Source organism: Tyto alba, unplaced genomic scaffold (assembly GCF_018691265.1).
Source record: "Tyto alba isolate M040663 unplaced genomic scaffold, T.alba_DEE_v4.0 Super-Scaffold_14, whole genome shotgun sequence".
Classification (NCBI taxonomy): Eukaryota; Metazoa; Chordata; class Aves; order Strigiformes; family Tytonidae; genus Tyto; species Tyto alba.
The window spans coordinates 27763444-28332629 of record NW_024881276.1 but is presented as its reverse complement, the minus strand read 5'-3'; the positions used below and the strand labels follow the sequence as shown (position 1 = coordinate 28332629).

The following is a 569186-nucleotide window of genomic DNA, read 5'->3' as shown; positions in this document are numbered from 1 at the left end:
GAGAGCGGCCATGGAGGGTGACAGGTGTAAGGGCAATATGCAAGCAGTCATCACGCATGAAATGTGTTCTGTGTGCAAGAGCGAAAGACACACCTCCTTGCTGACGAGTCATTTTTTTTATTCCTGCCTAGAAAAGCACTTCTTGCTGCTTACGCCATGCGTCAGGCTAGCGCTGCTCAGTCAGTGATAGGTCTTTTCCACTGCTGAGTTACTGCTAGCTAAAATCACGCGGATCTCTTGCTCCTCAGCAAAAACCTATGTGGACATACCACCATAAAAACCAAATACTTCTGTGAGCTGCTGAACTCGTACGGCATTGTTTCTTACGGATATACAGCTAATTGCACCAGGGCTTTCAAATCGATTTTGCAACTTTTTAGATGGGGGAGGATTCACGACTGTCTTGCTCCTGGAAAGACTTTCTGGTGTGTAATAATGGCTAATTTTTAGACATCATGCTCCTGTGCTATTGATGTTAGTTTTAATTTTTCTTCTATCCAGCTACCTATATTAATACATCTTGTAGTTATTTTACCACTGCCTTATTGTCAAAATTTGGTTGATATTTGCCTATGGATTCAAAACAGTATCTCTATATTGTATATGCACCTTCTCTATGTTTACATAAACATTTCTTATAAAGGAAAACAGGCTTACCAAGTAACTACATTGTATGTGTGTTCTCTGCTATAGCACTTGCAAGATCATGAAGAAGCAAACTGGAGTTACATGATAGCAGGATTTGCTATATAAAAAATATCTAATTTTCACACTGCTTTTTTCTTCATGCTACTATAAATTGGTTTTCTGTTGCAGTTCAAAGGCTGTAGATCATTGCTACATGGCAATAGCAAATTTCATTGTGAAATTTATGTAGACAAATCAGTATTACAAGCACATATGAAACCAGAGGGATGTTGTTCCCAAACATAGCATACAAGGGCCAGATTTTCAGAAGTACTAAGAGTTCATGGGGGGGTTGGACTAGATGATCTTTAAAGGTCACTCCCAACAAACCATTCTATGGTAAGTAGAGTCTGTGGACTGTTGTGTTGAGCAGTACTGTTTTGCCAGTGTCTGAAAGCTCTTACAAAAAGGAAGTAAACTTTTTAATATGAAGGGTTATATGGAAATAGTGGTTGTTTTACCAGTCCACTTCTAACTCCCCTCACAGATCAGTGAGCATCTCTCACAAACAGAATCTCCCTTCTGCTTCGGACCATATCATGGTTTTTACTAACATACAAGTATGTCTGGGCAAATACAGGAGATGTGCTACTTCAGATCTCATCTGACAGATGAGTAACACCATCAAGTACCTTCTCCTAACTTTAAGCTCCTGTTTGGAGAAAGTGGAAATGCCCACAGGGCATTGAAGCTACCAGCTGGAGTCATCCCTCTGCATTTCCCCGGGATGAGGACAAAGCTCTGACAACAACAGGCAGAAAGACGTTTGTAATAGCCCCAAATCTGTAAGTGCTCCCTATGCACTCTGAGTCCAAAAAGGAAATCATCGTCAGGCAGACGTGAGACAGTACTCCTACCCAGTGGTACCTCTGGATTTTCTCTTTGCCACAGGAGAGGTGGGAAAGAGCCTTAGCTCTTTTGCAAAGGGAGAAGAAGGGTTTAAGTATAAATGGAGGTGCTTGAGAGAGGAAAAGTCACAGATGTCGATTCAGTTTTTTGAGCTTGGATGTAGAGAGATATTTGAGGGCTAATAACTAAAGGAGGAGAAACTGGCATTTGGGAAAAAGAAGTGAATGGGGAGCTGAGAGTGCAGAAAGCCTGATTAGTGGTAGGTGGCAGGGAAGGAGTTGGGTATCATTGGGAGTTCCTGTGCAGGACTCTCAGCCCAGTGATGATGCTTCTTACCCAAGAGTACCTAGTTTTCCACACTGTGTTATAGTTGTATTATTGCTCTGTTTTATGGTTTAGGGTTTTTTCCCCCTCTGGAATGGGAAGGCTCCTTTCTTGCCACAAAACTCTTAGTTTTGCAGTCTCCTGCCAGCAGGTGACAGCATTCCCTGAAACTAAGCAAGCTAAGCAGAAACTCACCTCTACCCCAGACTTAACATCTATTTAAAGACATTTCTCATAATCTTTGTATCTTTTTATTGTGTGTGTTTTGTTTTGTTTTTTTTCTAAAAAGTTATTATTTTTGATACCTTTCCACCTGGTGAAGAAGAAAAGTTGAGAATAAGCTTCTAGAGGAAAGAGTTCTTCTTTCAGGAGGAAAATAAACCAGGCTGACTTCAATCAAGAGGTCTCCTCCATTCTGCCAGCTGTGAAACAGAGCAGAGCCTCTCCTACTCCACTCAGCAGCAGCGTGTCAGGCAGATCTGAAGGCTTTTCGGGCAGGATCTGGCACTGCAAACTCTCCAAGCAATTGTCCCTTGAGTAGCCAACGTCCTGGGTTGAGGTGACACATACCCCCAGGTTGCATGAACATGAAAGACTTGTTGCACACACATCCAGCAGAACGTCTGTCTGTGGGGGCAACAGATCCTGGAACTCTTAGCAGAGAGACTAACATGAATTTTGGCATCGAGAAAAGTCTACCAGGCAAAGAGCATTCAAGGTGCAAGGCAGTACTACATTCACCAGGTATTTTTATATTTATTATATGCTTATATAACCATTATTATATGCTCCCCTCCTTGTTCCAGACAGGCCTGCTCAGGAGATCTCTCAGCCCTTCCTTGGCAGCATTTACACTGCCAATAAGCTCTGAAGCAAAATCCCCGCATTTGGTACCAATTATCATTCTCCCTGACTAGCCCAGAGCCCCACACAGCAGGTCTGTTCTTCCTCACATGCGGGGTTTTGGGGCACTGCCATTTTCTCGATGCTATTTCTTTCGGGGAGCTGGCAGAGCTGCTTGTTGCAGAGAGACAGCCTGTAGGTCCTCAGGTTGCCCTGACCTGGCTGCTCAGGCCTTTACCGAGCGGCTTTTTCTCTGCCACTGCCTCTTCTGCCCGCCTTCCTACTCCTTCCATGCATGAGAAGATCTTCCATGCAGTCTAATGATCTCTCAGTGACCAGCTGAGCCTCCGTCCGTCTCCCCATCCCTCTCTGCCGCCGCTGACATGGCCTGCCCCCCCTGCCCCGCTGCCAGAGCGCTCCAGGGCTGCAGGTGCTCAAACACCAGCAGAAGAGCTGGAATGTGCAAACGGGGAGCAGTTAAGGTTTCCCCCTGCCCGGTTCCCTTTCATGTGTGCCAAGACAGCATACGCTGCTGTTTTTCTTGAGCCTGACAGCCACTTTCAGCCAAGTGATATTGCTGAGAATCTGGCTGCTTATTGCCTCAGCTGAAAACCCCAGAAAGCCATGGCCCTGAGGCCTCTTCGCCTGCAACCCGAGAGGGTTTGCCTCTTAGAGCATGAATAATTAAAAAGGTTCACAGATTTCTTTCTGTCTGGAAACTGGTCATAAATCGGGGCTTGTCCAGGGACTGCGAAAACCTGATCCTGGTGTTCTTGAAAGGAGAAGAACCTGTTTTTGTCTTTTAGCAGGGGAGCTGTTGGTGTCTTTTCTGTATGAGCTCGATCAGTGTTTGTCTTCGCTCCCCTGTCTCTGCATTTGGAGTTCCTTTGTGCTCTCCAATTATTTAAAACTGGCTGTCTGAAGTTCATTCTATGCACCAAGGACACGTATGCATGCATACACACTCTTGTCTACTGTACGGATGTCCTTTGACATTTTCCACTTAGAATGTTTTTCTGGCTATGAGTTACATTAACCAGGAAAGCTTAGTTTTGAAGGGCCTTATTTCTCTGACATTCTTCTGTAGATTCTTCCCTTGCGTGATGTTATTCCGAGGCACAACAATGATGATGATAAATAATGTCAGATTTTTGTCTCAGTATAAACTTCTCCCGTGTGCTTGGCCAGAAAAAGTAAATAAATAAGCTGGGCAGGCATTTTTGTTTTGATTTCAGCCAAGCTGAAATAAGGGATTCTTAAATGTTGTTTGCTAAGGGAAATGGAAATAGGCCAGATTGAAACAGGAATGGCTATGGCTATCTGTGTGATCTTAGCTTGTTTAATTGAACTATTTTAAAATGGTAGTTTGAGCTAAATCACTGAGTGCTGCCTCCTGCATACCGGGAGCTGGAGGAGCCTTGTGGATGTTTTTCTTTTCCCTTTTCCTGGCACCACTGGGGTTGCACCAGCTGGATATACTTACAAATAAATAATGGGGCAGGAAAGAAGGTATGGATTTACTCTGCGAGTAAGTAGAAGAGAGGTAATATGTTGGCTCTGTGCTCCAGTATTTTAATTTTGAGCTTTGACCCCATAAAAATTCTGTATCTCTGCTCTATGATGGATTATTGCAAGAAGGCAATATCTGGATCCAGCAACAAGCTAAATCAGTGTTTCTTGCTTGCATAGGCAGCAATAACACAAAACAGTCTTCTGCTGAAATATTTTGTCCAGATATAATATGTGAAATTTAGAGCAGACAATACAGTAACAAGTATGAGTTATCAATTATTGCCATATATCTCTTGGAATGGTGAATGCTCTGTAGTGGGAAAGTGTGTGTGTGTGTGTGTGTATAAAACAATTGCACTTTGTACCTAGATAGTATTCTTCAACCAAGAAAATTGGAGTACCTTGCAAATGCCTGGTATGTATTAGTTGCTGGAGTAGGTGCTGGTAGCAAATACACTGTTGTTTCTATTTCACTCACTGGATTCTCAGAAATAGGGAAACAGTTTTCAAAATGGCATTGGAAGTTTGCAACAATTTAGGATTATTGTCAAGTGTACTCACGTTTTCTATTTCTACAAAATTTGCAAATCTAGGTCATGTTTTTTATATTAATTCCTGCCAGTAGCTGAGATATCTTAGCACGTGACAGGATTTTACTTCCTTTTTGGTAGCTGTAATAAAAGGAACGTTACTTTTCTATCTAGCTAACAAAGCAAAATCCAACTCTTCTGACATAGGCTGTGGAAGTTCCTTGTACATTTTTCAGTCAGTTTAGAAGAGCTTGTTGTGATTGACAGTGCAGAGAATGGAGTGGGAGAGGGGCAAGAGAGAGAGAAAATATAATAAAATTACTGAAAATAATAAATGGTCATAGGAGTCATAAGATAAAGTAATTGAAAGGTTTGAACATTAAAACTTTATTTACCAGCCATTTCAAATATGAAGGACATCTAAACTGACTACTTGTCCTTTTTAATTCCTTCTTGCTTTCTGCAGTAAGAGGTGATTTTTACTTACAGAGCTTATGTGTGGATAATTTAAGATTAATTTTGGAGTGAGTTCTTTGGAGTGAATTCTTAAATATGAGCTATAAATCCATGACAATAAGAGTCACAGCGGAAGGGGTAATATAACCTTACCTATTGTACACACATTCTTGTTACATAAATCATTACTGTAACAAAGAGATAATTATATTCTATAAGAGTAACAAACAACTTTAAATATTGCCTTGTAGTTTTAACAGCGTAATTCTGCTTTCTGGTGCTTAATAAATTCACGCTCATGCCTGAGCATTTACTCATAGTAGCCACATGATGGCAATATTGCTAATCTTTAACTTTATTAGTTTAACCAATTTGCTGACTCTGGTTTTGATTCAGAATAAGGTATGTAATTCTACTAGAATACTGAAGCTCTCTGTTTTGTAGAGGAAATCTTTCTTTCATGATTTGACTTGATACCCACTGCGTATTTGGCCCATGTTTACATCCCTGACTTCAGAGGGAAAAAGCAAACAGTGGTACCACAGGATCTGTGACGCCGTGTAGTGATAAATGTGCTGTACCACACACGTGGGTGATGCGGAGGCTTTGGGAACATGCATTAGCTGTACAGTGGGAGAGGAGCAAAAAGACGAAAGGAAGTATGAAACGAAGATGTTTTCTCTGTAACTGAGGAAACTCAATTTTTTACAGTCCATCGTTTCTGATAGGCCCTGTGGAGCAATTACTTTATGAACTGTGTTATAAACATATTTTACTTCTCTGTGTTAAAGAATGTTCAACACTTAGTATGTACCCCATCAGCTGCCCAGCCAGGGGAGACCTCTGCAACCCTGTGTAGCCCAGCGCAGGGTCAGGACCTGCTTCAGGCTGCCCACCAAATGACTGCCAAACACAAGCACCTGTAGTCCCCAGCACAAATGAGGGCAATGTGGAAAGGCTAATGGCAGAAGCTTGAGAGGAGGCTTGGGAAAAAACAAAACAAAACAAACAAACAAACAAAAGACACCTGTGGCCAGGGTAAGAGAGGTTCTTGAAGAAATGGAGACATGCCCGAGGGAACATACCAGCACAAAGAGATGGTTACTGAAGAAAGGGGGATAGAGGAAGGCACCCGGAGCCAGCAGTGGTCACAGTGGGGTGGGTGACAGCAGCAGGGATGCGTGGAGGTAAACTTGGTTCTGCACAGAAAACCATGACACTGAAATCAAACCACTTTATGAGGCGCTCTGCGGGTCTCAGCTCAACACAGGCAGGTTTTTAACAGGCAGGAGGAGAAAATGCTACTTTCTCCCTTTTTTCTTTTTTTCTTTTTCTTTTTGCCCTTTTATGAGCTGCAGTGGAACCTGTAAAAGGATTTTCCCTAGTGAGAACCAAGTAATTTCTGAAATGGTACAGCTATAAAACAGGAGAACAGGATCTGGCATGGGAGAAAAAGCTCAGCCGAGTTTAAGCAAGATCTTCATTAATGTCCTTAGATTCTCAGTGTGATAAATATGGGCGAGTTTTGGTGGAGACTGGAGGAAAAAAATGTGTTCTTTTAGCCAAAGTAACTATCATCTTGACAAACATTTTTCTGGATTGTTATTTGAATGAAAATTTAATGTAAAACATGCAACCTGCTCTAATAAGAGCACATTCATAATTTCTAGCATGCTAGTCCTGTCCAACATTCACTTGGCTTTGCTGTGGGTAAGGGATACCTTAAGAAGGAAATGTTGGACTGCAGCTACACTTGGCTGAAGCACACAGTACAACATGAACAGCTGTGGAAGCCAGATTTACTGCAATAAGTGAGGCTGCTAAAATCCTGACATTACTTTGATTTTTTTTTTTTTAATGAAAAAGTCCAATATAGAGTTTATGACTTTTCATACAGTTATTTATTTTAGGAATAAGAGATCTGCCAAACACAGCAGGTAGTTAATACCCAATTCAGACTTCACTTAAATAGGAAAGGAGCTAATGGCTACATCCTTTGGGACTCTGATTAACCTACAGGGAGCTGTAGGTGGCTTTTTCCATACGCATTCCAATGAAACTTGAGTTGGAGTTGGCTGCCATTGAATATCTTGAAGTTTAAATCAGATGTAGCAGATAATTCAGCTCATCCTCTGCTGAAATATCCCTTTCCTTTGAACATGGAAGACAGACCTGCTGTAGATGGCGTCGAGCTGGGATACAGATTCAAACCCTGCTTCTGTCCCAGACATGGGGTGTGTTACCCCTACCCAGAAATAAGTGTCATGGTGCTCTGCCATGGGTGCTGGGTGTGAACTACAGCTTTCGAGCGTAGTTCTCTGTGAGTGTCCCATGCCAAAGCACCAGTTATTAAGATCTCTTCAGTTCACTCTTCAGCAACTGAATTAAATCTTCCACTAGTCACTGCTTGTTTGTGCTGTTAAAATGCAGCGCTGATTAATCCACAATTTTTTGAATAATGTTTCTGCCCAAAAGCATGCTCGGTATCTGACTAGAAATGTTGCTTCTTTCAACCTTCTTTTTATCCAACCATCACTTCAAAATGCTGGCCTGCTGTTGCTACAGTGAACATAGAATGGGTTCTTCATTGTTGAGGAGTAAAATACCAATTTACAAAAGTCAAATCCATAAGTTTTTATCTTTAAAGAGTTTATTATCTACTTACTGATGCGATAACAATAATGAACCATTGAATGGGAAGACAAGTACAAGTTATCTAGGGAATGGAAGAATCAAGACAGAAAAAAATATGGAGCTTTGTAGTATATTTTTCTTAAAATTGTCTGTTATTCAATAATATTTTAAAATGCAGTAGCAATTTCCTGCAAGCTTGGAGTCAACCACATGATTTCATCTAGGTCATACATTTTCAACATTTACAATTTGATACATGGGTGATCGCCCATAAATAAAGGAACAAATACTAGTATTAACCCTGGTGCTGTCTGATTGCTAAAGATGGAACGAAAATAATGGTTAGTATATGAAATGAATTTTCAGCCAGAATGTTAAAAGGCTGTACAAACAGCACAGATCTATTTTCAAATGAGCAGTTATATCCAGACTGCCAAATCAGTGAAAGAATGTTCAGAGGAACTAGAGAAGTCAGGAGGGAACCAATTGCAAACTGACTTTTTAAATTCATTTTCTTCTGCTTGTCTTTGGTGACCCATGTTTGTCAATTCCCTTGCATTACCTGATTATAGGTTTGCATGCTAAAGTTTATAGGGCTTTTGGGTGCTCTGTTTAGTATCTAGTAATGTCATCGGTTAGTGTCTGAAAGATGCAGAAACACGGGCTCCATTCTTCGTCTCTGAACAGTGTGTGAGATGACCCTATAATATCCCAGAGACTTTAAAAGTTAAACTTTAGTTACTTATTCAGGCAGTGAGTGGTTTACTTCAGACAGATTCTAGGCATAAAGGTTTGGGAAATCTGACTGTATAACGTATAAGCTGATATTCAGTATTTATAATATACACGTTACTATGAATACATCTATATCATGAGCCTCAGTCAATGCATATTCATCTTGCTTACAAAGCAGTCAAAAGACCAGAGGTGGTCGGAGAATAGTTAACTATAGCAACTGAACGGCTTGCTGAGATGTTGCCTGAGACTGAAAGGGATGGGTTTTTTCCCTTCCTCTCAGGAAATTGTGAAGCTCGCTAAGGAGACAACAAAGAATGCAGGTGGCAAATATACATCTTCAAAATGTCTTGCAGAAGGAATAGAGGAAACTTTAGACAGGACTGGGAAAAGAGAAGCAGACCTTGCAGCAGATTGGGTCAACCGAAGTTGCTAAAGGACTGACCATGTTGAGAGAAAGCCTGGGCTGTATGCCTAGAGACCGTAAGTCCTCCAGGGGAAGAGAGGGATAACACGAAATATCTTGTGTCTGTGAAGTGTGAGCTTCTCCAATGACCAATATTCTCCCATTTTGGCCTTTGAAGCAATGACACATTCAGAAGTTCTGTTCAAAGCCCATTTCTTGTTTTCTGTGTCAACTTGCTTATGTCTGCCATGTAACTTCTGCGATGAGGTAGCAAACTAAAAACCAGAAGACTCCTAATTGCTTTAGGATTCTGGGATAGGATGAGTTTAAACTGTGGGAGGAGCATGAGGTGTCATGGCTGGAGGCCAGAGACTGGCAGTTGCACTGCGTACTCCAGCGTTTCGGCGTGCTACCGGGCCCAGGACCCGCATCGCATCAACGTGCCCAGAGGTCCCAAATGAGGGTCCGTGGCTGGGTGCTGCCCAGAATCCAGAGGCTGGATGGCCTGAAAACTGCAAAGAGATTCACTGCACAGGTAAGCTGAGCAGCATTTCTGGTGGGGCATCTGTCAGTTAACAGTGCCAAGGGTTATGTGTGAATGTGGATCCAGAAGCACGGTGTTTGTTATGTGTCCAAGTCACTAAATGAACATTTTTGTGTTACTGGGGATAGAAATACATTTTCCTCACTCTCACTTTTCTACTGATGGTGACTTATAAAACTATAGCTGCAAAGTGATGATTTTTCCTCTTTGTAGAGGAAGCAAATACCAATTCCATAAAACTATAGGAAGCACTAACAGCTGTAAAGCTGACTCACTGAGCTGACAGTGCTCAGTGAAAGGAAAATATTTTACTAAACTGTCTTGGTTTCCAGGTTCTTCTTCTTCAACTTCCTTCCAGGATAGGGGACTTAAGATGATATAACTGTGCATACATGACATAAGCTGAATCTGATATAACTTTATCTGATCTTTACAGTATAACTGATTCTGTAAACAAAATACTGGAATAAGGTTATTTTCTGTGTTCTGTTTAAAAATGCATATTAAATATAGGAAGCTGAGAGTGTTAAAATAAACCTAGACTGTTAAAATAAAACTTTCAAACAATCTGAATAAACATAATCAATTTAAACAAATGTTCTTGATTAATGGCCAATACAAGTGAGAGCTCCTACATGTTCTCTTGGAGATTGTTTCAGTGTTGGTAATATTACCTTTGAGTAATACATCTACAAGAGAATGGGAAAGTATTTATGCAGTTAAAAGTTTACATGAATCATTACATTACTTCCCTTCTATATATGCTTGCAATGACAGTGTTCTTTAAACTTCTCAGAGAAAGCCAACTGTTCAGATTAACTGTATACAAAGAAGATTATAAAGTTGTCTTTTTTGTGAAATAGCCTAGACTGTAGCAACACAAAGAATGGTGATGCTTCTTTCACAAACATGGATTTAGTGAAAGAACATAGATTTTATATCACACGTACTTGAAGAAAGGAAAGGAACTTGAGGTTATGTCCCAACAACTACTTTTTGGTCTCTTCTTTCTGTACTCAGGGTCTTGTAGTTGACTTCAGCCTTGCTGGCTAAGTAAGTGGAAATTTCCATAACCTTTCTGAATATTTCTTTTAACTTTTGTTCTCGTGTGGTCCCATTTTTTCTTTTATTAACTAGATGAGACCAAGTCCTCAGCAAAACCGTGACAAGTCTTTGACCAATAACCTGCCAAATACCCCTCAACTCCCTTCTGTGAAATTTACTTTGTTGATTTTCTTACTGTGCAGATGTGTGCTATGTTTGTGTCCAGTCCTATCCACGCTCAGTAAGCATTTCAAATTACTTGCGGAAGTTAGATGCAAATGTGATGTCAACTAGTCAGTGGTGGTTACAAGAAAATATCTGAGCTGCTCCGCTCAGATTAGAACTAGAGAACTGGATAGTTTGTATGTTGTTGTGACGCTACATTTTTAAAGAGGGTATTTAGAATGATGTCTCTGACCAGTTCTTAGATTTTTTTTCATGTATTTTCCCAAGTTTGAGCAGATGAGAAAGATATTTTTACATTCTACTTCTCTACCTTGTCAGTGATATCTTAGAAAACTGGTGAAAATTTTTTGCCACTGTGGTGGGTTGACCCTGGCTGGATGCCAGGTACCCACCAAGCTGCTTTATCATTCCACTTCTCAGCTGGACAGGGGAGAGGAAATAGAACAAAAGGCTCATGGGTCAAGATAAGGACAGGGAGAGATTACTCACCAATTACCATCACAGGCAAAACAGACTCGACTGAGGGAAATTAGTTTATTGCCAGTCAAATCAAAGTAGGGTAATTAGAAGTAAAACCAAATCTTAAAGCATCTTCCCCCCACCCCTCCCTTCTTCCTGGGCTCAACTTCACTCCCAATTTCTCTCCCTCCTCCCCCTGAGCAGTGCAGGGGGACAGGGGGTACAATCAGTTCATCACACCTCTCTGCTGCTCCTTCCTCCTCACACTTTTTCCCTGCTCCAGCATGGGGTCCCTCCCATGGGAGACAGTTCTCCACAAACTTCTCCGTGAGCTCTTCCTGCAGGCTGAAGTTCTTCACAAACTGCTCCAGCATGGGTCTGTTCCATGGGGTCACAAGTCCTGCCAATAAACCTACTCCAGCGCAGTCACAGCCTCCTTCGGGCACATCCACCTGCTCTGGTGTGGAGTCCTTCATGGGATGCAGGTGGGTATCTGCTCCACTGTGGACCTCCATGGGCTGCAGGGGGACAACCCACCTCACTATGATCTTCACCACAGGCTGAAGGGAAACCTCTGCTCTGGCACCTGGACCACCTCCTCCCCGTCCTTCTTTGGTGACCTTGGTATCTGCAGGGTTGTTTCTCTCAAATATTCTCACTCCTCTTTCTTGCTGTAGTTGCTGTTGTGCAGGTATTTTCACCCCTTCTTAAATATATTGCCGCAGAGGTGCTACCACCATCGCTGATGGGCTCAGCCTTGGCCAGCGGTGGGTCCGTGTTGGAGCTGGTGGCATTGGCTCTATCGGACATGGGGGAAGATTCTAGCAGCTTCTCACAGAAGCCACCCTTGTAGCCTTCTTCTACCAGAGCCTTGCCCTACAAACCCAACACAGCCACTTTCTCTTCAGATATATATTGGTAGCATTCAGTAGTGGTTGGGGGCAGAAGGGTCTCCATTTACATAGATTTTGGTTTTGAAGGTATTTTGGAACCCTTTTAAAGTGTTTTCTTTGAGTTTTGTGATTCCTTGAGGTTTTCTTTAATTGTTTTTCCATTCCTTAATCTTTAATTTTCACTAGACATAGTATGCAATGAACAGAAATTGTATACTGACTAGCAGCTTTCATATTTGTTACATATTAGAATAAGAAGAAACATCTAAAGAACTCTGCACTGTGATATGCAGAAACAAGTCTAACCAGTGCTTCCTAAAATTCTTCTATATTCAGCCCACCTGTGGTTTCTGGCAGACAAATTTCCATCTACAGGCCCTAACCCCTGTTGCTCATTAGTGAGGCCATCGATCCCTCTCGCTAGTTGTGCCCTTCTGTCAAATCACTCCTGACACTGTCCATTCCCTAAGAAAAACTGAGACCTTTTCTTCCTTATATGAAAAGATTTTTTTATACTCACTCAAGTTTTGTATATAAAACTTTGTCAGATAAGAAAATGGGAAGGATTCTTCTGGTTTATTGAGTCCAGCTCCCTTTGTCCAAGGGAACAATGTCCCACTATGCCTTTCATTAGATGAACATGCTCCATTTTAATAACCATTTGGTTGCTTGCCTTTGCTAGTCTCATCAGAAGGCTAGTCCAGATATTCATTATCCGATAGCAACAAACATTTCAATTTCAGTAAGATTTCTTTCTAGCTAGTTTTTTTCTTTTGCAAACAGTTTCTCTACATTCCTGTAAGGAAAGCCTCACCTTACTTTATTTCTTGATCTCCCTTTATTAAAAAAAAAAAAAAAAATCTTTCGAATAGATGTTATGCTTGTGTAAATAATTGAAAACAATACAAATATTTTTTAAAAATCAGAAAAAAACTTAAATCCATGACCTTCCAGCAGAAACTACCTAAATTATAATTACTGTGCTTTTGTGCCAAACCACTTTTACATTGGTTGTGATACCTAGGGACGAGGTTTCTGAAAAAGATCCTGAAGAATTTACAACCATGGTACAAAATGACCCATTACATCTCCTTTCACACATGAAGGATTTGTGAGAAAGTACAACAAAAAAAGATATTACCAAATTTAGAGGTACCCAGAAAGCCTGCAGTTATGAATGCACATTAAGAAAACAATCATTCAAATAAACAGGAATACACATGACAAAACCTAGTGCATCACATCACTGACAGTTGCGGTAAGGAGAATACAAACCACCATACATACATTGCCAGAAACATACTGAGCTTTTGTTTTACATTTAGAATTAAGACCCCGGCAAGCCTTTAAGACCTCAGCAAGCCTAAGCAACAGGCTCACTGTCTTTGGGTTTTGTTGCTGAGTCAAGGACCGAGGAGATGACCCCGACTTGCGTGGTACAGGTCCCATTTCAGCCAGCAGCCAGTATCTTTCCCTTGCACTGCCAAGGCCCTCCGAGGACATACCGTAGTTTGCAGGCATAACAGTGAAGTTGGCATTCATTTAGGAAGAGGCTTTTCCAACATGTTCAGGTCCGGCTTAACTCTCAACATTTTGCCACCTTTGGCTTCCACAGTGGGTGGAAGTTGGCCAGGACGCGGAGCATCTCACCCAGTCAGCTCGTGAGGTTTCTACAAGACGACGTGAGCATCCCTGCTTCGGTCGTGCGTTGGAGCTGGACTCCGTAGCACGCCACTCCTTTGCCGGAGCCCTGCGCAAGGAAGGGGCGGCTGGCTGCAGGTGGCAGCCGTCCCCACCCGGCACCCGCCTGCGGCCAGAGCAAGTTCTGGGGGAGCGCTCTCTCTAGCCGGGGGCTTTGCAGGCAGAACGGGGCGTCTTCTGACCCTGAACGGGAGCGGGTTTCCCTCCGTACCGACCGACGGCTGCTGTTCGAAGGTTCGCTGATTTGGTCACACGTAATGAATTGTCTGACACTTCTTCCCTGCTTCGGAACGTGCTGTTCTCACTGTAAAATAGAGTGTTGTTACAAGCAGACAGCACTTAGAGCGCTGCTCCTAATTTCAGGAAGATTTCACCAGGTACACATGTGTATATTTATTATGCTAATAACCAACTGTAGTTAAGTTTCATTGTGCATTACTGGCCTTCATGTTTCTGGCCTGTGGCCCATAGACATCAGTGATCCTGTTACTGGAGTTATGAATTTTCTTTTGGCGTCGCTATATTGAAATTGTTGTGTAATGTAACTTTTTAAACTCCAACACACTCAAAACAAGTGTAGGTGAAGAAAATCTGGCATATGGGAAGTGCCCCATCTAGGTTTGCATTTTCTACATCTAAATGTCTAGAGAGGCATGTCTTTAGTAACCTGTAACACAAACAATAATTTGTAGTCCATACCCAAAGCATATACATTTCATAAACTGGCATACAAAAGTACATCGTGATCAATTTAAGGAAATTTTGTAAAGCATTCTCAGGCATCATAGGTCTTCATTGATTTCAAATGTGAAAACTAAAACCTGTGAAATACATACATACAAATAAATTAATATATAAATATGTATATAAAATAACTTTAAATAAAACCATAAAACAGCTTTGGAAAATTTTTTGAATGTTTGTGGGTGCTCTCTTAAGTGTTCATTGTGAAAAGAATACTGAAAAACACTGTGTTATTGGCAATTAAAACAAGAATAAAAAGCAGATGAAACCAACAGATTCATATGTTAGACAATTAAAAAACTGAACAACAGGACATAAAAAGTAAAAATTAATAGTTTTAGTATTTTCCATTTGGCTGTGGCCAAAATTGTGTTCGCCATAATGCTGCAGAATTGGGCCTTAAATGCTTGCCAGATCACCAGGCTGGCTAAACAAGAACATCACAGTTCAATTGTACAAATAAACACCACTGTTCTTGTCTTCTTAAAAAATGCTACACAAGATAGCTCTAATAAAATAACTTCTAGAAGAGAAATATAAGTGAGAGGTAGCTGTGTCAGACAAACCTTGTATGGTGATCAGATAATGTTTTACTCAAAGACAACAGTAAGGAAACACAGAGCACTTCTAGGTGGCCTCTCTAAGCACTTTTACCATCTGACAGTCTTCATGCACCAATAATTGTATGGCTTTGTAGTAGTATTGGAATGTTTTCAGCCCAGTTAAACTAAAATCTCAGACCGAAGCCTACTTCTTTCCTATTCCCTGCCTGTCTTGGGTGGTTTCAGTATTCTTTGCTATAAATTGAGTTATGTGCACCGCCCTCATCAAGTTTAAGACTGGAAGGGAAGTAAACTCATAAGTTAAGCAACCTGGAGAGTCTGGAGCAGAGGAAACTGGGAACAACAGAGGCGCCTGTCATGGCTAGGAAATTAAAAACTTGAGCAATCACTGAAAAACAGAAAAACAGAGGCAAGAAACCACATCATCCCCAGCACTGGAGTGAGTTAATATTCGTATTGTCTTTTTAATGCTACCCCTACTACAGTCCTGTCAGACATGGAACAGGGCACAGCTCTTCAAGTAAAGTCAGCGAGACTGCAGAGCTACGGAGATGAGGTGCTGCCACTTACCTCTTCCAGGAGACAGGATTACAGGTGTGATGTCGAGGACAATGTTTTCTCCCAAGCCCCTAGCTGGCAATGGAAAGACAACACCAGCTTGGCTGAATCCTGCAGTTTACGCCAGCTCACAGCTGGAGCACAGGTCCCTTCAGACAGACAACACTGTCACTTTGGCAGAGCCACTGGCTTCAAGGAATCGATGCCCCCAAAATCTGTCGGATGCACCTTGCCTCCCCTCACCCAAATATCAGGCAGGCATTTTATTAGCAGCATCTACCACTTGCAATAACAAAATTAGAAAGAAACAAAATTAAAATGCAAACTTAGTCTGCATTTTATGATCGGATGCAGGTCTGATTCCCAAGATACACAACAAGTTTTGGAGCTGACAATCTGGGTCTTGTGGCAGTGAGGCCACTCCACCTTCCAAGCACTACTATGACATCTTTATCCTTCAGCAAACCTAACCTTTAGCCAGGAGGTGGGAAGGTGGCCTGGCACATATAGCCCAACTATAAAGGGGGCACCATGCTCTAGGGGGCCCCACTGGAGCTCTTTTCCCTCACTTCTCTCATACCTGCATTTTTCTTCCTCCAGTATTTAGTTTCAGATCAAGAGGCAAAGGCCAGAGAGCTTCCGTCTGCAGCCAGGTGCTCTGGTACTCACAGGTGATTTCTTTGTTTCAGCTGACGACTGTTTTGCTGTGGGAAATGTGAGCTACACATGTACTTCTTTCATAGATTGGAGATCTTAGGTGTTTAATGGCTATTTCCTTTTTGCTGGCTTGCTGCCATCCCTCTCTTCCCCCATCTCCTAATTTATTAACATTTGTTAACATTCATGCTAAATATTATGAAAGAAACTATAACTCTATGATCCCCAGCTCATTACCTGCCTCCATTAGAGGTTGCTTCTGCCACATTATCATCAGCCAATCAAAGAATAAACAGGTTGTTTTCCCTAAAATTTAGCTGCTTGTTAGAAGACATTGGCTTCCGCCTATTTTTTTACCGAGCCTTCCATGAGGTAAATGCTACTCATCAGCACCCTAGCTACAAAATCCATCTTATTTTTAAAGTACTGAAAACATCAGCAATTCTTTGCACAAGCAATTGAGTTTTAACTCTGTTTACCAAGACTTATTAATATTTCTTGACTTTTGCTCTCCCATGTTTTCCATATAACAAGTGCTTAGCTCTTTAAAATGTGAACAAATAAAACAAATAGGCAGCTCACTGCAAAGTGGAAGTGTGGGATTACTCTGTCAGCTTGCCCTTTTCTCACACTCTGGGCCTGAGAGCAATTAAATGAAGCTGACATGCATTAGCAAGGCAGCCTAATTGAGCCTGGATTGCCAGTGAAATGGTGATAGCCCAGTCCAGTATGGATTCTAGAGCCACCCCCCTTAGATATTGTTGATCAATGCCAGTGATTATGACATTTTAAAAATAAAATTGACTGTCCTTGACTTGAGTGGAAGGGAGGACTCACCCGTACATGCCACCAGTTACAATCGTTCTGCTCAATATAAAACACTTTGTGAAATAGCCATCACAAGTCTTTCCTTGATGTATCTCTTACGGAGGCAAAACTCCCATGACTTTGATTCTCTTTGCTCTGGAGGCCTTTTAGTTAAAAGCTCTATAATAGACTTGGAAATATTGACGATAATAATAAGCTTAGGGTTGAAACTCTGACCTCAGTAAGGTCAATCGAGCCAGAATTTCACCATTTTATATATCCACACATATATATGATGTATATACATATGCTCTTAACAGATCAAATCTGCTCATTGATTCTCTCTTTTTTTTTCACTCTACTTTCTAACAGTTTGCTTACCAAAGATCTTTTACGTGTGAGCTAATGAAATGAATGTATCTTCCTCATGCTTAAAGCAGAAAATAAATTTAACAACCCTTTCCTCCAGGAAACCTTCTTAAAAGGAAAAAAGCAAGAGGTCAGTGTATCTTGCCTTTCTTCTCTGTGGAGCATTTTAAGCCCATTCAGATGTCTGAGATTATGGAAAGTTGTCTTACAAACTGGCAGGTTTCTCAGTGAAGGGGAACACCTCATCTAGATTTATTGTGAAGGAAGAAGGGTAAGATGACTTCAGTTGGGGTCCTCTGATTTATGTTTGGTCAGGATCAAGCCTCACTACATTCAAACATGTCTTCTGATGTCATGAGCAGAAGAATAGGAAAAGATACAAATTAAACTGGGAATCAACATGACCCGGTGCCCATTTAGTGGTAAGAATAGGAAATGTAGATAATAGGGCTATGTGGACTAAGGTATATGAATAATTTCTTAAGAAAACAAGTGAAAAAGAACATACCTCTTATGCTGCACAGCAAAGCATGGCATGCAAGGGAGAGATAATATCTTTTAGTAGATCGGCTAGGGAAAGAGAAAAGGACAAGCTTTCAGCTTTTCTTTAAGACGCTCTCAGACCTCATGAAACACCTTATTGTTGCCTATCATTCTTACATACACAAACCATATTGTGAGATATAAAGCAAAGTAAACATTAAATAAGCAATAGCTATTTACAGGTGGACACAGAATTTCCATTATTCTTAATACACTGATGTGAAAAACCTTAATTACCAGATAATTATAGGAATGGTCTGATAACTTTTGTTCTACATCAGAAGAACTTCTAATTACTAAATTCAGTTAATTTTCTTATCTTAGCAGTTAACTCAGACACATTTCTTTAAGAAATTAGTTAAGTTTTGCTGTGGTTTATCAGTTACTTTGCTCCAGTACTTACACTAGGCGTTGTGGAAAAAACAGAACAAAAATATCAACCAGTTCATGACCCAGAGAGCTTCCGTCTACCCAGTGGCTCTGTCTGGTTTTGTGACAGCTAACATCATGGTGCATCTCAGGCACTGGTTTTCAGGGCAGCTGTGCCCCTCTGCTGACCCACTGACTCGCTGCTGCCAAAAGGGGAAATCCTTGCATGCTTACTCCAATCTTTACTCCTCCTTTCCCACTGCCCCTGCCCTCCCAGGCATCCCTTTTGTGGCTCTCCTCACACCTATCTGCTAGCTAGGTTAGCTAACTTCAGTATCAGGAAATGAGCCCATTCTTTGATGTAGTTGTTTTCTGCCTTTTCAAGGAGTTAATCTGGTTCACAGAGAGGACCAAAGTGCAAAGTGGTGGCTGGGAGCTGGGGCAGCACGGGCAGGGGAAATGGGACCTCACCACTTCAGGAGCGATGAATTGCTACATCAACTCATGGATGATGGTGGAAGCTCAGCAAAACCCACAGTTGAAACCTGTGGTTCAGGTCTGCAGAAACTTGAGCACTCTTACTGAATCCTACCAAATTTACATCTATCTGATGATTTCCAGTGTGAGCAGCATTAAAACTCACTGGTGGATTATGTATTCCTCCAGCATCACAGTGTTTTGACTTCTGCCGTGCAGAACGGCAGGCTTGAGCATAATAGTTTCTTTGGGGCCTAAAATCAATGTATTATTGTACTTCAAGCCAAAAGGTAGATCACTTTTTCTACCCACTTGCCTTGCACCCGAGGAAGGTCTTGATCAACCTGTGTGCCCACCTTCAACCTAGCATTCGTGTCATTAGACCAGTCTCTTCTCACAACTTTTCCTGATCAGGTCCTTTTCCTGCAAATGAAGGGGGCTGGTGGGATACTGTTTTGCAAGAGAGATCATTATTTTATTCCCAGAGGCTCAGTAATAAAAGAATGGCATATTTTCTTCCTTTGGTCTATTAGCCACTTTCTAGCAACAGTATTAGAGGTGACTAAAATGTTTTTTACTCTTAATTTATTTTGATTTGTAGTTGATTGTTTGTAGTGTCCTGAATCAGAGTTACACACCTGGAATATCCTGTGAGATCATATCAAGGCCTGCCATAATTTAGATGGCAAAATCCAGGGTGATTGGAGAACAGATAGTCAACCAGCCCTGAGGGAGGATGCTGAGGTGGGGAGCAGCATTCTTGACCTCCTCCCATCCCCACATGGTGGTCTTTGAAGTTGCTCCTTGTAGTCCCAGAAGCTGCCAGCCTCTCTGAGCCCAGCTTCCATCCCTACCTAAGATGCCTCCATCTGTACCTGATCCTGCAGTAGAGTCCCCACTATTTCCTGAGTTGCAGATCTAACCACGATATCCTCTTGCTGCCAAATCCCATCCTCCACCCATGCCTCCCTGCCAAGTCTCCCACCCTTGCTCCTTCAGGAACATTGCACTGAAGTTGATTAAAACATGGTGTAACCACAGTCACACGCACGAACAATGCCTGCACTGTTAAAAGCAGTTTCTGACGGCCCTGGATCCCCTCCCTGCAGTGCCTCCACCAAGAGGGCAGGCTGGCACTTCACCTCTAGCGAGCTGGAGGCAAAAATCAGTCTGTACTTATCTAAAAAAAATAAATAATTAAAAAATATGCCTCCACGGGACTCTGCAAAAAACAGTAGATGCATGTGGGCAGAATCTGGCACGTGGTAGTGCTAGTCCATTGCCCAGCACTGTGCCCTTGCTGCTGAGCTATAGCTGCCCAAAGACCGCGGGCCCATAAACAACACCTCGGTGGTCCAGGAAACTCATCCCCTTTCCTTGACACTCTGTCACTTATCGATGCCACTGATGACCAAGGGATTACTCAGCAAAGGAGGAGTGGTGGGGATTCATTCCTTGACTAAGGTCTCTGAGCCATGCCTCGTTGCCACTGGTCTGTGGGGGGGCAGGGGAGTTGCTCCTTAGGTTATCAACACCTATGTCAGTCTGGGGCAGTCGCAGCCAGAACTCTAAGGCTGCTAGAATATATATGTGTGGTTTTTTGTTTCAAATGGCAGCTTAAAAGAAGAAAGAAGCAGAAATTTATGTTAGTTTTAGCATGGAATGAGCGCCGCTGGTTCACAGGCTCCTGTGAAAGAAGCCTTTTCCCTCTCTCTGTTGACATCACAGCACTTCCAGGTATTTCTGCCAGGACTTTACAAACCTTTCTTACTACTGTCACGTATCCTGCTTGGCTGGGAATTTGTGCAGTAAGAATAGCACTACACATAAGTATTCCCACTGCACAAACATCTTGGCAAGTGAATTAATTTATCAGTATATAGCAAACATACTACTTAATGAGACACAAGACCATTTCCTGCACTTGGACTTGTGTTCCAGTATTCATGGCCATCCAAAGCCCTCATTCGAAGTTGATATCGTAATCACTTGGCTAGATCTATTGTAATGTAAATATAGAAAAAACTCTACGTAATTGACCTCCTTCATTAGGCTACTTTTTGTCCTAAAAAGGCATGCCAGAAAATCTGTAATGGACTATGAACAGTTTGACTCCATCTTCTCTAAGAAGCCATTGTCAGAGCAGTTTCTGTCCATTCTTTGCACCTCAGAGTCTGTTATTAAGATGTTTGCAAAGTCAGTGAAGTTTCTGTACAATTTTTTTTTCACATAATATGTAATAGCTACAGCTAATAAAACATGAGTTTATAGTCAGTTGTTACCAATCAATCACCAAAGCCTGGTCCCAGATCCTTTTTGTTATTTCTGGTCTCAGCAAATTGCTTTAGAAATGCCATTTTGTTTTTTAAAAACAGTGATGAAGATAACCTGTATCAATGCTGAAAAACATTCTGTCACAATTCAAATCAATGTGAAAAAAATTGCTAGGTGATCAGCCATGGAAAGCAAGGTTGAGAGTGAAACCAGGGGAGATGTTGAAAGGATCCCAGCTCTCGAGGTGCTACCAGGTGATATTGTAATTGCAAACAGGCTTTTGCCAAATTAAGTATACTAAGTGTAGTTCCCTCACAGTTCTTGGAAGTTGTTTTTTTTTTTAAACCCTATTAAATGTCAGTGTGTTGGTCCATATGTTGCTCTGGAGAGACCTGTAGCTTTCTGGAGTTAACAAGAATCTAGCGGGTTTTTTTTTGTGTGTGTGTGTGTGATGGTTTTATAGCATAGTATATGTTCCACTGGACTTCACTGTAACATCAGATGGAGAGAGCTAGGGTTCTTTGTTCGCTAGTTTTTTAATTGCTTGAACACACCGTGGAATGATTGCATTTTGTGAGAATTTTAGAAGTAAATGTCTTGATTTTATACTCCTCCTGACAGGCAATGATTACTGTCTGTGAGTGTAACCTCTGCTGGCACAGAGGCTGCCTTGTGTGTCGAAGCCTGACCGAATGGAAGTTCCCCAAATACCACTGGAGTAGATGGAAACGTTACTAACCCTAATGCACCTTCAGTCAGGACCCCATGCAAAAACCACCAGGACTGAGCATAAGAAATGAGTACATTTCATTACATGGTATTTGGAGATAGGATTCTAGAAATGTATTTTCTGATCTATATAATGCATAGATTGTACAGAATGCTAAATCTGCTAAAGAATTAAATGCCCATTCTGTGACAAATTCTAAAACTTGAGGTTTTAATTTTTTAAATAGAAGTTCAACATCAAATGTCTAGTTTTGTTCTATCACTGTTTCTAAAACCCAATTCTGATCCACTGAGATGGTTTGTTTCCATTATGATACATTGTCTTGTTTCAAAAATGTGCTAAAATTTTATTCTGATAAGGTCAAAACACTGTAGCATAATTTAAAATATCAGTTATAACATACTGTCAAAGACATCTGTCATAATGTTATTGAAAATCATATTTCAGGGGACTATAAAACAAACAAACAAAAAGTTAAGTCAAAGCAAAACTAATACCTTGTCATAATGAAACATTGATGCATTATGGAAATGAGAATCTTAGCAGGCAGCCACTGCTGAAAATCACTGTGTCTCACCATGAAGCTCCCCGTTTTAGGCAAAATGGCATCTTTTGTTGGAACACTGTTCAAACAACAAGTTGTGGCCAGTTCCGCTTTAGTGCTTGTTGCAGGGCAGAAACTACAAACCAAACCATTACTTTGAGCAAAACTGCCCTTGAACTGCCTGCCTGCAAAACTCTAGTTGAAAGTAGGCAGGTATGTGCTGTCTCTGGAATATCACAGCCTCCTTTGTATTTGTTTTCCAGATTTTGCAGCAAGCATTTTTGTGTCCGCATTCTTTCTTTCTCCGGAAAGAAAGGAAAAGAAGAAACGAACAATGGTAAACTTTGTATCGTAACCCTTATAAATTAAAAGTCATCTTAGCTTTGTTTTATGCCATGCACAGAAATTATAAAGCAGCTGTGTCCCGCAGGCAAATTTTAGGGAACTCACACATAGTCATTTAATCTGTAGCCGCTATGGGAAGCAGATGTCAGGGAAGAAGTATGGTTTCCCTTGTAGGCAGTTGGTGGTCTATAGGAGGGAGCAGTCCTTCTTACGCTGCTGGGCTGTGTCTGGTAAGGTGTCTCGTTCCCACCACACTGGCTCGATGCGCACAGCAGAGCACCACCGAGGATTGTCAAAGCTGCGGAGACGAAGCCGAGGTAAAGAGCTTGCCCTATCTCGTACTTCATCCCACTGGGCAGCATGGGGTTGTAGAACTCCATAACGACGTTGTTAGTGGTCCAAGAAACAGGCACCAGGCAAACGAGACCGGCCAGGATGAAAACGATCCCCCCGGAGACCGCGATGGAGGCTTTGGCAGAAGTCCCCTTGGCACAATGCGTGCACTTCATACCGATGACAGCCATCACGCATGCCAGAGCAGAGAGGACGCAGGAAATTACCATCATGGCCCGGGCGGCTTGGAGGTCAGGGGGCAGCGCCAGCTGGGAGCGGTGGACCTGGCACTGGTAGATGCCGGTGCTGTGCCAGACGCACTCCATCCAAAGCCCTTTCATATAGGCCACAGCTGTTATAATATTGGTGCCTACGTGTGCCGTTCGCCACCAGTGTGGCAGAATAGTAGCAATTAATGTCCCAATTAGGCCGAGCAGGCTTAGAGAGAAGCCAAGTAACTGAACAGCCGAGCTTGCCATGTTAATGTTTGTCCTGCCTAGTTCCCTTAATAAAGCACCTCCGCTTCAGAAAACACGAGCTTTTCTTGGAAGATATGCAGCTGTTTTACTTTGACACCTTCTGCTCTCCTAATAAAAGGTAATTGAGGAAAAAAGGAGTTAATTATTACCCAAATGCATTACCTCTCCAGCCAGTAAGGTGCATTCCAAGTGCAGTTAGTGCAATAATTAGCATAGTTATCGCTGTTAATCGTACTTTTGTGGAAGTAATGGGAAAGTAAGCTTCCCTCTTCACTTATATAAACAGTCTTCTGTTGCCCACTGGGAAGAAAACTCAAGACAATTTATGAAATGGAAAAAAATATTTTAAATACAAATATTCCCCTTCCCAGCAGACTCTTCAAAAAAACCAAACATGATTTCCTTTCTAAAGCAAGGAATTAGCTAGTGTTAACACTTGGAATGAATGAGATTTATAAAGTAGGGAACTGCAGGTTGCTTTACATGATGAAAACATTCCCAGAAGGTCATAGCAGGACTAAGGAAACAATAAGGGTATATTTGCTCAAAGTAGGGAGCAAAGAGAGTGATTTAAAATCTGTGGAAGAGGATAACAAGTATTGGATTAAAGTCACTTTCCTGACTTGCCAGTATTTCTTGAGGTTACATTTTAATAAAGCATCTCAAAGGGGAATAATTTTCATTAGTCTCCATGGAGTTTCAGCTTATGATTTTAGGTTGTGGGTGAAATGACAGCATGTGAAACCAGATGTACAACACGGAGCTTCTGAGAAGCAACACCTTCACAGTTTAGTCACGTATAAATTCTAGCTGAAAAACAAGGAATAGTAATTCTTCCTTCTGTATAAATAGCAGATTAAGTGGTCTTTTCCAATGGCTGCCTTGCAAGGTCTGTTATGCATCACGCATTATGTGTGTGGGCAGAAACCTGATATTTTAATATATAAAATAACTGTTGCATCAAAATCCAACTTGGAATTCAGAAACAGAAACAAATTTAGGCTCCAATTCTGCAAAGACTCACGCATGTGCCGAACGTATGTTCGGGGAAGAAAGCATAAGTGTTTGCAGGACTGGGCCTTAGCAGGCGAAGGGAGGAAAACCACCTGGCCAAACTAATGAAGACCACTAGAGCAATGAAATAATGCTAAGGGAGAAAAGCGAAAGCTGGTTTACATTTCCCTTATCTCAGTAATGAGGCAGGAGTGCTTGAGGTGTGCATCAGTGCCAATGTTCATCTCCAGACCACGTCGCAGAATGCACCGATCTCTGCATATGACAACAACATAGGGCATCTCTTCCCGAAACAACCCACAGTCTGCCTTGGACATTGTGCCAAAAGAAAGGAAAATGTTGAAAAGCACAGGGATTATATGGGCTGCGCAGGACAGCAATGCCAGCTGAGAGTCTTGTAACTTACACATGTTCCTTTTCTTTTGTCGGGAGCGTGTCTGCTGTGTGCAGACATAGGATGGGGAGGAATGTGATGTTGGACAGGATCTGCAGAAAAGTACCCAGCCCTCTGACTGGAAGGGAAGAAAAAAAACAAAGACCAGCTTTCCTTTAATGTGGCTAGTTTTAGGAAGGCGTTTCTACTGTTAGGGCTTTCTGGCCTTTCAGAGACTCTTTACATAATGCTTAAATGAAAATGACTGGGTTTATGTGGTCGTTGAAGTAATTTGCCTAATTTACAAATAGTGAGACAAATGCAGAAGGTCTTATATCAGAAATCACCATAGGATTGGTCTGCATTCTGCCAGGGAAGGTCAAATCGCAGATTTCTCTCTTTGTACCAACTATCACAGAGTATTGCAATATGACAGGACACAGGTTAGGGCCAGGCACAACACAGAGGGCAACAACAGAAGCAAATAAATGTTTATCTCCAGCAGTACTGCAGATATTTTATTTCTGTTCCCACCATGTGCTTGGGTAAGATCTCTAGAAGTCCTCAACGTATGTTTGTCTTTCAGACTATTTGGGTTTGGTTAATATATTAAGCATAAGGAAAACTAAGCAGTATTTTCCCTTTTTGCATTCTTGTTTGTTTCTTGTGAGGCATATCATTGTTGTATCTAAGCATGCCACACAACTTAGAAACTATCCAGGTAATACTTCTCCAGGATGAGGGAGATCTAGACATGGCTTTGGGGCACAACAGGAGGACGAGTGACCTACCCAGATCACACAGGAAATCTGTGAGCAAACTGGAAAGAGAGCTCGGGTCTCCTGTGTCCCAGGCCCTAATCTCAGCATCACCTCTCACATCCCTGGTCCCTGCCTGGTCTGACAGTCCCCCACTCCCTCTGTATTTTTCCCTGTGCACATCTGCAGATGAGTGCAACCTGAGATTATACTCTATCCAATTACTCAGCCTGCATGTTATATCCGTGTATTGCACACCATTCAGAAGAGTGCTCTAAGTTACTCTTCAGTGTTTGCAAATAGGCTTTCAAGGTCAGGCATCAGGCTTTGCAACTAATCCCAGGGAGAACAGGATATAAAAGATAAATGTGATTTACACCACCAGTCATGGGAAATGGACTCTCAATTTAATGGAGGTCAGAATACTCTGGAGCTTGGCAGCAGCTATTTTTAGATGTCATTAAGGTGTTATTTTTAAACATTAGCCATTAAGAGCCTTCTAATTTAGGAAACCAGTGTTAATTAGCCCCACTTGCTTGGCGTCATGTTTTCCATGCACCTTTTTCAGCAGATGCCAGCTGCCCCTGGTGCTCAGTAACACTTTAACTGCTGTGGACTAGCCTTCCCCTCCCTGCTTGCAAGTGGCAAAATCAGCAGTAACTTAACACATTTATCTCCAAGAACATCAACAGCCTTGTTAAAATGTCTCACCTTACAGCTTTGTTCCCAATGTGTTAGGCAAGGAACATGACCACCACGGTGGGATCAGGTGAGCAGACGGTTGGATATTTCTTGTGGGCTGACCTAGTTAAATGCAAGAACAAAACCAAACCATTTTTCCTGTGTGAATTTTGTTTGTTAATATTTCTGTAGAAAGTGAGTGAGCCAGAGCCAGCCTTTGCAGGGCAGTGAAGATGATGGCTGTCTGGAGTAACAAAACAATGAAAGTTGGTAAAATGGCTGCTTCCTTCTAAGGGGAGACAGTAGCATTACTGCCCAGTGCACAGCTGCCAGATAAAGCAGGGATGGCTTTCTCAATCTGAGTACACTCCTAAAATGGCTCATCTCTAGCAGTGGCTTGCTCAGCCAGACGTTCACATCTCGACTGCTGCAGAGTACATGAGAGGTGAGCTGCTTCTTTCAGGGGAAGCCCCTTTTAGCCGCAGTGCTGTCTGCTTGCACCCCCTCCAGCAGCAACACCAGCAACCTCCTGGGCTCTCGTCCACGTCTATCACCTCAGATAAATCTTTTTGTCTTCATCCTCTTGGTGCACTTTGGCTCGTACCAGCAAGAAGCTTTGAGCTGGCTGAACTGAACCCCTGCAGCAGACCTAGCTTGATGAGCACTGCTACTTAACTGCAGTACATGGGGTGATGGAGCCCAGTGTCAAGACACCATAACTGGATCAAGAAACAACATGCATATTTAGAATTCATGACCTTCAAAGTCCATCTCAGCACTGAGTTTGTAAAATTATGTGAAAATTTGTGAAGAGAATATGTGAAATTTTTGAATTTCCTTGCTCTGCCAGCTCATGCCAGCTTTATTTTTATGAGCACAAGGGTTGAAAACACAACTTTTCCATACAAACTTTAGTTTTGCCTCATGCCTGTGTTTTACAGAAACGGCCATAGCTGGGATAAACCCCTGGTTGTGCTTTCCACTGGGCTGTATCACAGCTGCGTTAGCCTTGGGAGACATGTCTCCAAAGTAAGCTCCAAATTAACAGCAGAAACTGATGTCACTAATCTGGGTATTTTACCCAGGATTAAATGACAGATGCATGTTTTACTGCTGTCTCTTTCACTGTTTCTCATTTTACTATTTCCCTACCCGTATCGGTCTTATCCTTTTGTTTCTGCTCTTTCTAAGTCTGTTCTCCAGACCTGCGAACTGCTTCTTCTCATGCAGACTATGGCTGTGGTGCCTCTTGTCCCCTTGCTCTGCCAATGAATTATAGCTCAATAATTTTGGTATTTCTCTGCATACCCTTACCAGCCTATGTTTTCACTTCAGCCCCACAAATTCTGCACCAATTTGCTCTCAAAAATCCCAGAAATCTGGCCGTTCCAGCCTCTGCCCTAGGAGTGCAAAGCAGCGCGATGCAGTGATGTCCTTTGCAGACATCCTTACCAGCTGCAGACCGGTGGAGAGTCAGGCCTGAAGTACTCCCTGTTGTGGACCTCAGCTGAGCCGGGCCCTTAACCATACACTCATTTTACACGCTTGCTTAATCTCACACAGCCTGAATTATTAAGGTTGGTCCCAGGTTTAAGTGCCAGCTGGATCAGAGCTTTAAGGCAGGGTCAGGTAATACGTCTGCCAGACCGGTGAGTGAGGTTACCCGCACCAACACTGAGTTCAGCTGTTTCACCTCCCCAGGCCCTTTCGTTGCTAACTCCTGATGAAATGTGTTCAGGGGAAAAAAATTGACTGGCATTTTGCACTCAGTAAGAAGAGATCCCTCTGTGTACGTGGGTGAGAGTGGGCAGATCTGAGGGGAAATAAGGCCCGCCTGGCTCAGAGCAAAATTCTTCTCTTTATTCCACCCCCCACCCCCATTTATGTATTTAAAGAAGAGATTAGGAAATCAATAAAAGTTTGAAAGGCACATTGTAACCAACACTGACCCTACACCTACTCCCACCCCCTCTCTGTGAAACAAGTCCTCACAGCAAGCGCTGACATTGATCACTGCGGTGCAGCTGCTGCCCCACCAGATGTGCAGGAGGAGCCTTAAACCCTCCCCAGATCCACAAAGCCTCCAGGACTTTCCCTGTATGGCACTATTGGGTTGTAACTGGCCTTGTGCCACCTCGTTGCTTCCTTCTGCATGGACAGGATCCTGCCCACGAGTGCCATGGCGATCTGCCTGCACAGCTTTTTGGGTGTCTGTCTTGGCTGTGGGTGCTGTGAGACTCCAGCGGTGCTGCCATTAATTTCATGGGTTGTTCCCACCTGAGAGCAGTCACACATCATCTCTGCACCAATTGCTGCTGGCTTTAAAATTACCTCATTTTGAAATACTCTTGAGTGGACCTCAAGTTTTTTTCAATCACAGAAGTATTTAACTTTTGGGGGTGTGTTATTTGGGGTTTTTCTAAAAGTGTGAACCAAAAAAAAAGATAAGGTCCACATTTTGATCCCACATAACTTTACTCCCCAAATTTTGGAGTCTTGTCACCTCAGTCCTCCAGATAGCCTGTGGCTGACGTAGCTACCTTCAGAGGGTGGTTTAGATCATCACCTGGATGAATTACCCTCAAGGTCTGCTACCTGATTTTTGGGGTTGATAGGGGCAGCTGGGAGGAGAGGGTCTCCTCACCAAGGTGCTTCAGGCAGTGCCTGGTCCCAGGCCTCAGGGACAAGGACTGCAACGTGAAGCAGTTTGCATGGCATGAGTAGGCAACAGGGTTAAGGGATGAAGGGACACTAACCAGAAGTGATATATATGCATATGCATTTATTTCCAAACTTGCACATGTAGATATTTCCAAAACTGCTTATCTGGACTAGACCTTTCAAAAGAGCCCTGTGACTTTGAGCAGCTTGGGTTTTGGATGCTTAGCTTGAGAAATCTTACAATGATCAAGTCTACTCTATGGTAGTCAGATTTAAGATCTAGTAACTGGGAAACTTAAAATCATTTATTACATCTGTAGCTGGGTCTCAGTGTCCACCCATAAAATCTGTGGTATGGAAAAAAGAATGAAAGGACAAAATTATCTGAGAGATAAACTGTGATTATATTAGAATGATTGATGTGTTCAGACAGAGGGATATAACTATTTGGCTGGCATGTGAACAAAAGCCCTTGTGCTTGGACCACTTGCAGCTCACATGATCTCATTTTTTACTGAATGTAACCAAGGTTATTGGTTTTGAATGATAATAAACATCCGTGATGTGGTAGGGACTCCTCCATATAGTATAACATAGAGGAGGATATGATGAATAGTTCATTTATAAAGTGTACTCTACATGCAATGTGGCTACTTAATTCTGCCCTTTATTTATACTATTTATGTCTTAAAAGAGCACTGTAGCAAATATACACTATAAACCTTCATCTCTTTTCAGAAAGTCAATCCTTTCACTGAAATTGGTTTACTGAATCTAGGAGGTGTTTGTTTGCCTGTGGGACACTGCTAGATGAGTTAGCTTAACATACTAGAAATAACGGGCTCTTTTCTTACATGTTGACTGTGGCTTTGGAAGAAACTCTGCTGGAGTTATTACTACTTGTCTGGGTAATCTTAATTTGGATTAGTCGGCAAACACACAAACATTACGAAGTCCTGTATGTGTACATGATAAAGCAGCCTTTATTCTCTTACAGCCCATCCCTCGTTTGGTCTGCAGTAATGGGTTGTATTCAGGGAAATGAGATGAACAAGGCTGCTGTCAAAGTGTTTTATCCACGCTATTCCCAAAGCTCCTAGGGAGTGTGGGGCAAATCACAGGTGCCAGATTTCATTTTCAGGGGGTACCAAACATGACAAGCATAACAATTAAGAAATTCAGTGGGAGACGGAACAAGGTAATGTGCTATGAAATACTCAGTGTTATAAAAATCAGGTATGTGGTTCCACTTGTCAAACACTAAACATTGGGTGACATTTCTGATAATTTTGGCTTTTCTTCTTCACGTGCAAAATAGAAGTAATTTCAACTGAGGGTAAATTCAGTGTTTGAAACACTGATATTTTACAGTGACAACAAAGCCATTGCTCTAAACTTAACATAGCATTTTATTATAAGCTAGTGTACAGGGAAAAGGCAAGATAAGAGTTTATCTCAGTATATATGCATGGTATTAGTGCACAAAGAAAGTTGTGAAAAATAAGGAGACATGGGAACCTAAACTCTAATTGTTTGTGTACCAGTGTCTTTGTGGACGCTTTTACTTCCAGAATAAAAGTAGCCAAATCAACATCAGAGGGTCTCCCCATAACCTCGTGTTGGAAACAACCATATCGATCTTTGGAACATGATCTGCTGGAACTGGGGGAAGTCTGTGCGTAGGCTGGCCTTTTATCAGGCCCTCAGATTAAAAGGCCACCACATCTGCAGAAAGGTTTGCAGCCAGAATGACGCAGAACTTACGAGGGGCTCTGTGCCCTGGAGGATTCCTGTCTGCAAGCGTGAGCTGGTAAATTAATTGCTGCCCAGTCAGATTATGAAAGCCTAACAGCTAAATCAGAGTATTTATTACCCAGGAATGCCAGGAGATGATGGAGGTATTTTAGCCCGAATGTCAGAAGCCCTTGGGCCAGGATTTCAGCTAGCATAAATCTGTGCACTGTCACTCAGTGAAGGGAATGGAGCTACACCAATTTACACCAACATAGCATTTGGCTTCTGGGAGCTTGGGAGGCAAAGGTTTTGATCTGTGTCCCCCCATTCTCATGTGTGCAGCTTGCTAGCTACCTATTGTATCCGAGTTATTATAATTTATGACTGGAGACTGTTGTGCTTACACAGCCTGCCAGTTGCATGAGCATTTCTCTCCAGATTATTCCTGGGTGATTTTGCCCGGTCAGTTTTTAAATGACTCAAGCCTTGGAGTTTCTAACATTTCCTGTGGCAGACTGCTCTACAGTCTGCTACACTTCACAGTTTAGAAATACAATCTGAGAGCCAAACCAAATCCTCGTACTCTTTCTCCCAGCCCTATTTCCTTGAATCAGCCTAAACAAATTACCTCGTTAATGTGTATGCCCTGCAAATACCTATTGAGGGTTATCATACCTTTTTTATTATCCGTGTCTCACCTGGGCTCACTCCCTCTTCCCCTTCTGCTCCCCACTCTCACGTTATTTACATTACTTAATAGTGCTTAAAATAGTTTTCAGCCTAATTTAATTTAATCTTTTTTGCAAAGTTCTGTGGTGTATTGTGCTTTATGCTGTCTTTGCCCCTTTAGCCATTACATAAACTGATCTCAGAAAGGGATTGGGCTACTCAGGCTGGCACCGATCCACTCGTTGCAAAATCTTTGTGTTTGTTGCTCCTGGTCAGCATTATCCTATGATGCGGGTGGTTTCAGAAACTCCTTCTGAATATTTGAACCATTACTTTGTTAAAGACTGAAAACAAATTTACCACCATGCCAGTAGCATAACCTGCTGGGTGTCTGCATCTTCAGTTATCCTCTCCTTCCTGGGATTGCTGAAGGCCTTGCAGAGGCGATGGCTGGCAGCACGGCCAGCCCTCCCCTCCCGACCCCTTGTCTCCGGGCTCTAGTCCTGAGGGCGTTAGAAGTCCTGCACGGAGAAGCTGGTGCTCTCCCGTTGAAAGATCTAAGGGAGAAAATATGCGCCATCGCAAAACCTGAAATAAGATCTGGGCTGCCTTGGGTCACTCAGCAGCCAGAACAGAGGGAGGAGGGGGAAGGGGAAGGCCATTTGCTGGGTCTGAGCTAAACTGCCCAGAGTCAGCAGGACATGTCCCCATGATTTCCACGCATACGGACTCAAGGCACCCTTTGCCTCCCCCTTCTGCCTGCCTCTTGGCCCAATAAGCTTTCATCCCAACCGCCCACAGCTGCATGGGCATTTGGAGCCCACTCACATTTTTGATTCTGTTTGTCTGCCTTTTTTGGTTCCTGTGTTTTCGCTGGGAAGACTCCCAGACAAAAATGTGGGCAATCTCTGAGCAGCTCATCCTGTATGCCTGTGTATGTTGCACAGGCTGCACCCAGCCCGAGCAGATGGGCAGCACAAGGGAAGGGTGGCACCTATGCTGCCTGGGGGGCCCACACACACACGGTGCTGCTTCCCTGGGCTTGGCAGGCCCCAGGGGGTCAGCTGGCAATGCTGCTGTGAGTGCATTTCTCGACAGACATTTGGCAGCCCCACATCAGCCATACGTGCCCGTTCTTGCTTATGCCACATGTGGGTGAACTGAAGACATAGCTGAGAAGGGTCTGAACTTGCTCCTGTTGGTGTAAGCAGAGAGCAGCTCCCCCAGACTCCGTCTGATTAAGAGGATGGTACATTGGAATCAGACACAACACATACAAAGAACATCTTCTCTCTTAGGTGTTTCCCTTAGCTTTGGACATGTGACACACTCATGGAGATTTTACATAAAGCTTTAGGTCCTCACACTTACATGCCTTAATGGGAGACATATTTTATTCCCAGACTGGCTTAGTTCCATTAACAAACAAGCTGACAACTGACTAACAGAGTGCTCAAGATGCTCCTGACTTACTGCACAAGACCTGGGGCACTAAATGTAACATAAAAATCAGTGGAAGCACTGAGTTCAAAGTGTCATCTTTCCTTTGAGCTGAGCGTGCGTGGGACTCCTCAAATGCCACACTTTGACGTGAGTTTGCTTTGATAGTTATGTCTTTGGTCGCGTGTGAAATTCTCCCCACATCTTTGACGCTTCCATTTGTCTTTCAGGACAACATCAGAATAAATAGCCCATCAGCCACAAACTCATTTGTCTTCCCTGTAGCTCTTAGGAAGTGCTGTAATTATTTAACTTCTTAAAACTTTCACACTCTTACAACTCTCATAAAGTAGTTATTTAACTCCTGATATTTTCTTCCCAGCTGTGATGATTTAATCTAGCCTGGGTTTTGAAAGACTCAGCCAGGAAAACCCCAGAGCGCAATACAGCTCATTTATAAGGATCAGCGTTTCTGCAATACCAAGCCTGGGCTGCACTCTACATCTGTCTTATCTAAACACTACCATCACACTGTATTTAGGTTTTCATTGTAAGTTAAACCATGACACACAGATTTGAGAAAGTCATACATCTGGCCTGGAAAGATCATTCTGTATTTTAAACATTTTACGGAACAGCTCCATATTATTAATTCAGGTAGAGCACATTTGTTTTGGGAGGTTTAGTTCTCCTGCCAGCAAGGGGGAAGCACTGCGGTCTCTTTACCATGGAAGTTCTTACTTCTCAAACCCTGCCCCCCCAAATTAAGTCAGTTCCCTAACTATATATATCATAGCCTTCCATAAACATCAAAAAACTATTCTGATGTGGAAATTGTGTTATAACACAGGTGAAATTTCCGTTCTCTCCCAGTGATGACTTTCACCCATATGTAAGAAAAGAGCCAAAATAGCTCAGCAGCACAATAGTGATATTTTATATTTCAAAACCAAGCCCTCTCAATTCCAAAGCCAGGAAATTCTTATGATTAAGATGCCTCTTACAGACATTAAATACCCAATATAGTTTATGTTGCTTATTAATGGTCAACAAGAATACTTTAAAGTTTATATTTAACACAGAAATTGCAAATATAAACTTCTCCCACTACATATATTTGCTATTGCTGAGCTAACATTGAAAGACACGTACTAACTTTTTAAATTTCCTGACTTTTATGATTGCTCAATTTTGCAACCTTAACATTATTTTGAAACTAGGATTGTGTAAAATTTTCCCCAAGAGACTAAGAGAACTATGTGCTTTTGAAACGTTGCCTTTCTGTAGCTAATTTCCCTGGGTTTGTTGGGTTGGGTTTTTTTCAACTAAAAATCTCACAGACAGGAGCAAAATCACAGGACCTCAAAAATAATCAAGTGTGTTTCTAGTACCCTGGTGCCTTAACTTTCCTGCATTTGCTGGGTGTTCGTTCTACGGTGCAGGTGTACATCTGCTATGGATCACATCCCTGTCCAGAAAAGCACTTGACATCACTAGAACTACTCACATGCATAAGGTGAAGCACTTGTTTAAATGCTTTCCTGGATTGGGGAGTATCTTTTGAGATATTTAAACTTGAAAGGAAATTGAATTTAATTTTCCTATCGATGCTCGTGGGATTTAAACAGGTGACAAATTACATCTAATGACTGCTAGCATGCATACTCTCTGAACATCAGTGGGAAATTAATCCTTTCTGTCTAGATGGAATCATAAAGCAGCATAATAAGTAAGAGAAACCGTGTTCATTTGAAATAAAACACAGGTCATTCTCGGTTTGTATCCAGATTGTTTTGCATCTCAAATTAAGAATTTGTTTCAGTGCCCACTGCTGGCTGGTTTTCTGGAGGTGAGCAGGTGGTGGGAGCTCTTTTATTAGCTGGTCTTTTTAGGCGAAAATTCTCCCCTTGTGAGGGAGCTTAGCAGACCCATACAATATTTAAACCCCCTCAAACAAGATTAAGCAGTGTCTGAAGGCTAATGCTGGCTCTCCACAATGAGATGGCTTTTTACCCCTCACCAACAGAGCGTGAGATCTGGAAGAGAAGGGCAGTGTCCCTCAGCCCAACTCAGATGAACCACAGCACGGTGCAGCGCCCGTAGGCACCGGCTCCTCACATAGTGCTTCGTCCTCTTCCCTTTGCAGCAAGAAGGGACTGGACACTCTATGCCTGTCTGTGATGAATTGTTTCATTACTAACCTTAAATGACACATGGCTCTACACTGACAGCAGATGTCTTAGCCGCAGGAAGTCACCCATACAAATATGACTAAGAGTTGCAGTGGAAAATGACTATCTTCTTGAACAAGGGCAAATCATTTGTGCTACAAAGAGAATAAAACCTTATGGAAGGAAAGGTCTTCCAATGGGCTCAGCATCTTACAGGAGAAAATGTTTCAGATTGCTGGTAGCCTGGTTTTTGAAAATACGTACAACGATGGGCATATTTAATTTGGAAAGTACTGGGTTTGTTTCCTCTGATTATGCATCTCCCTGAATCGTGCCAGCATCTTTTCCTGCACTGATGAATGTATCTAGATGCTGAAAGGCATAGGAGACACTTTTACTGCTTTCCAGTGAATAGGAAATACCATTTCATAGGTTTATTTTTCATTTATTTAGGTGCCATCCGGTTGACTGCTGCAGATGGCTCTGTAAATATCTGCAAAGGAGGGACCTTTTGGGAACTAGAGACTGATGATACACCTTGCCCAGCAGCCAGAGCCAATGGAAATAGACCCAATATCCTGTATTTCTGTTTTCCTTTCTTTCTTGTTCCAGTGTAGCTGCAGGTTTTTCCCCTGGATCAGGGGCGAGCGGTGCCAGCCACTGCTCTGGGTGAGCCGCAGCCATTCTGGTGCCTTCGGGCTGGATAGTGAGAAGCCCGGAGCATTGGCATCTCCTTAAGGCAAGGGCAGTAAAAGTACTGGATGGCCCTGGGAAGATGTGTGAGAGTCAGCTAGAGTAACAAATGCTTTTTTTCCATTTTGCCAAACTAAAAGATTTGAAGACCACCTACTCCTTCCTTAATTTTTAAAGCAAAAGACCAAAGCAGCAACCCTTCTCTCTTTCTCCAGTCTCTCCCAACCCTGAAAAATTAAGTTGTTGTTTCTAAGCAGTATACCACAGCACGGAACATATTTATCTATGGTAGAGGTTATTTGTAGTATCAGCTATTACAATGGCAAATTGAATCTCTACTGTAATGACTCAAGGATTTGACTATTACAGCATCACTACCTTTTTTTTATTTAGTTGTTATTATTACTATTACTATTACTATTACTATTACTACTACTACTACTACTACTACTACTACTACTACTACTATTATTACTGGTCTCTTTTACTACCATTTCCAAGGTGGCAAAATACTTTGCAGAGGCAGCCACATCTTCCAAGGACTTTGTCAGTGCCCATTACAAGGATGGAAAAAGCTACATGTTAGTCTGACTGAGACTAACACAGCAATTAACCTGCCGGTGCTTCCTTGATGCAGTGATTCGTAATGATGAAAGCTCCAGACCTGCTGGCTCCAAGGAGTTACTTTTACTGTATCAACTTTTCACATGTAATAAAAAGTATAGCCACATGAGAAATTGAATTTATCTGTGTACCCCCAGGTTTCAGAGAGCAAAAGGCTTCTAAACCAAGTGATGTGATTAGGAGAAATAAGGAAATGAAATCACTTAATGGGAATGTGCAGTGCATAGAATGAATCAATAAATAGTTCCCAGGAGTTATCAAGGGCCCTTTAATGCTTTTTGGACCTAAACTATCTAATCCCTACCCTTTCTGTTTTATTTGTCCTCCATTCTACCACGTATTGCTGGAATATCATGCATCCTGTGAAGATCACAGCAGTTGCTTGGTCCCAGGATAAAAGGTACGATAAAAGGGACAAGTTTTCTTTATGATACATATCAGATTCTCTATGAGAACTCTCTGGCTCTCCACAACTGCTTTAAAGCCTTATTAAGGATGTGGATATAAGCCCGTTTCCACACACACAAAGTTACCTTCCTTTTCCTGGGGCTTAATATATGTTATGGAATAATCATCTGCCAGGATTGCCCAGTAGCAGTAGTTCATCTGGATGCTGATGGATAAAGCAGTGCAGTGTGTTGGGCAGTATGGCTGGTGAATAATTTAAAAAAGTAGTTATTGAAAAAGAGAAAGGAGGTAATAAAAGCCTACAGACCCTCTTGGTGACATCTGTGTGACCTTGCTGTGACTAACATCTGAATCTGTCCCTAGATGTTTTCTGACTTACCTACCTGGGTTTCTTTCACTACACAAATGGGACAAATAAACAAAGTTAGAAAACTGTCAGTCCTGAATTCAGCAGCCACCAAAGTTACCATTCACTTGAATGAGTCCTGGGACAAGATTTTAATTCTGCATGGTATCAAATTATTCTCATGTTATCATTGACAACAATAAGCTTTCAGAGGACATGATCGATAAGGTGAATGCCAGCTGACCTCAGCTGATGAAAAACTCAGAGAGGAGCAAATGAAAGACATCATTTAGGCTAGCAGATGATTTTAATACAAAGTAGTTTCAAGCAACATTGATCTTCAGCCCTTTTTGTTTGGTGATGTCTACCTGAGCTGAGGAAGGCATGCCATCTTAACTCATGCCTCTGAGCTCCTGTCACACAGTTAAGACTTTCATTACAACATCTTAGTTTTTACCCTTAATAGCACCCAATATTCAACCAGGAGGATGGTCTGTCTACTGATATTTATCTTTGTTGGAAAAAGTCCAAATGCTTTTATGGGGGCAAAAGTCCTACTTGTTTCAGTGCAAGTTGAGCCAGGGTAAGGAAAGCTGAGGAGGGCTTCAGGCTTTGCCCCATTCTCCTGAAGATCAAAAGAGATTATCTGTGTAATGGACGAAGCTTTACCAGATACTGCAAACACCCCATCTAATTTTAAACAGTCTGATTTCTGAAGTCAGGATATCCCTACACCTAGTAATTCTGTGTGCCATCAATATGCCTGGTGGTGGGATCACACCAAATCCTATGTCTGAAGACATCTAACTTGGGAGATTTAGGTTATGGTTTAGATCCAGTTTATAGCTTACGTGTGCATCTCTATATACAGCAGTCTCTTTGTGCAAGTTCTTCTCATTCTTTGGCTCAAAAAATGTGTTATACATAAGAATGTAAAAAATTCTATTGAGTTAGATCAAAGATTCATCCACTCCTGTAGTTTGTCCCAACACTGCCAGTAGCTGAGATTTAGGAAAGAGAGTGAAAATAGCAAAAGTATATAACACTGCTTTTCCAGAATACTGTCCCTGCAAGATGACAATCACAGATTTAGTGACCCTGAAATGTTATCTTAGTGGTTTACCTTAATGACTTTTTCTTTGACTATTTTGTCCAATTACTTTTGAACACATGCAAACATTTAATATCAAGTGTCCTGTGGCAGGGGGTAAAGCACACTTTTTCCCCTGAATGTTTTGAATCTGCTGTATCATAGTTTCGTTGCATGCCCCTTTCTTCCTATATTAGTATAGTCACTCCCTATTTAATGTCTCTGTACTGCTCACGACCTTGCAATATAGATGCAACTGCAAGGACAATCCAAAACCACAGTGTGTAGATCTACATGATATCAGGAGATATAAAATGGTTTAACTTTTCAAAGTGAAGCTGCATTTCTACCTCTTTCCATTTTCCACCATTTTACACCTATGCAACCTGCAGTTCTCAGCATAATAAAATGTAATAAGCAAGAGCTCTTGGCAAATGGAGTTATTTAATGCCTGTTGAGAATCTGTCCCCGTATGTTTAATAAATGCTTTCATTCAATAAATGTATACTCAGCTTTAAGAAACATGGAAAACTACAGTTTTTTTGCATCAAGTGCCAAAATAATAATAATCTGGCAAGTAACTATTTACTCAAAGTAGTAAAGGACCAGTGAAGCCAAGACTCACTGTTACCACTATAATAATAATTATTTGCTGGTGACTACTAGTCTTCAGTGAAAATTTCAGGTGTTTCTGGTATTTTTCAATTTTTGTTAAGTGTCAGGTGACTCAAGGTCCAGCTCTGCTGCTCTTTCTCACACTGAGTTTTATCTGATTACAAATTAGCCTCAAAAGACTTGAGTCAAAGCAAAAAACGACTCATGCTAAGGAACAACAGCAGAACCTGATCCTGTGTTGCTGGTCTCTAAATGATTTTTGAGTAGCTGGTACCAAGGCTTTACATATATCTTTAAAATACTGGAGGTCTGGGTTTATTACCAAACGTTATTTTAAAAAAGACGTATGTTATTTCTATTGGATTCTGTTTGTAAAAACTGCATATTCTTAGGCTGAATACTGCAACTCCTGAAACAAGAAGTAAATGACAAATTCAGACTTCTGGAATTGTGTAACTTCCACTGAGAAAATAACCCTGAAACCTCACCAGCCACATCTGTGTATATCACCATTCAATTATTACTGTTTTACTAGACTGCAAGTTATTTTGCCTTACACCCAATGGTCCAAGGGAAAAACAGTCCTTATTGAGAAACAGTGATATGGGGAAAAAGTTAAATCAATAAAATGAAAAATTATCTGACAGTAATTACAGTTGCAAGGCTTGCTTCTGGGCACACCATGAAAGCAATCTGAACTTCAAAACTCTGCTATTATACTGCTCTGTTTCAGCTGTAGAGCAATCCACTTTGGTCCTGGGAATATCAGATGCTGAAATCACTTTTCAAGAAAAAAGTATACTAAAAATACTCTAAAAGCAAGAACTCAAGAAGGATGTTGCTTGAGTAGATTTTCATTACCATGGAGCTCATTTGCAGAGATGAACTGCAGAGAGAGGCACACCTGTGAAAGAGTAAAACAAACTTTTCCTTACCCCTGGCTGTCTTCAGGACACAAACCCAAAGCGACTCATACACAGAAAGTGTTATACTTGCTGCCAGTATAAATCAGAATAGATCAACAAAATGGCACCATTTTTTACCAGCTAAACAAAATGAATATGCACTTGAGGACAAAGAGACCAAAATTTATACAAGGCTCACGTCACAGCAGCCACTGTCACCTATAAGTTGTTGAATGCCTCATGAAATTGATGTGAGTGGGGGGCATCAGGCACTTTTTGGGTCCTAAAGGAGAGGCCACTACACCATGGCCTTCCCTTCTTTCTTTCTCTCTATGAGCAGGTAAGAAAAATTACCACCAACTATTCAGGAGCAAACATCTGGGCAAAGCCTGGGGATGAGCGAGACTCGGTTTTGCCTCCTGGCTGGGATCCCTGGTCCCATGCACCAGGGAGTTGATTGCAAATCCCTCTGTTGCTGCAGCAGCACAGGAGAGCTCTCACCCGCAGGAGCAGGCATGCAGAATCTAAAACAGCTCACTGAGTGACATGCAATTTGTAGCTTGCCTCCAGGTCCTCCAGCAAGTGGCAATAGGTCAGTAAAAGCTTTTACCATTGTTTGTTTGGGAATATAAAATCTTCAGTCTTATTCATTTTAAAAATTATATTGTCATGTGAGCAGAAATAGGTTTTGATAGCTGCTGTGTGGAAAACAGCATACTAAATGGATGTTAGCTAATGTGTCTGGGGGTCTCCCCACCCTGTGTTGGAAAGGAAAGGCCGTGTGAGTCAGGCTGAGCACATGGGGCGTGTGAACACAGGGGTACGTACCTGCTCCCCCAGCCCAAGGAGAACTGAGTCACAGTTGCTGTAGGGAAAGCTTTCTGTGTTCACCCCAGAGAATGCAGTAATATTTACTCACTCCCTGCCTACAGCTGAACCTTGATCTCAAAGAGCTTTACAGAACAATGTAGATGGTATGACCCATGTCATACAAAAGGAGAAATGGGGGTACAGGGATATTTGGTCGCACAGCAGATTGGGAGGAGTGCTTGGAACAGATTCCCACACTTCCCATTTCCTGAGACAGAGCTACATCTGTTCTCCAGACAGATCTAAGATCCCTTCTGAGGGCATGAATTTAAGCCCAAATCTTCTTGGTCACATCCTAGCAGCAAGTCTTCAGGAGAGGCTCCATGATGTGGTCTCAAATATCAGCAAAGTGAGCAAATATGAGGAAAGCAAGGTTTGGTACTATGACAGCAGCTGCCCATTGCATTTTGAGACTGTACGGCTGCATCTTTAACTATCTGGGAAGCCTACCAAAAGCGAGTTACAGTAATTGAAAATGTGGCCAAGAGAGCAAGCACTGCTCTTTCAGGATAATTGTAAAGTAAATAAGGGTGCATACAGTATTTACAAATTTCACAGACATTAAAAAAAAAAAAAAAAAGCGGAAAACAAAGCCACTCTTATGACCCATTTAATATGTGTCTTTCCAGCAAGAGCTCAGAATCAAAAATAACCACGTTAATAATACTAGAACTAACACTTTCAAATTACTTTATCTTCTAATATACACAACACAGGTATGTACTAATCACCTACTCATTTGCATTTACTCTAAATTACCTGTCTTTTCAACATGGCAGGTCTTCTGAACCAAGAAAAGATTATCATTTGAACCTCCAGCATGAGAGCTCAGCTGTAGTATATCAGTGTGTTGATAAGATATTCCATATTTAGTATGGTCTGAGTGAAAGGCCTTACAAAGTACTCTTAAATGACAGAAATAGGCCAGATTTTAAATCCACCAATACTGCCTTGCAGTGACCCTCAACTGTTTGAGCAATAACTGTTTCCATAGGTGTCAAAATCCATGTAAGGCTCATTTCAGAGAAAAACTGCCAACAATCTGCAATCAACAATTTGAAAAGCTGCTGAAATGTGCTGCATTATCAAAGATCCATGACATGCAGCCTATAGGAGCCAGGAGGACGTCAGCAAGAAGCAAGAGATCTATGCTGGCACTAGAAGAAAGCCAGCTGGTGAGTGACTCAGCCCAGAGAAGCAGGTACCTTTTCCAGAATGGGGCTATCTGACACCAGGGACTGATCATATAAGCCATCTCAGAGGTCTCACGATGCATAGACTCAGGCAAAGTAGCTCCTATGCTTCTTGATTTTCTCTCAGACCTTTAGCTGTGAAATTCTTCAGAGTCTCATCACCCTCCTCCTGTTTGTTAGTTGTGTCAAACCATGAGCCAGGAGAACAAGACCCCATGAATGATGGGCCATCGCTATCCCAGCAGCCTTATTCCCACTCTTTCCCATGCCCTGGCAACATTTTTCCTAGCTGTCTGCAGTCTGAAGAAAGTTGAAAACCAGATTCAAGGAACTCTCTTCTGGAGAATAACTCGGAGAAAGCAGTTGGGTGTAGCAAAAGGGGAGAACCCAACAGGTCTGCAGGAGCTGTGGTTTCATCTCTGTTGGAAGGGCTGGCCCTCCTGCAGCTAAGATGGATGTGGACCGAAGGTTCCCATTGCTCTTTCTGTTTCAGGAAACCAAAATAACAACAGGAACACCTAATTTCATCTGAAACTATCCAGAAAATTGTGCCCCTTATACTTGGCCGAGCAAACTATGCTTTCATCACCTTCAGGTTAGACTATTGCAAGCAATATGTTCTCAGGCTGGAATTAACCACAAAAAGGCACTCAGAACCCATAACTGGTTCTGTCTCCTGAGTCAGGCATGCCAAAGAAAGCACTTCACACCAGTGCTCTGCACTCTCTGAATTCCTGGTCCAGTTAAACAACTGGCTTCAACAATCTTGTCTTTCAACTATAAAATCTTGAAATGGCCCAGGCATGGCTCACAGTCCATCTTTCTTCCTTCTTCCTCTCGCTATGATCAATAGGGACAGCAGTTAAAATTTTCCAAAGCACTAAAAGAGGCTTAGGAGCCTGTGTCTTTTTATATTGCAGTGACTCGAGCTCCTACGTCTCTTGGACATTTTTTAAAATCTTACACATGCAAGGAACCTGGGAGTCTAAAGTGACCAGATCTTATGCACAGGGAAGACACATTCCCAACTGCTGAGCCCAAATTCAAAGAGGATTGTGGTTTAATTAAAAGCAAGAACTTAGTATCCCATCTCCCCATGATGTACTTGGCATTAGCAACCAGGTGATAGGCACATTCCCTGAGAAGAGATAAAGTAATTGAAACCTCCCCCATCCTCCTAAAGCTCAGGCAAGATGACAGGTTGTTGATTAGATTCTCCCTGGAGCTGACTCACAGCTCCACTGTGGAGAGTTCAGTAGTTTACTTGGCTTCTCTACTTCATGCTGAGAAAAAAAAGACAAAAAGTCCTTTGTGTGTGGAAGTATCCCAGAAGACAGGGGATAACTTTTTCCAAAACAGTTAAGTACTGCAGGAGATACATCCATTCCATAATAGTCCATACCACAGGATTCAGCAGAAGTATTCACAGTGTGCCTCTCACTGTATATTTAAGCAGCAAATACTCCATAAAAACTCCAGTACACACAGCAAATTCTATTTTTGTTTTCCTTAAATTCAAGCTTTTTTTTTTTTTTGTCTTTTTCAATTATCTAGACATTCAACTGAAGGAGTTGTGGATGAACTCATAGAAGCACACAATTCCTCATATTGAAAAGAACTGATGAAAAGAAAATAAATTTCTTTGTAGGTGAGCATTATAGAACTCGGACATGAAGCAAACAGTGCTGGGATAAGGAATAATGAAAGCTACTGTATGGGAGTGAAAAGACAATGTGATAGGACATGCAGAGCCCTTGCCACAAGGGAAGAGGATGAAGTTCCTGAAGCAGAGAGGTGGTGAAGGCAGATGTGCAGTAACACAGGGGATGGAGGGCAGGAGCTCAAGATGTGTGAAACGCATTTGGCCTGCAAAGATATTCTCCCTCTCCCCCAGTTCCTTTTTATAGTTGTTCCCCATGACTCACACATCTCTTTTTGTCTCTCTCTCAGGGTCTTTTCTTCATATATCAGGCTGAATTTGAAACATCTTAAAAACCAATAGAGCCAAAAGTATCACCACTGCCATGGCTCAAACTGAGCAGAGAGAAATGCAAAAGACAGACTTCAAAATCAGCAGGATACATTTCTGAGGTCCCTATCAAAAAGGTGTTTTGATTAGGCACTTGTATGAACCTGAAAAATAAGGGTTCACCATCCTGCAAAATGGAAAGGAAAACGTAATAGCTGCTAATATCTCTTAGGTGAGGCTGGCGTGGTAGAAAAAATCAAACCTAGCATATTTCTCCTGCTGTATATCTGTTGTCTTCTGATTTTACACCATACCTTTCTTAACAGCTTGTTCAAGAAACCTTTCAAGAATCTTCCAAGAAGTGGTTTGGATCTGAGCAATTAATTTGTTTTGAGAGTCAAGTCTTCTTGTATTACTCAAGTGAGTGGTAAAAGGGACACACCCTGCAGTCCGAGAAAGCAGAGTTTTACTCTCTAATGTAAGGCCTGGAACTGATTTAACTGACCTGCATTTTATACACTGCATGTCGTCATGTTCCACATTTGTCCTAAACACATCTTTTGCAGTCCATTTGAAAAATTAATTTTAATTCAGCGAGTTTGCTATTTGTTCACTATGCAAATAGCAAACTGAAACTAGTACAGTAGCATAGCAAAGGCTGGGACCTCCTGTGTTGGTCTCCCATCAGGGAGTGCGCATTGATGTTACAGAGGTGAGTAGAGCTGCCTTACAAACAGTTGACCCATGTTCAGTTCCCAGCTGGTGGAAACTCATGATATCTTTATTGCAGTTACTCTATGATCAGTTCAGCTTTCGGAGCAGAGGATGAGGTGGTGGTGAAAGGGTAACAAGGAGGGCAGCTGGTAATACAGAACCTGAGTATTTTCTTTCTGCAGCTTGTTTCATATAAGCTATAAACTTCTTTTTGTGACTAGGAATGGTTACAAATAGATTATGGGCAATTCTGTTGTAGGAAATTCAGCCCAAGTACCAGGTTAGGTCTTTGCAGATCTGCCCAACATTCAACTTGAGACTGAGACAGAAGATATGGCCCCTTGCTTTTTGAAAGAGTTCCCCCAAAAGACAACTACATCACAAAACTAACAACTGCAGGGCTTTTCTTTAAAGATAGTGCAGAGCTGGTACACTAAGGCAAAGAATTTACAAAACTAAGTGAAACTGCATCATATGGTGAATTCTCCCATAAAAATGCTAGTCACTGCAAGGATGACCAGAATATCACCTGATGAAAACAGGTGTAAATTCTGTTGCTTCATAATGAACATCACTTTGAATGCAGTCACCAGAAAAGATTGTTACAGTTATAAGAAATGCCTCACTAGCAGCAAAACAAAAATGCCAAACTTAAGGCTGCTATAGGCACAGCAAACAACTACATGTGTCTAAGAACCATAGCACAAACCGGAGTCTGCTGGACACACACCAGAACTGGGTAATAGAAATGGTCTGCATCAAGTGAGGTTCTGATGGCAGCTTTTTCATATAGTCCGTTCTTGCTGAAGTCAATGGGAAAGGTACTGTTGCCTTCAGCATCTAATTTTCTTATTCAGAACAATTTTGGAAAGCTCCAGTTCTCAACAAGTGTCATTTGTACAGCATCCAAAAAACAAGCCATAGGAAAGAGCTCTGGACAATGTACTATGAGGCCTGCCCATCTGGCTTAATGGGTAGCAAAAGGATAATGTTCCAGCTGAAGAACATTTAACAACATTCTGGGGCTTGTGTGACTAATAGCAATACTTTGTTGGTTGTTGAGTATTGCAAATGGAGGCTTTGAGCCAGTTCTTTATAAACAGCTTATTTGAGCATCATGGTGCTGATAAGTAGTGTTAATAAGGGAATCTCTACAAGAATACTAAAACTCACAGCCTGGGATTGAATTCATGTCCTCAAACACTGTAAGTGGATCCTCCTATATAATAAGGGCTTTTACAAATCACCTTCTTCCTCTTGGGAAAAGGCGGAATATGAGAAACCCCTTAACCACCACCACTACTAAGCACACACTTCAGTTTGCTTTCCAACAGGAAAGGATTTAAGGATCTGCCTTTTCTTCTGCACAAATTAATTATTGTCTGTTTTATCTTTAAACAAACTTAGAATAGACCCAAGGAGAACTACCAAAATATTATACTGCAAAGGCAATATTGACATAATTTTTAAAGCTGTAAAAGTCAAGCAATATGGAATGAAGGTTGAAAAACTGTCTTTGCCTCTTCAATCAGACACAGGGATTTATGGCAGTACCTACTGCCTGCAAAAAGAGGGATGGGGAATAATAGTTCTCACTCAGGCTCATGATGTGTTATATTTTGGGAGATAAACAGAAATAGTGGTCTTGGTTTTATGTCCCCTTACTTTCTTCTGAGACTAACAATGAAAGGAATTCAAGTCTTCTGTGTAGGATGTAACTGGTTCGAGTCTTTTTCCTCTTGCACCTTTTATCCAGGTATGTAGCTATAACCAGTTATATACTTCCATTAGCATTATCTTTGTGAATAACATTACTCACATACATTTCATATCACATCTATTGATTTTATGTGTGTGCATAAGTAAGTACACTGAAAAACAAATGTTCCATTTCTTCAAAATTCAGTACAATCTTGAAAATTTTATACCAAATAGAAAACATCAAGTTCTGCAGCAGGTGTTTTTAGCCCACACCAAGAATTTTAATAGTTAAATATTGCAGGAAGATTAGATGCAGCATGGGAGGCACCAGAAATGAAGTTCAAATGTTAATAACTTTGTTGCAGACCTTATACCCTTCAAAGATTTAGGGTCACAGCTACAAGCAGGGAAAGAGAGGTGCCCATACTTTTGGGGTTGCTAAACTGGAGGGGACAGTCCCCAGCTCTGCCTCACTGGGAATTTAAATGCAGAAGAGAGTGGGGAGAAGCAGGTTGAGACTTAGTCTTTCTGTGTTTGGGGGAGGGGGAGATAGCAGGGGGAGAGTGTAGCACCTGTGAAAAATTATACCATTTACTTACTTCTCCTTGTAAGGGCTCCAATTAAAGCAGGAGCATTGATGTTCCCTGGTTTTCCAGCTGTGTCTGCCTTAACGGAGCATAGCCAAGCTGCTTTGTAGCAGGAGTGAAAGCTCATGTGAGTATGGTTTTGGTTCTTAGGTCCTTTTACGCTGGATAACATTTCCTTTTTGTTCTTCCCAGAAGAACCTGAAACAGAAAAGATTTTTCTCTGCTGTGCCCAAAAGCTTATCCCTTTGGGGGCAGTTAAGCAAGCTAAGCCCAATAACATTTTGGGGGCAGTGGGTTGTAAGTAGTAACCTGTGATATTTCTGTTTCTTAGGAAGCTGGGTTTTTTTTAATAACTGGCCTATGAGTTGGCACCTATGTTCAGCACTCATCTCCCTTTGAATGTCCTGTACAGCTTGGGGGGCTCCTGTGAAGCTGGATTTCTGCACCTCCCACTCCCCTCTGTCTCCCAGGATGGGCCCAGCCCCCACATTACAGAGGACACCTGGTCTGTAACAAGGTGAGCTGCAAGTACTTGTATTTTAGTAAGAAGTAGGCTGAAAAAACTTGTTTCCTGTGGAGCAGTGAGCATCCCTGTGGTGCCTCTGTGTTGTTCAGTAAATGCAGTTCTGTTGCTGCCTTTCTTACATTGGAAGCATTCACAGGGACAGTTTTCTCTGCCTAACTGCTTTTTTTCATAAAATGCTTAGGAACCTAACATCTCAGAAGCTTCTGCTCTCCCAAGTCTGGCTGAGGTTGGCTGATAAATTCAAAATTATTGCGGAGGAAGAGGTGCATAAGCAAAGTGATGGCATAACTCTCAGGGGAAAAAACTTTCTGGGTGTATTTCAAACACAGTCCCAGTTGCTCTGCATTACTAGATGGAAGAGGTAACATCCAGGTCACAGGTTTATACTGAACATCGATCTAACAGACAATAAATGTAATAGACAAATGCAGCCTTATTGATGACATTTGCTATTTCAAACATATAATTATGAATACGGCTCAGGAACTGAGATGCTGTTGTGTACTGATTTTCTTTAAGTATTGAGGACTTCATTTGTGAAGGAAGTTCAGTTATTACTTGAAAAAGAAATATAGCCTGAGTAGAGGCATGGTGATCTCTCAGAGGCTTACTTTTGTATTATGTTTACCTCTAATATAAAATTGTTAGCATATTCTCTACCTCCCATGGAAGCATAACAGCAATATTAAAGCCGGTTTTACAATTTTCATCCTGTATCTAAATCCTCCCTCATCCTGCTTGCTTCTTGTATGAGACTTTTTGCCTGACCTTTTATACGGTATACATTACTACTCTCTAGCCCTCTCTCACAAATAAACATCCTACATCTGCAAGTGGAATTTCATCTGGGCAGGAAAAATGGAAACTTCTCCTAATGGAGGAGGCTTTGTGCCTGTCTCACTGTGCCACCGGTGCTCTGAGGTGCATTGCCGCATGAATGAAGGCAGAGAGCTGAGCAACCCGCACCAGCAAGATGTTGTATTGAATAGACTGCACTGGCAGAGAGCTAGGAAAATAATGGGGTGGGGTTCAGGTTACTGCATCAACACTTCCCTCAAGCAAAAATGTAGGCCACTGGATCTCAAGGTAGATGTCCCTATTCACCTTTGCTGGCTCCTGTAATAACTGTAGAAAGGTGGGCGGTTTTCTGTGGCTCAAGAGTGTGAATTTAATATCCTCAGTTCTTGAGTTCTCTTGCTAATTACAGCTCACTTCATCGTTGTATATTGGAAAGGTAAGTTTTACCCTAACAGTTAAATGAGAGTAGGAAAAACTATCACAATGTAAGCACAAACCAGAACTGCAGAAGTAACAGACTCATAGCACCTGCTTATGCACTCTGTGAATTAATAAGTTCTTGGGCCTTATTACAGGCTGGCTCTGTTTAGGTTAGTGCTTGGCAAAGATGTGTTCAATATGTATTCAGAAAGAGTGTGTGAACCGGCTTTCTGGCTCCCTTCAGACAGCTTCTGCTAGTCAGAACTCTCTGCACACATCTAAAAACTAGGAAGGTTCCACTGACCTTTGGCAACATATGACACGAAGGGAACAAGAAAATGCTCTCCAAAACCTGAAGTTTGTGCAGAAATAATGTAAAGACTATGTGACAATTACTGTAAAATTAAACTTTGCACATTTGTGCCTCTTTGGCCTGATTTTCATTTTGATGTAGAGGACTGCCTTTTTTTTTTATTTTTTTCTTCTTTAAAAAGTCTGAGCCCTTCACAACTAGATCTAAAATTCAGTGTAAACTTTTGATATTGACTTCTGCAGTCATGGAAGGGAAGCTGTTTAGAATCAATCGGTAAGGTATCAAAAAATTTCATCTGCTAGTGCTATTCAGTTACAAACAACAGGAACAATGCCAAACAGTTAAAACAGCCCTCTGTGTTCACAGCAGGCTAGAATAGACTCTGTTTTTTCTCAGGTGAAAATAAACCATCCTAAAATCACTATCCCTCGCTCCCTCCCTGAAGTCTCATACCTTCTAAAATCAAGATGTTGCGACAGCTTTGTTCCCACTTATTAATAATTTGGGAGGGGAGACATCTTCATTTGGAACAGCATTAGATAAATGTACTGCTCTTATAAACACAGTTGGTGCAGGAACTGGAATCTTTTAAAACCCTGGCTGATTAAAAAAGTCCTGACAGATACACAGGTTAAACTAACGTATTTCATTCTACAAATAATCAGCTTTATATGCCTTGCTTAGGAAAACACGACAGGTAGGCTTTGCTATTCACTCTCTATCATCCGCGCATTTAAGAGGAAAGACAAGAAGTGCCTGTTTACCACCGCAGTGACTTACGCTCTCTGTACAGCTCTGACATCCCGGCAACTTGCCTCTACACGCTTCAGCAACATCAGCACAGAAGCTCGTGGTGATAATCCCTGGTGGGCTACAAGTGCTAGAGGGTAATACCATCACACACTCGATTAGATCTGAGGCGTACTGCGTCGTGAAGGGAAACGGTACACCCGCTGCTGGGAAGCCACAGGCAGGGAGTGACATGCTCACCCAGGAGGTCTGTCCGGCTGTATGCTAAATGAAGAGCTGATCCGCTCTCTGCATCAGCCAGTTTCCTACAGGACTCTCTCATATCGTTTGACATGGATCACCAGGAGATACTGGAGACGACAAGCCCAATAACTACAGGAGGACAGTTCTCAAGGAGACCTTGAAAGCAGGAATTAGAAGCACATCTCACACAGAAGTGCTGTCGGCAGATCCTTTGCTTAGGAGGAGTCTTGTGTCAGTAACCAGCTGGTAGTACATGACCCATGCTGTCTAAATTTGTCGTGGGAGGAGAGGTGTCAGAACACAGAGCGTGCCTAACTGTTTGGTGGAGGATGCAATGCTGGGATGGGAGCACCGAGTTCAGCTGACTATTTACAGTCTCCTAGAGATGAGGAGCCTGTGAGTTTTGCAGTGATAGTTGCCGAGACGGAGACAACAGTGCAGCTGGGCATGACTAGCTAATATGGGCTCCATACAGTCTAATATACATCATTAAATTCCTGTTTTACCTACAGCAGTACACTTTACAGCGTGAGAGTTCAGCCTTCAGTGTCAGATTGGGATGGGTAATTGATTTTCCTATCCCACTCCCCCTCAAACCAAACACCAGAGCCCCTGTTTTTTTGTAACTTGAACTTGGAGGGATGTAGCTGAACTAAGGAAGCAAGCCATGTGAGGACTATGTAACTGGAAGTATTTTACCTCTGTTTTTCCTTGTCCCTTTCTTTTACTACATTCCTCTACAGGGAGCCACTTCCTTGTGCAGGAAGCTATGTTGGATTGGCTATAGTTTTTGGAGTTGTCTTTTCCCTCTCAGACCCCAAAAGGCAACTTGGCAAATGCACCTGGAAAGTAGGTGGGAGCTGTGGCCAAATTAGAGCTGGGGCAAGGAAGAGGATCGCCTTTCACTCTGCTAATGCCAGAGTTGTTTCAGAAACAGTACACCCTGGGCAAGTATAAATATTCTTCTCCAGACCCTCCATTTGTCTTGGTGTTCTGAGAGCTGGTCGTGATGGGGGTGGAGTGGAAGGAGGACAAAGGCTGCAAAATCATTTGGTGGTATAGGGCAATCTTCCTCCCTTTGGGAGCTGCTTCTGCAGAAAACTGTGGTGAAGGTCAATCCCACATTGGCACTTTAAGAAACACTATGAGTATAGTGATGAATGTCCTTGAGGAATAAAGGTGTTCTTTTCTCCTAACCCCTAATTCTTAAGTATGTACCTGCAGTAGGAGAAGACAAAATGGCCTGTGTTGTAAGATTGGACTCTGGTGAGTATAGCTCCCAACTGAAAAAACGTTGGAAGGCTCCCAGGAGCTATGGTTCCTTGTAGACATGGTTAATACTTCCCATCTTGGAAAGCACTTTATCTCTTCAAAGCAATGAAAATCACACTTTCCCTTCCTATACGGAATACCTTGCAACTTCAGCTTGATGAAGCTTGAACTGCAAACCGGCAAGGAGGGAAACACGATGAGAATTTCATCTAGCCTCAAAACCAAGTGAAGCTGGGGACGGCTGCCCTCTTGTCAGACAGCAGTGCGTTGCTGAGTGGGAGCAGTAAAGCCAAGTGTCTCAGCTCAGACTTCAAGAGCCCTTTTCAGACATCTGCCCGACGCTTGAAAACGCGTGGCCTGCCACACGCTTCCGTGTGCTTTTTTTTTTTTTTTTTTTTTTTTTTTTTGGGGAGTGGGGGTCGTATATTGTTGCAAGCAAAGACACCCAAGTACTTTCCCCAACACCCACTAGATGTCAGTGTCCTCTGCCGGTTCAAGTGCCCCCTGCTCCCGCCGTAGCTCCCGCCGGCCGCCCGTGTCCCCGCCCGCACCCGGGAGAGCCGCGGGGCTCCGCTCCCCGGGGCCGCGGCCGGGGGGCTCAGCGCCCCCCAAGCAGCTGGGCGATGCCCCAGAGCTGAGCTCTGCCGCCGCCAAACTCCTCCGGTTTTCAAGGAAAGACGTTTGGGCTGTGGCTGTGTTCGCGCCCTCGGGGATGGGCAGTCGGGGCGGTCGGGTGGGTGGGTAAAGGCTTGGCCGATCCCTTCGGCTGGTTGAGTCTCGTAGATGTGCTCCCCTTCATAAAGAAAATGAGGTTGAAACGTTAAATTGCCTTGGGGATGTTGCGGACATCACTATCTGAATTGGAAACTTACTTGTTTACTGCCAGGCCACATCGTCATGAAGCATTTATTAAATGATTTATCCAATATTCTTCTTGAGCATGAAGCTATAAATTTTCACAAAGTTTCATGACTGCTGTCACCAATAAAGATCCTTTAGGAAATGCCAAGACTGCAAAAGGCAGATCTTTGCATTAGCCATTAAGCTCTCTATCCCTGTCTCCCTGGAAAGGTCATGGATGTTTTGGCCTGATGCGTTTGGTGCAAAGAGAGGAATCAGCCCAACATTGAATCCAGATGTGGGTTCAGAGTCATCCAGCCTCTCCGTCCGTGCTCACAGCTGTTGGAGCTTTCCTGATCCCATGTTCTGGGTCTATCTCAATGACAGACATTTCACTCTTGATTTATTTTTAAAAAATAAAAAAATCCCACTGCCACTATATCACCAAGTCTTGGCAGATCTATAAAAATCTACTTGTTATACTGTTTCAGGGGACTGCCTCTTGCAAAGAATATTGATATTCCTGAGGTTTAGTATTTAACAAAAAAATCTGGAACAAACCATTGTAGGTGATGAGGCAAGAGACAATGCCTCCGTCAGATGTCTGATATACATCTGAATAGCAAGTCTGGCAGAGCCTTCACAAAGCCTGAACAAGTAGGTCAGGTATTTGAGCATTTATCTGTTTTATTTATTCTGCGATGGATGTACAGGGCTAGCATGAGACTTTTTTTAAGGGAAGCACAGTGCTGTTCAATGTAAAGCAGATTAGAGGATGTAAATTAAAACTGAAATGCAGCAGGGAACCCAGCAACAGCTCTTAGTAGGGTAAGCCAGATATCCACCCTATTGATCTCATCATTACTTAAAACAATATTAGGAAAAATTTCTTAGCTGACTAGTCTTACTGAACTGTACAAGAGTCTCCCCAAGGTGATACACTAGGTCCCACTGCCTGACTCACCAAGTAGTGCAGCAGACAAACCACTAGCAAACGGGGAACAGTTCTAGGTTGGCAGAGGATGGACCAGATGATCTAACTGTATTTTTTTTTTTTTTAATATCTTTAAATCTGGGTTGAAAATCTTCCTGTTTCAGCAAACAGCAGAGGTATACAACCAACTATTTCCAGAAGCATATACTCTATTCTGAAACACAGAGGACATTAGGAAATAATTCCTTAACATACCTCACTAAAGCTTGTTCCTTCCATGAGGCATAGAAACTTTCTTCTGCACATCATAAGACTGATATGCTCATTTTTTTGTACTCTGAAACCCTTTGTATGTGCGTGTTACTAGCCACAGCTATGCACAGACATATTGCTGTACAATAAATACAACACAATAATATTTCTCGTTCCTAGTGCTGCTGTGCCATGATTTTCCTTTGGATACATTTTCATGCAAGGGAATCCTGTGAACTTGTAGGCTACAGATGGTGACTTACAGTGTCTGTGAAACAGCAGAGATTGGAACAATTATGAATAATTATAACAATAAATCATAATTTTTAGTAAGGTCCAATGGACAAAGTCAAGCAGGAGAAAGCATAGTAGTATTTTTCACTGTGTGAAACGACTAATGCTTTTGTGACCCAAGGCAAATTGCCTGCTCAGACTCACTAAATCCTGGTAAGTGATGATATCATTGAGCCCCAAGCTCAGCTGACTTCTCATGAATTGCCCTTGGGTTGTTGCCAAAATGAAATTTTCTGCTTCTGAAAACCAATTCCAGCTATTACCAAGAATGGAGGTTAAAATGGACAGTGGAGGAATTTCACAGCCTTGCGGAGTGCCAAGTCAGGCAGTGATGGGTCCATTCAGGAAAGCTACTGGGGGGGGAAGAGGCTCCTGCAATGGCTGAAGCACAAAAAAATGTGGATTCTGGGTTTGAAGAAACTTTATTAGAAACTCTTTGCCCTGCGTCTTTGAATGGATGACTTTCTAGAGGAAGCATTCTCCTGGAGCAACTTAGATATTGCAAGAGAGCATTATGCTCCCATCATACATTCAGCTTATTTGTTTTGAATCCTAACAATAGCCCAGAAAAGTCGAAATCAATTGAAACCAAGTGGTTTGCGGTGGATTCCATTGCCTTAGAACAACGGCTGGGACAGAGGGCTATTCCTCTTCACCTGGTAGGCTTGCCAAGGAGCTCCAGTTGAGTGCCTTCTCCACCGCTGTGCCACCTGTGCCTGTGGAATTTGGGAAGGGAGAGGGCACACGCACACGTAAACAACTGCTTTCAAAAATATGTGAAGTAACTGTATATGGGAGAGACACACAATGTGTTGAATGCCATCAGCAGGGAAGAACTGAGAAATGGAGCAGATCTCACCCGTAAGGTCTCTACTCATGTTCTCAGGTGTTCATCCAGGATCTAACTCCCTGTAAGGATCTAAGAGTTCTTTATCTCCCCCAGGCTTTCCCACCCTCTGGTTTGAAGTAATTTACTTTAAAGTGGGTAGCTAATGCATCACAACTAACCTCACCTTATTCTCTCCCTGGAAGGCTCCTTGGAATGACCATACCGCACTTAGAAAGGACATATTGGACAAACCTTGTGCAGCACCCTGTTTTAATCTGCTCTTGTCAACCACCACTTCAGTTAGTTCAAGAAGATTTGAAAATCTTTGTTTAGATGAATCCCAGGTGAAGAAGTGTGATCTCTCACACTTGTACGTAAAAATGGGATGGGATGTTATTTTTGTCGGTTTTGGTTTTGGTTTTAGTTTTGGATTTATTTTTTAATGCTGTATCCAGTTATAAAGTGGGCAAGATCAGTGAGGTTTGTAGCAGATAGGTTTCAATCTTCAATTAATGAAGAATAGAAATAGCTGCATTCACTCGGAGGTGTCTCTGTTGCTTTAAAACAGCCAAATAATCTTCACAGATGTCTGTTGATTGAGGTAAAATTTTTAAAACTCCTTCCAAATCCTTTTGTTTTTTCTACTAGCTCCAGGCATGACTTGCAAACGATCTCTGAATGTCACCTCTGACCTCTATTTGATCAAGTTATGAATACAGAGCTACTTTTAGTTAGGCAAAACAAAAGGGTCTTGTGACAGAGAAAACAAAAGGACAAAATGTCATTCTGCTAGTTAGGTGAATGAAATCATTTTTCTATGATACCAGCTAATGTGTGATCTTGTATGTCCTTTCAGCCCTCTGATTTGCTGCAGATTTGCTCATCTTCTCCACCAAGTAGTACTTAACCTTTTGCAGAACTCCTTTGGGATATTGCCCAAGCCCTTATATTCCATATATATACATATATGTAATAAGCTCTGAACATTTTGTTACCAGATATATTTTGTTTCAAAAATGGATTTTTATAACATGCCATTAGTGGCCTGTAACCACAGCTGTCCTTGGTCATGGTGCATTGTCACAGTCATATGGGTGACAGTAGTCAAGTAGTTGATCTGGTCAGATGATTTAAATAAACTTTTGAAATTAGGAGTTTGGGCTTTTCCAGGTTTCAAAGTAAGAACAGGAAAACCTCATCCAGGTTTCCCCCATGACATTTATTTATTTATTGGTAATAGAGATGGAGAGGGAGAACACCAAATCTTGTGAAAACAAAACTCTTCAATCAACATTTTCACAAAAGGAGTGAGTGGTAGAGGTCTTTTTCCATTTGCAAAGTGCCAAAGTCGCTCTGATTCTGCAATCTCTTCTGCCCTTAATCTTGCAGAATAAGGAGCACTGTCTTTGCAGTACAGTCTTCTCCTTGCTTGTGGTTTGTGTAAAATGGTTCCTTATGTTTTGGGGACTGGAAACAGCATCAGAAGAGAGTTGGGCAAAGCAGCTGCTGGGCTTCAGCAACACTCGGTCCTGCCGAGGCTCCTGCGAGGCAGCTGCTGGGGAACACGGACAGTAGCTGCACTGCATCTGGGAGAGCAGGCGGGTGTCAGGAGGATGATCAGAAACCAGGAAAGCCGCTCAAGGAGGTAGCTTTTCATTCAGAAGACTACTGACATGAAGCATCTCTCTGACTTCACTTGCCCAGCCCTTTTGCCCAGTCTTGTATGCTTCAAGTATTTGCTTCTCTGGGAGGTAAATATTGCTTGATATTTCTTCCTGCGCTTGTTCTCCAGGCTCTCTTTCCTCAGGGAAAGGTTGGAGTGTACGTGGACATCTCCCCATCCAGTTACCACATTCCTATTAGATACAACTCCTGAAATGGTTTTCTCATCGTGTTTAGACTGTGTGCCATCACGGAATGCCCAGCACCCTTAATCGGTGACCTGGCTGCACTGTCCCACAGCTCTTCTTTGGTTTACATATACAGGTTTTCTTCCCCTAGAAGTGGGGTGTGGGGCAGGCTGACATATACCTTGGTCTTACTGATTCTGGGTGGTGTAAAAGCCTCGCCAAGGAGCATTCTGGACTCAGAAGTTAGGAGCAATCCCAAGTCCTGCAGCTGAGAAACAGCTTACGTGACTCAGTTCAAAATCTGTCCTCAGCTGCATGGCCTGTGTATCTGTGCTTGTACAGTGCACCAACATTTTTTTCTAAAAGACCTTGTGTGAAAGAGATCCATCTTTTGTCATAGCAACAGCCTGAAGTGAAGGACTTTACCAAAAATCTTTCATTTTCTTTTCTTGATAGGAGCAGAGCATCAACCTTAAAAGTTGACTTGGATGAGAATATCTGAATGCCAGCTTTCCTACGGAACATAATTTCTTTAAAAATGGCACTACAGAGAATATGGAGGAATATAATTTGCAGCTAAACTGAGCAGTATGCTAGCAATGACAATTACAAGTTCTGGAATGCAACATGGGTTTACAGACTGTGGTGCATATTTAGTCATGTAGTAACTAAGCTACTGATTTCCCCTCTCCACAGAAAGTGGCAGACTGACTATTAGCTAGCTATTAGCAAAATAGCTTTTATATCAATAGGAGTTGCCTCAGGGTACCAAAACTATGAAGAAATCAGTAGGTAAAGATCTTATATATATATATATATATTAATAATTTAATCTCCTTGTGGGTTATTTGAAAAATAAACCCGAGAGTTTCTGATTTACTTTCTGAACAGTACCCAGGCAATAAACTGTTATATTATCAGTCCCAGGAGTCAATATGCTTGTTAAGGTTGGCAGTGCCTGTTAAATACACAACCAGTCAAGTTGTGTCACCCAGAAACATGAGAGAGTAAAGTTGGTACTGCTTTCAATTTCAGTTCTGAGAATTGCAGCACTATGTTCTCCGATATTATCTTAGCAGATACCAATCTGATTACAGTTTGTGATCAGGATTATGCAGAAGTCTCCTCTGTGAGTAATTTCTGAGACAAAAATTCAGTACTTGTTTGGGTTATTCTTAAGGGTTGTTGAATAATTTTGAAATGTAGTTCCAGCTTTATCAACAGAGCAACATTCCACAAAGGGATATCGGCACATGTGAAGGTGTAATGTTGTAATCATTGCATCACTGTGTCTAAAATTGATAGTTACTTGCCCATTTTCTGTGGATCTTGTACAGAAGCCTGCCAGTCATACCAGTTTGTTATTGAGGACAAGCTTGCACCTCATGGCTAAAGATTGCTGAGGATGAAGGAAACAAGGGAGCAAACGTGGCTGCAGAATCAGTCCTGCTGACCAGCAAGGTCTAACTCCTGCTTTTCAGCAATCCGTATGCCAGTGGAGGAGGAGTCACAGAAAGAAAACACATCTCTGAGGTACAGCCAATAGTCCTCAAATTACATGCTGAAATCAAGCCTGTTTTATTGTGATCCTAATCTCAGTCTACCACTTCCACATCTAAACAGTGTGCGCGCGTCTGTATGGAGGACAGCTTCCTGCACTGACCAAGGGCCAGTACTGCAGCAGATAAGGAGCGTGAGCATGCTTGACCTGTATTAATCTACTGTCTTCACTTTTTCTGTCTTTCTTTTTAAGCATTTGAGTCTCAACCTAAGCAGCTATTCAGACTGCTGGCGTAGTTTGAAGGTTCCTCAGAGGGTTCCTCCTTTTACAAAGACCATATTACAAACATTAAATCTATAATTATACACAAAATTAGATGCTGGGCACAAAGCCTATCTCTAAATCAAACTGGCGTGAGGCAGGGTGGTGTTACTGGAACAGGCTCAAAATCAAGTTATGAACCATGACTTGGCTCAAATTCTCTCCCTAGTCCTCAGTCATTAGGCTTGATATATACAGGAATTTTACAAGGACATACTGGAATTTCCAATTTATTTTTGATCAAAGTATCCATAGAATGGGACAGGAAAGTTTTCTCAATTCAGAGGCAAGTTCTGTTATCACCAAGATTTCTTTAGGACCACAAATATAACTATTCCAATTACATTTGCTAATAATTGTGTTAGGAAATGTGAATTTGAACCTTCCTAATAGATCAGACTGACACTTAATTAGGGTGCAGCTACATTAGTGATCTCCTGATCACTGCCACTTACCACACTTTGGCTCACAGCACTCAGCAGTCTCTGAATACACAAACTGGTTTCCTTTTGGATTAAATGAAACCAGACAATATGTTCCAGTGTTGCTCTTAATGCTCTCCAGTTATTCCTACATATTCAGTCCACAGGCCCAGCCTAAAACTAGCCTGAAGTAAATTCCCTTGAAGCATGTATCATCTGCACATCAGATACTCAACACCATTTTTTCACTCTATAAATCCACCCTTATCAGGCTGCATGCTTGCTAATGTAGATGTAGCCTTAGATTTGCAGTTTGAGAGTTTAATATAAATTGCTTGGAGAATATTTCTGAGAGCTCCTCAGATTCAGCACTACAAAGCTCTTGGCAAAGGAACCATATGCTTTTGTGAGCATTTTGCGATTTAAAAGCTGTCTTTAAAATACTTAGACTTGTGCTGTGGCGTTTGTTCTTAGAATTTGCTGAAGATTGAAGGAACCAGATCTGAAGTTTGAGTGTGTGAGTTTGTAAGTTGTCTCTTTTGACTATCGATAATATATTACCACCTAATGATTTCTGCTTTACCACTGGCGCCTGAGAAGCAAACGGGATTTCAGTATGTAAACAAAGCTTAAAGGCTTGGATAGAGAGGATAAACGTCCAAAAATAGAGGCTGTGTTGTGCAAGTGGCCACATCCATATATATACCAATTTGATTTCTAAAACTTCTGGTGCTCTTGTATCATCGAGATTTTAAAAGAAAGAGAAAAGTTGTAGAAACAGACGAATCCTTTGTATTTTAATGGATGTCACGGTTTAATCCCAGCCAGCAACTAAGCACCATGCAGCCACTCATTCACTCCTCCTCCCTCTCTGGGGATGGGATGGGGAGGAAAATTGAAAAAAAAAGTAAAACTCTGGGTTGATATAAGAACAGTTTAATAACTAAAATAAAATTAAATATAACAATAACAACAATAATAGTTAATAATGATAATAATGATAATAATGATAATAATAATAATAATAACAATAATAATAATAATAATAATGAATTTATCAAAGAGAGAGAAATAAATCCCAAGTGAAGACAAGCAATACACAATACAATTGCTCACCATCCACTGACTGATGCCCGAGCAGCGATTGGCCACCCTGGCCAGCTCTCCCAGTTTATCTCCTGAGCATGAGGGCCTATGGGCTGGCATATCCCTGTGGCTAGTGCGGGTCAGCCGTCCTGGCCGTGCTCCCTCCCAGCTTCTGGGGCATCTCCTCGCTGGCACAGCACGGGAAACTGAAACGTCCTTCACTCGGGTTAAGTGCTACTCAGCAACGACTAAAACATCAGTGTGTTATCAGCATCATTCTCACACTAAATTAAAACCACAACACTGTACCAGCTACTAGGAAGAAAATTAACTCTGTCCCAGCCGAAACTAGGACAATGGATGAGAAAAGGCAATGGGGGAGAGAAGCAGGGGGAGAAAATGGACAAAAATGAGGGAAGCAGGAACTTGTATCTTACAGTAAACCTGCTAAAGTTGAAAGAACAGGGGCAAAATAAGAAGACCACAGGCAAAAGCAGCACTTTGCTGCTTTTTTTGTGTGTGTGCATCTGAATGTAAACAGAAGTAACACTCTTTGCCCTGTCCTCAGTTTTTGTTAGCAAATATTTGAGCTAGTTAAGAGTCAAATCTAAGCATGGCACTGGCTACAGAAACTTTCGGACAAATCAGTCAAGTCTTTTTGCCCATGTGACTAGACATCATCTTGAGCTCTTCTACATGTGACATTCCCTGGTTTATGAACTAAGCAAACTGGATGAAACAGCAGTTAGTTCAGACATTCAGACCTTCACTTCATATCACCCAAAACTTTTGTAGCCTCCCCATCCCATATTTAGCTATAGTCAAGCCATTTGCCAAGAAAGTGCGAAGGGTGTTTCCTAAACACATTATTACTATTCGCTGGTTAATACATGCCCTATGGAGATACCACATGCCTGCTGGGAGCTGGTTTGTCTCGTGGGATGTTCCTGCATGTATATGATGCTGTATGCTCTCAGGGTCCATGTTCAAATCCTCCTTTCTGCAATTCCTTGTTCTGCTGTGCTCATGTCCCTAAACAGCAAACTATTCTGCAACAAAATCCTGGATGAAGTTTTCTCCTAAACTGAACTATCCAAAACAGAAGCCATTCCCAAACCATCTGTATATGCAGCTGGTATTTGCTCTGAGTTTAAAAAAAAAAAAATAAAAAAAGGTGATAAATCACATGTCTTCTAGTAGACATATGCTTGAATACCATTGCTCTGCTAAACCAGGCTTTTGGGCTCTGTGGTTTTGCCTTGCCTGCTCTCTTTCAAATCTTCCTCATGCATATGTAACCAATCACCCCCAGACTGTGCAGAATTGGGCCATGTGCTTAAAGGACTTTCAGGATCTGCTCACGCATACCTTAAGTTATGGCAGCAGTTAGGAGCAGCTTAAGAGGTAAGATGAGCATCCAACGTGACTCACCAGAAGCTCTACCAATGCTGGTTTTACCTGTTTCAGTATGAAGTTAGGTGACATTGATAGAGTCTTAAGTTACACCCTCATCAGACAGGGATGTAAAGCAATGAACCACTTTATTTTTATGTGCTATCATGACCATCAGGTGATCAATTAATGTGCACCAATTGTGAGCAGGATAACCTCAAATTTTACTACCTGATTTGCCATTCACTGAAGTATTTTTAACCTTTTCACATCAACTTGCTCTGAAATAAACAGAGGCTGAATGTACACTTCTGTTCAGAAGATGAGTAATTTGTGAAAAGCTGTGGTTAATCACCATAGGGGGCTGCAAATCCTAATCTTTTTATCTGTGTAGTAATAAAAAGATGTATTTAATTTGCCCAAGACTTTATTTTAATAATTTGTCTGCTAAGTAAATTCAGTTCAGATTAAAAAAAAAAAGTTTGTTTTTCCACAAGTTCTGTGATAACTTTTTAGACTAACTCTAACAGTTACTACTGTAATTGTATAAAACCTGGTTGTTCATCACAGATGTGATAATGTCACAGACCTGGACCACCCCGTTGGCTTGTCAGCTTTAAAATATTACTCCTGGAATAATGAAAAATAGCCAGCTTCTCTGTATGGCTTTTTGATTTATGGGCAGTTCCTCAGAGATTGATTAGTTGTTTTGTTTTGTTACCTGGAATGAATGATGAATATTTTTAAAAATACTTAATGTTGGATCTAGTGCAAATGAGATAATTTTACAGTGACTTGTTTAGTTGTTTCCAGAATAATTGGACATTATTACCTGCCCACCATGCGTGAACTATAGGTCTCTGGAGGGGCTAAATAGCTTCAGTTGATGTTTCCTTAATATTTCAATGTAGTTCATCTGCACTGTTCATACAGGAGCTTTTACCAGATGGTTAACCAGCCCTATAATGACATGTCACATTTCCCGTCTATTACTCACCAATGGAAAATGATACAATTTGATTTGCTGTTCAGCGTAACTTATGACTGACTCACTCATGTACCTGTACTAAAGAATTGTGGCCAAGTGTCCCAGTGAGGTTAAATTGAAAGGGAGTTTGCAATTGCCTTGAGTGGGATCGGTACTGATGTTTACAATACTGAAGGAAATTACTTGCTCTCTTTGTTATGATTTAAGAACAAACTGCGCTTTATAAGGCTTTTCCTGACATGGTTTGGCAAATAAGACAATTGGATATCCATCCCGAGAGTGATTTTTAAAAAGTTTTTGAAGAATCCATTATGATTTGAAAGTACTTTTAAACTTCTGGCTCTGCGGGTAGAGGTGGGCAAAGAAGTAGTAGTAGGCAACTGCGAAGCCATGAATAGCTGACCTTCGTTTCTGAAAAATGTACTATTTGTTTAATTCCTAAACATCAAGGCACCTCTCTCCCTGCTCCTTTGGCTTCCCTGACCACGTCCGTGTTGTTCCAGCCACTGCAAGGCAGCCTCCTGGAAACCAGGAGCCACCTCGGGGCATTGCCTGCAGCGGGAGGCACCACCTGGCTCTGTCTCCTCAGCTGCTGGGACACAGCTGGGAACAGAGGTCGTCTCGCCGTTGGTGCTTTTGGGGCAGGGGGGGAGGTGAGGACAACATGTAATCCAAACTTATCTTTGTCTCCACTGGGCAGCATTTAGGCAGGGGGTTTTTAATAGTTTATTTTTACTGGAGAGCTTCATTGTGCTGCTTTTACAAATGGACCTTTTAGATACACGGTGTTCTTGTATCTGGTAATCTATCAGTATTTTATTTGTCATCAAAGATCTTCAGCGTGGATCGGGTAGCAGGAAAAGGCTGCTTTTGCGAAGACATTCAGAAAACTGTTGTTGCAAAACATAATCTTGTCTGTGTGCTGTCAGAAGTTACAAACCAGGAGTTGGATCTGTAGGCAAACAAAAAGACTGTTTTCTGTACCTGCTATCCTTGTTATTCTCCTTTGAATCTGCACTCCTCTATCTTCTTCCTTTTCTGTCTCTATACCACTTCCAATTTGACCTTGTTTTCTCATCTCCAGGCTGTTCACAATGGTTGAAGGCTCTTACACCCATGTTTGTTCTATGCCAGTCTTGTTTTGCAAATTCTTGCCTTTCCTATTTGACCTCCATCCCTTGGCAAAGTGAAGAAGGATGCTACTGCAGCAGTCAGTAGCCCTTGATCTTGTGGTAACAACTCTGAGGACTGGCTAGTGGAAAGGAACCCTGGACTGGATCCCTAGTACCACAGAGCCCAGTCTTCCACAGCTACAAACAAGCATGAAATAAACACTTTGTCTGAAGAGCCAAAAAAAAATAACTACAAGCCTCAAAATGTTCCTCAGGACCTTTTAGCAAGCTGTATATGTAAATACAAGAGGCCCATTGAAACTTCAGGTATTACAGTGTGTGTCAAGAACAGAATGAAGACATCACTGATGGCTTAAGACACTGCTTTAAGTGCAAAAGCTTCCATAATCTGAAGAAGTGGACCATGTATTGAGCTGGCGAGGGAGGGAACCTTACAGGAGGAAGCCTTCCTCACTTTCTGGAGCTTGCCCAAATTGCTGGGTTGTCTCAAGAGCGCTCTACTTTTTAGTAACCTGATCCTACAAAAACCTTTTGTTCTAACATTTCTTCCCTGGCTAATGTCTGCTTTGCAATGTGACTACTTGACATGTGGATTACACTTCTATCCAGTTTTCTTTCTTTGCTCATTAAGTGTCTGGCCACTTAGAGTTTTCTTGACTTGAATCTTTGGGATCTTGCTGAACACAGCTATCTGTAGGAGTCTTTATGATAAATATATACCCTGGGAAATCATTGTGTTATGATGGCAAGATGATGGGTGTGGGGTGATTGCTGCTTACTATTTGAATTGTGTTATTTTATTGTTTCCGTCTGTGTTATCTCCATCCCTATCTTCTCCTTAGAGGCTCTTTGGGCCATGACTACTTACTTATTGTGTGTACTTTACCAAGTGTCTCATTGGAGTCTCTAAGTGTTGCTGAAGTCTGTTATGAAAATTTGACATGATAGAAAGCAAAGAGAGGAGAAGATCATATTCAGAGTTGCACCATATTATTTTGATGTCAGAAAATCAAACTGAAGGACCCTTTTTCTACTTTTCTGTAAAAAAAAAAAAAAAAGCTCATTTTTATTCATAAAAGACGCTGCTTCTTTAGCTGGAAAGAATTTTTCCCCTCTCACTAAGAATATAAATAATTTGAGCAGAAGAGAACAGAGAAGCCACATTAATCATGTATGTATGGATATATTTTATTTCAAAATTATTTTCTTAAATCTAAAAAACATTCATGACTCTTATTCAAGTACAGTAGTTTTCATAATATAGTGGACATATATAAGTATTTATTTCTTTCCTTAGAGACTTGGGTTTTAAAACATTTTTCTTTTTAATATCCAAAATTCATGTAAGGTTTAGGATTGACTTAGGTTGAAGCCATAATTCTTAAAACACTTGTGCATATGCTTGACTTCAGGAATGTAAGTCTCTTTCAGTTCAATAGAACAACTTTGCCTAAGTTATATGCTTAAAGAAGATCAAAACTTGAACCTAACTTTCCAAATAGAAGTTACAAACATTAGTTACAATGTTCTAAGCCATGAAAAAAAAAAAACAAAGCAAAACAAAACATAGCCTTTTTAAAAGCAACTGTAGTTTCAAAGTAAGGAGACAGGATAAACTGTAAGTGAGAGGTGGAGCCTGGATCTGTGCTGGTCCTGTGAGATATCCCTGCATGAAAACCAACTTTTTCAGAAGTGGGAGGCAAAGCAGGGCAATGAAAACAGAGAGAGATCACAGCAAATGGTAAAAGCTGAGCTTGGTGGGGCTCAGAGTGTTTCCAGTGAGTTTTAGGCCATAAAAAGAGGTAGAGAACCACTGCTACACGTAACACTCCTGGCTGCTAGTTCCGTTGCAAGCCCCGCTTCACCATGCTCATAAATGCTTCAGCAAAGATCCCATTGCACCAAGTGAGAAGTGTTGGTAAAAATTTATTTTGACTTGAGAAAATTGGAAGGGCTTGATAGCCTTCATTTGGAGACACGGAGTGTCTTGGCTGTCTTTACTTGCTCTGTACTGTATCTCCGAGCAAAGCAGGACGGCTGCAGAGCCGCTGTTTAGATCTGCGGTGAGCAGGGGGGAGGTTTCCAGAGGCACAGAGGGGGATTAACCAGACAATTACTGTTGGACGCCCCTGGTAGAGAGGCATCCTTTCCTATTTGTGTCAGTCAGAATTTTTTCCATCTGCCTTTTCCACAGTGACGGCACAGTGAGGTTATCAGAGAGTTCATGTGGCTGCTAAAGAAGTTTAGGGCTGATTTAAGGGAGGGGAGTGCTGGAAACTTTGAAAAAAATTAATTTCCTGTGGAAATATGTTTTGTGTCTTGGTGAAATACCAGGACCTGAACAAGCTTCTGGTTTTAATAAAAATGTTTAGGGCTTGGTTTTTGTTTTTGTCAGTTGAAGAAAATTCAACCATCTCCACTACAAAGCATCTTCTCCATGTGAGAGAGCATATGGAAAGTTTGCTCTCTCAGATGGTGTCCAGGGATTTTGCAGTAACGGATGGTCATTTTAGCTGCTCTCCCATGGAGATCTGAGCGGTACACGAAGGAGAGAAGGCAAGGCTCTGGAAGGCTACTGAGCACCGTACGCAGTGGGGGAAATGGGGAGGCTCCAGAGATGCAGCCAGAAGGAAGAGTCACTGGACACGGCTGAGGGAAGCAGGAGAAAGCTGAAGGAAGAGGAAAAGGGAGTATCTCTAAAATCATGCAGCAGCAGGAAGAGTATCTGAAGGAGTGGAGATGAGACCACACAGACCAACAGAGACTCTCTGGGATGCCAGTGACATCCTGGAGTAGTGGCACTCACCCAAAAATGTGTTCTCATGCTTGTCTTATTACAGTAGCCTTTATCGCTAACTCTGTACACATATATTTCAGTCTGTGGGGAGACAGACCATTATTATAATATATCCTCAAAGCACAGCAGTAAATATTTTCTTTACAGCCTTTATAATGCACACAGAGCCTTAGTATCGGCTAAGATGATGTCCAAATTCACCATTTTCTTGCAGGGGACTCCCTGGGATTGGCTTTTTGTCAGCTCTTCTCCCACTGCCACTGCCCTTAAATTGCATTTATTTAGGCACCCAAACTACTGAAATCTTTTATTTTTCCTAAACATTTGCAATACAGTGTGGATGATAAAAGATTTTTAATGCTACAGAACATTCAGTGCTGTACTCAACAGTAGTACTGATTTCTTAGCTGTTTATTAGAAACAGCCAAATCAAACTTGATGAAAAATATATCCAGTTTATTAGCCTTCCTAGTTCCTGAATGCCTATTAGCAATTTGCAATTACTTAACACTTACTTGTTCTGATTTACTCAACAAATATCTTAGTGTTTCTTGAAGTCATGGGAATTTTTGAAGACATTGCTATAGACTCTCAGTATTTCATATTGAAAATTTGAAGTCCATAGAACAGTTGAGACTTAGCACTTGTTGGAATGTATATTTTCTGTTACATCACTAATCAAGTGCAGCTTTATCAGTTCAGGGTGGAGAATGAAGAATTTGAAGCTTCTTAAGGTTTCTTCCCCCAAGAATTTTTTTTCCCTTTTTTTTAAGGATAAGTAGCAAAAAAACTGGGACAGACATGTACTAATCTAGATTTAACAATTAAAAGGACAAACCATTTCCTTCTACATCTTTCAGAGGTTTAGTTACAAAAGTAACTGTAAGATTTTTTGGCTAAAAGCATAGAGTTTCAGCACATTTACAGGGAAAGAGAGTGTGATAAGAGTAATCACATTGGTTTTGTCTTGTTCCCGCCCTGGTTGAGATACACAACTTTGAAAATCTTATCTTGACTATGTAAGTTATGGAACATCCTCTACAAGGTGGAAGCTTGAATGTGCAAAGCAGATTTTCAGCTGGTGTGAACTGTCATGGTGTCAGTGAAATAAATAAAGTTTTGACAGCCCCTATTAGCTGAGTTCAAGCTCCTGTTTTGAGGTATAAAGTTTGGGAATGTCAAAGAGCAGAAGTCAGGAAGATGATGGAATCTGTTTACAGCAACTTGTTGCAAAAATCATCCAGGCTCAGAAATAGATGCTTTCTATTTTTAAATTAGGGTATCATGCGAAAACCCAAACAGAACAAGATCCTTGTTTCTACTCTGTACCTGTAGTTTCTCCCAGAGACAGCCTTTGCCTCAAAGAGTCTGCAGTCTAAATACAAGACCAAAGATGGGAAAGATACAGAGACATAGTGAAGGCACAGCAATTTCTCCCCTTTTTTTGCAGCAGGTCAGCATCAACGCCAGAGGTAACCTGGTCTTTAGACTGCTTGTGCACTCACGTGTCATGCTGTGGACTAAGGTTGTGTACTGCCCATGCCAGTTTCAAAGCCCATTGGGATATAAATGAAAAAATGCTTAGATAGTTGTATTTTAGATCCCTCATGTCATTAAAATTATATCATCTGGGGACATGAGGGAACAGATAATCAAAATTATTTGCCTGAAGGATGGATTTGTTTTGCTTTATTACTGCAGTATTTAATAATTCTGAAAATACAGGTTAACACATTGTGAATGTGTTCAGATCACTAAGTGGTAGAATTGTATTTTAAATGCTGTAAAATGAGAAAATTTGGTGTTGAAATATGAATGGAGGAGAAAAATCTCTGACTTTGAGTCCTCAAAGTAAGGTGAGATAATTTTGCTAACTGGAGGGATAGGTCCCCGATAAATAATTCCTGTAGGTATTCTGCCAGCAGTTTCTTTCCCCAATGTGGAAGCAGTCTCACAATGCACTCACCAGTCATTGATGTGACAATATGTTTTTGTTTTTCAGAGAAATTTTGGGTTTCACTCCTCATTGGCAAGCTGAGAAAGAAATTCTTGAACATGTACCCCCCTAAATAAATTGTAACCAACTGAATAATCTCTTGTGGAATTTCTGTGTCAGAGCAGACCAGCGGTCCTCCTTGTCCATACTCATTCTGAGAGTGGTTAGGGGCCAACAGCATGAAGGAGTTGCAAAATAGCCTAGCTCAAGCTGTTGATGTAATAACAGCTCCTTATTACTTAGACCTTGGCTTATGTCCTGACATACAAGGCTTTATATACCTTCCAAAATACGCAAGTCCTCACCAATGCACCTCTGACTGTTTTTATTATTCATGTAAATCACAGGTGACATACCGAAAAAAAAAAAAAAAAAAAAAAAAACAACAAACCAAATGAGCAACTCTAAATGATAAACAAGTTTGGAACTGAAAAGAGAGTGAATGAATTAAAAAGCCTTCTGGCCCAGGGCAGTGTAGGGACTATTCTGCAAGTTGCTGATTTTTTCCTGAAATTATGAAGTGTATCATTATGAGGGGAAGAATCTGAAATGAGAATACGAGAAAGAAAGTGATTTATATAAAGTATAAAGAATGGCAGGTAACTATATCTTAGTACTGTGTTTTATTATAGTAAAAATTATCCTAATATGTTGGTTCTTACAAAAGTTCATCACTGTAATACCACTTCTGTATTTATTATTATGAGGAGCAGACCAATCAATGTGTTAAACAGCTGTTTTGATCATTTTCAAAAGTTTCTGAAATGTTTTAATCCTAAAAAAGGGAAAGTGCTGCTGTCCTGAAAATATCTAAGGTTTACTAATGGTAAAAAATGAGATAAATTGTAAAGTTACTGCATTCATCAGTCAACCACCCCAAAACATTTGCAACTGATTATATATTTCAAAACTTGGCTGGAAGTCATGAGGTTCCTTGTAAGCAACTTGCTGTATTGTGCCAAGTGTTGGAAAACTAGAAGGTATTTCTGAAACATGTGTTGAGAAAAAAAAATTTAATAATAATAATAATAATAATAATAATAATAATAATAATAATAATAATAATAATAATAATAATAATAATAATAATAATAATAATAAATAATAATAATAAATAATAATAAATAATAATAAATAATAATAATAATAATAATAGAACAGAGGTATGGGAATGGGTTTTGACTAGTAATAAGCTGTCCAAGGAAGACTGCAATGTTACAAAAACTAAGACCGTAATAAAAATATCTCATGTATGCACCATTTCCTATTTTATTGTCTACAAGTTGCTGTTAAACCATACTCAGGTTGTGTCTTTTCCTGCTCTTGCTGGAATATTTATCATGCGAATGAGGTGCCAGAACCTGAAGGCTTGTCCTAGGAGAGAGAATAGTCAGTCAGGGTTTATTGCAGGAGTGTCCACAAATGGTGGTCTTTCAGTCAAACACATTTTTCTTCCTCCTCTTTCCTTTTTGTGACTCATGTCTGGTATGCCTTGGCTTCTTAAAAAGGTTTGCTACCCCACACGTTGGACATCACTCATCTCTTTTCCCACTTTATTACACCTTCTTTCTCCTTCCTTTCCCTCATTCTTGCTCTTTCAAGAACATCAGACTCCCATCCAGACTTTGTACCACAAGCACTTTTTTTCTTTCCAACAGTTGGTTGTGCTCTGCCGCATTGCCACCAGCAATGGAAGGAGAAAATTTACCTCCTTGGACGACAGCCCTGTGTATGTCTCACTGCAGCATGTCTTGGTTACTGGGATTTGGGATCTGTGATGTTGATTTTTTCTGTCTGTTCTGCTTCAGTGGAGGAAAGTTTTAAATTACTGGTAATTTTTAGGTTGCACCCTTCCTATCCTGTGCTGTTAGTAAATTATGCTGACATACCTAGTCCAAGAGGGTGGGAGTGAGCTTGCAACATACTTCACAATTAGAGTTGTAAAGAATATTTCAAGTAATATGCACAAGATCATCTGTGTGGGGGATTTACATGTGCAGTTATCTCCGGGAAATTATGACTCCACTTTTGTTACCCATGATGCAGATTTTTTTCATATAATTCTCTACATCAGATACATTTTTTAAAACTCAAGGCAAGACTTTGTCTATTACTATCTTCTTTAACACATGTCATTAAATTGCTATTCTGACCCTGTGGTAATTTATTAACACTTTTTGTTTTGTTCCCCTCTGCTCAGGTATTCCTACTACATTAAAAGGCTCGCCAAACCCTTACTTGTTATCTGTTACTTCTAGTACCAATCAAACCCCCACTACAGCCAATACAAGTATTTTCAGTAATATCAGAGTGCTTGGAACTGAGCCCCAGTTGAAAGAGAAGCAGACATTATTGAGCTAAAAACTATGTCAAATATTAGCTCATGGAAGTCACAGTCTTACTGCAAGAACAACCTAGAAGAGAACAGTTTGTAGTTTTCAGCTCCTCAGCTTTTTGTGCTGCAGTAGTCATGCCACCTGTTTTGTTTTGTTTTGCTTTAAATGTGTGTTTTACAATCCCCTCTATACTGGGCAGCTGTTTTTACTTGAAACTTCACCAAATTGCGGTCTTACCTTCATACCACTCTCTTCTTATTTGGAGGAGTTGGTGTAAACACCAAGCTGGAGACCTAGCATGTAGTCCTTTTACTCTGTATAGTTTCTTCCACTGTACAGTTACGATCTGACCCCTATTTTTAAGCTATGTCATTGGCCTGGCTTCAAGGGAGGGAAACTGCAGAGAAATTAAATGGTTAGCACTGCAGACATACCCAGGAAACTCAATTCCTGGCAGAGCTGGCTTGCTCATAACATGTGAACTGAATTTGTGTGCCATCTTTTGCATGGACTATGGAGGCTTGTTGCCTGAGCTCATTAGCCATCAGTAAGCAAAAAAATAACAGGTGCAAATGCAGCACAAGGCCAACATCTGCATTAAAAATAAAAAGTGTAAACAAGAAGAGTCTGGAAGGTAATGAAGAGGAAGTTTGCTTTGAGGAAATCTTTGCTCCTGCTTAGCCTATACTGATATTTCAGAGATTTCTCCCAATGCCTCCATACTAATTTCTGCAGTGCTCTTTGAAACTAGTTTAAATCAGTAGTTTAAATTATGGCAACATCACAAGTCACATTTAAAATAAGAAGAGCATATTGGGCAGTGTTACTTAAAAAAAAAAATTACTAAGACATGGCCAATTTCTAAACCCCACCCAAATTGAACTTAATTCCTGGATCATGACAACTATAAACTAATAACAATTATCTTATATCCTGTCTCTAAGAGACCATGGTTTAGACAATACATAATACATGCTATTGTGTATGTTGAATAGCTCCCTAGTCTTGGTTGTTATGTCTTTAAGACAGTTCAGCAGCAAAATTGCAGATAAATGCAATTTAATCAACATACCTATTGGCTAGAACAAAGAGTAACAAAAACAAATGCTTCCAGATTCCTTGTGTGTATTCTGTGGGGTTGTTTTCTTGCGTTGCATCCTATAGGTACTGAACTTGAGGAACAGGACATGAAGCACAAGGCTATCATTCTTACTAACGTGATTACAAAAATCTTATTGTATTAGCAGCATTCCAGTTTTACTTACAGAGTGCTTAACTGAATTAGTAAGTTTTATTTTCATGTGAGATACTATCATTCTTTAACTCTGTAATTTACTATGAAATCCTTATTGCTTTGTCACAGGAGTTTTATGATCGTTTTTCTTAATGATAGGAGTTGCCTTTGCACCAAGGGAGTGGGTTTTTTTATTTAATCATGGTCTTAAGAGATTTGAAACTTCAGGGATTAATAAAGTATCCCCAAAATCATAAAGCAAATCACAGCATACCAAATCATTTCTCCTTTGAGACCAGTGCCAAACATTTTCTGTGGTGTTCCAGTGAAACTGGACACTTCCAACCCAATGGCTAGTAAAGTCAGCAAAGAAAAGAAAAGAGAGTGACTATGTGACCAAACTTTTATTTTCAGCACATAGCTGGAATTTCAGCCTCTCTGCACAAGTCCTTGCCATTACAATTTATTAGATGTTTTATGTAGCAGATTTTATTGAATGATTTAGGTAGTCTTGACTTGATCCTTTCCAAATGTGTTCAACAGTATTCTGCTACATGCGAAAGCGTTTTTATATTCTCACTTTCATGTAACTAAATCTCTGAAATCTAGATAAAGTTACCCGCCTGCTGCATATACTGTTTTACTTTCAGAATTAATTTGGAAAGCCCTGTACGGTCTGGCCTCTATAGCCCTTTCCAGAAGATTTAGGATTATAAATTAGATTGTCCGACATACGTCGGCATTTTGAGCCGGAAGGCATGTGTCTGCCAGCAGGAAGAAGAGGGGCACTGGAACCACCAAGCTGACTAAGAGCTATTAAGCTCCTGGGAGTGTGAAGGCTAGGATAAAAGGAAATGGAGAATATTAAAGATGCAGGAACTACATTTTCCAGAGCATATCTTGATTCCATGGTGTATTGATCTGCAGTCCTGGATTTCATCAAACACAATACCTCATCTTCAGTGCACTCATGGAAAAGGACGGGGTAAAGAGCCTGAAGTAGTTGGTCTCAGCTAAACCCAGGGAATTGCTCTGCTTCTGTAGTAAGTGTGCATTACAAATCTTTTCATTTTAATTCAGACATATCCTTATTGCAACAGAATTTATAATCTTTGTTCTGAAGGAAAGGGAGAAGCTTTCTTCTCCAAAGTCATCTTTTAACAACAGTCACCCTAGGAAAAGAGTTTTGATAAGATATAGAATTCCTCATGGCACCCTGTTCCTCTTTTGAGAGCCACCAGTGCCCGAACAATGGATATTTAAAAAAAAAAAAAACACTGCTTCAAAATACAGGAATGGTAATTCATGTATTTTTAGGTGTTATGAATCCCTTATCTAATGGTAACTCCCAAATCGTAACAAAGTTAGAGGCAAGTTTTAATCCATTCTCAGTTGTTTTGCTTTAAATTATTTTCTTGTCATTCACACATGTAAACTTGTAGAATTCGTACATGCATAGTACATATACATACATCTGCATATATTCTGCATGTAAACTTGAAATAATATGACATTGTTTACTGAGTTACATTTCCATGGAAATTTAATGCTTTTTTTAATTCCTACCACATCTGACCTAAGCCTTAATTTTTAACTTTAACCAGGAAATCATTCTAATTTTCAGTATAATAATGAAATTCCTGTTATTTGATGTTGCACAGTGTAAACAGTACACAGCAGAGAACTTTCTTTTAATGGACACTATCAAGACTGTCCATTTAGTAAGTAAAGTTATAAGCAATGGGAAAAACATTCTTATAGATTTAGCCTGAGTTGAAGAGAAAAACTATTCCCATTCAGTTCTGGAAATCAGAATCTTCTCTTACAGGTTTGCCCAAGTGCCTTTGCAACCTGGAGGACACATGTTTGTTTATCAAATGTACATACATTCTTACAAGGAAACCTGTTTATGCACATGTAGGAGCCACTGCAGATCAGAGACCAGTCCATTCTAGTTTCCCACCTCTGTCAGCGGCCACTAACAAATGCCAAAAAAGCATAGCACAGCAGGATAATCCCAGAGGGATGCATACCTGGGCTATTCTCACAGCGTGAGGAAGTCTCCAGCTCAGAGACTTTTTGAGTAGCACCAGTGTTGTGCTTCCATTCCACTACTTTGTCTAATAGAACTCTGAAACCATGTCAGTTTGTGCGAGCTCCCACAAGGCTGCATGGCAGCATGCTTCACAGCTTGTCTGCAGGTCACAGGAAGAAATATGTCCTTTGTTGTGATTATAACCCTGGCTGGGTTCACCCTTTTTTTCTTGTATTACAGTGGCAATCAATAATGTTCTATACTCACTATCTCTACACCACCTAGAATTTTATATATGATTTGTGTGAAGTTAACTCTTTTATTTTCTCCTCTACTCTCCACTCCTCACTCATCAAAACCAGATTATGGTCACTCCTCATGTGGAGACTCTCCCATACCACCTTGACCTTCTCCAAGTGATCTCTGGTTCTGAAATATCTGCCTGGAAATAGAGGCTAGAAATCAACACTACCCCTGTAACCAAGACACAGGTTCATTGTGAGTTTATCTAGAGACGTGGTATTCTGTCACAATACTCCTTTCCTATACTACTTGCTTTTTGACCACTACTGAGCACTAAGCTGACTATCTATCAGAGCTCGGAAATCTTTTCACTGGATAGTAGTAGATAGTTAGTCTGAAAACTATAATTTTATATGCAAAATTTGCATGGCTTTTTTCCCAAGAGTATTACTTTACATTTCTCTGCATCAAATTTAATCTGCCATTTTATTGCCCAGTTACTCAATATAGTGAGGTACTTCTGGAGCTCTGTAATTGATATTGCTTGTTAATATCCTGAATAATTTAGCTTTGATGTCAATTTTGCCACCTTACTCTTCATCCTCTCTTTCAGTTGATTTCTGAAGAGCACAGGCCCTATCACAGAAATCAGAGGAAATCCACACTTGACCTTCCTCCTTTGGAAAAAAAGATAATTTCTTTTTTCTCTGTGCTCCTCACCTTTTCATTAGTAATGTAAACATGTCATGACCTCCCCTCCTGTCTCGTGGCTATTTGGTTTTCCCTGAGAATACTTGGGGAAAAATCTTGTTGAAAATCTTTTGAAAATCCAGGCAGTCTATAGCAACTGTATCTCCCTTGTCCACATTTGTTGTCTCAGGTAATTCTAAGACATCTGCAAGGGTATGACTTCTAATTCTAAAAGCCATGTTGACTCTTTCCTAAGAAATCAGTAATCCATTTGACCATTTATTCGTGTATCCATTAATCCTTTTCTTTTAGTTTCATGTTTTGATGTAAAGTGGGTAACACCTCCCATTTCTGATCAAAACTGTGCAGGACAATTTATCATCTTCTATTTCTCACTGAAACTCCTAGTGTCTGTAAACATGTCAGAAGAAGAAATGTGAACTCCATTCCACATAAGATCTGCCTAATATACCTCCAATATTAATTTATATGACCAGTTGAAATCCTTGTGCTTCTTTCTCTGTTGATGCTATATTGAGGTACATATGTGAAAAACTGTTAAAATAAAAGAAGTGCTGGACATATTTCCTTATCCACTGGGTATATCTAGACTAGCAATCAAATATGTGTTGCTGAACTAGCCTTAAGAAATTAAGTTATATTTTTATTTGTATTTGCTTTCATTAAATTTCCTTCCCAGTTTCTTGATCTAGTTGCAACAAAATAGTAGGATTTTTTTTAATGTTTCAATGTTTTGGCCCTATAAATACAGCTGATGAGCTAAGTTAGAAGGTGGGATGTTTCAACATGAGCTGGGAGATCACACTTTCAAAGCATTCTAGAGAACGTCCAGGACCCATTCTGGTATGTTGTGGTATACACTTCGAGTAACCAGGACTCTCAGTTTGCAGTGGCAGGGGCTAAAGAAGTGACCAAACCTTTGGTGGGATAAAAATGGCCACTGTCTGCACAGACTTCTATCAGTGGGATGTCATATGCAAACATTTTCACGACCTATGTCTATGCTGTTCTCCTCTTGTTCAGCTCCTCCATTACTTCACTAGCAACATTTCTTATCAGCATATTTCCAAAGCATTTTTTAATTATTTGTGGTTGCTAGTACCTTCCATTTTCATTTATTTCAAGTTACTTGAATTCTGGAAGAAAAACTATGTTTTCAGATATTTTGGAGCTCTGCCTTAAGGGATGCAACGTGAAAGGGGTAAATGTCAGGTTTATCAAAAACACCTCTCTTTTCAGTTGAATTCAAAAACATGCCAAATGTTTTTAGTATTTTTTCTCTTGCAATAAATCTTCGCATCATTCCCTTTTTCAATTTTGATATATTTCAGTAAATTACATCTCTTTTGTGTGTTTTTGAACCTTTCCAGATCAGGCATGGAAAGCTGAGGGCTTAATGTGGATATGGCAGGGGGATGTTTCTGGAAAAAAAAATGCAACATTGTTTTCTTCGGGGCCATTGCTGCAACCTCATATATTGTGTATTTTCTGCTAGAACGTGTATGTCAGAATCAGCTTATTTATCTTCCTATTTGTCCCAATCTGTTTTATTTTGTGGCGAAAGGGATGAAAGAGAAAGAGCAAGAGAGCAGTTTAGAGGCTTCATTATTGCTGTTATTGTGATGAAGTGTTAAAATGAAGTGCTGGCCCTTTTAAGATACCATTTTTAACAACATAAATACAAATGATCCTTGTGCTGAGTATAACCATTACAAAGAGCACTCTCAGATGGTTATTTAAAACAAATGTGTAATCTTTTAATTACTTTGAAGTTCAAACATAAGAGTAATTATTCTGGAATTAACCCAGGTTGTCCCATGTTATTAATTAAATAATTAGCATAGCTGAAACACCATTGTGGATTGGTAGGGCTCCATAGTCTAAGCCGATGAGAAATTTAAGATCTCTGCCATGAAACTCTTTCCCCGTCTGGAATAAGACATTGCAATCAGGTCTAATACAGAAAGGAAAAGTTAGATTTTTCAGAAGCAAAAGCAATAGTCTGAATGCTTCTCTTTAAACCAACTGTAAATTTAATTTTCACTTAACAGAAGCAGAGAAGCACTAATCCTGAGACACCGTGATGATCCTTCCTGTACACCATTGCCAGATTTGCACATAAGTCTGCTCTTGCAATTAGTGATTTCTCTGGCATGTGGAAAGTACTAAGAGCAAAGACTGTTTCAGACTCCCTAAAAATAGCATTTACAGGGTGTATTTTTAACTTCCTTTAATTTCTGAAGGACTCTTCACCAGATGTATCACTGCAATATTTGTGGTAGAAAGCAAAACATCATCTGCATGACTGAAAATCAGAGATCTTTCTTCTCTCCTGGAACATGAAATAAGAGAGAATCTTCTATAACCCTAGCCACACCTGTATCAAGCTATCTATGTTTATTTCTGTAGATTTCATCAGGTTCCTTCTCACTGGGTTGAGATGTCCCCAGTTCTAATCTGATCCAGGAGGATCCTAAATCTGCTAAACTGCTTGAATCATTAAGCTTCGTCCTCACCTACTGAAATGTTACAGAACTGCAAGCACAAATTTATTGGAGGCAGGTGCCTTTCTGAGCACCTGGGTCCTTCTGCAACCCACAACTGCAGCAACTCCTTCTCATATGATATGGGAAACCTGCTCAGCTTTGCTGTTCAGATGGGGAAGTATTTGCTCCAGCAGTTGCATACTGCCTTGCCAAAGCATATATTTGGGGAAAAAAAAAAAAAAAAAAGAAGAAAGAAGTCTCTTTTCCTCTAGAACAGTCTCATCCCAGTTCCCCATTGGAGCGACAGGGAGAGTGATAAACAACTGCTGCACAGCTCTTAATAACTCTTAAATCTGAAACACTGATCTAGTCTACATCACACAAGCAACACGTACAGGCCTTGGGTGTTTGCAGTCATAGAACCTGAACTTGCTGATCATCCCTCAGGTCCTGTTGTGGAAGTTGGGAATATTTTCCATAGCTCTCATGAGTGCTGTGAAATTAAATGTATAAAATATTTCCCAGCAAATCGCCTATTTCTTAGAAGGTGCTTTAGACATCTGATATATCGTGAGTGTAATTTTGTCATAAAACTCTGTTATTTGGCTAACATTAAAATAAAATATTTTCTCTCTCTATCTCTGAACAACAGCATCTTCTCTTTGTCTGTCAACATAAAAGAACCTTTAGCACTTACCGCTCTCAAAATACAAGATGTTTTGCTCTGTACTACTAATACAGTATTATTGCTCTATTTCTTCTTGAATATTCTGCTCCTCCTATGTATTAGCAATGAGTACCAACTCTTTGGTGAAGTTCATACTTTCTCTGAAATAGTTATTTGCATGAATATTAGATCCATCTTTGAAGAATTATACCAGTAGTTTCCTGCTGGCTTGATATGTGCTTTTGTTACAACCTGGTTTTGCTTCTCTGGAAGGTAATTCTCTACTTCCTTTCAATAGTTGAATTCATCCCCATCTTTCTAAAGATTACCCATGTGTCAACATGTTTGATGCCTTACAAAGACCAGACAGATTAGATATAATAGATTTCTTTCATCTAGAAAATCAGTTATCAAAGAGTTTAAAATGTCTGACACAAACCCTTCAATAAACCTCTGTCACACATTTTTATATCCTGTTGCACTTTCCTTTTAAATATTCTTTTTTTCAGTGTTTGTTCTCTTATGTGTTATTGAGTTTAGGCCAACAGATTCAAAGATGTCCTGGCCTGCCACCTCTTCTAAAATACATATGCCACCATTACAACCCACTCTTTTTGTGGTCCCTCTTCTTCATTTGATTAATTTGATAAAATTTCTTCCACTGGAATTGCAATTTAATTTTCAGTGCAATTTGAAATGATTAATTCCATTTCTATAGTCATCTTCCCATGCAGCCTCTCATTATCAACAACAGCATATTTCTTGGAAGATGAGACAAGATATTCAAGTTCATCTGAATGTCAAATAAATGATCTTTAATGCCTGACTTATTCTCACTGGATTTTTAGTAGATATTCTGGATGAATCTTTTGCTACTTGCTTTTTTTTTTCCCAAAAAATTTACCTCAGCTTGACTCTTGGAAATTCTCACTTTATACTTGTACTTTTCTACTCAGAACACAGTTCTCAGCTTTTTTTTCTGCTCTTTACTTTCCACCCTTGTAGCCATTTGCACCTACTCTCATTTTATGAAGCAATTTTTTTAATTCATCCATTTGGTCTGAAGATGTTCCTTATGAACATTTTCCCTTTCACTAGGATAGATTTGGGTCACTTTTTCTGTACCTTTGATTTAAAGAAATTTAAAGCCTCCTCCATACTGAAGTTCCAGAGGTCTTCAGCTGAAGTGGCTTCACTGAATAGTCTCAGGCTAGTCATTTTGAATCACTGATCTTTTAAGTAGCAAAGATCTCCATTATTTTCTTGAAGGTTTCTATCCTATATTTCAGGTTTCACTCCTTTTATGGAACAAGAGGCACATGGATATTTTCCCCCATCTCAGTGTCTCACTGTGCACTCCCAGAACTGGATGTGCTTATCTTCCTCCAGGATGTGAAATCATTTTTTATGAAAGTCAGCTATAGGCAACTTGACTTTGTTTCCAGCTCATGACTAAAACACCAATTATGCAGGAGTCACAGGAATTTAATTTTTTCAGTTGATTCTTAGAGTGCTCATCTCACCTCAGTCTGCAGAGAGTTAGATTAGCAGGGATCACTTTTCAGTCTTCTGTTTCTGGCTTTGTATATAACAGATTTAAGGTTTTAACCCGACAAGCACCAGAGTAAAAAAAAAAAAAAAAAAAAAAAATGCAAACATTGGTGTAATGCAAATAACAATGCTTTACAGTTCCCAGGAATCCCTTTCTCAGTGCTGATAGGAAACATGCAAATTAAGAAATCTATGTATTGTACAATGTGCAATTTTTAATGCCTGGTTTATAACCAGCTTATGTGTGTGGGGAGAAGGCAGGTTTTGAATTGCATTTCATTTCATTTATATCTAGATAGATAGATAGATTTACACACGCACACATATATAAGCAGAAAGTGCTTGTGTGCATAATGTATGTATTCATGATGCAAAACCCCCAAAGAGGCAGGTTTAGAGTGTCATTGGTGTGCCTTTTCATACAAAGGGGAAAATCTGCAATTTAGAAACAAACCCCTGTCATAACAAAGTGGTTTAATTTTAGTTACAGGCCAAGCTTAAAATGTACCCCATCTAGGGCAAAGCCCATCTCTGAAGTGCACAGCCTGAGGTAAATTGATACATTCATTCCCAGTGCAGACTTCTTCTACACTGATTACTGGTCTCTACTAACAGTGTTTGCAAGACGGCTTATCTATTCTCCTCTTCTATAAGAGACACTGTTCAAAGAGCTTGAAACACAGCTGCCTCTTTACAGGCTTTACCTAGTTTTCAAAAGGAGGGGAATCACGTGGCTGGGGGTTGGATGCCTCCGCAATAGAAAATCTAAATTAATCTTCATAGAAAGTGGGGAGCCTTGTTTGGATCTATCAGAAAAGGAAAGCACTTGTAGGAGAAATCTTCTTAAGACCAAAGTGAAAACTTGGAGGGAACCCTGTGAAAACACTGGGCTGCGAGGCTTTCTGGGCATTTCAAACAAAAGAAATTAGCTCTCTGGATAAAAGGTTCCTGGTTTAAATGTGAAAGTTTTCACCATGAAGAGGCAGTGCAATGCTGAAAATCTGGGCAGAATGAGAGTTTATCATCAAGCCTCTCTGCTAGGCTCCAGCACAGCCTTTCTTCTTCCTCATCCTTTCCTTCAGAGCAGGAGCCATGACACCAAAGACACATTTGCTTCGTCCTACCAGGAAACCAAGCGGTGGACTTAAGTGTATCCTAATCTCTGTAAGCAATATTTCAGAAACTTCCTGCTTTTGAATTATTATCTTGGCCAGCTGGCCAAACGCAAGGCTGGAAAAGATGTCAGAAGGACACCTTTTTCAGTGTTTCTCAGCCTTAGCTCTGTTTCACCGGCCAGCGTGGGAAGGCTGTGCTGTGGCAGGAGAGAGGTCTGCCAGCATCTGACACATTCAAGTCTCTTGCAGCCTACCGCTGATCCAGGAAGCACAGAACTCGTCCATCTCATCCTGGCTAGTGCCACCCTGTACCCCAAGACTGGGAACAGTGAGAGACTGGCCTTGTAGCCAGCTGGGACTAGCAAAGGCAGGGTGAGAAAAGTCAAGATAACAGAAGGAGAAGGTGAGAAAGAGGGTATTGCAAAAAGGGGCAGACTGTTCATGTCAACACATAACCCAACGATGTAGTTTTAACAGACCAAGAGGTTTTGGCTTTCACTTTAATGAATTTTCATGGGAAGAAAAACTACTTATTTTCTTTGTGCAAGACTTGTTAGGGCACAGAGCTGTTCCCACACACATTGCTGTTGTTTTGCAGTCTGATCTGCTCTGTTGCTCAAATGTGTGTAAGAGATGAAAAATTTCTTTTTAGAGCTCTGCTAACTGAGGATTTTTAGTATATGAAATGCTTGCAAGATGTAAAAAGCTGCTGAACCAATGTCACCACAGATTTTTAGTGCAAAATATATCCAAAATTTTCTAGTAATGTAAATCGGATCCTTTTGATTTGCCACCGCTATGATTATTTCCCTCAACCTGTTGGAGAGAGAAACTTACAGTATGATGAACAAGCACTGACTTCTGGCCCAGGCAGCACTCAATGTAAAATACATTGGCTTTTCCAAACCAATGGTTGCTTGTCCTTCCCATTCTTGGGAAATTAGGTTTATGAAGGGTGACATCATACCAGACAATTTCACATAGCTGTTTCTTGTTTTAAAATGTTAATTCACTTGCATTTGGATATCTGGTGTGTAAGTGGGCAAAAGGGAGTAGATGTACCCATCAGCCTGTGTTAAATCTATCACAAGGCTGTGGCTTGTCCTGCCACCTGCTATTTTAGAAGTGATTGTTTTGCATATCTGGAATCAAGCATACTAGAGACATAGATATCTACATTTTTAATAAATGAATAGCATATTACGTATCCCTTTTTTTCTGTCAAAACACTTTTCTTGTGTGTTTGTAGAAGATCTGATCCCAAAATACAGGGTTTCCAGATGCAAAGCTCTACACCTAAGACAGTGACACTTGCTTTCCAGAATGCTGTTTTTCATTTCAGAAACAGGTCTCTGGTGAGGAGGAAATCAGCAGCACTTACAATATGAGTGGGGACCATAGATTAGTGTGCAAGTTCCCCTGGGGATTTCCATGTTCCAGTTTTGCACTTCAATAGGCCTTAGGCAGCAGAAATTGCATGCCTATATCAGTTAGATTTTGTTTCTTCTTGAATTATGTGCAGGATATGCAACCCAACCCTCCTGTAAAGAACTCGCAACATGCAAGCTCACATAGCCCCCCATGCAAGGGAATTCATTTTTATGGAGACTGGCCTAATGTGTGAAATCATTAAGTTAACTCCCCAGCATTAGTGGTGGGCCTTTGCCTTCACAGTTTAAGACTGAAAACTCGCAAGTGCTGGTCCCAAGCGCTCCTAAAGCCCAGTGGATATGTCTGCAAGCAAAGCAACTTCACACCTACAGATATATTTCATTTCCCCAAGCTTAATACAGTAAAATGCATCAAACAGACACCTCGCTGTGTCTTTGGAAGCAAGACTACCCAGGGTCACCTCTGTGACATTATTCTGAGTGAATGTGATTTGAGCAGTTTAATACAAGGTCAATGATTCTGGTTTGTTGTTTTTTCTTCCCCCTTTTTCTTCCATCTCTTCTTCCTTCCTCCCATTTCACAACTATAAAAAAGTCCAGTTTGATTTAAAACTGCAATCCTACCCAGCATTCTTCTTTGCACAAGGCAAAAGAGGGAAACATTATAATAGCTCTGTATCGTTAGATTCACTTAGTGAATGAAAATTCTTACAAGTAGCAGTTACATGCACAGCTGTAGCCTTTGATTTGTTTTAAGTACCTGTTATTTTAAAATTATTCCATTAAACAAAAAAACAACTGTACATTTATTTCTTCTACTTGCAAAGACCTCTGGGAGGACTTGTGAGACATTCACCATGGAGATAGAAACGGCAGGGGAAGTGGACTGTTAACACTAGGATCTCACCTGCTGTCAGATCAGGCTTAGCGCAGAATAGGATGGGAGATTTGGATGGAGGTCTGTGAGGCTTGATCCTCCGCCAAGACAGGGCTCAGCTCAATTGCTTAAAGGCATGTTCCTGCAGACAGAGCCAGTATGAATATTACTGTTGATTTCCAAGGAAACACCGATGGAAATTTCTCTCCATCCCTTCTTCCCTCACTAGCTTGCTCTCCCTCTTTTTCTTTTTGTCCCATCTTCTTCACCTTGTTTCTGGCCTTTACGGAGAGTGCAGCAGTTTGACCAGGGTCTCTGCCAGTAGATTAGGGGCCCAATGCCTTTTCTCACTGGACTCAATAGAAATCTTTCTTATGACTGTAAAGGCAACTTGACCGAAAATAAATTATCAGGCATGGGGGATTAGATGTTGCATTAAACATAAGTAATGATCGCAAGTAAGAAGTAAAAGAAATATTTTTGTAAGTAAGATCTCTTCTGGAAAGATTTAAAAAAAAAAAAAAAACACAATTAAGATAAATTATTAGGTCAAGTACTTTTTCAGAAGACAAAAGAGATTATTACTTTCTCCTGCACAGAAATTCATTGAATGGGAAATTATCAAATACAGCATTTATTGCATGGAGTCCAGATGAATCACTGAATTCAGTGGCGCTCTTCCTGACTCTCATTTCTTACACAAGAGGAGAACCTCTAGTCCCTGTGGGACGAGAGAAAGAAAAGATTAATAAATGGTAGAATGAAAGAAGAATGGGAATAATTGTATTATTTTAGCTGTAACAAGTCCCTCAACTCCTTGGTCTCACTGCTGTTTCTCACAAGAAACTTGCTAAGTAACTTTTGCCCTGTTCATTGCTCAGTTTCTCAATTAACAGCTCCCTCTACATGGACTAGAAGTGGACAGTAAAGGTCTTGCATCTGTCCCTCCAGCCACACAGAGGATAAGGATTCATGGGGAAATCCATCAGTTCTCAAATCAGTCCCTCAGAGGGTGTGCCCTGTAAGGCTGCTCTCTTGGCCCTCTTCCATAACCCTACTTTCTTCCTTGCTGAAAATTTCCTTTAAAAATCACAATATTCTTGACTCCCCAAAGGCTGTGGGAGTCAGCAATTATGTGCTGACCCTATTAGTATTTTCTGCTGGAAAAATCCTATGGTGTGCTGCTGCTGGGCCACGGTGCCACATGGAAAGGACAGTTTCCTCTTTGGCTTCATTTGGCCCCAGGACACATCCAATTCAGAAAGATAAAGGAGAGGTATCTGCACTCTCAGGACAGGAGGAAGATGTTTCTACATGGGATTTGCTGCCCTCTCAGAGTCGGTTTGATTTTTGTCCTCACAAATTTTCTGCTGTGCCACCAGGAGACGGCAGAGTAGAGGGCAAGTATCCAGGATTTGCTAAAATCCGCATGGATTTACTTTTTTTACACCAAAAGTCTGTCTTTAAATTAAAAGTTTTAAATGTTATTTTTATATAGATTAAAACTTAAAAATATATTTAAATGTTATTTTCTCTTGTAAGTATGTATCTCTGGATTCTTGTATTGCAGTTACAGTATTTTGCTGTTACTTTTGCAGAGTTCACATGCTTTTTATTTCGGCCAGACAGCCCTAGCACAGCACTTGGCAGCTATTAAGCACAAAGACACCCTGCTACTTCTGTATTTCCATCCATCACCTTCTTCTTCACCCTCTCCCATCCACATGTTTGTCTCCATCACCTGTCCCAACACTTTTGGGCCGGGTGCCCTTTGTCACAGACCGTCTGTCAGCCTGTGTGTTTGCACAGGGCTGGCGGCAGCGATACCCCAGCTTGGGCGAGGCTTCTCACACAATATAAATTGTGATCCACAGAGGAGACATCTGTTTTTACAGAGAGCTAATCCTCATATGTCCTCTTGTGGGGTAGGTATGCCTCTCACCTTTCAGGAGGAAGGACCCCCTGAGCTCAGAGGCGCTGGTCCAAAAAAGGGGGTACATGCCACTGGCAGGGTGCCAGGGGCAATTGCCTCTCCAGGGATAGCATGCATCATGTTTGGTATTGGCATGTGCAATTCCCCCCCGGCAAATTTCACAAGTATAGGAAAATCATGCGTGCAAACTTATCCTCAGCACCGGCACACTTCAGCTGGCTTTTGCAGTTGGTGACAGCTCTGCCACAGAGCTTTGAAAAGGGCGGCGTGAGGATTTTGTGAAGTGGCAAGCAGTAACCTACCTCAAAACACCTCGGACCATAAACGTTGAGTTTTCTGCAGATGTTAACCCCTAAAATCTGTTTATGGGTCTAGGTTCAACCCTGCAGTGACTCTGTTGGAGAAGTACGCAAGTTTTGTTGTCCCGGGCTGGCTGCAGTGCTTCCACGAGGCTCTGCTCACACCCAGCACTGGTAGCAGCAAACCCCAGTGCCCGCTGGTGCTCCCAGCAGATGTCAGGGCAGTTGCAATAACAAAATCTGTAAGGGCAGGTACCTTTTTCCTGCTGTACCATTGAAGGTGAGTGCTGGAGAATATTGTTAAATACTTTCCGTATGTAGCATCTCACCAGTATCAGGAATGTGGCAGTTGGTGCTGATATCTTGCACTATCAAGTGCTGCAAAACACTCATCCATTGGTATATACGTCAGACGTTGACAGTGTGCTGTCTGCACATGAGGAGATTTCATCCTGCAATTATTTTCCTTTTTTCAGCTGTGACATGGGCATTTCCCCAGCGCACAGGTGGGAACTCTTCCCTCCAAGTCTTCTTTTAAACATGCAGAAAGCTGCACCTCGTATCTCTCGTAGGCTGGCAACCAAATTATACTTCACATCTACTTCAGCATTTGCAACTCAGGGCAGTAAAGCTGTTTACCTGGAAGAGTCCCATATAGTTTTGAGAAATATGTGGGTTTTGAGTTACAATTGTTGTGACAGTTTGCTTTGTTGGGCTCCAATTCAAGCAGGAGAGCGGCAGCCAGGAAATAGCCGAATAGGGTGGAGGAGCCAGGGGCTGCAAGACGTTAAAACAGAATCAGCATTTCAAGCTCTGCACCTCACAGAAGTCAACTGAGTTCCTTCCCAGCTGCTTGCTGTGCTGTATCTATTTTGAAACTCTAATCTCCAAGGACAGTTTGTATCAAAGAGCCCCTTGATGAATCTGTTCAGAAATTTCAGTGTGAAGCAACAAAACAATTATTTAATTGTCTTCCCAGCAATTCTTGATTAAAGCCTATAGATATCTTTTTATAATATTTGTTATACATGCCTGCTAGTTTCCCTTGCCTCTGTCATATTTCCTTACAGTTTCCAGACGACTGCCCACCTTTTCCCCCCCCTTTTCTTTGTACCTAAAATCCTGTACCACATCAAATTCACAGTGGAAAAATCTCGCACAGATGAAAAATTATGGTTTCAGATTTTAATTAAGGAATAATTTCCAGTAAATGTTTTTCCAATGAAGTCAAGTTTCACCAAGTTATTTGCATGGGTATTTAAAGAAATTTCATAAAAATAAAATTAAAATATGCTGGTTTAGGCCCCAATTCAGCAATGTGCTTAGGCACATACTTAAACTCATCCATTAACACACGTTTGAGTGTTGAATAAATCCTCTGTGGTATTTAAAGCTTGGAGTGTGTTTAAGTATTCTTGTGACCTCAATCCTAGCCCTCCTCAGTAGGAGGAAAAAAAGTATCCCATACATTAGATAGATAAAACCACTTTTATTTTCTTTAAAAAATATATTAAAGAGGATCAATGCTTATAATATAGCCCCAAACGACGTTTTGGGTCAGGCCAGACTGAAACACACAGCAAGCTGTGCTCCTGTAGCCTGTCCTGAGGGGACAAACCACTAGTGCAGGGTGATGGATGCCTGTCACGGAGTGGTGGGAAGACCCTTGCCCGCTTTCTGTGCGGGCAGGCACGCAGCGTCGGAGGAAGAGGTCAGCCACCCTCTCCTTCCTCTCCTGGTGATGTAGGGCGGAGTGGTGCTCTGCGGGCAGCTCTGTGTGAGAACCCAAACGTGGGGCAGAGCTCCCAAATCCCAACAGAAATCTCTGGAGGAGGTTCCTGCTGCTGAGGTCGGTCCTGCTGAGCTGCCGCACGGCAGGCGCTGCGCCATCTCCCTCACCTCCGCCTCGGTCATTTGCTTCCAACCCGAGGCCAGCGTACCCATGCACACACAGCGTGAAAGGCACCAGCCTAGCTGCACTATTTCAAAGTCACACTGCATTTAATCTGCATTCTTTTCCCAGTGCTGACAAACGCAAAACAGGCTGAATTCATCTGAACGGGTCACGCCAGCAGGGAACTTGCTTCACTGTTATTAAGCAGGACTTAAGTTGCACCCCTCTGCAGGAGCAGTCAGGCATTTTGGGCATCCTATAGATGCCGACATATTTTCACCCCTTATTTTCTTCTTCAGCTCTGATGATAAAGAAAGGGAGAGTATGTACAATTCTGCATGGTAATTGAAAATTAAACAAAGTCTCTGGCTTTAATGGAAACTACAGACAACACTGGACTCTTGGTAACATCTCTTTGAAGGAGTGCTCTTTCAGCTCAGCTTTCATACAAATATATGATGAAAGATTGATGGGGGATGTAAGGACAACGGTTTAAAATCTCAGTGCTTACTGAGAAGGGTGGAGGATTGTTTTTCTTAGACAAAAGACACACTGAATAAACTAGGCGTGTGGCATAAGTCTGTTTCTCTTTTGGCCTCTACCTGAGTCCTGAAAGAACTCAGGCATAAACCAAATAAGCCACTAAATATGACTCAGCTCATTCATGCGAGCTGCAAAAAAAAAAAAACTTTATTTATTTAAAGAGAATTCTCTAACAATAGCTCTACCTGCTTCAGCAGGCAAGCCTGACTGTTAAGTAATGCCAATATGTAGAAAGTATTATTTTAAATGCAGGATTTCCCCTCTTGATGATGTTAGAACAGATGGGTTTGTGACAATACTTCTACATTTTTTTTATTATAATTATTTTATTTTAATACTAAACTTGTTTAGACTATATGAGGCAAGCTATTAAAAGCAGCAGAGTACTAGGCTTGAAAGTATCATCTCATTATTACACTCAAAAGGACCTAATAAAATGCCTGAGGGAATAATCATTAACCATCCCAGTATTCTTTCTGTCGATGCCCAGTGCTGGGATTGTCAGGAACAGATGTAAGACTCTGGGATATTTAACCTGGGAAAAATTATACAACTGTGTACACAGGTGGGTTTGGACTCCCTTGTATTAAGGGGAAGAGGTAGAGAGGGAAGGAAAGGGTAGGTAGAGAGGAAGTTTTTTGAGTCTGTTGCTGATGAGTGGGCTGTTTAAACATACAGGGGGAAAAAGTGAAGAGGGTTATTTTCCACATAAATATGCACGTGTGGTTGTCAGAGTCCCCAAAACATCAAACTGAAGAATCCCATAGCCCTTACTATAGGGACTCTAGCAGCCGTTTTGGTGGGTCCCCTGGTCCTCCCATAGTAAATGCTACCAGTAACAGCAACTCAGTTGTGGAGGTTCGTATTTTGAACTCTACCAGTCACATCCAGCTGTACCCCTCCTCCCCCACCCCCCACCCTCACGTTGGTCTCATTGCTTTAGCTCCAAGGCTGGGCTCAGCAGGATGCCCCCATCCCTGGGACACCTGGGCCTGGCTACTGCACCTCCAAGGGGGTCCCGCACGGCTCAGGCCCAGGCATCATCCCCACCCACGTTATCTGAGGCATGTACCCGCTGCGCAGCCACCATGAAGAACTGGATCAACAAGAAAGGGGTTTCAGGCACTAGCATATGTTTTGCAGGAACTTAGGTTTACCTTCTTGCTCATTTAGTCACCCTCTGCAATTTTTTGGAAAGCCACCAAGCCATCCGGAGCCCTGCTGCTCTACGTGAAGGTTGGAAGGAGGGTAGGAAAGTAGCCCTGATCTATGAATTATTTATTCTGTGGCAGCAAAGGTTGTGCATGTGCTTTATAAGAGAAAAAGAGGTGGGCTAACTGGACCAGATTCAATACGGAAATGACTGAAATAAATCTAGTAAGTTGGAGGGAAAATGTTGAAGCAGGAACAGATAGAGCATGTAAAATCCTGCTCTGGTTGATAGCCAAATTATCATTGGTTTTTAGCAGTTCTGGGGGTTCGTTCATGTTGTCTGCTGCTACTATCTGGATTTCAATCATTGTGAATTTTAAGGAAAACCCATGCTTAAATCCCCAAAACACTTGATTTACATCAAATTTAACTCTTTTCCAGTTTTTCATAATCTATTTAACCTGACTAGAGCTCTACAAAATCTGAAAAATTGCATTTCTGCTTATGATGATTAACAAAGATAAACCAAATTTAACTTTAAGACTGTGTTTTCAGGGCTAGCAATTGTGCAAACAGTGGTGGATATAACATAGAAAACAGAAATGAATTCCCAATAGCACCTCTCTTTACAACGTCATTGTGGGCTTTGTTGACTTTAGACTGGCTTTTTTTCTGTGGATGCCATGGAATTTGAGATGACTTGAAACACTCAAATGAACACATTTAAATGTGTGTATTTATGGGTAAGGGAGGGGGATTCTCACTTAAATCCTAAGTGCTGGAATTAGCTCCAACAAAGCCCAAGTGTGTTGACTTTCAAATGTATTCAGCTGATGGAGCAGAAATTTGTTGGCTAGCTTCAAGTTATCTATTTTTTTAATTCTTTTTTTTTTTTTTTTTTTACCCTGGAGAACATCTTTGCCAGCTGTCTCAGTATAACAGAATAATTGCAGTATGTTTAAACACAGAAATTTGTCTACAGAGTTGTGGGGCAGTGGGGTTCTTCTGCCAGGCTTTAGGTTCCTTTTACCAGTGTAATTTGGTGAATCCTGGACTGTCTGTGCTGTTCTTGCTTTGCAAATGCAGAGCTCTCCATCTGCCCTCAGTCCTAAATCCTGCACTCAAGGAGGCTCTGACAGAGAGACATTGGCAAATCCTGCCACAGAAATTTAAGTTATTAGCCAGGGTCCCCTGGATGTTAGTGTTGACAAGACCCAGGTGGGAGACTCTTGCCGTAGCAGCGGTGGCAGAAGAGTGCTCACATGTTGTATCAGATCAGTGTGCCAGACAACCAATGGTGTAAGCACAACAGCAAAGCCATTTCCTCTTTTGCTTTTACAGAAGATGATAAACTGGAGTGGAAAGGGGGTTTGATGGTTGGGGGTGTCATCTGCATGTAAAGCCTGAAGGTTCATCAGTTGGAACCAAAACTAAACTGTGTGTTACAGGGGGCAACTCATGTGTTGTTAGAAGTCTCTTTAGACTAGCTCCATTAGTCTAGCTCCACTTAGACTAGCTCCATTATGTATTAATTGCGTAAATTGCCACAGATTGAATCTGAAACAAACTTGGCAAATTGCCTCTTCTTTGTATGGTAGAAGGGAATAAACCTCTTTAGCCACCTGGCCAAGCCTCTGCATCACCTGTTACAATTATTTTCACAGATTATATTGGCCCTGGCCCTTCTCTTTCCTATGGATGGTGTAAACTCCAGTATTGCAGTGAATGCTGTGGCAGGGGAAGCACCATACTTGTAGGAAGAGCCCAGTTGGTGCTTGCAAGTCAGTGGGCAGAACAGCGCTGCCTTGAGGGGCTCAGACCAGGGCTTCTCGAGAGGCTGCTCCATCATGCTGACATTTTGTCTTGAGGGTATGAAAGGAAGACGAATCTGCAAAGATCAATACACCTTGCATCATGCCTGGCAGATTTCCTACAGCCTCTGGCACTTGCTTGGGGGGGAGGGGGCGGGTGGGAATCTCAGCTGCACTTTCCCCTTCCTTCATGTGAATAAAACCTACAACCTGTGTCTAGTTTTTGCTTTGCAGATACAGTATGCGCTGTATCTATTTATCTATTGATCTATTTACACATGATGAAGAAAACTGTATCTTAATTTGACCCACTGTCTATCTCACCACAAAATCTTCACTGAAACATGATGATTCACAGTAGTTTGATACACAGTTGGTGCAAATGACTGCTCAGAATGGATCACAGGAGTTTGGTGCAGAATTCTTCTTCTGTGACAGAAAAGGAACATATAATGCAAACATTGTGTGCCTGACATATTTTTATAACAGAGTACTAAGAAAATACTTGCTACCTGAAATATTTCTGTAAGTCACTGAAGCAAGCAATCCAACATGTGGGTTACATTACATTCAGAGCTGATCTTAGTTTTGTAACACACACTAAACAGCACTATGTAGGAGGCTCAGGTTTAATAAAACTAAAACTTTCGGTGGTGCATACAGCCAATAAAGATTTAAGCATGCTGGGCATGATCAGCATACTAATTGCTGCATTAATAAATCCTGAAGCCTGGCTTGTTTTGAAAGGCAAATAAAATTATTGTAGAGACCTTGAAGAGCATTTACTTAGAAAAGGTAGCATATGTCTGTACTGAGATGTGCGTGAATGTAAAATATCAGTGATAACACTGATCAGATGTTTTTTCATGTTTTTTCTACCTCTGTTGTGTGCAAACAGGACTTTGCAACATCTGATGTAAGTTGTTCTGCCCTAGTGTTTATTGACAAATCACCAAAACCAGTTGTGTTTCTATAACTATTAGTGATAATGCAGTTTATCTTGCATTTTCACTACTGCATTGAATAAGTCATGCTGTACAGATGGAGGAGTCCCAAAGAATAAGGCTGGACAGAGTTATCTATTCCACTGCAAGACTTCAGACCACAACCACAGGCAAAAGGGAACATGAAGGCAATTGCCCCAGCATAAAAAATTGTCCCAGGTGTCTGTTTCACAAAGCCAGAGTGCAATACTTCCTGGGAGGCCAAGGAAACAGGAGGCCCCCGAGGTCTCTTCTCACGTGGAAACACAACCACAACTGGATCTGAACTGATGTGCAGTGCTAATTCAAGTGCCGTGGGCCAGCACGCAGCATCTCATCCAGCTGTCAGCAAGCAACTCTCTCCTTTCATTTCTGCTCCCCAGCATTCTGCCAGCTCCTCACTGGAGAGAAACACCACCTGCCTCATGCAGAAGTGGGCTGCGTATCAGCAGCAAGAGGTTTTCCACTTAGGAAGGACAAGCTTGTAAAGTTGTAAAGAAAGATTAAAAAATTAGGCCTGAGTGTTTACAGAAGTTGAAAGTACTCTGTGCATTTCCAAACCTTGTGATGGAAGAAAAGTGGCTTTACCTGGAAAAAAATATAAATAAATGTTTTACTTTAATGGGGAGCTCACTTCCCTAGCAAAAAGCGCACTCCATTGTTTTTTACTTCTTAAATAGAAATTGTTTATTAAAAAGTTTGGAATTTTTTTAATGAACGGTAAGATTAATGAGCCGTGCTCAAAACAGCAATGATTCCTGCCAGCTTGTGCATTAGTCAGCTATTAACATACTTCTTGGGTAATTTGAAGGCATTTTTTCATAGTGCATTGGAAATCACAAAAGACTCGTTGAACTCAACAAGATCCTTACTCCCCTTTAGCTTGCCTTACAGTCTGGCCATGGTTGTTCTAATACATGTTGACATTTTGCTCAGTGGCATCAGTACAGTTAGTGGACAAAATCAGCAAATACTGTAAGGTGAAAAGGGCTTCCTTTTAGAGACACCTCATGTTTAGCAGAACAGCCATTGTAAGTCTCTCCCTCTCTTTCTCCCACTACTATTACATGGACGGTAGGATCAGGGAGGTGAGACCTGGAGACGGAGAAGATGGGAGGGTCAGGGAGAGGGGAAGGAAAAAAAGGATTGCATCTCTTCCCTCATAAGCTCTTGCCTACCTGGTCTGATGCAGATAAGAAACGTGCATTAGAGCTGTGAGTTCTGAAACTCAGTCAGAGTGTTTCCAGCATGCAGAAGATACAAGCGTGGTACACGATACTCCCATTGGGAGAAAGTGATGAGCGAAATGTGTTTTGTTATTGTAGTGTCAATAGGAATCCCCCAGCTGGAGAATCTGTGGTTTCTAACAAAAATCAGGGATGAAATATGAATGAATAAAAACTACATAGTGAGTCAGCTATTTTGGCAATGGTACTTCAGGCTTCCAGCAGGAACTTTAATGAAGCTGAAAGCAGGGAAGTGGGATTATATTAAAGGACCTGGACCCAGACTGTAGATTCCAGACATGGTTCTCAAGTCTGCAGCAGATTCTGTAGGCTACGTGGGTCAAACTAACCTTCCTCTTCCCCAGCTTTCCAGTTGTAAAGTGGGGGGGCAGCAAGAACACTGGAATTTGGGTTTTTCTAACATCTTTTGCCTCCTTTGTTGGTTCCACTCGAAAGAGCAACCATCTTCTACTAACCATTTCTACTGTGGCTAAAAGTGTTGTGAGCAGCAATGCTGTGGCCTCTGCTAGATCTGGTGGCTGTAAATCTCATAGACTAAACAATCTTTGATTTCAGGTTGCATACCCATCAAGCTACACCCTTGATGCGTCTTGGGTCCTAAACCAATGGCAGTAGTTCTTAGGGCACTATTCTCTGACAGTTTACATACCAAAATCCCCTTTTCCTAACGATTACTACATTGTCTTTTTTCCTTTTGAAGAAGCTGCTGTAGCAGGCAGAGATTTATTGGCATCCAACTCAGACCTCAAAGGCAAACCTCTCATGTTCCCAAATGTACACCCTATGGGAAATCTGCAGCTGCCCAAGGTATGCCTCCCTTCTTTCTTCTGCCTGAGAGTCCAATAAAGAGCTCCTCAGGCCTCCACAGCAAAGGTTAAATGGGATTCACCCAAAGGACTGGAGAAATAGGAGACCTGTTTCTCATGGCATAAAGCAATTCAACCCTCTAAGGATGATGGTATCCCCCCCAAAACTCCACCATTATCCATGGTGGTTAACCAGACTTTGCTGCACTATGGAGAAATACCCCCTTCTGTGTTGAGATGCACAAAGACTCAGTGCAAGAAACACTATTCCCATAAGGATGGGAATACATGGTGTGTTACTATACTGCCTGCACAGCAGCTGCTGTGGATCCTTTAATGCATCAAATCTACAGCCATATTCCAGTGCAGACATGTCTTATTGTTACAGGTCAGTCTTCCTTTTTTGATGCTTTCACAGAGTGTATTAAATGAATCTTACTCCTTTTAAAATCTGGCTACCAGAGCTGGAGGAAAGTGTTCCACATGTGCATCTACATTCCCAAAACATGCTCTTGTTGTCTCAGAAAATATTTCAGGTCTCCTGTACTTCCTGATCAGAATTCAGTCCTCCTCCTGTTGTAACTTATTGCCATTTCTAATAAAAGAGGCTTAGCACTACTTTTTAAATTCTTCAGATAGGGATTGTTTGGTTTATAGTGCTTAATACCATGGCACTGTATCTTGACTCTGACTGTCATCATGGTGCTGCTGCTGAACCCCACATTTGAGCTGGGTTTGGCAAGTGTTTGGTAAGCTTAGGCTAAGGTTCAAGCAAGCATGAGTTAAATCATTACCTAGGGTGGAAACTGGAACAAAACAAGATAATAGCTGAGCTTCTGGTTTTCAAGTTTTGGTTTCATTTGAACCACAAACTCAAAACTGAAGATTATGAGATCATTTAGAAGTCATGCCTACATTTGCAACACAAGCACTGGGTCACACCAGCCCAAGTGATGAGCGAATCCTAACAAATTAATTCTGTTTATTCAGATCTCTAGACATTAGAGTTATGCTGAAAATCCATTTGCCTCGTGAGATTTACTGTCTGGCCATTCTGGAAATATCATAAGAACAGTCTCTTTTATTGTATCTGTTCTATCACTTGTGATCATACTCAAACTCAGAAATCCAAAATCACCAGGCTGGAACTGCAGATAATATTTTTAGAGCCTGCTAATCTCGAGTTTTTACTGTTTTGCATAAGTGTCTAGGTTCAGCCTTATTTTTTGAGCTGGTTAAAAAAGAAAAAAATAAAAAGAAGTCAAGCACAGAAATTTCTCATGAGCATGCCTATATACTGCACAGACCAAAAGTCCCATCATGGCTTGCATGGCTCAGGGGAAGGTTCCAAAACATAAACCCACCTGGTCATACAGTGACTTTGACAGAACTTGAAACATGCTTACCAGGGTTTTTTAACCACTTGCCAGCTTCATTAAGTATTGCACTACATGAGTAAGCAGCAAAAATAATAAGTGCTGATCAGTTAAAAAAATACACTGATTTAAAATAAAAAGGTGTCTAGTCTGCTCAATCTACACTTTGCAAAAACAACATACTGCCAGTAACCAACTTTAAATAAATTCCTTAAAAATATTAATGGTAAAGCAATATACCAAATATAATACAAATAGAAACATTTCACTTTTCATATTTTAACTTTTCTATAGATGAGGTGTCTAGAAGTAACCATTCACCATAAACCTATACTTATTGACTGGTGATAACCAACTTCTGTTGGGATATTTGATGCTGTAGCTCCTCCCATACTTATCTGGGTGCTCTGTGTCCCACAAGAACACATTCTCAAGACATGAAAAGTAGAAATAAAAAAAGAAAATAAAATAAAAATAAATTATTTTGGAGTGATTATAGAAACACTAAGGAAACATGCCCTATACAGGACTGCTTCTAACCCAGCAATAATGACTAAATAAGAAGTGATCATGACTCTTGAAACAAAATATGCATTTTAAATATCTCAAAACAGTACATTTACACATCTGCAGGGGTTGATTTTCTGCTATTTGTGCTTAGTGACAAGCTAGCACAGTCACTTTGTAGTGATGCCAAAGAAATTCTACATAATTAACAGGGAGAAAATAATAATAATCTGTCATGCTAGATTCTATATATAGCTATACTCCATTTGTGCACCGTGTAGCCCTCCCTGTGTAAACAGGGAGTCTCTGTAGCCGATGTGCTCCTTTCTCAGTGAGAAAGATGAATTACGTGGCTCAGCCCCGTTGGCAAGAAAACATACAGCCCCCACATGTCAGTAGAAGTATCCTCATCACCACTCATGTAAAATCTAATCCCTGCCTGTCATGACAGTCTCCAAAACATGGAGTATTCTCTGAACCGCAGCCAATTTTTTGGTCATTCACTGCATGAGGAGCTGCAGTCGCTGTTCTCCGTGTGTATGTGCATTATGCTTTCATGTATAAATACACATACTTCTAATGCAGTTACTTTAAAATTGAGAGGGGGTGGAAATCAGTGGAAATCCCTAGCGATTTCTTTTGAGGGCTGATACTTGAAACTTTGAGTTTCATTCATAACAATATGAAAAGACTAGCGGTCTTGACGTGCCTCCCTTTGGGGAATTTTTCACAGATGAACATTTTCCCTAGTCTTATTTCATAACGTGTGAGTGAAATACAGTACACAATAGATTGATAGGGCTGTTTTAAAGAAGTCTTTGTCAAAAATTCCTGCGTGCTTGACCCGTTTCTTCAGTAGTAAGTCCTACCATAAATGCAATCTGAATATACAGTGAACAGGACAAATGTGGCTTGGCATAAGCAGCTGCAGGTCTGCAGACGTGTGCCATGATGGGAGGTGAGTGCTAGCTGAATTGCTGCTCGGCTAAAAAGGCACCTGTTGAAATAAAATACAGTTAAAGAGCAAAGAGACTACGTTGCAGTGGCGATCCTTGGTAGCAACGTGAAGGTAAGACCACATATGTATCTGAGCGTGTGCATGTGTTCAGCACATGAAAACAGGAATTATCTTCTTTCTGCGCAAGCTGAAAGGGCAGTTGGGTCCCCACCGAGAGCACAGGGCTGAGGCAGGAGAGGGTCCAAGGCAATATGCAAATTTGACAGAATCTGTATTATCCAAATGCTACTGAATAAATGGGTGGGCTAGTGTATGCTAAAAGCAGTGTTTTGATGCATTGATCTAGTTTCAAATTATTTGAACAGGCAAGCAAGCTTTTTCATGAGGTATTTGTTACCTCATAGAAACCTCAATGTGGTCATTTTGACATCTCCTCTTCTGCTCATTGCTGGAAAATTTACAAAGCCTGTGAAAGACTTGTACACGTGTGGTACACTCACACAGTAGAAGGGCATATGATTTTTTTATTCTTTGCCTAATAAGTAGAGGGTAAGTTTCTGAGGATGATTCAGCACTGTTGAAAACAAAGACTCTCCCATCAGTGTCTTGCACTGAATGTGAGGTTCACGGCCCTGTAATCATTGCAGATTCTGGTTTCTCACCACAACCACTTTTTCTTCCTCCCCCACTGGCTGTGCATTAACACCGGATACTTCAAATTCACCAAAAGTTTTGGGAAATTATATTATTTGGAATTAAGCAGGTACCACTTAGTAAAAAGGTGAGGTAGAATAAAAAAGAAGTGAGTGCCAAATTGTGAATGCAAGTTTTTCTCTTCCTAGCATTAATCTTACTCTTGACAAAAGACCGAGGCTGAAAAACCACGCGCAGCCCATGGACCTTGTTTATCAGGGCAGACAGCAGGAGCAAAAGGCATCCACTGGGCACTAAAGTGTGATTTGTGGGCAATACTTTTTGTGCAGTGGGTCAGAAACTTAAGGTTACTGTGTCATTTGATTTCTCTTTAATAATCTTAATTGGTAAAACCAGAGAACCACCCAGAAAAGCCAAATCATGACAGCAGCTGGTTGTCCCCAGGCTTTTACAATTTCTTTATAGAAAACTCTTTTCAGAACTGATTGTCAGGGACACCATTTATAACTCAAAACAACTTACTGTCACATCTGTTTATAGCCATATATTTAGATCCATATTTACAATACACAAATTTACAATATATTTGGAGTACTTTATTCCATAAATTAAACATCATTTCACTTAGACAAATAAAACATTGTTAGAGTCACAGTGAAATCACAAATATAGAAATTGTTGGTGTGAAGTCAGGCTAATCCCACAGTGTGTCAAAACCTCTCCTTGCCTGGTCTAAACCCACCCCAGGCCAACAATTTAATATATCACAAGTATTTAGTGACCTGTTGATGAAGGGAAGGGAAGGGAAGGGAAGGGAAGGGAAGGGAAGGGAAGGGAAGGGAAGGGAAGGGAAGGGAAGGGAAGGGAAGGGAAGGGAAGGGAAGGGAAGGGAAGGGAAGGGAAGGGAAGGGAAGGGAAGGGAAGGGAAGGGAAGGGAAGGGAAGGGAAGGGAAGGGAAGGGAAGGGAAGGGAAGGGAAGGGAAGGGAAGGGAAGGGAAGGGAAGGGAAGGGAAGGGAAGGGAAGGGAAGGGAAGGGAAGGGAAGGGAAGGGAAGGGAAGGGAAGGGAAGGGAAGGGAAGGGAAGGGAAGGGAAGGGAAGGGAAGGGAAGGGAAGGGAAGGGAAGGGAAGGGAAGGGAAGGGAAGGGAAGGGAAGGGAAGGGAAGGGAAGGGAAGGGAAGGCCCACTTATGTAGGGTAGATTATTTCTAATGCTTTTTTGTCATACATGCTAACATCATCATTGGAATGATCTGTGGCTCAAGTCCTTCCTACTTGAATAAATGCAAGCCACATTCACATGAGAGACAGGGTAGAGAAATATGTTTGAGTGAGGGAAGACAGGGACAACTATGGAGATGTGTACACACATAATTTCTCTTCCCTCTTTTATGAAATATATTATTTGGTGCTGGAAATAAAAGCTGAAGAGATGGACTTTTTGGGCACCCTAGGTGACAGATTTTCAAATACTGCTACTATTTTCAACCTATTGATCCAACTGGCAGAGTTGCCTGCAAAATGGCCATTGCAGAGTCCATCTTTTCACAAATGCAAAGGATATATGCGAGAAAGATTTGCACTGATATTAATTGGACTTCTGTTCAATTTTTTTTTAATCCTGTCTATCTGAGTTTAAGTGTCCAAGAAGGTAGTCTGGTTTCCCAAATTCATGAATGCGGAAGTTTTATGTGTACACATAGGCTTGTGAACTAAACTTCACCTACACCAGAGGGGAAATTTTTCTGAATACTGATGCATTGTTCATCAAGGAAAAGAAGAAGCAGAAAATAGCCTCAAAACTGTATTATAACTGCTTAAGTAGATAACAAGTCAGATCTTGCAAATAGGAAATAATTACTTGCACAAGTAATAATTGGTTCGGTTTGAATATCTGTTAACTAATGTTTACTTTTCAACCAGGAGATTCTGATGCTTACAAGAGGACAAAAGAAATTTTGTGTAGGCTTCTGCATTTATAAATCTACTGCATTTTTATAACTCCTTAATATAGTCATGAAACTGCATTTATTTTGTTCATTAATATTGTTTTCACATCTCAGCATATCTTACAGTATGTTTTTTCCAAATGAAAAATATAGCATTAAAATTTTGCCAATCAATTGGTAAAGGTGACTAAAAGATTTGTTTACTTTAAGTCAGGTTCATACTGCTTCAGTAAGCAGATTTACTTATATTATCCTCCTATTTTTAAGTCTAAATGACAAATGAAAATGTGTTCATTCCCCTGGTACAGTGAATATGCACACTTGGTGAATATGCATTATCTAATAACTCCACACTGTCACCACCTGCTGACCCACAAATCTATGACATATTTTCCCTTTCTTCTTCCTTCACTTTAGAGACCTCATAAATGTGATTTTAGTTGCTTGGAGGTAACTGCTCCTTTTTCTTTGAATCTAGAGTTCTGCACTTTTCAAAAGTTAGCTTAAAATTGAGTAAAGGGACTACAGGCCCAACCTAAAGCTGTGAGATATGCAGATCTGGTGCACCGATCCAAGGTAAAAGTCCTTTCCCAGGCAGCCCAAACATCCCGCACAGCGACCCTTGTGAGTCTGGCTGGACAGTCTCCAGGCAGCATCAAACCTTTTGCTCAGAAACCTTCTGAGGAACTTGAGAGAGGCCAAAGAGATGTTACAGTCTGAAAGGAGTTTTGAGGAGATTTATCAAATGGGTTTGAAGCTCTGCATTAGAGGAAAAAGCTATAGTTTCACGGAATGATTAGGATTGACAAAGAAATACATTTATCCTTGAGAAAAATACAAATCTTTCTGCAATGAGGGAGGTTCATAAGTGAGTGAAACAATGTAGTAGATTACGCTTTTGCAAGACCAGGCAACTTGTAAGATTAATATGAAAGTTTTTAAGCACAAAGAGATGACACAGTGTCTGATTCATACAGGTAAAGACAGAAGAGGCAAACAAGTTTCTGTAAAGACTAGAAATATATAACATTATTATGAGCTGCCAGAAGTCTAGTGGCACTTATTACTCAATAAGAAGGAACAGTTCCAAAGCAGGACACAAATCAGCAATGCACATATACCATGAATCATACTTTTTCCAATAGTAAAAAAGAAAAGCATATAAGCACTGTTTGTGTTTTATATACATTCAGTTCCTGGTGTTTTTTTAATATTATTATTTCTTAAAATATCATAAAACAAACATGGTCTTTAATCCGTCATAGAAAACCCCTGTATCTAATCTTAGTATAGCTGTTGCCAACATTAAAAAAAGCTGTGCAAACATTAAAAAAAGAAAACAGTAATTCTATGATAAGAAAAACAGGAAATTGGAGGTTGATGATGATGAAACTGATATCCAGCTGGTAATCTGAGCAATGAAGTCACTAAGCCTTTCCTGCACTATAAATTTTATTTCCTGGGACATATTTAATGTTTTTGTTAGATTTCTTGGATAGTATGCACCAGGTATTTTTAGCTAAGAGTCATTGCCACCATTTTGTTCGGTTGCCTCAAAATAAGTACTATGTTAAAAGCATAATTTGGGAGCATAAAGCTAAAGCTTGCTCATATTACAGTGTCAGCATTTACTTACAACTGGTCCTGTTGTGCAGATAGCATCTAAGCGATAAAAGGGGGGAGGGGGTTTAAGCAGTGCACACTCTTTACAAAGGCTGCTTAGTAACCAACATCGCATTGCCTCACTGGAAGCTTTATGTTTGTTCAGGCTATTTCATTAAAAAGCAGCAAAGAACCCTTCTGGAGTGTAGCAAGGAGGGAGAGTCAGAGAGCAGTAGCCAGAGTAAGCAAAATGTAATTCCAGCCCACCAAAGTTTTGCCTCAAAATGGAGACAGCAAAAGATTTAGGTATTTTATAAACTTCTGTTAATCCTTGAAACTGTGATAGTCATGTCTCTGATGCCCAAGCATGGGCCATTTATTTATTATTTATTACATACTAAAATGCAGCAGGTTCTGAGAGACAGATCATATCATCAATGCAACTATGAAATGCTGTTGGCTTTAGTGAACTTATACACAATAGCTGGCCCGAATCTTCATAAACACTATTGGACAATGTCCTGGCACCTCTGTAGACATTGTTTTAATGATCACATATTATTTGGCTGGTTTACAGATGGTAATTTTAAGGGGTGGTTAACAATGGCTTCAGTCTAGGTAGAGAATTTTGCAAGTCTTGTTCTCCTGCATCTCTGAGAACTAGAGATGGGACCCAGATGGTGGGATGGGATTGTCCAAATTGACTGCAGCGAAATGAGGCTGGGAGTGATATCTGCATAGAGGATGCTTGCTGGGGAAACATCTCTGGAGGCAAATAAGAAAGCACTAGGAGGAAAAATCAGGTTGAGAGTTAAATGCAGTCATGAAAGCATTTACAGCACAATGTAGGAGGTCATATCCCAAAGGCAGTGAGTGATGTCTATAGTGACACCAGCCATGGACAAAGTTATTTCATAATAGAGTTTGTATGTGTATTATATAGGAGTGTGTGTATGTGTGTGTGTGCCTGTGTGTGTGTGCATAATGGATATGAATTAGTCAATCTCAAAGGATTGAGATTGACATGGAGGTGAGTGTACCCTGAATATGGAGGTTATTCTCTTGTTCCAATAGAAAATGAACCTGCTAGAGGACAAAGCAGTGGAAAAGAGAAAGTCATGTGCCATAAAGTCCATGGGACTCATCATTACCACTCTCAAAGAGAAGCACAAGATGATGGCAGCCATTGTGCTGAGGAAGGAGGCAACAAAGATAGACACTAGTGGACCAAGCTTCACATTCAAGGAGGTATGCTACGTGCAAAGAGCTCAAATCCAAAACTGTTGTACAGACTTCTCTATGGCATCTCTGTGTCCCATTTTTCTGACCAGTAATGTCAGTACCAGGAGTCACCCTGAGCATATTGGAATACTCCCAAGGCTCCAGGAATAAGGGATTAGGGGTTCAGGTGTTGCTCTTGGTATGTCCCTCCAGCTCCCCTGCCAGGAGTTGGTGTCTGTGTGTGGCTGCATAGATGTCATTTCAGGGGTCATCCCATCCCATGTGGTGACGTTGAGCATGGATGGAGTTAACATTACAAGAAAGGAGAAGACCATCTTTGTACACTAATTCCCTATTTGAATGAAGGGAGGTCTAAACTGGGACAAAAGAATGAAAGGGAACATCCTAAGAAGTATGAATTAATGTCACCATCAGAGCAGAGAGTGAGAGATCAAATTATAAAATAAGAAAATAATTGGGCTTAATAATAGATCTGCAGATCCAACCTAGACTGACTAATTAAGAAGGTCAGATGGATAAATATCTTGTCCAGTAGCTAACAAAAACATTCGGGGCACAAAGCCTGGTGATCTGTATAGATTGTAGTTATCCAAACATCTTCTGGGAAAGAAAGGTAAATCAATTGTCCAGAAAACTTGCAGTGTTGTGTGTTTTCTTCTTAATTTGTGTATTCTAAGAGCAATGAAAGATATTAGAAAGGAAGATTTTTCTGATGTAATTATAACTGATGGTTCCAACAGAAGCTAACTTGAGTAAAAATGACTGAAATGATAGAGCTCACAATCAAGAAGGAAGAGCAACAAACCAGAAACCATGAATCCTTTTAAGAAAATGGATTTCAGTAAAGCCAGACTCTTTGTAGGACCAATCTCCCAGGAAACTGGTTCAAGGGAGAGCAAAAGGACCCTTAAGGAAATGGTATTGCAAACATATCAGCAAATGTGAAAGGAATGTAAGGAATTATGAAAGGACTGGAAAAATGGTGTAGAAAAGACCAACCTTAAGCCATTAAACTCTATCTGAAATGCTGTAAAAAATCTAGATCCTCTTGCCAAAAACTGACAATTATTTCTGTGCTACAGGAAGAGGGCAGAAGAGTATCAAGCATACTGCCTCTGCCCCAGGACCCTGCATAAGCACAAAATGTCTCGTAACTCTCAGAACACTGTACAAAAATGTTTCATGCTGTTGAGAACAGAGGAGAGATGGTCCTGGATCACCTGATCTCTGGGAGGGAAATTTCCCTTCTGACTCAAACCTGGCAGTGAGGGTGCAAGTAGGGGGTGGTAAGCAACAGGAGTGATACTTGCTACATGAATATCAAAAAGAAGACAACAGAATGGGAAAGTTATTGACAGAGGACATTGAGGAAGGTTGTTGATGTACTGGAAAAAGAAAAAACATAAAACATAGTAGGAGCTCTTATGAGGTACATGTAAAGAATTTTGGAGTGGTGTACTTTAGCAGTAGTTGTCAGTGGTCACTAATGACATGGAAGGCTGTGCTGAACATCATTTTGCAGCAGCCTGTGCTGGAATCTGGTAGTAGTCAGTATTTTCATTACTGATTTGAATAAGCAAAGTGCTAATCACATTTGCAGATGACTCCAGTTCGGAAAGACCCATAAATAGTGAAAGAATAAAATTGAATTTTTCATGATGGCTACAAAACAAAGAAATAGCATTTAAAAATATTTAATTCAGTAAGAATGAGGGTGAAGTGCTATGTTGGGGATGGCACAGATACAGGACAAGTAACAAGTTGATTAGACAGTAGCTCTGAAAGAACAGACCTAGTTGTGGAAGTAGGTCATTAGATGAGCCATGGCTCACTCTGCTAAGGGTGAATACCATCCAGAGATTGGAGGGGAGTAGAGCCCACAGAGTGGGGGAGGTGATCCATCCTCTCCACCACAGAAGGAGCCAATCAGAAGGAATTCAGAAGACAGAAATATCACTAACCAGAGATATAGAAAGCAGGGTCTGTGAAGAAAAGATTGAATAAACAGGAGAAAAAAAAAAAAAAAAGTGGAAAGAATATCTGGAAAAAAAATAGAAATAAGCATAATAATCTGTTAAGTATTTCAGAGCTCTAAAGTCCTTTATACAAGGCCTGTTAACATTAATAGGAATTGTTTTTTTCATTTCCAATTTTTTTTTTCTTTTTTAACTTTTAACAGATAAATTAGACCTATATAATTGAGAAAGCTTCAAAAAATTTGAGGAAGATTTTGGTTCATCTCCTTTGAAAGTTCCTCAGAAGAGAATGAGCTAGATGTTTTTGAAAAACATGCCTTTCACAAGAACCTATAAAGCTGTGAGGGGAAACAAGATCTTATTCATATCTGTACAGCTAGAGTGAAGTCACCAGAACCCATTTGCATAAAAACTGAATCTAACCCGCCTGCCTCAAACAACATCTGAGTTGGGCCTTTAGATTAGGTCTGCAGAGGGATGTAGATGCTCTTGCCTCACCAGCCTCGTGGCTCAGGCCCAGCCTTGGTTACACGCTCAGCTCCCTGTGTGCTGCCTGGGACTCACTGCAGCCGGCAAGTGGGAAGCCGCACGGATCAGCTTGTGAAGAATGCTTTAAAGACCAGCATGTCATGCATTTCGCTTCTTTTGGAGGTTAGGCTCTTAACCCAGGCTGTTGTTCCTTTCAGCAACGTAGAAAGAGGTCATTCTCCTCTTTTATCATACAGGCTAAAAAAGAGCAAGAGGTTGCAGTTGCCACAATAACCTTTTGTCCTCTAATTCAGCGGCTAAAGCACTTCTCAGGACACAGGTTGTTCAAGGCTCTCACAAGACGGTACCCTGGTGACTGAGCTACTGGTGAGGCTGGGCTCTCCTCTGTTTGCTGGGTCACATACACACAAAAAGTCTTCAGGAGTCATTGTGTTAAGAAGGACCATGATGTTCTAATCAGGTGCATGGGCTCCTCACGTGGGAAGACAGAGAGAGGGACTTAGCCCAGCTCTTAGGCTTGCTTATACATTATACATGATGTCTGCACTGGATACAATTGTTCAGTAGCTCCTAGGAAGGTCCTGAACCCAACCTGCACAGCTCTGTGGGGATTGCAGCCATTCTGGCCATTTGCAGAAGAAGGGATTTAGGGGTCTCAAGGAGTTTATGCACCTTCAAAATTATGTGGGGAGGAATTTTGTGTTATCGAGTCTCCACGTAAACATGGACTGGGTCCTCACCTGTGGGTGACATAGATGATACCATCCAGTGCAAGAGCTTCAACAGAAAAAAAAGAGTAAGCAATCTTCGCAGCATGTTCTGCTTTACCAAGCAAATCTTCAGTATTGTCCTTGCATAGACTGCAAGACAATCCTTTCAGTCAAAAGAGTAATTAAAAAAATACAGCTGCGTATGAAGTTATTCCTGACTGTTGATATTTATGAGCAATGAATGTCTGACCAAAGTTTCAAAAAAATAAGAAAAAATAAGAGCCTATCAATGGGTTTGGGTGACACCCTTTGCCACCTGCCCAATATACTGAAGTGGTATTCATGACTCTCCTAGGGGTTTTGTTTTCAAGGCTTAGTACCGTAAATGCTGTTTTATGTCATGAGGCACTGAGGCCGTCAGAGAGGTAAATAAATGTCATGTCTATTAGTGAGTGCCAACAGCAACTTGATTGCAACAAAGCCTCAGTTGTTGAATGTTTTTATGAATACCAACGTTATTCATTTTGCTCCTGGAATCCTGGAATCTCTTCTGTTTTGTTTATGTACATGCACACACATTATATATATAATATATATAGAAAGCACGAAGAGAAGAAATCTGGAATATTTCCCTCTGCAGTGTGATGGAGTTAAATTTACTGCACAGTCGCATGACCTGCTTGTCTGTGAAGTCCTAAAGCTCCTCTTTTCTGAGCAGGATGCCTTTAAGAAGTTATCAAGAGATGAATGACTAGAGAATTTTCATATAGTAGCATTTTAAACCCATAAATATGGGCAGTTATGAAAGAGAGAATGTTATGTAGAATAGGTAGCATACTCAGATTTTTTGTACCTTTTTTCATTTTTCTTCCTTTTTTCTTGTTGCCTTTACAGGAAGTTTTATTCATTACAAAGCATCAGAGTGTTCCACACTGGATGAGACAGTTCCGAGTCTTTGTCTAAATTTATTTTTTAGGATATTATATTGTAAGTATTCTGGTCATCGAATTCCAGAGCTTCAATTCCATGTTTTGGACATCCTCTGTTAATGCAGAAAGCGTGTCTTGGATTTTGTTTTGCAGTTCTTGATCACAAATGTGTAATTCTTAGATTACAAACTGGAAACTCGAGTGTTAGAACATCATGAACCATCTTCAAGGTGCTTATCATAAAAGACACAAAGTATTTGAGAGCATTTTTCTGCCCTTTCTGTGTTTGCATCCTTTTTCTTTTGTATTCTGATGAGAGTTTCATCTCGTGTTCAGAGCAATACCTCCTACTGAAATCAATGAATGCTTTCATTGTGAGTAAGGCAGGCCCATGGAGGAGCTTATCTAACAACACGAGTTTCTTTTCGTCTGGTTTCATGATTCATGTTTCCATATGTTCAAACTTACAGGGAAGACTTGCTAATGCAATTTTATGTGACCTGTGCAGCTTTCTTCTATGTCTTGATGGAAAGCCCCTACAACCCTTTGCTGTGCCCAGCTTTTTGCAGTACTTTGGATTCTCTTGGACTGTCTCCCTTAGAAAATTCACGTCTGACTTTTTGTTCACATCATCATATTTGTTTATTAAAATATTGCACTCAAGTCAATATTCTGTAAGCATGGCAACCCAGCCAGGATTCTCCTGTAACCTCTCAGCATTATGTTCAATAGCATGATCCTGACAACAGATTTATCATAATGTTTAACACTATTGTCAGGTAACATCTCTCCTTTAGATCAAATCCTGATCCATTTTAGTACAAATAAACTGGGCAGTTTAAAAGGCAAAATTTGCCCCTAGACAAGTATATTTCACCCTGCTGGACACTTGTGTCTTTTTCTTGAGTCTCTGCAGAGTTTGCACACACTTGCTTTCCCGTTCACCTGGCTTACAGCCTGTGTTTGCTGTTCCATTCAACTATGTATAGACATGTCCAACTGCTCCCAACATCATGGGGTTTCTATACATTGTAGGAGGAAGTCATGGACGCTTCTTCAATTCTATGACAACCAAACACACAACCCCACAACTAATATTTGACTCTGTTTGGTTAAGATGAATGGCATCTTAAAAAGTTCCATCATGTACAGTAATCATTATAATCATGTGGACAACCCCTTCCTTAGCTTCTTCAGTCATGACTTTTGCCCTTTTTTCTTGATTGATAAGTGACAGCTTTGCATTCTGGACCTTGAAATATATATTTACAGTAGTCTAAGAAATTTGTCCTTAATCAAAGGAGGCTTGACTTGCCAGCACATCTTTAGAATATTATTGAGTAACTCATTAAAATGTTAATAGCTTCTGTCAGGATTTATTGATCCTGATGTCAGCTTTTCTCAGAATAAGAAATAAAGCTGATTTTTATCTTATCTTTGGACCATGCTGAATGATCAGTACTTAAATAGAATAATGAGAAGTGCTTGAGTAGAATAATCAGCATGTATCAGTTTGGAATACAGACAGAGCCCTTCAGATATATGAGTGTATTTTATGTGTTGTGTGAAATAATATGTAATATAAGGAAAATTAAGAAGATACTTTATCTGGATGATTTTGACAAATAATTTTTTTCTGCTGAAGCAAATAGAGGGAATACAATCATGTCAAATATTTTCTCTGGGATTAAAATAGATTTTTTTAAACAGTTTCGTAAAATAAAAGTATGAGTGCCCTTGCTGTTCATTGCATCCTAAGTTATACAAGTTAAATAATGACCAATTCTATTCCACCGAATTTCTATAAGGTAAACATTTGAAACAGAATATTTTCTGCTATTGTCACCTTGTTTTGGTTATATATGGAACTGAACAAAAGACTGACTGACTTAGTGAAGGAGAGGGAGGGAAGTGTATTTGTTTTTCAAAGGCGGCTGTTAATCTCAGAATCTTTCCCACCATGAGCAATGTTGCCCAACAAGGGTAAAACAGCAAATCCCATGCTGACCCTAGCAGAGGCAGGATTGTCAAGTGTCAAGATAAATGAAAGAAATAAGAGAGAAGAATCTGTCTTTTCTATCTTGCTTTAAAATCATTAAGTCAACCTTTATTGGGACACTTCTTTTGGGTACGTCAACAAGTATTTTAGAGGATGTTGTGATATTTTGCTAATTCGCAAGGACACTGAAGACAGTATATAGAAATCTAACCACTGTTTCCTTTTTAAATATACTGTCACCCTGTACTGGCAAAAGGATTGGGGCATTGCAAATGGGCTAAAAAGTTACCTGGTTGCATTCAAGCTGCAGGGTGCTCAGCCTGTGAAAAGGCTACATAATGTGTCATCAACAAAAAAGGCTCAGACTTCTGATACAAGAGATTCTTTTAAAACCTTTGTTCTTATAACCTAGAATTTAAAAAAAAAAAAAATAAGGTGGATTGTTTAGTAGTTTCTTTATAAGATAAGAGCAACTGCCAATAGGGTGATGAATGTTGTAAAATTAAAAAAAAAAAAAAAAAATTAGGATATCCTGAGAGAAGCTTCTTTTTAAATCAGAATGCTTTGTCTAGATATTAAGTAGAGTCTGCAATCAAGGAGAATTTATAGGAGTTATAATTATGAGTGATATTGTTATAGACTTGGACAACTTATCTTTTCATCAGATTAGTCAACATAATAGGACTATGAAATCCAGCAAAACAGCCAGATGTCATCACATGCTGAGTGAATTTTAATCTGACATCTACAGTATTTGGGAATATAATGTGAAAAACCCTAAATGATGCCTAGTTTATGTGACTTGCGGTTCTGATTTTCATTAACACTTTTCTTGTGACAGTTGCCAATAAATCCTGGAATTACTTGCATTCCTTTAAAAGGATGAAGGCAACAGCTGTGAGGATGCAGACAAGAAACATTATTTGGTATATTATAAACAGCATGCACTTCTGAAAACTTGTTGAATCCTTAATGTAGCATATTAATTGTTTGTGTATAAAGTTCAATCTTAATAACATCTGTCCATGAATGACACTTATACATTAAGGTCTTCAATATGAAAACACTTGAGCTTGTGGGTAATTTTACATTTATGTGTAATCCTGTTCGATATGTAATATAAAGTTGCTCACGTATGTAAGTGACTTTAGGATCAAGGTCAGGGTTTATAGAGTGATTTGAGATTCCTCAGGATAAAAATGCCATCTAAATGTAAAGATACTGTTTGTTAGGCATTAGTGTTTTACAGACAGTAAATTTAATGGGCTTGATTTTCATTTACCTTTACAGTCAGATGAGGGATCTATTTTGGAAAAGTCACCACTGTGGGGGAAGAAAAACAATAGTCAGGAAATTGCTAATGTTAATGTGATGTAAAGTCAAGCAACCATTTCGAATCTCGTTTAAACTTTGATTCAGGAAGGGACTGAAACATGCGCTTAATTTTAATCATGTCAGCAGTCCCAGCAGTCAATGAGACCACTTAAAATTAGGCGTATTCTGCCTGCACAGAGGCCTCAGTCAACAGAGTACAAAATACATTACCATTTCCCGTCCAAATTGCCTGTGCCCTGTTCTTAATGGATGGATGGTCTTCTCCCAAAACACGATGACAGAATAGATATTTAATGGAGCAGAAAAACTTCTCTGCTGAGTGACTGAATTGAGATGGCAGGATTTCACTGAGGGGAGAGAGAGTCTTATCCTTTGAGAGGCATATATTTTAGAGGGACTAAGACAGAAGCTCAGACGGAATCCCTCATGTAGGTGCTCTGAGGGATCAAGCATCGAGCTCCTCGGCTCATGATGGGTACCCACTTAACTGTCTAGGCTAAACACCTAAAGTAAGGCAGCATGAACATTTCCCAGAGACGTTTATCTGTCTTCTACTACCCACCCAGGACAACGTGTCATATTATTCATCTGTGTCAGTAACAAATAATTACATAAAAAATTCACCACAATGGTGCAAAATGAAAGGCTGCTTCAGAACAGCCTTCCTTTCAATGGTGCTGTTCAAATTATCTGTATTATCCTTCATTTTAAGAATTAAACTTTCAAGAGAGCTCATTTGACTGTCTCCTTAAAACAATAGCCCCTTGTGCATTGAATTTAAAAATAAAGTGTACATTCTCGCTTTTTATAGCACGTATTTATAAATAAGACACGGTCACAGTCCATATTTTGCACTTTCATTTTTAAGTGCTGTGTGATCTAGAATTTGATGGGGTTTGGGTTTTTTTCACAAACACAGACATCAGAAAGAGTCATTTGTGCTGTTTCTAAAGTAATGATGTGCAACTTAAAGTTCTGCATAATCATTCATGTATGTATTTATATATACGTGTATGTGTAGAGATATTTTTATATATTGTGAATATGTGTTTATCCTACCTTTAAAAAGGTTACTCACAACAGAAACAATTTATACAATTCTTCAGGCGTCTGCATTCTTTTGAAGAACCCATTAAAATAAATTTGTTTCTGACACTCAGGGACTTAAAGAGCTGTTAGTGCATTTAGGGTTCTTTTTTTAACTTTTTTTTTTTTGGCTTAAAATTGGCAAGATGTATTTATTTAGCACTTATATGTATTCTCCCAATAGGCAACTAGGTATTGTATGTCATTATGGCTAAATGTGGTCTATGAATGCAGGACCACATTATTTTCCACTGTTCATAGACTATGGTATAAAAGGTTCACTCTCTTAATTCAGTTTACAATAGCTTTTGCAAGATCTGGTTAGAAGCAGTTACAATGTTTCTCTGGGATGTTTTAATGTAGGCGGTTGAGTGTCCTTACCAGCACTGCAGAAATTTCTATCCCTGCCAGCTTCCGAGGTCAGGAAGGTCCATGGAAATGGACTAAAAAGGTCCGCAGTTTAAATTCTAAAATAAATCTCTACCTTCATTTAGTAATTTGGTTATCTTGATCCTTATGAGGATCGGTATACAAATCTTACTCATGTAAGGCTTGAGCAACAACTTGTGACTTAAGCAACACAAAAAAATGCTGTTGATAAATATTCAGCTGACCATGGCATGGCCTATGAGGCTTGGTAATCATTCACTCCTTAAACTCAACTTCACAGCCAGCAAATAATTTTAAAAGAGATCTTAAAAATAGTTTATCAGTAAAGACCATGAGCATTGAAATTTCATGGAACATAATTAGAGATGCAAAAATATGCCACAAAAAAAAAAAAAAAATATTGCAAGGATATATTTATTCCATCTCCTTTAGCTAAAATTTGCTTCCAAAGATTCCACTTTCCATCTAATCCAAAAGGCTGGCTTTTAAGTGATTTTCCAACAACAACAGCACAGCTAAAGAGGCAGCAGGAAAGAAACCTTCTAGGAAGGAACAAATACCTTGATAAAGGCAGGCATTTCTCTTTAGAGGGGAACATTTCCTAGGGTATCTGTGGGGTGACTATTTACACTGTAAAAACTGATGGAAAAGCCTATGAAGCACAACTGGACCTGCTCTAGCAAAGTTGCTGTCATTGACTTGGGTAGAGGGCAGAGTGTCAAATGTTTTGTGTCCCTGAAAACTCTAGAGAGTTTGTGCCCATGACCTTGAGCGTCTCAGACCAAATCACTGAGGCAGCCTGTTACTGGTTTGTTTGTAACAGCATGCCCCATCTGTGGAAACATTTAAGGTCAGGCTGGATGAAGCTCTGAGCAACTTGATCTAGTTGAAGATGTCCCTGCCTATTGCAGGGGGTTGGACTAGATGAACTTTAAAGGTCCCTTCCAACCCAAACCGTTCTATGATTCTATGATGCGTCACTAATTACAACCCCACATGATCCATCCAAGCCATTTGTTCATACATGAGTTATCTAACCATTTCTAACAGTGAACAGTAATTTCTAAATGCATTTCTCTTTCTCTTCTGGTTGCATCAATGGAGCAGGGGATAAAGGCATGTTTCATTGGATGCTTGCAGCAACCAAGCAGACAAAACTGAAGCTAGGAAAAGCTGATTGGTTTATTTTACCCGCTATCCCATAAAAAGTGGTAATTGACATTTTAATGCATGACATGTTGCATTCCTTCATAACGCTACAGTAATTGAATACACATGAAACTGTAGTGCACTGGGTGACCCCGGAGTGTGCCACACACCTGGAAGCAGTGAAGTTCAATTAATGTGTCATTGCTACTAATAACAGCTACTAGTGAGAACCTCCAGCCAGTTGCTACACTAGAGGAAATAGTAATCCTTGTATTTAGACAGATAGTATACAGTAAACACCAAGGTTCCATTGTTTACATGCAGAGCTGGTTTGGATCAACAGTTAAAATCTTGTTCTCTTAGTAACTTGCTTTTTCACTAAATTGCACAATTTAATTTAACCCTGCACTGCATTTGTCTAACTTTGTGTGCAAAAATTTGCAGATACTAAAATAAAATCAGCTGAGAGCCATTAGTAGACTAAATCAAATAGTACTGAGACAAAGGTTCATGCAATAAAAAGAGGACATAAATCACACACTTGCACACAAAAAAACTATGGTAAAATGGCCTTAAGGGTTTGATTTAATCTGTCAAACCCCAGGAAATCTAGAGTTGAAACTCCTTCCTTAACTTGGCTTATTTTTAAAATCAAGTTATCAGAAGTCCTACATCAAGCATATGCATATATAGATGTGCATACACAAACAGTCTGAGTATTTTCTTCATTTAGTTTACAAAAATAGAAGACATCAAAACTGAAAGTGTACATCTGTGGTGGACCAGAACAGAGTCAAGCAGAGTTGAAGTTCTCCTTTTTAATATTTCGGCGTCAGGTCTGATTTCACAAAATAGTAAACATCAGGCTCTTGGGACAAGTTATGTGTCCTGAGTGCTGAACCTAAGAAAATATTAAACCATTTAACCATAGGGAAGCAAAGATTGTTCCAGTATGGCTTGGTTCCACAACAGCTCTGTCCTCGCTAGGATTACAGAGTAGGATATTGAGTTACAAACATTACATCATTTGGAAAAGCCTCCACTGACTGAAAGCCATGTTAGTACTGAGGACCATGATGTTGATTCATGAGGAGTTTAGCCTCTTCACAGGAACCTTGTTTGCAGTATCAGACCTGTGCATTTTTACTGGTGTGGAGACAAATCTCGGAGGAGCTGTCATTTCTGGTTGAGTAATCCCCAGAGATAAAACATCTTATTGAAAATGAGTTTGAACTTCTGCAAAGCTTCACTCCTCTTCTAGCAGCTATCATCACCACATCTATTTTATTTCTCCAATCATGCTGTTCTCTCATCTCAGATTTGGCTAAGATTTATCTGTCAGCTTTATCTCCCTCTAAATTCATTTCAGCTCTCTGGCTGATTCTCTCAGGCATTCATGATAAATAATATTCTCTGTGTTCTTCATGTTCCTATTTCTCCTCACTTTGCTTTTATATGTCTCAGTTTAAAGTCTGTTCTACCAACCTGCCTGAAAACCCATATGTTTATGGAATTAGAGTACCAACTTCCTCAGCAATGGGTCTGTCATAGTCAGTAAAACACTGAGTAGGCAGTTGGGAGAATACATATCTCATATTAATTGCACAAATATTCAGCCCAGTCGAAGACCCCCTCTGGGTTTTTTGAACTATCTAGTCCATGCTGCATGTGTTCAGAGGGTTAGACACATCAGTATAATCAATCCCACTGTGAGTATTTGCACTGTCCGATACTTGCAATCTATTCAGGGTAAACAGTTGTCTGCCAATCCCCACTGCAGGAAGGTTTCTCAGGATATGCTAATAGCATGTCTCCAGTGCCAGAGAAACCCTGAAGTAGAGAAATCTTGAAAAAAAGAAACAAATACAGAAAAGGTTCTGAGTTCAAAATGGAGGAAAGGGGAGAAAAACACATTCACAATTTGACTTTTATATTGAGTAGCAGGAGGTGAAGAAACAAAAGCCTTTCTGAAGCCATCCAAGTGATAAAAGGGGTGTTTGAAGGCAACAGCATGTATCAATTTCTGTTGGTGGAAGGAATCTGCTGTTTTCTTCTCTCAGAAAAGAAGTACATTGCATTTTTGGAAATGCAAGAAAATTCGATGCAGGTTTGTGGGGAAGGAAGGGTTGAGGGGAAGTGTCTTTCTTTCTGTTGCAGTGTGCTGGCCACCATTTGGGAGGCTTAAGCCCAAGAATCTTATTTGACTGAGGTTGGTTGTATGGAGACAGTTATATGCGAACAGATCATCTCAGGAATGTTCAGAAATTCCTACTAAGTAGCACAAGAAAACTGGAATAATTTCATATATTGCTCCATAGCAACATGAAAACAGATTTCTCTTGGGTTTTTTAGATAGGAAAATATCCAAATAATTACTTTGGAGACATAAAGCTAAGTGATGTGGTTTCTCATAAATAATCCAAATCCTAGCATCATTTCCAAACTCAGTGTTAGCTACCGAAACTGCTGTGGGATTGGGGTCTTCCAAGGAGAATGCATAAAAAAGCTGAGCAGTGAAACATGTAAGCTAGCCACAGGGAGATGCTGAGGGAATGGGCTGGTTCTTACAGCCTTCTTCCTACCTCAGACTTAGACATCTTCCTCATTATGAGGTTCCCTGCCTGGGATTTTCCTCTAATTTTTTCATTTGGTTGGTTGGTCTGTTTGTTTGGATTTGAGGCTTTAAGAGAAGAAGCAAAACACTGTAAGACTGGAGGCAGAAAAGCAGTTTTCCTCATCCTCCTGCTCTACCACAGTGTTGCCCTTAATTAATTAAATAAGGGGGAAAGTTCAGTTGCCTTTGAGGAAGCTCAAACTTTTATCTCCATCTTTTCAGTAACAGCAGGATATAAATGGGGCTGACACTTGCAGTCCCTCCTGCTCACAGTGGGCTGCACTGCCTAGAAAAACTAAAGAATAGGAAAAAAAAAAAGAATGTGATCCTAGCCTGCTTGGCAGGGCAGTTGGAAGGGAGAAGGGAGATCTGTATCTCATCCTATTCCAAAGACTTTTAATGCATTTGTGTGTAATGTCTGCTCCCGAATAATATACATTTAAAACAAACAAACAAAAAACCCTTTGAAAAGTCATCAGAGGTTTGTTCCTTCCTCAGTAAATCTTGATTCTTCTAAACACAATGAAGTTAATTTAGTAGGAAAGTACCCCACACACACACTCAAGTGGACAACGGTCTGATACCTCAAACATACTTTTCATAGACAAGCGTATTGGGTTTGCATGGCAAGGTTTTGGTAGCAGGAGGGCTACAGGGATGGCTTCTGTGAGAAGCTGGCAGAAGCTTCCTCTTTGTCCAACAGAGCCAATGCCAGCCGGGTCCAAGATGGACCCACCACTGGCCAAGGTTGAGTCCATCAGTGACCGTGGTAGCACCTCTGGTATAATATAATTAAGAAGGGGGGTGGGAAAACTGCACAACAGCAACTACAGCAAGAGAGAAGAGTGACAATATGTGAGAGAAACAACCCTGCAAACACCAAGGGCAGTGAAGAAGGACGGGGAGGAGGTGCTCCAGGTGCCAGAGCAGAGGTTTCCCTTCAGCTCATGGTGAAGACCATGGTGAGGCAAACTGTCCCCCTGCAGCCCATGGAGGTCCATGGTAGAGCAGATATCCACTTGCAGCCCATGGAGGACCCCACACAGGAACAGGTGGATGCCCAAAGGAGGCTGTGACCACACTGGATCAGGCTTCTGGTGGGACCTGTGACCCTGTGGAGAGAGGAGCCCACTTTGGAGTGGGTTTGCTGACAGGACGGAATTGAGTCTAGTTATTCACCATCACATCTGACTAAACTATCTTTTGTATAAAACAAGGACATCTCCTGATGATCATAGAGAGGAAGAAGCTTTCAGTGCATTTTCACAGTGTATTCACTGACTGTGTTCGGCACAGATTGACGGCAAGAAGCAGAGAAATATTCACTTCCTAGGTTGGCATCAAGGTACCACGCCAGCTCCCCCTTGCTGAGGCTGAGGTGAGACTGGTGGTATGTTTGGGGAGCTGGAATTATGTAAAATGGGCTTTAGATATATTCATAATTAGCCAGCAACTGAGTGGAGGTACTCAGCTTTCCCATTTTAGACTTCAGCATCTGCATTCTTCCTGAGTCCCTTTCTGGATCTGGCCTTGACCTCCAAAACTGAGAGCACATTCAAATGGCATCCAGTGACAGAAGTCCCTAATTCTTTGGTATTGGTGGGTCCTGGGGATCAAATTTCAGGATCAGTGTCTGAAGGTCAAACAGATCATTTTAGAGGGCAGTATCTTCTGAGTATCTTTCTGATGTTAAGAGACTGAACTTAGGTCATCTTTGTTAAGATTGAACATATCCCAAGTTCCCATAATAAAAGCATGTAAACCTTGATAATATGAACCCTGACAAAAGGAAGAAGGCATGTGAAGGTATAGCCAAAGCTGGAAACAATAATGAGAAATAGCAGCAAGTTCCTATACTGAGAGTAGCTCCACTTTCATATACATTTGCTGACTGACTAGCAGTTCAGCTACAAAGCCTGCTGGTGTGAATTTGTTCAGGGGTGAGTTACCAATACAAGCAACTGCCTTGTATATCCATGCAGTGTGTTTTTGAAATGTTTCAGTGGGAAATGTAATAGCATTGTGGCAATTACTATCCAAATGACATAACTTTTCAATCTCACTGCTACTGGGCAAGCTCATGGTGACCAGAAGAAAACAACTGCCTGTTTTTATATTGAAAAGACATGAGCAGAGGCAAGGAACACCTCTTGCATTCTGCCTTCAGTAAGGTCAGCTCATGTGGGCTCCTTACACACTCACAAAGCCCTGACTCCACAAGGATGAAGGTTGGGAGACTTGCAATCCACTTCAAGCAAGACACTACGGTATGAGATCGTTCTCTGCTCTGCCTTTTGAACCGAAAGGCATCACATCCATTGAAACCACACTAGAAGTTCCCCAAGATCTGAGCTGGTGAATCCTCGCTTTTCCCATGCCCATGCTAGACCTTCCCAATCAGCTTGACCACACTAGCAAGGAGACAGACCTGCTCTTCCCGCTCTTTTCAGTGCCTTGTTGTGCCTTGCTGAGGCTGCACTGCTGTGAGTATTCCATGCTGTTTAAAGCTAATGGCTTGGAGAGTTGGCTGATACATTTTCAGGCCTGAGGTCTTAAGTTCACAAAAGCAACCTTCACTAGAACCTCTGCTTCCCCTCTCCATCCCCTCTCTCTTGCAACAATGTCCTGGACCCACGTGAATAGATCATTCTTGACTTAAACTTCTCTGCCCATACATGGTAAAATACTTGCTTTGAAATAAGCTATTACATGTGTTACAAAGCGTTCAATGGACAAATGCAAAAATATTGAATCAGGATGTTACAACAAATCAAAGGTACAGAAGTTAATGAAAGCACATACATTTGCTTATGAATGTGCTTAGAACATAGTAAAACATCACATAATTATGTATAAATAGTATTTTCCATTAATAATTTCTAAATCATGACTGAAGTATTTACAAACTTTACCACAAAGTATTACCAATGTTCTTCTGACAGCCATTATATAATATATTGAATGCCAAGCAGCATAAAATACCACCAAAAAACAGAGAGATGTTTTTGCATCAGAATTCCTCTATTCCTCACAGATCCATTACTCATCTCCACTAGATTAGTCACACTATTCATATAAGCTGAGGGCCACTGAGAAAAAAAAGTTCAAGTCACTGAACATAACTTTAAAAAAGTAAATAAAAATACTTACATTGACTTCCATAATGTTCAAAGGATTTTAGACAGATAGGGCAAAAATGCTCCACTGTGTGCTTTTCCTACTCGGCTTTTCCTATTTCTTCATCCTAGAAGCTTCCTCTCTGTGATTGATACATTCCCTCTCCTGTCCCAAGAACAGCTTTCACCTTTTAAACTATCTACTGTAGTTAAAGGAAATATGGTTTGCAGCTTATATTAGCAACAATAAATGTTTGGTCATGAAAGTTTGAGCATCATAATTAATATAAGTTATCTGAGTTTTATGAAAGCACTTTCAGAAAATTCATCAAAAATTCATCAGCTCTAGTTGGAAAAAAAAAAAAAAAAGTTGGCTTTAACAGAATAACTTTATTCTCCTTAGAAAAGTGAAATTGAAAACCTGACCCAAACATGAGCATTCAGTGTTTTTAACTTAGACACATTTTTTGCAAATGTCATCCATTTGGATCAGTCCATCAACTCTGATGGCTCATGCAGTGTTACATGCTTACATTATCACTGTACTCTATGTAAAGGCACTGTACATTATGTACACCATGTACACTATTCTACATCATGCACAGAAAATAAGAAAAAAATTTACTAGTTCTCAGGAAAAAAAAAAAAAAAAACACCACCCTAATTTCATTTTTAAACAGTGGGTATTTTTCTGGATAGTTAGCTCAAACCACTTTTGACAAACTCTAAAACTGGTATCTGAGTAACGAGAAAGAGCGTTGAGTTTTCCTTCCCTCCACTCTGATTAGAAATGGGATCCACACCCCAGCTGGATATTTCCAGTTCATGCCCAGTAGAAATAATTTTCTGTCCGATTGCCAAACGTTGTCCCATGTGGCCAGCAAAGGTTGGACAATGGCAGTAATACAGCTTCGAGTAAAGAGCTGAAAACGATCCCCTGCAACTGGAGGCCTCAATTCTGCATAGTTTAATAATTCGAGCACTGTGATTTAACTTCCTTTTTTCCTTTGAAGTATTCAGTGCAAATTAATCGTATTGTCAATGCTTACATTTCCTACCTTACTTATTTGTAAGGACATGTTCAAGTGGCATACTAGAAGGTTGATCCTGCGGTCTATACTTAACTAGTAATCCTCATGCACACTAGTAACCCCATTGAATATCAATATAAGATTGTGGTGCCAGGGAAAGTTAAACAAATCCTGAGGAATCTGTTTTATTAGCATTTATAGGATTTGTGTGTGTGAGCGTGTGTGTGTATACATCCACACTTGGGAACAGTAGTTACAGGAAAAAAAAATATAAGGGATTCCTCCGGGGACGATAAGCGCTGCTAGTTCTTGAGCTCATACCAATGCTGATGTTGCAGCCTGTAAATGTTAAAACATCTGATTATATTTTCTTTCCTGAGGAACTTGGTGGTATTTCTCGCAGTTCATACGTTAGCTGAGCACATCAGACAAAAGTTAAGACCCGCACTGCACTTGGCCCCCCCAGCCCAGTTTCCCCCAGCCTGGACCCTCTCCACCATTACGTGGATTATCCTGGTGTACGAGACCGAGACACGCAGGAAAACTACACGAAGACGAAAGACCAAAGCCGTGGCCCCGCAAGTGTGTCTGTCTCAAAAGCTGACCGGCTGGCACCGGGACAACTTTCACGGACACGGGTGGACGGCAAGCCCTGGCCTGCCGCCTGTCCCTGCCCGGGCCCTTCTCCCCCTCCGCCGTCCCCACCGAAACACGCCGATGCCTGCAAACGGCGGCCAAAGAGCCCCTGGAACCCCCCCGCTCCACGGTTCCCGGCCAGGGCTGCCCACCCCACTGCGCACCGGACGGGTTCCCGCGTGTGCCGGTAGCCCACTCCGCCTGCGAGACGCTATTTGCGTCTCCTTCGGGATTATCGGGGGAAAAAAAAAAAAAAAAAAAAAAAAAAAAAAAAAAAAAAAAAAAAAAAAAAAGCGTTAAACCCCCTCGTTTTGAGCTTCTCCTTCGTCAGCGCTTTCCCCGGGATCTCGCCTCCGCGCCCCGGAGCAAAAGCAGCCCTTCGGGCTTGCCCCCAGCGCCACGCGGACACGCGTGGGCTGCACGCCCGGCAGCCTCCGTCACACGCCTTTCTCCGCGGCGGGCCGCGAGGAAATGCCCCGCGGTCTCCCACTCGCGTAACACACACCCCAACCCACCCACCCATGCCGTGGGGGTTGCGCAAGGGCTCGGCCCCTCCGCGCAAGCCCCACGCCTCCCGGCGCGCCGCAGCCGCGCAACGAGTGACTCGAGGCTGGGAGAGTTTGTGTGTGGGGTGGTGGAGTTTTCTGGATTTTTTTTTTTTTGTTTCACCACTTGTTTTCCTCTTTATTTTCCATTTTTTGTTTAAACCCTCGGCAGGGGGAGAGGGGGGGAAGGCGAAATATTCCTCTGCAACACGGCTCACCTTGAAAAGAAACGCTCTCGCTTTATCTCCCACCCGGGGAAGAGTTTCCCCCTCGAACTAAGGAAAAATGTTGTTAAATAACAGTGCTTGCTGCGTGCGCCCGATTTAGCATTCAACAATAACGTATCAGTGAAAATACGATCTGAATATTTAAATACTTAATTGTTTTATTTATTCTTCTTATTTCTTTTCGTCCATGGCGTGGAGTTTCTTACTAAAACGGAGGGAGGGAAATCCTTCCCCGAAGGTCTCTGCAGCCACCTCGGATATTGAGAATCCACCTCGATAGGTCTGGGCCGCCTTGAAGCAACGTGATTTTTCTTTTTTGCTGCCGGGATTATAGTTGCAAACATTCGCAAACCTGCCTTTTCTCCAAACCACCGTAATTTGTTAGAAACCTAACGTGCTCCCCTCTTTCCTTTGAGACGAAATCGCTCGTCCCTATATGTTGTTTACAGGGCACAGAAATGCCCCATACAGTTTCCTTCTCGGGGTTAGCGATCGCGGAGATTGTTGTATCAGACCCGTTAGGACCTGGCTTGAAATATAGCTACTTTTCCGCACATATATATATACACACACGCATATATTGATATATGTATTTATATAATATTTTTCCCCCGTATATACATTTTTTTTTTTTTACCTCTGCTGAGTCCAGTTTCGGCGGCGGACGGAGGTTGTATTGAATTTTGAGAATTTCCCCGAAAGGCTGAAGTTTCTTTTAGAATGGTGTTGATTTTTTTTTTTTTTTTTTAAGATTAATTTTGGTTTGTTTTACTCGGCGAAAAGTCGCAGCCGGAGCATGCTTCCGTGAAAAGAAAAACAGAGCGGCGGGTTTAATCGCCGTCTACATCTGCCGTCCCCAAGCCTGCGCCAAGTGTCTCCGTGAGAGGGGTAACCCCTGCGAGAGGGGTGCGGGGCTGCTCTTATTTTGCGGGTAAAAAGGGCAGTGCCAGAAGGTAAAACGGGTCACATCGCCCGGTCTCCCCTGCGCGACCGTTTCGCTCAGGTTTCCTTGACCTGGAAGCCGGCTCCAGCCTAAATCCCACCCAGGACGGCGGGGCAGAGAGCCTGATCCCGGTCTCCGCCGCCCTCCCTGCAAAAGCCGCTTTCCCCTGAGCCGGGAGGGGGGCGGATTTGGGACGGCGCGGCCCGGCGGGGACGGTTCCCCGGGGCAGCGGTACCGTCGCGGGGGGCCGCGCAAGTCCCGCCCGCGGAGACAGGGCCTCCGCCGGCGGCGGGGAGGTTAAAGAGCGTGGCCTTTCCCTCGACAACGCCGGGCCGGGCCCTTTCTGGTGTAATAGGATAATTACAGAGGGGCGGGCGAGCTTAAGCAAACACACTCGCCCGCCGGCCAGGACTCTCCCGGGGATTAATAGTAAGGACCGGGGCATTGTGTTTTGCAAACGGGCGATCCCATCCCCCTCGGGGCCCTCCCCGCGCCCGCGGTGCTGGAGCCGCGTCTCGCCGGGCTCTGCCCGCCGCCCTGCCTGGTCCCTCCTTTTCTTCGCGCCGAGGGTTTTCTCCTCCCTGCTTTAACCGCCGGCTGCAGCCCCGCTCCCCTCACCCCCGCACGGCCGGGAGGGTGATGGAGTCACGCGTGTCCGTGCGCAGCCGGCCCGCGGGACGGCTTTTGGCAAGGGGCAAGGGGCAGGGCCGGTTCCCCGTGGGAGTGGGTGTATGAACGTGCGCGCGCGTGTCCCCACGCCTGTGCCCCCTCGCAGCAGCGCGGCGGTACCCTCGGAGCGCGAAGGGGTCCCGTCGGGTTGGAGCCGCCCCAAAGCCAGGCCGGGCACGGCGCGGTCCTGCCCGGGCCGGGGTTAATCCTGTCGCTCGGGACACGGCGGTGGCGGGGACGCGGGCACCTCTCCTCGTGTTTTAGCGGCCGCCGTGATAACTTCTGCAAAGGCGGCCCCGAGCCCTGCGACTACAGCCCCCGTGAGCGCCGCGTCGCCCGGCTCTGCCCACGCCGCGGTGCGTGGGGCCGCCTCCGGGTCTCCGCCGTCTGAAGGGCGGGGGGGGGACGGACGGACTCGGGGAGTTTCTTCACCTTCCCCCGGAGAGCCGCTTCGGGGTTAAGCCCCGGTCATGGGCGGCCGCCGGGCAGCGGAGAATCACGTCGGGGGCTGCCGATCAGCGGTGCCGGAACGGCCCCGGCGAGGCGGGGGCTGCGGGGACCCGCGGCAGAGCCCGGAGCTCGGCCCACGGGCACGCAGCAGTGCGAGGGGCCACGAAAAAAAATATATATATATATATATATGTGTGTGTGTGTGTGTGTTTGTGTGCGCGCATTTGTAAGCGGATTCATGTGCGTACATGTCTGTACGCGTACATACGCACACGTGTAATGCGTGCGCAAAATATATGTAATGTGTATATGTAGTATAAACGTGTGCTATACATGCACGTATACACGTGTATGTAGGATACTCGTGTGCAGGTACATTTTGCCCCTTTTACCCAGCGCCGAAACCAACGGGGGAAAGTGCTCGGGTGACTTAATGGCGGTGCAGTGGGTCTGAAGAAGGAGGGCCCGCGCGTGCCGCCGCCCCACGCATGCCCGTGTCCTAGCTCCCGCCGGCGGGTGCCGGGTGGAGATACGAGCCCCCGCCGCCCCACTCCCCCCACACACACACACCGGCGCCGCGGGGTCACGGCCGGGTGCACCGAGCGCGTACGTGAGCGACGGCAGGTTACGGGGCAAGGGGGCCGCGGGTCTCCGCCGGCGCTCCGCGGCCGCTTAAGGGGGGGGCCGGGGAGAGCGGGCTCGGGCTGCCACAGCAAACGGCCCCCGCCCCCGTCTCCCCCCGCCCCGGCCTCCCTGTCCCATCGTAAGTGCTAATTGCGGCTCTTTCCTGGCTCGTCTGTATTTGGGTCCCTCGGAGGGCGCTGCGCGGGAGGACACGTCACGGATACATTATCCCCTCCCCTCCCGAGGCTCTCCTGGCTTTCTGCAGCCTTTGCTAAAGAATTATCCGAGGGGTCCACTTCAGAGCTCCTTCTGCCCCTGAAAAAAAAAAAAAAAAAAAAAAAAAAAAAAGGAAAGAAAAAGGGAAAAAAGGGGGAGGGAAAAAAAAAAAAAAGCGGAGATATCGGTGTTTTCAGCAGAGGAGCGTGGCAGCTAGGATTTCCGAGAGGGGGGGAATTTTACCTTCGATCCTTGCCGTATGGTGAAGATCGCTGCTCCTTGCGGGAGGTGAATGTAGCAAGCCCTCCCTTTGCCTTTGAAAGGCATGTCTGTGCGACAGAGCCACCGCTTTGCTCTTTAAATACGTGACAAATTATATATATAAAAAAAAAAAAAAAAAAAAAAAGAAAAGAAAAGAGAGAGAGAAAAAGAAAAAGAAACAATTCTCGATCTTGCAAACTCTTTTTCTTTAAAAGGAGGGGAAAAAAAAACAACAAACAACAATAAATAACTCCAATAAAACCAATCCCGCTCCTTTGCCAGCGCTCGGACTTGTTTGGAAAGAGACAACGCTGAAGTGGCACTGGTCCCGAGGAAAACGGATCCTTCCATTTGACGCCGCATGAGAAGCACATTTGGAGCTGGGCGCAGCGGCCGGAGCGGCGGGAGCAGCCCCCGGGCCCGCAGCCCCCCGGCCCGCAGCCCCGCGCCCCGGCGCTGAACCAGCCCCTCGGGGCCGGGGGGAAGCGTCTCCCCGCCGCAAGCCCGGCCGCCCCGCCGCCCGCCGAGAGGGGAGCGCCTGAAGGAAATGCGAGCTTGTGATCTCGGAGCGCTCCAGCCGCCAGCTCCCTCCGCACCGGCTCTGACTTTCGTTTAGCGGGGGGGGGGGGGCTGCCTGGCCGGCTCGTCGTCTTCCTCGACACCTCGGGCTCCGGGACCAGACCATTCTGCACTTCGTTAAACGAGCAGCGCGGTCTTTCCTTTCCTTTTATTTTTATTTTTATCTTTTTCTTTTTGAAGAAACAGAGCGCGTCCAAAAATGGTTCAGCCCGCTTAGCCCAATGATTTCTTGCGCGGCCGCTCTATTTTTAATATTTTTTTATTATTATTTTTGGACGGGGAAGGATTGAGTAGAAGAAATCCCTCAGTGAATGGGAACCCAGTGATTTGCTCCCCGTTGAGGAGAAGATCCGATTCCAGCTGCGGGCAGAGGACCGTGGTTCGTGTAGGTCTTTCAGTCTCGGTTTCGAAGCTCTAGATACCGCAGGGGCAGAACAGCACTGCCTTCTCCCGAGCGGCTTGCCTGTCGTGGTCGTGGCTCGGAGCTCGCCTCCCCCCTCCTCGCACCATATCTGCTGGTGTTGTTTTTGTTTGGTTGGTTTGCCTTTTTTTCCCCTCCCCTTTTCCCCTTTTTTTCTCCCCCTTTTTATTTTATTATTATTATTATTTGATCTGATTTGGGTGAATTCCCTCCTTCCCTTTCTTAAACGAAAATACTAACTCTGAAGCCGAAATCCATGCCCCCTGCAATTCAGAAGAATCGGGTCTAATATGCCAGTGTCATCTTCGCCTTGCAGTAGTCGCGATGAAGGAAAAATCCAAGAACGCGGCAAAGACTAGACGGGAAAAAGAAAATGGAGAATTCTACGAACTGGCCAAACTCCTGCCCCTGCCCTCGGCCATCACCTCCCAGCTGGACAAGGCGTCCATCATCCGCCTCACCACCAGCTACCTGAAAATGCGAGCCGTCTTCCCCGAAGGTAACGACCCGGGGGTTCCCCGGGAGGGGCCGTCCGCCTCCCTCCCGCTCTGCGCAGAGGGACGGGGCAGCACTGTGGCCCCAAAGGTGGCGAGGGAGGAGGGGGCACATACCCCGAGACGAGCCCACATCGCCTCTAGGTCCTCGGAGGAGGGGGTGGGGAGGTGTGTATGCGGGGGGTGTTTGCAGGGGTCGCAGCACCGGGTGGCAAACGAGGGGCGAGCGAGGGAAAAGCCGCCGGGGGTGGAAAGGAGTCCGCTTGCCTTGGAAGGGGAGGCAGCGCTGCGCTGCCCGAAAGCCAAGGCTTGCTACAGGGGTGGCGTGAGGAGGGCGGGCTGCAAGCAGCGGCTCTGGTCCTGTGAGGCCTAAACCCGAAAACAACTCGCCACGGCCCCACGTAGGAAAACGAGCCCCCCGGGACCCGCGCCCGGGGGGTACGGGCTGCGCGGGGCCCCCCCGGCCGGTGGCTGCGGCGGGCTGGCGGAGGAGCGGGGGTGGGAAGACCGGTTGGTCCTTCCCCCCCACCACTCACTTCGTCTGCTCAGGGGGACCGTCCCGAAAAGAGCGGGCTACCCCCGGCTCCGCCGTACCCGGCATCTGCGGCCCCGGGAGTCAGCCCCTCGGCACGGCGCTCCTGCCGGTGCCCAGGCACGGCCTCGGGGCGGGGGGAAAAAAAAAAAAAAAAAAAAAAAAAAAAAAGGAAAAAAAAATAATAGTGTGGGTGTTGATATTGCTATTTTGGTTTGGTCGGAGTTTTCTGGAGGTAGGGAAGCAGGCTGGGAAATAAAGCGCGGAGGCTTCGCAGCGAGGCCCTCCGCCGTCTCCTGGGGCCGGGGCGGGCGAGGGGGGCCGGTCCGAGCGCAGCCGGGACCCCGCCGCTCCCTGCACGGCTCCGGGGAGCGCCGGTGGCTCCTGCAGCTCTCCTCGGAGACGCGCAGCAACGGGGCCTGACGCCTCTCTCTCCTTCCCCCGGGGTTTGGTAAACACCCCCCCACACCCCCCGCCAGCCTCGCACCTACACCCCGAAAGGGCGCAAGGGTCGGGGCCGCTTCGGGCGAGGGGAGGCAGCCGGCCGGCACCCCTGGGGAGCCGTCGGCCGGCCGGCCTTTCCGTGCCGCCGCTGAGCCGATGGGAGACATGAAAACGAAACGCTGGTTAGCGTCTGCGACGGGCTAAATAAAGCCCGGCTCCCCTCTTTGTCATTTGTTTGTGCCTCTCCGGACGGGGCGGGGGGTGAAGGAATTAGTAAATTCCGGAGTGGAAGGTCTGCTCTCCGTCGTGGTTTCTAAGGAGCTTTATTAAAAGGCTGCAAATATTTTTAAAAATAAATAGCAATAATAATAATAATTAAAAGAAAAAAAAAAACAAGGGGGGACACAGCGCGGGGGGGGGGGGGGGAGAAGGTGGGGGGAGGGGTGCGGGAAAAAAACCGTTCCCAAACCGAGAAAAGCTTACCGTTATGGGCATCTAATTCAGTAATTTCGAGAGCAAGTACTAGCAGTGCTACGGAAAGCCTGGGCTCCTTTAGCGTGCGCTCCCGAAGGACGCCGAGTTAGCAGAGCAAGGGGACGCGAGGCGCTGCTCCGCTCCAATTTCCAGGCATTATCCCCCATCAGGAAATTTCCCGATGGGAAATAGAGCGTCGTAATTTCGGGGGGCCGCTCGCCGGCCCTGGCTGGGGAGCATGCTCCCGAATGGCTTTGATTTAGGAGGGAAGAAAAGTGTCACGTTTCGAGATGCTGCTGGATGTGCCCTTGCTTTTCCAGCCTTACCGATCCTCAAGAGCAACAAGAAGACCCCGAGAGCAGGTTTATACCCTCAGCTCGGGTGTGTTTTATGTGTCTGTCTTCCTTAAACAGGCTGGGCGTGCGCTTCCGCACACTCTGCTTATTAAGAGCAATGTTTAAATGCATAGAGCGAATTCCTGATCTTTCATCGTCTTAAGTACGGGTGGAAATACATTTAAAACCAAAGCTTTGCATCCAGGAATGACAGGCCGGGGGAATAATCACCTCCGGTCTCCGAGCAGTGCGTTTAGTGCCCGGGAGGGCAGAGGACAGAGGGGGGAGCCGGAGAGAGGCGGCCACGGGCAGTGCCCGCTCCCCCAGCGGCTGCAGGACGGGGGGTGCTGCCCCACGGCACACCGTCCCGCACGACCCCAACTTTCCTTTCCCTCTGGATTTGTCTGTGGAAGGAGGGGAGATGGGGTCCTCTCCCCAAACCATACCCGGCTGGTGATTTCCAGTTGGCCCTACTGGGAGGGGGGAAGCCCAACAGCCCCAGAGGGCTGCTCGGCACGGCGTCTTAAATTCTGGGACAGCAAGACCTGAGGAAAGCGCGCCCTTTGGAGCGCTGGACCCGATGGGTGGGGGGATACCCACGTTCGAGGTCCTGGGGCTTGGAATAAAGGTGGGCAGTGGAAGCCGCGCCACCCGCGTTTCCCCGCCAGTGGGCCCCGAAGCGGCTGCGGCCGCGGGTCCAGCGTGGCCGGCAGCGTGGCATCACCCCAGTAAGGCTCAAGGGAGTTTACTTCTTCCAGCCCGCAGTGGCGGGGGGGGGGGTGGGAGGGGGGACGGACAGGCCTGAGACGCCTTCAGCATGTGTGCTAGGCCCGCAGTAGCTGCAGCCAGCGTGAGCAGAAACGTTGTCCAGCTTCCCAACTGGCTTCCAGCCCTGTCTAGACTGGAGGGGAAGAGAGAGAGAGAAAGGGGGATGCGTTTTTAAAAACCTCGGTGGATGGCTTCCCCCCCCCCCAAGCCTCTACACTCCTCTTTTTATTTCCAGAGTGAGCTGACACATAGTTTAGGCAGAGTTTGAGAACCTCACCGAGGTGTCTGGTCAGAACGCTCTGATGGGGCTTGTAATGGGGTTCAGACAAGTCTCCCCCTGCTCACCCCAGACAGGGTTTTCCCGAAGATGCACATTTTGGACTGAACTCACACATCCCCCCGCGGAGGCGCCCGATCAGGCTCCAAGAAGTGAGAGTGAAAGGAGATTTATATTCCAGCTCCTTTCTCCCCTCAAAGTGCAAGCCCTGGAAGGCACAATTTCGTGCTCCGATATCACAGATTTTTCCGTGCGGTTTCGCGCTGACCTTCAGATTCATGAATTAAAGTCCAGGAGACAGCAACCTACAGCCTCCCCTCTCCACTCCCTCTCTGTAAGATCATCTTCTCTTGTGTTTTGATTTTTTGCCAAGGCATTTATTACTGTAGAACAAAAATACACCACGGGATTTCTTCTGTCTTGACTTTCAGTATTTTTTTTTCCCCTGAAAATGAGCTAATGAAAGAAAGAGTCGCGAGAATAAATCGCGTTTAAAAACCGCGATTCTCTGCCCCCCGGTTATGGCAGACTGGTTAAATTGTGACTCTCTCCCTCCCCCATCCCCGACGCAGTTTTCAAAACTGCCTATAAAATTGCACATTTATGGATGTTTAAATCAGATGGGAACGAGCTAATTAATAAGTGACCCAAAAGATAATGCGCGTTATACAAAATAATTTTAATAAAATGACTCAACTGTAGATCTTAGACCTCTTCCTGATTCCGAGACGCAGACAATAGAAATTACTAGGAGCACACAGAGTTTTCGGTCCCTATTTAAACCTGGCCGTGAATGTATATTTTAAGAAAATCAAGGCGAATTGCAGCTATTTCATCTAATATTCATACGCATTCGGAATAGGTTCATTAGTGACTTAAATAAATAAATAAAGCCCGAGCCGACGGCGCAAGTTACCCCTCTTCGAAGCCGTGCCTCTATTGTACTAACCGCTAATAGCGGCATTAAAGATTTTACTGAAAAAAAAAAAAAAAAGTGCCACTGGGGCTCCCTTCCCCGGGGCTGCGTGTCCGCTCCCAGGCGGCGGGAGCCGGCGGCCGTGGGGTGCGGGACGGCGGGGTCGCTCCGGCCTCTCCCGCCCGGCGGTGAGGGATGGAAGGAGGGAGAGAAGGAGGGAGGGAGGGAGGGAGGGAGGGAAGGAAGGAAGGAAAGAGGGAGGGTGTCACTGCCATGGTGGCTGTGGCTCTGCCCGGGACCTCGTTGTTTGTCGTGCCCCCGCTTTCGGGCCTGTTGACATGATCTGGTGTTTTTGGCTCGCCGGGAAGAGCGGGCTTTGCGTCTGTCTGGTTGTCCTGGAGGGCGTTTTTGTTGGTGTTTGGATTTGGTTTTGTTTGTTGTGTTGTTTTGTTTGTTTTTTGTTTGTTCTGTTGTTTTGTTTGTGTGTTTGGGGTTTTTTTTGTTTGTTGTTGTTGTTTTGTTTTTTTCTCTGGGACTTGGCTTTTTTAAAACAAAACAAAGCAAAACAAGCAAAAAACAAAAAAAAAACAAACAAACCCTAAAGCCTTGATCTTTACTTCCGTCGCTCCTATCGCCCAGCCCTCGGCCGCTTTTCCAGCCGGTGACGCCGAAGCCCGCAGGGAGGAGGCGGGCGGCCCGGCACATCCCTGCCCTGGTTAAACTATAGCACCTTCCCAAAGCGTGGGAGCCTCCCCCGCCGAGCACAGGTTACCCCCACCGGGGCCGGGGGCTCCCCGTCAGCTCCAGACCCTTCGCGGCCCCTGGGAGCCGCCTGTCAAGGGGTGCGATCCTCTGTGCCGTCGGGGCTGAGAGACCTCGCTCCCCGCCGTAGACAGGGCTTAGGGCAAGGTGTCAGTTCTGCCCCTCGCCCAGAGGCCCGCGGTGTTCCCCTCCTCACGGGCTGACAGGCCACCCTCTCCCCATCCAACCCCGGGGCTCGCCTAAACGAGGGAGCCAAAACAAGACGGAGGGCAGGAACCGGGGCGGGCAGATCGCCTTCCCCCCGGTAATTTTTCCGTTGCTCTCCAGGCCGAGAGAGGGGTACAACAGCGCTGGGGGGCGGGGGGGAATCCCCCAGGAGAGGCGGCGCTGAAAATCACGGGGCTTGTAGTTGACGCAGGTTCCTTCTGATGGGTGCGATTGAATAACGCAGGGGGACGGAGCGCTCCGGGGGAGCCGGGGAACAATACAGTAGACACAAAGGAAATACTTCAAGTTACAGGGCAATCCGATACTTAACTTAATACATCGCTAAGTAATTCTTTTAGCAGAATCCCAAGCAGAAAAGCTACTGGGCTTTGAAATGTCTCTGTGTACCAATTTATATATTTGGAGAGTAAAGGTGGGAGTTGTTCCCAAATATTTCTAGATCTTATTACAGTTTAACACACCCTCCGCCCTCCCTGGAAACTGGGAAATGGTACAAAGTGAATCTTGAGGTACTCTGAAAAACAGCCAGAGATGTCAAAAGACGCGGGGGGCGGGGGGGACGGACACGACGACCGTGCCCGGGTTTGCCGAAGAGAGGGGAACGCGTTTGTATGAGCCGCCACGAGTCTTTCAGCGGAAAAAGTAGCACGTACCGTGGGGTGCCCGTGCAAAAACCCCCTCTCTGTCCCTGGGACGCTGTTGTGGGAGCCGAACCTGCCGCCCGGTGCCCGGGTGGGGAGCGGGCGGGGGGGGGGGGGGGGGGCGGGAGCTGGCGGGCATAACTTCCATTAGAGCATCCCCTGCTCCCCTCCCAACACGGTCCCTGTGGGGACGGGACCAGCGGTCGTTACAGACCCCAGTAAAGGGATGTCAAAGAGGGAGAGGGGCTCATCTCACCCGCGTTTGCCGCCGGCGGTGTGCCAGGAAAGAGGAGGTTGTTCCTGGGACCGGCGAGCCACCCACCCCCCCGGCAGGCAGAGGGGTCGCCGTGCCAGCTCCTTGCTCGCCGGGGAGGGCTCTGCTGCGGAGCCCGGCCCCGGCTCTCCCGGTTTTACGCTACCGGCAGCGCCCGGAATCTCCCCAAACCGCTGGCTGTAGGCGATCTCCCGCTCTAGCACTGCAAAGGGGCGGCTCTCGGGGGGACAGGCCACCCACCCCCCCACCCCCCCCAGGTGTCCCCAGCACTTGCAGGAAGGATGCGCCAGCTGCCCGTTCGCTCGCTCGCAGGGAAATCCCTTTCTGGGCCGGGGTCGCAGGTAATTCGTGCTGCAATGAGGCATTTTTAAACGTTCCCTGCCAAGTGACCCCCTCCGGCACCGCATCGGCTGCACAGTCGTGTCGGACTCCCCTTCCCGGCCGGGGCCACCCCGGCAAACTCCCACCGCGTGTAAACAGCGTAGGAAACACTCGCGTCGTGTCGGCTGCTCTTTGGCCTCGCTCCAGTCCAGTGAGTGAAAATGTGCGTTATTTACTGGCAGGGCAGCAGCAGCTCGGCGGAGTCTATTGCATCCATATGTTTACAGGATGTAACGCTGCGCGTTTGCAAATCTCTCGGTGGAAGACAAATTAATGGGCGTTAGTCCTTTATCTGAACGTAGGGGTTTAGTCGTTTCGTTTCCACCTTTAAAGCGATCTGCTGGTGGATTAAATGATAAAATCATCGGCTTTAAAATAAGCTTAGACGAATGCCAGGCTGATCCACCAAACTCGTTTACGTTTGATGCGATTCCGCAACTACAACTCCAATTTAAAATTGCAAAGGGAACAAACCTGCGGAAGTGACTTTTTTTAGTCTGGGTTAGAAAAGAACCTCAAAAATAGTGGCGATTTTGAGGATGCTGTGAAGCCATCCCTGGCCAGCTGTGATGGACAGGACGGAGCAGGTTGCCACGCACGGGTGTGGCAGAGACACGGTTCGTTCTTGAAGAGCTTCGTCGTGAGTGGCTCAAAAAGTAAATCTGCTTCGTCCTGCGGAAAGTTAGGGCTCGTTTCAGGGCAGTTTTTGCACCTCTGTGAGCAACTCCCTTTGTCTCATGTTTCGAGATTTGCAATTAGTAAATCGAATTAAGGGCGAGACGTTCAGGATCAGGACTGACTTTGTCGTTTGCATTTGTTACCGTCTCGTGAAAGGATGTCTCTGCGATCCTCAAACTTTCCCCCCCAGGGGAAACACCGTTTCAGTAGAAAGAGCATTTTGACAGGTCCCTGGAAGCTTAGGAGCCTTCTCCCATCTGCGAATTGGGCAGCGGCGGTAGAAAAGGGCGACTTTTCGTTTGTCCTTCCCCTGCCCACGAGAAAGTGCAGCCGCACGCCTTGCGCTTCTGAGGCGCCGTTTGGAGAGACCCCCTGGGGCAGCCGGAGGGACAGACACGGGTGGGGAGACAGACGCCTCCCCTCGGGACTGACCTTGGGTGCTGCTACTGCCTTGCGACGGCGGAAAGGAGGTGTCGGGGCCGGCCAAGGTGCCCGGGGTTCCCTGCCTTGAGCTGGGAGCCGGAGGCTCCGCTGTGGTTGCCCGGCGAGAGCGGGGCGTGGGGCCAGTCTCCCCTGACACCGGGGTGCGGGGAGGAGGCGAAACTCGGGAGGAAGCACCGCGGGCAGCCGCGCCTCACCACGCGTCCTCTCCGCCTCCCCCCGTTCCTCCAGTGGGAGATCCTGCCCACCCTGAAGGGCGCCCCAAGAGCGGAGAGAAAGGCTCCCCATCGTTTCCAGGCCAGGGCTACCTGCGGACACCCGGACACGCGGATTCTGCGGATCCCTGGGGGGCTTCAAGGCGGGACGGTTAGAAACACGCTCCAGAGCCGGAGCTTGGGGCCAGGCTTTCTGCCCGGGGGCCAACTTCTTCTCCGTCCCGTAACGGAGCCGAGTGGGGCTCCAGCCGCAGCGGCCCTCGCCCCGGCAAGCTTGCGGCGGGACGTTTCTCTGAAAGCACCTGGTGGGTGAGTGGGCGCCGGAGGGAAAACGCCGTGCTCGGTTTCATGGCTGCACATCAGTTTGCGACGACACTGAAGGCTGCCCGGGCCGATAAGGCTCAGGGCTGTGCATCCATCGCACGCGTGTGCGGCCCACGTGAAACGCTACAGACGTCCCGGCAGCACAGAGCGTCCCCGGCTACCACCGGTCCCTCCGCAGCGCCTCTCGGCTGCGGGGAAGCAGCGGCAGAAACGCCCTTGGGGCCCCGTGGCCTCAAAAGACGTGCTGTAGCCCCGAGGGCTGTCCTTTCTCTCTAAAAAGGGGGCATTAAACAGGTGCGGTGCCCCCCCCCCGCCCCCATCCGTGCGCTCTTGCGGGCAACAGCACTCTGCAGAGCCCGGCATCAGGTGCCGACATGAGCCTCCAGCTCCTCGGCTGGCACGGGTAGTGGTCTCAGCTCCATCGGGGAGCTGGTGCAAGCCTTCTTTGCGTGGAGGAAATGAAAAACAAACAAAGAAACAAACAAACCCCAGATAACTCCCATCATTCCCCCCCCACACACACACACAAGCCCCCACCACCCCCCCCCCCCCCCCCAAAAAAAACAAAACAAAACAAAACAAAACACAAAACCCGAACTAAACAAACCCAAACAACCAAACCTAAACCAAGACAACCAAACACACAGCTCCATCAATAACCTTTCGCTGTGCCCAAGGCGGTGCCGGGCAGGGCAGCGCTCTGGCGGAGCGGCGAGGCCGGGGCGAGGCCGGGGCCGGGCTGGCCGCGGGCAGGGGACTGGGACTGGGGGCGAAGCTGTGCAAATCGCGCCGGCAAACAGCTCGGTCCCGTCTGTGCGGGAGTGAAGAGGCCATCGGGGCAGTTTCTCCCCGGCTGAGCTCCGGCTCTCTTTAACCTTCCTCAGCTCGCTCGCCAGCCGAGACGGCGGAGGGCAGCGGCCGGGTGTCGGGGGCCGTCGTGCCGCACCTCCCGCGGGGATCACGCGTGGCCGGGGCAGTAATTGACGACAGGCGTCGTGTCTTCCGTGTGGGAACCTCCTCCCCTGCCCCCAGGTCCCCACGCCGGGGGCGAAGTGCCCTGATCTGTGCCCGGCGAGGCTGCGGGCAGGCCGGGGTGCTCCGCGCCTGCCTCCGGGTAGGCTCGTCCCTCGAGTGCTCAGTGTGGGTGCTGTCTCCCCTCATTCCGGCCGCGGGGGGAGGACGGACACGGTGATGCTGTCAGGATGGTGCCGGCACGGCGGGCGAGGGGAAACAGTTGGGCAGGCGAGTCCCTGGGAGGGGGGCGGCTCTGCGGGGAGGGAGGAAGCGGGTCCGAGGGGCTGCCCTCGCCGGGACCTCCAGAAAAAGGGCGATTCCCTTCCCACGCGTGCGTGTAGAAGGGACTCAGCCTTTCGCACCTCCCGAGACCCCACGGCGGGAAGCGGGCGGGTCGCGGGCAGCGTGTGTCCCGCCGGGGGAGGCAGGGCGGGCCCGGCTCCGCTTCCCGCTCTAACCAGCTCCTTGGTTCCCTTTGCAGGTCTGGGCGACGCCTGGGGACAGCCGAGCAGGATAGGGCCCTTGGATAACGTGGCCAAGGAGCTCGGATCCCATTTGCTTCAGGTAGTGGACGCCTTCCTCCTCTCGGACGCGTTGCGGTGTGATCAGCCTCCCGCCTCCCCTTCTCCTCCTCCTCCTCTTACTCTCCCGCACCGCCTGGGTGAAGCCTCCCTCTTACCTCCGAGCCTCACACCGGTTTGGGAGGGGAGAAAAACCGAGACACCAACCACTTCAGCTTTTTGTTTGGTTTGGTTTGGTTTTATCCCCGCCTTCGAGACTAGCAGAACTAACAGCTCCCCATGGCACTAATCGCCTGCCTGTGCCACGCAAAGCGTTCCCCCCCCCGCCGTGAACGCGGATCACCAGACGCCCCCGAGCTGCCGGGGATGTCCCGCAGGCGAGCGGCACCGGGGAGCGCGGTCAGGCCGGAGGGGTGCCGGGGCACCGGGGAGCCTCGGTCCTCGCCGGTGATTCGAGAGGGGAAACCTGCGAGGGAGCGCAGGGCTCCCGCGGCGGGGGGTGAGCACCTGGGCTGATTTCCCCTGGACGTTAGCACCGGAAAAAAACGTTGTTCACAATCCCGCCGATCTGCTCTGGAATTCTGCTGAATTCCCTCCCTCCCCGCCCCCCCCCTCCTCCCCCGGGTAGGGGAGTTTAGGAAGTCATAGCTGGGGCGTGTGTGCCAGCCGGAGAGGGGGGAAAAAAAAAAAAAAAAAAAAAAAAAAAAGTTTAGCTCTATTTTTTTATATGCGAACTTAATACAGCAAGGGTTTTTCTCCCCCGTTTTTAAAGACCTAGTAAACCGTAATCATTTAACGGCCGTTTTTTATTGTGGGAGGTTAATTCCTGGTCACAGAGCTGGAGCTGTTTTGACTGTTCGCTCCGGTGGGGATAAAAACCTTCAGCAGAAACGCTGCTGGGGGGGCCTCCCCCTCGCGCGCCCGCCTCGCGCCCCGGCCGTTGGGGCCCCCGCGCCCGCCTCGCGCCGCCGGCCGTTGGCCCCGGCCGTGTGCAGCCCCCCCTCAGGGAGCCGCCGTTCCGGCCCCCCCGCCGCCCCGGCTCAAGGCGAAGCCGCGTTACTCCCGGGGGGAGGTGAGGAGGCGGCGGGGTGGGCTCTCTGGGGGGGCCGTGCGGAGGCCGGCCGACACGTGAAATGCCGGGCACGGGTCACTCGTTTGTCCCGGCAGTCCTGCCAAGTGTCATCCGCTCCCCCGAAGCAAGAAGAGAGCGCGCTTCCGGTAGAGGGGTTACTGGGAGCAGGCGATACCGGCCGCACACAGTAAACCGATAAAGTTCAAAATTATCTCATGTGGAGGTGTTTCTAGCCTTGAAAATTTTGTTCTAAGTGGGCGATGTCCTACCAGCTGTTTCAGAATCACTAGTCTACCTAGAAAATACCTATCTAGTTATATCCCCATAAAAATCATTGCTGTTACACTTGCTCCTCCTCCCTGTTAGCTATTTCACATTTTGTCTGGCATTAAATGAACTTAAGTAACATTATATGCTAATCACCTGTAATACTCATTTTACAGTTCAGTTATTTCTGAATTATGAATGCTTAACATTTTAATAAACCCACATTTACTGTAAACTTTTTTAAAGGGTTCTTAGACCGAAACTTTACATGCAAAGTTTCAGCTCCAATGTGCTTTTCTGTGTAGAAAAGTCAGAGACTTACTGCATCTTATAATGCAGTAATGGAAGCACTGACGGTTTTAGTTATGATACTGGGTAGAGCAATTGCAAGATGACAGTGCTTAAAAGCAAAGTTATGGATAAGGGTGCAATAATTTATTTCCCATTATAATACTTCCACAAAATTTAATTTATGTTCCACAAAAAGAAAAGAAAAGAAGAAAAATAAAGTAAAGGCAAAGAGTAATCTGGTTTCAATTACATGCTGTAGAATCATTAGTAGGCCAGAGAATAATTTGGAATATTTTCTATTGGGCAGCACTGTAAGAGCATGAAGCATACAGAATTTTATTGCTTATCTCGTGGTTCAGTAACCCAAAAGATGAATTAAACAGACATTTGTTTTATTTGTGTACTGATAAGATTATTTTTTCCCTTCTAAATTAATTTCCCATTGATATTCATATGTACTTGTTGATCAAAGCTACCTAAACTGATTAGAGATAATGGATACTTTGTGACTGAAAATAACAGATACTTTTGAAAAAATGGCTCAGGTTGAGCACTGAAGATACAAGGTACTCCCAAACTGATAGTTTGTATGTCCAAATCTTGGCCAGTTTTAGGTAACCTGTACCACCTTCATCATATTACTTTTTCTCATGTGAATTATATATGACTAAACTAAACTTCAGTTTTTTACTCACACAAATAATATTTATCTTCCAGTCACTATCCCATCAATAAGAATTTGTAGGATTGGATCTCAAGTTTGCATTGCATATAACTGTTAGTTGAGATTCACAGACTGTAGGGATATAGTTTAATGAGCATAAATATCTCTCTTCAAGTGTGATAAAGTTTTGAATGGTGATTTATTTTACTTTTTTTTTTTTCCCTAAGTTTGCATAGTTACATAGCAGACAGCCCTCTGTTCAGAAAGGCATTATTAAAAATATAGTCAAAGAACTTTAAAGCATTACCTATGGTATCATTAAATATATTGCAAATAGCGGTAAGCTGTGTCTGCCAATTATACCATAAAAAATGGCTTGTGTAGTACTAGACTTTCCCCTAAGTACCACATAGCCCAGGATTTGTACTAAGTACTAAAATAACCAGAATCAACAGGAGAATATTAACTTAAAGTGAAGCAGTAAAGCTAGCATCTGTAGGGGGAATGAATTGGATTTCACAAAGTGTGTGTGTGTCATAGGGTTTGTAGGAACAACGTCGGATAAAGGTTTCTGTTCTTTAAATTTTGCTGCTATTTGCTGCTGTTGAAGTTGAATAGCAATCTTCCTGCTAAAAACTTCAATTTTTTTTTTTTTTTTTTTTTTTTTTTCCATTATAAATGGTTTAAACAGAGTGCTTGCTTTTTACCCTACATCTTTCTCTTTTTCAGACTTTGGATGGCTTTGTTTTCGTGGTAGCCTCAGACGGTAAAATAATGTACATCTCAGAAACAGCATCTGTACATCTTGGCTTATCTCAGGTATGAGAGATTTATTCTATCTATCTGTTAAATACAGATACTAGATTTGGAACCTAAACCTAGTATCTTGCCATGTGTATAATGTCATCATTTTTTAGAGATATTTGAAGCTTCGACTTTGTTCTCTGACAAATGGCCTTACTTAAATATTCAAGTTTCCTTTGCTTACAGCCACATCATGACTGTCCTTATATCTTTTCTTGTTCATTGTATTTTACTCCTCATTACCTTTAAGAAGGGTAATAAATAATATGATATTGCAAATTGCAGATATATACAGAGCTTGAAACCCAAACCTATTGCCTGTGTGGTAACGCTATATGTCTGAAATAAAGTTGAGAATTCAAGTCTATATGTTTTAGATTGTGTAAGATATTGAGACTTGCTATGAAATAGAGAGGAAATCTGATGTGGAGCATGAGTTTTATGGTAAATGTGCTTTAGGAAAAAAAAGAAAGGGGGGGCAGATTTATGACTCTTCACATGGAATTCAGGGTAGTTTTTCCTGAGTTTTTCCAGCTCAGTGGTCTTTTCAGTAAAGCGTTTTATATGGTTGTGATAGAACTCATAAAACTCAGTTTACTACTGTTCTGCACAAGAAGTATAAGGGTTTTTTATTGTTTTTTTTCTTAGAGGGACATTTCTAATTTTTTGCCTTCTTGGGATAAGTACAAGGGCAAATAGGCTGAATTTATTGCAGAGTGCAAGTTTCCATACCTTTGTGTGTAAATGTATTACACAAATTCATTGGTAGCACCTGACCTAAAGCTTGCTGAAGTCCAATAGAAAAAATCCTAATTAATTTCACTGGGCACTGGATGAGACTTGCAAGAAACAGAAGTGTTTCTTCATAATCAGTTGCAGCTCAAACACTTCTCAGAGTTAAATAAAATGAAATAAATACTTAATAGCAGAGGGAAGAAGAGTGAGGAGATGAAGGTGAGAGAGAGCAATATGTTCTGAAAATATCTGGGTAATATACCCTGTGGGTATTCCAATAAACAGAGAAAGGGCTGAGTTGTGGAGATTACATGTGTACTTTAACTTCTGTAGCAACTAATATTTTTGATTGAAAAACAGTGAAGTTCTTTGGATGTGTGTTTATAATAATAATATTAGAATTAGTAGTTGTGAGAAAAAAACCTCTAAATAGCTAGAAAAAGCAAGGATATAATCTCATATACACCATTTATAAATCCAAAGGCAACTACAATCTCTGTTTTTGTAATCTCTTTTAGAAAAAGTAATTTTGAGAATCAATATTATGTGTGGATACTTTTTTTCTGCCAACTTTTAAAAATGTGTCCAGGGAACATTCTCATTTCAAGCAGTTTGTTCAGTTGAGTCTGCTACAGTATAGTATTAGTTGTTTCATAACATTTAATGCAAGTTCAAATTACTTTCAATATTGCTTTGTTTTAGCATAAACTTTCCTAGAGAATGGCCATAATTTCTACTCTGATTTGACAGCCTTATTAAAAGCTTTTCTCACCCCAGCTTTTTGAAAAGATCTACCACATTGCTGACTGCTTAAATAGATTCATTTAGTCAGTACAATTATTCCAAAGCATTGAGTGTTCCCATCTGGCCTTGCTGAAGTAGACTCTCATTGTCCCATGCTGCTTGCTGTTTGATAAGTGCTAACCAATCTTCCAGGTTTTGTCCAGAAATTATTTCTTTCTTTTCTTTCTTTTTGAGGAATATCAAGTCATCAGCTTTTGTAGGTCTCAGTATCATCCAGTCATCTGTTGAAATTAAAGAACTACGGGATCAGTAGGGCACTAGACTTTGCCACAATCAAGAAGAGGGGACTGTAAGTGTCATACAGGATTTAGTCATATTTAGCTCTCATGCCCTTATGGCCATCTGCACAGACTGAATTCCATGTGCATTGCACATTAAATATCTATAAACCTCAGTGCAAGAGGTGTTGAGGAAAACTAGAGAATTTGGTTATATTGCTTATTGAAATCAGTTTAATAAGCAAAACCACAAATGTTTCACTTTAGCAGAGATTCGTAAATGGGTGGGCTGTATCCTTGAAGCCCCCAGAAAGCTACAGGTCAGAGAAGACAGCAGGATGTGAAATTTAAGGGTATGGTTTAGACTATCAAAACACTACGTGCTCCAGCAGTTTCACAGCACATAGTTTTTCATTTATAAATTAAAAACCCAGCTAAACAAAGCAGTGTTTTTTTCCCCCCTCTTTCCTCATACTGTTTTATCATCTAATCTGTTCTTGCTATTTCTCAGTGTTCTATTTTTGAAGAGACAGTTTTGCTTTAAGTAGTACTGGCATTAATACTAGACGGCTGCTACGTACTAGGATATTAATACATTAACACTAGGATATTCCTGTAAGCTTCCCAGGGCTCTAAATGAGTTCTTGTTCCTACTTCTCTGGAAATCACTGGGAGTTTTGCCACTGACATCAACAAGAATGAGATTGGTCTGTAGAAGCAAATTCTGCAAGTCTCCCTCACCAAGTCATAATCCCACACTATATTTTCAACAAGTGCTCTTATAGAGCTCCAGCCAATACAAGCTGAGACCAGAGTGATGATGATTGTAGAAAATCTTGTAGAGTGTTCATAGAAAGGCCTTTTTATTAAATAATTTGACAATTAACTTGTCCACACATCAATTTCCAGTTAAAGTGCAATTTGTTTAAAAATATATATTTAAACTAAATAAAAAGTCTATTTAAAAATATTTTGCAGCATATTCTTGGAGACCCACTACAGTAGCCTTTATCTTCTAGTTGATCTTGAATTTAGCTTCAGAAACAAATTAGAGCTTCTGAATAACCCTTCACTGGCTGGTATAGTTAAACTAGCTTAAAGTTTAAAAACAATGTCAAGGACTGTTTTTTAGCACTACTTCATTCACTTCTGTCTACAGCTTCAGAGAATTGAAACAATATTTCTGAAAAGGCTACATCTTCATTTGTGGACCTATCACTTAATTTGTGGCTTTGGATTTTGATCTCTTTTTGCTCTCAACTGTAACAGTAAATACTGTAAATACTGATGGTTAGGACCCCCTCATCTACCTAATTTCATTTGGCCTCGGACCAGTGTTGAACTGACTTGTACTAGCTGAGATAGCCAATTCCTTACCTCTTTTTTTTTTTTTTCACTGGTAACAGATAGGTTTGAATTCCCCAAAATTTTCTCCCCTTAGAGTCCAAAGACACAGAATAGAGAAGAAAATCCTCTCAGGAGACAAAGGTGAAAGTTTTTTTTTGTTGTTGTTTGTATGTTTGTTTGTTTTTAATTTTGAAAGTCTAGATCTTATTCAAGCCATTTTCTGGGTCCATGAGGGAGTCAGATTTATCTTTGACTTTTGATAAGTCTTGAAATATTTAACCACAAACATCTGAACTTTTCCAAGAGTTTATTTTACTTTCATCAAATAAATATATGAAAGGCAAAATATGTTATTATTTGCTCTAGAATCCATCTACTTAGCCCTCTGTGTTTATTATGAATCGTTTCTTGGCAGGAAAAAAATGTGCAGCTGAGTTACACATAAAAAACCTCTTAGTAGGAAACAGCGATATTTGGTAGTAAGCAGGTATTTACAGATATTAAAAAGCTGCATCGAGAAAGCTGGTTTAATAAGCCTGAGGCATGGGATTTTAGAAGGTTTATGAATTGGACCATATAATTTATTTTTTTAAGTTTTCAGTGTTTCATTGTAGGCTTTAAAGTAGCATGCATGCACTATGCGTAGCAGGAGACTGTGGTCAGTTTCAAAATTATGTATACATATTTTGGTTATTTGACTCTTACATAGCCCCCATCTCTTTGCTGACGGCTTTATGTTTCCACTTGCATTTTTACAGTCAATTTTGGTTTCAGTGTTGTATGTTCACCTCCCGCTGATTTTGCTGGGGTTGCAAATGCATATATCAGAGTAGAAAATATTCCTATGTGTATAATGAGAAAAACTAGTCATTAGTTTGACAAAGCACTTTAGTTTTGAATTTTAGATATAAGCCCTAGGATACAAATTACAGTTTGGGTAAGACTGTGACCTTGGGTCCAGTCCTGTGAATCCTGTGGACAAATGTGTATTTCTGTGAGTGGTCCTTTTGAAATAGGTGGTGACTTTTGGAAAAGTAAGAGATACTCATGAGTTATACTTTGTAAGAGAGTAGATGCATGTTGATGTGGTTATTATTGTACTCGGTAATAGCAGAAATGCAACAAGATCTTCTGGATTACCACAGTTGATGTTGCTGGTCAGGTTGATTAGTGTTGTTTTTGTAAGAAAGTCTTTATATTGAAGGGAGAGGTTGTCTGCACACAGCCACCCATGAATGATTTTCTGGGGGAAGCTGTATTCACTGATACAGTTGTTTTAATTTCAAAGCCAAAACATACTCTTCAGCAAAATCACTGTTAGCCAAAGATAAAATAAAAACAGTGTCATAAGTGGTACTCCTTTTGGTTTGAACACTGACCACAGCTGTGCATTTTTGCAAGGATTACTTTTTTCAACTTGTGCTTTACTAAGCACATAGGCCAATAAAATGCCCAGCATCGTATGAATTATTAGTTGTTTTTTTTTTAAAAAAATTGGTTTTATGTGTCTGTAGGTGATTATGATAGTTATGGACATGCACAGTATGTTTTTCCTCATGTAATTAAAAACAAATAGAAGCACTGAGAAACATGACTTACAGTGAGATTGTATATTCTTCTTCCTCCCCCACCACTAAAGCTTGAATATGGGGTCCCCACCTGTTTCAATCCTGAAAAATAAGTCAGTGCTTTTTAAGGAGAACTTTTAGAGAAAATTATATAAATGAAGCAACACAGATAATGTAATCCTCCCCTCTTGTCCTCTCTCTCTTCCTTTCTTTTCTTCCTTTCTTTCTCTCTCTTTCTTCACCTCTTTCTCTCTCCCCATCTCTCCTTTTTTCTTTTTCTTTGTCTCTCTTTTTCCTTATTCAATGCAATTTTATTGTGGTTAGAATATCAAATCAGTGTTGGTGGTTTTGTTTTTGCAGGGAGGGGTTGTTGGAAAGAAGCAGTGGGGAATAGATGGCTAGAAAAAAAGTTAGTCTGCATAGTCTTGGGAAGAGACGTTCCATGAATAATGCAGAAAATGGAATGATGAGAAACATTTTCAGAAAAACATTTGTGGGGTAGACAATTTATTCCAAAGAAAAGGCAACTCACACATCTTAGCAAATCAGTAGGATTGGCTCAGAATAATAGGTTAAATTACTTCACCTCTCAGCTGTCTCTGATCTTGGGGGCCCAAGACACATCAGGCCACACTGAACAATTGGGCAGCCTGACACTAATTTAAAACACAGGCTCAAAGTATTGGTTCACTCCTTAAATCAATTACTGCATCTATCTGGAGACTTTTGTTGGTGAGTTTTATACGTGGCAAATAGAGTTAGCAAAAAGGACATACGGTGCACACCATTCATTTTTTTTGTGCAACAGTTATTATGGGTACAACAGTGGGAAAAACAGAAATACATTCTTGTGGAACAAAGCTCAAGTGAGAAGAAGGGATACACAGATATTTAAGATAGATCTAGACTTTACTGTTCATGTTTACTTAAAGCAGCAAAGGTTCAATCCAGTGCCCATGAAAATCTGCGAAAGTCTGCCTTTTGAATTCACTGGCTACTGTTCTGAGCCCTTCACACCACTGTGGATTGAATGTGGTGGATCGTCTTTGAAAAGACACAAAGAAATTGTGTAAGTCTAGTGGTTTGGCTCTGGAGGCTCAGCTGCCAGCTGAATGAAGGTGATAGTTTCTGGGAACCTGTAGAAACATTATTTTTTTGGAGTATTTGTCTTCTTGAGAGACATTAATACAATTCACAGAGATTTTATCCCATTTTGTGGCAATCTAACATTTCTACAGCTGTTCTAGTTTATCACTTCATTTGCCAGCTCTCTCTGATAGCAGCTCTTCTGTATCCGGATCGTCACCAGAAATTCCCACAAAAGCTCCTAAAATATTAGTTACTACTGAAGAAGGAATTAATTCAGTTTTTTGAGTATAATTTGGAACATAGTTTTGATACATTCAACTTCTGTCTTGACAGTGGTCTGTAGTTACCCAGATGCAGTGTATTCAGGTTACTAAAGAGCACTTTTGGGATAGGAAAAAAAAATAGCCAGCTGCACTGCTTCATGTGTTACATGTCTCTTCACAGGTGGAGCTTACTGGTAATAGTATTTATGAGTATATACATCCTTCTGATCATGATGAGATGACAGCTGTTCTTACTGCCCACCAGCCTCTTCATCCTCACCTCTTACAAGGTACTTGTATGATCTGTGATCAAACTACCATTGAAAAACTAAAACAAAAAAAAGTGACAGTCCTAGGCTAAAATGTGACCAGTTCATATTTATCTGATATGAAGCTATGTACATGAATGGAGGAGGAACATGAACTTGAAACTGTGACCCAGGATTTTGGCTTGTTGTATTAAAGGGAATAAGGTATCCTAGATTAAATAATGCTTTTCATGCCATGGAATCCATGCAGTTTTGAACAGGTTTTCAGATTTTACCCAGTGGCCATTTCATCCCTTTCATTTTGTCATCACGGCTGAGATTGCACGAATGTTGCAATGGTCTAGATGTGCAGAGCTGCAGCTATGTGATCTTGGAGAAAAAAAAAAAAAAAAAAAAGAAGAATATATTAGGCAACTGGGAAACAGGAGGACACTTTTAATGTTTTAATAACACCTGTTAAATTTGAAGCTTGGACAAAAAGCCAGACGTAATAGCCTTCACTGCAGGAAGAGGAAAACTGGGTTTTCTAAATGACCTAGATTTAGAAACTCTCCTAAAAAAAGTGATCTCTCCAGGAAAATAATGTCCTCTTGCCTTGATACTGAATCACTGATTCACCAAGCCTCTCCACACGTCCTGTTCAGGTGCTGCAGATGATTCACCCACGCGTACCCATACAGCATGATGCTAAGCTGGATGGAGTGTCAGGGAAGACAACAGAACTCTTAATGATTATGTGAACGCCTGGATCAGACTGTCCACCCTGTCTGTGCTCAGCCACCACACATAAATATTAACATAACCCTTTGTGTATTAAGTTGTTCCTTTAGTATTGTAACTGTCTATAACTAACAAAGATATACTCATCTTTGCACTATCTTCTTCAGTAGCTTTTGTTTCCTTGGGGGCAATTCTTTGAACTTTAAAATATCAGAAATAATCTGGCTCCAACATGTACAATCTGCTTTCACATATATTTCATAATTGCTTAATCAGTTGGAGCTCACATCCTGCTATTTTTTACTGGCCATCTTAAGGCACAGCTTCTAAAAGTATTAGGAGTTTTGGGTTCACACTACAATTCTGTTTAGGGTCGGGCATTTTTTTTGCAATTCTGATGCCTGTGCATTTTCTGTACTTGGTCATCTCATCACAGTTCTGACTGCTGTGATTCCATCAGCACAGAACCATGTACCCTCTGCATGCAGGGAAGTTTAATGTGCCTAGAAGCATATGTACTGCTCTGAGTGGTGTAAATGGAAGAATTATCTTAGCCTCCTTCTTTCTTCTTCCTCCCCAAACAGGTTGTCTTGTCTACCTCTTTGTGTCTTGAAAAACAAACTCATTTTTCTTGAACTCTTCTGATTCTATTTGTTACTTGACTATTTTATAGTTTGCTCATTCCTCTGTCAGGGTTTTATTTTTTTAAAATGTTGATTTTTAAAAAAAAAACCAACACATTTTTTTTTCCTTTTTTCTACCTTATTGATAAGCAGAGGGAATACCTCTGGTATAAATCCATGACTTCTCATGAAGTTCTGCTGGTATCCAGAATTGAAAGTAAGACATTTTAATACCTACTGTCTTGCCATGACAATAGCCTCAGGTATTTGTCTTTTTTTTTTTTTTTTTTTTAATTTGTTAGTTGGAGATATTTTACAAATTTGAAGTCATGGAAAACTTTGATTGGAATAAATTTCTATGTCAAATGCAAATAAGCCCACAGCTCTTCCTGTTCTCTGTTTAGTATCAGGAGTCTGGTTTACTAGAATTAGTGAGACAGCACACTAATGCTACAGTTCCAGAATGTTGTGGTTTTGTTTTTTTTTGCCTTTTTTTTTTCTTGTTGTTCCTTTGGGTTGTTTATTTTTTGTTCTTTGTTGGTTTGCTTGGTTTTTTGTTTGTTTGTTTGTCTTTGTTCACAACTAGGTACTGCCTGTTTCTTGCTTACATTTGGATGTATCTGGATGCTTATCTTGCCTGTTAGCATTTGTTTTTTGAAACAATCAGGTGTCTCTCATTTTAGCTACTTATGGTCAAATTCTTTATTTCCTTAACAAATTTTCATCACTGTTAAGTGTAATTCTGTTCTGGTTGTGTTTGAAAAGACTTTACACACAATTGAAACTGTTAATTTCAGTTTACTTGCAGCTGTTTCAGTGTGAAATTCTGCTGATGGTATAATTAGCTCCAGATATATGGCTCATTCTCTGTAGCTTTCTTTACCTCATTCTACATAGATGCTGTTTGTTATTAGCATCAAGCTCTGGTTTCTCAATAGTGCAAAGGTAAAGGAAAATTTATTTTGTAATGCGATCTATTTACATATGTGGTTTTTTTTGTGTAAAATTTCATGTGGCAGAGGAAATTGATAAAAACACCAAAAACCCCAGGATCTTATTTGGATTCCTAGACTTAGAGAAGATAAATGAAGGAGTTAAGCTGTGTTCTGGTTTCTATAGGGATTATTTTATGCAAATCTTACTTCTGTGTGTCTCTTCTCCATACAATGTATGGAGTGGGTGTATTAAAACATCCAGAATCCATTACTAAATCTTTTAAAAATTAACAGAGTGACCAAATATGTATTTAAATTTGTATTTCCTGTGCCAGTAGTTCCCTTTTCTGCAGTGTATACGTTTTATACACATATATCTTGAGATATAACCTGAAACTACCTGGCCTACAGAAATCAAAGCAGGTTTCTTATTTTTCTTCAGTGAAACCCTGAAGCTTGTTTAATGAGTGACAGGAATGAAATAACTTCTGTCTGTACCTTAGCAGATATTTTAAATATTTAAATAAAACATGGAGTTCTACAGATAACCTAGGACAGAGGGAAATTGAGTGAAAGTGGCTTTATTTTCTAATAAAAAGGAAAACAGACCTTTTAAAGAACATTTTTTATTTTGTCATTTCAGTTTGATTTTATCTCTTTTAATCTTTTAAAACATGCCTGAATCATCAAGTCACTGAGTCAAATAAAAACTTTTCTTTTATAACTTGATTATGTTATAGATTTCTCCAATCTGTGGTATTGCACAGGAGCAAAATCAATATTGCACTGCAGACACAGATGTTTATAATGCAAATTTGCAGCTTGGTTTATGCAACTTTACTTGCTCGGATGTGTTTTTCAGCTAATTCTCAGAGATGTGTATACATTTTTAGTTCAGTTGCTATTTCAGCAGTTGTAGCTAGGTAAGATCTGTTATGATAGAAATAAAATCACAAACGTGAACATATATATCTATATTTTGTGGTATTCTGTTACTGGTATTGAATAATCCAGAGTACAGATTATTTTTGACCTTCAGTTTTACAGTCTTTGTAAATTTGATGCTATCCTTTTATTTATTTTGTAGTTTGCTTTTAATCTTCCTCACTGACCTTCATTATTCTCTTCAAACTTTCCCTTGCATTTTCAGTGCTTCATCAGTTCCATAGAAGCTTTTCTGAAAGACCAAACAACATGAGAAAGGTAGAAGTCTTGCTGCTGTTGAGCTCTGGAAATCTTATTTGCATGAGTTTTATTTCTCAGGGAAATACAAATTACTGCTCACTGCATAAAATCAGACATAGTGTCGATTTCTTTATATTATGCTCACTGTCATATTGTTTTTCTTCAGATAACTCAGCCTAATACTCAAAAAATGATATAATAGTTTAAGAGACATAAGCCTTCTTAAACTATAATTTTTAGATTTTTTTTTTTTTATATTTGCCCTGGACATCCTAATGTTTCAGGTACAACAAGGCACATCGTCAAACATAGAGGGTAGATACTTTGTTTTTTTAAAAGACAGTGAAAATTCTTGAAAAATCACATGCTTCCAGAAGCTGAGACTTCATAGTAATATTAAATGTAATAAAATTTGGGAAAATGGATGTTGGTGAACTGGTTGTTTTGTCATTACTCTATAGATAAGTCCAGAGTTGAACTATAGCAAGTTATGGTAAGGAAAGCTTTTGGGGCAGGAAACTGGAAGGCAACAACTCTGAGAAGCACTTAAATGTCATAAAGGACAAACAGCTTGTTTTGTTGTGAAACTGTGGCGGACGGCGGGTAATGTAAAATCCTTGTGCATATAAGCAGGGGAATAGTGAACAGGAATAGAAAGCATGAATAATTGTATTCTTTATACAGTAATAGTGAAACGGACACTATTTTTTTTCTGTATAATTCTGTTGTCCACTTCAAAAAAAAAAAAAAAAGGCAAAATGGAGTAAGTACAGAAGAGAGCCACAAAAATGATTGAAGGACTGTAAAGACGTACAATGACAGATGAAAGAACACCATCTGTTTGGTTTATCAAAAAGAAGATTGGGAGGTGACTTGATTACTGTGTGTGCATACTTCCAAGGGAGGAAAATACTAGGAACTAAAGGACTATTTTAGAAGAAAAAAAACATATCAAGGACCAATGTCTGTGAACTGAAACCACAAAATCTCAAATTAGAATAATGCATACATTTATAAGTAGGAGTTTGATTAACCACAGGAAAAAAATACTGAGGGAAGTAGTGGTTTCTTTCTCTTTTGAAGTCTTCAGATCAAGGCTGTATATCTTTATAGAAGATACGCTTTAGGCAAACAGAAGTTACTGAGCTCAGCTCAGCACAGGAGTAACTGACTGAAGTTTAATGAACTGCAATGTACAGGTTACATCTAAGATCTAATGTTCCTTTCTGGCCTTTAAAGTCTACGAGCTGTGATTCAATGAAAGCCATAAGCCCCATGATCTGCGGAGGCTTTGGAGAATTTCAACTTTAACTTACAAAGTCTTTAAGCTGCCTTTTTACTTGCATGAACAGCACTGAAAATGTAAAGCAATATGTACTGATCCCTTGCTATGATAGAAGCCAACAGCTGGACTCTCTGAGGGTTGGTGGGGTGGGGAAAATGAATAATCTCTCTCACATACACACTAAAGGTATGGTATGCCTCAGTGAATCACCTCACATGACTCTTTAGGCCAGCTTTGCACCAATTGTAACAAAATTAATCCATTATATTCAACTGGGATGGGTTAGCAGAAGAAAAAAAAAAAAAAGGAAAAAATGGAGAATAATTTGATATCTTTTTGAATGATGTGTACTGGCTGTGCTCAGATCTCAGATGACTTTGCTGGCCCCTCATGACTTTCCAAATATTGCTTAATGTATTTTTGGTCTGCAGTATTTTAGTGTGTTCTGGTTTAGTCTTGTACCTGTGAAGCCTTACGCCTCAGTTTTACACTCCCTATACCACCTGTATCTGTTGCATAGGCTGATATCAAGATTTGTGGGCCTCTATCCTAAGATATGTAACACTTAACTAGCAGGAATGTGGGAACTGTTTCATGGTGTAGGGCTCAGAAACTGATTTGTTAGGATGTAGAGAAGTGGTTTTGATACGTTGTCTTTCCTTGAACACTTACAGCTCTGAAAGCTTTCCTTTTGTGTTTCTTCAAGTAGTGGAACTAACAGACTGCATCCACTGGATGAGATTCTTCTGCTGTGGCAGAAGGTAGTCATCCAGCAGGGTGGCTGGCCTCCAAAATGTGGGGATGATGAGGTGACAGTAGTTTCTGAATCTTGTAAGACTGCAAGGTTACATTTATGACTGACTGTAGAGACTCAGTGTTTGCTGCATGTCTGCCCTGCTTAGTGCAGGAGACCTAGTAGGTTGTAGTTGTGGTGCCATGCAAAATTCTGCCTAGACAACAATAGCCCCAGAACTTCATGGAGGCATGTAAGGAGTTTGTCTCTTCTCACCTCACATATAGCATAAATTAAATGTCCGTCGGGCTAGTAAGTCTAAGCTACTACATCTCAGTGGCAGAGCATTTTGGTACTAGCATTGTGGGCGGCACAATGCTGGCAGAGGTTTGTGTCCAGAGGTGATAAGCATTTTGAATGTGTCTGAAACAGTGGCTGGCCTTCGGGGACTGAATGTTGAGGATTGGACCAGGATTACTGACTACACCCAGCTCCCCCTAGTATGCTCTTTAGAGGAAACAAAACACTGACACAAGCTGGGATGCACTATGATAAATCAGGACCCTAAGCCTTCAAATTATGTTGCTGTCAAAAGGGTGTCTGTATCAACTGTTTTTTTTGCAGAAGGTTTTCCTTAACAGTTAGCAGCATAGACTAGTAGGCTTGTAGCGGGATAGTAACACTTACTAAACCATCTGGAGGTTTTGAGGAAATGCTGTTCCTCCTGAACGATGTCTATAAGAATAAAGAAGCAAATTTTTGTATGAAATATCAAGGTGGTGCAAGCTGAGTATGACAAGTCAGACCATCTGTCATCATTGCAGCTGAACACAAGCAAGCAAGAGAAATAAGAGATATTTGCACTGCAAGTTAACTGAGAAAAGCAATTAAGTAATGCTGAGGGGGATTCAGCATTTTGTGATGCTCTTCTGTGTGTGTATTTGCAGTCAGACATTGTGTATCTTGTATTGGTTTCATATGCTTTTTCTGAGATTTTAATGCATTAAAATGTCTATAGCTTCCCAACTTTTGCTGACTTGCATACCAAGGCATGGTGTACTAAAAGCAGTTTATTAACATTCCCAAGAGCAAAGGGAAAAGGGAATACTGTAGCTATTGTAGACATTCCAGTTGCCAGCTAATAACTGGATAATTCTTATATGAATAGCTATAAGCCTAATGTAGGTTACACAAGGAATGTGGAATATACTCTGTCAGGTCTTCTCCACTCTGGCTGATGCTTTAAGGGCACCGTTCCAGTCAGCTAAGAAGTAAATGCCAGTGCATACTTTTGTCTCAAGGAAGAACATCTTCCCTATGTATGTTTTGTTCGATAATAAAAGAAGGGAGTAGAAAATTGTACATCTGTAAAGATCTGTTTTACACTAAGTTTTGAAGAATTTCTTCTAGTAGTACATATGTGAAAGACAAATGTTGATAGGAATTTTTGTTTTGATTAATTTAAAAATATTTTACAGCAGAACTGTTATTGAAAGATAACAGTTTAACATGATGATCCTGTTATCCCTATTTGTTAGTGTTATTTTAAATTTGAGAAACCTAGAAAATATTATTATTTTGGATATACAAAAGTGGAAAAGAAGGCAGACTCCTGCACACCATTAAAAAATCTTTTTTCATTGGTAATTAATAGTAAAATACACAAAAGAGAGTGTCTCGGGCTGCAAAAGCAATTATTTTACTTTCTGCCTAGCGCCCTGTTGAGTTTCTTCTCTGAGAAGAGATTGGAAGCATCACTTACAGAAGCAAGGGAAAATTTGGACAAATGCTAGCAAATGGCTGAGTTTGGATGACAAGAATGATCATAGAGACAATTTATGCTCTGCAGCACTGACAGAATTCTGGCTACAGTCAGAACACAGAACAAACTGTCCAAATGGGGGGCAAATTTGGGCAGCTTGGAACTTTAAGACAGAAGCTAACACCAGAACTGATTGCTTTCCTACCGCAACAAAAGCATTACCAGGGCAAACCAACTGAGTCCACAAACTTCAGTTTTCAACTTAGTATGTGCATAGGAACTTGCTCTTTCTTTATATATAATTTGCAGTTTTTTTCACGTGAGACATATTTTATCATTCAACTGGTGCCACTCATTTGCTAAAAAGAAGGTGAGTATTCTCAAATACTTAAGCCTGTAATCTGCATGTGTATATATGATGTTTCAGTGTAATAGAGAGAAGGGAAAGTCTAACAGTTTTGTTTCTTCTCTCTTATTTGGAATCAGTTTTGACCACACATATCAAGGAAGGTCAGAGAAACGCTGTTTTCATACATTCCTTTTCATGCAGTATTTTGCTTTGCAGAATAGTTTTAGTCACAACCTCACTTTTGCACTGCTCTTTCTGGTATAGGGATAATAAAGATGGTCAGTATGCACCGGGCTTACAGGTCTGACTCCTCATTTTCCATTAACTCATCTCCAGAATTGATCTGAACTTGTTGTGAAGAACGTCCACCAAAGGCATTTGTAAGCCCCTTCTCACACTGGTCCTGTTGATCAGTCCTGGATTCCCAACTTCAAGGGCTACTTTAAAACTGTGTGTGCTATTATGCAAACATCACTTTTGTATGTGCCCTCCAGTCTTTTACCTCTTTTTTGTTCTAGAAGTTGGTGTAACCCTCATTCAGAATTAAGGGATAGAAGTTGTGGCATTCTCTCTCCCATGTTTTACAAAAGCTATAGCCTTGTTAACGCTCATAAGAGACTAGCTGAGATACTCACATGCTCTTTTAGTCAGCAGTGTGCTGTATGGTACCCAGATGCTTTGCAGATTACACAAGAATAAGAGTAGAACATGTGTGACTTTCTAGTGTAGAGGAGGTTAGATGAAAATAACTAACTGAAAGGGCAAAAATACGCAGAGTGTTTGGGGGATGGGCAGTGAAGTGTTATCCAGACATGAACTTATGGTATCTGTGTTTCCACCCTGTAAAACAGACCAGCAGGGACATGGAGCACAGCTTATCATACGTGTGCCGTGTCTCCAGAGGAATGTGCTAGCTTGAGTCAGGCACGTGTCTCCACACAAGTTGGACAGGAGGGAAGGTAGAAGCAGGTGTCTACATGCACAGTGCTTTGGTCTAAATGTGCCTTTTGAGAATAGTTTTCATCTCCTACACTGTAGCTGAAATTTGACATTGCACCCAAGCTGCCATGCAGAGCGAACATGAATCATGAGCTGTGTCAAGAGCTCCCAATTTTAATGCTGCTTCATATCTTTTGTAGTGACAGATGGGATGTACAGTCTTAAAACAGCACATGGTGCAACAGTGTGCAGTTTGCATGTTGATGTATATGAATTTACAAGGTGGTTCTGTGACAAAACAATGCCATATTTTGATAGTGTCAAAATTGGGGAGCTCTGGGAAAGATATATAGAATAGTAGCTTTTACCTTAGAGAAAATAAAGTCATGAGAGGTACAGCTGTGGAAAAGCTATGGTGATCTTTTTTTCTCAGTCCACTGTGCAAGCAGCATGCAAACCACAGAATTTTGTGACTGTTTTCTTTCAAAAGAGATGAAAGATGGAGTGGAAAGCAAAGATGGATTTCATAGTTGCACCCCCAGGGATGGACAATTCTGGCTTCCATAAAGCTAACCATAATTTCACAGAAATGCTTGGAGAATCCTGTTTGGCAGTCATGTGCAATGCGAGTGAACAAATGCACAAATTCTTTATCCAAAATAGCAAGACTCATTTTCTTTACCATGACATTTATTCTGTTTTTGAGAGTAAGAGAATACAAAGCTGTAAAATATAAACAAGCTATTTTATTCTTGACTAGTGCTTGCAGTCAAACTGTATTGCATGATATACTAAGCTAAGAAAAGACAAGGGATTAATGGAGAAGGCATACTTTGTAGAAATGGTACTCAGTGTTGTGAGAAAGAAATACATTTCCTGTATGAACACAGACAGCAATATTTTCCTATGTTCACATCCACAGGTTGCTGTGCTTCATCTGTGAGGATGTACGGATAAATTTGGACTGGGATTTGAATGAAGCCATTTACTCTGTCTCATTTATAGCTTTTACCAAATCTACTCAACTACATTGTAGTAGTGCTTCAGGGAGTGAGCCTCTGTAAGATGACCAGGCAATATAGTAATATATTAGTAGAATAGAAAAACTTCTCTGAAAGGGAAGTTTGGTCCTGAACTCTGAAAGGAGTTTGGCTAAAATATAAAGTGATGCATTTGAAATGGACACCTTGGATATGGACTTTGACTTGCGGTGTCTCCCCCTATAAAACTCATTATAAATGATACTGCAATTTTATTAAAATAACTGCTAGCAGACATACTGAAAAAGTCAAGATCTCAGTTACACCCTTCCAAAGAAGAGCAGCAGAAAAGATAAATCTGCTGAAAGTATATAAACAAGTTAATCAAAACTAGTATTTTACTTGCACCAGTATTCATTTCCAACTATTACCAATCATCCAGTCAGGGAAAAATGGAAAATTTGAATTCCAACATAAAACCTGAGATTCTCACAGGTCATTCTTAAACAGATTTCAGTAAAAGTTTGTGGAGCAGTGGGGAGAGGACAATTGCTTTCAAATGTTAAACATTGATACAGGGCAAACAAAACCAGAAATTTTCTATCATAAGTAAATCCAAGTTAGAGCAAATATTGGAGTTGGCTGGAATAGAAAGATAGACCTGCAATTGTGTTGCACATAACTGGATGAAGAAAAACAATATGCCAAAAATGGAAGGGTAAACATTTAGAAAGAACCCTAAAGCTCTGCTTTTCATCTCTAATTCCTGTAGTAGATAAACACAACATCACTTAGTTCTGGGAAATGTTAAAAGCTGTACTAAGATGGTTGGTCTGCTTTTCAGGGAGCTATCATCAGAGCCTTTCAAGATACTTAGCAATTTAGAAGTGAGGGTGGAGGTTTCATTTTAGCTATAGCAGCTATTGAGACATTTTTGTGACTCATCTTCTGAAAAAAGCTTGAACAGAATAATGTACAAACTTTTAAAATTATTCAATTTACTTATGAAAATAAGGATCAATTTCCCAATTATTTTTAAATTGTTTGGGAGAGAGAAACAAGTCACTTTCACATAAAGAGGGAAAACAGATGCTGACTTAGAAAGTAAAGGGGAAGATGGGAAAAGCAAACCCATGCTGCAATATTTACACCCATAAAAGAAAACTGCATTAAAACATTTTGTAGCAATACACAGCTGTTTGTCAGGCTTATAGGTGGCTATGGCAAATGCTAGAGAAGGTGCAATTACACAGACAAATTTCTTCATATGTGGTTGACTTGCTGAAGTAATAGGTATTTGAGAGAAATGGTGAGATATAACAACACTGAAATTTAGCACAAGTTGCAGCAAAACTTGCCATCTCCATGTTGTGACTGTTCTTTTGAAACCTCAAGTGGCTGGGAGAGGAGTGGCTGGAGAACAGCCCTTCAGAAAGGGATCTGGGGGTGTTGGCTGATACTGAGCATGGCCTTGGCAGCCAAGAGGGTGAACCACCTTCTGGGGTGCATCAAACACAGCATAACCAGCCAGTCAAAAGGGGTGGTTATGCCACTGCATTCAGCATTGATGCAGCCTCACCTGGAGGGCTGTGTGCAGTTCTGGGCCCCACCATTTAAGAAGGATGTGAAGGTCCTTGGATGCATCCAGAGGAGGGCAAGCAAGCTGGTGGAAGGTCTGGAAGACGTGTCCTGTGAGGAGTGGTTAAGGACTTTGGGTTTGTCTAGTTTGGAGAAAAGGAGGCTGAGGGGTGACCTCATTGATCTCTGCAGCTTCCTGAGGAGGGGAAAGGGAGAGGGAGGCAATGAGCTCTTCTCCCTGGGATCCAGTGACAGGATGCATGGGAAGGGGTCAAAGCTGCATCGGGGAGGTTCAGATTGGACATGAGGAAGCATTTCTTTACTGAGAGGGTGGTCAAACTCTGGAACAAGCTTCCTAGAGAGGTGGTCGGTGCCCCAAGCCTATCAGTGTTTAAGAGACAGTCAGCCAACACCCTTAACAACATGCTTTAACTTTTGGTCAGGTCTGAATTTTTCAAGAAGTTGGACTAGATGGTCATTGTAGCTTCCTTCCAATTGAACTATTCTACTCCTATCCTATCCTACCCTATTCAGCTTGTTGTCAGTTTTCCAGTTTTTCAGCTTGCTTCTGGAAGCTGTAGTCAGTGTGCAATATAATATATAATACCTCCTGCAGTGACAAATGTGAATTTACATATGAGATTGTTTTACTTCAATCTAAAATACCCCTAATACCACACTGTGTGAAGATACAGTTGTCTCAATTCCAGGTGTCGTGAAGGCACACTTGGAAAATACATTTTACCATGGGAGACATTGCTATGCCTCCTTTGCTTCTTGCAGCTCTAAAAATGTTGTTTTGTAAAAACACCAAGTGACATCCATACAAACACACACAGAGTACAAACGTGGAGAATATGGTCCTGTAATAGTGTTCTTTTAATCATTATCACTAATAACAATATGAAGTACATCCTCATGCAGAGAAATGGTGTTTATGTTGTTGGAGAGAAAAACATCTTCATATTGGATCTGGTTTTATTTCTTAATCTCCCTTTTCATAAAAGAAAAAAAAAAAGCAAAGCTGATTACTAAGTAGTTATCAATATCCATAAGATTTGAATGGATTACTTTTTCTTCTGTCATACATCTAGAAGATAAAAGGCAACAAAGATTGTTATTAATAGCTGTTTGTTTGGGATTTTTGTCAGGTTGTTTGTTTTTTGTTTTGTTTTGTTGTTTTGGGTTTTTTTTTTGTGTGTGTGTTAACTCAGCTGGATTGTCTCTGTAAGACTTTCTCATCTGCTCAGTAACATTTTGTTTCTCATTGTTCATTAGCTGATGCCTGCAACATGTTGCATTATATTTTTTCTATAACAAACATAGTTTATACAAAGCTTTTTAACATTTTCTTACCACTTAAAGAAAAAATGTTAACATCACTTACAGTGATGCATTTATATAATTAACATTTCAGAATAATTAGATACAGTGATTAAGCTTTGGTATTAGATGGTGTGAATATTTTCTAATAATTAAGAAGGTTGTTTTCCCTCAGTGTTGCTTATATTCTGGTTCAGTCATAACATTCTACTATTCGTTATTCTCTCTCTTCAGTTTCATATATATGTGCTTAGCCCACAGTTGTCTCAGCCTTAAGAACTGGTAGCACTCAATTGGTTTCTTATCTGTTTCAGATCTCTTTTACCTTCTTGATAGCCTAAGATTTTTTTCTGTTATTTGTTTGTGCCGTGCTTACATGTTTGCTTGAAAGAATACCGATATCAATAATTACATTACTAGGTCTAGATGTTTTATGTTGTTATATTTTCACAATTTTTCAAAACTTTTTCTGATTGATTGATAAAATCACTTAACTCTTAAGAATAATTGGTTACATTCATGTCTTTCTTAAGCGTGGAGTGCTTATTTTGCATTTACTCTTTTTCTGTCTTCTTTGATTTGAGACTTTTGCTACAACCTTGGACATCTCCAGTCATTCTTCTATTACAGCAGGTGCTGGCTACCTCTGTTACAGGCTTTTTTCCTGCTTTATAACAGAGCTTTCATGCCTACTATTTCCTCACAATTTTGTGATTAACCTCTGCAGCAGGACAGCATGCATTAGTAATCACTTTTCTCACAGCTCATCTGATTTCTCCTATTTGAATATTCAGCATCTCCCTCTTTGCTTGTTAAACCTTTAAGTACCTTATTTTCTTTCTACATCCTCTTAATCAGAATAGACCATCTTAATTGCACCAGGTATAGCCTGGATGTGTTATTTTAAGTTTTGCATTATACCGATGAATGTGTTAGCATCCAGCAGGATACCAGAGGTCTTTGTTTCCCAATCAGCTCTACAATTACAGATTTACTTCAGTTGTTTTTTGCTTTGCTACCCCCTTCTGCTACTTTCAAAGGTATTGGGGAGTCACACTGGCAAAGGTATCAGTTAATATGGATACTAACTCATACTGTTCACAGTCTTGCACATCCAGGTTCTTTATGTGAGGGTTTTGGTTTTATTGTTCCTTTATATTTTTCAGTCTCTTGATCAGGACTGGAGATGGCTTTATTCCCAGTAGGCATGCACAAACACACATATGTAAACAGAGCCCACCAATGACAGATCAACACAGACAGAAGAACAGTGCTTTTACAGGTGCCACATAAACACTAATAGCACTCAGATAAGCATGAACAATATAAATGGCCTGGTCCTGCTTTTCCTCACCAGCGAGTCAGACTCAAAGCTTGATGGTAGATATTATACTCCCACACACTCACAAGGATCTCTCTCTGGTGGCTCTTGTATTCTTCAGCTCCAATCCTGCAAACAAAACGCCAGATGCCATGTAGCACCTGCACATGATTCACTGGGCACCTTGACACAGCCGTTAGCCTTAACCCACCAGGTAACAATACCAGCTGGCTGGTTAAAAATACTGTGGCACTCTGCATCCACCAGTGCTATGGGACATACTGCATTACTAAATAACTGTGTTAACAGTTCTTATGGCCCTGGACCATCCAGGAATGGTCAGGCTCTCCTTTCCTCCTTTAGACACATTCTGCTTTTCTTTCCCCAAAATGGCAATTCTCACAGTGACACTGAGTTCCCCCACAAAGACAAACAATCACTCAATGCATACAGGAGGAGGAACACTTATCACCATGTATACACTACTTTGGCCTCTTCAGGTAAAAAGGCAGTATGTCACTCGAGGCCCAGATTCTGGCTGGGCACATGGGCCATCTCTCCTTTTACTTACTTAAGGCATCTTAATATCAGCTAGTTCAAACCTCAGAAATGGAAGCTCCCAGATGAGTCCCTGGTTACCTCATGGGTAACTCTTCCCTCTTTACATTGCAGGCATGAGATGTAACCGATTTAAGAGACTAGTGTTTGTTGGTTCAGCAATACACTACTAAAAACCTAAGAATTCAACGATCAATAATTAATAAACACATCATTATTAAATTGCGGTTATATAATTTTACACTTGATTACATATAACAACAAAGCTACTGATGGTTACTCTTCAGTCTCACAAATCACATGTTATTGAATTACAATTCTATCTCCCTTCCCTCCCCATACCACATAGTGCCAGGGTGCAACTCTATCCCTCTTTACTCTGCCCTCCTATACCACACAGCATCCTTGCCCTTGAATTGTTTTAATCACCCTCCTGATTTTCTAGAGAGCCTGTAGTTAGTTACAAGGACTGGTGTTCCAGGGGGACCTCTTGCTTACAATCTACCATCATGAAATCAGGGAGACAAGACCTCTTAGATAAAGAAATAATTAGCAATTTTAAATAATAAAGGAAAAATGTTATCTTACAGTCTGAGTACTACTCTAGTTCTATAGGTGCCTAAAGACCACACTGTATATCATAACCTATTACTGGTAGAATAGTGAAGTTAGATTTGAGTGTTTCGGCTGCACTGCACTAGTCTGCAGTAACATTTAAAAATGAAGCAGTAAATAGAAGGCTAATAAGGTGCCTGAAAGGTGCTTGTTATTGAAAGAGACTCTTTTATGTCTTGTGTGAGGACATTTGAGAAGTTTGAGGCATTGCTTCCAATTCCACTAATCATCTCTTTTTATAGAAGAATATAAAGAGAGGAGAAAGTTACCTTTATTTTGTGTGCATGGGACTGCAGCAGAAAGAGAGCAAGCACTAGTGTTAGGTCACAGAAAATCTATATTGAAGCCATGAATTGCACTGATGTTCCCAACTCCCAGATCCATTCTTTACTCATGAGATCATGCTTCAGCAATAGTAATCTGTACTGTATGGCTTCCTCCCACCAAATCGTATACATTTGTATTTAAAACTCTGTAGTAGATATGCCAGTTCATTTAAGTGACTGTTTTCCTCCATACGGATCTAATTTGCATTAGGAGGATAAATGGAAAATTCAAATACCCAGGAAGGCTGATACTAGTTGAGATGCACTACATATTGCATTTCTTTTTCCTCATCACTAAATCCTTTCTCTGTGGTTCAGACTTTTAAACTCTGAACTTAATATAGAGAGTTTATTGGTTTCCTGGTAGTGGTCTGAGGCTCAGACCACTGCAAGTGTGTGGCTAAGAGGTGTTAATTAGGTGATCGATGCACAAAAATCAGCAACAAAACTCAACAGTTAAATCAAATTAAATCAAGACTCCAACAGAATACAGTGGACTTTGGACTAAACCCTGTGGTGAGTTAGGAGGTAATACACATTGCAACAAATCTGAAAACCTCTCTGCTTCCCTGATTTTCCTATTCACGGATGTATCAAATGAATTTTCTTTTTCTCATATAGTTGTGTTCTGCCAAATGTCAACTTTCTGTAAAAAAAAAGTCTGAACTATTAATGATGTCTGAACTATTATTGAGAATAATTAACATTAAAGAGAAAAGTAACTTATTATTAGCAGAAAAATATGTGTGTACTTGAGCAATATCTATCTTTAAAACATTTCTGGAGGTTATTCATGAAGACATTTCTTTAAAAACTATCTATCAAGATGATTTTGGAAGTCAGTGAAACAGGTAATAATATTGCATATGAAGGCCAGTAGTTCACCAGTCTGGACATGACTAGCTATGTACAGTCAAATTATTACAAAACCAATGAATTTTCTTGTTTCCCATCCTGCTATTATCTTGGAGAGTACCTTCATTTACCTATGCTCCAAAGGAAGTGTTTCCTTCCATTTACCAATATGGGCTGGTACCTAGCTGTTCAGAAACAAGGTGAAACAACCTTGTGAAGGGCGATAAAACCAGAAATGTGGAGATCTAGTCACGCTGACTTGTCAGACTTCCACAGGGAATCCTAATACGAAGGTGAAATAAATCCTGAGGGCAGTGATTGAGTGGGAAAGTAGAATGGCTGACTTCTATTGCCGACTGAGACATAAACACATCTGTTAAATCATGAGAGGAAATGTTATGGACAGTTTTGAAATCTTCAGTAATAAATAATCAATGTGTTTTATGCTTTCAGAATATGAAATTGAGAGATCATTTTTCCTGAGAATGAAGTGCGTCCTAGCCAAGAGGAATGCAGGATTGACATGCAGTGGCTACAAGGTAATGTATATACACTTCATGTCATGTCCTATTCCCCCCCTTCCTCCCGTTAAGTATTCAACAAGTGACAAGTGTATTTATATAGCTCTTGTTATGTATGTGTAGCTGAAAGCAAAGTCTGTGGTGGAAAGAATCAGAACAGATACAAAAATGCCACTGCTGATTGCAGATTCTCTTAATAATGCAAGTCTAGACTCTCCTATAGTGAACTGGAGTTTGCTTTGTGACATGTTCCCCCATTCTTATCCCTCATCTTCCAGATTGGGGAACTGGCTGGAGCACACCCATGGAGGTGCAAGGAGAGTGCACAGCCAGGTCTTATTCCCCTATGGAACTGGAGGCAGATGAGGCAGGGACCCAGACACAGGAACTTTGAAGTCTTCCCACATTCCTCTGCCTTGGTGTTACCGTGCTCCAGCTGAGCAGCCACTCAGCTGCACAAGTCACCTCATTGGTCTGACCAGAATTACCTCAACATTAATGAAACCGTAATGTTACCCTAAACAAACTCAGGGATGAGCTGTACTAAACCATCAAGTCCGTTTATAAATCTTATTGCTTGTATTAATTTTCTATTTATTAGATGAAATCAGAAGCCACAGCAAATGCTGAGATTCTATAATAACACCTGTCATTCAGGTAGTTCCTATTTTCAGTTCTACAGTTTGCACTTGCTGCTCCTTGAGCTACAAAGTATAATTCTATCACTTAAGCATCAGAAGAGAAGGGTACTTCACATAAGTCTGGTGAGGATTCATTTTCTCCAAGTCATTCAAAAACAAAAACAAAAGCATGCAAGAGAAGCAGAGCTCTTTTAAGGAATGTGTTCAAGGTCCACATATATATCTGTCTATTTACATTGCTATCTACCTGGTTAGACTGATAATTCTTCATTACATGGAGCCCTGTTTGCTCAGCTGCTTCCCAGCAAAAAAAATGATTCTGTCCCAAAGCTGAATCTGAAATCAGGTAAAAGAGTAGAAGTTGTAGTGGTGGTATGTCTGTATGTTTTTTATTTTCCCCTTTTATGACTGCTAATCGGGGGCATCACCTTCTTTCTTCTTCTACTCACTGTTAAAAGTTTATGCAGTGAAACATTTAAGGATGTATTCATCTAGTGAGATGTTGGCTTAAATTTCTTTTCTTTGTACTTAGAGTCAGATTTAATAATTTTGAGAGTAACACTTGCATAGCTAAAGCACAGAAAAAAATAATGAATCGAACAGTATAGAAATTAGTAGGATCTGCTGATGGATCTTAAATAAGTTTTGCTTGTTACTATACTTCTGCTAAACATACTAATCACATGATGATTGGAGAGGAGGAAGGAAGGTTGTACATGAGGAGCCTATTTATAGGTGACTGTTTAGTAGGTTATTCAGGAGTACTAAATACAGTGGAAATTAATTCCTTTGTATTGGACACAGTTAAAAGTCAATCAAAACCAGAAATTAAGCTAAAGGACATGTAGTGTGCCTGTTGTTTGGACTAGAAAATTGGTAGGAGCACAAACGATTGATTTCTAAACACCAGCACTACATTAAATAAATCTTATGTTCTGGAGTAGTCCTCAGGTTACAACTGTTGTTCCCCCCACTTCCCCCTTTTTAGCTGACATTGTGAATTTTTATGGTCTAACACTGAAGTTATCACTCCTGTGATTATGAATTGTATCTGGGGATTCAGGAATCTGGTCTCAAAACACTGGGCTTGGTCACATGTCAAAAGAATGTCATCTGAACTTGACTGGAGAACTTAAAACTGATTTTTAGTGCATTTACATATACAGCAGCTAATCTTTATAAATGTGATGCATTAATCTCCACTGGATTTTTAAAGTGTCTGTTTTTCATCAGAAAAATAACTCATTAAAATGTAAATGTTTATATATACCTCTGTGTGTGTGTGAGAGAGTCAGTCATTTACAAAAGCAACGTCCAGATTTTTTGATTAATGAACAGGAATTCTGACTGTATCTACAAGAAATCTATATAAAAGAGAAATTAAAGTCATAACTAGAAAGCAGTCCCAGAGAGCATGTGCTTTAATACTGAATTTTGTTGGCAGTAAACACAAAAACTGCTTTTACTATATTTTAAGCTTCATTTATAAATTAACCACACTTTTGAAGCCTTAACAGACTATGCAGTATTTAAGTGCTATAAGGGTGTATTGCTTTATAATCTCACTGAAACTGGGTGGTCAGCTGACTTTCAGCCTCTTCCATTGCCATCAGATATTGAATGTGTTTTCTTCTCATGCCAGGTGATCCATTGCAGTGGCTACTTGAAGATACGGCAGTATATGCTAGATATGTCTTTGTATGATTCCTGTTACCAAATCGTTGGACTGGTGGCTGTAGGTCAATCTTTACCTCCCAGTGCAATCACTGAAATCAAACTTCACAGTAACATGTTTATGTTCAGAGCAAGTTTGGACTTAAAATTAATATTTCTAGATTCCAGGTAAGCAGTTATTTCATTTCTAGCATAAAATGTTTTCAAAGTCAAGTGTTATTATAAACTATAGTGGTTTCCAAACAGATCAACATATCCATGAAAAAATAAAGCAGTCCCAAATAGATCTGGAACACAAAGATCGTATGGGTCTTCAAAGCCTTTCAAGTAGCTGGATAAATCATACTTTTTCTTGAATGTCAACATATAAGAGCCTGTACAATTTAATCTATTATTATCTGCAGCTTCAGAGAGCCAGCTACAGCCTTCTTGCTGTGAGTAATAGGTAGATGGGCAGTGATAAATTTTTACCTTAAAAGACAAAATCCTAACATACAAGGATATTGAAAGGAGTAAGGTTGTATCGTCATCTATAATTAAAAAATAAAACCCCACAACTAAAACATTGAGGTCGAATGACTTGTTGGGGTCAGCCAGAAAGCTTTTGACAGAGTAGTAAGAAAACAGTCTTCTGCAATTTAGGGTAATGCCTTAACAATGAAATCAACCCTACTAATGGGGTTGTTAGAATGAAAACTAATTCAACTGGGTGCTACATGAAAACACAGCCTTCTTAAACAAAACTTGGGAGAACGGTTGTTGCTGAGGAAAGAGAACCCTGCTTCCACTCTCAGTCAATGTAGCTCACATACCAGCTGAGAAGCACACAACCAGAACTGAAGGAGTTGTGAAATGATTCATTCCTCTCTTTTTGAAACATGGTAACTTAGTATACAATGATACTTTGTACAGTGCAGTTCAAGATACCTTGAGGGGGAAAGCCCAATTCCCAGACGATATAACAGATTTGACTATTGACAAGATGATCATTCCTCAAAAATTCCTGCATGTGAAGCAGTCTGTCATATACTGTGTCATTTCTCTGGCATGCTGGATTTGCAAGAAGTAGAAATTATATTAATGTGTAACAGTGAAAAAGAGTCTGTATCCAAGACAGTGGGGAAGTTTTGCATGGCAGGTCAGCCATGCAAGAACATGCTCTTTCTCCATGCTAAGTCAATGAGATAGCAGGCCATCAGCTGCTAAAATACAAAGACCTAGTTGTTTCTGGATTTTTTTTTTTTTTTTTTTTGGCATGCTTTTCTTAATGTAACAGCTACAAAGCAGCACAAGGGGTTCAGCAACATGTCTTTGCATGTGGAAAAAAGGAAATGATGTGCCTAAGAGGAACTGCCTGGAGACATAAGTGTCTTCAAAGGAGACAGTATAACCAGAGGTGTTGACAGAAGCACAGATAGAACCAATACTGTTGCATAGCTGTGTTTACCAAAGAGCAGATGGGTGTGGTCCACACAGAGAGGACAATCGGGTATTAAGCATTACCAAAGTACTTTGCTCTCCCAGCTGAGCAAACCAAATTACATTTGCTCAGAGCAGGGACACACTAGGAATAAGACAAAACTGTTTTCAGGCTTGCTTCTGGTATCCATACAAGGCAAAGTGTTGCTAGAACTTTCAAGGTAACAGTCACACCAGACAGGACAATATGAAAGCCATAGGAAGAATCAGTTAAATAAATCTTTCTAGACACTTGATACAATGTAAAACATGCAAGGGTTCAGTTATAGAGATGACTGAAAAAGGAGACAGTTATTTCCCTTCAAAGTGATTCTAATGATTCAAAAGTGATTCAAAGATGCTTCTGGTTGTGACAGTGCAGCCTGTTCATTCATTGCTGCATGGCTTACAAAGGCTTTAGAGAACTCTAGAGGGCAGAACTGATCATTGGGGCAAGCTCTGTTTCCTTCTGTGTGCTTTGTCACAGGCAAAGAACAATCTTCTGAGCCCAGGCTCCCTACAGTGGCTTATTGAGGGGTTGGTTTTGTGTTAAGGAAGTCAAGCAGATGAGTTTATTTCCAGATTCAAACTTTTCAAAAGCTTGGGTGTCCTTGTAACTGTTAATAATGTTTTTTTTGGCCCATGAGAAGACCAGCTTCAAAGTTAGGCTGCATCACCAGAAAAACTAACACCTGGCTTAGGTTTGTGGCATTTTGTTTAATTTTGGATTAGCTGATTCTGTACTCGCCAAGTAAGTGAGCAGGATGAAACTGCCACCCTTGTTTTAATTGTACTGAAGTCAGAAGGAGCACTGAAACCTGAACAGGATCTTTCACCAATATTTCACCATGCTGATAGGCTTAAGGGAGAATTCGGGCCCCTAGAATTATTAGTCAGGAGGGACAGCTCACACTGCAGAGGAGAAACACAAGCATATATTCACATATCTTCCTGCAGAAAGGCAGCTCAACTTCACACTGGCAGTTCCTGACTGAGGTAAAGCCATGAAAGAGTTTCCCAGATGAAGACATAGCTAGGGGAGGTATGGGTAGATTTGTACTGTATTTATAATATATCAGACTGCAAAGTTGTGTGTGGGTTTTTTTGTTGTTGTTGTTTGTTTGTTTGTGGGTTTTTGTGTGTGTGTTTGCTTGTTTGTTTGTTTTGTTTTCCCCTGATTTCCTTCAAAAGACTCCCACCTCCCAATACTGTCTCTTAAGTAGAATGTAAAGTCCCAGGTCCCTATGGGGTCCACACGATTGCTCTGTGTTAGGGTAAGAGTAAAGAAGCTGCATAATAGTTTAAAAATTAAAAAAAAAAAAAAAAATCTAAGTTTACCTTATCTGCAACCCCCAATGATACCTACTGCTTGAGACCCCTGTATCCATTTCTGTAGATATTACTGTTATTCTCTGTTGCAGTGTATCCTCATTAGTGTCCAAACCAGAAGCATCTTTTTCAAGGGAGTGTGCTGACCGTCCCCACTCATTGCACTGCAGTTCATGTCATGAAGAGGCTTTAGGCATTTGAACTAGTTTCATTATGGATGAATCTAAACTAAAAGACAACATCCAAGAGCATGTCTAAGCCACTCCAACTATTGTAAAGCTTTCAGTCCACAGGCCTAAACTAGAGCTAGTCCCAAGTAGAAGTCCTGAAATTAAAATTCTGCTGCTGCAGAAGTAGATCCTCAGCAGTAACAATTTTACTCTTCAGATTGCCTGTACTTGGACTGTGTTGCTTGTTAATGCAACATGCCTTTGCATGGTAGTTCTGTTCTGCCTTTTAGGTGAAGAAAGCCCAGGATAGCCTAAAATACCCCCAGCAACACTAGGTAAACAAGTCACATTATGATTGAGTTGCACAATGTACTTTAAGGAATTTGTTCTCAAGCAACAAATAAATAAAAAACCAGAAGTCCTTTTTGAACCATGAAGTTTGAATCTTCAAGTCTGACCTAGTGTAAGTCTGACCAGTGTAGTCTGGTTCTTTAACATCTGCAGAAATGCTGCTCTTTCAATTTTTTTCCATCATTCTATTTCTCATCATGTGCGGGTGTTTTTTCTGAAGTCCAACTTCAGCCTTCCTTTTCTTAGCTTGTGATCTTCAGAGCTCCTTGTCTTTCCACATTCTCAGCTGTAATAAGCTCCTTCTTACTTCTTCTGTTAGGTATTAGCCCAAATTTATTTACAGACTATCATCACTGCTTCTATGGACTGACATACATGTTACACTTGTATGTTTGGAAAAGCAAATGAAAATGTGTCAGCAGTCCACAAGACTAGTTTTATTGTTTCATGAACAGCTCCTCAATTGAATCTTTGTGCAAAGGATCATGTATGGCAGTGGCAAAAACCCAAGGAGGAAATAGGTAAAAGAACTCCTTTTCCTGCCTGTGTCTAAGGCCGGCCAGGGAATAGATGCACCTTGCTTTGGCTAGCTTGAGAGGGTTTATTTTCTTATAAAGATGAAGATTCTGTTTCCAAAACTAACATTTTTTCCTGCAACTTTTTGACACCTGATTTGTTGGCACAATCAAATGTTAGGTTAATGAAACTGAATATTCCTAGAGATTTTGCTTATTATGGAACCTTCCTTTTCCAGGGTGACTGAATTAACCGGATACGAGCCCCAAGATCTGATAGAGAAAACCCTATACCACCATGTTCATGGCTGTGATGTGTTCCATTTACGATATGCTCATCATCTGTGTAAGTAAAAAGAATGTTAGACTGAAATTTATTAAGTAGGGTGAGAAGTTTTGCAGACAACAAGCACTATGCTGGAAAGTAGAGAAAGCTTTCCAAATCTTGACTGGAGCTAGATTTTCAAAAGTGTTTGGCTATCACTTAAGGAAACCATTAGTTCTGCAAATAAGCTAGATACTCAATATGTTGTGCTTCTGAAAAAAAAACCCCATCTCTGGCCACTTTTATCTTTCTACTTGAAGGACCTATGCTCTCTCAAAAATTTGGACTTGATTCTGGGTGGTGAACCCTTGAAGGAAAAAATCCAGAAGAGCAAGTGAGTGAGAGGGGAAAACCTGAACTTTACTAGCCTCCGTTGTTAAAAGAAAAATTACACAACAGCTCCCCATTCCTCTGAAATATGTTAGTAATAATCATCCCATGTTTGAAGTGAATGCAAGCCCAAAAAATCTTTAGATGAATGTTTATTAATAGCATGAGGATGAGGTTTGGAGAATGGAGTGTCAAGAAAAAAAATTACACATTTAATAATTCCCCATCTGCCAACAGAGACACTAATCATATCTTCAAACATCTGGATTTGGGAAGTAGTTCATTCAGTAGCACATTAATTTGAGAAGCAAATTGCGGGAATAGCTGAACTCTGGATTTGGCTCGGTCTGCTGCAGCCCATACGATGCAAAGATGACATCCAAAAACCAATGTCAGTGGATTTTTTTCCAGATTGCTCCTGTGGGATGAAAACATCCAGAGTGAAATCCTTCTCTTAGGCTTCCTGAAGGAGAAAGTAGTCAGTTCTTCACCTTAATATGTGCTGTTCATGAGGATCTGGGAATATAAAGGGGGATGTAACTTTACTTGGCAAGTCAGTGCTGAAATTCCAAGTGCCAAATTCTGTTGATGGCAGTGTGTACTACACCTTGGAAAGCAAAAACTGATCTTTACAGCAAGTTCATATTTACCAAAACACTACTGAATACTCTGGTTCATTGCAAACTAAAAACTAGAATGACCAGGGTACATGGTAATGTCATGCTGGGAGCATTCTCTTTGTAGTGTTAATGTCTGCATCTGGATGTGACTGTTGACCTGGAGAAAATATCACTCATTATTTTCACAAGACTATATGAAATACCTATGTCAATCAGTATAGAGATTATTCCATTATAGCCACAATCATCTATGGAAAACAATTTTCCATTTTAGAGCAGAGTGATGGTTAATTCCATGTTCACTGTAGAAGACTTGTACTTTGGCTGCCAATTTAAATTCTGTGTGTGACTGGAGTTTAAAATAAAGAGACACATCACGTTTACTGACTTAACACACCCTCAGCTCCTTCCACAAGAAAAAAAAGCCTCAACCAAACAGAATAACTAAAAGCAGTTTTCTAGATATTGTATCTGAATTACAAAGGTAAATTATTGTAAAGTTTAAAAACAGAAGAAAAATGTGAGACACATGCATGGAAATTTATGAAAGTTTCAAAGCAAATAAATACCAAGAAGCAAAAAATAATGGCTAATGCTTGGGCAACAGTGGGAATGGTGCAGAATCACATTCAGAATACCAAGTAACAGGAATTATTAAAACAGATGTAAAGTGTACAAACTTCCTCCAGGGAACACTGTTATAACTCCCCCACCATCCAACAGTAAATGTCTTAGGAACACGAACTGTAAAAGTTTGGCAAGTTTGACGTACCATTCTATAAAGCAATTTGATGATTAAGTGTCATCTGATGAAGAAATCTGGAGAGAAACATCTTACACCTAATAAGGGTATTAAGAAAAAAAAAAAAAAAAAAGAAAAAAAAAAAAGGTAACCATAAACCAGGGTAACAAATTGCTTTTTCAAAGAGGAAAAAATCCAGTTCCCAAACTGAAGACCTAAAGCAACTGAACTTTAAGTTAGACAGCACAGAGAACAAAACAAAGGAAACAGTGAGGGGAACAAGTTAGAAGGGATATAACAAGAACATCAGACTATGAGGAAAATGTAGATGTGAATATTTGCCTAAGGTGTGCTGGCAGCAAACAGTGTTTCCTGTTTTAAACATTTGATTAGCTTCCAGCTATATGAAAAAGCTTCTGGCTTTTGAACTAGTGTTATTTATTTCTATAGCACCATCAATATACACCGTGTTTGCTCTGCAGCTGGGGAAATGTGGCCACACAAATAATGAGTCCCTGCCTAAGGATCCTGCATTCCAAAAGATGGGATAAGGAAGCTGTTCTAGTACAGCCAAAATATTCCTCTGTTCCAGTATAGACAAAATATTTTCCTGGCCTAGGAGAAATCCCTTCATTTGTACCATAGTCTCCCTGTGAGGAGGATTTTGTGTATCCCACATGTTGTAAAATCACTGCTCTTCTCACATAAATTTTTTCAAGAGTCACATCTCTGTGCCTTGGCAAGGCAAGCCCCAGCCCCAGCTAATGTCATCACCAAACTGTTCTGCTGCTTCCCGGAAGTCAACCTATGTATTTATAGAACCTATCTTATAGCAGAGCACCGTTTACACTCTGTCTGTGGCATTGAGTCTACTTTTGCTCCCCCAGCAATCAAGCCTTTGGGCAGAGCTGTCCTAGTTTTTAAGAGGGCAAAAGAACTGTAGAGTCTGCTAGGGCACCATCCACTGACCACGCTGCTTGAGGGCTGGACGGATGGCGTGCCAGGTTGTGTGCGCCGGGGAAGATAAAACAGTAACTGCTGCAAGTGAGGAACCAAGAAGTCAATTTCTCTTAGTGGTATCCTTAAGTGCAGGCTAGGAACTCCCAGCCACATGCCTGTGAGCCTGCTGGAGCCTTTTAAAATAGATATCTATGACAGACCAGAAGGACCAACCCGGCCAGCCCAGTGCCTTTTTCAGCTTGCCTGCTAAACCAGGAGGGAACCACAACAGCGGAACACCCAGTTATAAATGGCACATCTAAGAGCCAAGGCTAAAGCCACTGAATCCTCCCCATTTGATTGCAGCGGAGGCCACCAAGAAGCCTGAGCCTGCACAGTTTGTCTTGGTGGTGGATTTACCTCATTCCTATTTCTGAGGTTTCCCAATCAGCATCAAACAAGATAATTTAACACAGAGCCAAAAGGAAATTGACCTCATTTACTGTATCGGAAGCGCAGCTACTGTCCCCTAGCCAAGGTCAGACTTTCCCCAGATTGCTAAAAATGCAGGAGACATGGAGTCCTCCCCCGTCCCAGGAGAAATATTGGTTTATCCATATAATTAGGAAGGAAAGCGGAACACTGTAGTCCTCAGTGGTTTTCACATCTTTTAAAATACGGTCTTAGCTGGAGAGCTAAAACAGGGATTTCAAAAAAATCAGTGAGAGACAGAAACTCAAATCTAGTCCCAAAAAGCACATGAAAGGACTTTGTTATAGCTAGTGATCCATTACAGCATTAATTTATCTTTTGGAAAACTGAGTAGCAAGATATTTTGAATTCAAGGGAAACCTGATCATTACACTATCATGAAGACTTAGCTCTGAAAAGCCTAGACCACATTACAAAAAATATCTGCTAGATCATCTAGGCCAAAAAGTAAGCATCATTTCCTAGAACTGGACTATTTGGATTACAGAACACCAAGAAACATAGTGATTCCATGGCATATAGCTGGTTATTAACAAATATTTTTAGAACAGACTTATTTGGCATTGTTACACTGAACCTTTGAGTAGCAGTTATAATACCTTTATCTTGGAGCAATATATTGCACTTAAGGAGTAAACAAGCCTTTATATTTTGTAGGTGTGTTTACACACTTACACACATGTTCCTTGTGATTTCCTTAAATATCTGTATACACGCACACTTCCACCCCATAGAGTATTCCATGTAGAAATGTAGGTGTGAAAAAGGACACCAGAAGGTATGAGGCAAAAGGCTGATGTCCAAGAGAGAACTCAAATTCCAAAAAGCATTGGCTTAGTGTCAGCAAGGATGGGTTTTTGATTGTCCTGCAAGATGCTGTTGTTTATCTTGTTGCTTTCTGAACAAATGGATGCTATATCCTGTAATGGAAGGAGAACTGACACTTCCAGAAAGACGTGTCTATAGCCATTTTGTAAGAGCCTGGTTTTCTTAGGGGGATTAACTGGATTTGAAGAAAAGTTTGAATATGCTGTGACATGCACAGATGGATAGGAGAGTAAGCAGTCCAGAGAGATGGCCTGTATGCTACAGACTTAGAGGACCTTTTAGCAAGAACAAAGTCTCTTGCTCTTCTATTTCTGTCAGTCTTACATTGGGCTATTCACATTATTGCAGTTTCTGATTATTACTGAAATTACAATCCCCTACACCCCCAAGTAACAACTGAACAAAAAAAGCCAACCCCAGCAATGACTGATAGCCATATAGTTAACTACCAAACAGTAAACAACCCCTCAAAGACTATGCACTCTTTAGTTCCCAATTTAATACTGGATCCCCTCCCTGCCAGAAAAAATCTGCTATGAATACTAATTATAAGGCCATATATTTTAATCTCAAGTGGTCATTTGCTCTACTGGAGTTTGCTGAAAGAGAAAGCTGTTGCTCAATTTCATTATTATGTATGTCCTTCTGCAGCAAGCATGTGCAATGAGAGAAGAAAATTACAGTGAGCTTTGCTACTAAACTCAGTCTAGTACTAAGCCTTACATTTTAAAGCAGTAATTCCATTTCTTGATCATGTATTATACAAAGGAATTGCTGTTATTGATCACTTTTTTTGGACATAGTTTGTGTAGCAAGCTCGGTCCCTTATTTCCTAATTTAAAATAAATAACTGGTTGTATAGAAGAGTAAGAAGCTGGTGTTTCCTAGAGGAATATCCCAGGGTCACACAAGAGAAGAACCACCTTTGAAGGTTGGACATTATTTTTTAGTGAATCATTAGATAAAAGCCTGGCACTGAACCATAAATATTTGTTGCTAGATTAAATATTTAGCGATGTTACACACCTCCTATTATAGCACACCCTTATGGCAAAACCTCTTTGTCCACAGAGAATCCAAACTGATGTACGGAGGATTACATTTCTAGTGAAATCTATCAGATAACTGATTCACTTCTCTGTCCTTATTTGTGTGCTTAAGAATCAAATAGCATTTCAATTTTACCCTTTTGAATCAACCTTCAAAATGTACAGCTTACAGAGGAAAGAGCATCACAGCATAAAATACATTGCAAAATACACAATAATCTACCAAGCTATGAATGACAAAAGTGCTTCCAAATATACTGGAAAAATTCAAGCTAGTTGTGTCTGCTTCAAAATTTTGCTGCCTTGAACTATTATTTTTCGGTTAGAAGATTAGAAACAGTAAGTGTTTTTGCAGAATGTAAACACAGAGAGCAGGGTGAACTGGAAAAGAAGGAAGATAGGCCTTAATAGTTTGCAACATACTGTTTGGAAACACTAACATGACCTTGTGAAACTATGTAAAGGGGCAGGACAGATACCTTTGCAGGGGAGCTATTTAAAATTTGGTGGGATAAGAGGGAGGTCAAAGGAAGGGGAAGGAGGGAGAAAAGTCCCTGCCTTGCAAATAAATCTCTTCAGGAAGTGGTCACAAGTCCAAGCAATGTGAAATGCTTTTTAAATTTGTATTTACAGTGTTGGTGAAAGGCCAAGTCACAACCAAGTACTATCGACTACTGTCCAAGCATGGAGGCTGGGTCTGGGTACAGAGCTACGCTACTATTGTGCATAACAGCCGTTCATCACGGCCTCACTGCATAGTGAGTGTCAATTATGTCCTTACGTAAGTCAAAATACTTTGTACCATTACGTGTTATCAGTAATTGATTCATTTTGTGTGTTATCAGTAATTGATTCATTACTAATTAAGTCCTTTAAGTTTACTTTACTTGTGTCTTCCAGTATCATTCTGTGCTTGCATGTTACAGCCACTTTTCTCTCCTCATATCCTCCCTTTTTTAGTTATGTTGAGCTAAAAAGAGCTCGTACTCCTGACGATTATCTTGTACATCATATTCTTGAATGTAATACCACAGGCAGCTAGTTGTGCTAGACCTGGACTCCAGTTCTGTAATTGGCATCAGAACTGTACTGGGACTGTCCAGACACAGTGAAAGCTACTGCTACCCAGCAGAGGTCACAGTGTCAATTTGGGACACAGAGACATGGTAGGAAGCATGAGTCTTTTTGGGGACAGGTGAATCACCGAGGAGTCCCTCACTTGCCTTGGGTTGCACATACACTCAGGGCGAACTTACAGTCTCAGAATGGTGAGTAGCTCCCACTGGATTGGTGAATGTACAGTGGTCTGGACCTGCAGTTGGTGAATTCTAGTTCAAGTCATGAAGGTGTTATAAAATCCCTATCTTGGTATAAACCCGAGAGAGACAGAAATCTATACTGACTAAGAGGGATAAGTGATAGTAAAGCAGACTGTGAATGAAGAGACTATCTGTGGGGGGAAAGAAAAAAAAGGGATAGTGGGCACCCGTTGTGTTGAATAGTGTAAAAAATTAGAACAGTATACGCTCTTTTCTTTTGTCTAGACTGGTCCATTCCTTATCTGGTTTGAAAATAAGATGCGTTTGCATGGTGTGTGTGGCAGGGACATGTGTGTTTGCATATTACAGTATTGTCTCTGATACTTGCCTTTGGAGAGTTAAAATGTATGAGTTGAGAAACCACAGGGTGTTTCTTTAAACTACTTGAAGTAGGTACTCAGCCCTAGACACACTGGCTAGTGCTGCCCTCATTCCTGTACAGATGTGAGAGCCTGCAGCATGAGGGAAAGGCTCAGCCCTGCAACGTACTTGAGTCTCATGAGTTGGGGCAAGTGATCTGAGTAAAAAGGAGGACACTGTGCCAGAGATATAACAGCATATTCTTGAGTTGAATTTACTTCCTGGTTATTCACTGTCAAAAAGTGATGGAAATGAATTCTAGATAGAAATTGAGAGAGAAGTGGGGTTTTTTTTCTAGTTATCTTTTTAAAAATATGCTCCATTGTTACTATTGACTAAACCAGGGGAGATCATTTAATCATCAGAACTGGGTTAATTATGTTTTGAAATATGGCCCACAGTCTGTTCTCGATTTGTTGTTTTAGCCTCTTTTGTACCAAAATCTGCGCTGTCTGGGGGGCAGATAAAACTGAACAGCACAGAGCAGAAATGAAAGTCTAGAGACTCTCAGAAAAACAACATTGTAGCTTCTGTGGTGTAGCTACAAGCACTTTGTGCTGACAGGAGAGGAACATCGCTGCTTTTCCTTTCCTTGGGGCTAATTGTGAGAGCCAGGTCAGAGACCAGTTCCTGATTGAGAAGGAGACGGATAGATTGATCTGTGTCTTTCTATTAGCTGACATGGCTGTGATTCCAAACTGCAAGGTGCCATGGATGGCTGAGAAGAAGTTGTCATGGCTTAGGTTTGGAGAGTAGGGACCCTTAGTACAAAGATGTTAATGTGGTTCCCAGTGGAATGTTTGTGATGATAGACGTGTGGTGATGGGGTCAGACTGTAAGAATCACAGCTGTCTGCTGCTATCCCCAGGCTTGCACTGCAGGCTCAGTGAAAATCTTGGAAGAATGAAAATGAAAACATTGTGAAAGCTAGCATGTATTTTCAAAGGAGCTATTTTGGATTTGTGTGGTATGTTTGAATATGTAATTTATTGGACTGTTCTTTTTGCAGAGATATTGAGTATAAGGAACTTCAGTTGTCGCTGGACCAGGTTACCATTTCTAAGTCACAATTTTCATGCAGAAACTCAGTATCTACCTCACAGGAAACAAGGAAAATAGTAAAACCCAAAGGTAATAAAATGAAGGCAAAACTCAGAACAACACCTTACCCACAACAGGTAACTTTTCCAGCAATATTTACTTACCAGTTGTTGTTGAGAGCTTGGGACAGGATAGAGATTGTCCAGAACTGAATTTACTGTAAAACTAGCTGTAGTATGCTCTGCCACAGGAACTCCCTTGTAGGCTGGAATACAATTAGACCCGTTTGTTCTTGGGTTGGACAGCACAAGTACAAACCAACTCTGGCAAGTGATGCAAACACAAGGTATTTTGGATATGAAGTAGGCAGAGTACTTAAAAACCAACGCGGTTTATTGGTAAAAAGGAGAAAAACATGTACTAAGAATAACTGTGCTGTGAAAATTTGCACTGATGTAGAACGCACCTCATTCACTGTCGATATGCAGAGTTCTTAACATCACATAGGTATTATCAATCTCCTTATGCTGGAGAATGCATCATAAGAATCAATCCTAGCAAACAGCATTGGAATGGGATTTGGAATTACTCTCACTGTCACTGGGTGAGCTAGAACCAGACGTAAAAGGAAACCATGGAGATTTTCTATAAAATTGGGTTGGTGAGATTGACACCCACCATAAGACATTCTGAGTCTTTGTAATGAATATTGTTGGAATATTACCTTAAAATAGTGGATGCAGCTAGCACATATACTGCATTCAAAACAGTGAGAGCTCAAACAGCATTTGGAGTCTGGAGAGGAAGGTAGGAGTGAGTGAGAAGAAAAAATCATTGTGATAGAAGCTGATGCAAGGGACAGATTTTGTATTCCTACCATTCTAAAGCTCGACATGCCAACATATGCTAAATCATATTAATCGCCTGCTACTTCATTTATCAGTGACTTCCAGTGTTTTGCAAAAAACTTCTGCCCTCTGGTATTTACAGCTGTCTACACTTACTAGCTAAAATCCAACTGGCAAAATTATCAAATAAACCCTTAACATTAGGATGACAAAATAGTTTTTTGTTCCTATGTTAAGTGAAGGTAAATTTATTGTGAAGGAGCTTTAAATGCGCTGGTAAGCCAGTCCCATTAGCCAGTGAGATCGCAGTTCAAGGAGGCCCAGTTCTGGATGCCTGTATGATATGTTATGCCATTTCATATAAAAGTTAGTAATTTAAGTCTCTTCCCTTCCTTTTTTTTTTTTTCTCACCCCCCCCCCAGCAATACAGCTCATTCCAAACAGACAAACTGGAATGCAGCCAGGTGGGGAACTGGCGATCCAGCCCTGCAGTGAACGCTGCCACCATTCAAGAACAAAACTTCCATTCAGAAAACAGTGAACTTCTATATGCCCCGTCATATAGCTTGCCTTTCTCTTACCATTATGGACACTTCCCTGTAGATTCTCATGTCTTCAGTAGCAAAAAGCAAATGCTGCCTTCAAAGTTTGGGCAGTCTCAAGGAGCACCTTGTGAAGTGGCTCGATTTTTCTTGAGTACGCTGCAGACAAATGGAGAATGCCAGTGGCATTATGCCAACACCTTGGTACCCAACAGCCAGTCACCATCCAAAAATCTTCCTGATCAGCCAATGAACATCATCCGACATAATCTTGCACAGAGTTATGAAGGTGGGTGTCATTTTAAAATAAAGAAAAAAAGCAAAGCAAAGGTGTGTGGGAAAGATTTGCAATTGTAGTTCAAAAACAGGAATTACAAAGTGCTTAGGAAACACAGGAAATAAGAAACAGTGAAGTGTAACAACTATGTTTGTAGTATTTATCTGTTCATCCCTCTTCCCATTGCCATCAGCACTTTATTAGGAATATTATCAAAGCATCAGTTGCAAAAATGTAATCACCAGAATCACGTTTAGAACAGTGCAGAGGTGCCACCTCCTTTAATACCAGCATAGTTTACCTTCATGTTTTGCACTATCAGAGTTATTAGTGGAATTGCTCAGGGAAGTCATTGCTGAAGTCAGAAAGAAAAAAAAGTACTTCAGCTCACACACAGAAATGAAAATAAACATCATCTATTTCCATAAAAATTGAAGGTTGTCCTTTCTGAATATGAAGTCATTCTGAATGTCTTTATCTTGCAGTAATGAGTAAATTCAGTACAGTGAATAAGTACATGAAATGCATTGTCTTCTGCTTTATTTGCAAATGTCTTCAGTGCTCCTCTTCGAGCAACTGCATTATCTCTCTATACAGATGGTCAACTCAAATACTTTGAAGGAAGCACTGAAGACATTGACTTCTCTGAGGTGGCAATCTATAAGAAAAATCTTTGCAAAGACAAAAAGTAACTAAATGTCAACAAGCTCAAGATATACTCTAATTCTTAGAGCTCATATACGTTACATCTATCTGCACACACCGTTTTGATTAGCTAAAAATCACTGATGAGTACTAGCTGGTTGACATGCTGTTATAAAGTTAGATGGAAACATTCCTTTCTTCTAGCTTCATTGAGGATGGGGTGGAGGAAGCAGTAGTGGAAATTTAAAATAAAAAAGCTAGAAAAGGTAGGCTCAAGATTCTTGAGTACCAGAAACAAGCATTCATTCACTTAGGGACATGACATTAGATATCCTAGATCCGAAGGGAGTACCTGCAGATGTTAAAAGCTGGGCTTGCTACATCAGGCGGAAGACAGTATCAGACATCAAATGTAACTCCCACAGAGAAGCAAGTAACTTCTGTCCAGGGTTTTGTCCTATAAAGGACCATTTGACCTCACTTAGTTGATTGACCTCACTGAGCTGACTGTAGCATTTTATTTTACTGTTTTGTGTTTAGGTTGAAAATGAGCAAGACTGAAGCTCTTCTTACAGCCTCGTGCAGGTTAAATGCTTTTTCTGAGCTCATGCTCCTCTAATGTGCTGGCTACCTTCTGTTGCTGCTGTGGTCTGGGTATGAAAGGAGTAGCTTTAGACCAAAAATAAGAAATGGTTTTGTCCTTTCTAAAGATGCTGTATCTTTGTGGAGAAAAAAAAAAAAAAAGCCAGCTCTTTTGAGGATAAAGATTGAAGTAAATCCTGCAGATCTCCAGTAAGTCTTCAGGAACAAAGCTGGTCTAGGTGTACAGAAGTCAGCTCCGCTTTTCTTCTCTGGAAGCAGATGCCGTAAGACTGACTTGCTGGTCAGAGGGTGCCATCAGATACACTGAGAGTGGATGTGGAAAGAACAGCCTGTTCAGAGAGCAGTCTGTAAAATTGATCATGGCCATAACATTTGCCAGAAAAGCCCAGTGAGCATAGCAGCAGACAAACAATTTACCATCAGTTGGTCGATATGGGCAAATAACTCCTAGTAAGTCAGAAGGATTCCACAGGAATACTGCTAAATATGTTAGGGTAAAAAAAAGCCTACAAAAAACTGCAATCAACTGCTGGTATTTTTCAATTTCATTGTGCATGCATACCTTCACCATTTCCTCATGAAGAGAAAAATGGAGCTGTGATATCAGTGGTTCTTACTTCTGGGTCTACTTCTACTTAAGATTTTGTTGCTTAAGTTGGAATATGTGGGTTCTCTTTTGAGCACAGATGCATTTTAATGCATGTTTAGCTATGGGGCGTTTGGTGAAAACTGATTTGGTACAATTAATTTTTTGCAAAAGCACTTACATTTGTACTATTTAGGAAGGAAAAAAGAATATGGTGAAACTCAGGCCTGATCAGGGATCATTGCTTGAGTTCATACCTAGTGTTGTAAGAGGGGAAAGAAAAATGGATCCTCCACTGCAAAGAGGATTTATATCTAATTGTTCCAGACTTTGTTTCCTCCTGAGGCAGAATTAGCCCTGTTGTACTTTTGCTGAGGCTGGTGGCAGAAGAGAAATCTGGACCTTTAGAAGCAACTTTTTGCTTTGAATTGAAAAGGGCATCTGATCTTCCTTACATTGTCAACTGCTGCTTTTTCCAGCGGTTCACTGAAAAACTGACAGCCAGTAAGCTTCAAAGCAGAGAGGATCTGCTTAGCGTCATTATCTTCAATCCAAAGCCAATGCCAAATATGACATCTGGCAACCGGGTTGGATGCAAGGGCTATTCCACATCACATCCATAGAAGCATCTGCCAAAAGTGCCGTAGGCCAGAGACATTTTTCTCTATGGAAAATAACTTCTTTTGGAGAGATCAGAGATTTTTAAGATGATCATGCCAAGCCATCAAAGCTCTGGAAAAGCACGTAGCAGATAAAACTGCCTGCCAATCAGATGCTGCTGCCTCAGAATCTGGTTTTGAAGCTTCTTCCACTTTTCTCCATCTGGCTTAGTCATCAGAAAAGAAACTCACTTCAGAGAAGGCAACCATAGTCGTAGTCAGGGAAGTTTCCTTTGTACACTTGAATGGATACATTACTACTGTGGGTACCACAGTATACCATGTCTCATTAAGTTATGCCGTTGGCCAGTCAGTGCTATCTGTGTGAAGCTTAGTGCCACTAAGCATGCCAAAACTCAGGAAATTATGAAGAATACTGAGAAAATGTGTGGGGAAGCTCTGGTCTACCTCCCTCAAACCAGCTCCCCAGGTTTAGCCTGGCACTACTGGAAGAAATACATGACATCTTCTTTGAAAAGTGTGTTCCACTAGAGTCAAAGAGGTCTTGAAGGCCATGTTGTCTTACTACTGTTTTTGGAGGGAGAATAGTGGAGAACACAGTAATTACATCAGCCAATGCCTCAGATGATTTGCAGTTAGGGTTCAGACCAGAACACAGCACTGATATTGAACTAATCTAAAAAAATGACATTTTCATGGGCATGGACAGTATTAAGACCTGTTGTATCTTTGCCTTGTTTGACATGGAGGAGAAGCAGCATGCCTTTTGACCCAGGAGAGCATGACCTGATCATGCACAAGTGGCTGGTCTTGTTGGTCTTCAGCAGAACTCAGAGTAATTAAGTAATTGTTCCTCTACTCTGAAGGTCCTCTTGTACAAAGGATTAGGAAACAAACTGAAACATCATGGGCTACATCTCAACATTCAAGTGTTGGCATATTGTCTTTTCAAAACATAGTAACTGTCAGGAGTATGCTCTTCTGAAATTAGTGTAGATCAGAAAGCCCAAGCAAAAACATGCAAGACAAAGCATGCATGAAGGCGGCTTCAGTTCTGTCCTAAAACCTGACGAGGTTTTTCACAGACGGGATAGGATGCAAAACTCTGCTGCTGAGGCCCGCATAGCTTTTGCACGAAGATCAAAGCTGAGTACCAGTCTTTCTTTGCTTTAACCTGGTTCCAGGATGCCTTTCCTTCATTTTTACTGAAATAAAGGCAATGAGAGAACAAGGAGCAGCTCTACATATGAAAGTCTTGCTGCAGAAAGGCATATTTGTGAATGAAACACCTTTTCTGCAAGCATCTTTCCTGGCTGAGCAGCATCTGATCTTTGACTGCACTATTTAAAGGTGAGGAGGGAATGCTCCTTGTTGCAGCACAATGACAAGGGAAAGGTCACTCTAGTATACTGTAACTGTGAACAGACATGACATGTTTTAAACTAAGACCACTACCTGCGAGAGTCGCCTTTCTGTTCCCCCTTGGATGGTTGGATGCTGGGATCTGAGCAGTCTGCCAGGTGATGGGGCTCTTATCTCCAGGTTTTCCCTCCGCTTGCCCAAGCTGCACCCTGTGTGCCAGCAGGAAAACAGAGCTACTTGCCAAGAATTAACAGAGACATGATGCCTGAAGGGCTGAGTTGGCTGTTGCAGTTGGAGGCAGTGTAAGTAGGTATCCAGGGCCTTCTAGAAAGCTGCTGTCACTCTGGTATGATGTACAGCCCTAGGTGTGCAGTGTATCTCCTTCACTTGGTACAGACCAGAAGAGCGGTCGGGGAAGCAACCGCAAATTAACGCACTGACTTCCATGACCGTAAAGCGTTTTCAGGGCTGCGGAAGTGCGGAACGCGCGGGATCCCCGTGCACCTGCTGAGGCAGGTACGCTGGCAACCGCCCGCACGCCAGATGGGTGGAAGCGGTCTCAGGGTGCTACCCTGCTACTGCAGTACAAAGCAGCTGGTCAGCTTTCTATTAACTCCCGTATGAAAAACTCCCCAGGAGGAGTCTGTCCCAGGGCATCCTTGGGTTTTTGTCTGCAAAGGAAGACAAAAGCAGATTTAAGCCTAGCTCCAGCAACTGTTCTGAATGGGAACGGACAAAAAGGACTGTGCTCTGTTGCACTGCAGACATGACTTGTTTAACTGTCTGGTCTAACTCCATGAATGTGCTGACAACTTTAATGGAAGCCTGCAAACAATTAGCCCGACGCTTACCTTCCTCCTCAACAGAAGAGATGAAAACCATGTTTAAGAAACAGCATAGAACAAAACGGATATCCTGTAAACCTCCCAAGTATGCAAATTACTTATTGGTACCAAGAAGGAAGCCACCAGCCCAGCAGAATTTGACATTGCAAAAATGAAGATAACAAGACAGGGGTCAACTGTTTGCTGTGATGCTACAGCTTCTTACAAGTGTGCACTCTGAAAATGAAAAAGGACAACCTTTTGTTCAGAGATTAGAGCCATAAAGTAACAACGCTCCATGCTGCAGAAAGAGAACAAAACTATCACTCCTGCGGATGTCTCAAGTGGGAAAAACAATGAAGGAGTATACCAGATTAGTTAAACCATATTAGTTATATGTTAGTAGCTCTCAGCATGTATACTTCATAGTAAAAATGCCAAACATGAAGTTAAAATTATAGTAGTATACTTACACTGGTAAATTTTCCAAGTTACATTCAAGCATGTGGCTGAATCCCTGTTTTAATTTGTGATCCAAGAGGGCCATTTTTCAACAGCTGATGAGAATTCAGTTTACTTAGGACTGCACATACTTCTTGGTACAAATATATACATGGAAATTAAAAAGAATAACTTGAAAGTCTACTGTTTCTAGGAGGGTGGTGGGTTGATTAAGAAGCAATTGAATCCAGATTTCTGTTTAAATTCTGGTGCTAATTATGTGGTGCAACTCCCTTTGAAATTAATGAAGCTCTGCATATAAAAAAAGGTACAATTCAGCTATTTCTGCTTCCTCTGTTATACATGAAGGCTTTGCCAGCCTCCTGTAGCACAGGGAATATCTAATTATTAGCGGGAACAGTTACGTCAGCAACCACTACAGGGGAACTCCAAATTTTTTAAGATGTTGAATAAAATTTTTAGAAAAACAGAAAATCCCTTTTACAAAAGGCACTTAGGTGTCCAGGGCTTTCAGTGAGCATAACACAAAATAGAGTTTAGGTTTAATTTGAGAAATTTTCTAAGTGCCTCATTTAACGCGTAACATAAAACTTTCAAATATGCCTTGGAGGAGGAGTGTAATTGTCAAACTGCTCATACAAGGCAGTGCAAAAAAATTAGCACTCACATCATTTTAGCCATACTGTATAGGAGTGAACCTCTGGCTTCTTCTGTCACCATTTGTACAGAGGAGTGTACAAAAAGGAAAAGCTGTGTAAGCCAAGCAGAAAATTATAAAAACAATTCAAATTGTTTCAGGAGCTCAGCTACCACGCAGAAACTTAAGATTACTCAACATGTTTTAGAGGAAAAGCCTGAACAGAAATTCTAGGTTCATACTCTCTTGAAAATTTAAGAATCTGGCTTCTGATTTTCCATGCATAACCAGTTTAGCACTCCCACATTCAAACAGACATTCTCAGTGTTTGTTGTAAATTACATTTCTATTATAGCTTTATTACAGGAGAGTACCTTAAAAGCAGAGATACAGCCTTACTCAGGAAGTATTTATGTTACTTTTCTATAGATGTTTTTAATATCCGATGCTAGTTTTTCAGAGAAAAAGCAAAGCCTTTAATGTGACACAATCTAGACATTACATATATCACAAATCGATAACATAAATTAGATACTGACACATCAGTATCTAATACTACACACTCTCTTCTTTCCTTACAGGGGCAAGTGTCCAATAGAATTCCACAGTGACAGGAAGAATAAATTCTGTTTTACTCTAATAATTGAATCATTGGCATGTAATAAGTATTATCCATCCTTTGGTAAATCCTCTGATAAATCTCTGAAAAGAGCTTTCTTAAGGTCAAGCTTTTTGATAGCAGGTCACATTTCCAAATATTTATTTGGTCTAATTTCCCCAATTTAACTATATTAATAATGACAGTAATTTATTCAGTCAAACAAATGAGCATTTCATATGGAAAACCTTTACAAAATGGTTCAACACTGTTGGCCCTTCTGAATGGGTTGTTTTTTCATCTTGTTTTGTTTTGTATTTAACTTTTCAGCCCTGTCTTAAAGAGACTTACCCAAAGCCACTGAGGCAAATGGGAATATCTCTGGTGTCTTCACTGGGACTTGGATCGGGTGCAAACCAAACGCATATTAGAGCTCAGTCATAAAAAGTGTTAAGAGTCTAACTATCAGATGAGCTCATTGTCAGTAATTAACATGTTTTCTCTTTCCTGCAAGTGCCCATATCAAACAGAAGATACAGCCAAGATGCTCTATCCGACAGCTTTACAAGCTGCACAGCACCCATGCCAGGCAGCAGATACAAAGAAGAGATTTATGACTCTGGCATCACGAAACCCAACAAAATAGAAACCAGGATTCAGCCACCTCACCAACTCATTAAAGAAGAAAACAAGTTAGCTTTTAACAGAGACCTGCAAGAAAAAATGAGCATTAATGAAAGTTCTTTTTCAAACTCAATAGCTAACTCCTTGCTGCCAAAATCAGAATGTTTCCAGTCTAAAGCTATAGGACAATTAAGTCATCTCCTGCCAATGCCCTCAGTATATGAGCAAACAAGAAGGATTTGTATGAAAGAACCCAAATACGGGCACATTAGTCACCACGCTACGAATCTAGATGAACTGGACAGCGATGAGAGAATGGCTGTAAAGCTTGATCATGACTCCGAAAGCGAGCGTGTGATGGATGTGAGACCCTCCGGACAAGTCCCATTTGTGTTTCTAAATTATCACCATGTTTTAGCCAAACACGGTACCTTTCAAACTTCATCATGTACAGCGACAGGACATGTAGGAGAAAATTACGGATACAATTCTGAGGAAGTAAGTACATTTATTTACAAAAACCAAAGCCCCTCATCAGCTTCTTCTCCAGAAACCCACAAGGAATCTGCACTACCCCATTATATTGGAACTTCTGTAATAATAGCCAACGGAAGGTGACGGTAATAGAGGAGTATTTACATTTAATTAAGAAGCCAAACTGTATGATTTGCAAAAAGCATGAGAAAACATGGTTGCATTTACTGAGCATAGCTGAAGGTAAATGAGGGGCAGACTCGTGTGTTCCTGGCAAGCCACGTGTAACAGTACCTTCAAGGTCAGGAAAAAACCCTCCATCTAGCTTCCGTGCTTCGTTGTCACAGATTAAGCTCTGGTGCCAGAGAGAAGACATGTTACAGATCTTATTTTTGTTATTTTATAGTGTGCAACAACATTAAATGATAGGTGTTATATGCAGAGATTTATATGAAGAACACTTTTTCCCTTAACCCCTCCTTTTCAAAATACATTCAAGATTTTTTTTATCATTAACTATGCACTGTAGTTTAGGTCTATTTGACAAACTGTGTGAAACCTTACATCAACCCTCCACTCACTCACACGTTAAACACCCTGAGAAATGAACTTTGTTTAAAAAGTGGTGACTTCTAGTATTCATAATACAGCTGTACTAACTAAAGAAAACTCAGTTTGGAAAAAGCTGATTTATTAATTATCCCAAAGTTTTTCAACTAAATAAATCAAATCTAAATTTCATTTGTTTAACATAGATTTCAGTGTTCTCAGATTGTTACCACCACCATTTATCTTGACAAGGAGCAATATGACAAATTAATACATACCAAGATACGCATTAAAGGGTTACAGGTCTTGTCATGGCAAATTGGGACAAATCATGTAGCAGGAACTAAAGACTATTCCCCATAAAATGTTGTAATAAGAAAAAGAAACTTCTAAAATGTGTGTTTCACCGAGTATTCAGGGAGAATGCTGTGCAGATTTTCAAACCAGCTAGTCAAAAATACATCTTAATAATAGCACCAGAAATGTTTTCTTTAGAGTCAATGGAATAATGAGCATTTATGCTTTGTTTTAAACTTACCAGTAGACTTCTGAGGTTTGAAAGGTTCAGTTTTTAACACACTGAGCTTCTGTAAGCATAAATCTCATTGTCAACACAAAGGTAAGATTAATATTTGACTCATTCGTGCACTTCACAAATAATGTCAGTGGACAATCTGAATATGGAAAGTCGAATGTCATTGCACAGCCATGAAACCCGAAGTTGCACCTGAAGGAAAGCAGAGTTTGAGTACCTCGGGGTTTGGAATGGAACGTTCTGCACACAGCAAAACTTGTGCTAATCAGCCGTAGCAAGTTAAAAACATACAGCTCACATTTACGTTTTGTCCAGCCTATTAGGAACAGATTCCCCCCCCCTTTTTTTTTACTTCTTTGTAAAGTTTACAAACGAGGAGATGTACGGATCTGTGTGTGTTTAGTTGGCAACAGTCAGTCCACTTTGTTCTTTAACCACTTCCCCAAACATTGTGTGCTTTTGCTAAAACAACGAATGACTCCCTAAGTAACAGCTGCAAATACCAACCATAAAAGTTGCTGTAGATCCGAGTCAGCTATACTTAGCTATATTTCTTAGCCTAATTCAAGGCTAATTTCGACTTTTAAAACTTTCTGTCTCTTATCAGACTCTCTCTAAAGAGACCATCGCTGAAGAGAACGCTTACCTGGCTTGTGCAATATGGAAAAATGCTCATGGATTGCGCCTTGTCAGATAGAAATGTAATGAAATACACACTCCTAAAAATTACGTGTTTTCCATCTTTTACATGCAGCAATAATATTCAGTCACCTCTCTGTATGTATGAGTATTTATTGCTGTGAGTACACAAAAATACTTTTAAAACTTACATTTGAAAACAACTTGCAGTATTTTTATTGCTTATTAAAAGGTTAACAGAAAAGGCTTCATTATGAAGTTAAATTGATGTTCACTTGGAAGCTCACGGTTGTCTGACTTTTTAATTTGCTAGAAAAGCATGAAAAATGTCTTTTGTGGTAAACAGAAAAAAAAAAAACAAAACAACCTAATCAGCCATTACTAGAATACTGACTTAAAAACCCCAGCAGAGCCAAAGCAGCACATTCACTCACTCGATGTAACTGCGCTCCCTGGTTTGTCCAACGCCAGAGAAGCCACCAGCAAGCCCACAGAAACGTGATGAGTGAATGTTACTGTCACCCCGACTTCATACATCGAAGCAATGAGACGCAAGTCGGTTTTACAGTGGCTCTGGTTAAGAGCCTTCCCAGCCAGCGTTACTGATAGATGGGCCCAACTCCTTCAAAGATACAGTTATGCCAAGACTTGTCTGTTAATTTTGTTAAATTCAAACCATGCCCTATAAAGGAGTAACTGACATTGCTTGCATCATTAAAAAGAAACCTGATGCACAACGCTCATACTACACTTTTCCCTGTACCTCATTAGTGGCACTGCTGCACGCAGTCAGTCTGGTGTTATTTTTCTGTTCTTGTAAGTACTTCTCACTATAAAAACATGTTTTCAGGAACGTACAAATTAGGCTTTGGTTAAAAAAAATGCCATTGATATTTTTCAGTAAAATACCACAAAATATTTTTCCGGCGTCTACCTTGCTATTCACACTTCCAGGCTTTATTCGATGAGCCTGAGCAGAGGAGGTGTTCCATCATTCCCCTGCAGATGTTTTACAGTATGTGATATTCAGGTACATGAACTTTCTCTGTCGGGCAATAATGAATCAATTATGCATTCACATAGGATAATAGAGGGCAGGTTTCAGAAAAGACCTGTGATTAAAAAAGCAAATGTGTGAAACATTTTTCCTGCCACTCCAAAATAGAAACAGCAATTGCATGTTCACATCTGGAATGTGAGTAAATTATTCTGAGAGAAAAATATATGACTTTCAGTCAGTTAAACTACAGATGTTCATAGCACACTCGTACCGCAGAATGTGGCGCAGCCATTGACAGTGGCAATGTTTTTAATAATTGGAAAAAATTATGTCACCAGAGTGGAGTGTGAATTGGAATATATTATGAAAAATAACCTCATTTCTCTCTACCGTATTTGTTTGAGCTACTGTAGATACCCTTGTCAGGCGACTTGATAGGTTTTTAACTCTTAGGGGAGTTCAGACCTGATGAGTAAACAATATGGGGAATGAGACAGAGAAAGAGAGGGAGAGGGAATATTCTACCAAAATGTAAAGCTGGAAATGTTAATCCCATACTGGGGTCTCAAAGTTCTATCCTATTAACAGAAACACTGCAATGTAAATAAGGTGATAAGGGAACAGACTTTTCTCCAGGTCGCAGTAGCCCTGCAATTTGAAAAAAGGTATTAAAGTTATTTAATGAAATTAAGCACGGTGGACAACAGATGTAAAACTAGAGAACACGTCACTGAGAGAAAGTGCAAATGAATAGGAAACCTGCCAGATTACAAGCATTTCTCTAAAAATCATGGAACAGGACACCAATCATTTTTTCAACATTTCAGTCAGTCATACTTCAAAAACAACACGGAGAAAATTTTATTATTCCATTTTTTCCTGAACATTAGAATTTGCTTTTTTTATATGATGCAGATAAAAGCTATTTGGCAAATGTAGGTGAAAAAGCAGGCAAAACAAACAACCTATTAATGCTCAGAATTATATATGTATTCCCTAAAAATGTAAAGCATTTTTGCTTATTTATTATGTAAAACAAAACTGTTAAAATGTTAATAAAATCCTGTAGCCAAAGGAAAAGTGAGTTGGATTTCTTTTTTACTACAAAAGACAGGGTTTCACACAGAATAATGTTGCATATTTGAAAATTTATTTCAACTGTACTACACACTATATTTGACAGTCAATGCACTACAAAACACAATGATACTTTTTATTTATTGTATTTTAGCCAGGTTGCATTTTAAAGGAAGGCTCTTGGAGAACTGAAAATAACACGGAATCACTAATGAAACGCGCTAATGCAAGATGCTCAGACACGACATCAGTTTACAATTCTTCCCTGCAGTTCTTTTTTCCCAGCTGTGTGTGACGTGACCGCAGCCTGTGGCACAACAGTATTTTCTGACCTCTGTTCTTTCTGCAGTCCAGATTTAATTTCTTTGGTGTCTGATCAGTGCGGTGCATCACAGCAGTAACTTATGCATGCAAATGCTTTTATCAAACCAGTTACCCCCAGGATTCAAGCTCTTTGCAGCACGAATCTTTTTCATGACAGATATTAAGCTGTACTTTTTTTTTTTTTTTTTTTTTTAAATATATAGCTACTGTATATTCCAAAGTAGTTGCAGAGAGTAATTTTTTAGACTGATGGTGTCTTTTAGCTGAATCAGAGAAAGCAATGAAATAAAATGTTGTAGAATAAAGCAGCAGCATAAAGAATTAAATGCTTTAATATTATTTCTAGGTAATAGCCCTTGAAGTAAATTATATTTGTTGGATATATTTAAAAAAATGCTCTGAAGTCTTATAAAACCTTTTACTAGAAGCGAGATGCACTGCTTGAACTTTTAAACGTTAAGTACATTATTACTTTTTCAAATCTTTGGAAACAGCATTGGCGCTGACTGGACACAACCCGCTTACTCCTTCTGAACACAGACGTGCCAACACACCCGGCCTGCTCGGCAGAAGTTTTCCTATCAATAAACAATCTCTACAAATATTTTCACAATGTGTAATGAGAAATGTTGTAACAGAATCCAGGAGGAAAAAAATGAAGCCACAGAAATATGGACACCGCAATAAATGTTTTTTGAAAGCACTTCATCAAGAATATAGTTTAAGATATGACATCAGCCTCACAATGAAAGAGGTGTTTTACTAATCTAGACAGTTGAATGAAATTAAACATTTTCAATGCATTACTTCTGGATCTGGAGTTGCCCGATTCTCTCCGTACCCATGGCCAGAGACACTCTACACCACATTTGTCTGTCCCACATAAAGAGCATTAATAACAGTGATTTTGATACAAAAACGTCGTGGCTTTCTGGGTGTGCCAAGTTAGGCATAAAAAAAAGTAAGACTGCTGGCTGCGCTCCCCGTGGAGCTTCGGGCGCGGGCGGTGGAGGCAGGCGGCTGCTCCCGTGGCAGGACCAGCGGCCAGTCGGAAGGACCTTGCGCAGCTGCTCACGCTATACAACAGGGATCTTCTTTGTGATGTCCTTTGGCTCTTCTGAAGCAGAAGCCAGGTTTATAACCAACGCTCAATCCAACTCAAGGCCGTTTTCTCAAGACAACAGGTAGCTTTATGCGCACAGAACAGGCCCCTAAAAAGCAGAGGCAAAGCGGTACATTCCCACAGCCCCCACCTACGCCTCGACACAGCCGCGCTCGGTCAGTTCTCATTTGCAGAAAGGAAGTTCAACGCTAAGTTTCTTTCCAATGCAAACATTTTCAGAAAAACTAACAACTCGAAGTGAGAGCAGAACAAGCTTTACACGAAGACTATGAAGAAATCCAAAAGGAACAATAGCAGCCAGGAAACACTGCAGCATTTTACTATTAAAAAATCCTGCTGCTCAGAGACTGTGGTAGCGTAGCTGAGTGAAGGTTTGCAGGTCCATTCGGCCCTTCACACAGGAACGTGTTCTATCATTTCCCACCATCATTCTTTTACAGTACTTGTCTCTAGCGAAGGGAGAGCGTGTTTTAAGGAAGTAATTCAAGTCAAAACCTGATGCATGACCTGATCATGAAAAGAAATCTCTACAGGCACTCATCAGCCTACCTAGAATAGGAGTGAAATCAAAGGTGCTTCCTACAGGCGCACCTGACAGTACCAAAACAGAGACAGTGGTTGAGTTACAAATATCGGATTGAGGTACAGATCTCAAGTTCTGTAAAACTCTGTGGTTGGAAAAACAGTACCAGAGCTATGTTTTCCACAGCTGACCTGCTGCAGCACGCGTGGCTCATAAGCTGCTTGAAGGAAAAGGGAGAAAAGAAATGAAGATGCACAAGGAAGATGTGAGTGTGCATATGTGCACACACACATTTTTTATATATGTATGTATAAATGGTTTCTTCTTTTTATTTAAACTTTATTAACTCAGACTCAAGTTTCATTTGATTTTAATATGCATCAACATTTGATTCTGCAATAAATGCAGTTGCCAAAAATTAAGAGCCTAAAGCAGTTTTGAAAGCATCTGGTGGGAAAAAGCAAGAACCGGTGTTCATGTGTGTCATTTTAACTATGCCAATTAACAGCTGTCTACACGCCACTGTGCAGCCCTATGAAATACTGGTGTGCAGTCTCACATGATGCGGCTCATGGGGGAAAACAAAACAGCAGGGTACGGACAACCAGGCACACAGACAAATCTACTGTGATACGGAGCATAAAATCCTAAATGTAATAGGGACAACTTAATTTCTAGCACTTGGTGCCAAACCACCTAAACCCTAATATGTGAGGATTACTCTAAATTACCATTACAGACTAGTTTCCTTGTTTTAAGAGTTCTTGGCTTTGTAACTGAAACAATCTACTAACATGTTCAGATTGTTTATGAGGTGAACTTTAACCTAAAAAACCCATTTCTGGCTAGTAGACAGAAGTCCTTTGTGGAAACCAATTTGGCTGATCCACCTTCAGTAGGGACAAGGTAATGTAATAAGCAGGGCTGCCTACTTGAGGAAATGAAGCTGGCCACATCACACCTACGACAAACTTTTCATTTGCAGAGAAACGTTTGAAGTGCTGAGGTGGCCAAGCCTCCCGGTGCCCGTTCACCTCGCCCGGGAGAAAAACCTGACAAGCCGCCATCGCACAGAAGCTCCCCCTTGCCTGCGTCCCGAGGCCGGTTACACCTCACCTGGAGCCGTGCAGCCAGCCCCAAAGCAAGCTGCTTTCAGGCCAGCACGTGTCAAACCTCTCGCCTTTAATGGCTAGCGGCAAAACCAGATGCCCTGCTTTGGAAAAGAGGGTGACGGCAGAAATGACGGAAGAGAATTTGGACACAAGTTAACTGTATGTTTTGTCTTTTTCACTGCAGAAGTTGTTTGCAGCAGGGATTTTAAGAGCTGCGCATTTTCTCTTATTTATTCGCTTCACTTCACTGCTATTGCAACAGAATTACTATTAAATTCTAAACTATGTAGGACTTCCCTCTCCTGACATGGGATTCTACAATAACCTGGGTAAGACGACTGCAGCTAGGTGATGCATTGCTCCGGTGGGCTACTCTGATGGGGGCTAAAGCCTCTTGGAAGACTACGACTCAAAGGAGATATGAGATGATCTACTCGGATCCAATTGACTAAGAGCAGAGTACAAATAATTTGGATAATCAACAACAGTTCGTAAGTGCTGATGGAAAACTCTCCTAAAACTCAAGGCAGCCACGAGAGAGTTGTAGACCTGAGACCAAAGCACGGGATGATAAATTGTTGTACAGGCCCACATGGAGAGAATGAAATCAGCAAGGCTCTACACTTAGACCTGAATTTAAACACAGTGATAATCCCAGAAATTCAGAATTATATGCTGAGCTCTTCCAGCTGTTTCCCCTGCAGACAATGCACAAACCACAATTCAGTTTTTTTTTTTTAAAAAAAAAAACATAGTAAAAATTTAAATATTGTACTGCATTGTGCTAAAGTACAATAAAAACAGAGACACAAAAAGGAAATATTTAGCCACTTCAGTTTCCCAAATATGGTGTGTAAATGAAGTCAAACTTCTGTTCAGCGCACAGTGTTCCTTGGCAATCAGGCTCCTTTTTAAGAATAGATGCTTACAATGAATGGCAACGTAGATGTGTTTAAAGTTAATATGAAAGAAAAAAGGCCTTCAGCAATCTGTTGAAGTTATCTGTGTCAAAGTATAAAGATATCAGAAAGTTAGAAGGAAAAAAAATAGTCAAGCTATCAACTACCCTTCCCACCTTTAAGCAAGTTCAGCCGCTCGGTGCCAAACACTAAAGAGCCTCCCTTTGCACTGGCAGCTCTCAGGACTGTTAATGCTTTGGGACTATGAGGTTTCTCAGCATGTCAAAAGAGTTGCCGTCTGGGTGCACGGACTCGACACCCTTGCCTTCTTCGTGAACTTGAAGGAATCCATAATCATCTATCCCAACTATCCATGCAAGCGGCCCCTCCTCACTTTGGAGACGGACTTGCTTACCACTGCGAACAAAGAGAAGCAGACCGTTAGGAATTACTTAGTGCACACTGCACAAACAATTAGAAATACCTTCGAGAACTAATGTCTAGGAGAATATTTTTATTTCCCACTTCACTAGTTCTTTACAGAGAATGATTTTCAGCAGCATTTTCTACCTGTTTTAATTTCTTTCTGTGGAATTAACAGAGTTAATCCAAGCAGTCTGCTTTTTTTATAAAAGACATGAGTATAGCAGCTTCATCACTAGCTAAACTAATCATTCCCAATTCTCTTTGTTTTGAGATGATACCTGTAAAATATTTAGAAACATTCTTTAATTCATGCTAGTCCATTGATTTCACTATGTGCTATTTTTATTCTCCCTTAAAAAATTACATCCTACTCAGGAGCATATTTTAATTAAGTCTCTAGTATTAAAGGCAATCTAGTAAAAAAAGTAGAAAAAGACCAATTATCTGTGAGTTCTTTCCAACTTCCTTACAAGAAAGTTTGAGAAGCACATTATACTTACCTGTGCACCCAGTACTTGTAGTAACGGGGAAGAACTCCATTGGGTCCTTTCTCCTGAAAAATATCTATAAGCCTCTCTAGCACAGTCACAGTTCTTGCAATAAGACAGTCTGTAGTTAAAGGCTTCAGCTTTGTCCCCTCTTCCTTATTAAATTTTGTGATGAGATCATTGATGCATATGGTGGGGTTGCTGTTATTCACATTAAATCCAAAGCCTGAAGAAGACAAACCAAAAGAAGAGGACAGGGTCTGTAAATACGAACACTTGGTTACCACCAGAAAGTCAGTACTTTATTCAACTACTTGATACAATTATCTCTAAGGATGTTTCCAGTGGCTGTTTTTCTTCAGTCTCTTACACCTTTAAATCTTCCTACTCGTGTAATTACAAATCTCACTATAGATTTTACTTGTTCCTTGCCCTTAAAACACCTCCACAGCGCTGCAGAATCAAATCCAGTGCAGTCTTTCAACAACATGCCATCCCATCAGTGAGGGTTAGGAAGATGGTAACTGGTAACTTGTACGCTGCTTACAATAACATAAGAGTGAGAAATTCTTTTATCCTCTGGAAGCTGACAGGTCATTAGCTAATTGAGAGTAAATCATTGATCATACTCTAAGATGGAGTTTTATCTTTCAGTCTAAAATTTAATTAAGAGACCTGTTTGCTACAGTTAGCTGGTTGCGTTTTCTGAAAATTAAGCCTTTTTACTCAGCTGATAAGCCTTGTTTGGCTTGCTCTGAAAAGCCCAGAAGATTTAACTTTGCTGTGCAAGACTCCAGTTTGCTTAATCTATCTTACCACAGCATATCCTTTAGAAGCCTCAAGCCTCTTGCTGAGATTTCTCCAGCTAGAATAACGTTGGCAGAATGCCTTTCTTATTTAAATATGCCTCTTGGGGCCTTTTTTGTAGCCTGCTGAAACAGGCTTTGAGGGATGTAAAGAAATATATTGTATTACCTGTTTATTTTTTTCTCCTAATAATTTGGATTTTTCTTTCCTCAGATATTTGGGATAAAACCCCTGTCTGTCAATCAGGTTTAGACATGATACATTGCCATCTGCAAGAAGGTCCAGATGCACTGTTTCGTACATTTGCTATTAATGAGACTATTCATATATGGAAGCAATTCGTATTAACTATGAGGAGAAGGACCTCTTCAGTGAAAAGAAGTTTTTGACTTTTAACTAGTCAGAGAAAGCATGCAAAGAAAGCTACAGTGATACCAGTACCAAAACATCGATCCCACAGAAATGAGGCAAAATGTATTATTGGAAAGAAACAAAGGAAAACAAACTAGAAAATATAGTGTGCCATGCCAGCAAATCCCAACTCAGCTGTTTACACTCAAATACAGTACAAGTAAAGAGAGAGTATCCGTGGCCATTAAGCTGTGATGGATGCTGTCAAGGTGTGTAATGGGGCTTTGGAGTCCAACTTCAGGCTCAGGGTGCTTAGGCCTGTATGTACGGAGATCACTACTTAGCAATCCAAAAATTGAAACAGGTACAAGAGACATACAGAGATGACAAGCTCTGCTGAGGCAGAAGCAGCTGGGGACAAACACGGTGACAGAAATGTAGCCAGTTAATTTGAAATCTATCAGGTGCTCAGGACTCTTAGGGCGTCTGTGCACTGCCCATGTGAGAAGAGTGAAAAAGAAACATTTATGCACTGATCGTGCAGTGTGCTGATGTGGCTAATACATCTTCCAGTTCTAGAGCAAGCCCTGCCTTCAGCATCTGTGCACTGTTGGGACATGCCTCAGCTGCACACAGAGGCAGACAGACAGAGCTTTTGCAGGTCAAGCACGTTGGCTCTCCCTTGCATTCCACTTGTGTTTGGCTACCTACATCTGTTTTGAGTCTGGCCCTTACATTAATGAAGTATATTCTCCTGCAGAACTCTTCTTCCAAAAGTCTCACAACAATTAAGTTCTTAAAAAAATAAAAAATTAAAACTCCCCATGTTTGAAAGTATGAATGTGAACTCTGTCACCTGTGAGACCTTGAGCATGTGGTACAGGTGAAAAGGCAGGTTTGTCTTTCGCCTTATTCTTGTGAGGTACTCCTCAGAGCAGTGAAGCCATGTAGATGATCTTTGATTTTGATCCTTACCCTCATATATGGGATACTCTTCATGAGTGCCATGTAAACAGTGAGGTCTAGGTAAGGAATCTGCATGACTGTAGAAAGGGGATGATGTATCTGGTTCACCTTTCCTGTTGTGGAAGTTTGATCTCACTGATACAACTAACACAAGAAGTTAAATGTCATGAGTCACCCCGCCAACTCCCAGTGATATACATCACTGAAATGATGGAAAAATCCTTGGACTAGTATGTGTCAAGTAAGTTTCAACTGGAGAAACTTCCATGTGGAAGAAAGTTGAAAATGTACAACTTTGTATATACCTCAGACCCATCACCACCAAGGTGACTCCTACAGAGATCAGAGAGAATGCATACAGCAAGTTTCCATTTGAATTTGAATGTTGTGATGTTTAGGGTAAGAAACACAAGGTCCACACCAAATATGTAATGTGTAAAGAGGCATTGGATAACATGAACTAGTTTTGGACCCATTTTTGCTTTTCTTGGGTTAATCAGAACAGGCTCTGGAAAAACATTTTGAAGCAGTAAATGGTTGACAGGGTACAGAGAGACTTTTTAAGTGTCTTGGTGCAACTTCTATTCTGTACACGTAGATTATTTACAAAATGAGCATAAAACAATTGAACAGAAAAATTAATGGCTGGGCATGTTTCACAGAAGGAGGTGATGACTACTTCAACTGTTTTGCTTGTTCACACCTTAGAATTTACTGCACCTTGATAGAAAAGATATCATGCCCACACTCTCTTTGCAAGATTCTTTACTTATCTACTGTGCTACATTAAAATATAAATGAAATATTATCATCATCTTCTTTAACCTTTTAGACTTGCTAAGGAACTTTCATTTAGTTTTTTAGACATAGCAGAGACAATTATTTTTGGAACTAGAACCTAGAGCTCTCCTGGCAGGTTTCTAAGCATGTCTGACAGATCTGTCCTGCTGCTGGTTACGGGAAAAATTTTCCTTAACAAATAGCAGGATGATTATCAGACCTGAAATGATAAAAACTTATTTGTGCACTTAAATGTCTTTCCCTGTTATAGCACTGGGACTTGCTGGAAAATACATGTACAGTCTTTTTGAGATTGGCTGTGCTACCCTTTTGGAACTAGTTTCCATGTAGACTGTTTGTCTTCACAATGAACAGACTGTCACTCTTTGCTCCCTGACCCAGCCTTCCCAAATACTTTGCAAATTTTACTTTTTGAGAGAACTAAGGAAAGTGATCAATTAATCAAATCATTACTTCACTGCTTCTTCACTAGCAATATTCCAGTTTCTAGGAAGGCATCAACAGAAACAAGTTTTGTATACATTTTAAAAGGATGAAAGGAGAAATTAAAGCATTACTATGTGTATGTAGCTCCTTTTCTCCACATTTAAAAGGCATGGTCTTCATTTAACTATTTGTATTGTTTCAAAAAAAAAAAAAAAATTGAAAAGAATTGATACATTCCTACTAGTTTTTCAATAGATAAAGGAGGACATTTTCCCTCTTTTCCGCAATCCTCTTTCTTTGAACTCCACTACATCAGCCCAGATGCTTGCATTTATGTTTTCCTTGTCAAGCATGTGGAATTATTAAGAAGAATTAAAACATTTACTTTTTGTGCTTCCTTTTGATTTAATATTGTGCTTTATTTCCTTATGACTGCTGTCATTATTTGTTCTTGTCCTTATCACTTGAACTCACAAAGACATTAATAACAAATTTATTCAGGAAAAACGTATGGAAAAGCTTGAAAATAGACAATTACCAATAAGTATATGAAATGTTGTTTCAATAAGCGTAGAGTTTACCAGAACTCCACCAAGTTTCATAAGATCACTGTAGTAAATATCATTTGGCCATTTTACTCGCAGATCAATATCCTGAAGAAAGAAAAAATACATTTAGAAACACTTTGCTCTTTGATAGTAAGAACACAGCTTATTCATCACTCCATATTATTTATTTTCTGTACCTCTGCCATACTGAATGTGATACTGTCAACTGCTCTTCATAATGAGAACCTATTTAAGTGCTCCACAAATGTTACTGAAAAAATCAGTAACATGGTTACACGATTTAATAAGGAGGTTAGCAGCTGTCAGAGAAAAACACCTATTTAAAAAAAATAAAATTATAGCAGATAATAAAGGCTTAGAGTGACCAAACGGGGGACTAGAGATACTAGGGATTTTCAGTCTCAGAATTGTGAAGTTTTATAGAATTCATTTCCTTCATTCACAAGTGCCTATTAAAGATTTAAAAGATCTATTCAGGAAAGGTGCAAAGTCTGGTAGCCACTGTGGCTTACTACCGATAAACAATCAGGGTAAGCCCACACTAACATCAACGCTGTATTTGAGAATCCTTGCAGAAACCAGAAAAGGAGACAATGACATCTTGAATTTCAGAAAGGAAATTTAGCAGACAGAAGAAATTCCAGTTCACAACTATGTAAATACTTCAGTAATGTCCTAAATATATTCACGCTTTCGACAGCTACGCTCAAGCAACACCATGGAGCTGGAAACACAAACTGTGCTGTGTGACACCATTCCAGCGCAATAGAGAAGTTTTTGTTGAAACCACAGAACTGAACTGAACTTTGCACCGGCTACTTAAACACAAAAAGAAAGCAAATGTGCTTCCTGCAGTTTGAAAAACTGCATATGACTGTATCCCCAGGGGCAAATTATGGGAGGTGCTCCAGGACTACAAGCGTCGCATTCCCTCCTATTGTAGATTATGAAATCCCTTTACAGGATGTGTGAAAACTGCACCTGGGTCCATGTCTACTTTCCTGACAGATTTAAAGGCCAGAGAGGAGTCCATTACACGTACAATGACAGGAAATACTACCTGATTTTGCTATCAAAGCATTCTAAGAGAGAGTATCACCAATTCATACTCATTACGGAAAACAATTCGACTCTTCGCACTGGGAAAAGATTTATAGAAGCCTCTTGAGACATGCAAAGTATGACGCAGTTAAATAGTATTATCACTGGTAATAGATCTTCCCAAGAGCTATTCAGTAGATCTTACTTAAGAAAAACATACACCTGTAAGACACCAGACACTAGCTCTGCAAATGAACTGGCAGCAAGCATGAAGAACAAACAAGCCAACTGGGTAATCTCGTGATGTACACTATGCAGCAGAGGCTTTGCCACAAAATGGAGTTACAAGGTACTGCATAACTATCTGTGTGTCAAACAAATGATAGGCGTCACAAAATATTCTGGAAATGGAGCACATTCTCATCTTCACTTACTAGAGAGAGATGTCTGCTGTTCCTAGAACGGGAAAGCAAAGCAATCTCTCAATGTAAGGCCCATTTGCATTTGCAGCACTAACATCTGACAGTAAAACTTCCAACTGAGCAGTCAGCATTTCCTCTGTGAGGACCCAGAACAAAGGCCTCGGTTGCTGCCTGCTTAGGATAGTCAACATTCACGGCAATCCTAAAAATGATGACTGGCTGATAAACTGAGACACAGGTATTTCAGATTTTTGAATCGAAATCCTGAAATGGGCTTTGAGCATAGCAAACGACACTAAAGTGTGTTAAAGTATTATGAAGATTCTGACATACACCCACAGCAGTATGGAAATTTGGAGGAGAGAATGAAACCTCATCTACGATTAGCCCGCTGTTTGCAGCTCCTGCAGTCTGCATGGCACGGATGTTCATCTGACATAAAGCAAAGCCCTGTGTTACCTAAGTCTAAAGGGGAAATTTAAGCACTGAGTTTCTCATAAATCTCTGAACTTCTTTGCTTTAACATACTTGAGTCCAGATCCTTAACATTGGTTTCACCCATTTTCTAGGGTGGATGTACTATCAAAGGGATTCATAGCTTTGCCTTCGTCATAGTAAGCTATGTATTGTACTTGTCTTATGTACAATATGTGCATTATTGATATGTACTATTTTTATATTAATATTTTGTATTTCAGTCACCTTTTTCCTCTTGAATGGAACAGAATAAAAAATGCAACAGTAGACCAGGGTAGGCATACAGAAGCAAAACCACCTCCATTCATAAATTAACTCCTTTCCCAGTCAGACTCATATTTTATAAAACTAACTCTTGTCCCTTCCATTTTAAATGGTTAAATTATTCACTCTAGCCAAATATTTTATATTGCAAATTTTAGCCTGAAGCATTTTGTTTTTATAGTCAAGTTATGAAGCACTGAAGTTAGAAGGTTTTAATAGAAAGGCTGACAGACCCTAAACTACAGCAAAGCTACTGGGTGCCACTATAATAAAGTTCATGTGTAAATGTGTATAAGTCATTGATTTTCTGTAATATAGGAAACATATGCTTTAGTTAACTACTTCTGTAAAATACCAAAGTTTTATAGTTAGCAAATATTAGGAAATGGTAACATTAAAAAGGAGATATATGAGGTGATGAAGAAGACTGGTTCTTCATTTTAATACTGATGACAGGACACTTGATTCCCTCTTGAGAGCAATACTCCTAAGTTCTTGCTTTAGAAATCAGTTCTTAACCTTAAACAAGGGTTGGAAAAATCCTTTAAAAGGGATAAAGTGACCACTGAAACAGCAACAACAGAAAAAGTAGAAAAGGATTTGTCAGTTTTATTCATTTTTTCCTCCTCCCCCTTCCCTAACTCCTTCAAAATCAAAGCAAATTAACTCAACTGTTAGACAAACAAAATTGACGTTTTCTTTACTGCTGATGACTGAGTATTAAATTTCATAAGATTATGAGCTAAACGAGTGTAGTATACTTAATCAGCTCCGTAAAGGACAGTATTCATCATACGTATAGTAGATTTCTTAAAACATATAAATAATCAAGCATGTATGAAGGCTAAGTTTACCACTATATTAGTGCTGAAGAACTGTATTATGCATTCAGTCATTTTACACACAGAAGACATAGCTAAAATCTGAATTTAATGAAAATGGAAACAGGAGTTTTGAGATAAATTAGAATGACATACCTCATATCCTGGTATTGATCTAACCGATTCTACCACTGCCAAGGACACCAGGTGTTGAATAAAAGGAATTCTCTGGCCCAGGTTGGAATGTAGAGGAATGGCGATATGTAAAGTGGATAGTGCACAGCCCACGGGACTGAGCCAAACATTTCCACCACGACCTGGGGAGGGAGAGAAAAAAAATTAACTTATGAAAAAGATATTTATAAAAAAGATCACTTTGTTAATGTAGACAACTACAAAAGAGAAAGGTTCAGTAGTTTCCATCCAAGAATCTACTGTAAGTCCTGTAATGGAGTTTCCAAACTAATTTTGAAATAAAAATGGTTAAAGTGCAAAGCATTTTCTTAAAAAACCCAGCAGGTTGTTCAATGGGCACACTGCTACTCAATTTCCTAGAATGTCCTAAATGACATGCTTTCAGGATTTTCCTGAAAAGGTAACATACACAGTTCAAAAAAACCTTGCTTTGTTTAAGTGAAGAAGTATCCGTGAAGTTACTCTCTGTGAAACTAGAAATTCAACCACACTGTGAATCAACTTGACACAAGCTAGATCTGTTCCAAAAGCCAGGTAACCCTCTTCTTGTAGATCTGTGCTCAGAAGAGCTTATAAGGCCGGGCACCGTGTTCTACTAATAAAATGAACGTGGCTTTTAAATCAACGCTAGCACCTTCCTGGGAAGGAGACAGAACTTGCTTATACTTAGCTGCAAAAGATTGTGAAAGCCCATATGACAGTTCAGGCAGGCCCTGCAGACTCAAGAAACCTCCATCTCGGAGCAAATCAAGACCCAGCCTTGTTCAGTTAATTCAAAAGGAGTTCTGATTTGGGAGTCTGACTTGTATTACACTAAATGTAGTGATGGCAATTTCCATGACCGGGGAGACTTTTTGGCAGAAACTAGAAGACCACTAAATCATTTCTGCAAAAGCCACCAAACATCCTGGAAATGTTTACTTTGGTCTCTATTAACTTAGGCTTTGAATTTAAATCCACAGTTCAAGCGGGAGGAGAAGAGGACGTGATTATTCTACATATTGTATTATAAAAATACTCATAATGTATCTTTAAGGCAGCTAGGTGGCATTAAAATGTCCCATCTCATATGTTTAATACACATTTATTGGCACGAGAAGGAAACTTACCTTTCCCTTGTGTTTGCCGAACAGCAATTGCTATTAAACCCATCTCCTCAGGCAACTCGAACATTAACCTGCCAATTAGGAAAAAAAAAACCCCATGCTTATCAGCTGGAACACTAAGCTACATTCATGAAAATCAGGCTTAAATATCAGGTAATATTTTACATTAACATTGCACTACCATTTATCCGTTTTCAGTTAATGTTTATTCTTGACCAAAAAGCATTTGAATATTAAAAAAAGGTTAACTGGAAAAATGATAATGTAAAACATTATCTATTACACTGGAAAAAGTTACAGCCATAGTTCATTCAAGGTGCCTTCTGATAACACACGTTTTGTATTTCTTCGTGTTTTCTTGAAGTGTTTATTTTTTGCGTGTCATTATCTTCAGTAAGTGACAACTAGCAATTCTACACATTTGTTTCTACTTACAGCATATTTTTGTTCATACTACAGAATATAAGAGCAGCAGTTTCTGATTATTTAGAAAACCAATACGGTGGCAATAAAGCAGTTTAAAAGATACACTATCCCCTGAGAACTAATTATGATTTAACTACAGTAAATAAATCTACACCTTCTGAGAACTCTAGAGAACACTGGCTTATTTTAGGCTTGTGTTCTGCTTTTAAAATAGTTTCACTTAAAAGAATACTAACTTTCCTCTGGGGATAAGTAGAAAGTGCACTTTAACACCACCAAATGAGTCAATGCTAGACTTAAAGAAAGAAGAAAAAAACCCTACTTTGAGAACTTTGTTCAAGCCACTTTAAAACAGATCTGAACTGTACTAAGATCCTCCTCTGTTTCACTTTTTCAGGAAGAGTTATTTAACAGATAAAACAGATATTCAGGATGTTGCCAGCAAGGTAAACCCAGAAGTGATGTATAGCCTACAAATGTACTTCTAATATGGGCACAAATATCACATTGTTCATTCATGTAAAAGCAATCTTGTCTTGGCAATAAGTGCAGTCCAAATCGGCAAAGAGTACCATTCAAAATTATTTCCCCTGAATTTCAGATACCTATGAAAGGTGTTTCAAGTTCTGCATTCAAGCAAGTATCCATGGGCAGCAAGGACCAGCTGCGAGCAGAAGCGTCCCCTCACTGCCCACACACACCTTCAGGCAGGCAACAAGTATCGGTAGCAAAATGCAAGTAGGACCGCCAAGGATTCAGAATATCTTTCAAATGGCTGACTTGCTTTCATGATGATCATAATAGGAGCTTATTGGAGGGCCCAAGCAAAGTCTGGACTACAGATGTCTTCGCTAATTAGAAATACTTCAGCCCAAACTGACAGAAGCCCTAACAGGCTCCACAGTGTTTTCCCACATTATTCCTGAATCAGTGAGACACAGTCAAAGAGCAATAGCCAGAAGATCTCTTGGCAGTCCCCTTTTGGTTCATGTGAAATACAGCACCATAATTTTTTCCTTTAGACCCTAAGGAATACATACTGAGACCAGGCTCACCTATCTACCACCAACCTTAAACATTAAAAATATACGTCTTCTTATGCTGGGACCTAAAGGAAAATCCTCTGTAGCTCATGAGGCTTCAGCCCTGTCTTCTGGGAACAGCATGATTTCAGTTACACCACCAAGTTCATGGTTTTGCAACATGAAAATCTAATTTAAATTTGGAAGTACAGTTAGGAAGAGATTACAGGCTTTGTCAAAATACACTGATTTTTGTTCCTTCTCCATTCACATATTTGTTTTTAAATAGGCAAGGGAAAAAAAAAAGATTCATGTGCTGCCATGATGGGAAGAAAATAATCAGAGCAGGAAAAAAAGTTAATTATGAATCCGAAACACAGGCTTCTAGAACAAAGAGATATGATTAACAGAACATATGAATGTAGCTATTAGAGGCTTGGCAGCAGGTAACAACATATTAAATACAGAGACCAAGTTTGTACTTTTAAGGGCCATGAAGCAATTCTTTAATGGACACAACGTGGGGAAGTTGTTAATACCCTGATTGATATAGCGAGAGACAGATAGATTTATTTTTACTGCTTCCTGAGATTGTGCTGGAATTACCACGAAGCCTGTGATAATAAAAAACCCCACACAACTGCCCCCCCAAACTTCAGAGCTTTGTAAATTGTGTGTGCTTGTTAGTTTTTTCTGGGAGAGCTTTGTAAATTGTGTGTGCTTGCTAGTTTTTTCTTGGATTTTCCTTACCAGAAGGAGTAACCGTACGTGCACTTTTTTACATACTGACTTCCCTTCTTTTCTTTCAGCTTAATCAGTTTCAGATTTAACAATTTCATTTTTCTGCAGAGTGACTTAATCACAGTGCTCACCACATTTTCCCCCTGAATTTTTTTCCTTCAAGAAATTCTCTGTTCTTCTTTGTGCTGTTTAACTAACTTGCTTTACATATTAAATCAAAAGACCACACTGAGATATAAGAGTAGGGAAACATGAAACATCTGAAAACAAATTTATCTATCAGGAAGAATATCACATGAAACCTACATGACCGTAGAAGATGATACTAGAATTTTATGTAAATTTTTCTTTTCTGCTTTGAACATTTTTGTGGTATTTTCCAAAACATGAGCAAGGCACTTTTGGTATTGAAGAATATAAAACCAGCTGAAATGTTAAGAGAGAGATTCTAGCACAATTTTTTATACAAATACCCTCCTCCTGCCCTGTAGTGTACTATGAATGTTGTCAAGAGTAATAAACAATAATTAATTGTTTTATAGAAATTTCAAGTCTAAGGAGGACTCCGTCTTCATGGCTAGTCAACACAACAACATTTCTTGCTACACGAATGTAAAATGGGAATTGAAACCACAATAACTATGTTTGAATAATGTTAATGGCCTGACAACTATAAATTTCATTGATGTTGTGGGTTTAGGATTGAAACTCTCATTAATGCATCCTGCTGTGTTACAGTATTGCAGAGGTATTACAACAGGCAGCATTACATTCCAGATGTTAAAATACCTGGGCACAGGGTAAGTTATGAACAGATTTCTCCCTTCAAGTTCCTTGTCTGAAAATTTCACTCTCAAATAGCTTGTTTATAAAGCATTATAAAAGTAATGTAAAAAAACATTTCAATTTTTAGTCAAATTGAGAAGAATATGCCTTTTGACTAGTTTCTTATCTTCTTTTGGACAAAAAGGTGCCCTGAACACTTGCTTTACTACTTTATATCCACTGGTTCTGTCCAGTATGTCCAATTTGAAAATAAGCGGTGTGCCTATGAATATTTTTCCTAAACTCACCTCCATTGCTCTCCATTTCATTTCCATAGCCTTCAACTGCATGATTCTGTGTCTGATACCAAGCTCTGTGTGCTGACTGGCCTGCCAGAAGGCTTGCTGGCCAAGCAGGACAGGTAACTCTCAAGTCCCCGCTGCAGACTCCTTGCTGGCAGCACTGATCTGGGTCTCTCTCTCCTACATGGAAGCCTGTTTTTATGAGAACATGAAATACCTGAAGGAGCTTAAACAGCAGCAGAAAACAGGCAGTAGACTGACTGAGAGCTGGTGGGCCATGATCAGAGGAGAAGCCATCAAGAATGACATCCCAGTGGGAGTCTGTTACAGACCAGCTAATCAGGAGGAGAAAGTCTAAAAAGTCTCTTTGAGCAACTTGAGGACATCTGCAGATCACAGATCCTGATTCCAATGGGAGACTCCCATCTCCCAATATCTGTTAAAAGGCAAACCAAGTGGGATGCAAGCAATCCAGCTGACTTGTGGGGGATGCTATGGACAAGCGTGTATCAGACACAAATGTCAGATGATCAGCTGGGGTGATCGACTCAATCTTCTACAAACAGAGGAGAGCTGACTGGGTAGGTGGTGACCTGTGGCAGCTATGGCTGTAGCAACCACGAACCAATGCTGTCCAGGATCCTAAGAGGAACAGGGAAGGCAAATAAAAGCGTACAAACCTTGGATTTCATGAGAGCAGAATTCAGTTTATTCAGGGACCCGTTAGATGGGATCATATGAGAGGCAGCCCTGAAGGGCAAGGGAGCTCAACAGACCTGGTCTTTAAAGACAACCTCCCAGACAAAATAATGGTCCATCACAACACTGAGGAAAGTAAGTAGATGAACAAACAGTCTGGGGATTGGCTAAGAAGGGAATTCATGACTGTAAAGAGAACATACAAAAGAGATGGAAGAAAGCAGAAATGCTACAAAGGAGAAATGTAGAAACATTGTCCAGATAAGCAAGGATGATGTTAGGAAAGCTGAAGCTTAACTATAGTAGAGATTGGCAAGAAACATGGCAACAAGAATTTTTACTGCTACATGATAAGAATAAACAAGGAAAATGTGGGCTCACAGCTGACTGAGGCAAAAGCACAGCAGATAAACCCAAGGCTGAGTTACTCAATGCTTTCTTTGCCCTAATCTTCATCAGCAAGGTCACCCATGCCTTTACAAATACAGATAAGGAGAGGAGTAAATGCAAACAGCAGAAAGGGATTGATCTCATCAATCTCTTAAGAAATCATAACTCATACAAATCCATGAGAGCAGATGGGATGCATCTGAGAGTGCTGAGAGGGCTGGCTGATGGCACATCAAGGCTGATTTCTATTATCATGGTCATGGAGGTCAGGGGAAGGCCCAGATGAATGGAGAAGGGCAAATGTTGCAACCAACTTCAAGATGGTCCTTCACAGCACCCTTGTATCCAAGTTTGACAATTGTGGTCTAGATGGATGCACTAGCAGATGAGCAAGATGTGTCTGGATTCTGAAATTGAAAAGTAATGGTTTGTACTCTATATGTAGGCTGGACACAACTGCAGTTCCTCAGGGGTTTATCCTGAAACCTATCCTATTTAATATCTTAATATCTTTACTAATGACCTGTAGGAGGAAATGGCACACACATTAATCAAGTTTGCGAATAACACTGACCTTTGAGGATAACTAAGCATTGAAATAAGATGTCCAGAGAGGCTGTGGAGCATTTCTGTCCTTGGAGATTTTCAAGATCTGGATGGAAAAAGCCCTGAGCAAGCTGAATTCATTGCTCTCCCTGCTTAAAAGAAGGGAGGTTGGACTAGAGACCTTCAAAGATCCATTCCAACCCGAGTGATTCTTTGACTCCAGGAAATGTACAGAAACTTCGTATCTCTGCTGTTCCAAGCTGTCTGTTACATTTGGTTGAAATCAGCCAGAAACTAGCCATTAGCTACTAATTACTAAATTAACAACTTAGCACAAAGGTGGTTCATCGGAATCCCTTATCCCAAGTAGCATCCTAGATTAAAGTAATTTTCAATTACTAGCCTACATATTTAATTTTATCCCTCTTCCACTTTATACATGACCAGGTGCAATATGTAGGTTCCCAAAAGACTGACTCCCACAGCTGAAACAGGTAGAACAACACCTAAACTGTTAATCCTACTGAGGCTTATTTAAATGATAGGAATCTTACTGCTCTGCACTATTATAACTTTGCCTATATCTAGCAGGCAAAATATGTGCCAGAATACACTATTACGTGAATGCACTCTTCTGTTCTATTGCAAAAATTCACAGCTTCTTTCACTTTATAGCGGGTTTCCCTATAGCAAAGTTAGTACAGAAAGGACCATTTAGTGTCAGATTATCTTTGAACCCCTCAGATACATTAAAGTCCTACATCAGTGAGAAAAAGCATTAAGGGATTGTCTCAGACTTGTGGAAAAATAAAAAAGTACTGGCACCTTGGACGGGTAGTTTCTTGTACCTTACTTCAACGAATACTATAAAAAGAAGATTGTCCTATACAAGACATGATATTTTCACCAAGGAATCATCTGTTAATACTATGAATGACATAGGTTAGCAACTTATATATACTTTGGCTAGTTGGTTAGTCTTTGAGAGCAGTGCACTAATAACAGTGTAGTTTCAACAAAACTGCAGTTTACAAAAAGACTGTAAATAGGGCAAATTCACGTGAGCTATTTTTCAGCTGGATCAATGCTCTAATCTGGCTCACCATAAATGAACACTGCTGCTGGCAAAAGGGAAGCAACAGTAAAAGAGGCCAGCGGATAGCTCTTTCTTACCACCCAGGTACTTATGCTTGATTTAAATTACCATAATATGGTCTCAGAATAGTGCATGCTTTGCTTGTGGAATTGCTTTGAGAATCAGGCCTGCCAAACAGGCAGGGTAAAACTCTACCATTAAATGCTCATTTTTTCTGCTCACTGCATTTTTCAGCTGTTCATTTTCTTGTCTCTCTATTTTTATACCAGGTATTTTATAATTAGACCTTTGTATATGTTTATAGGCTTTTCCTCTAAAAAAAAGAAAAAGAGAATTTTAAAACACAGTACCATACAGCCAAAGGTGTCAGGAAACATACCCAAATAAGAAAGGACTCCAAAAAATTGGTTTGCCAACAAAATGCCAGTAAAATTTGAAACCTGGGTTCAGACACACTGGTAATGTTCCAAAACTGAAAACTTAAAGAACTTCTTTATTCAGTAAATCAACTTCTCTGTGAATATCATCAAGACCACAAAGTTACAGTAAAGGAGGGAGTTTCCAAAGGGGATGTGAGGAGAGTTTAGGAGTTTAAGTTGTTTCAATTTTTAATTTGAAAAGCAAAACCCTCTACTGTTTTGAACAAGTTACTTAATTTTTTTTCTTATACTAAGGAATCTTTTCAATTCATGATCCTTATTTGAAAAAGCTACCTGAAGTATACTGAAAAGTTAACAGAGGACAAATGGAAATGAAACAGATTTCACAAAAAAAAATGAACTCCAGTGCCAAGGTTTAAGAAAGAGAATAGTTACTGGAATGCAGCGAAACATATTTATCGTAACATGTTAAGAATAGAATCATCAGAATGGAATAAAAAGTTATAAACATATTGATCAAACCCAGATCTAACCACTCTTGTCCAAAGTAAAGCACAGTACGGATGCAATAAAAATTTTAAAACATACAGATCGATGCAGCATGTAGTGATGTCACTTTTAACAGTAATTTCATTACACTTCATTAGATTCCCAAGCTCAAGAAGTGGGTCTATGTGAAACTCATGAGGTTCAACAAGGCCATGTGCAAAGTCCTGTACCCGGGTTGGGGCAACCCCCACTATCAATATAGGTTGGGGCATGAAGGGATCGAGAGCAGCCCTGTGGAGAAGGGCTTGGGGGTACTGGTGGATGAAAAGCTGAATGTGAGCCAGCAATGTGCACTCACAGCCCAAAAAGCCAACCGTGTCCTGGGCTGTATCAAGAGCAGTGTGGCCTGCAGGTCAAGGGAAGTGATTCTGCCCCTCTGCTCCGCTCTCATGAGATCCCCCCTGCAGTGCTGTGTCCAGCTCTGGGGCCCCCGACATCAGAAGGACACGGACCTGCTCAAGTGGGGCCAGAGGAGGGTCACAAAGATGATCAGGGGGCTGGAGCACCTCCTGTACACGGACAGGCTGAGAGAGTTGGGGGTGTTCAGCCTGGAGAAGAGAGGGCTCTGGGCAGACCTTATAGTGGCCTTCCAGTACTGAAAGGGGGCTACAGGAAAGGTGGGGGGGGACCCTTATCAGGGGGTGTAGTGATAGGATGACGGGTAACAATTTTAAACTGAAGGAGGGTAGATTTAGATTAGATATAAGGAAGAAATTTCTTACAACGACAGTGGTGAAGCACTGGAACAGGTTGCCCGGAGAGGTGGTAGATGCCCCTTTCCCTGGAAATGTTTGAGGCCAGGTTAGACAGGGCTTTCAGCAACCTGGTCTGGTGGAAGGTGTCCCTACCCATGGCAGGAGGGTTGGAACTGGGTGATCTTTATGGTCTCTTCCAACCCAAACCATTCTATGATCCTATAAGAGTGTACAAGTTTGATCACTGGCCGAGGGGGAAACCTTAAAATAACCCCATACAGTATGGCAAGAAACAACACCATTTCAGTAAGGTGGAAAATCTATTTTAAATCAACATTAGATTCACTACCTTATAGTGTGAGACATCACAAGCATTAGGATCTCAAAAGTAATCCATCGTGATTCTGAATTCATATAATATTACTTGAAGTCACCTCTCAGATAAAATAGCAAACTGAGAACTTCTTGCATATGCAGTAATTTTAACCTGATATTCTGGCCAATTTTTAGCCTGGGTAATTACATTTCCTTATGAAAATTTCTCTGCAATTTACTAAGACAGCACTTCATTTCCTGTCTTAAATCATACAGGGTGTTAAATAATTGCCACATTTCACCAGAAAAGTGATGAAGTTATTTCCAAGTAGCCACTCAGTTAGGTCTAATGTAGAACAAAAGACACTGGACATATCATGTAAATTAAAGTGAACATGAAAAGGAATCCTACGTGAGCAGACACTAACTACCCTCCCAGATCCTTCACAGAGGTTTCCATTACAAACTGGGAAAAATTAAAGCAATTCAACAAAACAACATCCATTCCTTGCTAAGTAACTGTAGAAGACCTAAAAAATTAGCACTTATTTTCCTTAGATTCCTAATTTTTCTTTTATCCTTTTACTATTGAAAGTTTTATCAAACCCAATCATACTTAAAATCACAATACTCTAAAAGCTTTTGAATTTTCTTCCATGATTTGTTTTTGTTTATTGTATGCCTGCAACATATATTGTGCTCCAAATTTAGGCCCTGGTTGTTTATGACGATGGTTATGTGGTTGCTGCTATTAACCTAAGGACGTAGTAAATTTCTAGTGTTCCTAATCCAATGCTAACTGAAAAATAATTTTGTTTTTTCTCTTCTTTCTAAATGCACATTCAGTAGTTTTCCTACACAAAACCAACAGGTAGCATATTTTTACATTGCTTGACATTTCTTGTGGTCTGTAGATTAGATTTTACCTCTGGGGAGACCTGTTGGTTAGTTTAACATTCTTTCTGAAATATATTTTTAATGTGAAAAACAAGTAATTAAAATTTTACACAAATTTCTTTGTTACCACTGTTTTCCTTGGCCAAAAGCATCTGAGTCTCAATTTTGAAGTTTCCATGTGCTTCTCACCATGTAATTTAAAAATACACAGAGAACTTCTTGTAAGTTCTAAACACTTGTTCATATTCTTATTTCTATGATATGGGGTACAGTGTACTATGTATGTTACAAGCACTGTCATGAAGATGGTAATTTGACACGTTACTTGGTATTAAATAAAATCTTCATAATTTTGCCCAGGTGTTACAGCTATTATGAAGCCATAGTTGTTTTATAAACTGGCAGGTAAAGCACAATTATTTTACTTGTGTGTCTTTTTTTCCATTAAGCACTGTGAAATATGAAATGTTTGAAACAAGTATCACTAACACTTGCAAAAGCAATCAAAAGCACTGTATTCCTTCTATGTCAATAAGCCCAGAATTTAATTGCAAAACTCCCACAGATGAAAATGTCAGTTTTTTTTCTCCTTCTCTATTAAAAACCTGTAGAAGTGTAGCATTTATAAATTTCTTAAGTATAATGCAAGAGATTAATGCAAAAGGATAAATTTAATACTAATCCAGGAAAAAAGGTATTTTTGTTATTTAAGAGAAATTGTTCCAGTGAGACGCATTTTAAAAAAAAATTCTTAGAAAATAGCAATTTGGCTCTAAAATTTTAGTTATCATTTGAAATACTTTGTTTAGCAAGTAAAGTTTATATTTTTTTAAAAGGCATTATTAGACCTGATCAGATGTTTTCCATATAATTGATTTTTCATAGAAAATGCAGATTCAGAAGAGCAACTTTACCTAAGAGAAGGAGGAATTAATTTGTCTGAAACAATATAATTTTTCCTTTAAAACACTTAACACTTTCTTGGGGTATTTTCAACCTAGTAAAAGATGTAAGTTGTTTCACATATATGGACATGTTGATTTAAACTTTGAAATCTACCTACTTATGGTACCACAACCAGGCTTTCACATGCCTCAGTTTCCCCCAAAGCCTCAGGTTCCATTAAGGAGTAACATTTGCCATCCAACCTGTGGTTCCTCTTTGTTAAGCCATGTGATGCTTCTCAGGGCACACACTTTGGGATGAGGAGTCTGGCCTGGCTGCCAGAGTAGCAACATGGGCTACCCTAACTAGAACCTTCACAAGGCAGAAAAATCCTATGTGCACTGCTAATTCATTGTTCAGCTATCTTGAAATGAAGCATTGAGCTGAGTTATAAATCCTGAACATTACACTTCAACATCCCTAAATAGAATCCCCCTGCAATTTTTTGTTCCCTGTGTAAAGAAAAAACTGATGATACTTCAGCTTTTTTCTGATTTCAAGCTGCAGATCATGTTAGAGATAGTAATCCAGAAAAATTATTGTTTTTAATGCTGAATAAAAGAAAGGCAGTAAACACAATAGCTGAACTCAGTTGGCTCTGTATTCATGTGTCTAATAATTAAAACACAAAAATGCTCTCATCAAGTACCAGAGTCTCATACTAGCTGCTCCCTCACAGTGCCAACAGAAACCACAAGATTTCTAAATTCAGTATTAAAGCATACAGCACTTTTCTCATGCAAGAGCCAACATCCAAAAACATATAAATAAAGAACAGAAAAGTTCTGTTTCCAAAGATGTTGTTAAATATTTTTAAAACCCCTACTATTAGACTGTGCCAACTTGAAGGCAGACTCCAATAGTTAATTTCATGGGTGATTAAGAATGGATTTCAATAAGGAAGTTACTTTATGCTGGCCACAGCATCCTCTGTAGACTCCAGCAATAGTTGTCATAATGCAGACTGTAACCGCAGACTCAACAAAAAATGTAGCTGATATTCAAATCCCGAAACAGTGAATTCTCTTTGTCAGGGTGGGTAGGAGAAAATCCAAAGGTCCCCGTGCAGCCTGGTTACTTCAGATTCTTCAAATGCAAGAAAAGCAGTAACTTCCTACTTCTGTAAAGTTCAAAGGAATTCCCAGTTTAAGACAACAAAATATGTACAAATACCTCTTACCATGAGAGGTGGATGAATGGGTAAAGCCCAGAACTGGAGAGAGCTGACATGCAAGTGGGGAGGGCTGCACTACCATCCTAAATCATGTATCCAGATTATGCCTGCTGCCTAAGCAGCTATTGCTAGAGGGCAAGAAACCATATAGGTCCCCAGGTAAATCTATACTTGGATATTGGCATCCGGCCACTTTTCTGAGCAATGACTGCTGACATTTGCACATAGTGGATGATGAAGTCTGAATATATCAAATACTGTCCAAAAAAAATGTCTTTCATTCTAGCATTACCTTAGTAAACTCAGGAATTACTTGCAAACACTGGCAAATATAACATGTCAAATTCTAACTGTGTACCATTATAAACAGTATTTCAAGTTTATTTTAAGAAAACCAAAGAAAACTGTAGGATGGCTCACCCCCTGCCACTTCTCCCTCCCTCTCATCTTTGCTGCAGCGTTACTCTGCTGTAGTATCTCAACAGTCAGGATCTGATCACAAGTCCTGTTGTCTGTTACTAGCTCTCAGTGGACATGCTTGATGACATGCCACTCTTGCACTTGCTTGTCAGATATGTAATCAGTACTCACAGAGTAATAGTTGAAATCTGTCATAAATAATTTCCGAACCTCCTGACAGATCTCTGGGTCCTCCATCTATTTTTTTTTTTTTTTTTTTTTTGTGTATTCTTTAGCTGTAATGTGAAAGTAAAATACAGGCATAGAAAAGAAACTTTCTCATTCAGCCTTACTGGTACACTTCTACAAAACAGGTGTTCAGTTGACCCTGACACTTCAACTGAGTTGTACTAAACTTAGTCAGATGTGAAGCCTTAGCAGAGGTGTTCTGGGCTAGTAAGTGAACAAGCAGAACAATTCAGATCCATGCAATAGAAGCAAGCATCAAAGAGAAGGAGGAAGACTTGGAGGATTAGTTATATGATACTATGACTCTTAGCAGTACTTAACGCTAAGCAAGATGAAATTGTGAGACAGACATGGTGGTATTTTATTTTAAATGAAACAGTAAGGTTTTATCCAAGGTTAAGGCGGTCTGTAGCAAATAACTCCTTTGGCTCTGGAGAAGGAACAAAATGGACTGGGAAGAATATCTTAAACGGGAAGCATCAGAACTGACATATATATGGTACTATGCAAAACTGCTCAGAACTAGTCAGAAATTATTAAAATGAATAAATGTGTGGAAGAAAAAAACCCAGTATTTATCACATTTGTGCAAAGTAAAAATCCACCCCACCAGCAGAAGGCTATCTCCCAGTGCCCAGATTTGTAAGCCTGGCAAAATGAGCCACAGCCGCACTGAAACAAGCTGAAACCCTGCTCTAACAACAGGTCAACACTGACAGCTACAGTATAAGTCTAAGATACAGTTTTACATCACAGTCACAGAGGGTTAGAAGGAACATCAAGTGTTATCTAAGTCTGTATTCCTTTCTCTTCTATGTCTGATAAAACTTTCCTTGGAGTATTCATAAAAACTTACAATGATGGAGAAATGACAGCTTACTTAAGCAGACTAACTTTCTTTACCAATTTTAAAGGAAAAATTATTGCATCTGCTTTTCCGCATTAAAATGCTGTCCCATACCCACTGAAAATGGAGAAATGCTTACAGATTTTCTTCCCATAAGGGACCATTGACTTGAGTGAAGGTTTCTTTATACCAGTCTTGTCTTCTTTTGATGACAGAAACATAGTTCTTTTATATCCCACTCTCTCCACCTAAGGAGTCATGTTTCACAGACCCTGAACTACTCCTTTTTCTCCACTTTGTACTGTGCCCAGCAAATCCACACCTTTTGAAGCCTGGTGCTGAAAACTGGGCCAATAACTCCAGTTAAGCACTCCTGGTGTTGAGTAGAACTGGCAGGATTACTCTGTACATTTTACATGTAGCAGTTTTTTAAGCACTTTTGTATGAATTTCAGTCTCAGTCCTCACATCCTTTGTTACAACAATACAGCTTTTTTTAAACTTATATTAAATTGCTGACTCAAACATCCAGGACCTCTCTTGAAAACTGATATCCAACCACCCTATCTTAATTTAATGATTTGCATCTGATTATTACTCTGTGTTACACTTACACATAAAGAGCTGTATCCTATTTATTTAAGGCCATTCTTTGATTCATCAAGATTGTTCAGCGTTTGAAACCTACCTTCCTACAACCTTATAGGTCCTCCCTACATAGTTTAGTTTTTGATAAGCATAACCTCAATTCTGTCATCCAAATTATGAATGAAAATGACTGAGTTGTGCTGAAGCATCAGTAGATATGAAGCCTCAGCAGTCTGGCCTAGTAAGTGAATCAGCAGAACCACTAGTCACATGCAACAAAAAAGTATGACTATTGCTTAAGTGAAATCAGAAACACACAAGGCATCTTCTCAAACACGTATGTCTGATAATGAATATATGATCTGTGATGCTGAAGCTCCAAGCTGGGAGGTCAATAACTGTAATGTTCAACAACCCTTTAGATGCCATCCACTTTGCCCACAGCAGATTAAACTAAACCACGACCAAGAAAGGAACAACTACAAATACAGTAGAAATTGAAACAAGCGCATAAATTAAATAGGCCTTTGTGCTGTAGTTTAAACAGGAGCTTTAGCTGTAGCACCTTAAATTTCTTTATTCCAAGAAAGAGTAAAAAGCAAGTTCTTAACTAGTATATTGACCCAGATAAACTGATTTTAGGGCCTAGATAAAGTGATTATCACTCCCTGAGTGCTAATGGCAAACATACTATTCCTATGCAAAGCATTTGGGTTTTGGCAAAAGTCAGAGCTATTTGCCAAGCCCAAGAAGCCACAGGCTATTCTGTAAATGATCATGGATTTTGGATAAAAAAAGATCCAACAGGTCACAACCCGCTTTAACATTTGGAAGATCTTTGGTAATGCACACTCCATGTGGGTCTTAGTTTTAAGAAGGGTGTTTAAACACTTCAGCTGTGATACTAAGGAGTTAAGCATCTAAAAGGAGAAAGATCACTGAAGAAAAAATGACGAACTTTCCCTTTCTCCACTAACAGAATTTTAACAAGAAACTCTTCATAGAATTACTAAAGTTGCAGTTGTAAACGTCAAGTGTTTGCAGCTGTCTCCTCCACCTTTCACAATATATTTAATGTTGAATATAACTGAGAAAGAATAAGGTGAGGACATACTTTTCCTTTCGGGTGTTTTTTAAAAAGTGGCTTTTCGACAAGTACTCCATAAATAATTTTGACTTTTCAACCATGGACATACGACTAACATAACAGAACTCTATATTCTTATCCATCCAGAATAAACCTGTAAAATTCATCTTCCTATCACCCTTATTTTATGGGATAACTTTTCTACTGTAGCAAATACAAGCTCCTTGTGTTCACTTTCGAGACCCTTTTCACTATTATTCAAACATCCTATATAGTTATCCTGCCCCTATAGGTCTTTTTCTCATTCACAGTTTGTAAGATCTGGGTCAGGAATCATCACTTCTGTTTGTGTAACTCTGAGCCATCACTAGAGTGGCTCAAATGGTTCAACAAGAGAAATTCAAATGGGGCTGAAGTTTACATATGGTAGGTTGACAAGGCCATGTACAGGTAAAATACAAGGTATGGACAGCAGTGGCACATCTTTTATCACTGCAGTACATTTATCATGGGAGAAATGATTCTCTCTGCCACACAAAATTCCCACTAGTATTAGCAGAACAGAAAGAAAGAACTGAATTTGAGACCAGTAAATGAATTGACTATCACTCAACATATGGGTTCTTATCATGAACATGTTCAGATCATAAACACACAGGTTTTCTGGAATTCTAAGGGCACTTCCCATACATAGAGACTAAACTGCTTCAGGTATCGAGTTGCAGAAGTGTTACATTAATTCCACGGCTATACATCATAACGTAAGCAGAGCCCAAAGTTTACTAACAGGCAAGATATATGCTAAGTGTTCAACTCTGGCAGAATACTTTTACATATCAGATACTCTTACGCAGCAAGAAATGGAACATTCATTCCAAAATCAAATGCAGACATGATCAAATAGACCTCTGTCAATATGCAGGGCAGAACCCAATTCTCTGGTAGGGTTTTTTGTTCTACAGATCCTGAAAGCTGAGACATGCAGCGATGCAAGCCAAATACAACAAAAACAAGCGTAACTCTCAAACTGAAAGTACGAGGCACACACATACAGTGGGACACTACCTGGAAATTCTCAGTGGTTTAGCAACAACAAGATATGAAAATATGGGGTTTTTAATAAACCAAAATCTTTGCATCTAATGCAGCACCTGAATGGTTGGATATTATCAAGTTACATTTACTTATTGCCTATTAGTGAATTTTTATTTTTAAATAAATTACTTATATGAGTATCCATTTTAAAAGCTACCATAGAATCTTTTTAATAGTAAAAAAATTTATTCTCTGAAGTTACATATTTCAAATGATAAAACTTATCAGCCACTGCAGTATCAGGTAAAGCAAAGTGACTTCCAAAATCATTAAATGAAGTGTCAAATTCTCAATTTGAAATGCTTTTTTTAAGCCCTACTGTGAAAAAAAATTTCTTTGAAGTTAACATAAAATACATTTTTGATTCTTTAGCACACTCTATTCCGCCTCTGACATTAACATTTATTTTTGTTATTGAAGAGTTCCTGTAATTGAATTTCCTCATATTTGTTAGCTTTTAGGATACTTCCACAAAGAAAAGATGACTGAGTTTTAGGAAGGAGATTGTAAAATATAAAATGTGACAGCAGAAGAACACTTTACTTGTATGTCCAAAACTCACTATAATTTAAGCAGTTCTTTCCAGGTGGAACAGAGTGAAGAGTAAGTCCAAACAATGCTTGTAATATCCTAAAGGTGTACATAAACACACAAAAAGTAACTCATTCTAGCAATGGAAAAAAAAATGCAGTCAAAATTAAGTTACTCCCTTAGCCCCTCTTCTGTTGCCAGTGCACATGCACATCAATAAAATCCCACAAGTGAAAAATTTTTGATAATCCAGTTAAACAGCATTCACTGTAAACTGAAGGTCTTGAAAGAAGTTATATATAATTATGGATGTGCCTTCTCATATGAACGCAAAGTTATGTGCATGGCTGACTAACATCTCTGGACTATATTCTGATGGTTTTGGTTGTCTTGCAACTCAGTGAAAACATTATCTGCAAGGCAGTTTGCCATGAAGCCTCATGAAATGCAGCTGTTCGCATGGCTGCCTCTCTTCCAGACAAACCGGGATTAAGTTTCTGTTGCCACAAAAGCTCTGCAGTCCTGACAAGCATTCTTCTACCAGTGTTAGGGCTGTGTACTGGGCTTTCATATGAGGATGGCATGGACATGGCAGAGTTCAGTTTAGACATCACTTACATAAGCAAAGAAAATAATATATATATATATTTTTTTTTTTTTTTCATCACAGAAAAGAAACAAGAAGCTGAGTAGGATAAACTATCAGTATCAGTTTGCACTTGGTAAGAAACACTTTATGTCACTTGAAGTGGGGGGGAAATAACAGTGAAATTTTGATCAAAGCCCCGCTCTTCTAGTACTTTTGAATATTCAAGATTGCATGCAAGGAATGGTCAAAACTTTGGTTTCAATCTACTATTATTAGACAAAATCAATTTGCTTTGTCTAGACAGTCACTACTAGCTATTCAATCCTAGTTTGACAGTATGGGATCTTCCCCAAACCAATTTTGCATGTATACCTTTGCAGGATCCAAAGCAAAATCATACTTTTTGTGGTTCTGATTCCAGTGTTAGTATGCACTTAACTGCTATTTATCTACAGTGTTCCCATGAGATCTTGGAAAGCTACATCATAACTATTGGCAAAGCATTTAAAAACCCACAGATGGATGATGCTATAAAAGCATAAAAAGCATATCTGTGCTGTTTCTGAAAAATTATAGTTAGTAACTTACATACATTGGGCACTACTGCTCTACTACTACGTGTTATTATTCTGCATAAGTGATGTTACTAAGATCTTTGCATGTTCACCCAAGTTCCTCATGTGGAGAAACTTGAAGGACATGCTTTGTTTGGGCTCTGAACTTCTGATTTTGGACAGGCGGTGAAAGCTTGTGCATACTATTTCTAATCCCATGGGTGACACAGATCAGTAATGTGTATTTCTAAAAATCAGAGCCAATAGCACGATGGTCTAAGATTGAGCTGTAACTACCATGTTTATCACATACCCCATGGCTGGGGATGAAGCACTTGGGTGTCAGAGAAACAAATCAAACAGTGGATGTGCAGATGACTGCAAAATTATTATTGGAAAAGGTTTTATGTAAAACCTCTTATTCTCTCACAACCACAGGCATCGTGCGCCAGAAACATTATGTTGCATGCATTCAAATATGCTGTGCCTTTGCCTTAGAGTACGATGAATGTCTGACAGCAGTTCTAACCATAAACTCATCTACTGCTATGCATTGGAAAGCACTGTTGAAACAGCTTCAGGGCACTCACAAATTACCGTGTCTAGTTCTAGGCCTCTGTATAGCAATCACCCGGACTTCCATTTTCCATCCATCTACTGAATGTCAAGGCCAACTAACATTTCACTAGTCATGCAACAGATGCACAGTAAAAGGACAGCATTTTTTATGTCCAATAATCCAAGGCAAGGTACACAGGAAATTTTAGAAGGTTCTTGAACTCCTGGAGGTGGTGTCTATATAACCATGCAGCAGAGATCCAAGGTTGATTACAGCAAAACAGCTTAAGCAAAACTATACATTAAACAATATGCAAGCACAAAAGAAATTATTGACTTTGTCATGCCTTCCCACCTTTAAATGCATATGAACTTTGGTAGCTAATCAATCATTTTCTTCAAGCTGAAAAATCAAACCAGTGGATTTCCATGACACCTTCTCCTTTTTTAAATATGCATTTGATGCTCATCAAATCAAGTTTGAAATAATTATTTTGACTTCTTGTCTGTAATGACGCAAATGAAATCAAGTACATCTGCAGTCACCCAAGATATTTCAAGTGCATTCCAAGACACACAACCCAGTCCCAATATACTGATGCAAAACCATGTAGAGCTACTGCAAAAAATGCTTAAAAAATGCTCCAGTCTGTGAAATCACACACAATTGATCAAAGGTTCATCTCTGTGCAGAGCTATAAGACACTTTTAGGTCCTGAAGTTTTAATTGTTTGTGAATCTTGGTCACAATATAATGCAAATATCCTTTGAAGCCACTACTGTTAACTGTATTGCAATATGCAGAATATTCTATTTCTATTCTATGAAATAATTGATGCATGATATTACAGAATAGTAATATTAGGTCCCTGGCTAAATGTCAACTGTGCAATTAATTTCTGCCTATCCAAAATTCCAGTGCGGTTGCATTTAGCGATGGTAATGGGCATGTTCCATCCTGAACATTTGCCTGGTTCCACTTCTGCTTAAGGAATACCCTGCTTCCTTTTAGAAATCTAGGCATCTCACTTTATTTAAGAGAATAAATGGAGGAATTTGTACATTCATCACCTGCATTTTCAAAGGTACATTTTTTGGTGTGTATTTAAAAGCATGCAAACACTGGAATTCAGAAACTAGGAAGCAAAGCTCAATAGGAAACATCATACTTTTATTCATCATATGAAATCACCTCAGCAACAAACTACAGCTGCTGTTTGCCAACAAAACACAGTACTACCTTGCTTTTCACAGCAAGGAATTTGGCAAATATTTTCTAACTGAAAACTGCAAGAGAAGTTCAGGCAGAAAGTAATTACCCTCTCTCAGTTATGAAGGTGATCTCATTATGCAACTCACTCTACAGCAAAATTGGTCTCTGTATCAGACTACAGTTTAAGATGAGAAGATAAAGCAAGAATAAGATGATGGGCAACAACACTGACAAGATTAACTTTTTTCTGAAAGGTTTCAAGGCTAGAAGAGCCTTTCAAAGACCTTAAGAGGAAAAAGTGGTCAAAACCTCCACATCATGTCCAATCTGAACACTCAAAATATCACATGTACATTTAGGCTCATAAGATGCACTTTAAAATCACTTTTTTTCCTTCTCCTTCCCTTTTTCTGGCAGACTCATTAACCCATACAACATTTACCAAAATTAAGAAAACTATACTGGCTCAGTGATGGTTATGGTCTTTTTCTTACCACTTTCTACCAAATTTAGGCTTCAGTTCACAGGTTTGACATCTGAAATTCAGTCTTTCATGAAGAAATATTATCCTAATCTAACTGTCCTAGTTTACAATGACAGTTATGAAAAGAGAGCAAACAAAATGCACATAATTATTGTAAGACTCATGTAGATACAACGAAATTAAAAGTAGGACTTCAAATACTTAAAAAGTTTCTTAGTTCAGCAGTGAAATTATTTGTTTTCAGCTCTACCTACATCTTCCCATCCTTACCTTTCAGAATTTGAGCTTATAAAATCATACCATTAGACAAAATGTCAACTGGAGGGGAAAAACAAACCCCAGAAGATAACTGTCATCCAACAAATAACAAGCTAACTGGCTTCACAAAGAGCCCAGTATTCACTTCTCAGGAAGACAGCAGACATTCTTGTCTCAAATCCTTACTCAGCTCTGTCATGGTTTGAGCCTGGTTGGCAGCCAACCACCACGCAGCCACTCTCTCTCCTTTCTCTTCCGGCAACAAGAAGGGACAGAGACCCTGGCTTGGGGTTTGACATAGGACTGGGATGGGGAAAAATCCCCCTTTATGGTCACAAGCAAAAGGCAGACTCGTTAGGGGAAGAAAAAAACCCCATACATTTATTACAGACACTAACAACAACACTTAACAGAGAAGGACAGTGAGAAGCATTGCCACATCTTGAGAACACCTTCCCCCCACCCCTCCCTTCTTCCCGGGCTCAGCTCTGCTCCTGATATCTCTACCTCCTCCCCCCAGTGGCGCAGGGGCAGGGAATGGGGGGTGCAGTCAGCGCTGCCATTTCTCCCATCTTTGGTGGGGGGAGCTTCTGGAACTTCTTCCCCCTGCTCCACCGTGGTCCCCCTCTCACAGGAGACAGTCCTCCACAAACTTTCTCTGACATGAGTCCCTCCCATGGGCCGCAGCATTTCCTTACACTGCTCTGGCGTGGGACACCAACTTTCTCCAACTGGAGTCCCTCCCACGGCTGCAGCCCTTCCTGAGCTGCTCCGGCGTGGGACATCCCCACATGCTGCAACCCTCCCAGTGCTGAATTACAGCAGTGGGGTCTACCTTTTCCCACAAGACTCCGGCCTTCTTTGGGCACAGCACCTTGATCATCCATGTGAAAAACCACAGGCCATAAATCAATGTCTGCTCCACCACAGATCTTCATGGGTGGCGGGGGGGGGGCCACCCTGCCGTTTCACTACAGGATACAGGGGGTCTCTGCTCTGGCACACCTCCCCCCTCCTTTCTTCCTCCGTTCCTCCACTGACCTTGGTCTTCACACAGGTGCCGCAACTCCTCCTCACAAGTCCCACTGCCCGTCACCACGTTCCTTCTTAAATACATTATCGCAGAGGCGCAGCTAATTGGTTCAGTTTCCAAGCAGAGGTTGAGCTGACTTGGAGCTGGGGGAGCTTCAAGAAGCTTCTCACAGGGGGCCGCCCCTATAGCCCCCTCCCTTGACACCAAAAAAACCCCACCACTCACTCAACCCAGGACAAGCTCATACACTGTACTCTTCTGAGCTGTACAAAACCACCAGAACAATGTATGCATCATGATAAACACACATGTACAAAACCATTAATTCAATTAATACACAATGAGATTTCCAACATGTTTTCCCTCTAAGAAAATGGATGGTCTCTTTTTGACATCACACAGCATTATATTAATTCCAGAGTCTTAACTGCCAGCCACCTTCTGTAATTAGACACTTCTTCAGTAGTGATGGCAGATATACAGTTATTTCTTTCTATTTTAAGAGCACAGTCACCTACAGACCTTGCTGAAAAAGAAATACTGAATAACGTGTCCTGATATGCTTCTAATCTACTCGATTTCACAAATCACTAAAAAGTAAAAAGGAAAATCCTTACTCTCTGAATGCTGTGGATTCAATCCTATGAACAAACTTAAAAATTAAAGGTTGCATTTATCTACATTTACGTAATTTTTTTTATAGAAGTCATTCTTGCTTTTAGCAAAATTAAAGGTCATATTTTCAACAGATGTAGATTAGATGAAAAAAGATGACAAAAATGATACATACACTAAACTCTACTTTATCTACACATTTTCAGTATAAGAAGCCTCTTTGGGCCAGGTTTTTCCCTCCAAAGCAAAGATCTTATAAAAGGGGCTTGTGGCAATCACCTGTCTTTTCTTCATCAAAGACAGTGACTCTTTTGTTAGTATTATAATTTCACTTCATTCTGAATGTAACCTATTTTTTAAAAAGTTATTTCTAATACAGTTAAGATGCACACTAGTACATACACAACTATCTGCACTAGAAATACATTAAAAGGTTCTTTTAAACTAAACTCTTCATGAAGTAGTAGGATGATCACTATTGCAGGCATCTGCCCTAAAACTCCAAGGCTTTAAGTAACAACAATAACAAAAGCTTCTACAATCACAACAGTCCTTTTTATTTCACCTGTGTGTAACACTGCTCTGTTGTTACACATGGTATAGTATACAGTATATGCATCAATCTCAAGAGTTAATCTAGGAGTGTAATCAAGCAGTGCAAACACTGAAACAACTTTTTCCTACACAGGTAGAAAACAGCTGTCAGACAGCTACACTTCTGTAAGATAACTATTTTAGCAGTAATGAACATTTTTTGTATTCTGAGACTTTGCCAACATCAAAGCAGAAAGATTGGAGAAATTACTTAGCTCATCTCAGTCCAAGTACTCATTTTTGTCCTGAATGTTACTGTAAACAGTAACCATTTATACCTTCAAATCAAATAGTCTTCTCAGCACAAGCGACTTTCCAGAAAGCCAAAAAGACTGGTCCTGTTGTGTCTGTATGTATATACCCCTATGTGTGCATATACAGTTATTTCCAAATATAAAAATAAAAATGAATCATGCATTTTAAACTCTGAAATATGTATTAAATAAGAATTCCATATTTTCAGTTCATTCTTCCCATAAAGCAATACATGTCCTTGGTATTAATTCTCTTACTTTCCCATAATTCTTAACCAAGAAAAATATACAGTCAACCTGCTGACTTTTCATTTATTAGTTGCTTCACATCCTATTGAGGTTAGATTTTCCTATTTTTAATTTTAAATAAATTGTACTATCATGTCTTGACAATCTTTTTATTGTTTTAATGAGTTAATTCAACTATTATCTTAATCATTTAAAATATGGAATTTTGAGAAACAAAACAATAATACTATTCGTTAGGAAAAAAAGATCTCTACACTATTAAGCTTGCTCCTTATTAAACTAAGCTCTCAAATATCTAGTTTCTTTTAGCTTGGTGGTTTACAGCATCTTCCCATGCTATAACAAGCAAATAATAACTTTCTGGGATCTTTTCTTCCCATATTCAAAATTCCTCATATGTTTTAAATAAAAAGAAGTGAGGGTTGAAATGAGTATAGAACTGAAATGTCTTACACAAACTTGATTAACAAGTTTTCTGCACACCTACAGAAACAGTAGTTACAGTTTCAGTTTCCTCCTTCCCCTGATTTTCCTGTTAATCATCTGCTACTGTTACTTTTATCCCTGCTGAACTTTACCTTAACTTTGCATCTTTTGCAACTGACTGGAATTGTACTATTAGAATAGCAAGATACTTTTCAATGTAAGCAGTACAATGAGATCTTTAATTAAAAACTGACAGTCTTTCACTTTATGATGGGGCCTCAGTTTTTTATTTATTTCCCCTTTTTATCGGTAATGAGCATTCATCAATACAGTATCATATATGTCAGTTTTCAGTTTTTTAGACACTAAGATGGAAAAGAAGTGAATGTATAAAACACTGAAAATGTCCCCCAACAGGTATTAATCAAAATCCTTCCAGTGGAAGAGGACCATCAACTGAAATAATCAATATAAACTAAAAGATATGGATCCTTGAGATCTGGCTCATGCATAACTATTTGTTTGGTTGGTTTTTGGTTTATTTTTATTTCAATTATTGAATGCCACTGAGAAGGGCCAACAAACAGTTTCACTGGTTCAAGTAGCAAGTTTTCTTGAAACTTTATCATTATTGATATTCTGGCATTTGCTGTGCTTTGTTTTCAAAAATTTTGTCTATTTAATGGACCTCTTTACTCGGAGTTGCTCATACAGCAACAAACTATTTACTTTGGGCTCCTTGTTCATGTGCTTCTCAATCTACAGAATACTTCACTACACATACATACATCTAGAGCATTGTAATTTATATACAATAATTAGTAACTCAAGAATTTGACTTTTAAAGGAATTAATCAGGTAGCGCTTTACATCCTGAGCTCTACATTACAGCTGATGGCCTGCAAGGCAGCCACACCACTGCCAGAAACTTCCCCCCAACAACGCAGAGACGTGCATTATACATCATTAGTGGTTAAGCAGTCAAATATCACAAGATCTGCTGATGAGAACAAAGAATGCATTGCAAAGCATCACTGGCCTCTGCTTTTATTTTTGTAGACTAGCAAATCTTCTACAAAATAAAGTCTAGGCCAACCCCTCCCAGACCAGAGTCAAGCCACAGAAAAATCTATGAATTTTCATATTCTTCAGTACTATGATGAAAAGTATTTTCCCCTCAAAAATCACAGAGCATTCTATACAGAAGATCCCTACAGAAATCCCTACATCCTTCAAAAAAAAAAAAAAAAATTCACTCTACTGACGGCAGTTTCCAAGAACAGATCATGCCTTGCCTTCCTTGCCTCTAGGAACCAAGTACATGTTTTCAAAAAAAACATTTGGGATCAGTTCTTGGGTGCTTTTTAGGCTGGCAGTGCATCAGGAAGGGACATGACCTCCTCTGCTCTGTGGCAGGTTAAGCAGTCTGATTGAACATTGCTGCTAATTAAGAGCTCTTGTTGTTTGGCAGGACCACCAGAGTACCTTCTGCACTTGTTCATGACAACAGCACCTCTTTCAGAAATTAACTCTTGATGAGTGCAGACAGGAGGCCCAGCTGGTTCTCCCAAATCCTCCAACTATATAAATGAAGCGTAATAAGAACACTGGTGACTACCGAGGGAAGAAAGGCTATTCGTGACCTCTTTTTAAAAAACAGAGTATACTTTTACATTGACTTAATTTTCTACATTGGGGGTAGATAATGCAGCTGAGAACTGTGTGAACAGAAGTAAAAATAGCAGGAGGTGATAGTGAATAATTTTGTAAGAAATATTTTATTAGGCAAGTTAAAATACAATTTTGTTCACAGAGCTTTCAAAATCAATAAATAATATTCAGTAATCAGGCTACAAAAAGAAAGTTTCACAACAAAAGTTGAAGATGAAAAAGGAAAAGGTTTTGTGAAAAAAAAAATGCTATTGAAACTGGTTTGATATTTCATTTCTAAATCTTTAGGATGCATTCAGAAATGCAGCTCTGTAATATTCAAAGGGGACGTTCCATATGTATAAATAGTACATTACCCTATAAAACTCATACAGAGATAAATCCTCCACAACACAACTCACTCCTATTCACTGTTAAAACTGCAGCATACAGTGTCAATGGACAAATTACTGGCATCTCTGCTGACATTTCCTCAGGGTAGCAGGATTTTGCCCACCTGAAGAGGCACTCCCTGAAGACGTGGCATGAAACACATTAACAGAGCAAAGGCAGGAAGCTCATCCTTACCTTTGCTGTACTTGCTCTGCATGGGATTTCAGACTTCAGGACAGCTTGAATAATACTACATCCAAATCAAATTCATAAAGGGAAGTCTACAAATTGACTTCCAGATAAAACAAGAATGGATATCAAGCAGATAATTAAGCAGCAGAAGTACTGTCTATTAATATGTTAAGATGCCACAGTCACAAAACAGTAATTTTTTTGTTCCTTTGTATTGTTTCAGAATCTGATCTCTGTACAAAGTTTCTACGTGTCTGTCAGCTTTAACTTGGTGGTTAAGAGCTGAAGCTTCTGGAGATGTAAAACTAATTATTTTACTATTTTAAAATATTTATATCAGTGTAGCCTTTTATATTAAGTAGCAATGAGAAATAACTACATACAGAACTAATTACATATGCAAAGTGCTTGACTGCACCCTTCTGTGCTAGACACTATTGATCAGATATGATAAAAGAATGTGAAAAGCTATGATGATTGGAAACAGTAATTTCCCTCAGTTAAAAATGTTTTTTAAAACAATTCAGACCTTGTATTTCTCTTTCCCCCCACTTTGGTTACATCTTGTATGAAGCCTTAATTTCAAGGTAGCTGATAGAAAAATCTGAGAGTGCACAACATGTATTTGCTAACTTTAAAAAAAATAAGTGAAAATGTAGGAACAGTAAGAAAATGTTTCCATAAAATGACTAAGGAAAGACATCTTTACATGTGTTTCACTGGCATGAAAAATACCACCAAAACCAAATATTTAGACACATATACATGAGATGAGAATTGCACAGGTTTTGTGTGACTGAAAAGTTAGTAACAAACATCCTTAATTATTTTTTTTTCTTCTGAGATTATTTCTCCTTCAGAAAAATAACCAAACATTCAAATTAAACTAAGATAAAGGATGTCTCAGCAGTCAGCATACTCAGAGACCATTCAGATTAATCACTGTATTTTAGTGGTGGTAAGATGTTACTGCAAACCTGACACTGTGGTGGTATGTATTTTTTAAGGTGTCTCAGCTTCTGAAACCCTGCAAATATGTACTTCAGTTTAAAAATCAAAACACCAGCCGTGACAGGTCCATAGGTTAGTTGGAAAAACACGACCCAAAAGTCCAAATAGTAAATACGCCCATAGCTATTTTATCTCAATCTGAGTATCAGCAAATGTACAGAACTAGTACCAACGTGATTTCTTTTTCCTTATATCTTTGTAAAAAACAGGAGAGAACTGACTCTCTTCTTCTAATTGCATAGTTTCAACAGTCGCCTTCCAGCTTTTTCAGAATTTTTCTTATATGTGGAACTGATCATTGTGGAGCCACAGGAGGAGAGCTGGAGGGCAAAGAGCAAGTACCTATGAATCAGCTGAATCAGAGATGAAAAACATGAGTCTCTGTTAACAACAACATCTATGGCAGAGGTGTATAAAAATACAGTAAGTTTTCACTGACCATTTTCAACTGGGAAATATAGCATGAAGAATGGAAGCAGCCTATGATGGCCATCTTTCAGTACAAGGTTTTCCACTGGATTAAGTAAGTGCTCTCTCTCACATTCATATCCCAAACTAAACTCTAATGGACAATGTTTGAGGGCATCAGTAGAAGATGGCATGGAAGATTACTACCGTAGTTTCTCAACAAACCTTAGCTTGTAGGATGGATAGTAATGATTATTCAAGTCCTGAGTAACTGTAGTTTAAGACTGCACATAAATCACCTTTTAACAAGTAACTTCCATTCACATCCTTTCCACTTTTCCACCAGACCTTTAGGAAATGTTTCCTATTCATTATGACTCCTGTTCTGTCCCCACCTTTTCTGGATCAGGGCAAAGGGGGAAGGGAAAGCTGCATACTGAATCTCAGGCCTTCAGTTAGGAGCATAATTACGTGTTGTAGTGGGCTTCAGATTTCCTCAAACAAGCCCTTCTTCCAAAATCACCAATTGGTAAGTGCTCAAAGGCAACACAGCCTCAATTAAGGGTATCTTTAAGCCATCTGTTAGTTTTGGGATGAGGGCAATTAAAGTCTCCCCATACAACCAGTAATTCTTTCTGCGATGGGAAACAGCTGCATCCAGGATAAAAGAAGGTATATTCCACAACCTGGAACTGTTAAAAGAAAGAGCAGACTTCAAACAAGATTTCTGAACAAATATGAGGCAGGGATTTGTGGAAGGAAAAATTCAGAATCTGGCTAGAGTGGCAAACATCAAAAGCACAGCCCATGGCTCAAGGAGGGGATTGAAAAATGCCTCATTCCACAAAGCATTCTAGACAAAACTATGGCACTCTGTATCATACCGTACATTAGAGCATTGTGCTGTACTTGGCACATACAGTACTTTACAAAGTCAAAAGGCTATGTAAAGTAATAATTACAGCCTCAGTTAGTTCATCAATTAATATCTACCAGAATGGATGGCCTACAAAGCAAATGCAAAACCAGTGCCCCTTAATCACAACTGGGAAAATTTAATGTGGATAATTGCATGTATACTTTAAAAATGATCTCTCTGAAATTCAGTGAGATTTTTTTCTTGAATAATCTATTGGGGAAAAAAAATAAAAGAAACCGAAGGAAAATTTTCACACTGAATCCTGTTGCACCGTGGCAACACCACAGTTAAAGAAATAGGTTCTGGTCTGACTGATTAAAGGTTCATTTCTTCTGGAAGGAGAAACTTAATTCCTTTCTACATCACAATGACCTCCTTAAGGCAGCATTTCATCTTCAGCTTCCACGTAAACATCCACCAAGAGCTACGCTAAACTGTAGAATAATTCTTTCAAATCTGGCCATAATACCTTGTAGGTCAGTAACATGAGAAAGACGATGCTGTGTCAGAGCAAAGCTTCAGCTAGGTTAGCATCCCAACCGCAGAGACCCAAATCACAGCCAGGGTAGAACTGACCAGAGCAAGCACAAAGCCATACTCTTCCAGTACAGTCTCCCTGCTTTTAACAATTTGCAGCTCAGAGGCTTCCTGAGCCAAAGGTAGTGTCTTTCCATATAAAAATCCTCAATGGATTTCTTTTCTATGAACAAACCTGTGCAGCCATTTTATTTGCATTTAAGGAATTACTTTTATGTCTTTATATACTCTGTCATTGGAAAAGGTATACTTTATATGCACACATTGCTCATTATGTATCTTTCTCTCTCACTTGAAGCTGGTTTCTTTCACACGCTGACAGTCTGTTTCTCTTACGTCACACTCCTAAATTCTCTCAGAAAATTTACCTGGGAGATGTGATGCAGAACTCTTAAACCAGAAGAATTAAATTGCTTTATTCTGCAGACAGAGGAAGTGACTCAACCTTGGATAAGACACCTATCAACAGTTGGTGCCCTTGTGGGTGTTCACAGTACAGGCTAATCTTAGAAGACCAGTGGTAGTGTACAAAACCCTGATTTATGAATAAGCATCTTTTCTTATGATAACTTGACATTATTATAAATAGTATAATTGTTTATTCAATTATGTTTACCTAAAGAGACTTTTAAGTTGCAAAAGAAAAAGAGAGTTAAAGACAGAATGAATTACAAGTTGAGAGAAAGCTGCTCAACAGCCAAAACAACAGCCACTTGGTACCCTGAATCTGCACAGTGCCAGCAGCCACCACCCAAGCACAGGGAGGGATACAGGACCAAAGGAACCAAAGTTCAGGAACAGATGGTCTAACAAGATAATGCCTTTCTTTGCACGTTGTACCTAACTTAAAACACTTAGGCCATCACAGCTAAAAACCGTAACAATATTACAAATTATTTTGCTATGGTATTCTTAATTTCTCTTCAAGACACCTTGGTTTTCTTTAGGCTAAGTCACTTCTTTAATTACTATATGTAGATCCCTGAAGATGTCATCATGGTCAACATGTAGCCAGTAGGCTTGTGCAATCTTCCTTCAGTTTGAACCCATCCAACCTAATCAATATACTGTTTTCTGAACATCCCCAAGTTTGTTTTCATCTTTTGCCACTCAAGAGTATCCAGACTGTACTTAACACTCCAGGAGCATTTTTGCTAGAAAGACATAGACAAGGGATATGACCAATCAGCAAAGACTGCATTACTTTTATTTCACAATTTACTCCTCAAAAAATGAAAGAACCATATCACCACATGTCCTCTCAAGGTCTACACACAGCAAGGATAATGCATTTCTTCTTTGACATAATTACTCGACTCCAGATTTCCTTGTTATGGCAACTCTTCCCTTGGCATAATACAAACCAAATAGTTATACGAGGCTGAAATGCTCCATACTTTTAATGGCATTTTCAGAGAGTTAGTCTGGACCAGTATTTTCTATTTAAAGAGTTTTATATTTTTTTTCAAATGAATCCGCAAGTATATTTTTTAAAACAAAGTACTCAATAAAGATTCACATCATTTTTAATCAGTATTACTGAATTTTCCTGTAAATACAAATTAATATTTAAAATCAAAGCATTCAGTTGTGGGTTTTGGCTTGTCAGTCTCAATTTTTATTCTTTATTTCATGTCACCGAGCACTATATGAGAAATAAAGGCAGGGAAAAAAGTCCCAAACTCTGAAGCCTGCTTAGGTCTGCTTAATGTTTCTGTTTTCCTTTTTAAAGTTTGCTTTTGGTTTATACAAAGAAATAAAGATTCAATATTACTAGATTCCCAAAACAAAAACAGGGGAGTTACCGAACTTTTTATTTTCAAAAATGAGGAGACATACTATGTATCTTTATAATTCATTCTATATCTTACCATGCACCAGCAGTCTTGCCATCACCAATGATTTAACCATCCTGCCATCACTGTTCTCTGTATTTATGCAGGTGTATATAAATATAAATTCCAGTAAGATGTGTTCAATGAATTTGTAACACCAAGTAGCATGCTAAGAGGTGGCCAAGAACTAGTGCACATGTATTTAAAAGTTGTATTCAAGTGTAAACCTACATTGAGTTTCTCAGCCAAAACGTAATTTCTATTGATGTGAGCTCCAATCAACTTCTTAAACAAAAAAAATTTGTTCTTTTCTCCAGAAAAAAGGAAGCAATATCAAGGTGTGAATCCATGTGCAGACAAGGATTTTTTATTTTTGTACTCAAATGGACTACTCCAGTTAAAAAAGGCATTTGAAAGTTTTTTAAACTGCAGTGATAGCGTTCTTGTAGTTTGCTACTGAAAAAAATCATAGCAAAATTAACTTTTGTCACATTATTATTTACTTAGTTGTATTTTCTAAAGTTTAGATGGTAACATTACATTGCCCAGTTTCATATTATGATCTCTCACACTATGAAAGTAAAGGATTTTGCAACAGTAAAGGACTTTTTTATTAAAGTGTTTCATAAGGTATCTACTACAATATTCTCAACCAAAACAAGTTTTGTAGCCCATTCATTAATTTAATAAAGAAACATGAACTTAAACTGATGGTAAGCTTATATGCACTTGTGGAGAATCACCTTTAAATGATAAATAATAATATGCAAGTCAGGAAAAAAAAGTAGAATTTATTTACTCTGTTCTTTCATTTTTGGAAAGACAGATTCTTAATTAAAAAATTCTTAAAATCAAATCTTAATAAGTCATTTCCATTAGTGTATCTGAATGCATTATTTGCTGCTTGAGGTTTCACTCATATTTTTGGAAGTACCATATCATGGATTTTGCTAGCACTTCTACTTCAGAAGAACATACTTGGTTTGGAGCAACACTAAAAACTGAGCAAGAGACACCACCATGACTGACTTTCAGCACTATACCTTTTATGTTGATACAAGTTCCTCATTTAATATCACAAAACCTTTTCAGCTATAGTTTTGATGCAAACCTCGTTATTCTCAAATCACAGTGAAAAAAGTTAGATGTTTTGGACTGACAATTCCAGTTTAACTTTTTATTTCTTTTTACAAATGATAATTTAGACAGCTTTTTCACAGAACAGTATTTATAAACAGTGACAGCTTTGTCAGATCTGAATTATAGTCCTACTTTATTGTTAACATTTTGTGCCATTTTGGGATTGACACAGCATTCAACAGACTCCAGTGACTGAACTTGAGTTTTACAGGCTAACCCTCACTCCATCTGCACTCAGACCATTATAAACACTTCACCTGAGGTTTTGCCTTACCTGTTTTATCAATATATGAGCTATAGCAGGATCTTTGTTACTCTACATGCTTCCCAGTTATCAATGGGCTTTCTGTCACCATGACTCAGAAAACTAACCAATAAATTAGACTGTAAAAATCACAAAAAATTATGATCTGAGATTATTTTAAATCTGAATTTATTTTTTCTCTTTATATTAAGCTATTATTGGATTAAGCAGTTTACACTTTCAGTATGGGCATTACATTCATTCCTGAAGCCCAAACACCTACATTCAAATTATACATATACATAGCTGGAATCATAAGGTTCTGCATAAGGCAAGCTTTCTAAAAGGAAACAATCAAGTAACAGACCTTTCTTGGATAAAGGAAACACTGGTACAGCCCATAGATCATGAGAGAAAAATCAGTTTATACTGAAGCTAGAAAAGACTCACAGATTCAGTGCCAGATTTGACCCATGGTGTGTGTATCACTGTACAGCAATATTCACAATGTCTAAACTGATCTGGCATATTTGGTGGGGAGGGGTAGAAGGACCTTTAATCATCTCTCACCTTAAGGAAAAGATGTATGTGGATGAAGCTCAATTCACTATAACAGAAAGGAGGGGAAAAAAAAAAAAAAAAAAAGAAGAAAACAAAAATGGAGCACATCTGAACTCCATAAAAGACTTCACTACTCTTTCAGGGAGCAATGCAGTCAAATTTAGATATTTATAGGCTTTTGGGGACAAATATTACCTGAAACAGTTTGAACTCTTGCAAACCAAATGTGAATCCAAATTTTTTTCTTGTAAAATAGCTATATGTACATTGCACTCATGAAAATTAAAGTAGAAAAGGTGAAAATACAAACTGTAAAATGTTTAATTTCCTGGTATTTTTAATTGTGATGGTTTAATGAATCTACAAGTCAAAAGTGAATTATAATTAAAGCTACTCTTGCATTTTAATAGAAAATAGGCAGTATTTACTGTGTGAATTAGCTTAAAAATAAAGAACAATGTTTTTGTGCTTCACTTTTTGAATTGATAGACATATACTTTGTTGTTAGATACCAAAAAGGTATTACCACCCCATCAGATACATTTATTTCAAATGAAAATAATTGTTTCACCAAGTTGCAGCTGCAAGTCGGTTACACTTTCTCAATATTTGTAATACTTTCTTTTATTAGATGTCCTTATCCCACTCTTGATACAATATTTTAACATTCAAATCCCCTGCTCTCTTGTGTAGCTCCAAGTAAAACATACCATTTATCCATAATGGTCCAACATAAGCATATGCCACAATGAAGCGTTTTTTCCATGTCTATTTATTTCCAGTTTTAACAACTCTGAAAATTCTATAAATATGTAGTCAAATAAGAGAAGAAATACATACAAGACATCAAATTATGTTAAACTGTGTTCCTGATTGCTCTTACTATGCAGTTACATTGGTGGTTAAAAGAAGACAGGAATTTTTTGTTATACTGCAGGTTTTCAAAGTATAGCTGTGCCATTTGCAAGCTGCAATTGGTTAATGAAGCTAAACTTAATTAGCTCAACTTCCTTGCAGATCCCATCAAATGCCACTATTTGATGTATTCTGTAAGATGACCAAGTCTCCTACAGCTGGCAAAGTGTCACAATGAAAAGGCATCTATGCTTATTTCTGGGAACTGAAATGAGCTGTTTTAAGTGGAGCTTTTCTTCCATTTTCTGAGGCTGCACTGCTCTGACCTTCCCGAAATCAATCCTTTGCGGATTAACATGTAAAGCAGTGTCGAATTAATTTCAGAAAGCGAATATGAGATCAGCCTGGGATCATACAAAACATCTAACTCCTAAATACACTAATGCTTCTAGCCGCTCAATGAGAAGCTGTCAATAAAAAGAGGGAGGGGGTAGTTAGAAGGATTTGAAGCGTGGAGCAATCTATCAGGCCAGTTAGAGCTTTGCCTACTTCTGTGGCATGGCTAATGCATTCCTCTAGAAGTTAATCCTATTTCTAAAGACCCTCCCGTGAGGAGCACATAGGCCGTGCTGAATGAGAACTAAAATGCATTAAAATTCTCAACAACATCACCAAAAGGCACACCAGTAGATTCTAAGAGTTGAAAATAAGATGGTTCATTAAAAGTGCAAGGTCTTAAAGAACTGAGTTTTGTTACAATATGTCAGATAGAAAACATTCAAGGCATCTTTTCTGATGCACCTGCAAACAGCATCACCTCTTAAAAACTGTCAAAAATTCAAATAAATAAAAATAAACTTATATTAATGCTATCACTGTAGACAGAAATTGTCACAGTTCCCATGACATTGCAAATCCACTATGAAAGAGGACAGTCAAGTCTCTTTTAAGCAAATACTTACGTGCAAAACTAAGTATCAGTTACAGCAATACAGCACATGCAAATATGTTTAGGTATGTTTGCTTGTACTTCAAAAAGAAATAAAAGCAAATTATCAAGTTACTACCTGGGAATGTAGTGCTTCTAATACAGTGATGTTGAGTTTTACAAATGCCAATAATATTGTCAAATTCATGTTCCTTCTGCAGACCATGATACAGTGAGACAATTTCCAGAAATTTTAACTGAATATTCTACCTAAGTCAGCAATTTAAGCATCCACAAACAATAGAACAAGTAAACCTCTGAACAGGCTAAATATCATCTGGATACCTTCTGCTCTGTGGGCATCAACATCAAAAGTCTGAAAGGTCAAAACCAGAATCCTTGTTAATCAAGTGAAGGCAGAGAATAAAAATAGATGGGGACCAAGAGAAAATAGATGTCGTTCATATTATGAGGCAAATTTTCTTAGTAATTATGAGAGAGTAGTAGACCTATATTACCTGAATATAGGTTATGTTAGTCTTCATGAAACAAAATTTTCCATTTCCAGATGAAAAGGATACCAAAAGGCAATACAAACTTGTTTACTGTTGCTATCTTGAGGTTTAAGTGTGATTGGGAGAACCAAAATCAAAGCTTTTGCCTTTTTATATAGCTAAAATCTTTTAGTGTTTTCAGCATGCAAAATATAATAGAACCAGTTTAAGTGTACAGTAGTGTCACCAAAACTGGATTAAGCCGGTATCTTGACAAAAAGCACACTATGCACAAAACATTTTAGAAAGCTGCATTAAAAACATATATTTTCTATTATTTTCTACTCCTCAAAGTTTAGAAAGTGAAACATATGCCTATCACTCCTCATTAAAGACTACATATCTTACAAAACTTATCACTAATAGTGAACTATACTTGATAGAATAGGTCTTGATTATCAGATCCCAGAATAAATCTTACGGTAAGAAAGTTCCCATTTCATTTGGAACTTGATAAAATCTGATACAGGATAAATGAAGAAAAATCCATAGAGCTGAGTGTCATTTCCACAAACTCATTTGTGATCCTCTCATCATACATATACGCTGTCTAGCAAGGTGATTAAAATGTGCTGTGATTTTGCTAGCACAACTGATCAAGAGTTATGGTATGTCTATCTACTGGATGCTTTCAATTCAGAAAAGGAATGGAATTCAGATTTTTAGGCCAAAAGACTCTGGCAATAAGAATTTTATGACTGTTTGAGATCATACGTCATCTAGTTGTTTTTTAGTCAACACTATTCATTAAAATGCCTTGCCGACATCTACATGTAAACAATCTCAGAATATAACATGTAAGACAAGTGAGCAATTCAGCAGAGAGCAATTCTTACTCTAAGCAGGGGAAAGGATTTGCACCACCACATTTTGCTAAGCCGTCACACAACTAACTTTCAGTTGGGTCTGCTTTTGTGATATAATCCTGCAATCAGCACACAAGCACCATCTTGAAGATACTTTAAGGGAAGATGGAAAATCCAAACTAATATTTTCCGCTGTTTCTGACTACCACAAACTGACCTACTTAAAGATGACAAAAAAAAAAAAAATTGAATGCATTTTTTCCCTTCAACAGAAATGATGTCCATTTAGTCTTTCAAAAAGGGAAATGAAGAGCTAGTGAAAGATTGCAATGTTGACATTAAAATGTTTCACACACTAAAATCACAGGAAATGAACTAAAGACATATTTTCCACAATACAATGGACTGGCATAAGTTTACCTAAACTTAATGGGATAAAGTCTCTGCTCACAGATATAACTGAATCATTAGAAACAGCTACAAAAAAAGGCCACTAAGAACAATTAAGTAAAAAGTGAAAACTAAATTAAAAGTTAGTTTAGTACTTGGTGTTGCAGTTAAAAAGCAAGGACTGACTTTTCACTGAAATCCTGAATAGCTCTTAACACACTTCCATCCAGAAAATAAGGTAATGGCTTTCTCATATTATACAGAGCAACAGGGCTTTAAAAAGTTGTAAAAGTGACACAATGCTGGTAATTTTTAACAATTCTATTACAGAACCATAAAGACAATTTAGTGAAGGCAAACTAAACAATATACTGTAATTACACTTCAACTCACCACTTTCTGTGCTGTATTTTTTGTGGCAGTATTTATGTTCATGTAGGCTGATAAATATTTATGCAGAAACATAATGTGTCTCAGTCTTCCAGAATTTCCAGATCCATCCTTAATATTTTGTCAGAAGAATTCCAAAAAGGTATTATTGACCAAAAGTAGATGGAAGCAATAAATGTAACTAATTTGTTCAGCACAGCAAACATGCCTTAGTTTTACTCAAAATACCCCTAAAAAAGGAAGTTGGTAAGAAGTTGGCACTGCAAAAAATTTTGTATCAATTTCTTTCCATAAAAGGTACAAAGCTGGAAACTAACACTTTAAGAGATGCAAATGTATTTCTGAAAGAATTTTGTGAAAGAATATTTTGAAAAAACCTGCACAAATCTGCATAAAGAAAAGGTGTAATAGTGTTCTTCAGAACAACACTGAAGCCAGACAATACAACTCCTAGTATGAAAGAGCTTAAGTGAGAAGATCGTAACTGAAGATTAGGAGCCTTTTATTCTGTAGTTTGAAGTAAAGAGAAAGAAAAAGCAACAGAAGCTATAACTTCTAATAAAATACTGTTTATTCTGAACTTGATTTTTTTAAGGGTAAGGCAAAGAAGTAGGAAGAGGAACAGTATTTTGAATGACTTATATTAATAAGATGGGTGTTACATCACACACTTCTGTTAAGTCTGATATTACACCAAAGCTATGTCATGCCCTTGGAAAGGCAGCTTGTGGGAAATACCTTATCTTCTCATAACCTAAAAGACACACACAACATGTGAAAATTTTCCTGTAGTTACAAAGTAAGTTTGTGCTGCAGACAAGTCAGTGATTTTGTACAACTCGACTGAAAATCCGATTTTGAAGGGAATGTTCCTGCTACTGGGAACCCGACAGTGCTTCCAGTTGCTAACAATGTATTTTTATGTCCTAACTGTTAAATTAGGGAGTGAAATTAAATTCCCTTAGGAATGAAAAGGTTATGTTGCTATTCTGTAAGTAATGACTACACTGACCAACAATATATAGTGGGTCTAGAAGACACTGCTCATAATAATCCACCATGAAAAAGTCACATGTATACAGAAAGGTTATGATCTTTTGTAGCAAATGTTTTTCAGGTAATGTTATTGTCAAACAAACGCATATATACATAGATGTAGAAATCTAACATTTCTTTTTCCCACATTTCTGTTATTTCAGGGAAATTAAAGTTTATACTTAAAAAAGTATGCAGACAATGGTGATATAATAATTTTCAAGACTCACCTTTTTGCATCGCCTGCCATTTTGCACTTACTTCCCCATATTAGAATATCAATTATTATCAGGTTACGAAGGTAAGCCAGTTATAGGAAATAAACTACTGGTATCACCATAAAGAAGAGGGTCATCACATCCTAGAAAGGGTAAGTTATTGAACTGCATTTGGTAAAAGCATACTCATAATTACAAAAGATATCAGATGAGATCATATCAAGGCACTTTGTTTATGCCATGCCTAGCAGAAATGTTACTGATTTCTGCTGCATTTTGACAGCTGCTTACCAGAGTCTGTTCACATGTAAACCTGGAAGCTCTCCAAAGGCCTGTATAACCAGTCCAGACTCTGAGTACCTTCCTGTAGGGCTCTTTCATAACCAGCCCCAAAAACCTCCCCTTGGTGCTGATCCCTCACATGGCCCTAAACGCTTCAATGGACTGCTTCTTCCCAAATATACCCACGCAGCTACAGTACACTGGCATTTAATAGAAAAATAGGTTCTATGCAAAACATCCGGCAGTACACAGCTGCCACACACAGCCATTTGTCCATTCACACTGTGTCAGAAAAATCTTTACTGCCCCAAACCTGTCCAGGCAGTTGTTAGCTGCCACGACTCTAACACAGCGTAGGTGTGTTAGAATGCATTTAAGTGTATTCCATGCACCTAAGTGTATGAATTTGACAAGACAACAAACACCTGAGCCACTCCCATGCCTAAATCAATGCACACATGTAAGCATTTCAGTGTATGGGAGCATTTATGAGCATGTTTTTATTATAATATAGCCAAGTGCATTCCATAATTCTTTCTGTTTAGTGCTCTTCAGCTCAAATCTAATATCAAAATACTAACACTGCCTAAATGCTCATTTTAATGCACATTGTCTACAGCAAACACAGCATGGGAGGACCTGCTTAGAATTTTATTCCAAGTCATTTCAAGACAGACAGATGTTCAACAAGATCCAGAAAATGTTGCTTGATGGATTGAAAAGCATTTCTCTAAGTGGATTAAAAGACTACAAGAGTCAAGATGTTTCTATTTGTGCTCCACACAATTATGTTCTTTAAAGAGACTGTGTTAAAACTGTTACCATGGTGTCTATTTTCTAAGGTTACATGTTGACAAGTATGTCGTTAAAAAAACAGCAGACACTTCAGTGAGAATCTGCTCCTGATCACCAGAGTTAAGCTATTTTAGACTGTTCTGACCATGTGTTGAGCACATTCAATTCTTACCTACTTTAAACAACAATCATAAAAGGCTTTTTTTTCCCACATGACTGCATAATCCATATTAAAATGGTATCAAATTTTTACTTCTTGGCCACACTGCTTTTTGAGTACCAACAAGCAGCTTTTCAACAAGAGCCTGACACTTTCACTGACTTGAATCCCTCCTGTGACTCCAGCTCTTACAACAGAGCAAAAACCTGTTTGGTTTAGCACCCAATCCTCTAAAATAGCAAATTCTTCCGAGGGGACGACAATGAGTCTGTATCTGCAGAGGCTTCATCAGCAAAAGTGTGCTCTGCATGCATCTCACAGTCCTTCTAGCAAAGCTGCGTGTGCAGGCTCATTGCTCTTTGTTGTATACTTACACCACAATAAAGCAAAGGACAAAACAGAGCTGGGCAAACCCTCTGTCCATATAGCACTGCGTATGCCACGAGAGGAGTCTACAAGTGAACCAGGGCCCACTGAAGGCTTCCCCTTGACTATGAAAGCCCAGTGTGTCCATGCCTCAAGTTAGCATGCTGACAAAGGATACGGCTTGTTTCCTCGACTCAACAGGCATGCATTCACCTGCTAAATCATGTGAAATTGTAAGAGAACTACCTTGCCTTTACTACGATGCTTGCTCTTGAGCAAGTTTTTAGCAATAACAAAACCAACGACAGTAGTGGATTTTGCTGCATCTTTAGTGTTCATCTGCTAGAGACATTTTCTGTTTAATACATTAAAAGTGGGCAAAGAAACAAATGATATTATTTTATTTAATTCTATAAAATACTATGTTTCACTTAAGGGAATTAGTGCCTTAAGCAATAAACAGAAGTATGCAATAAATGGCATATGTGGGATCTATTAACCTAAGTGCTTGACTCTACCATCGAAATAATCCTCTTGCAGAGTTTCAGATTTAGAAGTTTATATATAAATGATTGCTAAGAAAGTTTATGTATTAAAAAAAAAAAGGGGAGGGGGGTTAAAATAGACTGGATCTAATAGCATGTGCTGCTGCTGAGGATTTAGTTGTGATACTGGTCTAACTTCTGATCCCTTGAAAATTCTTTTTCCCACCTTCAGAAAAATTACTGGTAGCATGAGAGAGTGCCACCAGATTAATTCACAGATTTAACAGGAACCTGTTTGAAACTCCTGCACAATCTCCTTCCATCTTATGTGGTCAAGGCAGCTTAAAGGACTCTCTAACTTATCCTCTTTCTCCTTCTGTCATGTTACCGTATGTTTTGCTGTGCTGAAGACTTGTTGCCTGTCTGCTTGATTCAGCAAGTCTGGCTGATGTAAGCTGGATGGATGTTTCTGCCTTTCTCCCACCTCCTTCCAGCATTGTTCTGGAAGAGAAAAACTGCCCAAAGAAGATCAGCCAATAATAAATTTGGTTTGGGTGTGACAGACCTTTAGCCTGGAGGAGAGACAGGTGAAGGACTGGCAAAACAGCACACTGAGGTCTTTCCTCCCTATTAGTCACAACCCACTCTCCAAACAGACCAAGAAACTGGTGCCTCTAGTCAAATGGGCGCAGTAACTTTTTATTGGACACTGACTGTGAGAGGTCCCATCAGTCACCATTTAGCCTGCTGCATACCCTGTATGTCAGCATTGTTTCTTATCCACTGCCCCAGTTCGGTAAAAGCAAGAGAGTGCACAAGGAGGGATATAGTTTACAATGATTTTGTCCTGTATTACATTTAATACCATCCAGACATAGTTAGCAATTCACATTAGAACATTATAGAATTGCAGCAATGGCTTACAGTAATCAGGACAATACTGATGTCCTTGATTAAAATGAGAATAAATTTCCAGTCCTAAATATTAAATGTTTTATTACCTTTCCCATACCTTGTATATCTCTGTACAAAATGTAATACACGGCATTCTAATGTATGTCTAACAACTATTATGTCAAACATTAATTCTTTAGCTAAGAGCAGCATCTTAAATTATATGCAGAAAATTAATTTTTTGCTTTTTGTCCTTTTCTTCCCATAAATGCCTTAATGGATAAGAAAGTATTTTTCAGTACCCCCAAAAAAATCAGATGAGCAGGGATTATACCAACAAACATCAATGTTAATTCAAAAATGGATTAACAGTTACAGATTTTAAGTACATTAGCATTGATCTCCAGCATTAAATAGTTGTGATCAATAAACTAATCTGTAAATTTGATTGAGCAAATCCCATTTACTAAAGTATTCTATAAGCAAAATTTACAAACATAAGAAGATAAAAATCCTTCTCTTACTAAAAAAAAATTCAAAACTATCATATATGTGTTTAGAAAGGAATGTAAAAATAAGATTTTCTCATTCAAGAATGTATTCCTACAGAGATACCAAAACTTCACTGGCACAGTGCTGACAATATACAAATCAAGAAATGTCCTCTTGATACTACAGAAATGGGCCTGACACACAGTGAGCTTGGTCAGTGAAATAAGAAGTACATAACAGGGCAATAACCTCTTCTGTTTGTAGGGGTTTTTTTCCTCTAAGAGCTTGCTCATATACAAGGTTGAACAGCTTTACAACTATACTGCTAGACAGAAAAGGGAAATAAAAAATTGGTGGGAATATATCCTCATACCTATATAACTATATTTATTCTAGGAATTTTATCAGTACAACTATGTTGGCTAAAAAAAAATAAATCATACCTCTGACTGACAGGTTTAAGTAGTACAAAACTGTGTAGACCAAACCTTAGTATTGAATGTGAGACTCTAAACTGATTAGGTAAGAGCTGCTAATTGGCGATAATTGAAGCATGAAAATGACAGGTAGTGAGGTGTGGTATTTAATTTAAAAAAGAAAAAAAAAAAGGCGGTAAGATTTAATTAAGAATAAAGTGAACTTCTTTCTAGTTGTAGGTAACAACATTTTACTGATAAATTAAAAAGCATACAAACTTTAATTCTTATCTGCAATTCTATGCTTTGTAATGGACCCAGGTGAAATTGTTGCACTTCAGAACTTATGAAATAATAGCTTTAGTGAAGACAGATAAATGATGGGCACTAATGTAAGGAAAATTAGGACAAATCAATGCACTTCATATATAGGTGCAGAATTCTTTCCAATTCTTTTGTTCTCCTCTTAACACCAGCTGAGAGAAAATAGCACTTGATTTTTCTACACGGTCATTGCTACAAACCCCTAAATAATGGAACTGACAGGCCTTGAGACAGAACAGATCCTACACTATCAAAAAACAGAAAAAAAACCTGTCATGAAATCTGATATCCTCATACATAGTGAAAAACATGAAAACAAGATGCTTTATCATTCACTTAATGAAAAGAAACCAGTTATAATATCAAAATTGAACACAAATTGACATAAATAAACTCAATATTCAGACTGCTAAATATTTATTAACCCAGCTTTAACTCAATTTACAGGCCCTCTAAAAGACAGTTGAAGTTTCTAAAAATTAGGCCTACTCCAGCAGCCACCTGTAGTAAGTGAAGTCACTTAGTCAACCACATCTGTAAGAGACCAGTAGGTTTTGTTGTAATCTGGCCCCAGATGAATGAACCTCCAAAGTTTATCAGTCAGTCTGAGAACACAGCACTGCTTTCAAACCTGCGTGGTCTCTCTACACTGCAGGTAACACCAGTTCCATGTAAATAGCAAGTAGTGCGACACAGTGCAAGCAGATCTGCAGCAGGGAACTGCTGGTGATGAGGGTGCAATGTCATCACTACAGAAGGGTTGGGGGGTGGATTCTGCAGTAACACCAGCCTGCTTCCAGGGACCGAATGCCAACGACCGCTTGAAATGCACTAGGTGCACTTCTGGAGCACGTCTTCTGGTTACATTTAACCTGAGAGGAATCCAGTTCACACTACGAGAACACTGGAATGTGAACCAAAGCACAGTAAGTGAGGATAATTGCATTTGTTTCAGAAGCTCATTCCTGATCTAAACAGGTAACACAGATGCATGCTCTGCCTTCCTAGGGCATGGCTCTTTCAAATCAAGGCTCCCACTTGCTCACAAACTGTGGAGGCAAACCAGATTTTGTACAGAATTCTTTTGACCAGTTTGGAGTTTTTAGCTGTATGCACCACCGTTTACACTATCTCCCCAAATAACCTGTCAACTACAAGAGGTTAAATGTTAAAAAGTTCAGGTATCATTAAAAATGTAGAAACAACTGTATCTTCCTTTGGTCCCTTAGAGAATATAATTTTCACATTATGATTTTTAGAACTGCTACATTATTATAACAACTAAGCATGAATACAGCAGTGTGTTTACTGAATTTTCTTCCATGCAATTTTTAAAATGTTTAACCAAATTTTGGGTTAATTTTTAAAGATGTACAAAAAAGCATCATGGCTGGCACATTCGATTTTAAATTCAAATAACTGAGTTTTAGTGTTTTCTCAAAGATTTGTAATAGAAACTGGAATTGAATCTTACCTTAGCTAATGGGTGCTGCTATAACTCTCTGAAACAATCTCCCCAAATATCTGACAGAATATATTTTAAAGTCCCATTTTTTCTCCCAGCAAAACTAGAACATATGAGAATAACTAAGAATTAGTAAGATCAACAGAGGTCAAAACGAAAGAAACGAATGGTAATTTTTACACATTGAAAGAGCTGTTTTCTCACAGAAGTGTAATTTTAGAGAAATTTTCAAGTCAACTGCAATCATGAACATTTTGTCAAACTATATAATGAATGCTACTGTTTTCCATACAGCCCACATGAAACCATGAAATTCTATACATCCAGTCAGACTTTCTACTCTGTACACTCAAAATTGCTGGTTATTCCCTCTACAGCATTTGCCTCCCCCTCCCCTTTTTAGTTCCTTAGAAAAGCAGCATGTAAATGTGAAAAAAAAAAAAAAAAAAAAAAAGTTAGCTTATCTCCTAAAAAATCTATTTGTAGCCATAATACATCATATACACTGCTTATTGATGCACTTCATCACCTCCCAACTCCTGAAAATAATATCTCACTTTTTATGTTTGACTTTGGAGGAAAAGAAAGTTCAGGTTATTAGATCATGGCACCAGATTTGATGTATTTGTAAATCTATAAAGGAAAGATGATGCAATGGGACTTCAGCTCATCTTCATCTCAGCTTCATAATAAAAAAATGTTTGTGAAAAATAAATACATGCTTTTTCCAAGTATCTTATCCTGTTTTCCTTACACAGGCCATTTTGCTATAAGAATATATAAATGCATTGGTACATTGATGACTTCACCAGGATGCACTACAGAGTTACCAACACCTCTGATTTTATAAGAAGCCTTGTAATATTTTTTAAGCTTCAATACCTCAGAATAAAACCAAGTGTTCAGTGTTCAACATTTTGCCTATCAGACAAATAAGAACAGAAATCGCTTTAAAGCTGTCCTAACCATATTCTGGGTTTTGGTGTTTGTTTTTTTTTTTGTTGTTGTTGTTTGTTTGGTTTGGTTTGGTTTTTTGTTTGGCTTAGTTTTTGTGTTTTTTATTTTGTTTTGTTTTGTTTTTGTTGTTGGTTGGTTGGTTTGGGGTTTTTCTGACTGTTCCTTACTGCCAAAATCTCTAAGTGAAGTTATGAATTGTACAAGTACACTTCAAGATCAGCTATATGGTGAATATTTTGCTCTTTAGAAGCACAAGGAACTGCAGCAACATCACTAATTTTCCTAAGCAAATGCTGAAATGACAGAGAAGAGGAAAGGCAGCAAAACATAAAGGCAGAAAGGGAAAACTAGCATTATCCCCAAATGAAGTGGTTTAATAATATGTACATCACTAAAGTAGTTCATGTCAGAAAGTGCAGAATAGTTAGCACAGTACAAAGCATAAAGTAAATGCTCAAACACTACAGTCAGAATGGATTTAGCACTTGTTAATTGTAGGCTGAACACTGTCATTACTTTAAGATAAACAGACAGGACAATTGATTCAATTATAAAACTGCAAAACATGACTGTGGCGGCTGCACATTACCTGTATGTGAATAAATGTCTCTATCATTCATTAGACAAAAATTTGATAAAAAAGGGAAAGCCAACATGGTTGCCACGCCCAGCTCCTCAGCGGTGTCCACTCTTTTACCTCCTACCTATTCCCACAGGGAGCTGAGTATTGAGACTTGGTACTGGAAATATATATCATCAATAACACTGCTAATGTGAAAGAAACTTGTACACAGTCTTGTCTAAAAAAAAAAAAAATAATAAAAGCTATCAGAGAGTCCTAAATTATTTCAAATTTGGCAGGTTCCTGCTTCTGTTATTTTTCTGGCAAAAACTATTTTAGAACATTAAAATAGTTCTATACTTTTTACACACTAAATAATTTTAGAACTCTCAAACCTGCATCCAATGGTTCTTGCTTAAAATAAGAAATGTGTTACATGCATCTTCAGTGCCCACAGAAACTAGAGGTGGGAAAAAAAAAATAATAGCCCTGGTGAAATCTTTAGTGGCCTACACAACATTCACAGATGATGTTCTCATTGTTTCTCCAGTCTGTACAATGAGCTGTCTGACAGCATAAACCATTTCAGATGACTTATCTGTAATTTAAAAGATAAAGCTTAAATATAAAGAAAATCTGATTCTCATTCAGGTTTAATGGAGGAAAAGTTGAATAGATGAATATTTGATCTAACGGGTATCTACAGAATTTTATGTATTTGTTCATATCAGGAAAAAATGTGCAATTTAAAAATTACAATCTAGTACATATATGGAGTGTGATCACTTATGGATAGTGTCTCTCATATGTGTTTAATATTCACTGATACTATAGTACCTTGAAAAGAAAAGAAAAAGGAGAAAAAGGGGAAAAAGAAAAAAGGGAAAAAGAAAAAACGGAAAAAGAAAAAAGGGAAAAAGAAAAAAGGGAAGAAGAAAAAAGGGAAGAAGAAAAAAGGGAAGAAGAAAAAAGGGAAGAAGAAAAAAGCGGAAAAAGAAAAAGGAGAAAAGGAAAGAAGAGAGGAATTTACTCCAGGAACGTATTCCTTTGATATCAGCACAGCACAAGCTTCCATTTATTGATGGTATTTGTGCAAACTAAACAAGGAAACATTTGCCAAATCTTAGGGGAATTCTAAAGAATATTTCTGTGTTGTTCATTGTTTTAAAATCTGATGATCTTTACAGAAGACTGACATTTAGAATGAGTTCCGTTACAAAGTCACAGGTGGCAAAGACACTCAAATGAATGAGAAACATCAACTGCAAAAGAGTTTCCCAATAATTCCTATGAGTAAGTGAATTTACTGAGGATTTAGCCTCCTACACTCCCTGGGCACATCCATACATACTCTCCTCTTAAACGCTACATCTGAAAACTAAGAAGCACTACGTAAACATCACACTGAATCCAAACTTGGCAAAAAACCTCTGGGGTTTTCACAACAGAAATCTTTCTAGTCTTACTTTAGGTGTAAGAATGTTTTTACTTGACAACTTTGATTAAATTCAGATTAGTCTACTTCAAAACAGAAAGCTGATAAAACTGAGCAAGTAAAAGGTGAGGCTTTTTCTGATCAAAAAAATGAACAAATTGTTTCAGAAGCTGAACTGCACATATGATTTACCTACAGAGTACTAACTCTATCACTTATTTTGAAAAGGTATTTTAATTACAAAGGAGAGACATTGGAAATGACGTAAAGTAGTAAAATGTGCAGTTCCTCTATTTTGTAACTAAGCATCAATGAAAAGATCTTCACCACTTAAAAAAATAAGTGGCTTGCAAAAGTGCCTCTGTGTATCATCTGGTTTTCATAATGATATTCTGTATTTTTACATCTGTCTATATAAACAATGAATAAATATCTCTCTTGCGATAAGTCAAATATGTTTCTTTTTGGCATCTTGAGAGAAAACCTGTTTCATTACTATTCACATGATTTCAGGTCCACATAAAGAATAGAAATAACCTGGTTTAGATTTGTCCTTGGAAAGAAAATGGGACTTGAGAGATTATTCAAGTTCTTTAAAAAAGTAACAGTACATCTGCACAGTCATTATAGAAACTGAGCTTAGAAAATTTTCTTGTGGAAAATGAGCTTTTGTAAAAAACACCACACTGGAACATTCTTGAGAATGGTGTTGCTAGCAGAAAATAAGTACGACATTCTTGTACTCTCATCTTAATTTGTTAAGTGGACAAAGACTACAGGGAAGGATAGATGTGAAGAGTTCCTTTAAATTATTATTATTTTTTTCAATCCAAAACCCCATAACACAAGCTGAAAAGTAAAGGACTATCATTAATGGCAGCCCCAGATATTTCCTTGGATGGAAAAGGCAACAGACCCCAGACTCTCTATATCTGGTAGAAATCACCATGTATTGTTTGTCTGTGAACACCAAATCTTTTTCTAACTGTATCTGTCTAAAACGTCTCCCTCCACTAATCTTGCTGCTCCTTATAACCATAGAAAATCATGGTCACAATAATACTTCTTAGTAATACAGCTTCCATAAGAACAAGACTGGTACCTCAGTAAGTTTGATAATGTAGATCTAAGCATTAATTTAACATAGAGATAAACTAGCAAAAGACAGTTGGGCATGTGTCTGTGACAACATAGTCCTGCACCTCAAGTTATATTCCACAGTTCAACTGTAGCAACATCAGGGGATGTGACACTTCATAAGAATTCCCTCTCCTAAAATTCCTCCCTCCCTTTCTCTCAGGAAGGGAGAGTTTACAACACTATACAGCCTGTACCTATAGTATTGTCCAAATGATGTAGCTAAAATCCATTCTACTTAGACAAACTCCAACTGATGCATAATGCAGTCCTCGTTCCACAGGTTTGAAAAGGCATGGAGGATGTTGTACAAAGCTCCTGTACTTTGTAAAGGCTAGCAGCTGCTCTGGGAGCTAGCAGAACATTTCCAAAAAGGTTCTTCTTGGAAAAGGGGCTATTCCTCTGTCAGTGACTTATCTCCAATGAAGTCCACATGGAAACAACTGGAGTGGAAACTTTACTGGCAGCTTTGCACAGCTCTCCCCCAGTTGTATTTTCCATATTACATTTTATAAAGTAGGAGTTAAAGAATAACTTTCAAATTGTAGTTTATTTAAAAAAAAATGAAGCCGTCAGAGCTATGAAGGCTGGCAACCAACACAAGGTTAAAGCTGAACCTTTGCCCTTGCAGACTGTCATAACAATTTCTTTGAAAGGAGTGCTATATAAACTGAGCAAGCAGACAGGTTTTTGTGTTCTCACATAAATGGAAACTATGTCATATAAAAGAACTTTAATGGGCAAATGACACTGCCTTTTTCTGCAGCAGAGTTGAAGATTTTCTTCCTTTCATTTTCCCTTTTTTCCATGTGAAACACACATTCTATCATGCATATGAGCAGCATAAATGGACAAATGCTATCAAAAGTTTCAGTTGCACACAGTATTTCATATTCAATTTTTTCACCATCCACTGCATTCTGTCTAGTGTTAGTGGATATATCAGTACTGTACTGCATTTTTTAAGACTTCACAGGGAAAAACTATTTCATTACTTTGCATTTGGTGAAAAAACTTTACTCTTTACAAAAGAAATGTTGTAGAATTTATTAAAACAAAAGTGCCAATAAGATTTTACTTTAATACTCGAGGGAGAAATATGATCATCTGCACCAATAAGAAAAAGATGCATGCACTAGGTGCTCTACTAATTACAACTGCTTTGGTGGGCAATATCATTGGTGAAACAGATGTTAGGGACCTATTAACAAAAGTTTTTCAAACATCTGCTTACAATTTTAAGGCAATTGTAAATACAGCACAGAAGGTCAATTGGGCTCATTAAGGTCTATGTGCAAATCTACTGCTGCAGGTTTCTTTTTAGCTAATACTGATTTTTTTTAACACAGGAAATAGAGTTTAATAGCAACTTGTGTCAATTTTGATTGTGATTTCATACAACAACAAACAACAATCGCATGCCCTATGCTTCACCAAATAACCCATTTTCCTTCCTCTTTTTCCTCTCTACCTACAGCACACTGCCATGGTTCTATGAGGTGAAGCACAAGGTAAAGGAAAGGCTGTAAATTGGGCAATTATATTGAAATGATTGATTTTACTTTTAAACACCAATTATGAATCTTTTTAGGAAATCTTCATTTGTTGGACCAAAGACAAATGAGTTTTGATTACAACGCATGGTTATGATATGCAAATTATTCTTAACAACTGGCATGAGTAGCCCCTTTGGTTGTCAGAACAAGAATGCAGATGTTCAGTAGGTCTAAAACATGTTATTGATTGGAAATGCTCTTCATCAGTCTTCCTCAAACTGGAACAACCCAGTAACAGTGTGTTCTGATGAACTGCTGAAGGCATAATCCCCTGACCATAGTCACAGCAACAGTTGTAAGGAGCTACAAGGTTTCTATTGCAGCTGTTAATTAGCATTCCAGAATTCAGGAACACTAACTTGCACAGGAGTTTCCAAGACTGGTTCTTCGAGAAGATATTAGGTGAACTTGCTACTTTGAGTTATAGCTTGAACTAACCGTCTGACTTTGCACTAACCAGATCTGTAATACTCGGCCCTTCTGTGAAAGGGGCCTAATTGTGAGTAGCAACCTGCAGCTGGAAGACTTCCTGATCCAATTCAGTTACATTCCCAAGAACCCGTTTTCCACCTGGAACTATACTGGTTATGCATGGGAAAAACTCTTTGTATTACAAAAACCTTAAAGATTTTAACAGAGAGGACACATTCATGAAAAGGAAGAAGAAAAATGCTGTGATGTAGAGTTCAGTCACTATTAAAATCACAACTTGCATCCTTACAATAAAGTTTGTAAATTTGATGGCAAGTTCTGATCTATGAAAAAGCAAAATTAATTATGTTGTAAAAAATTTTACAAGCAATTAAAAAAGACAATTCTATTACTCCCTGTTATAATTCACTACAGGAAAATTAATGGTTCTACAGTAAAATTGAATTTGAAAGCTTCTGAATTTGGTAGCTTGTGTCAAATGTGAAGAAGATTGTACTTGAAGTACTTTGCTGCACATTTTACAGCAAACCCAGCTTAGGAAATAAACACTAAACAGGACCTCCTACAATCAGTAGTAGGACACAGTTGAAATTATTAAAGTATAATATAGATGAAAGTGTAAAATTTGTAAAAGTTCTTTATATGTGCAACCTTGAGGCTGTGCTCATATAGATCTGAAAAAGTAATATGAGTCCTTCTTGTCCAAACAACAGCTAAATCTGAAAGCAAACACCAGAGCTTTCAGAAAACATTCCCATCAATAAAGACTTGTCTTTACTCAGCTTGGCCCAATATTGCCTGCTTTAAAAACTTATCACCCTATCCATCTTCTCTGTGACTTACTAGAAAGGATATTTTCAATGTCTTACGAAATTTTTTCCATGCCTTTTTCCCTTCAGCTAGTATTTTGAAGAGTCTAAATGGACTGTGGATTTCTTTATTTCATGTAAAGGAAGTGGGTAGCTTAATTTTGTAGGGCTGAGAAATCTGGAGATTACCACTGATAATCTGTAGGCTACGGGTTTTGATTCCTGTGTTTTTTATGTTCAAATTAAATTTAGCTGAGCAAAATGTCATTAATTATATACTTGAGACTGAGTAGTTAATCGAATTAACATTATTCTTCATTTTTAAAAATCCACAACCCCACCGTGGCAATTCCAGAGACTCCAGGTATGTTTCATACCAGAAAGGTAAAAGATTAGTGACATAAATTACCCCACCTCCAAACTGCCCCTCAGAATTCAAATCATGTTAAAATCATCTTGGATTCATGGTGCAAAGCTAATTTTAGTGGCCTAACCTGCTTTTACTGAACTGATCAGGATATTTTTCTTGCCTGGGGAAGTGAGGAAGGAAGGATAAGAGAGGGAGAGAAATAACATTTCCTAATAAAAACAGAACTAGGGACATCTACACATTAAGACTTAGAAGAGAAAAAAGCTATCATTACCACTTCCACCAACTTTTAAAATTTCTCATTTCAACACTGATCCAACTTCACCGATGCAACTTAAAATGGGATGCCAAAGAAGGTAAAATCCTTACATTTTACTAGGGCTTAAATGAAAAATGTGTCCCTTCATTATACCACTTATATTTGTTGGATATTATTCAGGGCCACTTAATTAAAAAAAAGCATATACTTCCAAATCAAATCCCAGAAATCCCAAAGAAACTGGGTGTGGGAAATGCAAGGATCTAACTATCAAAAAAACAGCTCAAAGGTAACACTGATGATGAAAGGATTTGCTTTAGCTGAGGAGATAAAAGATGAAGTTCTACAAAGACCATTAAGTATTCACCAGCTCACTGCAAATTACACTAAACACTTGGTAAAGAAACATTTGGCCGATGTCAGCAATATGTAAGCCAAGCATGTTCCTTACATTGAAGGATAATGTAACTACAGAGAGGGTTTGTTTTGGAATAATTTCTATAACACAAAAATAATCTGGCCTCGTCTCCTGGCAAGGCTGGATTTACCAAGGAAGAAACAAGAGAGAACCATGACTACTTATGTGACAAATCCACGTTTCTGCCATTTACATACTTAATATCACTCCTGAAATAAGATATTATCCACAAATTTGGATAATAAAACAGTTTTAAAAAAAGACTGCAATAGATCTTTAAAATCTCAAATATTTATGTAACCTCTTGTTTTAACAAGTGTATTATATACACTACTGCATACACATCGCTACTTTCTGAAGTTAAAAATCTTCCATACTTTGGATTTTGCTATTCCACTATTATCTTTTGCAGCTTTGAAACTACATTCCTAAGTGTGATTTACAAAGTTAAATCAGAACCCAAACTCAGTGAAATCAGTGGGATTTTCTTCTCCTCTCAATCTCTAAGTGGAAGGAAGTTTTTGCAGAAGCACACAGGTTCACCCCCTCAGTTATTAGAAAGGGGAACTTGACCATTTAATGTTAAAATTAATGTACTGTTAGGTTCCACTTTAGGAAAACTATGCTTAAAGACAAGACAGAAAGGAAGGCATCTGTTTATAATTAGGAAAGATATCCTTGGCATAACTGACCAGGGTGTCAGTATCGTTGCTAGGTAGAGCTTTACGGTTTCTTTTGCAGCATAGGAATTTCCTAGAATTGTCACACACCTACAGCTGATGCAGTCAGTACTCCAAGACTTCATGTGCACAGCAAGCTAAAAGCAGCAACTGAGATTCATGTGGGATTCCCAAACTTGCTTTCACTAGTGAGCTCAAGTATTTGTAAACAGTAATAAGGGCAGCAAAGCACAATACTCAAGCTAACTCTGGTTAGGAATCCAGGCTCAACCAGGTACAAGTGTTGCATATGCTGGTTTGAAACTAGATTCAGAGAATCTATACAAGCTTCATATCCAGACTGATTTCACTGTACACCTACCTTATGGCAGACAAAAGCTTTCCCTCATGTTGGTATTTTGACTAGGAAAGTTAGCAAGAATCTTTTTGTTTGCTCTTGTTCTTATACATGTATTTGAAATCTCTAGCTTGTTTGTTCCCACCCCCACCCCTTCTTTCCTCTAACGTCAGCAGGGCATCACTTACATCAGCACACAATTAATATGAATTAAATCAAGAGATTTTTAAATAGAGGATCCACCATAAAGATTTGCTCTGTTTCAAATTTTGGAAGTAAAGTGACTAAATTTTAAAATTGTTAAGTTATCTGTTACTGTCACCTACACAGCTACCAAGTTTCATGAAGTTTACCGAGACATTTAATGAAAATGTTACTGACTTTTATCATTGTAACACTGTTACTATTTTAAAATAGCATGGCTCTAATCCCAGTAAAAGAAATCATCTTGACAGCTCTGGTCCTCTGTTTATTACATGGTTGCAAGAGTGGCAACTTCTTGAATAACACTTCACAACTATGAGTTATCTGGAACTAATGTAAGGCAAATTTCTATTGTCATAGACAATCCTTTGCACCAACTCATAAACATGAAGGATGCAAATGCCAACTAAAACAATGGTGCTTGAACAACCACATAAATTTGTGAATGATGGAGAAAAGGGGAAAATAATCAAGCTTTCCCCCACATACAAAACACATACAGTCCCTTATTTCCATTTGCCCCGTAGAGCACAGAGTCCTTCACCCTCACACCAATTAGATGTCTGTTCAAGTTCTAGTTCGTTTCCCATACAAATTAATCTGAGAACAAGATAACTGAGTTCTCAGCAGCTGAAAGTTTTACTCTGGCTGAGGATGATGAAAATCAAGCAGGTGAAAGTCTCTGTAGCTTATCAGCTGGACTCCCAGCCAGGAATACAAACACTTTCAGAAGCTGATGCAATGACTAGCTGTTCAAACAAATGAATTGAAATTACAGCCCACAAATCCCCATTGGGAAAAAATCAGCAAGTGGACACAACATCTTCCAAACAGAAGACAACCTTCTGCTGAGAAACACTTAATTTAAGATCATGAAAACAGTTTTAACTATTTACATCAGTCTGAATTGGGAGTGCAGCTAGCTATTCATTATGCCTCTTGAAATGGCTGATCTACTATCTTAGGGCAGCTGAATTTCTCAGAATTAGATCTTTTCACGCTTCACTTCATCAATGTCAGTTCTATGTAAGTACCCACAAAAAAGGCACGCTGGTTGTATTTGACAGTTAAAAGACTTTTCTGTTCAGTTAGCTGCATTTTCCCAGAGAACTACATAGGTGGTTTCTTTGGCAATCTGCAATTTTTCACTGGGCAGTACTTCAAAATGGTGGCCCTCATCTGCGACATTCATTCCTAAAAAGGACATATAGTGTTCACGTCATAGTAAATGAGCAAGAGCTATCACACATCAACCTTTAAATTATCTATCAGGAATAGAAGTGCCTGAAGAGGAAATATTGCATCCCTAGCAAAACAAACCAATGAACCACCCACATGAACCAGCACTTACCCAACGTAGTGCAAATGAAATAGTGGTCTATAGTCATCCAGTCACCTAACCACAGTAAGGAAATATTGTTTCCTCTGAGGAATTCTTTCTCAAGGTCTCTGTTTAAGCACTTCATACTTCCATAATTCTGTCATAAGTACTTGGCAGAAGCTGTAATACAAACATAATGAATGGCAACCCCTACCAGACTACAAACTATAGACTCTGAAATTTGGGCCTCCAGAGACATCTATTTTATATAGCAGTTTTGTATGTGTAAAGATGTATCCAAGAGGAGCTGGAAGCTTCGCTTGCCAGAAATACAGTAGCTGCTGACTATACTCCTAATTCTAGTCATCTCTACTACTTGAACACATTTCAGGGGATACTGTGACAAGGTATAAAAATTTCAGGCAGCATTTCATAATGCCCAGAGAGTTTCCTGGAAGAACTGTTACCTTTTCCCTCAGTAGTATGTCCAAAGTGGTGTCTTGCCTGACTTGATGCACAAGGTATTTGGGGGATAATTTCTGACTAGAATTTTGAAGTTGATGAAACCAGACCTACCAGTGTTCTACATTTAAAAAGATACTTGGAATGACCAAAGATACATTGTGGATACTTTAAGAAAGCTTCATTTATTGCTGGCAAAACCATGCAGGACTTCAGAAACAGTTCCAGCAATGGCAGTTTTCTGCGACACTGCTTTGGAATTAAATTAGAACCTGTTACCAAAAAAAAAACCCCTTCAATTATGTGGGGAGTGGGTCAAAGGGTGCAATTTGTGTTCCTGGGTGAGCTTCCAAGACTTTCTTCTTGCTCAAGCTTCTGTTATAAATGAAATATTTGTGTCATGCAGATCAACAGTGCTGCTATCCTTTTCTAGTCACTTAAGTGCAGCTGATCAGAAATCTACATTACAAATCAAAAATCACCTGTTTTATATCCTCTCTGTGCTATTTTGTAGAATCTACAGTACTGTAGGTCTAAAAAAGTACATATCGTACACTGTGACCTATTAAGAAAAACTCAGTATAACCCCTTTTTCATCGTCCTATGCAGAGCTCTTCCCTTCACATTCACATAAACTTTTGGTTTCCATAGGTACTTCAACTGTTATGGCATTCCTATTCAACATGTGCAGCATAATAACATAAATACAATTTGGAAAGATGCTTGCTGACCATTACATTCCAATGTAAAAGGATGTACCTTCAGGTTTCTACTTTTAATCTTTGTGATATGATACTATGCAAGAAATCACTTTTTTTTTTTTTTTCCACAAACATTTATGCTCGGGCTTATTTTGCAACTTCTCTTCAACATTCTGTAATAAGACACACAGATATAAAATCTCCCATAGAGAAGGCAGCTTGTTTGATATCACTTAGAACGCAAGAAGCAAATTTCATTTTAGCTATTTTTTTAGCTAATTTTGAAAATTAAATCTAACAATTCAAATCCTCCTAAGTGTTGAAATTAATTGTTATTTTAGTCATTCTCTGAATTATGTTCTGTCAATACAACAAGAAAGAGTTCCCTCAAAAATTTTTCAATTTTAGCCTGTCACAAACCTCGTGAAACAAAGATGCATGGAGTTATGAGAACCGAAGGTTGAGGAACAAATTACATTTTTTCTTAAATATGTTATAATCCTACTGGAAAGTTGAAATTTATCCCTGAAAATACAGAGCATAATAGTTGCATGTTAAAAAAGGACTGGAGAAGACCCTTGAAAAGTATTCTAGCTAGTTTCAAGAACAAGACTAAACCTGCTCAAATCCCAAGCATAAAGAAATCAGAGTACAAATTTTTTATCAACTTATTCATATAAATGTATGAAAGGGATGCCTTAAAGCATCACAAAATCACTTCATAAGATTAAAATTTGTCACATTTTCAGAAGCCTTCACATTTACATTATTAAAGCTCATAACCGCAAATAAATTTCATATACTCAAGTGTACATGAGTAGACTTTAAACCAAAACTCTTCTACCAGGTGTATTTGTTAAAAATATAATATCTACAAAATGAAAACAAATATATTTAGAGAGCTAGTGCTTTTTGTTCTGGAAGCAAAATTATGAAGCACATGGAGAAGAAAGAAGAAATTACTCAGAAAAAGCCAAGCAGGACTGTTAAATTCTCACATTAGGGAAGGTCAAATTTCAGTTAGAGCCTGTAGTCTTGACATGTATATTTAGAGCCTGCTGAAAACAACTGTAGATCTGAAGGAAAAAACAAAGTTGGAAAATGGCACAAATATGACAGGTAAATTTAAGACCCACTCCTGTACCAAGTTCTACTTTGTAAGTATCCTTAAAACCACACACAGACTCAACAAAGTTATGTGATTTGACATGCAGGTAAAAACATGAGCAAGTCAGTCTTGAAGCAGCAGTAAGAATACTGCAGAGAAAATATTATACCAAGTACTTTATGGCCAGTACTATTTTTGGCCTTAATTTATGAGTCCACTTCCACACAGAACTGTTGTATCACCTTAAAAAGAAGGCTTTAAATTATGATGTGCAGTTACATGGGGAGGAAAAAAAAAAAAAAAGAGGGCAAGGCAAGAGGATTCTAATTTCATTCTAATTTCATAAACAAACAAAAAAATGCAAAGCCAACTAGATTGATCACAGTCACCAAAAGAAGAAGCTGCTCTCCAAGAAGGACAGGATAAGGGCCTCTGTTGTTAGAGGATCAGATCACTTCTGCCATTTTCTTATACAAGCTGCATAAGACTGACAAACAGTAGACTGGACTCCTGAATGATCAAAAGAACTAAGGACATGGATATAGTGAAGAGCAAAACAAAACATAAACATGTCATCATTTCCTGCAGGTAGTGACAAAATTTTGGGTTGATAGAGATGAACAAGCAGTATAGAATTTCTTTTCCACTGCACACCACCATACCTAGAATTGGTGAGTATGATATGGCAGAAGGGAAGCTGTATAGAGAAGAGAAGTTTAAGGAGGGAGACAAGTTCTAGTCAGTAGATTTTGAAAAAAGACTGAAACAGTTATACACTCATGATTATGGATTGGTTGAATCCAAACAAGAAGAATCTGCAGTAGAAGCAAATAAGGTATCCTGAGAATTTCTTGATCCTTCTTGAAACACAAAACCTTAATGTGAGCATCTGCCATACAGCTGGTGCTTTAAAACAGACGTAGGTAAAATCAGAGTGGACATAAAACTAGCTCACATTTTCTGAAACAAAATCCAACCCAGATTACTGGCAAATAATGCAGACACCACACACATTATAGTAACACGAATATCAGTGTTTCAAAACCACCCTCCAGAATGTGTTCACACAGAAAAAACCTACATGTAAATGTAACTAATGCTAGGAAGACCTAGTATGCTATGTAATATGGTCCAGTGCAGAAATCTACACACAAATGGCATACACACCAATAATCACCTACTTAGGAAAAACCACATCTAGGGATCATATTCCTACCCTTCTTGTAATGAGGTGGGTATAAGCCACTGCATAAGATGGAGAGATGGTTAATGTGTTTTGAAACCTGAAAACCAGAACGAAGCACCTCAGATTTACTAGAACATATAAAACTGAAAACACAGACTAGGCAAATACTTCTGCCTTACAGCTCATTCCCTTGATGATATTAATATCACACAATAAAAAAAGACTGTTAGAAATACTGAAGTACATGACAGATTGAAAGCAAAACAAAGTTTGTGATTTTTGTTTTTTAAATTAAAGTACAGTTCATAATACACAACCTCCACAATTTAGCTTTTTTTAAATATTTATGTGGTTAAAGTTTGTAAAGACATTCACAACAAGATTTTTCGGAATTCGGTGTTTAATGATTGTGTTAAATACAGGAAATAAACACCCTAGTTTACTGAAGAGCAGTTCTTTCGTGTCACCTAGTGTTGTATTGGATGTGCTGCCAGCTGGCTCCACAGCCAGCTAGAATGGGCAAGCAGTGCCTGCAGGCTAGCCTGCAAAACTGCCTGGCATCTCTTCTGTGAAGTGCAGAGTAGGGTGACTGGAGTGCTGTTGTAAAAAACCCCAACTTCCTCTTCAATCGAATTAATGTGAAGTCTCATATGCCAGTGTCTAGATACAGAGTACAAGATAAACACACACATAAAATGTTCATCTGAATTATCTCACAGTACAAGGAAAAGTGAAAAAAAATTATAGCATAGTTTGACTCAGTGTTATTTTTTATATTTTATTCATCTCTTATACAGTAGCTTGAAATCTCAATTTAGTTTAGGCTTTTCTTGTATAGTTACCCTCACTGTAAAAAAATCCTTGCTTATTTCCATGAAGGTTTTGATAGGTATTAGATAAATGCAGCTGCAGACCTAGTCAAGTAATTAGAGAAACTGGTTCCGGATCCAGTAAATGCAATCTCCATTTCTACATTTCTTGTTTCAACACCATTCAAAGACTTTTGTTTTAAAAAACTGAATAAAGTGTGTGTTTAAAGTATGGGAAGAATTCTGCTGAGGATTTTAATTAAAAAGCTATAACCCTCCATCACTAGAAAACCTCCTGACATGAGTTAGAGCACAGTTAAATAAAAGGAAAATTTACATCCAAAATCTTGAAAAATCTAGTGTTACTACACTTTATGAGCCGTATCTAATTTGTATGTGGCACATCTGGTATAATAGATATGATATACAAGCAGGCAAATATTTGAAGTAATAAGTGCTTCCCAGTGTTAAAATACACAGCACTTCAGATTTTTGCTCAGCAATTTTTCCTCAGTGGGAGAGGAAGCACGGAAGGAAGGGTACTTATCTACTTATTTACTGTTACACTCTACCACTTATGAATTAAAACTCACTGAGATTTTTGGTTTCAAATCCAAGTAGAAAGCATTCCATTTCACTTGGTTCATGTTCACAATATTTCACTGCTTAACTTGGCAAAACATCGAAGAAGAACATTTTCACCCTTCTTAACCTCTCCTGTTGGCATACCAGTTTATTAAGCTAATGCTTCATAGCAAATTACCATTTTTCCTCTAAACCAATATAGTTCTGTTGTCATGAACACCCTGTATTACAGCTTCAGCCAACTGGAGACTACTCACTCCTTCACAGGTAAAGGGTGACAGTTTCTGTCCAGTTGTTCCCCAGTTACTAGTGGAACATAATTTGTCAATGACTAAATATTATCTGTTCTGATGACCACTGAATGCTGAAACCTCCAAACAGTACATCAGATGAAAATCAGGTTAACAGGTCGAATCCGAATGTTCCAATTATCTGCACTCCCCAAAGCGACTTCCATACTTTCTATGTCCATGCCCTGTTGAAATAAAATCCGGAAGAGTCTGGAACAGTAACATACCTTCAGCAAGGAGCTAATGATGACCAGCAGACATTCTCCCAGACTAAATTATGTTGTATCCAACAAGTAACAGGACCTGCTTATTGATCGACCTGGACTTCGTAAAAAAGAAAACTTCAATTTTACTCCAAGTTCACTTATTCTTCCCTTCTTCTTCCACCCTCCTCCCAAAAAATCTGACTGTCTTGCACCTAAAATCTTCAGAGCAAATGGTCTCTCTGTTCCCTTTACTAGCTGGTTTCCACAGAATTCTGGGTTGAATTTGCTGGTGAGTCTTCCAGAATAATATCAATTAGCAGTAGCAATGTGTTACACCTATTCTTGCAGATGTCCCAGAAAGACATTTATGGCTATCTTTTTTTGTCTACTTCTATTTCTGCAGGAAAAAAAAAAAAAAAAAAAAAAAATTCTGCAACCCATACCTGAAAACAGTTCCATTTTATGAGTTCATTCTTTGCATCTGGTTTTATCTTTTTTGAACTATTTATATTGTTAGTTAAAGAGAAGATGGAATTGTGCTGAATTTCATACTTGATACTACTGTTTAGTCATACCGTGAAAACAGTCAGAAGTTTGAATCCATTCTCTGGCATAAAAAAATGTATTAACTGGTTTTAGGAAGAACAAGCAGATGAAAAAATAACAGAGAAGGTAGCATGAAAGTTCCTGATGACACACATCAGAAATATGTATAATTTACATATTTCAAGTCAGCTGACAGTGAAAAATGGAAGGGGAGATTTAGAATATTACTCCCTCTTTTTCAAGTATTTAATCATTACAATTTACTCATTCCAAACCATGTTTAGAACTGCAAGATTTAAAGCAGACCAGTGAAGAGTTTTAAGACAATAAAGTATAGAAGAAGCTAAATTCAATACAGTTTACCAAAATAAGGTTTTTTCCAGCATATACCAGATCAAGATCTGAGTTCCTAACTGAAATAAGATTGATTTCTCCTTTTTTTTTTTTTTTTAACTTATCAGCCAGCAAGTATCAGAATTACTATAACATGAAATTATATTTTTAAAAAAAAGACAGACAGGAATTCTGCAATTCCTATTTTTAATAACTGATAGTAATTAATTAAACTGTAGTAACATTGAGTTATATCTTATCCATCTCAAACATGAAACTGAACCAAAAACTAAAAAATAGGGAAATAAAAATTACTGATAACAGCAAAATACTGGAAATGTGTGAGGAAACTATTGGAAAGAGAAATAAATATAATATAAGCAGAAATCGTCTTTTTATTATCCCCAAAAGATAAACATGAATTTGCAATCCTTGTCTATAACAGAGATTAAATAAAATAAATTTTCTGAGATTATTTTAATATGATTTGTATACCCAAAGTTATAACCGCTTAGATAAATTACTAGATCAAATTAAGACCATTTTATAATACCATTTACGGTGCTGTGAAGGCCACATTTGGCTGTTAAGCAAAATAATTGCTCATCGTGCTCCATCAGAAGGGTTAAAAAACCCCTCAGGAACATGGTATGCAGTGAAATATCTATGACAATATATTCTGTAATCAATTTTGAGCTCTGTGGCTATAGCACATGGCTCTGGAAATCTGATTTAATCAAACAAACTTCAATTTCTAGGGACAAAATTAGCATAGTCAGTTAAATCCACTGCAAAGGTGATATGCTATGCCTGAATGTAGTTTTCTAGGCTGAATTATTGCAAGCATTTCAACTGGCTACATCAAGAATCTTTAATTGCCACTATTTGTTAAAAGCAGTAAGCCTCTTGGGTTAAGGACTCTGTCCTACTCAAGGCTTTATAGCATATCGGTACTGTGATGCGCAAGGGAATCTTCCGCCTATTTTTTCCTGTCAGCACGCTGTCAGTACTCTGATGGGGGAAACATGCCCTAGAAAAAATCTGCACTTAGTTCCAAAGAAAACCATGTAAATGTTACAACTGAATGGTAGCAGAATGCTGATGCTAAAACAGAAACAAAACAACAGGCTAATAAGATGGAGCTACAGCACTCTACTGACTTTCTAACACCTTCCCATTAAAAATTCTGTGGTGCCTGGCTGCCACAAGAAATATCCAAGCAACCCACAGCTGCTTCTCAAAAACCTTGGCAAAAGGTGACTATTTCACTTTTATTTTTTCAAGTGGACAGATAAACTGTGACGGAAAATATGAAACATTCTACAAGCATCGATCCTTGCTAACCTGACATGGTCTACTAACTTAAAATTATTCTCTATCACATGGATTCTACATGACATCAACTACCACACAAGGTTTTAAATGTGCATTAAAGCAGGTGGCCACCAGCAATTTCTTTTATACCTCACATCTGGTACCATACTCCATAGAAAGTATACATGTTATCTTTTGCTAATAAATCAAGACTCGGGTGAGAACTCTTTATCTAATTTCCAGTCTTGAAACTTAAAAGCTGTAAAATAATATTCTTTCTTTTTTTTTTTTTTTTTGCACCTGTGGACAGTATTTTAAACTATTTTATTCTTTCAGGGAAGCCTGACAGATGGCTTTTTGAGATCATATAAGCATTCTTCTATATTACTTCATAAATGTGTGATCTTGACAAAACTAATCTTCTAGAAGCCAGTAACACAAACAGAGCTTGTTGGAGGAAAAAGGTTAAAAAAACCTAAGAAAATAGAGAGAAAAATTTTTCCTCCTCCTCAGGCTGGGATGAGCATCTATATTCAATAAGGAAAGAAAATGTTTTTTTGGCACAAGATCAGTACTTCAGAGAGTTACATCCAATGCCAGTAATAAACAGTTCTGCAGTGGCTTGTAAGCCTGTTTGGAACCCTGACACCTGCATTTACACCAGTATACCAAACAACTATTTGTTCTGGGGGCATCAACTCCTGGCTTACTCCAGTGAAAAGTGAAATATTATTTTTAACCAATAAAGCATTATCTGCATGTTATTCCTTCAGTGGTCATAAATCTCAGTTTCACTGCAACAGTCATATTGTGCAATACACATCCTTAAAAGGAAGCTAGTTCTGTAGTTTGCAAGACCAAATTAGTTTCTCCTTCAGACGTATGAGAAAATTGAGTCTTAGGTTTAAACAAAGCAACTAATTATCTGGTTGAAATATGTTAGCTGAAAGATGATGTAGCTGTATAAAAATATGTTAGTCTCTTTCACTAAAACCACATGCCATCTAAGTCTACCAATTAAGTTTTAGGGGCTTAGAAATGGGTGAATGAAATTCCATTTTGGAATTTTAACTGCCTACCCAAGAATCTGAATAAAGATAGTAAATTAATGCATGGAAAACATTACATTCAGGTGGAATGAATTCTGAAGCTCTTCTACTGTCATGTAACATGAAATTTAATTAAATACATGATATCCCAAAAGTACAATTAATATGTTGTAAGACACTTTTTTAAAAGCAGGAAATATAAGCAATGTGTGGGATTTTGATTGAACATTCAAAAATTATTATGATGGTAGGAAAGAATAAAAGGATGACTAAAAATCAACAGGCAAAGCAGGACAACATAATTTGCAGATTCAGTTATGACTGTAATCAAAATTATTATATAGCCTCAACAAAATAGAGTACTCCCCTTTCCCCATACATCCCAACTTTCAGACAAAAAAAAATAGGAAATGGAATCACCACATGCTTAAGTGGAGTTATTAACAGCCTTTATGACTTCAGAAGTAGTCAATCCCAAACACTATTTAAATTATCTTTCAGTAGACAATTTGCCATTTAAACAAGGGAGTATTGGGCTTTTGATCAGTAATTGGTTTGCTAAGCACTCTTACAACATGTAGACTTTTCCCCAATTAATACTTCAATCTTCTTACATTCCACTTTTTTACCTTAAGTTTAACAAATTTGCTAAAGAAATATTCAGTAAATACAGACAAGATTTGTTTCCCCTGAATTCCATATTTTTCCTTTTTCCTGTATCTCAGCCTGCATCTCCCTACATCTTTTTCTTCTCTTTGTTTTCTCTTCAGTATGCCTCCTCATCTTCCTCCATGAATGGACAGACGATCCATTCAAACGCAGGTCAAATAAAAAAAAGTCTATAGGACAACTTATAGTTGTATTCTGCAATGGCTTAATTTAATATGCATAAAATCTTTGTATTTGCAAAGACTCCTTTAGTATACTTTTGGGGGTTTTCTTCAAGATAGCATCATCAGTAAAAATAGCGTCAGTTCAAATTTACAAAAACCATTTGGAAGTTCATCCATATTTAACAGTTAAGCAACAAGAACAATTCCAGTAAATTCTTTTGAAACCAACATGAGGTACAGCATTTTATAGCAATCCCGGGGATCACAAAACTGCAGTGGGAGAACCTCGCTTTTTTTACACAGCATTCTACAGGCCATGACATTTTAGGCTAAATGATATGAGGTGTGATAAATGCAAGCCTTCGTTTGAATACAAACAGATTCTTAAAATATTTTAACTAGGAGTATAAGTGAAAATAAATTAGGCCAGTGGGATTTAGGTAAAGTATTTCCATTCTGTGGGATTTTCTCAGTTTACTGCTTAAGTTAGAAATTACACAAGCTCTGAAAGTTTTTGGCTCTGGAAACAATCAGGCAATTATTCTGACATTAAATCACTATCTTCTGACTGGCAGTATAAGAACAAACAAAAATCAGTGTATTTATTCTTAACACCACCAGAACAGGTGCTGTCTAAACTTCCCTAAACAACCATGCTGTAAGTTGCTTGGCTCCTACTGTAGCTCTCATACTGTTGTAAATCCAGCCTCTTTTTCTTCTTTTTTTCTAACAAGGGCAAAGAGATGGAGATGTGCAAAATGAAAACTGAAAGCCATGATCTAACTTCAAGTTTCTAAGAAATCTGATTACACTCTTTTCCCTGCGTAACCAGAATGAGAAACTGGCATCTCCTGAGAATAATTCAGACTTTGTGCAACAGCACTTAGTTTAGTCCAGCATTCATATCTTTATTATAGTTTCAAATAAAAGTAGTTAAAGTCAAATCCTATCACACAGCATGTTTGTCTCCATGGCTGACAACACTGATTTTTCCCATCAGCTTCCTAAAATGATCAGACAAAAATTACTCTGTAGATATAATTCCAAGGCTGAGGTAGGTCCTATGCATCACTTAAAACAAGTGTAGTGGCCAGAGGAGTTGCCAAAGCAATGAATTCTGGGCTCCACTTCTCCAGAATTCCCATTTTCTGAAAAAATAGGGAGTCTGTTTGGAACGTGCATGTGCTGAATATCTCCAGCACATCTCGCTCATAGGTCAAGTGTAAGAAACACGTGCAGTGCCCAGATGAGCGGATTCTTTACTAGTTTTTGAACTGGGGCTTCCTCAGCCACACATAATGTGGGCAATCCATTAATCAAAGACATTATCAAGTAATTTAGATACCTAACTGCTAGTCTGTTTTATTGGAACGCAATACTGTCAATTTATTTTTTTACTAGTCTGATTATTATAACAATTACAATAAAAATGCATGGGGAAGAAATGTAGATCCATGACTTGTCCAAGCCCCAATCCACTCAATGAGATTAATTAGAGAGGCGGGAAGGTTGTTTCATCTGACCACAGTATCAACATACCTGGTTTTGCTGTGCTTCACCCTTGCCTTTTTAAGTCAATGGCTCATGTCCTACACTGACTTATGCCTGTCGTTGAGTTTTTTAACTTATTGAGCACGTGACTTTGTTAGAGGCTATATTATGATGTGAGTTTGGACCGGTGGCAATTAGGTGGCAGGTTTCCCAATGCACAGAAAGCTATTTGATGAACAGAAGGACAGCCCTATCTGATATGTGTTCACACTGACCCTACAGAACTGACACTGTTATACTTAACAATATGCTATAAAACGATGACTGAAAAAGCATGAAAATCTCTTTCTCAATGAGGTGCAAATGCTAATCTGTAAGTGCTTCTGGGTAGTTTAACCTTACACAACATTTCTTTTTACTAAATAAAAGGCAGAATTGACAGTCATGGAGTAAGAAAATGAATAGCAATAATATACATGTAATATGCTGTAATTAGTATTATAAATATATACAACAATGTATTAATATATTACTATGATACATTGTATTCTATTACATATATACTTTTTCAAGTTAATCCTCTTCTTCAAAAAAATGTGATGATTTGTAATTTCAGCATTCAATTTTTTCATCTTAATATGAAAAGTCTGTTTTAAAATGTGTGCACGAAAACAGCACTGTTTAGCTCTCGTTGCAACTGTGCAGTCTTACAGGGTTTCCTCTCCTATGTAATGAATGATGAGTGTTCCACGGCTACATGTGTATTCATACGACAATGCGAATTGTTCAGGAACTTCCAGCAGCAGGGTAATACAATATACTATAAGAGTTCAACATGGGTTAATTGCTCTGCAAAACGGGTATCTTTTTTTAATGACTCAATCCCCTTTGGGAATGCCAAACCTCCCCTGCACTGACAGAAACCATGCAAGCAGGGGGCCCGCTTCATTAACAGGAAGAAAATCTACTAATTTTACATAACAAAAAAAATAGAGAAACATATTTTGCCTTCAATTCCATGAAAAATCAGACACACAAGGTGCGTGACAGGAAAATAGGGACCTAATTGTTTAGCGCCCTCAAGAACTGTTCACAACAGGTGGAAAGAAAGGCACGGAAAATTGACGCAAAGGAGATGACAAATCCTAATACAGAAATCTTTCAGCAAGCATGTAATGAAAAATGGTATTGCAGAGAAGAGTCTGGGAATGGCACAGAACCAAATCAGTGCCAAAAACTTCCGAATTCCTCCCTTTCTACAGGCCAGAAAGGGAACAGCCTCTTGGCTGTACTACAAAAATTCCTGCATGAACTTTTATCATCAGGCTGAAGGACAGCTTTCTCTAACACTGGATGATGCAAAACACTACCAGTAAGTGAACAGAAGAATAAAGTATGAAATGTTATACATCTAAAATTAAATTATCAGAAATTGCTGTTGAAAATAATTTGATGTGATTTAAGGGAAACAAACACATTCTGTTATTTGAGCTAACCTTCATCACCGAAGGAAGGCACAAAATATTGAATATAAAAAAAACCCTTAAGGAAAGCAGCTATTCCAATGCACTAACTTTCTTCTTTTGAGAATAAAAAATCCTTCACCTTATAAATAAAAAAAGGAAGTTTAAGAGTTAGTAATCCCAATAATGTAAAGAACAAAGGAGGATGATATTATATGAAGGCTAAATTAAATGGGAGTGATGTAGATTAAAAGCATAAAGTTCCTTAAAGAGCAGGTCTATCAGCACTAGTATATAACTTTAATTTTTAGGTTAGACCTTCATCAAGCAAAGCATTCCTATGCCGCACTACACTTTAACAAACAAGCAAAACTAAGGGACCTAAGGTTTTAAAAGCAGTATGAACTATTCTGAGAGCTCTCTGCACAAAGAAGGACTCGTTATTCAAACTGATAAAATATTTTCTGTTATGTATCTGCAGAAAAGATTATGTGTAAAATGTGTACACCACTTAAATGCAACTGACCAATTTGTCAGCACATATTTTCTAAATATCCAACAGCAATGCCTACTTCATGAAAGAAAGACATCCTTCCGGCCCACTATGGTATTTTCCAGCTCTCCAACACATTCTTGAGGGAGAAGGGTGTAGGGGGTTAGTTTTTACAAACTGTTAATGTTGGTGATAAAACATTTATTTATAGCAGACTTTTAACGTACTAGGATAGTCTCACTATGCTAAAAGACAGAGATTACTCTTTGAAAACTTTGGACTTCAACAGCCCATACATCTTCAAGAGAGGAAACCACAACATCAGTGATGCAGCTTGCAGCTGGTTTTGACTATTACAGCAAAACCTCTTCCGCCACCCACCTGAGCCTGGATTATGAAACATGGCTAGCTAAAATAATATTACAAGTAGTAAACAATTTTCATAGCTTTTAAGAAAACGGTGTATCAAGTTGAGCCAAGAGTTGTAAGAATAAATCTGGCTTGTAGTTACAGTCCTAGTGGAATTCTGAGGCAAGGAGGCTTTAAACAGGTATGCCTGATGATGGAATGAAAACAAGCACTGTGACTGTAAGGCATATTTTGCAAAGGTTACATTAGTGAGAAGTTTCTATCTTCAAATTACTTTTCAACCCACTCCCCACAATTTATTTGATTTTAATTTGTTTTTAAAAAAGTATGGTTTAAACAAAGAATAAGGGAGATCACTGAGGCACACAGAATAACTGAACAGGAGGCCACTATGTTTACACAGAGTAAAACATCACAAGGATTTGAAAAAAACACCAGATCACTAAGTACAAAGTAGTTTGTCAATCTCAACTTGTTTGCTTGTGCCTCTGAAGTGTCTTTCCAATTTCCTTTAACTATGTGCTACTCTTACTTTCCGCTAACTCATACCTGTCTTAGCATCATGCATATCTGAATACAACTAAAATGAGATTTAAAACAAAATAAGTCCTAATGTTCACTTTTCAAAATTAGAACTGTAGTACAGTTTTTAAAAATTCAACAATATGAATCTAGAAAAGCATAAAGAAAAACTAAAAGGTCACCAACAATGTAGAGGATTTCCTTTTTCAAAGCTTTTAACTGTTTGGAAACTGTTTATTCTAAGATGACATTTTATTTAAATATCCTATTCAGCAATTACGAAAGCAACTTCATCCCACATTTCATTTCTACTAAAATTCACCGTTTTTGTGCCAAACTCTTCCTAACAATGGCACTTTGTGCTTCTTAAATATTGGGGAAAAGGGATTCACAGTGGCATTTCATATAGAAAATATTACATGCTGTCTTAATCACATATAAATCAAATCTTCTGACAACTACAACATTACGACAGTATATAAGGTGCCAGTAAAGAATAAAACTGAAATGTATATCTAATTAATTTATTTTTAAATGCTTGTGAAACATTCCAGTCAAATAATGTGCTAGATATTTTATCAGTCTCAAATCTTGTGAGTCTAATAAGTATGTCTCCACAATGTAACATTTCTATCACTATACCAGTTGCATCCTCAGAAATAATGGTTTCATCTTAAATCATGCAACCCCATGCATGCTCTGAGAGGAGGACACAGAGAAAGTCAAACTGCTTCTGGCAAGGTTTACCTGTTCAGGTGGTATTAGTATAAATATAATTGAAGACAAAGTTTCTGAAATTAAACTTACAGAAATAATTTCCTTTTATACAAAACACAAGGGAGCTTCTAATTTTTGGTAAGAATTTTAAATTTTAGTGTAAGTGGAAATACTTTTAAAAATAGCCTCAAATGATTTAAATAAAGCTTTTAACATGAAATCATAAAAACAATATTGATCATTTAAAACTATGTGACATTTAAACAAATCTTTATTTTACAATTAGACTAATGTCATTTAATTTTAGATACCTACAGGTGAATTCACACTTCCATTTGTTACCTTAGGACACATAAATGTAAGCCGGTGATAACACTGTGTATGTTAATATGCAAACCACCAAGACCTGCCATCTGGAGAGCTAATGAACAATCAAGGGATCCCAAATTAAACTACAGAATTTTCCCTTAGAATCTTTAGGACAACACTGTCAAGTTCAATCTATTCACTTAGCCTCCAGAATCAATTTTTCAAACTTTATGACAGGTCTAATAGTTTCCACCTGTTTCTCTTGCTTGACTTTTGACTGGCACGTTACCAGCCAGGGTGGAAATGCAGACAAAGACCCCTATTAGGCTCCGGCTGTTTCTCTACTGTGAGGTTGCTCAGCCATTAAATTAGTTCCAGCCCACTTTCTCCTTCCACATCTTAATTTTTTGGGGGCATGAGGTTTGAGGAAGTGGAAAGGAAGAGAGACAGAAGTTTGACATTCAGTTGGTGGGAAAGGTATAAGAAAATCTAAAGTCACGAAAGTTAAATGCTAAATTTATTTATGATTTGCTAACTAAATAATTTCCTATCTAAATTTACTACTAATCACACTAATGTTCTTGAAGTGTCTGTATCATATTTTCAATCATCACAAACTTGGTAAAATCTGAGAGACCCTAACAGAGTGTGTCATGTAACAAGTGCTTGCTGCAATATATGATTACATAAACATGGTATTGCAATTTTTTTCCGGGAATCACGAATGATCAATAGGTACCGATTTTTTGTTCAAGAAAAGAAAACATTTTTTCCTGAGGTATGTTTTCCTTTCATTCAGAATTGGCAAGTAGAAAAATGTGTCATGCACATATCCCAACAAATTCATCCTGGTTCACTTGGAAGTACCTTAAAAACCTGACAACTTTTTCTTCAATAAAAATTACCTAATAGGCATTTGCATCAATTTCAAGTGATTTATGAAATGTTATCACCTGTGAGTTTCAAGGTACTTTGCTGAATTGCAAATCACATGGACTACATTAATCTATTATCCACAATAACAAAGAATTTTCAGTAACATCAACCACAATACTTAGGACATGTATTTTAACTTACTAGACCCAAGGTCTCTCTGTAAAATAAATTTAATTATTCAAAATATAATTTGATGAGTATCATCTTCCCAGTATAAGCTACTTGGATCCAGTACTTCTAGTGTACATCTTACCTGAAAACTGACTACTCAAGCTGCATCATGATGGTGAAAATCTTGAAGACCTACATATGTAAAGACTTGACTACATTTGGACCACTCAATGTAAAAAAGCAACATGAGTGCTTACCACTCTGCTCATACAGAACTTTCAAGGTAAGAGAGCAAAGGTTCCACAGTCATTGAAAACCAAGACCATTTCTCTTAGCTCCCTTGCCTTTCTTGATAATACAATCATATATAAATTGGCCAGACATGATGCTATTTTGCTTGTGATATCTAAATAAATTCACAAAACTCTGAATTATATACTTCATCTTACTGAGATGTGTGAATAATGTTACTGAGAACCACCACCAAAAACTGTCAGAGAAGAAAGGTCTTGACCTATTAAATTATCACTTTGTCGGTTTCTTCACAGTACTTCTGCTTTCAATCCAGTGGGCTGAACGTGCTATGAATACTAAAAATTAAGTAGTGAATGCTACAAATGCTTCTATAAAATAACCCTCTTCTTTGTGGCCTTTTACCAAACTAGCACATCTATGTACAGAAGTCACTGTGAAATCAGTTGCAGGATGAGGATGCAGATCTGGGGGAAGGGGAGTAGTAAAATTAGATAGCAACATTTTTTTTTAATGTGTGTGCACATGAGTGTATATGCACAGAGAATAGTTTGGAATTAAAATAAATTTGTATTTGATTCCAACTAGCTCTACATTGCAGTATTTTAGCACAAATTATCATTTGTAAATTCTATCACAGTGTCAACTATAAGACTACAAACTGATTTACTTTAATACTGTTATAATGTATTCTCATTCACAGATTTTGTGTGCATATATTCTAAAACAAATCACCTTTATTACCTGTAAGAAGGCATATTCTGTAACTTATATTGGTCTCACAATTGAGGCTCTCTAGCTGAGAACTAAAGCTATTGCTGGCTAACGAATCAGTCACAATAACATTCAAGATGATTTAACTGATTATGTTGATTAGAAAAAAAAATCCAGAACAAAAATCCTGAGGTTATTTTCAACAGTAAAATTAATCTGCAATTTCTGCAGATAAATTCACACTGATACTCAAAAGTAGCTGCCAAGAAAAAATATAGCTGCAGGTAGAAACACACAGAATAATCTGTCCTGAAGAGCAACAACTTTCCAAAGACAGTTTTTCCATCAGGCTATTTCATGAAACATAACAGTATAGTCTTTGTACATAGACTGCAGTCTAAGATTTAGTAACTGTGATTTTCATATCACTTAATCCCATTCAAAACTCTAATGAGCTACCTTCTCAAAGGTATCCCACAACTCATTCACAAGGGTCATCTATGTGATGATGAAAGAATGTCTAGCATAACCCTAGTCGATGTTTAAAAAAACCTCAAACAAACCACTAAAGAGCATTTTTGTGAAATATTCAGTAAAAGGAACGAGAGACACAGTAATGTTAAAATTAAGGCTGCAATCTATTTGGTATTACTTCTGTCAAATAACTAGTTTAGAAAATAACTTGTACTGGAAAATGCATATAATCTCATAAATATCCATATTTAATACCTTAAACTTTCCCATGGTGATGTTCATGCTTTGCAAGAGGAATAATGCTTAAACTCCACTGCCAAGTAAAAAGTTGTCACATTTTTCCACCCTTTACAACTTAGTATTTTATACCTTATCAACTAATATTCTGTGAATGCAAAGATCTCTATTTTGTGTCCTACCTAGAAGATAATCAGTTTGGTTTTTTTTTTCACTTTGGCTACCTTGTTGGTAACAAATAAACCAAGGAGAAAAGTTTACTTCTGAATATTGTGTGTTACTGTAATTATGAACTCCAGATCAGAAAGCTTATTTGGTATGGTTTAGATCACTATCTTACCCATCTAGAAGATCCATTGTTGTTGTGGTAACTTCAGTAAAAAGAAGAATCTTTCCAAGCTTCTTTGATTGAAGATTCTCTTGATATGTCTTCAAGCTGAAATGTTCTGATGAGAAGTTTCCCATCTCAGTGATGACTGGCATGAGAGATGGAGTTATTTCCATTTTTGATTCACAGGATGAAACAAATTTAAGAGACACCTTGCTGGACGCTCTTAATCCTTCAGCATCTACATTTCCCTCAAGCCATTTCAGAAAAGCAAGATGTATTTCCTGTGGGCAAGGGAAATAAAATAAAGCATAGAAATATGGATCATCAAGTGTGAAGACATACAAACATTCATCCAAGAAACTTTTTATTCGAGCAATCATCCTCTACTTCAAAGTAGGAAAATTAACTCAGCTTCCCCTTCAAAGATCAACTTCTGCTGCTTCTTCTAATTCAGCCTAGCCTGACTACTAGGTATTGACTTCCTAGACTTGAGACCCTACTCCTTTGCAGATTAGGCCATCTTTCCCTATAACAGTGGTTGTCCACTGAATACTGAAGATACTGAAGCATGGAATGCACATGGCTGTCTGCATTACATAGGTTTTTCAACATGCTCAGTTTCTTCGCCAGATGCCCTTTAGTCTATCACTAAGACTCGATTTGAAGGATAAAGCAGCAGCTAACAAAAACATTTACTGATTTCTCAGCAGAATACCTGCTAAAAGGGCTCATACCTTGAGCTAACGGAAGCTTCACTATTACCTTAAGTATAGACAAAAGTGGCTGATATTCATCTAGCTAAAAAGAGAAGCATGTAACTTGAGAATGCACATAACTAAGAAAACTCTACCAGTGTATGAAATATAGTTGCATGCATGCTCTAGTCCTTGCCCCAGTCAACAGCACAGCTAACACACATTTCTGTGCAAAAGATTTTAAATGTGAAATATACATGTATATACTTATACAATTTTCTATAGCTACACCTCAAACTTTGATCTCTATTTTAGGTTATTTAGAAATACATTTTTTTGAATGTGAAATTAAAAGATTAATTACTGCATTTATTACCGGTCTGGTGACACCCTGAAACAACTGTTACACATTCATAGATGTCTTTCTGGAGATACCTGATTTTATTTTGAGAGATTAAATGTTTGCCATGTCTTTAGAAACCATCAGTTAACAACCCATGAATACAGATGCTGGCACTTCTTTTTGCTAAGTATGTAGCTTAAATTTCACAGAGCTCCTTCTAGAGTCAAAGTGGTCTTTTATATGTTATATGACATATGAAACCACAAAAATTGTGGTTTATTCTACTGGAAATAATGTACTAGTGATTCTTGCCCTCAAATTTTTAAGAGGAAGACGTCTGACTTTTAAATAAAAAACCTCTAACCAAATATATGCCCCTCCTTCCGATGACTGCCATATCGAGGAACCAGAGTATGAGTGTTTCCTACATGAGTGTTTAAGACAGGACTAAGCTCTCTTGCCATTGAACAAGATGTCTCTGAGCTCCAGCCCAACTCTTTAAAACCCACAAACCATAATTAAGAGCAAACTTCCTATAAACAGTTATCTATCCAAGGAATTACTTCCATTTTCCAAATCCCACTGTTATATCTTCAGAAGGAATGGGAAAAGTGATCTTGTTCCTAACACCTTTCTATAGATTTTCCATTCTCAGAAACTACACATTCTTAAGTTTCATATGGACACTGCTTCTTCTGTGACATTCTTTGTATGCTGTCAGCAGACTTACTGTTTTGCAGCCCTGTAGTATGGGTAACAGAGCATAACATGAAGAAAGGAATAGTCTCTTTCCAGATGCAATCAGGCACTAGCTTCTAAGCCCCATGACAATCCAAGAGTGACTCAGTAGCTAAATTTTAGTTACAGAGAAATTACTTATAATTCCTTGGTTTTCTAAAGCTCCATCTGAACCCCTTCGATCTAACTTCTTGGATAAAATATGCTTTAAATATTTTTTTTTTTTTTTTGCATATGCACCATAAATGAGGATGTGGCATTAAGGGTTTTGTGAGCACTTCTTTGACTTGATCTGCATGAAGTGCTTGGATCTTCACTTAATGTAATATCATAGCTTTGACAAACTGCTGCTAAATTCTTTACATGCTATCCTACTGGTTTTACAGACGCACAGAGTAACATATTAGCTGTATCCGATATTTAGAAAAATTATAGCTTTCACTCTTGTCAGGGAGTATATGGAAAAACTGTGCTTAATCAGAAAGTGCATTTTCCTGTTGCTTTCCAAACACAGAAATTCACTTAGCATAATTGAGCGTGCAAGTCCTAAACACAAAAACATAGGTTTAACTCACATAAGGATGGGTTTACAGATTTACAGAAACAGACATTAAAAAATAAAGGTGTTTAAAGTATTATTACAATCTAAGCAAACAATGAAAGTGCTCAATACTATACATCAGAAAGCCTGGTGTACTTTTGCCATAGCATACTTTTTGAAAAGACTGAAATAGCATGTATTTATGTGTGATGTTATGTTATTACAAATATGTCACACATTTTCTACTATTTATACTCTTGAGTATATTCTTTCAGGTGATTTTTTTCCCCCATAGTTTTTCAGTTTACTTCTTGATTTAATTTTCTTGTTTCTAACACATACTGAACCATTTAAGAATTGTTACATCTGTATAATTATGAAGCTAATTTTTCCCATAATGTACATGTTTATTGAGCTGATCAAAAATATAAACATGAGTAATACCTAATCAAGACCAGCATTTTAAATTTAAAAATTCCTAAAAAATAGTTACATTTTTAACAAAGCAAAGTTTCACATGCTGTCCAAGTACACAATTGAAAAATTAATTTTCACTATAAAAACCTCCTTCACACAAAGTTACAGAAACATGGATGGTGAACCAATGCATTTGGGTCCCCACCATTATACTGGCATGCAAAGAAGTACATTTTTGTATAATGAAATAAACATATATAAGAAGTCTTGGTCAACCTCTGCTTCAACTCCATTTAAAAGGAATATAATCCGGCCAGAACCTGAGCTATGCATTGTTGCTAAATTCAGGATTCAGCTTTGAATTCAAAACCTATCATCAGCCGTGTCTGCCGTTCTGCAGCAACCTCTGGTGGCCATTCCAATGAAAAGTGTTGGTTCAGGAACTGTCTGGCCTTCCACACCTCTGGGACCACATCAGGTGTGCCAAGCAAGACACTCAACACAATGTGAGGGAATATCCAAATTCCTGGCCACTGCTTACCCTGACCATTATCAAAACCCTAAAACATGGGGGTACAAACTTTAAATGAGTATGCAATCAAAAAAGCTGTAGTTGTTACAGAGTCAGGCACCAAAACAATATCTGCAGCTACTTACACATACAATCACCCTAAAACCTGTATTACACATAGTACCAGTAACATACTTTGTAAGTAGAATAACTAAACTTGTTTTAGGGTGGCACAAATATATTCTGAAATTGTTATTCATCATTACTCCATCAGCTTTGGATAGGAGAACTGAAGGCAAGCCATATTTAATTTCCTACAAAACTGCTCATTTTTCAAATCACATTTCGTATGTACATTTTCAAAAGCAAAGATATTGCCTTCTTTCTCAAAGTAAGAATGAAATTTGACATGTTAACCGAACAACTTGGCAACAAGAGAACTAATCAGCTTTTCACAGTTAAAACAATCAAATACAAGTTTAATATTTCTAACAAGAAAATTTTCCTATCCATATTTTAAATGGTAAAAGTAACATGTATTATCAATGCATTTTAAAAAACATTTACCGAAAGCAGAAAAGCACTATGCCAACAGGAACTACCCACCAATTTTCACTAACAAATTCTCCCCCGGCACTCCAAAACACAACTTAAGTCCTCCCAGACCGAAGCATGGAGATACAGAATTTCAAAGCAGTGACAGCCTCATTGATCTGGTACCCAGGAATAAACAGATCAATCAGCAAAATTTTGACTGTCAGACTGGTCATGGAATGAAAAGTGTCATGGAATGAGAAGTTGTTCTGAGTGGGTAGGGGGATACAGTGGATGTTAATTCACAAAACTCATAGAAATAAAGTTAAGCTACTGGATACTACATACCCTCAGCTCTTCCACTGATCAGCACAAAGGTTTATTAGTGGCCACTATATCAAGGATTGGGGGGGTCAGACATTGGAAGTTGCTGAACTAAAGTTAACATGATAATTATAACATAAAGGAAGAGTAAAAGCTGTATTTTGTTTATGATTTAACATCTGCTTTCTATGACTTTAAGAGTTTAGTCAGGTGTGTGAAGAAACTGCTACATAATGGAAGTTTTCTTTTGCTGTTTAAAATTCTTTTTATTTTCGTAATCATTAGTTTTACTTTTTCCTAATGCTTACTTAGCGGTTTAAATTGAATAAAAATGAGAAAAGAGGGAGACAAAAAACAGCTGCATATGGACTCTTTTCTGTTGTAGTATAAAATAACAAAATTACAGCTCCTGATGGAGAAGACTTTATTTGCACCTGGGCTCTATCAACCAATGAGACTTATGCACAAAGCACATAAACTTTCAGTTATAATGGTTCAAAATAATCCCAAATTCAAGAGTTTATTCTTACATTCTATTTATATATATCTAATTTTGATGTATTCTCTTATTTTTATATGTATATTCATATATACTCACAGATATATGCAAGTATCTTTCTCATTGGGCATATTTGGTGCTGCTCTTTTCTACCAAACTGACGATAGGTCTTAAGCCTATCGATGTAATTCTTTGTTAAAACAAAATTCAGTAACAGCCTAAATTAATTTGGTTTCTATTAAAAACATGGAGGTGAAATTAAATGAAAGCTGAAAATATAATGCCATAAACCAAACGTGATACATCAGGCAGTTCTCTCCTTTCTTGGGAGGAAAAATGAGACAATTTTAACTACTGATGCACTACCCAGTGACTCAATATTGTGACTATAATACTCTATTTTAGTTGTTGCTTGTTGAGTGAGGCCAAATGTTCTCTTTATGGATACACAGCTAGAAAAACAATTTAAAAATTTTTCACCTTCCTTTGCATAAAATGCAGTAATTTCCAATGAACTACCTTTATTTTTGCTTCACTGTACTTTTAAAAAGTTTGCTGTTGATGTATGGATTCATGTATTATCAGTTGATGTACTGATCAAATCACATGTGCACATATGTTTATTATCTGCAAACAAGCGAACATTACACAAGCGTAAAATATCAGTCTTTTAGAGGAGCACACAAATAGCCCATTTGGAGCATAATCAGATTTATAGACATCACGCCTTCAATATGGCTAACCTGTTTTGTTTTTTTTCCTGAATAGGCTGTTTTCAAATGAGTATTACTTGGTTCAGGTATGATCTCAAATGTATGTATTTCATATGCGTTCTATAATAGCATTAATAGTGCAGACTATATTTAATAAAGAGTGCATGGAATTTGGAGTCAGATTTCAACCTCAGAATATAAAAATACACACACACACATACACAAAAAAAATATATCCTCCTTGTATTACACAGCTTTGTTCAGCAGCTCTATAGGGTTAAAGGTGTTAAATTAGCCACTGGAGAGCTTCCATAGCATCTCTTGAATCCAATAGAAACAAACTTAAGTCCAACATGGCAGTAAGCAGTAGGCCGGTGCCAACAAAAAACACATCTACAGTGGCAACTCCAGCCCTGAAAGCTAGTGGCTTCGAGTCCAGCAGCAGGAAAAGTCAGCTATTAGCACAAGAGGGCAAGGTTTTGGCAGACATTTCTGACTAATGAGGCACACAAAATGCTTTTCTGATGCTGCCTGTGTTTTTACTTCCTGTAATAACGCCATACTTTGATATGTATAGCAGATGACAGTTTCACAACACCACCACAGCCCCATTTTAAAATCATGTTCATACTGAGCCAATGTGGAAAAATGCTATAAATAAATAAATAAATAAATGGCACCAAAACTCTTTCCTGTAAATATACAGAAGATGCAGAAAAAAATGTGAAGTTATATACCATCCTTATTGCTTTCAAACCTAGCATGTATATATTCCTTTTACTGAGGCTTTGTAAAACATTTTATAAATACTAAGCTTAATACCACAATTATACATTAAAAAGTATTACTTTCTTTTACAAGGTGGGGAAACTCAGTACAAGGTCTTTCTCTTTAGGAAATACTGAAGAAAGGAGAAAGGGGAGGGGAAAAAAAAAAAACAAAACACACACACAACCAAAATTTGATAGATCAGATGAGGAAATAAAATAATCCCTTGCTGATCACAGCTTTCACAGAGGAACTGGAAGAGGATGAATAGGCCTGCTATAGAAATATGAATAGGCCTGCATCTCTTCTATAGAAATACTCAAAGATGGGAGAAAGGTTGATCTTCCCTCCCAAGAAAAACAAAACTGGCAATAAAGCTGTAGTGGCCATCTTCTACTAGTTCAGCAGGATTAAGGAAGGCTGTAGATAACAGATGCATTACTTGTGTCTGTGTGTTAAAGCCAGTGTCACTAACCAGACAAACAGGTTAAGAGATTTCATTAGACAATCATAATCATTATTTCAATACTGTTCAGATGTCATAAATACATAATGGCAATACTAAACTACACATCAGTGCCTGGAGTTCTGAATAGTTACCCTTTTAGACCTAAGTAACTGTAAACTTGAAGATGGATTTTGTAGCAACTGAAACAAAAAGAATAAACAGAACTGTAAAACACAAAGGCTATTAACAACACATTCAAAATCTGATTTGAAACATATAAAGTACTCAATTTTCAGAAAGCACATATCAAACTTTTCTTTTAATATTAAATGCTTATAATTAATTTCAATGTTCAGCCCTTGTTGAAGGAAATAGGTAAAAATTAAGCAAGCTAAATAGTTTCCCTCCATGGCCCCACTCACCGATTTTAATGTATCTTCAGATTACTTATAATATTTTCTTTTTTTTTGCATATTTTATTAATAAAAAGACATATTTTAGCTGAGGTCACTCCTCTAGGCTAAGTCAGGGGAGAATCTGTGCACCTATCTTACTCTATTCAGCACGCAGAGAGCCATTATTTTCACGACTGGTGTTTTAGTTCAGAGTATAAAAATCTTAGGAAGGAGAGAAATCCCCAGTTCTCCACTCCCTCCCTTCCCCATCCCCCAGAGAACTTCATAAAGATTTTATTGTAGTACAACCAAGTTGCATTCTCATTTCACGTTCTCATGAACTTCTGTAGTTACTTGGCTGATATTTGCTATGCATTCTCAGGATACTACATAACTAGGAAATCTGTTTCAGTTTATTAATAATCTTTTTATATTTCCTAAACCCAGATACAGTGCAAAACATGAGTTGATTGTGTAAAATATGGAAGAGCATTTAGAAAGATGGCAGCGTTTGGTAACTTTTTCAATTCACAACCAACTGAATTTTTAGGAGTCTCTAGTGGTTTGGGTAGTTACTTTAGTCTGCAATATACTTTCTCAAGAGAGGCAGAAAAAGCTAATAATTCGTGAAAGATTATTCCAGAGACCAAGCTCCTTATTTTTGTCTCCACATCTCAGTGTGTTTTCAAAAAAACAAGTATTACATTACATAAGCAGTTACACAGTGCATCATCTCAGCAGTATGGGGAGTGGAAAGTCACATATAGAAGTGGGTCTGTTTTGCCAACTGATATGTGGAATACCTAGTCCAAAAAAGGGAAAGATTTTTAACAAAGTGTTGCAAGCTATCCTTCTCCTTTTTATTGCAGTTACATTTCTTTGAACATGAAGCATCTTAGATTTCAAGCCATTCCCAGTATACATGTCCAGGAACTGCTCATAAATCTGTGCCTAAATTTGAATCCAAAATTAAATTTAGCTTTAAAAAGCACTGTACGTAGGCAGAAAATTAATTTATCCAATGTGCAGCAGTCCATTCTAAAAACAGGCTACAGGGCCCAGGTCAGACTTCACCAACTAATGAAAAAAAAATGTATCAGATGTTACCTTCTGCAGAGAAAAGAATGATGTCAATAAGGTTAAAAATAAGATAAAAAGCAATCAACTAGCAGTGAAAAGGAAAATGGTCTTCATGTCAAGTTTTATATCCTTATCTCTCTGTTGTTTTTAGCACAGTGTTATGCTTGGGTATTAGGTTGCTAGAAGGCACATGCTATCATTCAGTCATGCAAAACAAATACAGGAAATGAAGCAATCACATTCTTTCTTCATTGTTATACACAAAAAAAAAGTATCAAAAATTCTTAAAAGGATGGAACAATTAATAATAAAAAAAAAAAAAAAAAAAAAACAAAACCAAAACCAAAACAAAACCACAAAAGCAAAAAACAGAAAGAGTGACTGCATACTGCCCTAAGCAGAACACATTTGGTTTGATTTCTCAGTTTTGATGAAGTGCTGCCATTTACAGTCCTTGCCTATGTAACAGCCTTCGCAGCCGCAGGACAAGGCTAGCTGCAGAAACCCCCACTGCACTGTCCTCAGCACAAACCACAGCTGAGCGGAGGAGCAAGGAGGACAGCAGAGCAACGCTCACTGTAAGGTGCATCCTGGCTTTTGCTTTTTTTACTCAGCTGCAACAGAACAGTCTGGAAGCAATCTTCCCAGCAGCTGCTCTCATCAACAAACTGTTTATTGTAAGAAAGTGGCTGGGTCAAAGGCTAAACGTCGTCCAGAACTGAAAGCCTATCTTTAAAAAAAAACCCTGAAGCCGCCCATGCATATGAAAAAAGCACATTACATATGAAAGAGAACCATATTCCATTCTGAAGGGCAAAAAGTCTACTTAAACAAAAACTCCTTAACTTGATGAAGCGGTATTTTATAACATTGCACTAATTTACTGTGGCTTGTGCTGACTTTAGAGAGCTGTGCAAGGTTTCTAATAAAAACAGAAGTTATTTAAAAGTCAATCTGTGTTTTATGGTAAAAAAAAAAAAAGTAAAACCTGAGTTGTATTAAAAAATATTCTGAAATATTTTATTAACATTTATTAACACTGAATAAGTTAGCTCCAGATTTGCATAGAGCAACAACAAAACGAGTTCTCTGATACATTAGAAATGCACCATCAGTATGTCACACAAGTTGAAAAAGAAGGTTTAGGCTCAGTATCAGTTTTTAAAAAAAAATAATTGCAGGGTTGCAGACCAAGATGACATACTAAATGCATGTGTATTAAATCCTTTGCAAGCACTTGCTAAATCGGTGTTTCAAACCTTATTTGAAAACTTCTGAATGCAACAGCCCATATTCAGATGTCAAACCCTCTTCCAGAATTCCCAGCTCTGTCAAGAATCACTAAAGAATTGAATTTAACCAGGTTTTAAACCAGGCATACTTCAAAAAAAAATCGTAATTGCATGTTATCATGTAACTACATTTAAGCATGCGAACACACACAAAAGAAGGGAACAAAGAATGTATGCAATAAAACCCCCTCATCCTTAGTATAATTCAGTAACATTCATAACAAAGTTTTAGTTTAAACTAAGGGATACTAAAAGTTACAGGACAGAATCTCATTTAGTAGTTTGTAGTTTTTAATCTCAGAAATTAAACAGTATATGACCACCTATGCAAGGTAAACTGGTATCATAACATAGAACAGTAATTGGAGTACATTTGCTGAAACAGACTATAAAACTGACTTTGAGGGTAAAGGATCAATAAGAACAAGGTCTACCTTTGACATAACAAGACTACATAACACTTCACAAAAATGAGCGTTGCAATGAAAGGGCTGATAAATCAGAGGACTAGTAGGTGTTGATTTATCCTACCAGAAAAAAGCGTGATAAATTACGGTTTGACCATTTAATTCTTCATGACACCTACTTTGTAGCAGAACTGTTGTTATTTTTTTGAAGAAAAGTGTACAGTAAATTGAGCATATGTGCAACTGTGCTAAAAATAAGTATAGAGAAACCAGGCAGAAGGGAAAAGACATTCCACTTTTGCACTAAAATCTGAACGTTATCCGTATTAAAGTGTTTTGGGTTTTTTTAATAATAATCAAAATCATGTTTAGAAGAATAAATTAAGATATAAATCTAACCCTAAATGCTGTACACATTTATTCTAAATTACTCTCAAAAGTATTCTGTATTGACTAGAAAAAAAATACAGAAGAATTTTGTTCTCAGCTAATAGGGCAATAAATTAGATGCAATATATTCCGCTGGTAAAACTGGCTCTGTTAAACAGCTATCACATAATAGTATTTTTATTTGGTACTAAAACTTTTTTTTTTTTAAACTGAGGATAAAATTGTTGAAAATCTTGGTATTAGTAGTAGCATGAGTTAAGTAAATAAAACCTATGAAAATATTTTTTCTTAGCACTGATAATAGACAATTCTTAGTTTAAGGTTTTCCATCAGGTTTGTTTTGCCTTTCAACAGGTTTTTATACATAAAATGAGAGTGAATTTAGTGTTCATGAATACGAAATAGTAGATCAGGAGTACAAGATTCTCCTCTTAGCACTGTAAAGGTGCATTAAACTTGAATTACAAGATTTCAGTTGTACCTATTTTTGCCTCTTCTGAGCAAGAACTCCCAATTCTGTCACACTGTAGGGTTTTTTGAGCTAAAGAAACGTCTGTGAAATATCAGGGTGAAACCACGACACATTTTCACGTGTACCACAACTCAGAGATTATAATACAGTTATGTCCCCAAAGTTGCACAGCTAATGTTCAACATGTATAATATAATTTATAATCCTTTCTAAAACATATTCAGGTTGACATAACAGTTTATCATCAACAACAAAAAACAGAAAGATCTTAGAATTTCTTGGAAATTATATGCTACAATGTCAAGAACAGGCTTGGTATGTTATTTATAGCATACCTATTCCAAAGGTAAAAAGCAGTATTAAAATAACAACTACTAACTTTCACTGTAACTAAGATCTCCTTGATAATCAGGGATCCTAATAAAAACATTAGCATGACAGAATGGGATTATTTAAAATAACAAAGTTAACCAATGCTTTTCATTTAGCAGAGCCTATCAAAAATGTTAAGCTTCATACTTCAAAAATACATTATACACATCTACAGCAATGCAAAATTCATGTATCAGATTGAGAACTCTGAATGAAACCCCAATAATATTCAGTTTATCACAAATTAATAAATTTTTCTTACAAAACAGGGCAAAATAGAGTCTTTGTGCCCATGTACCATAATGCTAGGTTCTAAGAGTGAACAATACAAACTACATTTACAGTTATCATAGCTACATGTTTTCTAACTCATTGTAATTCTTCTCTCCCGTTTTCAGCCCTTTCAGATATAACACTTACTTTCTTCTGCTGGGATTGAAACCTTGTTCAGAACAAAAAGAGAGGTAAAAATTTTTCCTCTGAGGAAAACCAAGTAGTTAGTAAGCAGATCATATACTACACCTTTCTGTAGCTGAAAGGGTCCTGACACACAGGCAGCTTCAAGAACTAACTTCAAAGCCAACCTCCTTAGAAAGCAGCCATCTAAAAGCACTGCTGTAATTGTCAGGGATAAATGCGGAAAAAGAAAAATTTAATTTGTCCTTCAAAGCTGAATATACAACACACTTAACCCTCACAGGGATAAGACCAAACATTTATCTAGACAAACCCTTTAGCTACTCCAGGGCTGAGTTCACCTTAGTCAAGTTGTATACACCACTAGCTTCTGCTCCAAAAGACCACATTTGGCATATAGAACTTACAGTATTGCAGAAAATCTAGCAGAAGTCAAAGCTCATGACTGAACTTCAGGGTTTTAGGAGTGACTTTATGAAACAAGGCACTCCAAGAAGGAAACAAGAACAGACTCAAGACTGACTCAGTGTATGAGAAGTGGTCAACAGAAGTAAATAGTCAGCCAGGAGCATTTTTGACAATGGCACATTCTTTATGCAGAGGGACTTTGGATTCCCTTGACTTGTCTCTGAGGATAACCACCTGTTTCTGTGCTTAAGGATATTTGTGCTCTGTTAAAAGAGTTGAGGGAAGACCCTATCTGTCATACAAAATTTCACAGTATTTGTTAATGCAAATGGTAACACTTCATATAGGATGTAGCCCAAAGAGAACTAATTTAATAAAATCTAACCACAATGCTCGGAAACATGGTCTTGCATTGTTTTAAGACTGAACTGAATAGCACACCTGAAAAAGAAGATGGCTTCACTTTTTAGACTTTTCCCATTAAAATTTATTATTAACCCAGGTAAGCAAATGTCTTGGGGAGCGGTGGTCTGGAGGGGACAACAAAATACAGCCTTGTGGAAATACTTGTTGAAAACTATGTAAACAGTAAATGCTTGCTCCATAAGGGCACTAATGTAGTCTATTGAAAAGGTTACTGACTGCAGTGCAAGCCTCAAACTTCTGACAAAAGTTTTTAAGCGGAGTAACAGTAGAGCTTAATGTAATTTTTCATTCCAGCTCAGCAGCCAGAGAATGAAAGGATTCCAGCTTCCAAGCCATATGGCTGTTATTGTTCATTTCCTAGCTCCTGGCTGACCACAGAAAATGGCAGAATTGAAACTTTTGAACCTTGTTGTAATACTGAAAAGAAAAATAGCCAATTCAGTATTACAGAAATGAGGACTACAACTACAATGTCCTACCCAGACTATACTTCTAAAGTCAAGAACCGGGCCAGAATGATGCAAAAGCTTTGAAAGGCTGGAAAACAGCTCTGCACATACCCATTCCAAAGGAGAACTTTTAACCGATTAAATGTGAACCACCTTTGTTGAAGGCACTTAATTAATAGTCCCAAGCTAGAGGGTTAACTTCTTAAAACAAATTGTCTTGAGGGAAAAAATTTCTGGGATTACTTCAATGAGTACCAAAATGAAAAAAGAGTTTAAAATGCACATCCAGAATAGTTCCACACAAACTAATGAACTCAAGCTACAAAGTCTGTACACTCAGTCTGTGACACGTAGTGATTAATTTATTCTTGGTTAAATAGGGACAATTTGGCTTTCTGTTTCTTGAATGTAATAGCTGGGGAAATAGGAGACTGAGAGCAAAGCAATTGTTACTTAATTTTGAGTTTAAGGTTTGATGTTTACTTTCAGTTTGTCAAGCTAGTGTAATTACATAAAATCAGGAACATGAAAGTGGCTGCAAAAGTAACACTCTACCAGCAAATTATCATATGCTTCTAAGAGGAAGAGACGTCCTTGAACAGATGGAGAAATTGGTTTGTATGGAGCAATAACTAGTCAGATTTATTGCAGTTCAAAAATGTCTAACTTGCTGTTCCTGGACTGCTAATTGAAGACCACCATTAGACAGAGTGGATTGTGTAGGATAGAAAAAAAGCTTGAAAATATTTAGAGAAGACTAAAGTCCACTCCCAACTCCAAAAGGAAATTGTTGCTACAGAGATAACAAAAGCATATCCTTATCACTGCTAGCTATTCATACATATCATTTGACTGAAACATCAAAGTAAACCTTGTGTCCCAGATGTTGCCTAGGGCTAAAACAGGTAGAAGGAAAAGCTTCCCTAATTGCAAGAGCGGATGAACTTCTCTTTCAAATGACAACACTTAGCAGAAAGCGGCAGCTCTCATCAAAAGCTGCTGCTGCTCAAACGATATGAATACAAGGACAAGGCAACAGCCATATGAATATATGCAGCCCCTTTAAATCTGTACCTTTTCTCCAACAGTGGCCAGCAGCAGACGCATGAGAGAAGAACACAGCAAACATAAAGTAACTATCTCCTCTTCTAGCAATCTACGTCATAAGGATTTATGAACCGAAAAGCATATGACTCGCAGCTCCAATGGAGTATTCTCCCATGAAAGACAAGTAATTTTTTGACCTCAGTTCAAAACATTCCTGATATCAACTATGCTCATTTAAAATAATGACAGGAGTATTCTAAAGACAAAAGTACAACTTTACATGTTTTCAGGTATTTCTAACAAAACCTCATGAATTTGAACAAGCGGCTCAAATATTTATGGTAATTTGCAGCTCATACTGCTTATGGTAACTTGGGGAGAGTGCCCCTCTCTCTATAGTAAGAAAAATTAAGAATAAGCATTTGCCTTCAGCTACTGTATTTTCTTTTCCATCAGCTAATACATTGTACTAATATACCAACATGTAAAACACGGTCAAAAAAACAAAAAACAAAACAAACTAATTAGATAACGTATATCTCTGCAGCTGTTGTTCCTGTCAGGTAGCTGTGGTACATGAACTAATAATACCAACAATTCCATTTTGGAAAGAAAAAAAGTATATCTTCCAGACCAGAAAAATGCATGGATAATTGCTTATTTCATGTAATGAGTTGTAAAGTCAAAATATGACAGATGTAATTTTTTATTTAAATCTTGATGATTATGCATCAAAACACAATTATTTTTCCTTATCTTGCAAAAGAATTAATTTGTGTTGATTCTGAGTAGATGGAAATGCTGAGACATGCTGCCATAAAATAGTTCACTCCACATTAAAATTCAGAGGATATTAAGATGTTTTTAATTCCTAAAAGTTGTCTTTACACAGGAGATAGCGAGCATCCAGGGAAAGTTCTTTGAAGCCGAGGAGATGGTGATAGGCTTTCTCCAACTAAGTACTGCTCTTCCAACTAATTTTTATAATAGAAAGAGATAACTTTTTCTGCTGAAGTTATAAACTACTTGATCAGTTGAAAGGTAAGTTACAAAGAAATTATGACGAATTACTTTGTTGCAAGTGTAACAAAAAATGTATGACAAAGAGAAAAAAGGAAACCAATTCGTACTATTCAGTAATACAGATTTTATCCATAATTTCCCTTCACATTTGGATTTTAGCAAATAAAAATCACCTAATCTTTATTGAGATTCTCTCTCTGAAGTTGTTAAAACATGGTATTCATTTTATAGTAAGCCTATACTGAAGGGCAAGAAGCCGAGCAAAAATCTAGATGTGGGTCATTTGTCCGAAGAATGTTTTGACACTTGGCAGTCTGTGTACTCGCTTCTAGAGTCTTAAATTATTCAATAATCTACTGTTCTGTCTTCCAATCTTAATTAAAAAAAGTAGGGACAGACTGTGCTAGTCCCCTCAACACTGATCCTGCTAAGGTTTCGTTTTAACAATTATTTTAATTATTCATTTATTTGTTTTTTACAAATTAAGAAGGGTATTTTGAAATGTTTTCTGAAGTAGTACTTAAAATATTTCTTAAATAAGTTCAACAGTACAATTGAGTACACACTTGAGAAACAATACACACTATATAAGGAAAGCGATTCTCAATAAAACAAGCTGTAAAAATCAAATGTTGTCCTGTATCCTACATCCTAATGAAATGATCAGTACAAAGTAGCACAGATTTTTATAGCTAAAATTATTAGATATGCATTACAATAAATAGCAGCTGTAGGGAATGCTAGAAAATGCAGTAACACAAGTTGTGTTCTATATGGTGAAGTCTTGCTCCTTACCTCTGCCTCTTCAGCTATTGCCCCATTCCCCTTGCTCCTCCTCCCACAGTGTCTGTGTTCTCTTTCATCTGGTATCAAACTAGATCCGCTAGCTCTTCTTCCTGAGGTTTTTTTCTCTCAAAAAAGTGCTTACCCTCATCAGTCAAGGAGCATGCTCCGATTTACAGACTAGATGAGTAACCCCCATCTCAATTTTTCTCAGGGCTTCTCCAGGAGTCCCCTGGAGTTCTTCTCCAGGGTCAGTTGACTTCTCTGGGCCTGTGTCACTTTCATAATTTCTACTATATCACACATTTATTAAGGAAGGGATAAAGAAAACTTGACTTAGTTTCTGAAACTTGAGGTTGCCAATACAGCTAATAAAACTGGATTATAATAGCATTATATACAGAATTTTTAAAAATATACATATTAACACACATATATACTATACGCACAGACTAATACAAGTCTGAATATATAATTATATACAGACATAGTGACATACTTCAGCACAGAACTTCATCACTGTTGTAGATCCTCTAGTGTTTGCACAAAGAAATACTGGCACAGACGAAATGGTGACGAGATGAAATTCTTAAAATTAAATCACGTAATCCTGTGAAGCACAGCTCTCTATAATCTAACTGTAAGAATACAGGTTGCCCCAATGGACTTAGCTACACAGTCTTTTACAGAGGATACATGTGTTTTTCTTCTGCCAGTAAAAGTACCATGAAAACAGACAGAACAAGATTTACTCTGATTTTTTTTCTTCCAAGAAAACCTTGCTTCAGTATTCATGTAAATCCTCTGTAATTAACGTCACCACTACAATTGCCAAGTAACTGAGTACAGTGATTTACTAAACTGGAACACGTTCCACTTGTTGTGAAGACTGACTACAACCCAAATAAAAAAAAGCTTTCACATAAAAGTTGTAGTACAAAGTACAGCAAACTTTCTGACTTAAGCTAACAGCTGTTCTTTAATCAGCTTTTCACTATAAGAACTGCATAATGTCAGCCAGATAGTCACATGTCAAATTCCATTCCCACTGCACCTGGAATTTCAGGATTTCCTCAACATGACAGAAACCCCAAATTATTTCTTAAAATGAATTGTTAAATGACAAATACAACAGAATCTCTAAGTCGGTCCCTTCCCTAGCAACAGCTGACACAAGTCATATTTGATAATTCTTTTTGCAGTCTTCATCTTCTTTGATGACAGATGCTGAGAATACTGGAATATCTTTTAAATCAATGGTAACTCTAAATAAAGTCCCATCTTAATTTTCCAGATTAAATTCAGCTTGATAAATTTAAATAGTAAGCTTTGTCTTGTGGACAATTTTCTTCTGACAACATTATCGTGTAACTGAATTGTCAAAGAATTTTTAAGAGTCAAATAAATATATTTAGAAGACCTTGATGTGGTAAATGCACTGCTCCAAAAACAGCTGAAGTTTGCAGTTTTATATTGCTCTTCAAAAAAGATTAAGGAGACACTTCTATTTCCTCCTGATTATATATTTTTATTAAACTTTTCCCTTTAATTAAAATATATAGTTTCATATCTTCTAGCCATAATTTGTTTAAAGTAAAGAGACAAAGAAACACTAATTAAATTGTTAGATAACCATTATAATGATTTCTCATTGTGGAAATCTATCGTCATTTCTGAGCAATGGTAACATGATAGCATCTCACAGGACTCCAGCTGATGCCAAGCCTGTTCTCATTTTCCCAGTCTCACTTACATAAATTAGCTACAGGCCCCACTGACAGTCAGAGAATCTCAAGTTTTTTATGTTTGGAAATACTCCACTTTTGTCAGATCTTTACCAGTGAGGTCATAGTAAATGAATTGATGCCAAATTGCCATGGATCTCCAGAGCGTCTGTCACAAACTGTGGATTCTTGCTATCTAAAATCACCCATCTGCTCAAAGGCAGCACCCTGCACCCTGTCTCCGAAAGGTTTATCGGTTACAACTTTTGAGTGTTGAAACAAAATCCAAGACCGGTCACTTTAATTACAGCCTTCACATTAAGATAGAATGCGTGCCTGTGTTAGACACAGAGCCAACATGAATTTGGATTAGTCTGCCGCTGTGGATTTTACTTTTTTTATTTAGATTCCCATTTCAAACTCCAAGATAAACTGAAACTAAGAAAAGTCAGCCTCACACACTGGCTAGCAACACTCTATGCTGAATGACCTATACTCAAGAAAGGGCATACAATCTTAATGATATTCTATCATTTCAGAAATGAGAAGTTAGCAGAAGACATGAACATAAAGCTCACAATGTTTTAAATATGTATTACATAAGCCAATCTGAACGGATAATGAAATTTTCCATTCTCTACAGTTCAGAAAGGACATGCCTACTGAAGTAAGTGGTTATGAACTATCATACACACTGACCTGAAGCAAGCCTTGAAACATGATAGAATACACTTGGATGAGTGGCACTTTGGTCAGATGCCAGTACATAATAATTTCATATCAGAGTTAGCTCTACAATAAGATTAAATGCCACTCAGTACAAAAGGCATTAATTTTTAGTTCTCATGGCTGCATAAAGACTCTTTTTATGGAGATTGCTATAAACAATATATTTTCTTTCATTCCTCAAAGTTTCTTGCATTTTCCAAATGATCGTCAAAAACATTTATTAAATCAATACATAGCCAAAAAGTTGTTTACAAACCCTAATGCAACATAAAGTATGCTACTCATTATTACACGCCTACAAATGTGATACATGGTTGTTTAACATAAACAGCATGTTTGCTGCTATCATGCAAGAAGAACAACACATTTTTAAATATAGAAGTGTAAAATAAAGGGAACACTTTCCAGATTTCTCTTTCCCCCTCCCCCAAATATATGGTAAATATTCCCCGAAGATAAACAACAGAAAAGCAAAAGGCAGCTCTACCAACCACCCGGAATTACTTGGCTCCACATCTGGAGTCCCCTTCACCTCCCATCAAGCTTTCTTAATTGTAAATGTTTTACTGTATTTTGACACTACATGCCACTGATTCCTGTGGAATTTAAAATGCCGTTTTAAAATTGAGGAAATATTATACAGGGCAGTAGCTGCAAACATGCAACGATATTTTAATGCAAATCTATATACAACACTACAGATAAAATGTTTTCCATCCCTTCCCTATTTTTTGCCTTCCTGTGTATTCTCTAAATCCAGCCCATTAGTGACCCCTAGCGGTAAGGCACCTTCCCCTCACTAAAGGAGCCGTATAAAAAGCCACGACTGCATCCAGCTTCGAGAGCAATAGAGAATCCCGGTGATTTTAATATAATGCCAACACTAATACAGCTCAGCTGGGCAGGGACACTGATCAATACTGGAGTCACATAGTGCTGGTGAATGCACTGAAAATACCTGCGGCATGCCAGCATTTCTTTAATAAAAAACTCCAGGGAGAAGTCTGAAGAAACATTTATGAGTGGACAAATTAAGAGATAATTTAGCCTTCTAATACTTAGAGGAACCAGCATGAACACAGCTCAACTGTCAGTCAGATCCTGAGCCTGGACTACTGAGTTAGCACCCAGGAAAACCAATCTCTATTGAACACTTTAATTTTGTCTCAAAAGTTAGTAAAAACCTTTTATACTTTCCTAGTCATTTTGCATTATACGATTGGTTAATAAAAGCAGCCTCTGAGCAAAGAGCCAGGAAAGTCTATTTGACTGTAACTGTGTCTTATAGTTTAACTGCAATAGCTGTCGTCGTCTTCTTCATGCCTTCTACATACAGTCACTATTACTATTTCCAATATCAAGCACACCTCCTCTTCTCCCTCTGTTTTCTCAAAAGGGTCAGGAAAGTGCTTCTCAGCAGCATAGGCAAAAGGGGTTTTTAAGAAAAAAACCAATTTTTCAAGGCAAGATGTCAATTTAATGATCCTCACTGGTCGAAGCAAGCTCTTTGTATTTGAAAAGAGGCAAGAAAAGACACCCTCTTCAGCCTCTGGAAAGGGAAGACTGCTCCTGTTTCTAAGCAGTGAGACCAGCAAGGCTCCAGTCAACAGCAGAGACCTGAAAAATCAGAAAGCATTGCCCTTCCTGCACTCCTCCCTTATTTGGGGGTGGAGATGTGTTAAGGAAGCAATTCAGTATCACATTGACATTCTTTCTGTGAGACCAGTGTACCACTTCCCTAGTCATGCTCTCATCACATCTTTCTGCTGTGGGGAAGAACATAGGTGTTAGGCAGCAAATCTATAGCTACTTGTTACTGTTTATGTAATTGCAGCTCCCCATAAGATCACCTACGCAGTTACACATAGAGCTGATACCACTCCACCGCATCCACCCTGTATCTCCAAGCTCCCATACCTCAGTGCCCCATGACACCCCTTTCCTCCCTTCACAGCATCACACTCAGTCCCTCTGGAGTTCCCGCCTCTTGACTCCTGCTTGCCCTGCCAGCCAGGAGGGGAGCAGAAGAGAGTGGGTGTTTCTGTCAGTGATGTTTAGGCAGACTGGCAGTCCCACTACTACTTTATTGCCAGGCAAGACTGACAGGATGCCTTGGCATACAACTAGCTTTGAAAAGCATCCTGCCCTGAGCTGCATGTTATAAAATTTGCTATAGAAACTCAGCTTCTTTTAAGCTTTTATCTCTACCAAATAGTTGGAACCCAAAAGTTTAAAAATTTTATTGAAGAACTGGCAGATCTATTAGGAAACTACACTAATAAGGGTATGCAGAATAACAGAAGACTGAGGAGAAAGAAGAAAGACATGCTAAAATATACAGTACTTATTCCACCTGTCTACTATACAACTTTATGACAAGTTTTACAAAACTGTCCCCTGAAGTACAAGAGGGAATATTACTGAGAAACAAGAACCAATATCTTGGTTCCCATCTCCAGATTTCCTTCTCTTCCCCTTTCTATTCCTCCTCTTCATGATGCACCTATCTTTAAGACTTGTAGTTCATCTTCCATCTATATTCTAGAGAGGGTAAGGACATAAAACAGAGGAGCACCCCTCCTCTCAATTACTCCATTACCTTACCTTAGATTAAGAAACTGCCCTGCACTTGGTAAATCACAGTAACTGACCATAATCATTCTCTTAGCCATTTGCAAGTGAGAAGCAAAAACACATCTTAAATCTCGGCAATGTATTCCACCATGCCATTGAGTTTTCTCTTCTTGTGCCCAGCACTATCATGGAGCCAGTGCCCAAAAAGCACTTCTGAGACTGGCCTTTTTCCATGCTGAACCTGCAGGGGATTTAGCAAGCAAACTTCTTGCCTATGGGAATATGCAGAGGCTCACACCTCAGTCAGGGTGGCATGAACTCTCAGAAGAATGGCTTTCTGCTTTCCTCTGACCAAGAGACTTTGATTCTCAAAGCAGGAGATGGTCCCTTTGTACCTTGACTATATTGAGTGCTGGGGGGGGGGGAAGAAAAAAAAAAAGGGCTACTGATTGTCAAGTAACCATCTCCACTTAGAGGGCCATTCCCTTTAGAACCACACACTAGCAAACAGTAGGGACTATTATTAGAATCCAGACATTTATACAAAGAACTTTTCAAAGAATGACAACAACACTGAAATAGTTTTATTTTACGATTGGTGTGACCTCTCTGTGATTGCACGTTTTGTTACAAAGAAACAAAAGTTAATTTGAGGAAGAGAAGGGGAAGAATACAAACCAAACACACCCTCCCTGCTCACAAATGCATTTCAAAGCCTTGCAGGCCAACAAATAACTTTGAATTTATTATGGGAAAAAAAAAAAAAAAAAAAAAAAAAAAAATAAAAAGACAAAACTAAACAAGTGGAGTTAAATTACAAATATTTTTTAATAGCTAGTACTCTGTTATCGCTCCTTGGGTTAAGTTTTACAGATAATCTCTTTAGAAAGTCAGGTAGGACCAAAAGCATACTACCTGCCAGAACGCAAATGTTTTGCTAAATACACTTCATTGCCTAAGTAGCCTAGTAGAAACACAGCTTTTAACAGCAAAATGACTTCCACAAATGGCATATATTAAATCCATTTCCTAAAAAGAATAAGCTGTTCCAGAAAATACCCATTTTTATTGATACAGATGAATTTACATTTCTGCAACTACTTTTTTTTTTTTTTTTTCCTGAAGCATCTTTGCCCTAAAAGGCATTTTCATTCAAGAGACAAACTGGCAAAGCTTTCAAGTACAGACCGAGATTTCTGACAACAGTGCACTGCTCATTTGAAATAATACATATAATATGTTAATAAATTAAAAAATGTTAGACACAAGCTATTTATCAGTGATCAACAGAATCTTTTCAGATCTCTCATGGCTGCTTTTCATTCAGCATTTTTCTCAGCTCTCAGGTTACTTCTGAGCTAGAGCAAAGAGTAAATTTCCTTCCTGGAATAAATAATTCCACAGGGCTCTTGCCTTTTGTACTACTGGCTAAAAAGTCAGCGACAATGCTTATGCTTTGAGGATGACAGGAAAAAATAAGCATGTCTCCTATTTTGTAGATTAAAAATTTTTGGTTCACTTTTAAGCACGAAAACTTGGATAGAAATAAAAGTAAGGCGTTGGAGTTTCAGTATAACTATCCATGATTTTAGCACTGAAAATTTTTGAAAAACTCTGAAGTTTCACAGTTGAAACTCAAGTTCCACAATACACATTAATATGTATGGAAACATTTCAGAAACAATTGTCTCAAAATGTACCCTGAAATCTAGGTTGATTATAGTGTTAGCTGGGAGTTCAAATTTCCCATCCTCAAAGAAAGATTTATTCAGGATAAAGTAACTTCATACTCTCTTTGCTGACATAATGGAGTTGGAATTTAAAAGCAGCCGATGCCATCACAGAATCAGAACTGAAGCTCAGGACATGTAAATTTGGTCCAACTGAATTCTGACTGTGCTGTAGTGTACTGAGTTATTCAAATATACAAAGTTCTCTTTGCACTGCATTACCCTTGTTAAGTGCAGTATTCTGTATCTCAGTGTGTCCTTTAATGGAAAGTTTTAAATTCAAGACAGACATTCGATTGCACTTTTAAATTATTCTTTCTGCCTCCAGTAAACAAGTTAAAAGCCCTAACTTCAAGCTTCAGCTAATGTGTTTGTATTGACTGTTTATTATTCTGGAAGAATGTACCATTTTAAAGATGGTTACTAGCTGAGCCAAAGAAATGAAGACTGATTACATTTCATCATTTGGCTGCCATCCATTTAGAAGATATCAAAAAAAAGTGACTCAGCCTAACACAGTCCAAGGAGTTAGTAGTCAGGTTTAAGAGGCTTCAGATCAGCAAATGTGTAGGTGTAATATACTTCCTAATGGAAATAATCACTATTCTGACAAATCTCTCCCATTCTTCAAGGAGTGAATTCTTGGTTTGAAACCTAGAAGATGTTATGCTAAAACTTATGGCAATAAAATACAATCCTAGCATTTACGTCTGAAAAATTATCCTTTAAGATGGCAATGTGAAAGAGTAAATATTTGAGCATTTAAAGGCAAAGCTGCAGAAAAAATCAGATCTCTATGCTTGAAGCTGCCACAGAACATATGGGTGCCAGACAACAGGCTTACAGTGAACACCATTTGTTTCAACACTTTTGAGTTCACCCTGCACCACAGTGACACAGAATTTTTTTTTTTACAGCAATGTATAAGTCTACAATTTGCTTAACTGCTTTATACCAAATCAAGGAAAGAGGAAAAGAAAAAGGTGCTGTGTTTCAGTATCAATACTTGTTGGTTTTAAATGTAATTTTAGAGACAAGTTGTACAGACTTAACTAAACTTTTAACCAGCAAGTAACCTGCCTTTCATATGATATTGGTCTTGGTTCAAACACTGCCTTCATTGTTGTTGTAGCACTGTGTCAGTATAATATGGATTTTTCCCAGTTAACTGAATTTAAAAATGTCCATATGTGTGTATCTGAAACAAACCATACTCGCCAGCCTTAGTGTAAAAAGTCTTGTGATGAGAGAGTTGCCTCAAATGCTGTTACTTTCCAGGCCCCCTACCTAATACTCTATTTACAAGAAAGGAGATCAGGAATAAAAAGTGTACATTGTCACAGCAATCTTTCAACACCAACAGCAATGAGCACTAGCTGAGGACTGACTAGCATTATTCTACATGGTAAGACCTAGACCTCTTAACAGATGGACATTATCATCCATTATTCAGATACTAGAGCTTTTATTTGAATTCAAAGCCATAATATTACCAGAATTTCAAATCTCAGACTCGTAGAGCCTGTGGCAATTTTAAGAAAAAGCCAGGAGAACAAACGAAACACAGAAGGAAAAAATAATTTAAAAATTAAACTGAAAATTCACAAGATATGGGAATCAATCACAGCAGTAACATTATTTTAGAACCGCGATGCTCAGAAAAATTTCATAAATCATATTTTCTAGTTTGACACCTCAATCTGACATTTTAGGTTTCTATTGACAATATAGTAACCTAAATAGTTTCCTTAACAGTGGTAACAATGTGATCTAACTTACACTGTTTAGAAAGATATTCACAACAGCTAAAATGAGATTCAGTGCTTATGTAGCACAGACTCCAACTCATCCCATCTCCAACATGAATATAACATAGCTGGAAATCTCTGACTGTTTTAGAACATTATCAGCAGCATAAATCTAGTCTGACTAATCCATATGCAGTCAATATATCACTTTTTTTAAAAGTTTTACCATCCCATTCCTAATGTATTTTTCTTGAGTGATAAAATTTAATCATGTAATTTTCAACATTAACTACTATCAAGGTTTAAATATTTCTTCCTAAGTCTCCTACATTCCACCCTAAACTAAAATTTTCTCTTCATATGCCAAAGGCAAAATGTGCATTACAAAGTTCGTAATTCCTCATGAGACATCTGCCTTTCCAAGTATTTTTTCAAAGGAAAAGACACTACATTTAAATTTAAATGTGTAAGTTAATTATACCTTTGCTTATTTTTTCATACATCAAATTAGCCCCCGGTTTTTAATATATATAAAGTTAAAAAAAAAAAGTGATAGATAACACATATGAAATACTGGACACTTAAAGTCAAAATTCAACTCTTCTCAGAATTATCTTGCCCATGCCTTTTTTTTTCTTTAAATTAGAGAAATTGTTTCGCCAAATTCTAAAGTTACACTGCTTTTCAGAAAGCTAATGCCAGTTCTGCTCATATTTTATTGTCTTTTTTTAATCCATGTAGTAAGACTGTGATTTTAAGATCCACGATAAACATAGAAACTGGTAACTAAAACTTCAAAATGTGAATCCTAAGGAGAAAAAAAATAATAATTTCCAACCCACCCCTCAGAAGAAGCTAAAAATTATATTGCAAAAGGCACTGTCCAAGACCCAGAGAGTAGATGGGAAGATCTGAAAGTCTTAATAATCAAATTTATACCAATCAGTGTAATATATTTGACACGAATATTAGGAGCATCGTAACAATGATGCAAAAGACACAGATTGTTTGGGAATTGTAGACAGAGGAAAAGAGAAGAGAAGAGAAGCCATTTATTCATATAATAAAGTTGAGAAAGTTTTCTTTAATGCCCACATTGTAGTAGAAAATAGGTCTGATGAAAGCTCTGAAGTGATAAAGGAGGAAAGGGTGTGGGGAAGAAAAAATAAGGAAATCACACAGAACAGAGTAGAGCTCTACCGTAAACTGAAGCTTACAGATCACAAAGAAAAAACTAACCAAAATAGCACTTAAAATGTAAAGAAGTTTAAAACAACACATGTAGAACTTGATGTATAGAGAAAAATAAGTAACTTCTTAGAAAGCTGAACTATGACATATTCCTTATTTATTTTATTATGCTATGTCTTCATTATTAATTGTATCTTTTACACACAAGTTGCAACTTCCTTTCACACAATATTCTGGAAGCATGTCATGGCTACATCGAAAGACACTGAAGCAGTTACTACACATATCAGAACAGAAAAACTACCAACAACAACAACAAACAAACAAACAACAGCAACAAAAAAATCCATACAGAAAAAAAATAGAAAACAAAAAACAAACCAAAAACAACCAAACCAAAAAACTCCCACAACCCCAAAACAAACAAACAAAACAAATAAAACAAAACAAGAAATTACATTTGAGAAAACAATTTTGGTATAAACTTTGATTATACAGTATACATTGCAAAAGTTATCTTCAATAAATGGCCTGCAATCCTGCAATACGCCACTAGATGGCAGGTTTGGCTAAAAATTACTAATTTTTTTATTCATGGCATGTTTGAAAATTGCAAGTGCATAGGAAAGAAACAGTCATTAAAAAAGAATGAAGGAGGGCAACAAAAAAAAAAAAAATCAAGAGTTCAATAAACTTCAAATCTTCTGTATAGAGCATATTCAATATTAGTAAAAAAGGTTAAACAGTTTTTGTGTTGTTTCCACATCTGCTGCACAAATAAATAATCAATTCTTATGAATTTACTGCTCACAGACAGGGAAGAACTAGTTTCTTATTTGGTCACAGAGAGTAGCACTGGCTGTAGCAACCACAAGAATCCAAGAAGTGGAAGGAAGGCTGAGAAGGGAAGCAACGGAGTTAGGTCTTGGGAAAGCAGATTTCAGCTTATGCAAGGAATTCCTTGGAAAGCAACCACAAAGTGGCTAGGGTACACAACACATCTCTAAGAAGAGGATGAGAAAGCTGGGTTTGTTCAGTTTGGCAAAGACTGACAAGAGTTAAAAAAATGACAGAGCTAAGTACTTCTTTGTAGTGCCAGACAACGTAATGAAACATCAACAGCCATAAATCGCAGCTTGAGAGGTTCAGGCTGGACAGCAGGAAAAAAATTCACTAGAATGGTACAGCAGCACTGGAATAGGTTGCACGGACAGGTTCTAGCATGCACCCTTGAAAGTTTTCAAGATTCAACCAGTCAAAAGGCATGGCTGACCTGATCTACCATTGGCAACAGCCCTGGCTTTGAGCAAAGGGCTGGATATAAGGACTTCCAATAGTATTTTCAGCATTACAAAGTGGAGGTGGATCTGGCAGAGTCTGACACACATGAAAGGACAAGCATTCAAGGGGAATACTAAAAACTCTCTGCATTTTGCCTAATTTTGATCAATTGCTACATGGAATGCGAGTTGCTATAGGAGGGTATTACTTAATGAACGGGTAGAAAGTTTAGGCAGTCTCTGGAAAGACACAGAAAACAAATGCAGATTTGAATTTACAGATACACCTACTAATAGTATTTTAGTCAGTTTGTCTTGATCTGCTACCGATATGCCTGCTGTACAATTAAGTCACATATCAAGTATTCCCAATCTATAAATCTTGCAATGCTTACCAGACCCACCTTCCAGATTAATTAACAGTGTTTTGAAAACTACAATTTAAATCTAAAATATAATCCAAGTTTTTAAAAAACATTCAGCTGTAATATGTCACTTTCTTCATTGATTGATCCTGTAGCCAAAAAAGGAGGATGGTATATATGATACAGCTGGAAACAGGCAACCAAGGAGGAACTTCTATAGTTGAGCTCCCCTAAAGACAGAGATCCCATTTTTGTGTTGATATAAGGGTGGTAGAGAAAAGGAGCAGGAATCAGACAAGCATGCTAAGAGCAAGTAGTGACAGTACTATATGGGTTGGAAACAACAACCTCAAAGAGCCTGTGTAGCCTGGACTGCTTTTTAATCACCTAATGCTTCAGATCAATATAATGCAGTTCTCATGTATTTGAAGTCATGTTTAAGAAGAAAAAAAAAAAAAAAAAAAAAAAAAAAAAGAGTTAAAATTACTGCTTGATATGTTCTTCACAATTCTTCATAGCAGTGTCTCAAATTGAGAAGTCCAGAACAGTCAGCCGACTATTTGAATTACGAGAAGCTATCCTACTTCCAGGAAACATTACAACATCCTCAGGAATAAAGCTCTACATGTGTAACCATACACTCCTCCCTCCCCACTCGCGTCTTTCAGTTTTGGCCTGCCACACCGTTCTCCATAATTTGGGTTTGATCTTTTGTTGCCAGCCTATAGAAAACTTTCTACCTCATTTAAGGGAAAAACAAATCCTGTCTTTTAAATCAGTGCTTGCTGTAGTTTAGCAGAGTCTTGTGTCTTGATATTGCAGAAGCATGCAAATAAGCATAAAAGTTCCTAACAGAAACGTAGCAAATATATTTGAAAAGTTAACCCTGTACAATTTTCCCATGGTTAAATTCAAAACTGCTATAGGCAGGTAACAAAATAGAGACAGGATAGAAATCAAACTTCTTGTTTACCTATAATACGTATGTAAACCTCTCAAAACAAAAATACTACATCAGAAACAAGGTGTATTTAAGTGAACTCTTGAGATTTACCCTACTAGACAAATTCAAACAACTGAAATGTAAGCAGAAGCCTTACCTCATCAGAAGAGAGAAGGTAAATTGGTGTTAACATAGGAATGTCACTTAATTCACAACTCAGGCCAAGTGATATCAGGATCTCCTTGAGAACTTCGTATCTCTTGGTATTGCTCATCTTAAGCAAATTAAAATCCTCCTCATTTTGGACATCCATAGAATTGATATCCAGTTCCAAGTGTGCCTGGCAGGATATGTACAAAATGAATAAAAAAAAATATTTTGTTGGTATTACACATCTGAGTGTAGCAGAAAGGTAAGTTCAACAGTTCCAAAAGCAGCTTTGTTCTGACTGATTGCTGAACTATCCAGTCACTAGTACAATTTAAAAGTTTCTCATGTCTTCACCATATCTACACAAGAAGGGCTTTATTATCCTAATAAACTATGGAATACCTATATATTTATAGATCCTGACTCAGGGATCACAGTTGCCAATACACCACAATTTTTTCTGAAACCTACACAACATTTCCCTTCTTAAGAAACTAGTCTTCTCCTGGAGGAGTTGTTCAAACTTGTTTTTACTAACTTAAACTTTTCCTTCTGCTTTTCATGTCTGCTAGCAACCTAGAACCAAAAGCAGTATTGGTCATATTCTGGCTTGTACAAGAGCAGAATTATATTAAAATTGAAAGAGCTTTATCAGAGGTTGCACAAGATATGTACAACTCATGCTGAGCAAGTCCTTACTGTATTACATGAAGTTGCAAGCAGTCCAGATTAAAAAGTGCTTGTCTGAAAGAGAACTAAGAACCCCAGAGCACTACCTTGTAGAGAATCACTTCAGGAGGCTGAATCAGATACTTAAAAGTAGAAATGAAATGTAGAAGAAAAGAAAAACAAACAAAAAAAAATCACTTCTAGACCTAATTTTTTGTTTGGGTTTTGTTTGTTTGTTTGTTTGTTTTGTTTTTGTTTTGTTGTTGTTTGTTTTGTTTTTTGTTTCTTTTGGTTTTGTTTTGTTTTATTTTGTTTTTTAATTTGGTGGGGGTTTGTTTGTTTTTTAAATAAGTGTTCCAAAATATTTAGAAGCCTTTGTACCTTACTATAAGTATTTCATTTATTGAAAATGACAAGCTATTATCTTTGTTCATTTCTCTAATTTTGCACATTTTAATTATGTTCTTTATCTTTCATATATGATTTACTCGACTGAAATTCAGGGAAATATGCTGAAATGGGAGGTGGAGGGAAACAGAAGAGTACAGAAAAAAGGGAAACAACAAGTCTGTGACAGAATATTTAATGGCTGATGTCACTGTCAATCCCCTGAAAACAATAAGGCTTTTCAAATCCAGACTGGAAGTCATTTAAAATTATAAAATGACACACTAATCCTTTTAATCTCATTTTTGAAGCTATACTGTAATGCCCTTTTTCTGGGGAAAACCTCTGCAGTATTAAGTTTTACTACAGCAGAAGGGTCAATTTAAATGGTACAGCAAAGCAGGTTTTACCATGGAACTTGCAGAAATTGATAGCAACAGCATCTAATCAATTTTCTAGTACAAGCATACAGCACATGGGTGGCAAAGCTTCCTACATAAAGCTATAAACATGCTACTATGTATAACAGAGTTTCCAAAAAGCTAGCAGATTTAATCTGATAAACTGCTAAGAGACCAAAACACTTCTAAGTAACCCAATGAATATTTTTGAATTACATAATTTCTAGAAGACTATATGCTACCCAATACATAAGCAGTTAAATTTGAGTGCTGTGGGCTCCTGAGGAAGTTCTCCTGTAACTAAAATATTGATAAAAATAGGTCCCAGAACCTTTCATAAAGTTTGTTCAGCTATGTTTCCATTACATTCCTCATATACCTAAATACTGGTAAATAAATCTTGCTCTGCTTTTCTCAATATGCTGCTTGAAAGCAAAACACAGAGTAAGGGAAGCAATATAACTGTGAACAGCCATGCTAAAAAGAAAATGTTTACCTCTGCTCTTACTAAGGCTAACCCAAAACGTGCAAATTTCCTTCAGGCTCACTTTAAAAGCTTTACTACAAAAATGGTTGAAATCTCTCTAGATTTAATAGCACAGACCATACACCCAGGTAGATGCATACTTCCAGGGCACAGACTTACTTTCTAAACCTAATGGTACCTCTTATCAACCTTTCTATCACTCAAAACTTTAGCCACTTATCTGTGAATACTTAAATAATCAGTGACCAACATTTACCTTGAACACAGCCATGGAAGCTTCCTCACCCATTATGCAGTAAGATAGAGAGTAAAAATAACAAAAAAAATTATGGACACTTGAACTTATATGTTGTTTAACTTTTTGAGGTGTTGTGGGTTTTGTTCAGTTGTTGGTTTGATTTTTTTTTAACAGAGATCACAATACTGTAACACCAGACAGCTACCTATTTTCTGGGATATTACTATTCTTAAATGGAGTAAGATTTTGGCTCATTCTATACTCTCCCACCTCTGTCTCCCAGGTGCTCTGAGCTATTCGTTAGGTGCAGAATGTTAAACATTTAAAAGTTTAAAACCTGAAGGAAGTTTCAGGAAACAAAAAAAACAAATGTCCAGCAAACTGGATTCTCCCTGGCCCCACCCCCCCGCAAAAAAAAAAAAACCAAACAAACAAACAGGTATTACTGACTGAAAATATGCCAAGGGTTAGAAAACAGAAAACAAGTCTTAGAATTTTAATTTTGATAGTAAATAGAAAAAATACATTCCAGTTGAATAAAGGGTTTTTTAAATGACAGAACAGCAAGGCCAACATCATGAACCTAACACCCATCTAAAAATTAGCCTTAATCAAAACACTGCTAAAGAAGCCATAAAACGGTTTGCTTCATTCACAACACTAAGATACAATCATAATATAGCTAAGAAAACAGTAGCAATACTAGCAAAAAAAGAATCAACAGACCTAAATCAACAATGGCATTTAAAGGCTAACCTTCACTGTGTAGTTATTTGCTAAAACAAGAATTGCCCAGCAGCTTTTCTAGACGTGGTAAAGTTTATTTTACATCCTATGACTCTTTGCTTCACCGTAGTTCATATTTTTGTAAGGATGTCTCTTTTTTATCTTGCCAGTATAAACTTTCACCCCAAATCCACTAGCAACTTGGCTATTCCTGTTCCCACTCCCCAAAATTTGCAAAAGGCACAGCTATATCACTGCATAACTTCTAGCAGGCAGAAAAAGATAGCTCTGCTCTTGAAGATGCTTGCTCACTATGTAAATCTGCTCTCTCCTCTACCACTCATTGTGATCTTGCATGATCTACATCTGCACAGCTACATGGTGAAAAGAAGGATGTGGAACAGCAGTGACATGCTCTACCATTCTTTAAGCTTCCTAAGAATCAAGTGAAAACCATTCTGCATTCAGAGTCCTTCTACATTCACCAAGACATCCATCTACATCTCCCCTTGACAAGCATCCCCAAGAGCATGCAATGGGAACAAGTGAACTTGTTTAGCTTGCCACATCATGTAGCAATGAACAAATTAATGCTTCTGCATACACAGTACCTGAGAAAGAATGGCTTCTCCTCCACTGTCTCTGTAAGTCAGATGTACAATAACTGTATCTTTATCAGCATCATTTAACTGACTCAGTATCTTCACTTTGCTTGTATCTTCCTTCATCACTTCCTCAAAAATATAGCCACTGACCAAAAGATTTAACCTAATTTCAGTGCTGTCCATTTTAGAGACCACTAATTCACGAACAGTCTTCTTAAGTTTGTTTTTTCTCTTTAATTGTATGCCATCAAATGTAAAAGATGAAGAAAATCCTAGAATTTTTCCACCTTTAGATAAAAACTTCATAAATTGTTTGTGGTTTTCCTCAGAAATAGGCTCCTCTGTGGCAATGATCAACAGCAGTGAATTATCTATCCATGGAGCTTTCAGAACTTGTTCCTCACGCAGCTGGTAGATGGTATAGCTGTCTGCATCAATGCATTCCTGAAGGATTGATTTTATCTGCTCAAATTCCGCTTTTGCAGTTTCAGATCCCATATAAATCAATATATTAGGGGGCTTTCCAGAAAGGTTTATTCTCTTTATTCCTCTTGTTAGACAGTCATCATTCTTTTCTTCCAGTTTGCTATTGCAATCATCAGAAAGTTCTGGAATGTTTTCTGCAGAGGCAAATCTGACTGATTCAATAGTACTGTTTTCAAGTTGCAGGCATTCATGGCAGCTGGAAAGATGCAAATGATGATGTTCTCCAGCACCCGTCTCTTTGTCCGACAGACTACTGGATTCATCTTCATGCTCACTTTCTTTCTCTAGCTGGGATTTCTCCTCTTTACCTTGTTCTGCAGACTCAGCTACTCCTAATCCGGATTTAACTGTAGTTCCAAAAGTAGCAGCAGTAGTTACTTCATCCATTTGTGTACCGCTTACAATTTGCTCTTTTACAGATGGTTCCACCTGCACCAACCCCTTCAGAGTAGATTCCTGTAAATGGACAGCTGGAAGAGTTAAAGAATAAGGGGTTATAAAAATTATATTAAAAAAGAGCTATGATGAATATCACTACCACAGCAGGATTTTGATTTAATTTCAGTACAAATCATCTATAATAGCAAGAATTTCACTTGTTTGACACACCAACTACTACATACCTCCCCAAGAACACAATTAATTTGCACTCATAACACAAGTCATTTATCCTAATAACTCTTTGTTTCAGGGAAGTCTGACTGAGAGCACAACACTTGATATTTACAGTGCACATTTAAACAAACTAACATTTATTGTGACTCCAAAAATATTTGCACAGAAGTAAAACATGAATGCTACTGTACACAGTGCAGATGTGTTCTTAGTGGAATGATAGTCTACGGATGGGAAGGTGAAGATGATCTCATAAATGCATCACGTTGTCAGGTTGTTATTTTGCCTGTTCCTCTGTCCCCAGAAAAGGACAAAATGAAGCAAGGGAAGTACCTTTGGAAAAATACAGGTGTCTTCAGAAGGGCAGGGTAGAAAACTGCTTGTGGCTATCTTGAAATAAACTATTTTGAAATAAGCTAATAAAAAGTGATGATATTAGGCAAGATGTAGATATTGAACCATGTCTCTTGCATTACTGAAGGCTGCAGATTAAAGTCTGGCACAAATAAAAGGGAGTAAAAAAAAATCTGAACTGCTTTCAGTCTGCAGAAAGGGAGACATACCCACCCGTAGCCAGACTTGGGAGCTAAGAATCTGAGGGAAAACTAGCAAATAGGAATAATCGAAAAGTATGGAAATGCAAAGGTAAAAAATTTCTGGCACATACAAGTGAAAAAAAGAAGGGCAAAGATGATCAATGTCAGCACGAAACTTGCAGAGCAAAGTAAATAAGGAAGAGGAAAGAAAAATACTCTTCAGAAGGTAATTGTTTTTCAGCTGCTGAGCCATGAAAATATTTCATATCAAAGCCTGCAAAATTGTACTAAATCTCTCTCCACTCCCATAGGCCAAATACACTTACTGTGTTTTTGTTTCTGATTTCTCAAAGAAATTCAGTGAGAAACTCCATTAAAGAGTCAACTGGCACACAATACATCAGATCCAAGTTCAACCACTTTCTTCACTTAACAACACTTGCATTCCCTTGAAACTATATCCCCTTTGCCCAGTTTGGAGCAGAAATTTGAAGCAAGACTTTTTCACATTCTGGAAGAATTTCACAGCTACCAGCCTACATGCTATCCCATCAACAGCCTCCATCATCCTGTTTTCATGGAGCAGTTCTAAACACGCACACAGTACCTGAAGCAGAATGAGCCAGAAAACACTCTGAAAAGTAAATGAATGGGGCACTCTCTCAGTTTCCATTCCCTCCTTGTGTGAATATTTTTGCAGAACATCACCAAGAGACAGAACTTCACATCAGATACATTTGTGAACATATTCCTACCCTCTTATACCCTAGCTAGCTGTTCTCTGTTTTGTCATTTCCTGATTTCTGCCAATGCAGTATGATCTACATAAAAAAAACAACCAAACAAACAAAAAACCCCACAACCAAATACAAAAAAATCCCCAAATCAAAATATTATTATCCTAGGTGACCCACAGTTTTATCAACACAGCTGAGAAGACACAATTAGGCAGAATGAAATGAGACTCTTGAATGAAAAAATCCAAACCACATCAAAAGAATTGGTGTGGCCCTACCACACTACAATACCCTACATACTGCATATCATGGCACACTTAGAATAGTGCTAAAAAAAAGAAGTTCAAATCTCATGAAAAGGGAGGTGAAACTTGTATGTCCTACAGCCCAGAAAACAATTCTATTTAAGAATGGTATTACAGGTGCAACCATGACTTCTTCCTTTTCCTCTCTCTGAAATTAGCCATAAACTCCCTCCATGCCTTAGCTGAAACTATTAAACTAATCAGGACGCAAGAACTCGTAGTTTTGGTATCATTAAAATCACCTCCTAGAAAAATAAACCATTCACCAAAAATTCAAAATTCAATTAGCAACAGCAGCATCCCTCCTTCCCCTGGTTATCCCTCTCCCTGTTTAGAAAGCATCTGAGAGCTTTTCACTCAGTGATCTAAAGGACTGAGATGCTCAAATTACAGCAATTGCTCTCAACCTATGTTTAGCTTTGAATACACTTTTATTTAAAATCTGAAAAAAACAGAACATTTGCATGAAATCTTCTGTATTTTTTTTTCAGATAGAGTAGTTAATTTAACAGATAAGACTTATGCAACCAATATTTTCTAACCTCTGTGAAATTTATACACTCATGCATTTGAAAAAGATTAAACACCATCTTGCATGCTTGGCGATCTCATCATACTAAAGTTAATTATTCACAGTAGCTTATGAGGCATTAAAGAAAAAACAGAGGTTTTTATACCAAAAACCTTTTGAACTATTTTTCTGTTATTTCTGTTGTTGCATTTGTAAGACATTCTGTAAAGAGAGAAGCTCACTCAAGAAGTGGTCTAACTTTTCAGTGACCTCTGTATTTGACAGTGTTCGATATAAAATACAGTAGTGCTACAGAGTGATGAACTGCCTAGAATGACAACAGAATTAAAATACTGGGCCAACATAAAAGCAGGGGTTTTAATGTAGGCATAAAGTCTATCTGCACAGTCCTAAAATAACCATGAAACAAACATATTCTATCATTAAAAACAGTTTGTGAAGATACTTACAAACAATCTTGTGTGGCACCATTCCATTATCCATTTGAAGCCTGTCTTCCATGAATGCTATTCCAAGGTTGCTGAAATTATCTACACTTGCTTCAGCAATTAATTTATAAGGTTCTCCAGGTTTGTAGGCCAATGGTGAACAATAGTCTGACCACTTCACAATCTAGAATAAAGCATATGCATGTTTTTCAGTTTGAAAAGGTTACATAAAAATATCAAAATACCAACAGCATTATGAGTCTGCAAGGTGAACTGCAAATAAAAATTACCCTTTCTTCCTGGAGGATTCTGCTATTAAAAAGCAGCACAATAGGCAGAGCAAACAGAGGGACATTGTCAAACCAGAATGGCACAACCAACAAGCCCATGGACGGGACAGAATGGTAAAGAAAGTACTTTACGAAAAAAAAAAGTTTAGCTACTAAGGTTACAGAATACTAAACTGGCAGAATCACTTTTAAGACTTGTTTCTGTGATGCCTGATGTATTTAAAACAACTACTGTATTTAATAATATAATGAGACAAAACATCTCAACTAGAAAGGCTTTCAATTGACAGTTCCTTTCACACAGAAATACACTCTTCATGACTACAAAGGTCAGTGTATGAGACCGAATACAACCAGAAGAGCATACTGAGGAAGAGTTGTGTAGCAAGCAACACACACTATGAGATTCAGTGCTGAGAGAAGTAAACAAAGCAACATCCACACTGAGTGTTGAAAGCAAACTGGGAGTACAAATACGTCTTTCCCAAAGATCAATGCTATACAAGATTCAAGTGACACACAAAATGGCAGAAGAATATTATCACATTCTGTAAGTAAAGTTCCGTCTTTACTTTCAGGACATAGCTTTCAGCACAATTTCTAAGAAGTATGCTGATAAAAAGAGCAAAAGTAAACTCCTAGGGTTTAGTAAAAGTACCCACTGACTATAGAAGCATTAACTAAACATGGAAGATTCGAGCTGCTTACCTATATCAAAAATTCTGTTCCATCTTGGAGATCAAGTTTCAAGTTTAACAACAAAAGCCACAAGTGGAAGAAAAGTGAAAAGGGTTTTGGTTTCCTTCTGAAAGGTGGCCACATTAATAAAGGCTACAAATCTGTCTGCTGACTCATAACTGAAAAGGACTCTTTTTAAACCTTACATTTATAAACCAACAGTACCCAACAAAACAATATTCAGACAAATGACAAACACAGTGATTTAAGAGTCAATTCCGAAAGCAAAAACTGAATAAGGCATCCAATTTCAGTAAAAATTTTGTGAATGATACCACAGCCTTTATCCTTTGTAGAACACACAAATCAATTGTTCTCCTGTGAAGGCGTTTTTTAAAGACAATGAAGCACCACCTGTTTTCATGACATAAAGAAAAAAAATTAGCCTTCACCATATAATATGGTCCAAACACTGGAAGACAAAACACAGTTCCCACACAGCAACTCCAGCACTTTGACACTGTCATCAAACCACTTTAATGAAGTTAACCCTTTTATCACTACACACAAGATGCAACACTGATTAAACACTTATTTTCAACACACAAAATGAAGGTTAGCTCTTGGATATTTTACTTGTTCATAACTTTATTAGATTATTGGCTAAATTTACCTTTCCATCTACTGCAGTTAAACAGTTTACATAATATCCAAAATAATCTATTTGCAACGTTTGTCTTTACAGTATTCCCCAAGGGAACAAGAAGAAAGAATAAACTCAGATTTCATACAACCTTAATAGTCTCTTTTCTAAGTCATTTTCAGAGAAAGACTCTGATTAGTGCAACCCAAATGAGACCATCCAGTCCATATTCATATTGGTGGCCTTTGGATACCTAACAAGAAAACTGGCTGGGTATCTTCTGATTTATCACCTATACTAACCATCAGTGGACAAACTCAGTTTCCAAAAGAGAAAAAGATAGCAGCGTGTGGGCAGTGTGTTGGTGTTTACCACAACGTCAGCTGCCTTCTTTAACATATGGGTTAAAGTCCAACTCTGTATGAAAAGAACATGCAACAACTTCAAATCAGCTGCACCAGAACACACAGTTGGTGTGAGGCTGCCCTCAAACTCATGACAGATGCATCACTCTGCTCCTGAACTCTTGGACATAACAGTCGTTCACTAGCTAAATCAACAACAGTGAGTTTCTACCTCTGGGACCTTCTGGAAGGTCATATCCATGACTGTACAACAAAGAAATACCAACTCCAAAGTTATGAGATACATTTCTGGGCATACTAGTATTGATCAGTTCTGAAGGAGAACAAAATCTCCTTCTGGAAGATAGCTATAGACCCTGATAGATTTGAACCACTGTTGTTGGAGCATCAGTCATACTCCACTCTCACTGGCAAAATCTATGTCCAAGTCAGCCAGAATTGCTCTAACCGACTGCCTTGAGTGATGACCTGGACAACACCATCACTTTCCAGATGGAAGGTATTCCCAACTGCGTTTAGTCTATTGGTACAACATCCACAGCTGGAATGGAAGTCTCCAGTACTCATAAGGTGTAAAACTCTAAGGGCCTGCTGCCAACTGTTGGTAATTCACAATCACCAGGGACAAACATGGCAGATACATTTATGCTATAATACACAAGCTTCCTTCTCTATTTTCCTCAGCACATGACTCTGGGCTACTCTCTGTAGTGGACAGTAAGAGACTCACACCATATTCAGATATCCTTTCTTACCCAGAGAACAGACACAAGTAAGTAACACCCACATGTCACTCTAAAACTGTGAGGAAGATATATTGATGCTCTTGAGCTTTTTTTCACGGCACCAAGTGAAACATTAGTCATGCTAAACAAGTAGAAAGTAGTTATTGCTGTCTAGTGCAAATAAACTGAATATACAAAAGAAAAAGTAAGGCCATTGCCAAGACCTATGACCTGTAATCCTGCTCACGCAACAGTCCATTTGTTTCACAACAGAACAAAAATCCTCAGAGAATATTTTTTCAAATGGGCCAAACTTTCCTGCTACGACTAGAAATCATCAAAATTCTGTCACAATACAGAATGAAAGGCCAGCTCTTAGCAAGAGATGAGAAATTATTTATATTTCTGCTTTCTGAGTCCACCTCAGTTTTACCACAAACCAGTCACAGATCACCGATTGCCCTGCAAAGAATGGCATCTCCTTCTACAAATTCTCATAGGTCACAGGAGTAATCTGTTCTTATAGCCCCTATGTCGACAGCTGGCTGCCAGAGGTAGCAGAATTAAGAGCACTTTGCTAGAAGTGACAGATACACAGAAGAACAATAAACAACATAAAACAGCAGTCCTTTTCCTCTTTAGTTTCGGTCTTTTGCCTTGACTATCGCTTTTGAGCTTTATAAATCGTATTAATTATTAGTGTCGACATAAGAATGCGAACATTTTCCATTCTAAAGAAAATACAAACAAAACCAGCAAGATTTAAAAACCCTGCTGAACAACAGACCCCAAAAGAACAAGGAAGTAGAGCTTCAACACAGGTGTTTTTGTGGACCTCCCTGCTACAAAGTAAAAAAAAAAAAAAATAAATAAACCTCCCTTAGCCTTCTGTCTGAGTTGGCCCAGCACTCCTCAGGTGCACTCTGAGACAATGTATGGAGCACAGTAGGTATCCTACTTTGTTTATCTCCAGAAGCAGGGCCCACCTGGATGGATTCCACAATTTTACATCAAAGGCAATAAAAAGTTACAGCTAATGTGGCTACTTCTTGTGTGCTCCAAGGAAACATGAGGCCGGTGGAAGCAGACTCAGAAGACTTCAGCAGAAAAGGTGTCAGAGTTCTCAACAAACTTTCAGTGCCTCCAGTCCTCACACTCTGAGCTTCATGGAGATAATGATTTCATCTGATGCAGCACTTCACCTGCACATCATTCCTCTACAGAGTAAAGACTAACATGCTCCAGAAACATATTTGGTTCTAGAATTCAGAGGTCTCCATGAAGGGTGAAGGTACTACAGATCTGATTACAGGCACAAATCTGGAATTGTGCCCATTCCCAATCTGTCCCTCCGTTCCTGCACTCAAGTTAGGTAAGTCTATTTACCAACCACTCTGCTCTCAGTGTTCACTCCAGCAGAGGACTCCTGGGTCATCTCCCAGAACAAGCGGCCTGGAAAACATATGTTCCTCATCCAGGGAAACAGACAGGCCATAAGCACTCCTGTATGTGACAGGTTTCCTGTTAACTCCAAGAAGGAGCTCGAAAGCAAGGATGGCCCTTTAGAGTGCTAGGCAGGGGCCATTCAGGAAGGCAACTTATCAACTGTTCCCAGCTTGTGGCAGACCCTGTTTAATAGCAGGGCTCTGCAGATTTTATGGTACCCCAGTGACCAGGCCAGATGTTTTATCACTACCTGCCCAGAGATATCCTAGCATGCACATCTTTCCATTTCTCTCTCCAGTAGGCAATGAGGTCCATTCTGCCCTCTTGAGAGCACATAGCACACACAACTGACTGCCTTAAGAAGGAACTAGGACAACCTGTACCATGTGGAAGATTTTTCCTCCCTGCAAGGTAAGTTTATCTTTTGCTTTGGGTTACAACCTTTCTCCCCTTCAGACCTGCATCCAAGCTGTCCTGGGTTTCTTCCTCCATTCCTCCACTGACCTTGATTCATGCAGCTGTCGCAACTCTTCCTCACAAGCCCAACTCCTCCTCTCAGGTTCCTTCCTAAACATGCTAGCGCAGAGGCACAGCTGACTGGCTTGGCCTTGGAGCAAGGGGAGCTTCAAGAAGCTTCTCACAGTGGGCCACCGCTGTAGCCCCCCTCCCCTGATACCGAATAACCCCACCACTCACTCAAACACAGGATACAAGCTGAGATGCCTAGGCAGCAAGCATTCCTCGTGTGAGTAAAAAGTTGTAAAAGCAACAAAATTTAGGAAAGAGAGAGACATTGTCTCAAGTTCACAGTGAGTTTTGCTAGGGCCTGCATATAATTTTTATGCATAATCTTTTTACAGATAGGATATATTCAGTAACAGAAGTTTTATAACATCATCATCTCAATCCACATCTTCACACTTTCAATATAGCGGTGGTGAAGGCACTTTTTAGATTTCTAAGTACGTAGGACATTAATATTTTGTAAGTATGCTTGCCACAAGGATTTCAGTACTGGTTTAATTTGTATCTCTGGATGCCTCAAAAACATTTTCGAAGTATTATGCACTAAAGGGCAAACACAATTTATAAAATTCTAACCAAGAAGCATTGACACTTCCCCACTGCATTTCGTAGAAAAACAAAGAGATTAAAAGCTTGATTTTGGCATTACTTTTGCAGACTGACAAAATAAATGAAATGCATAATACTTTAACTTGTACTTATAAATCACAATGAAAGGAAGCTTCCAAGAGAGACCTCCATTTCAACTGCAACTTCTCACAACTACTTGGTTGAAGGCTTGAAGAGCTCTTCAGAAATCATAACATACACTTGCTTTGTATATTCTTACAGAGGCCTTTGTTTCAGCTAGTGTCAGAGACATGACACTGAGGTAAATGTGATCCGCCTTAGTATGACAGCTCTCAAGCATTTTTTGCCTCTTTGGCAGATCAAGTCACACATGCCTTACCCAACGTCATGACAGAATTCTGCTGTTCCCATCCACAGCCAGAGAAGCATGCTACTAAAGAAAACTCAGTAAAATGTCTATGGGTCTATTTGAAGCATAAAATAGAGCTAGAGTATTAATGGCGATTCATTTTAATGAAGATATTACCTTTTTATTCCCAATAAGATAAACATACAAAATCTAGCTGCCTTCCCCCCCCCCCCTCCCCTTCAAGTCTTTTAGGCTTATACCCAACAGATGACCCATCTGTACTACTTTCTGTGTAAGAAATAAAGAGAAACACTTACCTCTTTTGAAGAGCCAGGTACTTTCGGCAAGTTATCTGTCTGAGCTGAAATGCTTTCTGTCACAAAAGCTATATGTTCTGCTTTAAGTAACTTATCAGAATAAATAAAAGGAGAAATGAGAAGTAGACTCCACCTGTTTAAGTCATCAAGGAACTGAAAGAAACAGAAATGAAAAATAAGTCTGTATAGCAAGCATCTGATTCAACAATTAATTTTAAAATTATGCCCAGCCTAAATTAAAATCTCACCCTTCAGCCTTACATGAAGGGTCTCTACCATTTCAGACTCCCAATGAGGAAAAAAAAAGGGGGTAAAGGTCTGAACCATTAAGCAGGAACACATCAAAAGTAAAACTAAAAGTGACACCCAAGCTTTTAAGCCAAATCAGACTCCAGCTTTCAGCTTTACAAGAAGAGCACAAAAGTGAGTGGGCCACAAGACCACTGTGCCATTGGCACTGTGCCCATGGTGGGCCACTTGCCACATCCCTCATTCAACCTGATCCTCCTCTCCCATTCACACTTCAGTTCACCCTGCCTCTTCCTTCCTACCCTCTTCTCCCATAATTATGCAAACCCATGACCCTGCTGCCTCCATTCTGGTGGCTGAAGGGCACTGCCTGCTGCTTGGCAGGGACTGAGAAAGTAGTCACAACACACAACCTGCCTGGTCAGTCACTACAGCCCCTCTAACTGGAGAGTAGTCCAGATGACATTCATTCTAGATGGGTAACAACCGTCCAGGAAACATACAGCCCCACTGGTAAGTCATATATGCTGTCTCTACACTCATCTGCCAAAAGACCAACCAATCTGTGAGCCACAAGTGACCCAAGAACTTTATACTACACAGGTCTAATTTTAGACTTAATTTACAAAGTTTCAGGACCTCCTTTGTAAAGCCAGTTATATAAAGACAGTTATATTTTGCAGACAGGTACAACCTCAACATAAATTATTTAAAAAGTGATTTAAAAAAATCTTTTAAAAATATTTGAAATAAAATGAGAGAGTGCTTTTTTTTTTTCTTCTAAATATATTAAGTCCTCATGCACCAGAATTACTCATTCAGTATGTAACTCTAAATTTAAAGAAATAACTAATTCAAAATAAATTTGTCCATATGGTAGTCTATCCACTTAGCAGACCGTTGTACAAACATTTCCTTCATTAAATTATAAAAATGGTTCCCTCTCTTATCCTCACAAATGAGCAAATAAAGCTCAATAGCCTGAATCAGTAGGCCAAGGAAGAGTTTTAAGAACCTCAAAACTTCTCAATACATAATCTGATCCCACACCATATTACATCAACTTTCACGTAGGTATTGCATTGAACTTTCTTTTTCTGCCATATTTTACAAGTGGCAAACATCAGAAACAGATATTTTGCTATTACTATACTAGACACACATGCTTCGCACACCTTCAGTAATTTTATGTGGACACATAAGAGAATTTCCCTATAGCACACTCAAATGAAACCACACACTATTAAGTCTATGGGGATAGACTGCCAATCCAAACAGCTTTACTGAGCACTGAAGGTGCAAGAGTAAACATTGCTAATTTCCACAGGAAAGTGAACTGAACTCATGAAACTTTTCATCTTAAGCATCCAACTTGATTAAAGGTCAAACAGAAAACTGTTCAGGTTACCATTATGGCTTGCTGGTATCTTATCTTAAGGAAGTTATTGATCACAGTAAGAAGCAGTTATACCTACTTAAAAAGCAAAGTAGCTCAAGCTAGCTTCCCAGAAGCCAAAAAAGTATGCTAATTAACCTTTCTTTCTTTTTTTTTTTTTTTTTAAATCCCTCCCCAGTGTTCATAGACCATGCAGGGAGCTCCACAGTGATGCTGCCTCTAATGCAGCCAGGTCAGAACTGCCTGCATGAGCTGCCTATGCTACCGAGGTGCAGCTTGGCAGGCATCTTCCACAGGGATTCTCAAACACAACTAGCAACTTTCAATACATATTTTTAAGAGAGATACATTTTGAATAACAGCGTTGACCTTATGCAAAACTTCAAGCCAAACCAAACTACAGTTCCCTAGAGGGCTTCTCAACTCCCAATAAAGACAAATAAACTGACAAGCTTATAAGTCAACCTGCATGAATAACACTGCAGACAGAAAAAAATGTGCTTACTGTGCAAGGACTGAGGAGAAGCTATTTCAGAAATGAGTAAAAATGGAGCAAAGAACAGCCTAAATTAGTTGAAATATGATTTGCAAAACAATAATCCAGGCCCACTGAGGCAGAACTCCTCTAAACACACTGACAAATATTTGATTTTGCTTTTAAGTGCTTTATTGAAATGTGAATTAAGTAACTTTCCTGTGAGAGATCCTGAGATTGTCACCATCGCTTTTAAGAATGAAATAATCTGCTCATTAGATAGCAAAAAGACTACTTTTGAACAAATCCCATTAGCATTTATGATCTTATTTTCATTGCACTGAAAACATCCTCTTTACCCACTGAACTTATAAAAAGCTTCTCTGCTTCTTGACGAGTAGCACCTGGCCAACAACATGTTTCATAAATACATTTCAGTAACACCCATTTAAGTAAGATGTGTAGCAATTGAAATAATTTCCATAAACGCATATATAAACACCACCAAAAAGGAGATACCAAGAAGATTCTTATCTGCATGAATTCTAGTATTTAGTGACAAGTTTAGACAAATCCAACATTAATTTAAATAATTCAGATGATCCGGGGAGAGTGCCAGAGGACTTCTAATTCTGAACCTGAAAGTCAGAAGCAAGCTTACTTTCAGTTTTACTTCTAAGAGGGCAAATGAAACTTTTTCAGGCACGGTATTTTTCCACCGTCATGGGCTGCCACAGCCTCACCCCACCCTCTTCTCTCACGGTCTATTTGCAAAAACTGATTTTTCACAGACTGTGTTTTTCCTGTCATTTTCCTCACTTGAAACAACATTTTGCATCGGGAGAAGCATGCAGTTCTCCGTAACCGAAAGTGCAATTCAGACTCCATTACAAATTCCGCTACGTTTTAAATCTCGGACACAAAGACTGGATGCACAAATTCAGCACGTAGTATTTTTAAACTGAAGCCTTGTATTCGCTAAAAGTACGTTACGAACATTGAAATACTATCACGTTCTCCTCTGGCTCCAGCTATGCTTACAGAGCTGCACTTTACACGCGCATCGTAGAAAGTTCTCCCCAGCCCACTCCCTAAGCCAACAAGCTACAGCAGCGACGAGAAGTAACTACAACTGCACTGAGATTTTCTACCAAGGCAATCACCTGGGTCTTACCTTACCCTGGGCAAGTAGGGTTGATGACAAGCCCGGGAAGAAGCTACACGAGTTATTTTTTTCAGCCACAAGCCCCGGCTCGCCACCGACACGCCCGCTGTCCCACGCTGAGGGAGAAAGCGCAGCCCCGAGCCCCGCAACTGCCGCTCCCCCCGGACCCGCCGCCTCAGCCCACGACAACGGCCGTCGCCGCCCCCTCAGCCCCCGCCCCGCCTCCCGCCGCCGGGGGGGTGGGGGATGCGGCCGCGCAGCTCCGCCGGCTCCTGGCGGGGGAGGGCGGGGTCTCCGTTGCCACGGCGACAACGGGAGGCCGCTGCCCCCCGCCCCGCCCCGGCCTCAGCCCCACGGCTCGGGGCGGTACCTGCGTCTCGTCCGTGAAAAAGACTTTGTTCCCTATCCTGAGGCACACCCGCTCCTCGGGCGGCACCTGCCTGCGCGGCTGCCGAGCCGCGGCCGCCGCGGTCCCGGCGCAGCAGCAGAAGGTGAAGGAGCAGCGGGAGCGGTGGAGGCGGCGCACGGTGCGGCGGATGAGCGCGGCCGAGCGGGGCCCCCAGCGCGCCCACAGGTAGAGGTAGCAGAGCGTGATCAGCATGGCGCGCGCCCCGCCCCGCCCCGCCCCCGCGGAGGCCCCGCCTCCGAACGGCCAAGCAACGGCCATGCGGCCGCCCCGGAGGGGGGCGGACGCCCCGCCCCTCGGCCCCGCCCCGCCTGCACCAAAGAGAAAGGGGCGAGCCGGTTGGGTGAGCCGGCCGCCCGCTCTGATTGGCCGGCGGCCCCGCGCGCTTGGAGCCCCGCCTCTTTAACGCCCGGGCGGCGTTGGGCTCGGGTGGTGGGAGCAAGCGGCCCAACACACCACCCGCCCTCCGCGCTGACGGGAAGGAGCGCCTGGTGCCGCGGGAAACACGCAATTCTGCGGTGAAACAACGTGTAAAGAGAACAAATAAATAAAGTTATTGAAAAGGACCGGCCTGGGGAGTTGTCTATTTGCACCATGTCCATTGTCCCCAGGCTCTGGCGTGAGGGGCAGTGAGGAGGAGCGGCCTATGTCCTCCCGCCCAGGCTCCTCAGGGAACACGGCAGCTTCCACTCTCCGAAGCCAACGCTGTCCTGATGGGCAACGGTTTTGGGTGAAGGCGAGGGTTGAGTGTCGGGGTCAGGGGTTGTGGGACCTCCTCTTCAGGCCTGTACGTCACGCCCGGGGCCGGCTGCAGCACAGGGAACTGAACTCCCGCTACCACTGTAGAGGCCACTATGCTGTCCCGTCAGCTGCATTTGACCTTGCTGCTACGGGCCACAAAAAAGTATATAACCCGTAGGCAAAACAGTGAGAGACAAAGTATTCATTGCTCGTTTCAGTGCAGCAACAGGCAAGGATCTCATCTCCAAAATGGCTCCATACCACCGCCTGACCTTATTTCTGGGCCCAGGGTATCCTAAAGGAGCAGTATCCCCTCCATCACAGAACGAGATGAAGACACCAGCCTCCCGGTCCCATACCTGCTCCAGCGTAGCCACCAGACGGCCAGGCGGGTCCAAAAGGTTGCATTTGGTGTCAGCCAAGTCCTTGGATTCACCCAACAAGAAAGATGAAGCCAGGGCTTGGCAGGGCTGGTTGTTGAAGCCATAATGAAGAACAGCCTGATGGGGAACAAAACTGTAGGATTTGCAAGTGCCATGTGTGCTGCTAAACACAACATGCCACTACAGATGATGCAACAGAGAACTAATGCAAGGTATTCTGTACTTCTCTGGTACCTCTGTGCATGAAAGTTATTTAATAATTTTTACATTTTGTATGGAAGGTAGTCACAATATTGAGCTCTGTGAGAAGAACACCTGTATCAGTCTGATCCCAACAGATATTTAGTGGGTGAATGAAAAGGAAAAAAAAAAAAGGCAAAAGGTAAAATGCAAGAAGGCTGGAAGAAAGAAGCCAACACCAACATTAAAGTTGCAGCTGACTGATACGTGACAATTGTTTGTGAAGCCACAGTCTTTTTTATTGTTCTGAACTTAAGGCCTTGTATGCAATTGGAAATTTACTAAAATAGGTATTCTAAGAGAACAATTTCCTAAATGGATATCCACCAACAACACACTGACACTGTAGATAAACAAGGAACAAATTGGCCCTGCATGTTTTGGAGAGGGCATCAGTATGAAAAAAACCCACCACCAGTATGATGACAGACATTTTTGCTGCTTTAAATATGCACCCAGAGCAGAAGCTTATCCAAAATGGTAGGAATCACCCACACAATTTTGACTTCCACAATGCATGGCAGAAATAGGCGGCAGTTTCAGTTGGGAGGTCAAATAATTTAAATAATTATCCTTCTCCATCTCAAGCTTAAGAAATACCAGCCTTGTGCTGCTGCTATATCTTGTACATATTCTATGGAGAGAGGAACAAAGTCTCCAGTGGTCCTAACTTGGCATAATACACTGTTCCTTTGTGTGACTTTATCTTATGCAGGAAGTCAAAATACTTACCCAGGCACATCAAAAGAAAGAAAACAAGCAAAGTATACAACCTCAAAAGAAAGCTCTCAACTTTGGAATTCACTTTCTCTAATAGTTCAACAGCACATGCATTGCTGACCTTCAGAGCACACTGCAAAACACAACTGTTTACATAACCTTTACAAAATGAGGAACATGCTTTGCTTAATCATGTAGTGGCATCAAATGCAGTCAACTATATTATGATCCTTTTTGGTTTCATGGTTCCCTTACCGTGAAAATGTCTATGAGTAAATGAGAAAACTGAATCAAAACTGCATGATGCAAGGGAATCTAAAGCAGAAAAATATAGAGGCAAAATGCATCACCATTTTAAGACAAATTTCCATGTATGTTGGTGCATTCTCAATCAGAATAATCTGAAGCCAAAAAGTTGCTGTAGGTTTTCTAGTTTCTATTGTAGTGTAGGTTAGACTTAATCATGACAAGCTCTGATTAAAACATTAAGAATTTTAGATTGGGAAACACTGTTTTGTTTTTTTTTATTATTGTGAAGCCAAGGCCTTGTACACACCAGGAAATTTACTGAAATAGGTGTTCTAAAATAACTATGTCAATCAGTTCCTCCTTATAGGAGGGTGGAAGGAAGCCTCGGAAGAAGACAGTGAGTAATATTAGCCCTCAGATTTCCCAGAACACTTGGGTTTTTGTCATGGAGAAAAGGTTACAGAAAGGTACTGCAAGATGCTGGACACACACACACACACATGAAATTGTTTAAAGAGAATTTGAAAAACCCTGAAGAAAGTGGATAGGCTAAATTTTGAATTTCTGCCCACAGTCTTGAAGAATTCACATGCACACACACACAGAACGGGACAGAAAGGCCAGCTTCAGTTAAGGAGGGGTAAATCTCCCTTTGCTCTTCAAAGATTCCATATGGGAAGGCTCGCAGAGGAGGCCACTCAGAACAGGGAGCTGACTCTACCATATAACCTCATCATAGATAAGTCTCTTTTTGACTTTAAAGGAATATCATGAGACTGCCTTGCTGTGATTTGTGAATGGCTCAGTTTCATACTCCCTCTGTTCCCTAAAAGCTTTTTCAACAATTTCTCTTTGAGGAGCTCTGTATGCTATCAGTGGCTACAGATGTTTATGTCAGGTTGTTTAATACCAGATATTATTCAAAACGATAAATGCTGTAAAGATATCCTGTTTCCTTGACTATACAAATTTATAGCACTCTTTATTCTTGCAAATGCTCAGGTGCTTTCATGAGGAAACTGAGTAAAACAGGTTTCCCACAAAGATAAAAAACATCTTCCAATTAACGCAAAATAATTATCATATGGCTCATCTTTCTGTAAGGATCAAGTCTGTCAAAGTTATTCTCAGGTAGTATCAGAGGTCTGAAAAATACTCCCGGCCTTTGGGAAAAATGGATGGGCAACTGTAACAGAAACAGTGTTTTCTAATTTTATGAAATGTTTTTCACCAAATACAGCACCTTGTATTAAAATTAAGTATGTATATTGCAAAAAGTAATATAGTTCTTAAAATTAGACGTCTATGTCTGGCCTAACTGCTGCTTTTTTTTTTTTTTTTTTTTTTTTTTTAGAAACTGTAGATTATACACTATTACAGCTGCTTATACTTTACTGGAATAAACCATTTTTCACAGATCTGCAACCTGATTTTAGTTAATGGTGTCCATGAAAACACCAGTTAAAGTTGTGTGCTTCGATTAATCAGTACAATAATGTAATATTAACTTTCTTCTTCTACAGTGTTACCTGTAATTATATTAGATTATATTATAGCCTCATTAACAAAATTGTATTTTCAATGATTTTGTAATAAATTTTGTCTTGCAGGGTTTTATTGACAGATTTGGGCAACTTTTGCATCTTCTGCAGAGCTATATGGGTAACTGAGGGTAACTTTGCATCTTCTGGAGAGCTATATGTTAGTAGTTTAGGCTTTAGTCCTGCAGTAATATCCATGTTGGCAGATTCTATCCAGAGTTATAAATCAATTAGCCTCACATACGGATCTGATTGCAAGATCAGGACCATAGAGATCAGTTGTGTAATGCATACTTCCCTTCCAACTATCAAGTTAAATTAGGGCTAAACAAAACTAAGCTGATGAAATTATATATGTGTATTTAAGACTGTAATTCAGTAAGATATTTAATTACAATTTAGGTTACTTAAGAAGTTTGCCATTTTTTCTCAGGACCCGTGCTGCTATTTAATATATATTTTGTTATTTGAATATTATTCACCATATTCTTCATTCTAATAATTGTACTGATTTTCTTACATAAATGTTTAAAGGGATTGAGACTGTGCATATATTTTCTTCTTTGACATATGGTATTATTTACTCAGATACAACTTTACAAATATCACACCGTATTTAAACATGAGAGGGAGGAGATTTGGACTGTAAGTCCTCTATTACGTAGTCAGTGCTTCCCAGAACAGCATTAATGGCTTTGGCCTTTGAGTTTTAAATGTGTCTTTGATACAGCAAGAAGGGATGTTTTAAAGAACAGGGAAAATTTATGTAAGAGTTGGACCTCAACAAGTTGAATCTCAGATTCTGTTACTGAAGATTACTTCAGAAACATCAGAACCTGTGTTATGCAATTACTTTTATCAGTCTTAGGAGTGCCAAGTAGCTAACAAAACCGTACAACTTACATCAATGGTGGAAAATCAGTCTGACTTTCAAATCTGACCTAAGCCCCTCCCTGTTGGAAGAACATTTAATTTTAAGCAAAATCAGTAGAAGGCACCAAAAAAACGCCCCAAAACCACAAACCCACATGCAAAGGTATATATACAATGCCTTATAGTACAGAACAATTTCAAGGGAGAATGGTGTCTCCAAGGGAGTATATCCACTGATCTTTGAGTCCAACCCCTTCTTGCTGACTGGACACAGGCTACCTCCAGCTGGATCATAACTTGAAGAAGAGCCACAAGGCTTACCTCAGAGGGATCGGATGCCCACTAAGAATTTGCAGTGTCCTCTCAAACTGACTGTTTTGATGGTTTCTTCAGCTAAGTCTGATAGAAGGGACCTAATTCATACTAAACAATCAATGGACATTCCATCTGCCGCAAACAAAATTATTTCTCTCTCTCTGGGAAGAAAGTTCAGAGTAGAAACCAATTCCATTTGGGAGCTGAATCTGTTCCCTTTGATGTCGATGTGTAAACTGCATGGGTGGAAAGAGAATTCAGCATTAGGTTCTTACAATCCTCTTAAATCTCTGCAGCAGTTGGGAAATAAAGGAAAGAATGTAAACTGTAGCAATGAGCCACACCAATGAAAATCAGATAGTATCACCCAGCATGTAATAATGGTTCTTGTACAGTGTAACAGGCACCAAGTAATGCACCCTATGAATGAAAGCAGTGGGAAGAAAGCTTGGAAGAAGTCTGCTTCTATTCAGTCTTTGTAGGCTTAAAGCATATGTTGCATACTTTGAAATGAAAGATTCCTCAAAGCGATGACATTCATAAGCCTTATTCTTTGATAGACAAAGTAATCTTTCTTGGCATAAGCTTTCTTCTCCATCCATCAAAGAGCAATCAAATTAAAGGAACATCCCTGTAGTCTTGAGGAAGTCACTAGGCCTGTCTTTATATTCTCTCATCTTCACTGATTTTTGGTATCTTTTTAAAGTTAGGACACGAAAAAGACTTCAGTCATTTAAAAAGTTATTTTATATTTAAAATTCTCTTTGAATCTCTGTTACACTTTTTTAGGACAGGACGTTGACAAGCTTTCCCAAGACACGCAAAAAGAGTATTTACATCATATATTTCATATAGAGCAAATATGTATTTTGTAAAAAGGGTGACAGCAAGATAAAGGGCACAGATTATTTTCCGTGTGATTTGCTAACCAAACTTAACAAAAAGCCTCTGTTTCCCTAGCAGTGCCCTCCCCAGGACAGCCTGCCCACGAGAGCCCTATCTTTGAACTGTTTCGGGGAGTCAAAAGGACATTTCTCTCCTTTTACCTGAGGCTGTGTTTGCTTTAGGTAAGTATTCTTTGGGAGTTAAGATAAAGGAGGGGCTGAAAGGCCCAGGCAGGCGCCCAGCCCGCCACAGGCTTTAGACCACCAGATGCCATGGAGGGTGCAGCCGCTGGCGTCCCGCTCCAGCCTGCGGCCGGTCGCATCTGGCACTGCTCCGGGGGTGGCCGGAGGCAGCACCGGCCCCGGCCCCGGCCAGGGCAGCGCCCAGGGAGGTAAGGCAGCCCCAGCCAGGCTTTTCTCAGAAGCCTTCCTTTCAAAACTCCGACTGTAAGTATCCTTTGCATGTAATGATCTCGGTATTGAGTAGACAACGGAAAACAATTTCCATCTTTGGAAGTAAAGGGCAAAATATGTTTCGCTTGGAACAGGTATTTTATTTGTGTTGCTGATATTTTATCCTTCTCAGTCAAATATTTCAGAGCTTATAAATGGAAGTAAATCAAAATTAAGGCTGTGATAACTGATTTATTATTTTTTTTAAGTTTATTTACCTTTTGTATCTGAAAGCATTTTTCCACTTCCCCATTCACATGGATGTGTTACACAGCAGCAGAGATGGAAAGTACTGTTAAAAAGAGCATCCATAATTGTAGCCCCCCAACCAAACAAAAGGCACACATAGCATCCACTACTGCATATGCACTTTTTAGCTGATTAGATCAGGTTGCCCATGTCAGTTTAATGCTGGAGCTGCTTACTCAATAAATAACCACCCACTCAGTGACGACATGGAATCTGTATTTAGACATACTGTCAGAGAGGGAGGGTTACTTTTCATTTTGTAGCAGCGCTGCATAAATAAAAGTTTTTGGTATTAATTATATCTTCATTTGGAGCTCAGTGCAGTCACTTTGAGTTGTGAAATCTTTAAGGGAAATGACATCTTAGTTAAAAATGCAAGCGATTGTCAAGTTTGTTTAATCAAATTGTAGACAGACTAATATTGCCATAGAAATCAGATTTACCAAATCAAAATATGTTGAAAAGAAAAAGGTCATATTATTTCAAAAGATACCAGCAGAATCTAACAAAAGGAGCTGTACTGTATGGATATAACCACAAAGAATTAACTGTGAGAGCACTATTCTATCTTAATCTTTCAGCAGCCCTGCTTTATGGAGGCCCTGGATGCTCACAGCAAGAGACGGTGAGATGACAGAGAATCAACAAATGGTGAGACTAAATTCTGGATAAAATAATCCTTATAGAAAACAGGTGCAGAAATTGAAACTATTTGAACACAGGAAGTGAGGCTTGGTCATCTATTCATCTGTTCTTTCAAGCATTTTTTCAGTGTTAGAAAATATGGTTCAGATTACAGTGTTCTGTACACGATAATGGTTAAGACTATCTCTAATTCTCTATCAGATATAGAATCACTATCAGTTCTTAAAGAGCTGCAGAAAGCACCGCTTACTCAAACCAAGTGAAAATTACTGTAAGATTAAATCAAAACCCCATACTTTCAGGTGCAAAGTTCTATTGTTTCCTGGGAGGGATGTTGCTATAGCTAAACCAGCTAGGAAATCAACAGAAAATTGGATTTTAAAGTAGCTCTTACTGCCAAGTGCCTTTGAGAGGCACCATGACTATTAGTTTTACTTACTCATGTAGGAAGATTTGTCAGGCTCAGAGAACAAAAATAAAGAGATTGAAGCACATTCAACATAGGTCCCGACACTGCAATCTTCAAAAAATATACTGAAATGGTGCTACTCCTGTGCTTCATTTTAAGCACCTGCATAAGTTTTTGCAGCATCTGATCCACAGTTACATCTTGAACTTTTTACCAAAGGCTCAGCAGGTAAAGACAACAAGTCTCCTCAGTGAAAGTCTTCAAAGACTCACAGTTTCTATGATCTTCTAACACATGCGACACCTTTTTAACTTGGGCTTTTTGACTGCTGCTGGTGGAGGTTGTAACTGTACAGATCTGAGGGAGTGCCATGCTCCTCCCAACCGGCGCCTTGGGAAAGAAAGCCTGTGGAACTACTTCTGAGCAAGGTTCCAGGCTTTGCCAGAGGCACCTGTAAATTTGCTAAGGATAAGAGGAGTCTTACTGTCATGAGACTACATGCTTACAGTGATGATTTCAAGAAACCAAGGTTTCTGAAATCAGGAAGTTGTGATTTATTATTGAGGTTATATTTTTGTAGAAAATTTTATTCAACCAGCTCAAAAGTTTTAATTCTCACTTGGGCTTCTGCCCACTTGTGTGAGAAAAACAAACCATATATGTAGTTTTCCACATTCATGGTTGCCATTATTTCAAGCCAAGTATAACTGAAACAACTGCTTTCATTTTTTTTTTTAACATTTCTCCTTCCTGCCAGAAGCTTCTCAGATCCTTCTCATTTATACCTTATGGCCCATCCACGCTGCTTCAGCATCATAGATGTCTCTGTAGCTTGGGACCTAACGAGGGCTGAAGGAGGACTTTAGGAACCCATTCATGTGCTTTTTAACAGGGTTCACAACAGCGGAGGAAAGATGTTTGATTCCTTTCTGTGGTGCTTAGGCGGCAAGAAGTGCTCACTAATGCAAACCTACATCCCACAGCTGTGGTAGGCAAGTGGTATCTTCAGCAAAGTTACTGAGGTTTCTAGCAGAAGGCCTTCAAAGATGGATTGAGCATAGTGTTTTTGATAGTTAGTTGCATGCTGGCTACCTCTATTTTCTGCAATGTGCGCATACAAATGTCAATGCTTTTACAGATCAATAGATGTTCCAAACACTCGAAAGTGAAGTAAATAAAAGTTTCAATATCCTCTGTGTAATTAAAAAAAAAAAAAAAAAAAGTTTAGGAATATATATGAGTCTAACCTGAGAAATTGAAAGATGCAGAGCAAAGCGCTAAAAAATAAAAGTACTGGTAAAAAAATTAAACTATTAATTACAATAGACTCTATAATTACCTATACATAATATACCTTTCCTTACAGAAAGAGTAACACTTTCCCTACTACCTAAATTCAAATCTGTTGTTATTTATGCCTGAAGAAAAGCCATGAAAAGTAATTTAAAGTTACTACTGCCATGTCTACAACATAATACAAATTAACACTGAACATTATCTGCTGTATACAAACTGAGTTAGATTTTGCAATTAATTGGCTTTTATCAGAATTGCTTTTGAAAAATGCTGTATTATAGTCTGAAAGGAAGCAACATATAATGTGTGTTCAATCAATACCTATTACTACATATATATTAAAAAATAGCATGTATTCCAAAGAGAAAACAGTAGAAAATACAGGTCAATAAAGATGAAAAAGTCTGTTTTAATGTAAATATGAGAGGAGAAAAATAAAGTATGGTATTTAACACACATATTATGATCACACCTACAATTTTTAGCCAGATCAGGAGTTAATTTTACTAGGCATTGTAGAAACAAAGGAAGTGAGTCTCCTGATTAATCACAAAAAAACCTCAACAAAACTGTGACAGCCTGAGGACGAATCTTTTTGGCTACAAGACAAACAGGTGGGTATGAGAGAAACAGGCCAACCTAAAAGTACAGAGAGAATTCTATAGGACCCCATGCTCAGTCTGTAGCCCAAGGGCTTTTTGGGGCCCACCAAACTATCCATGCTGAAGCCTACTTCTTCGGAAAGATAGGTGAATTGCTCTGACAGCAGCAAAAGTCATCTTTGTTTGTAGCAGAGTGGACAGTTTCCAGATTCTGTTCACTAGAAGTTCTAGTATAGCAAACTAAATTTTCCTATTTTATGCAACACCATGCTTACAGCAACAGGAAGAAAAAACAAGTCTTGTTTTAAGATATGGAAGAGAATACATGCCTACAAGATTAACTGACAGAGTTCAGTGATTCGGGGAGACGCTTTCAGGTTTACATTGCAGGTTTATAGTCCTAATAGGATTTAGTAACATTAGCATTTGCAAATTACTGCATTTTATTGTAACCTTAGTTTGAAGGAATTTATTCCGTGCTAAATTTATTTTTGAGATTTAAAATATATTTTTGCTACCTACTCTGTTGTATCAAAAATGCTTGCTTTTTTTATCACTGTTTGCATAGAAATATGATATGCCTGTTGTCTCTTGATTTTACTGTTTGGAGTCTTAGTGTGCCTGTGTGATCTTTGATTGCAGTTGAAGTTGCCGACTTGAACATTCCAACTCCAAACTACTGGTTAGTGTAGTTAAAGAGGTATTTTATAAAACCCTCACCTCACAATCCTTTAAACTCATTGAAAATCCTTTTTTCTTCCAGTTACTGAACTTCCATTTGGTGATGTTATTAGCTCACCAGTTGCTATAGGTATTCCATAAAAACTCAAGCAAAAAGTACAACTTCATGACTTTACAGCTCATAAAAGGTAAAAGTTCAAATGCTTTGTTAAATGTGCAACTACTGGCAGACTGTGGGCATGTATATTCTCTGAAGTACACTTGGAACAAAACAACATGCAGCACAGCAAAGCAAAATTTCTGTAGAATTTTACAGTTATCTATAGAAGAAAAAAGTGAAATCTTAATTTTTAGCCCGTTCTAAATAATAAATATGTCTCTTTACAGTCAGCACTGGATGGTCAGCTAATAAATTTTAGATCAAAAGGAGCCCTGGGGTTTCAACATCCAGTGAGGTGAGTTAAATCCTATCATTTGATACAGGAAAAGTGCCACTTCCCAAGACAAGCATATTCCTTTTGGGAAGAAGTATCAGTTTGTCTCTGGAGTATCTCTTTTTAGTAATGCAGTTTAACTACTCGCCAGACTCCACAGATTTTTATCCCTCCACAAGGAAAGATGCCCAGACTGAGCAGAACCTCAAGCAATATGCTAATAATGAAAATAAGGAAAAAAGTAATCTTATAAGAAAATGTTCTTTTGCCTCATCTAATTTATATTTACATTTATTAATATGGTAACACAGCCACAAAGCCCAAATAATTAATGTGAACAGCTGCTAATGGAATGTGACTTGTTACAGATCTGTGTCTTGAGGTTGCTTAAATTCGCTCTTGAATAGAAGTTTAACTCCAGGTAAAGCTTTTCCTATGCTTGGGGGATTTATAAGGGTTTTCACCAGCATTTGGATTCTTTAAGGGTTAATGATGTAGAAACTCCTAATTTGGACTTTTGTTTAGAGGAAGAAAATTAATGGAATATCCCTCTTCTTTACAAGCACTTGTTTTTATAAAAGTTGTAGAAGATTAAATTCTGTCTGACTTTCATCACTGTCAAATTTAATTGAAAGCTGGCCAAAGTGGAACCAAGAGGAAGAGAAGTACATACATATGTACACAAAAACACATATGTATACAGACCACATAAGTTTTGCTTTCATGGGAAAGCTGGTGAAAACCTGAAATGTAAATTAAGACATTTATGATTTCAATACAAAACAATATGAACTTTGAAATAAACTTCTCTCAGTGTATACCTCCTCCTACACCTAGAGACAGAAAATCCACTAGTATCAACCTCCATACAACAGGCAACCCACCCCAATCTTAACCTGGTGTCTTAATCCTAATTCCAGAATCCCAGAACATTCCTCAAACTTCCCTCAGTCAGATGGGACACTTCTGTTCTGAATTGTGCTAAAAACCAAACAAAATCAAAACATTTCAAGCACGCATCATTGCCCTGGCAACACTTTATCAGGGTGGGACCTTAGATAAATGCAATACACAATATGCCCAAAGCAACTGAGGTAACTTAAAATCAAGAGTACCTTTTAGTTAGCAACTTTTATTTTAAAAGACACGGAAACCTAGGATTTTTCTCTCTCCAAAGAAAGATAAAAATAGATTTTAATACTCAAGCTGGCTTAGCTGGGAAAGCATTGCATAGCTTTACTTTTTCTCTTAAAATATGTTCTCTTATTAGACTCTATCTGCCCAAATCCAAATCCCAAAAGTTTCTTAATAACATCGGAGAGAAGGTTCTGGCGAGTTTTCCAGTACAAGCTACAATTCACTTCTACAATGATGATACTGACTCTGATGAAGATGAAGAAGAAATCAGCTCAGCCTAATAACGAACAGTGGTCAGCCTTGAAAAACACAAAATAAAATGTAAAAAAATCAAGAGATAAAAAAAGAACTGTCCAAGACATATGGACAAACATCTGATTGAACAAAGAAATTCATCAAAGCTCTAAAGAAAATTATTTATAACTATCTTACCAAGAAGAATGAGTCAATGAAACTGGAAACTAAGAGGAAATCCTTCTGTGTTTTGAGAGACTTCTAAATAAAACACTGAAGCTGAACAAAAGATTATAAGGTTTAAAACAAGTTGGTTTAAGTAACATGGATTAAGAACATTAAGAGCACTGTATTTAGTTACTCACTATTTTTTACATTTCAGTCCTGGTAAAAATAAAAATAGGATTGATTATGAAGCAAAATAATATAATGTACAGCCCCAAAATAACCTGAAGGCTTTGAAACACGATGTTTGAATTTAAGCAAGAAATCATTTAAAATGCAAAGACTATTGCTTATTAGCTCTGTAGGGCATGTGTATTCTGATATAAATGCTTTATGCCAAACTGACTTAATCCATTTCCAGCACAACCCCCTGTCAAGACATGTATTAAATGACAGTCATGATGTTTTCTAGGGTCCTGTCATTCTGTTATTATCAGATTTCCTTCCTGTTATCAGAAAAGTGCTTTTTTGTCAGCCAGAAAAAAGTCAGCCTTGATTAAAAGCTATGATTTAAATTAATGACACATTAAAACACTCCTGTACTACCATTTTGTCTTCACAATATTCAAATCTTATTTCTATAGCTTAGTGTGCTTGAATCTATGATTTTAATATAACTCACCTACTGTTGATTCCCATCTAGCGGGGTTTGGATGTGTGTTTTACTACCTTGATATTTCTTTTAAATTGATGTTCAGGAATATTTACGTTAGTAATTTTCATAAGCACCTTTATTTTACATACAGTGTAGAAACATTTATCCCAACACTGTTACTCTATTAGCAAAAACTGCTTTTTCAGTAGTTTTTTTCACTCAGAGAATTGGTATAATCTGTTCTGGTTAACCTTTTGTTTGCATAAATTGTGTATGCTCAGAGAGTTTGCCAGTATTTGCCTTGCTATGACAGCATTTTTTAATTAGCTCAAGGATTAGCTATTTAGCTCCACTATGTTTCAGAATTATTATGCTTTGGGCATCTTTTCTCTAATCAAACTGCCATAGTTTCCCCAGAGACAAGGCAAAGGCAGAATCCAAGATTCTTGATCTTTCATACACTACTGTTTGTGGCATAGATGAGGTCAGGCAGTTGTAAGCCACTTAAAGTGACTGTGAGATCTTCCTCTAAGTATAATGTACTGTCAAACAAAGTGATAGTGTTATAAATTGTAAGTCTAGCAAATTAGGATTCCAAATGAATGAACATGTTAGAATGGAGGATTTAAATAATTTTTAAAAAAATTCTCCATTTACAAACTAAAAAGTGGATCTATTAATTAAATTTACACAAGGAGACAGCATCCTATAATATATGGAAGTACAAGAACTAGTTGAAATTTTAAACCTCGGTATGACACATGAAAATCAATCTTCTACGTTTCACTCATTCATCATCTCCACATCTTTACTTCCCAACGTATGGAACTAAAATACAGACATTTTAAAGGTCTTTCACTTCTCTCACAAGATATCTTAAAATGATTTATGGTCCAGCTTCATCATTATTCAATCTGTAGCACAAACAAACAGAAAAGCATCCAAGATCACTTAACAGGTCAGCAATGACGTATTCCCTACAATGGTCAAATTGTTGTACATTAAGCCTCAGCTTCTTCCTAGCAAGAAGCTCCAGTCTCCATCAGTGCTCAGCTGAGTTCACTCCCAATGTTTGGAGTTCTGCCCTCACCACTGAGTCCAGAACACAGCTTTTCCTCACCATTCAGGACACCTCTGTGTGCTGCCATTTTAATCTGTGCTATGACACAAACCAACCTGCTTACTGCTGTATCGCTCAGGCCTTCACTGGGTATTACTGGAATCTGGAGGGATGTGTTGAGGGCACCACCTCCATCCCCTCTGAAAATGCTGGTTACCACACAATCCCCTCACAGCACAGTGCTCCCTAACACACACACTACACTGAAAAGCCATTTGCCTTACACAGATATTATCATCATTTAAGGATCCATTATGTAAAAGGAACACTCCGTAGGTTCTTCCTTGTTAATCCTTACCTTCCTATTGAGACCACGCCACGCTGCCTGTTACTTCTTCCTTTGCGGCTTCTCTGCCTGCCCTGCAGATGCCCAGCAGTGGGTTGTGGCTACTCCACAGAAAAGATGAGACCAGTGCATGCTTGTGGACACAGACTCCGAGCAAGGGCTGGTGTTACTGCTGTTGCAGGATAGCAGTGAGGAACTAATACCCACAAGACCACGTAACACAAATGGAGGCCCGCTTCAGGCGCAACTGAGACTGATCTTCCCACACTGAGGAGGGGTTTTGAGCTGGAGGGATTAGCATCAACAGGTGGGACTGTGTGTTGACACTGAGGACTGCTTATTAACTCCAGACAGAAATCTTCAAAAGCTCTGTCTGAAAACACAGTTACTGCAGCTTGGATAACCAGCAGAAGTTACCATGTTTTCAGAAGGACAGAGCTTTTGAAGATGGGTGTCTGGAGTTAATACCCAATCTTCAGCATCAACATATCATCTTCCAGGCACTCACTCCACTTGTGTGGAGCTTTGTTATCCTGTCCTGGCCTCTCACTAGCCAGTGGTCAACCAGCCTAGAGCGGCAAGTGGCTCACTGAGATCTGTGAAAAAGCCTCCTGGGCTTTCCGGCAGCAGCATGCGGCAACACTGCCAGGTTCTAAGTTGATTTTTAGTTGGTGAAGTCTATTGAATATTTTGAGAAATGGAAAGCACTGGTTTCAGTGTACTGTTTTTCAGGAGTGTTGGTAAAGAACCTCTGGTTGGTTGAAGAAGCTTCAGATGGCATAACTAGTAAAACAAACAACACAAAAGAACAGATACAGTGTAGACAGTGGCCATACATACTAACAGAACTACCACATCAGTACTGCATGGAACATCTTATTCCAGGTTTCCTGGTAAGATGTCTGGGCAGAATCTGAACATTTTGAACTTGTCCAGAATTTCCAGACCTACAGCAAACCAACTGGGACAGTAGCTCCATTAAAAATATTCCTAGGCAGAAAAGAGGAGCAGTTTTAGACAAATGCTGGAAGTTTGGAAATGCCAGACAAGTGGCCATGGTATAAATGCAGATCGACTACCCAGAATAAGAGCATAAGTCTGCTGTATCCTAGAAAATGATACTCATACCTGACATGCACAGTCTTTAACATCTTGTGTGGCTTGGAGGTGTTGGGGAATGATTGAACATCAAAGGAAAATAGTGAGCAGTGAGTCTGAAACAAAAGGAAGCACTTAACCCAACTTGTGATTACGTTGTGAAGTTACTGAAACTAAGAGTTTACCTACTTACAAAAATTAAATTATTTTCATTATAATAATACAAAGACGCAATATCTGTCTTGGAAGTTTCACACTGTTGCAGGCTGGGGAAGCATTCTGGGGAAATATCACTAGCTTCATGCCCTAATCTTTGCTCTTACTACTGCAGCAGGCACTATTAGACAGTGTTGGAGGCAGGATATTAGCTATATTTATCTTTGGTCTCCCATGAAACAGCCATTTTAATATTTATAAATGGGCTACATCCTGGATGCATCAGATGTATATTTAATGACATAAGCAAGTGCTGTTACAAAAACATACCTCTGAAACAGAAAAAAGTATCTTGAGAAGTGTGTTCTTTAAGACAGTAGAACAGACACCGGCATTAGAATAATACAATTGGATAATGGATGACAGTCTTGCCAAAGGCTGTTAGAAATATCCAAACAAATCATCTTGCACAACTGCTGAGGTCTGTCACCATTGTATTGGCTTAAACTGATTCAATTGCTCAGTCTCTGCTACACATTCCATTTGGTTTCCCCTGTATTGTCAAATTCCATTTTCAAATTGAGGTAATATTACTGTACTATTTACCTGATTGGCAATATTTAACTACAGTCATTAGAGGAAGCCAAAACTGTATTATCCTTTTCCCGTCAAGCCAGCATCTTTTTTTGTTGAATAACTCTTTTCATGCTGCAATGTCAACATACCTTTATTTGCACACTTAAATAAAATATGCATTGAGATCCCATACCAGTTTGTTAATAATTAAGAGAAGGCTTAAAGTGAACTAATATAGCATCTCTTTTATTCAACTGCAGTTAACTGTCAGTTTTCAGTTCTGGTTTTTTACTTCATCTGTGATTTGACCTTGCTAAGTTTTCAGTGACCTTAGAACCACCCATCATTTACAGGAAAAAGATAACAAAGCATCCCCAGATAATGAGTTTATCATGAACTTACTACTTCAAAGACAAGACTAGAAACATAACAATTTACAGATTAAATTGTTGGCTCAGGAACTCTGTTCCACAGAACTTCCCTTAGTGGTTCAACAGCTGCAACATTTCCAGCAAATGCTATCCTTCAATTTCCATTGTCTAAAATTATGACAGTAAAAGACAAGTTAATGTTCCACCGGTATATGAATGCTGGAGGGGTATCCAGATATCTACAATTTTGTATTTCTATTGTATGTATTCACATGAAAAATTAAAGTATGGTCATAAAATAGTCTTGAATTCTACTTTCAAGTTCTTTTAAAACAAGCTCTTGAAGGAAACATATATCCAACAAAAGCATATCCTCGCATGACACTGAAGTTTGTTTAGTGTTCTTTCTAAATACGATGCAGTAATAATTTGGATTAAGAGAAAAGGAACTATCACAGGAACAATTTGTTTTTCTAAGCTACATTTATACTGAATGACAACAGTAGCAGATCTAAATCACCACAACTGAGAAAAGGCAGTCTTCACAATACCTCTAGAGACAAAAATCCATCCAGTTCACTGAAACATTTACCATTTAATTACACTCCATATATAACAATTTCCAGACTGGGTTAATCTATCAGCTGCTTTTAGCAAAAGGCTGAGAATTAAGTTGATACTTAAACTGCACAGCATACCAACAAAATTTACTTTGGCAATCTCTCTGCAAGAAAACTGGCAGAACAAGACTAAATCCTTTCAAAACTTTCTCCTCAGAATACAGTTCAATTCATTAATAGAGGGAGAGATACAAAAAACTCCATTCATCTCAGTAGCTCCAGAGCTGACTGGAAATCTAATAGTAAAGCAGCAAAAATGGCTTTGCATTAAAATTTTAGCCACTCAGACTCAAGTGCCCATGGAAAAGGTGCATTATGGAACAAAATATATTTACACAAAATCATTTATTAACTATTCTGTTTGTAAGTCAGAAATACTTTATCATTTACAGGCACATATTAAATTGAAATCCACAGAAACTGCCTGGCAAATAAATCAAGTATTCAAAAAGTCTTTTTCAAAGGAGCTTTGGTGGTGAGTTTCTCATTGTACCTGTAGGTGTGAGCTTCAGCACTAATGTGAATTAAGTATTAGAGAAACACTGTATTAGGGCGATGATCTCACTCCTATAAACCTGAATTGCTACAGATACAGCCACGACATTGATTTGTTACACTCTCTTGGGACAGGAAGTTGAAGCAGAGAAGCAGAGGAAGAACAGTTGAATACTATTTAGACTATCTCACTATTACCTCCATTCTCATATTAAGTTTTGTCAGAGATGGAAAGTTCACCATTCCTACAGTTATGGTCTCTTCACTAAGGTACCTTTTTGGCCTAAATTTTCCTGTTTCAACTTACAGCACCTTAGTGCCCACTAAAAATAACGGCAAAACCTATTAGTATTATTTCACCACCATCTTTCCCTGTGTACACTTTACTTGCTGTTGGTGGTAGAGTTGCATTTTTAATGTTTATAGACCAACTAGCGCAGAGGTGTACCAATGAACAACTGGAGTACCAGAAAGAGATCTACACTATGGAACCAAAACACACATTTTCCCTGCTCCTGCTCTCAGAAAAGCTTCAGGCACACTACCTGCATTGTGGGCAGCATGAGCCCTCCCGATTCCAGCCAATTTTTAACTGTACAGAAATGTTGCCTGCAGCAACAGTATAAGCATTTAGTATAACAACTTTCTGATTTATATGAGAGGCTCTTTGATCATACTTACTGATACTTGAACTTTTGCCATAAAAAAATGTAGACTAATATAATTTGTTACTCACCTTATAGCCTATTCTCCTCCCACTCCCAATCACAAACAATGATTATTTTAAAGATCATCAAATCAAGCTGACAGCTTTCCATAGTATGCTCAAGGTGGCCTGTACACTTCAGCATGCTTTAGGTAACAGCAAACGTATACCTGCATATCTGAGAGAGAAAGACAAGTCCATTTTACTACTGCTGAAAAAAGGTTTTTCACTTGGCATTGCCTCCTGCAAGGACATCACTTTAATGCTTACAGACTGAAACAACATTTCAAATGCTGTGTTTCTTTTTCTTTCCTTTTCTTATTCCAGTCATCCTACCTGTACTAACAGTAAATACAAACACACACAAAATTGTGCTACCTTTTTACTCATACGTGCTTGCGTATTTTACTCCACATGCTTTATACCTTTGAACTTCACAACAGAGCACTTACCTCTTTTACTACAGCTCTCTGTTGATCTCAATCAAAGTGGGAAAATACTTCTATTAATGCTTACAACAAAAATTAAATTATGTGGATACACAAAGAATTTAGCTCTTCTGCTACTTCGTGTGCATACATCTTGTATTTCTGCCGAAGCCTCCAAGCTTATGGCAATCAACACAGTGCAGTGCAAAAGACCAAAATCCAAGAGAGCGTCTCTTTTAAAATCAGTTGCATGACTGTTCTCAAAGTTGCAGTACTTCTCAACTTCAACACCATAAACACACCATCTGTGTTGTTACTACCCTTCCCTTTACAGCTAATATGGAAAGAAGAGAGACATATTCTACCACCTTTACACAAATTCAACAAACACAGCTCGATGATTTCATTTGGCATACAGCCTTTTCATTTGAAACAGTGCACCTTTGTTACTTTTTTAATTACATGTTTACATACACACTCATTCAAATACCATTTGGGGGGTAACCTGCCTTATAAGATTAAGATTCTAGCAACATGTGTAAAATACAATCAGTCTCAAATAAGATAAAGACTTCATAAGAACCCTGGAAGGTGCGTTAAAAAGCAAGGCTGAAGTTTCATCATTTGGTTGATTTCAGCAGGGACAATCCAGCTGGTCTAACTCTACTGGTCACTACTGGTTGTGCTATAACAATATGCCATCAGTAATTCAGAAGGGTGAAAATGAGGGCAAATTTAGGTTTTTGCCTTTATTTATTTAGTTTTTCCTCAGTCTCCAAGAAGAATGGATACCTGATATCCAGTCTTTGAACAGGTATGTTTTGTAAAGAAAGGCACTACTAGCAACACAGTTCAATCACTTCAGGTTGTTTTTTTTTCTGAATAGCTAAGGCAAAACCTCTATAAATCCCACTAAATAAGTGTGCTGTATATTTACAAAAAGAGAGACTCTCTTGTCTCTTTGCTGGCCAAGTTGAATATCTTTTCCTTAATCACAGTCATAGGCAAGACCATGAAATGACGGATCCCAAACACCTGCAATTCCCTACAGTGTATTTATTAGCCCATATAACTGTTACCTGGTTTTGATTACAGAGGCAATTTCTGAAGTGTCAAACATTACCCCTAAGTTGAAGAAAAGGTCACTACAGTGTCTTTGAAGCACCGCTACATAACAGTGACAGAAAAGCAAAGATTGAGTTTCATGCCTGCAAGTTTTACTTAAACAAATGACCCCAGTTTGCCTACTCACTTAGGTGTCTCTGTTAGTTTTCCCATAATTGTAAGGTCTGCAGTTAAATGCAGTGGCAGATTCATCACTGATACAATCTTTGTCCAAGGTTTACTGTCCTTTAATTTGTGTGCTTTCAGGGCTCGAGGGCATTTTTCAGTAGCTTTTCTTTATCCTGAAGGGATTTGGGTATCCTTAACAGGGGACTAAATTAATCCTTACATCAAATGATACCAGAAAGGTGGCCTTCACTTATTGTCAATTTAGAATTGAAAACGAAATTGCTTTCTCAGAAAGCAAAAGGAGCGTAGAACATGGGTAGAAATTACACAGAAAAAAAAAGATTAGAGTCAGTACTTCAGTGTCTACAATGTGATTAAAGAACTGACAAAAGAGTAAATACACCTTCATGTCTGTTGATTATAAAATCTTAAATTCACCTTACGTATGTGTCTTTGAGCACTTGAATTAAAATTAATAGAAGGGCAGAATCATGGCAGGAGGGGGAAACAATAGTAACTGGGGGCAAACCAAAAAACGAAACTTCACAAAGAAGCCTACAACTATCATACAAATAAACATTGTACTAATTTACAGTCATTAGGCTTAGGTACAAATACATGCTCATATGAAATGTCCCCAAACAATATACCTAAGATCTACTATTTCAGAGTGAAATGTTGAAAAGCATTTTTGCCTTTATTAAGAAGGTATTTTTCTCCTACTCATAGTAACTACCATGCATTTTTTTCTTCAAAAGTGAGTGGAAAAGAGTAACAAACTACTAAAGACTAGAGGACCAAGAAACTACAAATTTTATATTCATACCAGATTATTACCAGGTCTTAAGACTTCTGACAGCAACTGATGATTGTTTTGACCAATTTCTAAAGAACTGGTGTAAGATTCTCCACACAAATTTAAAAAAAATGTCTTATTATCTTTTAATAAAATAGTGATGTTTTTAACTAAATTCTCTGCTGGTCATAAATTGGCCTACCAAATAATAATGAGGCTCTATTCACTGCTCTTTATAACCAAACTGAATAACCTTGACTACGGAAGATAACTGGGTTTGTGACTCTTGGAAAAAAGGAGATAAAGATTGTATCTCTCCTCAGTAGTGCAAGTGTGAAAGAAAATTCACTGTTTAAGAAACTTCTGAACCACTGCCATAACAAGTTATTGTGCTTTGTGCTATAACCTAGACTATAATAAGATGGACCTGTCAGTTCTTGTCTTTCCAGAAATTTCCGTGAACCTAGTTTTCAGTATTCTTAAGAATGGTTAAAAAAAATAGTTATTTCAAGAATTGTTTCAGAAAATCTTCACAACCCACCTTCCTTATTTCTGGTAGTCTTGGTATTTCAATAAGCCCTCCAATTTGGGGGGGAAAGAAAAAATCAACATATTTTGCAGACCACTGTACACCTTTACCTCAGACAAATACCACAGAACCACAGAAAAATGTCTACCTTTAACAAGTAAAAATTAGCTATATTAATATTTACAAATTAAAATTTACATTTACAATATTAACACTTCAAATTCACATAATCTGTAATAAAAAAGCATCCTCAAGCATGACTAGGAGAACACATTTTCTCTCCCAGAATTCAAAGGGAAGTAGAATTAAGCTGTGTCAAAAAGCTATTTCTTTCCCCTTCCAGAGGAAATTACAAGTAGAAATCTACAAGTAATAAAATGCTATTTTAAACTCACAAGAACAGTTAGATAAATTACTGTGGCACAATTCTCACACCAATGCAGGTTATTAAGGTGCATGCATAATAATAAAATCAAGCCATCTCATTGAAATGTGTTAACATAAATTTAGTTAGAAATTCATATAAAAACAAACAAACAAAAAAAAAAAAAAAAAAACAAAACAAAATGAAAGCTTTGTTCTACAAGCCAAAAGAGAGGTTTTTTAGCTTGGAGGGGGTCTGTTTTTCCTTACGTAACACTTCCACTAATCCTTTATTCAAACAGATCTTAATAACACTATCTGCTATTGCAGATTCCTTTTTCAGGAAGGAAAAACATTCTATTTACTTCACTGATGGGAATATCCCTCAATGCTGGAATTGCTTCTGCTTGAAATTTCTTCTGTTGTTGCTTTTTTGCGTAGTTATCTACAGGAGACAATAAGAACATTTCATGTATTAAAGGTTTTTTTCTTTCAGGAAATGTTATATAATGCAACACTACTAATTTAGCTACTACAAGTGATGTTGAAACCCCCATCTTACTGAGGTATAATGAGATGGTCATCAGAAACCCCTTACACCAACATATATTGGCAGAGCCCCTGAAGAAATCAATCCTACCCTCCTGCTGAAATCACTGTCTGGGACTTTGCTTGGTTTAAGATGCCGTATGACATTAAACCATAACTACCCAAAGATAAAACAAACAAAAAGCTCCACAGTGAATAGCTCAGTCTGTAGTTTGAATACTTTGTACTAGGATTTATGCTGAGAGATGCTGTCCACCCTCCCTTTATCTTGGCTGCTTGTTTCCATCACCACACAGCACTCATCCGTATAACAGCGTAAACATTTTTACAGGTGCACTTTGAACACAATGATGGAACTGCTCCCTCTGAAAATTTTCAAATATAGTTCTTTCACAGAGTAGGTCTCCCATCCGACCTGCCATACAGCCACACAAACTCGGGTTGACACAAAATGAGGGGGTGACATGAGATGTGAAATGAGTGGCCAGGAACACAGGGATGACTGAGTGGCAGTTCTTGACAGAAGCGTTGGGAGTAATGCATTTGAACTATGGACTTGACTGATTTTTTTCCTTAGCAGTTCAGTCTAATGTAATACTATGTACATAGTTTGTTAAAACAATGCAACTTCAGCAGTCTTAGCAATAGGTTACTTTCTTGCAAAATTTTACAGTCTGCGTTTTTTCTAACAAAAATGGCCACTTGCAAATAGCAGTGGAACTCTTCACGTGGAAGAAGATGCAGTTGCCTGGAGAACATTGTGAATGCCCAGAACATGTCTCCTTGGCAGAAGTAAAGTCTACACAGAAGTTGAGAGAAAAACTGAAGAAAAGTTTTTTTAGGCAGGGAATCACTAGCATATCTGACCAGGCCACAATAGTGCAATATCCTCCTTTGTGCCACCTTGACTCCTGCGTGCCTTCCCACTTCTGCCACTGCCAGGTAGGTACTCATGCCCTTCTTCCCATGACACTCTTCACTTGTTTGCAAAGCAAGGTGCATGCTTGGGAGCTCTTTATATGCCTAAACCCTGTTCCTCTAATGTGGTCTGTTTTAATAACAAAGTATGCTCTACTAGTTGGAAACCACTGCCATGAGATGGCAAAGAGGAAAGAGTCAGGCTTATGGCTACTTTTTCACTCAAGTACTTCAGTACTTCCAAGAACTCCTTTTCTAGATCAAAATATTTAAAGGCTTAAAATTTGAGTTACATTATATATGGCTACATATATGGATTTACAGAAATTATCAGGTAAGTATCAAAATATTTAAAAAACACTAATAAAATTACCTGTAATGGTATGTGTGGAGTTAAGTGGAGCTGTACTCATCATGTTAATACCAAAAAGTAATATATAACCAATTCCTATAGCAACTAGTAGGTACGCTGGCAAAGCAACTGCCCAGTATCTGAGGAGAGAGATTTAAAAATTTACATATCATAATAACAAACGCCTAATGATATAACAGCTTTAATCTAGTGGTTGTTATTGTAAATAGCACAAACTTAGGCAAGAGGAAAAGAAACACCAACTAAATATGGACCCTGATTACTGACTGCAGAGTTATTGACCCTCCCAAGATTACTGACTGCAGAGTTACTGTAGCTAGTTTGGTGTAAACCCTCCAGCAGATTCCTTCCAGAAGATTTTTATTCATGTAATTAAAGTTTGAAGTTTACTGTATTTTCATCGGCAAACTTTCTGAAAACAAAACGTCAAATTTATCTTAAGTCATTCAAATACTGTTTCTTTCATTACACAATGAAAACTTTTCATCATAGCTACTTAACTACATAAAAAGGTGCTTCGCAAAGATTACAGTCCTTTATAATTAGGAAAAACTATTAAATACAAGACCACTATTTAAAAAAAAGTTTTGTTACTTGAAAATAATTAAGGATGTCCTATACTTACATATATCCAGGCTAAAGAGTTTAATTGGTTGAACTTACTTTTGAGGCCAGTATGTTAGTCCCAATGAGAACAGCCAAGTCTCGGGAACATAAGCCCAGATGAGATATAACACTGCACAAAAGAATTAAAAAGTCATAATAGTACGACTGATACTGTCTTAGTCTTCCTTCCTAAGTTTTAGAGCAATACTTCCCTACTCATACACGCAGAGACAGTATTTTGCTTTTACACTAGCTCCACCAAAACATTGTAGAATACGCCTCTCAGACACAAAACCTGCCCAATATGGGGGCAATGTTTTGTAGCTGGTTATATATTGTATTTTTATTTACTTAACATTTAGTTTCTGATTTTCTATGTAGACAGACAAGAATTTCTTGCTAGTTGAACTGCAGAACAAAAAAACAGTAAAAGGGAGGCAAATGACTGTCAATACATAAAATATTAAAGCAGAAAATGATCACACAGTGGGTCATTTGGTTGAAGGAAAAGTTGGTAGAATTGCAGTGCTTGGGTGGAACTGTTCAGAAAAAGTTACCAGAAAAACTTAGATTCCTAGAATAATTTTCATATCAACAAAACCAATGCTGAGAAATTTTACTCCCTAACAACAAATTCAGAGAAAGGTTTAACAAAACTTGAGGGGAACAGGTTAGTAGCCAGTGACACAACTTATGTAACTGCAGTGGCTTCCTATGGGAAGAACAGAAATCAACTTATTTTCATTTTTACTTACTTCCTAAGGGTGAAAAAGACTTACAGGAGGATCTTGGTTTGTTATTTCACTACAGTATATTTGCAGCAGCTTTTCTTGTATTGAAAAATCATTCTCACTCTCTCAAGCCTTGGTCCTGCATGGGCACGCAAGATAACCCCAGTGAAATGCTAAAGCACCTGTCACACCAGCAAAAAAACATGCTGGCATAACCCTAATAATTTTCCATCGCTGTTGACCAGATTGATTTTTTTTTCCCCCCTGTATTTGGGTGGCGAAGGTTGCACTACTACTATCTACAGTGGCTTCTGAATGGTGGCAACAATGCAAATCAAGAAAAAATTTAGTAAAATGAGAATCCGGGTAATTTTTTAAATAATTTGACTCTGTATCATTAAAGGCCCCATAATAAGGTTAAAGACAGACAAAACATAAGTCACAAAAGGCAATGGCAGATCTTTGTAACTGACAGGTCTGGCAAGTAAAACACTCACATAGTCCTTCATCATGCACCCTTACGATAGGTGGAGTAATACAATTTTGACCCGTTTCAGATGGTCTGATAGGGATTACATTGGTCTTGTAAGCAAAGCAACGCTTTTTGGCTCAGTATTCAGTACCCAGTATACTTACTAAAGCAAAACCACGATCCTAAAAACAGAGCAAATCCATATATTGCCCTTTCTGGCAACGGGGCTGGAGAGTTTTCGACCATATCGGTCTCTTCCCCTTGAACTTGGGGGCGGGACGGACACACAGACGGAAAGGAGCTGTCCGGAGGTTTCCCGGTAAGTTCCTCGCGGAACACCTCGCCGCTCGCGGCTGCGGGAAGCGAGACCACCGCCCCCCCCAACTACCCCCTCATCCCGCTGCCGGTTTTACCCCCCTGAGCCCAGCCTCTCCTCAGCCCCGAGGGACGGACGGACGGACAGACGGACGGACACGGGACGGGACGGGACACAGGTGGACGCGGGCGGCGGCCCTGTCACTCGCCCCCCTCAACGGACAGACAGGAGCCCCGGTGCTACCGATCCCCCCGCCCCGCCTGGAGAAGCCGCTCTGTCTCCTTCCTTCGGAGGCCACGGCCTGGCTAGGGGAGGAAACCGCACCCCAGGACACCTTCCGCGGCAGAATGAGGAAGAAGAAAATGGATACGCCCCGCCGCGCTCCCTAAACACCCCCCGCCCCCGGTACCGCGCACCCGCCTCCCCGCCGCGCCGCACCTCGCGCATGCGCAGCCAGAGCACACGCCACACCGCGCCCTCCCCACCTGCCCCCCCCCTCTCCGAAAAGCGGGGCGCATGCGCAGGGCCTGCGGGTTTCGCGGCAGGCGGGGATCGCTGGCTGCTTCGCCGCGCCGTTGGTTCGTTCCCTGGACGTCAGGCGGGTTAGCCGCCAATAGCCTCGGCCCGGCGGGGCGGGGGTGCTGGCGCGCGCGGCGGGCGGGCCCCGCCGGGGTGGGGTGGGGGCAGTGTGTGCGTGGGGGGGTGTGTGTGTGTGTGTGTGGAGGGGGAGTGGCCTCGGCCTGCTGGAGCCGGAGGGGAGTGCGGCGGAGGCCGGTGAGTGAGGGGTCGGCGGGCGCTCCCGCCTTGCTTGACGCCCGTCTCTGCGGAGCCCCCAGCAAGGTGACACCCGGTCCTGCCCGACCCGACCCGCTTTGTGGCAGGGGACCGGTGCCGTCGGCCACGGGAGCCCCTCCGGGTCGCCGGAGGACCGGGTACGGGCAGGGCTGTCCCGGCGGGAAACGCCGGGCTTGCGACACGTCAGTGGTGATCCTCCGGGCTTCCGGGCTGTCAGGGCGGCCGCGGGGAGCCCCGCCGGACCCCGCCTCGGCTCTGGCGGAGCTGCCGGGGCGGGAAGGCGGGTGCGGGGGCTGCGCGGCCGGTGCTGTCGGTCGGGGCTGCCCGGCGGGGTGGGTAACTCCGCTCCCCCGCGGTGTGGCGGCGGTTCCCGAGGTGCTGACCCTCTCCCCCCGCCCCCGTCTCCTCCTGCCAAGGCGTCCGGCGCCGGGGGTTCCGGGGCTCCTGAGGGTTAGTCGATTTAGCTAGCTTCTGACCGGTGCTTTAAGGCACTGCTTTCAACATCAGCCCACGCTGTGTGAAAATAAGAACACGTTTCTTCCATGAAACTCTTGTAAAGCGTCAATTACGTTGCGATCATTTCAAGTTCTGAAAGGCACACGTTGTTTGCCTTCCCCTCATGTGCTTTTCCTAATCCTTTTATCTCAGGATCATGTACCATGGGTGAACCTATATCCAAATCTGAGTTTGCAGCCTTGGCCTTCTATGCTGGTGATAAATCGTGCTGTGAGTTGGTAAGTATATTTGAAACTACATGAAAAGCTTGCAAGATGTGCCAGTGGGGTTTATACCCAGATCTGATCTACAGAGTAATTGCTAGTGTTGATTAATTTAAACTGAGGCAAAGGTATACCACTGTATGTTACTCCCTTGCAAAAGTACTAAATTGCGGTAGAGCATAGAGACTGTGTATCCTTTATCAGGAAGGTTTTACTGAATGTATACATTACTGTGTAAAACTAGACAGTGATGGTCTGATTAGCACAACTTGACCAACGTGTTGGCTGTGTATCCAGGCTGTATTTGGGACCTTGGAGTCACAGATTCAGTTCCTTCAGTGGCAAAGCAATTGCAACTTAGTTCATGTAAATTCAAGTCTGCAAACTAACTGTAGACTGTTTACCTATTCTTTGTTCTTGTCATCTCTTAAAATTTACATAGGGATCAGTAAAACAAAAGTCATTTGTTCTTCAGCTTGAGAGGCTCATTGATACAGTATGCTGCCATGAAGTAGTAAATCAACAACTCCACTGTATTTATTTATATATACATGCACTAATCGTCAAAACTTTATTACTATTTTTTTGAAAACCCGTGTTGTCTTCTTAGATATGTTTCCTTATGTGCTCTTGAACATTATATTGCTGCTTAATACCCGATTTTGAATTATTAATTTTTAGAATACTATTCTAGTGTCATTTAGTATACTGTTTAAACTAGTAGAAGTTTTTCCATTGATTTATAACTATTAATCTATGGATATTTTTGAATGGCTATGCAGGTAAACATTTTTTTTCATAAGGTGGCAACCGAACCATGGTGTTAAATAATGCTAGCAAACATGCTTTCTTCCCCATGTTTTTGTTTGGTTTGTTTGCTTTTTGGCTGTGCTTCACATGAATTATAAAGATTGGATCCAAAGGCATCTGTTGTTCGGTAGTGCAAAATATTGCAGACTTCAAGTTTCCTTGTTTTCCTCAGAAAAACATTGGCCAAAGTGCAGAAGCATGTGGGAGAATGGGGAATACCAATAGCATTTTATTCTTGGGGAAATGGAGTGGGAGGGAAAAAGCATGGGGTATTTACCCACCTCAGGTGGGTCTTGGAAGATCATGAGGTGCTGGTGAGCATTGAATGGGTATTACTCGATTTTATTAAAACCTTCTGGTCAAAATGACTAGGTTACATAGAAATAATTTTCCTGTCTTGGTCCATGGTGTGTGCATGAGTATTTTTGTTAATTACTAAATAATTACCATTTATAATAGTTAACTAAATTTTAGTTAATTATTAATTTTGTTAAATAATGTGTTTGCGTTAGTATTTTAATTCGAAGCAAATATCCCAATCGTCCCCGTCTTTCATGTTTTGGCTTATGTTGTGAAGAAGTCTTGGAGTGTGCCAGTGGGATTCACTGGGGATGAAACTAATCTAGAAGATGCTTTTGGACAGTGTAGGTCATGTGCATCAGCCATGAATGGGTGCTCTGTCCATGGGACTAGATTTGCACCAGTGCAAACTGAAACCCATTGAAGAGCATAGAATGTGAAGTAGACTGCTCAGTACGAAATACTTTGCTTTATAGATTTGTCTCCTAGCTGATCATGCTGCTTGTTTATGAAGATATAACCATAGACTCTTTTATACTGCTCCAAACACTTCCAATAAGCACCTTTTCTTGAGAAAAGGAATTGGTGACAGAATGTAAAAAACACTTCCTTCCTCTTCCTGATGTAAACAGTTTATATTGGTTTAATACTTAGAAACAGTTAAGCAATCATTGCTTATAGTGTAACACATTTGCGAGATGTGCAATGTTAAAAAAATATGTTTATCTTCAGGGTCACGGAGTGTTTGTACAGCAGTCACCACATAAGCCTAAAACAGGTATGTAAACTAAACCAATGTTACATAACTTTCTCATGCGCTTTTTGTGCTCTGTTCAAATCTTTTGATTACTATTTCACTGTTTTCCTTACTTTGTATGAATAAATAGAAAATTATTATTTCTGAGCAGAAGCATTAGTATGTTCTTTTACACTGGAAGAATTCTCACCTTTTTGTACTAATGTAACGTGCAGAAGACTACTATACATTTGTGAGAACAGTGTAAATACTCAATAATATGTACATACATGCAGTCAATTAATGTTATGAGGATGGAAATTTAAGGCTTGTGTTAGTTACCTGTATTGTAATTGTAGCTATGTTTTAGCTGTATAGGTCTAAAGACACCTTCAAGTTGATCTTTGTAGGTAAAGTTTTGCAGTTACAATGTTTGCAAGCATTTTTTTTAATAATTGCAGAAAAGCAAGTGGCTCAAGAAGTATGTCAAGTTCTTCAAAACTGTATTTAGTATACAAGTGGTAACCTGTAATATGTAGGAAGCTCAGATGAACACAGCCAGCTGTGTAAAATGAATTTTTACGTATATTCAGATGTTCAGATAACACTGCTTCTGCTCTGAGAATCCTTGATGCCACCTCAATAGTCTAATAAGGATCTTTACCTTTTAAAGACAGTCTCTGAGGGAAATGGATGGTATTTTTGAAAGAGCCATGCATCACACACATAATGGCCTCTGGAGAAAGAAGAATGTTGCTGATCTTTTTGTACCATGTTGCTATGCCACACTACGCTGGATTTATTGTAGAAAATAAATAGATCCAGTTAGAAGAGGCTCATGTTTTAGCTTGGAAATAGAATCCCTTATAGCCATTAAACAAGTCACAGCCCTTGTTAGGCTCCTCATTTAGAAACCGGCTGCGTTTATTCATTTATAATGTGTTACATCAGTACAGTTCAGAACATAGGCAATTCCTTGAGCGAGGAATGTAAAGCCTGCCAGCAGGTCCCTATTCTTACTTCTATATAATCGCCCTCTCCCTTTTTAACTTATAAAAAAAAATTGCAAGTTGCCATACGTATTTAGAGTGTTCTTGGTTTGGTTAGATAGTACTTAGGAGTACAGTATGGAAATAACTGATGTTTTGAATGTTTATTTGGACTTTGATTACCTGTAATGTTTAAATTGTGTAGTCTAATTCCTAACTGTTTTCTTGAAGATGTTGATCCCTGTGAAGTGTGGTGCAGTCAGCCAGTTGACATATTAAGAGAATATTGCAACATTATTAAAATACGCATCTTTTGGCCTTTTCTCTTCAAAAGTGAAAGTAATTCTTTGGTAGCTGATTGGAGGTAAGTAATCATCTTCTTGAAGTGATTTCATCAGCCTTTTATTTTTTTTATTGTTACGTGTGAAAGATCATTGTATACTTTCAGTACTGGTTAAACTGTCTGCAGGAATGTTTTTATCAATGGGCTAAGTCAGTTAAGGTCAGAGGGCATAGTTCCTGAATATACAGAAGAAAATATTAGCAATAGGTTTCTGAGGTTGGGAATCAAAGAGTGTATTTATGTACTTAAATGGATGCCCCTTTATTGTAAAAGTACCAAAAGCTTTTCAGCTCTTTTTTTTTTTTTTTTTCCCCCTCCTCTGAAAGGTTTGAGTTTGTAACCACGCTTTTGCTTAGGTGTAAATACCATAAATACTAGTAATTAAGACCATGTAACACAGTGTTATTTTTCTAAATGATAACTTGCTCTGTTTTTAAGCAGTTCACATATTTTAGACTGGAATTGGAAAGGACTCTGTGATTTAGAAGTTTTGGAAGACCTTGTTGATTTAATTAAAAAAGTTGTTGTAAGTACTATATTTCAACTTTGTGTAAGTTTTCAAGTGTAATAGGTTAATTACATCTGTACTTTATGCAGCTTGGGATTATATCTTAAATTAGACATTTTGTTTTGCTGGAGTGAATAAATTGTCTGATAGTTGAGTTGCAGCTTTCTAGAAAGAAAGTGTGTCATAGGCTTTATTGGAGTTGGGATAATTTACTAAATATTTGTGGAATCAGTAATACAGTTGGCTGGAGCCCTTGTAAATTGCTAAGAGAGAGTCATATCAGTGAGAAAAGGTCACCATGACAATGGTTTATGAACAAATTTAATACTTCCCCCCCCCCTCATTTTTGCCTCATTCATCAAATGATATTTAAGATCTGCTAGTGATGCTAACTTAAAACAGAAACATAACAGCACAGAGCAGAGAATGATATAAGAAAAGTTCTTGGGCAGCTGAAGGGAAGAGCTTTTTATTTATTTTTTTTTTTTTAAATTTATGTATGACACATTTTTTTAAAAAATTCATTTGTTGAAATTCTGTGTTCAACCCCAAGCTACACTTTTCCAGTCCACCTTACTGATACATGACTTTCTGTGATTAGGTATTCTTGCACTATATTGATATTGTGGATTTGTACTTCCTCATGCTCTTTTTGCTGCTTCCTCCTTCAGGCTGTCAGTCTTCTGTTTTCAGCTCCTTGTACTTTAGGAAGTCCCTGCAGTTTTTCCATTTTGTCTCGTGATGGGTTCTTTGTGCTGTTTCCTCCTCTGGTAGTCTCCCATTTGATCTTTATACAGGAGGGTCTGTGTATATTCCTATCTCCCTCTTTACCTCTGCTTCCCTCTTCATACTTCCTCATCCTATATCTCCTCCTCCATGTAAAAGCTTGTATATCCAATAGTAAAATCTATTTGGAGGAGCAGAAGAGCTCAGGAGGGGATGTACTGTTGTTGTGGATAGTTTTCATTGGATGTATCAGCTGGTTCTTTGGTGTGTAGATAAGTAGAAGTGGTTAAAGTGTCTTGACTTTTTCCTAACCAGATGTCACAGCATCCGTGCATTTTCTATTTCCATGTCAACATTTATTTCTTTTTCAACAAAAACGATAGAGGATTTGCTACTTAATATGAGAATATTTCTTAAAACTTTGAAATGGACCACAGCAATTGCCCAAATGACTCTGCATTCAAGTGGAAGAGAAAATGTTACTGAGTTGAACCTGTGCATATAGAAACTAAAGTTATCAGATCTTAATAACCTGGGTTTTATTTGTTTTTTATCCCTCTTCCAGAACGTTCCACCTTTTATTGGTGGCATACTGAGAATTGGCAGCAGAATAGAAAATGTAAGTTTCTTGAACTGTTTTTAATAGGAATGCTTTATGTGTGAATACAAACAAAATATTTGTACAAATATCCAAAACTTTAAACTGCTTGCATAAGTAGATAGTCTATATTTTTTCAAATATGTAGTATATAGGACTGGAGTTGCCCGTTGTTGCAACTCTGAGCCACCGAACTAAATCTGTGTGTGACATTCACTGTGAAATAAATATTGTCTGTGCAAGAAGACGAAAGTATGTGAGAACTTTGGGGGTAGTTCACATGCTGAAAATAAATGGTTTCTCTTGGAGGTTGCTACTGCATTGTGGTTAGGTGTGTTCAGGTTGTGCAGCTGGATCCCAGGTCAGCCCTCTAGTATCTGCTTTGGTACCTGCTGGTGGCTTTCCTTGTTGGTTACTTGCAGATTTGCCATTTCTTGTTGAGGACTCAGTCCTTTGAGATGTCACAGTGCTCTCTGTGCCTTTAGTCTTGAAGATTTCTAAATCCCCTCCGACAAGGATGCAGTCCTATCTATGTGGTGTGGCTTGCTTTGTCCTCTTTTTCTGTGCTGGTGGTGGTGTGTTATGCTCAAAGTCTGGGTGTGGACAAAGGGCAAATATACTTTGTATGTAAAGACAAGAGGTTATTGGTATGGTTGAAGTCTTCTAGCATTACTTGTTGCAGAAAAAGAATGTAAGTGAAGAAATAAATACTACTAAATGGAAAAACTAATAATAATAATACTACAGTTACAATTGTAATACATGCACTTCATAGTATCTGACCCTTTTCCAGGTGGTGTGCTTATTCTTGTACTGCTCCTTGGGATCCTAAAACAAATGGCTTCTGTCTGGTTGCATGGGGTGTCAGGCGGGTATAGTCATTGCTAGCTGGAGTTCTTTGCTGCAAGAACTGCTGTTGACATTTTCTTCTTCCTGATTCTAGGATCTACTTAAGTTCACTTTCAAACCAAATTAGTCATAACCATCTGGTCAGAAGAAAAAAATTGCTGTTACAGCTAAACCCAAGTTAAAACAGAGCTTTAAGCAGGTCGGGACAAGCTCAGTGTAAGCCTGGCGAGTCACAGTCCTTTGGCCTTGCAAACTCTGTACAAAGCCTGTGGCCTATTACTAGCAGTGGCAATGCTGTATGGTGAGGTTACAGGTCTAGGAGCAGGGCTAAGCTTGATCACTGAAGTGATGCAGAAGTTACCCTCTTTGGAGGCAGGTTAGAAATCTTTCATGAGATTGTCAAATAGTGATACTGATTCAGTCTGAAGGACTGTGAATGGCAGAGTAAGAATGTGGTTTGGAAACCTGCTGATCCATCCTCGTTACCAAATTCAGTGTACAGAAGAACTAGACTAGTTACATTTTTTTCAGCCTCTAAACTTCAGACTGTGAACATTCTTTGTTTCCTAGTGTTTGTCACTTTTTTCCCACTTCCTAGGTTCTGCTGCGTGCTGTAGGTTAACTGCAAAAACTAAGATAAAAACATTGAAATTAGAAGGCAGGCAGTATCATAGCTGATAGTAGCAATAGGAGAAGCAGAATAGGTATAACTGTGTGTTACTGCTGAGTTACCCAGTTCCTGTATCTTTAGTTATATTTACCTTAGTCGTGTGAGTTTTTACATTACCTGAACCTACAGATTTTGAAAAATAATGTGGGAGTATCCCAGGCAACGGACAATCTTCACTCAATCACTCTCCTTCAAACAAATCTCTGTAGCTCAATTAATTAAATTTTGTTTGAATAGAAGGGAAGTCATGATTTATAGAATTAAGTCTTAGCCCTGCCTGCATGTCTAACAGTCTGGAAAACGTTGATTTTTTTTTTTTTTTTTTTTGATCAGGCTTGTCACTTCACACTGAAGCAATTTTGTGTGCATTCATCAAAAAGAAGTTTCTAAATCACATTCTATAATTTGAGTGGCTCCCATGTCTCCTGTTGAAAGAATGACTGTTTCCATTTTGTGAATATGCTGTATTATGCTGTGCTTGAGTTTGTGACCCATTGCCTATTTCAAGGGCTAACAAATCGGGAACAAGCGCATAGTCTTAAGTGCTACAGTAGTATTGTTTTCTATATTTACGTGGAATGCTTCCACTCTATTGCCAGGGAGCTGTTGGTTTGTGTGCTGTTTGTTGTTTTCATTTTAAGATTTTGCTTTGTATAGAATTAGTTACCATTTTTTCCTTTAATTTTCTTCAATTGAAATAGGGTGTCTTTGATGTTGGGGATGCACTTGACTGGGTCAGATACACGGGTAATATCAGAATTCTGCAGAGGCTGGAGAAACTTGGTGATTTTGGTTGGATCTATCTCGAAATTTTCTTTGCTGAATGTAAGTATGAACACTTTTGAAGAAACAACAGTAAGGAAAGTCACTTGTAATTATGAAATACTTAATGTTTGCATGTGTTTCATTACTCTGGGAGTGACTGGAAGAGTGACTGGAAAAATAGTGGTGGTGGTGTGGTGGTTTTCCTAGTTTTTTGCTTATTTGAACCTTGAATCTTTGTATGAGAGTCGTATTTACAGTGCACATGCTCTTTCTGAACAGGAGCTTAGAAAATCTTTTCACTTTGGTGTCCGTTATAGGCTGTATGTGCACCTGTATTCCTTTAACTTAGGGTTAAATTAAAACTTTTCTGAAATACTATGTGAGTCTTTCTGTTAAACATTTGGCAGAGGATTTCATCAAAATATTGAGATGTCAGTCATACTTCAAAAATTAGCTTATGTAGCTTATGGGAGTTACTGCAAGATACTAACACTAGCAGCAGAACGTATGCTGAAGTTACAAAAAGCTCCCAGGCCTGCTGTGTTTGTGTGCTAAATGGCTTGTATTCTGGTCTTACTTTTTACATATACACATTCTAACTCAGCTGTAAGTAATAGGGCAGTAGAAATTGAACTTGCGTGTAAGGAGAAGAATCTTTTTGTAGTTAAGTACTGAAGTACAAATTCTTTAAAATACAAATCTTTACAAATCTTTAAAATGCAAATTCTTTAAAATACAACTGAGTTTCACTTGATGGCTTGAAATTAGGCAAGTACTTAAGCATTTTATGGTCTGCAGCCAGTTATTTTGATATGAAGTAATAAAGAAATAATTCATTTTCTTTTGAACGCTTCTGTTGCTTAATTTCTTTCTGTTATTTAGTTGGTATGTCAGATTTTGCTTCCAGTCAGAAAACAGCATGATTCTTAGCAGCAGAAGATAAACGCTACTTCTTGTCTTTGGTAACCTCTGCATGTACTGTGTTTTTCTGAATTTTGTCTTCAGGCAAACGTTACATTACTAAAGTGGCTTTGGAAGATTGTAATTTAATTGAAGAGTTTAAAGCTGTGACCTGTGAAAACTGTAGGAAGGTGAGAGAAGATACCAGAATGTGAATGTGTTTGTGCTTTTCTTTGACGTTTTTGTTATTTTTGGGGGGTTTCTAATGATCAAAGATCATAAAAATGACCAAAAGATAAAGGTTTCAAAAACTTGAGTAATTGTCCTGACATAAATAGTTTCCTTGAGGGATCCTGGCCTGATAAACAGAACATTTGTTGTTTATGTTGCCAGTGTACACTGGAGAGCGTTCCCTTCCCCACCTCCCAAAAAGCTCAAGGAAATGCAGTTAATATTGATAGAAGATTGTTCAGCTTGATCCTTCTAAAACAAATAAGATGCACTTGAATTCTATGCCATGTGTTCCTTTCATGTAGATGTTTGGGTCATTTTCTATGGGAGTCTGGTTAATTCCTGTGTCTTCCTTGCTACAATGCCATAGTTCAGGAGCTACGCTGAAAGGCACTCAGTAGGGAACTGTGCTGTACTCAAGAGTACTTCGCTATTTGACACATGCTCGTTTTTGATGATGACTATGTTATGGAACACAGGAGAGCTGCTGAGTTAGTCCTGCTTTTTAATTATTGTTCACTGTATTTTTGTCTGCATAACATTTTTATTTGTACGCTTTTCAGCTTATTAATTGCGATTAATTAAAAGTATTAAATTACAGCTAATAGTGCATATGTAACACTGTTTTTACAAGCGTAAAAACTTAGCTGCCTCTTGTCAAATGTTTTTCTCATTGCAAATGAGTTTAATTACAGTCATTGCTGAATTGTTTTTTCTTGATTTCACAGAACAGTGAATCTATGAAACAGAAAGGAAACGAGGAATTTTCCCAAGGAAACTTCGATCGTGCTATAATGTCATATACTAAAGCCATAGAGTTTTGGTAAGAACTAAACTGGTTAACTAGATTGTGTTAGATAACATGTATTCAGCTTACTCAGATTTATCCTGATTTTGTATAGTTTTGCATGAGCCACTCTACTTAGAGGCCAATGATACCTAATTTTAAAAAAAGCTATGTAACACATTTTTTGTTCTGTTTTGTTTCTTGTTACTAGTGGTTGTTTGCACTTTTACTGCCCCAAAAGGCCTGTTAGGGTTTAAAGCTGATCTAAAATGGTGTGAACAGCCACTTCTGGTGTCATCCCTCCTAAATGTTCTTCCAGCAGAACAGTATGACCAACTGTTGCAAATAGTTATCATCTCAGCTGTGATGCAGAACAAGTGAACAACAACAAATATTTAAGTATGCTCTTGGGAACTCTGTATGCAACAGGCTTAATTTCCTATTGTAAGTGTTGTTCAATTTGCTCTCAAAACTCATTTGCTGAAAGGATTTGGAGACTATCCTGGGCTCTATAAAGGGGCGGGGAGACAGAGATTAAATAAGAATTTCTCATATGCATATAGAGCATTTGCCCCCTTCCTGTAGTCTGCACAGAATGTCACCTAGTTATAGAATGGTGGTTTGGTGTAATTGCTACGTGTGTTGTTTACTAGTTCTGGTGTTCATGAAGTATGGTGAAATTCATAAAGTCCCACCTTCCATAAAAATTTGATTGTGCAAACTGTTTTATTTTTTAAGTTTGAAGTCTGTAGCTTTATAGTTGTGCAGTTGAAAGGACTGGCATTTTGCTGATGCCTTGTTTCAGACTTTGTCACATAGTAGGATATATTTCAATGCCAAATTCAAGCTGATTTCAGCCTCCTTGAAAAGTTGGGTAGGCTGACTTCAGTCAAGTGACTGTACCTCAGATGATGGAGAGGCTAAGAAAACTTTGCTCAGGGTAGTTGATTAGGGCGAGGTGGGAGCAAAATTTGGTGAAAGCAAAGGAAATCCCATGGCTTGGAAAGAGCAAAGGAAGTTTCATGGTTTCCAGGGCCTGTAGTGCTGAGCTGTTGTTGCATCTATTTGTTAGAAGTTGTTCTTTGTCCTTAAGACCCTGCTGGAAGGTGAAGGATAGCTCAGTGATGCCCAGCAGCTATGGAATCCTCCTTCATCTTCTCTCTGCACCATCTTTGCTTTCTCATTCTCCCAGTGTGAGCTGCTTTATCATCACACTCCTTCCCTAACTAACTGCATCTTGGCTTTCTTTCAAGTGGTTGCTGGATTACATTTATTGGTTCCCCCTTCTCTTTCTCCATTAGGTATGTTGGGGGCAATGCTTTAGCTCTTCAGAACTGCTGCGTTGTTTGCCCAGTGAGGCAGTCAAGCTAGCTTTTCCCATGCTTAATGCCTTTTTTTCTTTTTTTTTTTTTTTTTTTTTTTCCCCTTTAAACAAAGCTGAGATTGTAGGGAACATACTAGCCATACTTTTGGACCATTTGAGGTGTGCTTTACTATGTATGCCAGAGTCTAGTGAGTTGAGGAAGGAGTTTAAATATCTCTTTTTTTTTTTTAAGTAGTCTGAGAGTGATTTGAATTGATTGGAAGTTGCATTAGTGGGCCCAAATCTTACAAATTATTACATAATTAAAGCTAATATTTGCTGTGACTTAACTTGTAAGTCAATGGGACTGATCAAGGAAATTTATATATAATCGTTGGTGCTAGAGTGCTTGCAGACAATTATTATGAAAATTTACTTTTTTCTCTCCTTAAGATTTTAAAAAGTAATGTACATTACTAACTCTTCATATTTTTTTTTAAGTCCTGCAAACCATCTTCTGTATGGAAACAGAGCTCTTTGTTTAATTCTCACAAAGCAGTACAAGTAAGTAACCACTTGTTTATAATCTGAAATATTGTGTTGATCTGCAGTTAAAAATTGGCAATATACCTAGGAAAATAGTATTGTTATAACTTAAGTATATAGTAAATGTGATGTTACTACCTCAGAAAACTGGTATTAAGAAAGATGAAAAATGTTAGCTGTATCCGCTGGCAGTATGTAACACCATTTAAAATTTGTGTGTGGGGGGGTTATACAACAACAACAAAAAATCTCAGTACCAGTGAGTATTGTGATTTTTATCAAATCTCTTGAAGAGATCAGTGTGGGTATGGAGGATTATTTTCCTTAAACCACTTGTTAAGCTAAAAATCTTGTTTATGAGTAAGGTGGATGTATAACTTTTATGTAAAGCCAACCCAAGAATTTATTGTTAGTATAATGAATTCTTAAGGGGCCAAATTGTTATTAGTCCAGATCTAATTGTTGAAATAAAAAGGAATAGTAATAATGTAATTAAAATTAATATCCGCACGATTCCTAGTTTCTGCCCATTTTCTTGGTGTTATTCTCACCCCTCCACTGCCCCTCTGGGTGGGTACTAAAGTCGGCAGTTCGGTTGCTGTAGCTGTGGGTTAGAGAGCTGTCAGCCTGCAGAGTCCTCCATGGGGCAGGTGATGTTCGTGCTGAGGGTTTCTTCTTCTTCACTCAGCGATGCACCTGGGGTTGCTTTTGTGGTTGCTAACATACTGTCACACCTTTGCTCTGTCTTTTGTTGGTCTGCAGTGTACCCTGTTACATCTAAGTTTACTATACACAGTACTTTTTATGGATATTACCTTTTCTTTGTTACTCTTAAAGACATACTTGTCCAGATTTGGAATATCTTTAGTTGACCATTGGTGAATTGTTTATAGCCACGGGGTCTCCGATGACAAGCCTGTGCCCCATCTCTTGTCGTCTTCTGCCTGTACTCCTTTGTTGCGTCCTGTGTCTCCACTTCTCAAGGCCTCTGGTGTCACATCAGGGTTGTATTTCTTTACAGGACATCATCATTTTGGACTCCTAAATACCTCATTCTGTATAGGTAGCAGTGACAAGCAGATATTCCATCTAAATCTATGGTTGTACCACACAAAGATAAAAGTAGAACAAATTTGCCATAGACACACAGTCAATTAGAGAAATGGATATCATGGTTAAACCGAGTAAAATAAAACTGCAGACAATTTGGGATGAGCAAGACCAAGGATCCTCAGCCCTGAGGCTTTGCAGATTCGCTACTGAGCTTATGGCCTGCTACTGGTGGTGGCCGTGCTGTGGTATGAGATGACACAGTTACGTAGTGTTCTCCAGCTCATGTGCTGGAGCATTTGTGGCTTTATCCAAGGCATGTGTATTCCTCCCATTTCCAGAGCTTCGTGGGAGGCAGTGGCCATGTTACCTGCCAGGCTTTGGTCCTGGACGGGACCTCTCACTGCAGCTCGGCCTCTTGTCGTGCTGTTAGGCTGTGCTTGGGGGCAGCTCTCCTTGCACTGCACCAAGCTGTCGAAAGGTGGCACTGGAGGAAGGACTGGGCAGGTGAAAACAAAAGCGTAACAGCACACACTACAGAACAAGACAAGTGATTCAGTTTTTCCTAATTTTTTCAATTTCTTTTGTAATCCTTTAGTATCTTGAGGGTCTGTACCCCACTGTCTGTCTTTTATTCAAGCATTTTTGTTTTTTCTTCCTTTGTGATATGAATATGGTGCAATTTCTTCCATTTTAAACACTAGTTCTGTTGTGGTATTTCTTACTACTAATTTTTTAAAATGTATTGCCACACCTCTAAATTCTGCCATTGCTACCCAGGGTTTCTCTGATTAGGTGTGGGGAAGAGTTTTTTTTGTTCTACCTTGTTTTCATTTCACTGAATTAATTCTTCCTGAAATCTGTGATTTTTTTTTTTTTCTTTTTTTTTTTTTTTTGTGTAAAACATACTCGTTGTCTTGCAATTACTGTCCCTTTCAGGATTTTTTTGGGTATCCAGCTTTCATTACGACTGAGCATCTAATTTTCTTCCTTCAGATCCCTCTGTACAAGCTTTCCCTGCTATAAGGGTTATAAAAAACAGTGGTAGTGACTAGGCAATTTACAGACACTTTAATGTGAAACAAGTTTTTTTTTTTTCCATATTCATTCCCTTTGTGGAGGTGAAATAGTTAATGACTCATAGGCCTTTGCAGACTTATCAAGTTAGATCTTGCTGCAGACATTGTCTAAAGGCATTATGGAGTCAGCATGACCCAGCTGTTAAAGGAGTGAGGTTGTTTGTAAACTTCATCTGAAGTAATCCATATGGTTGTGGATGAAAGTATTAACATGATAATGATTTAGCAGCAAATCAAGATTTATTAATGACTAGCAGCACTTAATCATTAACCAATTTAAGGATTTAAAAATAATTCAGTAAAATATGTTGTGATTAAAATAACGACTTAACTACAGATTAAAAAATGACAAGATTCACACTGACTTACTATAAGGTATCATAAATCAATATATACATATATATGTGTGTATTCATAAACACACAGACAGATATTTGGATCCAGTGAATTATGTATGTACCCACATTCATGAAAACAACTGCGCATATCTAGACACACAGGCAACATAGGTAGAGAGGTGGATGAAGAGAAGCTAGCCTACAGTTAAAATGTCCCTCTTCTCAAGTTTAGAGTAGATACTCACAATGCATCGGCATTCCTCAATGGGAGATAATTGAGACTCGAGGGGCTCGACTTTGCTGTGGCCCTTCATTGGCTTTAACAGCAGATGGCACCTTGAGGAGTCAATACCTGAGAGACATCCCACGCCGGGCAAATGCTGGCCACAGCCTGCTGTGATCCAGGAGAGCGCAAAGGGTCTCACGTAGGGTCGCTATTTGTAGGGTCCGAGATAATTGACTTTCATCAGGTACTTTTCCACTTTAGCCCAACTTGAGTGATTAAATATACTGGTGTTTTCCACCAGTTGCGTGGGCCCGGAACTTGCTGGATGTGCAGTTGTGTTACCGCCCTCCCTCGGCCATGTCCCCCGTGCAGATGTACCAGGCTGTCAGGAGGGGATAGACTGTTACTACTGCTCCCAAGCGATAGGGAGCAGGAGCCAGACACATCAAGGGGGCGTCTTAATGCTCTGGTCCAGTGCTGTTTGCAATCCATACAGCCTTAGGTTAGCATGTGGCCCAGAAGGCGGTGGGGAATCACTCCAAGCAGCAAGTGGCCCAGCAAGGGGGAGGGATTTGCACCACTGCAATATGTGACAGCTCTTTGTTGTAATTTAATACATCCTGCTTATCTGGCATATAGCTGTAGTTCAGTGTAGAATGAGTAGTATATCCCAAAGGTGTTCAAACTCTGTAACTGCCCACTTTGGGCAGCACGGGTATCAGCAGAGGCCGTTGCTGCTGCTCTGTGTTCTCTCCCGTAGACGTAGGGATAGTCTGCTTCTCTTGTACCTGGGCAAAATTGTAATTCCGGTTATTCCACAACACCTTGTATATAAAAGATCAGAGTTGGGCATGTTCTTCAGGCATCAGTTGTTGAGAGTTTTGGAGGTTACTGTCTTTCAGTGCTCAGCAGTTAATACTTGCACGCTCAAATCTCTAGCTGTGATTATATAACTACTCTCTAATATGATTTCTGTTGAAATATTTAGGTTTGATATTCAGAGATTTAGTAAGGCTTTGATTTTTAAAGGAACGTTTTGTTAGAACTTGTTTTGCCAATTGACGGGATCAACACAAAAGACTCAGACACCAAGTTAAAGAGATAGTCTTATTTTACTTTAGTTTAAAGCAGCAGAAGGAATAAGCAGGGTAATGCATCTGATCATTACTACATAAAATTAACTGTAGCGATTAAGAAAGATACATCTCCAGTTGCCCTCATACTTTACCATTATCCAGATCCATGCTTCAGCGGGGGAGCCCCGTCACAGCGAAGGCTCAGAGGACCATTCCCAGCAATTGGGAAGTCCTACGCAGTGTGTCCACTTGTAGGTGAGGTCTCTGTCATCTCTGAGAGGGTCCGGCTTTTATACAGTCTAACAAACAAATCTATATGACAAAGTGCACGGAAACATCGGGTGGATTGGCTCGCCTCACTTGGGCACTCCTGGATCTGGCCAGGATTCTGGACACGTCCGAGGAGTTCCTGTTTTTAATTCCTGGCCTAAGTTTAAAAATCTCTGTTCCTTATTTACAGTTTTCATATGATGCTAGTCAGGAGGTTCACTCAGAAGTCAACTTTGGTTGGAGGCCTATGGTTTAGGCATTTTTAGTTCAGAACCCAGTTAACATATAGGTACATATGTAGAAATACTGGAAAACCTAGTAGGTAGGGCGAGGGAATAAATAGCTTATGGATGAAACAGTTGAGACCAACGTTTTAACCCAGGTAAGCTTCAGCTAAGAAGTGTTATCTGACCATGCCTTTACATAGGTGGATGAAGTGTTCTTTTATTCACTTTGTGTTTTTATAATGCCCTGTACATCTGGTCTGTAGAATTTTCCTGAAGCATAAATAATAAATGCCTCTTCTTTTTTGCTCCCTTCTCTAAGGAGAGCCCTTGCTGATGGAAAAAGAGCCACTATTTTGAAGCCTAATTGGCCAAAGGTTAGTTTCATGTACATTTCCAAATTGTCTTTTCTTGTTGTTGTAAGCCAACGTAAGAACCCAGAGTCTTAATTACAGCTTTGACCCAGGTAGATGTGACATGTTCTCATCTGTGTTTAGCACTGATGACAGTAGAACAAACACAGTACATTGTGGACTAAGAATTCTGCTTCAGTCAGCCAAATACATAGTTTGCTTGTATTTTTACATTAAAAATATTATTCTGACATGCTTGTAAATGTTACATGGTGTTCTGCACGTGTAAAGACAGAAGACATTTATTACATTGTGCACAGCTATGTTGCCCCAATGCTTTAAAAAGAATATACGTAGTCCTTACAATAAAAAAAAAGTCATAATTAATGACCAACATATATTTCCCAATATTCTTGGCCTAAAGAAGAGTAAATAAGGGTTGGTTATACAATGGCAAAGTACTTGTTGAGATTAGTAGAAAAGGCAAAGTTGCTTTTTTCCAAAATCAGAGGCTAGATGCTACTGACAGTGAGTTATCGTTCCGTTTCAGTGTGCTGAGTAGTCAAAAACTTTGATTATTCATCATTTGACCTGAAACAGGTGGAGTAGATAACTTCTGAGCATGTAAAATTTTACTTTGTATTGCCTGCTGCAACTGTTTTAGGTATACATTCTTTTCTTATTTGTGTGAATGAACGTTTGAAATTCAAACTTATGTCCATGTAGGGTCACTACCACTTCTGTAAGGCACTGTCATTACTGGGCGAACATGAACTGGCTTTGGAAGCTAATGAGAGAGCTCAGGAACTATGCAAGAATATTCTTGATGGACTTAAGGATCTTATTCAACAAAATGACAAGTTAAAGAAGACATTGGAAGAAATCAACGGTAACCTTTTCTGATTTCAAGATCTACCTTGAACATAGTAAAATTCCTTCATTGGTAACTTTCCTTTGAAACTAGCTAATTCCTCTGTTTTTATTTTTGTTGTTTTTTTTTTTTCCCTCCTGCCTATATAATTTTCTATAGGTATTAAGCAACATAAACAGAAACCGAAGAAGTTTCTTCTTGAGAAAAAGTAAGCAACTGTCAACTGCTTTTTTTTTTTTAATTAGCAATGTTTAGAATAAGAGTTAAGTAATACATAGCATAGATATTGATTAAATTTTGTTATCAGTACATAAAAATGGAATAAACTTAGCAGAACTGCAACCAGAGTGCAGCCTAGGAGTAAAGAGGACTTTGAAGAACTAAATAAGCCATGCTGAGATACATTCCACTTCCAAGCAGTTTCCTTCAGCATTAAGTTTTACCCACGATGGAAATAGCTGGAAACAATTACATTGTCATGTTTTTTGTCCTCCCAACTTGGAGTACTTTCTGTTGAGGAAATTTGGTGCCTGAAAATGCCTGTGCAATCACACCCAGTTTTTTTATGTTAACGTTGCTATATAAAGTTTGCTAGGAGATTGCACTCATTTGAGGAACTGAATGCTAGCAAATGTATTTTGGCAATGTTAAAATTAATATGTATCCTAATTTATAGGAACTTGGTTTTGTCACATCTATTGTGTGCTTTTGCCTTGCTCAGAGAAAGTAAGAGATTCTGTATTGGCAGAATCAGCTAAGTTACAATATGTGCCATAACTTTTCTGTTAAACATTTTCTGAAAGATCTTTTTGATTTTTATTGGTCTACTTATAGTGATGTGCTGTCATTAAAAAACCAGCACAGTAAGTAAACTACTAAACAGCTTTTTGTAAACCTGAAAATTCTGGAGAAACTTAAATTTGTTTCCCTTCTGTATTACGCAAATAAAATGTGGCCTTGGTCAAGATTGATTTTAAAAAATTTTTTTAAAAATTAATTTCTATTATTTATTTAAAAAGGTGCAGTACTTCAGTTCCTGTCCCTTTTATGGAAGATGGTGTGTTGCTTTTGTTCTTATATTTTTGCATAGCCTTCAGCTGTGTAATATGAAGGTATAAGAAATGGCTGTTTGATCAAATCCGTTACATATGCTTATGTACGGATTACGCTTCTGTAGGGGTTAGACTTCTTGTATTCGTCTTTGTTTCATGATCATGTATGGTATGTGTCTGTCTTAAATATGGGGAAAAGACTTCAATATCGGAAGAACTAGGGTTCTCTCTTTTTACGTATCAGAGACTTCAGTTCTTCAGAATCTCATCTAATACTCTCTCAAGAACAAAAAGAAGTAGAAAAAGACAGGAGAACACAGTCTGATCCTAAAGATCATCATTGTAATCAAAAGCATGATACCAGGGTAAGTTATGCTACAGCTGGCATGACAAGACTAACAGTGTGTTGATTTTCATCATCCTGGAATGCGTTGCTTAATGGTGTGGCTGAAATTTTGCATAACTGTTTGAATAATTGTGTAATTTCTCAGCCAAGTGCATTTTTCCTGTACTACTGAACTACCAAGTCTATGTTTAGAACTTTGGATTTGAAAGGTGGTGGAAGGTGGTTGCTTGAATGAGAAGGTGGAGGCTGTGTGTTATGAGGAGGAGAGGGGTCTCTTTGGGCTTGTTGAAAGTGAGGCTGAAGTCATGTCTGATTTAATTGATTGTCCCAGTCATGCCTGTTAACACGCATTCAAATGTGGGCTTTATTTTGGCTTTAGGAGAGGATTGAATTAATGCGTACTGCTGTAATGGAGTTCGGTGGAAGATGTTTTAGCCAAAGTTAATTCATATACAGGGCTTCTGCTAAAATGGAGCATTGTTTTGCACTGATACTGTGATGTTAGGGTATTTGCATGGTTATAGACCATTATTTTCATGCTCTGTAAAGAGATTTCTGTGTGGGAAAAACGCTGGTTAAATAGTAGGCTTAACTGGATTGTATTTAAAACTAGTGTTTTGTGGTTCTCAAATAGCTGTTTGGCTTGTGTGTTTAAAACAAGTGTAGTTTAGTGCTAAAATGCAGGATAGACTTGTGTTTAGTAGCCCATTGTAATTCTTTAGATTAATTCTTTCAATTTAAAGACTGTTTACAAGCACAAATATTCTACCAGATTATTTTTAATAACATTTTTGGTGAGGAAGGCCTAAAAGAGAAAGTGAAGCACTTTGTGGGGGAGATGTAGACTGCTTAAAGAACCACTGCCAAAGGTAGAAGCAAAAGTGTTTTTATTGTAGTAAGATGTAAGTGAGGCTTAACGAAGTTGGATGTCAAGGTTCAATCTATTACTCTACTGCACAGAGGATATAATAATGATGAAAAGTTATCTATACAAGATCTTAATGCCCTGTGCTACAAGGTTATGTTGTGATATCCATCATTTACCAAAGATCTGCAGTACTAACTGAGGTCCCTCAACCTCAAGGAGTAACCTTTGCATGTGTCCCAACTCAAGGGAACATCACTGCCATTGCTGCCAGCTACTTAGAGAGAGCTCAAAAAAGCTCACTCAGGCTGTCATATTTATGGAATAAAATGGCTGGCTTGTAGTCAAATTCCATGTGATGGCAAAGGTAAGCATGAGACTCCTTGTGCTCACAACCTCCTTTGTTCCTTGACCAAATGAGTTATGGAAGAACCATCTGCTATTTAGGTATTAATCGCATGATCGGTGTTCTGGTTTCCAAGCTCATATACATCAAAGCTCACCATGTCACCCTGTCGCTGTGTGGGTTTTCAAAGAACAGGTTGGAACTAGAGAAGTTCATGGCCTGTTCACAGCCTAGGCCTTTACCTCTTTTGGAGCCTGAACTAAACCAAAGGTAGTTTGGTCAAGGAGTCGAGTGTATCCAACACAGAAGTTTTATAAAGTAAATTTGGTTCTCTCTACATGGTTGATTTTTGTTCCTGAAAAATAATTAAGCTAAGGATACATATTAGTAAAGAGTGACTAAAGAAATCCACCAACAAAAGCCTCTAATTCTGCCTTTTAGAAGGTTATTCGACTGTTGAAAGTGCAGTGGCATACTATTTTGTTGTGGTTTAACCCTGGTAGGCAGCTCAGCCCCACACAGCTGCTCGCTCACTCCCCTCAGCAGAATGGGGGAGGAAATCCTAAGTGTAAAAGTGAGAAAACATGTGGGTTGAAATAAAGACAGTTTAAGAGGCAAAGCAAAAGCTGTACACACAAGCAAAGCAAAATAAGAAATTAATCTACTACTTCCAGGTAGATGTTTATCTATTTCCAGGAAAGCAGAGCTTTATTGTGCATAACAGTTACCTGGGAAGACACATGACATAACTCAGAACCCCCTTTCTCATTTTTTCCCCAGCTTTTATTGCTGAGCATGCCGCCATATGGTCTGGAATATCCCTTTGGTCAGCTGTCCTGCTGTGCCCCCTCCCAACTTCTTGTGCACCCCCAGCCCCCTTGCTGGTGGGGCAGTTTGTGAAATGGAAAAGGCCTTGGTGCTGTGCAAGCACTGCTCAGTAATAGCTAAAACATTCCTCTGCTATCAACACTAATTTAATCACAAATCCAAAACACAGCACCATACGAGCTGCTATGAGGAAAATTAACTTTGCCCCAGCCAAAACCAGTACCAATGTTTTTATTCCTTAAAAAACACACACCCCCAAAAAAGTGGGAAGTTGGGGGATTTTGTGGGTGCTTACCTTGTTTTAGGTGGGTTTTGCTACTGGATGTCAGTGGAATTTCCCAGCTGTTGCTGTCTTACAGCCTGTCGTATGGCCAATATCACAGGGAGCCTGTAAATATTTCCTGGGCATAAATTTTCCTGAAGTAGTTTGTTTTGCTAGACACATGTAGACTGTGACAGTCCTGTTGTAGCAGCATGGAATTAAAAATTTAATAACCAACCTTCAGTTTGCTTAACAGACTGTTCTTACCTTTCACACTAATTATTAAACATTTGTACCTCTTTCTGATTGTCTTTACCATCATTATTGTTAGATATTTAATAAATTTTTATAACTTAGCCCATAAAGTGTGTTATAAATAAGCTATATAATGTAGAAAACAAGATGACAACTCATGTGAATCTACTAGGAGGGTCAAAACAGTTTAGTGCACATATGTGAAAAAACGCAGGTTTCACAGGAGGGCGGGGCAGCAAAAATGATGACTCATTAGGGGTGAAAATGAAACCAATGTACAAGGGCAAAGGGAAATGAAAGTTAGAGCTTGTTGCAAAAGAACACAAGCTGTAGAATGCATACGACATCCTTAAAGATTTTTGACTGTCTTACAAAAACTTTCATCTGCTTTTATGCTATGAAAATCTTCATAATGTAGGTCTGTAAATTTATCTTTGTTTAGGATGAATATTACTGCGAAAAAGGCTAGTATATGTCAGATTAATAGATAATATAAATTATATGAATTTGGGGAAAAATTGGAAGTATACAAATGCACTTTGATTTAATGAAATTATTTTTCTTTACCTCTTGATTGGGGACATAACATAGTGTATTACCATTGTGATTTCTTTGTTTAAATGCTAGTGGCTTAAGTTTTTTTTCGTTGTTTAAATTTAGTGAGTGATATCTATTTGGTTTTCATTATCTGTGTAAAACCAAACTAACGAATTTGTCATTAGGTGACTGACATCCAACGAACAGAAAGCAAATGTTGGTCGCTGGAGTTTCCACCAAGTGAGTTTGTTTTTGTTCTTTATTGAGTCCGTGTCGGTGTTTTTCCTTGCTGGAAAATTATTAATAAGCCAAAGGGTATTTAGTGTTATTTCCACAACAGTAAGCTATGATGTTTCACTTCCTTTTAGTGTGCAGTTATTTAGATACTTCTCTCCTGTATTTCTGTCTTATTTCCTTCATGCTGCTTTTGTAGCTTGAATCTACTTTACATGGATGAATTCAGAATAGAGGCTGGAACTAACAAGTAGAATGCTGAGTCACAGGCTAGAAATGCTTTTCCTCCTTCTGAGACAGGTACGGGATCTAAAAGGATCTAAATTTGAGAAGTATGTGGGTAGGTTCAATATTCATAATTCATTTGTGATTACTAAAAGCTCCATATAGATCCTTAAGAAAATAATTCTGCAGTTAGAGAGGAAGGAGGCCAAAAAAAATTTGTCAGAGTGGATTTTTAGCTACAAACTGTAAGAGGTATTAGTTGGTGTGATTTATTGTTAAACTTCAGAGTGGGTTGTTTTAATTAATTAAAAAAAAAAAGAAACCAATCCCTTTATAGAGAGAACTCCCACCCCCCAAAACTCCCACAGTGCCAGAGTTACTTTCCTGTGGTGAAAGTAAAGTGCAAGTACTTCTGATCTTCAAAGTGAAATCTTTTCCTGAATTTTGATTTGCGTTTTTTATCACCCACTAAACCTGCTGTAACCAAGAAAGCATAAGATATTTCACTGACATTCAGAAATTTTTCTTATTTATAATGTTTGTATGGAATATTGGATCTGGACCAGCTGCATGCTTACACTGTATTCTAAAGTTGTGACCTCCAAGGCACTGGGTTCTTCGAGTCCTGACCGTGCAGCAGTCTGAAGTCCTTGGTGCCCACCCATACAGTTCTTTGGACTTCACATGCTTAAATATTTGGCTGAATAGGTGTCAAAGTGCAGAGCACTTCAAAACTGATTTTAGGAAACCAGTGAAGATCTGTTACATTATTTTTAAAGTGAGCAATGAGAGAAGTGATGTTGCTCTTGTGACTTCAGATGCACGTGAACATCTTGAAGGATTAACGGATATATTGGGAGATGGAAAATGTGGGAAAGGTTGCAAAAGAAGAGTCAAGATGAATTTGTTGAAAAGATGTTGTGTGATATGATAATAAAAAAAAGCGAAGAAGAAACTACTAAGTTCCTTCAATACTTTATGCAGAAAGCACAAATCGAGGAGGGTCTTTAGAAAGGGGAAGCCAGCCTCTGGAAGACAAATCAGTTTTGAGGAACTATATGTAGATGGTGTGAAGGAGCAAAACGTGAGATGCACGGAGGCCTGGGGAATTTTGAATGAGTTTGACACAAGTGACAACAAAGTGAATCCAGACGTTTTCCTGAGCGAGAAGGTGTGGTCTGAATAGTAATGGAGTCTGATGACATGTTATAGAACACAGCTTTAATGAATCAGTGGAAAAGATCAGCAGCAACATGCCCATACGGCGGCGACCTGCCCAGTCGCAGGTTGGTGTCCAGCTTGCCTGGCAGCGAGACCAAGTCATGAAAATGCCTTTTGAATGTGGGTAAAAGTTGCACCACCCCTTAGCTCCACCAGCAGTAGCGGAGTTTGAGGGCATTGTACTTGACATGAATAATGTGGGCAGTGTCCTGCTGCCCTAGTCGGTCAGGGGGCAGGCTGTCTGCAGTCTGTCTGTGCTGCCAGTCCTGGTCAAGGGCAGGGTGTCAGCAGTCTGTCTGTGCTGCTGATAGTGGTGAAGGGGCAGGGTGTCAGAAGGGTAGCTGATTTTTAGAGAGGTTGAGGAGGGAAGAGGGATAATGAAAGGCTGAATGTTGGGAGAGAACTGAAAATTCTTCTAAGCTAAAGAGATCCTAGAACTATGAAGTGTTATATCAAATGTAGTCATTTAAAAAGGAAAATGCTGATTCTGTGGGGTTTTTTTCTGTTCTTCCTTCCTCCTCCTCTTCCCTTCATACTTATCTCAGTACTAATGTAGAAGAAAGTATTTGATTTGGCTTTGATTTGAAAGGAGGAGTTAAGCTCTGAATGACTAGCTGATACAAGTTTACTGTGGGTGGGGAAAACCAGCTTTCTTAGCCTTTGTTCACTTAAAGGCTTAAGACTTGCAGGAGATCTAATGTAAAGGAACTTTATGCCACTGTACCTTATTTTAAAGCTACTGTCCTTTTTAATTTCAGTTTTTCTCTGCATGTACTATTTTTTTGAGCATGTGTACGTTTCTGTAAAATGTCTTTGTTCACTTCTAACGGGAATGTCCAGCAAAAGCAATACTACTTCTGATATTTTAAAATGTTTGTGGGGTAAGTGAGTCATGTTTGCTGTTGAATTAATATATCTCCTGAGGTATTTTAACTATAATTCAGGAGGATTTGCTTGTTACTTTTTTAAAAGTTTTTTTTTTAAAAAATCTGAAAGTAGTATCTTTTTATGCTGAGTGATATATGACAGTAATAGTTTGTTGGAAGTTTTTCTGAAATAATTTTTGTTCAATGGCTTTTGAAATTAGATCATTCCACGAAAAAATGGTGCTGAGTACTTCTTTTGATGGTGAGAGGAAAGGCTTGTATTCCTTTATCTTTATTAAGATTTTGTTTTCAATGATAGATTGGTTCCTTAAGGAAAAAACCTATATAATGAAGAAAATGTAGTATATCTCTATCTCTAAATAATTAAATGATGTGTTGAAGTGCTTTCTGGCTTTTTTGTCTTCCATCACTTAAGTGTGTCTATTATGAGGAATTTGTGATCATACTGTCGCTTTGAAGTTTTTAATACATATGAACTGTTTCAACAGACACCTCTTCAGACTCCTGTGTGACAATTTCAATAAGTAGTTCATGAAATAATTCTAAATGTGTTCAATCTTTATGATGCTTGATTTTTCTTCTGATTAATTTAGATTTTATGTCATTAAGTAGTTTTTAAAGATAAGTTACTTCTGGCACAAGGCATGAAGTGTGTATGCATACAAATTAACTTGAGAAGCTGGGTACATGAGACATCCCATTGGCTTGAGTGAGATTAATCAAATGGGTAGATTTGTATTTTTCCATAATTAGTGTCTTTCAGTATTTTGTATCTCATTATATAAAATACTTCTCTGACTATCATGAAATAAACAATTTTTAAGCCCAGATATTTACTGAAACTTTGTATGTAAAATAACTAACTCCTTTTTTCAAATTTGATTTTATGGTAGTTCAGCATAAGCATATTAATAAATCAAGCAACGTTTAATGATTTATGTAGCTGTACCTTATGTGTGGGTTCCAGTGCTTGACTAGCTTGAATCCAGGTGCTGGACTGTATGTTGTCTGTGTGATATTGTCCAATATTAGGAACCCGTAGTTGCCTCCTAAACTGCTTCTGAAAGAGTATAGCTGGAATGATACCCTCTTGGAACAGGTAGCTGAGGCATTTACATGCCATGTAAAATCCGTTGGGTTTAGCTAGCAAAAAAATCTGCTGCTCTGCACCCCTTCAACCTATTGCCTGTAATAAGGAACCCTTGCAGGATGTGATGCTCAGCAGTTCTGCAGCTGAATTTGTCAGCTGTTCATTGGTTCCTTACCAGTCCAAAAATGCTATTTTTCGCCTTGCTTGTGTAATTGTCCAGTTAGTAGAAGGCAGCTAGTGGATTTTGTCACCTACCTGTTGAGTCATGAATGCCTTGTAAAGTTCTAACTTGAAATTTTTTAAAATTAAAAACCTCTTGACTTAATTATGAGGCACATTCAGATGCCTAATGTTGTGTTTTAACTCAACAGAAAACAGTTGAGGGATTATTTTGCAGTTAATGGCATGGCTTCCTGGTTTTGACCAATTGCAATAAAGTACTAAAACATGTTTTCTTCATCCTTGTTATTAATGAATCATTTACTCAGCTTGTAGAACCCTGTAACTAATCAACGACAGTGTTAGATCTCTGAAGTTATAAAGTTTAGTGTTAGTCTAGTTAATTGTGTGAAGTTTTTAACATTAAGTTTCAGAATTAGAAAAGAATCTATATCGTGATAGATTCTTTCTTGTCTTTGTGATCCAGTATTTCCACAAACATTTTTATTTTGTAATTAGGGACATATATGATCCAACTCATATATTTACATTTCTAAGATTAACGTGGGTCAAACTTAACTCCTTTAGCAATGTATTTTTAAGTAGCAGACACTTTCTGTAAAATTTCTGTAGTCAAACTTGGACAGCCATAGTAATCTATTATTCCTTTCAAATTCTAGTTATCAACTAATAGTGAATAATAACAACTCTAGTGGTGTATAACATACTGATTTCTTTAGCTTGGAGTACACTTTAATAGCTGTTACAATATTGTAGAGTCAGATAATTTCTTACAGGATTTTTAAGATTCTTCTGTTTGAAGTATCTTTTTTGCCTTATAGGATTAATAAAAGCCTAGGCAATTTAATAAAAATAGTATCAAATTAAAGTGTTAACACTCAGAGGTGGCTTTTGGAAAAACTTCGTGTGTGTTAGTTTTTGCTTTTGTAAATGTTTAAGATCTATTACTTATAAAGCAAAATACGAGTTCTGAATGCATTTTTTTTTTTCCTTTGTTTTAGGTGATGATCGTTTTGTTTGAAATACTTTTTCTCATTACAGGCCAAAGTCATCAAAACAAAGGAAGACCAAAACCCAAAACTGGTGATTCTGAAAAGATGAGGTAAGAAATATTATTTATTTTTAAATGTATTATTATTTTGAATTCTTTCATGTAGCACTTAAAGGAGTTAATGCAACTTTGACTTGCTGCTTACTCTTTTGTAATTGCTTTGTTCACATTGGTTACATATGCTTGAGGACATAGTTTGTGTTAAGGTAGCTGATAAAAATTCACAAAATTCCAGTTTTCACCAAGAGCTTGAGTTAGTACTTGGAAACTAAATATTTTCCAAAGCTCAGTTGAATTTTAGTAAATGAATGCATAATTTTAATAACCCCTGTTTAAAAACTTGCCCAAAAGCAAGTCACCCAGTATAGCCATAACAAAAAAAAAATGTGCTTCCTTTACAGCAAAAGATAGTAGGAAACTTGTTCCAGTTGTTACATTCAAACTTACACCACAGCATAATTCAAGCTCAGTCTTATTTTCAAGGCATTTTTGTACTATTTGTATTCTGTGTACCAAATATTTTTTTTAAAACTTCTCTGATGCTTCTTATGCTCACTAGGAAGAGGAGGTTTGACTGGAAAGCATTGTAAGTCAATCTCAGAACTGAATATTGGAAAAGAACTTTTAATTAGAGTCCTTCTGTTTGTAGACTTCCTTGTTTGTAGACTTGAATTTTTGCTTAAAGCATATCGATGTCTGATTTTAAATACACGAATACTCCCTGTAGAACGTGCTGAATGTAAATGAGTATATTTGATGGTTTGGGGCCAAAATTAAACTAGTTGAGATAAAAAGCACCATAGATTTTATGAACAAAATTTATGCTTCCATCTGTTACAACATTTAAAACAAAGTTTAACAAAGGTAGTAACTATTCCAAGTGATACTGGGGCCAACATGCTCCAAACAGGTTTGGGGAAATTGCTACATTTATAGGTGATTCCATATTCTAACATACTTGCTCATCTAATAGATAGTTAAGGAGTTAAGAACTGTTACTGGCTGTCTTATTTGTGACTGAGGCAAATGATGACTTCCTCCTTAAGGGCACACCGAGATGGAAGCTCTCAGTGTTTTAACCTGATGGAAGATTTCAGTGTTTTAACCTGAGCTGTGAAATTAGACAAATTAAGTTCTGAACGTACTTTCTTGCTTGTATGCTTTTTCAGATACTGTTTTTCAGTTGTGTTTAGGAATATTAAAAACAGATGAGGGGTACAACGAAATAAGCTGTGAACATTGAAATAGGAAAGTTTCCATTAAGTGATAAATTTTAAAGACAGATTTCTCATGTAGAAGAGTCTAAGACTTGAGGAAACCTGGGAGCAAAATCTGATTATTCCCAGTCCTAATCTAAGTGAAATCACAAAACGTACCACCTTTTAATCTGTATTTAGTACAATACAATCCTTTTGTTTTTCTATAACTCTTTTTGAGTATCACGGTAGCTGAGACAATTGAAACTTTGTCACAGCAGAGGCCATTTATGCTGTTTAACTGGGTTGCTACTGAACTTCTTTCTCCTTTCACTTCAAGAGGAGGGGAGAAAATGATAGAATGCACTGTGGGAACAAATCCTTTTTAAAGTAACTCAACCATCTACAAAACTGCTTCTCTCATGAGGAAGTTTATTAGACTATAAACCCCATGCAACTTCTCAACAAGTGTGGTGCATGGTCAATTACAACCTTATCTCTGTTTCTGTAATTAGCAGCTTGCTTGGCTTCCAAAAAATCTGGGGAATCCTCTGATACTGCAAAGAATTTACGTCAGATGATGAGTGTTTGATGCCTTTGAACGTATGACAGAACTGAGTGTATGTTAGCAAGAGTCAATGTATAATTAAGCATTGACTAGCACTCTTAGCATTAAGGATGCAGTTTAGAGTATTAAGCAATACTTCACCTCTTCATTATACTTTCTCCATTCTCTAGTTGTGCATGGTGTTTCTGCTGCGGTAGTGGAAAGGAAGAGCTGGGAAGAACAGCTCTGTTCCTCTCTTTGCTCTCCCTGCCCCACTGTGCGTGGCTGCTACGTGTATTTGATTTTAAGTGGTGGTTCTGCTAGGATAAAGGATCATGTACTTAGGAAGAGTAGAGAAGGGGAAAGATCCCTAAGCACCTTCTTACACTGCTGCCTTTGGTATAGGGGAGTTCTCTAGTCACCTATCCCACCCCTTCATAAGATGAACTCAGCTGAGAATGAGGTGGAGAAGATAAAAGAAAACAAATAAAATGATGAAGACTGCTACTTTGCTGAAGCCCTGGTGATTCCTAAGCCAGAAGTATGTGGACTGGATGAATACTACCATAATCCTTGACAGTGTTACAGTACTTGTTACCATGGTTGTGAAAGTATGCCAGCATAATCTCTAGCATGTAGGCAAATGTGATGTAATTGATAAAAGCACAGAAATGTGTTTCTTGAAAAGATGATTACATGTCAAGTACATGTGCAAACTCTTGATGGCATTGTCCTGTTTTTAGAGATCACCTTGATTTGAAGATACAGTCTAAAACCATCCAAGATACACTCTTCTGTACTGTGCAACAGGTAACTGAGAATTCATTAGCATATGACCTTATGTGTAAGTAATTTGTCACATTTTAGTAACACTGTCCAAAACCTCAGTTCATTTAAAAATTTAACACTTCACAGCTAGCCTGACTTTTATCAGGAGTCAAAGATTATGTGATTACACTGATTTATACCGTCTTGTTACTGGTAGTCTTTTGTTTCTCCTCCTTCCCCTCCTGTAAGACCTCACACTGGAAATTAGTGTAACAAAACTCAATGTAGTCATTGAATAACTTTGCTAAAACTATGAGTTTGTCATATAGTTCCCTTGTTTCTTAATTTGTAAGAAAAACTACAAAAGTCATTGGGAATCATTCAGGGATTTATAATAACCCTCCCAAAGTTCTGACTAAATGAGTTTTGCTGTGTTTCATACATTTGGAAATAATGATAGAACATTTTGTGGAATGGCTGTTTAAAATGCTATATAATTCAAAAATTGAGAATTCCCCTTCTTAGGTCTTATCAGCAATGAATGATGAGTATCCCAGAGTTCTTGAATTAAATCATGGGGACATTCATAATTAATCATTTCCTCTCTGTTAATTTGGGGACGTAGATACCAGAAATCTCTCTTCTGATTAATTACTTCATACAAGAAAACTGGATTCAGGAGAAGGTGCCAGTTCTGCCTGCACTAGGACCCCCTGTTTCCTTTAAAGTACCTATTTCTGTAAGGCAAATGCATCACTAGTATCAAAACTAATGTTTTCAGTTGGCTTAATCAGAAGGTCCTAATTCTACAACTGTTTGTCTTGATTTACAGTCTCACTGTTGGAAGTTCCCTCAGACTTCAGGAAGTATCTATAGTGAAAGGCTAATAACATAATGCATTCTGAAACCTGCTAACATTAAATATTAACCTAGATGGCGGGAAGGTGTAGACAGAGGGAAATAGTTCTCAAGTTTTTCAGAAATGTTTGTACATGAACAGACTGTACAAGTGAGGAAAAGCATAAGTCTGGGTTGTTTTTTATATATATAAGAAGGATTAAAATGATGATTGAACTAAACTTGAAACTTTCTGGGGAGAATGGGATCTAAATTTAGAACAAAAACTAGATTTTTAAGAGATTACCAGCAGTAGGCCCATGAAAATGTTAAGTTTTTAGAAGCCGAATTTAAAACAGAATTTTATAAAAACATACCCGCTTTAAAGGTGAAATTACAATAAAACTGTAGGAACTACAGAATTTTAACAGTTGGATAAGTATTTTAGAAAAGAGCTTGCTTTAAAAAAGGAAAACGAAAAAAAAAAAAAAAAGACTTTTCTTTTGGACTTACTGTTTCCCTAAATGTTTTAGGTGGATTTAACTATGTTGCCAGAGGAGGTTAAATCCCTTGTTTGTGATGGTTATACAGCCTTGATGGACCAGCGCTCTCACAGTGCTGAACAAGCCTTTTCACAGTTGTTGAGCATTCTTAATCCTTCAGAATTAAAGGTAAACTGAGAGGAATAAGTTTATTGGAGTATTTAATGTTCATGCTTTCAATACTATGTTTCGTTCTTTCCTTTCACCAACGTAGTCATTATTATTGAATTGTTGCCTGTGATGTTGACTAAAATGCCAGTCACTGATAAGTATGCCATAGAGCTTACAAATGAGAACAGGATAAAAAAAAAAATAATAGCATAGGATGCATTTTTGTAATGTTCAGCATAAACATGCATTTCTAGATGCAGTCTGAAAAATATTTGCCAAAATCATATTCTTATAAAAATAAGATACTCTTATCAAATATCTTATTTGATAAGAAACTACAGTCCATTGTCAGCTTAACCTGAATTCATAATAATATAGAGTAAAAAGAATTCTTCGGGTCAGATAACTCTTATGGTAAATACTGTGAAATCTTGTGTGTATGTATCTCACCAGTCAGACATTGACCCATTTGATGTCCTAGATTTCTTTAAATTATTGTGCTGTAGTATTAAGTTTTGTGTGACAATGTGTGTGCACATGCATTGCTGTGTTTCAAGCTCCCATTTTAGTAAGGGCTGTTGCAGTGCCAACAAGTTGTCTGTCCAAGCAAGTAATGCACCAATCCATCTGGAATTGTGACCTAGTTTATTAGGAAGAAAAAAGTTGATAAAGGGGTTTATTTAAGAAAAAAATCTGCTCGATTTTGAACATGATATAGCAAAGACACACTGCACTGCATCAGGTCAATATAGTAAGGCCTGTAGTTACAGCATTTCCAAGGGCAGACGTGTCAGGATTTATCACTTCTAAATATATAGGGGTGCTAAATGACCAGTAGTAAAGGTGTAGTTAACCTTTACTTTTTATGCTAATTGTAACATAAATCTGGGTAGAGGCTATGAGAAGAAGGATGGGAAAATAGTTTGCTGGCTCTGTTGTAGTGAAGATCTTCAGTTCACATTAGACAGTAATGTTCTAGTTACCAGCAAAGTGTTTTTGTGCATGCTACTATTTGCAGCAACTATTTGACTCTATTTGCAGCAACTGAATCTTCGTATTATTAATTATGTTGTAATCATCTATGGACATGCCACTGCTCTTCTTGGAATAGGACAACCTGAGGTATGACATTAAGCCACTATATTGTTTTTATTCAAATTTGTAGTTCAGGTAGTTGGCCATCCATTTTTGTCTTTTCTTAACAGATGCAAAACGAACAGGGAAGGAAAACTTTTGTCACATTTTAGAATCATACAGTTTATTATCTGGGACTGGATCTTTAATAGTTTTGAATAAACTAAGCTACCAAATAAAATTTCTTTTTAAGCTTTTAAATCACATACTTAAGTAATAATATGAGGTATAGTCAATTATCTTTCTTCTACTTCATTGTAATGTGGTTATGTACTAATCTCTCTAACACAAACATTCTACTTTGAAAACAAGAGAAAGAGAATGGGTTTGGTTCTGGAAAACACCAAAACAGAAGTGCAATTTGTTTGAGTTTTTTGGGGGTTTGTTTGTTGTTTTTTTTTTTCCCTATAGTGTTTAAAAATATTCAATGTCAAAATAAATTTTTAAATGTCTGGGTGTTTGTAGCTCATTAAGTTCAATCATTTAATTTAATTATTTCAAAGGAGGCCCATGTTTACAGAGCAAGTTTCTTCTTTTAAAAAAGGGAAGCCTTTGTGTGTGATCATAAGGTTGCTTAATTTCCTTTACGGATCATAAGACTGATCAAAGAATAGGGCATACTGACCCACTCTACTGGAGCAAAAAAAGGAGAGGGAAAGTGAAAAGTTTCTGGCAAAGTGTCACATACTTTTGTCTTAAATTTATTTTTAAGGCACTGGCAAAGGCTGAAGAGCAATTTAAGAAAATAATTGAACAGTACTGGGAAGAAAGATTTGGTTGTTTGGCGTACTATGGAATTGGAAAAGTGTACCTCAGGCAAAACAGGTTGGTACAATATAAAGCTTCAATATCTAATACAAAAAATATTTTAATTTGAGAAATGATGTGTGAGGTTTTTTTAATTATTCTTTGTTAATCACTAAATTCATACATCAGACTGATTTATTACTTTAAGTTTGTTACTGCTAAGAACGTAATGGAAGCCGCTGAATCGAGCATACTCTAGGGCACAGGGATGTGACTGAGCAGCACAACCCTGCAGTGGAGGAGAGCTCATAGAAGAAGGGCAAAAAACTGTGACCTCAGGGAAAATGTATCATAAGGAAGGCTTAACTTATCTCGGCACCAGGGAGACTTGAGGGTAACCTTGGTTTTAGATAAGGCAGATGCACCAGTGAGTCATCGGATTCCCTGAAATAATGTCTTCCTGAGCTAGCCAGACCAGCATGGGGAGAGGTAGGGAGTATATACATGGCTCAGACAGACATAAAATGTGGAAACTGGACGACTAATAAACTTGAGAGCAGAGGGCTTGAGCTGGCTTCAACCCACGTACTCCTGGCAGTATTTCTTCCCAGTGTCCTGATGGTAAGCGTATAGAAACAGGTAATGGGAATCATGTTTGTATTGATTCAGCTGTGTATTGCAATTGCTGTTATGCCTGTGTTGTGTTGTGATTTCAGTATATCACTGTATTGCTCTGCTTAATCAAAATCCCCTGTAATGTCTGTGGCGGGTTGACCTTGGCTGGCTGCCAGATCCTCATCCAGCTGTGTTCCCACTCCCCCTCCTCAATGGGAGGGGGGTAGAAAATAAGGTGAAAAAGCCCAGGGGTTGACATAAAGATAGGGAGTTCACTTGTTAATTACAGTCATAAGCAAAACAGACTCAACTTGAGGAAAAATAATTTAATTTATTGTCTGTTAAAAGAGTTAGCTGGTGGGAAACAAAGTAAGAAAACTAAAATCACCTTCCCCCTTCCTCCCCTTTATTTGAGGCTCAACTTCACTCCCTCATTCCTAACTTGCCTACGTCTTCCTCCCCCGAGCCGCCCAGAGGGATGGGGAATGGGGGTTGTGATCCGTCTGTCACAGCTCCTCTCTGTGCTCTTTCCTCTGTACACTCCTCCCCTGCTGCAGCCGGGGCCTCTCCACCAGCCGCAGTTCCTTTGGGGTGCATCACCCTGCTCTGGCAGGGGTCCTCTGTGACTGCAACGTGGATACCTGTTCCAGCAGTGTTACTCTCCAGGGGCTGCAGGGGAATCTCTGCTCTGTGCCTGGAGCACCTCCTCCCCTCTTTCTTCTTACCTGGGTGCTTGAAGAGCTGTTTCTCACACTTTTTTTTCCTTACTCCTCACAGCCATGTAGTATGTGTTGTCCTTTTTTACTCATGCTTTCCCTGACGTGCCACCACCTTGCCTGAGGGGCTCAGCTGTGCCCTGTGGTGGGTTCATTGGGGCCAACTGGAACTGGGGCAGCCCTGGCCTTTCCTCACAGACACTGCCCCTGCAGCACTAGTCTTCACCCCACCCTGCACAACCTTGCCATGTAAACCTAATACAATGCCAAATAAATAAGCTTGATATTAAACCTTAAACCCTCCTCATGTGGAATAGCTAAAAGCACCTGGTCAGAGAGTGTTGGACACTGAGAGGGGATTCCTCTTTCCTACTGCCACAGCGTAGCCAGGTGCAGTCTGAGACCCCGGAGGTGCCTATGTCCCAATCCCATGGATGTGGCTTGTCTTCCCCTTGGCGGTTTTGACCCATAGTGAGGCTGTGTGTGTTTCCCAAAGAGGTGTGTGTACACACACAGACTCACACTCATGCACGACAGCACAGCTGCCCACCCAGACTAGCCCAGGCACAGCAGCTCCCATGTGTAGCACTACCTGAACTCATGTAAAATGTAAGTATAGGTAAGAGTCCTGTGCCTCTGCTCTGGCTGATCAGGGTTGAAAGTCACTTGTGAACATGCAGGTGCCCTCACTCTACTGACAAGCACACCCATGTTCATGGGTCCCTTGAATATCAGTGCAGACTCACTCTGCTCATATCTGTGCCTGGATTCTGGGCCCCTTACCCAGGCTGACTTACAAGATCACACCTTGTATCTATACTGAAGAGTCCTTAAGCAGATACCTTAATGAACCAGGTGCTATTTCATTCCTCATAGTCTTACAGTTACCATTTTTTTTCTTGGACCATAAAATGAATCATGGAAGTATTACAGGCCATGTAGAAGTTACTCATAAGTGATCTGAACGTGTTGTACCTATTTCAAACTTCAGGTTTTCAGATGCACTTGATCAGTTCATGAAATCACAAACAATGGTTAATCACAAGATTGTACCTGGAGTATTAACTTGGCCCACAACATCACGGGTCATTGAAGAGACACGAACAGAGAATTTACAGGTATGTCTAAAAAAAAAAAAAAAAAATGGGGGCATAAAAACCTGTTCTGTCAAATGGTCTTTCCAGAGACTAAAAAGGTGGTCATCTTCCTCCCTGCCTCCACATTGTCAAGGTCAAAGAAGGATGGGAGGCAAAAGCGAGATTTCAGCTTGGAGCAGCCAGTGCAAGCACTGCTACTCATTGTGCAGAGTGTTGTCAGCCCCAAGGCCTGGTCTTTGTAGAGCAGAACTCTTCTTGCATGACTAATCTGAATGTGTGGGAAGCATCCCATTTACAGCACAAGGACAGGGATTCTGTGTCAGGCTCTGTGCTTGGGTATTTCCTTGTAATAATGTGTTTCTAATCTGTTCCAGTTGTTTCATAATGTGTTTACTTACTAGTTGCCTGTTAGCAAATAAGTAGATGTGAATATTATACACAAAGTAATGCTAGAGAGAACCGGTTAAAAATATGAATTAGCAAAAGTGTGATGTTGAAAATTGCAGCAGTGGTGCTATATTTAAAACCAAATAGGAGAGTTTGACATTAGGAGACAGTTTGACTCCTAAACTGTCCGAACTTTAGGATTAGTTTGACAAATAGGAGAATTTGGCATAGTTCTTGTTCGATGCAGTGGGAGTTGCATGGTAAAATTTCCTGTTTGACTCAAAAAATCTTAAATTGTGGTTCTGACACTACATATTTCTTTCTCATACTGAGCAGCTTTTTTTTTTTTTTTTAATTGTTACTGTTGTTGTTGGCTTAAGCTGTAATTGAGTCACTGATACTTGTGAAAGGTTTCTGGATAAATCATGTTGTGAGAGGCAAGATGTGTAAGCTCCTCTCCAAGGAGGCAGTATGACACACTTGAACTTGCTAGGTTATTCAGTGTATACACTTGGCTATGCTATACTGATCTGTTTCATTTTTGGTAGAAGCAGCAGTAGTGTTGTTTCCTAAAGAAAAGCGGACTAAAAGATTTCTCATAGACCCGCAGCAGACACCACAGTAGTCTGTCCACAGTAATACATCAGTGGCCTGGGACTTCGGGAGAGCATGGTGGTCTGTTTCTAATAATGTTTTATTAATCTGGGCTCAATGCCAACCCTGTGGGACTTGAACTGACTTTACATAAAGCCACTGTAATGTCTTTTACCTCAGATGCTATTCTGGGAGATCTCACTAGCTTCAGTGCAGGGCCAGGTCTGAGCTGTCCCTGGGAATGTACTTGATCCCGTAACCCAGATTGCAGGTAAGGCACGCCTGAAATGCTGGTACATGGAGGGAGTGAGCAGACACTCTTTTTTCGTCACGTTATCTGAGTAATCTAGCTCATCATTTTGGCAATTGAAAGCTTACTATATTCTCATGCATTTGGGAATTGGTCAGCATGTAAAACATTGGTCCAAGATAAACCTGCATGCAGGGGAGCTATGAGTACTTAGCTGATGGCAGTTCAAACGAGCATTTTGAATGTTTTGCCGTAAAAGCACAATTTTCCATAGCTTTCACTAGAAAAGAGTTGTTCTTTTGGTATTAGTCGTCTGCTGTTCAGAGAGAGATGTGTATTTCACTGCACACTTCCCTGGAAGTTTGTAAGTAGATTCCGAATGTTTTCCTGGTTTCTGTGCAATGTCTTATGTCATTTTGTGTTTCTCAGATGATTTTAAAGAGTTGTATTGAGGAATGCAAGTTCCCTCCACAACCAGATGCAGTTTGTCGATACCAGCAATGCCATGGACACTCCAAAATCCAAATATTTTTTACAGACCCAGACTTCAAGGTAAATTTTTAATTTAAAAGGGTTTGGGAACTAAAACTTCATGTTTACATGTTTTCTGGCCCCCCTTCACATTAAAGAGCTATCTGGAACACACGATCTTACCCTATCTGCTGTTAAGTTGTGCACTGTTCTCTGTTTGTCTTTTTTTTTAATATGTTAAATTAATACTTTTTTCAATATTAGGGTTTTATACGTATTACTTGCTGTCATCAATGTAGAGTGGAGTTTCATATCAGCTGTTGGAAGAAGTTGAAAACAACAAACTACAGTGATAAAAATGATAAGGTAAGAGCTGTGTCAGACTATAAGCATTTTATTTTCTCTTTTTTTTAGTCAGGATTATCACATTCCTTTGGTCTGTGATAAGTACAGTGCTACAGCCTGATGTTCCACCCTCATGACACTGGCAGGAGGAAGACAGGAAAGAGGTGTTTCTTGGTAAATTGTCTGGCATGCAAGTGTGGGTAAAGCTTGCTGTTGTTTACTGAAGAAAAGGCCTGTCTGTGTGAAGGCTTAGCATGCTTAGCCTGTTTATCTTGTATCATTTATGTCCTTCCATGTGGAAGTTCTATTACTGCTACAGTCTTGCTGTTGAAGCAACAGTTCGATATTGAGCACGTCTAAAAACTTCACAGAACACAGTATCAGCAGCCAGTGTAAAATGAAGGGGAATCCGGGCAGAGTATGAGCTCATAAAAGAATATTCTTAGAGTTGACTCTTGAATGTGAAGTTGGAGGAAGGGCTTTGCTGTAGCTTTGGGAATAACAGGTATATGCGGCAGATGTAGGGTCCTTTTGATTTGCAGTCCTTGCCAAGTCAGCTGTCACTTGCTTTCTTCATCCAGTAAGAGTTTAGAACTGTGCTAGCTTGGCCACCTCAATTTAAGAAACTGTAATCTGTAGAGGAATGTAGGTTTTGTATAAATTTAAATGTCTTTGTTGTGTGTTTCATTTTCTCCTACAGGATTTTCTCCAGGAATTGTGTTTCACTCCTGATTGTACAGGCCTTATTTCAAAAATAGTTATTTTCAGTTCTTCTGGTCTGATAAAATGTGAAGTAAGTAGAAGTTCATATAAAATAAGAAAATAATCTTTAAAATACTTACTCTGGTAAAGGAGATACAGTGAAGATGAGACTGAACTGCAAACTCATAAGTAATATTCTCTCTTAACTACAGAATCCAGCATTATTTAGGAATGTTAATTACATGTTCTTTGCTTACCTGTTCTTCTGGTGAAACAGCCATTACTTTATGGTATTGGTTAAAATTGTCATGGATGGGAACTGGAGCTTTGTTTTATATTTAGTTTGAGTGACGTGAGAGGAACTGTTAGTTTGACTCAGAACTAATCTTGCTAAATGAAATAATTGTATTGGAAGAGTGTTCTTACCCTCTGCAGAACCACAGGAAAATAGATACTTGTTCCCAGAGCAGGATTGGTCTGTGAGAAGCAAAAAAAAAAAAAAAAAAAAAAAAAAAAATTGTAAAGTTTGCTTCCTGCCCACTGGTAAAGCAAAACAGCTTCCACTTCTTCCTAACTTTGTATTATCTTTCAACCTGTCTTTTTTGCGGATAAAGATGTATTGCTATATACCAAGTTGTAGCAGTAGGTGATATTTTTAGGTAAACCTTCATGAGGCTTATGTAGGCTGTATTACTATTTTGTAGTATTACTTTTGATGCTTTGGAAAGCAGTAAATGTCCCTGGGTTTTGAGTACAGCAATGTTGCATTGTAACCCAAATTTAATTAGTACGATGTCACTTATTTTGGTAGTTTGAACAAAAAATCACAAAACCCAAGGAACCACCAAGAGCCAGTATTAAACAGAAATGTTCAAGGTAAGCTCTCTCCTGTTTAAGTTGAATCAATTTGAGAACAAACCAGATTTCTCTATGATTGGTTTTCATGCCTCTTGAGAATTGCTAAAACACCACAAATACTTTGGAAAGCTATTCTTGCCCTTTTGCCTCTGATAAACTAAAAACTCTGCTAAAATACGTTACGATTCAATTATAAAAGCATTTAAATTAACTTGGAAAGCAAGATACAGAGGTACAGATTTATAAAATGAGCACAGGAGGGCATTAACTGATAATACTGAACAAATTCTTGGTAGCTCTCTAGTGGTCATACGGTTCTTTAAAAACAACATTTTCAGTTTGGTCACAGAAACTGTTATCAAATATACAGCATATGATTTGATGCAAATCTGATTTTCCACACCTCTGTATTGAGGGATAAATTGTCCATTGCACCATTGACTTCCCAGCAATTTGAACGAATAGTTTTTTTAATATAAATTGCTGCAGTCAACTTTAAGTCTTTATACCTGAAAACTAATTTCATTGTGAAATCTGTGGGCAGAGAAGTAAGGAAGTAACATGTTGTCTGGGGAAAGTGTGATTTGCAGGCTGTATGTAGAACTTGAGGACTGTTACTTCTGCTCTCCATACATGTCTTTAATTTGTGCTAAGATACTTAATTATTGGAATGCTAAAAGAATGGGTGTCTGATATTCTTCTTAATGGATTGAGTGTCTTAATTATACGTGCAGTGAAAGTCAAGTGTATATAGATTAGAATACCACCTTCATTTTCAGTCTGATATTGCAAGCATTGTTCTATTCCTTCACCTTGCTAGAGGGAGGAAACTTGGCAAGATTTTTAGCTGGATGGGAGAGGTATCGCTGTGTGGCCTAAGTTCAACACCACTGTTCCACAGCATTTACTATCTAGTCAACTTCATATGAATGTTTAGAAAGTGTAAATAAAAATGACATATAATCATGCTCTTTCAGTTGTTGATGCACGTACCTTTGACATAACTGAGTTTACATTTTTTGGTTAAGTAAGGTTATAAATAGTGAGGACTCATGCTGTGAGGATAAACAAAATTGATTTTTAAAAGTTAAGGAAATCCAAATGTTAATAGGTTGTTCAAAATGCTGAGTTATAAATTTAAGAAAAAAAATGATATTTCAGTTAATCCTAATTCAGACATCATTAATGGGAGTAAAATGCTTGATTTTTATGAAACTTTTGTGAAATGTTGTGGCCTCTTGTAAATGAAAACTAGCTTTATTATATCTGTACTTTCCAGCATAATATTTTGTGGTAGAATGGAGATTGTAGCTATTGTAAGACATGGGAAGTAACTTAGATGTGGCTAACTCCTTTGGCAATTTATCTAACCTAACATTAGGCTCACTGCTTAATTTCTCTTTTCAGTCTTAGGAAGTTAAAAATGAAACAAGAAAAAAAATTACGAAGAAAGCGTGCACGAGAAGAGGCACAGAATTCTGTCAAGAAGATAACAGAAGAAAACCAGATAGGAAATGAACCATCTCAATACAGCGATCACAGTGGTATGTGGAATTAGAGATTATTGTTCTAAGTTATCAAGAGGTAGCATAAATATAATTCTGAACGTCCTAAGTGAATTATAGCAGAACACTAATATTAAACATAATCCCCCCCCCCTTAAAGACTTTCAGTTTTACTTAAGATTACTTCAGTTCTGTTTTTAATTTATAAATAACTGTAAGATGTTAGTGTATGGTTGAGTTCCTTTTAGAAAACCTTTATTCTTGCTTCATTGGTTCATGAAGTAGCAGCTTGAAGAGTGCAAAGGCTCAAATTCCAAGTTAATCTATTTAAAAGTGGTTTCAGAAAAAGCTTTATGCCCAGCAAGTTAGGACACTGCTACAGGAAAAAACCCACCCTGCATCTCAGACAAAAAAACCTAACTGCAAACTATCCTAACTGCAGAAACTGCAGTGACTTGAAATGTATATTTCAGAGGATTGGGGAAAATAAAATACTTTAACCTATAAGTATGTAGTTGGTTAATGCTTCAACCTTTGTGTTCCAGTTAAGTTTATCTACAGTGTTCTGTATTTCAGAAGTGTGAACTTGCACTGCATTTTGTATTATGGCAAGCTACACTGCAAACAAAAATGGGTGATTTTTTTTAAATTTTTTTGTGTATTACTAACTTTAAAATAGTGATCATGTTTTCCTTGTAGAATTTTATATTAAATACTTTGTGGGCACTTTTTCATCCCACACATGACATACTCAAAATTCCCCAGAACCCTGGTTGTCTGGTCAGTGGCATGTCCTGGCACTTTCTCTATAAAAAGTTCTAAGGTGCTAATCTTTTTTGGTTTTGTTTTTTTTTTTTTTTTTTTTAACCATTTTATTTGAGAGCAATCCCTTCCATTAGCTCCATAGATTACTATTTTTGCTTCCATGTGGTTTTTTTAAAATCACAGTCAGTTGACTTTGTGCTGGGGTTTTTTTTTAAGTCCACGGTATCTCCTCTCCTATGTCTTAAGTTTGGGTCCTTGGATCCACTCCAGGTCAGTCACCTGTATGTGACTTGATTGTCCCAAATACCCTTAAAAGCTCTAAGAACTAAAAATGCCTTTGGTGTGACAAAAACACTCACCCAGCAGTAGTTGGATCACTCATCAGTTGGGGTACTGATGTTGAGGAATATGTCAGCGCGAAGCAACTTTAACATAGTTCTGCAAAAATCTGTGTGTTGGTGTTGGCCAACCTTTAAATTTGGTCTGAGTTATTTCTGTAATAAAATTGAAGTCTTGCATGTCTTTGGAGACAAGCTATCTATTACTCTGTTTTTCTCTTGGGGAAATTTCATAAGGAAATCTCTCAAAAGAACATCTAATTCAATCTCACAAGCTGTGTGAGAGGTTGTGAGGCCAATTTCAGGGGGGAGCTAGATCACAAAAGGGTTTTTTGTTTTGTTCTATTAGCAGCTATAGCTACCTTTAAATAAGAGCAAACCTGCTTGTAAATTGGAGAGGAGTGCAAATGAGGGGCAGTACTTGTTTGTGTGCATTTTTGTAAGATACAGAGGTTTTTAATGCAGACTCCTGCAGGATAAACTCAGGCATGGCTTATACCTGTGGGGTTCATTGAATCTGTTAGTGTGCTTGGAACTGCCTGTGTCAAATGCTTAATTATTTTAGGTGTAATATGTAGTGCTTTGTTTCTCAAAAATGCTTATCAGATCTACATCTTTTGACTATGGTTGCTGTGGGTTAAGCTCTGAAAGTGGCAGTCTATAAATGTGTGGTGTTGAAGAATAACGAAAGGTGAAGGCTGGTATGAGCCAGTAATCTTTCACTCTTGTTCTACAAAGCAGCAGGGGCAGAGTCAGGGCAAAGGTTGCTGCTAGGTGTATGCTCAGGCATTTGGAAGTGTGCCTTTGCTCTGAGAACTGATGCTTGGGGGAATTCTGTCTCTTCATCAGGGCTGGCATGCAGCCCACAGATCATAGGCAATTGCTTGAAGCTACTATTACTGGCAGGTAATTTTTTTTTAATTATTTTTTTCTTTCTGAAATCTAGTTAAGATGCTAAGGATTATTCGTGTAAACCAAATTTAAACCAATATTGTGTCAAATTCATAATGCTAAGGCTAATTTATATGGAAAGTTATATATTCTGTAATTTTCAGTGTTGTGATAAAGCAGATAATTGAAAACACCACTTCGTCCAAATTATCTGTACCTTAAAGTTGATGTTTTTAATTGTGGTAAACAAACATGAAATCTTCTTTAGTTTTTTCTTTTTTATATCCCATCATAGGTTATGTTCAGGATTTATATGCTGGTGATAGAGTCCTGCAGCATATCAGTCGAAATGCTGAGAAAATAAAAGTGGCTGTTCGTGATGCTTCCAAACTATTAAGGGAATTGCTTTCATGGTTGGTAATCAGTGAGGAGGACTACACATCATATTCCAAAACTAACAGCATGTCACATGAAGTGATGGAACAGCTCATCAGTTATTTAATTAATGAAAAAAACAGAGTAAAAACAAGGAGTTTTATCCACGTGCTGAGTGAGCTGGAAGAAGTGGATCCCAAATTACACAAATGGCTGAAACATCTTAACAACTTGGGTAGGCTATATGTTTCTGTAATAGAAAACCTTACCCTGTCATAATTGTTCAGTTTACAGATGAAAAGATAACCTCCTTATTTTCTAGTCTTGCTTTCTTAACTTTAGCCTGTATAGTAAAGCTTTTCTCTTTTTCATTTACTTGATCCTGAGCCAGAATTTTTAGAGAGAAAAAAAGCATAACTGTTGCTAACACAGGAACAACCTGTCTTGTCTCTGCATGTAAAGCATTCTAATAGGGGCAGGGCTTTGTATAGGAAAGAGAAAATTGAATAGCTGTGTTTTTTTCATGTCTTTAAGTTCCAGAATAGGCTTAAATGATAATATTTATATAAATAATTTGTTTCTGGAAAGTAAATCGTGATGGGGTTTTTGTCATAAAAGTTTAGCTGACTGTATAACTTGGAGGTAATTTAGCATGGTGCTCTTTGGTAGTGTTGCCTTGCTGTGTAGTTTTGTATTGAATTTATAATTGGATGAAGGTAGAAGTTGTTTTTTGCAGGCAAAATGGACGTAAGATGCCAAAACCTTGCACAAGATTTAGGTTCTTAATTCTGTTCTGTTGTGTCCATGTCTTCTAAGGAATTTATGTAGATTTATTATACAAATAATAATTTGGCATTGACTAATAGTAAAATTTTTATCAACTCCATGTATCATTTTTGTTTGCATTTTGAAGATACAAGACATTTTACATAATCTGTTTCAGCTACTGTGTATTTAATTTTTAGAACAAACTGTTCCTCTTTGAAGAGGAATATTACACTGTAAGCACTAAAACTCTGAAGCCCAGAATGAAATGTTGGCTTTTTTTCATCTCTCTTATAGGTCTGACAGCTACAAAGAACTTCCTCCTTCGTTATGGACAATTTTTAAAAGAGCTTGACCTTTCTATTTTAACCACTCTATGGAATGAGAAGTATGGTAGTAAATTTGACTATGTGACAGCTAGTTCTGAAGACAAAGAAATTCGTGATTATTTCTTAAAACCACCCCTAGAGAAAACCCGTTGTTTTATATGGCTGTTAGAAGACAACAGAGAAAATTTTCCAGTTCTTCATCAAGCTTTAGATGAATTCTTTGATAAAATGGGTAAGCCTTCAAAGGTCATAATTCTTACAAGCATCACATTTTGTCTGTTTTTACACCACATTTGATGGGCTCTGTAAAAACCTGAAACCTCAGCAAACTACTGACCGCCTCATTATACAGGATTTTCTGTGTTCAGTGATTAAAAGGCTATATGGCCTCAAAAGGCAAGCCACCCTTTCTTAGGTTACCTACAGGTGTTTATTTCATGTGCCACAACCAGCATGAGTTTACCTTTATGCATGTATGATGTCCAACTAAAATAAATATCTTTCAGTTTAAGCATATTCTGCAACTACAGTCTTTGAGATGCTGTGGTGCTATTTGATAAAGGATTATAATAATTATTGCTGTAATTTCATAGCTCACAATTATAAGTTACATAAAATACTACTAGTTCTGCTTATGAATGTGACTTTATCCTTTCAATAGATGACCCTACCATTATATTAAAGAAGCAGGGAAATGAAAATATATCGGTAAGTGAACCTAATGTCTGTTTGGTATAAGCTCAGAAACAAGTGTGCATTCGGTGTTTTAAAAATGTGCAAAAGTGAATAGAGACATGCATCTCTTGGTTTATTTTACATCATCATCCTTCAGACCTGATTAGAGATTTACTCTTTTGTTTTATCTCCCCCAGCCCTTTTCTTAAAGGATTTGAAGACTGCATACCGTTTTTCCTAAGCTTCTGTCAGTAAAATACTTGTTGGGTTTTTCTCTTTAGTTAAAGCACAAACCAACAAGATACCTTTTAGATTATGAGCATTTCAAGGATGCAGATGAGGAAGTTGTAGTGAAAGTGGATGAGGGTACACTGATGTGCTGTATTGCCCCCTTTGGATAGGGAAAATAAGGCAAATAAGATGCATGGGAATAGCATTTGCATATTACTTGATAACAGCTGTTTAGTGTTAACTTTAAAAAAAGCCTCTCTGAAAGTAAGACTGGGGAATTTAAAAAAAAAAAAAAAAAAGCCCAGTTTACAGAGAGAATCTTACTATCTGCTGTATCTTCATATTTACCATGACAACTGCACTTGAAGTATGATTCTTCCTTGAGTGTGCTTAACTTGAATCTGCATAATTATGGACACTAATTGTACTGTCTATTTTACATTTCCAAGCCACAAATGTGAAGGTGGTATAACCCAGCTTTACCTTCAGTTGTCATTAAATTGTAAGGCCAGGAGTTTGACGTTTGTTCTGCTAATAAGTGAAGGCAATTTGGAGTTAGTCATATTTTATATTTGTTCATTACAATTTATAGATGCTTTTCAGATTCAACCCCTAAGTCTTAAAGTGTACGTAATTCTGAATCACTTTTGATTAGTTTCTTAATTAAAATCCATTCTGATTGGCAGAAGTATATTAATGTATTTTGGTTAATTGTGTGTTTGAGGGACTCATTTAAAATTATTCTAGCCTGAAGATAAATTTATCTGTATAAATCTAAGACTTACTTTTGATACAGAGTGACTCTTTAGAGTTAATTAATATACATTTTAAAATGTGAAATTCTTTGCTTTTTCATTTTATCATTTGGAAATCTAAGAATGAAATGAAAGCCATTACAATAAAACTACTTCAATTTCAGTGTTATGTATATCCTAAAATATGATGTTAGTAAGTTACTGTTATTAGTTATGTTAATCTATATTTACAGTTCTATTAAAAAGTGAAGATGCATTTTAGTTCCTTCACCTTTGCATATCTTAGAAAACTGAAGTGAAACTTGTTTGCTTCTTGCTTCCCACATGAAACAGTGTTGTGCGGGATATCACAGCCTCTAAATATGCAATTTCAGCTACAAGTAATGATTAAGCATCTGAAATACTAAAATGATAGAATATTCCATTTTTAAAAATTAATGTTCTTAAGAGGAAAATGATGAAAAGGAACAACACGGATAAAATCTTGGAAATCTGTTTCTCTTTGTGTTTTACACCTGGGGATGGAGTAGAGATGGAGAAAATTGCATACTTGAACTTGTAAATCTTGCTGGTCAAACCAGAAAGAGTATTTTGATATGAAACATACTAATTTTGGAAACGGGTCATAATTTTATTCTAATGAAAAAAACAGGGATTTTATTTTTTCCTGTTTCAGACTAACAGTATCAAAGTTAAAAATAAAAACAGGAAGAAGAACTCAAAAGATTCGAGGGTGAGTAACTTTTTAGCTGCTTACTACAAACAGGTTTTCAAAAATTGCTGGAATTTTGATGCATAGAGTCTGTTTTCCTAAAAACCTTGTGGAGGCTCATTCTTGAAGTAGTTCTTCCTGAAGTGGAATAATATTGTGAAGACTCAAATAGAGTTTTGTTTTGTTAAAACATGAATTTGTGAATATAAAAGGTATTTATAAACTTGAAAAAAAGTGTTATTCCATGAATAACGTTGGCAATGACTGGATGCCAATACCTTCAGTCTATCTACTGTCTTAACTCTGACTGTTTTGATCTTAATTTGCCATATGAGAAAATGCGAATACAGTACACTGACTGCACAGTGTCATTAATACTTCATGCTCCATTTCATTTTGCACTGACAAATAGCAAATTTAGAGGACAACACTTTACCTGTCATTTTGGGAAAGAACAATGTGTCTTTACACCTCACGAAACAGATCTGAAATCATGTCTTCAGCTGTCTTCTCTGATAATTTTCATGGGCATACCAGTGAGTGAAGATGCAAGTGTTGCATTTATTGCTCAGAAAAATGTTATTAGTTGTTCAGTATTTTATAGATTTTGCTAGGAATAATATTCTACCTGAAAATTATACTGTCTTTTGTCTTGCTTTTCTAGGATTTTGCTTTATTGAAAGCATCAGATACAGTCTTTGTTTCTTCCATGCCCCTGCCTTTTTATAATTTTACTAGAATTTCAGGGGTAAACTTAAGATTTTTTTTTTTTCCTATTCTAATCAATTTTTTCTTTTTCTGACTTAGTCTGTATATTTCTAATGTTATTAGATAATAAAAGCTAAAGGACAACTAAAACATTTGTAGCGGTGAACATAAGAATAACTGGTGTCATATTAAAGCCAAGTGGATCCAGGGATAACTCAGACTTGTAGTAAAATTATTAAAGCTTGAAGCTCTCACATGTAAAGGAAGAGATTCCTAGAGAGTCAGTTGATGGGCAGCCCAGTAGCAACAAGTTACACAAAAATATTAAATTGAAGCTGTAGTGTTGGTTTTTAATCCAAATTAAAATCAGGCACATGTAGGATTTTGATGAAATTGGTAAAAAAAGTAGGAGGTTGGGTGAATCCCAATTTCCCTTTTTAAAATAAGTTCTGAAGAAAAAATTAATAATTTTAAATGAAGAATTTTCTTGCTATGATACTGATAATTGTAATTAAAAGTTTTGCAGTTCATAATACGGCCTCTGAACATGATAAAGTTACAGAACAATGTTCAGTGTAAATAAGTTAGTTGTAGTCCCTAAAGTAGATCATTTTGCTTATACCTTTGTGAGGTAAAAAAATAATGATCTGTTTTTAATTAGTCTATTTTAGTATTATCCAGTGGAGTTAGTACAGCACCACGAGAAGAAGATAAGATATTTATAGAAGAAAATACTTTGTAAGTACTATCATGTATCTTTGCTTTTACTGCCCAGACACCAAAGTGCTTTGCAGGTACTGGGGAAGACAGTGTCTTAGAAACACCAGGTCTGGGTTAAAATCCAAGTGGTTTTGATATGAGCTTGTATAGAACTGTTAGTTCTTCACTTCCAGGGTAGGTGTAAGGGGTATTAGAATTTTAAAGATCTTAACAATGTAGGAAGTAACTGAATGGTTGCCAAGCTGCAGCCCAATACATCTTCTAGGCCCAAAAGCAATTCTTTAGAGTAAGATCTTTCTTACTTCGTATTCCATTTTAATGTAGCAAGAAATTAGTCGATAAGTTTATACATACTCAGTCAGTCACAGCTGAGCTTTACTATCCATGCCATATCAAGCAGGTTGTGATGCTGGATTGAGGTAATCTGTAGTGCATTGCTTAGAATTCGCGTGTTAATCAGGAGTCAAACCCTTGAATTCTGAGCCCAGTTTTGCCCTTGCTTACAGATGTGAAAGCGGCTAGCATGAGCTAGACCTTATTAGCGTTAGCTAGCAGCAGGTCAGTTAAGTTCAGCGGTTAGGGATTTGGGGAATAGTTTGTTCTACTTGTTAGAAAATATTTTGCTTTTTGAGTATATTTTTAGCACTGTGTAGTTACCATACAGTACGCTGTTTTCAGTATATGTGAGAAGTACAATCATTTTCAGAGACAAGAATTACTGTTCATATGTACTATTTACTACTTCTGTCTTTTTTATTATGCTACAGAGATTTTACAAATTCATATGAACCGTTTGTAATCCCAGAATATCTTCGGGAGCAACTAGAGGAGTTTGAAGCTCTCCGTGACATTTCAAATAGTAACAGTTATCAAAGACTTTTCGATAATAACCCAGATCAAACCTGTGAGAGCTTATATGAGTATGTATACATTTCTGTGCTTGGCAGTTTAAAGGGTTTAATATTACTTTGTAATTTTTATACTGTATTGTATTAAGTCCAGAATTTGAGTCCAGATGGTTTGGTATATGTGGGTATATAGTAATCCTTTGAAATAGTTGCATGCTTTTAGTAAGAGGTGGACAAGCAAGAGCATTACAGAAGATTTTGATGCTTGGTTGGAACACCAGCTTCCAAATGCTTGTTCATCAGTAGTTCTAGAGGTTCTTTGCTTATAAGTATTATTGTGAAAATATAACCTGTGAAATATGATTTTAGAATTACATGAAAAAAACATTGATTAGTAATGACAACTCTTGTTTTCTTTTTTAAGGTATTTCTCTCAAATCTTGGAGGAACATGGCCCTATGGAAATTAATAATGAATTACTAGTTGGGGAATATAAACATTTCCCTGAAGAAGCTCAAACAATTGTAGAAGATGAAGGTGGTCTGAAATCCTTTCTTCTGAAATCCCTTCGTTTCATTATGGTGGATAATCTTATTGGCTTAAGAAAGCACGCAGTTCTTATTAAAGAAAATACTAACAGAAATGAGACTGGAGATAACGAAGAAGAAAATGATCTAGTTTGTGATGTGCAAGAAAATTCTTCTCAGTCCAAGCTACAGTTAAATCCTGATGCTAAGGAATTCAAACCGTTGTCTTATCCTAAACAACCCTATATATCAACATCTACTGATTTAACAGTAGCAAATTATGAAACTCCACAATATTTGCCCTGGTCTTTTCCTACTTCATGTAAATCAGTGCCTTCTTTGCATAGTCAGAATATTGATACCATAGAAAATGAGTCATCGTTTTCAGACATTTTACTAAAATGCTTTGATTCTAAAAATCCCACTATATTTTTGCCTCAGACTTCCTGGGGTTATCAGTATGGAAGAATATTGCCAGTGCCTTCTCAAATGCCTCTCACGTCAAATGTTGCCAGGCAACCTAGTTATATTTATGCTGATCATGTAGTTCCTCAGGATAATGACCAATCAGCAGTTTCAGACAGAAAATGCGTCCTCAGCAGTTTTATACCAAATAAAATAAAAATGTATGAAGACCCTCAGTGCCAACTGGAAAACTTGGATAACACATTTTATGAAGACAATTTTGCTGTTGCAAATAGTACAAATGAACCTGAGTGTGGTATACAGGTTATTAAGACAGAAAAAGAAAGCAGAGGTATATCTCTAATGAAAAGCAATCCTCATACAAAGATGATAGCTGTTCAGGTAAGAAGTTAAAATGGAATAGTTACTTGAGAGGTTTTAAGTGATAAATGACAGTGTTGAGCACTGGAAGGTGTAGCTCCTTTTTGAATTACTTCTTTGTGACTTCCCAGAGGGTCAAAGGTTGTATAGAGTTTCAAGAGCAAATATTCAAGTAATACTGCAGCCACACAAATGTAAGGGATCTTAAAAGTAGTATTTAGCATTCTCTGGTACTTGTCTCTCAGAATAACGCCACAAGTTGGAAGATACTGAAATGTTTATCAGACTGGGATCTCCCTTAGAACTTGCAGTTTAAGTTGCTGACACTTTGTACAACTACGCTTGGTTTTAATTCGTAATTCTTCAAAGAGATGGTCACTGAATTTTGTTTGGCCTGAAATTTTCGCAGATCTTTTTACCCAGAATCAAAGGAGGGAACTGATCTGCATGTTTAAACTTTGGTTTAGAGGTTAAAGAAAGTCATTCTGTGTCATCATCTTTCTTTTTGTAATTATTTCAGTGATTTGTTTTAACTTTCACAATATTTGAGGATTTAGATAGTTTGTACATTCTAATAATTGCTGGCTGATGCATCCCTCGTGGTCTTACAGTGGCAGCCCAGCTGTAAGGTGAGTTCAGGGGGAAAATGTCCTCACTTCCTTTTCTCTAATGAAGTAAAAAAACAACCGGAAAGTTTTGTCCTACAGGCAGAGAAGGCATTGCTGAACACCTGGAGAAGGGCAGGGCAGGGCATGCAGTTGAACAGAAGAGGAGGGGCCAGAGCATTCACTCTTTAATGGCACCCCAGAGTTAGATCAGCTTATGCCACTTGTGAAAACACACTTAAAGCAACAGAGGGAGGCAATGGTCACATCCACATTCGTTACAGAAGACATTTGGGACTAAGGTGCTGGGTTTTCAGAATTATGGATATGGCAGTTTCACGCATCCATTTATGAGACGTTATCCAATGGGCTAAAGAGACTGCTGGGGGAGTTCCTCATCTTCATTTGTGTGTTGCCACTGAGGGAGGAGTAGCTGTTTATAGCTGTAAGATGAATAGTTGTCTTTTTATTATTGTTTTCTAAATTAGGCCAATATTAACATGGGGTTTTTTCCTCAAACTTGTTTTGTGTACAAAACTTTTCTTCACTTTAAATCTTTCTTGAGCAGTTGCTGAAAGTTTCCCATCAGTCTTGGCAGGTAAAGTTTGTCACTTGGCTGACTGGGCTTTTAAAATGGGATTTCTGTTTGATTCTTGAACATGTGCAACAAAGAGATAACAGAAGAGGCAACAGTTTTCAATTTAGTTAATTCTGGTTAGCAGAGATCAAGAGGTCACAAAGCAACAGATGTGTTTTTGTTTGCAAAAGTGTGTTAGAGCGAGACATTTAACATTATCTGACTGATTTTTAATAGCCTGTTAGAAAAGTAACATAATAAACTGGGTCTTTAATATATTAGTCACATGATGAGATTTTAAATTTCAGTTCTTTCAGTATGTCCTTGATGGGTATTAGAGGAAAGCAAGCAGGGACTCTGAAGGTCCTTGAGTCTAGTTCCTTCCAGGCAGAGGCACTTACGTACTAGATCTTGAGTTTAGGAGGAGCCACAAAACACAGCTCCTTGGTGAGCTGTCAGACACTGGTTTTGCAAGTTTTAAGTTTTCAGACATTTAGAGCACAGCTGTGCTAAAAGGCTCAGAGAACTGTTCTCAGTATAAATGTGTCATGGTCAGTTAAACTAGGGAAAGATCACAACAATAAAAGTGCTTTAATTATAGATTGAAGTCCATTTCAGAAGCACTAGAATGATTTCTTTTTAAATTGTAGATAGACCTAATTCATAATGTAGTTGGATTTGTAAAATTGTAGGTTAGGTACAAAAGCTCCAAACCAGAGCTGACCTACTAGTTGCATTTATAAACTGGTAAGCTTTTTAATCAACTCCTGATTCTTTGTATTCTAGGTAAATCATGAAGTAGCTGACAGGGAAACTAATACCTTGCCTTTTCATCCATTTGAAATGCAACAGGTAGGTTATCTGTGTAATTGTTTCTATTTCTCATTAAGAAGGTTAAAGGAATGCCCAAAAATTTAGTAGTGAAAAGATAAAAGTTCTCTGAAAATGACACATTTTAACAGGTATTTTTTAATTTTGGTTTGGTTGGCGGGGTGTGTGTTTCTGGTTTGGCTTTTTTTGCCCTTTTTTTTGTTGGGGTGAGGGGGGCTCTCCCCCCTTCCTCATGCTGGGCTGTGTTCTGTGGTGTTCTTGGAAACTTCACATAGGCCCTCAACAAGGAGGTGTTGGAGCTTTGTTCTGTAGCTATTAAGATGTTGGAGTATGTTTTAGGGAAATTTAGTATTTCTTCTCCAAAAACCCTGAGATTTGATTTAAATACTCCATTTGGACACAGCTCAGACTGATGTTAATGACAGTCTTATGTCTGTACTAGGAGATAAAAGTGAGAAAATGTGGCCTTTGAACTATTCGTGTTCCATTCATGGTCAGACATGAATGTTCATTTCCTGAGCTGGGTTGAAACTGTTATACAGCTTCCTCTTGAACACTACCCCCCTTCCCCTGCACCCCCTCAACAAACAAACAAACAAACAAAACCCCTACTGCAACCACACTCAAGATTTTGAATCTCAGCTGACAGCAGACTGTTCCTTTTAGATGTCATGAATGTTTGCTGTCCCGGGGTAACAGGTATTAGATTGTTTCTTATAACTGATTTATTTTCAGGGAGATATTCTGCGTATGGAAAAAGAACATCAGGTATTAAAAGAACAACTTAAAGAAGCAGAGGAAAAATATGAACAGTTACAAAGCCGAAGCTTGGAAGAAATCAGTGCTTTAAAAGAGCTCCTAAAGAAGAGTATTGAAGAGACTGAGGTAATGTTATTATCCATGCAACCCTGGGACAAACTGCAGTGGCTCACAAGATTGGTTGTAATTATCAATGGTATTTTTGAAACCTGACTGGTAGTCCTCATGGCTGTGATGTCTGACTCGGCAAACCTCACAGTCTCTGTGTGTCATCTTCTTTTGAACACTCTTAACCACATAGGATATTGGCTGCTTCCATCTAGTGGATATGTGTTGGGTTTGGTTCAACCCAAGGACAAAAAAGCACCACACTGCCGTCTTTTTCTTTCATCTTGATTTTTTGGGTTGCCTAACAGGCTTTATTTCCTTGAAAATATCTGAGAGCAAGAGCAGTAGTCCCCAAACACTATCGGCCTATTACCACTTTGACTGGATTAATTCTGTAGTTAAAGCTGTATATGCTACAGGCTACCCATCTGTCTACAGGAAAAGGAATTTTAACATTTAAAAAAAATATTCAGGTGAAATCGAAGCCATCTCTCCCCATGCCCTCTGTTTCATCTTTAGTAAGATGAGGCCTTTCATTCAATCTCAGTTTAATATATTTTTTTCCTTTCAATGATGAGTTGGAGTAAACTCATGTACTGCAGCTGGGGAGCTCCTGGGTTCTAGCTTTACCACTGGCTGTGAGTAGTGTGGCAAACTTTCATATAAGGCATGATGGAGTCTCACGTTTGTTTTTTCTGTATGAGTATTTGGTAAAAATGTGAGCATAAAAAGTTAGGAGCTGAAAGCATGACTGTATGCAGGGTGGATGAACTTGTCCATGGGCGTTGTAGGCATTTTTTTAAATTTTTTTTTTTTATATTTCCCAATGATGCATTGATGCTGCCTTGATTTTTTGAGCAGTTAGAGCAGCCGTAAGATTCACTGCTGTCTTGCTCTGTTATGAATTGTAACTTCCCAGTTGTTAGTACTGATAAAACAGTATCAGTACTGATTTTTGATCTAGATTTTGTGTTGGATTTCAGTATGTATTTGTGTGTGACGCAGTGGAACTGGCTTTCTTCTTTCAGCTGACTACAAAACAGGGTTGCAGGTATTCTGAAGCCGTGTAAATGAGGTGTGCAAATCATTGCAGAAAGCATTTATGAGCGTGTTGCCCATGCTAAATAGCTGAATTAAGCACTAGTAAAACTCCTACTGTAATTTTCAGTGGCTTAGCTTTTGATCATAAGTGTCAGAAATCTGCTCTAACCTGCATCTGAATAAAACAGTATTTTAAGAAACAATGTTGTCTTATTTTCTGCTTTTAGGTATCAAAGAATGAACTGGATTGGTTTCATCAAGACTTAGAAATACAAGTGAAAAAATGGCAACAGGAGAAAAAAGAAAATCAAGAGAACTTAAAAGCACTAAGGAACACAGCTAAAAAGCATACAGATACCAATGATAGGTACTAATTTTAAATACAGTTTTATATTACTTTCGCTTTGCTTGAATTTTTTTTTTTTTAAAGCAGCAGTAAGTACAGTTATTTCTGATCTATTACGGTAAGTTTCAGTATCTACTGATTCCATGGTGCACACAGAGTGAAAACTCAAACTTGTTGCCTGATTATGTCATTCTGAAATGAGTTAAATGCAATTCTTGGATTAGAGCTGCTGTTAATAGGACCTACGTACAATGTTACTTAACTTAATTAACAAATACTACTCCTTCACTATTAAAGATCTTCCCGTGTTTTCCAGAATCCTTTAGATCTGCACTGCTTTTTCACTTTTCTCCTTCATGACTTACCGTTGCTTTCTCAGCATGCTCCTCTACTGCATGATGATTAGCTTTAAATTTTCGTTTCCATTTTCTTTCTTCCTTCTTCTATTGTACAATCAACCCAACCAAACTCTGGTCTGCATCTATTTTTCTTACAGGCTTTTTGTCTATTTTGCCACATAGCCTATCTGAGGGTCATGCAAGGATGCACGTTTCCTTCTTTTCTAGTCCTGTCGCAGTTTTACTTGAATCTGAGAAATCAGTAAGAACCACATAACTGCATTTATCTATTGTGGGATTTTTTTTTTTAACCCATCCTTCACCCTAAAACAGAAGTCTGCAGGGCTTTCCATGGAACTTGAATCAGTAATATCAGTGTGTGAATCCCATCATGACCCTGTGTGCAACAGACCCAGCTGTTCCCCTGGCAATGGAGGAGCAAGGATCAACTTCGGTCAACTTCTACCATAGTCAGTGGGCATCTATGAGATCACGTCACTGATGTACTGAAAAATAAATTGTGTGTCATTTGATTAAGTATTTTCAGTAGCTTTTCCCAAAACATTCCAAAGACTTTAGAAATCTTTAAGTAACTTTATCATTGGCTGTATAACCAGCTAAATGTTTTATTACAGTAACAGGCTGAAATATATACATGTCTGCTTTTATATTTTGATTTTTTTTTTTTGGCAAGTTACAGATAAACATTTAAAATAGCTTCTAGATAACTGATGAAACTGACTGACTTAACAATAATTTTTCTAAGAAGATTTGACAATTCCTACTGTATTTTTAATGTTTTCTCTCTGTTTACAGAACTGAGAAGACTTCTGTCCTTGAATGCTGTTGTATTTTCTTTAGTCTAAGTAGTTTGGGCCAAATCTCTCTTGAAAAATCGTCAACCAACTTTTAGTTACTGCTTAATTAGGAATACATTTCAATGCACTTACGGTATTAAACAGCATATAAAACATACAGATTGTCACTGTGGCTGTAAAGGAACGTGTTATGTATTTGCTAATGAACATTTTTTTCATAACAAGCTTAATAAATGTTTGATTACTCTAGGTATTCAAAGACCACTGATGAGAAGGAAAAGCAGTATAATGTATATTTAAACACATATCTCGAGACCAGGTAAAACTCTTGTACCTTTCAGTAATATTTACATTTTTCTGCTGACTTGTCATTATTAGAGTTGTCTGCTTCACTCTGGGTAGAGGCTCAGAAAAAATAAGCACTTTAACCCGTATCTCTTACTCTATGTTGACTTTTACTTATCATAAGTAAATATTATTTTCTTTTCGATAGATGGGTAGAATAATAAAAATTTGGCTTTTCAGCACACTCTCATACATTTCCTTTGATTATAAGATACTGTGTTTTAGAACACACGTTATAAGTTGGGTGTGATACAGACAGGCTGAAGTGTTGTATGTAGCTTTGGATCTTCACACACTTACAGTCCTAAATGTACATAAGGTTTTCTAAACATTTTCTAAAAGTTACTCATTTGCACATAGTGTAAAGTCATTTATAGATACATTCTTTATATATGTGTACAGGCTCAGAACAGTAATACTTGCATGACTACAGTAGTCAAGCTTCTTTAAGCTTTTTAGGTTGCACAGGGAAGTGTGGTTAAGAAATACCAAGGTCGTGTCCGTGGAGGCAGCAGTGTGGCTGCACGAGCATGGTGCTGTACCTGAAGGCACAAGCTGAACAGTGTAAATGGAGATGTGTGGCTCTAAAGAAGAGAATAGCTGTGGAAAACCTCTAAAATGCCATTAATTTTAAATACTACTATGTTGTAAATGTTACTCAAATATTTAACATCTTTTTATTTCACAGTAATAAACTTGCTAATGAGAAGGTAAAATGGGAAGAGCTTATAAAAAAGAGTCAAGATGAATGCCAAGAGTGTGTGAAAAGAGCTGTTAAAGCAGAGGTACAAACAAAAAATCTTAAACCACTTTTGCTAGAGCTTGGATCATTTGTACTGAGGATGACTGGTGAAGTCCTATCTAAAAATTTACTTTTTAAATAGCATCTAAAACTTTTCATAAGCGTGCTTCAAAAGCATTAATCAAATATTGACAAGTGATGTTCATGATGTTACCCTACAAAACTTTGCAGATCATCAAGGCACATTATTATTATTATTATTATTGACCAGTATTAAAAGTGCTCAGAATTTAGGATATCCACTATTACCCCAAACAAAATTCATCTAGTAATTGAGTTTCATACTTATGCTTGTTATGAATAAATTCCATTAATAAGAATGAACCATAGGAACATAAAAAGTACCTTGTTAAAAATAAGTCATAGTTAGTGAATATATAGCTACTTCTTTATCTCGTAGAATCAGAATGCAACAACTTACTTGTGTGTTTCACTGTAGGGAGGAGAGTACTGATAAATAGCAAGAATTTTCTAAAACGGTATGTGTTATATTGGGAATTCTTTGAGTATCATGAACAATTCTCCTTTCTTAAGAAGGGCTTGGAGGTTGTCTTATCTGCAGTAGGAATTAGATTGCTGGTCCACATTAGTCTTCAAACATTTGGTATTTAAAAGGCTGCCTTAATCACTTCAAGTGTGTGTGTGTGTGTGTGTGTGTGTGTGTAATATATAAGTGTGTGTGTGTATATATATATATATATATATGATAAGTTGCAAATGGAACATTTATGGAAGCTTTCTACTATCAGTTGAAGTGAATGTAGCCTTTTTATCCTCCTGAAGGCCTGCCAGGGCTGTTAATTAAACTTGAAATTCCTCACCGTAGGAACTGTATGTGTATTGTATCATCAAACTATTGTTTCAGATGCTTATTAAATTCTATTTTGAGTTTTTATTCCTTGTACTACAGCAGTGCTTTTACTGCACTTTTTTTTACACAGTTATGTTTTGTTACAGGTATCAGTACTCAAAAACTGGAAGGAAACCGAAGTATGTAAGCTAAATGGCATAATGGCCAATGCAGAAGCAAATCTCAAGATGTTGAAGTCCTTGAGCAGGTATTGAGAGTTTACACCATAAATTTCAGTACTACTAGTTGCTAAATACAAATAACTACTGAATGTTTAGTCATGATTATTTAACTAGACAAGTCAGTTCCAATTTTAATGTCAAATCAGTAATTTTAACTTAAAATTGCTTGAAGTCCTTAACTGTGATTTAGTTGGTAGGGAAGGGAACTGTTGTACTAAAACCATTGGTCTTAAACAAAAGTAATGGGAATGTTGGAGTTTAACTGAAAATCTTGAATACTTCAGCAGCTCAGCTTCAGCAGCACCTAAGTTGAAGTCACAGATTGATTCCTGGGAAATATTTATTTCAAATGTAAAGAAACAACGGGAAAAAGTAGAGGTAAGCCTTAATTTCTCTGAATGAGTTTTAACTTGAACTTTGGAAATTAAAACAGAATAAATACCTTAAATAATTTTGCATTCCTTTTTTAACATCAGTAGCTTGTCCTCCAAATACTGAACTGCATTTTTTTAGTTACAAAAGAAAGATAGCTTTAAGTCCAGATTCCTTAAGGATAGTTAAGTGACAGTGAATATCTTCAATTTTGCAGAGGCAAAAATCTGTCCTTTATATACTTGCTTCAGAAACGGAATCCACATTAACAAGTCTAGCATCTTGGTTCTTTTGTATTTTTTGAACTACAGAAATCCATGCAACTTCTCTAAAAACAAAGAAAAACTCTGAGAAGTTTAGAGGCAAAATGTCTAGGCTGAGTTTTAAGAAAGTGGAAAGGATTTCCCAAAGCCTTTCAAGCATCAGTGCAAGTACTTAAATACAGATTGATGTTACTATAGCAAACGGTAGCCTTCTGTCTCCATGTGAAAGGCCTGGTATCCTTGGTGTTCTGCAAAAAGTAGTTGTGTTAATGCCATTTGAAATAAAGAGTGAGCTTTAGTTAATGCTGATGTGCAAGATAATGTTTTCCTTCTTCAGGCTGAGTATGAAGAAAAAATTGAGACGGTGAAAAGTGGTGTACGGAACTGCCTCACTAAAATGGAAACTCTGGATCTTCCTTCTCCTCCCCGTGTCTTGGTACGTATCTTACATTTGATAGTAGTTTGCCAGGTTCTTTAAGTCTGCATCGGCATGGCTGTCTGTTACAGGACATGTCTGTAAAGAACTTGAATACACAGTGATCTGGCTCTGCATACATCCAGGTAATGTTCGAAAGGGAAAGGTGAGTGCAGAGAAACAAGATGAAGTTCCAGTGAGAAGCACATCCTCAAGTCCTTTGAGAGGCTTAAGCTGCCTGAGGTTAACTTTAAAACGCATCATGTTCTGTCTGAATTGGGACTAATATTTTTGCATATTGTGACTTTCCGATAGAACCAACATCCATAGGGACAAGGCCTCATTACACCGACATGTGTAACTGATTACAAATACCAGAATCAACTTCATCATATCTGTTATGAACTAGATGGAGTATAGCCATTTATGGAAATGCATCTGTACTGACTGCATCCCAGATAAACACTATTTTAAAACATTTTCTCATGGGCCAACAGTTCCACAAATGCTTTGCTCAAATCATGTCAGTTACTTCAGAACCCTGCAACAGTTCCTGCTGCAAGGACGAAGTCAGTGTAAGTCCCTGCTCCTTGAACTGTTCGCCAGCACAGTGGTGGGGACAAACTGCCTGCAGCCCAGCTACCTGCAGCAGCCATGCGGCCAACCCACGTGCTGCCGTTCACTGGCAGTAAAATGGAAACCAGGGCACAGAGCTGATGCCCAGTCCTGAAGACAAATAGCATTCGGAAGCCACGGGACCTGGGACAGTTTGAAGTAAGGAAAAAAGGGTTCAGGCGTCTCTCAAAGTAGGGGGAGGTCATTGCCTCAGCAGGTAAAATGCCTTCGTAGTGCACGCGCGTATGAAATCCCTGAATTCAAAGAAGGTGCCACACAAATTTTGTATACCTGTTCTCTGCAGACAGTCATGTGGTTGTCTTTTGTATGTTTTTGGTAGAATTTAGATTTGAGGCTCTGTTCTAATTCCGAATATTTACGATTCTTACTACAGTTTTTCTGGACTTACGCAAGTATGAGTGATACTTGGGCTCTCCTGCATACTTTTTCTTCCCCGCTTATTTCTATGTATCTCCTTCCTACTTATTGGCTCAGAACTCTTAAGAATATGTAGATAACTTTGTTACCATCCTTAGGTTACCATCAGTTTGCAGGCTGGGAAAGAGCGACTTTTGAGGCTCTTGTTCTGCATTTGATACCTATTTTTCTGCAGTAATACAGGAGTAGTAACCTTTTAGAAGAGAGATCTGTAATTCTTTCAGCTTCGAGAGGACTTTGATAGGCAAATACTGAGTCTAAATGAAAAAGACTTGATGAAAACCCTTTTCCTCCCCATTTAATGGTTAATTAATCAAACACCTTTACAGAGAAGGTAAAATACGGCTTCAAAAAGGTGGTAAAATAACACAGAACAAGAACCAGCAGGTTGGACTATGAAGAAATGCAGAATTTTAGTTCTGTGAGTTAGAAAACCACCTTCCTAGGCCAGTCAGGTTCTGAAACAAATAGCAGTCACAGGGGCAAACTACTAAACTTATTTTAAGGAGTTCTTTCCATTTATGGAAGAGAGTTGTTAGTGCAAAAACAAATCTTCCTGGGTCACGTCAGCTCCAAGTTTTTCAGGATGATGACTATAGCTGACATGTGTTTCTGTTTAAAAAAAATTGCACTGGCTTATATATAATTATATAATCTGTTAAAAGCAGTGAATTTTGTATTTTCAAATTGATGGCACTTATTTAAAGCTGTGCTGTTTCTGCCACCCACTGCAAGCTATGCTGCTGTAGAACTTCCAGCTCTCCAACAGCCATGCGTTCTTCAGCAAAGCAAGAGTAAATTAAAGGAACAGTTTGCATACGTGCTGTCCTATTTAATCCTGTTACAGACAGGTTGTATATATGTAGTACTGACTAAAGAGCACCTTTGTGCAATTATTTTTTACCTAGGTAAAGCAAGTTAATACAAATTGATGTGACCTTCCAGTTCTTTAGCATGACCAAATGTGTCCTGCAGCTGCTCAAGAGTTCTGCTGAATGTATTTTAATCACTATTTTACCTGTGAAATCTGCTCACTTCCTAGACAAAACAAGGCAGGACTCCAGTCAGCGATCCAGCCTTTGTCATGTATTCCTCTGCATCTGCACATCCTAATTTACTTCCTGCATTTTCAAGATCTGAAGATCAAGGTCCAACACCTGCTTCATTTAATACACAGGCCGAAGCTAAGCCAGGGCATGCAAATGCTAAGGCTTGTTCTGCAAGTGGTGGATCCGTGAAAATACACTCCAAGCCTCTGGAAGGATCATATTCTGATAAAGTTTCGGCAACTGGCCCGTCGGGGAATTCTGGAAGTAACACTCGGAATGCCCAGCCAAACCAGAACCACCACGCTGACTCAGCTGTACAGGCGAGGCCTTCTGGACTTCCAAGCAACAAAATGCTTCCAAAAGCATTTGAAAATATTATTGTGCATCTGCAGAGTATATTCCCAAACTATAGCAGGTATTTGTTTTAATGAGTGTAATGTTGAGTAACAGAAGTTCTGAACATCTAGGGATAATATGCAAAAAGAATGGATTCCTTAGTAGATGGTTTCTGTTTCACAAGACCAGTAACAGCAGTAGTTCCTCTCCCTCCCCTCCCGTTCAGTGAGACACTCCCCAACAGCCAAGTGGTGTTGGCTTGTGTGTTTACAAGTATTATTTTACTGTTTCAATTTCTTTACGATTAAGGTAGAGCCTAGTTAGAGAGAGGTACTAGAAGCAGGTACTTGCCCCTGTTCACGTGAGAAGTTAGTGGCTTTTAAAGGTTCTACTGCCGTGAAGCAACCGTGGAAGCTACAAGTCTTCTCCAGTGCTGTGACTGCGCTGGTAACAGCCTCAGTGCTGCCGGTCAGTAACTATGTCGTCTTTTTTATCCCTTCAGTTCAGACTTTACCAGCTTCATAAAAGACGTACAAAGAAGAAATGGGAATACATTGGCTGGTTTGAGCTTCGATGAAATTCTAAGCAGAGTGACAGAACTCATTCTGGACCAGCAAAGTAAGGTACGCGGGCGCAGGGAGTTGCTGCCTTTTCTCTTGTGCATCTCTGACAGAGGAAACTGCCGCGCTGGCCAGAAAAGAGCGCAAGCTTCCTTCCCTTTGCTGTCCAGCTCTGAAATAGGACCTCGCTCCAAATTCTTTTCCAATACCTGTCTAGGCACCAGCGTCAACGGGGAGACCCGTGGCCTCAGCATCCTCTGCTTTGCCGGCACAGACTGGAACTCGGAGTCGGGAAGTACCTGCAGAAGAAAATGTACCCAGCCCACCCAAGGCGAGACCCCCACATTCAAACGCCTCGAGCAAAAGTCCATCTCGGCCAAATCTTCAGCCCTGGGGAAACATTGGATCAACACCTAAATCTAAATGGAAAAAAGTAGACTATACGGTAAGTTCTTCGCTGTTTAGGTGAGCGTGAGGTGATTGCCATGTGCTTTGTATAAGACATGAAATAATCAAAGTATTGCTGGAAAAAGTAATTGACTTGTACACAAAGTGAACAAAAGCTTAAATATATTTGCTTAAAATTAATAACATCATTCACTTACCAGGACTTGCTGACTGTTGCTAGCTTTCACATAACTTAATGTTTTATCTGTAGGCCTCCAGTGATGATCCCTGCACAATATGTCATGACGAGCTAAGCAGAGACTCATGTAAACTAGATTGTGGGCATCATTTTCACAGAGAAGTAAGGATCTTTGTTCTTACCAATGAGATACAAATGTTTACAAACTCTGTTCAGTTATGCCGTTGCTGCACGTTCTAAAAGCAGCATCCCCCCTTTAGCACTTAAAGAACAGTGCACGCTTTTCTTTTACATACTTTGTCCACCAAGACTCACTCTATATATGGTCTGACCGTGTCAGAAAGTTTCCAGTTTTAAACTTTTAACTAAAATGCTAATTCACTGGAGTGAATTTAAGCCTGTTCCTCAGACAATAAATTTGCTAGTCAAGTCCCAGATTTGTTTGCAGCATACTTACAGAGTGGGCCATCACTATAAACCCTGCATTTCCCACCGGAGAGCAGCTGCACGTATAACCTCACACGGTGAGAAAGTCAGGATTATGTTAGAACAACCTGATATTTCTGTCCATGACTCTTTCCCATTACCTTACTCGTTTGCTGCCGATTTGTTATTGCAGAATAGGTGCAAAGTTAAATTGATGGGCACAGTGTCAGAACTGGAGAACAGTTTTCTAATTTCAGTACTATTCAGCGTACTGCTGCAAATTCCAGTTACATAGAACATGTTGGAAAAGTCCTTACCTGTTAGTGACAATTACTGACATACTTAAGCCGAACTCTACACCAGATGTTGCTTCCTCACCCTCTTCCTCTTCTTGCAGTGCATCAGAACATGGCTTAAGCAACACTCAAGCACCTGCCCCATCTGCCGCGGTCACGCTCTGTTACCTGAAGACTTTCCCGAGCTCCCTGCACGGAACAAATACACCTAAACCTCTTTTTTAATTGAACACGTTGTAGTAAGAATCGAAGTAGCTGCAGAATAACCACCGTGATAAGGAAAAGAAACACGATGCCTAGAAAGAAACAGAACCCTGGTTTTATGGAAGGCGGTAGTAGAACTCAGACTGATTCAGTATTTAACGTGCGGCATTGAGCTGTGAGACGCCGGTACTGCCCCGGCCCCTGCAGAACCAGGTCAGTGTTCTCCCCGATCCAGCACTTGCCCTGGTCGCTGCCTGCACATGTGAAGCCCAGGTGGTTCAGAGGCGAGCAGCAAACAAACCCGGTAGGGCTTTTTGGCCAAGGAATATTAAAACTATTCTGTCTACTCTTGCCAAAGGATGGTGCCTCATTCTTGTGAAGAGGGGGCTTTTCTTCAGAGCTTCCACCACACTGAAAATAAATTCTAATATCAAAAGAGTAGGTGACCTGAATTGACAGACTAGCAGAATTTGGAACAGCCAAGATACTACCTTCCCCTGGCATAAATTGTAATTGTTTAACTGCAGGATTCAAATCAGGCTTGTTGTGATCCTTACGAATGCTGTTCATGTAATTGCAGCTCCTTGCTTTGCATAAATCCGTAGTTAATACTTCAAATGGTTTAAATAATGAATTTTAGTAGTATTTTGAAGCAAGAAGTATTAAGTATTCCTGTGATTGATTCTGTTTCAGTATTGAGTTGGAATACTGTGGCTCAATTCTTTAATCTTGAAGTATGGTTTGAATTTCCCTCATCATTAAAGAGCAGATTTGTTTACATCAGAATTACAGGATTTTTATTTTTGACAAAGCAACACTGCACCTGTACTCTCCGCATGAACGTTCACCAGCAGTGTGAGGTACAGAATACAAACAGCTGAAAGAATAGTTATCCTACTGCTTCAGATGGCTGAGCTTGCCTCAGCACCTTCAGTGCTGTAAAACGTCTCCGAAATAGGCAGAGACCAGGACGAGAGACTGCACAGCTTAACCACTCTGAAAAGGGTGTGACTTGTTTGGATACAAGCAGGATGAAATTGATTGTATAAGATTAAGGTATTAATTCCAGGGCTCATTTCTTCCCTCCTGTGAGTATCTATCCTCCAGGTAAAGTTTTAAGCTATGCTGTGATTAATAATCAGTATATGAATTGGCACTCAGATCCAAAATAAAATAGCTGCTGTGTTCTTCTTGTGTAACGTTTTTGCTGAGACTGAGTTAGGGGTGAGTGATCCGCTCTGTGCCAGGGAGCCAAGTTGTGGCACCTGCCTCCTTTTCCTCTTCCCTTACTGTCCGGGCTGGGGGCTGTGTGTACATCATCCCCTTAGCTTTGCACAGAAGCGCCCTCGGGCCCCTCCTCCGCCGCAGGGGTACCCTGGACTGGCTAAAGCCGGGGTGCAGCAGCTGCCCCTGCCCTGGGGGATGGTGTTCTCCCAGGGGAGCAGGGGCCCACTCGGAGCGTGGAGCCAACACGGACTTGCACTTGCTCGGTAGCGGCCGCTGATTTTTTCCTGCACCCGCAGCACGGATGCAAGAAGGTTTTTGACCTACGTTCCTTTTCTCTTCCCCGACTGCCATAAGCTGGACGGCTCCTGGTGCTCTCCAGTGGCCGTTCCCTCCCACCCCTCCGAAGGAAGCGTCCGAGCAGGCACGGAGGCCCAGCCCTCTTTCCATGTCGCTTCTGACACCGGGAGGCAATAGCGCTGCTGAGCAGGAGGTGGCACTCTTACCGCAGCGGGAAGGCTGGAAAGAGGGGCTTTCCTTTTCTAAATAAGATCCTATACGATTTCCTGAGCTTGGAGAAGTGTTAAGTTCTAGTCAATAGCTTGCTTCCCCGCCCCCCCACCCCCAGAAGGCTTGCTTTTTTTCCCCCCACACCAAAATAAAAATTTCAGATGTTTATTCCCAAAATACAGATGATACAGAACCAGAGCCAAACCTAGAATTAAATTTTCTTGCTTGGCAATGCTGCTGGATAGAGCTACAGCAAATTATTTTTGGCAGTCTTCTTAATTTTGTCTTTTCAGGTTGTCATCTTATACCTTATATACTTAGCCTGCCTCCACCCCCCATAATAGTATATGGAAAATTCACAACTAGAATGAAAGTGAGGCTGTTCTGTTAACTTAAAACATTATCAAGATCTACAACCTGTTTGTGTTAGGGTTACTTCTTGCTGAAAGAGTTTTCCTATGTAATTCCTTCAAACACTTCAATGTATTTAACTTACTCCTCTCCTGGCATGTTTCTACCTTAACTTGAACAACTGACAGTATTAACCTCACCTCATTAGAGCAATGGCCTCCTGTGGAGTGGTTATGCATATAATGACAAGGCCTGTCCTAAAGCCATGAGGTGCCACAAGGCAGAAGTTTTTAAGGCAGCGGCAGGTCTGCCCCAAGGCTGTGCTACATGACACATTTTTTTCCCCACATCAAAACTGAGCTGTAGAAGTCTTAGGAAAGAGAAGATGCTATACTGCAAACAGTATACTCTCAAACTAAGAGCTTTTGACTGATCTTTTTCAGCGCTATTTTACACAAATTGCAAAGATAATATAAGGGCTTTTTTTTTTCCTAATTCAGGGAAGAGCTCAGAGAAAAAACCACACACAAAACGACTTCAGGTATGAGCATTTCTCCATGACGGATTCTTAGTCCCAATTTGGCCAAAATACACCTGGTGTTATTTCACATCATTATTCATTTCACATCACTTATTTCACATCCATCTTGCACTATTCATCCCACATCACCACCTTGCACTGTTGTAGCACTATTTATTATACCTTCAAAGACACTATTTACTATTATATTACAGGTCACATACCTCCCTCCAGTATATATACACCATGTATAACAGGACATACTAGGTTTAAGTGGTCTTTAAAGGACTTTGGAACGATTATTACAAAAGTCAGTAAGGAGAGAAACTATAAAAATACACAGACTCATTCCTTCAGGGTTTGTCTGAGAAAAATTGGGACAAACACGGTTGTTGAAGTCAGAAAGATACCCGACAAGGCTGCCTGGATAGATACATCCATGTAGGCTATCACAGAGCAGAACTGAAAGCACAAGAAGTGATGCGGTTTTGGTTAAAGACAAAAAGAGACGGATAAAATTTCACTTTGAAGAATTTTGTCCTTTTTAAGTAAATCCTGAAGTGATTCTCCTCTGGCTATTTACATCCTGCAGAGCTTCAGCGGGAAGTTCTCTGTGATGAGATGATCATCGTGCAGAAGGACCACAATATTAACTTCAAACTCTGGAAGAAGGGGAGAAAAAAATAAAATAAAATAGAGAGTTCCACACAGCTCCGAACTGTAGCAGCAGGGTGAGGGGCAGGCAGTTCCTGCGCTCAGCCACAGCCCTTCTCAGGGCTCTTCCAAGCCATTCCAATCCCGTGGGTTTCCCTGTGGCAGGGTTGGACACGGTACTCCAGGCAGAACCTCAGCCCAGGCATCCCCGACCCCGGGCCCTTCCTAGAGAACCCTGGCTCCTTCTCATCTCTGGGATTCCTCTGGATTCATTTCCCTGTCACGGCAGCACTGTGACCTACAGTCTTCTAGACAGGCAGAGGTCAGACGTCTGAGATGCAAATGTTTTGGGAAAGATGCCTCACCCCAGTATGTGGTGTTTAGAAGCGTGTAAGTGGGGGACCAGACTCCTCCCCTGCTGCCAGCGTGTGACACAGCCTCCGAAGCCTGCATTATGTAAGGCTTTATGAAATTAAATATACAATATACTTGCAAACTATGAAAAACAATTTTCAAAATAAAATCTACTCTTTAGATACTATATTGTGTTGTTCAAAACCAAAACCAGTATCAGATGTATAATCAATCCTAAACAGAGTGAGGATACAAAGTCAGGTGCAATTAAGAAACGAAGGGAACCAGAGATCAAGGTAAACTGGAAATAACCATCCTTTTTTAGAATCTTCAGAACCGTATTAACACTGTTCTTGTAAATAAAAGTGGATACTACACTAACAGTAGCAGTTTGTCACTGTAAATTACTATCCAATTGCTAGAAATGGCAAAAAGTGGAGAAGAATAGTATTTTGGGGAAAATCACTGTAGACATCAGGTACAAAAATGCTCTTGGGAAAAGAGATGAACAGGTAGGCAAAGCTGAAAAACTCATGGTGCACACTTGTCCAAGATACACGGGAGAAAAGTAGAAGAGGCTTCAGTTGGGAAGGATCCTAAAGGAAGGTCCTAAAGGGACTTGAAGCTTCGATCTGATACAATAAATTAAAAAAAAAAAAGCCAACAGATTCCAGCAGGATGAAGGGAAGAAAAACAGGCTAGCAAAGAATTTTCGCAGTAATTATTTGAACAAGTGAGAAAAATCCTAAATTTCAGGTGTAAAGGAAAATGTTGGATTTTGACAACAATAAGCAGGAAGAAGCATCTCGTGTAGATCAAGAAACACAGTCGGATACAGCCCAACCTTCTACTTCTGAGTCTGCAGCAGAAGAATGGGAAACAAAAAGGAGAGGGAAGGGAAAGAGGGGTTCTTGCTGGTGATGAAGGGAAGTATCTTGGAATTTTGTTCTTGGACTATTACCCAAGTGTTTAATTATATGTAATTTTTTGGCAGAAAAGAAAAAAAAAAATCACCTGCCATTACACTGCTTCTCCTGTCCTGTTACCATGTAATTCTGTCAGCCAGAAGTAGCTTAGTAGTTGCACAACTGCTTTTACTTAGAAGTATCGGGGCTGTATTTTCTCTCTCCATATGAAATACAGCAGACTGCAATCCTGTTCAGGAAACCTCTGCAGGGAAACAGATGGATGTCCTTCGTTCTTCTCACAGTGCTGACAGCGATTTATCCCCTCACCCGCCAGAAGCTAAACCGAAACTAGAAACTTATGTCAGATGAAAGACGCCAGCGCAGCACACAGTCCCACGCACTTACCAACTTTGAAGTTTGTTGTTTCCAGGGTCGGGCAGGTGAACAACCTGGGAAACACCATGTATATAGGAACTGGCAGGCCCCTGCAGACATCCCCATCGGCAATCTGAATATTCTGTATCTCAGTGGCATCTCTGGCGTAACCTTCCGCACACCCTGGTGAAAGTGAGAAATTCAGAGGGAGAGGAGGGGAAAGAAAAGAGAGAAGGCAGTGGCCAAAATTTAAACTGAAGATATGCTGAGGCTGGGGAGGAGGTATGTGTGGGCAAAACATTTTGACCTTTGACCTGCAAGTCTTCACACTGGCACTCGAGTTCAGGATCACAGAGGTTATTTAAATAAATGTCTGGACTGTTCCACCTGAAGTGCAAAATAATTTTTTGCAAGTCTATTTAAGCGTACGGCTTTTGACAAGCTTTCAGAACTAAGCTAAAAGAGTGCAAGTGGTAATTACTGCAACCCATACTCATTCTGTTTACAGATACACTTACCACAGGTTTCCACACGCACTAACTGCAGCTCAATACTTTTGACTGCAGCCTCTGCATTCTCTACTACCAGCTCCCCTGTTAGTGGCTGTGTAATGATGCAGTTTGTAGAGCTGAGATGACCTCTGATGAGAAATTTTGGAAGTGAAGCTCTCTGAAAGGATTGGGAAAAAAAAAAAACAAAAACAAAAACACAACTGTAAGACCAGCCTAAGAAAAAAGTACTTTACAGAAAGACCGTTACACTAAAAGTATAGAAGAAGTCTCAAAAATGTGGAAAGTTAAGAACTCAAAAGTTCTGAAATGCCTCAAGTAACTTAAACAATACAGCTCTTTAAATACGCATCCTTATGCAGATGCATTAAGGTATCTCTTACTACCCTCCCCACTGACATGCATCCTCCCTAGCCATTCCATCCACAGGAGCTTTTCTCCTGGGATGAACTGGCAAAACTTGGCTATTACAGTTAATCCAGAAGTTGGGAACTACATGGTGAAGGAGGTAGGCTAGCAGGATGGTCGAGTTAAATCAGTTTCTGGTGCTCTAGAGAACTGCATTCTGGTCCCGTTTCGTTATGGATTACAACATAATTTACTGATTTTCCCACCTTTTAAAATTTCTCTCATGGCTGCTATTGGGAGGGAAGGCAGGCATTTAAAAATCTTCGTTTAATGCAAGGTATAGCATACTGCTTATGTACCAAGACACCAATTAAGGACAATTAATCAAGAGCTTAATTTGAATACAGGATCACACTTTTAAAATTTCCTTAACAGCAAGTGTGTTTCCTACTTTTTAAGGAAGGAGTAGTAAGAATAGCTGATCAAGGATGACAGTCTATAAATCAGTTTCCATAAAAGACCGGGGTTTTGCTCCCCCCTGCCCTCCCCTTTTTCGGGCCAGCCGGCATCACAGACACTCTCTGCCAGCAGAGAAACTCATATGCCAGAAGCTCCAGTTACATTTCAAGTTCTGGCAGGAGGCATACTGAAAGAGTCAAGATTTCTACCCACATCTTCAGCTCCTATCTTCACCAAGCTTTTTCAAACTCTTTGAGCATCCTGCTCTAACCTTCCTCTTCTTTGCAGGCCTTATTCTCCTCTCCCTCCCTAATTTTTTGCTATTGACATCTTTGATATTAGCCCCTGCCTTCCAACCATCTGTTCACACTTGCTTGTGGTGTCTGATTTCCTTGCCCATGTAACTGATTTTCGCTTCTTCCAAACCAAATCTTGTTGCAAACTTTTTTTCTCTCAGCCTGTTTTGCTTCTTAGTCCTGGCTGCCAGTAGCAATGGCAGAAAAGTTTTCCTCAGCTGTTGTTTAGACTGTTTCACTCAGACACTCAACACCTCTGCAGAATTTAACTGTCTCACTCAAGACAAATCTTTGGGGGAAATAAAAAGGGAGGAATTTTCATGTGTTTAGTAAACATGACCTCACTTGGGTATTTTCTCCTAACTTAAATAACGGAAGTTACATCTCTGACAAAGCCACCCTATGAAATACTGAGTCCTAATAATGTATTAGTAAAATGCTTTTTTACTGTATGATCCCTCGCAGGTTCTTCTCATCACCACTATTAGTAAACAGAGTTGCTTCCCTGCTTCACAGGGACATCATACACCTATCCCATGAAGTAGAGTGATCAGGAACCTAAGAGACAGATAAAAGGAACTTGTAGAACAAGAACGAGGCCATTTTCCTCAATCCTAGTCTACAAAGCTTGTTTTTTTAAAGGTTGAGCCTTACTACTCTTACCAGTACTCTTCATATTTTAATCCTAGCTAGGTCTTCTCTCAAAGGACCTGTCATTTACACTCTATTTCATAATCCCCCCCCAAATGAGAATCAAGAACATACAAGCAAATCTATCCTGGTTTTTCTATCTAATCTCTTTGTGCTTTGCATGGCTACTACAAACCTCCTAATCAGTTTTCTAGTAGTCTACCAGAAATTACAGCTCAGTCGGAATCTCCAAGCAAGCAGAGAATTGAAAACTCAGTATATTTTAAATATACTAAAATAGTGACTTTTTCTACCTGTCTGCCTGGTAGTCACTTCAAACCCATACATTTTTCTGTGACAGGGAGAGGAATAAACAAAAAAAAAAAAAACAAACCAAAACTAAACAAACAAACAAACAAACAAAAAAAAAAACACACACCACAAAACAAAACCACAAACACAACACAAAAGGCCACTGCTTGTGCAACCATATACATTCAATACTATTCTTTAGACAGCTCCACAATTAAAATCACAAGATCTGCTGGATCAGAGATCTCAGAAGTTTTAGAACCTACTTTTGTGGTTATGTACTTGAAATAGAGAAAGGAATAGGCTATGCTACTAAACTTAAGAAAGCTTTTCATGGACAGGACTTTCTCATGATGAATACCACCGAGTCTTTGCTAAGCCAATGAGCAGAGTATCAAGATACAGAAGAGGGAGAAGAAACAGAAAATAATTTATATGGAAACATGGTTCATAGAAAGACTGCTGAGAGCTTAGTATTTAGCAGTAGTCTCAAAAGTAATTTTACCACCAAGAATAGTTATTTTATCCCTATGTTTGGAAAAAAATATATGCTTTCGGTGTGCAGCAGTCTCCAGAGACGTAAGAGGCTGCTGGACACAACCTGCTCCTCCTCTAACTCAGCTGGATTTAGAGTTCAGCCGTGCCAACTGGTTGGTTTTCTAGAATCACCCCCTCCGTGCTCAAGAAGGCCTATTCCAACATGCAGAAAGTGAAGCAAAGGTAAGAAGACACCTGCATGGATGAACAAGATGCTACTGATAAAATAATAAACAAGTAGTATTCAAAAGATGGAAGTAGGGTCAAGTGACTCAGGAGGAACATAAAAACACTACTGCAGTGTGCAGGAATGATTTTGGGAAAACCAAAGCCCACCCGGAGTTAAATCAAGCGACATGAAGGGCAACAAAAAGGGGTGTCTACGAGTCTACCAGCTGCAATAGGAAGAAGAAGGTAAATGCCAGCCTGCTACTGAATATGGCAGGGGACCTAGTGACAAGAGACATGAAAAAGATAGAGGTACTAAACATCATCTCTGCCTCGGACTTTACTGATAAGATTTGCCTTCAGGAATCTCAGGCCCCTGCAACCACAGGGAAAGTCTGGAAGAAGTAAGAGTTATCCTTGATAGAGGAGGAGCAAGTTAGAGAACATTTAAAAAGACAGGATGTACAGAAGTCCATAGGACCTGATGGGATGCACCCACTAGTGCTGAGCAAGCTGATGCACGTCACCATGAGGCCAATCTTGATTATCTTTGAAAGGCTGTCATGAACAAAAAGGTTCCTGAGGAATGGAAGAGAGTAAAGGTCACTCATCTTCAATTAGAAACATCCAAGGAACTATACACTCATCAGCCTTGCTTCAATCCCTGCGAAATTGACGGAGCAAATAACCCTGGAAACCATTTCCAAACATATAAAGGACAAGAAAGCGAGTGGAAGCAGTCAGTGTGGATTTATGAAAATGAGCCAACCTGATCTCCTTCTGTGCTGAAATGACTAGGTTGGTGGACAAGCAGAAGGCAGTGGATGCTGCTTATGTTGGCTTCAGCACTGGTTTCGATGCTGCTTCTCCTACCAACCTCACTGACAGACTGACAGAATGCAGACTGGATGTACAGATCAGACACTGAGGTGGACTGAGAATGGCCTGAACCCCTGGACTCGAAGGTGTGGGATCAGTAGCACAAAGCCCAGCCGAAGGCCAGTCACGAGTGGTGTACACCAGTGAGGGGTTAGTACTGGAGCCCATATTATTTCACATCTTCAGTGATGGCTTGGATGACGGGCAGAGTGCGTCCTCAGCAAGTCTGCAGGTAATACAAAACTGGGAGGTGTGGTTGGTGAACCAGATAGTTGCACTGCCCTTCCCAGGGACCTCAAAAGGCTGCACAAAGGGGCCTACAGCACCCTGAGCTCCATGAGTGTTGCCAACGAGTTGAGGGAAGTGATTCTCCCCATCAATTCAGCACTGGTGAGACAAAACTGGGGATTAGTGTGTCCAACTCAGGACTTCCTGGTACAAGAAACACAGACTTACTGGAACAAATCCAGCCTTTGCTGGATTTGGTCACAAAGATGGTAAGGAGCACATGACAAAAGAAGAGGCTGAGAGCTAACACTGTTCACCCTGAAGAACAGACAGCTCAGGAGGATCTTATCAATATGTATAAATACCTGATGGGAAAAAGTAAAGAGGATGGAGTCAGACTCCTCTTAGTGGCATCTAGTAAAAGGACAAGAGGCTATGGGAACAAATTAAAATAAAGGAAATTACTTGCAAATTTTTTTTTTTTTTTTTTAATCCTGTGAGGGTGGTCAAACAAGGTAACATTGCCAAGCGGTAGCAAGTCTCCATCCTTTGAGATCCTGAAAACTTGACTATACATGGCCCCAAGCAACCTAATCTAAATGACTTGGCTCTGAGCACGGGGGCTGCACTAACCAATCTCCAGAAGTCCCTTCCAACCACAGTGATTCTGTGAATATGTAGAGTAAGGTCAACAATAGCACAACAGAACTAAACAGCTGATTATGAGCTCTGTTTTGAGAAACAAGTGGAAGAGTAGGTCTAAATTCAGAAGTCTGGGACTAAGAGCAATGGAAGACAAACTGGGGACACAGAAGGGAGATGTAAAGCAGGAAAGTAGTCTTATTAAAAAAAAAGCACAAGTAGAAATTCAAAACACGGTTTCAGCAGACAAACAGAAACCAGTGTTCAGAAAGCTAAATGACCAAGAGAACTACTGCTGTTCATACAGGCTTCCCTAAGCCACATGGGGCTGTAAGAAAAGGCATAACCAAGGATCAAAATACACATTTTTAGAGGACCTTGGCTACACATTGTATAGAATGTTTTCCCTTGCTTCACTGTCATCTGTCACTCAGAAAAACTGTAAAAATGTTTAACTATTACTGAACAAAGTTCCACCTTACGCTAGTCACCATTATCCCAAGAGATCAGAGGCAGAATCACTTTATTGCTTACAAAAGTAAAAAAGGAGAATAGTGAAAAAGTTTTATTATCTGCGGGGCAGCATTTAATCATTCCTTTCCTGTTCTCACTCAAAATCACACAAGTGTCACAACTAAAATAAAATAGTAAGAAAACCCTTACCTCTTTAACGTTTTGCAAAGTTTCCGGAGTAATTGTGAAGTCTACTGGGCTTGGCATCAGTTTCCCCTTCTGTGACTACAAGTAATGAAAGAGTTAAACGGTAAACTATGATTTACCAAACACACACCAAAAATATTAAAGAAAGACAGCAAAGTCAAACAACCATTGGATGTGTTAGTTTTCAGGATTGTCTTCATACTGGAAGTATGCGTCTATGTAATAAAAAAAAAGAGATTTCCAGCCTTTGTCATTAAATAACATGATGATGTTGTCCAAATTCAAGGCAAAATGCATCACAAATCTGAACTGCAGAAACAGAACTGTGTCAATTTTTGGTTACTTTGTGTTTGTCATTGCAATAAACCACAATAAGCTCTCCATTTGTAAGTTTTTGGCATAAGCTCTGCCTACATTAAAAAAAAAAAAAAAGGAAAGCAAAAACATGTGGTTGACTACTCTAAAACGCCTAGAAAAGAAAAAACACACCACCTCTCTGAAGCATATGGTATGCTATAGAAAAAAGTTAAATTACACATTTCTGTATGTACAAGTAATTACATTTTATATGTCACTTGCAATGTTTCCTTTCATTATTAATACTTGGTAATTTTGGGAAGCGGAGAAAGGGAGAGATTACCAATTAACTTCCTCCACTGCTTCAAATATGTTCTATAAACTCTCCCTCCCTCTTGTTACCTCTGAGCACTCTGAACTCTTTCTGCTGCCCTTTCAGTAACAGCTCGGGTCTCCTAAGCCATCCTCATATTACTAGGAGATCCTCAGCTGACGGAATCTACTGTGTGGGCTTAGCATTCCAGCTTCCTTAACTGTAAAAGAAACAAAACTTGGTCCAGGTTAGCTTTCCACACCGGAGAAGCAATTTCAGGGGCATACTATTACAGCTCTTCAGTACCTATTTACACCGTTTACCAGAAAACCAAGAAGTTAAATCTTTCTGTAAGTGGCTGAATGGGCCTGGAGCTCTGCTGAGATGGCAGCCTGGACTTTGCATCACCAAGGCAAGCGTTGCTTATCATTCACCAACCTCTCTCTCCATCCTTATCTCAGTGAGGTACACTGTTTTTTCCCTACATATTTAGAGTAAGTGGCCAGTGCAGCATCAATAACGAGAGCCAACTGCAGGCAACTGGGAGTTGGCAGAGCACGTCACCACCAACGGGCTTCACTTGAACTCTTAGTTAGGATCTATCCTCACTACTTAAGAATTCAAAATAGCTTCTGCTGCCCAGCTGCAAGATGAAAGATAATAGCGAAAGATTGACTGTGTTTTCCCATAAATGACAAATTCTGGCAAAGAATAAGGTTAAGGGAAATGGTACATTGAGCAGTGACAGTGAGAATTATATGTTCAGTAAAACCTCATTAATTCACCCTGACTGAGAGATTCATGATTTACTGACTTGTGATCTTACAAGTGCTGTAGTGGGAACAAGAAATAAAACCAGGAAACTGCACAATATTTAATTTGTTCACTATTTTGACAAGCATGGCTTACTTATAATGTAATAACGGACCAATAACATGTAGCATAATATATTTTAGAAAATAATGAAATCTTACCAACAGGAAACTTCTTTCTACCAACTAGCTAAATCTTTAAAAAAGGTACTGTAGGACTTCAATGACATATTTCTGCCATTATTTGTAAGCAAGACAAAAAGAGTCTAACAATTTATTGTCATGTTAAAGGACTGATACAAACAGTGTGTTCTAGCCAGTTGTGGGTGGAAAGAGAGATACTTAATTAGGCCTGCACAGTCTGTACTGACATCAGATGCTCTGGACATGTGTACAAGTCAATATAAACTAAAAACCAATCTAATATAGGAACTTCAAACAACAAGCAGCAAAGCATTTCTTGTGATAGCCAAATCTCATCCCAAAATGGTATCTCCAGGGGACAAAGGTTGTCTCCATGTTGCTAACTGCAGGATGTGGATAGTTAACCTAGTTATCTTAGCATATTGCCAACCATGGTTTACTTAATGGCAAAGGTGAGTAAGCTAACGAACTTCTTATTTCCAACCTGATGCAGTCCCAGCTTTGATACTTTGAGTCACAGCTCTAATCATAATTAGTCAACTGACAAACAGAAATCAGATATTTTTTCTTCACCAGCTAACTCCCATTTCTAGGACAGGCATTGTGGGTGCCTGCAACCTTTGGCTAAGAAAAGCTCGGATAATCTGAAACAGTGTTTAGAAGAATACCATAATATTTATCTAACCACACCATTGTTTCAGAACTGAAAGGATGAATAAGAGAATAAACTCGATGCAGTGTAAAAACATCTTACAATCCAAATTCTCTCTGTACTATTTTTCTTTAAATGAAAAGAGAGATGTGTTATTCTAATCAGAGGCAACTGACACCCTAGCCCTTCTGGATGTTTGTTTTAAGGCTAGCTTCCTTCACTCATACATATCCCATGTGTCGCCATTACAAATTATATAGTTTTGCTTGGTTTTCTAACCCTACTGCCAAACTTCACATACAGTAAAAAAAAAAAAAAAAAAACAAAACACACACACACACACAAAAAAAACCCAAAACAAAACAAAAATCTCACTTTGTATAGTTAATACAAACCACACTTACCAGGGAGTGGACTATGAACTCACAAGTCTTAGTTAGGTCTTTTGCCAGCAGAGAACGTCGCATATCACACCGTAGGGTATACTGGCAAGAACAGGATGGCAGAGACAAAGAAGAGAGCCTCAGTTAAGATTTCCTCTAATTCTCTTAACTTTTCATCTTTGTATTGCATATGTGCAGAATGTTACTGTTATTAAAGTCATCATTTAAAACAGACTAGTAGGCAACGTACATACCAGCGACGGGGAGAACGGAAGAAGAGGTATACAGTGATCTTAGATGCTCCCAAATGAAAGCTGGTTTTTCTTTGTGTTTACAGTCCTAGTCATTTGAAAATGCTTTCCATATCTTCTGTGTTATGTAGCAACCTATGAGATTGAGGGACTAATTCACTGGCAGAGTGTAGTATTCTTGTATGGCTTCAGCACTCAAATTATATTTAGTTAAGAGTGATTACAGTACTCCTTTTCACTGTACTTTGGATAAGTGATTATCAATAAGATATACTCACAGCCCCTCTAATTTTAAATTTCTTGTAAGATTGAATTTAACAGTGGTAAGTTATACGCATATTTCATGGGGTATTATCTTTAACCATATAGCTGAACTTAAAAGCAGCAGCATGTAGTCAGGCAGCAGCATAAAGTCAGGCAACAAAGTTAATTTCACCGTTTGCTGTTCAAAAACTTGCTGCCAATTTCTACCCCCTTCTCCCCTAAGAAGGAGACACAAAACAGTATGACCTTGGTTATCACAGTAATCATATGCTTTACTATCTACAACATAGCCTTTCAATGTCCTAACAAGATAGGGAATTTGCTGGGGTAGGGTTTTTTTGTTGTGTTGCTTGTTCTGTTTTTAATTCCTTCTTTACAGACAAGGAATTTGCAAAAACAAGTGCACTCAAAGTAGGGACTCAGCTTCGTAGCTTCTAGTTCATAGTGTTTCTCTGCATGTAGGAGCAAGATCTGGGAGCATATCTCTTTCCCCATCACAGACTATGGCTTCCACTGAAGTTGATCGCTGTTGACCAAACCTTCCATCACTGCACTGTATTTCACCCAGACGAGGGAACACAGTGCAATGAGGCAGCAGGACCACACAGGCCTTGCAGTTTGGCCCAGAGCCTCCCCCATCAGTGTCTAATTAGAAGGTCTCTGCATGAGAGCAGAGACTTGAATCTCTATCCTGAGCACACAGCTAACATACTAATACTTAGATCAAGAAAGAGAGGCTTGCTTTTAAACTGCACAGGACTTGGACAGAAGTCTAGGAGGTGTTTCTTAAACAGCACCCCAGCACTACATCTTCCTCTTCAGGAGAGCAGGACTCTCAAAGTTTGGCTGAAATTTAATGATTAATCTTTTAATTACATTTCATCCCCGGCCCGTAAAGAGAAGCTACGTAGATGACAGAGGGAATGACAAAACAAAACAAATATTCACCATTAAAGTATAGCTTAAAACAACTGATATTGATCATAGGCAAGTTATCTAGATTATGGAAAGCAACTCAACCAGTTTTGCACCATTTTTGACATACCTACCACAAACAACAGATGTTACATTAGGAAGAAAGCCAAGAATGAAAAAAGATATCAGAAGTGCTTAAAAAACACCATCTGAATGTAGACAAAAACAATGGAATTTTTCTTTTAGTTACTTCTGATTGGCTAGTAGACGAAGGGGGTTTTTGTGGGTTTTTGGTCTGTTTGTTAGGGTTTTTTAAATCCCAGACTGTAATATAAGACTTACAGTTCAGCTAAATAGCTAACAGTTTTGTACTTTGTCATCAAACCCAATAGTCTCATCAGTGACCTACAAGAATGGGGAGGAGTTTTATAAGCCAGTGATTCATCATCAGCACTGGTCTGAAAATTTTTCCATTTAGTGGCTCCTTTGACTTTTTTCCTCAAAGAAAAAACCCCAAACAAACAAAAAAACCCCCACTCCTCAGTAGGAAAAAGCACTGTCTAACACAATATTTACTTTCAAGAGATGGCTGAAGAAAGACTTTCCCTCAAAAAAAAAAAAAAAAAACAAAAACCTAAAAAAAATGCAAAAAACCCCAAACAGAACCACCTATGGTAAAACAATTTTTAACCAAAAAATGTCAAATTTCAAAGCTATTTCCACAAGATTCTGTTACAAGCATGAAGTACATACAGATTTGGGCAGGAATTGTTACTTCTCATCTCCACAAGAAAGCAAACAATTCATGATTTTGAAGATGTTACAGGATCTCAACATTTTGGTTTGAGTCTTCATTATGAAATTACACAGACACATTTGTTTTGAACGAAAGGACACTGTGGGGCAGTCTGTTTTCATAAAGGGAATGGTTGTACTTGTCTACAAGATAAGGAAGGTTCAGCTATATATGTTACAGTAGTTCTGACAAAGTATTTCAGGCAAGACATCTTGTTACTGTTCTGTTTATGCCATCACTCTTTAAACGTTTACTCAATATGGAAGGCCTGAAACAATAAAATGGTAGAAAGATTCCTCAAGTCCGAGGATGCTTCTCACAAATGCATGTAAGAAAACAGACTCTGAATACTAGGGTAGCTTTGTTCCTGTAGAATTTATCCCTGTGCCTTAAAATGGATCTGCTAAGTCAGTACACTTAATATTTAAGTATTATTAGCAGTAATTGGTTGTCTGCTAGGCTTACAAAGTCTCACTGGTGCAAGGTTAGCAGTACACACACACTTGCATTTGGGTATGTACTACAGTATAGATTACCTACAAAATGGTAAACGGAACTTCTTTTACAACAAAAATCAGAACTAGATGAAAACATCACCATGTGAGGTAACAGTACAAGACTTAAGTGTGGCAAATACATTGTATCCTTTCTCAACCCAAAGACCCTCCTTCCAGTATGCTTTTAATTTTCTCCTCTACATCCCGTGTTACATCTGATCACATTTCCAGTAACTATTTCCAATTAAAAGTTTAAATTTGCTGGAAAAGAAAATGAAACCAGAGACCACAACAATTTTTTAAAAGCAACATTGTATTGATGGGATTCTGAGATGTCAGGATGGTTCCTTTGCCACATTTAAGAAGTGTTGCCACCTGTGGAAAGTGTTGACTCCTAGAAACTGGAACTGAAAAAGTAAACTAGAAACTACCTACAAACTAGTACTTAAAAGGTTAACATGTATCATGATCTTTAATCTTAAATTTTATCCAGAAAATAGAGTACACACCAGAAGAATGCTATATTAAATAAGGGAAGCTTAAAAGCTACTTACTTTCTGCTCATCCTTCACACTGAGAAAATAAAATGTATGAAAAGAAAACTTCATCTTCTGTTTCCATGGAATAAGAGATGCTTTAGAACACATTCTGCAGATTACAAAAATTCAGATTTTCTTTACAGAGATGACCGCCTTACCTGAATATTAACAAAGACACCATGGTATGTCTCATACAGAACTTTGTTCCCCTTCATATGCAATGGAAATTCAAATGGAATTTCTGTCTTGCCACTGGGAAGTTTCCCTGGTTTTACCATTTCAATAGTGCTGTTAATAATCTGAATAGGCTGCGAAGATAAACATGGAGAGGTTTAGGTTGAAGCAGAGTGACAGCGCTGTCATTTCAAGAACCAACAACATCCACTAAACTCGACTTCCTGAACTTGCAGGAACTCGGGTATTTCTTCACAACACACAACTCTCCAGTCTTACAGTGAAAAGAAACATTAAGAATGACTTCCTTAAGAAAACAATTTGTGATCTATTTTATGGCTGTATCACACTAATGACCAAACATACTTAAACAGCAGAGTCTCAAGAACTTTGGAAAGTGGTGTTCCATTTTCTAGATTATGATGCTTAATAGTAGCAGCAGGAATCAACAAGTATATGTGCCGGTTGAGCAGTTAACCATTCCCTCCTACCTCCTCCCCAGCTCCTTCCTACCTTCAAGATCTATATTTTGGCCTAGTCTCTCACTGGAACAATGGTTAACCAGGATTCAACTGAAGAAGCCTGCTTGAGGATTACAATTCTTTTCTCTCTGGAGTTTTATTATTATTTTCCCTCTACTAGACAGCAGTAAGAAAATCTATTGCTTCTACTTTTTTTTCTTGTTTTCAATAATTCATGAGCAGATTATTTAGCCCGTAAGCAAATTAACTATGATACAAATGAAGATCTCAAAAGGCCCTGCACCAAGGCTAGCTACCCTAACTTAAGCAAACTGTTTTACAAACGTAGCTATACTACCTCTAGATAGAGCCAGCCTGGCTTCAATCACTTCAGCCATGTTCACAAGGAGCCCGAGGTAACTTGCCCTGCTAGATTCCAAACGTGGAGAGCAGCACAGAGACCTGCCAGGAGCTCCACAGTCGAACAGTCTGTGCACAGCCTCACACTCCACAGAGGAATCTGTGTAGGTCCCTGAATCATGCCTAGTAACACACAACCTTAATGGCCTCTGCAGAAACTACTGTGATAGCGACTGATCTGGCACAAAAGTCCAATTAAACCCAATCACTTAAAAAATAATTTATCACTCAATTATTTTTCTTTCTTCAATGCATCATCCAGTAACCTTACTATTTATGTTATTGTATTTCAACCCTACAGAAAACTCTCCAATCAGTGCAAGTTCCTCCCCCAAAATGTCATCATATATCACTAGACAACGTTGAGCGTTTCTCTGCTTTCTATCATTTACATACCATGAAGTGCTATAACTACCCGAGAGCCATTAAGGAAAGATTAGAAAAAAAAGACAAAGGTTTTGTGCTAAAAATATTAACCTGCACAGGTCTTACCTTGACAGAGTTATAGAAAGCTTCGAACACACCCACACTTTTGGCACTAAGCTGCAGATTTACTGATCCTTCCATTGTTAATGAGATACCTTGGTGCTGGACTGTGTCCTTGCTTGTTATGACCACAACTCCAGAAAGAACTTCCTAATAGGAGAAAAAGACAACATGAAAGCATATGTTTAAATAAATTTCTTCTACAGCTGTTGCTCAGACAGCATGCTAACTGATTTTCAAACTCAAGAAAACTGTTCGCAGAGAACAGTTTAACCTTGTCAAAAAAGACAAATACTGATAATGAAAGCAACGTTAGGAAGAGACTTCTGTACTTCTAGTTTGTTTTCTTTAAAAATATTCTCCTCCTTCTTGCAGCAGCACTAATCTGAGCTTCAACTTCTTTCCAAAGTTTCAAGATCTTTCTCTCCAGGAAGATGAAAAATATCCTCATAAACAACCATCAGGTCAATTGGTAACAGACAAGTTCCATTTCACATGTTAGAATGAAATCCTGGGAGGAATTTTTCTACGAACAGTGGGACAGTCAGCCACAGGAGATGGAAGAGAAGGTATAACTGTAAAAGTGATGGCCAAGCTGAGGATAAGACTCACCTCAAGACTGGAGCGGAACAGATTTTAAACAAATAAATTGTTGTTCTGCTATATAAGCCAATTCCATGCTACATGAGATATAGTTTAAAAGTGTAGCTGAGCTGAAGGCACGAGTTACATGACTCAAGAGATGCTTTGCTTATCCCATTAAGAATGTTTTGTCTACAAAATTGTATTTGCACAAGAACACTGCATCTTGGAAGTATCAACTTAGAAGTTCTAACACTGAAAAAAAGATTAACTGCAGGAGAGCAACACACAGTTCATTTTACATACCCCACAGTTTAGCCTTCCCCTCTCCTAAAACAGAGAACCCACTCCAATCCAGAGTTCCATGTCAAACATTCATACACATGTGGAAATAGCAGCGAGCAATTTGAGAACCTGAAGAAAGTTTCTTTGGGCTAACCTTCTCTTCTGCTTGATGGTAACGCTCCCCGCACCTTCACCAGGCTTTCAAACTAGACACCAAACTACAGATCACTCCAACCAAAGGATGATGCAGACTGCCCAGTCTACACTCGACCAGTTAAAACCAGTCTAGTTATGTACATCTCTGACAAATGCTATCTGAATTTTGCCAGCCTTTTGTCTTTAGTAGTGGTACAGTATGACAATATAGAAAATGGGTCAGGCATTGTAAAACAGAACAGGACAGCAGAAGAACATCAAGCACCACAAAGAAGGCTGACACACTGCAAGTCTGAAAAGAGGACCTGCAGCAATTGGGAAATGCCAGGAACAGGAGGCACAAGCACAAAAGGACAGTGAAGAAAAGCTGACCTAAATACTGTACTGCTTTGCTAACAGGCTTTAATTAGTACCAGCAATTAGGTTATTGCTTTGAAAAATGAGTACAGCTGAACTATAAGAAGAAAGGACAATCCTGAACATATGAACTGCTTTAATAAATGAGAACAGTCTCTCACCACGCAGCAACAACCTAATGCAGAGGTATTGCCTACATACTTTCACACAATAAGGGTGTCTGTATTTGAGGCAGAAAGGAAAAGAATGACTTGAAGTTAAATATGAAATTTTTTTGGTAACATTCAGTGTCTCTTAAGAAATGAAAAAACACCTCAAAACCACTTTCTAGCAAAATCTTTTAAAGGTCACTAGTGGGAGAAAAGAGGGAAGTATCATGAAAAAGATGCTGTAATATTTACTTAAACTGTTCATATGCAATCGGATTATATTTCTGTTTGATGTGTGGAGGAAAGTCAGCTTTGTCTTTTCTGGAAAAGGGCTACTTCATCCTTTTTTGCATAAAACCGGGGTCCCTTCTAAATACAAAGCTGTCAGTATCCTTCTAAAGAGTACAAATCAAAGAACATAAGCTTACCAAGATGTTCAAATACTTATAGTTAGCACACTATTTACTTTTGCAAAGCATTTACAAACATGTACCATTTGAAAAAAGTAACATGGCATCACTTAATACTAAACTAGTACTGTTTTCAGTCCCTATCAAGAGCGGTTCATTTACCTTTAACACCACAAAACTAAAGGTGCAGAGAAAGTCACCACTGGGATTAATCCCCAGGTACTACAATGTAGTAACCTACAATCAGTTGCTCCGACTCACGTTTTACCTTCTCTCTTACTAGGAACCCCTTATGGCTTCACCATGTGATGACAAAACTGTAAGATGCAACTAAGCTAATATGGTTCTACACAGAATTATTCGTCTAAACACAAGTATCCATCCACAGGAAGGCCAGGATATTATTATGTGAAGCAGACAGAGATGCAAGGCATGTATGCTAAACTGCAAACAAAACGTTCTTGGGAGAATGATGTCAGTTCCTTACCATTTAGATATGCACATGAAACTGCCAGGAAGACTGACACTTCCAAAATTTCGGTCACTTCCAAGGTCACAACTAAGATGAACACCTGCTTCATCCGATCCAGCAGCACAATTCTCTAGTTGTGGAGCACAGTTACCCACGTGTGGCTGAGGACAATTTGGAACAACCTTTAATCAGTAGCATGAAATGGTGCAAAACACGCAGCAGAGAATCTTATCTCGAGAGTCCTAAGTCACATCTAGACTCCTGACTGAACTAGACAGTTATTCAGGATCCATAAACTTTATGTAAAGACTGGAAAGATCAACATACACAATACACTGTCCCATAAATTGTTGGGTAAATTACTTTTAAGTGATATACTAATTACAACCTGACTGTTTAGACTGCCACGTCTGTTTGCTACATTAAGGTGCTAGAAAAATAATTTTAGCTAGATATTATGTCTCCTCAGATTGTATCTAATCACTTAACAGCATCCCTTGTAAGTAAAACCGGCCTAATTTTTTTTTTTTCCCAAAGGCAATGTAGCTCTGAAAAAATAAGAAACCAACCAAAAGGCAGGTTTTCAAGACCACTTGAAATATGTCATCACACTTTTTGAGGTGTCAACAAGAACACAGGACATCATACCTAATGCCATACAGAAATGCCTAACATTTCTGTAGTTCCATTTGATATCCACTATACATCTATGGATTAAGTTTTTCATTATGTTGGTAGAATGGAAGTCCATGGTCAGTTGGTTAGCAACTAGATGCCTCAGGTTCCTTTTAGATTCCACTTTCCACATCACAGGCATTCACTTTTAGGACAAAAGGCAAACATTTCATAATTTGAAAATCCACATTAAGTTCACACAAGTCACATTTACTAAATATTCCTGACTATTTTCTTCCTCATCTATTCCTCTACACAAGCCACCTTTAAATCTTAACTATGTGTTCTTCTGATTATTTAGAACGAAACTGACCACATTCAATGGAAAAAGTCTGCTAGACCCAACTAACTAGTCATTAGATGCTTTAAAATCTCAACGCTCTGGTTTACTAATTAGTTTGCTTTTTTAGAAAAAGTGAAAGTCTTCCTTATGGGCAAATTATGACTTAGGTATATTTTGGGCTCACTTGTCATTAAAAGTTTGGGCTGACGCTAACTGTGGCACCTTTCCTTGATAATTAAAAGAATTCTAGTCTGAAAGGCCTGAAAAATGCATTGTACGATCTCAGACTGCCACAGTTACTCCAGTCATCCTGCTTAGATTTTCTAAACAAAATGCATCATTAGTCGTGCCTGTCCCCTCATCTTTCTAGCATTCCAGAGCTTATTAAATGAGCCTCAATGACTCAAGAATTCTCCATCCAATTAAAAAGTCTCCAACACACATGTTCTGTTTCTAGGAACTTAAACATAGTTTTGCTGCAATAAGCCTCATTTTTCTATTACAGGACATGCTATTAAAATCCATTTTATTGTCTTCCTGTTCTTAAATCCCCTGTCACTTTTCTTCTTTTTGAACAGTGCTATTATTCTTTTGGTCCAAGAAGTGGCAAACTTGTTTTTTACTCACAATTTAAAGTAATCTGTTTAAACCAGCTTTTCTCAAGTTGACGTCTGGACTAAATAAAGGTCTTTGTTTGCTTAGTTCCTCTGGTTTCTGATGATTATAACTAATGAACATAGAAATTGCTTACTGTTTATCACAGCACATTATTTTAACCAATTTCCTTTTCAAAAACAGGAACACAATCTCAGGCTTGCGTGATGCCTGTCTATTTTACAAATTTTGCGTCTAATTTCTCCCAATTAAAAGAAGAACAGTCAATGCAGAAGCAAAAAACAACTACAAAGAAAACAGTTGCCTACTCAACTACCTAGAACTAAAGAAAGTTTTTGGAAGTGACTTCCACTTGGCATAGGAGATTGCTTTGCAACAATGAAAAATGCTTCAATTCAGGTGGATTTAGTATAACCAAGGTCATTGTACCAGCATGAATAGTCCTCTGACCCAACCCAAGACAACAGGGAAAGGGAACAGTATTCGAAGGTTCTATTACATGGTATTTCAGCACCAAGGAGAAATTTTAAAGATCTTAGCCTGATGGGGAGAGCTTATAATGAAACATATGTATCATTCTGACCTTACAGAAAGTAAAAAATAAGTTATTCAGCCTTAATTTTCCTGGTCAGCTATTTGCTTTAGACACACCCTTATCTACTCCACTCACCAGCCTTCTCGTATGTACTTCCAACATTATTTTCCCCTAATAAGACTCAAATTCAGTTCTGTAATAACATTAAACATAAGTTGTTAACTTTCAGAGTTCTTCCCTATAAATTTACACAAAAAACTCCCACACCTTCAGGGCCTTATTCAGTATGGAATTTACCATTAAGAGATTTCTCAGAACAGTTACTTGTTAAATATGAGTCTCTCCTATAGCTGTTTCCTGTGATCCCTTCCCTCTTGGAGGGAATAAAGATGTACAGCAAATATACTCAACAGTTGTAAAGATGCTGGTTGACATACACACAAGATTGCGAGATGCTGATTGCTAAAAATTCATTAATATTTCACCCTGACCATGCACTCTGAAGGGGTACAAAACCAGAGCCTGCATGGAAGAATCAGCAGCCATTGCCATTACCAGGTCTTTGGTCTATTTATCACTTAAAATCACAGGCTGAGATCCTTGATCCTTTAGACTGTCTTCATCCACCCCACTTTATCTCGTTCATCCAATTTCCTGTTCTGTTGGAGTTGCCCTACTATGTCCAATCTCACTTCTATAGGGCATCCAGCACAAGACCATTCTGATACTGGTTGTTAAATATTCTGTTCTCTACTTGAGAACACATTCATAAGAAAAACAAAAGAGGATGTTCATGATTCAACAGACCAATTTTTAAATTACCATTATTATTATTATTTACTTTTTTTTTTTTGGAGTGTTGTGCCAACCAAACACTATCCATTTCCCTGATCTGTCTTACTGCATAGCCAATTCTCTCAGCACAAGAAAGGCAGAAGAAATTAAATGGTTAGGGAGGTGAGTGCCATTATGGAGTTATACTTAATAAATCATGGTCTTCGGCAAATTATGGCTTAGCACAGTAGTGTTTTAGCAATTTTTTGTGCTATTATAATGCAATACTCCTAATATAAAGACTCTTATACCAGTGCGTAATTTAGACATCACCTTCTTCCATATCCAAATGCAGCTTCATATAAGTTCAGAAAACAAAAGATCATGTCTAGCCACAGTATCCCTATTGACTTCAAATGAATAGCTAGATATACACATTGGGATGAACTATTGTCTTTATTAAAATAATCCCTTCATTTTCAAGCAGTATTGATGCAAGCATATTTTGGGATAAAAGCTGTCATAGACCAAAGGTATTATTAGCACAGATACTGTCACTGAAGTATACAACAAGCAGTAAATTTTTAAAGAAAAAAAAAAACAAAAAACCAAAAAAACAAAAACACCCACAAGAAACCAAACCAACCCAAAACCAAACCTGCATACTTTCCACACCAAATTAAAGAGAGATTTGCTATTCCTTTCTGTCCCTATGAAAATTCTATTAAAAATTCACATTGTACTGCTAGCGTACAGCTCACCATTGTGTTTTCATACCACTCAGCACTCCAAATTTCAGGCCTAGTTAATGAACTAAAATTATAAACCTTTTCACATGAAGTTAAAGTGGAAGCAAACAAGCAATACTGACAGATTTACTAACCGTAAATATCTTATTTAATTCCAGCTTAAAGACAGAAGAAATATCCCTTTCCTGTATTAAAAAAAAAAAAAAAAAACAACCAAACAAAAAAACCTACAAAAAACAGTGTAAGGTGATATAAAGCAAGCCAAGTGATGAAACTTAAAAAGGGCACAGCATTATGATACTGAAATAAATAACCAAGATCCTTCTAATAACATGCAAACGATGTGAAAGTGAGATACAGGAAGTAGTCTATGCCACTATGTCACCATACCTAAAGGGATGTGCTGTTTACAGACGGATAATTTAGCTTCATGAAAGTCATTCTCTAGATGATTTGACAGTTGCAGATCAGATGCTGCATAACCTTTGATTCAAATCAGTTTAAAGCAGTTTTCCAGAATGAAAAACATTCAATAAATGGAAACATGCTTTATACACTATAACAGCCAAGCTACTAAACTATGGGAAAGCTACATGTGAAAAGGATTTTTATAATACAAGCGTGTGTCTAGATAGCAATAAAAAAAAAAAAAGATCTGAAAACTTCTGCAATAGAATATTTCTAGAAAAACAGTGATAAAAATAAATCTTGAAAACATAAGCCAGGTGATTTTTTTTCCAATTGTGCTTGAAGTCTTCAACAATGAAAAAAGGTGCAGCGTTTTTTCAAGTAGGTGCAAAATGTGAAGTATGCACAATAATTTTATCACTACCAACAACTACATCAGTGAAAAAAGGTTAAGAAATCAGATTCCTGCCCAGGCGGCGGGGGTGGGGGGAGGAGGGGGTCGGAATAAGTAACCGTTCTTGCCTAAGCAACACCTTAACACTCTTGTGGAGCACAGAAACGGAACAAGCCTCTGTAGCAGCAACCGGCTGTACCTGCTTACTGTATCAAAGCATCAGTCCTGCTGTAGTACACAAGCATGAACAATGGAAGCGACACTGTCCTGTGGGTGAACACCAAACCGGCGTGTGTCTCCGGGGACCTCGCTCCTTCCCTCCCCTAGGGAGCCCCGCCACCCACCCCAGGAGCAGGTTAACGGCGCTCCGGCGGCACCGCCAAGCAGGCGAGGGCCGAGAAAAGCCCCCCAAAGCAGCCCTTCATCCCCAAAGCGTGCGGGGGCCGCGCACCGCTTCGTTATACCAGAGGCCAGCGGAAACCCGCGGCGTCCTCGGTAGGGACCTGAGGGGGAGAGCCGGGGCGGTGGGGGGAAGAACGCCCTGAGGGCGGGCGGAGGTGAGGCCCGCAAGCCCTGCCACGGCCCCGCCGCCGCCTCAACGAGCGGCGGGAGATGGCGAACCGCTCCACCATCCAAGTCAGAGCCCCACCGCCTCAGTCCCAGCAGAGAGCCGGGAGGCGGCGCCGGAGCGGGCAGAGCAGCCCGGCGGAAGGGCGGCCTCAAGCCACGCCGTGGGGGTCTCCGCGAGGCCGGGAGGCTGCACTCACCCCACAGCGGTACACCTTGTTGGCCCGCTTGATCTTGATGTCCAGCGCGGTGCCCATGATGGCGGCAGCAGCAGCGGGCGAGCGGGCCGGCGCGGTCACGTGGCGGCGTTGTCACGTGATCCGGCTCGCGAGGAGGCAGGAGCCCCACCCTCTCAGCCACCCGCTTCCGCTGGCGGGGGCGGGGCCTCTCCCGCGAGCATCCGGGTCTCCCGCAGTGGCGTCATTTCTCAGCCGGTGACACCGCTTCCCGGCCGGCTCCGCCCGCTTCCTGGTAGTCATAACAACGCGGGGGGGGGGGAGGGGGGGGGGTGTGACGGATGGGACACGGACACTTCCCGCTGGGCACGTCAGCGCCTTTCCGCTCTGGGGGGAGGGGGTGTGTGTAGCCGAGCAGCGGGTTTGGCGCAGCAACACGCCCTGCGCACTGCAGCCCCCGCCGTGCTGGGTGCGCGGGGGAAGGGGGGGGGGGGGAGGCGCCGCCGCCCGGCCCGATGGGACGTGTAGGCGCCGCCCGCGGGCAGCGGGAGCACGCGCGGGGGCGGCTCAGCCGCAACGGTCGAGCTCGGGGCGGGGCGCGGTCTCGCGCGTGCGCGGCGGTTCCCCGGCGCGGGGCGCGCGCGGGACCGTTGACGGCCGGGCGTGGTGCCCGTTGCCTGTGTGGGAGAGGCTGTCCGGCCAGGCGCGGTGTGAGGGTGGCGGCGCTGGTGGCGGGCTGCGGGACGGGCGGCCTCGCCGCCCCTGGGGCCCTGCCCTCGGCCCCGGCCTCCTGCTCTTGTGCCGCGCTAGAGTCTGGGGGGCGGGATGGCCACGCTAACTGTCGTGGTGACAATGGGAGCTAGGGAAGCGCTCCTCAGTCCTTACATGTATACTGCTCAGTACACTGGAGGGAGTTAGCCTTACACACGCCTTGCAGACATGAGAACCTATATATATGAGGGCTGAATTTTCTCTGTTCTAAATCGCACAGATGATTCAGCATATTGAACTTCAAAATACATTCCAGCCTCTGTTCGCAAAGTTCCCTGCAACTTGGTTGATAAATTCAAGAAGGCAATTCCTGGATACAGTGAGAAAAATCTGACTTAAAAACGTAAAGCAAAAAAATAGCCACGTCTGGAAGATGTTGCAGGTGAACAGCCAATGCGTGTGGTCATGCTTTAGTACCGAGAAATGCTTCAATCTCTTGCAGATGTGGACCACAGATAATGTAATTCCTGTGATTTCAGTGGGACCAGAAATTGTCCGCCAACAGTATCTAAAGTCCCAAAGGAAATCTATGAAGTGTGAATCTAATAAATGAATTTTAATGCTTTTCTAATGTCATTACTGTGTTAAAAAGTGAGGGCAGCCATTTCATTGAGATGTTACAAGCACAAGCCAGCTTCCAAGTCTAGCAACAGCATTCTTACCTCATTTTAAAAGGTGGGAGTTCTTTAATGCACTCTTAAACTACAGTTTAGTGGGGCATCGGGGGATTGTGATAGATTTCTGGTGTTAGAGTACTAACAATCAAAATAACAGAACCACTGAAAGCCTGAACAAAAAAAAATGGACGTGGACACAGCTATTGTAAGCTGGCTTTGCTGTAACAAAGCTGCATAAAGTGCACAGCTGAAGGGTAAAGGCAAATTTGTCTGTGAAATGCTGTTTTTCAAGAAGTCTTTTGATGGCCCAACATAGACATTAGGGGAACTGTCCAGTGGGGGCATTATGGATCTGTGAGGCCTGACTGCTAGAGCTGGTTCTCTTGACTGAAGCTTGAATTCTTCTAGCATTTTTATTACTGTTCTCCATGAAAACAGGTAGTGCAAATGCGTCTAGAAGAAATTAGAGAATGAATAAGCCTTTCAAGGACACTAAAGTCTTCTGTATTTTAACTGTATTGCCTAGTATAAATAACTGAGTTTTTTAAAGGTTGGTATTTAGAAGTAGCAATCTAAAGATACATTTGCTTAAGCTTCACACATGGGCTGTATTTATTTTTTTTTTTAAAGCTCTCAGTGGTGGGAGTACCATGCCCTAGCAACAGCATGCAGAGACCATTCCTGGGCGTGATGGGGCTCCAGAAGTAACAGGAGAGAAGCGCTCGCGGCTTACACAAAGTGGTCTGCCACATTCCAGGTCCTCTCAGCTACGTGAAGCCACGAAGGTGGTTCTGCCCTATTCCTCCTCACCCCTATACACGCTTCAGTACTGAAGACCACCTCATCACTGTGCCCCTGTCCTGCTTGAGTACTTACAGAAAGTTGGGCAAAAAACAGCATATGCTCTTGTAATGAGGAGCATCTTTTGTCTTGGGAAAAGAAGTGAGATATCGAAGTCATTCCACATTCTGCAGTGTTTGTTTCAGAGAAGAGAGAATGAAAGTGGTCTGTGTAAAGAGAAAGGAGCATTTAACTTTGATTAATGAATATTAGTATCGTGCCTCATATAGCTAGTTACTGTTATTAGTTACTGTAAGACAGGTAAAGAGGGAATTTTTTTCATTTTTATTTTTTTAGCCCAACAAAGGAGAACTCGAAAGAAAAAAATATTAGCCTAGACAGTATAGTAGCCTTCTGACTATGTAGATTTTTCTGCCATCACTTTCACAATCAAGTGTTTATCGTTCTTATGAAACTTTTTTAAAGGTACTTCAGTTACTCATTTCTAGGAACTGAAGTCTCATGTCCAGAAAAAGCTCCCGTTGGTACAAGCTGTAGCTGCCCATCTGCCTAGCAACACAGATCATCACAAACAAACAGCTCTGGAGCACCCTGGCTCCCCATGAGCACCGTGTCTAAATACGGTCTCTGTATTGACAGTTCAACACTCTTAGTACAGTTCTTTTGGCCAGCATTGGATGTCTCCTTCATCACCATGACCTCTGATGTGAGGTATGAAGGTATGTTCTGGTGGACTACTGAGGCTGCTGGTTAACAGAAAGAATTTGGCAGATGTGGATATCGGTGTTCCTAAATGCCTGGACCAAACTGATACTAGTTAGAGATGCCTTAGCCATATACCACAATTCAATTCAGCTTGCCAAAATCTGACACTGCTCTTTACTGTTACTTTCTTGTGATCGTCCTGTCCTCTTTTAACCACTTTTATCCCAAGATACAAAAAAAAAAAAAAAGGTTATCAGAGTCAAACCCAACTCTTTGAGGGGAATATCATGAGTCACCAAGTGATCACCTCTTGTATTATTTGTTTCTGTCATGTTACTCGTTACAGGCCTAACTAGAACCAGTCACAGGAACTGATTTCTTTTGAGTGATCCAAGCTACAAATTTTCTTTACTGAGTATCCACCTCATACTGAATTATTTTGGAAGATGTCAGCAAAATCAGTTAAACAGTTCAAGTTTCAGAGCAAAGGCTTGAATTTTGGCACTGGGTCCTCTCATTGTCAGGAGTGTGCTGCTTCTGTCCACTTGAAAAATCGACTCCAAATTTGGACAAATGGTGAGACTGAAAATTTTAGGCTTCGCTTGGCCAGCGGGAGGTCCTCCAGAAAATCGTAACTGTGGTTTGGTTGCCCCAGCCACACTCCAGGCCTGAAGTGCAGACACAGTGAAAAGGGGAAAGGGGGTAAGGGGCTTCTCAGGGGAATAGTGGTGCCCATAGACTGGAGGTGGGACGGCAGCTTGCCTGTCCCCACGCCTGAGCTGACACAGATCAGAACGCCGGGCTGAATCCTTCTGAGGGCCGGCCCAGGTGCACAGCGACAGCTCATATTGCTCTCGGGCAGTTTAAATAGCAGTGGTCTGTGATGGGGGTTGAAATATTCCCGACAGATTCCGTGTGTGTGTATCACTACTGTGCCACCTAGCAGAATTTGGGAGGTATTTTTGTTCCTTTCTTTCTTCATCTTTTAGGAATTTGGAGATGCTAGTTAGATTCCAGAGTTGAAGAATCACTTGTCAGGTAATTACAACGTTAGGGTTATTTTGCAACCCTCAGGTACTCACTCTCTCTGTATATGTATTCCAGTGACAAAATCATACTGAATATTTCCCTTATAGTAGTCCTTTTATTCCCTCTTTTTTTTGTGGGTTGGTTTGTTTGTTTGTTGGGGGGGGAGGGTTGGTTTTTTTTAACATAGCTTTATTTAGGAGATTTGAATTAATTTATGAAGGTAGTAGCTACTTTGGTATAATAGCTCTTTATTACTTAATTTATATAATTGTTATTGTTGTTGGTTCATGCAGTGCTGCATTCAGCAGCAAGAGTGAGATTAAATTAATATACTGTTTATTTCTGAATTTAGCAGAAAGAACTGGGCTAAAGGGGTACATAGTTTGCTTGCACTCGTCATGGATGTAATTCTACTCGTAGAGTTGACCAAACCCAAACTTGACTTTGAACTTCAGTCATTTTTCAGTTTTGCTGAGCCTGAACCAGAAATGAACTAGAACAACTCTGGTAACAGATGAACCTAAACTGAAACCAAATAGAAAAATAATATTAACTTCAGTAGAATGATACATACATTTGTTTTATGCATGTAACTCTTTTATGCATGATCTCTTTTGGGTCATTATTTTAACAAATATGTTTAAGTTGTTTAGAATAATCAGGCTTCTATATTTGCCTCAACCCAGAGCTGAAATGTGTGCATTAATTGGTACAGAATGATAGCATTCATAACTTGGAATAAGAAGAATTTAGTCTATGCAAATTGGGTAAACGTCCATAGGGGAGCTGAAACATACTTTTTTTCTGATTTTTTAATAGTTTTGAAATCTTTGCTTAGAGAACAGCGGTATACTTAAGGAATTCAGTGGGGGAAATTGTACAGGTAATACAAAGTCATGACAATAGAAATGTACTTGAAAGTTCACTACTTGCCATCAGAAGACTATGGAATACGTACTACTGAAAGAGATCAGAGATGATTAAGTCTAATAAAGCAATAATTTCAAATATTGTTCATGTATTGGACAATTTTTAGAGCACTGCATGGTTTATATAAGCATATGCTTGATAAACTGAAAATTGTTTTTCAGAGCACCTTAGTAGAAAGGCTGTTCTTTATTCCTAAGAACACAAAGGCATTAGCTGAAGAAATAACTGTAACTGATACGCTAAACACCGGGAAGCATATTGAAATTAATTATCTTTGGTGGAGGAATCATACTAAATCCCAGCACTGTAACTCGTAAGTGGTAGTGTTTCTGAATGCCTCAGAAATTAGGAAGATAATAAAGAAGAAATTAAAACCTCTGTGCCACATATAGGGGCCATATAGACATTAAATCTTATAAATGTTTTCTAAAACATTTCACATTGCACAGAAATTTCTTTTTCATGAAACTTGTCCTTTAAAGTATATCAGACTTAAAAGAACTATGCATGTGTATAAATGAGAAAAGCTTACAAAAGACAAGAAAATACACCTATTTGTTCAATGGTCAAGGTGGAAAAAGCTAGTCAAGATGAAACTAAGCTGAGGAGAAGTCCGTGCAGAAGGGCCAAAGAAAGCCAGATAGTATGTCATGTTAAAATTGAGAGGTACAATAAAAGTAAATTCTCAAAGTCCTGGAAAGAGGAGACATAAATAGAGTAGAAGAATGCAGATGTACATTCTTTGTCTATGTTAATTAGAGGGCCATATTCAGCCACTAGAAAATAAGAACAAGGACTAGATTCTGTGCTATTGAAACATACAGAGCTTTTTGTGTTAACGTCAGTGGTAGCATGATGAAGACTCCTCTAAAGAGGGTAAAACCCCTGCAAACTAATGCATCACAGGAAATATAGATATCTAATTTTATTTGCGCCAGGCAACAGACAAAGCCATTCTGGAAGCTGAGGTGTTGAAAAAGCAGGAAATGGTGATAGGAAGGCAAGAAACTAAATGCAGATAATCCCATAAACTAGATAATATTGGTCAAGGAATTTGGAAGGTATTTAAGAATTAACTAACTAATTTTCCAGCAAAAATGCACTATTTTTAAGGAAATTACTTTAGAGTAAATGTCATTAAATAGTTTAAAAAGGGCTTGAATTGACTGAAAATTTCACTAAGCTTTACTTTCCTCTCAAAAGAATTAGCAAATATGGAAATTAATGTTATGAAACATGTAGGGGGTGACAACCAACAGTGGATAAAACAAAACAAGTGATTTAGATATTAAAAAAAAATATTGAAAGAGTCTGTCAGGAAAAGAAAATAGTGACAGGCAAGGCCTTATCCTGAATAAAAAGTACTTTAGGATCAGATAAAAGCCTGCAGATATAAATGGTCATTCTTCCTTGTGCAAAAGGTTGGTACTAGGTGTTGTGAGATTTTGTATGATGATGTGCAAGTTGATATCTTTAAAAATATTGTGGAAAAATAAATTCTTAATGAAATAGTAAGATTTGCAGACTTCTCTGTGAGAACTGATTGATAAAAAGGAACTGTTTGGTAAGGTACCAGCCAGCCTATGGCATGATACAAGTACGTAGAACAAAACCCGTAGAAAGTTGCACATTCCTACTGAAACTCAAATATTCTACCAGCAGCAGTAAATTGAAGTAGGCAGTGTTTATAAAAACGTGGTGTTTTTTTTTTCTTTGTAAATAACATTAAAATATTAAAATAATCACACATAATTAATGTGCAAAATTGACTAACACTGATAGCACTTAAAAAAAATTTGAGATTTATATAGATATTGAAAACATCCACAGTCATATTAAACAAAATGTTGCCCAAAATTTATCTGGGAGCTGGATACTCCATAACTCTCATTCATGTTTTTTATGACATGTCTTATGTAGATGGCAAAATCTTGGGTCAATCAATTCACTCGTTTGATCTCACTTGATAATTTTTTTATTCCTTTAGTCATTAAGCCCAGTATTTAAGCCAGAGCAGCCACTTACAGGAGCAGAAATTGCCATGTTTTCCCAGGAAACAAGCATATGTGCTTGCTAATAATGCAATATAAACCTCATATTTTACATCAGCTTTTCTAATCAGCAAGCTTTGCATTGCTGAGTTTCATAGTGACCTCAAAGGAGACTTGAATGTAACAGGACTTTTTATTTTTTTTAAACATTGATTTGGGACTGAAAAAAAAATTATATCAGCAACTGATATCAATACCCTGAGCTATTTACATTATAATGTGATATAAATAGCTTTTAAAACTCCAAAGTCTAAAATTACAATTTATGGATTAGTTTTTTTCCTCTGATGTTTCTTATTGCTGTTTGTAAGGAGTATGTAAATGTGCATGAAATTTAAGGTATGTTAAGTGACTAGATATTTACAACCTTATTATTCTGATTGTTGGATTGTGGAGCTAGCTGAGATAGTATACAGACCTGTTTTAATTTTCTTTTCACATGAAATTATGTAACTTGGTGCCTACACCAGCTTTTTCCTTTGGCATATTATAGTTATGGTGGCAATGAGATACCATCACAAAATGTTGAGTGTCACTACACGTTTTTAATTACATACTTTTCTTATGTTTGGATGGCAATATTTTAAAATGGGGCAAGGGATAGTATGGAAATTATTTTAAACTTTCATATAGACACATACACACAGTAAAGTTATCTAATAATTTTCAAAGGCAATAAAGCAAGTATATGCATAAGATTCTTAAAAACTATGCTAGTTTTCAGGTTCAGATCTCTTTCAGCATTGTAGAGGCAGATCCTCAGCTTCTGGTTGAGCAGGACTTGGCATTGACTAAGAACATTGGAGGAGAAAGAATCGAATCATTGTGGAGAAGATTTCTGTTGACAGGAAGATGCAAAGTAACTCTTCTGCAAGGTAAATTCTAGCCTCTGTATTCAAGAGAAACCTAGTTTTCATCCTGTTGCTAATAATGGGCTATTCCAGCTTCTCAGAACATTATAAAGAAAGACGTATAAGAAGAGGAAGCCAGTATGCATAAACAAGGTGAGGGAGGTTATTAGAAACAAGAAGGTATGCTTTGGGAACTGTTTTGGAAATGCAGAAAACAGATGGGTTCATAAATTCTGTTACATTAATACAATAAGGCAGATCAGAACTGAACTTGAGGAATGACTTGCAAAGGCATTGGGCAAAACCCAAATAAAGCCCAAGTCCTTTTCTGTAAGTATCAGGAGCAAGAGGCTTGCCACATAGTGGGTAGGGCCTGTAGACCATCAAGTTGCACAAGGAACACTCAGAGAAAGCAAGAGCATAGGAGACAAGACTACATTCACGTTGTCGTGATTTGAGCCTGGTTGGCAGCCAAACACCACGCAGCCGCTCTTTCCCCCTTCTGGTAATGAGAAGGGACAGATGAGCCAGGCTTGGGGTTCGAGATAGGACCAGGAGGGGTAGATCACCCATTATGGTCATGAGCAAAAGGCAGACTCATTACGGGAAGAAATAAAAGAACATATATTTATTAAAGACACTAACAACACATAACAGAGTAGGACAGTGAGAAGCATTGCCACATATTGATAACACCTTCCCCTCACCCCTCCCTTCTTCCCGGGCTCAGCTCTGCTCCCGATATCTCTACCTCCTCCCCCCAGTGGCACAGGGGCAGGGAATGGGGGGTGCAGTCAGTGTTGCTGCTTCTTCCATCTTCGGTGGGGGTAGCTTCTGGAACTTCTTCCCCTGCTCCATCGTGGTCCTCTTCTCACAGGAGACAGTCCTCCACAAACTTTCTCTGACATGAGTTCCTCCCACGGGCCTCAGCGTTTCCTTACATTGCTCTGGCGTGGGACACCAACTTTCTCCAACTGGAGTCCCTCCCACAGGCTGCAGCCCTTCCTGAGCTACTCTGGTGTGGGACATCCCCACATGCTGCAATCCTCCCAGCGCTGAATTACAGCAGCGGGGCTACCTTTTCCCATGAGACCCCGGCCTTCTTCGGGCACAGCACCTTGATTATCCAGGGGAAACACAGGCCGTAAATCAGTGTCTGCTCCACTGCAGATCTTCATGGGTGGCAGGGGGGGGGTGCCCTGCCGTCTCACCACAGGATACAGGGGGGTCTCTGCTCCGGCACACCTCCCCCCTCCTTTCTTCCTCCATTCCTCCACTGACCTTGGTGTTCACGCAGCTCCTGCAGCTCCTCACCACATCCCTTCTTAAATACATTATTGCAGAGGCGCAGCTGATTGACTCAGTTTTGGTGCAGAGGTGGAGCGGACTTAGAGCTGGGGGAGCTTCAAGAAGCTTTTCACAGGGGGCCGCCCCTATAGCCCCCTCCCCTGCTACTAAAAAACCCCACCACTCACTCAAACCCAGGGCACACGTTCTTGTATCTGTGTTGACAGTGCAACAGCTTAGAGAAATCCCCTCCAGAACTTTGCGTTATGGGGAATTTAGCAGATCTACCTCAAATGTAAGTGCAGGGCAGGAAAGGTTAGGGAACAGATAAAATAAGCCAGACATCATGGGGACCAGGTGGCCTCCATCCAGGAGTTCTAAGAGAACTCAGGTGTCAAAAAGCTGAAGTACTAACTGCAGTGTGTAACCCTTCCCCTACTAACCAGGCAGGGAAGGCAAACATGAAAACCCAGGCAACTACACACCAGTGAGGCTCTTGTGCTGTCTGCCTCGACCAAATAACTAGTATCTGTCCTACAAAGCAGAATCACTGGACACATATAAATACAACATATTGAGGAGGACAACACAGCTTTTGTTGCATTATAGCAAGTGTTGCAGATCTATAATTCTTTGGTGATGTTAATTCTTTGATGTGGACAAGGGAGATCTCATGTTTAAGTGTTACCAGGATTTTCAGGGGCAGTGAGGTTCCTAGACAAAACTTCATTTGAAAAACAATCAAACAAGCACCTTTATGCAACAAAAAGCAAGAGGATTGGATCAAAAAATGGGTAAATGACAAGAAACAGAAATAAAACTGAAATAAAAGGTCAGTTTTCGTAGAAGAGGGAGATCACAAGAAGAGTCTGCAGGGACCTGTGCTGTGAGTTGTGCTGCTTAATGTATTCATAAATGATCTGGAAAAAGAGGGTGAGCAGTGAAATATCACAGATTGCTAATGATACCAAGCTATTCAGGTAAAGGAAAGTTGGAGGACAAATTGTGATGCTGTTAAAGGGCTGACTGTGAAGAACTGAAGAAAGATCTTACAACACTGAGTGACTGGATAATAAAATGGCAGATAAAATTTGATGTTGTTGAGTAAAGTAGTGCACATGGGAAAAAAAATTCTGTATACAAGTACGGGCTGTAAGCTGGTTTTCTGCTCACAAATGAGATCTTTGGGTTCTGATTAATATTTCTATGAAAATATCAGCATGATGTTCCCTTTTACTCAGAAAAACAAACATTTGGAATTATTAAGAGTGGAACAGAGAACAAAACAGAGAAAACTGTAACGCATCCGCCCCAGTATCAATCCATAGTTCTCTACATATTGAGTAGTAAGTACAGTTCTTTTCTTCACATATCAAAAAGGGCATAATAAAACTGGAAGTGATTCAGAAAAGGTTTGAGAAGGATAACCAAAGAAACAGAATGGTCCGGTATGAGGTACAACTATGGGCTCTTAACTCTGAAAAACAGATGACTGAAGGGAGGTACGACAGAGGTCTATAAAATCACCAGTGTCAAAGAAAAGGTAAAGATGGAGACTCTTGTTACTGTCTTTTTCCAATATGAGTATTAAGAATATTAATGAAACTGGTAGGAAGCATGTTGAAAACAAAAAGATGGGTTCCTACATGATTTTAAGCTGTGGAAATCTTGGCTGAAAGATTTTGCAAGATGCTAAAGGTTTGGGAGATGAAACCAATCAACCAAATTAACAGAAGAAAAGTCTGTTAAATATAAGGGCTGTTAAACAAGAAAAATCACCCATTGTCCACACTGCAGAAGCCTCCAAACCACAGATTACTGGACATTGGGAGTGCTTGGGGACAACATGCTTACCTTATTTGTAAGCTCTTCGTTGGGTATCCTTTGTTGGCAGCTGCTGGAAATCAGCTACCAAGCTAAGTGAGTTTTAAGTTCCCAATATAGTAGTTTTCCATGCAAATAATATAGAGAAGAACAGATCAAGAGGCCATGAGGTTTACTGTTATGACATGACTCAGAGTCATTAAAGGTTAGGAGAAAGACTGGTGACTTCGGGAAGAAAAAATCTTAATCCATATAGCTGGAAAATAGTGTCAAAACCAGTTAGGCAGTGAAGTAGGTCATCCGTGTGTAAATACCTAACACCAGCCCTCTGCAGGGAAGGCATGCTGGTGTCTGAGAGTTCTGCTGGTGATGACTGGGACAGCTGCTAGCTACAAAGGCATATCACGGAGCAGAGGGAGAGAATTAACTTAGAAAGCAAAAAAATAAAGAAAGACCACATGGTGGAAGAAAGGCTACCACTTTGTAGGAGAAGAGGCCACCTCAAAATCCTTCTCCAAAAAGAAAAGAAATATCTCCATGAATTGTCAAAATCTTTTTTTTTTTTTTTTTTTTTTTTTTTAGGTGGCCACTGCCATTGTGAGAAACAGAAAAGACAAGAGTGAAAATGTGAGAGGTAGTAATGCAAGAGGGAGCATAACCATCAGATGAGGAGAAAAAAAACGTAATTTCCTCTCTTGGTGTTTGTATAGTCAGAACTTCTTTCCTTTTGGATGTATGGTAGAACATGGCATAATTCTTCAATGCAGGCTGAATTTAAACCTTTTTATTCATTTGCATAAAGGTAACCTGAAAACAGATTGTATCAAAGATGCTCATCTTACCTCAACCGTTTGCACATTCACCAAATTATAATGCTTGCCACATTGAACTGTATTAGCGAAGGTTGTAGTTGAGTATCCTTTCTAATCTCCTTTTTTCATAATTTGAAAAATCCTTTTGCATTGGAGCTTTGTGTGCTTTGTTTCAACTCAAGAGTGATGGGGAAACTTAAACAAAATCAGTTATTTTTGACTTATATAGCATGAAGGAAAAATACACTTTCTGTTAGTCACCAGTTGAAATGTTGCACAATCATAATGCAAAAGATTAAATTTGGCTTGTGGGACCATTAAGGAAAGGAAAACAATCTATGTCCAAAGAAAATCAAGTAATTATTTTGATGCTGCAAATATTTTAAACTGGAATATCTATATTGATGCAGTAAAACCCACTACTCATTCTGGGTAATATATAGCTAAAATTGTTTCTAGTGCTATATGAATATCAAACTGCTGTAATACTGATTACTCTCATCACAAAGTTACCTTACACCCTTAGTAATGGCCTTGAAGAATTATTTGGTTCTAACTATTCATAACCTAGTCTTCTGGCATTGATGTTTCTGTTGTAAATGCTGTGACATTTTGGAGGTAGTAGGTCCAGCCCCCCGTGTCTCTCCTACACAAGCAGGGGACTGGGAAGGTAACTGTATTTAGAAGGTTAGGCAGCTAGGAAGGTCTCACGGCTCCATCAGTAGTACGTAAACTCTAGAACTTCAGTGTGATTTGTGTACCACAGATATGTCAAATCCGTATCAGACAGCAAGCGCTTGACTAGAAATATGATTAATTTATGAATAGCTTCATTTTATTTAAATAAATGTTTATTCTTACTATAACCATGAAATTAAACATGTAAAAGAAGATATACTTTGGCAGTCATATCAAAACTATAAGGTGCTTCTATCAGCTCTGAAGAAGCAGTGACTTAACACCTTTTGTCTCAAAACTAACTGTGGCAAAGTCACTGACAGAATTTTGCGATACAACTGGAAGCTGTTGCAGAAAACCCTGTTTTTGTAGTTTATGATACTCTTTTGGGAAAAAGAACAACAAATGCTTGGAAAACTTCCCTAATTCAGAAGTAACGTTTAAGCAATTTTCTTTCTCTGTTGTGGAACACATGCGGCGACACTTGTTTGTTGTCTGTAAAAAAATTGTATATTGTTGTCTCTTTGGCCAAGAACTATATGATGTATGATGCTTAGGGCCATCTGGGGTTTGGGTAAAAATTAATGACACAGAGTTGGGATAGTTACCATAATTTATTATACACTGATTTTACTGCCCAAAAAGCAACATGAAAAAGACAACAAAAACTTCTTTCTTCTGAAAAACTGAGCTAGAAATATTTTTTGATGCTGTTTTCAGCCTTTTAAACTTGCATTTGGTTTGCAGTTGCTTATAAATTTCCCAAACTGAAATATTACCCTTTTCAAAATAAACCTAAATTCTCCCTATTCCTTCCCCTTAACAAAAAACAAAAACACAAAAAAAAAAAAAAAAAACAAAACCACCCAAAACCTATAACAACAACAACAACAACAAAAACCAAACCAAAAAACAAACAAACCAGAGAAAAAGAAAAAGAAAAAAATCAGCCTGAAGCAACACCCAGGACAGAAAACTTCTTCCAAGTTGTTAAAGCTTGGCAAACCTATAAACAATGGAAAACAGACAAACAAACAAACAAGGATTATTTGGATGTTTGCCTCAGCCTGAATTTTCTGGACACACACACAAACAAAACCAAACCACCCCAAAACCCAAAAAACAAGACCAGAAAGGTTTCAGCTGTTTCTCAGAATGAAGTTAGGAGGAAATACATTCCTTTAAGTTTCTGTAAAGCCCTGAGACTTTTAACTGCAAACTCAGTCCTCTGGAACCAGGTTTTCATAATCGGTATAGGTGCTGCCCTGGTGTCACAGCGAATTTTTCTGTTCTTTTCAAGTTTACCCCAAATCTCATGAGCACTCAAGGCTCTGACAACCATGCATGCAAGTACAACATGTCCAAGACACCCAATGTATTCCACATGTGTAGAATATGGCTCTGCACCATGCGTACAAGAGAGTCTGGTCTCAGTGACTACATACCATGTATATAAATCGATTATATTCAGTGTCTGGCTTATTGAACGCTGGCTTTGGGCCCTATTTGAAACTGGGACGTGGTTCTTGCTCCCGGGTTTAGCAAGACAATCCTCCTTATTATCCTCCCCAAGCAAAATTATGACTGTCTAAAGAATCTCAGTTGCCCATGCACAGTAGAAACTTTACTAAATTCCCCAGAGTTCCTGCTTCTCCTATTAATACAGCAGTGGGCTAACTGACGTTGGTTGCTCCGGCATGTGGCAGCATCCGAGTTCTGGGCGCCCAAGCCTCCAGCGAGTGTGGAGAATGTCTCATCTGTCTCTTCAGCATTGCTGCTGCTGAGGCCAGAGGAGACAGATATCAAATGCAAGAGGATAAGGAGCAGGGTTTCTGTGGGTGAGGGGATAGGTACAAATGGGGGAAAAAAATCTCTGGGGTATAGGAGATTATAGAGTCAGTACAGACGAGAGTTTCAGCCTCAGCAACAGAAGTGTCTGTAAGACTAGCCTTGGGCCTCAGGCTTCTTTTGATAAATACTGCTCTTGCTGTGCTTTCTTGGGTTAATACTATCAGCCCTTGCTTTACATCTTAGTACATCCTGTGATGTTTTGTAGTATTAGGACTCTGCCTAATTTAATAAAAAGTTAAGAACTTCCCATAGCTTTTTTTTTAGTGTTTGATCAGGGTAGCTTGCTTTTCAATGTATTGGGGAAGCACATGCTCTGTTCACTGATGACTGGCATTAACCTAGCAATTAAGAGTAGTATTTAGAGTAGTTCAGTACCAGGAAGGGAGAGTCAGTAACTGTAATACAGAAGAGCTAAGTAACACACTGTTCTGTACTCTGTTTCGTGTAGGAAAGAAAATTGTACACTCTGTCCATTCCAGATATAAAGCACGTGTGGAAATTTGAGCACTGTTTGTTTATTAGACTCCCATGTATATAACTGGCACTGTGTAATGTATATTTTATTAAATGAATATAGTCTAGTTCTTCAGAAAATGTATTAATTCACACTTCTAGGTGTCAAACATGGGATTTACTTTTGATACTGATACACCTAGAATAAACTTAAAGAGTAGGTATGTTACATTAATTTTTTTATATACTTACACTACAGACACATCTTGACTACAGCAAAGATGAGGTTGTATTAAAAAAAAACAGCTTAAAATTAACTTGTTGGGGATTTTCTCTGAAGTTAGTGGGGTTTTGATATAAGCATTCACAATATAGTTTTTAGGCCCTTTGAATTTTCTCTATGCTTTTCATTTAGCTTTGTTATAATTTTTAACTGGAAGTCTTCAAAATTATGTTCTGCCTGAAATTTGGCTACAGTAGTCCAGTTTCACATATCTGAGGTAGTATCTTTTAAAAACTCCTGTCAATACATATAAAATTCAATTGAGGCTTATTGTGAAAAGACCTGCTATGACATATAGGTTGGAAGGGTGAAAAAAAAATGTGTTTGAAGTAATTTTTCAGCTTTTGTTTTTCATAACTGAGTTTTATATACCAAGAGATAAACTTTATGTGCTGTGAGCATAACTGTTATGTGCTCTGCTTATAAACTCGATGATGTGTGCACTCATAAGCATGATAGTCTGTGCATTCATAAACTTGATGGGCCCTACACATAAAAATATTAGCTATCTGGAGTTATGTTAATTTTATTCTCCAGAAGGGAAAGAATTTATGGGCAATGCACTTAGCAGAGAACAGAGAAGTGGTTTTCTGCAACCACTGGCATAGTGAGCTTCATGCGCAGCTGCTGCTGAATGAAATCTTTCACATCTCTACAGATTTGCCACCTTTACCCAGTCCATTCTACAATTTAAAAAGTGACAGATTTTTTGTGAATGACAGATTTCTTGTGAAACAGTTTAAAATACTATTTATGAAATACCATCAATGCAAATGCACAAAACCTCGCAACAAATGAAACGGCAGCAGAAGTCCTTTTTCTCCTCCACTCACAATCAGGTTTCACAGCACTTATGCAAACAATACACCTCATCTTCAATTATGCAACCAATGCTTGCCAGTATGCCATCATCCCCAATATAAATCACTTTTTTCCATACATTATATAAATGTAACCACATTCCACAATTAGTAATGGTGCAGATAAAGGTGAGCTGAAGGAGGTCTATACTATTTACATGTAACAGAAGTAATGGGATTGCCAGTAATGCTGAATAAAATCAAACATAGTTCAACATGCTTAGCATCTTGAAAGCCAAACCACCACCACCATTTAAGAACCAAATGCAGATTTAGACATTTATATTTAAACTAGATCTAAGACTTTATTCAGAAATGCACTCCAAACATACTGACATTGATAACACTTGACCACAAGTTTAGGCGATCTGCAGTTACAGCTTTGTTGGTGTGTAAACATATCTTAAACAAATCAGTGTGACTGCAGGAGTTTCAGACAGCCGTGCATCTTGTATTGTCACAGATTTACTCAATGCACAAAGCCTGGAGCTGACCTTAATAAAACAACACGTGACAATACACACTCCTGCAGAGGGAAAACCACTAATAAAGAACAGTCCAACAATCTATTCTGTAATGCTTATGGGCCAATTCTTGCCCAGCAAGTGTTGCCAAAACGCAAGCATCTGGCCCAGCTCAGGATTTCCTGAACTGATTTGGAGACGGTTCAAGCCATTTTTGCTAAGTCTTTTCACAAACGTATCTGTGCTGAATAAATGAACAATCAGACTTCCTGACTGCAGCTCGGGAAGGGAAAGGATGCATTACCCCAGACTCCTTTTTTGTGGGGCTGGACCCCTTGCAAGGTTTCCTAAGACCTGAAAGCCATCACTTCTCCAAATTTTTTTTTTTTTTTTGGTTAACTCATCCTGACAGCTCAGCAGGCAGGTAATTTAGAGCCCAAGCACAAGGGACTTCAGGGTGGAAGTCACAGACAATGACACTAGGAGATAGATAGCCTCTTTAAAAAGATCGGGGGTGGAGAACTGTAAGATCCAACAGCGTCAAGCCAGCCTAACTCATTGCAAACCACCTAGTGACCTTCATCCCCCAATACACCTCTAAAGGGAGCTGGGACCTGACTTAACCACAGGAAGAGCTGGCTGGCTGACATACAAGCACCAAATTGTTCATATGACATTATTCCTCACACGCTGGTGTCCACGCATGTGCTTCCCCTCACAGGTGCTTGTGGCATTCTGCTCCCCCCCGCCCCGACTGTTACAGGCAGCCAGGGGAACCTACGGCGGGAATACTTAAGGGATATCCTTAAGGGATATTCCTTAGCAGAAAAACCCTGCCTGGCAGTCGACACGCTATTTTAGTAGCTGCGCTCTGGCAGGACTACCCCTGCGGGACTTGATGCCACAGGCCTGGTTGGCCATGCCGCGGGCATGCAGTCGTTATCATGATGAGGTGGACAGGGGCATTCTCAGCATAAGGTCAGCACCAACTTTGCCCGTCTTGCCAGTTCCCTGGAATAGCTTGCGGAGGTGAAACTGCAGGCCCCTAAAAAGCGTGCCCTACAAAAAAGGAGTGCTGGCTCACATAGCAACTAGCCTACATTAGTGGTGCCACAGAATATGCTCAAGGGCCACAACAGTGTGGATAGCCAGGGAACCAAGTCTGAAATACACATTATAGGAAGGTAATCTACACACAGCTGATCTGATTTACATGCATACTGGAAACAAACAAACTCTTTTTATTCTGGGTTAGTAAGGTTGAGTGGACTGCCTCTTGATTAGAACCTCAGTCCATCTCTTGAAATTGTTTTCCAACTCCCGCTAATGATCAGCCACCTTGTGATTTGACAGACCCATCTTGGGCAGAGATCTCGAACAAAAGAGGTTCAAAGAAGCTCTGTGAAAATTGGTGTCTGGGTCGAGGATTGATGCTGGTTAATTAGTTAACCGTTTCTCACTTTGGGAAAAGCTAAATAGTTAATGGTTCTGTTTGGTCGGCTAACTGGCCAAACTGCACACGTGTAACCCCAAATAAGTCACAGTTCACAGTCCCTTTTGCTCAACAGATAATGCAGGGTCACGTGCTGGAGCTTTAGGGTAGTTCAAAGGGAATCTGGAAACCTGAAATAATATATTAGACTAGGAGGGGATAGAGGATCTGGAAGGAAAATGGGATAGACAACCAATCATTCTTGCTTCTGCTGCTCCAAGTATGATTTCTTAATATGGTGAAATGCCCTAAGTGGCAAGCTTAAAGAAATGTAATTTAAAACTCATCACAGTTTCTTTCTTTTAGCTAGCAGGAGGTTTTATGGTCATGTAGGCACCTAGCAGAACATACTTCCAAGAACTTTCTTTAACAGATTTGTGAAGTCAGGATACTACAGATATCATGTATTGGAACTTCATAGACAATATCCCTCCTGAGGGAGCACAAGAAGCTTTCTCCTGACATCAAGAACAGTTTTCATTTTAGCCAGCAAACACATATGTTCTGCTACACAACTACAGGGTAAGGAAATTGTTTTTTGTATCTCTGGATAAGCTTCAAAAGAAGCTGCCAGTGAAGCACCTAATTTTAACAGGATTGAGGACAGTTTTTGACTCTTCCAGGAATTCTTACAGGGAAGCAAAAGCTTTACACTCAACAGGTGTAGGCAGATTCAATTTATCTACATTACAATCAGCAGAACCAAATACAAATTTGTAGACATCAATTGTGTTGTTCTAGTCCTTTTAGATATGAGTGAAACTTTATGGTTAAAGTAACACGTCTTTTTTGTCTTTTCAAACATGGGGAAACCAGATCCCTCTAGAAGTTGGAAACAGGATCTAGAGAACTTCCCAGATGGGAAATACTTGACATTGTATCACTTGATTTGCAAGTTTTAAAGAATCACAATTCTTCAGGATGCCTAATTTTAATAGAAAACTGTTCTGCACTCCTATAAATGTATTTAGCATGGGAAGTGGTTTCAGGAGGACTTCTGTGATAAAATTTTAAAGCATACATTTCCCTTAAAACAAGTAACACAGCCTCTTTCCCAGAGCCTTCTTCCCCCCAAAACAACATTTTGTTGGGGAAGGACTTTCAAACTGGAGCGAGGAACTTGTCATACTTGGGAGCATGGTCTTCAACCTGTCTCTTTATAGAGTGAGAACACCCAGGAATACATGACTGCTACTGAAGAGATTATCAGAGAAAACTCAGGGAGCTGCACATTTTTTTTTTTCATAGCAAGCCTCATCCGGTAGCAACAGCAGCAATTCCAGGACCTTCTGGTCCAGAGGCGTGCCAACCTACACAATATGCAGTACTGGCTGTCAATCCAAACCTTGTACTACCAAAGCCGGGCTCTGATGATGACTCAAAAGCATATCTATCTACATTCAAATAGTTACCATGGCAACTTCTCTGGCCTAAAAAGAGATGGACCACATTAGTTACTTAGCAGCACCTTTTTGACAGGCGAAACACAAGCTGCTCACTCCAGATGATGGTTTGATTTAGAATTAAGTCTGTCTGAGAGCTGCCGTGGCGTTCTCTGAAGTGTTAATGATGTAACCCAGAGAGAAGAACTTCTTTTGGGACTTAACTTCAGATTGTGGCCTAGTACCAGAGGGATTAAGCTATATGGTGGCTTTGCCTGAGAAACACAAGTTAACAGAACAGCTGACATCATAATATTTTTTCTGTATTATGAAGAAATCCTTTCTGGGATTTCTGGGTCTTCTGGCCTAAGAAGGCCACTCTTGCAGAAGACGTGCAGGATGCCAAGGATTATTTGAATTGCTACTGGCACAACACATCATCTAGATTGAAACATCTATTCAAAGTACAAATGTTAAGGTCTGGAAAGGTCAGAGTGCCTGCGACTGGTGCGAAGGAAGCCTGGAGTTCAGACAGAAATGTACACACTCCAAAAGAAAAAAACTACACAGCTGCCAAAGGCTTTTTAGGGTTTGAATCACAGAATGAAGGCTTCCAGAACATACAGTGAAGAGGCAAATGGACCCCTCCTCTCAATGTAGAAAGGCTGAAAAGGGGAAGACTGGGACATACTACCCATAATCATACTGCACTATCAGGCAACTGTGTGGCTGAAACAACCAAATGAGTATCTGTAGTTTGAAGCAGGAAGAGATGGATCCAAGCTGATAAGATACTGAGGAGCTTCCATAGACTTGGGAAGTACTTAGCCCTTTAATTAGGAAAACATCTTCATCCCCAAAACGGTAAAGATGGTCTTACTGATATAATGTGTACTCAGAAGGCCACAAAATTTACTATGGACAGAGCTATACTGCTTTAATTCTATGACTGGCAGAACACTGGGTTGAATAACTAAAAAACAATTTTAAAATACTAGTTACGTGAGTAGGACATTCCTAGCTCAGGAGTTATGAAGTCCTGGTAATCTTCCACGAGAAGTGAGGAAAGTTCTGAAATTACCTATTGCTTCCAACATCTGGGAACACAGGTAAGTAAATCTGGTATCATATGCAGACTTGTAGACCAATAATAATCAGAAGCAAACAAATAAATAAGCAGAACTGGCCACTGTGGATGTAGGAAGTGCCACATTTAGCACACCAGTAGTCCATCCTTTCACTATCCTAAAAGAAGCAGCCCTAATGAGCAATTTCCTTTTAATCTTTACTGGGTAGAAGCCTTAAAAGGATGAAAGTAATGTTGTGTTATTTTCAACTTCCCCTTCTGATTTATTGATCTCCTTAAGCTACTTCTTTGATAAAAGAAAAAGTGAATAGGAACACACAAATATTTATTTCTGACCTTATATTCATCTGCCATGCTATATCCTATTGTTCTTCACTTAGATGACAAAGTGTGTGTTTTTTCCCCCTACTACTACTACTACTACTAATAGCCATCAGTGTGAGCTATTATTTGGGCTATGTAGAAACATTGTTTTTACAGCGTACTTTCTGTGGTAGTCCTGCACCTTCAGGAACTCTTGAACTGTTCCAAATACAACCATTTTTGTACTGGTCCTCACTCTACTTTGTTAACAACATGTATGTAAATGCATACCAAAAAATATAGTAAAACAAGATGGATTATATTTCTCAGCATAATCGTACTGAAAGACAGAAGATGCAGAATAGTCAACCAAGGTTGACAGTAAACGTCTGTCCCATTAAGGTACTGTACTTTTATGTTCTGAATGTTGTGTATCATGTCACCTTGTACACACTGAACTAAGAAAACTTTTATACTATTTGGTTGTTTCTTTTACATCTGTTCTATTTCTCTAGACTGTTGTATATTATTTTATCTCTTAGATCTTATTTCTCCATACTGTATTCTTTCCTCCTCATTTTTATGTACTTTTTTCCTTATTTTTTCTCAAGTTTTCTGCTTATTACTGTTTTTTTTTGACCCCAAATATTCAGCTTTCTGAGGGGTTAGTCTCTTAGGAAGAGAAAACCAAGTATTTCTTAGGAGCCTGTCTACTAATTCATAAAGAATGTATGCAAACTCCTATTGTCAGGTGGGATACTGAAACACTGTCAACCTACTCTAGGCGGTTTTTGATGAAGAGTTAAAAAAAGAATGGACTGTCTTTCCTGTCCTGACAGTCCCATCCTTCCTAAACAAAACAAAAAGTCATAACTCATTATTATGTAGAAGAAATTAGCAAGTATTTGGATCCTCTTCTTCCAGATCACAAACTGTTTCACATTGCTCCGTCTTCAGTCTGTTATCTCAGCTACTTCCCCCAAAAGCTGATCTCTTAGAAGGTAATGTCTCTTACTATCATATTTCTTTTTGACCTATTGTATGGAGTTCACTAGCAAAACCAGTTAAAGTGTACCTTCAGCTTTTACCCCTCACTCCCGCCCCACATGTATGCAATACCGACTTCTTGGTTTCTCCAGTACAACCATTTATGTGATGAGTTACACAGCGGATCAGGAAGCTGGCTTGGTTTTAAAATCAAACCCAAACTTCTCTGGATTGAGCAAGATTCTGGCTGAGTCCCAGCTTGGAAGACCCTGACTTCCCAAACATGAGACCCAACCTTCACCCTAGCCATATGGGCAGCACAGGACTCCTAGCTCCCAGTGTCAAGATAAAGCTCTGCCCTGCTCCCACCCTGTGTGCCAGGTTTCCATGTCAGGCAGGATTCTGGTAGAGTCCCAGCCTGGCAGACGCTCCGATCTCTCACCCAAGGCCTAAACCTACTGGCAGCAGAAGACGCAAGACATCCTCCCAACGCATACGGACAAGCAAGTCCATCCTGACTCCAGCTCTAATCCCAGATTCTGTGGCTAAAGCAGGACTCTGGAAGAACTGTGGATCACAACAGCCTTGTTCCTTAATTTTAATGATTACACTTTAGCTGTTCAGGACCTAAACAGAAAATATTGCAGACCATGTGTAGGGTGTGTACATGCTTTTAATGAAATGGACATTTAAGAGAACATTGTTGTACAAGAGAAAAACTATACAGATTATTCATTATCAAGATGACATTAACAAGACAAAAATAGTTGTTTGTGCTTGTAAATAAAATTTAAAAAAAGTCATCACCCTTTAAAGGACATTTTATCTCAGCCCAAGTTGCCACATACCATAAACTTGGGCGTTGCCAGCAAAATAAAAGTAGGAGGCTATGGAACAAGTGCACAAACTCATGAAAACTCTGTGATATTTTTAAGTGTTAGCAAAATAAAACCCCTCAACAACACCCCCCACTCCCAAAGCCCAACAAGTTACACACTATAACATACTCCAATACAGTAAATGATGTGACAACTTTATATGAGCTCTATAGTTACATACATTGAATGATAGAGAAATTACTCTGCCACCACATGTCACCATTCATACAGAATGGCAAAGAGATTTTAGCAAGGATTACAAAATCCTGACTGGGATGGGCTCTGCTGTCCCCCAAGAGCTGCCCTTCCTCACTGATGAACCGGGCAGAGCATGGGCAAGACAGCCAATGCTTTTCTGTATGTTCTGGATTTCCTGTACAATACACTGTGCCTGCAGGTACCCTAGGCCAAAATACAGTGATCCTGACTTGGGAGTCCCTGGGTGGAAGCAGGTGATCCTGTGGGCCTTTGATACGCCGCGGAACCTCTGCGTTGGCTTTCCTCGTCCCAGGGTAAGAACTGCAGTCTGTTCATACTCGAAGGCAAAGACAGGAGCGTCAAAAGCAGCAAAACGTGACCTCAATCTCTCTGGGGGCTCTGGGGAACGAGAAACGACTGCCTAAATCATGGTGCTCCCAGACACCTACCATGGCTTTAAGGTGCAATTTCATGGATGATTTAACCCAACCTAACTGCGTGCTGCTGCTCAGTGGGGTGGTCCCACAGTTCCCCCGCCACACATTCCCGCTGTCTTCTGTGCATCAGTATTTCTCCTAACCCCACAGAGAACTTTTTCTTCTGGATGGGTGTTTCAGTTCGTTTGATCGTTCCTGCTGTTGTAGAAAAAAAGAGGCAGAGGGAGTTCGTGGCTGAAGGTGGAGGGACTCTGGACTGCTACTTCCAGCTGCAACAAAATTTTAGCTTGGTGGAATTGCATGTGATACTGCATTTCTAAAGCAATGCTTAGATTATTTGGGGGACCTATGGCTTTAGTTGTTACTGCAGCTGTCTCCCTCTCCTTGGCTGCTTATTTCCACCTTTTAAGCCAAGATAAAAAATATTAAAATGGGAAGAAAAGCAAATGGAACAAGTGTTAGTAATATGTCCCAATTTCTTCAAGGAGGCTGGCTGTGAACTAAAGTGACTAAAGCATCACATGTCAGAATCAAAGTATTAGATAAAGACCATACTCTACGTTTTGATCATTGTGGGCATTCCAGAAAAAAAACAAAACAAAACAAAAAACAAAACCCTGTCACAGATTTCGGCTAGCTGCACCAACGCCGCAACTCCGCTCTGCGATTACGAGTGGAACCTTCTCTCAGCAACTTGAAGCTCCATTTACAGGGCACACCCACACCGCGCCAACCAGAGAAGGCAACTCCTTAGTAGATTTTTATTTTCTCTTTTTTTGGGAATATATTAATTTTTTAGAGAGAGGCGGAGGAAGACCCCCGCCCGCCCGAATCCCCCGGACACTCCCCCCCCACCTCCCACACCTTTCCGGCGCGGGAGAGCGGCCTGAAACCACCCTTCAGCCTTCCCGGGGCCTCACCCCGCCGGCGGGCAGCGCGGGAATCCCGGCCTGCCGGGCCTGGCCTCGCCTGGGGCGGCCGGAGGGCCCCGCTCCCCCCGCCCGCCCTCAGCACCGCCCGCCCCGCCCCGCCCCGGCCGCCGCGGTGCCAGCGCCCCCTGCGGGCCGGGGGAGGCGCCGTCGCGGCCCGGCGGTGAGGACGGGGCCGGCGCCCGACGTGCGGCAGCGCCAAGGGCAGCCGCTCCCCTTCCCCCCATAGCGCCGTTACCGGCTTCGCGCCCCGCCCGCCTCCCCCGCGCCAGGGCCATCCCGGCCCGCAGCGGCGCGGCCGCCCAGCCGCCGTCACAGGCCGGAGGGTGGGTGACGGGGGTGGGGGGCAGCAGTTGCCCAGGCGACCAGGGCCCGCCCTTCACCCGTCGCTCTTCCCCGCCCTCCCCACGTCAGCACCGTCTCCCGCCCGGCTGGGGTGGGGCAGCCGGGCCGCGTGATTGACAGTTGCCATAGAAACAGGCTCGCCCCGTCGCCATTTTGTCAGTTAGCTTTTTTTTTTTTTTTTTTTTTTTTTTAAAAAAAAACCCAAACCTCTTCCCGCCTGAATCGTGGGGTTTATTTTTTTTTTTTTTTCTTACCCCCCCACTCCTTCCTCCTCCTTCCCGCCTCCACCCCGAAAGACGATATCGCGCAAGAAAACGAAAGAACACCCTCAAAAAAAACTGTCCCCCGAGGGTCCGGCGGGGACACGCGAGAAGTTCGCCCCGCGCGGGCGGGCGAGGAGAGGCTCGAAGCGGCGGCGGCAACAGCATCGGTGCGGTGCGGGAGGCGACCGGGGCGGCGCGGCGCCCTGGTGAAGCCGGTTCGTGAGGGAGGGCGGGCGGGGGAAGGAGGAGCGGGGGGAGGGAAGGGAGGGGGAGGAGGTAGAGGCTGGCAGGCGGGGGAGGGAAGGAGGGAGGGAGCGAGGAGTTCCCGGGGGCTCGGTACGGCGCTGCGCTTCCCCCCCACCCCCTCCTTCTCCTCCTCCTCCTCCTCCTCCTTCTTCTCCCCCCGCCCGCCCGCCGCTGTCCCCGCGCTGCCTGGCCGGGGCTCAGGCCGCCGCCGCGCCGAGCCGAGGTGAGGCCGGGCCCTGCCGTTGCCGCCGCCGGGCGCTGCGCAGGTTTGGAACGCGCGCCATTTTGTGAGCGATAGAAAATCCAGCCCGGCCAGGAAGCGCCGCGGATCCGCCCGCCGGGCCGGGCCGGGCCCCCCCCTTCTCCTCCTCCTCCTCTCCCCCGCCGCTCTTCGCCGCCCAGAGAGGAAGGCGCGCAGCGGACAGACCCCGCGGCCGGTGCCCCCCGCGCCCCGAGCGGCACCGGCGCCGCCGCCAGCCGTGCGGGCCCGAGCGCGGCGGGGCGGCCGGACTGCGGAGCGCGCAAGAGGGAGGCGCTGCCGCGCCGGGGCCCCTGGCCGAGGCCGGAGGGAAGCGCTCGCTCCTCGCCCTGCCTGCGCCCGCCGCCCGAGGGAAGAGAGGCCTCCGCCGGGAGAAGCCGGGTCGGAGCGCAGGGCCCGCCGCCCCCCGCCACGGGTAAGTGAGACGCCTCGGTCGGTGGCGGGGAGCTGCGCAGCGGGACGAGCTGGTGCCACCTCCCGGCCCGGCGCGGTCGAGGGGGGCGCAGCGCAGGGGGCAGCTCCGCTGCCATCTTAGAGAGAGGAGGTGGGGAGAGCGCGGGGGCCCGCCGAGCGCCGGGCCGGAGCCGGCTGGGCCGGGACCCGTACCGGGCTTTGGACCCGGCCTTCTTCCCCGCCCTCCCTACCGCCGCCCCCCCTCTGGGGCAGGCCGGGCATGGCCGGGGGGGCAGCGGCGGCGGCCGCCTCTGCGGCCCTTTTTCCCCGCGGCGTCCGGCAGAGGCTGTCGCTGGCGGGGTGGGGAGCGGAGCGGCGAGAAGGGCCGCGGGACCGGCGATGGAGGCAGCGAGCTCGCCCGGATCCTCTCGCTCTTATGCGCAACGCCCTGCGGTGGGCGGGTGCGAGGTCTCACCCCGGTCTGGGAGCGGGGAGAGGGGGGCGAGGAGGGCGGCAGGAGTTGAACCTTCAGCTGAGCGGGCACCTGTTGTGGAGGGTTTAGGTGCCCCTGCCTGCGCCCGTGTGAGGGACTTGTGTGGTGGGGAAGTTGGAGGCCGATGTAGAAGGAGTACCTGTGTGAGATGACTGTCATCTGGGCGGGGGGGGGGGAATGTGGGGTGGGGTGGGGAAGAGGAGGGAGAAGCAGTTGGAAAAAGACACAGGGACACACAGACGCTTCTGTGTTTTAATAGCCGGCTGCAGGCTTTTCGGAATTTAGCTTTGTGTTGCTGAAGAAATTGGAGACCTCATCTGATACATAGGGCGCTCCTTCTCTGGAGTGGCATTACCTCCCACCGCCACAAAATCAGAAAACGCAATTAAAAGCACTGTAATTTGCAATTTCGAAATTGCTGCATTTTTGAATCTCAGTCAACTTTGAAGTTTTCAGTTTAGTCTGTCCAAAGACTGTGTAGGGGTTCTTTGATCATGTGTCTAGATTGCTGCTGTTACTTAGTTCTCCTATTACTCCACAGTCATTGGGGGAAATAAACATTCATTGTTCTTTAAAATTAACAAAGACAGAATATCTGACTACAAAATAAATCAACAAGCATGTTTTTGACAACCTACAGTTTTAATCCAAATGAGACCGTGCAGTTAACTTTTGCCAGTAGGTATATATAGTCACACTTACATGGATATAGTATCACTGGGCGGGGGGGGGGGGGCAGGGGGTGACTAGATAAGCAGAAGTTAACAACTTGGTTTTTCTGTTGTGTTGGTATTTCATTCTCCTTTTCTTAAGAAAAAGCATGTGTGAATCTGAAGAATATGTTGATTATATGTGGTGATAAATAAGCAAATGTTTTGTTTGCGGTAGTATTTAATTCTCTGCCTGTAACCAAGCAGTTTAACTTATCTCATTGGAATAGCCTGTAGCCCTAAAAAGTTTTGGTAAACTTGTTCCTCTTTTTTGCCACACCCCCTTTCCCCCAACCACTATAGATTGGATATTTTTGGAAAATTAATTATACTTTATAGAATTTGAATAATAACACTGAAAATAACTGTGAATACGAGCTAGTATTTGTTAACCATTATCTATATATATTTGGTGAACTTAGTGCACATATACATAGACTACTTTTGTAGGCTACGCTTCATGTTTTTGACTTATATGAATTGTTTAGAACTAGACTTATTTGCAGTCTGAAGTAGAATATGTGTGATGTTAAATTTACATTTTCTGCTATGAATTAAAAATTCTGTCAAAGTTTATGAAGCTTATCCAGTTTAATTCATGGTTTTTGAATGTTCTTTGAGTAAAGCAAGTGTATCTTGTTCAGAAATGAATAAAGAGCATGGTCATCTTAAATCAAGAAAAGAGGGCAATTCCTTCTGTTAAATTACTGTGTGCGCATTTACATATGACAGTAGTTTAATATTGTTTCCAGGCAAACAGGTAAGAAAGATAGTTTGTTACACGAGCAGCAATGTTACAGTTCCTGAATCAATACTTGGGTGGATTTAGAACTTGTCATTGGAATCCCCTCCCCCACATTGGACAGTGACAGAGAAGTAGCAACAAGGATAATTTTACCTAATAGCAGCCAAGAGTTCTCTATTTCAGTGTCAATTTATGGGTAGCGCTCACTTACTTGTGTAAAATAATGAGGTAGTCACCAGGAATTTATCAATTTTTAAAGTATGTCGGTTTTCCGTAGACTGGGAATTAACATGTGATGACCATAAGTGACTTCTAATGAACTGGTTGATAGTTTAAACAAAGTAGAAAAACAGGACTGGTATCTAGTATAAACTCTGTGCCTTCTCTATGCTTTTAAAGTTACATTTAATTAGGACATATTTGCTAACGTGTATGCCACATTTTAAAATCTTAATTCTGACGGGGCACTGCAAAGAAACATGTGTTTGGCTTTGCCTTGATGGACTTACTGGGATATTTTTGTCATTTAGTTCAAGTGAGTTAGTCAACAACTTCATATAAAGTGAAAAAATCCCTTTTTGTTTCTGCTAACATGTTTGAAACTGTACCACCTGGTCATATGGTAGTATGCAAAAAGACTAGTTAAATGCTTGAAAAACTGTACCTTTATTTTCTATGATAGCATTTTACAGTTTCATCTGAACTGAAATGGGTGGTGATTTGAAGACTAAAATGTACTATTATCAAAGAAGCACTTTTGTTGCTATAATGAGATTCTCTTTTTAGCATTCCTCTTAAAACCTCTTTATTTCAGGTGGTTTTAACCTTGGCTGCAGGACAGTAGGTTGAAAGGTGTCACAGCTTATGTTTTTGAGTAAGAAGTGGAGACTGGCATATGTTTAGTCTTTCTACAGTAATTTTGAATGCTGTTGGGAGAACTGTTCTCCAAAGTGAAGTAAAAAACTTTCTGATATCTTTGTCTTATGGGAGCATGGGAGACTTGTATAACTTCTAAAATCCTTTTGTAAATAGATCTGCTGTTGTAGAATAGGATTATTTACAGAGAACTGCTGCTTTTGTCTTATAACTGAGTACAATAGATTATTTGTGAAGTTTACAGCTTCATCTTGTTTTTTTTTAGTAAGAGTTTGGTAAGAAATGTCTTTTTTAAAAAATTTATTTAATAACTTTTTTGCTAATCAGACTTTAAGTTTAAAAGACTTGATGTGTTTATTCTGTGAGACTTTTTTTTTTTTTTTTCCCCTAAGACTATTTGCAATAATACAAAAAAACCTTTCTGAGCAAACATGCCTTTCTTGTAAGCTTATGAATGGAAAAAAAGTAAACAAGACATTCTGAGAAGGGGAATACTTTCCTTTTCCTTCTTCACCTCCATGAGTCCTTCAAGAGGAGAGTTATGGGAACTGTAGTCTAGTAATGACTTAAAAACACTGGAGAAACTTTTGATAATTAGAGACAATTGTTACATCCAAAAAGACATATTCTATATGTACAGTAGTATTCTGTTTTCGAGGTGACACAATATACTAATACAATTGCAATCATTAGTTGCATGTAACAATTCATGTAACAGTTTGTAATTGATATCCATTGGTTATCTTTTTCCCTTACAGGGAAGGTAAAATTTGTGTTCGATTCTGTTTTTTTTTTTTTTTTTCCAAGCATGACTGAATAACTCAACTGCTTTTGCTGGCACAAATGTATTTCATTACTTTGGAATAGGTCTCTAGTTCACACTTACCCCAGCTTTATTTGGAGTTTATCTCCGTTTCTCCTAATACTCATATGTATCAGTCTTGTCCAGTATCTGTTGGTGCTTAATTATGGGTTACTTATCTGAGAGCACAGATCAAAAAAGGTGCTCCTTTTTGACTAGAAAGCACATAGGGATGGGACAGGTTAAGTCCCACTGTCTTCATGAGGTTTCCCCTTTCTTGCCCTCCCTTCCCCTCCCTTTTTTTTTTCCCCCTTCCCCTCAGCAGTCTTTAAAGGATAGGTGAGTTTGTCCACAGTTTGAAAAGGTTGGAGATGGGGTGGCTCAATATGAAAGGTACTGGCATTATCATATCCTCATTCATTCTCAAATGTCCTGTCCATATGATTTATAGGGGGAATACCCACTGAAGGGCTGGGGTAATGTGGAGGATAGTTCCCAGTCAGCTCTGCTTACGTCCATACAGTGTGAATACTCTGGAGCCTCTGAAGTCTAGATAGTAACTATTTAAGTTACCCTATATGAAGACGTAATAAGTTTCATTTCAGCTCTGAGTATAGTATTTCTTAAAAGCAGTGAAAATGTTTCTGTAATTAAAATAACATAAGCTCGCACTTACTTGTAAACATACTCCTTGCAAAGTTTCCAGGGTCTTAGTAGCACTAAATACATGAAAGTGAAACAGAGTAAATGAAAGTGAAATTAACTCTATTAAGTGTCAGTTTTGTTCCGGCTGTGAGAAACCAAGCTTTCAATTTATGTTACATAAAGTTCCAACACGTTCTATTTTTCTTCCCCCCCCCCCCCTTTTTCTTTTCCCCCAGAGGCAAATAAAAATAGACAGTGTTTTGAGTCAGTTAAAGGACTAGTTAATAATATATTAATACGTCTATGTGTTGAAAAGTTTCCTGTTTCTTTTTAATAACTGTTTGGATGGTGAAATGAGAAAGGAATGGAAATGTACAAATTGATTTCTGGTGTCAGGGTTATTCTTTCAAAATATTATTGGAAAAATTTAGAGTGAATTTTGATGTTACTGGAAAAAATCAAACTAGTAGAATGACTAGTTGGCACAGTCACAGTTAAATACATTTCAATGATTAAATCGAACTTGTCAGTAAAACTTTTAATTCCTAGTGTCCTGAAAACCTATCGTTCATTGGTTTTTGGCTTCCTGGCATCAAACACAGGTCACTAATGTTTTTGTTTATTCAAAATCCTGTTTACCTATATGTGCTCAAATCTTAATTTGTGTTCCTGTGAAATACATAAATTGCTAATAACTTACTTTGCCGGTGGACCTGTCACTGAGGAGCCAGTTGGAGCATAGCACATCCATTTCTTTTGTAGAGGAAATAGTTTTGTGCCCATGATGGCAGTTTACCGTTTAAACTGAAGGAAGGGGTAAAAAGAGGAAAGAAATATTGTCAGGGAGGGAAGTTAATGTGTTAGTACTTACTCAGTTCTATGTTTTCCTGAACACTATGAATTTTCTTACAACTGGACAGACCAAACAGAGATCAGCGTAACTACAGCTTTTTTCCTACTTACAAATGTATAACCATACATATTCTTATTTTTTAAATACATTTTTAACAGTACTTATACATGAAACACGTGTATCAGTTTCTAATACACTCAAAATCTGATTGCTATTGGAAGCTCAGTAACTTTCCTGGATCATTTCTGATCCTGACTGCTTTGTTGTTATTCTTTCTAACTTGTGGATAAGTAGGCATTAATTTAATGGTATGCCAAAAATTGCAGGTTAGTGTTTGAAATTTATTGATGTCTTTGCTAACGTTACAAGAAGCGATTGTTGCATGAGGATCTTGGCGGTTTCCCTTTCTGTAGAAGTTACTCAAATACTACCAATACTGGGTCATAGTTGTGGAATAACACAGCTGAATGTACATTTTTCACTATGATCGGTTGTTTATAAGCTTAGAATTCTGTGGTTTTGTGTTTAGGGTGACTTTCCTCTCAATGTCATAGTGTGCCTTCAGAAGTTGAGATTTTTATGGCAGGCCCCGTGCAGGAAAATGAGCATTACTGCAAATGTTGAATGTGTACGTGATTGCACATATCTGTCTGTCTTTCCACTGAAATCAGATGTTTGCTGAAGTAGAGTTCTATATATGCTAAGGCTACAAGCTTACATTAGAGTCTTCCCCAAAATCAGAAGCACTAGTAGGTGCAGTTCTGGGAAGAGGTCAGTTAACTGTGGAGTTACTACCGCTTCATTCTGAATGACCCTTGTATATCCTCAGGCTTTTCCTGATGGTTTATTTTTTTTAATACACACTCTGTTTTACAAAGTTAGTTTCTCAGTCGATTAGTGTTTTCTGTGAACTATGTCTGCTAGAGACAGCATCATAAATGATTAATTTATGTTGAAGGCTGAGTGGAAAGAGTATATATGATACTGCATTATAAACTATAATTGAAGTTTGTATTATAAGGGTATAGTCAAAAATTGCTTGGTTTTGCATTGTACTAATTAGAGACCTTAATCGGGATCTGTTTTCCACTTTTTGTCCTGTACAACATGAAGTAAGTATTATTTTTTTCTCCATTTAACCATGATTTCATGACTTTGAGATGCATACCCATTCATTCCTAATGCTCTCCTGTGTAGCATTTTTGTTACGGCATTGTGTAAAAGCATACGTGTTTATGGTTTGGTTTTTGTTCTGGTAAATAAAAAGGGTTGTGAGTTATTGTAATTTAATAGTGTGTTGTACAAAAGCTTAATGAGCAAAGTTCTAAAAACTAATAATCCTGGAGGTGTGAATGGAAATCATTAATGATATCTGATGTGGCTCTTACAAGAGGGTTTATCTCCTGTCTTTGTAGGATTTGTTTGGGGTATTTTCACCTGGGTATTTTGCACAGCATGCAATCATGATTTGCAGTTCACAGTGTCCATATGAGTCTACTTGCAGTCTTTTTACCCATCAAAACATTCATTTATGTATCTCTGTGGAGTTAAATTAATCAGAGTCATGTTCACAGCATGGACATTTTAAAACTTGATGAGTTTAGTTTTGAAACCTTGAGAAATCCAGTTGCACATGTGGAAACAGATTGTTGGAGTACAAGTACTTGGCTGCCTTACCTTAGTGGATAATGATAACACTGACAACTTTTGTTGTCATTCTTAAATCAAGGTTGGCTTTGCTTCATGTGGTGGGGACTAGAAACTTATGTAATGCTTTTCTTGTGTGAGGAACCATTAGAACTGGAGACTATTTCTTAGTGTGGATTTGAAGGTAATACCTAGTGCCCCTTTACCTAATTTGCATACTACCAGACAATTGCAATAAAACAAAATACAAGTTTTTACTAAAATATTTCAATTTCATTTCTTACAGAAGTTAATAAAGCTAGGAAAACATGTTAGCCAAGTTATGTGTACTAGCTTGAGTTCTCTGTTTTAAAGTATAGTGTAAAAAAATTCTTTTCTTTTTTTGCCTCTTCTTAGAATGCAAAGAAATAGTTGTATAATTGTATAAAGCAGGTATATCATTCTGGTTTTCTGCTGGCTGTTGTTAACCAGCATCCAGTTATTTCAGGAAATGAGAAAACAAGTTCTGCCTATAGTTCACAAGCTTCAGGTATCATGTTTGGCAACCATTCTCTCTTCTAAAATTTATAAAGCATTTATAAAAATGCTACTTCTCTAATGGAACAGAGATATTTTACAATATGTTTGTTTCAGATTAGCTACTGTTTTAATGGAAGTGAAATAGAAAAGTAAAATGTATTTGGTGATACACAGGGACATTGAGCTCAGGGTTTTGTATGTGAAGGAAAGGAATGTATATACGTGACAAACTGACATTATTAAGAGGTCTTCTGAAGCTCTGCCAGTGTATGCATGTGGTGCTTTGCATTTGGAAACATTAGAGATGATCAGTGACCTATGATCAGTCAGTATCCATGACTTGTGTGCATACAGGCTATCAATATTTGTAGGGTGTGGGGCTTTTATTTAACAGCAGAAAAAAAAATATCTTCAATAAGATTTTGAAATGCTTATTAAAGAAGACATTTTAGGATAAAGACCAAATTGGAGTAGTTCATGCCATTAAATATTTTTCCTTGTACCAAGAAGTTCATGGTAGGCTTGCATTATGAAGTACAGGGTTTTTTTTTGTTGTTGTTGTTGTGGGGGGGGGTTGTTTGTTTTTTTTTCCTTTTTGTGTAATTTTTTGTTTTTTTTTTTTTTTCCTTTTCATCAGGGGCATGTTCCAATTGAGATCAGTAAATAATTTTTGTGTGTGTGAAAAAGATGTCCTTGGCCTTAGTTTACATTTGCTGCCCTTTAGTGTGTATTTCCAAAGTCTGTTATGAGAGAGGGGGGACTTAATTACTTAATTAACTTTCCCTATGTCATTCATCATTTTGTATGCCTTTATCACTGATTTTTTTTTTCTTTTTTTTACTTCAAAAGTACCAGCTTAGGCCTACATAGCTAAAACAGCATTTTGTCATACTGTTGGCCTCACTCTGTTAAGATTTTGCATCTTGTAGTTCCTACCTAATTTTATTGAAAGGTGAGAATATGCAATTATTTTTATACAATACTTTGAATATGGGATAAAGTTTAAGTTTTAGACTTCCATATTTGAAAAATTTTCCCTTGGTATATATGCTTTGCTTTCATTCTTTTTCTCTGGACTACTGCTACTTTAAAAAAAAAAATCTTAAATTTTAATCTTTGTATTGTTAAAGCAAAGTTTTGTTTGCATAAAACAAAGCAATCTGAGATCTGTGGTTTGAGGTGAGGCGGAAGCTCAAGATACATTTTTAGCAAGCATACAGTGGGCCCAGAATACAATTTCTGAGTTAGTCATTATGTATATTCTGAAACCAGTGAGCTCCCAACTTGACAGTGCCAATTCATGCATTTGAGGAAAAAGGTATGCATTGTACTCCAGCTGTTGTAAGCACGGTCTTTCTCCTTGTATTTTAATCTTGAGTACCTCTGTAGAATTGCATTCAACTTTATTAGTTATTTCCATAAAAATTCCCAAACTAAGTCAAGCACCTAGACACTGACAAAAATGGGAAAATTACCTCTTGCTTTTGGTGGTTTGAACTATCTTTCATCATTCAGTAAATATCTTTTTTTTAGGTACAAGTTGTTAATAATTGCACACTGTCCAGACCTTGCACTTAGGTTTGTGGCTTTCTCATAGGCTTGTGCACAGATAAAACATTTAAGTATCTGAATCTAGCAAATGCTAACAGATTCTTTCAGCATCTTCTGGAAGAAAAATGTTTTTTAGTGTTTAAGGGTCTAATGTACAGAAAAACCCCTCCACCAAACCTTGAAATGTTTATGTGTCTTGTTTATTGGCAGCCTAACCTAAAATACTGAGTTCCTGTTTTTTGGGGAGGGGAGGGGGGTTTCAGAGATTTTAGGCATTTTGTGTAGCACTTCATGTTGCTTTGCATACACACAGCAGTTTTTGTTTTGCTAACAGGAGATAAATACATGTTACTGAGCTGCTTTTTAGCAAGGGGCGTGAAAACGAAAAAGGTGAAGTGACTTGCCCAAAGTTACACAGTGACGCAACGGGTGGAGCTGAGGTTAAGGGTTTAGGTGTTTTATGTCTTAATAGCAGGATGTTCTGTATTTGCAGTTGCATTTGACTCAATTTTATATTCTGAGTGATTTGTAACTTGGAGAAGCAGTCTCTTAAGGTTGGAGAGTGACTCAGCATATCCAGATAGAGGTCTGCTCAAGTAACTTAGGGTTTGTTTGGAAATTTGGGGGAATTAGACCTTGAACTCATTTTTCCCAAGGGGATTTTACTTGTCTTTAAAAAAAAAGTAATTAGGTTTTTACTTGCAATCCCTTTTCCCATTTGATACACATACCTCCATTTGGGAAAGAATTGATGGAGTATTTCAGTAAATAGTATCATTTATGGTATTTACTGTATAGCTTTGTTTTCTATGTGGTGTCTTCCTGATGTACGTGATAAGCATCTATTCAATCAATAAACCAACATTTGACTGTGTAAATGAAGACTGTGTTGCAAAATATATAAAAGAGACTGAATTGTGTATCAAGCCTGCCTTAAACATTTCTTAACCTAGTCTGTGATTTTTATGACATGTATAAAACATTTTTTCACATGGAAGGAGAAAGAGTTGTATGTGATATTTGCCCAGTTTGTATGATTGAAACATCTCCGTCTTACTAGTACAGAAGCTCCCACCTCTCCTACCTGATCTGGCAGGCCTGGGTTCTCCATCATATGGGCCAACCACCTGAGAGTAAACCGTCTGGGGAGCAATGAGTTACCTGTGCCAGTGTATACTGGATGTGTAAACCACACTTTTGTATGCTTGGATTTGGTTGGCTTTCATGAGGGAAAATTGGCTAAATGTCTTAAATGTGACTCTCCTACAATAATAATTTGTGTTCTAGTTTCAGCAGATCAAACTTGTCAGAGTCTTGAGACGCTGGTTGGTAGTAGTGACAGTGAAGGGAAGCAAACTGTCAGAAGCCGATGGGTACAGATTGAAACTGTTGGTCTTGTGCCACTACACCTTCTTAAATTTGGGGGAAATTTGAGAAGACTTCATTATCTTTTTTTCATCCAGATCAATTCCTTCTTCTAGCATAAGACCTTAGGCTGGTACATAGTTTAAGTGCTGAGAGAATGCTGAAGGGCAGCACAGCAAAGATACTCAGAGAAAAAAGCAAGCAACATTGATTTTTCTTCCCCCTTTTTCTTCTACCCTAAACCGTTTTCTCCTTCCACCCACCCAAATCTGTGTATGTTTTCCTGAGGCTAGTGAAAAGTACCTTGCTCTCCCCAAACTGTATGTGTGCCAAATTTGAAATAACTGATAAAAAAGAAGCAAAAAGATGAAAAGCAACAATTCTTTATTTCGTATCTCATCTATGAGGGGTGTGGGACATACACAGTATTTAATCTGATGATGTTATATGGGTTTGTTGTATAGCGTAAGTATTAGCAAACTGACGTGAAGTTCATGCTGTAAGATGTAGAGACACCGAAGCACTCTGAGGGAAATTGTTGAAAGAGTCATTCTAAGGCAAAGTGTGCAACAGGGAGTTCTTTGAAGGCAATTACTGCTTAAGCAGCTCCCCTTCTCTCCAGATTCTGGCTGCTTGTTCCCACCTGCTTTGTGTTGGCACAGCTGTTTGTAAGACCAACCAGTGAATCAGACTTGGAAACTGAGTTGGCTGAAATACATGATTTTATATATATAACATTTGGGTGTGTGTGGGGGTGGAGAATCAGGTTACTTTTCAGTCAGATCGGTTCCCAGACCCAGTACGCTGTGCTGCTGCTCAGACATTTGACAAGATAATGGAATGGGTTGTGTGGGTGGACAGAAACAGGGTGCCTAGAAGAGGCAGGGGTTGGTTAACTGGCTCTGATAGCACTGTTACTTAATGGAGAACATCACTCTGAGGAATTTTTGCCACCCCTTCTGTAGTAAATCACTCTCCTGTCAGTCTCTGTCTCCCCCCTCCTTGCTCTGCCTCTCTCAGACTTCTTGCTATCTCAAACTTCCATTCTTATTCCCTCTCTAATGTTCCCTGTCTGCTGTCCTGCTTGCGTGCACTGTTAACATGGGCTACCACAGTCCTACTTGATAACAAGTTCTCTCTATAACTCCTGCTTGTTTTTTAACTCTTCTGTTTGCTATCTAACCTTCCTATTTACTTCTGATGCATCTGTTTTCTTGCAATCTTTTCACTTGTGCTTTTCCCATAGTTCTTCCTCACTCATGCTTGTTCTTTTTTACAATTTTCTAACTTCTGCTCATACCCTTTTTCTCCCATGTCTTTTCTAGTGCTCAGTTTCTCAAGCACCTTTTTTATTGTCACTTGCTGTCTTGCTTGCTCAGTGTTTTCTCCTGCTAGTTCTTTTTCACTTGTTCTTACTTTCCCTTCCCCCTGTAAGAGCAGTGCTGGGGGTGGGGGGGAGTGGGGAGAGGAAATCCACCTTTTAAAGGCTAAAAGCTCTTAAGAAACCCTAAGTTTTTAATTTTCTGTGGTGTCCCGTCCCATCCTGTCCCATTCCCTTTCCTCCCCCCCCCCCGTCCCCCCAAAAAACATTACCACAAAACAAAATACAGATTTCTTCTCAATCTCGTGCACTTATGAAATTTTTACTTGAATTCTATATTGCCTTAAGATAGATACATGCACACAAAATATATAGTGTTCCTGTTTAGACAAACTGAAAGATGAATTGAAGTTTCTAAAGTTAATGTTCTAATAAAAGGTATTTTTCAGCTGCCTTTGTAAGTTGTGAGCATACATTATTGATACCAGAAGCTAAACTGCAGAGTAAAGATGCTTAGTTTTCTTGTTCCTGCTATACAAAGGAGATGAAAAAATGTTTCGCTTGATAACCTGGGTTTAACATAACCACTGGCTGGACGGGTTATGTTAACAAACAAACAAACAGCTCTCTTAAATTCCATGTTTTCTTGTTCTCCTAAATAAGTGACCAGAGCTGCTGCATTTATGCTGTTGTTTCACTTCCATGTATTCAGATACCTAGTATTTTTGTTCAAGTTATTTAAATTTTGTTGATAACTATTCACGTTAGTTGGGAAAGCAGACAGGAGTGCTGATTCCTTAATATCTGAATCCATCCATATTTTAATATCCATACATATTTTAATAATCCAAAGTAACTTAAAAGTGTGGAAGACTGGACAATACACTTGATCTTTATAGGAGGAAAAAACAATGGAATTTTTCTTCTCATCTCCTTTGCTTTTCTAAGCCTTTGGGTGGACAGACGGCAGGAACACCTTAAGTACCTTGCAAGGCAAGCTTTTTCCTCGCAATGTGTGATGGACAACATCTTACATTGGGTATCTTATTTGAGAGCACACTTAAACGTATTGCTGTCTGAGCTTGCAGAGTTTTGTTTTCTTAGGCCGGCTGTTCTAGATCAGGTTATCAAGCAGCCTGCTATCAGGATGTGCAAGTTAATAGGGCAAACTATTCTGAATTACAGTAGTTGTCTTTGGAAATGTTCACTTGGTTCCTTCTTGGTTAGTAAATGAAAGTATTACTCGTAAATGCTGTATTTCTTCAGTGGCTTGTCTTTTTTTTTTTTTTTTTTTTTTTTATATCCCATCCATCTTCTGCTTTGGGTCTTGTTCTAGTCTACTCTTCTGTTAACTTTGTTCGTCATGCTTGCTTTATGTATGGTTTTTTTTTTTTCATGGCTAAAGACTTTCAGCGTGTGATAAACAGCATGACATTGCTCAGTTTCTAGAAGTAGTTGAGGTTCCTTAGTCAAATAATGGTTTAGATACTTTGATGTTTAGTGCCTGTCTTTTCCCCCCTCCCATCCCCTTCTTCAGCAATCCATTGAGCTTTTCACAAAGCCTTGTTTCTTTCCCTTTTTCCCGAACTTGCTTTGGGTTGACTATTCTGCATTTCAGAACTTCCCATTTTGTCTGCCTCGGTTGCCCTTCAGGACATCCATCTACTTGGGCCCTTCAGGAAAGGGAGAACGACTGCTCAGTGTTTTCAGGCAGTGTCTGTGGCAGATACAATCTGTACAGGTTAGTGTGTCTCTTGCTCTTTCCTAAACACAGAGGTACTGTGAAGAATGTCTCCATGCTTTCTAGTAATTCCTGTAAGTCCAGTATGAAGATAACTTGCGGTATTTTGAATAAAAATCTCTCTGAACAAAGAAGGGAGAGTAGGCCTTGTCTGCTAGATTCATGTGGAGATCCATGTTCCCTCAGATGGATTCAGTGTAGCACCACTGAACTCCATAGGCCTCTCTTTCTCTTAAGTTCCGAAGTTATTAAGTCTCCTTTAGGTTCAGTTCAAGTAAAGTCTCAAATCAGCAGTGTGGAGTTCTGGCTTATTTCCAAAGGTGCTTTCTTGTTTAAAAGTTTTTTAAAAAAAAAGTGTTGGAATGAGGGAAGTTCCAGTTTTGAATCCATTGAATGTGGCTTTGCTTATAACTTATACTGGAAAGGAAGATGTCAGTGTATGTTTTTATAGATATAGTATGTAGTGTATGGTTTTATATATTGGGACAGAGTTCTCTGTTATGACCATCTTAATGACTACATTGTCACGTTCAATGTTTCCTTTTTGCCTTGCACTGAAAACACTGAATGAAGGACTGTAGAGATGAGTCTATTAGGCTGCAATCTGTCCATTTGGTGCACCTAGTATGAGCTCTGAATCTTGCTTTTCTTACCCCTTTTGCTGTGCCCCTGAAATTTCATACATTGCTCTCCTGTTTCAGATATATCTAGAAAAATTGTTTTCTTCCAAAGGATACCTCTGCTGGCATCATCCACAGAATGTCAGATCACACTCATGACCTTCCTGTTGAGCTCTTTCACAAAATGGGAAAAAAAGCAGGTCTATGTCAAAGTTACCTTTTTATATATTTTTTTCTTAAAAAGATAGCACATCGTTACATGAAATACACCAGTTTGGTAACATTAGTAGAAAATAAAAAAAAAAATCTGCTGGAAAAGTGGTTTTGTTTTCGAGTCTTTCCACCTAGCGAGCTATTCTTGGTAGTCTTCAAGGACTTCAGTCGGACACTAAAGATTTTCTCACCTTTTTGTTTCCTCAATACCTTGGACATGGTGATCTTGAGTACTGTTTGGAGGTCTGTAAGGTCAGGATTTAAAAGCTTTCTTTTTTTTTTTTTTTTTTTTTTTTTCCTTAATTTGTCCTTATTTCCTTCCTGCAACCTGCCTTATTAAAATCATTTTAGGAATTTTTATCAGGAAAAAAAATGCTGTAGAAAACCAGACTCCTCTGGTCATAACCCTAGCAACTTCTGATGCTGGCAGAGATACTATTAAATAATCAGAAAGTTGTATACTCTTAGCATGTCCTGGACTTATTTAAATGGATGATTTAGTCAAAAGTTTTAGTGCAGTGTCTGCTTCTTGAACAAATGACAGATAACTCAGCATTCGATTAATCGGTTTATACCCAGCATTTGGATGCTGCAATTGGTGAAGTTCATGTAAGCTGTCCCAAAGGTTCAACTTCTTCTATTTGGCCTCATAAAAGTCTAGATAGACAAAATTAATATGAAAGGCTTCTGTTAAAGAGAATTTTTGTGGGCTTTTATTTTGATGAGAGATGTCTTTTAGACTTTTTCTTATGACTGCCATCAGAGAATATTCAAAAATAAATTCCATACATCTCCATAGTGACTGTACTGAAAAAGGGATTCAAAACGACATTATCCCAAGTTGACAGACTAGCTTGAACTACACATTCAGGACCATAGTGTAACACAGTTGTTAAAAAAAAAAAAAAATCAACGTATTGTCCCATTGTCCTGAGTTATTTAAACCTTTAGTACATAAAAAGAGGGCATATTTATTAAAATAATTTGGCATCATGTGGGTGAGAAAGCCAGTAAGGAAACCTAACCTGAAAAAAGTTGTTTTTCTTTTGGGTCAATTAGTATAAGAGCAGTGAGGATTGGGAAGGGGAGGAAAGGGGGCAAAAAAGCCCCTCTCTCCCCCCCCCCCTTTTTTTTTTTTTAATCAGTAAATTATTAGATTGGTTTAGCAATCATGTGCTACTTCGTATTTAGACTTAACCTTCTTTTTCTGTTGTCTGAGTGAAATCAAAGTCTTGCATTTGTTGTGGGCTAAAGGGGGTGGGATGTAGGTAGGTATATATGTGGTCAGTTCCTGAGTATAAGCTGACAAAATGCATCCTCTTGTAAATATGATTGTGAATTTGAACTCACAGCTGTCAAATTTGGATTGAGTTACTTTATGGCAGGTTATCTTCAACCTCTTGTTACATTCATAAAACCTTTTCCACACCAGAAAGTCATTGTCTTCTCTGTTTATAAGCAGGAAATAATACTATTTTAATGGTGATTGGCAATCCATTCCACTTGATGAAAGACCATCACGGTTTCCTAGTCTTTGAAGGCTTTTAAATGATGAGATCTTTTGGTGGGGTATGCCATACATTGATGAGTGCTTGATGAGGAATTACAGAATGAAATTCTAAAGAAGTTTTGTGGAAGGTCATTTTAGATTATGATGACTGCGTTCTGGGCTTAATGGTGTGAGATTTTGGTCCAAGTGTGGTGGTGTGTTTTTTGGTTTTTTTTTTTTTTTTGGTGGTAGTGTTTTAAACTTGCAGCGGAAAAGGCAGTGGTTTTATCTGACAGAACAAGAGTCCAGTGAGCTACATGTAACCATATTTTGTAGATGTATAGAGCTGCAATGAATGTTTGCTGAAACCTCTAATCAGTGTGATAGTAAATGTACCCCAGTAAAGCTTTTGTTGATTGATACGTACCCACTGTCTGTACTGGCTCTTCTCCCTATGTGTGCATGCATCCACATGCATATATGACTTGAATAGGGTGTTTGAATTCTTCTTAATTGATTATAATACCATTTAAAACTCAGCAAAATTTTACAGCCTACTACTTCTGGAGTAGTTTCTTGCTATATCTTGGGATACCAAGATTTGCTTTACTATTATGCTTAATGGTGGGAGATGGTGGCTAACAAGATAACAAAACAAGACCTCAGAGTTTTAAATCTGAAAAAGAAGGTATTTTGACTTCATCACTAGATTATATGAAAATGTACTGAAGTTTGTTAATTTATCTTCTTCTTCAATGATAGTTTTCTAGATCAGTGGTTCTTTCACTGGGGAATAAGGCCATGATAAATGAACTACAGCTGGAACTTAAAACCGTGTTGAATTATGTTAAATTAAAAAATAGTCTGTTAGGATGATTAATATTTTGTTAAAAACTTTTGGAGCTGCCAGTGATCTGGATTCTGAGAAACGTTAGGGCTGTAGTTCTGGAGTGAATGATGTGAGGAAAATGTGGAGTCTTTATTCATGTATTTATTTATTTACTACATTGAAAGAACAAAGAAGGGGAAAATCCATTTGTGCATTTTTTGTCAATCTACTTTGGAGACTTTACCATAGTTTTGGAGTGACTTGTGGTGTTATATTAATTGGAGATTGTAACGAGTGTGATAAAAGAGTTATGGTAATTTCCTCTTTCAGAGATGGTTTACAAGACAGAGGATTTGAGCTAGGGCCCCAGATGGACTTGTAGCCCTCATTATTGCAACCCCTGCCTCTTTGGTGTCTGGATGTTGTAGGGGAACACGACAATGTTGTTTGACAGCAGCTTCAATTGGATCACAGGAGACTGTCTCTGTCCTCTTTCTCCCTTGGTTAAGCATACTTGCAAGTTTTGTTCATTGGCATTTTTACTTTACTTTTGCGTGTTGGGCCATCTTAAGAAGCTAAGGACAAAAACCTAATGATGTAAATAAAGGTAGAAACTTTACTGCCAATTTAGCTACCTAAACTGTTTCATCATGAGGTGGAAGAGTGCCAGGAAGATGAGCTGTGTCTGTGACTTGCTGTTTTCTTCTAAGTAGTAGCCTTCAGTTTGGTCAGCTTGTGAAGGTGTATGCTTGGTGGGAAGTTATGTGGCAAAAAGTGAGCGAGCATCCTTTTTGTCACAAAAAGGCCTGTTAGTCTTTCTCTTCTAGCTTTAAGTTTTTCTTACCTTTTGCTGAGCCAGTTCAGTTTACTAAACTGGCAGGAAATTAACCTGACAAAGATGTGAACAGTTTTTAATTGGATTGTTAAGTTGATTTATTTTGCTGTCTATTCAGTGTGAATGCTGAAGCTTTCCAAGGAAGGGGGCACAAGTGTGCGCTGGAGGGTTGGGAAGGATGGAGGGGAACTAGTACCCTTCCTGGCAGGTCAGTGTGCTCCTCAGATGGAGGGAATCCAAACTCATGTTGTTCAGCTCCAGTGAGAATACCTAGATCACCTGACTTTTCAGATGTTCTTGGCAACTGTCCTCGAGTCCCATGTAATCTGTGCTGTTGTACAAAAAAGAACCAAAGAATCGTGGGACAGAGAGAGAGAAAAGGAAATGTGACTCTCCCATCCAGTGATTAGTGTGCTTACCTTAAAGGAAGAGGAAAAGAGAAACTTTCTGGGATTTAATCAGTTCTTATGCATTTTACAGGAAATGGCTCCTGGATAGTGTTTTATTTTCTCAGTGGAAAGATGTTATGTGAATTATGGAAATGTAGCACAATCACCAAGTTAGGAACGATATGCAAATAAAGCGAAGGGAGTGTGGGAGGGTATAGATGGAACATAGAATACTTTGTATCAGTGGGATTATATTCTACTTGCTCTTCAGTTATTTGTTAAGGCGTTTTAACACTATTTTTTTTATAGTGAAATTAAGTTAATTTTCTGAAGGATTTAAACTGATAAACTGCTTGTCTTTGCGTTTGTTAATTCCTATGTTGAAATACAAATATTTAGCAATGTTTTTTGAAATATATTTGAGTGTATGTAGTAAGTGCAGTTCATAAAAAAATAGATCGTATTGTGCTTATGCTAGAGCTGTCTTGAATTTTGAAAACAGTGCATTTCCTTAGGCCCTCTAAATTGGGATCTCCTAAGATAACAGAAATAATGTTCCCCATGTAATTGCTGCAGTAATCTAAAATAGAATTATTTTTGCGTTCTCTCCTATTCTGATTTCTCTCCTACTGTTAGACTGGTCAACCTGAGCCTGATTAGGACTTAAACCATATTGTGGAAGTCTCTCTCTCTATATATTTAGGCTGGGACATTAAGAGCTAAATGGCAAGGATGCTGGATTTTGCTGTGGTGAAAAGTCTTCTTTTGCTCACTTTGCTTTTCAACATCAGAGAAGTTTGTAGTTGGCATGCCTGATTAAATTTATTTCTTCACATTTATTTATGTAGGCTATTATGACAGACACAAACTATATATAGAAAAGCCTGTAAACATTTCACTTGTGTTCTTGAAGTAGAGGTGGGCTCTACTACTATCAATATCAAGCCAGATGTTAGCTGTGGTCTTCAAGGTGCTCTGTGGCAGTTTGGCAAGAACTATAGGAAGTACTTTAGCTAGGTTGCTCTCCTCTTATCCTGTATTCTTAGCCTATACAGAAAACATTATTATAGATAGCTAAAGTTAGAGAGCTCTCTACTTTTGTCTTCCTGTGGACAAATGTGTTCTGTTTAGATAGTAAACTTTTTAGCAAGGATCGCTGTTTTACTGTGTCACACAATGCCTAATGCAGTGAGGTTCTCCCTCCACGAGCAAAATGTCCTGGTTATTACCGCAGCACAGTCCTAGAGCATGGCTGCCTCACTTCCACTATCAGTAGGTTTTTGGACTCCTGGCCCTGACCTAGGAACTGTCGGTTTCAAAGGTCCAGAACATCAAAGACTGCACAGAAATGCAAATGAAGTTCTCTCTGATTGAGTAGCATTATGCAGAATATAAATGTGTTAGCTATATGCATGCGCCAAAAAGAACAATTAGGTTCTTATTTACTGTGTAGATTTGTAAGCTGAAAGTCAGACTCGGGCTCTGAAGCTGTGCATAGTCAGCAGAAAACTGATCAAAAAAGGTGACTGTTTTACATCATGCTAAATTGCAGAACTGACTCAGCGAGACTGGGGCAGGTGCCAGCTGTGGTGCAAGAGATGGGCCTGTGCTAGTGGTTGAGGGCAAGGAGGGATGTGGGTGGGAACACAGCAGCCAAATCTAAATCAGCTTTGGCTTTTGGGGAGCTGCAGTCTGAGAATTTGTATTTTAATGAAATAACTCAGTTTATTCACCATCAGTTTTGAATGCATCTGGTTGTTCTGGAGACTGAACTTGACCACTGTCAATTTTCAAAGCTATTGAACTTCATATGAACTGGTATTTGAAAGCATGTTGAACAAGATTTTTAAACACGGTGTTTCTGTACTGACATGTCTGGCGAGAGCTGGAGCTTGGTTTTGGGTTTCCAAGTTAAAAAGAGCTGGAAGAGCAGTTGTGGTATACATAGTTTTGGAAATAAGGGATTCCTCTTTTTTTTCTCTAAACAACTTCTAGCTTCTCTTTCCCATCTCTTAGCCTAGGGTCCCTGTTACTTTGTCAGTATCCTAAAATACTAGAAGTAATCCTGAAATACCCTTCAAGTGCGTTTTAACTCGATAGATCTAATTAAAAGGCAAATCTGAGTTCTGTACGCAAGCTTAAGTGGTGGCTATGTCCCCATTTACTAACACTTGCATGGCTATTCCATACTCCATTTTAGTACCATGCTTGGGATATGTAAAAAGAGAAATGCTGCTGGGACTTTTAGTTGTGCAAATAGAGAAAGGTTATCTTTCCACTTTGAAGAGTGTGTTTAGAGTTACTTTTAGGAATAGCCATTTGTAAGGCAAAACTGCTTTGGTTGCTGCTGTCAACCTGCTAAATCAGTCTCTTCCTCTCGCCTTTCTGGAGAGGCAGTGTGTACCCTATTTTTGAAGTACTGAGTTTGACTATTTTAATATAAATGTGAAGCCTGAGAACTTGTCCTGCATAAAAATAATCACCTGATGATAAGACAGACTGTGTCTTGTCTATTTCCCTGAGAGAAGAAAAAAAAAGGAGAAAGCTTAGGATAGTTTTAGATGGAGGATGGCAGGCTTCTTAAATGATTGTGCTCTAGATACAGTAATTTTAATATTTTTTCCTAGCGACTGGTGAGTTTACCATTAGAATGATGTTGTGACTGAAGTCTTGTTGGAAAGACTTATGATTTGGCTAGCTCGTTGATTGATTTTTAAGGGCTAGATATTTTTTTTGGAGAAGGTTTACACTGAATTCTGTGGGATTTCTAGGATGATAGAAGTATGTATTTGTAACTGAATAAATGTCTTGCTTTTTCTGCTTGTTTTAGATGCAGTGGCTCAGAAACATCTCTGAACAGCTGTCCCCAGAAAAAACACCTAAGTGGGTGAAGTCTGACAGATGCATTAAGGAAAATTCTGATGTTTGTGAACTAAATATTTTCATTTAGTTTCTTTGGTTACAAGGTGGAAGTAGACAAGCTTCAAAATTTTCAGCCTAAACCGAAGCTTGGGCAGTTAAATCTGATTTATCATGTTAAAGTGGAAAGGATATCCGCAGTACTTCTCCATTATCACTTTTAGTATCAGAAGTATACCTACTTTAGCAGAAGGTATGGGGATTTATGGGGTGAAGTCTGGTTTAAGACCTAGGCATATGGTTAACATATGACCAGAGGGTACCTAGCTTTGTGTATGCCTGTCCAGTCTTAAGTCGCCTGAACAATGAAAGGCAAAGCTGAATTGTGGCATTGCAGTTGTTAACAGGAGCTGTCATATGAGAATCAATTAAACAGCAGTTAGTCCATGGTGTGCTTGAAAAGGTTAAAAAGTATTAAAAAATACACACAAACCAACGTTTGGCTGAAACAAGCCACTTACTCAAAGTCTTATAAATAAGTACCATCTCTTTATGGAGCTCACCAGCAGTTTACAGTTGTGTGTGGTTGGTTGGTTTTGTTACATTTTTTTAATTTGGAAGACTACAGGTGTGCATATCTCCATGTATTAAAACATTTTGGAAGTCTTCAAGATTTAAGGTACTACTGTATCAAGGCGACGAACATCTAGGTTGTTATAAATGTACTTGAAATATGTAACTTTAGATCATCTTTGAAAGTAATGTCGGAACTATCTGCTGCCAAAGTTGAAATGGAGAAGTAGTCTTATTTTATTTAGATACATGATAGCAGCTCCACAAATGATGTCCCAGGAATCTGTATAAGTACATGAAGTATTTTTGTAACAGAGTTTGTTGTGGTTTGAGTAAGATACTACATTCTCTTTGTTTTTGATGAATCCTGTTAGTAGCGTTTACTGAAACATGATGATAACCAATGAATTTATTATTGCTGGTTCCTGTTACATGTACATTGCAGCACGATATGGACTTTGTTGTGCTTCAGGGCAGAATTCAGGGCAGAATTAAAAGGGGAAAAGAAAAAGCAAACAGTTAAAACAAGGAAACAGTTACGATGTCAAAACCCAGTAACATCTGAATTTGATAAGGATGGGTCACTCAGCTGAAGTCTCTTGAATTTGTCATAATATTTTGTATAAAACCCTGGCAGCTGTGAAAATACTGTGCCATTCAGATGCCCGTTTTATTTTCTTTCATTTCTTGGAATTATTATTTTTTTAAAAATACCTGTTTTAGCAAACTTTTGGACAGAAACTTGTTTTCGCCTGTTGAAAAGTAAGACTGTACGTTTTCATCAGTATAAAGGCATTGCAGTTAAAATACTCTGTAGGGGAGAACAACTGCCCTTACCTCTCATATATATGTAGTGTGCATGTGTGTGTATCTATACAGGTGTATAATATGTGTCTGAGCTCTTGCAGTTTTTGAGAGGTGAAAGCATTTCAGTATGCTTTGCTTGTCTGGAGAGCACAAGTGCTGCCTCAACTCTAGTCTGGGATTAAAAAGTTGAAGTAGCTGCATCTCAGTACCACCTCTTCCCAGGTCTCTGAGAAGTAGAGTCTGTTTTGTAAATAAAGGGTACAGCAAACAATGGAAGATGTAGTGACCACTAAATTGGAAGAATAGTAAGCTATAGTAATACCAAGATTGTAGTAAAGATCTGTAAATGGAGTGACGTTGGGCCACCTTATGTGGAAATTGTAGGTGTTCCTTTAATTCTTTGTTTGCTCGCTTGCTTTATTGCTGAAAAAAAGCAGGGAGAGGTAGGAAGGTTATACTCTCTTGAGACTTTTTAGGTATAAAGTTCTAAACTGATGAATGCAATGGGGCATATGTTTTGCTTTGCATTTTTAAAGTTCTTTTCCCAACCACAAGGAACAGAAACAGGTTTTGTAAATGAAATGATCAATCTTTCTGAGTACATCTATAGAGAAATTTTAGCTCTGAAAAGCGTTTCACAACTGTGAGAGCACAGTACTCTGGATAAACAAGTTTACAGCCCTCGTGGATGTTCTACTTTGAAATATGACTTTATTCACATGCTACTATTTAATTCATGTTTAACATTACTGAAAATGTCTATATTTCTTAAGCAAGGATTTATTTTTCTTCTTTTTATCAGATGTCACCTTTTAAGGAAATCATAGGTAGGATGTGTGTGTTAACATGAAAAAGATTTAGATTGTTACATGCATCTGTTTCTGTAAAGTGACATATGAAATCCATATTTTTGAATTATTTCTAAATATCTTTCCTTTAACTGGAATTCTGTTGTCTTCATGCCTGTGTGAACTTGACATAGAATTATTTTCAAGAACCATGTAAACGGTACTCTTTAGTAATCTCATTTGTACTCAGTGAGGCCATTAAGCAGTACAGAAACAAGTACTTAGTTATAAGAGTTTAGTGCCATCAACAGTTGTAAATGGTTTAGCTGATGTTGCAGGGGATGGGCAACTCCTGCTGTAGCATCTCTTGGCCTCTTTTGGTTGAGGGAGGGGAATAAGGGAATGTAAATATAGTGGTGTGATTTTGTTGTTCCAAAACAGTTAAAAATGTAACCACATCTGTTTTGCTGGACACTGTTAAATGGGTGGAAAAAAATGCCACTCCCCCCTCTAATTTGTGGTTCCTTATATGGTCAGAATACTGAAAAATATTTCAAGTTTGTGCTTCTAAAATTAATATTTTTAGTCAATGAGTAAGAAAAGAAGCATATGCAAATTATCTAAAAAATTTAAAGTATTTTAACTTTTATATTAAGTATGTGGGGCTTTCCTCTCTCTCTCTCTCTCTCGCTCTGTCTCGCTCTTTCTCTCTATCTTTTATTTCCCCCTCCTAAATTGTGTCAGTTTAATTCTTCCTAAAGCCACAGTCTTTATTTTGGGGTTCACATGAACAAATAAATATTTAAAAAACAAATCCTGAGTTGTCTGGCTGTATGGGTCAAGTATAACTTTTACACTGTTCAGTTCCTTCATGTACAAGGAAAACAGTACATTTTTTTAGAAGTTACGCATTTTTTTTCGTAAAAAAATCAGATATTTCAGAAATTCAGGTTGCCCTCTGAAGTCTTACTGAATTAGTACTGGTGTGACACCATTGTGGGGGTGTGACACCATTGTGGGTCCTTCTGTGATAAAATCAGGTGCATTTGGTGCTTAGTATTTTGACACCAGTACTGGCCTAAGAAGCCCCTTTTTGTCCCAGCTGTTTGTTCCTGCTGCCAGACTGCTGTGCATCTGTAGCGGACCAGATTAGAGGACTGATATGGGATAAAAAATAGTGTGTGTTTTTTTTTTGGTTTTTTTTTTTTTTTTTTTTTGTCTTCTCCTCCATTTTTCCACCTGGGTTAGTTCCCCAGTGCAGTTTGCTGAGTGTCCCTGTAATAGTAGCAGTGTCTCAGCCCAAGCAGGTAGCGGTGGAAAGGATATGGACTGCTTAAGTGGTACTCCTGCTGAAAATAAATTCTTGCTCTACTGCAACTATAGTTCTGCCTTTGCCAGGTTTGAATTTGGGTGAGAAACTTTGTGATTTCAGTAAAGCTGCCTGTACATACTTTTACACTTAAAGGATGAGTTCTTGCATCATGTGTTGCGAATTTAGCATGAGAGTGAAACTAGTCATTCACAGCATCCTTTTTTTAGAGAAACTAGTGCTTTTTGGAACACTGAAAATATTACAATATACAAGAAAGATGATGGTAGAGTGTGCTTTGTTTTAGATGTGGTTGTTTCATAAGCATCTCACAAATACCAGTCTAGAAACTAGCATAGGCTTCTAGTTTAGCAGTGTGCATTTAAAACTCATTGGGAGTACAAAGTATAATACAAGTTCTTAGGATGAATGGTATACTGGTGAAGTCTAGTATAAACTCAGTTTTGATTGTTGTTGGCTTTTCACCCTAACTTGGAAACCAGTCGTGTACAAAAATGTGTTCTTCCCAAAATTTTAACATGCCCTTTCTTAAGTATGGGCTAAACTGACATATGAAAGGGACTGTTCTCGTAGTTCTGTTGAATACACAAACTAAACTGAAGTATGTGATGTCTTCTTACTGAATTATGAACACTAAAACCTAAAGAATGTTGTAATGTAGTTACTGACTGTTTCAGTGAAAACCATTCAGCTAATATTTGCCATAGTTTTCCATAATACCAAAGCACTTAAACCTATAGACGGGGGTCTGCGACTTCTTTGGGAACATGCTAAATGTGATGCTGATCACAAGTTACTGGTATTTTGCCTAGTACTCAGTGTGTTGGCTGTCAGGTATAGGAACGTGCAGGTGACCATAAAAGTAGGGGGCTATATTGGGTTTCCATACTGCTTCTAAGTTTATGTATGTGATTTTTGTGGGTGAACATGAGATGATGTACTGAGTTCTGCTTTGTACATTAGTTACGTGAAATAGTCCAATTTTGTTTGTGTGGTTTTGTTTTTTTTTTTTTTTCTTGTTTCTCTTGTGAATTATTTCTTATACATAACATCACATTTGTTGGTGCTAAGTGGAACAGAAGCAGTAAATGTGCATGTGTGTGTGTGTTTAGTTTTCAGAGTATGTTAACTTGTACATCTAAACACACAGGACTTTACCTAGTCACAAAACACATTGTATGTGCTATGTGTTGTAAAAGCAGTGATTTTGGAATTCCTCAATTGTGACTCTGGGAACTAGTCCTGGAAGTTGACAATTTCTGGCACCCTCATGAGACTTAGTTATTTTGAATTCCAGTAGTATTAGTTGTACTTCACATTTTATTATGAAGTATTTTAAATAATACACCAAATCTCATGTATATGGTAAATCTTTTGCTCTGTGTGTCTTACGTGAAGCAACATCATTGGTAGTCTCTGCGTAGTTTCAAGAACAGGCTGGTAAGGTGCAGAATAACAACAGTTTAAGAAATAGCTGTTGTACAGATTTATATATGTCTAGATCTATTATATACCAGTATGTTAATAATCTCAATTTAATGGTGCATACCTCAGGATAATTTTCCTTGTAAAGAAATCAATATTTTTGCTTCTAAGTAAGTAGCTATATTTTATGTTGCTAGCAACAGGCTTGCCTGCATTTAGCAAAGGTCAATGACCTGAATTATGTTCATCTCTGACAACAGTGCGTGTAGTCACGAGATACCTAGAGATTTCTCTGGTACTTTATGAGTGTGACTTCAGAAGTTACAAAATAACTTTTTCACAGAGGAAAAACTCCAATAACTTTTTTGTGATTAGTTTGCAAAAGGTGCCATATTGTATCTTACAATACAGTGATACTGAATAAGGAAAATAAGTCTGTATACGAAGTGTTTGAATTAGTCAAGTATAAAAAGTAAAACCCTCCCTGGCAGACTTTTGATTCAAGCTCTTGGGTGTGCTATTGCTGATGTTCTGAAAACTCTTTAAGATGGAAAGAATTCTTCATATATGCTTAAAATTAAAGCAAAATTTTAGTGAAAATGTAGCCTTTCTTTAAAGGTGTTTACGCTAGTTGTCTTCAGCAGTTTGCAGACTTGCATTAGATACAATTGAATAGAATCTTTTAACTCTAGACGTTTTAATATCTGCTATACAAACTAAATACATAACGTGACTTATGTACATTCTTAAGTTTATAAAACAATATTGTTTAAAAAAATACTTGTCTTGCTGCTCTGCTGCATCTAGATTGAGCTGAACTGGCTTCCTACTGTGCTCGATATGTAATAAAATTGTCCCTGTTTGCAAAAACTCGTGATCTGATTGATATCCAGGCAAACACAAAAAAGAGAAATGGTGGAGGATGATGAAGCTCCTTCGGAGAGATGTTAGTAGCAGTTTTTGCACTTAAACTTTTATGTTTTGAGAAGTATGATTGCTCTGAAACCAACTTTGATTTACAGTGAACCTGTTGATGTAAGTTGGGCATTGAGTGTTTTGAGGGAAGGAGTGGATGCTCTTAAGGAATATGGTGGAATAAAACTTTAGTCCTCAAGGAGGCTAGCAGGCAAACCAGGCTTATGGTATAAGGAAATGTCAGAGACATGGGAAAGCTTTGTGTTTTTCACAGTCACCATCTTTATAATATGGTGGAGTATAACCTGGGATAAAGTGTGCTCAGCATCTTTGGCTTATCTGACTAAACATTTTGTAGTAAAGCTGAACTCTACACTTGAAATTATTCATTAATGTGGAGTGGCTTCGGATAGGTAATCCCATTATCTGTATTTTGAGGAGATCAGAGGAGCATTGTGTGGGTAGAAAAGATGAAGGGTAGAAAGCAAAAGTAATTAAAATAGGAAATAAAAGCATGAAGTAAAGTTTTAGCATGGTAGCTTCATACACAGTTGATTTCTATGAACTGCTCTCTTTGTTTAAATGAAAGACTTGAGCTTTTATTCTGCTTGCTATGCCACTTTCAATAATTTGCTTTTCAACACCTTTCTTGTCATCTCTTCTTCCTTCTACTCCTTTAGTTTCAATTCACTCTGTTCTATACCAGTAAGTAGATCAAACTGGGTTCTTGAAGCCCAGTAAACGTTATTACTAAGGGGATTCTTCTAGTAATGATCTTACAGACTGTGGGATGAATGGCATTTGTTCTTGCCTCTCTTATCATTGATTTATTATCTAAACCAGGAAGCCCTTGTACAGTCTGTGTAAAAGGCCTTTTGGTTTTAAGAACTTGGCAATGCAGAGGCACAACAGAAGACAGTCAGTTATTGAATTTAATGTGTTGCCCCTGCAGCTATTATATGTGATTTGGTTGTATCTATTAAAAAAAAAAAAAAGTTTAAAATGTTACCCTTTTATGTTGTGTGTCTCTGCTACTGTTACCATCGCAGTAACTCATTGTGTTTGTTCTCTGCTAGGGTTTTAGGTTTACTTTTTATATTGTGGATCTCTTCTTAGAATACAGCACAATAGACATGTGCCTTTCCACTCCAGATTTTGGTTCCATGCTAGTTGTCCAGTTCTTCAGAATGTGATAATTGTTGGAAAGTTATGAGACTGAAGTAACATATTGGTTTGTGATGGATGTTTTGCTGATTAGTTATCAAGTGGGCAGGCGTATTGATTCCCTGTTAATAAACGGTTGATGACTTCAGTTACAGCAGCAACTCTTCCTTATTGTTGGTAGCTCTAACGTCATCTTCTGAATTGTAAAAATACTTTTTCAGACTTAGTATTATAAGCGTTCTTAAAATAATGTAATTTCCAATCAGCAAAAAGTACAGCTTCCCATATGCATGAAGTGGCTTTACTGCTTTGACAAAATTAGCTGTGTGATTTCAAGTTCTTTAGATATAGCTTGGTAGTCTCTGTGTTTATTGGATAGTATGTTCTTATCAACTGATTTTCTCTTCTCCTGGTTTGGAATAGAGTTGGCAGTCTGTTGCCCACGACAGTGCTGTATGTTGCTAGCGATGCAGTCAGTTTGATACAACATTAGGCTGTTGTAAAGCGCCAGAGATGTGCTAATGTGCTGCTTTTGGAGCTTACCATTCCCATTGTAGAACTGGCAGAAGACAATGTATGAATGCTCTACAGTCTATTTTGGCTGAAAATCAGCTAGCTTTGCTCAAACTATGTTTGTTGATAGTTTGAACTAAGCTGGCTTAGTATTGAAACTGGCCTTGTACTGATGTAAATGAGAGGTGATCCTTGCTGTATTTGAGCAACAGGGTGGTAAAGACAAAAGAGTGATGCCTTTGGTCCTTGCAGCTACTACTGGAAAAGGCTTTCTGTAATCTTAGTGCCCATAGATACTGCAGTAAGGGGGTGGTGGGGAAGTATCTTGGCTGGAAAGAGCTCTCAGAGATGGAACTACAGCTCTGTAGCCTTAAGATGCCGGTCTAAGCTGGACTTACCTGGTGCTCCTAGACTTCTGTTGTTTGTTTGTTTAAATCCAGGGACTTTATAGTTTAAAGATAAGAGTTTGCTCTTCCTCCCTTTTCTTTTGTTCTTGAATACAAGTGACTGCCTCTTCTGTGTTTAGTGGGACTAAGCTCAGTGCAAGACACTGTGTCTGTCTCTAATGTATACATTTAGCATACATACCAGGCTGAATCTTTTATCCAAATTGAAGCAATTTAGGCATGAGAGTACCTAGTTTGTAGGATCTGGTGTAGCCTTAGGCAGTACTCACCAGGCTTGCCAAGTTCATGGCTAGTGCGAACATGGCAGTGACATTCTAGGTCTCTGTGGAACTTCAGCGGTAAAAAACTAAGGCTGTTGATTCATGATGTGGGATGACCAGTTTTTGTTTACCCCCTCCATCTTTTGGAGTCATAACAGCAAGAATTCACCTGCTTGTAAAATAAGAGAACTGCTGAAACATATGCTTCTACATGTTTCAAAGAAAGTCATTCTTCCTTGTCTTCTGCCATCCCTTTTTGTTTGTGGGTGTCTGTGCGTGCATGTCACATTTCCGTGGCACAAGGAAGAAGCCAGTATGGTGGCAGAAAAGCCAGCTGGGCATAGGGTATATGCAGTGTTTAATTAGTCATTGATGAAGAAATGGAGTGAACTGCAACATTGTCCACTCAAATTGCAGTATCTAAGTGCATGTTAGGCTAGACGCACTTTTTTGGAGTTATGTATATTAGGAGTTGTTTAAATAGTAATAACCAAGACTCTGTAATTTGAGCCATTAGGTATTTTGCTGAGATTCCTTAAAATTCTCAGTAATTTGTAAGTGGTTTTGATATAGATTGTAGACTACCAATGATATTTCATTGGAGAACAAGTGAAAAGCAAATACTTGAAAAACACTTTGACCAGGGGTTGACTAGTTGTTGGGTGTTATATTTTGGGACTTGGTGGTTTCTTTGGGTGTGTGATTTTTTAATTATTATTATTATTATTATTATTTTCATAATTCCTCTGTTCTTTTTAACTTTTGTTAATGATTTCTTCCTCAAAACTCATGTCTTTATATCTCTTTGTCTTGTAGAAGGTTATAATTTTATTTTTATGAGCATATTTGGTGTAAGATGAACCTAGTTCAATTTGATAAGAGATAGGAAGAAAAAATGGATTTGTACATTTATGTATTTTATGTGCACTTGCAGTTCTATAGTTTGATTTGGTAAAGTCCCACAGAAGTTCAGTTGTGTTTTATAGACACTGTCCTGAGTTTCTGTAAAAATCCACATATTTAAGTGCTTTGCAAAGATGGGTAACTCAATAATTTCACTTCTGCAGTTTTGAGAAGAGTTTTTTTGGATTACCTTAATTTTCAGAATTGTTCAATGACTAGTTGAAATTTAAGTTAATTTCTGAAATTTCAACACTTAGATACATTCTTCTAACAATAGATGTCAGTGGAAGATAGTCTTTGTAATGTCTGCCTCTACTTTTACTGCTGGAAAACTTCATTTTCTGTTGGAACTTCCTTGGTTTAGCTCTGTGGTTATACCTGAGAGCTAGGGTTGAAATAAACACTCATTGGATCTAGTAGAATGTAGGTTTATGGTTTTTTAGGTACCTCATGAGTTTGTATTTACATTTACTTCTTTTTTTCTTCATTTACAGTGTTGTTTGCTGCTGGACTCCCCTGTCCCCCACACCCCCGCAGGATGATATGAGACTTGAAAGAAGACGATGCATACAGGTGATCTTATTTTCAAGGGCTTTTAGAAGGGATAATTTTTGATGTTCTTGGTCTACTTTGATTCTATTCCATTCTCTGTACCCCCAAAATGACATTGTTTCAACCTTAGTAGAACATTTAAGAACCTGCAGAATTTTGAAATCTTTCTTTGCCCTTTGAAACTTTTCTGCAGTGTCCAGGAAGAAGACGGTTTCCCTGAAGGAAAATACTGTTTACGAAGTTTTATGCAAAAAAATGGCTTGCTTTTAAAGATGCTGACTAACTGTACTGCTTTTAGTCTTGTCTTGTTTGTTATTACCCCCTTTCGATGCCCCCCACTTGCCAACTGATATATGTCAAGTATTTAGTGACGCACTGTTTCAATCATTCATTAACTTTCTTTTCAAGAAATGTTGTGGATCCATCTGAAGAAGAGCATAACAATGTAATAGCTAAGAATTCACTGTGCCTTATCAGATGCTTATGTCCATTTACTGTAAGATTTCTCAAGAACTGAGGATAGGATCTTTGAACATCTTTGAAAGTCTCTAGTCATTCTTAAAATTGATGTTTTAGGAAGTTCTTCCATTTTTTGATCATCAAAATACTCTAAGGGGCAAGTGTATTTGCAGATTGAATAGCTTATTTTTAATGATATTGTTTTGCTGGAAATACAGTTAATATTTTGACATGAAAAATCATGATCAGTGTAAGTAGAATAAAATTTAGGTTTTACAGGAGGATTGGTAGTCCTTTATACCCAAATGCTGGTATTTAAGTAATGAACTGTTCTGTGACTTAGATTTTGAGGCCTATAACAATGAAGTACACAAGACAGATCTTTCGTTTGCTCGTTCAGCTTTAAAACCCATGAATCCTTGGGGCTGGAAAAAAAGCTAGATAGATTTGCGTATGCATGGAGATCATCTCCTGATTGACAGTTTTCAGTTGCATCAGCTGTTCATGCATAAACAGCTTTAGAGGGTGTATTTACATGGAGCATGTTGGATTAAGACCAAGATGCTGTAAGTGGATATTTAATTCTGTGAAAACTAAGCATTCGTTCATTTCAGTTGAATGTAAGTTGTATGTTGATAGCTCAAGTAAAACTGGGTCTAAAGAATGCTAAAATTAGGTGGGGCAGAGAAGGGGAGAAAGGAAATAGCATTTAAAGTCTCAAAATTGAATCTTTCAATGTCCTGTCAAATTTTTGGATCTCTGTCTAGTAGGCAGTCATTGTAGTTGATAACACTGTAGGTCATTTGCTTGTTGCGGTGTAGATTAAAATACAGCCCAACTTAAATACTGAGAAAATGGTTTGAAAGCTTTAAAATATTCAGCCCACAACTGAAAAGAGGTATACTTTTATGAAATAGTACCTTATGTGTCTTACACTGTTTGAGAGAATTAAGTTTCATATTATAATACATTAATCTGATTTAAAGCTTAAAAGTTAAGCACTTTCATTTTTGGTCAGGATTTCTGAAGATGGTGAGCTTGTAGCATTACAAGCTTAAAGAATAGAAATGTATACAAGATTCTGAATTTTAAGTAGCAATTCTATCTTCTAAAGCCCAAAGACTTTATTTAGAAGTCCCAAGACAAATACAGAGTGGAAAACAGTTTACCTTCACAAAGACTTTCAGGCTTCAGATGTGTCATATAAGTTGGAAATTTGACAAATAAGATATATTTGCAGTTTTTGGTTTATTAGGAGAGCCAATATTAGTATGCAGAGGTTCTGAGAATAAACACAGTTTGCATGCCTTAAAATGAAAAAATGTACTTTAATTATTTTGTAATGTGATAACAGCAAGAGTCATATGATGACTCCGCTGATACCTTTGTCAAGTTTGAAGTAGCTGGTGAGAGTTCAGGCCAGAAATTGAAAGGTTTTGTGGTTATTGAGGATGGTTCTTTTGCATTTTCAAAAAGGCTTGGCTTCCAAGAGTGACTGATCAGAGATGCCTGGTAATATCTAAGCTACCTTTGGCTAAAGGATGAAAGCTTCTATAGGGTAAATAAATTCTTTGTTATAATGGGCATCATTTAATTTCACTGGAAACTGACCTACTCTAAAACCCTACAGTTAACCACAGCATAACTGGAGGAAACAATCATCTTGAGGAAGAGTATTTTTTCAATTTTTCTCTTTTGGAATACTTGAATTTTAGATCACCACTTAAGCTGAAAGCACAGTAATGTATTAAGGTCCAATGCTTCTTTAAAAAAAAAAAAAAAAAAAAAAAAGTGAAAATATGAAGAAATCATTATATTGAATCTTATTTTCCAATTTGACTAATCGGGACAACAAATTTGCAGCATGCCTGACTTCTCTTTTTGCCCTGTTCTTAGCACCTGTGATATGTAGGAGACATAGAGAAAGGCACTTTAAGATATTGTTTGGACAACTGAAAGATTTTCAATAATTGCATTTTGTCAATCTTGTTACCTTGTAGATTTTATAGGATCTATACTGCTTTTCTGTGAAGTAGTCTGCAAAGCTGGGGATTCAGCTGATTATAGGAAAAGCTAAATTTGTATTTCAGACATGCTTGTGCATTACAAATGCATGTTGTGGTAACAAAGTTTTGCATTAGAATGTGGTTTGTGATAAAAAAATATTTTTCAGAATGTGAATTTTTCTTTTTTACTTCTTTGTACTTTGAAAGTTGGTTTCTCCAGGACATTTCATGAAAGGAAGGAGCTATAAGTACCAATGCTATCACTACTATTATGCTTGTAGTTATTCCACTGGTAATCATACTAGCAAGTGTTTACTTTTTATGGTGTAGTAACATCAAATTTGGGATTGTGCTGTGTAGTTACAACCAAGGATTCGTCTTGTGTTTAAAAGTTCATGTTCTCAAATGATTAATGCATCTTGTCCTGCACCTGTTAAGCTGAGTGTAACTGTGGTTGGTTGTTACTTTTTCCCCCCTTCTCTTTGTGGAGGCTTCCTTATAAAAATGGGTTGGTTTTATAACAAAGAACTTTCTGGTTTTGTCTTTGATTTTTCTAGTTAGCTGCAGCCTAGGAATGTCTAACTAAAAATAATTAGTTGTCTGATCTTTAAGCTTTTGAAGAACTTAAAGCTTCTTGTCATTTCTTAACCTTTGTAAGAAAAGGACTCATGTCTCAGTTGAAAGCATAAAGGACCAGTATAGATCTAAGCCAAAAGTAGACGTTCCAGAAGGATCCACTCCCTAACACCACATACTGATCCTCTCAGAGGAGATTAACTGGTAACAGTTATTGTTGAAGTATGGTTCTTGAAAGCAGAAGGGAAGGGAAAAAGAGTCTGCGCGTTCTCAACTGCTTTTTGACGATGATGCACTTTATATTAAAACAGATATTGCTTCCTGGTTTTGATCTCCCACAAGGCTGTTGAAAACATTGTTTGGGACATTTCTGCATAGTAAGGGCAGCATGGAAACAGGGTAACTGTTATCAGTTATGACTTAAATAGATGTATACAGTATATAAGTATTATAGTATTTTTGTCCAATTCTTATGCTTATATAAACTGATCCAGAGGTTTGATCATGTAAAATCATTAAAAACAACTGTAGGGTGGTTATTTTATCTTTAGTTGTACAGTACAACTTATCATGTATTAACTTTTTATTTTTAACACATTCACATTTTCATGGGTAGATTTGAATGTAGAAAACAGATCAAAAAAATAGTTACATCAAATTCTTCTCTTCATCATGAAAATAGACTGAATGTACCAGATATGTTGAGAACCAAGCAAGTGTTATAAAATGTGAAAATGATATAGATGTTTGATAAAACACTGGAAGTGATCATATTACTCTTAACTTTAAAAAAATAATGTCCATGTTTGAAAAAGGGAAAAAAAAAAAAAAAAAGCTGTTCCAAGGCAACTCAATAAGAATAGTATAAGAACAATGGCATAGTAAATACTTGCATAGATACTTCCCTTTATGGTGTTGTTTTTGTTTGTTGTTTGTTTTTTTTTTTTTTTTTTCCCCAGCTGCTTTGCTTATTAAAATGTAACAAATGCAGAGTAAAGACTTCTGGGAAGTTTTTGGATTGGGTTGAGTTTGTAATCTTGCAAGTGTTCAGGTGTTAGATTTATGTAAGAGTAGAATGAAAATTTAGAATTGGGCCACGTCTCTCATATTCGTAATATTTAGCTACTGATTTCATTGAGCTTGTAGCTATTTTGAAGGTTTTTATTTTTACGTGTCAGTAGTAAAAAAAAAAAAGGGGCAAAAATACCCCACTGTTATTCTGTAGTCAGAAAAAACTATCTGATACTGCTGCTCTGTATTTGAAAGTTCATCTATATTATGCAGTACCATATCTGCTGATATGCCTTTGAACTAGTTTGATCAGAATTACTTTAAGTTTTACCAGGGAATTCCAGAAACTTACTGGGGCATCACCTTTCTGTCACTTACCTGCATCTTTTTGTGGAAATGACGACTGTACTATCCATGGTTCCACTTAAGTAATTCTGTACCCGGAGTGTCTTCTACGAGATATATGTTGTTGTCATAAAACCAGAACTGGGTTGCAAAGGAGCAAATGTTTGTCCCATGTGCTAATTCCATACAGAAGTACGGTGTGGGCTGGTTCCGGTTTTATTTCTGGTTGGTAACTTTCATTCCAATTAGACCTATTCTGTCCGTCAGTAACTTGTTCGCATATTTGACTGTGTCATTGTTCTTATTGGATATTCAGGTCCTGGCTGGGCAAATAAACAGAAGTTTAACATGAACAGAAGATACCAAGAAAATAACGTAAGAGACAGGGTTGCTCTTTAATAGTAGAAGTTTTAAATGTAGATAGCTAATGAGCACTTTGCGTGAATAAGAATGCTTTTAGAATTAACCACTATTTTTACATAGATAACTGCCTTTGCAGGAGTTGTTTGTGCTGTGTTTCTGCCTGTTAGTTTTTTGTCAGCAGTTGTGAGAAAGCAGTCAGGAATGAGTTGAACACAGTTGCTTACTGAAGGGCAACAGTTATCATATTGAAAGTGGAAGTTCTGCTTTTCAGAAATGGAGTCATTGACCTCAATGAATGATAACCTTGAAGTCAAGAGACTAGATTAATGCTCTACTTTCTGTATTTGAGATCAGAAATGTGAAAACCTGGACAGCTAAAGTTAGATTCATGCATATTTAAAAAGAAGTTGCCTATTTAAAAGAAATGGGATTTTTTTTTTTCCTTCCCCCTCCAAAATTGCATAGTACCTGTGTTATAGAAGATCTAAGTTTTCAGCCTCAGTCCTCCTCTAAGAGGAAACAAACTACAGAAATCCTGTTCCAGGGTTTTAGCATGGAAGTATAGCCTGGTAGAGAATGCTACTTTTCTTATTCAGGAGCAGACTGAAGGATCCAAACCAGAAAATCTTGAGAGGCCTCTGTTTTTATTTAATTTGCTTCCTCTTAAGAGAGCGCAGCTCTCTTCCTCTTAAGAGAGATAGGTGTGAATTCCTGTCAAAAGCCCTGTTAGTAGTTGTCTAGGTTTTTTTCATGTCTGGAAGTTTCACTTGTGTTTTGCAGCAAAAGTAATTGAAATAGTCTTTCTTACACTGTTCATAAAAGCGCTCAGTGAGGCTCACAGGGGCATTGGGTGGCAGCAGTCAACAGCAGCTCGTTTCTTCAGGAGGGCAGAGGGGGCACAGATCTCCAGCCACTGCAGCCAAGTCTGTCTCTCCTGTGTTGGTGGGGTTGGGGTGTTGTCAGCTCAGGGGACCACTGAGATAGGAGATTCAGAGGAACTTTGCACTTTCAAAAGCATTATGTTGCTGCATAATGCTTGAAGTAAAAGTATTTTAAAGATACACATCTATAGTTTTAACATTTTGGAACAGTAATTTCTGTTCATTTTGTATCCTGATTTATGCGGTTCTCTTTTAAAAACATTTTTTTTTTTGAGGTAACTTTCAACAAAGTATTAAGTGATGAGGACATTTATATAAGCAATAGAGCTCCAGCAGCTAGATTGAAAGGCTGAAATTTATTTCTGTTACCTATTTCTAAGAGCAAAGACTCACTTAGACTTGAGGAAAATTTGAATTTGAACAAAAAAACAAATTCAGATCAAGAATTACAATCATAACTATTATTAAAAAATACTATACATTTCCAGAATTACTGGTCAGTCCACTGAGAATGCCCAGGGCATACAGTGACCATAACTCTACAAATATAGAGCCTTTCTTACAACCCTTAAAGTCATCAAATGAGTAGCTGTAATGAAAAAGCTCCTGTGGTGTCAGAGTGTTCAGTCTGTGAATGAAAAGTAAAGGTTCTCTTGGGTAACGCAGTAATAGGATGGCTAGACTGCGTTTAGAGCTGCTAATATAGTCTTAGCATTGTGCTATATCATGTTGACTTACTGGCTCAGGTGTTTGCTAGTGTGAGTGTTGCTGTTTTATGCATCGTTTTGTATAGCAGACAGGGTTTTTTTGCCCTGTTTTGTGTGCTTTTGGTAACAAACTGCATTCACAGAGTGATAGTTTTCCTGGGTTGGGAGGTTTTTGAGTGGAGTTAGTAGTGGGGATGGGCTCTGAAGTGAATCTTAGCCCTGTGCTTCTTGGAAAAGCCATTGGTTTACATCTAAACGAAGCTTCTTCCCTTGAACTTGGCAATGGGCAACATTAGTTCAGGAGTTTGCCCTTTACAGGTTTCTATGAATCACATCTGAAGTCTTGCATTCCTAAAGTACATCATAGGGTGCAAATCTTTGCACACATCAATAGTTTGATTTGGATTTGCTATTTGTGGAGACAGAATACACTGAATTCCTCAGTTTTGACCAGCCCTATCACAAAAAAAAACTTAATAGTGGCTAAACTTAAACATGCCCCACTTTATTTCCTTAGCATATCATAGGTAGAATCCATAAGCAGGGGAATAAATGCTTGTGGGAAGCATCCTGTTTTATAAATCATGCAGTCAGATGTAAATGACCTCTCCCTCCATCCCTGAGCAGTTATATTCTTTTGGGGTTAGGTTTTAAAATACAGAGAGAGGCCATAGGATGGCTCTCTTAACAGCCAGTCCTGACTACTTGATAGTTCTTGGTAGGAACTCTGTTGATCATCAGGTAGGTGGGGTGCAAGAGCTATGCAAATATTGTTCATAAATGTTGCTTAAAATGGACATTATAACTTTTAAATAAAACTGTTATTTCTCTGTTTCCAGTCAGCCTGCTGTTTTCTATTCAATTAAATTCATCCCTTGATATATGGTTTTTCATATGTTTATATTAAACGCTATTCCAGACAGTGGTGACCACACGTTCTGTTAGCTTGATGCCTAACTGGTATGCCAAGCTGCTATATTACCAACTTGTCAAAGCAATGTACAATACGCTACGACTTGATTCTGGAGTTTTTTGCCTAGTTATACGTAGGGGAGTAAGTGCTCTTCTCACAATGTTTTATGATGGCTTCCATGTCTTAAGAGGCAATCAACTATCCGTGCTTATTAGCTTGGATATTTCCATAAGACAATTTAAGGATATACTTGTCAGCCGTTTTATGTCACTTGGACATAATCTAAGTGGGTCTAGTTAAAACCTTCTGTACTAAGGAACATAAGCTTGGAAAATGTCATAAAACCGGGAATGTTTCAGTTCTCAGATTTTCATCTTGACACTCTATTCTCCAAAATAAGTATTTGTTGATAAGCTGTTATGGACAATGATTAGATTAGAGAGCAAGAAACAATCATTTGTTTTTATGAGTAGTGGTGAGACATGAAATTTTCAGTTCTGACCTTTCAGTTATCCTGGCAACAGCGGGTAATATGCAGCACAGCATATATTGATCAACCGAGGTGATATTATGAAGCCTCGTTTCTGAGGCTCAGCACTTCATTGATACTTACATCTAACTCCTGTTGACATTTTGCTGAGTTAAGTACCTAAATATCTTTGAAGACCTAAATTTTAGTGTATTGCAGATAGAGACAGCTGTTGAACATATTTGCTATAAAGGTGGAACAGGTGGCAGCAGTTTTGTTCCAGACATACAAGAGAGATTTGTTCTTGATTTCCTTCTCTCCTGTGGAAATCTATTGGTGCCTGCGTTTTGCTAACAAATTGGTTATTAAGGGTCCCTTAAACTGAGATTACAAGCATAGTATTAAATTCTACTTGTACTGGTTAGTTCTGGTTCCTCTAACTGGTTTCTTTTTTGCATGCTTATGACTGCTATTTCATTGTATTACTGAATCCACTTTATGTGTGAACAGAGAATCCAACCTAAAGTTTGGTACACCACCCAACACTATTACCTTGTCTCACAGTGTCTTTACTAACATCATAGAGAATTTTCATGTTTGTGCATCTTGCCTATTTGAGGTCAGTATCTTGGAGTGAACTTGCCACTTGTTTGTACTACCTCTGAAATGCAATGTAGAAGGACTGATAGATGTGCTCTGCCAGGAAATGAAGTAGAAAGATTGTGTTTGTAAAGGTGGGTGAAGTTGATGTCATTCTTACCTGGTTTGTGGACACAAGCAATGTTTTTCCTGGTTATGTAGGCACTAAGGCATTTGGGTAGAGAGGAAACACTGCAATACTGTGATTGTAACCCACAGTTCCTCAGGGCTGTCTCACCATTCCAGAGGAATAAATAACTGTTTCGGGCAATACATAAAGATCCCTGTACAGACAGCAGTGATTGTAGAAGTCCAAGAAGTGGGATGAATACAAAAATATTTTGATGGATTCTTTTTTAAATGCTAGTTTATCTGTAGTAGGACTTTCATCCATCTTCATGCTCCTCCGAGGTCACTGAATATGCCTAAGAGGTTTGAACTGAGACTGCAAGGTTTTTATATATTAGTAAAAGTATACATGATTTCACCTGTCATATTAATATGAGTTCTGACTTGCTAGTAGTGTTTCCCAGAAGTAGGTAAGATTCTTCTCTGTGAGTTGGATTGAATATAAAACTGGTAAGTGGTATCTTCATCTGGGTATGGAATATTGGCTTTACATATATTAGATCAGCTTATTAACAAATACATACTAAAACCCCAAACAAATACGTTGACCAAATTTTGAACCTTCCAGTAATACGGAGGCTTTGTGCTATCTTGGAATGAAAGGGTGAGTTTGCCCTTTGAAATATTTCACTTACAGTTTATCAAAATACCTGTGAGAAGAAATGGATGTCCATCATACTTTCATTTACAACTTTGTTTTAGGTAATATTCCATACTTCCATGTTTAGATGATGCTTTAAGTGGGCTATGTGTTAACTCCTTAAAGACTGTAAAAAAAGCAGTAATCTATACATAATTTATTCTTGCTTCTTAAGTTACACATCTGTAAACCTTCTGTTGTAAAATTAAGTAATCATTTTACAGTGCTGAGTAATTCTTGGAGACTTACCTGATTAAAATGATGTATCCACAGCATATAGTTTAAGTATATTTCTGGTGCTTTAGTCTCAGAAGATGGTGTACAAAAGCTAGTGTTTCTATTAAGCTAAATGTTCATATCTCTGGAGTTTGCTCCAAAATTCAGTTTTTCAAAATTGGCATGTTGAGATGCTGAAGGAAAACTTTGATTCTAGCATCAAGATGATTCTGATAAATAAATAACTGAAAAAATGTAAGATTGTCTTCTGTGCTTCAGTTTAAACTAGTTTGTGAAGATCTTTGCATGTACATGTTTTGTGCTTGGTGATCCTCAATATCAGCTAATTGTTCCTGTCTTTTGATCTTACTGTGCAGTTGTCTGATTAGAGCACTAGCTTCTTTTAAACCAAGCACCTTTCAAAGAAACAGATTCACCAGGCCAAAATCTTCAAGCAAGCAGTGCAGTTTTTAGATGATAGCTTTTGACATGTCTTCCTTCCTCTTTCTTTACACCCCAGTATTTTACAAAAAATATGTTCAAAATCGAACCTTTTCTGTTTTGCCATTTTCACTATTTGGAAGGAGTTTTTTTCAAGATATAAATAGAAGACACTATTTGTAAAGTATGCTAGAAGAGAGCTTCAAGAGCAGATGTAGTCAGAGGAGACTTAAGAATAAAATTTTGCAGACATAAAGGCCCACTTCTCTGTTAGTAAATTGAATTTTCCCAGCCACTGAAGCCGATCACATGGAACAGCACACATCTGTGCTAGTTAACTGTCCTAGCCTGTAAAACTGGGTGGCTGCCTGAAAGCTGCCTATTGGGAAGGATTCCTGGAACATGCTGACTGCCACACATTCCCAGGAGTTACTGGGGAAGAGTGCTAGTTGGAACGGATGCTATGAATGCTCTAACGTTTTACAAACACAGTGGATCATAGCTCTGTGTTTAGGAACCTTCTTCGGCCCGGCTGAATCTGTTAGTATAGATGTACACAGCTGCTAGTTCCATGTTTACTGAGCTGTTAAGTCTGCTGTTGTCTACTGGTCCTTAAAGGAGGACTGGTAGAATCCTTTTTCCATTCCATTTGGCCTTACTGTTGTCTCAGAAGATGATTGCTGTTTTTCTGGTCAAAACAAAGAAAACGCTGTCGTTCTACCTTTTGTCATGTATACATTAAACATACATATATATATATATAAATAAAACTCTTTTTCCCTGACCTGGAGGTGCAGGGATATTCCTTTGCTTCCTTCTCACTTACAAAGCCTGAGAGAATTTTGTGTTGTTTTCCTGTAGGATTTCTTCAAAAGTTCTATTTTCATCCATCTTCTGACAAATTCTACATGTAAAGCTGTTCCTGACCTCTGGCTTAGGCTGAGTTTATGGACTTCATGGGTCTTCATGAAGAAAACATATTTTCCTTAGAAAAAGAGGCTGTTTCACACCCAGATAAATTGGTCAATTTTCAAGTGAGGATTCTGCAACTTCAGTTTAGAATGCTGTGTTCAGCTTTGTATTCCTACAAAGATACTGGTAGCAAAAGGCCCCAGGCAACAACTGTTTGAATCTTGAGAAAGGCAAAAAGTAGTTGTTGTGGTTTTTGTTTGTTTGGTGTTTTCTTCTGTGTCTGGAGGCATGTGGAGCTCCAGGGGAAGGGAAGAAGCAAAACTTAATTTTTTCTTGGGAGAAATCCAGACGCTATAGGCTGCCATCCAAATGCAAAAATTCTGACACTCTCTGTTCAGAAAAAGTGTCACCAAAATGTAGCTAGCTGAATACTCCACTTTTCAATAGAAGGCAGTTTCCTTAAATAGAATTTGTGAGCTAACTTCGTCTAGAGCAATGATTTGGGTTAAAAACACTGCCAGATCTATAGTGACGTCTTTTTACTTGAAGTCTTGCACTCTGGCTACAGGTATTCATCTCAGATGCCTGTAAACACTCAATGTATATCAAGATAGCTGAGGAGTGATTTGTGTCCAGTAACACTATTATCTGTAGCCTATATAATATGAATGAAATACCTACTTCACCATTTTTTTAGGGAAGTAATTGGTAGAGGAAAGAATGGAATTAATACACTTCCTCGTGATTTACAGATCGGTTATAGTTTAAGAGTATTTTAATACAGTATTTTATTGGTTTACTTTGTATCATACTTTTTTTCCAAAGATCAGAGTTTATTAGCAGTATCTCTTTGCCATCAAAAATCCACATTATCCTCAATAACAGATTAGCAGTAGCTTCATCTTTCCAAGAAGCTCCAGTAAACCATTAGGAAGATGGTTAATCTCCCTCTTATCTAAGCCTTTTGATCAGTTTAGAGAAAAGTGAATTGGTGTCTTGTGAGCAAGTCTATGTAGCAGACTACTTAAAGTGATTTGGTCTCCTTTCAAGATTAGCTTCATGGTTATTTATCTAATGATTCAGCTGAATTTCATCAAAGACCAGGTAATTAGACAGGTATTGCATGTTTTGGATTAATGGGACCTCTGACAGAAGTCTGTCTTTCCTTATTCAAAGATAAGAACTGTCTGCAAGAGTTGATGAGTTTTTGAAAATTAGAAATGCTGTAGAAAGTTATTAGAAGTATCTGTATGAGAAGCTCCATGGAGAAGCATCAATATGCTCATTTTTGAAGACTCAGGGAGTCTCTTTTCTTGAGCTCATTCTGGGGTCCTCAGTACAGTTATAGGGGGAGGGACAAGTATGTTAACTTCTAAGTTTGAATCTGTATGCTTAACATGCTTCTGGCCTTCAGTAATTAAATCCTGCCTGTCTAGTTCCTCATCTGAGTAGACAGAATTACTGTAGTATCTAGTCTACTTGATTACAGAAGGGGGTTGCGTACATGGGTCCAGTGACTATTGATCTTGTCTACAAGCTACATTCCTTGATTCGCAACCTTACTCGTTGAGACTCTTTGATCATTCCTTTGGAATTCAGAAATAAAATAGTAGGCATGTGTGCATGTGCACACACGTACACACACGTTTCTGGGCAAACTGCCCCCCTTCTGGTGATGAACGTTGAGAAGGTAGTTTGCATGTATTGTTCCCAGTGAATGACCTGAACTCAGCTATCTGCCATTTTGGACACACATAAACTGAGGAAGGAGGCAGAGTCTTCCAGTGTTTCTCATAAAGCTCTTCCTTATTTGTTTGAATAGAGTACAGCAGAGCAGAATATGAAGCAGCATCATTAAGAAGTATTAGCTTCTTTTATCAGAGTTATCAAAAACTAGCTGAATTTTGCTGAAACTCAAGCTAACGCATAAAATGAGAGAAGGTGGGAATGCATCTGTCTTTCGCCAGTTTTGGAATTGAGTCTTGTTTTTAGAGCGGCTCTGCAAACTTTATTGATTATATACATAGATAGCTATTAAAAATATTTGGTAGTAGTAAATAAATTAAGTCTTGGCAACATATTCAGTTACACCAAAGGCAAGTAGAAACAGATTGGGACACATGCATAAATTTGTATTCTTATTTAAGAGCTTTTCAAAAGCTTTGTTTGCACGGCTCTGCATCTGTGATAATCAAGTGATAAAGCTTCACATTATCTCAGTAGGAATTTTGGTCAGTGTTGAGAACTTCTAAAAATTCTGTTCTGTGTGCAGAGAAACATGTTTGCATGGTTTCTTTGAAAATTATGATAGCTGTATTGTCCTTGATAAAGAAAGACAGGAGAATGTCCAGTGAGAGATAAAAGCGCAAAGGGAAGAAGTGGAAGTGTAACCCTTTCTTTTCATTTGGGGGACTTCAGTTGGTCTGTGATTTTTGGTTGCTTTATTTTTGTTGTTGTTGTTCCCCTACCCCACTCCCTGCCCGCCCTTTCTGTTTCCTCATAATAGTATTTAATACAAAGTTTACATTCTTACTTGGCATGCATTAGCCTGGACATACTCACTTACTTTGTTATTTCTTGAGTGTGTCAAGGTTAGATAGTTGAGCATTTTTCCTTTGTCATCACTAATCCAGTATACTTATATTTTTTGATCCTGAATTTCTGCAAATAAAAGAATTGTGTAGCTTCCCACAGGGGAGTTCTGTCCTTTCCTTCTTCAAATAGGATAGTGGAACTTTGAAGAGAAAATGTGAAAAGAAATGCTTCAGCACAGACTAAATAAGGCTGTAGAAACCTATCAGGTCACATTCTTGTGTGGAAGGGTTCTCCCCATGACAGGAAGATACACGGCCTCTTTTTGAACGATGAGCACAATCTAACTGAGTCTTCTATTTATTGGAGCTTTAAATACTAGGCAAGACAGAAGCACCAGCAAGTTTCAAGATTTTCTCCACAGATAACTTTTTTTCAGCCTGAGAATCAAGTGGACTGCTAAGTGTCTTAAATCCTGTGCCTTTTGAGAAGGGGTAGTTGGCTCTTGATGATTAGTCTGCAGCATGCCTGATGTCTGATTTGCTTTTTGGTCAGAAGACTCATCTCCCTTTCTCCTGTGAGCTGTCTCCCAGGAGTTTCACGCATACTGAGAATTCAAGAGATGTTCACTGTAATGTCATACCTATGAGTATGGTAGAGACAGACCGTTTAGAAAAGTTGTAAGAAAAACAGAGCATCTGCAACAAAAGCCACAGTCTCTGCAGTTAAATGCTGGGCCAATCCTGTGACAGTTTATGTGTCTGTAGAAAACACAGTGCTATGGCCAAATATCAGTGTGCTTAATGGTTCACTCCTGAGGAATCTGCTTCCTCTGAAAATCTATGGAGGTTGAAGTGGAGCTGACTGGGGACTTCATTGCTACTATAGACTTCTTTCTCATGCCCCAGAAGATGGTTTGGCTTGCTTTCTTTCTTTGATACCATCAGCATTTCAGAAATCACTCCATAACCTTTGAGACTTGCTTATGTTGGAAGACAGATCAGGTTATGTTATTCTCCATCTTCTCTACAGTTGTGGAACCCACAATGAAATAATTGTCAGCATATGAAGAAGGCCATCTCTGACTTGAGTCCTTTTAATACTGTTTGTTCATAGTTAATTTCTGCGCAGCTCTACTTTTCCCTATGATTCCCATTTTGTAGCATAAAGTTTAATCGTTGCCGACGTTTTGAAACGTTGGATTATTGGCTAAAGATGACCAGTACCATGGCACTGTCAAGAGTCTACCATGCTTCCTTCTCACAGATAATGGCAAAGGCAGTTTTCCCATTTCTGCCCACTCTGTTTTGTTCCTGGTGATGTTAGGAAGTCTCACCATTTTGTGGGGCAGAGGAAGAGAAAAAGAGGGGAGGTCCTCTATGGCACCTTCTTTTTGTACATGATAGGGTTCTCTGAAGTTGCTAAGTATTGTAACATTTCTGCAGATTCCTATAGAAGTCTTGAAGAGCCTGACTGAGATTGACTGACATTTGAAACAGTTTTGTGCTAGCTTGTACAGCAATGCCAGCGAACAACACCGTATTGCTTTCAACCCAGATGCTTTGGCAAATAGCAGCTTCATGTGTTGCCACTGCTTGGCATAATGACTGATGCTACAAAGCAGTAGCAGGTGGTTGGGATTTTTTCTGCTCACTCTGCACCAAGTCCCTATTTTTTGCAGTGGCTTTGGAGCATGATAAACAATATTGCTCTTTTTTCTGGTAAGGATTGTAGACTCTTAAATGTACTTGGTAAAAAGTTGTGCTCAATGGCAGTCTATTGAATGAGGATACTAAGCTACCCAGCTCTCATTTTCTTTTACAAATATAGGTGACAGATAGTATGCTTGTTTTATACCATCTTCCAGCAAATTCATCACTGTAGTAACAGAAAGTCCTATTACTTTGAAGATTGTTTTATAACTGCTCTAGTTTATGCCCTGCTGTCAGTAATATTCCTTCTGTACACCTTTTCAAGCATCTTTTCCCACAATAGCTTAACATAGTCCTCAGTCTAATACATCTGCTTTTTCAGTCATGGGGAGGAGGAGGGCACTTCAAACTTCTCTCTTATCTTAGCATCTACTTGCTAGAGAAGAGTCATGCTGTTAAAATGTGCATCTTCAAGTGTATGTTTTCTAGAGTCCTTATTGTGGTAGCTGCCAGCCATACATGAATCAGGGTGTTTTATAAGCATTGGCTATATATGCCCATTCATTCCATAGAGTTGAAGAGATAACATGCTTTATTACAATAATGCTTGGATTAGAAAGTTTCCTGTTCTGTATATTCTTTTTTTTTTTCTTCCAGAAAAAGAAGTTATTATTTTGTTGTTTCTAAATAAGATAAAATTATGTTTAATTCTCTTGCTTCACTGAGAACACATTTTTAAAATTTATGGTAATATTGAAGTTTTGAAATGCATTGGTACCTAATCTTTTAAGATAAAGAGATCGTGTGTTAATTGTTTCATTTTTCTTGACTTGCAATGTCTAGACCCTTGGTAACATGACATATTAGGAGATCCTGGTTCTTTTGCATTACAGTACAGTCGTGTCTGGTGCCTATAAATGTAATGTTCAATACCTGCTTATGAACTGGAAGTACACTCTGACCAGACTACGGGCACACTTGTGTTTGAAACTCTGTAAGAATTAAAAGCCTGCAGAGGTTAGAACTTCCTTAGCATTTATGATATGAACTGAACTTGTGATAATCTTTTCATAGACCATAGTTGTTACCTGAACCTTGAAGAACTGCTTGTCTGCTTACTGTTTGTATACCATTAATATTTTTACATGATCACCTTTCTTTAAAAACAATGAAGTCTCTTTCCTTAGTTGGAATGTTTTTCTCCCTCTGCACTTCTGTGGAGGCAAGAAAACCCAAACCAAACCCAAAACCATGTCTAACCATGTGATCATATTTTCCTTGGCATAGTTTGTATATCCTTCAGGGAATGGTGAAATGATTTCTTCCTTCCCCACCCCATTTCTGCACCCCCTTTGAAGTATCCTGCCTCTTCTGGTGGCCAGAGTGTATGTCACCATCTCTGCATTACTCCCCATGTTGACGGTGCAGATGTGTGTGACAGGCAGCCCTCTCAGTAGTTTGCCCTGAGAACTGGCATGTAAAACCAGAGATTGATGGAAAGAGAGGCTTAAATGTTACAGTTTAAGCATGGCAATTAGAACACACTGTCTTTGGTTTATGCATCTTCCATAATGTCCCTAGAGGAGGGAGGTGGCACTTTCTGGAAAGGAGGAGCCCTGTCGTGCCAAATGTGAACTCCAGTCTCTGCTTACAGAGTTTTTGTAATCTGGGAATAACGCTTGTGGATGCATGTAGCTGAAGAAGTAGACAAAATGTAAAGGTTTTAAATTTGCACGACTCTGGTACTTGAGTGGTGTTGCTCTCGTCATTACTGGTGTGAAAAAAAAAAATAATTTTACTAGTTAGTTGTAATTTTTAAAAACATACTGCTTAGCTGATACTAGAAACAGTAAAGCCTTTGAAGGAAATGTATGATTTACACTTCAGAAATAATTTTCTTAGATCATAGTATTATCCTAGAGGAATAGTGATACAGTTTTTTTGTTTTGTGGGTGGTTTTCATTGTTGTTTTGGTTTGGGTTTTTTAATTTTTTTTTTATTCTGTTTTTAAATTTGTACTACTTAAAATAAATTAATGCAATTTACAGTGAGCCCTGCTTTGGGATTGTGTTGTTGTTTGGATTAACGAAACCTGGCATCACTATCTTTTGGTGGTTGCTAGTTGCAAGTACATATTCAACCATGTGTAAGTTTTTTCTCATTGAAAACTAATACTTCAAAATGAGACAAATCAAAAGAAGTAATTACTTAAAGTTAAAAGTGTACTAGATACAGAAATTATTAGAAAGGCGGGAAATTGGTCTTTCAAATAATTGCTTTGGAGTTGTGAGGTTTCATTGTGCTTGTGAAAAATTGGTTTTATTTCTGATTTCCGTTGGAGTTCTGATTAGCAGTAGCTAGATACAGAAATGTAACTTTTTACTGGGGATATGATTTGTTCTTCAGTGACTTAAGTCTGAATGCAGGTTGCCAGGAAGTAAGGACTTGCTTGAGACATCTATTGTAACATGCTGGTGTAAGAATATCAGTTATCAAATTGTTGAGAATGCAGCAGAAGAATGATGTAGTTACAATTTACAGCTTGTGAATATTTTACAGAAGTAAATAGTTCTGATGCTTCCAATCTAGTTTGGAGTGAGGAAAAAATCCTTTTTGAATTTTTTTATTTTTATGAACTATAGTAGGGATTAATAAGGACAGCCTGCCTAGGAGTTTCTAATTATTCTGGTTTTTAAAAACTATATCAGAATTTCTATTATTAACACAGAGTATAAAAACAGTATACTGTCTCCAAATGCAACGTAACTGCTCTGTTAGTTGCCAGACTAAGTAGGTACTATAAATTTATGTTTGAGTGAAATTATCTATTTCAGGATCATGTATGAAATCAGCCATTTAAGGCATTCCGTGGAATCGTTACAACAGCAGATTCCCCATAATTGAGGTGTAATTTATAATGGTAGATTTTTTTGTTGTTGTTGAATTTGGCGCTTAAAAAGCCTTCTATCTGTGTGTATCTAAGTCTACAAAAGGCTTCTGTTTGACATGAATTAAGTGTATGGTATGTTAATTTTTTTGCCAGCATAGCAATCTCAAATAAAGTGTTGTATAGCCAGTTTGAAATTAGTAAAGCAAAAAGACTTGCACTATCAACAAGGCTATGCATTATCCAAGTCCTGCAAGTGAAAGGAGGAGGGGACATAGCATAAATTCTGACAATACATTCTTGCCTATGTACCAAGTAATTTCATTCTTACGGTTGGTTTTATTTTAAAATTTTCAGCACTGTATCATGAAATCTACCCTTATGGTAAACATCAGAATGCAAGTTGAATTGGCTTAACATAATGGAATAGTTTGAAAATACATGTGATTAACTGTGGTGTAGAGTTAGAAAGATTTTGCACCAATTCATAATACAGTATTTATCCAAACTGCAAAAGTACTTTCAGATCCTCCCCCTCTCCTGAAAGCTGTTTTCTTTGGTCAGGTATTGAATAATTTATATCATGTGAGACTATTGCACATGATGTATTCATCCCTTGTTTAGCTCTTACATTAATGGTTTGGCATGCTAGCTGTACATTGATATGGTAGATGCTTTCCATTTTTTCTGTACCAACTGTTTAAATATATCTTGTGCCTCAGTAACTACAAATGAGAAATGACTTGAATTATTCTGTTTCCCTTGATGGTTTTTATGCATAGGAAAAGATTCCTTTTTTAATATATATGTATTTGTACAATAGATTAAAGAGGAGCTTTAAAAATGATTCAGATATTTATGCTAACCTTATGTTTAGCTGGAAATGCATGTGGAATCTGAAAAGTCAAGTTTAGATGTTAGGCTAGCTGTTAGCCACAGGTATTGATTAGGTACAAAATATTTGGTGCTTTTCTTCTCTTGTACGAATCATATGGTTTGTTGCGTTGCCATGTAGTAGGCAATTTGTATTCAGTCTTTAATTAGTTTTGCACTGTAAACTGAAAATTGTGAGTAATGTTATTTATATTCTCTTTGGAGGTGTGGGAAAGGGAAGGCACTGCACCAATATGAGAAACTCTTACTTAACTGCTGGTAAAAGTATTACTTTGAGAGGACAGTTGAGCAGACTAGGAGAAGGATTAGTGCTGCAAAGTACTGGCCCAGGCTGGATTGCTTGGAAAATCTTGTAAGCCAACGGTCAGATAACACTCTGCTGCTGCTTACTGCTGTTGCTGCTGCACTGTTACAGGGTTTGCTAGATGAGCATAAATCAAAAAGCAGTAATTTAGTTCAAAAAGCTAACATGAGATAAAGAATAGATGGAATTGATTTTTTGGTATGTGTCATAGGTGTTAGTGCACATACTAAGATAATTGTATATATTTTAGGACATACAAGGAAATATAGTAGTTTTTCTATTGATAAAATTTCCAAAATGAAGTTGTTAAATTTTCTAAATGAGGGAGCCGGTAAAACTTTAATTTCTGTTAGCATCAGGCTGTGGAACTGACAATTTGGGCACTTTTAAAAAGCAGATTCTGGGATTCAGATCCAAAAAGTTTTGAGTGTCATAGGAATTGACAAAGAAATACAGATCTTGTCCCCTCTTCAGCAGTGAGCCAGGTTAGCGGCTGGCAGTCACAGACCTCCTTCAGCCGATCAGCAGGCAGAATAGTGTCACGATCCTTTGAGGGTTTGAGACGCAGAGGCTGCTGCCACCACCGTTGCTTTATATCCTGTACCTGGTGTGTACCTGGACAGGAGATGTCGGTTGCCAGTGTCGGGCACCTTCCACAAGCACTCGAGAACGAGAGACACACAAACACCGCTCTCGCAGGTGAGTGAATTGCAGTAGCACTTTCACATCACCGCTGGGCTGTGGAAAGTGAAGTAAAACATGCACAGGATCACTTGCCTCCGCCACGGTGTAGAGGGAAGCTGTGCAGCTGCGTTCTGCTTTTGAAGAGAGAGGCAATTGCTTGCAGAGTAAGTCTGTCAGTCTTTGCGTTTAGAGACTTCGTTTGAAGGGGGCTGAGCGGTGCCGGTTTTCAGAATACACATCTGTTCGTGTGGGAAGGGAACCTCCCGAGGAGTGTTGGAAGCAGTGGTGGTCAGTAGCTGCTGTGCTGCCCTCTCTATTCACGCTGTCACAGGCAGAGACACTTAATGACAAATGTTCTTTCAGATAATCTTCACTATATAAATTGGGGGGCAAAAATTGCTTATTTGTCGTATGATACTTCAGCTTCTTATGTTCAGTCTTTACTGGTGGTTCAGTTTGGTCAAATGAACTGACATTCATTTGCTTAAAATCTGTCAGTGGGGTAATAATGAGGGGTTTGTTCCTTAGTGGTTTTACGCTTCCTTAAAAGCAAGCAAACAAACAGAATTTTAGTACTTGTGAAAAAGGGGATGATCTAAGTAGCATGTACTATCGGATATGGTACAGCAGCCCGTGTCATTTTATAAGGTGATCTAACTCAGACAGTGAAAGTGAACTTCCCTGCTCTTAACTGTTGTGTAAAACCCTCCGAAGAACGCTAGCAGGGAGATAGCGGGTTTGAGAGGGTTTGAATACGATCTCTTTCGGCTGTTTCAGCATCTCAGCCCTCCCAAACGCCTTCATTTCTCAGGCCAGCCCGGAGCAGAGCTATTTTGCGGGAAGGGAAGTTTAAATCCTAATGCAGCGCTTAGCTGTAATCCCCGTGTATCATTACTGCATTGCCCTGCCCTTGCTGTGGGGGTGAAATGTAGAACATGAGTCTAATCCTCGGTAGATGGAGCTAATTTTGCTTTAAACTTGAAAGTGTTAACAACAACTTGAAAATGTGACAAAGCTCAATTGCATTTCTTGTTTATTGCTTGTTTTCCGATTGGACAATAGGCAGCAGCTCTACCCTGGCAACTGAGGGCTGCGATTTGCATGGTCCCCTCTGATTGGCCACTCGGCTGAGGAGCTGGCCCAATCAGGCGGCGGGCTTTTAGTGGTAGGCTATGCTAATTACCCGCTGTTGCTGGGGTTCGGGGTGGTTTCCGCGCGCCGTTCTGCTGCATTGTGTTGCCTGGTGAGCGGCGTTGATAAATGAGCAGTTAATGAGCTGCAGCAGCGCCCGCGTACTGCGGGCAGGCACAGATTTTCGCACAGAAGCGAAAGGAGGATTTAATTGCTCTTCAGGCTCGCCCTGTCTCTGCATTGGCCGTGGCAATATGTTTGTGTCTACGTATGGGTGTATATGTATATTAAAAATTTGGTGGATGTATACACCACGTTAATTTAATTAAAAAAAAAAAAATCTTCACCGGATTAGCTTGGAAGCAGGGAACAGTGCTGCGTTGATGGAAGAGAACTGTTCTCACTCTTCCCCCGCTTAATTTTTCTTTTTTTTTTTTTTTTTTTTTTAAATTGCTTTGTATTGAAGCAACCAGATTTCTGCAGAAAGCATGGCTATGGAACGTTAATAAAGTCAGCTTTAATATCAGTACTTCCTAAAATGCAATAATCTCTGTCTGAGATAAGTATCTATAGCTGGTGTGAATATAGAATAATCTATTTCTAGAACACACACTTGCCTTTTAAAAATGGTGTATTCACATGTCTTCCCTCCTCCCTCTTCCCCCCCCCCCCCCAAAAAAAACCCCAACACCCAAAAACCCCCAAAAGCAAGCCACACCTCAGCTGTAACAGTTGAGTCTGGATTTTTTTCTGTCCTATATATTGTTCCTGCCTAAGAATATCTGGAAATCTGATCTTAAAATTTTTTTTTTGTTGCTTAAATCTGCATCTCCTTCTTTTTTTGCTGCTTTCCAAACCTGCTTTTTCTCCTGTTCAATCATGGATTAGTTTACCTTCTTCAGTCCTCCTCTTCTCTAGTCCCTCCCTCTGTCTTCCTTAGCTGTCCAAATTGTGGGCTTTCTTTGCATAACTACTTACATTCTTTCTGTCCAACTCAGTAAAACTGACTGTAGGGTTAATGAATTATTTAACTGAGTAAATCCATCTACATAGGTTCTGTGTTCTTCCCTTCCTCTCCTCTGTTGCCTGCCCCCTGCGCCCCCAGCACAGGTATCGGGTATCGATGTATGGCTGAGATTTGGTACCACTGGCATTTACTACTAATGGTGGAAATTATTTTCACTGGCATATTTTTGACCAGGTACACCACTCTTTTCAGCAGATTTGAAATCCTTTGAGTTCAGTTGGAATTGAAATTTTAGTAAAAGTGATTCCATTTGAAAACTATTTTTTTTGTGTGTGGAATTTTTTTGGAAAACACCTGTGCAGAAATTTTTTTTTTTTTTTTTTTTTTTTTAAATTTTTACAAATCTGCATTAATTGGTACTTTAATACCAAGAGAACAGACAGCATTCTCCTGATTTAAAGCTTATACTTTAGGACTAAGCAAGTTTTGATTTTTAAACTAAATATTGGAGTGTGTTTGTTCAGATGAGCAGTGGTCAGCAGCTGTTTACAAGTTGCTCTCACCATGAAGAACAAAGCTTACTGTTAAAGAGCAGCCTATGATTAAATCTGATTTTTACTTTGGTGGACTTTAAATTTTTTGGCTGTTTTGTAACCTTTCAGGAAGCTGGCAGCAGAGTTAAATCCAATTGTTCTTGAATAGTGCAAACATTTCCTCCTTAATAGAATCATAGTATGGTTTGGGCTGGAAGGAACCTTAAAGATCACCTAGTTTCCCCCCTCCCCCCGCCACGGGCAGGGACACCTCCCACCAGACCAGGTTGCTCAAAGCCCCGTCCAACCTGGCCTTGAACCCTTCCAGGGAGGGGGCAGCCACAGCTTCTCTGGGCACCCTGTGCCAGTGTCTCGTCACCCTCATGGTAAAGAATGTCTTCCTTATATCTAATCTAAATCTAACCTCTTTCAGTTTAGAGCCATTACCCTTTGTCTTATCACTACATGCCCTTGTAAAAATTCCCTCTTTAATAGGAAAGCTTGGTGATTTCTAGCGCATTTTAGAAAAAAAATAAGGTAAAATACAAGTTGCATACACTTGAAGTAGAGTTTGCTTGAAGCCTTCTGAAAAATGAGTGTGGAGATTCTTTATAGAGTATTTCATGGAATGACCTTCATAAAATCATGTCAATTTAAACTTTATGTCACTAAATTTCCATTGTCTGTATTGTGACATTACCATGACTTATAAACAAAGTATTTTTCTCCTTTATGTTTTTTCACTTACTGAATTTGACAGAACTTTCTCTATAAACAATGTTTTCTGTTTGTATTTGTGTTTTTCACAGGTTGCACTGGGAACTGAAGGACAGGTGTGAGCCTTTCACCTAGATTAAATATGCTTACCTAGTTGGAATTAAGTAGTTGTTTTTAAGGCTTTGTTTAGAACAATATTCACACTTCATTCTTTGTTTCTATTTCAAGAGCTGTTACAAATTTTCGCTGTGATCATAAGAAAAGTGGATATCCATTTCCCCCCGTTTTAATATTCCCTCTCTTTAAATGGTAGGGTTGTCATTAAATTAGAAAACTTAACCTTAGACATAATTGCATAAAATCATAAAATAAACATAAATTTGTAGGGGGAGAGAAAAAAAGTATCAGAACCCTAGTCTTGGCATTTTCTCACCAGCATTGGTGTCCTCTGAAAAATGAGTCTTTTACTTTGAATATTTTAGTATTTTTTTTTTTTCAGTTTTAACACAAATGTTAGTTTTCGTCTTCAAGTATGTTCTATTAAATATTCAATAGTAATTATTGATTGCTGAGCTATTCGGTTTCACTTATTCATTTGGCATAATATAAATATCATGTTGGGCTGAATCATCAGCCAAACTACTTGAATTTGAACAATGTTTCTCAAGCAACAGGTTTATAATGAAGAATTGGGCAGAGTTACAATGTGATATGAAAACTGCTGAAGAAGATTATGTGTGTATTAGAAAAAGATAAAACCTTCAATAATAAATATGTTGGTGTGTATACAGTTGCACAGCTGAGATTGATCCTTCTTCTCTAAACACTAGAATATCCTCTCCTGAAGGATCACACGAAGGCAGTGTGTCAAAAGGGAGTTTAAAAAACAAACCAAAAAAACCCCCAGACTCCACCAAAAGAACAACTCCCCAACAGTAGAATAAACACAGTTGCTGATGTGAAGCCTCTCATTCATTTCTTCATGTCAGTATCATTGCCTCTTTGCAGGAGGGCAGCCTTAATTTTTGTTAATATTCAGCAGCGGCCATCGGATGAAAACTGCAAGTTTGCAACAAAAGGAGGTGGTGCTTACTGCAGCCTGTGTGTAAGCTGTGGAGTCTTTTGCCATGTGATCTTCTGGATGCTAAAAGCTGAAATGCAAAAAGTGGTTCAGCAAGTCCATGGAAGAAAAGGACGCATGTTATACATGTATATATACACATGAATCACAAAGACTCTGCGTCATGTAATTCCTGGAGTGGAGAGGAGACAAATAGGCCTGGCACATACTGCTATATGCTTGCCTTGCACTCTTCCAAGATGACTGCTGTTGGCCACTTTCAGAGACAGGACACTGATTTGAATGGACCTTTGGTTTGATATACGAGTAATTCCTCCGTTAGTGCCCTGTTGCTTGAAAGAGCTATGCTTTTAATACTTGGTCCATGAATCAAGTTACCACTTTTTGTTTGGTTTTGTTTCTGAGCAGAAATGAACATCCATTTCAGACTTCTTTCATTTGGTTTACTTTTCCCAAATTCTTGAAGCCTAGCCTCCTGTAAAGCTGCTTCTCCATGGACCTCTGTAAAACAGAGATTTACCTACTAGTATGTGTTCCTTGTCTTTGTAAAGTCTTTCAGATTATGTGCACAGAATTAGGAATTTCAAATCATGAAACTCTTGTGTTTAACCAGTGTGTTTCCCTGGTTTTCTGCAGGACAGAATAAGATCCAGTTTTGTAAGAATACTGCAGAAGAAAATTGTTGTTTATGAATTACATGGGTACAAAAACAATGACTAGTCTATAGAATATATATGCAGATAGTATTAATTTTATTTGGAGCACAGTCTGAGGAGTGTCAAGGGGTATTATGTTAAATACAATGAAAATAAAAAGATCTATTGTATGGCAACCTATTCAGTGAGCACTACTTCCATTCTGTCCCTTAAAATAAATAGGTTGTTCATGTAACTAAATCATATAATGACTTATTTACATAGGGGCACTGAATTAAAACTGTGGAAGTATTCTGGTGTTTCCTAACTTCTCTGCACAGTATTCTTCAATTTTAATGTTCTTTCAGTCCAGCATGTACCTAGATGGAGTCTTCTGGTCTATGTGAAGGCCTGTACATAGGTTTGGTTTCTACCGTGTACTTGTAGATTTTTTTCAGAGAAGCTTTTAGGCAGCCTTGTTCTCAAGGATAGAAATGGGAAAGCAGAATTCTTACAGAGTTTAAGCTTTTGACTTTGAAAGTTAGAGTGCTTGTGTTTTCTGTAGGCTTTAGCTGAGAATTTTGACACTCTTTGGCTTCATTTATAAAAAAAGTAGTTTTACATTTTCTTAGTTCTGAGATTCTCCAGAGTAATATTTATATGTTAATGAAATATAGATTTATATAGTGTTGCCAGTGGGTTAAATCATTAAGTTGCTCATGAGTTTTAGAAATTTCCTTCTCTTGTTGTTGGGAGGATTATAGTGAGCAGTGGCATCTAGTCTTTCTAGTACCAGATTTTTGAAATGGCCAGGGAGAGATAAATACCACAATCTCTCCCTGTCACAGGTCTTAGCCACCATATTTCTACAGTAGAGGGAACTAGTGTCTCCTGAGTACCGGCTTTACTGTACAAAAGCAATGAAGCAAACGCATGCAAGTCCTGCCTGAAGTCCACTCATTCAGGGAGGAGGATAGCCGGCATGGGCACAACAATGTCAGAATGTTAATGAAGCCTATTCTTGGCCTGATCTTGGCCTAATCTTTCCTCCAGATTTCTTGCTCTCTCCCATATGACCAGACACGTGACAGGCAAGTCATGTCAGAGGTCTGCAAACTGCTGGAAAAGTTGGCACCCAGAAGTAATTTTATGTCACCTGTTAAGTACTTCATTTTTGCAGCTCTGTCCAGTAGGAAAGAGCACAAGCAGAAGGATTCTGTGGGCTGGATGTATTGGCTTAGTGAACAAGACTTGAGAGGGTGGTTGTTTCTAAGTTTAGGGCTTAATTTTACTTCGAGGGAAAGTAGTGTTTGGCATTTCTGTACAGGGAAGTTGACTGAATAGTTATTGTGGAATAGCTTCTGAAGTAGCCATTCTTAATAATGTAATTCCTCCACAATAATATAGTTCTTCCAGAGGAGGAACTACTGTGGGATATTTATAACGGAGTTGTTTGTTCTACAGTAGCTGTTGCAGGTAATTTCCCTTTGTTCCCTGGGTTCTCCCAGCTTTCCTCATTCCTGAGCAAGCTGAGTGAAGTCCCTGTACCTTCACATTCTCATGCAGTCATTTTAAATGCAGTGCACGAGGACAATAGGCAAAGCGGTGTTTCAGCAGAGCAGTAGTTCACCTAGAGTTCAAGTTGGCATTTGCTTATTGCTTAAAAGGTGATTGTTCTAAACTCTAAAAATCTCAGGTGCTTGACATTTATTATGCTTAGACAGAACTCCGGTGAGTCTAACTTGTCTTAAGTGTGGGTTAATTTGAACAGAGTTCTCAAGATACAAGTGTTTGTCTCTACTGCTAATTGCTCAGTGTCTGTTTTAGGATGTGCTAACACAATGCAGAGGTGGTTAGATACTAAAGTGATGCAGAGATCAATCTTCTCACTTTTCCAGACTTGTTTCTTAGGGGTACACTCATCGATTCTGAGAACTTTTCAAAGCATGGATTTTGTAAAACGAGGTTGACCAGAACTCTGGAAAATCACTAACTTTGCAAAAATTGTGGATCTTAGATGAAGGAAGAGGGCTGTGCAGTTTCTCAACTAATAGAGGATTTTCTTTGAGGAGACACTTGGCTGTTTTCACATTCGGTAATTTGAATACAGGAAAAAAACAAAATAACAGGAAGGTGGATGCCTTTATCTGTGGTGGCATAGCAGGGATTGGAAATAAAAAGATTTGAAGTCTGAACCAGTCATATGCAGTACTAAGAACTACTATATTTGGTCTGTGGTGTAGGCCCACAAGCTCTTGAACTCTTGAGTGCGAAGATGAGAATACCCATTGTGGTGAACGATACAGTTCACACTTTTATTCTCAGGTTGTGCTTTCTGGCAGGTTCTCATTCAGCTGTGAACTTACCACTGAGATGGAATACATCTGCACATTGCTGAATGACCCAAATAGTAGATAGCAGAGATAGCATATGGACAGGGAGGATGGGGCAAGAGGGAGAGAAGGTAAAAGGAAGCTCAAAACATTCAGGGTCAGAGCAGTGATCTTTATAGGGAAAATGCTGAAGAACAGGAAGAAAAGTTCTAGTAATGTAAAGAGAATGAAATAGATGAGTTGTGCAGAGAACATTTCATACTTCAAAATGACATGTCCCCACAGTCCAGGATAAACCCCCAAGGAATATTGCCACTGATTCCAATTTAGTTCTGCATTATTTCTGCCAGTTAAATGCTACTGTGCCATACTCTACAGGTGTTTAATTTATGGATCCAATAAGAAATTCTGCCTCTTCTTTGAGCTGAGTTGAACAGGGAGGTGGGAAAATTGAGACAGTGATGTTACTAGGAAGCAGCCAAAGCATTCTGTGGAAGTAGTAATCACTGGAAGCCAGATGCGGAGGCTTAGGTACAGAAGGGGCTACGAAGTTTTTACAGTTTTAAAAGAAATCAGTTAAATAACTGTTAAAACTGTTTTTAAAAGAAATCAGTTAAATAAACTCAAATAGCAGGTTAGTGGTAAGTTCTCAAACATGGGCAATGACTACGTTTGAACTTTTGAAAGTATGAAATACAATGCAGGTGTGACTTGCACTGCTTTTACCTGCTTCGTTGTGTACCACACTCAATACATACTGAAGTATTTTTAAGGGTGTTGCAAAGGTTATGTTACCAGGTAGAGAACTCACTATTTCCTGGTGTCATGAAATCAAGATCAGCTGCGCTGGAAGATGCCTTTGACAGTCTTGAAAGCAAGCTTGTATAACTCACAGTCGGAAGTGTTACAATAGTCCTTTTTTGGTTTTAATTTTTAGTTGTGAGGTAAGTAGATACAAAGAAATATTAAGGAAATGTAATTTCTTTCAATGTTCTAATTATTTTAATGTCTGAGTTTATCTCCTTTTTTATCCTTCATGATGAGTATACCTAAATAGAATACTTTGGTAGAACTGTGACAGAGGGACAAAGATTCACATACATACCTTGAGAAGCAGAGTATCTATGAGTGACAGAAATGCAAAGACACTATTTAATTGCTATGGGGATTTTCAGATGCAGTCCTGCACAACAGAGGAGCTGATCTAACAACTCCCTGATTCAGAGAGAGAAATCCTGTCACTTTGTGCTGACATATGTGGCACAGAATCATAGAACCCTTGAGGCTGGAAGAGACCGCTGGAGGTCACCCGGCCCAGTTTACCCCTGCTCAAGCAGGGCCACCTAGAGCCAGATGTGCAGTACTGTGACCAGTTGGGTTTCAGTTATCTCCCAGAATGTGTTACCCACAGCTTCTCTGGGCAAGCTGTGCCAGTGCTCAGTCAGTGATTGTGGGAAAGGCTATACCATGGCTTCCATCAGTCAGTCTTGTCCAGAGGACAGACTTTACAAAGGCGCAGCTGTAGGGAAAACTTCACTTGAAATTTTCATGTTCTTAGATACCAAATGTAAATGATCACAATACGCATATTTTTTCAGAAACAGTGATCCACTCTTGGGGTGGCACACAAGTCACCTGCAACTCTGTGCTCAGTGAATATTTCTGCCTTGCATCATGTTGAAAGGGGAAGGCCAACAATGCATTATACCACTTGGTTATCTTACGATACTTTTTTGGGGAGGAGGTAATGTCTAAATGAGTTATGTAGACTGATGTCAGAATGGGAATAGCAGAATTTAAAATGGTGAGGTAGGAAATTGAATTTTGAAACTGCATAGAGTTTTTAAAAACCTATGCAAAATTGTACCCAAACTTTTCTATAGTAAACCAACTGTAGTTCATTTATACACTGTTCAATAACTACCATCTCCTGTATTTTTCTACTTCGCGTTACTAATTTATTTGATACTTGGAAAAGCCATTTAAAACAAAGCTGGTTTTGAATGAGGGAAGTATTTGCTATCCTCACCAAATACAGAAATATATTCTTGGAACTTACGCTCTTCCACCGTGTTAAGATGATGGTTTAAAGAAATAAACCCTACCTTCTTCCATATGATAGGGCAACATCTGTATTTTCAGATAGTTCTGAGATATGAAACTCTTTTCATGTTATAATTTAAATTTTCCCTATTATATTTATGCTATTGGTCCCCTTTCAAACATCATCTTCTGGTTATATTTAACAGTTGGTTGCTCATACAGTAGTGTAGCATTTTATTAATGCTCACTTCTTTCTCACTTGTTACTTTCCAAAGATAGGAAATTTACAAAACTCAAGAAGTTACAATTGTTATAATTTATATTTTGCTTATATTAAGGTGTATGGAATGTTCCTAATGAAACGGAGTATTCTGAAGAGCTTCACTTCAAAAGAGCTGCTACATTCATGACTGTTGGAGAAAAGGGACATACACTCTCAAGTCTGAAATAAGGGATGCCTTCTGTGGCTGGACCTTCTTTATGACAAATTCTGATTTAGTCTTGTCACAAGCAAATATGTGTTTCTTGTAAACGGTAACAACTTAAACTGCAAATACATATAAAGGTATAAATTTTTATGCCATTCCCAGAACTAACACATTAGGTAAGGCCTGTTCGTAAGATAGTTCTACCCACTCCCAATCTGTAATCTCTCCCCTTAATGTACTTCATGCATAGAGGTCTTGGCATACTTTTTGTTTCCTGTCACTGTTTACTTCCCAAGGTTCTTCACAACATGTAATCATCTGACCTTCTAGAGGTTAGAAAGGAAGATTGATGATTGACAAAACCTTGTTCCTTAGATATTTCTATCATGTAGAAGTTACAGATGTGGCATGGTAACGAGCGCCTGTGGATTTCAGTACTCCCATGGTGGTCAGTAGATCACTTCTTTTTTTGAATGTCTCAAGCTCTCCAACTGAACTTCAGCCACCACAGGTTTTGTGAACCTGAATGGATGTACACAAAAGTTCCTATTTCTATAGCTGACTGACTCCTTGGCCTAAAACTAAAGGAGGTCAAGATTGCTATTCTAACCAATTCTTCTTTCTCCCCTCATTTCATCGTAACGTGTCATTAGGTGTTTCTTGGCTCGTAGTAGTATGTTATGAGTGTTCTCCTGGGATTAGATGTACTGGAGTAGAATTGCATGTATCATGGAACAAAGTCTGAGATGTGGCAAGGGCAGGTATTTCATCAGGGACCATATGCTGAATGTTACTTGTTTTTGTTGATAGCTAAGACTGCTTTCAGCAACAGAAGTCTATGAACTCCTGTGTCTCCATTTCAGAGACAGTAAGAAATTGTAAAGATGAAAATTAATTGGCTACTGATCTTTCAGAGCCTTGTAGTTACAGTTCTTAAACTTTTGACCCAGGTAGTTCTTGCTTATAGCTAACATCATTCAGAGACTATTAAAATGCCTTTCTATTTGGTATAAGAACATGCTGTATGAGCTAGACAATTTACATCCATCTACTTGTAACAGACTTCACATCATGAAACTCTAGTCAGGCTCTTCTGTTTAATAATGTCCGTTTTTCTGAGATTCAGTGCTGCTCTGTGAAACCGGTTTACAATTCTACCAAAGAACAATGGTTTCTAAAAGGTTTCTTGTTGGATACAGTTTTGATTCATGTATGTTGACATCCTAGGTTGTGTGTGACTTCCCTCCAAGCAAATAAGTAACTGCTTGTTTATCGTAAACATTGAATCTCCAAAAAATTTTAAATTGAAAGAATAAATTATTTGTCAAACTGCGGTTCTGTAGAAAAGCTTTCCTTGTGATTCCACAGTCCAGTTGCCTTGTTACAAATTATGAAGCCCTCTCTTCTGGGGCATTGCTGTTGAATTAACTGAGTTGGTCCAAGTGACCAGCATCAGTCTGGAAAACCAGGAAAGCTACAGCCTCATTGTCCTGCTAGTGGACTTGGGACAGAAAGGGTGTGTAGTGCATTATTCAGTTTACCCTTGGATTTGTTGTGATCTTTTGAGTGTCAGAAGATGCTGTGAAGTCAAACCATACATGAGAACTCCGTGCTACTGGGATTTTTCTGTGTATATATGTTAGCTTTCTGCTTTTTTTTAGGGACACGTGCAAGTGCAGAATTTTTTAAAATAAAAATTGGTTTTACTAAGTCATCTAATTTGCTAGATATCTAGTATGCTATTGGGAAACTGTGGCCCGTGGTAAAAAAAAAATACTAGAAATAAAACTTCTGAAGTAATTTGCTCTACATTTAGAATTAATGTTGTTTTTTTTTTTTCCTATCTGATTTAAATACTGCTTTGACTTTTAATTCAGTCACCATGATGTTGGCAAGTGAGATTTCTATTTTTTTTCAGGCTAAACAGAAAATCAACAGAAATTAAAAGAGCAGAAAGTAGACATACCAGATAATGTCTTACACATGCTCACCCATTCTTATGGGAGTGTTCAGTATATCTTGAGAAGTAAATGTACGCTAAATTTACCAAATTGTATAGATGAAAGACCAACTCTGATTCTCTAGTAAAAATGGAGGTTAGATATTTATTTTCTTAAGTGGTGTGGAAAAAAAAATTATATACAGTTTTTACCTTATCTAAGTGACAGATGCATTAATATATAAGGGGACCATGATATCTTTGTGAGAGGCCAGTTGATGCATTAGAATCTTTGAACATATTTCTCCCCTCCATTTAAATGTGAAATTGCTAAGTTCGTAATCCGTAATTTTAAATCTAAAAAAGGTGGCGACCATCTATTGCCCGATTCACAGGTAAACGTAAGAAGTTGGAATGAAAACAGGAAAAGATGGAAGTGCTTTAAAAAGTTTACACTCAGATATTTAATATTTTTACTGTGTCTTTAAATGTTGGAGGAAAGTTTCAGCACTTAGTAGGATCTATAATTGTGTTAAAAATCAAACCCCAGTTTTTAATGGATGTTCTACAGAAGAGTTAGTAATTTTCTGTTCAATGTTAAGTTGACTTAGCTTATAATGGTTTTAGGTCAGGAATTTCTTTATGTTATTTCCATTTGTAGGATCATACTGATGCTTGATGATGTGACCAGGGGCACCATAATGCACACACAAAAAAGGAGTTTTTGTATATCATAGTTATTTCATTAAAGTTTGAGGGGGGTTTTGGGTTGGTTGGTTGGTTTCTGTGTTTGTGTAGAGGGTTGTTTTTTTTTTTTTTTTTCTTTCTCCTAAAATAAAATGTTTGAGGACTTAATGAAACATTGTGAAAATATGTCGGTGCTTGTGGGCAACCAGTTAATTTTCTGGAGCAGTTTGTTCTTAGTAGTCTTTAAGCATTACTGAATTGTAACACTGAGGAAAAATACCAGTGGTCTGTCAGTGGATATTTTCGCTGTACAATTTCACTTCACCCCTTTTAAAGTAATAGTGATTATACTATATATAGGCTTTCTTATTTATATCTGCTTGAATGTTATTTTTACTTTTTTTATTGACTATATTTTTCTAAAATGATCATAGTGTACAGTGTTTGATTTCATCCCATGACATTCTTCTGCTACCCTTATAGGTGCTGAGTCAATGATGCAGTATCATTTTTATATTTTATTTTTTCTTGATTTAGAACAGCTGGCAAATTGAGCAGTCAATTATTTTTAAGAAAGTCAAATTGATGGATGGTGTTCATCTACTGTTTTCTACTGATTATATTTTCTTGCAAGGTTTTGATTATAAAGGGAATGGGGTTTTCCCTTGCTGTTTAGGTGCTTGATTATTTCACATCTTGCTTCTGAATTTAATCTTTACCAATAATTGTGCTTCCACATTTCAGCTTCTGATTCCACACTTATTCCTTCACTGGCAGTGTTGGCTTCAGGCCTGGCTGCTTGTCCCATCCTGCTCAGTCTCTTACGTTGTGCCAACATGGCAACCATTTAGAGAATTTCCCCCCTCTGGCATAGTCAGCAAAAAGCAAAAGGATGGATGTTAAATGTGGAACATGCTAAACTTTCATTAGCAAAGAAAACCAAATTGTACTTTAATCTGTCCTCCACTGTTAAAGAACAGTGAAGATACAAGTAGACTACAATTAAATGCCATCTGACAGACGTCTGAAACAAGAGTTGAGAGGTGTAGGATCTGTCCTGGTTAGAGGCAGATTCTGTGCCTGTGGAATTTGATGTTTTTCAGGATGTTACGCTATCTAGTACTTAGGCCATGGAGTATGCCATCCTACTGCAACTTGATACCAAGTGTTTTGTTTGTCTCTTGCTTTGCAGTTGCTTTGCACTTGCTTCTTGCAGTCTGATTTCACCTTCCCAAAAAGGAATTAATTTAAATTTCAGTGCTTGTTACCTATAGCTTGATGCAACTCAGTGGTAGGAGTCAGGAAGCTGAATTGAAATACAGTGTGCGTTGGAAGAAGGGTGGAAGTTAAAAATGAGGCTAGTGAGCTAAGCAGTTTGTAGGAAGGCATAAACATTGAGACCAGGGAAGATGAGCTGCTGAGGCAGGGCACTAGATTTTCTTTTCTTGTGGTACAGTCAGTTCAGAAACCTGCCATGAGCAACCTTGGAAGGCAGAACTTGTGTGTTTTTCTGGCTTTTGTGAAATCCATACACAGAATTCATATCTTTGAAAATAACCTCTGTTAAATTCCAATTGAGTTGACACATAGGTGAAGATGTTATAAAAGGGACGTTAAGGATATTCAGGAAACAATTAATGAATAATTTGTCACAGTGACATGGGAAGAAGCACTTCATCTAGGTGATCTTTACATGAAGATGATTTCTGTGTTCATCATGTATGAAAACTCTTGTGTTTGTTAAAATGGTGAAACAGCGTTTATGAGCTATGTAAGCTAGGAGACGAAGTCTAACTGAGGTAAATATTTTCAAGCCACTAACTGCATCAAAAACTTACATTGTCTTTGCAGGAGGAGAGACCTCAGCATGCAAACCTTCATCTGTTCGGCTTGCACCATCGTTTTCATTCCATGCTGCTGGCCTTCAGATGGCTGGACAGATGTCCCATTCACATCAGCAGTACAGTGATCGTCGGCAGCAGAACATAAATGACCAGCAGGTTTCTGCCTTATCATATGCTGACCAGATTCAGCAACCTCTAACATTAACAAACCAGGTAAGTGATAACAAAGAAGTCATTTTGGATGTAGTAATTATTTCTCTAATGCATTATATATACCCATAAATTACAGGATCAGGGCATATGTTTTTGTGGTTTGTTTGGTTTTGCCTTTTTTTTTTTTTTCTTAACTAATTAACTCCTGACTCTTCCAAGGATGGGTGGATGAATAAGTATCTGGAAGTTGTTTTTAAACATCTGGTACATATTTATTGTGATTATACTACTTACAACATTTTTTAAATGAGAGGGGAGAAAGATAGTCCAAGTGGAGAGTTGGAAAGAGAGTTTAATAATAGCTTTTTCTTTTTAGGGCTGTTTGATGTTAGTATGTGATTGCTTTATTACTTATTCTAATGGACAGTGTTTTAATGCAGAGTCACTGGTTAGTATATTTGGAATAGAGAGGTTTGCACAAAAGACATATTTTATTTAGATACGCTTTTTTTAAAAAAAAAAGGCAAAATCTAAAGCTATGCTATAATTGGGGTTTTACTACTACTAATTTACTACTTACTATTGCAAGGAGGTAAAATAAACACAGGGATTATGAAGATTATGGATGTTTTTGAGCTGTCAGGGTCAGTGTTTTCTTCCATACTGCTTTTGAGTTGCTAGAACTGCTGAAGTAGCTTCCTAACTAATAGTGCTAGGTTGCTACCCACAAGAGGTAGTATTGCCCTGTGTAAGAGATAGTTTTGTTGCTTTCTTAAAAATGGCAGAACCCAGTTGTGGAGACATGAATGCAGATTGGTTTCAAAGCTTAAAATCCAGAAGTCTGTGAGTCAGAGCCTCAAAATTTGGTGCAGGCTGATGAGGCGTGTTCCACTTAGAGAGGACAGAGAGTGAAGTCTTGTGTTGCTACCAGATTCAGGTCTGTTCTTGTGTTCAAGATGGCTTTGGTAGAGGAATCTACAGCACCATCAAGAGATGCTCTGTTGCTGTTGCTCTGTAGGAGGGCACTTAAGACAGGATGAGGGAAAAATTAGATGGGATGAAAACGGTCAAATTAAGTGCCAGGATATTTGATACTAGGATTTGGAGATGTGTAATGACTAGGGATCTGTGAAGAATGGCAAAGTGAATGGAGCTGGCAAAAGATGTTTTTACTTTCATGAGAGCCACTGAGTAGGAAGAATAAATCTGCTAATATAAAATAGTGTTTAGCTTGAGAAATCTGCAAAGATATTTTAAGTAACATTTTTTTTTAGCTTAAAAGTCCCCCCAAACCTGCACAATGAGAGGTTAGTGAATCAGTCTGCCAGTTAAGAAAAGTTGCTGTGTTCCTTAAACCTTTCAAGGTATTTATCTAAGTGTTAGAATCTGGAATCACATTTGTGAGCTTTAGTGTACATCACTGCTTAGTTGTTCATGTTTTCAAACCAAACAGCAAAATTAAGGAACTTTAAGGGGTGTATCACTATCCGTTGCTGATTGTGGTCACAGTGGCTTTAAAATGGTAGCTGAATAATAGAAAGCTGAAGAATAGTTTTTGGAGAATAGCCAAGAATTGTTGACCAAAGAATGCAGCCCACTGAGATGAGGATGTAAATGTAGGGAAAAAGCTGCGGTTGGCTCCAGGAAGTTACCTGTATGAAGAAATGATCAGCTGGCCACCTTGATAATGACAATGAAGCTGTCTTTGCACCACTGATGCTATTTTATAGAATCGGTGGTTTTATTTTTTCCAGTTCCATCTTGTCTTTTATGCACTGTAGCTTCTGTCTTCCTCTTCTACTGTAATTGCATTGTTGAAATCTTTGTAGTCCTCTGCTTAAGCAGCTCAGAACTTTTATTCCTTTATCCTTCGTGAGCTGCTTTCAGCACCCTGGGCTTTGATGGTGAGCAACTTTTTGAAGTCTTCTGACTACTTGCTTTTTTCATGACTCCTCCTTTGAGGTCTTGTGCTTTTCCCATCAACAAGTCCCATAAAGAGTTTTCCTCATCAGATGCCAGGTTGGTATGGAGGTTCTATATGAGTCTCTGCTGGGGAGTCTCAATGACTTTTTGCCGTTGAGCTGCACTTCTGGTTAATCTTACCTGCAAAACCAAATCCAGCTTATGTCTTCATGCTAGTGTGTCAGATCATCTGCTCTAGACTTTGTGCAGAAAAATCTTGTTCTTTCAGTAGCCCTTTTGTAAGCACTAGTTCGTCTTGATTAAAACATTACTCCTTTTTCTTTTTTTTTTTTTTTTTATTATAAAAGCCATGACACTATTATTGAAGGCTTTGTGCTGTCTTAAATTTCTCCATTGCTGTGGACTACCATCTTGCCTTCTGCTCCAGATATGATCTGCGTACCATCTAGGTTTTCATGTCTAAATGATACATATACCTCAGATTTTTTTCTTTATGACATTTCTACAGGAATCCTTTTTATTCGAAGTATTGCCTTGAATCTGCTGCAACCTGATTCTCTCTGTCCTTGATAAAAGCAGTTCTGTCCTGTGTATGTCAATTCTGTAAAACTGTTGCAAAGATCATTTTCTGAACTGTCCTTGTGTGATTGTTTCATTCCTCTGTTAGAATCCCACCACTAGTTTTTTCTATTATTATATGCTTGCCTGTTACTAAAGCTTCTAACACCAGACTAACCTTTTAGTAATGGCAAACTCTCTTCAGTCACATAAGGTGACATACTTCTATGTTTTCAGGTTAAGAAGATCATGTTTTTATCTCGTGCAGCAAAAGGAATAGGCTACATAGCTGTTGTAGAAGGCTTGATAGATTGATCTAATATAGTCCTAAAAAATAGGAGGAAGAAAAAGATGACTTTTGGCAGATACAGGAAGTGTAATTTTTGAAAGGTAGAGCACTCGAATGCAATGTCTTGCATCCAGTCGACGAGAAGTTAGGTCTCTGAGCTTTGGTTTCCCAGAACTTCCTAAGGCAAGTGGTTGTCAGCAGCCTAGACGACTGGGTCAGCTGCGGTGCTACCAGTTTCCACAGCCTAAAAGTAACCCCGTTTGCGCTCCAGCGGCCAACAGCCCATCAGTAACGGCTTTACCGGCCCCTCTGCTCCCGAGGGAGCTCCGTTAGTGACCGTTGGTCGGGCGGCCGGGTGGGTCGGGGAGGCGGGAGGCTGCCAGGCCCGGCGGGGGCTGGGCGAGGGTCGTTGCCGGGCTGCAGCCGCCACCTGGCGGCCAGAGCGCCGCACTGCAGCGCCTCCCTGCCCGCCTGCCCTCCCTCCCTCCCTGCCCGCCTGCCCTCCCTCCCCTGCCCGCCCTCCCTCCCTGCCCTGCCCGCTCTGCTCTCCCTCCCTGCCTGCTCTCCCTGCTCTCCCTCCCTGCCCGCTCTCCCTGCCTGCTCTCCCTGCTCTCCCTGCTCTCCCTGCTCTCCCTGCCCTCCCTGCCCGCTCTCCCTGCTCTCCCTGCCCGCTCTCCCTGCTCTCCCTGCCCGCTCTCCCTGCCCGCTCTCCCTGCTCTCCCTGCCTGCTCTCTCTGCCCTGCCCGCCCGCCCTGCTCGCCCTGCCTGCCTGCCTGTGGGGCTGGGCAGGCAGGCCCCGCCCGGAAATCGCTCAGCGGATCTTTGAGCGACTCTTGCATTGAAGGAGTCGGGAGCACATTTGGTGAACTTTTGTAAACAGAGCGTTTTGTTCAAATCCCGACAGAATTGACTTGCTTGAGTAATAACAGCTGGGATGAAGTCTCAGCTTTTGTGATCCTGAAGGTTTACAGAAATAAGAGATAGCAGGTAGTTCCTCTCTGTAAGAATTTCTTCAGGTTGCAGCAAGGTGCATAAGGATACTGCTTGTCAGTTGCTGAGCGTAGCTGTTAAGTTTTAGCATGTAGAACAGCAGTGTTTTCTGTAAACGATGTCATTTTGATAAATAGCAAAGATGATCTGCCTTATTGTGTTTTTTTTAGGTTATTTTTGTGTCTTTCTTTTTACTGAGGACTGACTCCTTTTTTGGAGGAGTATTGTCTTGTTCAAGTTCCTGTAATGATTTTCATTCATAACCAAATAATGGTGAAGCTAGGCCTTGAATGTTAATTTATTGGTTTTATTCCCTCTCCGTCCTGCTTGGGTTTTGGTTTGTAATGGCTTGCAGACCATATTCTGGTACTTTATGAATCATTTGCAGTTGCAGATTAAAGGTTAGGAAACAGTAATGACAATTTATATTAAAGTTATATAAATTATGTGTAGTTATATTAAATGTTACCCTTAAAATATTATTTACATAATCTTCTCTTGCACCTATTGCTTTATGGTTATGGTGGCTAGAACTTACTCATCTCATCATTGGCAAGGAACAAATAACAGGAAGATACTTCAAAGCCAACCAGATTGCTTTGTTTTTCACGTATTTATGAGGTTTTAAATTACAGTTAAAAACTTCCAGCTCTGTCCTCCTTTTTTTTTTTTTTCTTTGGTAGTTAGGCTTAAGGCTTTTGTTTTCCAAAAACTACTGGTTTCTAAGGGTTTACTTTCAATCTGTGATTCACCAAGTGCTGGGCCTGCTGTTAGGATGGGGTCCTGCTCTTGGTTGTGTGGTCTCACCTCACTGGCAAGTGCCAGAGCCAGCTTCAGGAAAGCAGTAAGAGCATGTGGCCTAAAGTGAATAAAAAATGTGAGATCTGTGGGACCTTTCTCCTTTAGCAGTAACAAAGAGTAGTATTTCTTCGTCCGGTTTCAACTGGTTACATCTTGAAAGTTCAACATAGCCTGATGTGAATATAAGATAAGAGCTTAAAAGTTTTCACAACTTCAAACAAGCATTTCTTTTGTGCTGTCCTAATGTTTATCTTCATCATGGATACTCAGATTGCTTGAAACTTTTTTCAGTTAAGTACAATAGATTAGAAAATTGATTTACCTGATAAATAAGTTGATAGGAGATTCCTGAGGAGATTTTGGTAACAAATTCCAACAGTTTAGCTTTCACGGAGCATCTGGAATTCAAAGGTCAGACTGACTGCTAAACATCTTTCTCTCTGTATGTATCTAAGATCAGTTATCACCTGCAAAATTCTAGGCTTTACTGGCCAGATGTTGGCCAGAGATTTTATTGATTGCAACTAGATCATTGCAAAGTTAATGTGTTCTAGCAGGCAGTAGCAAATTCTTAGTTCAGTTATGCCAGCTACCTTATCAGCAACATTATTATCAGTGATGGTCAGACTTTGCTAGACTGTCATGAATGTGAGCATGCAGTTAATTTCAGTAGAAGCATTTCTCTCACTTTCCATCTATCCTGGGTGTTTTTTAGAAAAATATGTTTATGCTCTGGCAACAAGAATTTTCAGCGAGGGGTTTTTCATTCCCTTTCTCTTACTCCCCCAGCTCCCCACTGCATTTTTAAAAAAGTGGTTGGGCTGAATCGGGCAGGATAAAATCTTGGCAGATGACCCTTCTTTCCTTGCTAGTTTTATTTATTCATTTAACTTTAAACCTAACTGTTTCTTACGATTACTTTTATTCAACAACCTTATTTATTTGGGGAAGGAAGCCAGAATCAGAGGGAAATACTCACCGAACACGGGCGAATGATTAGAGTACTTGGACTGAAATTCTGTCCCTGCCTGCATACAGTTCAGGCTCTAAGTACAGTCAGTTTGAAGATTAGTCTTGGATTTCTCTTGTTTTGTTCTCTGGAACATAGGCTTTTTTCTCTTCAGTCATTTTTATAAAAATCTCAAATCTGCTGTATGTTATGGGGAAGTGCTACTGTGGCTTGTGGTTACAGCAATTAAACATCTGCTTTGTTGACCCTCTGGGGACACCATCTATTATGTGGCTGCCCACCATGATCTAGGATTAGCACTGACTTCCTATCTTTTATTATTGTGGTGCAAGATGGGTTTTGAATAGCAAGTGGCATAGGAGATGAGACTGGTCCATTCAATTCTTTAACATGGGAGTCTATTTAATAGGTCACTGCAATTGGAATTCTTGCTGAAAGTTACCCTTACAATATAAGACCTTCATTATTTATTCTGTTTGTGCAATGGAACATGTACTATATGCAAGCATAATTTTTCTTTTTTTCTTTCTTTTTTTTTTTTTTTTAATGAATGTGGATGGTGGTGGATCTTTTTAAAAAGAAAAAAAAAAGAATTAAAGCATTCCATTAACAGAATATGTATATATATCTATCTATCTATATATATATATATATATATCTGCTCAGAATTTCCTGTAATCAAAATAAAATGCATTTAGTAAGGAACAGTGCCATCTGTTTTTTAGGTAACAAAGCCTGTGTCCAAAGAGAGAGAAGTATGTTGTCTCTTCCTTCATTCATTAAACCTTGAAGACTGTCCTAGTTAAAATAAAATATCCTGAGTTAAAAGTCATTGTTTCCTTAAAACATGGTTTGTCTCAGATGTGTTGTATACACATAAGTGGGGCTCCTGATTGCCTTTTTTTGGTGTTTGTTTAATTCTTCTTTGTTTAGACTAGTTACAGATTGCTTCTCGGCACTATGTTATATGCGTTTGGTTAATAGGTATGAAAAAGATTTCAATTCCTTACTTGTAATGCAGTTTTCATCATGGTACCATCCCAGGTAGCTGTACTGTTTTCATTGAGGCATAAGTGTGGACCAGTCAGAATGTAATGGTTATTTACTGACATACAATTGTAATGAAAGTAGGTTCTTATCTCTCAATCTTGAAATTCAAGCATATCTTCTGATTTGTGTTCTATCTTTAGGAAGATGTGAGGTTGCAGTGCTGCTGTCTGGCCACCAGATAGAGACTGAAGCTTGTGCAATAGGATTTTTCTTTTTCTTTTTTTTTTTTTTTTTCCCCTTTCTGTGGTTGAGCATACTTTGAAGCCAAGAAGGGAAATAGGTATTACCCCAATGATAAAGAATTTGAGAGTGTTGTATAAAATGGATAATGAGCGCTTTGTTCCATAGTCTTCCATTGTCAGCAAGAAGGGAGCAAGAGTCTCCAAAAGGATCTTGGAAAAAGATGAGAATGTTACAAATTTTGCAGTATAACAGGGGAAGGATGAAAAAGCCAATTCTTTCTCCTCTCCCACCCAAAACTTCATGAACCCAGGATAGTAAAATATTACCTATTAAAAAGTTCATAAAGGTTAGAGTGTGTCCTTAAAAACGTGTGACTTTCTAAATGCATGATTAAAAGCACAATTTTCAGATAAGGTACTGGCTGAAAGCAACATAGGGGTAGCCCGCAGAGTTTTAATTATTTATGATTAGGGAACAGCAACAAATTAGTTTGCTTGTTTGTTTTCACCAGGCTGCTTATTTCAGAGTTGAAATTTGAAGAGTTTTTTTAAGTAAGCAAGCAAATTTGACTTCTAAATTAGAAAAAACCCACAAATACTTGTCCTACAAATTCTCTTTCCAAATTAGAGCAAGTTATATCTGAATAGTTGATCTGAACTATGGAGTTCTTCCACACAGAGACTCTTTCCTCAAAACTTGTAACCTGTGTAATGGAGACCCTGTGCTCATCACTTCTGCCTAGGACAGAGACTGGTCCCTTCCAGTATTTTTGCAACGCAGCACGGTTTCTTTTGCCAGTAAAATCTACCAGTGTTCCAATAATCCCCTTAAGGCAGATTAAGAAATGTAAGTTAAATACTTGGATTTGAAAAGCCTTAAACAGTGACATTTAAAATTAGGACTAGATGCCCCTTGTTTAACAGTGCAGTGGGAAAGAATGAAAAGAGACAGTATTTAGCTGTGATTTTATTGGTTCACATTTGTTTGACAGATGAAAGGAAGAAACAAAAATGTTTTATAAATGTCAAATAGTTTGTTTAGGAAACTTTAAAACAGACTTCTCTGATGTTTATGAAATGGTCACGCTTGTAATAAAGGAGAATTAAGGAATTAATTTGGTAAACCTGCTTAAGGGAAAATGATGGTCGTAGGCATATCCAGAAGTGAATTGACTTGAACAAACACCTAGGGCATGACTTGGGGTAAAATTCCCTGTGGGAAATATAACTGTCTTGCATGGTCTCTGAGAAACCCATAATCAAAAAGACCACAAGTCATCGGTCTCGCAGGGGGGTAAAATTGTTACGTGGGCATATTTGGAGTGGAGTGCATCAAAGCTTTGGATTGCTGTTTCCTGGGAGCCTTCCGCTCCACTGCGTTTTGTACCTGTTGGGAGTCCCAGCCTCATGCAGATGCAGTAAGCTTACTGGAAGTGTATTGCCTTTCCTCCCTCTCTTTAGCTCTCTTGCTTGTTCACGTTCTGTCTTGCTCTCTGGCTCTTGCCCACATGCTCTTCTTCCCCCCTGTGCGGCGTGCGCATCCGCCAGAGGAGAGCGTGAGCTTAGCTTTTTGTTATGGTTGCTTGTGTTTAAGTCCAATTTCAGAAGCACACTCTTTATTTCTTCTGTTTGTGAGAACTTTTTTGGGTCACCTCAATGTGATTTTTTGAAAATTTGGCTGTTGAGGGAAAAAAAAAAAGAGCTATTTGTTCAGCCACCATTATAAGTATTAAGTAATATTATAAAATTTAGAGGAGAAGTTACGCTTTTCCAGTTCATTTATTAGTTCAGCAATACTGATAAAAATAAGTTTAATTATTTTTGTTGATGAGTTAGGCTTTTTCCTCAGCTCTGCAGGAGGTGCATATCCGTTTAGCTGTGATGGGAGGCAGCAGATGAGATTAAGCACTTGGAAGTGAAGAGAGTTCTGGGTGCTAGCATGTTTGATGGCATGGGATGAGATAGTGGGAGATGAGAGTTGTAAGGCTGTGTGTGGTAGCGCTTGGTCACCTAACCCTCTTAATAACGCATAAGGAAGTAGAAGCAGCTTTAACCTACCTGAAACAAGCTTTTCTCCAGTTGAATTGCTTAAGCTTGCCCTGTGGTTTTGTCACGCTGGGAAGAGAGGGAATAGAGACAGGCAAGCTGGGGGACTGGCCACACTAACCTCACCCCTCACCACTCCCCTAGCTCCCCATCTGACACTGTCACTGAGCGAGACAGAAGTTGCCGGAGCTTGTCTGGTGGTAGAGCTGTGCTCTTCAATAAGTGTCTGTTGAGCAGCTAGTCAGCTTTAGCCAAATTAAATGATTTGTGACACTTTTTTCTGCCATCCCTTTACTGGGGATACTACTCACCTTTAGTTTTCCACTAGGAACTTTATCTTTTCAGGAACTTTATCTTCTGAGAATCTACATGGCGTATGTGTGCAAAGGAAATAAGAGGCACACGATTTTATCGTGCATAAGTCTTGTTTCTTCAGGAAACCAATAAAAATAAAATGGCCTGCTGTTGAAGATGGTTTTGTTCTAAATGTAGTCAATTTTAGGAAACACAAATGAGGAACATAACTACCTTTTCCAGGATGTTGTTTTAAAACTTTGAAAGTAGGTATAGTGCTCATGTGGATGCTTTAGACTTCTTTAGACTTTGTTTAGGGTTTAGATTTAGATTTAGGCCTGAACATTGCAAAGCATGGTAGACTTGAGGGTTTTTTTTTATTTGGAATTTAATACAGTTGAAACGTGGCAGACTGGCACAGTTCTCCAGTAATTCTTCAGTAGTTAGTGTTAACTTCCATTTGTGGTTTTAATGTATCTATATGTTAAATACAGTTACAGTTCATGTATCGGTCATGAGGTAGAAGAGTAATGTCATCACGAATCTATGTTGTCAAAGGAGCTGTATTTTTAACTGAGGGAAAAACTGTTTATTGGTGTTAATTCTGTTAGGCATAATGGGAGGAGAGGTAGGAATCTTGGGGGTTTTGTTTCTTGGTTTGGTTTTTAATTAATTAAATGTATTAAAAAGTAACTGTTAAGGTCTTTTGATTTCTATATATGTTTTTCTTTTTTTAATGTCAGCATAAAGGAAAAAATGTTGCAATGAAATAAGTTCTGTGAAGAATGTCACTATTTGGTGTAGTAATTATATCAGTAAAGTCCTATCTTTTTTTCTAATTTATGATATGGTCATATTACAGAGGCGGATGCCCCAAACTTTCCGTGATCCAGCCACTGCTCCACTGAGGAAACTGTCTGTAGATTTGATCAAAACATACAAGCATATTAATGAGGTAATGGCTCCAGCTACCTTTGTAATGTGTTTCAATGTGTAGTTTTTGTTTACAATAGATTATGAGGTGTATTTTCTATGAATAATCTCATGAAGACATAAGAAAAATCAGCCTTTCTCTCTGTTGCTCACATCTGGTTTGAGATCACTGATGTCATGGTCCTGCTTTCTGTCCAGAACATAGGAAATTTTTTTATCCAGGAATTTATTTTCTCTTGTTTAATAAACAAATGTTGAGCTCTTCTGTTGCATGATAAGGAAATCTGAGGGACACAAACACCGTTAGCTCATACAATAAACCTTCATGAATGTGTCTGAGGACTTTTAAGGAAAATGGTAAAGTGTTTTCCCTAAATTACTTAATCAAATAACATTGGCAAATGTAAAATATAAAAAATACATGGTTAATATAGCAAAGCATCAGTTAGTTTCTGACTCTTTGAAAGTTGTAGAAAATGTGAAGGGATTTCTGCAGTGATTACTGATTTCCATGGAATTCTTTTCCAGTCTTATGGAAAGAACAGTTGATAATTCTTGTTTTCCAGGCTTCTTACCATTTTTAGTTTTGCTGTGTATATAGGGTATTGTACCTGTGAACTCTAGGGATCAGTATTATTAGTACATTTATTTAGATCTGCTTTCAGAGTTTTTAAATTATACATCAAGACTTTTCTTTGGTATAATGATTTCACTTCAAATAGAGTTATAGCAGGAGAGGATTGTTTATTTCTCTGGTTGTAGAAGTTGCAGTTTAAAATCACAGGATTCGGTATGATGATTATAAAAGCTGATTCTATTCTCTGTTTAACTGATGTCCTAAAAAGTGCTCTTAAGCAATATACTTCTCACATTAAGGTTTACTATGCAAAAAAAAAACGGCGGCATCAGCAGGGCCAAGGAGATGATTCCAGTCACAAAAAAGAGAGAAAAGTTTACAATGATGGCTATGATGATGACAACTATGACTATATTGTAAAAAATGGAGAGAAGTGGATGGATCGTTATGAAATTGACTCTTTAATAGGCAAAGGATCCTTTGGACAGGTAAGGTGTATCAGCTGAACAACCTATAATTCACGTGAATCATAATATGCATTTCATTCGAAGTGGTATTCCTGTTTCATTTTGAGATTTAACTCTTTTTTCTTAGTTATACCATACTGATTGCCTGCTCAAGACACTTGTATTTTCTCCTGTTTCTTGTTACTACAGATAACATTTGAATATACTTCAGTATGTAGATCTGGTAAAGCATTTTGCAATGAGCAAATCCTTCACCTTTTGCTGTCAGTGCACATTTTTAACTGTTCAGCTTGGGTTTTTAAATTAAAACAATAGCATAGTGCTATGGAATACCTATTACAAATGTTACTTAGTAACATCTTTTTTGATTGTTCATAGCTGTAGCCAAGACTTGAGAAAAAGGTGGGAAGGAGCTTTTTTTTCATTGTTTTTGTTATTTTTTTCTCAGATTTTGCCAGTCATTTTACAGTATTGTTTTTGATGATTTGATAATTGCATTTGGATATAATGCTTGCCTTAGTGAAGCCACAGTGAAGCTCAGTGGAGCCTCAGTTCTGTTTTCTGATGTCACTGTAATAAATGTCACATGATCAACCATGGCTTTATTGTAGTATCAAGTAAGAAAAGAAATTTAACTGGAAGGAACAAAAGTTCTAAAAAATGTTTTCTCTGAACTCAAAAAGTAAAGAAAGTTTAGAAAATTAGTTTTGCTGTATTTTGAAAACTCCAGAGATTTTACTGATATATCTGACTTTCTCTTTCAGGTTGTAAAGGCTTATGATCGAGTGGAACAAGAGTGGGTGGCTATCAAAATAATAAAAAACAAGAAGGCTTTCTTAAACCAAGCCCAGATTGAAGTGCGACTGCTTGAGCTTATGAACAAACATGATACTGAGATGAAGTACTATATAGGTATTTGAATAGTTATTCCTCATTTTTATTAAATCAAATTATGATCATTTTAGATCTTGTTATATAGTGTAGGATACTTCTGGTGCTAAAGAGATTAAAAGAATAATACAACTTTTATTATTAATACTTTTTAGTGCAAATTTTACAGTTTGCTTTGCAACAGGACCAGATCCAGAAGAAGAATATATAAAATTATTTGGGATAACAGGCTTGTTACTTTTGTAGCATTGAGATCTTTTGTAGAATTTTCTTTTTCCAGTTAATGCTACGGACACCTGAAGTAGTTGTTATGGCCTGGCTTTTCCACAGAAACTGTGATCTGTGGTAGTTTTCATCTCTTCTGCTATTTTGAATATATCGTAATTTATCTCAGAACTGTCAAGAATAAGAGCATGCATACTTAAATGTGAGCCGACATCATACAGTAGTTTTGTGGCTAGCTTAATCATTATTTTTTGATTGTGTGTTTAAAAACTCAAAATTTTGTTTAACACAACTGAGATAAGATTTGTGTAAATGTTAAGACTTGCCTGTTTATAGCTCAGAAAATACTTTAAAGCTTATAATTTTGACAGTTCTGTTGATTGGAATGCTGTTCCCTTGACTTATTATTATAATGCTGCTTGAACTTTGTAATAATGATGAAATTAAGTCAGCTTGTGTAAAAAGTTTATTAAATCCTGTCTATCCTCGAGTGGTCAGTTGGGCAAAAAGATGGTGGAAGGAAACCAATAGCATGTTGTAAAGAGAGATGGAAAAGTATGAGAAGGAATGATTAAGGAAAATTAAATTGGTTTTAAGCATCCTTTAGTTTGTAGAAGCTGAAATACTAATAGCTATGTTTTTCTGATTTACAGGTATATATTGGATTACTAATTTTTCTTTCTGTAGTTTAGAAAGAAACCTTTCAAATAATGTTAATATACACTGATACTATCCGATGAGTATTCAATTACATTTTAACTTGTTTTATAGAATATTACCGTTAGAATACATTTTATGCATTCTGTATAAAAGTTCTTAAGGTTTTTTTAATCTAAATTTATGAATAACATGGTTACATATAACAAAAACTAAACTTGACAGCATACTACAGCAAAAAGATGTTTCAGGAATATTAGAGACATGACCATTATCAGATTAATACACATCAAATAAAGACACTATTGGCATCATGAAATAAGCTTTTGGAATGATAATAAACTGAAATGGACCAAAACATCTTATAATCTCCCTCTGAGTTAAGGCAGGATGGCTTTATATAGAGAGCAGTGCTGAAACAAAAAAGAAAAACAGAGTTCTGATCATTTGAACAGTGGTGAGATAATATGTACTGCCTTTGCTTAGGCAGGTGATTTCAAGATGATTTCTAAATCTATTAGGGTATATTTGAATAGTTTCCCTTTTATTTAACACATTATTTAATGAACATGACAGCATCAGTAAAGATCAAAAATCCTGACTAGATCGTATTTTGAATAAATACCTTGTATTACATGCTGTGCAAAAACTGATCCTGGAAAACTGAAATCTCTAGGCACTTCATGGGAAAATATTTGTAAGAACAGAAGCAGTTGCTTATGAACATACTTTTGCAACAAGATTTAACTGAAGCATTCAGCATATTCATGTAAAAAAGGAGTCGTCTGTAGGACATAGACAATTCACCCTCACATAGGGTTTAGATACACAATGCTGAGAATAGCTGAATAAGGCTGTAAGCACTGCCAAGTATTAAAATATACTGTGTGATGTAAAATGTAGACTTCAGGGAGAACATGGTTAAATACATTGTACCCTGATTAAGGACATAAAGTTTAACTGCTTATGCTTCTGTCAGATCTCCTATAGTACCTTCACATCTCCTGACTGGTCTCCTTCAGGTCTAGCACAAGCGTAAGAATGCATTAAGGTCTTCAAGTTTTCTGAAAGTTGGTGGCAGAGTTGAAAGAGAAATGTTCAGATGTCATGTCTTCACTGAAGGAAGGATGTGGCAAGCTCAGCTCTTATCCAAACTATATGAGCTGTGTGGCAGTTGCAAGCGGTACTAGCTGGCCAGCAGCATGCTGGTGGTTACAAATCAGTTGAAGTGGTGATTGGCAGGTCCAGCAAGCTTAGAGGAGGAATTGGAATCCAATGTAGGAAGACCACAAGGACGTGAAAGAGTGCTGGTGCTGTCATGGTGGGAGGATAGTGGAATTATGGCAAAGGTGAGAAAATACGAAAGGTCTAGACAATGATGTATTGCAGGAACTGGCATCAGGGTGGAAGCAAATGGTAGTGTTACAGGTAAGTCATAAGAGCCACATGAAGAACTGGTTTATGGTAATGGAGGGAAACAAAATCCATAGGACACCAAGTAATGACCTTACTTGAAAGTCTTGAGTTCTCATTGTGCTAATATTGGTTCGAGATTTTATTATGACAGAAAGGGGAGTGTGCTGCTTTTTATTTGAGGGCTGAAGTATTTTTCCTATTTCAATTTTCTTTTGCTTACGGCAGCCAACCTGAGTGACTGGTAAACCCTGCTTGCCTCTAAACAGATTAATATGATTAATTTTTCACCTATTTCATGAAAAAAAATTGATTGGATTTGGACTGGGCTGGTTGCTTTCATAAATGGAGATTATGCATGATTGAAATGAATATAATACCTTTGGGATATTGATCGGGTTTATTAAATGAAGTAATCAATTGAAGTTGCAGCTTATAAATTGCAGTAATGGCTTCGTATACTTTAAATGAATCTGACAGTCAAATATTTTCTCTGTAAATGCAAGGGAAATTCATAAAGAATAATTCAGTCTAAAGTGCGATATCTGCTTTACTGTTGAGAATGCCACTGTATGGGCACTTCTTTCCAATCTGCTTGGACTTGAAGGCAGTTTTAGCTTTAGGAGGGTGGAGAAGTGAACTTTCCCCTGAAAAAGAACAAGTGTTTTGACAAAGATTGAGTTAATCACAGTTAGTGCTATTTGTCTTTTTTTGCTGTTACTTTTATTTACTCGCAAATGTGTTTGCCTTTGCCAATAGGGAATTGATAGCTTATTTTGAAAAAATATCCCTTCTATTTTTCAAATAATTTCTGGTTAATATGACTTTACTGAGGTACATCTGAGGACACTTCAGATGTGTAAAATGTCCCCCCATACCTTAGGCATGGCAGCAATATTCCATAAATAACCGTAGATCTAGGGAAAAAAAAAAAAAGTCATAGTGTATTATCTTACTCACAGGTCAGCCTCCTACATATTGATTAAAATATTTCAGCACTGTGTTGTAATTAGTATTTAATACTTAGCACACAGGATATGTGTTAATTACTTTCTTCCCCTTTTTAAAGTGCATTTGAAGCGCCACTTCATGTTCCGAAACCATCTCTGCTTAGTCTTTGAAATGCTGTCCTACAATCTGTATGATCTGTTGCGGAACACCAACTTCAGAGGTGTCTCATTGAACCTGACACGAAAATTTGCGCAGCAAATGTGCACTGCACTGCTTTTTCTGGCGACTCCTGAACTTAGTATCATTCACTGTGACCTAAAACCTGAGAATATCCTGCTCTGTAACCCCAAACGAAGCGCTATCAAAATTGTTGATTTTGGCAGTTCGTGTCAACTTGGACAGAGGGTGAGTATTAGTAAAAATTCTGTTTATGCTACCATTGGATACATAGGAAAAACTTAATATTTTAAAGTCATAATACCCAGATAGCTAATTTAAACTTTATTAAAGATGACATAAATGAAATAGTAACTAATTTTTACATTGAGTGTTAGTGATCAGCAGTCTGTAGGAGCTTTAAATGTGAATTTTAGTGCCGTAGTAGATAAACCTTCACCACAGTGATGGATTTCCCATCTTCCTTTTCTCCTTGGTTATGTTTTTATGCTGTGTTAATGCCGAATGCATCAGCATTTGACTGTAGAAGTCTGCAGTGCTATTAAAGAAAATACTGTTTTATTATTTTCTTATTCCATATTTATTACTTCTTCCACTTTAGCATGTCCTCTATTTAGTGTGCCTTGGAGATAAGATATTTGAGGGTTGAGACAGTGCAGTAGCTGGCTTTTAATGATGCTGGTTATAAGTAACCCATTTTTACAAACACTTTAGCAACTGTAGAAAGACTAAATTGAGTTGTGATATTATTATGAGTAAAGATGCATGAGTGTAAAGCATTTCCAGGACAAAGGGTCAGATTCCTTTCTGTTGACAGTTCTTCAGATTGGGATAGATCGGTACTATTAAATAGTTGTCCAAAAATTTGTAATTGTGTCCTGTTGTTCATGTACCTCAAAGATGAGCACATTATTTTAGTTGAGCTGTTACAATCTGTTGACTGTAGTCTGTCCAGCATAGCCAATTAGCTCTATATTTGCTTTAAGAAATACTAAAATATTTACAATAATGATTAAGGTATTAAGATCATGAATAAATCTGCTTGGATGCCAAAGGCTGTTTTCTTTAGAAAGAACTCTGAATCATATTCCTCAGGTGTTTGATTTGTACTGACAATTTGCTCACTGAAAAGTTTATGAGGATGTTCTGTTCAGCTTGCACCTTATAGTCCTTGTACAAATACTCTCTTTCCTGGTTGAAAGAATTCTACTTACTGAGCATGTGACCCCTTCTGTTCAGGGTTCCTTTGCTTTAGTAGTTTGCACTGAAACCAAGTTGTTAGCTAGAGAGGTAAGAAAGACTTCTGTAGATAGAAGTTAGACTTCAGTTTCTTTGAAAAAAGGATTTTGAGCCTTCCCAGGTCCATTGTGTACCTCGGACGGTTTTACCTATAAATTTGTGAATTCTTTTTTTGCTTTGAGAAAGCTGGATGTTAAAAAACGCAAACAAACCAACCAAAAAAATTTGCAACATTTGCAAAATGGATGAAGTTTCAGAAGTATGACTAGTAATACTGCAGATGGAATTATTATATGAGAAGAATTAAGAAACTTCGTGGACTAACTTTAACAGAAGTCCCCCAAATCTCTCTTGAGGAGTTGGGACTGGCCAGTAGTTCCACATTGCTTTTTTCCATAATAAATTTGGGAAGAGCTGGTCAGAATATTGAATGTTGCATTGAAAGCAATGGTGAGACATATATTTAGATGAATAAAAGAAGTTTTGCTATAAATGAGAAACTTTTCAGCCCAGGATTGAAGGAAGATGCCAGGAAATTAAATGAGATCTAGATTGTTTAGGTCAATAAGGTAATTTTGAGAAGTTAAGAAGCACAAATACAAAATCCTAATGTAATTACTCATTAAATTTAACTTAAAAAGCAGTAAGGAAATACCAGTACCTTTGTGGAAAGTGCTGGATTAAATTGCATGTTACTTCAAATATAAAGTACAGTTCTGTTTGGGGTAACTTTTGTGTGGTTGTTTTTGTTAAGGATTTTGGAGTTGTTTGGCATTTCTTTCTTTTCTTCTTTCTTTTCTTCTTTCTTTTCTTCTTTCTTTTCTTCTTTCTTTTCTTCTTTCTTTTCTTCTTTCTTTTCTTCTTTCTTTTCTTCTTTCTTTTCTTCTTTCTTTTCTTCTTTCTTTTCTTCTTTCTTTTCTTCTTTCTTTTCTTCTTTCTTTTCTTCTTTCTTTTCTTCTTTCTTTTCTTCTTTCTTTTCTTCTTTCTTTTCTTCTTTCTTTTCTTCTTTCTTTTCTTCTTTCTTTTCTTCTTTCTTTTCTTCTTTCTTTTCTTCTTTCTTTTCTTCTTTCTTTTCTTCTTTCTTTTCTTCTTTCTTTTCTTCTTTCTTTTCTTCTTTCTTTTCTTCTTTCTTTTCTTCTTTCTTTTCTTCTTTCTTTTCTTCTTTCTTTTCTTCTTTCTTTTCTTCTTTCTTTTCTTCTTTCTTTTCTTCTTTCTTTTCTTCTTTCTTTTCTTCTTTCTTTTCTTCTTTCTTTTCTTCTTTCTTTTCTTCTTTCTTTTCTTCTTTCTTTTCTTTCTTTCTTTTCTTTCTTTCTTTTTTTCTTTCTTTTCTTCTTTCTTTTCTTCTTTCTTTTCTTCTTTCTTTTCTTCTTTCTTTTCTTCTTTCTTTTCTTCTTTCTTTTCTTCTTTCTTTTCTTTCTTTCTTTTCTTTCTTTCTTCAGGGTTTTAGATTTTAAAAAAATACACCTCTATTTAAGCCAGTCTCCAGGTTTAGAATCAAGATAAAATTATCTGTCTTGTGAAATTAGCAGGATAGTTGGAAGTGGAGGGAAGTTGTTTTTTCCTATGTGGTGTTTTCTAGTTCCTGGAATTACCTGATAATTTCATCTTGTTTCATCACATCATAATTTGTGGTTTTTGATTTTTTACTGTCAGTTTTGTCTGAAGTGTTATGGGATTCTGATGTGGCTTGTGGATTAGTTTTTCTTAGGGTGATACCAAACTAAAATTTGGTCATATGATTACTTGTAATTGCATGAGATTACACTTGTCAAGCAACTATAGTGTAAAATACTGACCTTATGAATGAATCTGCATTTTTTTAATTGTGTTTTTTTTTTCTTTTGTGAAAGAGTGTGTATGCTAGTATTTTCTTAAGAAGAATTGACATTTACATATTTTTATTAACATAATGTATAGATACTTTTTAGTATCACTGATACCTTGACTTTCCCAACACCAAAAATGTATTTCATGGTAGTTCTGGTTTGTAATACAGAATCATTATAGTGTTCTTTGGATGCTGTGTATTACCTTTAGATGCTTTTATTTCAGATATACCAATATATCCAGAGTCGTTTTTATCGATCACCAGAGGTGCTACTGGGAATGCCTTATGATCTTGCAATTGATATGTGGTCCCTTGGGTGTATTTTAGTTGAGATGCACACTGGAGAGCCTCTTTTTAGTGGGGCAAATGAGGTATGCAGCTATACTATGCTACAAATAATTTGATTATTTTATTTTTTTTGTTCAGTCGTAATGGCTTTCATCAGTTTAATTGTAATACATAAATTAGGGAAGTCTAGTAATTCTAAAATGAATAAATGTCAGTGACAGCAATATATTTTGTCAGAATTCTATATTGCCTGTTAATGGTTTTCTGTATCTTCCCTCTTACTCCTTATTCAGAAATTTGTTTTGTACGTATTGGATTTTTCTTAAACTCACTATTAATTTAGAACTCATCTGGGTAGTTAACATTTGCTTCCCATGTGACTATGTTCTTCATAAATATTTTTTCTTTGGAACAGGTGGATCAAATGAATAAAATAGTGGAAGTTTTGGGGATACCACCTACCCACATCCTTGACCAAGCACCAAAAGCAAGAAAGTTCTTTGAGAAGTTGCCAGATGGCACTTGGAACTTGAAGAAGACCAAAGATGGAAAAAGGGTAGGATGATGATATGGACTGTTTCTTAAAAAAAAAAAAAAAAAAGTGAAGCATTATTTTATTTTATATCTTGCCTAACTGAAAATGTAGCTTTGTTGTTGTTTATTATTGTCCCATGTTATAAGAACGGTTGATTAAATAACACTTTCTGTAGCCTTGGTTAGTTTCTTACTTTTATGTGACTGATTTCCTTTTAGAGCATGTTTAAATTGCACATCTAAAGCTTAATATATAACTTGATTTAAAGCAATTTCTAACTTCCTGACAGGAATACAAACCACCCGGAACTCGTAAACTTCACAATATACTAGGAGTTGAAACAGGAGGACCAGGTGGACGTCGTGCTGGGGAATCGGGTCATACTGTAGCTGACTACTTGAAGTTCAAAGACCTCATCTTAAGGATGCTTGATTATGACCCTAAGACACGAATTCAACCTTATTATGCCCTACAGCATAGTTTCTTTAAGAAAACAGCAGACGAAGGTACAAACACAAGTAACAGTGTGTCTACAAGTCCTGCCATGGAGCAGTCACAGTCTTCAGGAACCACCTCTAGTACATCTTCAAGCTCAGGTAAGTTTTCCTCATTAACAGATAAAAAAATTGTGTTTCCTAATCACATCAAAGGAGTCCTTCCCAGATAAATGTTCTCACTTTTTAATTTGTTAAAAAACAAATATGTCAGTCATGCTCATCAAAATAATTATTTTAGTAAGCTGGAATTGGGTAACTGCTCCAACAAAAAAGAAGTAGATGATCAAAAATGTGATTATGATAGTTCTTGCATTTTTACCTTGAAGTAGTTTAAATATCATCATGCTGTTGGAGTTCTACAGCTTACTTTAAATTTTATGTCTCTTTTAATTATTGTGTGTGTTACGATTCTGTAGGTGGATCTTCTGGAACAAGCAACAGTGGAAGGGCACGGTCAGACCCCACACACCAGCATCGACATAGTGGTGGGCACTTCACTGCTGCTGTTCAAGCTATGGACTGTGAAACACACAGTCCACAGGTATGCTTAAGTAGAGCTTTTGTCTGTTTGATTTGTATGATTTATTTGAGAATATTAAATCCCTAGAACTAATTAACACTTCCATTTCAAGGCTGAAGTGATTTAGACATGGAACTAGCCATCAGATTTGGTTTATTTTTTTTACCCCCAGCTGTTCTATAGTCCTTTGTATGTTAGGTCAATCACTTAGGCAAAAGTACTACAGGTAGCTGTAAAAACTTCCATAGATTCTACAGAGGTGAAGGTTTTGTATTAGTAGTAGCAGTAAGTCAGGTGGAGCTGTCAGTGCTTCACCATACACAGTTCATAAAGGTACACAGAACTACGCATCTTCCAGCCCAGGGACGAACTAGCTTGTACTTCAGTGGACTCCTGCTAGAGTTCTTAACTTCCGTTTTATGGTGTTCAGGTTCTTCACCAACATTATCACTGATGAATTAGTGCTTATTCAGTACTTGGAAAGAAGCAACAACTCATTTATTAGCAACAAGTAATTCAGTAATATTTTTATTTTAGTACAGAACAGATAAAAATATAAATTCTTCCAAGTAGACAATTTAGTTTATACAACAAATTGGTGTGTAGCTAGATCTTGCAAATTTAGGAATCTTTAATCAGCTGTGTTCTTCCAGGGGTGTGGGTAGTACTCCTCTAATGCTGTTGACACTGTTCAAGATATGAACTGCGACATACTAATTTAGTTTAGCATGCTTATTGTATCCAAAGGCCTGAGTCAGAGATCAGGGCCTTGTTGTTCTAGGTGTTGTACAAATACTGTGTTGTTTATTACTACTATTATATCGAGCTGCTGCTATCGTTTTGACAGTAAGGTAACATTTGGACTTAAACAGTTTATTTGAAAAAAGCATCAACAATGTGAACTCATTTTTTCTTAAGGTATATTTAGAAAAGTGTATTGGAAATGCTTCTTAACTACATGCTTGCATTTCTAGAATAATTTTGCAACAGCAAGGTTTGATTAACTTAAAAAAGTTAGATTAAGTTATTAATGCTTATGCTCTGTCATATATTGAAGATGGACAGATTCACAGTTTAGTTCTTATTTTGCTTATTAACATAGGTTCGACAACAGTTTCCTCCTCCAATTGGTTGGACAGCCACTGAAGCTCCTACACAGGTCACTGTTGAAAACCATCCAGTTCAAGAAACCACCTTCCATGTAACCCCTCAACAACAGAATGCATTACATCATCATCACGGAAATAGCTCTCACCACCACCACCATCACCACCACCACCACCACCATCATGGACAGCAAGCCTTGGGTAGCCGGACCAGGCCGAGAGTCTACAATTCTCCAACAAACAGCTCCTCCACCCAGGATTCTATGGAGGTGGGCCACAGTCACCACTCCATGACATCCCTGTCTTCCTCAACTACTTCTTCCTCTACATCTTCCTCCTCTACTGGTAACCAAGGCAATCAGGCCTATCAGAACCGCCCAGTGGCTGCTAATACCTTGGACTTTGGACAAAATGGAGCTATGGACATGAATTTAGCAGTCTACTCTAATCCACGCCAAGAAACTGGCATAGCTGGACATCCAACGTACCAGTTTTCTGCTAATACAGGTCCTGCTCATTACATGACTGAAGGACACCTTGCGATGAGGCAAGGAATTGATAGAGAAGAGTCTCCCATGACAGGAGTTTGTGTTCAGCAAAGTCCTGTGGCTAGCTCGTGACTAAACTGAAACTAAGTTTGTTTCTTGTGTGTTTTTATAGAAGTGGTGTTTTTCCAAAAACAAAGTGCAAAGCTGCTTGAATCAGAAGGAGATAAACTCACTGAACCGCTACAGGAGGGCAAAGCTGACTATTTTTTTAAACTTGAAAAGATTGCAAAGGGACAATGAAGTTGGGGGGGGTGGTTTTTTTGGTTTTTTTTTTTTTTGGTTTTGTTTTGTTTTTTTTTTTTTGTTTGGTTGTTTTGTTTTGTTTTGTTTTGTTTTTTTTAAAGCCATGTCTGGACCCACCTTAACGGATAGCTTAGTGGTGTTCATCTTTTGCTTCCCCCATTTTAACTTGCCACAACCTAGTCATAGTTTGGTTTCCTGGGGAGGGTTGGTTTCTTTTTTTTTTTTTTTTTTTTTATTTTTGATCTCATTCAACAGGGGTTACTGTTCAAACGTTAGTTGTAGTTGCAAACTAGTTTCTTTTTAAAGGCATTGCACATGATTTATAAAAAGGCCCTTTGAAGTTTTTGGGTGGGAGGGGAGTGAGTAATATATATATATATTTTTTTTAGTTCCCCAAACAAACATGGGCACAGAAATGCAGTACTGTAAGAAAGAGGGACCTTCAGATTACACAAATATATATTCTTCAGCTGTAAAAAGGGACGGTTGTAATGGAGTTTGTAAGGCACATTAAGCATGCTAAGTGGCGGTGATCAGAACTCTCCTTTTCTGAATCTACTGAGGATCAAAGCAGCAATTGTAATGGGATTCTGTGGGTCTCATACTTTGGAGACCACGGTCAGTTAGTATTGAAATATGACTGGTTTCATAACTGAGGTGCACTGAGAAGCAATCAACGGGTCGGTCCTGGCCAGTCCTGGGGAGGTCTAAGTGGTGGTCTTTGGGATAACCTTTGGCCTTATGGATTTGGACTCTTAAGTTAGAAGAGCCTACCATTTCAGATGCAATCACTTTTGGACATGCTTTTGCAGACAGTCCTTAATGCTGAAAACACAGAGAATGGGTAATTCAAGAGGCCTTTCTTTTAAAATAGACTTTTGTGACCCACTTATTGTAAGGTATTGCAAGGTCACTTTGCGTGTGTCATAAAGTTGACTTCCTTATTGGTTGAAGGTCACAGGAGTAGTGGTTTGCGTTTGATGGAAATAGCTACAACTGTGTCCCTTCCTGCTTTTTACTTTTTTCTTTTGCTTTTTCTCGGCACGTGGTTTCTCCACCATTACTTCTGCACAAAGACGTCTTCTGTTCATCCTGAACATTTTTAAAAATGCAGAATTTTATGTGACTGCTTTTTTGCCTCACAATTATGCTGTGAATTTTACAAAAATTTATTTTCTTTTTTGATAATTTATTGTACCAAAGCTGTTTTTATAGCACATAGATGTCTGTAACCAATAATGTAGCAGTTCTGCACTTTGACACAAGGTGTAACTAGACCATTTTTAAATGTCAGTTGAAAATTATGGCTGTACTATTGCTTAAACAAAACTGGAACTGTTGTTGAATTCATAGCCAATACATTTACAGCAATCTGTGTACTGAACATAATAGATTGACATCTACTTCAAGATTATAACATCTGTTACATTATAAATGTGTTCAGGCTTCTGAAGGTAAAAGGGACACTAGATCCAGAAGCTATGAAACCAGCAGTTGATTCTTGTATTCCTTATTAACATAATTGTAAACTTGAAGGCAAGACCTTGATTGCATGAACAGGTCCAAAATAATAGTCTGAGTAAAGCAAAACACTCACGAGACCTGAGGTTAGCAGGCTGTATTTAACAGGTGCCTAATTTTTGGGTAATGCTGCCTTAATATAACACAGTCAGCTTGGCAGTTGCAAAATTTACAGGCCCAGTCAGAGATTTATTTATATGAAAAATAAAAGCTCCATGAAAAACATTTGAAAGGATAAGGGTAACTCATTGATTGCCCATCCCAGATTAACGCTGTTTGCCCATTATATATTACCGAAGCAGTGATCTACCTCTGCCAGTAAGCCCTTTTAAAAGTTAATTCAGCAGAAAATTCAGAGTTCATACTGGTCGGTTCCATGCAGCTAAGTCATTTTTTCAGACTAAAAGGTGGAATTTTTTATACCTACAGTGGCAATACAGCAGCCAACAACCATGTAAATGGGAATGAATACTTGGGATTACCAGTTTTTTGTAAATCATGATTTTTTTAATCAAGCGATCCATACTTCTTTTGTATTGACACGTCAACCCTGTGGATGAAAGATGTTTTGTTTGGTTTTGGGGTTTTTTTCCTGTTTTCTTTTTGTTTTTATTTTTAAACTCAAATTCAGAGAGGTTTACAGAATTTGGAAGGCTGTCACCTTAGAAACAGATGCTGAGTTTAGCAATATAAAAAGGAATCCAGTACTTACTGCTGTCTAGGAATATAAGGGTAATATGAAATCTGGGTTATTTTTGTGTGCACGGGTTGCCACACCTTAGCAAGCACCAAAAAATAAAGCAGTTTAAAAAAAAATTACATAAAGAAGAAATCATAAAATCCAGTGCTTCTGCATACTGTGTTATGTTACAGTCCAGTTTTGTGTGCTTTACTACACAGTTTGGTTACAGGACTTCTGTGCATTGTAAACATAAACAGCATGGAAAAGGTTAAATACCTGTGTTCAGATTGTAAGATCTAGTCCGGACTTGCTGTGTATATTGTAACGTTAAATGAAAAGACAAGCCCTTTGTATTATAGTCATGCAGTCTTATGTATGATAAACAGTTGAATAATTTGTCCTCAGACTCTTTACTGTGCTTTTTAAAAAAAGAGTAATTTAAGAAAAAATGTAAACATAGTAAATCTTCCTATGCAATTAACCTACTTCAAGCCATGGTATGGTAGGTATTAATTATACTATAATATGTAAATATCAGATACATTGAAACAGACTTAAAAATATGAAAGTAAAAGTTGGAGGCATAACAGATAATTTTGAGTTTTTAATTGAAACAGCAAGGTATACAATTAATTGATGTATGAACACGGCTCTGCTTGATTCTGATGGACTGTACTTGTAGTTTGAGTTCTTTATATTATCATCTGTTAGTTTGAATGTTCTTATATGCACTGCAGCTTTCTACCTATTACAGACTAGCTGATTTTAAGGCCAGAAGTGTGACCATGGTAACGAAATAATGTGACTGGCATGCCATTATCCCTAGAATTCAATCTAGATACTTCTGCATCATGAAGTCCATATCTTTTGGGTGCAGTAGAACATACTTTTGAGAAAGATAGCTGATTTTCAGATAGATTCTTCTAGTGTGAGGATTTTTCCCTGTCTCTTGAGTGATTCAGCTAGTTTATTTGCCATACTTTCAGTCCTCCGTCAGTTTTAGGGCTGTTTAGTTACAGCTGCTCGCCATCAGACAGCTAGCTGCCTATTAGAATAACAAATAACTACTCTAGTTTTAAACTATTTCACTTTATTCACATAAAATATGTTAACTTTAATAACCTATATAGATGGAGTTCCTTAAATCTCTAACTGTAAAGCTTTTATGGCTCTTCTGAAACTTCAGATGTTTTAAAATCCATTCTAAAGTGTGGACATAAGAACTGCATACAGCGTCTGATAGTGTTTTCAATATTGCTGTGTGCGTGTAGTATGTGCAGGTACATTCTTGAACCTTTCAGTTTATATCTTTGCTTGTTTGTTTATACCTCCAAGGATTGCATTTTTAAATCTTTCAGTCTCAGTTATTTGCATTAAAAGATTGTAAATTTAGATGATTATCCATCATGATTCCTAAGTCCTTTTCAGAACTGCTGCTCTTCCAGGATGTAGTCTTCCATCCTGTAAGTATAATGATGTCTGAATGGGACTGGTTTACAGAAGGGTTGGATTCACCTATAGATGTGACTTGTCTTCATTGTTTATCACTCTACCATCATTATTTTCATTAAACTATCAATGTGCTTATATTACATTCTTGATAACTGAAAAATCTTAAATACCTTTGAAGATAATTCCTGTTGAAACGCATCAGAAATACTCGTTTTTAATGAGGAAGTAATCTAAACGTATAACCTTCTGACACAGCGTGGTGAACTGTTGTGTTGATTTACAGAACAAATATATTTTAGTAAGATCACTATATGGAACTTCTGAATAGTATGGAAGTATCTTTCTAGTCAAAATAACACAAGTAACTGTCTACAAAGTAGAGTTATTTCTGAGTGTTGATCTCATGAGGATAGTTCCTATATAGCATGACTTTTGCAAGTGATTTATTTTACTCAGAAGGATGGATATTAGAATTGCACAGTATCTTACATCTGCCAAGCAAAGACACCTTGCCAAGTTGTAGTTGTCATTGATAAATCCCTGACTTTGTGGGGTTCTACAGAAGCAACCTCATTTGAAAAGTTTGCAGTTGGTATTTATTTCTCCACCTCCTGATAGTTGAACTATTTTTTCCTTATTGATTAAGATGCCTTGGTTTTATTTCAGCAGTTCTCCCTACTAGCCCTATCAAATATATATGACCTGAACGGATTTGTAGTTTCTGTTGTTTATTATGTTTTATGCTAGATGTTACAGAGCATCACGGAGTTCAATCACAGGACAGACACTGTGACCATCCTTGAGGACCTCAGTGATACAAGAATGTGATATGCTTCATAAGCCAGACAAAGGAGGTAGTTAAAATTCTAAACTTCAGGCTCCTCTGCTGAATGGCAGAGAGAAATATTAATTCACTTTAAGCAATGTTCATAGATTCCAGTGCAAAAGTGAGGACAGAAGATTAAGAAGGGGATAAGGATTGGAATTGAAAGGATATTCCGTGTGGGAAGGAGTCTAACCAATGTGAATAACAGCATAGGGAGGGAAGAGAAATACCTTTAGCTGGGGTGGAATTGGGTAGACCTTAATTAAAAGTGAGGCTGAGAAAATTTTTTACGTGGTCCTGGTCCTAGGAAAGCAGGTGAGGGAAGCTAAATGAAAAAAACTTTATGTTGAATGAGGCTTAACAGTTCTACTTCAGTGGAAAATATATTTTCAACAGAAGGTTGGATTCCAGTAATTAACGTGAGAGATGTCTAGAATGTAGCTGTGTGTTTTGTTTCAAGGCAGATTTGAATTCAGACTCTAGTGGCAAGACTTGAGTCAAATCTGGAAGTTTGCAAGACAGCAGAAATTAAAGTTGGAGTGATTTTACTGCGGTTTAGGAAGGCTAAATTGAAGGAGGAGGATTTGATTCCTGACAGCAGATCAAATGAGCCTATGCTGGAGAAATCAGACTGGCAGAAGCAGAAGTGGTGGATAGAGTGGATTGTCAGCATGTAGGCAACTGGAGGGATTTGAATTTATTTACCAACCAGGGCTGAGATGTATAGGTTAAAACGGACTGAAAGAAGAGCCTTGTGAGACATTAAAAGAGGCAAACCAAAAGATGTTATAAATGGTGTTTTGGAACTCTAGGAATAAAAAACCCAAAACCCCAAGCAGTGTATGTTACTGAATGATTATTAAAACTTGTATGTCTGTTTAGTAAGATGAGAATGGAAATGAGACTGACCAAAGACATCCTTAAGGAAAGATTGTTGCCATGGAGTAGAAAGGGCGCAGGATCTGTATATCCTAGAAGATGTTTTATTGTGGATCCACCTTAGGTCCTCATTCCTAAGGCAGGACCTCCTCTGTGTCACGACAAGCAATTTTTAACTCGGTGAGCAATAGTGAAAATAATCCCAGCTAAATAATGTTAAACGGTGTCACAGTGAAAAACTACTAAACCTTAAATAGAAAACTAGCATATAAGGAAAACAACCCCAGTATTTTCAGTCTAAATAACAAAAAGCATCAGCTATATTTTGAAAATTAAGGCTAGTAATATTCTTAATAGTAAGACAGAACTACCATTATTGTAAAAATGTCATAAATCCTTTTAGGAGCACTGTATGGGCCACATTTGGCTTTCTGAACCACATTCTAATAATACTTCAGAGGAGATGCATCCTGGGCTGAGGCAAGTTGATCTGAATTTCAGTCGAGCCAGTACTGAGAAACCTGCACGTAGATCATGCTTTTTGGACTACAGTATGTAATACGGCTTCAGGTAAACAAGGCAATGCAGTTAAACTTACTGTGTAGTACAGTGAAATTTTCTTCTATTTCTCTTTCCTGTATATCTTCACAAGAGGCATTTTTCATCTCTGGTAAGTTGTGCAGTCCAGCTCTTGGTCTCCAAGTACTCCGTAGGAACAGCTTCAACAGGAATTTCTGCTTCCCGCTGCTGCGAACTCCAGCGTCCTGGAATACAATTGTCATGATGTATTGGCATATGTTTTGGATATAAGAGCATTGTATTTTCTAGAACACTGCATCTTACATGTCAAATTTAGTTTAAAGCTGTTCAGTTAACAAAGAAAGTACAAAAATGTTTTGACGTTTTGCTTCCATCGTTTTGCGTGCAAGCAGACAAATCTCTTGCAGTTGCTGCGTACTGTAAGGCAGCATTACAGTGTCTCCTAGAAACATGTTGGTCTCCCATATGAATGCTTTTATAATATATATAATGTTTTCTTGAATACATTAGCCACTTAGATTCTGCATTTGTTGCAGCCTCCTGGTAGAGTCTATCATGAAAACTTTCTGGGAGGACATTGTTTTGCCAGTGGAGCAACAGATGAGCAGTTTTATTCCTTCTAGAAAAAAAATTCAGTCTAAAGGATGGCTTAATTACTTTTTAAATCATGTATGCATTGCTGTTTACTATTTGTACACATACCAATATTTTAATTCAAAGCATTTATTTGTTAAAGGGTATTGAAAGTTGGTAGGTTTGACTGTAGGACACCCTTGTTGTCTTAACATGTTTGCACTGCCTTTTCCCATTTATTTTTCTCCATAGTCTCAGCCAGTTCTCGCTGCTTAAGGCAATGGTATAACAGTAGTTTATAATTTTGAAGATTGGCTTAGGAGCTTGCTTCTGGGATTTTTGAAAAGAACTCTGGCTTTCCTACTACTGTGCTGACTTTCTGCAATGTGTGTATAAAGAAACTTGACTTAATTTTCAAGGCAGTCAACAGATTGGTCCCTAAAAAGGTAACTACAAGATGAGGAAAGGGTTCAAAACATTGCTTCTCAAATCCAGTCTTGTGTGATCATCACAGAGATGGGTCCTGCTGCACTAGCTTATGAATCTCTTGCAAAATCCCATATATTTTAAGAATTTCCTGAAACTTCAGATCTTGTAGGTATTCCATATGGTCTTGAGTAATAAAAAGAACAGTAGCATAGAATAAGACAATAGAAATTAATAACCAAATTCACCTCCTGTAGGTCTCCCCAGGAGAAGTGGGAGGAAAGGAGATTTGACAGATGTTGACTGTTCAAAGACAGTTGGTTAGTGATTGGAAAATGATATATGAAAAAATAAAAACTGAGTTTGTGTTGAAGAAACTGATTGAAGATATCGAAAAGAGAACCTCTCCACTCAGGTTGCCTTCTTCAGGATCTCTCTTCCCCCTCACCAGTAAAAGTAATCTTTTCTGTACCACCTGCTGTGGTGTTCAAATCATCTCTTTTCCTTCAGATTTTCCTGCCAACCTATATCTCATTCAGGGCTCCCTTCATGACTTCTCAGCATCAAATGTCAACAGCTGCTAGATCAATTTAATCATTTTGAGACTGCAAGGATGATGATGATGACGATGAGGAAGAGTTCTCTTTACATAAAGCAGGAAGAAAGACTAGTCTTGAATGGAACACATTCTGAGCTATACTGCATTTTCAGTGCAACAAACCCTTTCATAATTTGCGCCTGAAGGAAACTCCTTTTGGAGTCAAGAATAAGCTGTGGGAATTTAGTTTTCAAAGCTTCAGTCTCACTTGTCTTCTTTCCCAATGCAGGTCTAGTGCAGTTTAGTACCCAAGGGGTTCCCCTCCTCTTTGCTGCAATGCGCCAGAGCACTTGTGCATTTTTATTTTCATCTGAATTGGTCTCCTGCCCCTACAAAATGTTTGCCTTGTGTATGAGGAAATTTTATCTTTGTTTGTTTGTTTTTTGTACGCTAGCTAAGTTAGTATTTCTTCCAAGAAAATGCTGTACATAAGTTTATTCGATACTGGAATAACCCACTTACTGCTGTACTCTATGTGTGCTATCTCACATCAGTCTGGTAACTTCAGTACACAGAACCAATAGTGATCTGTGTAAACGGGCATTTGCTCTGCAAACAAAACATGCTACAAGTAGAAACATTGCAGTGGCAGTGCCTTGGAATCAGGTGTGTCTGTAGAGGTCACTTTGATACAGTGCCAGTATGAAAGTTTGTGTCCTGACATAACCTCAGTGACCCAGGAAGGCGAGTTCAGGAATCTCAGGAGTCAGAGCTTTGAAAATCAGAAATGTCATATTCAGAGTTCTTTCATGGGGACAATGAGAAATTTTTGTCTGAAAAAGTCAAACATAGTAACTTTGGCTAAAATAATTTTAATACACTTCTCATTTTCAGCAGAAACTGTAGTTCATTTCCCTCTTTAGAAGCAGTAACATCACATGGCCTTTTCTCCCCACTCCAAGTTCTCACTGCTTCTCACTCCCCTTCCCTACTTTTCACTCTGACCCTTCTTCCCCCTTCCCTACACTTTTCACCTTCTGCTTTTCTCCCCCTTTCCCGTCTTTCAACCTTTTATTTTTTTCCCTGCTTTTCTTTTGGTTCCCTGCTTTTTTGTGTGTGCCTTTTCCCTACGTTCCTCTGTTGCTTTTCCAGTCTTTCTGCTTTTTATTTTTCACTGTATATCCTTTTCCTGCCTGTTCTCTTCCTGTCTTTTCACAGCTTTTCCTGTCTTGTCTGCGCTTGTCTTCTCTGCTTTTATTTTCCTGCCTGTTGTTCCTGTCATGTTTTCCCTGTTTCCCTTGCTTCCCCCAGCCCCTTCTTCACAATACTTTCCACATCTTTCACCCCCCTCCCCAGCTTTTCCTTTCCTCTTCCAACTTGTTGCTCTTTAGGCTTCCTCTCGGGTCTTTCAGGTTCCCCCCTTCTCTTTTTGGTGCTTTCTGTTCTTTTCCCAGCTTTGATTTTTACCGCTTGCTTTGACTTCTGTTCTTATCCATTCTTTTTTCCCAGTTTTTCCGGTTGTTTCTCCCCCCCTCCCCTTCTTTTTATTTCTCTTCACTGTGTTGCCTTCTTTTCACTTTGTATCTTTCCTGAGTGTTTTTTCCTGCCTGTCTTTCCCACTTCCTTTTCCACTGTTGCTTTGCATTGCTGTCCCCCTCTTTGCTTTCCCTTCACCGATTTTCACTGCTTTTCTTTCTAATGCTTTTTAGGTCTTCCCGCCTTCTTTTCAATGCTTCTGTGTCTTCCCCTTCTTTTCTCCATTCTTTTCAATACTCTTCAGGTGTTTTCTTCAGTTCCTTTCCTCGCTCCAGTGCTTTTCAGGTTTCTTGCCCCTTCCTTTCTCCACTTCGTTTCAAATGCTTTTCAGGTGTATTGACTTCCTTTCCCCTGCTTTTCAGATACTTTCACTCATTTTCCCTGCTTTTCTTTAGCTTGACTTTTTTCCTTTTCCCTCCTTGTATTCTTGTTTTTCTATCCTCATCTTCTCATCTTCTCCTTCCTTTACATGCTTTTATTCCCACCCCCTCCCTGCTTTTCAGTACTTACAGACTTTTCTCTGCTTTTCAGTTCTCCCTTGCTTTTCTCCTCTTTTTTTTTTTTTTTTTTTTTTTTTTTTTTTTTTTACGTACTTTTCCCTTCCCTTTATCACCACCCGTACTTGCCACTGCTTTGACTTCTTTTCACTGATTTTTCAGGTCTTTTATTTCTTTTTCCCCTCCTTCCTTCTTAGGTATTTATTCTCAATCTTTTCCTGCTTTTCTTGCTTTTACTTATTTTTTCCTCTCTTCAACGCTTGTCGCTGTTTCAACCTATTTTCACTACTTTACAGGTCTTTTCCTTCCTCCCCCATCTTCTTTCCTGCTTTTCTCTGCTTTGACTTTTTTCCTGCTTTTCAGATGTTCTCTTTTTCTGCCACACCATCCCCCCACTTTTCCCTTCTTTTCTCTGTTGTTCCCATCTCTGCAGCTGTCTGTTTTTTGCTGCTTTTTATTCCTTTGATGGTTTTTCACTGCCTTTCAGATTTTTAACCTCTTTTCCCTTCCTTTCCCTGCTAGTCACTGCTTTGACTTCTATTTCCTGTTCTTCTGGTCTTTTATCCCCTCCCTGCACCTTGTCTTCTCTGCTTTTCATTGCTTTGACTCTTTTCCCAGCTGTTTCCTTCTCTTCTCTGCTTCTCACTGGCTTGACTTTCCCCCCCCTGCATTTTCAAGTTTTGACTTTTCCCTGTTGGACTTTTTCCCCTTCTCCCATCTTTATGCTGCTTTGACTTATCTGCTTTTCAGGTATTTTTCCTTTTCCTTTCTTTCCCCAGTTGTTGCTTCTTTGACTTGTTTTTGCCGCTTGTCAGTGCTTTGATGCTTTTTCACTGCTTTGTCAGTGCTCGGACTTCTTGTGGCTGCTTTCAGGTCTCTTCCTGCTTCCCACCCTGCCACCCCCCAGCTTTTGCTTTTCTGTTCTCCCTGCTGTTCACTGCTTTGACTTCTTTTCCCTGCTAGTAACTGCTCTGATTTCTTTTCATTGACTTTCAAGTCTCCTCCCTCTCCTTCTCTTGCCTCTTACATCACTGCTTTGACTTCCTTTCACTGCTTTTCTGGTCTTCCCCCCTGCTTTTTTTTTTTTTTCTTCTTCTTCTTTTCCCTGCTTTCCACTGATTTTTAGTTGTTGTGGAGAGTTTTCTGTTTTGTTTTGTTGTTTTATTAATTTTTAAATTTTTCCCTCCTTTCCCCTGACTTTCAGCCTCTTCACTGCTTTGACTTTTTTCAACTGCTTGTCTGGTCTTTTCCTATCTTTTTGTTACTTGTTACTGTTTTGACTTCTTTTCAGTGCTTTTCAGGCAGTTCCCTTCCTTTCCCACTTCTTCCTTTGTTTCACTTCTTTGACCCTTTTGCTGCTTTTTAGATCTTTTCCTCTTCCCTCCCTTCCCTGCTTGCCTCTTCCCTGTTTTTCACTGCTTCTCGCTGATTTGACTCCTTTTTCCTGCTTTCACTTCATGCATTCTTTTTTGCTACTTTTCAGGTAGTTTTTGTTTTGTGTGTCCTCCCCTCCCTACTCTGGTTTTAGCTTTCCTGCTCTTCACTGCTTTAACTTCTTTAGGCTGCTTTTCTGGTCCCTAGTTTTCCCTGCTTGTCACTACTTTGACTGCTTGTCCATCCTTTTCATGTCTTGTGAGGTTCTGTTTTTTTGTGTTTTGTTTTTTTTTTGTTTGTTTGGTTGGTTGGTTGGTTGGTTGGTTGTTTTTTTTTGTTTGGTTTAGTTTGGTTTGGGTTTTTTTTGTTTGTTTGGTTTTTTTTGGGGGGGGGGGTGTTGTTTGTTTCCCCTCCCCCCCCCCATTTTTCTCTCTTTTCCTCTGCTTTGACTGCTTGCTTTTTTTTTCTTTTTTTCCCTTCCCCTTCCTTCATTACATGCTTTACACTATTTTGAATGCTTTTCACTGCTTTTTGTTGCTTTTCAGGTCCTCCCCTCTTCCCTTCCATTTCTTACCCTTCCTTTTCCCTTCCCTTCCCTTGCTGTCTTTTTTCCCCACTTTGGCTTCTTATCACTGCTTTTCAGGTCCTTATCTCCCCCCTGCCTCCCTTCTTTTCCCTGTTTTTCTTCTTTCCCTCTTCCCCCCTTCCCCTTCTCCATTCCTCTTAGTCTTTCTCCATCTCCCTCTTCGTCTTTCTGCTTCCCCTTTCTCTCCCTGCTTTTCCCTGCTTTGACTTCATGTTGCCAACTCTTTCATCTTGTCTTTTCCCCCTCATTTTGCCTTCCATACTTCTTCCTGCTGTCCTCTGCTTTACATGGCTTTGACTTCACTGTTCCTTGACTTATTTCACCTATTGTTTTCCTTTCTTGCTTTTCCCTTCCCTTCTGCTCCCCACTTCTCCCCGCCTTTTTGCTGCTTTCCTCACCTTGTCAGTGCTTGTCCAAGATATTCACTGCTTTGGTTTCTTTTCACTGCTTTTCAGGTCTCTTCCTCCATTTTATTTTATTTTATCTTTATTTTATTTTATTTATTTTACCTTTTCCTGCTTGTTACTGCTTTCATTTCTCACACCTTTCTTGTTTTGCTTCTTTCAATTTTTGTTTCTCTTTTTTTCTTTCAGTTCTATTTTTTAATTTCTTTTTTCTGTTTTTACTTTTCCTTTGACAGTTATTTCTTCTTCCACTTATTATCACTTCTTTTTCTTTCAATGTCTTTTCTGTGTTTTCGCTTCTCCCTTCAAACATATCTTTCAGGTTTCTATTTCATTCTCTTCTTTCATGTTTCATTTTCTCACTTAAACTTCTGTATCTTCTTTCACTTATTTTCTTTCACGTGTTTTCACCACTTTTCATTATTTTTAATAACTTAATATTTTTCATTACTTTTCGTTCTTTTCATATTTCTTTCTTTCTTTTAGCTTCCTTACTCTCTCTTTCCCCTTACCACCTTCCCACCCTCCCCCTTTTCTCCCTTCTTCTTTCCCCCTTTTCACATCTCTCCTGTTCTCATCAGCATTCTAGTTGACTCTCTTGTTGGCTTTAGTACATGGAAAATGAAATAAAATACACACATAAAGTATACAGGCAAAAATAAAGTACTGATTAACTCAAAAACTTCTAATCTTTGTCACTTTGGTACATCAAAACTATTGCCATGTTTTTCTCTTCAGTTAAATCCATTCAATCACTTGGCTGTAGTAAGGAGTTGATCCTTCCAGGAGTCCAAATGCATGCTGTAGTTTGCTGATACAATATAATGGTAGTGTTTATGCTTACAGACTTGCAGACAGGCACAGGGGGAGAAAAGGTCTGATGTTAATGAATGAACATTTAATCCCTAAACAAAGCATTTGGCTGAGGTTTGGGAGATGTGGGATTCTAATATTGCCTGTCCACAGGGGTTCAGAGAGACACCCCCATAGCTCCATAGGGGTATCACTTCTTTCATGGGATTTCAGAATAGAGGAGAAGGTGAAAGAAAAGGAAGAAGAGGCACGGTGCACCCCACCTCTTAAAATTACCTTATTGAGCACTAAGTGTTCAAGATTCTATAAGTGCAGTAAGCATGCAAGTTATTGGTTAAATAATCAAATAATACAACGGTAATAAAAAAATAATCTCATGCTATTTGGCTATGATCACAATATCATCATGAACTATTTTGTAGGGACCATGTTAGGACAGTATTTGAGCGTCACACAATATTTACAATACACCTGATGTCATGTTTTCAGATTTATAATATCTTTGGGGGAAAGGAAAGAGAAAGACATTAACCCAAGGCTTCTAGCTATATTTTACAATAAAATGCAAAAACTAGCAGCAATGAAACAGACAGAAGATACATTTGCTTCTCCATTTTTAAAAAATTATTTTTATTAGGAATCAAAGGATCAGTATAAACATGGTATAGGCCTTAAATGATACTAGTTACAGTTTGAAAACAAACACTTGAATATAAACTATATAGTTGAAGAATAAGAGAGATGTAATAAAGAAAACTAAAGGTAGTAGAAAAAATGGTAACATGAATAAAAATTATAGCATAATTTATTATTTTTTTTTAATAGAAAGCACTATTGGGGAAGGAATAAGTCATGCAAAGCACCGCAGCAGAATGAAAATTTGAGACAGGATGCAGCAGAAAAGAAGGCAAAGACTTTCAAAGAAGAGTGATTATACATAAAGGAAAGTTAATGGTAAAGTACGAGGGAGAGTGACTCTGAAAGAACCTGTTTCCACCTTAATTCCTGAGGTTTGTTGATTTTTCACTTCTTTGTTAATTCCGCCTTTTTAAAAATGGGCAAAGAATAAAGAGAAAAAGGCAGAAAAGTTTTTACTTATTTCAACCTTCCACCATTTTTCTCATTTTCCTTTTTGTCACCTGAAGAAAGGCAAGAGGAGTGAGAGAAGCTTGTAAATAAAGCTGATGTGTATAAAATAGGAGATTTTCAACCTGTGGATGCCTACAAACTGAACTACATAAAAGTTTATGAAGTTAACCATCGGAAGCAAGTCTATTGTCAGTAGGTTGAAATTTGCTTTTTCTAGTCTGTAGAAAGTACTGGGAACTGAAGCAAACCATGACAGGAGACACTAACAACAAAAACATAAATTCAGGACCTGTTTATCATGGTTTTTGGAATGTGAGATGAAAACATGAGTTGAATTTGAGAACTTCAGTGTTAATTATTGAAATAATTTGTTGATTAAGTTTCACTATAGTTGGCTTAACTGGAAGTGAGTACTGGTAAGTGGTGGTTGAATTATTACACTTACTTTCTGCCCTTGAAGTTCAGGTTTATAATATGAATTAACAGTAAATTATGCTGGAAGACGCTGTCATATTTCCAGTCAACATTTCTCTATATTACAACAATACCCTGCATTTTTTCTTATAGGATATCTACCAATGCAGCGTAAAGATCCTGAAAGAATCCTTTATTTAGCTAGATTTGTAAGATTATTTTAAAGGTAGCTTTTATGTATGTATTATGGTTCAGCAGTGCAAGGCAGTATTTGTTCAAATTGCTGTTTGTGGTATGCATCTGATTAGTACTCTGCTTTCTATCATCCTCCCTTGGTACCAGTCTTTCAATGACAAGTGCAGCTTCTAGTAAAACATATAGCACTTATAAGAGAGATACAGAGAATATGGAGAATTTTATGGCCAATAACCAGTGTAGAGAAGTCACTACAATTTACTCAACCTTTAAGAACTGTGGCAGCCCATGAATTAATGAGATTTAAAGCAATGTCTCCTCCCCATGCCTTTCTTCTCTACCCCTGAAATGCAGCACAGAATTTCAGTCTTTGGGTCTACTTGAAGTGCTTGAAGACTTCAATCCTACCTCTGCAACAGTACCTCATCCCTGATGAGCATGAGATATTTTCCATGCTGAGTTTTCACACAAGTTGTGCAAATAGTTGAGCATTTGTCCATAAAACCTGCTTTCCAGGAGCACATTTGGAATGGAGTTGGATTGCTCAGATGTTCAAGAAGAGCAGACACAAACTCATCTGAAACAAATTTTCTGCTCTGATGTAACCAGTCACTGTTGCAGAGGTTCTTTATCATTTACACAGTTCTAATTATTCTGATATTTTGTATGTGTTATATCTCTCATCAAGGGGTTTTGGCATCTATGGTAAATCCATCTTGTTTTCTATTTCTCCCATCTTTCTGTGCCCTCAGCTGAATGTATCTGGTCCTTGTCTTTCTGAAAATGAATCTATCTGTTCACTATTTCTTCCTGTTTTATTATTAAAAATTTAGTAGTTTTTCTTTCTATTGGTGAAAGGCTTGTCATGCTAACATTCTTACTCTAGCCACTTTATACCACAGGAAAATCAGCTGTAAAACCAAAGTATCCAGTAATTAAATCATCCAGTTTTAGAGAATAACCCCTGGAAGTCTTATGGCTCTCATCCAAGTACCAGTTGCATGGGCCATGGCTGTAGCAAGTTTAACATTGTTCCCCAATGGGGGATTTTTGGGGCAGATTTTGCTTGTGGTTTTGAACTACAGAAGGTAAAAAAATCTTCCAGTTGATTAAATCTCTGCCAGTTTGACATGTATTCCCTTTTATAAGAGAACTGATGTAATGATTTTTATGCCTTGCTCTTCATTGCCTCTTTCACAAAGTACAGCATGGGCAATTTAATTTCAGTAAGGGCTTTTACTTTTTCCTGGTTCAAATGTCCAAAAGCTCTTCAGCTCTAGACTTTTTGGCTGTATGGGCGTTTTAAAAATGATGCAAAGCATATACTTAAAGAAAATGTTTTTCTAAAATTGGAAAACATTGGGATTCTAGTCAATCTAAGTGGAGATGATTTGAGTGGTTTAGTTGCTAAAGGTGGTAGTTATCAATAATTTGAATAAATGACTGAAAATAGGAATTGAGGATAGAGGCAATTTATGTAGACTTATCTATAATTATCCATCTTGCCATAAAATAAAATAATTTTTATGGCACCTTGATTTCTATTTTGTTTAATCACTTTTTCTCTGATCAGATATGACAATTAAATTCAGAAAGATATAAAAATGTTTCTGTAAACAGAAATCATTGACTTAGAAGAACACAACCAAGAATGATGTATTTTTTATCACATATTGATAATACAACTGCAACTTGTAGTTGTGTGTTCAGAATATACCTCTCAACACTTGAAAAGATTTTTATTTAAACAAACTTGCTCTTCTTTTCTGATAGCTGTTCTAATAGTCTCATATGTGCCATCTAGAGGTTGCTTTGGTGGAACCACTCTACAATACTTTGAGGAGGTGTATAGTAATTTCCATGAGTAGAGGTAGTAATTTGATTCTTACATTCTTTGAGCTGTACAGTGAAAAACGTGGTTGAGAAATAAGAAAATACGTATGTTTTTTGCTTTAACTATGATGCAAAACTTATGCCTTCATGTGGCTGCTTATAATCACTGATGCTTCTCATGGATTGAGAGTGGTAACAAAGTGAAGAAACACAGAGAAGAAAATGTAATTAATTGTAACATGGTCACTCTCAGAAAAACTGTGCTCTACTTGCATCGTATTTCTGCATTCGCATATTTTTCCTTGTTACCGTAACCTTAGAAGTCTTTCTGCTATGTCTGCTCACTGCTTTGTTCCCTTTGCACAAAGGATTCCTCTTCTCAAGATTTTCTAGCTCTGGCAGAAGACAGGAACTGGGAGGAGACAATGAATCTGCTTACTAGAGGGCTCTACTTTTGTTTGCAAGGAGGAGTCATCACAGAACCCAAGTTCTGAGGAGCTAGAGAGAAAAGCAGGAGTGGAGGAAAGGAAGAAGAAACCAAGCAGTTATTCACCGATCACATTAAAGTTTATCCATCTAACTGTCTACTGTGATACTGTGTTTGTGTCACACCATCTGTGTCCAAGATTATGAATTCATTGCAGTAGAAATTGTGAAGAGACTGACTGATGCACCTGCAGATGATCCTTACAGAAGGGGAGAAAGTAGGTCAGGTAGGCATTAATGGTCCTTAGGGCAATTTAGGGAGACTTCCAAACCAGTCAACCCTTCTGAGAATCTCTTCAGTCCCCTGGACTGTAACTCTATTTGTTTTATTGCCAAGAGGTCCCTCCTCACCCCGTTCATCTTGTGAAAGGCTTCCAGAAAACTTTTGCTCAGCTCCTGTCTGGATGGTCTGCTTTTGTGAAACCCTTCTCCCCAGAAACAGAGCACTCGGCAACTTTCAATCTGGTGTGAAAGGGCCATCTCAAGGTAAGGCTCTTTTGAGCCTCCCTGTTGGATTTCTTACAGCGCTAAGCAGTCCTCTGGCAGACATAGTAAGCAGGTTTCTTCAGCCTGTGGAAATAAATGTTTGTGGATGAGCAGTATGTGAAAACATAAGAGCTCTGGTGAAAGTCAGCTAGTGAGTCTTGTAGCAGTCATTATAGCATCTTTAGGCGGTACCTCCAGAGCACATGCCAGATGTTGGTTGTTCCTGGACCAGAACTGGGCAAAGGGGCGATTTCTCCCAGAGCGAACCTTGGACCTGTGCTCACAGTGCTAATGCAGTCACCTTTAACTGAAGATGCTGGGCAGTGAACCGTGACAGAGGTGTAGGCACAAAGTCCCTTCCACCTTGCCTGCTTTGGCAGCGTTCTGACAGACAGCTGCAGCACAGGGGCTTCGTTGCTGGTGTGAGATTCTCCATCAAAGTCAATAGGTCTATAGGGGAGCAGCATTTCCAGAGGAGATTATAGTACAGTTTGCATATTTTTTTTTCACCAAATTTTCAGTGAGCTATTTAGAAATATGTTAGGAATGACTGTAAATGGAGAAACAGCTTTTAAGCTAGTATTTCTGGCTTTACAACTGTGAAGTCTAGAAGAGCTCACTGTGTTCATGTCTGTGAATGTACTTAGATGGGAGTCTCAAAACAGAGTAATAAAATAGTTTCTCTCCTGCTGTAAGATACATGTGACAATTGGAGCCATTCAGTATCTTTGTAAAGCCATTTCTCTTGAAGAGTAAAAGTCCTCTTCAAGTTTTAAAATCTTTATTGCACACAAGAAATTTATTTACATTTCTTAAAGTAGTCTTTCTTATGGATGACAACAACAACAACTTAGCTTTTTGACAAGATCATTGCCAGCAGCAATAACAAAATAAAAATTCTGGAATAAGCGTTGAATCTTACAAATGGTACAAAATACTTCCAACCAATCAGTCTTTAGGAAAAATGGATTATCAAGTAAAGAGAATTGCTTCTTTTAAAACTTATTCATAATTTCCAAGCGGAAGTACAACCACTGAACTGTCTTTTAAGACTTTTTAAAAGAGGAGGAGAGGACTGGATGAGAAATAGGAGAACAAAAGGGACAAATATATAAATGTTTAAAGTTAGAAAAATAGACAAGAATGTAATCCAGAATATCATTTATTACCAATTCTGTTGAGGTAACATTTTATTTTGCTAAGTAAAGAAAAATTCATAGTGGCAATTGTTCTATAAGGTATATAATTTCCTTTTTTTTAATGATAGTCACGGGCAGATGTGGCTAGTACATAGGGGAGTCTGGCTGGGAAGACTCCTTGCCTTGCTCAGTTTATGTTTTGCCAGTTCTTTCTTTTCTGAATGTTTCTGAAAAAGAAACTCAAGCCTCCAGGTTGGAGTTTGGGTAAAGGTGCATATTAAAACCGTATGCCTTGTGATTTGGTACAAAAGGTTGCCCAAGTAGCCTGTGAAGAGCCAGTGAGTCAGGTTACCACGTGTGTCTTCAGCCTGTTGCACACTCTGTGGACATCAGATTTGCTGCGCTTGTACAGGTCGACTTGCTTTCCTGTGTTGTGCTGTTATTTCTGCACGCGATATTTCTGTGAAGCTGGGGGCATACAGAATGCCCCAGTCTGGCAGAGAGTGACTCATGCAGTCACTGACTATATTGCACACACTGTGGGTTATTGCAGTTGTGCACTGGCCTCCCTGTGCATACAGTACGCATTACATGTGCATGCCATTTCTGTAAGGCTTCTAGATATTCTGTAGATCACTAGTAAAAGTGGTTGTCTGTCACTCAAAGCTGTAGACTTAGAAGATAAGCAAAGGCAGAAGTAATTTCTGAAAGGTAATGTCTGCATTGATAATGATCACCCCATTTCATCATAGTCAGAAATAAAAAATAATTATGAATAGCTTATGTACTAATCTTTTATCATGAAACTTTGAAGATTACTATACTGAAAATCTTATTTCTAAGGAAATTGTAATAAGAAAACAAGTTTTGACATCTATCCAAAACCCCTTTCCTTAATTCTCACTTCTAAGGAAGGAGGGAACATCGTCTTTTGTGGGTGAGTGCTTATGCTGCCCTGAGCTCATCTCTCCTCTTGGCCATGTCTATCTATTTTCTGCTGTGAAAATAAGAATTTTCAAGAGTATGAGTAAGTAGCTCACTACCTCTGCATCTGGCTGCAATTTGAACTATGACAACTAATGAGTAAGTGTTGGAGGACCAAAAGGACCCAATTTCCTTCCCTTGAGGGAGGAATGGTTAAGCAATCAGGGAGTATCCTAAGGTCTAAGGCATTGGGCTTATGTTACAACAAACTTGCCATGCCTTTGTTTCCTGTGTGAAGTGGAGGTAGTTGTGCCTTCTTGTCTGACAGGGTGTTATGTGAAAGCAGATCTGGTAAAGATGTCTTAGCTAGAGGAGAACCCAAATCTACTGCTGGTTGATTGGGAGTGGTGAGACTCTGGTCCTCCCTCTGTTGTCAGTTTTGCCAATGCGGGCACATTTCAGGTCCATTTGTGAGCACTATGCTTCATCAATACTTTTCAGTTCTCTTTCAAATATTTTCCTGTTTTCTGTTCAGTTTTGTCTTTATGGCATTCTGTTTCACAGGTATGAAAAAGGCAGAGGGAACATTGTTCCCAGAGAACTGATATGGAACGTCTCTAAGCAAAAGGCCAGTGTTGCCCAGGGAAAAACTTGGGAGACACAGTCCGTTGTGGTCCAAAGTAGAGCTGTCTGTAATTGTCTAACCTAGGAAGTGCTGAAGTCCAGACTTTTCTCATTTTTCTATGACTCTTCTCAGCTGAAATATTTTTATGTCCAAGGCAAAAAGAATATGGTATGTCCTTAGCACTGATGACTGGTCTTGTAACTACTGCCTCAATCCCAGCATGTTTCCATTGTTGCCTGACTAATTTTCATCTGCGGTGTAAGTAGGTTTTGAGCCTCTTGCTCAAAAACATTCTCTGTTCCTACCTTCAGGTAATAAGTGATACCTTCTGTGTGATATGATGCAAATGGTTGTTGAAGATTAAGCTAAGCACGTTTAAACTCATTTTGTATGTGGCCCAATCAGAGTGTACCATTTGAAAGGAAAGGAAGGTTAATGCCTTAAATCATTTTACCAGAAATTTGCTTCACTGTGGTGTAAATTCAGATCAGAAACCCTGAGCCCTTATTTGTTTGTGTCAGTTGCTTCAAGAGCTATCAAAAGTTTGACATGTTCTCTCAACTTCCTTAGTAAAGGTGCATTTGGTCAGGAAAAGAAAACAGAATGTGATACAAGTTAAAAAAAAAAAACCAACACCCAAAGTCATGATGAGAAGATAAATGGGAAAACAAATCGTAATGTCTGATAATAACAACAAATAATAAAAGTGCTCTGAACTTCTCCAACTAATAGAAAGTTGAGCTATAATTACCACATTTTTTATTTAAATGAAAAGCAAGAAAACATTATTCGTGACAGAGAAGTGTAGGTCTTTCACTGTGCTCCAACTTCTGGAAAGCAAAAGGCACAGGATGATTCCTGCCCTGTCTGTGTAGCTCTGGCCGTGTAGAGAAGGCTTGAAGCCATCTGCATAAATGGTTTCTGCTCTTGAGGAGGCGATCCATGGGAGCCCAGGGGCAGGAGGGGACAGCAGGACTCTGTTTTAAAGGGTAGAAGTTACCACAATGCAAATGAAAGCAATAACAATATTTGAAGTGACAAGCAAAAGGTCCTGGATTAGGACCTAGATCCTCACTAGACTTTTGGAAAGAGGGTGAAGAACACAATGGCAAATCCTGTAAATGACGCAGGGTGGTAAACTTGGGCAAAGTTCATGAAAGCTGTGAGAAACTTGAGAGGCACCTCACCAAGCTGGGGAATTCACTGGACGGCATGCTGCCTGCAGTTGGATGTCTGCAGCTCAGTGTAAAGATCCAGGGGGAAGGACTTGGAGAGAGGCAAGAAGAGAGGATGAAGGGAAGGAAAAGTTCTCATGGAGGGAGACTGAAAAGACTCAGGCTGCTTATTTAGTGAAAAGAGGCAAAAAAGAATGTAGAGGAACTTAAAAGTATACCTCAGTGTAACATAGTGAAACCTACTCACCTTTTTATTTGTGAGGTGAAATATTGTGAAATTGTTTTGCTTGAAAAATTGAAATTGAATTGAATTTGAAAGTGACAAAGTCAAAGCTTTTCTATGCTTTGCTCTGCTAAGTTGATGTAACTCATTCCTGTAACTCTCATTGGAACCAAGGATTGAAAAGAAAGCATTAGAGAGTGCATGGATAATGCTTAATCAAAATGAATAACAGATACTGAAGAGAACAAGTATCCTCAATCTTAGGGACATTAATCGGTTCTAATTATTGAAAGTCAGGAGAAAACTTCCTTGCTACTACTTGGTACAAAAAGCTGCACGTGCTGATTTCTACTGTAGCTGCTCTTTGAAACTTGGGTGCTTGCTGCAGTTGGGGAGAAGATACTGATGATCTCTTCTCTGACCATGTAAGGGTTTTATCAAAGCCTGTCTGCCTTGCAACCTTCTCCTTCGTCACCAAATCCACATTCGTCTTCAGATGTATTACATAAAAAGCTCCTTGTCCCTTTTTTTGAATGTTGGCCAAGCTTGCACAGCTGTGAGTTCAAGAAGGCATGTTTTAAAATCTGAACAAGAGAGGGAAGGATTTAGGAGGGGTAATAGGAGAACCAGGAAAAAGTAGATCTAAGCATGCACATTTCTACTGACTTGTTTTTCCTCTAGTTTGGAAAAAAAAACCCTGACAAGGTAACTCATCATTATCTGAAATAGATGTCAGTCCAACTCAGTAGAAGGGCGTATTTGAAAAACCTTAAGAAATATTTGAATTAAAGTAGGTTCTTAACACATCTGACATAGTTTGTTCATGTCTAATTATAGCTACTGCTCTGTGTGTGCATTTGATTTTTGCAGTGCGGCTGGAGTAGCTGTTTCGCTTGGCAGTGTGTGTGCTGGCCTGCCACCCGTCTCTTCATTCACTGAATTCTGACACTATGTTTAGAAGCACCAGCCATCCAAATTATAATGGGCCTCATACTTTGCATTTAGACTGAAGAAGTTAAGGCCAATTAAAATAAGTGCCTCGGCATTTGATTTTTTTTTTTTTTTAAACTTCATTTTAAGATGTTCCTTAAGGGAAATTTTTAATGAAATCTATTTTGGTATGGTACACTGAAGATTCATTAAACAGGCCTATTTTTTTTTAATCCAGTACACCTCTCATGCATTTGATGCAATTTCCCCCCCAAGTATTGAAGGAAAGAATATGTCTTAATCATGGGTTTGAAGAGGAGGGAAAGAACTGTCTTCAGACACTTATACTCTTCATTCTTCCAGTAACAGTGTCTGGAGCAGTACCTGCCTCTAGGCACGAGAGGGGAGAGTAAATTCATGTGTGCGCAGCCCCCTTCCCACGTGCACTGGAGCAATGTTGACCATTTTGTGTGTGTGGGATGAGGGCTAAGGCACTAAGCTGATTCTTGAAAATTAAACACTGTACTTAGCTCTGTGCCAGATTTCCAGTGTAGCTTCAGACAAGCTACTTCACTTCTTCTGTCTCTGAGTTAGGCACCCTGCAAAAAACTAATAATGGAGCTTTTTATAAAAGATTGGTTTAGTCTTGGATGTTTTTGGTTATGATTTCTTCATGAAGTTTGAATAATTTCTCTTACAGGCACAAACTGATATAGCAAATAAGGCAAAATATTATACTTTTCCTGAATGAGTATCTCTGTTCATTCACTCTGGAAATGGAGAAAAAACACTGTGTAGTTTGTGATTAGTCTCAAGTAAAGAGACAAAACAAAAGCTTATGATAGTCCATTGAAGAAATGATAAAACCAGTGAAAGTATGTTGAGCCCAGCAGTTTTGGACTTTGTTTAGGTATACCATGAGCAAAAAAACCTCACAAGGCTGAATTCCTCAACTTGGGGAAACGAAAAAGGTATCTTGACGTTCATTAAGAAATTTAACAAGCCATTTTCTACAAAGTAGTGAAGGTGGAATTTGTGCTGTATTTCTGGGAGCCAAAAGACAAAAGTGCTAACTCAGTCTATGATGCTTCAGGAGAACATAATTCAAGGGAAGACATACGTGATAGATTAGATAAAGTGCAGAGGCTGCAACTGTCAACACAGAAATAACTGAAAGTGAATTTGAGGTAAGAGATATGAAGGATGAACAGCTATTAATAATAACAAGACACTGAAAAAATCCCACAGCCGTTGATGGAAGAAATCCGAGAACGTAATGCTATTAGAAGGATTTGTAAAAATAGTAAGATATGTTTGCAGGGGATGTTTCTCAGTCATGTTGGTGGAGTAATGGAATATAAAGTGCAAGTTTCTAGAGCTGGCACATCGGAGGTCCATAAGCAATTTAGATTTCTGGAGCTAACCAAAATCCATGCCAGAGGAAAAACCTTACAGAAATAACTGAACTGCCGTATCAGATGACTGCAGTGAGACTACATTTGATATAGCATGAAAAGCAGAAACACTTGTACACATCAGTCAAGAGTAGAACTGGAATGTGACAGGAAGAAAGCACAGTGGATAACACTCAAAGTAAAGAATTTAAGCTAGCCAAAAAAAAAAAAAAAAAAAAAAAAAAAAAGAAATAAACCCACTATCAAATCCATCTACTCTTCTGATGCAATAATAATTTTCAATGGACAGGAACCATTTTTTTTCCACTCATTGAGTCTGGACAAGAATATGGAGGAAAAAATAAATAGTGCAGGCTCAGTGGAAAAGGTACTGTGCCGGCTGGCTTGAGTGATAACAGCGTTTTTTTTCCCATGGAATACAACTGAAGGAAGAGCTGTCTGGCTGATAGCTCCCTCTTTTCTTCACAGTGAAAGTTAAAGAAATCTGTTTAAATGCATTTGAGCAGCTCTGACCTGATTTGCAGTTTATAGGAGAAACATTTACCACACAAAAAAAAAAAAAAAAAAAAAAATATAAAGTTCCTCTCCTTTTCAATATTAACATAAAAGTACAGGATGTCACTATGGTAAATTGTTAACAAGCAACAGCATGGATATTTGGCATAGAGTACTAAATGGTGTAGAGGCCTTCCTGTATGTCCCTTGGACCTTCAGCCTCCAAATAACCTGAGTCTTAAGAAATTTAAAAGAAAGAATCAGTTTTCATGGACCATGACAAGACCAAGGCAAAATAAAAAATCCCTCTATGAAATGGATTATCTCACATAAATTCTCCTTGTATTTGTTTCTGTTCACTGAGAACCAAGAGAGCCTTACCAAACCTGTAAGATTTTTTTTTTTTTTTCCCCAGACCCAAATGAAGCGGATTTGTCTAGAAAGACTTCAGCTGGCTCTGCAGATGGCTACTGGCCATTGCATAAGAGCATCCCTCCCTTGAAGGGAGATGTGGCTCCCCTTGCTGATCTCTTGGGTAGCAAACACAGCCTCACACAGGCAGCAGGTTGAGCATGTCTCTGGAATTAGACCCATAACTAGTATGCCCTCATCATTATTGTTCAATGAGTAGTAAATATAACAGCTTTGCAGCCCACTGTATTAAATAGAATTCAACGATGTGTCATTTACAAAACCAAATAGTTTTAAGATGATCCTGCAATGTGCTGAGTAGATCTTATAACATTCATAGATTCTAATCTGGGAAAGGTATTTGTGCACACCCATGACCTTAAGTGCACAGCTCCGTTCCTGTGCTCGAAGACAAAATTTCCTAAATTGGTGTCACAATACCTTCAATTCTTGTTGAAATAATCACAGAATTAAAATGAAAATGTTGATAAAAATGTGACTGCCTTGCGCTTCTTCCCACACATTTTAGCAAAACAGAAAGAGCACTATTGCTGCATGTTATGCTAATAAAATACGCATGTTGTTTGGAGGGTGTAGGCTTGTGGTTAGTTTGTATGACAGCAACTGTTTTCTTGGGTTTGTGCAACATGATTTTCTCTGAAGAGTTAGCTATGTTTTTTGCTATCCTTAGTCCTTTTACAGAAGTTATATAATGTGATGTAAAATTTGGTGTGAAGGGAATAATAATCTATCACCATCTTATAAAACTATATCTGAGTATACTCAGTTTTTTAATACCAGAAGGGAACAAAATCTTGGATAATGCTGTTTCTCCTCTTCTTTGTTTCCATAACCAAGTAAAATAATAGAAACTGATTTTCCGTTATTTACCAACTTAAAAAAAAATATATTAGAAGTCAGGTTTTGGAGTTGGTATGTATTTTAATGATTCATATTCCCAGGATTTTTTTCTTCCTTCTGCATTCATTTTGGCACACTGAATTTGCTTAAATTCTTATGTACTTTTCATGATGTTTATAAAAAATAATTTGAATCCAGTCATTCAATTCAAATAGACAGTTTAGAGAGGATCTGATGCTATTAAGTAGCTTGAAGTCTAATACCCTGTCATATGGAAAGCAAACATGAACTAAATATTTGCAAAAAGGTGAAACCAGCTAGAACTTCGTGAAACAGAAGAAACAGCTTATGGAAAGGTAAAAGGACCTTTGCTTCTGTTCTCTTCCTTCCCTTGCCCCTGCAAGGTCTCCTGTCTCTGATCTCTCAGACACGTTTTTATTCCATCTTCACCTTTTTCTTCCCGACTGCCTATTTTTTTGGACATTTTATCACAATATGAGTGCTCTTGCCCATCTTCCTCCTCCTGTTCATCTCTTGACTCTCTGAGTGTGCTGTTGTCTTTCTCTTTCTGTGCTGTCCTTTATCCCATTCTCTCCCTTGGGCAGAAGCACCCTCAGGGGGATGTGGGGAGGTTGCTCTGCAAGCAAATCTCTGAAGGGTCTGTCTGCCTCCAGCCTTCATGTTGGAGGCACATTGTGGCCTTGGAAACAGCAAACCTCTGTCATTCTGAATTCTCCCTCCTGCTGGCTTTCTTCTGCAAGGTCTCCTGGAGATCATCTCTCTAGAGTTGCTTCTTCAGCATTTCTGCAAAGGTATACCTCAATCCCTCCAGAACTTGCTGTGAGAGTTTATCATGTCTTTTGGACCCCTCCTCTTCTCCCTATCTGTCCCCATTGCTGTCCCAGCTCATCCTTTAACAGAAAAATCAGCAGCCACCTGCATGGGAATCTCTGTAATCTACCATTCTGCTCCAGTCCTGCCTTGTCTGCCCCTAGTGTCAACTTTGTTAAAATGTAAATTTACGGCCCAAAAATTTAAATTACATTTATATTTAAATGAAAAAATTCTTTATTATAAATGTAAGGGTAAATTATCAAAAGTATTGTCATCTTCCTTGTGTTTCTCTTTTGCTTTTGAGAATAACTCCATAAATAATAACACAATAGTTTTATGTATAGCTTTAATTTTCTTCCTTGTAGCTTCTATTTTTTTGTGACAGTTACAAAAACCTTAATACTAGCTAGTCCTCATGTTCACTGTTATTGAAGCCTTACCCAATTTAACAATGATGCCGCATTGCTTCCTTTTATCTTCATATTTATCTATCTGTTATCTCTAGTTTTATAACCAAGATTTGTCTACACAGGAAATTAATCTATATTAGCTAATGGGATAATCTGAAGTGGATTAGTTTGATTGCACTGAATCAGTTTATGGCACGTACTCAAAATTTAAGTAGCTTTAATTTAATTCAGTTAATTCCACTCTCCAAATAATGATCAAATAAGGTTGAGTTAGAGTTAATTCTTATGGGTTTTTCTGAAAAAGCAAATTATAAGGAACTTCAACAATGAGGAACAGAGATTTGCCTTGGGATGTGGTGCAGTGGGTGGTCAGAATTTGGTATAACAAATGACTGATGAGGCAAGGGTCAGTGTACAGAATAGACAGCAGAGTTGTCACTGAGGAAACTGAATTCTGGTAAATTAAAATTTGCTTCATTATAAAGCACATTTAAAGAAATAGCTATTGATTTGAAATCTGATCATAGTATGTTACGTGATAATCTACTGTTACAATATTTAGAGAAAGTATAAAGGAAAATATACTTTGATGTAATATGAGAACGTGCCACAGGAAACTGAAAACTGTTGAAAAGCAGTTTCAAAATGTCTCAGAGACCCAGATCATTACCCACTAAACCCCATTATTTAAATTTCTGTATTTGCAATGTATTAGCTATTTTTCCCACATAAAGCAAAGTAGAATTCTGCAAACATATGGGCTGTAGAAAATAGCTTAGTCCTATTGTCCTATAATCCAATGAAACATTGTTAATTTTCAAGTATCCTGGTAGCAATAATGAAGCTCTTACTAGGACAGTGCTTGGAGGCTGATCTTTCATAACCAGTTTAGGAGCATAAGACCCACTGAGAAGTATTCTACCACTTTAAATATTATGCCTGTTAAGATAATCTTGTCACTTTTAACACTTTTAAAC

At 39.1% G+C, this 569186-nt stretch overlaps 8 protein-coding genes and 2 long non-coding RNA genes across 24 annotated transcripts; 6 read left to right on the top strand and 4 right to left on the bottom strand.

The window, feature by feature from the left end:
• Positions 1-22884: 22884 nt before the first annotated feature.
• CLDN14 (claudin 14) lies at positions 22885-23595 on the bottom strand. Its single transcript, XM_009973908.3, has one exon. The coding sequence runs from the start codon at positions 23593-23595 to the stop codon at positions 22885-22887; it is 711 nt and encodes a 236-aa protein (XP_009972210.2).
• Positions 23596-123660: 100065 nt separating this feature from the next.
• Positions 123661-183370, top strand: SIM2 (SIM bHLH transcription factor 2). The gene is made up of 12 exons (XM_033011387.2): positions 123661-123726; positions 124079-124261; positions 133442-133524; positions 136505-136594; positions 142785-142893; positions 159413-159498; positions 161764-161963; positions 165858-165964; positions 171577-171724; positions 173632-173800; positions 174934-175342; positions 182182-183370. The coding sequence occupies exons 2-12, from the start codon at positions 124087-124089 to the stop codon at positions 182907-182909; spliced, it is 2304 nt and encodes a 767-aa protein (XP_032867278.1). The 5' UTR covers positions 123661-123726; positions 124079-124086; the 3' UTR covers positions 182910-183370.
• Positions 183371-186616: 3246 nt separating this feature from the next.
• On the bottom strand, positions 186617-315544 carry HLCS (holocarboxylase synthetase). Of its 3 annotated transcripts, none has more exons than XM_042788639.1 (11): positions 314975-315544; positions 311320-311472; positions 305433-305595; positions 301779-302728; positions 298267-298449; positions 270343-270614; positions 199710-199777; positions 198562-198722; positions 195350-195464; positions 191473-191686; positions 186617-190963 (listed from the first exon to the last, which is right to left on the bottom strand). In XM_042788639.1, the coding sequence occupies exons 1-11, from the start codon at positions 315269-315271 to the stop codon at positions 190795-190797; spliced, it is 2745 nt and encodes a 914-aa protein (XP_042644573.1). In that variant the 5' UTR covers positions 315272-315544; the 3' UTR covers positions 186617-190794. The 3 variants fall into 3 exon arrangements, with proteins under 3 accessions (XP_042644573.1, XP_032867213.2, XP_032867214.2); XM_033011322.2 differs by lacking the exon at positions 314975-315544 and adding an exon at positions 314614-314739; XM_033011323.2 differs by lacking the exon at positions 314975-315544 and adding an exon at positions 314619-314739.
• A 5685-nt stretch (positions 315545-321229) lies between these two features.
• RIPPLY3 (ripply transcriptional repressor 3) lies at positions 321230-327321 on the top strand. Its single transcript, XM_042788274.1, has 4 exons — positions 321230-321348; positions 322240-322309; positions 325679-325746; positions 326996-327321. The coding sequence occupies exons 1-4, from the start codon at positions 321230-321232 to the stop codon at positions 327141-327143; spliced, it is 405 nt and encodes a 134-aa protein (XP_042644208.1). The 3' UTR covers positions 327144-327321.
• A 3725-nt stretch (positions 327322-331046) lies between these two features.
• On the bottom strand, positions 331047-340722 carry LOC104356273 (phosphatidylinositol glycan anchor biosynthesis class P). Of its 2 annotated transcripts, XM_033011395.2 has the most exons (5): positions 340507-340722; positions 339197-339269; positions 338534-338652; positions 337059-337138; positions 331047-333522 (listed from the first exon to the last, which is right to left on the bottom strand). In XM_033011395.2, the coding sequence occupies exons 1-5, from the start codon at positions 340586-340588 to the stop codon at positions 333493-333495; spliced, it is 384 nt and encodes a 127-aa protein (XP_032867286.1). In that variant the 5' UTR covers positions 340589-340722; the 3' UTR covers positions 331047-333492. The 2 variants fall into 2 exon arrangements, with proteins under 2 accessions (XP_032867286.1, XP_009966619.1); XM_009968317.3 differs by lacking the exon at positions 331047-333522 and having other exon boundaries at positions 334174-337138; positions 340507-340721.
• Positions 340723-341374: 652 nt separating this feature from the next.
• TTC3 (tetratricopeptide repeat domain 3) lies at positions 341375-405295 on the top strand. Of its 7 annotated transcripts, none has more exons than XM_033011325.2 (46): positions 341375-341432; positions 342102-342187; positions 344015-344060; positions 345239-345371; positions 345789-345876; positions 347150-347203; positions 349403-349526; positions 350472-350557; positions 351326-351420; positions 353189-353251; positions 357819-357873; positions 358576-358738; positions 358880-358928; positions 360017-360137; positions 363397-363451; positions 368090-368150; positions 370586-370652; positions 371981-372118; positions 373142-373222; positions 373947-374059; positions 376304-376430; positions 378070-378192; positions 378376-378477; positions 379157-379249; positions 379970-380034; positions 381424-381560; positions 383811-384125; positions 384953-385216; positions 385646-385692; positions 387322-387378; positions 388727-388803; positions 389553-389705; positions 390058-390967; positions 392915-392980; positions 393695-393844; positions 395095-395234; positions 396620-396688; positions 397403-397499; positions 398474-398574; positions 398833-398926; positions 399521-399619; positions 401694-402115; positions 402539-402659; positions 402814-403041; positions 403255-403344; positions 404006-405295. In XM_033011325.2, exons 2-46 carry the CDS (start codon positions 342113-342115, stop codon positions 404114-404116), a joined length of 5925 nt encoding a protein of 1974 aa, XP_032867216.2. In that variant the 5' UTR covers positions 341375-341432; positions 342102-342112; the 3' UTR covers positions 404117-405295. The 7 variants fall into 7 exon arrangements, with proteins under 7 accessions (XP_032867216.2, XP_032867217.2, XP_032867218.2 ...); XM_033011326.2 differs by having other exon boundaries at positions 341388-341498; XM_033011327.2 differs by having other exon boundaries at positions 341388-341590; positions 345792-345876.
• Positions 405296-406870: 1575 nt separating this feature from the next.
• On the bottom strand, positions 406871-429805 carry VPS26C (VPS26 endosomal protein sorting factor C). 5 transcript variants are annotated; one of them, XM_033011277.2, is made up of 9 exons: positions 429688-429805; positions 424503-424648; positions 422083-422226; positions 420694-420843; positions 417295-417375; positions 414676-414750; positions 409523-409673; positions 409035-409187; positions 406871-407375 (listed from the first exon to the last, which is right to left on the bottom strand). In XM_033011277.2, exons 2-9 carry the CDS (start codon positions 424503-424505, stop codon positions 407293-407295), a joined length of 840 nt encoding a protein of 279 aa, XP_032867168.1. In that variant the 5' UTR covers positions 424506-424648; positions 429688-429805; the 3' UTR covers positions 406871-407292. The 5 variants fall into 5 exon arrangements, with proteins under 5 accessions (XP_032867168.1, XP_032867167.1, XP_032867170.1 ...); XM_033011276.2 differs by lacking the exon at positions 424503-424648; XM_033011279.2 differs by lacking the exons at positions 424503-424648; positions 429688-429805 and adding an exon at positions 423073-423336.
• Positions 429806-429876: 71 nt separating this feature from the next.
• LOC116965883 lies at positions 429877-432785 on the top strand. Its single transcript, XR_004409757.2, has 2 exons — positions 429877-429958; positions 431682-432785. It is a non-coding gene; the product is annotated as an uncharacterized LOC116965883 (long non-coding RNA).
• Positions 432786-437311: 4526 nt separating this feature from the next.
• Positions 437312-442895, top strand: LOC122152940. Its single transcript, XR_006164932.1, has 2 exons — positions 437312-437442; positions 441112-442895. It is a non-coding gene; the product is annotated as an uncharacterized LOC122152940 (long non-coding RNA).
• An 11355-nt stretch (positions 442896-454250) lies between these two features.
• Positions 454251-544226, top strand: DYRK1A (dual specificity tyrosine phosphorylation regulated kinase 1A). 2 transcript variants are annotated; one of them, XM_042788604.1, is made up of 12 exons: positions 454251-454446; positions 485211-485289; positions 519274-519479; positions 529385-529477; positions 530332-530520; positions 531264-531411; positions 534755-535041; positions 538105-538251; positions 538584-538724; positions 538993-539299; positions 539617-539741; positions 540823-544226. In XM_042788604.1, exons 2-12 carry the CDS (start codon positions 485280-485282, stop codon positions 541444-541446), a joined length of 2277 nt encoding a protein of 758 aa, XP_042644538.1. In that variant the 5' UTR covers positions 454251-454446; positions 485211-485279; the 3' UTR covers positions 541447-544226. The 2 variants fall into 2 exon arrangements, with proteins under 2 accessions (XP_042644538.1, XP_042644537.1); XM_042788603.1 differs by lacking the exon at positions 454251-454446 and adding an exon at positions 454500-455151.
• Positions 544227-569186: the final 24960 nt, after the last annotated feature.

Bases quoted from the DNA above. Each gene is read 5' to 3' on its own strand.
- RIPPLY3 (XM_042788274.1), top strand. From the start codon at position 321,230: ATGGAGGGTGCAGCCGCTGGCGTCCCGCTCCAGCCTGCGGCCGGTCGC. The intron at 321,349-322,239 runs GTAAGGCAGCCC...TTAATCTTTCAG, and splicing joins CCAGGGCAGCGCCCAGGGAG to CAGCCCTGCTTTATGGAGGC. The intron at 325,747-326,995 runs GTGAGTTAAATC...TTCTCTTATTAG, and splicing joins GGGTTTCAACATCCAGTGAG to ACTCTATCTGCCCAAATCCA.
- HLCS (XM_042788639.1), bottom strand. From the start codon at position 315,271: ATGGCCGTTGCTTGGCCGTTCGGAGGCGGGGCCTCCGCGGGGGCGGGG. The intron at 270,615-298,266 runs GTAAGGCTTCTG...CCTTGCCCACAG, and splicing joins ACCTTCTCTCTTCTGATGAG to GAAATACATCTTGCTTTTCT. The intron at 199,778-270,342 runs GTAAGATAGTGA...CCTAATTGGCAG, and splicing joins ACAATGGATCTTCTAGATGG to GTTAATGTTCGAGTTGCCTG.
- DYRK1A (XM_042788604.1), top strand. The intron at 519,480-529,384 runs GTAAGTGATAAC...GTCATATTACAG, and splicing joins CTCTAACATTAACAAACCAG to AGGCGGATGCCCCAAACTTT. The intron at 538,252-538,583 runs GTATGCAGCTAT...TCTTTGGAACAG, and splicing joins TTTTTAGTGGGGCAAATGAG to GTGGATCAAATGAATAAAAT.
- TTC3 (XM_033011325.2), top strand. From the start codon at position 342,113: ATGGGTGAACCTATATCCAAATCTGAGTTTGCAGCCTTGGCCTTCTAT. The intron at 342,188-344,014 runs GTAAGTATATTT...GTTTATCTTCAG, and splicing joins ATAAATCGTGCTGTGAGTTG to GGTCACGGAGTGTTTGTACA. The intron at 358,739-358,879 runs GTAACCTTTTCT...AATTTTCTATAG, and splicing joins GACATTGGAAGAAATCAACG to GTATTAAGCAACATAAACAG.
- LOC104356273 (XM_009968317.3), bottom strand. From the start codon at position 340,588: ATGGTCGAAAACTCTCCAGCCCCGTTGCCAGAAAGGGCAATATATGGA. The intron at 339,270-340,506 runs GTAAGTATACTG...TCTTTTGTGCAG, and splicing joins AGGATCGTGGTTTTGCTTTA to TGTTATATCTCATCTGGGCT. The intron at 338,653-339,196 runs GTAAGTTCAACC...CTCTCTCCTCAG, and splicing joins CTAACATACTGGCCTCAAAA to ATACTGGGCAGTTGCTTTGC.
- SIM2 (XM_033011387.2), top strand. From the start codon at position 124,087: ATGAAGGAAAAATCCAAGAACGCGGCAAAGACTAGACGGGAAAAAGAA. The intron at 133,525-136,504 runs GTAGTGGACGCC...TCTCTTTTTCAG, and splicing joins TCGGATCCCATTTGCTTCAG to ACTTTGGATGGCTTTGTTTT. The intron at 173,801-174,933 runs GTAACTTTTCCA...CCCCCCCCCCAG, and splicing joins CAACACCTTACCCACAACAG to CAATACAGCTCATTCCAAAC.
- VPS26C (XM_033011276.2), bottom strand. From the start codon at position 429,744: ATGGGCACCGCGCTGGACATCAAGATCAAGCGGGCCAACAAGGTGTAC. The intron at 409,674-414,675 runs GTAAGGGTTTTC...CAATCCTTTCAG, and splicing joins CTTTGCAAAACGTTAAAGAG to AGAGCTTCACTTCCAAAATT. The intron at 407,376-409,034 runs GTAAGTGCGTGG...CCCTTCTTCCAG, and splicing joins AACAACAAACTTCAAAGTTG to AGTTTGAAGTTAATATTGTG.
- CLDN14 (XM_009973908.3), bottom strand. From the start codon at position 23,595: ATGGCAAGCTCGGCTGTTCAGTTACTTGGCTTCTCTCTAAGCCTGCTC.